At 40.2% G+C, this 548349-nt stretch overlaps 9 protein-coding genes and 1 long non-coding RNA gene across 23 annotated transcripts; 4 read left to right on the top strand and 6 right to left on the bottom strand.

The window, feature by feature from the left end:
• Positions 1-10800: 10800 nt before the first annotated feature.
• Positions 10801-84272, bottom strand: XPO4 (exportin 4). 3 transcript variants are annotated; one of them, XM_058846678.1, is made up of 23 exons: positions 84047-84272; positions 63463-63568; positions 59909-60050; positions 59520-59658; positions 47654-47770; positions 46721-46874; positions 37318-37430; positions 34756-34913; positions 34317-34491; positions 30081-30257; positions 28076-28218; positions 27815-27960; positions 26407-26584; positions 24769-24928; positions 22992-23161; positions 21856-22030; positions 20467-20760; positions 19387-19567; positions 17797-17915; positions 16764-16894; positions 15878-15995; positions 14591-14683; positions 10801-11473 (listed from the first exon to the last, which is right to left on the bottom strand). In XM_058846678.1, exons 1-23 carry the CDS (start codon positions 84125-84127, stop codon positions 11276-11278), a joined length of 3468 nt encoding a protein of 1155 aa, XP_058702661.1. In that variant the 5' UTR covers positions 84128-84272; the 3' UTR covers positions 10801-11275. The 3 variants fall into 3 exon arrangements, with proteins under 3 accessions (XP_058702661.1, XP_058702670.1, XP_058702676.1); XM_058846687.1 differs by having other exon boundaries at positions 26407-26503; positions 84047-84187; XM_058846693.1 differs by lacking the exons at positions 10801-11473; positions 16764-16894 and having other exon boundaries at positions 84047-84187.
• A 26128-nt stretch (positions 84273-110400) lies between these two features.
• Positions 110401-157338, bottom strand: LATS2 (large tumor suppressor kinase 2). The gene is made up of 8 exons (XM_058846706.1): positions 157184-157338; positions 152449-153021; positions 120810-120942; positions 117364-118901; positions 114048-114630; positions 113251-113433; positions 111950-112056; positions 110401-111200 (listed from the first exon to the last, which is right to left on the bottom strand). The coding sequence occupies exons 2-8, from the start codon at positions 152785-152787 to the stop codon at positions 110706-110708; spliced, it is 3378 nt and encodes a 1125-aa protein (XP_058702689.1). The 5' UTR covers positions 152788-153021; positions 157184-157338; the 3' UTR covers positions 110401-110705.
• Positions 157339-161402: 4064 nt separating this feature from the next.
• Positions 161403-183740, bottom strand: LOC131573620 (uncharacterized). Its single transcript, XR_009276224.1, has 3 exons — positions 183609-183740; positions 182620-182742; positions 161403-161810 (listed from the first exon to the last, which is right to left on the bottom strand). It is a non-coding gene; the product is annotated as an uncharacterized LOC131573620 (long non-coding RNA).
• SAP18 (Sin3A associated protein 18) lies at positions 183696-186818 on the top strand. Its single transcript, XM_058827659.1, has 4 exons — positions 183696-183841; positions 184056-184165; positions 185559-185681; positions 186342-186818. Exons 1-4 carry the CDS (start codon positions 183728-183730, stop codon positions 186496-186498), a joined length of 504 nt encoding a protein of 167 aa, XP_058683642.1. The 5' UTR covers positions 183696-183727; the 3' UTR covers positions 186499-186818.
• Positions 186819-192258: 5440 nt separating this feature from the next.
• Positions 192259-203376, bottom strand: SKA3 (spindle and kinetochore associated complex subunit 3). Of its 3 annotated transcripts, none has more exons than XM_058826371.1 (9): positions 203249-203376; positions 201710-201774; positions 200650-200815; positions 198340-198760; positions 196623-196726; positions 195723-195904; positions 195305-195520; positions 195054-195166; positions 192259-194240 (listed from the first exon to the last, which is right to left on the bottom strand). In XM_058826371.1, exons 1-9 carry the CDS (start codon positions 203352-203354, stop codon positions 194207-194209), a joined length of 1407 nt encoding a protein of 468 aa, XP_058682354.1. In that variant the 5' UTR covers positions 203355-203376; the 3' UTR covers positions 192259-194206. The 3 variants fall into 3 exon arrangements, with proteins under 3 accessions (XP_058682354.1, XP_058682518.1, XP_058682426.1); XM_058826535.1 differs by having other exon boundaries at positions 195305-195517; XM_058826443.1 differs by having other exon boundaries at positions 195723-195901.
• A 74-nt stretch (positions 203377-203450) lies between these two features.
• Positions 203451-205103, top strand: MRPL57 (mitochondrial ribosomal protein L57). 7 transcript variants are annotated; one of them, XM_058827112.1, is made up of 3 exons: positions 203487-203563; positions 204137-204164; positions 204629-205103. In XM_058827112.1, exon 3 carries the CDS (start codon positions 204634-204636, stop codon positions 204943-204945), a length of 312 nt encoding a protein of 103 aa, XP_058683095.1. In that variant the 5' UTR covers positions 203487-203563; positions 204137-204164; positions 204629-204633; the 3' UTR covers positions 204946-205103. The 7 variants fall into 7 exon arrangements, with proteins under 7 accessions (XP_058683013.1, XP_058683095.1, XP_058683186.1 ...); XM_058827531.1 differs by having other exon boundaries at positions 203517-203650; XM_058827030.1 differs by lacking the exon at positions 204137-204164 and having other exon boundaries at positions 203451-203563.
• Positions 205104-205243: 140 nt separating this feature from the next.
• On the bottom strand, positions 205244-255141 carry ZDHHC20 (zinc finger DHHC-type palmitoyltransferase 20). 4 transcript variants are annotated; one of them, XM_058826911.1, is made up of 14 exons: positions 254862-255141; positions 253798-253838; positions 237168-237194; positions 232247-232341; positions 228116-228236; positions 226687-226756; positions 225555-225587; positions 224632-224752; positions 218208-218340; positions 216497-216623; positions 215167-215256; positions 213937-214052; positions 213426-213503; positions 205244-211272 (listed from the first exon to the last, which is right to left on the bottom strand). In XM_058826911.1, exons 4-13 carry the CDS (start codon positions 232304-232306, stop codon positions 213466-213468), a joined length of 909 nt encoding a protein of 302 aa, XP_058682894.1. In that variant the 5' UTR covers positions 232307-232341; positions 237168-237194; positions 253798-253838; positions 254862-255141; the 3' UTR covers positions 205244-211272; positions 213426-213465. The 4 variants fall into 4 exon arrangements, with proteins under 4 accessions (XP_058682894.1, XP_058682642.1, XP_058682804.1 ...); XM_058826659.1 differs by lacking the exon at positions 253798-253838 and having other exon boundaries at positions 254862-255051; XM_058826821.1 differs by lacking the exon at positions 253798-253838 and having other exon boundaries at positions 254944-255003.
• A 7012-nt stretch (positions 255142-262153) lies between these two features.
• MICU2 (mitochondrial calcium uptake 2) lies at positions 262154-401231 on the bottom strand. The gene is made up of 12 exons (XM_058830482.1): positions 400971-401231; positions 324865-325012; positions 300504-300535; positions 300316-300391; positions 295579-295626; positions 291742-291824; positions 285589-285651; positions 276869-276966; positions 268847-269018; positions 268463-268571; positions 265594-265751; positions 262154-265306 (listed from the first exon to the last, which is right to left on the bottom strand). The coding sequence occupies exons 1-12, from the start codon at positions 401214-401216 to the stop codon at positions 265202-265204; spliced, it is 1338 nt and encodes a 445-aa protein (XP_058686465.1). The 5' UTR covers positions 401217-401231; the 3' UTR covers positions 262154-265201.
• Positions 401232-424742: 23511 nt separating this feature from the next.
• FGF9 (fibroblast growth factor 9) lies at positions 424743-451942 on the top strand. The gene is made up of 3 exons (XM_058830496.1): positions 424743-426141; positions 432609-432712; positions 451076-451942. Exons 1-3 carry the CDS (start codon positions 425865-425867, stop codon positions 451319-451321), a joined length of 627 nt encoding a protein of 208 aa, XP_058686479.1. The 5' UTR covers positions 424743-425864; the 3' UTR covers positions 451322-451942.
• Positions 451943-469712: 17770 nt separating this feature from the next.
• On the top strand, positions 469713-502150 carry LOC131577661 (U4/U6.U5 tri-snRNP-associated protein 1-like). Its single transcript, XM_058835729.1, is given in 4 exon segments — positions 469713-469817; positions 499758-501582; positions 501585-502014; positions 502016-502150. Coding segments are annotated over 4 exon segments (2433 nt in total). The 3' UTR covers positions 502089-502150.
• The last annotated feature ends 46199 nt before the right edge of the window (positions 502151-548349 follow it).

Raw genomic sequence — 548349 nt, 5'->3', positions numbered from 1 at the left:
GACCATCTAGTTTCAAGCCCACTGCCGTGGGAAGGAACACCTTCCGCTATCCCGGGCTGCTTCAAGACCCATCCGGCCTGGCTTTGAACACTTTCAGGGATAATCCCCGGCTCCTCTGGGGGACCTGTTCCAGTGCCTCACCACTGTCACAGTAAAGAATTTCTTTCAAGTATCTCATCTAAACCTACTTGCTTTCAGTTTGAAGCCATTTCCCCTTGTCATGTCACTATATACCCCTGTAAAAAATTTCTCTCCATCCTTTTTGTAGGCTCCCTTCAGGTACTGGAAAATTTAGGTGACCCTAAATCCTTCTCTTTTCCAGGCTGAACATGCCCAATTCTATTAACCTTCCCTCATGCAAGAGGTATTCCCTGCCTCTAATCATCCTGGTGTCCCTCCCTGGGACTTGCTCCGACGGAGCAACATCCTTGTGCTGGGGACCCCAGAGCTGGAAGCAGTGTTCTAGGTGGGATCTCACTAAAGCAGCAGGGAAAAAATTAATTCACTATATCTTTGCCTTTTGTTATAAAAACTTCCAATTTTCCTGTTTCTCATGCATAGGAAGAACATGCTGGTCGGGCACTTCTCATGATTTCACTGCCCCAAGACAAAAAGCTCACCCATTTTCCTCATTCCTTCTTTATAAAGTCTGAGGTCTGTAAAAATCATGTGCATAAGTCTTGTCTTTCTATCATGCAATGACTCCCATAAACCAACTCGCAGGAGGTTGCCCATCAGATTATTTAACCTGACAGCAGACTCTCCTCCTGTTCTCCAGAGCAACAAGTTGTATCAGCAGTGAGCTGAGTAAGAAACTGCTGTTTTACCTACAACCTGCTCAGTCTTCATCTGCCACATTACATCGTGGCTGAACAGAAAGTCAGGGGCTCAGCACTGGGCATTAACAAACAGAGCAGAACTATTGCTTTGGAAGACAGAAATATTAAATTAATGATAAAATATTTTTGCAGCACAGCTTACCTACACAGCAGATAATCAAATTTTCTTGCCACCACAGGGTATGGAGATAGGCCAATTTTTTCTTCATATGTTCATATTTTTAACCTACCTAATGTGGAAACAAGGTTTTTCATGACAGTAGAGGACTGTGGACATTCTCATTTGGTTTAAAAAATTTCTTTGCAGTGTGGATCTGGCATTCAATGCATTACCCACTTTGTCTTTGAAAGTTCTTGACAAAAACAAGTCTTCATCCCAGCACAGAAGACTATCACATATGGAGGGCATTCATATCTTTTTATGCTATCACCACTGCTGTAATTTAAAATAAACAAACCAACCCCTTTTTCCTGCATTGTGCAAAGTGACAATTGTCTTGATATTGATACCTGCATAGCATTACTGAGTGCAGCAAGAAATGTGGCTTAGGTACTACAGTAAAGTGACACTTCAGTAATGTTCCTATTTCATGCATGTTTGTAAGGCATTTCACATGAAAAACATTCTGCACAGGGCTGATAATGAAAGCAGAAATGAGACTAGGGCAATACACGCTCTCAGTCCAGATTTCCCAGAGCAGCAGACTGCCCTTTGGCAAGCAATTCCTCCTCACCAGAAAGGTTAGACAGATCACATAAGGGCACATGGCTGGGTGGGGGCTTGGGGGTGGGCAGGATGACATTATTTAGGTTATGATATCAGATCCTACTTGGCAACAAACACAGCTCAGGGCCTTGCCTGAATCCTGTTACAAGACAGTTCTAGAAGCAAAGCTCCAAAGGAGCTCAAGTGACCCTGTAGGAAGGAAAAAAAAACAGGTTATCTCTTATTGCAATTTCTTTGGGATGCAAGGACAAATGAATCACAAACACAGGAATTAAAAAGTGCACCCTGAAAGAAATTTCTTAATATTTGGGTATTATTGTTCCCTATTATTTTTTGCAGACAGGTATTTCCAGTTAAGCTATCTCCCTGTCCTTTCACTGACAGACCCATATCACACAGCAGTGACACCAGTGTCCTTGAGACAAACCTGATGACATAGATCACTGCCCCTTCACTAATCATTTGCTAGATCTGAAACAGTGTTTTAAAACACAGTTCTACCCTGGAAAGAAATAGCAACTTGTCACAACGCTTTTCTGTTTGGGAGTTTGAGTTTTTATTTTTACTGTATTGTATTTTTTCTCTACTAATGAAATTCTAGTTTCGTTCTTAGTGTAGCATAAGCCATAGCCATATGAAAAAGTATAATCAGCTTAAATTAATATGAAAATATATTATTAAATTCTAAATGTAGAATCTTCCCTGTTGCCATTAATTCTACAATGTTTCTAGTACCTTTTTTCTGGAAAAAACCCCAAAAACAAAAACCTCAACATGTTTAGGGCTGGCAAACCAACTGCACATTGATTTGGAAGGCAGCGAAGCACACAATGCTTTACAACCATACAAGGATTATTTCTAGTTAATGACAACATAATCCTACTCCTGATGATGGAAAATAGCAAAGTGGAAATACTCTACTTGGAAAATAACCTGCAACACCTCCTCTTTGTAAGCAAAGCTTGCTGCACTTTTACTTTCACTCCCAAGCTGTTCCCCCTACAGATGCAAAATCAAATGTGTATTGGAGCCCCGTGGGGTACCTGTGGGCCAGGTGCACCACAGCTTCCCAAGACCTTGTGGCACAACAGGAGGACAGACTGACAGTCAGCCTCCTAAAAGCTGTCAGTCTCTCCAGGAAATTCAAGTACAGAAGTAAGCTTTCATCTTTAAGTAGTTCATGGAGTCCCAACTCTTTCTCTGTGGAGATAGAAATGTTAGAAACATGAGAGTGAGACAGGATCCCTGTGACTTCTTTCTATTTTGCCAAGCTTTGTGCATCCCTTGGAAGTGATTCAGGATCCACAGAGGGCTACAGCTTTCAGACAGAAAAATGCTCTACATAAGTGACCACTAGTCACTTAATACCACCTAGCGGTACTGACATTTTAAACAGACTTTACAAGTATTTGAAAAAAAAAAAAACCAAAACAAAACCACCCAACCTTTCAACAGAAATTACCAGTATCTGTACCTCTGTACATTTTCACATCCCCATAGATTTTACCATGGCTTCTGACTTACACGGTTCTCTCAAAAAATATCCCCAGATACACGGTAACAGCCAATCTTCATGGCATTTTCTGGCCCCAAAGCCTTGTCATGGTTGTTTTTGCTTTTTCCCTCAAAAGATGTAATCACTCTGCCATCACAAGAAGCAGGAAGGAAAATATATAAAATATATTTAGCAAAACCAGTAAAATTAAAGTGGAACAGAAAATGCAGTCAAGTAGCAAACATGTACAGCAGCAGATTTTACAGTTTTTCCTACACATACCTCTGCACTTTTCACACACGCTCTTTAAGGAGAAGGAAGAAAATAGAAATCAGATAGTGTTACGAAAGAAAACATTTCTTTTCCTGAACAGTAAATGGGGTTTATTACTGCTTTCTGCTTTTGAAACTCCAATTCAGACTATATATATACCGCTAAGAAAAATAAGAGAAGGACACCCTTTTCTCTGTCCCTAAAGCAAAATTACACTGTCCTCCTTTTACAGACTATACTGGTATCTTAAATAGTTACACTCACAGGATCTAGACATTATCTGGCCATCTTAAGGGATGCAGGTAACAAACATTTTAACCAAGATACAAAACAGGTATCCAATTTTTCCAGCTTTCCTGAGGCTGAGTGAATTTTTTTAAATACATGTGCGCTTATCAAAATCCATGTTACAGTACATTTTAACAGTAGTTTGTTAAGAAATCATGAAAGTGCATAACAGCCTAAAAGCAGGCAGAAAGTACTTCAGAAGAACAGTCTTTCCTTAGTGGCAGAAGAATATAAGCCTTTCCCAAAGTAGTGTTGATCTTGTGTGAGGACATCAGTGATCTTCCTAGAGATTCCACAGTGTGGTGGTGGGCTTTTGGCTTTGGGGGTTTTTTTTGTGAGTTACAACAATCATTTCAATGAGAAAAAGACCATTAGTAGTATTGTGCAGTTCCAAAACTAAAGCAAATGTCCTGACAGCTTATTAAACCAAGTTACCAGTGAGGCTTTCCAATCAATACTTGTGTTGGAGTCTAGTGATGACTTTCATTCAGGGAACACCAAACACGGAGATAGGAAGAGTTTGAATATGCCACAAACCTAAACTGCAGCATCCAAAACAATAAGTTAAAGCAAATCAAACATATTTGTCTTTACAACCGTTAACAGTAGGCCACACAGAGAGAGGAAGAAAAAGGGAAGTACATCACACCCACAGCTTTGCTTTACCCTAACTTGCAAAGGCAACAGCGTGTCAGGAAAATGAAATCAAATACCATTAATAGATATTAAAGTGAAAACAGCTGTTCCACAATATTCAAAATATAGACAGCAGAAAAACTAGTATGTATCCATCACAGTGGGTAGCTTCCTTGTTCTCTTTGGATATATAGATTTGTGTGGAATGTTTTCCAAAATAAAGATGAATTTATTATTTAATTAACAAAACTTACATTAATAGTATCACATTTCATTTCAGAATTCCAAAACAGTACTTTCTCCCAACAAACTTGTTGATAAAATGGCAGGCTTTTACTAATCCCTTTCAAGATGTCATGGGTTAAAAGTTACAAAATAATACTTCTATCTTGTAGAAGTTTTCTTATTTTAGAAGTTTGATCTATTTTCCTTTTTCTGGATTAGATTGCAAAATTATCACGTTCTTCTCTTCCTCCATCCCTCTACCAGTTCATGTACAATCTGCTCCTTGGTTGGCTGTCCAGACAAATTCCACTTGGAGGGTTGCGCTTTCCTACTTTTCTGCTTGTAAGACATGCAAAATCACTGAAGGAAAAAATACACCACCAACTCCACCACTCACAACTGAAGCCAATATTAGTTTCAGACAGGCAAAATTGATGGGGTTTATGTATACTTAGACAAACAAGTGTGAATAAAGGCTTTGTACCCAAATCGATCAAGTTTATTCCAGAACTCATATTTAAGGTAAAGCAGAATAGTTCCATTTTCTACATGAAAGGCTCTTGGATATGCTGCTGTTAGTCTTACCAATTGCTTTCAGGAATTTCCTCAAAATTACCTTAAATGTTTCTGTCCTTCCCCAAAATATTCACTGAACTAAACCATGCTAATATAAATATATAACTGCATAATCTTACTTTTGAAACCAGTAAAATTCTAGTGATACATACAGCCAAGATATATAGCAAGCTGTCACCACCATAGTTGTTGCGTAGTTTTACTTTCAGGATTTGTGAAGCAGTTTTTTTCCCTTTCCTAAATGATGTAAGTGCATGGAAGTAAGAGGGGAACAATAGAAAATACCTGTCATTTATTTAAATGCATTATAGCACATTAGGAACGGCTGCCTGCAACTGAGCTTTTCTGATACCCATAAAGTAACATGCTGTTAGATGTTCCTTACATAGGAACAGATTACGAGTTTGGAGAACATTTCTGTGCCAGATACCATCATAAAAACTGTTTAGATTAAATACACACATAGAGACACACACAAATGAAAGACCCAGAAATCAGTATTCCTTTTGAGTAGACAAATGTCACCAATAATAGTGACCAAAAAAGTCAGTGTTAAAACTTCTCTTGGAAGATGGGGGAAAAAATTAATCTGATTATATATTCACAGTAATTTCTGGTAATTGCAGTCCAGTGTGAGATACTGCTGTTGCACCCCATGTCACACTTTTTTTTGTTGATAGACAAACTCATGCCTTAAGTGCTGATGTAAACCAAAGTTACTCCACCAACTTTTAACCTAATTACTGTGTATTCAGTGTAGCCAAAAAGCAAAAGGTGTAGCCTAATGTTTCATAATGTTGCTATTTATGTTTCCACTGTAAGGAAGTATAACAAATGCTTTTTCAGGGATTCAACACAGGTGAGATTTTAGAAAAACATTAAACAAGAATACACACAAATCACACATGGCCAAAACAAAATAAAAAAAAATCTTTAGTGGAAAACAATTTTATCCTCTTCCTGCTTATGGATCTTAAAAATACACAGTCATCATTTCAAAGTTGAAAATTCAGTCATGATAAGGCTCGATTACACAGCCATTTCCCAAGTCTTATTGCAATAAACTGTGAAATATTTCTATGCAACTTCATATCTTCAACTGTACAGATAAAACAATACTTGAAATCAACTAGCACTTCAATCCCTGTGTTTTTAATATATAAACTCAACACAGTATTGAATGACACATTTAAAATATTTACACACTTGACCAACAGCAGTACTAGCATTTATTGCCTTAAAAACTGCATGTTCACTGCATGGAGGTTTCTTATTTTGCACAAAGAAAACAAATATTATAGATATTTTTTTCCTAATTAAAAACTCCAGAATGGTTTAACGGGAGATTGAAAAGTGTGGTGAATTCTATTAGAGAGGTTTTTTATCAATTTCAAGTATCAAGCTGTAACAGACTGGAAAATTACATGGGTAGTAGTATCTTCCTCTTGAGGTTGGAAGGGCCTTCCAAATCTGCTTAAGAACAGCTTAAAAAGACAGGAAAAGCAGGGTAGGGAATGGGAAAAAATGGAAAAGCAGAATCAATTTTAATTCACTGAAAAGAAGGAAAAGCCAGAGATATCTTACTTCTGTTTCTAGAGCCCCAAGAAATCTCATATTGAAAAAAGTCTTATAAGATAGCTGAGAACTTGAGGCTCTAGAGCAAAACACACTTCATGATTTGATTAATGATCAGTGCTAAAAAACATTAATTTACTGAAAACAGAGCACAATCTACTCAAATGCAAATTTATGGGAGAGCAGGGCTGGCTCTTTAAATTTTAATTGTTATCAATAGGCTTTGGTTGTACTTAGTGACTGGAACAGACATGGGAGAAATGAGCGGTGTTTGTTCCTTGCAGAAAAATGTAAAAAACCCAAAAGTAAACCAAACAAAAACCCTACCACCACAAGCAGCACTTGTCATAAGCAGAGGCACCAAAGCCTTAATAACCAATGTCGGTCCTCTCCCTTTGTAGACCAGAACTGAGGCACACTGGTGGCAAATCTCACCTTATTTAAGAAGCCGCCATTTCAATCAGCTGTAATTGAAATAATGACAATTTACAGCAAGCATTACCGTACTGCAGTAGATCAGTCCTGGGAATACTGTACCACTGCTGCCTCTACTGGGCTTTACAATTATGAAAATCTTCTGTTTTCATTACAGTAAATCTTACACCTCACAAAACTAAAATTAAAGTATATAATATTTACATAACATCTCAGATCCTCAATGCATTTTATAGGCATAAGCTAATCCTCACAACATCCCTGTGAGGTAGGTAAGTGTTAATGCTATTTTAACAACAACACAGTTCTAGTGACTTGCCAATGGCCACAGAGGATCCTGTGGAAAAACATTACAAAATTAGAGGAGCCTGGCTCCTACTCCTGCGCTTATATTCATCAAGCAACTTCCATTAAAAAAACCACCCCTTCTTATGTAATTACTTAACCAAACCTGAAATTACTTGAAGTGTTTTACAAGTAGAATGCTGCAAATTTGTATTTTTAATTGTTATACAGATCACAAATTAGAATTTGCTTTCCCTTTTAAAGAACTGGATTTTAAATGGACAACTGACTGCTCTGAGTAAGCTTATTTTCTAGAACTACATGGCTTAGATACAAAGGGATTTGCCCAGGTAAACACTGGGGCTTTAGTGAGTTCTACTCACTGTGAAAGTGATGACTTCAATTCCAACCCCTGTCTTTTAACTAGTAGGATTTGGACATGCTGAGAAAACAAGTTTCTCATTCCTGAGAATAAACGTGAGCCCTTTACCATTAAATAGTGAAACACAAACCTCTGGGCAAAAAAGTAGCAGTTTCTGACGGTAATTCAGTGAAGCTAATTAAGGCATAAATGCACATGAAAGTGAAAGTTTCGTGCATCCAGTCTACTTCTTCCTGTCCCTATGTATCTGTGCTTTCAACAAGGTTTTGAATTTTATGATTGAACTCGATGGTCATGCTTGTCAGCATTGCAACCTATAGGTTGAACAAAATTTTTATGCCAGCATTAGAACTAACTATTACAATGGGGAAGGAGCTGGCAAAATGGAAAAGAAACTAGTCAGAGTGAAAACACTGGTCCAATAATCTGTTTCAGCAAGAAAAGTCTAGACAAGTATATTTGTTACAATTATATCATGTAGCTTTTATAACTCAGTTTGAATTGCCTTTTTTCTTCCTTCAAAACACAGGCGCATTTTTAGAACCATTATTCACTTTCCACCGTGAATGGAAAATCAGTGCAACGATGCTGTAAAACTTTCAGAACACTTTTATGGAATCAGCCCTCAGTGTTCACCACAAACAGTCTGAGTCTTTCCTGTGGACCTCAGTGTGCTTTCACATCCCAATTTACAGCAACTGGATGTGTAGAAGATCACAGAAGATTCTTTTTTTTCTATTTTTTTTGGTAGGGATACAGAAGTCAAATAACTCAGGTAGAAACGGTCACCAAGCTAGCAGGAGTATGAATGAACAGGACTTATTTCCAGAAGCTTTTGCAATCATTTCGTGGATGTCACTAAGGAGAGACATCTTACCATTGCTCTAAAAGAAACATAAAATGGCATGGAAAGATCCCTGTTGAATATATGAGAATGACAGTAAAATTAAAAAACAGGAGAGTGTAACATCAAGCAGGAAATGACAAAAAAAACCCCAAATCCTTACTAAGACAGTTTTTCTTTAACATATAATATTATTTTTAAATGAAGGGCAAAGGAAATTTTTAAACTTTAAAACTAGTCTTTGAAAGTGGGTGTTCATACTTTAGCTAGTCTTGATACTCAAAATGCTGTGTCTCTCTGCTTGTTACAACACAATGGGCCTGACAAGAAAAATAATGGGTATGCACATTACTTTACCCAGAATACAAACTCAATTTGCGCTCCCCTTCATCACAATATGCAAAAGGATTTCAAAACTTTAAAGTTAATAAATATTCTTAAATAGCGAGCCAGCTTTAGGATTAATAAAACAATAGTGACAGAGCTAGTTATAAAAGAAAGGATGACTGAGTGTATCAGTTACTCAGTCAGACCCAAAACATGGAATATTTGCTATGATCTCTTTGAAGACTTCAGTCTAGATAACTGACATTGAACACATCATAACAAACCAACAGTTCCTACTGCTGCTGATGCTCCCAGGCTTCACTGCCCTTCATCTGAAAAAACGAGGTTTCAGAACTTCTGCTCTATCCAACGTACAAACTCAGAAAAACTCCAGAAGCAGTTTCAAAAACAGCAAACCCCAATTTAAAAATAAAAACTCAGCCATCACAACAGTTTGAAACTGAATGATCTGCCAGGATCATTGTATTTTGTGCAAGTGCACAGTCAAGAAATCCTTTAAAGAAAAGCACTAGAGTTTCAAGAAAATATTGAGAGCAATACCCCTGTTATAAAATACTATGCAAGTTATCTTAGAAATAAAATACTATCTGGGAAGGTACATTGAGAAGTTTCATGGTCACTTTGTAATATATAAATCTGCCCTTGCCCAGTTTTCACATCAGTGAAGAAATCAGTTTCACATCAAAAGAGAAAAGTATAATAAAGAGATGGCATTTTTGGCCTTGTGGATCCACGCTTGAGACACTTACGGATTTAACTTAAAAGACAAAAAAGCAAAAAAAAAGCCTTAGATCACTTATAGCACAGCATTAGAGATTTGTGTCTATTGTGAGATTCTGGCTATTGTGACTAATTTTGAGATGAACAGCTGAAGAATGGCACAGAATTGCAAACATGAAGCTATACATAGCCATATAAAGGTGTATACCAGACTTTTTATATAAATTGTAAAAACACATGGGAAATAGTTAACAGCATAATCTAGCAGAGATCTTAAACAGAAGGGTCCACTTCTGCCTCCATGTATTTCCACAAAAAATCATTTTACTAGACATGCAGCAATTGTGTTTGCTTCAGTTTCCTCTGGCTCATGACAGAAGACAAAGCAGGCCTTGCTCTCATATTCATGTGCTGCTCTCCCTTGTTGGTTCTGTATACTCAGGGCACTATATTCAGCTATGATAAAAGCTAAAGTGCTGATATAAAAAACTAAGCAAGAACAGAGCAGCTGGGAGAGCTATGCAGATGTGGGACTGGATTCAGCAAAAACAAAAATCTCCTACAGCAGACTTCCCAATTACCCTTCCCCACTGGAGTCAAGCAGACATGCTTGAGTAAAAGGGTTTGATGCCCCTGTGCTAGCATAATTGTTTTAGCTAATGCCCCAACTTTGTAAAGTTTGCCAGTAATTCACACCTTTTGGGTTGTTATTGCTTAAGCAAACAGTTCAGTGTAGAAATACATTGCAGTTGCATGCAACCCAGGTGAGAATCAAAACAGATACTGAAAGTAAAACTACACATGAACCTTGCATTAGACACTCATTCCAAAACAACACGTCAACATGAAGGGCTGCAACAGGTACACAGCAGCTCAGTGCCAACATCCTAAACCAACTCTCAAGAGTCAAATCTTGCCTTAAATTTCTCACCTAAAGTATATGAGCTTTTTTTTTTCTTTTAAATTAAGGCAATGAAATGGCTACAGTTCCTAAAGTTCATTTTAGGGGAACAAAAATATACACCTTTTTTTTTCTCCGAACTTTAGGCAGCAGAACATAATGTAAAAACCTGCATTGCATTAAACCTGCAATGTCAGGTTGATGTAGAAAAACAGAACTAAACACAAGTTAAAATACCATTTGGTTTTTCTTCCCCATTGGAACACAAACTCAAACTTTAAGAGAGGAAAAATAAAGCTTAAAATCAGCTAAACTGTTTAGAGCTTTATATGTATCTGCATCACACTCCAACATGATTTTGGGTAGAAAAGAAATCCGTATGTTTACATGACCACTCATATTTTAAACCAGTGTAGGGGGAAAGGCACTGCATTTATTTCATTGTGCCCATATCTGTTTGCGCATAAATGGAAAAAAACTCAATTCAGATTTTCTGTTCATTCTTTTCCACACCTAAGTATGACAGATTGCAGCTAACACATAATAGCAGAAGCTGATTCAAAGTTGACCTCTCCTATTCCGTGGTGTCATGTTCAAACTTCCAGGCTCTCTAGAATCTGAGATGGCTGCAAAGAACCCAGAGACAGGTACAAGATTTAGTCAGCATTCAGCATTTCTCAGTGCATTTTGCAGAAAGGGTCTAAATTAGGCATAGAGTTTTGTAGTTTATTTTACACAGAGAAGTCCACCAACATTTGCCATAAATTCTTCTAAACTCTTTAAGAAGGCCATCTTCTGCTTACGGTCCAGTGTAGGAGGAGTGCTGCTTGCAGTAAGCTTGTTGAAGGCATCTGCTAACCGCTGGTAAATTACTGGATCTTGTTGAGTTGATAGCAATGTTTCAACTAACTCTGAATATTCAGCCTGTTAAACAAACAAGAAATTAAAAAAAAGAAGAGAGAGATATAATATATACAACTTTTCTCATCAGGACAAGATCCAGAATAAAGGCTGTGACAGAAAACCATCAGTACCTCTTCACCTGTCCTCACAGCCTTTCACTTACCTCTAAACCAGATAAAATCCTTCATCCAGGCTGGGTAAAGAAGCCTTCAAAGGAAGGTACAGTGCTTTGCAGTGCAGAGTAAGATGACAATTTTAAGACAAAGGGCCTTCTGGCTCTTACTTAGAATAGGCTTATTCCTGAAAACTGGACTGTTTTTTCTTGATGCCTGTCCCATGTTCCATACCCCTCATCTCCTCCCACTCAATATTCTAGGGTTCCTTCCCTGGGACAGAGAGCTTAGATTCCTTTCTAAGAGTTTTCTATTTACTCTCATACTTATTTAGACAGAAACAAAAGACAAAGAAACATGTCAAATATGACTAGAAGGACACTGCCAAGGGGCACACACCTGAAACAAGTCCCAGGGGACTGAGCTCTGGCAGCACAGGTGAAGGACACAGGCGTCAGAATGGCAGTTCCCTCCATTCTACCCATGAGGGGTTAGGTGCGGGTAGACAAAAAACTTGCCCCCTGTGGGTGGTATCACAAGGTCCTCTTCTCTTACATGCTCACAAGTCCCTCTTCGAGGGATAAGGGCTGCTAACAAGAGAGAGGAGTCATAGGACAAAGTGGCTTAGCATCATCTTTGGCAAAGGCTTGCCAACCCAGCAGGAAGGGCTTTAAAGGGCACGTTGAGGGATGGTGGTAGCAACTTGTACATAAGTAAAGAGACAGACCAAGAGTATTAAGAACACAAAGAAATGTGATGGGTTTAAAAGTGCTCCTCAGGAAGGATGAAACAGGCTGAAAGGAGGCCAACCTGAAGTGCCTGTGCAGGAATGTGTACAGCTTTGGAAACAGAAGGAGCTAAATATCCACATGCAGGTTCAGAGCTGCAACATTAGTGCAGACACTGATACGTGTGGGACAGGTGGCATGACTGGAGTGTTCCAAGGGACAGGTGGAAGCTTGTTAGAGATCTTCAGGACAGCAGATGACAGAAGACTGACACTTCTGTGAAAAGGCAGCTCAAATTAAAGATGGTTTTCTACAGACTGGGCAGCAATCTAGTTGAGTGCTTATGGATCATGATCAGAGAAGCAGTAAAGATGACATCATCTTTTGGGGTGAGATCTCATTACAAATCTCCAGAACAGGGCTTTTAGTAGTCTTAAAGCAACTTGAGGAAGTTTCCAGATCAGACAAGAGATTATCTCCCTGACATTTGCACACATACCAGATGGGCTACCCAGGGGTGTGACTTTGTGTCTGGTATTCACAGCTAGTAAGAGCTGGTCAGGGATGTGGTAATTAATGCCAGGCTTTCAGTTATCATTAAATAGTGGAGTTAAGGATTCCTAGGAAAGCGAGGAAAGAGGTCAGCCAAGTACAGAACCTGGACATCATGAGAGCAGATGTCACTTTCTTCAAGACTGGTGGGTGGGATCCTGTGGGAGTGAGCTCTGAAGACAAAAAGAGCTCAAGAGAGCTGACAAGTCTTTAAGGACAACCTCTTCCAAGCACAAAAATGGTCTGTCAAGATATAGAGGAAAACAATAAGGACACTGATTCAGCTAGGCAGGGACTTAATGACTGAACTCCAGCACAAGGGCAACACGTGCAGGAAACAGAAGCAGGAACAGCTAGAAAGGAGTAAAGCAGAAACATCGTCTGGACAAGAACAATGACAAAAAAATTAAGTTCAGCTAAAGCTGAATTCAGCAAAGGACAAAGACAACAAAAGCAGCTTCCACCAGTACTTTAAGAGTAAAAGAAGGAACAGGGAATAGATGTGTTCTACTGCTGAATGGAATAGATGATTTAATGATAGTAGACAAGAGATAAAGCCGAAATAATCAATGCTTTCTTTTGCCTTGGTCTTCACTGACAGGTTTTTCCAGACCTGTGTGACTAGAGACAAGGTTCAAGGAGGAGAAAAATTATGCATAATAAAGAGGATCAACCCAGGGATCTCTTGAGAAATCTTGATGCATGCAAGCTCCTAAGACCTGACAGAATCTATCCAAGAGTTCAGAAAGCTGGGTCATGTCATTCATTACTGGCTGTTGTCTATCATCTTTGAATGACTAAGAAAATCATGAAGCAAGTACTCCTAGAAGTTATTTCTGGGCATGTGAAAGTCAAATGACCCAAGGGGATGGTCTGAAGTTGTGTCAGGACAAGTTTACGTTAAGTATTAGGAAAAGGTTCTTCACCCAGAGGGTGGCTGGGCTCCCCAGGATGTCACAGCATCAAGCCTGATAGAGCTCAGGAAGTGTTTGGACACTGCTCTCAGGCACATGGTGTGATTCTTGGGGATGGTCCTGTGCAGGGCCAGGAGTTGGACTCTATGATCCTCACGGGTCCCTTCCAACTCAGCATATTCTGTGATTCTGATTTACCTAGGGATGGATTTAGCATGGATTTACCCAGGGAAAATAATGCTTTACCAACCTGTCTTCTTTGACAAAATGACTTACATCTATGGCTAAGACAACCAGTGCATCCCTAAGGGAAAGCAGGTCTTTAGTACCTGTGTACTGCACCCTTGCAATCAAGCTAAGATTTTACTGTCTAAATGGCTGAACTACTACATGTGTAAAAACACACCTGTACCATCAGCCTGTAAAGGACTGAGGCTAATGGCTCATGTTCCACTAGAAGAGGCACCGAGGCACTAAGAGGCACCGAGAGCTCTCATCTGGACCTTGTCCTGTTAAATATTTTAGTCAGTGACCTGGAGGAGGAGGGGAAATACACTCTTCTCAAGTCTGGGGACAAAACCAAATTGGGGAGTGCAGCCACTGGATACAAGGACAGGACTGACATTTAGAGACACTCAGGATGGAGCCATGAGCTGACTGGAGAGTCATGAAATTCAGCAAGTACAAATGCAAAGACCTGCAGCTGAAACAGGCAGATCTCCTGAGGATGCCCCCTTTCAACCCAAATGATTCCATGATTTATCAGGTGCACAAGAAATAACCACTCTCTTTTAATAAATGACTTCTTTTCAGGGCGTCTGAATGCCATACCTGATGCAAACACACTAATGTGTAGAATGCTTCACCTGCTGCAGTTGTCATTTCTGTATTGTGCTTCTGAAGTACCAGCATATCAAAAACCATCTGAAACCACAAAACAGAAGTATTTGTATAAGTCTAAACTTAATTTTCTACTTAATAAACATTTGCTGCTGAAGCTCATCTTCACTTCTGATAATAACAATGAACATGTATTACAAACATCCAAGGTTGCTGTTTGCTTTGTTGCCCTTTTTTTTTTTTTTTTTCTAATTTAGATACCAGAAATTTAGAAGCCAAGTTCTTTTTGAAGTTGATTCTTGGCTTAACAGTATAAATTCACATCTCAAAGCACTGGAACCTGTTGATTTATATTAACTGTTCTTCACAGAAACGCTCCATCACTTGTATTTTTCTCCAAAAGCTGCAGATGTGCCAGAGAAATAATGAAAAAAGCCTTTGCTCTTGCAGAATAAAATACAGAACTTTTCCTCAAGTTTTGGAGACTCCTATAGCCCACAGAAAGTCAAACAGGGAACAGATTAGTAAAGACCAATATTAAAATTTTAAGTGGAAATTCAGAAATAAGGAATGAAACTACGTTAAATTAGAAGATACATTAAGACAAAATTATGAAAGTTTCTCATTCTATCAGCTTGTCTGATGGAAGCATTTAATGAGCAATCCTCAGAAATCCCAACATCAGTTTGGGAAAAGACATCTTTAAAAAAAGATGTCTTAAGTAAAACTGAAGCCTATACAAAACCAGAAGACAAGCACACAAATTCTACAATTTCTTTGTTACCAGTTATTAGGAACCTGGTTGCTACCAGGTCACTCCAAAATTTATTAAAATGGATGGTCCTAGAAGTAAAGTATTGAATGTGATATTGAATTAAGAAAATGTGTAATTCATTAGATAGATTGAATAAAATACAGCATTTTCTTTCTAGTTCCCAGCTATGCTCTTTTTCATGCCTTTTCTTTTAGTACTCTACCCAGCCTCCAGTTCACAGAGTTCTGGAAGCCTTTTGTTCGCAGCTTCACCAGTAACTGCTAAAACTGTCAATCTCAAGTACAGAGCATGGATAGAAAAATTGCATTCTGAGAGGCTCAGGTCTTTTGTTTACTGACAATAATGGATCAGTTCCCTCTACACCTCCATCCTCTTTTGTACCCTAGTCTGATATCTTCAGTTCTTCATGCCCTCTTATCCTGATTAATCTGGATATGACCACTGGTTGGGCTCTGGATGCTACCTTCATGCAAAAAAACAAAGTAACAAGAAAGATGCCTTACCTTAAGAAAGTGCCTCGTTGCTAGAAAAAGGGTTGAATCTGTTTCTTGTGCTTTTGCGCACTGTTCTGCTAACGGTGTTACAGCCTCCAGACAGAGCTGGCAGACCTCTGAGCTCATTCTGATAATGGGTGTTAAAGAATTGAAATCAGATTTCAATTAAATTATGGTCAAACTACCCAGCTGTGACACTAGAAAATATCTGAAATTCTTGAATGTTTCAAAATCTCTTTTTATTACAAAGTTGTTAATTTAAAAAAAACAAACTAAAAAAATGATAGAAAAAGAGGGTGAAAAAAGGATTCCAACTTCATTACCTTCTTTTATTAGCTACATGCCCTAAGGTAACATAACCCTCTCTGACATAACATTTTCAGAAAGAGTCCCTTATGGTCAAGCTCATCTGTTTCTGACACGTGCCACAGATTAGTGAAAATGGTACTCCCATTATGAGAGGGAGAGCCCATTGGCACCCTGACAGGAAATGCTCTGGAGCCAGCCCAGTAGAACAGCAGCAATGTTTTGTATTACCAGCTGAGACACTAATTCAGGAATGGCTTTGGGATACCAGCTGAAGGCTTATGAAGTTACACACTCTGAAATGAAGTAATGGAGGAGGCAGGAATGGCTGCCAGAAAAAACTTACATGCTAAGCTACTTAAAGGCTGTGCCCAAGCACCACAAGTCAGAGGCAATTCAGCTAATGCTGGAATCTCAGTGGAAACTAGTGAAGCTCTCAATCCTCAGAGAGCAGTGTAAGAGTCAATTACTGATATATAATTATACATGCAGATATTGATAGGAAAGGAAAAAAAAAAAAAATCAACAGATCCTTATAAAAGCAACTTAGATTTTTTTAAAAACCATTCCCAAGCTCTGTAAAGGATACGATGACATCCCTAACTCCAGTGAGTACATTAGGCTCTTAAAGAGGTCCTCTGGAAGTTGTGGAATTTTCTCAGGGAATATTTCACATATGAAAGTGATTAATTTGTAATATTGATTACACAGGGATGGAAACTGTCAAAAGAAAAACATGTACCTTTTAGATTCAATCATGTAACTATTTTGGCATAATTTTCAACTATACAAAGAGAGATGACGGATGTTTTGCACTGAAGAAAAGAATTTTAGTAGGAAACTCAAGTCATTAGAATGTCTACAACTTTATATCAATACAAACACTGGTACAATAAAAGATTACTAAACAGTAGATGGTGGCAGTCTGATATCTGCTCTATACAAATTAAAGGAGTTTTATTTCAGAGACAGACAGATCTAGTCCTGTGGGGTAGAAGCCTCGTGAGCATTTGAAGCACAACTGAGGGGTTCCCAGGGTACATCCCTCGCTTTGGTTTGATCTAAAATGGACGGAGCTCTCGTGCTCAGCAAGCGCTACCGGATGAGAAGAAATGTGCAGAGGGGCCAGCTGAGACACCCCCTAGAAATGTTTCCCTAATTAAAAGTAAAACATGAACACAGGGCAACAATGAAATGCTGCTGTCCCATTGTTTCATTTTTTACTGTTCTACTGACGAGCTGCTGATGCCTACAATCAACAGCCATCTGTATTGTGCAAATAAATAGTTACTTTTAACTCTTATCACTGTTTATGCTTCTTGTCACATTTCTGACACTATCAGAATAAGCACTCTGGTGAGCCACATTTCAGGTCTGGCTGTTGATCTGCACAGAGACTTGCTTTTAGAAGAAATGTTTTGTTTAGGACCCTCAGACATACATTTTCTCAGCTTACAGTATTTATTTTCAAAGAATATTTAGAACTGTGGAACAGTTATTTACATTTATGAAGTCTAGAAAATTCAGCTTTTGGAGGTGGAATGCATACAGGAACGAATTCTGGGAATTCATTACTATAAAGCTTTCATATTCTACCAGCTCTGTGTAAAAAATATACTTACCTTCAGCAGATCTTGTGACATTAGAGGCAGAACTAGATTAACCCCATATAAGACAACATCTGCTGCTGATACAGATCTATTTGTAACTTGCCCGGGCTCATGTCCTCTAAATACTTCATCTGCAAAAAAACAAAAAAAATATTCTGTATAAAAGGAAGATTAAACATATTGAAGGAACAGTCCCATTTCTTTATAATACAGACATTTTTAAAAATAGGACTAGTCTCCTCTCTCCAAACAAAACCATGAGGCACTGTATTAAAATAGAAACTTAGTGAGTGGAGACTGTCAGATCACTCTATATTTATATTCATTAGGACTAAGCATTTCATAATCACTTGTACCAGATGGCATGCTAAACCAGAACGCTTCAGATACTGAGGGCTCCCTTCCATTACAGAACATTGCATTTGTTTCTAGTGATAGCTGCTTCATGCCTGCACACATAAACATAGTGAGTAAAATTTTACTGCATTTTTGTACTTTATATATATATATATATATATATATATTATATTTACACATGGTTTAATATCTGTTATGAACAGAAGTAGGAAAAAAAAAATGGGAGAGCTAACAGAGAAAGTTCTGCATTTTGGATGTTGCCAAGTTTTCTCCAGTTACAGGTTAAGGGCTTTAGGTTAAGGCCTACATTTCCCATCAACTGTCAGTGACCTTACTTTTTTAACTCCTGCATTGAGTCAGCAGCAGTATACAGAAAACTCGCAATAGATTTGATCTCTGGGCATTGCATCTAGGTTTTATTCACAATACTTTGTTTCATAGTGTTTTCCATGCAACTAACATCCAGATCTCAAAGCAAATACTTAAAAAAGCACTGGGTTGTCCATTCAATGGACAAAGTCTAAAACTGGTTCTATACTTGTGTTGTGCATGCATGATGAAAAAATAATGTGCTGCATTTCAGAGTACAAGATTCTCTCTTTAAAGACATACCTCCAAAAAGCAATGAATATCAAAACATGCTTGGTATCAAACAGAATCTACCTGGGTTGTTATCTGTGCAAAATCTATAGAACATGGTGAGATATGAACCATGGAAATGTGTTTTGGCTTATTCAAAAGCAATGCACCACAGCTAACTGAAGAAAGTAACAGGCTGGGATACAAGAAGGAACCCTTAACTACACCCACAAACCATAAAACATGTTCTGTGAAAGAGGAATACGGAAGACTCTCACATGATGGAATTTTAATGACTCAACATTTCACAAAAGTTGAATCCTGTACTAAGAAGACAACCCATCTGCTCTTTTGCAGTACTTTACTACTACAACTTCTCTATGTGTTTTTTGTTATAAAACTGCTGGTACAACATATTCAGACTTGCAACATTCAGATTTCAAGCTGTTTCATACATCCATAATTTATTTTATGACAGCAATAATTTCAGATGTTAGAATATTGTGAAAAGTCCTTCTTTGCTACTTTAAATAGCAATTTCCATATCCTGACCTACTAAAGCCTAAACTTCAGCTTTTACTTTACATGGACTGAACACAAGCCCCAAAATGGTTCTTTGAGCTTAGAAAACAACATGTGGTTCATCAATTACCAATTCCTGAATACCTGTATCACTGAAATCTATGAATTCTTTTGATAGAAGATTAGTGAGAAGCTCCATAATAAGAAGGAGGTCCTGGTACTGGTCTTCTTCTGCTGTAACATCTATCCGTTGTCGACCTAGATTATTCTTGGAATACACCTGGAGCAGAGTTAGGCAGGCCTCATACAAGTTCATGGCTTTGGCCTATAAAACAATTTTACATAATAAGAAAACTTCCATATGCTAAAAGTGAAACACTTTAAGATGGCATTACTTGGTAGATAATACTTTAAGATTTTAATTTCAGTGTATGATCACTTTTGTGCCAACTGTACACAAAATCATCAAGGAAACAGCCACTTTAGACAATAAGAACACTTATGGCCATATATTGATGTGATACTGACTGAAAGAGCAAAACATTAAGTTTTTTGATTCTTCAGTCTTAACAAGAATCCAGACAAGAGTGGTTTGGGACAGACTGACATACATCACTAATCTCACAAACTAGATTACCAACAAAATCCCCTGGGTTCTCACTTTACTTATAGAAGTTTGGAGCCACAGTACACTGTTTGTGCATACCCAGTTTGGAACTCTTCCAGATGTGAAAACTAAATTAGCCAACAGTGCAAAGATACAAATGCATTGCACAAACTCAAAACTTTAACTGTTAATTTCTTGTGTCTAATAGTGCCTTGACTAAGACTAAGGCAGTGTCTCTATGGTAGGCATTTGCCACATAGAACGCTGCTGCAATTCTCCTAGACTAGACTTCAGAGAAGTTTGATACTGTCATAAAAAAATACTCAACATAGTCGGTCCTCTTCTGCCATCCGTGCATAGTTAGACTAATGATGAACTGTGGTAAAAATTATTGGTAAAAAAAAAAAGTCTAAATGTCCTGCTTTTAATCTTCACAAGTATATGTTCTAAAACAAAGGAATTCCTTAACAGATGTGTCCACATAGTCTTTCTTTCCATAGAAACCACTACATTTTATTTTGTTTAAGGAATAGCACTGTATACACATTTACACACATGCACGTGCACACACACACACACACACTCTGCCCCCTCCTTCCCTTTCTGGTTGTATTTACCTCTCCAAGATAGCAAATTTGTTTATGTGCAACTTCAACAAAGACTTCTATTATGAGATTAACAGTCTCTGGTGTGTTTTTGTATACTTCCATTAATCCAATGCAATTATTAAGGAAGTCCATTAGGAAATTGAAGAGAATTGCTACGTTATCAATCTGGGTAGCCTCAGCAATGCCACAGAGTGCTTCTAATGTAGCAGTGATTTCCTGCTTCACTTCCTCCTCCTGACAGATCTGCTGAAAGTTTTCTTGGTTTATCACATTCAAGAATCGCTGCTGAAGTGGCTGAAGAACCTTGAAATTTTTCAGAAAAGTCACATTAAGATAATCATACTATTATATGAGATGTGAGGTTTAAATAATTTAGCAAACTCATGGCTTTTGGCATGGTAGTACAAGAATCAATCACTTCCAGTTTCCAATGGTTCAGTTATGTCATTATCTGTCACATTAATGCAAGTAGAAGTGGTAGTGAACAGTGCTTCTCATTGTCCATCATGGCCTGCAGGCAGGTGTCAAAATTAGCACCTCCATAAATATTTCAGGTCATTTTGTAGCATTTAAACAAATGACAATGACTTTCCCTGGCTCAAAGCATTTGATTCCCTTCAAATTCTCCATTGGGGAAAAAATTGTTACAGCTTATTAATGAAACCCTTAAGAATAATATGAAACCATTAAGAGTAATGCTCATAGTTATTTTGCCACATTATGATTCTCAATAGCAAAAATATTTGTCATCATCTGTATTTGGAAACTTCCACAAAAATAGTTAATTATTTTTTCCCCAGTTACTTCCACTGTATTACACTCTTACCTTAAATCACTATTTTCATAGCTCTACCAATAAAAGCATGTTTTTTCTCAGAAGGACAATGCTTTACCAAGTCACATGGGGCTTCCTGATGCCATTTCAGCTACTTTCTAGCATCGACGTTTCTGGTAATAAATACCTGAGCTTTAATGGAACCAGGGCCCAAAGAGCTGGTCAAGACTCTTCATTATGTTCCATATTGGCTTTTTACTTACTGTCATCAATTGATAACAGAATAATTCAAAACACCATAAAATTAAAATGAAAGGAAGAAATATCTCAGTGCAAGGGAAATTTTTAATCTTCTATAATAGTCTCTTTCATATATATTGTTCTACTGTCTGCCTCACAAGTCCTCCAATTAATTATTAGTAGTTTCTTTTTCGGTTGAGATATTCCAGATAAAACTTATATACAACAGATACAAACATTGACCATCAGAGAGAAGAATTTAAAAAATCATCAGTATTAAATATCAAAATATGTTATACAAATTGATTTTGTATCACTATAAAATTCCCTAAACTTGTACTGCTTGCTTATATGGAGTTAATGGAAGTATCAAAACAGCTTACCTCTGTCCAGTATTGTTGCTTTGTTTCTGTATCCATATGAGCAAAACCTCCTAGAACTAAAGCTTTCATTAGTGTTCTCTGCACAGAACTAGACAAATAGTGAAGAGGAGGGCTTCGCCTTGCAAACTGTTTAGCTAAATTCCACCAGTTTTCACACTGAATAACTAAGTTTGCCCTAAAAGAGGGGGAAAAAAAAATCATTAAAGACTTCACAAAATTGTAGGAACAGAGCACATCAGGTTTCTAGCAGTTGCCAGAAGTTTTTTTGTTGCTATATTTTTTTAAATTCCTTTATTCTGAGGCAAAATTGCCTTTTGATTTTCATTTTACTAATGCCTCAGCTCTCAGATTTTTAAAGCATATACTCTGAAAATAGATCAATTCGTACAGGAGAAAAACAGGGAAGTGCTTTAGTTTTACACACATACACACACAAGAGTTAATGGACATATTGCATGGATTAAAAGCTTAGTCTCATTACATCATAATAAAATAAGCAATTTATTCCAAAACTAGCTCCTGTGCGGTTTAATTTTTTTTTTTAGAGAAATTCCTTAAACATTTTAAATCCTCATACTTCAGAACAGTCTTTGAGTAGACTGTGAATGCATGATTGCATGTATAATTGCTTGTCAATTGACAGAAATAAAGCATTCAAGAACTTCCTGCTTCACAGTTTGCAATATCAAAGAAAACTTTTTGAAATTTGACTGAATCCAAAAAATCCTGTATTTTGAAAAAAAAAAAATTAGGTTTACAAAACATATTTCATACTGGTTTAGCCAGTATCTGAACTCCTAATCAATAAAATTTAACAGCAACACAAAAATCCTTGCAATAAGAGTGGAGACCAGGAGAGTTTTCCTTTCTCACTGTTTACAAGTGAGACACAAAAGTAGGGAAGGAGAGTGCACTTCTAAACAGCAATAAAAATTAGGTGATGTTTTGTCAAATACAGGTCTCACTCCTCAGCTTGTCAGACAAATTTGTGGTGTTTTTTTCAGTTATAGTATGCTACTAAAGTAATTTGACTTAGAGACATGAATATGAAGCGCCCTATATCTGGATTACTGTGGCCAAAAAACTTTAAAGGAAGCAAAAGAAACTTTTTGACTTCCAGAGGTATAGCAACTTACCGCTCTCTCCTTTCCACTAATGTTACTAGCAGTTGTACAGTATCATTTGCAAGGTCCTGCTCTGAACTCCACACTGCCAGGTTACTGATCACTTTTTCTAAAAGGTAACCCACAATCCACTGGGAACCCTCTGTATCAGCACCAAATGCTGTACTAAATGGCAGACTTATCTATAAGAAAAGCATTAAAATGAGTGAGTTTTACAGAAGCCAGAACCCAAAAGTGTATGGCAATCATTGTCAGCAAATTCTTTTCAGGCTGTCACTTCTTTCCTACTTAAATTACACAAATGTTACACAGACAAAGGCAAAGAATACGTGTAACAGAAAAAATCTTTGCCAAATTTATCTTGCAATTTTATGCACAACATCTAAAACAAAAGTTTCAACCTCATTATGAAAAAGGTTTGATTATGTCTAGCTTTTAAGGCCAATGAAATTCAAAAGCTTGAAAATAATTAAAAGAAAGATCCCAAATCACCTCCCAAAAGTGTTTCCATGAATTTAAGACATAATTCTTCAAAATTCAGTGGTAAAAATTATTAGAAATAAATCTAGTTTTTGACATATATAAAAACTTGCAAAAATTAATTTTCACCTCAATTTTTCTGCATCTGCTTTCTGCAGATGGTTCCTTCAATCTACACACTGTTTTAGGAAACATATCACACTCTGGTCCTGGCACATTAAAATATGCTTCCCTGAAATTATGTGCTCTCCTACCTTTAAAGAAAGTTTCTGAAGAGTGAAATCCAAAGACTTTATAGTAAGTGTGCAGGGGCTTCCTGTCAGCACACCACTAACACTTCTACCTTTAAGAACTCAAGACTGAGCACAAGGTTTAGATAGAGGTTTCAATCACTTTCACATGTCAATACAGACTAAATGTGTGCATTTCCTAGACACTCAGATTCAGTTTTGTTTCTTCACATTGTTTTTCACTTGGATCTCCTTCTAATATGATATCCAATTCTTGTCCAACTAGTTCCTTTATGAATTCTTAGTTGTGCTATATGTATGAGCTGAATAACACGACTCCAAGTATCTACAATCTGTGATACCTATTGTTAAGGAGAGGCCTCCTGAAGCGTTAGTATTCTTAGTTGCTTCAATAGTGGAAATAAAGGGGAGGAGGAGGAGACTTCTCAAAAATTAGAGCCAACAGGACCTCCTCAGGATGGGTGGCCTCTGCAAGCTAGCTGGATTACAGTTAGTTTGATAAGCAAAATCAGGATCAAGTTCTAATCACGATTAGTGCTGTCCAAGCACGGTAACAAGTTGCCCTTTACAAAAAACACACTGTTGAAATCATGAAATATACAATGAGAATGAGGAAAGAAGGTAGCATGACACTAGCTAATGTATACTACCTTGTGATGGTGTTAAATATCTAACTCAGAATCGGATCAAGAGCAATCACCGTATTAGAGATGAAATGTAAATTCTGATGGACAGTCACAACTTATAATATCACTGCAGTCAGTGAGTTTCACTCACTATGCAGCCCAGGAGTACTATGTTATTCTGATATGGCAATGGCTACCAAAAAAAATCACATTTACAGCAAAATGTGCAAGAGTCCCCTAAAAACTTATATTTCGAATTAGCAAATGGAAGAAAACATGAACTTTCAAACAAATTCCAAAATAAATCACAACCCATATAACATTAAAAATACTTTATCACTGCATTTTTAAATAGCTACACTGAGATCTACATTCACAGGATACTATTATTGCTAATACTCACAAATAAGTTCATAAAAGTTACATCCTTACCTGATCATACAACTTTTCATCTACTAGGAGGTAAGTCTTTGCCCAGCGCTTGAGGAACCATACAATATCTTTGCCCATTTGGGGGCTCAGGAGGTGTGTGAGATTTGCCCTTATTGCTCTAGATTCTACTTCTGACACTCTTAAAATAGCAGATAACAACCTGCCGATTTAAAATACAATGAGGATGTTGAGAGCGGTTTTTGAAGAAGCAATGAAACTACCAAAACCACTTTCATTTTTCACAAAATAGGACAGAGAGATCAGGATAATACAAAACAGTTCAACTCTAATCAAGTAAAAAGCACCTGAATTTACTGGTTTTGAAATGCAAGGCGAGAGAGAAAGAGAGAGAGAGAGAGAGAGAGAAAAGAGCAATTATCCTCCAAAAAGTAAGTATTTTGACATCAAAATTACAGCAACAAAGAATCCTCACAAGCATTGTGACAAATTAACTACTTGGAGTGCCTGAAAAGCTGTTTTGAAAAACTGCTTTTTCCTTCCTTGCACCACAATTTTAGTGACCAACTGGGTTCTAATTGTGCAGTGTTTGCAGTGTGACACATATCAGAAAACAAATACAGAAATAACCAGTTATTTTTCTTTTGTTCATTACTGCTGGGAAATGGCCTGAAATAGTAGATTATGAGGTGATTACATTAATATATTCAGTCCATAAATTGTATGGATAATACAATATAAATTAAAGTATTAAATATTAGCTTTTGTAGTACATCAATTGAATTTTGTAAGAGTGTGATTGTACACAAGAAATTTAGGAGCTCACAGTGGCCTATTTCTTGAAGACACTTCAGAGTTATTGCAAAAGGGCCTCAAATATATCCTTATTTTGATCTGGTTTTATTCCTACCACTGAGACACTGCATCAAGAAATCCTGTTCGGTGGCCACTTTTTGAAGTGGCCAATAGTAGAGGTGAGCAGTATACAACCTTCTAAACACTAGGCACATACATCATTGCTAATGAAGGTCCACTTTTTCTACCTTCTTCCCAGAAGAAAACATTTGAAGAATGCAACAACTAATCTTAGGTGAAGACTCTTCCATGTCAACTAAGAGTGGAATGCAATCTTCTGAAGTGTGAGGATTCAAATGGAAGAATCCTTTGTGAGCATCAGCCTTCTTGCAAAAAGCGAAGGGACATCTCTCCTGCTTCTTTTATAGGCTGTCAGTGATATGTGTACATAACTGACAACAATTCCTCACGCTCTGAGGATCAGTTTTGCTGCTACTGCCAAGCTTGGGCAGTAACACATATTTAAAGTAGAGAAGCTCACCGATGTTCTGGAAAGCATTTGTTTAATCTATATATGTGCTGAATGAATTTGAGAGTATATATTATCTAAAGATTTTGATCTACCAACATTTTTTACTTCAGTAGTTTTAAGGATTTTCTGTAAGAAAGAGATAAAAGATGGGTTTTCAGTAGAAATATAACAACCATTTCTGTATATTTCCAAGACTTTGGCTCATGAAGTATGTTAAGACTATCAGGTCAATCTTTCCCTTTTCAATGTTCAGTGTTTACATATTGTTTACTTTTCACATGGACAGAAGTCTACTCACATTCTAGGTTTTTTTTCCTCTGAAACACACTTAATAATACAAGATGCATCCTTACCTAATTACAGAATCAGTTCTGTTGTACCCTGGGATGGAAGAGGCCTTTTCTCCTGGAGATCCCAGAATCTGAAGTGTTGTATTGATGTCAACCTCAGCTGAATGTTTAATGGAATATTCCATTACTTCTGGAGGTATTAGCGGAGTCTCTCCCTGAGTATCATTAGCCAAGAGGTAGCCTTACATTAAAAAAGAAAGAGTGATCACAACTTTCTACCCTAGGTTAATTTACAGCTTTCTGATTAAAGAATCCATAGGCTTACCTGCAGACATCACACCAGACTCAAATGTTTGTACAGACCCTGACTAGCCCTGCTTAAATGCATACAAATTAATTAGAATCCTGAAAGCCATTCAGTAGGAAAAAAACCTAAAGTGACAATAATCCAAGACTGGAAAAATAAACTAGCAATTTAAAAACCAATAGAGATGAGTTTTCCTTCGTGTAAAAGTGCTGCAGTCAATTCATCTACTTGGGGGGAAGGACAAAACAACATTTTGTTGTCATTTTTTTCTTCTGCTACGTGATAAAAAAGCCTTGTTTTACAGCTTCCCCACTGAGTCCATATCATCTGGGAGATGTTTTGCTAACATCTCAACTCTGTCAGTCTTTCAGACCTCAAGTGCTGTAACACAGTTTCCTCACCTAGCAACTGCAGATCAGGTGAAGCATGGGTTTTCATACAATACTCTGGTATCTAGATAATATTAAATCCAGCTTTAGTTATAGTTTTCAGTATCTGATCTCATAACTATCTGTGAGCTACAAACTTCACCTCAGTGTTATAAAAATATTATAAACACATTCATGTCAACATCTGAGAGCAACTAAAACATCAGATCTTCAAAAAAGTCCCACAAATATTTCATACATTTCATATAGAAAATATTGCCATCTAAAAATCAAACCCAAAAAGGCTCTAAATTGAAAAGGCTCTAAATTCCCCAAAACATAGCAAAATAGCAGGTCATGGATTATCAGCACTGAGAAAGTGTAGAACTTACATGATTCTCTGTCACCATTTCCCTGATCTCATGTTGCTTCCCTTATTAAGTCATGTGCACCCAGCCAGCACCACAATACCATGAAGAGACTAACTCCTTGAGTAGGTTGACTGATAACACAACTCAAAAAAATCTATAACAAAATTACTTGCAGGAATTTCCAACAGACATTGATGAAACCTTTACACAAGGTAATCATTAGAGATAATATTCCTGTTACTAAAGGCAGATGATAGCAAGACAAGGACTCTGCCAGTCCTGTATGTAAGATGAAATCATGTTAAAGGACAAAATGTATAGTCAATTGAGAGTAGCTGATATACAGGGATTATTTTTTTTTTCCTGAGGTGTTCCAGCTGCAATAAGACTACCAGATTAAGTACTATTTAAAGCTGTTCACTAACCTGTGACTAAAATAAGCCAATGAATATCCTCATACAGGTCATCAAGCACTTTATTGTCAATTGAACCTGATGCTGGTGAGGCAAGTAGCTGCTGCTGATGTCTTTGCAACTGTCCATGGAGCCTTGTCACTCGGTCTTCTAGCAAACTGTGGACAAATAACAAAGCAGCTTCACTGTTTTTAAACTGTTCTGGCAAAGTCAAGCTTTTCCTATGTGACAGCTTTATTTATTTTCATTCATAACTATTCTTTTTGTACTTACCTTGTGAGAAGAGGTATGCAGTGTTCTGCAGCAATCCTCCCCAGCATGCCTACACTGGCCAACTGGTCACAGAACTGATCTCTGTCATCCTCCTGCAGCTCACTTATTTCTTCTTCTTCCCGAGAGGCCACACCATTGGCAGTCTTCGGTTATTTCAACAAAATTAGAAGCAACAAGTTAGGGTCATGCTTATTACATTCTTTATTACCACAATTTTCTTTTTTATTTTGGCTCTTTCTTGCAAGATAATTTGCATGAACAACAGACTTGTACTAAATTAGACACAGAAGAGTTAAACAGAGTCAACATGGGTTCATATTGTTTTAAAATCAGCATTTCACAATCTCAGTACCAAAATGCCACATTCAGTGCATTTGCTAATATTTTAATAGTTCTCAGTTGTCTGAGATCTTACATAAATCACATAAATAGGTAGTATTTTTCATGATGAAATAAATGTTAGCCCTTTCATTAAAGGTTTTAGCTAACCTACTGTTAGATGGGAAATAGTAGTTTAAAAAGTACTACTAAATTTAAAAAAAAAGTACATTAAAAGTAAGTGCTGTAAACTCAGAAAACAGCAGACTAATAATCTTGATGATCTCAGCTTTATTTCTTGCTGATGCAGGAGTTGCGCTGTTCAATTTTTCAAAGCTTATCTTGGTTGCACTATAAAACTATTTAAATGATAATCAGATCTTATTCCTTGAACAGATGAACCATGATATGCAGAAACCAAGTATAAATATTAAAAGTGTTTCTTTCTTATCTCTTAATCATAAAATTTATGCAAGTAATAAAGTAAAATACAAGAGGCGGAGAAAGCTATCAGTCTGCTTTGTTTCTGTAGAGGCCCTGGAAAACTGAATCCACACACAACTCCTTATGCAAAGCGCTCTTAACTCATCTTTTCTTTATGTAACCCAGCAAATCATTCTCTTTTGGCAACTTCAAAGTTGCAGCTGTTTACTGAAGGATGAGCCTCTGCTCTCAAAGCAGAGACTGAAAGTTCCTGTTACCACTTTGATATGGAACAAGAAGCATTCTAAAATGCCAGCTGTGGCTTTTAAAGGTTACCCATGGGATAAATGACTTGTCTCACAGAATGACATGAATCAACCTATGTACACAAGTTATGTCAAGATTGCCTGATATGAATTCAAAGCTCTCCTGTGAAATATTTCTCTCAGTTTTGGCACCGTTATTTTACCATCTGTTACATATTGAGATAGCAGAATTATGTTTTACATAGTGCTTTTCAGAATGAGGTATCTCGAGACCTTTGCAAAGCGTCAAATTAAAGAGAGATTTTATACAGTTATTGAATTAAATCTATGCAATCACTAATTCATCCAACATCTACATCCAACTTTCTGTATAAGAATCTATTTTAGTAAATCCAGATTCCTGCCAAACAGACTAATCATCTTTCTTTCTCAATAGCTCAAGAGATACTTGATGTACTTTTAAATTTTCTCTACACAGTCAACTGTTCAAAAACTCAACTGGGAATTTATTTTATCCAAAAGGACTACGTGATATTCCAGGTTTCTTCTGCTTTGAGCACAGTCAGTCTACATTTTTTCAGATATATAAATATCTGTTATAATCATGTCAGTTACATTTTGAAGAGAGTGCATGGGAGGCAACAATCATAAAAAGGCCCCAAATTTAATTGAGAATTTTAACTAGAATTATAATCCAGATGGAAGGTCAAAAGTTTAGTCACTGTATCTGGAAAGAATAAGATACACATTGATTTAATATACAGGTTTATTTTTATCGTTTTTTTTTAAAGTGGTTTCCAACTTTGGAATCCATTAGTTCCTGTCCAGAATGAGAGAAATAGACTGGGAAATCACAACTGAATAACAAGTTCAGCAATTTTTTTCATTTCTGAAGTCACAAATGGCAATTCTGTACTAGCTGCATAATATATACACACCAAAAGACATGGACTAGTTACTGTATGTTATCATCCAGAACTACTACAATGAAGGCTTACCAAATTCCTTGTGCCATCAGGAGCAGCTAGATGGCACTGAATGTAGGAATTAAAGACTTGAACAGCATGTTGGGTAAAGAAACCTTTATGGAAATGTTTGTCATCTTGGACCAAAGTAAGCCAAGATTCCAGCAACTTATCATATGCCTCCATATATACCATGTCATCTTTGTCAAGCTGTAAGAGATAGAAAAAAAAAAAATCATCTTTTTACTAAACTAAACCAGAGGAACATAGTTACATTTATCAATACTATACAGATGTTCTACCGTTGAAACCCACAGAAAAAGGATTCAAGGATAGCTAAAAAAATATCAGAATGAACTGAAGCAATGCATTGAAAAGGTCACTGCAGCTTTCATGCCTGCTAGGCTTTAAAAACCTGCCAATGTGTTTAGCTATTTCTCTTCATCTGATATTGCATACAGACTTATAGGTATTCTGCTATCTCTGAAATAGAGAGAAAAAAAACAATGATTCCAGAGGAAATCACTGCAAGACTGCAAGTGTTCAAGAAACCTTATTCCAGCCAGTAGCCGGTTTTGATGATGTATCACAACTTCTTATTCTAAGAACAAACCAAAATCCAGTTAATTAGAACAGAATAAGCCTGCAGCTATAATTACTTAGGGCATTTCAACTGATGCTTCTTGTTTTTAATTATTCATGTGCTTCTATATAGTACAAAACTTGCAAAAGGATATAACTTGTCTCAAAAATAAAGCTCTGAGTTGTAGGCAAAGAATCCAAACAGCAAAGTGGCCATTTTTAAAAAAAAGTATTTTTAATGTAACTATTGACTTTTTGTTTTGATGCAAAAATTGAACATTTGTAAATACATCCAACTTCAAAAAATTTCAGTGTGACTGTACAGATAAACAGCCTACTAAGATGTTCTCAAGTTTTAACCAACAGGATGGCTCACAGAATCTAGTCTGAGATAGCAGAGGTTAGTAAAATGGTTCAATGATGAAATAAAGAGATATTAAGGCCTTAATCATGCTCCAGACACAAGAATTCCTGACTTCCAGTGAAGTTACTAACACGGCTGGATGAACAGGCAAGGAAAAGAAAACACTGGCTGGATGACTGATTAAGAGGAAAAACTGATATCACATTGGAAGCATTCCAAGATAGCTTCACAGCATCCTTTTGTAACTGCAAGTTTGTCATATTTCCAGAAGTTAAAATATGGGACATACTGATGCAATTGTGAAAACAAAACCTGAAGATGACATGGAGAGAGGCAAAATTGTATTCAACAGTAATGTAAGTCATAAATTTAGGAAGAACACCAGAACATGTCTTTTTAAAATCTAACTAAAGGACATACGAATTTACAGACCATCATTCAGTCCTGAAGTATTTTGACACGTATGTAATATATCTACATCTATAACTTACATATATTACTTTTAATAATTTTTAATAATTGAGAGTATAAACTAATAAACAAATGTTTTTATGAACAACAAAATACACCCAAATATAGCAAATATATTCATTTATTCAAAAAGGTAATAAAAAAGTTCATGCCATGAAGAAAAATTATTTCAACACTTAGAGATATTCTCATAAGCAATCTAGGATTAATAAATGCCTCCATAAAATAAATGCCCAAACAGTAGAAAGATTTTATCCATATTGAACTAATCTGGCTCCAAAGAAACTTTACTAAGACATCTCAATCCTTATTTCAGATTAGCTACTGCTGGGCTACCAAAGATGTCATACAGGCAAAGTGCCATGATGTAGGATTGGGAGCTGAATCATTCTGATGCATCAAAACTCAGCTCTTCAGGAGATACAAGATAGACTCAGTAAATTTAAAGCAAAGATGCTTAGCTCCTCTTAATTTCCACTATGAGAAACAAAAAGAAAATTGGTCCTTCTTTCCTAGTTTGCTGATCCTTTGAAGAAAGAACACTTGGAAAATTTGTCCAGCAGCAACAAGCTGCGAAGATTTGGAAGCACAGAAGAGGGAACCAAATTCAGAATGATCTCTGCTATCACATGATATTTGAAAAAAATATCATGAACCAGAAACCATATATTAATATTTGGTTTGAGAAAAAGAAGCCTTTGATCTAATTTTTACTTGACTTTTCATCCTGTTCATACTCTTCATCAACTCAGGAGGACTATTTGATTCTACTTCTGCATAAGCATTAAGTGTTGAGCAAGGCAGAGCAAAGCTGTGGATGAGCATCCTCTCATACCCAGTGCCATTAAAGGAAGAGATTACTGGTCCACCTTGCCCCATAAACTAACCCTCAGCACTGCTGAAGCTTACTGCCCTCCCTCCACCAGTGTAGCTGGTTCAGGCAAATGTTTAAACTTCCTTCAGCTGATCTCCCAAGCCCAAATAGCAGGCTAATGTGAAACAGCATTCAAATCCAATGCTTGGATTGTGGGGTTTTCCCCATGGTTGAAAATCAGTATTAGATGCTTTGAAGTGGTTTGTGGATTTCGATTCAGGATGTCTATATTTTGACAGTTTTCATAGCAGGTCTTCAGCTAAGCTTGTGCCTGATAGGGTTTCTGCCATGTTCACATGGTATGGTCTGCTGGCATATGAAGTAGCAGAAATATGTGGAAAACAGTTTTACCAGCCAGCAAAACTTAAGGAGTACACCTGCATTCTGCTGCATTTCGTATTTCTGAAAAGCTTCAGGAATATTATCTGAGGATTCTAATGAACCCAACATACAGGGTATTTAATCTGTCAGAAGGCTCTTAACTACAGACAGCACACGAGCTTGGAGAAAGTATCACTGTATGCATTCTAAAAGAAACTTGGGGAACACGCTAGCCGTGGCCAGGACATTCCTAAGACAAAAGACTGTTTTCAGGGATGCAAAGTAGTACTTCTATAGGCACAACACAAGGTATCATTGCACCAGATAGTGGTACAAGCTAGTGTAAGCTCTTGCTGAGAGATTGTTTTAAATGGCATCATGTTGAGCACTGTTTTCATTAAGCGTGATTGCGTATTCCAGTTCTCAAGTAACAAGATGCTGAGGAAATAACATCCTCTTAGTTCCTTTGAAATTAAATGATAGCTGCCTATGGTTTTGAAGAATCTTATAAAGGCTACAGGAGCGTTTCTAAATGTATTGGTAAACCCAGGAACATGTATTCAATATTCTACTAGAAAAGCTCAAAAGCACACAAATTTTGACCAACGAAGTTTGGAAAGGAGCTTTATTTTAGATTCTAAATTTAAACACCAATTTTTTGATTAAGACATGAAAAAAATGAAAAGTTTAAGTGAACACTGGGCCAAATATAATACATTTTAACCTTGCAGAGAAGACATGATCCAATGTTCTGCAATGAATGTTAATTAATACACCTGTGCTCTCTGGTAAAGAAACACATTCATCAACTTTGTACCTAAATACTTCTATAATTTTTTCAAACTCACTTTGTCACTATACCAAACTGTCAAAACAAATAAAATCACCCTCTGTGATGATAGTGGGGCAATATCAGTTAACATCTTCATAGTCTCATTTTAAATCTATAGCCACTGCACATAAATAGCTGAAGTGCAAGATTTTTCACCTTAATTCTTATATTGCTTTCCTTAAACTATGTGTCCGTGGTAGTTTTTATTTTTAATGCAACTTTTAGGAGCAGAACACTAAGGCTATGCTAACTGCACTTTAATGTTACAACCAAAGTTTGAAAGAAAAATATCCTCTTGATTCCTGTGTTAGATTTCTACGCACAATTACCATTTGAACTGTGTCAGCAATGAAGGTATGATCTAAACAGCCTCGATGTATGATGTTAACAACAGATCTTAATGGCTACACTCACTTTAAACAGAAACTCCTGACTCAGAACTCTAGGCAGCAGTTAAGTTTCAGTCTGTTCATATGTTCATGTAGTCATTTTAAACTTTCAGGACTGCAGCTTGTTCGTTATCTACAACAGCAAGTCAGCAATACTTTAGGACTTTAATATTTTAAATTAATCCATTCACTTAAAAAATTAAGATGCACTTGAAATCAAAACAGCGCCTGAAAGATGCACACAGCATGTAATTATATTCATTACATTGCGTGAAATAAAAAGAAAATCCTTTCATGTGTGATTTCAGAAATATCTAGGACAAAATCACTGAATTCACAATAGTTATTAACAAAATAGCCAAATTCTCATGTCCCTTATGCTTATCACAAATTGAAATGAAAAAGGCTACCCACTTTTTTGAGAGCAGCTACTTACCACTTCTTCCAAGGCAGCGCTTCTTCCAAAAGAACAGGTGAGGTGTGCGAGGCAGTTAACAAATGAAGAGAAAAGTTCATTTGGAATGGCCGTTAAAATATTGCGAGGAAATACAGTTATCAGATTGCTGATAATACTGGAAATTCCCACTGCTTCAGAGTCTTCTATTTCAATTCTATAGATAGAAACAGTAGGTTTTTGCCATTAAGAAAATTGCTAAAAGGGAATTGCTTTTGTTGATACATTTTCAATCAATAAATCTATTTCATAATAAGCACCACCTATTTTAATCTGCCCTTTCTCAATTTAAGCAATCCAACAGTAAACACAAATTATATCCAGAAATAAGCAAGTCATACCATTTCTCCACACAGATATGCTACAGTCCAAACTAAAGATTAAAAGATGCCATCTAAATTTAGAGAGCAGCCATACATACCCATTGATAGTGTTCAGTAATCCCTCAATGAAGTGTGCCAGGTAATCAACTTGTGAACCTTCATCAGGAAAGACTGGCCCGTGCAAAGATGCCAGCTGTGCCAGGCACTGTAATGAATCTTGGGCCATATCTGTATCTTCTCTGATTTTTCGATGTACCTTTCAGGAAGCGAGGTAGTTAATAATACATGAAAACAGGGTGTTCTTACAACAGTCACATGGCTCTCAATCCAAAAGAGCACACACCAAAAAAAGCTTACTATAACTTCCACTCAGGCTGAAATACAAGGGTTTCTGCAACTCCCTAAACCATGTCAAACATCAAGATCGTGACTCAGCTCACACAATCTCAAGCCTTGAATTAACTCACTGAAACTAACATTTAGTTAAGGCTCACCTACATGTTGAAAATTGAACTGTCTATTGAATGTTATGTCTTAAAGAGAGAAACAGATGCCAGCCAGTCAGACATGCTTGCTCCTTCTAAAAACAGCAATAATGACAGTCATCTCTATTATGCTAACTATGCCTAGGCTATAGAGTCTTGCTAAAGTTAGTCAACAAGTTCAATCAAGATTATATAGATGCTTCTTTAGCAGAGGTAAACACTGAAGACATATACAAAAATGAATGCATCACTTCCTTGGCAACACCCTTATATTATACAAGGCCAACAGTAATCTTCCCGCATTTGTGCAAACTGTTATGTCATTATTTCTGCTGTTGAGACTTTCTAGATTTGAATCTTACTACTTCAGTAAGCATAAGCTCACATTCTTAATCAGACATGTACAGATTTAAAAAAAATTTTTATGCTCATCACTATTTTTTCCCAGATTTATTGAATTAATATACGAATATAGAGTAGCTTTTTCACCCAGAAGTGAAATTTAGCTAAATTATTCCAGCAATATTATACCAAAAAGTACAGTTAAAACACTAACCATTTTTCTGTGGTGTTATAGTTGCAAGTTCACCCAACTCATAACTAGTTGAATTAGATACACAGTTAATCCCTGAAAGATCAAACTAGCAGGAGAAACAAACCCTGCAACAGAAATACCCCTCCTAATATATGTCACACACATGAGGCTGAGATGAGAAATGAAGGCTCTTGCTCTAACACAGCAGTCCTGACAACTTTCACAAGGTTATTAAAATTTCTCAGATCGGATAAATGAATAAAAATTACTACTATTTACTTACATTACTTCAAATAGCCAACTACTACTGCAAGCCTCAACCACTGCAAATCAGGAATCTAAAACCAGAACTGACAGCATACTGCCCTGGCTAGCATTCATTCAGAAATAATAAGATACAGGCGAGCCTTGGTTGCTATTGAGTAAAATGCAAATGTATTAAAACAACCCTGTGTATTATTAAAATATTTTTCTTATCCCAAATAAGTAATTGTAAACCAATCAAGGAAACAGATATGCAACTCTGACAACTTCATGCAATTAAACGAAGAAGGGTTAACATGTAAGCCAAAAAGTTATTTGCATGTGGAGGTTCACAGCTGACAGTAGCAACTGTCTGGATAGCCTAGACAGCTGTTCAGATTGTGTGTAGCTGCTCAGAGCTCTGCCAGTGATTTTTTTCACCTTTTCAAAACTGCTGGATAAACTTGCAGTAAAAAAAAATAAAAATAATTTAAATTTATTGAAAATCCTGTCAAGCAAGGACATGTATCCAAACACATACTGTCAAGCAGCACTGGAGAGTTACATTTTCAGTGTCTTAAAACAACTTTGTCCAAATTTTGAGCACATTTCTCTGCTTTGCAAAAGTGGAAAAAAAGCCTGAGAACATTGAATTCTCAGATCCCAAGAGATGTAACCTAAGTCAAATTGCATAGCAAATGAATTTATAAGCCAATATACGTTGCTGCTGCAAAAAGTCCTAGATGAGCAACAATTACAAACTGCTCCCAGCAGTTGTAAAAACAAAACAAGTTCTATCCATTTTTAACATTTTGGGGCTTTTAAGTTACAGAAAGTGAGTACTACATTCCACTCTCCCAACACTACTTCCTCCTTATCTCTTCTAACTAATTATATTTTAAGTTTGTGGATTTCCTTTGTGCTGAGGAAAGAAATGCAGATTTCTGTATGCTGAAAGTGGCTAGAAAACTACAACTACATTACTTATTTTCAGCTGTTCTGTTGAGCAAATGCTTTAATATCAGCAAACACACACTACTTGTTTGATCTTTTGAGAGCCATTACACCTTATCTGAAAGATTCACTACTCTGCAGCTGCTCATTGTGCTTGCTTTTGTCTGATGAATACATGTCCAGAAGCATTAAACATAAAAGTTGAGATAACTATAAACCTTTTTCTATTGCCAGTGATCATCAATTTAAAGCAATTAAAAGGCAAAATACAAATTCAGTACCCTAGGAAAAAGACAATAATTCTCTCTGCTTTGATAAGCAAGCTGAAGTGAACAGAATCAGTCCTACCTGATGCAAAAGGAAGAGTCCGACAATAGTTTTAGAACAGGAAGGAGCTGCTTTCCCTGTGGTCTGGACTATGAAAGTTGAAGAAAGAAACTTACTGTAAAGAAAAGCTCCATAACTCTGCTGTCCAGGAGGGTCTCGCGCCAGGATTCTGTTGGCTTTAGCATCACATTTTGTGAGGATTCAAACATAGCTATATAATGTCTGCCCAGTTATCTGGTGTCAAGGTCAACAATAACATTCCTACTTGGCTTTAAAAAAATCCTAGATACAACAGGATCCATTCAGAAAGAATGTAATGGAAACAAACTTTAAGCCTCTTCACATACACAGCATAATTCATGCATGAGGCCAAGGAATAAAAGGTATTAAGTATTGAAAAAAAGAATGCTCCAGGAATGTTAGATAACAGTTTGATCATAATTATGAGACATACCATAGCGATATGATCACTTTGATAACCAGGGTGTCTAATGTGACACAGCGAGAAGGGAAAAAAGCAACCGCAATTAACAGGTGTTAAAATTTATACAAAATAGGAAATCATTTTCTAAAAAATTTTCCTGGCAGCTTTTAAAAAGGCCTTACCATAGCTAAATATAGCTCATTGAAATCTATATCCTATTTTTCTAAATAGCCAGATATGTGTCACAGAATGCAGATATATTAGCCCCGCATTAATCTACATTTTCTAATCACACCGAGAAGAACAAAAGCACAAGTCAGCACAAGGCATCTTCATATTCAATGTGTAAGAGACGCTCATTAAAAATGTGCACACGGTAAAGACACAATTTTGCTGGACTCATTTCAGCTCTCACCATGTATTTTGTTATAACTTAATTTACAAAATTCTGCAAATGTACTGCAAAAACAGAGACATGAGCAAAAACATTTAAACGAACAGGTTCATTTCTTTGTCAGTCTGATCACACAACCGTTTTTATCAAAAATCAAGATGTTTTTGAAGTGTCCCTTTGTGACATCACCCATTTCAAGTAGTAGTTGCTAAGTTAAAGCAGTTTTACTAATGTTTTATTTGTCTTTCTTAAACCCTACATTATCCTCTTTGATCCCTTTCTAACCCAACCGCCAGAGTAAGTAACAGCACGTTCAGCTGCACATAATTTACTTACTGGCAATGAACAACATTACCTTTTGTAGTGTAAGTAATCTAGTACTATAAAATGTGTATAAGAAACTATTTCTATGTCTAGAATGAAACAAATTTTACAGTGGTATCGGTCAAAACAGTAGACACCTTAACTTTTGATGGGTTTTGTTTAAGGGAACAATATTTAAAGCAAGTAGCTTAATATGAAAAATTGTGTCACAAAGCAAGATGTACAATTTGTTTATTTATAAATAAACTTGTCTTCTGAGTTCTGCCACAAAACAAAATTCCTGACAACACTGCAAAACCCCATTCCAAAATAAAAAAAAAAAAAAAGACTTTTTCCACAGTACAGCACCAAGGGGACCTTCACTGGTGGCATGTGCCCAGGACTGCTGTCAGCACGTTACACTGCCTAAGAACAATCAGGGGTTTTCACACTAGTGCAAAATAAAAGCAATTTCACAATTTTCAAGATTGTCAATGTATGTTGAACTATACCAGATCTGCATTATTTCAGATGGGGAAAAGCTAAAAGTCACAACATTTTGTACTTTACTTCCATCTGAAGTAAATTTAATTGAAGTAATTTAATTGATCAAATATGCTTTGGTTCTACTCACTATAAAAAAAAAAAGGGCATGAAATTATCACATACAAGCATCCTTTATCAGGAGTAATATCCTAAATTAAAACTAATTTTATCTGGCAAATTAAGCTATGCCTTTTTTCCTTTCAATTTAGAATGTTTTAGTCAAAATGGTATCTTAAAATTGCTTACTGACAAGAATGTCCTTTGCTGTGACTTTCCAATAGGCTATTGGCTTGGACATATTATTAGAAGACAACCCTAAACACATTAACAATCTGTGAAAAATTTACTCTTTGCTAGTTTGAGTCTACAGAGAGCAGCTACAAAATATTTTTTACATAGAATAGAAGAAGCACTAGTTTGCTGTCACTATTTCAACAAGACTCACTATCTTGCAGCCTTATCCTGTTATTTTTAGTCTTATTTTATAGTTATTATAGGTATAGTTATTTTAGTCTCCTGCTAACGGACTGATGGCACATCTGACAATAGGAGATTTGTGGGTAAAATATCTGTTCACTGAACATTACAAATTATGACTCCACCTATCATGGAGATCTTGCAACCATTTTCCAGCATGTACTACATGCATGCAAGCATTAGCAGAAACTGGCTGTGGAGATGCTTACTGCCATCACAAAATACTCCAGCTTACGTTGTGCTACAGTTTGGTCTTAGTAACAGCAGTCTAGTTACGCGAAACTTGAAAAAAATGGCACTAAATTACCTTGTACATGGGTGTACATAGGACAAATACAATCCTCATCATTCAAAATTAACTTACTTGTCAAGACTCACAAAGAATCAAAAAGTATAGAATGTGCAAAACACTTTTTTTTCTAAGCACTCAACCTTATGATTTAGACTTACAATACAGATAAATGTTAAGCATTGATTAGTCTTTGATGACATCCTGAAGAGTTTGGGGTTTTTTTTTCTTCCAGAATGAAAAACAATTGTAAACCACTTCTGGTAATAATACAAACATTTCTAACATTCCCAGGTCTACTGAGGAATGATTAACTTTTTATAAAATTCACTTTGAATGAAACAGAAATTCAGGCTAACAAACAGCTACCAGATTGCTACCAGATACCAATATGTCAATATTTCACCCATTTTGCAAGATTTGGGACACTGATTCCTTCAGAGACTTGGATCTTCTGCATGAACCAGATTATGCAGTGATGTGAACTGAACTCTGTTAAAAATCATAGAACATAATTAGATGCCTTAATGTATGATAAGGTCCATATTACTGCTTAGAGAGGAAGACGAGAAGACCATAATGTTAAAACATATTTTATCTCTGACTCAATTTATGCATGTAGACATTAGCTCTGTGCTTGGTTTTGGTTCATGAGGAGGAAAAATAAGAGTAGTTTTTCAAAGTTACAATTTTTTTATTTTAAAACTAATTTAGAAAAGAAAGTTTGAGGTTTTATGTGCTTCTTGGAGGAACATATGAAAACAACAAAAATTAAGAACCAACAAACGTGTAGTTTTCCTCTCACTCACAGCCTCTGTCCCAGGAAGGGACTGATAGGTGAAGATGAATATCAAAATGTTTCATATCCTAAGGTAGTCATGAGGGATTATGATATTTTACTTCAGTACTTCAACTGATTCCAGTATCTGAGAATGAATCCCACAGTCTTTTTTCCGAGAGGCAAGGCTTGTTCTTCCACAAAACAGTAAGTTTGGAACTCAAAAATCAAAGCTGAGCTTTATTCTACTAGAACCCCATTCATAAGTTTGTGGACAGAAGTGAAAAACATCTCAGAAATGGAGGGAAACTCAGAGTGTTAAGGTCTGAATATCTTTCTTAAAAGTTGTTTTAATCACTTTACTTTTGTTCTTTGAAATATTTCTGTACTTTGTGCCAGTCTCAGACTTGCATTTTAAAAATAAAAAGCTGCACTATAAAGGTACCTGCCCTCTAGTGTTACGTTAAATACTGATTTTATCTGGATTCTTAAGACCTCCTCTGGCTTTCTAGCTAGTGAGCCAAGCACAAGTGAGGAGTTTAAGGAGCAACCGCCTAAAACTGGTGCAGAGGCTTGCTGCCCCCTATGGAGAAATCCTTTACAGACCTTTCCATGCTTCACACTCTCAGCAAATAGATCCAGCAACCAGGACAAGAAGCATGTGCTTAAATATTATTAAACACAAGTATTCTTAACAGTCATGAGAATGAAACAATACATTGTGTTCGAGACACTGGACTCAGATTGCAGGAACAGGAGCAGGAAGTGCAGGAATACCCAAGCTAATTTTAAACCTGGCCAATTCCAGAGCCATGCCAGTTCCAAGGCTCATGACCACCCATGTGGATTCTGCAGCTCTCGGTACATTCTGCTGCTATAGTTATGCAGCTTATGATATGCAAGCTGATCACTTCCAGCCTAACTGGCTCTTAAAACACCTGTGCTGCCACACAGATGTGGCCCAGGAGTTACACCTTTCCACCACATCAGCTGCCATCCAGGGCGCTGTAAACCATCACTGTAAAACTGGAAACTTAAAAACCACTGGGGCAAGAAACTAGAATATCAGCTCCCCTTCACAAAAATGGTCATTCCTGGTCTCTTTTCCTCTTCTGATATCAATGCTGTTAAGATGTTACACTGCAAACTGGTTACAGATTTCATTCAGGAAAACTGAAATGATGCAAGATTAATTGTTAAAAAGTTAAACATCAATGCAAATATGTTTAGTGCAATTATTACAGCATTCAGGGGATCTTCCAATCTTCTTGGGTTTGCCCAAAATTGATAAAAAGGATTGTCAAGAAAACGCATAGCATCCTAGAAATAATTTCTAAACATCAGGGATTTCAAAGCCAGGTCAGCTTTCACCTAAAAGCAGTAGATGATAAAAGTCTGATAAAAGTAAAATGCAGCTCTCTTAAATACAGCTGTTTCAGTTATACTGAACTTTTCCCTACATCCCAAACAATGGACAGGATATTCTTCATTTTTCAGATTAGAACAGACTGCTGCAGTAAATTCAGGATAATTCCAGGCTGCTAACAAACACAAGGCCTATGGAAAGCAGCTGAAGAAATCTATGTTGTCACTCCTTTGTACAGATAGAATCATTTCTGTAGCTGTGCAACAAATCAAACCAAGGGCCAAAACCTGCTAAAAAAAAATCCCACCACATTTTTAGCCAGGTGGTTCCCTGCTCAGCATCATGCTCATGAGAGGTGATAAGGCAGGATACTTTTCCAGCAACAATGCCAACTTGAACCATTCCTCAAAACCAACCTTGAGTTTTCTGTGTGGCTTTCATGCACTTTCACAACAGATGCTACCAATCTGGGTTGGACTGAGCTCAAATCTAAAAGGTCTGCAGAACTATCTGGTTCACAGAACCTCCCAGACAGGTGTTTCATCCTGGCTTGAGGTTTAAAAGACATTTCAAAACAGAGATATGAAGAGCTCTCTACCTTTAACTGCATGGCCAAGGAACACAAAAACGTTCAGATCAAACAAAATCTTCAGTCTGTTCATACAACTGACTTGGGATCAACAATTCCAATGGAACAGCAATGATGTGTATTAGTAGAGTGCAAACCACTAGGTCTACATAACCCGCATTTTAAACTCCCTATTCTACAATCACTTGAAAATTTGCCAGCTTGCCTCAGAGCAAGTACAGGCACTAAACCCAAAACATGAACTAAAGCTCAAGTATCTCTTTATTCATGTACTGCAATCCATACATTGAAGAATAAGGGATAAGCACTTCTATGACAGCTCTTAATGACAGATGATAGACACCTTTCTGTAGATGGGAGACAGCTGCACACAATTCTTATGTTCTGTTAAAGAAGTTCTATATTTGAGGACATTCAGCCAAAGTCGATCAGAATATAGCTGCCAGGAACAGAAAAATCCCAAAGTTAACGAGAGAAGGATCTCTGGAAATAAAATGATAGAATTTATAATTACATCCTGACTTCAAAGGATGTGTATGTCCATGCCAAGGTGTATTAAAGCCCAACAACATTCAGCTTCTTAACTGGAGACTTTGGGTACTCACAATGTACTAAAAGTCAGACTTTTGAAGGAAATTTTGTAAAGGAGAGGGCTGTACTTTTTAGTACTGATCAACTTCCTTAATTAGTTGAAACATTCATGTAAGAAAAGCTGCAGTTAAAAGTAGCTCCATCCAAGTAAATAACATTTAACAATACTGTAACAGCACTGAAAAAAGAAACTGTGCAGAAGCCAACATGCCACAAGATACTGTCTCTGAAGCATCCACAAACACCGGGTAAACTAATATCTCAAGGTGGCAGATAAAAATAACAATAGATGATTGCTGGAAAATGAGACGGGAGAAACTGGACATGACTGAAAGGAGGCTTCCTAGGTCACTGTGCTGTGTCCCTGCAGCAGGCACCACATCCCATGATAAATTAAAAATACTGAGTTCCAATTTGAAATTAGGTAGGTTCCAGAGCTTCTTCCTTTGCTGCTCCAAGGAGGTGGATATTCCAGAATGCATCTTTCACAGTAGCAATAGACTGCGCAGTCTTACTAGAACTTTTCTTACAATTGGTGGCAACACTGTCCAAAAGTGCATTTAACAATGTAACACTTACAATGTTGTTTTATAACAGTACAGAACTCTCCAGAAGTGGTATGTTTTGACTCGATTCTAACAACCTGGGGATTTGAATAACATGCCACTTTGCAATAGCCACCATAGAGTTAATCTACATTTATGCTACTTCCCCTTTTTGGGGATACAAGAATCTTGCTAAATATTACATAAATATACTGCAGATTACTGTGGTGATGCAGGGAATACTGAGAATCAATACTATCTTGCCAGGGAAATACCAACTAAAGGAAAAAAGATTTATCTGAGAATACAATGGATCATTTTACTCCATGCTTTAAGTATTAAATTTATGCCTATTGCTTCAGCATATGTACTGTCAAGATTTGGAAAGAGGACACCAAAAGGACACTAACCAATCAGTCAACACAGCAATTCTTACATTCTTATGTAATGTGCTATCTATTCAGAAACTATAGCCAAGCTAGGTTTCACTGCCCAAGAGCTAACAATCAACAGTTAAAGAGGTCATCTTAAGGAAAAGAGATATATGCCACAATACAATTAACATGGCACTGTAAACCCCAAAAGTTCCTGAATCTTTGGCAGCTAAGACCAATTTTTCTCAAGTTCCAACTTCTGTGAAAACAGGTTGATACATAAATAAAGACGACCCAAGCTGGTGCTGTAATTCTTAGAACAAAATGAAATATCCAATGGTAGAAAAGAAAAATATATCAGGTGGATCAGAAATTACAAAAATATTTCAACTGGATCCTTTAAGAGCACTTAGGTCCACCTGATCTCCAGAAATGGCCAAGACTTGTTTAACAGCTGTAGTATGTAAAGTAGGCCAAATAGCAGGCAATATGATTAACTTTAAGCAGTAGTATGTCTTGCTTTGGTACTTCTAGTGACATTTATTTACTAACACCTAAACCACTTCATATTATCTAGATGTATAAAGGAAAGCTGGAATTCCAAGGCTCCACACGTTGCATGGATCTCTCTCTCTCTGGTTTCACCAGTACAAACCTTAGCTGAGGACAAAGAGCTCATGAAGAACTACAGCCTTCACTTTTTAACTACACTAAGCTCCCAGACACACCAACAGGTTAGAAGTGACTAAGAGCAGCACCGCAGAGAAGGAGTTAGGGGTGACGGTTGATGAAAAATTCAACATCAGCCAACAATGTGCACTTATAGCCCAGAAAGAACAACTGCATCATGGGCTGCATCAAAAAGGTTGAAGGAGGAGATTTCTCCCTCTACTCTGCTCCTGTAAGACACAACCTGGAGTACTGGCTACAGACCTGGTGTACAGGTCTGGTTGTCTGGTGTAAGAAGGACATGGAACTGTTGGAGTAAGTCCAGAGGAGGCCATGTAGTTGATAGGAGACTGGAGCACCTGCCCTACAAAGACGGGCTGAGAAAGTTGGGGCTGCTGAGCTTGCAGAAGAGAAGGTTGTGTGGAGACCTCATAGCAACCTTCCAGTGTCTGAAAGGGGCTACAGGGAAGCTGGAGAGGGATTCCTTCTCAGGAACTGCAGTGATAGGACACAGAGTAATGGGCACAAACTGAGAGGAAATTCAGGTTAGACAGTAGGAAGAAATTTCTTCCTGTGAGGACGGTGAGGCACTGGAACAGGTTACCCAGAGAAGCTGTGGATGCCCCAACCCTGGAAGTGTTCAAGACCAGGTTGGACGGGGCTCTGAGCAGCCTGGTCTAGTGGAAGGTGTCCCTGCCCACGGCAGAGGGGGTTGGAAATGGATGATCTTTAAGGTCCCTTCCAACCCCTTAACATTCTATGATGTTGTATTTAGAACTACACCAGAAGTTTGTGCAGAGCCAACCTAAAATTCAGAGGGAACCACCACTGCACAATACAAGAGCACTTCCTTTCTATTTGAAATTCCAAATCCACTTCCAAAGACTTTTATAAGGTGCAATAATGACTACAGTCTCCATTTTATCGGCACATGCGCTAAATTCCTCTCTGAACCGCTGCCAAATCACTTCAGGGATGAATAGAAGTGGGATATTTACTTTTAATCCATGGAACCTTTCTTAAAGCCAATATAACTGGCATTTTGCTTTACAGATGTGAACCAAGGAATATCCAGTTTCAAATAAATTTACTTTTGCTGCCTGCTGCATAATGAACAGACTAAAAGAAAACAAAAACACACAGGTATCACCTTCTGACTGCCACACCAGGAAAGCAAATAAAATCCTTCACAGTGGGTTTGAGAGAAATATCAAGATTCCTGCAGTATGTAAAACTTGGTAGCAATTTCAAAAGTTTTACGAAAAAAGCTTATAAACCAACTTAAAAACTTGGCTCTTGGAAAGCTTGCTAAGCTTCTTAAAGGCAATCTGGCTATTAAAACAGGTACTATAATGATTTACAACACATGCTGTCTAAAACCCCTAATAAATGCAGAGTGTGATTGAGTACTTCTACAATATTTGTCTAGCCCATTTTTTGGACTGAACATTTTTCTTCTCCTCTTCACTAAGAGACTTTCTCTTTCTGATTCCAATTTCCTCCTCTACTTTCCAGCTCCACCTTCCTCTGGACTAATGATCAGCAGATATCACAAAAAAATCAAAGTGGAAGCAGTGGCTTCCATTAAAGCCATTAATATAAAATGAAAGTGTAAAATGAAGTTGACATTTCTTTTCTTAGCTACCAAATAGTTTTTTTCAGTCTGGAGAAATTCCGTGTTCTAGCATATACCATGTTCTTTTATGGGGAGTTGGTTCACCTGCATGAACATGCATATTCCTACATGACGAGGCATTTGCCTGTCCCTACTTCTTCTGAGGGAGAAAAGTAGGAAAGATCAGATCTCTGCATAAAAATTGAACAGGGCTTAGACTCTTCACCATACGGATTTGCACTGAAGTAGCATATTGCACATTTCCTGCTCCCTGCACCAACCAGACCGACCATAAACCTGTAAAAGGTGGGTGCGCTGTATGCTTTCTCTTTTATGTAAAATACTTTTAAACTTTAATGAAGACCAACAGCAGCTTCTCTAAGAGCATCTCTTAGCAAGTATGGTGGAGACAAAAAGCACTAACAGAAGAAAACATAAATCAAGGACTAAACACAAAGCTTCTAAGTCTTATGCTTTACTCTCCTTGCAAAGACTTTATTCTTCACCCAAGAAGTGACTCAAGTCAAGGGAAGCAAAAGGCCTGACACGAAAAGGATATAATTTGGAGGAAGGAAGTTCCAGCTTAAGACCTGATTGGCTAGTGCAAGATAACGCTGAAACACTGAAGACATCTGAGCATTGAGGTTTTCACGTCTGCTGAATTCCTGAAGTACCTCTACTGTGAGCATGAAGATCTGCCGCAGATCGTCCTCCTACAGTCAGGACGAACACAATACATTCAGTATCTCAGACATTAATGAAACGTTGATCAATAAGAAATACTTTTCCAGAGAGAAAAATAAATTTCCAGTTTCACCCTATTTTCATCAAAATACAAGAAATACTTTGCCAGTGAGAACCCCACCTTTTGTCAAAACTAATTGATTACATTTGCAAAGACTATGAAAAAAATCCTCATATAAATACCAGTTGTTAAAAGATAAAAAACTAACATGTTTTTAATAAGTGGTGGAAAAAAAAGTTGGTCTTTGGCATGAAAAAAAGTTGGTAAGTTTTTCCACAATAGTCAGTTTAAAGCAATGCCTTCACATAAACATTTCTGACTGGCCAAACAATACATCTGAGAGACTACCAGACTACACCATCTGCAATAATATTTTTAAATACATACATAGCTCTCCTTGGCTTTAAACCAAAGCTATATTTAAGACTATCATTGTTCCACAGAGTATTCGTTTTGTTTGCAATTGGTAGCCAAGGAATTAAAGAGTCCAATGGCATAAAGATCTGTAGCTCTACATTCATAAAATGGGCACAAAGGGGTTGCACATTTTTGATACAAGTTTTTTAAAAATACATTAACAATTTTACTGAAGTACCCAGTATCTGCTTTATTTCCAGTATTTGCCCTATTAAATGCTTTTAGGCACACAGTGTACCTGACTGCAGCTGGCACAACAAGGTATTTTTGCTTCTCAATGGTTAAATTTTAGAAAGAGAGGTAGCATATATCAGTACAGAACTAGTTTACCTGAAATATACGTTTACAGTTACCATGGAACTCCATGCTTAGTCCAATGTTGCTGGTTTTACTTGAACTTGAGAACTCGCTCAACAACGCCGTTAGAATGGAACAGGCCAAAGTTTGCTATAAAAAAAATAAGGGGGAATAATATAACTAAAAGATGTCCAATAATGCAATAGCACCTACAGTGTCCTTAATTTTTTTATTAGCATTTTAGTACAACTACTACTTCAGTTCCTTCTAACACAAACTAGAACAAGTCACCCTTTCAGGAAAATACATCCTTGGATGAACCATTTCTGGAATCATCAGGGCTCCATCCTTAAAGAAGAAATTTGAGTATTCGAACAATATAAAAGCTGGCATCTGTGTGAAAATCATTACAAATAAAACCAACTTAGTGCAAACCATTTCCCAGCCTTGCCATTTACTTTGTCTCCCTGTGCATAGGCCTTTACAGGTATTAGCCTCAGGGAAGATTCACTGCCCACTTAGTTCTATTGATCTAATAGTTCAGCTCGCTCTGAAGTTTGTTTTGGCCCTTCTTGCATTTGCTACACTTACCATGTTGGTATTTGATCATGATTAACTTTATAACACCAAAAGCGATACAAGTTTGTCAAAAACAACACCTGCAATAACACTGTCTACTACATCTTTTTCCTCTCTCCCCATCCAAAAAAAATACTTGAATACCTCCCTCCAAAGCACATTGACAAGCCTCAGAAATAACCCTTAAATCTACTCTATCAAAATTATGTCTCTGAAGTGATATAAAAATCGGTGAGAAAAAGGCATGTTAATTTTAGAAAGATAGATTCATGAAGACGAAAGTTTTAATTATCTTTTTCATTCTTAAAATTTAAGGTAAATGAAATGCTCATCTAAAACACTACTCAAAAGCCAAGTTGCTGTATTAAACACTCCAGAGCCTTTGTTGCTGTTTCTTGAAATACAAAAATAAAATAAAAAAAGCTTTTTTTCCTGATGCCAAAGCCCAGAAACCATCATCACCAGTTTTAATATCTTTTAACTGATCCTTGCACACAAAGGGGACCAAGTATTGCACAGTGGAGGTGCAAGTAGTACTTCAGACTTGTGTGTACACTACTGTAACAAGCACAATAGAAAGTGTATGCTGCTGAAATGAAAAGACTTTTTGTTAAAGAGATGTTCTTTACAAAAAGCTCCAAAATTACTGGCTATCCTCCTAGACTGTTTGGAGCCAAGGTGCCAGGGATGGACAGAGGGATAGGAATTGTTAAAGGGTCATGCATGCCAGCAAGTGTCCAGGGGTTAAACAGAAATATGCACACTACCTCTGAACACCCGAAAGATTAAAGTGGAGATGATACTATTTATGCAAGCTCATACAACAGCTGAGACCAGTGCCATCCACCCACCAACTGCAACATCTTTGTTCAGAAATGCCTCTGAAGTCAGTACCTTGACCCCCCCAGACGACTAGTTATCTTAGTCAGTAAACACTAAATTAACATTCTTACTTGCTAAATAAGTTCCAGACAGAACAGTTCCAAACATAGTTGCTTTGTGATAATACACAGGTTTTCTCTTCCACTAAGCAATAAAGCTCCATAAGGACAGCAGATCAGCATATTCCTGATCAGTTGCTAAGTAAAAGATTTTCCATTTTAAAGAAATTACTTATTTCAAGTGGACTATTTCTCATTTACAGGCAGCTCTATCAAACAACACATATGGCTAAAGAAGCATTTAGCCAGTGAAAACCAGCATCACAATTTAAACTACTCCAGTAAAATTGTAACTTTGTCATTTCTATACTAGAAGTATTTCTAATTGGCTCAAACATTTCAGTATTTTATTTCCTAATTTCTCTGCAAGGTATTCACACAATAAATATTTTTTTTAGTTAGAGGACATACAGATTTGATCTAATATTTAAAAAAAACCAAAACAGCGTAGACTAGTATTGACTCTTAAATCAAACATTAAAAGTTGTGTATGAAAATAATTAACCTGGGCAAAAAAAAAAACCCCTAACAACTAAGAAAAACCCCTCAAGTCTGACTTTAGCACAATGTTTCAGATCAGAATACATGTTTTTAAAGAAACAATGCAAAGTTTTCTTACATGACTATCAAAATAGTTTAAAATACAAGTTTTTATTTGATGCTTAAATTTCTGACTCATGACATTAGGACATCACTACCTGCAATTACAAATCTGTACACTTTGATGCTCTGTAACATACCCTGATTACCAAGTGGTATCAGTGGCTCCATTAGTGCAACAACCAGGCTGAAACTAAACTGCTTCTGCTTTAGCATACTAAGATCTTGACACCAAGCCACCACCCAGACCACCACAGGACAAGCAGGGCAGCGATGCAGACTACCCATCATTTGCAGTTATTTGGCAGTTACTGGAAAATCAATCACCAAGTTCAAATGGGTAGGAACAATAGGAAGAAAAGTTTGTTCCCACTGTGATTACAAACTATATTAGCTGTAATAGCACATTCCTTTTTCTCCAGTTTGTTTGTATGTATGTAATAATTTATCCTTTCTCTTTACAGAGTAATGTGCTACTGCATGGTAAAAGTGTGTTACAGATTTTTTTGTGTGCTTTTCTCCTGACTTCAAGGAAAAATTTAAAAGGAAGGTTAAATTTTATGACTGATGATAGGGACATCTCTTCAAAAGTGTAAAGAGCAATGGGTACAGGTAAGCTGACTGAATCTGCTAAGAGTCCAATAAAGCAGCTTGAGCACTTGAGCATTGACCTATCCCCCTGATTTCAACGAGAGCCAGCTCAGATAGTTCTGGGACATCAGTACCTGCTTTAAGCATGACAGGAGAAAAATGATTACTAGATTTAGACACCTTATTCTATCCAGCAGGCTAGGTCACAGCCAATACCAGGGCACACTGCATCCCTCTACTCTACTCCCTCCTACTGAACTCCCAGCATCCCATCAACTTCCTTACCTTGGTATTTCAGTACCTGGGGTGCAAATCCTGCCCCATTCCCTCGCCATTCCAAGGGCCTCATGTGCAACATTTGCACATCCACATGCTTCTGGCACCTGCACTTACCCCTTGCATCCATAAGGAATTGCAAGCACTCCCGTATATCCAGATCACCAGGGCAGGAGAAGACCAAAGAGAAGATACTGGCCAGTAATTTAAAATTTACTGCAACAACAGGCTGAGGTGAGATGGCTTGAGACTGGTTTCCTAGAAGGCAGATGCCAGCCACCATGAGTCCAGCTTTCAGACAAGAGCAGAGGAACAATCAAGACCGTATCCTTGCAATGTCAAGTATTTGCACAGAGCTCTGCAAAACCACTACTGCTTCTCAGAACTGACATAAGGCCATAGGAATTTATACAGACTTACAGCAGTAAGATGGCCATTTTCATGAGTATAAACCAATTATCAGCTCAAAAGAGTTTTTGCCCAGCCATCTATTAAACTTTCCTGAATAGACAATAATATTTTAGAAACTCTGGAATAAAGCTCAAGTAAATTTTACTAAAAATAAAACTTGACTTTCATAAAGTAATTTTACTGAAGGTTAACTACTAATATTTTGAATTACATTTTTTTAATATACAGACATGTTTGGTGTGAAGATAGTAAGTACCTCAACATAAATATTATCAGAAGAAAGATTTAAAAAATATGAAAACCGACAATTTCAGAGAAACCAATAGTGGTGTGTTATGTGAAGTAAAATTTCTTCTTCTTACACGTAAGAAAATTGAATGCACTTAACACATATAAAATTCTGGGTGGAGGATTCTGGGGTTTTTGTGTTTTGCTTTTGGGGTTTCTTTGTTTGGTGATTGTTGTTTTTGGTGTGGTTTGAGTTGGTTGGTTTGTTCATTTGTTTTCTGCTGGGAATTTTTTGGTCCTTTTTTAATTATTTTTTTTTTAGGTTTTTGCCACACCACAGAAGAGATAAACAATGCAAGTTAGTAATAGCAGACTGTAATAAGTAGAAAATGCAATTGACTCTGGGCATCATATTAAAAGCCAGATCTGAATGTCCATTGTGCAGCAATGCCATTAACTTCATACCAGTAAGAGTACACCTCTGAACCTAGTTTGACTCACTCCCTAGCAATTTCACTAGTTCTGCCACAAGTACATACCCAAACAATAAGCCCATCTAACAAAATAAAATCCTTCTCTTGTTGAGAGAGAGGATTGCCTCTGAGAATAGCTTGGCACTCACCCCAGTTAGCTTTATTACCAGGAATAAACTTTATGAAAGATCGCTATACATAAAATAGACTCTCAGCTGCTCAAACAGAAGATCAATGGGACTTGTGATAAGAGATTAACTTGGCAATCAGACACCCAGTAGTAACATCCTTTTAGTGGTTTTCTTTTTAAATGGCTTTAATAAAACACAGACACTACAGAAAGACCGTGTGTCATTTTAACAATAAACAACACTTATATATCATTCATAAAGCTCAGATGTAAAAGGTAATTACAACTTATTCCTCCAAATGGAATGTCCCCTATAAAAGAAGCTAAAGCAGTAATGTTTGAAGGGATTTCACACTTGTGCCTGGGCTGCCCATGGAATAAATGAAGTGCTTCATTTGAGGGTAGTTAGGTTACAAAGCATCTGAAAGGAAGAAGAGTTCAAATACACCCTAGGAAAAAATGGACATGTGGTACACCAGCTCTGCAGCAATAAAGCCAAGAGACAAAGCAGAATGAACTCCAATACCAAAATTGTTTCCTCGTTTTGAATTCAGAGCAGAGATACAGTTAGTTTGTCAGAAGTTTGATTAAAGAATTCATTTTACTACAAAACCTAAACTATCATGCAGTGCCTTCTGCAAGTATCATTTATACCTACAGAAAAAGCAGTAAGCATATTTAAAAGAACGAAGGTCTTGCCTGAATAGAGCAAATCATAACATCTACCCTGTCACTTTACATCCCTGCCAGCCTGAATATGCATTTAGAGGATTTTTTGTCTCCATATGTATAATGTAAATTCTGCTACTGAAACCAAAGGCAAGCCATGTGAAGACTTAATAGTATCACTAAACTATCTAAACTTAACTTGCCCAAGAGCAGGAAGAATCAAAGAGCAAACGTATCAGAAGCAGAATTAGCTGCATTGCTCCTGACAGAATTCTGTAATGAGAAAGCATCAAAAGCAATTTTACTAAATAAGTTGTTTAAAGCAAGGCTTTCTTTATAAAGGCAATAACAGACTTCTTCTCTAATTTCCTTGAATAAGCACAGCTGTTTTCGCTAGCATTTTCAGAGTATCTAAATCACAAGAACGTAAGTTGCAACTTCAAATTGAAGGGTTAAGAGGACAGCCAGAGGGCCAAAAGAAATATCTTTATGTACACAGAATAACGGGGGCCACTCCACTCTTCAACATGGAAGTATTGCAAGGTGGGTGGGGGAACCAGAAGCTGAAGTAGTGGTTCCCAACCAAAGAAAACCAGAACATATTCTGAAGAAATGCAAGCAAGCACCAGGAAGAATCCACAGATTTTTATCTGTTCCTTCCCAAATGAGCCAACTGGTGAAAAAAAGGTTATGGAGCAGGGTAGGATGATAGGAATAGGACCCACAGCTGCTGTCAGCAGTAAGGGACTGGCTGGGTAGTGCACTCCTTTCCTCTCATTCCCTTTCTGCCACTGAGCAAAGACAGATGAGCAGCACCAGGTTAACATGTCAGAGCTTCAGCAGCACAAGAGGCAAGAGCTTGTTTCCCTTCCTTGGGGGTCCCAGCCAAACCAAGGGAAACGCCCAGGGGTGAGCTGAGAAAGAGAAAATCAATTCCCCTGTGAATCACTATGGGCCAGAGGATCTTGTGGCATGTGAAGCATGCAGGCTTTGGACAAAGAGAGAAGGGAAGTAGCAGTCTCTACTAATAATGGAAGAGGTCCAGGCAGAGTTTGCTGGAACACAGGGTTCTCCTTTGCTTTTCTTTGTTTCTCTAGAGACAGGCAAAGCTGTGAAGCAGAAATCCGGAGGAAAAAAAAAAGTAATCTCATAAAAGAAGTTGAAGGCCTGAAAACCATTTATAAAGGTAACATATCCTTCTCCAGGTTCTTGTCTGAACACCACCAGTTGGATCTTCACTCCTACCAAAGCTGCATGAACAAATACAGGATTTTCAATTAAACTCAAAATAATGAATAGTTATACTAGCCATGCAGCTCACCATCAGCAGCACTCAGCTTTGAATATACACCACCCCAACAAGTGCTCTTGGGTGGCTAGGCGTCCTCCCTCCCCCCACTTTTTCCAGAACTCATTCCTGGTCTTTCTTGCCTGCCTCTGCCTGCCATACTGCCAGCTATGTCAAATGAGCTGCATTACACAGCTGTGCTCCACAGCAGATCTTCCCAAAGAATAAAAGGAGAGGCTGTGAGGGAGAAGGGGCTGTTTCTAAGCAAACTTACACAAACATCCAGTGTATTACTGAACACATTTATTATGAAAGGGTAGTACCTTTGAAAGGAAGAATGACTAAACACCAAGCAGCTAATGTCTTAAAAGAGGCTTTTCCCTTCAAGCCTGTTTATTTGTTTGACACCACTGTAATGAAAAAAAAATACATGCTGCAACACATGGAAACACATGGAAAGATATAATTTCCTTTATCCCAGTGAGTCTGTGAGGTCACAGGTGAGGGACTCTACAGGCACAAGTCTCATGAGATGGCGAAATTGAGGAAAGAGAGGGTCTGCCATACATAGAACAGGGGATGCACACCTCACCACTTGGAACACATCTCCTCTCTTCCCAGCCCTGTCTTTGAAACTGTGGCTCTAGTGTAAATGTAACTGGGGGTTATCCATTTCTAGTGGGTATTAAGAAACTAAGCTGGAGACTTGCTGTACTGCATCTCTGGTAAAGCCAGCTCCCTTTCAAGAGAAAAATCTGAAAACTGCAAAAGCACCCTGGTTAATTCAACTACTAAAAAAACACTTACGTTTAAAGTTATCTTACACTTCTATTGCTGAGTTTTAAACTCACATGTGGAATAGTTCTTAGATTCCTAAAATTCCCAAACCAACATTTAACACACTAATTTAGGCCTTTAAAGAGAACTTGTCAGCCTAAATATCCTGGTTCACCCTCTTTTTTATACTCAACATGTCTCAAGGGCAATGAGGTTCATAGAACAAGGTAACAATTTTACTGGACCAGAAGACACAACTTGGGATGGATAATACATATGTTTTTGTCAAAATGTGAAAGTCACGAGGGCCTCTTCAACTCCTACCATACAACATGAAACAGTAACAGCTAGACAGGTTTCCAGAAGTAAAATTCCCTTTAAAGAATAGAAACAAGAACCGCAAATGCTAAATTAATATAACTAGTTATCCAGGCAGCCATTATAATGGATAGATTAACCTCAGTGAAGGTGAATGCCTAGTTTTGCTTATTAATATTTCCCACCGCTCACATGAAATCCATTCACAGCACATCCCTCTGAGGCTTTAGGTAATCTGAAGCAGCTGGATCTTCTCTCTAACCCAGCTAGGAATATTGGGAAACAGAACAACAGAATAAAAAATTTTGCAAGAGAAGGAACTGTTAGGATTCCAAAGCTTTCCCAGTGAGTCTTGACAAATCTTCCATATACAAAAAAAAAATATGTAGCCTTCAGATATGGAGTTTTATATTAATATACATTCTACTGTATGCACTGCAGATCTTAAAAAACGCAGCTTCTGTTGCTTCCCAGTCCCATGTCAAGTCTATAGCAGCTGGACCCCTCTGCATCTGCCTACACATATACTGGAAGAAATCAAGGTGTGATCCACATCTTGGTCTGGTTTTAAACAAAATCTGACTGTGTTCACATGCAGACCAGATCCTCCTCCTGGGAGTCAGTCACTTAGCTGCCAGGATTCCTGTCCTTCTGGCAGGGATGAAGGACAAATGAAATCCTTCAGCTATGCAAAACCAGAATATTTGAACACAAAGGCCAAGAAATTGAAGGCATTTATAGTTGAGAAAGACTTGGCCCATGTAATTCTCCAAAATCTTAAAATCAGTGATAGAAAACATGTATTTAGAATTTTAAGACTGGCTCATGATACTGTGTCTGATGCCAGAAGCTCTGTCCCCCAGAGGGATGAAGATTTTGAAAAGAGATCCTGAAATTCCTGTCAGAGGGAGATTACAGATCCTCCCTCACAAGCAGAGGGATGGCTTGCATTGATAATACAGGAGCCAGGAAAAACAAAACCAAGAACTCTAAAGCTAATCTTTGTCTTTCTAGAGGATTACTACCTAAACTCAGTTATAAATAATCTGCAGCCAGACTAAAAGTTTGCTTTTTCTTCTCAAACAAAGGTTTCTTCTGTGAGATTCATAAAGCACCAAATGGCAGACAAACAGCAGCAGAAGCCAACACTCCAGTTCTAAACCTGGCTCTAACCATGCATCCTTCCCATCCCTGGAGTATTAACTCTCCTTATCGTCCTGTTACTTCCTTAACATGTACACTGTGTTCCACTGTTAAAAGATTACACAACACTAAAGCCATTTTATTACTCTCATCACAATTCCTCTTATCTTCCTTTCAACCTCCCTCTTATTTTTTCATTCTCAACAGTTCATCCATCAGTCTTGCATACATGTCAGTTTGCCACTATATACCTTCAAGTTCTAGCCTCAAATTGCACACATCTCTGAAGATCTTAACTATAACTTGAGAAGTTGAGGTAGTAAGCACATCAAATCCTTGATGCAGAAGGACACACAACAGACACTACCATCTACGTTCACTGCCCTCTTTATTATCCCAATTATGAAGACTCGATCCTGACAAGATACTACTCAAAATTCCCAAAGATTTCAGGGAGCAGGACTCTCTGATAATCACAAAGTTAGTACTGACATCCCATAGAAAGTGGGTAGAGGGCTGAAGGGAATGGAAAAGATTAAGTACCTATGTTATTCTTGTAAGGTAAAGATGGATCAAGAAGATTCACAGCAAACAGGGAAGAAAAAGTAAGCAAGTAACAGAGAATACTTTGCTTTTTTAAAATGGACTTTCAATTATAAACTGCTGTAAAAAGCCATTACCTCAGAATACTCTGAGTTGGAAGAGACCCACAAGGATCGAGTCCAATTTTTAAGTGAATGGCCCATATGGGGATCCAACCCACAACCTTGGTGTTATTAGTACCATGCTCTAAGCAATTATCAGCAGCTAAAAGCTAAAAGCTGCTGATAGCTCTTGTTTGAGAGCTTTAAGTATTTTTAAATATGAAGTGACCTGCTGCTGACTTCAAGTGTAGTGAACCTCAGGCAGAACAACACAAATGGGTGGGCAGAAGGTCAGAACAGAAGGCTGAGAAGGATACAGAAAGGACAAAGAAACTGGAAAAATAATTAGGAGTCACAAAGGTATGATATCCCTCTGCAACTTGAGTGTACAAGGAGGCAAGAGTGTGTATCACACCAGGGGAAAGACGTCAGAAAAATGGAATTATTCCTGCCACAGGGGAGCACAGAGGACCAGAAAACATCTGCTGATCTCTTTCAATACTTACATCCTAGCATCTTCCCTGATTTGAATGCAAACCTGTATTTTACAAGTAACTAATAGAAATGAATCTCCAGAAACACCTGTGACAGTGCATGGCACTATCCATATATCTTGAAAGCACCATTCCCTTCAGGATGTGGGCTTCACACCATACCCTGAAGCACTCTTAGCTGAGACTCCCCACAGCAGCAAGGCAACTGCACCACAGGAGTCCCACACAGCCCCACAGGCATGGTGGAATGCTACAGGTTCACTGGTAAAGAAACAAAACCACCCAGCCATATTTGAAAAGATAACTAAAATAATAAATAATTAATTGTATGAATTATTTTGTACAGCTTTTCAAAGTTGTTACATAAGTTGTTACAAAGTTGTTACATTGTTTATACAAGAGGCATGCCCTGACTCCCTTCAGAAAGCAGTTTTGGCAGGTACCATGCCAAAACACCATTATACTACTGCTTATTATTGCACATGCCAGTCCTGGGTGCCAGTACCAGAGTCTCTCTTGCAGCTAAGTCTCAGAAGATTACAAGAACATTTTTGTGAATGAGAACTGCTTTACAATATAAACCACATGAGACCATGTGCTTATAACCAGTTTACCAAAGACTAACAACCATATACTGTGCCGTATAGAAAAGATGTTTCAGCAGCATCGCATGTCTTTTTTTTTTTCTAGTAAGTCTTGTTAGCACACCATAATAGAAAACATCATTATATATCCTAGACATGTTCAATACTATTATTAAAACTTAAGCACAAATATTTTGGAAAAACTATGGAGAAATTAATACTTGTGAAGAGGGGGAAATAAAAGGAAAATGAAATAAAGGGAAATGAAAAACTGAGCTCAACTTGGCAGTGAGTTGAACTTGGAGAAGAGTACCCCTTCCACCAGCCAGAGCTCCTCTGCAACGTACTCTTCTCCACAGCATGGTTGATATGCTTGGAGCAGGCAGTCTTAGCTTGCTGTGTGCAGTGTGTCTGTGGACAGTGCATGCAGAGAACACAACTGTACAAGCTGGACTGTGCATTACTTAGTCCACGTTTCTATTTATGCTGCTTTTGTATCTTTATGCAGAGATCCTACAAACTACATGTGCATACACAGTGTCATGCATAAAACTTGAAAACCTCAGCTGTAACAGTGTTTTAATAAACAAGACTGTTTCATGAAAAAAAGCATTAACTCAGTTCTTCCTAACAAGTACCCATTTCTATCCAAATTATGCAGAATCAAAAGGCTAAAACAGTTTCCTTAAGGTAAATAACCGTGAAATTAAGTTTTACAAGACTAAATGAAATTTCCATACCCTGGAGCAATATTACTTGTTACTCAGAGGTGACACGCTATTTTTAGGACCATGACATGAGCTGGATTACTTCTAGTACACTTTGATTGAATTTTCAGAATTAAACATTTGCCCCTCCCATCTATCTAGTACAACTGCTGCTCCAAAAGCTCAGCAGTCATGAGCCAGTTCACTCATGGTTGTTTTTTTTTTGAGAAAAGCTTCAGTTAAAGTTTCAGCATGGAATCCATATACTCTTTGATTTTCATTTGGTAGGAGAAAAAATCACCTCTCTTTAAGCTCTAGTTACATGCCTCTATTATGACCTATTCTAAACTTATCCCCTGGCATAGCAAACGGAATTTCACTAAATGCATAGATAGATATTGGACACCTTGTTTCCACTTCAAGCTCAGTATCGAAGGTAACACTTACCCCTAGTAGTATGACATTAAATCAAGAATAAGTTTTGTATTTCCATTCCATGTTTTACTTCCTCACACCCCTATCTCTCCACCTACTTGTCTCCCAAAGAACAGCAGAGGCCTATGCCTCCTGCTCACAGTCTATTTCAACAGCTGAGCCGCAGCAGAGTGCAGCACTTGCACAGATGGAAGGGGAACAGAGTATGCAAAGAACCTCCCAGCTAACGGAAAATCTGTTTTAGGTCTTACTGTTAGTTTAAAGAAAACCAGAGAAAAAAGGAAAACAAACAAATAATAATATTTAAAAAAAAAAAAACCAAAAAAAAACACAAAAAAACCCCCAAAATAAACCACCAACCCACAAGTATGGCACTCAAAGCAACTATTCATAAAAACGTTCCCCAAAAATATGGTCTCCTTGTATACCAAAGTACTACCCCTAGTCCCAAAACATTAAACAATCTTCAATTTGGTAAATGAGTGAATAGTTACCAACTTAATGACTAATTGGATACGCGAAGTATAAAATATTTCATAGCCACTCAGTATACAACATAAGCTGCTGATACAGACAGCTTAACTTTTGAAGAAAAAAACAAAAGTACTTACCACAGTGGGGTTACCACTGCTGATCAGCTGGCTGACTTCATGGAAAATGCTTTTGCAGTCAATTGATTTGTCTAATGATCCCCGTTTCACTATCACCGCTACTGCTAATAAAATCTGCTCCCGAACATACTTTTGAAGGCTGTAAACAAAATGGCACAAATATATTTGCATGTAATTCTGGACATCAATGCTCAATAAAATTTTGAATGCATTTATTTTTCAAATATTTGGTGTGAATTCATAAGGGAAAGCTGACAGAAATGAACTGCTAAGACTAGAAGACAAATTATTCTTAAAATTATCTTGCACTGCTACCCAGGGAAACAAAAATGACAACCCAGACTTTATGCAGGATGCTGCAGGTTCAGAGGTGTGTTTTCTATACTTACTTAGGCCTTTGTAAGACATAGGTTAGAAGGAATGTCCGCAGTGACTCAATACTAGCTTTTTCCAAGAGAATCCATTCTCTTACAACTGCTTCCATTATCGCTGTAGCAGCTTGAAAAAGGACATAGTCCACTTTACTAGTTTCTGTGAGAAAAAACAAAGGCAACAAAGACGTGTATTCAGCTTGGATGTGTTTCCAACCAAAAAAAAGGGGAATTTACTATCATTTATTATTAAATAGAATAGTGTTGCTATGAAAACAGAGAAGGCATCTACAACTCAAAAGAGGGAGAAATAATCAATAACCCAATTATTGAATTGTCCAGTACTATTCAATGACCTAGAAGAAAAGTTGTCTGTGCTAGGAGGCTGCTTCAAAGAACAGGAATAAGAATGCTAACACAATGGGGGAAAAAAATAAACAAGATGACAGATTTAGTTCTAATTAATTAATAAAAGTGATTAAATTACAGGTATGTCAAAGCTAGATATTTCTGTGCTTGCCTTTGAAACCAATAGTGCATAAAAATACATGTTATTTCATGGGTAATAAAAAGAAGCAAATCCAGTTACACTTAAAGGTAATATTTGTGTTTAATTATCCAAGCAAAAAATTTTACACCATGGTATATTTAAAGTGTTCTACATGATGTTCAAGTTTCCAGATTTATTTTTGAGTTAATGAAAAAATAATTTCTGACCACACTGTAGGAATCATTTGCCATTATTATCTGAATATGGGATTACTATGTATACAGATGCACTAAGGAAAGTATAAAAGTATATTATGGAGAAAAGGAACAGTTTGGGTGACTACAAAGTACAATTTAAAGAGAAATACCAGAATATTAATATAATTTCTATGATGCCAGAAAGTTACAGAAACATTTTTGTTGTTGTTCCTTTGCTTTTCAAAATTTTAACTTGGAAATAGCAGGTAATATCTCGGAAGCCAGTTTCAAAACATTCTGAGCTTTCAGAAAGGGTGCAGCCACAGGGTGGCAAAAACATAAAATATGAAATGATGAAATAAAATTCCCAAACAAGAAGCAGAGTTTGAACTATAGCAGTTGACCTGCCAGGACTAGAAAAACTGTGTTTAAAAAAACCTCAGCCATGAGATGAAGGGCTTTTAATTACTACAAAACAAACTTTCTTCCCCCAGTTACATACACACAAGTTTATAATATAAATTTCCTTTATATGCAAGTTCTATAGCAAAGATAGCAGCTAATACATTCAAATATTTTAAAGCAATTTAATTAGGATCCAAATCTAAATCCACACAGGTAAACATGCTTAAATCCAAATAAACCACATTTAAATCTACTTAGCTTCATTTGGAAAACTAAGTAACTGCTTAAGTAAAAGAGTAATGTGTATGTCTAACACAAATTATTCCTGCATGGGAATTTTAATTCTGGCACTTGTTACCTTGGGTCTTCAGCTTTTCTAACTGTACCAAGCTCAAACACACATATGAAAAAAAGAGAATGTAATTGAAAAAGGACGGAGTTTTCCCTTTGAGCCAAGTCCCGCAGACGCTGACAGCACAGACCTGCAGCCCCCAGCGTAAGCCTGTAATCAGCCAGAGCACCACTGGAACTTACTAAAGGAAGGACAGGTTTTGCCAGTGCACTGAACAGCTATAAGCTTACAGCAGAACACAGAGCCTTGTGGTTCTTGGGTTCAGCTCCAGGTTTCTAAAGAACAACATAGTAGTGGCTCTTCCCCTTTTCCATATGCTCACCTTCTCCATTATTTTCCCTGTGTTATTCACACACTCTTCTATCCACAAATGACATCATCCTTGTTCTCTCTCTCTAACTCCATTCCAGTTCCCATCTTGACCATCTTTTTCCCTGTTTCTTTTTAAAGCCATCTCCTTGGTCCTCTGGTTCTAACCCATCCTTCCTGTGCACATCTCTTCAGTACACTTCAACTCTTTTATTCTTCATGAACAGTTTGTTTCCTTTCCCTGGTTCCTGGTTTCATAACCTCTTCTTCCTCAACTCCCAAATCCTAACTATTTGTTCTTTCTCTCCAGATTGTACAGATACTTACTGAGGAAGCACAAAGTTTTGAAAAAGTCTCTAAGTTCCAGGTCTCAACATTATAACTGCCTACATTCCTATGAAAAACCTGCCCCATGTGGAAACACGCTGGCTTCTCAATGGTGGTAGCATATGAAAAGTTTAAGGATGTAATATGTATTAAAATCAGCATCCTGCCAACCATCCACATTTAAGATTTCATGGAATTTCATTATTTATTTCTGAGTGATAATGAATGTATCATTTAGATCCAAACTGGCTGCAAGCAAAGTTACTTAAGGATGTTTTCACTCACTTAACTTTCTCTAAAAATCAATGTGAAAACCAGAAGCATCAGTTTTGCTGACCCATCAAGCAAAAAGTGTGACTGCAGTCTTCCAAACCACATGCAGTACTCCTATACTAAACTGAGAAAAAACTCATTTGTAGAGAAAAATTTTGGTTGCAGAGTGGATGTAGGAAAGGAAGCACATCCTGGTCTATACATCACAGTATGACATAGGAGTAGGTCTGCAATACTGACATCATAATACTCATTCATTGTAAGTCTCTAATCCAGTAAATTTAGAAATAACTGCTAAAAAAATACTGCAGAATGAATTAAGTATGAAAACAATATTTTCAACACAATTCTAATATTTCTCTGTTCATATTGGCAAATTCTTTAAAAGAAAAGTTGCTTTTTGTGGTTTTGGCATGCTCTTTTGCACAAACTTTGAGGTTACCCCTGTCAGGTCTCGGAGTCAGTTTTCACTGAAATTCGCCCTCACCTGTCCCCAGCACTCACATCTGGTCAATACCTCAATGCTCTGAGCAGCAATCTTACATCTTTACTGCTCCTGTAATTTTCAGATTTTGCTGCCAAACTCTACTAAGTCTCTACAGCACCTGTAAAAACATTTATCTTTTTTAACTTGCTACACAACCACATTTAGAGCACTTCCACTAAAAACAAAGAAATTTCTGATGAAGGGTGGTATCTGCCTCTTTCCTTTCTCCACAGGTATAATCACAGAATTTACAAATCGATACTGTCTTGCTTCCACCAGGTGGACAGAAACTTCTCTAGCTTTTTCCTCTTTTCCTCCAGCTGGGCTGTCAACATCAACTAAGTTGTTCAACTGGAAATAAACTCTCATTTCAGCACCAAAGCAAAATCTGGTAGAAGTGCATAAAATTGCATTGTTGGCTGATTTAATGGGAAGCAAGCACAAAGCCAAGCAACCACACCACTGGCAGTTGCACAAGCTGCACAGATGAGACAGTATTACAGTAACCATGTTGAAGAGGAAATCTACTAAATCAGTTGAGTAATTTAGCTACATAAAGTGACACCGTACAGCTTTGAGACTGACAGAAATAAAACAAAAAAGGACAGTAATAAACTTCACCCTCCATCAAAAAGTACCCCTCATCTGAATCAAAACTGATGTTCATAGTCCCAGCTGCAAAAGAACAGCACAATTTCAGTTATATGCCTAACTTAATTTATTGAAACTTACCCAAAATATGTTTGCAAACAGCAAATGGTGATTTTGATTTTCTAAATGATAAGAATATGTGCTCAGCATGTTGGCGTTGTTCATTGTTGACCATGGAAGGTGGTGCCTGAAAGACAAAAAGAAAGTTATTCAAGCACTGATCAAAAATATACTAAGAGCAATGTCATGAACTTATAAATGCTTGCATTGTTAAACACCAAAACCAAGTATCTCTTGGCAAAACTGCTTGCTCTCAGGCATTACCTCTTCTTATACACCATTCTGTATTTACATTGCATACACATAGGTGTGAATACCAAGATATCAGGCAGAGAGTGAATAATTTAAGTACAGTTTCCTAATGATGTTTCTGAAGAAAGTTATAAGTCAGATCTAAATTCAAACCAATCTTTTTTCTACTCAGACCAAAAATACCACTACACATCACTAGGTGCTAAGCACAGTCCCAGGACTGGAAGCAAAGCACTATTTTTTCTTTAGTTCTACATTTGTTTTAAAATATTTAGTTGTTTAATAAATTATGGGGATTTAAAAACTACCAAAGGTATCTTCTAAAATAAAGTAATACCAGGAACATACTACCCTCTAGTGTTTAATATAGAAGTTGACATCCTGAGGACTCTGTGTGATTGAAGAGACAAGGAAGCCCATTTGGGAATTGCTATGGTGGGGTTCCTGAGCTTACACCCTATAAACATCCACTCCATTACCTCCTGGGCACCCTGGCTGCTCAGGTAACACCTGCTGCTCTCCTGTTGAGAGCCAGCTCCAGTGCAGTTTCTACCTGAAAATTAGCTAGAGGTAAAGCATGAAACCATGCAATAACCTAGACCCCTGTGAGGTGCCCACAAAGTACAGAGGAGCTGCCTGCACTGCAGCCTCACCTGACTGAGCAACCCCAACACCCCCCACTGCCCTACAAGGTAAACACAGCCATGTAAAAAGTATCAACGGCTCACAGCACCACACTGCTTGTGCCACTAATATTCTCTGACTTCTGCTATTTGGGATTTATCTGAACACACACACGGCACAAGATACTGGGCTTGATACCACAAACAGGGTAAGCAAAAGTGATGCTAACCTCTGAGAAAGGAACATGCATACATGTAGGAAGATCACATCCTAACTGCAGAGCAGGATCAAGGTGACAGCATAGGTTACTGAACTTCAGCTGAACTTCCAAACTCCACATTCCAGCCCTGTCCCTAGCAGTTTGAGAAGAACATGTGTGCCACCTATCTTTCAGTCATGATTTAGATTCACTGCTTTGAGAATAAAAGCATCAAGACCTTAGCATCAAGACCAACACTTTTAACGTAAGTGAAATATTTTCCAGTAAATAAACCGCAAGAAGTCTGATTTAGCAGATATTTCTGTGATGTAACCTCAAGTCTCCTGCATGCAGCAGGAGCTGCTCCTAATGGGAGCAGCTGTTTGTGTTTTCTGCAGTGTGAAGGACCATCCTCCTCTGCACAGACTCTAGCTACATTCACTGCAATAGAACCAGTTATACAGAATGCCAGAAAAAATATCTGAAGCAGGTTATCAAACATGCAGGAATGACCTATACAGCAACAACCTGATACACACTTCAGTCAGAGCTGTGGAAAATAAACCAAACCAACTGAAAAAAAGACAGCTCCAAATTTTTCCCCCCATTGTACAGACAAGAACTTGTGCAAATGCACATTGAACCAGATTGGGGAAGTAATTACCAAAAATCAGCCCAGATTTTTTCATCTGGACCCTGTCTGGTTTACCATAACCCAACACAAAAGCATAAACCAGCACGGTATGGGACATATTGGGTGGTGATAGGTTGCATTTTTTCAGCACCAGTTATCGTCTAAAGTGCATTCAATCTACAGCCTCTGTTGCTGGGCAATGACTGGGAATAGTTTTAAGTCTCAAGGAACACACAGCTCTGCCCAATGATATTTCAAAAGAACTAAGAATCAATCTTCTTGAGACAAGTGACCTATTTTAATAACTTTCTGCTACCAAAAGGAGAGAGGTCCTACTCCTTTCTTGGTCCCACCTGCATGGTCTTGCTACCTCTTTGTATGATACTTCCTATCAACTAGTCCACAAAAGAAAAAGAGGGTAGAGAGGAAATCTGGGAGCAAGAGGGATGAACATATGTTACTCTAATAAGCATCAAAAAGCCAGACAAGTGACATAGCCAGTGCAATGATGGGGAGAAAAGGAGTGGAGTGACATTTCCCTTTGAACACTACTGACCTTGCAGCTCACAGCTCTGCAGTCTCATGAAGGCTCACTAATTATAGCTGTGCTAGAATGAATCTTTTGGGTGTGACAAAGCATAACTTTTTGCAAGCCCAGAGTAATTTATATTCACATCCTTAGAGCAAGAAGACCAAATCAGGGCTACCTGATCCAAAACTAGTTTTGCATTAACACATTATATTTAAGTTGGACATACAGAGGTCCTATGTACTTTCATTGTTTTGTAATACTTAAGGGCACTTTCAGGGATATCCGCTACAAACTATGGCACCACTAAGAAAACAACCAGAGAAGTTTTATGGGATATACCTCCTTTATGCTTCTACTAACTAGAAAGTAGACCTCTTGCTTTATATTATTTTAGCTCTTCTATTTCTCTGAAGTCCAGTTACAGAAGACCTTTGACACCCTGGAAAGGCATATGGCACATCATATTCTTGTATTAATTTTTAAAATTAAAATAACTTAATAATACATTACAAACTTCAAGTCTCAAAACTGTCCAAAGCAGACAAGTGCAACAGTCAAGGTTTGAACTGTACTGTAAAGCCACCAGAGGGAGCTTAAAGCTCACAGTCTACTGCCTTCAGACAATATTTATCTGTACAATGAAAGTAAAGTCCAGCTAGCTTTTGCTTTAAAGACAAATTTCACATTTTAAGAACACTGGCTTAGTGAGCCCAAGAGCCCTGTACCCTGGTGCTCAGCACCTCCTCGGCACAATAGGGTTAGAAATAGACTCAAAGCATTCATCATGTTTGGAAGATCCCCTAGAGCGCACATGCCCATTCACTGTGTTCTTCCTTCAAACTCTTTGTTTCCTTCAAACTCTTCTCTACTATCCAACTTACAAGGAATTAAAACACAGTAAGGTAATGAGCAGGTTCTTTTGGCATCTTGAAACCATTTGCAGCAATATCACTTTCTTTTCTGTACTGTCTGACATTACCTCTAACCATCTGTCCTCTCTTTTGCCTTGCAAGTTACCTATAAAAATTTCTCCAGGACAGTGATTATCTTTCTGATTTTAGCATTACAAGCTACTGTCCCCTAAGAACAGAGTTCCTATATGACACAGTATTATAAATAAAATTACAACCTTTTAACTACCAAAGCTGTCTGGATACAGAAAAGGATCAAAAGCAGCAGTGCCCACAAATAGGATCCAGCAGGACTACTGTTTCAAATGGCAGCTATCCACTCAAAGGAAAGGGAAACTGAAAAAAGACAAGGCTAGAAACACTGTAGCAGACTAGCACTAACACTTGCAGGACCACAATACTTACCTGAAAACCTGGACAACTCCTATGAAAGTAATGTAACACACATGTGAAAAGAGTAGGAGTTTTGGGATTTTCTTTTATTTTCAATAGGAGTAGTTAGATGTATACAGAGGAACTGAACCTACACCTATGTATGCAGAAACACCTGCTTTATACAAGCATTTCCTAACTCAGTAACATTCCTTTTAAAAATATAATATAATTATGACTTACCTGCCAGGACAGAAAGTGCCAAGAAGTTAAAGTAATAGATACAAAGAAGAGATACAAATAGATACATAAGAAGTAAACAGGTTGCAAATACGTTTATTAACACTAAAGTTGAAGGCACTGTGTATTTGCCACTAACTGCCTGAAGAAGTAACACCACATCCACATTTGAAGTCTGCTTTTTTACTCATTCCTCTTATCTGAAAAGACTTTTTGCTTTAAAAAAATTAATGTATCAAATTCCATACTCACAAGTGATTCCATTCAGGCAGTTTCATGTCAATCATAACAGATATACAAAATACAACTTTTTTTTATTAATAATATTAGAAGTTACATTATTTTATTAGTATTTTTAGATCACAGAATAGGATTGCAGAATCACACAGTAGCTGGAAGGGACATTTAATGGCCATCTAGTCCAACTCCCCACCATGGGCAGAGGCACTTTCAGCTTCCACCCAACCAGAGTGCTCAGAGTCCCATCCAACTTGGCCATGAACATTTCCCTATTCAAGGGATGGGGTATTCACAACTTCTCTGGGCAACCCGTGCCAGTGCTTCACCACCCTCACTGTAAAAAATTTCTAACTTCTTAGAAGGCAAATAAAAAAGACTGAATTGGTTTCTGACTCTGAATCTCTACCTCTTCAATACCTTCAACACCTTGTTGAAGTTGATTGTTTAGTAGTTTCTTCTAATATCAATGTGGATTCCAGATAATGTTACTTATTGCTTACTTTAAAGACTCTGAGACACTGATAGTATCTTAAAAGTAACGACTTCTACCATTCAAGTGACAACATTATTATTAAAATCAATAATGGAGTCTCTTTTTAATTTAAATATTTAGTTAACCAGCTTGCATTGGTACTTCTGCATCATCATTTTGCTAAGAAAACTCCTGGCCATGGTGAAATATAAACATAACTAAGGATTGCGTGAGCAGCATTCATTCCTTGCAGGAAAAAAAACCAACAAACTTGCTAAGACAAATTTTGATCTTTCACTTTTGCTATGGTAAGACAGCACTGAATACAACCCAAGTCAGCATCTTCCTACAATTACACTGGGGGAAACCTGCAAATTAGCATGTCACAAAGAACAGTCATGCACTCCTCCAGACTTTGCTGCTTGGGAGAACACTGAGAGAGTACACCGGAGTGCTTTAAGTTGACACCCACAGTATTCCCACCTACAAAAAAGGTCCCCTATGAATAGCACAGCCTAAACACCAGCAGGATTACAGAAAGGCAAACATGCCTACTAAGAGAATTTTCTTGATTAAAAAAAAAAAAAAAAAAAAAAAAAAGGATCAAATTGCTTGTACCTGCTAGTACTAAAGCCAAGTAGGAGCCCTTCTTGCCAAAGGCAATGTTTATGTCTGCAAGTGAAGTACATTACAAACTTGACAAGGGCAGAAACAAAAATCTGATACTTTTACTGAAGTGCAACTTCATAAAATTCACCACAAATTCTCCAAACTGAGCTTCCCAAACATGTAGGGGAATTATGCCTTCCTTGCAGTCAAAAGGTACAATAAAACTGTTGCCAAACTCTGGTCACTCTTGGCTTATGAAAACTCAGTTCAAGACACTCTTGTTCTTCAGAATGGTGTCTAGACTCTGTGCTGTGGAGAGCCTGGAATCCCAGTGGGGAAGAGCTTAGGAGACAGATCTCTATCAAATACAGGGATAAGCAAAAGCCACCACAGATGGCAATGGCACTGCTGGGTCTGGACTTTGCTGACAGCCACCATCAGGCAAGACATGCTCAGAGAAGCAGGGAATAGAGGAAGCCCAGATGGCTTGCCAACATGTCCCAGCAGGAAGGGAAGCCAAGTAATAGTGAGGCATATGCAAAGGAGAAAGATCATGAGTGAACTTGAGAAGCATGTGCAGGGGAACACTATGTCATGGTGATAACATAGCTGAGGAGTAGAGGCAAAAATAGAAAGAGGAAAAAAAGGAAAAAATAACACAAGGGCAAAGAATAATTTTTAACTAGTGCACATACTGCATTTAGGACAGCTAAATATATTACTCCACCCATGTAAGCAAATGTTACAGCTGCAACATAACTAAATAATCAGAAATCATTCAAATTTAAAATATTGTGTTTCTCTACCAAGATGACCAAAACCCACTAAAAACAGATTTCTCTATCTTAAATAACACAAATACCTTGAAAGAGCTACTCCCCAAAATAGTTCTGCTGTATAAGCAATTTATACAAAAGAATCAGACTCTCAGAATAAGGTGATTTCCAAATTTAACTCTACCAAAGTCACATCAAGCAGCATGCCCCAAGTCTGAATTACCCTGACTTTTGTGGAGTCAAGCCATAACAAGTTTCCATTCCAGTTTTAGCAGTAACACTTTTCAAGCGTTTCAAATAAAGTTTTTTCCTACAATATATCACAGCACACTCAAAAACTGTCACTTGTCTTCTTTGAGTAGCTAATCAAAGAGATTAAATACAGGGGTCAGGCACAGAGAACTGGACAATTAGCCACACTTTCATTCTTAGACATTCATCTTACTTCTCTAGCAGACACTGATACCTAGTGATGCAAGGATGTCTTGTCCTCTCATGAAGCAGATGCCACAAGCTAACAATTCAGACTAGAAGAACATGCTTAGCTCTGCAACTGTTTTACAAGTAGATCAGACGTTCCAGCCTTGGGCACAAGGCCAGAAGAAATTTAGACAACTGGTATCAACAGTAGCCTTTGCTGTCCCAGTCAGATCCGTCATGTCATGACTGCCTAGCTTTCAGTAATAGTTACTACAGAAAACTTAGCACAAAAAACATCTCCAGCTACAGTCCAATGACTTCCTTTCCACTTACTTTTTTGAACAATCATTTAAATTACAGCAGTAACTCATCCTCCAGTTTAAAAGATAAAGATTATTTGTGAAGATTGCTAAGAAAGATGCAATAAATAACTTCCAACGAAACCTGCAATAGAGACAACATGATGGATATTTAAGACTTTCTGAACAAAAAGTTCCTTTGATTTAAAAAAAAAATCTTCTCCAAAAGTAATTATGACTTGAATTATTTAAACCCCAGAGTGCCCAGTATTTTTCAGTATATATTTAGAACAAATGTGTGACTGCTGGAGGAATTACCTCCTACACACCTACTCACTCACATCTTGCTTTCATACAGAAACTTAACAATAGGGAAAAAAGACTATTCTTTTCTTATCAACTTTTGCTTTGTATTTTGAAGCTGAAATATATTATTAAGTCTTTTGCAAGTAAAACAGGAGCCAAATTGTGGTTTGTAATAAGAACTGTTCTCAGTTTAGTAATGTTCTTGTATAAGATACTATATATATATATATATATATACATCGATTGACTAAAGAGCCAAAGTAAATCATTACCATCAACAACAAAACCTTTTCTGAGATAAGACTTCTCTCCAAGGCAAGCAACAAACACTACTGAGATTTTACTTCTCTGCTAACAATTTGATCCACAAATATAGACTATTACAGGCTCTCCGCTGAAATTACCTTTCATTTATTTATGTGCACAACACAGCTAAATCTGAGAAATATCCCATAATGGATATTTAGCCTACAATAGTCTGGCTGTGGACAGTGGGAAGATGAATGCTGACATGAGGTTACAGTTCAGACCCTTAAATTAAATGTTATTTATTTTCTAATCTCTACATTCACTGTTCTAACATTTCAAAGCACAAATGGGGTCTGGCCTGCAGTTCTGTTTGACAAAATAACTTTTCTAAAACATCTGACTGACCGATGGCATGGGAAAATCCACATGGTCCTTTGAAGTCATCAAAAGCCAACAAAGCAACAAGAAGTCAATCCATGCATGCCAGAGAAAGCTCAATCAAGACAGAAAGCGTGACTCACTATGTAAGAGAAGGACAAAGATAAGAAAAATCCCGTAACTACACAGAACAGTTACAGAAAACCTCATTGTTTGAAATCTAAACCTTTTCAAAGCACTTAATGTTAAAAAATAAAATCAACCCACTTTGACTTCAGTAAAAATGGCACATGACTCTCATAGTAGTACGGAACCCTAAAAATATGTTACTGAAGGATAGAAAAAGTCAAAGTGCCCTTACAACAACTGCACTCACACTATCCTCAAGTCCTGCTCTACCTGTTCCTTTAATTGTGTAAAGGCAAAATCTTCCTATTAAGAGATGGAAGATTTGGCAGAAAATAATCCCCCATGCATTCTAGCTACTCCTCAGGTGTCACAGGGCTGGTGGTGGATGGCCTTAAATTCTGAGTAATACCCAGTTTGGCAACACCATCCTCTGACCATCTCCTGGAGCTGGAGTGAGCTTGGCCTGCTTATCCTGAAGCAAGAAAGAGAAGAGTTGGTGGAAATTAACCAAATTTCTCCCTCAGCTCCCACCAACTCCAGCTGCTTCTCTCTTTCCCCACAAGGAGGCATGGAAGATACACGGGTAATACACAGGTGAAAAGGAGTCTCAGCACCACCACACCCCACAAACCTCATTGCTGGGTGGACTATCCCCATGACAGGTCCTGGCTCTCCAGCAAGAGATAAGATCCTAGCCTATCCACTGAAATCCTGATTGCAACTCGCTCATAAGATTCAAGTAGCTCACCTCTGTATTGCTCATTTCTGTGCCTATAAGGCAGTACAGACACCATCAAAAAAATGTGCCAGGATAGTGACAGTGAATTTCAATATAAAATTTGAAGTAAAGAAAGAACCATTGTGATGCCTCTTCTACTGGGCAGGAGATCATAATAATGCTGGTAATGGAAATACACATTTTCTAAAGTTTGTAACTTGAGATGTACATAATATATGATCCATTTATCAGGCTCACTATACATCAAATACAGTCAGCACCTGCTCTCCTTCTGCAAAAGAAACTTTCATATTGTGTGTGAAGAACTGTCTTATACTATCTATTTTTTTCCTATTGCTCAATTTCAAATTCTACTTGCTGGAAGAACAGCTATAGCCACCCACTGCTGTAAGGGTGGGATTACTTTTACTTGCATGTAGCCTTCTACAGCAAGCATGTGCAGTGGAGTGAGACATCACAGGGGTAACTCCCATGCACCTCAGACCCCAAAACACAAGTCAAAAGCCATCACTACATGAAATATTTAAACTGAAATAGTGATAAATTTTGATTTTTGGATGTTTTAGGTTTTGACTCCTATCAAAAAAGCATTTCCTCCCACCAAGCTAATGAAGAAAGGCAGGCACACAGGGCAGCCAGTTTCCCTGCCAAAATTCAGAGTTTAGCACTTCCTCCACCATCAATCTTGTTAAAATGTCAAAACCATTTTGTCCTACCATAGTTATTTAGGAAGAGTTGATTAAAAGTCAGATAAGAAAGTTTTTAATGTTTATCTAAATCTGATGTGGAAAACTCCTTTGGTTTACTGTACTCCCAAAACGGCATGGCCTAAAATGCCTATATTTATTAATGGCTTTTAACTGTTAGGGTATTAATGAAAACTTGCAGACACAAGTCAAACACACGCCAAGTACAATATTTGAATCATGTAAGAAAACAGATAAGGTAAGACAGATACAAGGTATAGACAAGAAGTCAAGGTTTAGCGAAAGAAGAGGAGCAGAAGAGAGGCCAGAGGAAGACATTCATAACCTGCATTAGGTGGAAGATCAGAAAGCCAAGAGAAATTGTGAAATTGAAATTAATTTTGTAAAGAGAATAACATATTCCACTAAAACCCAGGAAAAATTATGAACTTTCACTGAACACACCTTGTAAAAGGTCCTTTCCCCAGTTTGCCCATACTGGGAAACAGCAAAAAAGCCATCTAGAATTGTAAGACAGTACGATGTCTTCTACTTTTACCTTGTTCCACCACTTTGCTTTGCTCTTGCAAATACAGACTGAACCAGGAGAGAAGACACATGACACGTATTTTGAGAAAACCTCTTCTAAACTTAAGTTTTCTATGACAAAGTTGTGAGGTTTTTTTAATTCCATACAGAAATGTTTTGGGATTTCATTTTGAAAATGTAATTTTTAGTGAATGAGTACCTGAGTTCACTCTAAGAAACCTGCACAAATTAGTCTCAAATTCTGAAGACTCACAGGGCTCCACACATTCAAGCTCCACTGAAAAATGATCATGAAGAAATATGGTCGTAATAATATATTTTATTCTCAGTGCTATTAGAGGGAGTATTACTGTAAAATGAACAGGAGAGACTAGCTCCAGAAACAATATTGTCATTTCTCTTGATATTAGAATTTAATATTTATATATTCCCCACTAAACAATTCATTATACTGAAGCTACCCAACATCTGTTCTTAATCCCACTTAAAACAACCTCACAAAATAAAGGGCCTGCAGCTTACGCTCCCTAATTCTCTCAGGAAGAAGCACATTTGTTTTTGTGCTTGGGCTTTGGTGGCTGCTGTTGACAGGTGAGGAAAGCACCATTCATACTCTCGTCACCAGAGAGGAGTGTGCCTGTTTTGTAAACTTATTTGCACATTTCCTCAATAACAATGCAAGATGCAGCCATGAAAGAGAAGTCAAATAGCAGCAACATTATTAGCAAAATAAACAGTAGAAGCTGATGGCCCAGGAGATGAAAAAGCTAAACCGAATATGAACAATTAAGACCTTGATGAAAACCAAAACAAAACAAAATGATTATGCACAGAAAACACAAAACTCTCTCTGCATTTAAGATCAGTGAAGGTTAATGTAATGCTTTTCAGCCATGGCTTCAACAACACAGTTCAGTTTTAAGGCACCAAGTATGAAACCAGCAGCAAGCTGCACAGGGGGAATGTATTTCCTCCACCGCCTCCCAGGGCGGCAGTCCTGTGCAAAACAGACACAGGCTCCCACTTGGGATCTCCAGTTCCTGGATACACATATACAAAGAGATGCTGTGGAGACATCCTCATGAAATCTACCAGTGACGAATGTGTAAAATGTGGCTTTTAGATGAGGGGCGTAACACAAGAGGAAACCAACTGAGCTATAGGGTGAAACCCAGAGCAGGCAGGCAAGGTCTGCCAGCACCAACAGCAACTGTGTGAAGTCATAGCAAGATGAATGAGCAATTGACTTAAGGGACCACGTGAATGCCAGGAACACCAATACAAGACCAAGCTATGACAGATCAGTTTGGGGAAGTTCATAACAAAACCTTGAAGACCACCTCTTTGCAGAACCAAATGAAATAATCAAAAGGAGAAGAGCCTTTGCTGCTTGCCCAAGGCAGACAAGCGACACATGTAGATGCTGGGCCAGAGAGGATGACACTTAACCCCAGACCACCAGCTTGGACACCTTCCACCTGTCCTGAGACAGGTACACGACTTCTCTTGTGCTGCCACAAGACACAGGTGGCAGTTCTGCTGTAACTCATCAATGAGCTAGCATGGTTTGTGCTTATACAATTGTTTCTGCTGCTTATTAGCTCTGATACTGCTTGCACCCACCACTGATGCCACAATTAACAATAGTTGGAACACTGTTTTACAGTAATAAAGGAAGGTATAACTGAGTGTTGGTTGTCATCCAATTGCACCACTGATCTTTGTGCAAACCAATGCTTAAGTTCCAGAGCCACAGATGCTCCGTGGCACAGGTCAATGCAGCCTCTGGAGTACACACAGCTACCGGATTTTCACAATCCATGTTAATGATGCTGCAACACATTTTTTGAATCCTGCAAACTGCCCCTGCCCTCCTTCACACACTACTGGAGCAAAAACCTATGCAGCCAGGATATTTACTTGTGACATGAAAGAGTCAAATTCAAGGTCCTTCCGTAGCAGCCTGAAGAAGTGATAGAATATGGCTCCATCACTTCCTTGTGTCTTAAAATCTATCAAATTACCCAACTCTGAAAAACCTGAAATACAAAGTTGAGGAACATACCACTCACTCCAATGCAATACAACGTAGCTTTTCTGCAGATCTTCAAATGAACAGATTTCAAAACACATTTGTGAAGGATGTTGGTATTATCATTTTCCATCATTACAACAGGATCCTAGTATAAGTTGACAGTAATGAAGAGGGGCTGCCTCTCCAGAACTCCAAGGCTGTGGAGCTTGGAGATCTTCCATTCTTTCCAGCCATGGAAATTCCTCTCCAGTCCTAAACACACATTATTGTCCTGTGCTAGCTTTGGCAACTGGCAAGTCCTTCTGACAGCCAGTCCAGCTCACTGCCCTAGCAGATAATCAATCCAGCAAAAAATCAAGTAATGTTTTTTCTCTGCCACTCAGTGTTAGGCTAATTCAGGCTCCTGTGAAAATATAGTCTATGTCACACTTACAAGCCTGGGACTGCAGATATTCTTTACTTTAGCCAAGGTTTTTGAAATCCCAGAACCACCATTATAAACTGTAAAATTCCATGGCAAAACACCTTTCTGCACTTCATCGATTTCACAGCCATGGATTAATTATACAAAGCCTTCAAGAGACCCTGGCATAAGGCATATTTTCAACACTACCACAGCTGCGCCTCTAGCATTTTGCACAGCTGCACATAACACAGCTGGCCTAAATGACAACAAAGAGTGAAATTCATAATTTCAGCACAAATTATGATATACCTTTAGCCCTTCTTCATTTTCACTTTTGTAGTTCTGTCAATTTTGAATTTAGAAGGCACCACTAAACCAACTTACCTGACTTACAAAGTAACAAAAGCAAACACCATTATTCACTTGCTCCTATACTAACTTAAATAACTTTTACTGTATTTTCTACTAAAAAAAAAAACAGTTTTGATTTGAAAAGAAAGATAATTGTATATGCTACTTCCTAAGTGGTTTAAAAACATAATTTGACCAAATTTCTTCCAGGAGCATATATAAACTCTCTCATCTCAGTCAAGGCAGTAGAATTGTCTCTAATGCAACACAGTGAAAATTACTTTAATTAAAAGACACTTTTCTCCGTGAATTCTCTACCAAATTTAGTTCACTATGCAACCACTCAGGTGGGTGTACTATTATCCTATGTTTTGGCAGAGCCACAGACAGCACTGTACAGCAGCCACTCATTGTTATGTCTCTAAATAGGAAATTTTTGGGTTTTCCTTTTTGAGAGACAGGAAAGAGGAAGAAGAGGGACTATTTAAAGTATATCCTCCTGTCAGTTTTCCTTTATTCCCTAAAATCCCTATCTTAACAACTACTGCCTGTTCAATAAGATGTTTTTGACTTCAATGTCCAAAGGACCAATATCTCCTACAGCTCAGATTTGACACTTTCCCTTGTACGCCACCTCTCCCAGCACATATGTGGATTCATGCCACTCATACACCTCACTACACATCAAAATTGCAGAGTTCTTATGTACACCTAATTCAGACTTTTTAGAATCAAAACAGTGTCAGAAACTGATGAAAAGGAATATTTTACTTATCTGCTTGTGACAGGATCAGCTCAACTTAATAATCAAGAGGATTTCTTCCACCTCTCCATAGGGAAAGCTGTTAATTAACTAATGAACACAGATTAGCATAACAACGATAAGACTCTTAAGAAGCAGGTTAAAGGGAAAACAGCAGTAGGTAGTGCCTGAAGAAGAATAATCCAAATGGAGTTATGGACTAATGAAGCTCCCCAGCAGATGAATGTAGAAGCAAGTATACAGTATTTACATTGATTACTCAGAACAAAATATAGAAATATGTCAATGCAACGTTGACATGTCAAACGGGTGTGAAACATATTGATTCAAAAAAACAAATACTCCCTCTGTGAAACAGTCAGGAAGAATAAACCCTAAGCATGTATAATCCCATTTCACTGGACTTTAATTTCATCAGACATGATGTTTACTTTTCAAATATATCAGAATCTCTATCAGTTTTCACTTCTCTAATCTCAACTCTCCACTTCAGTACAGATAAGCTCCATGCACATTTGTTCTTGGCTCCCAGGTAAGAGTTTCACTAGCATGGAGCATGCTGCATGTACTTATCTCCCAGGCTGTAATCTGAACTGTGGGCCTGTAAAAGGCACCATACCAGCTCTTAAGCAAAAGAAGAAAAAACTATACAAATATACAATGGACTCTCAAGTTACTCAGTGCTGCTCCAAAAAACAATCTGGACAGCTTGGGTATGGTTCTCTGAAAACATGACCTTGCTGCTCTGAAGCAATAAAGAAAAGTACAGTGTTAAGTACTATTAGGAAAGGAATACAGAAGAATATCAAAAATTTACAACCATCTAAAATCCTCAAGTACTTACATCACAGAATTCTGGTCAGTTCATTCAAAAACAGTACCATAAATATAAAAAAATTACAGAGGGATGACTTGATGTATGGGGGAACATCCCATATGAGAAAATGACAAGACCCCTCAGTTTAGCTAAGGGATGATGCCCTCCTTCGGATGGGAGGATGCAATATGATAGAGAATTATAAAAATCACAAAGGATACTGTAGAATAAAAATCAGAATACTTTATAGTCATTTCTCATAATTTAAGAATGCATTAAATTCTCAAACAGCAGGCTTCACTCAAAGAACTATATTGGTTTTTTCCAAAAATACTTGTAGACCCCATTGCACTCAGACAAGCCTATTCTATATATATATATATCTATATCCATAAAGACTAAATAATACATATGAAAACTAGAATTAAAAAAAAAGGCATTCCAAAAACAACTGGACATATCTGTGGGAGAAAAACAATAGCACCTCAAGCTTTTGAAATTGCTAATTCAAATAAAGTGTCTACTAGTGAAAGGATCATCCTTAACTTTTCAGACCTCTCTACATCAGCAGCAAGAGGCCAACACCAGAAAAAAACCTATCAGAGCAGAAGATTTGTCTATTCTAGCCATAATATAGAACACATCCTGCTTGTCTTATGGGTGATAACTTGCAGGATTTTCACAAATCTTAGCATTGGAATGATTCATTTGTCTGATTTTTTCTAACAGGCAACCTGCCATAACAAAAGCAGAGCTAGTCCACCTCTCCCTTTCACCCTTACTATGAGCCATCCTTCACAGTCTGAAAAATTGCCCCACAATGAAGATATATTGCAACAAGAAACAACTTCCTTGTGGAATAAGGATTGCCACAGACTTTGTGAAGAACAGACTGGCTGGTTATGTCAAGATGTGAGACAGTGGAGAATTGATGAGGCTGATTCAGCAAAACCACAGTCTTGGCCACTTGCTCACCCTGCACCTGAGCTTGAGCAAGGCTTAACAACCGAATGGTGCCTGGGCTGAAGGAGGGGCCCCTCAGCCCGATGATGTCTCAGTGAAGTGCAGAAGGGCACCCACGTCTCTGTGCCAGCCCTCAGCCCCACTGCCCCTTCACCATGCACAACAAGCCTTGGTTTAGATCTGCTCCTCTGAGGAGACAACGATGGGAGTAAAGCCCTGGTGAAGGTGTGATGGCCACCACTGATGACTCAGCTGTGTGGAGGAGCACACTGAAGTACCACAGGTCTGTGATGTGTTTATTTCAGTCACAAGATAGGTAGATCAGTTTGATGAAGGTAACCAAAGACCCTCATTAGTCCCTTGTTTATATATTAAAAACCACACCCACCAATATGAAAATAAGAAAACAGATGTTCCTCTACCCCACATCTACGATGGTGGCAACAGAAAGCCAATGATTTTTAACTATGGTCGTTCATCCATTTGCCCAAGAAGTATAAAATTGATATTTGAAATTCTCCACTATGGAAGGACAAGATTACAACCCCACTCTGCAGACAAGTCAATGTGCTTGGTGCTTGCCCCTCTCCTCTCCTCAAGGCAGGCACAACTCTGTGGTAAGATTTGAGTCTCTGACTACATTGGAGCTTACCTGGGAACACTTGCACACAGAGCTATGCACTGATATTTTGTAGTCTAGTGCAGTTATTAGCAATCCAAGAAGAACTTATAATCTGCTGCTTCAATAAAACAGACCATTCATGACTCCACAACCATGAAATTTCTTATTCAACATGACCAGACTTTAGTGCCTATCTGGTTATAAATGAGAAATTAAGCCTATCTGCACCCAGCCCCTCTGATCTCTGAGGACTAGCTAGAAGGCAAGGGGTTTTATTTTCTGACCATACTTACCACAACAGGCCTGACCTCCAAGAAAGGCAAGTCAAAAAGAGTGAACCATACAAATTGTCATGGCTGATGGTATAAACAATCTGGTCTTATTAATGCACTCTCTTATTCTGTAAACTTATGTGAACATCTGAAAGTGAAATTTGTAGGACTACTGTCAGACTACCCAACTTTACCTGAAATCTCCATCAGAATAGCAGGATAAATCACAAACTAAGTGGTACCCTGAGAAGATGCTGATGTGAGAATCCATATCACCCCACTCACATACCCAACATCCACCTTTGAAACAGACCACAGTCAAAACAGAACATTCACAAACTTTTAAAGAATGGAATTCTCCTGCAAAAGCCTTCACTCAAATGTTCTTTGAACTTTCCAGGAGCCACACCACACAGAATAGCCTAACATACACCTCTGGACCTACTTCACTCAATCCCCTGTACAAAAAATAACTAATTTCAAAGTTAGATCAGGTTGTTAAGGGACTTGTTCAGTCAAGTATTTAATATCTCCAAAGATGGGAGATCCCATAGTCTCCCTACACAGTCTGCCTTCACCAAACACACTTACTGCGTTATCTTTTTATTTTTTTTTTCGTCTTCTCTCCAGCTGGAATGTTCCCTTCTGAAACTTGTAACCTCTTCTCTTTTCAGTGTGCAGCTCTAAGTGAAGTCTGGCATTTCTAATATCAGGAGAGTCTGAGTTAGCAAGTAAATTGTACAGTGAAGGTATATTATACACTTGAGCCAACCTGACAGCTCACCACTAGCAGGGGCAGAGCAGCTCTATACGTGTCCAAAAATCTAATTTCAGTGCCCCTGTGCTAGCCCTGCAACCTAAATGCTGCACAGATAGCCAATACATCTTGCTAACCTGACAGAAATCCATTCCCTTGTTTAATTCCTATGTCATCTCAGCAATATTAATATCTTCTGCACAGAGTCACAAGGGAGAAAGTGAAGCTGCAGGTAAGAACAGAGCACGTCTTTTTGGAGAGAGGTGGAGTAAACAAGCAATAACCTGTGAATTTACATTTAGATGTCAGAGAATACCATATGTTAGAAAAATTTAACCTGCCTTAATAAACTCTCAGCAATAACTAGACGGTGTTGGGCATGTTTCCTACTTCATCCTCTCACTTCTGGGATGAAATTTACATTTCTTTCCTTAATAATACAAGCAATGTCTTCAATAACCCATGAAAACAGCTATTAAAACAGTGCTTAACTAGAACTAATTATATTTGGCATTAATTACCACCTGAGCTAAACAGAACATAATAGAGAGGAGATACATGGTCAGGGGACACCTTGCCAGTAGGAAATAGAGAATAAGTAAATTAATTCAGTTCACACAGATGTTGGTGTATGGTTTTTACCAAGCCAATGTCATACAGGCCAAAGGTGGATATCAGCCTGTGGCACTGAGAAACTTCACAGCAAAGCACTAATGGAATCTTACTTCAGCTAAACACGACATGGCTTTACTAGAAAGGAATTACATACCAAATTTCTATACTGCAAATACTTTTACACCTATTAAAGAAAATTGTCACAGCACCAGCCTTCAAAGTCATATTTGGCAGCTAATGACAACATATGTTTCATCTTTTGTAACAATTCATCAATTTATACCAAATTCCAATCCTTTCGCAAATTAAGCCTTTTGAATGTGAACTACCATTGAAAGGCGTTACTGGCAACACAAGAAAAGCCTTTCCAGCTGTAGAAGAGCATGCTGAGAGAAAAGATTGAATGTTTCCAGTTTTCAAACACGGCATGCCATGGTTTGTAAAGTCCCTAAAGTTCAGCAGTTTAGGAGATCAGGACCTGCGCATGCTTTATCTGATATCTAAAAAAGGTAATTTTTCAAAGGAAAACTCAACTAGCTCAGAGCAATGAAAAAAAAATTATAAAAATACTTATCAAAGGTTTAGAGAGCTCACAGTAATCCATGCTTATCCTCAAGGAAAGTTAATTAAACACATTCAGATCTTTTTATTAGCACACCATTATTCTCCTCAAGGCTCAGTATTTCAATTTGAAATCAAGACAAATATCAAATAAACCACCACCACTCCCTGCTCTGTGTTTTGAAATGCTGAAACACCTTTGGTGCATCCCTAGCCATCTGTATTTTGCAAGGATTGTCACTGTCTCAACTGCAACAGACTGTCACAAGAAAACCTTGCTGAATCCCTCCATAGCTCCCTTCCCAGTTAAAACCTTCTGCCATCTATTGTCAGACCATTTACAGCTCTGCCCTTTCCCATTGTTTCAGGTGTGGCTCCACTGCAAGGTGCTGACCTTGACTCATGACTTCCAACACTAGCACCAGGTTATTCACCCTTCACCCCACAAGTCCTCAGATTTTTACATAAATACCTATCTAAGTGATCCCAGCAGTTTGCTTGATCAGTTCACTTCTCCCATCCGCCACACTTCCTGCCCTCATCCCCAAGCAGACCTTTAACCAAACAGTGCTGCCCTCTGGCTGAATGAAATTCAGATCATCACTGTCCAGGCGCAGTCCTGAAACACAATTAGGCCTCTCTTTTCACACAGCTGCTAGCAAGACAGACCAGGAGCAGAGCTCCTAACTCCTTCAGTCTCTGGGGTCTCACGTCCACCTTTGTGAAGCACCTGCTGAGCTGCACTCCTCTCCTGCATCTATCCAAAGACTCAATGATTGCTGAGATGGAACACAGGGCAATAATCCCAAACAGTTCTCACAGCTCTTCCACGGCCAACCCTGCTTAAAGCCTGATTCTGGGTCCTCACCCTCATAGATCATTTTAATGAATATCTCTGTTTCATGCAGCTTCCTTGGTTAAGAGCCATCTAACTAGTTCTTCTCAGTTTACTGCTATGAAACTTCCAAAATCAGCTGTGGAAAAGAAATAAAAGAAAAAGCTAAGTACCACAACAACTCAGGTTTCATACTGTCGGAGACTATAGGAAGGAAGGTAGAAATTCAGCAAGGATCCTAACATCCATGTGCATGCAAGATGTATTTTTACCAGCAAGTTCAGCAACTATTCTTCAGCAGAAGCACAAACATTACCATAAGAGGCCTGTGCCTTTTCACGGTATGAAGGTTTTACTTAATTCAACTCCACAGTTAGCTGCTTTTCCCTCTCTGTGCTAGCAGAGCTATGCTAGGGAAACAATGCCCACACAAGTTACATTTAGTCTTCAAGCACAGATGCAAGATTTCGGAGATGCTCCTGCACACGCTATCCGTTTGATACTGAAAACTACTTAACCACCAGCTTCGTTCCACACATGTTCTGTTACACAGTAATACTTGCTACCAGCTTTCCTTACGCAGTCAAACTCTCACAGTAATTACTGCATTTGTGTTATTTTTAAAACACAGAAACAAAGACCTTACCAGAACATCTAACAATCTACACAGACAAGTTTTGTAAAGCACACACAAATCAAAAGCAGCTCAAAGCTTGAAGCCCATCACTGGTGGCATACTTCGTGAAGTATTTTTCTAAAAGGACTAGCGCTTGCTGCCAAGCTATTTACCTTTATTTTCCTGCTTGGAAACACAGTCAGTGCTCTTCAGGCTTTGACTTGACAAGGAGTAACACACATATTTTGATGGGATACCCGCAAGTAAAGCTGATTACCTCTCACTTTACAGTCATGCTACTTCAGTGAGACATTAAAACACAATCATTCAGGCTCTGGCCATTGATTAATTATTGATACCAGAAAAACTTTGCTACTGTTTCTTTGATTCTTTTGGAACCCCATTAATAGCAACACCTTACAAAGTTTATTTCTGTCCGAATCACTTTTTGGCAAGATAAATTCCGTGAGGAAGGCTTTCAGCTTGACACGTACAGAAGATCTGAAACAAAGACCTTTAAACCATACCAGACAGCACAGAGCTCTTCATTCAAACAAGTCTTTTACGAAGATGCAAACCTAGGATGTTTTAACACCAATGGTCACTACCGGTATCCAGCTCCATCACACTCCCGATCTTTGTCATATGGGCTTTCCTTTCCACGCAATTATGAAAACAAGACAACACACAGTCAGCAGGGACAGTTAACTGATAATTAAGCCGATCAAGTGCGAAGTAACACTAATGACTTTGCTTCGAGGCGGCAGCACCGTGAGCCTCTGGCTCCCCGGTGCCCCTCCGCTTAAAGGAAAACTCTGGAACCGGATCTCGCCACTCCCGAGGCCGCTTCCCCGCCGCCCAGGGTGCCTCGCTGCCCCCGCTGGGCTGGGGACTGGCGCGACCTCCCTCCGTTCCCCCGCGGCCGCGGGAGGTGCCCGGGGCCCCGGCCCCGGGAGGGAGAGGGAGAGCTGCTCACTGGCAACTTCGGCGAGGGTCTGGGCGGCGGACGGCGGCGGTGCGGGGGCTCGGGGACGGGCACCCGGCAGCCGGGGCGGGCAGCGCGGGGCGCAGGCAACCGGCACAGCCTGCCCGGGGCGCCGGGGAGCGGGCGGCACATGGAGGAGCGGCGCGGCGTGGCCGGCCCGGCTGCGGGGCCACAGGGACGAGATGGCGCGGCGGCGGAGGGACAGAAAGAGAGGGAGGGAGCCCGGCCGAAAGGGGAGCGGGACGGGGCGGCGGAGTCGGCGCGCCCCGGCGGGCTGCGCCCCGAACCCCGCGCCCGAGGGGCGAGGGCAGCAGGAACGGAGGCGGGGAGGGGAGAGAGGTCCGGCGCGGACGCCCCTTCGGGGGCGAGGCGGCGCCGCCACCCGCCTCACCATGAGCACTTTGGCCGCGTTCTCCAGCTGGGCGATCACCTCGGGGGCGCCCCCCGCCGCCGCGGCCGCCGCCGCCATCATGGTCTCTCTTCAATGACGCGCCATGCGCTGCATTCTGGGGCGAGGCGGCCGCGCGGCCAATCCTGGCCCGGCCCGGCCCCGCCGCGGAAGCGAAGCGGCGGCGCCGCCGCAGCACCGCGAGCGCTGGGCGGGGACAGCGCCCGCCCCGCGCGCCTCCCTCCGCCCGGCCCGGCCCGGCCCGGCCCCTCAGGCCCCTCCCGGGCCCGCCCTCAGCGGAACCTCCCGAGCCGCGGAGCGGGGCCGCCGCCGGTCCGGGGCACCGCACTTGCCCGGCTCGCAGTTTCTTAGGGGGTGGAAGGGGCCTCTGGAGATCATCCGGTCCAGCTCCCCTACCAAGCCGGGGTCGCCTAGAGCAGGTTGCACAGGAACGTGTCCGCGTGGGTTTGGAATGTCTCCAGAGAGGGAGGCTCCGTAACCACCCTGCACAGCCTGCTCCAGTGCTCTGCCACCCTCCATGGAAAGTTCTTCCTCATGTTGAGGTGGAACCCGTTGTGTTCAAGTGCGGCCATTGCTCCTCGCCCTGTCGCTGGGCACCACTGAAAAGAGCCCAGCGCCATCCTCTTGGCACCCTCCCTGCAGACTTGTGTGCACTTCCTTGTGCTTCCCAATGAGCTCAGGTGCCAGCGGCCGCAGGCGCTGGTTGCTGGCAATCCCTTGTGCATTGCAGTGCTTGCAGATCTGTGGTGGGATGAGAAGCTGAGTTAATAAAATATAGCTTAGAAAGTGGTGGGGACGGGAGAGGGTGGTAAGCGTCTTTACAAATGATCTGGTTTACAGCAGATAAAAAAAAAAAACAAAAAAGCACCAAAACAAAACAAACAAACAAAAAAAATCCACACCAATATTTAAAACTGCTCTAAATTGCACTTTCCCCCACATAAATCCACCTGGAGCTCCTTTCATGTTACTGGTTGTGAGTCACAAGACAGTGTCAGCTCTGAAAGGTATGCTGAAGAAAACACTGCTGTTTCTTCAGCACTGCACCCAGAGGAGCTAAAGGAGCTAAAAGGACTCTCAGGTTATGCCTTCACTGGCATTGTATTTTGGTTAAAGAGTTGTTGGCCTTTTAAACGAATCTGGGGGTTTCCACTTCAGTTTGCACACTAGAGCAGACTTGGAGCTTTGATACCTTCAGATGAAGCCAAAATGGAAAATCTGCAATTGCTAAGGAGCATTCAGTGAGTAGGTCCAGTCCAGATCGCCTTCAGAGCACTCCCCTCACAGTGCAGAGCACTGAGCACCGTCAGCTGTTGTGTTCCCCTGAACCCACTGGACCACTCTGCTCTTAACATAGCCAGGTGTTTCCAGCCATAGTTCTCTCAGCCTTGGGGAGGCTTTAGCTGACCTCAAGCGCTGAATTTATGCGAGGTTTGGAATTTATCAGCTAACTGAGCCGGCTGATAGCAGTGCTGAATGCTTGTAGACTGCTGACATAATCTGAGTGTCAATGGACAATGTTTCCATGCAGATGATACAAGGTAATAGCCAAAGATGGAAGGAAGAATCGAGGAAATGAATGACAGCAAGAGACCTGTCTTTCCTATTTCAAAGAAAAATGCAAGTATTTTTCCCCTAAGAAATGACAGCTTTCAATGCTGAAGAGGGCATGGCAGTGCTTATTACTAGACAATTTTGAAAGTAGCAATAGAACCATGTAAATTATTGATTTTGGGATTTATCTAGGAGGTAGAACTAGAACATGCATTTCAGGGTAATGTTCAACATCAAAGTTGAAGAATGTGGGGAGATCAGCAGGGCTGCACTGAAAGGAGGGATCAATGTAAAGAAAATTGAAAAATCAGAGATGGAGCAGTTGGAAGGTAGTGAGAGTGTGACAACATGTATAAGTCCTGGGGTGTGTTTATTGGGCAAACAGTGCCATGTACAATGAGTCTCACTCTAAAGAACAGAAACCAGAGCTAAAGACTTAGAAGTTTGTGTACAAAGAGGTAAAATGTAAAAAAAAATGATTCTGTGAAAGGTATGAAAAAATATGTTTTAAAGAATTCTGTGTTCAGTAAAGAACTATTTCAATTAAGTATTTTTGTACCTGTAACAAAATGAGATTCTTCAACAACTTTTTCAGCATGCTCAAAGGTCCTTCATTCTCCTGTGGCCTAGTGTGTTTAGCAGCACACTTGAATAACGATGAAAGCAATAGAAATAGAATAGTATTTTTCTGGTTGGAAGGACTCAAGAGGTCTCTACACACAATTTCTGTTTCTTCAGCCTTCTGATCAAGTTGCTTAGGGCTCTGTTCAGTGGGGTCTCCAAGAATGGAGAGTGTACAACTCTCTGGGCAACCCTGTCAGCGCTTGATTGGTGTCAATTTTTCCCTTAAATCAGAATGCCCTCATATGTCTGTTACTTCTCATCCTGCTGCTGTGAACCTCAGTAGAGAGTGTTGCTGCATTTTCTTGATAATCTCAGTTGCTGGAAGAAAACTCTCGGGTTCCCTTTCAAGCCTTCTGACTGAATGCAATTTCCTCAGCCTTTCCTCACAGGACATGTGCTCCCACCCCCAACTTGAGTGCCCTCAGCTGTACTCACTGCAGTTTGTCAACTTCTTTCTCATAGTGCAAGCCCCAGAGCGCAATGTCGTTTTCCAGACGTGATGTAACAAGTGCTGAGTAAAGAGGACTAGTACTTCTTTTGAGCTGTTGGCTACCTGCCTGTAAAAACAACCTAATATATCTCTATAAAGGTAGCCTTGCTCACCGCTGTGGTGTTCTGCTCACTTATGTTTAGCTTGGCTCCTGTCAGGCCAAGTGAAGTGCATGGCTGGGCTTTAACTGCCCTGACACTCTCACCTGGCACGTGCAGTGCTGTAGGTTTGCCTGTGCCAAGCCCAGTCTCCTCTCATCATGGCTCATCCGTTGTCCTTCCTCAATGGTCCTGTGTAATATATAACCTTGTCTTCAACCCTTTTTCCTTTACTCTGACTCTGTCTTCTACTGTTTCTGGCTTCACTTTCTGTCTGGACTCTGAACATGACTCATTATCTTGCCTTGTCTTGGACTCTCAAGAAGACCTGTCACCACTCCAGCCCTACCCAAATCCTATGGAACTGCACCCTGATTGGTGAGAGCACTGCGCTGCCTGTCCTGTGGTCAGCCTCAGCTTATTCATCCTCATGGAGTGGCCCTGTTCATCCTGTTCATTCTGTCCTTGCCACAGTCCACCAGGATCTCCAGATTCCTACTTCAGTCAGACTTCAGTCTATACTGCTGTGGTGGTTATTCCATTTTAGGTAAGGTATGACACCCCAGGATCTATCTGCCTGTTCCCTGATTCGGCATAGTGGTTTGATCAGTCTGTACCTATCCCTTCTGCCCTGAAGTTGCCTATTTGGGCACACTTTAGCATGTTCATTAAATCCACTGCTCTTTCACAAATTATATGATTTGTGCGGACAAAATCATGCATTTTACAATACCTTCATCAGGTATATCTCGTCCTCATTTTGAGTGGGAGGACTGAGTGGAGTAATCTTCAGTAAAAATTACACATTCAAGTAGTCACATTTTCTCTCAGCTGTATTACAATCTTAATGTTCTCTTGGCTAGTCTCAGAAAAGCTGATTGTTCATTTATCTAGTCAGAGTGAATGCTGAAGCTATTTCTGCTGATGGCTAAAAAAGATGCATCACATTGTTCCTTCACGCTTTCCTCTTTTGTGGTGCTAATCCTCTTAAAATAGTTCAGTTTTGGACTCATTGCCAGAAAGAGTGTTGTTGGCAGTGCAGCCTGGGCTTCCTGCTCTAGTAGTCCTTCTCTACCTTGTTTTTTCCCACAGCTGAAACCAGCCAACTACTGCCAATTTGGGCTAAAGATGAAAATGTTAAGGAAAATTAAACATTTGGTTGTTTAAACCAGTCATGAATTTGGGTTTGTTTTGAATGTGTTAATCAGTCCTGTGCACACATACAATAAAACTAGCAAAGATCTGCTCTAGTTGGGAGCATCTGACAAAGTCTAGTGCAAGGAAATAGAAGTGACTGAGCAGTGAGTTAGATGAGGTAAGGAAATCACAGTCAGTAGGGAATTGGATTACTAGTACAAAAGCACAGTGACAACTGCAATCATGCAAGTGGCAAGCTTGGTGAGGAATTAATCTTTCATCACTGGTTAGGTAGAAGCTTTAGAAACCATCCTCTCCTATCAGGACATACATCTTGGTTTATTTTCTGTGCTTGATTTCCTAAGATGTTCATAGGGTTGATTTCCAACAGTGTTCAAGAGATCTCTTCCTACATAGCCTGCACTTTTTTTCTCAGTATACCTCATTTCTCTGGCAAACATCCAGTTTGCTCCCTTTCCAAGGCTCATTTTTCCTAACATCTACCTTGACTGCATGGATTTCTGCTGGATTTCCTGCAATAAATTCCTGTAAATAAATTGCAAATAAGTTCTGCAATAAATTCGCTTATCGATAAATTCGATTTATCGCTGCCTTTTCATCAGTGCCTAGCAGAAGTCTGTTCAGAGTACTGGTTCCAGTACTCACTCTTCCACTTGCCGTGGTCTGTGATGATCATCTCCAGTGACACACAAAACCTCCCACCAGACACTTCAAAACAATTCAGATTAAATCCTTCAGACAACCTAGACTAGGTTGGCTAGACTTCCATAAAAATGGCTTCAGTCAAGTTACCTGGGCACAGTAAGTCACTATTCCTCTCTGGAGGAAAAGCTTCTACCAAAATTACTGTAAACAAGTTTTATAGCACTGCCCAGTGCTGTTGGCCACTTGCTCTCAGTTTATTTCTTACAAAACAGCAGTAAGCAGTGCTACAAAGCTGGATTGCTCATTCAAGTATTTAATTTCAAGTTCTCAGTTTTGTTAAGAATGGAATTTAACTGGGAAGAGGCAAAATATTAGGTGTTTTTGTGAGCAACCTCCACATTGCAAGACTGGGTCTTACTGGAAGCAAGATTCAAACCAATTATTAACTGTATTACACAGGAAAAGATACAGGGGCTAAGAATGAGGTTATAGAGAATTTGTGTGTAGTGTATCTGTGTGTGTGCAGACCTTGGTGACACTGTCAGAGCAGGGAACAGTCACAGTGGCCAGGAGCAGCCACAGCACACACCAAGCATCAGCTGAGCTGCCGCAACAGCAGCCTGCAGAAGGGGAATTCAGGAGAATGTCAGACACACAAATGACTGAGTCAGACTCCATATTTGTTAAACTAATATTCTGCCCAAGAAGAGAGGCACACACCTCGTACTTTGGCTTTTCACAAGCTAGGCCTTGCATTGGAATAGATTGACACTGGATGGTAACATGTCAGTAGAGTTAAAAAATGTAGGCTGGGTGGGCAGTTCTACTAGATATAAACTTTTGGCATCTTGTGATACTCATTCCTGTATTTGAAGCTGTACCAATAAGAGCTTAAGCATTGTTTAAAGCAAGTGAGTGCATTAATTGTTTTACAGGAAACCTGCTGTATTTGGGTTTGTATCTGCTTATGTTCTGTTTCTTCCTGACTCCGCTTGTCTGGCAACCAGACGTGTCGGGGTTAGCACTGCAGTGTGCTGAGAAGGGGGGAGCTCAACAGAACAGTCACTAAGTTTAGCTATTTTGACCTTTAGAGTTATCTTTAGGATTTATGACGGGTTGATCAGAATATGTTGCTTATGATTCACACTTGGAAGTTTATCAGTGATAGCTTACACTAAGTATTTGGAAAATATGTATGCTTTCCTTCACACAGACTCTGCACTGCCTCTGCCATGGACTTCTGGAGTATTTGGGAACACTTTCCTAGTATAATAGATGGTAGGATGATAGCTTAAACAAGCCTGTTTCAACTTGTCTGTAACAAACACTTAAAAACCTTCATGCAGCAGATTTCTATGTTGAAGGACACAAATGCCAGCTCAGACTGCCGGCTTACTGTCTCTTTCATCTCAAAGCTGTTGTCAAGGCAAACTTACCAACCCAAAAGGGATCAATGCAGCACCAGTGTATTTTAGGCTACTGTCTCTAGACACTTGTTTCATGTAAGTGTCATTCACTTAAGATTGAGTCATTTTTGATTACCAAAGGCTAGACTACTGATGCTTTAGTCTCTCCTCTGAAAATACTATGTTTTCACCCTGCTCTAAAGATGCAGCCCTGAAAAGGGCTTCCTACTCCTATTAGTTTATCCCTGAGGTCATCTGCTTAGGAGGTGACTTTTCTTTCCTTTCAGTAACTTAAATGTCACAGCCAAATTGTCACTGATCCTGCATAAAAAGCAAGGACCTACGTGGAAATCCTCAGCAAGACCCTTAGGTAAGACTTATCACCTTAGTACTAGAGAATTCATCCCAGTTTGGATGTGTGACTCTCTCAGACAAACAGCGTGATCTGGAGAAGCTGATAGGTGAAATATCTGTGGCAGTTCACAGGAGGTGCCAATGAAGCCTTTATAGCCTAACACAAACACATACACACGTACACACCCACAGGCTTGTTTCACTTGTGTTTGGAAATGCTGCCATACTACTTTGTAGGTTTTCCCTTCAGGAGGTTTGACACAAACTTAAGCTCAAAAATTTTCCTCCTGGGTGCAGAAATGCCAGGAAGTACTCATAAGCTGGTTCATCATCTAGCCATTTCTGATTTTGAAGGCAGCAACCTAGCTGCCCAGCTGCCCAGTCCTCTGCACAGTCACCCTGAGTGTGTGCCATGTAATGAAATCAATTCCAATAGAGAAAGCAAGGTCCAGTAGTTAGCTGTACATAGGCTATCTGAAGGTGGCTAACTTGTGAAGTTGCAGCAGAAATATGCAACAGGACTCATTTAGTTTCTCTTTATTTTTCTACCGTATATAGAAGAAGCAAGTTGTAGAAGTACCTGCTGACAGATTCTCCAGTAGCTGAGAGTCCATGGGCAGAATGATCATTGCATAGAACCATTTTACTGCTTCACTTTGGGTCTGTAGTTTGCACCAGCTCGCTGAAAACTCATCCTAAGAATGAGGAGATTTTTCATCTTTGGCAGTTCCAGAATAAACTTGGATATTCAAAGAATTTCTTTGTTCTCTTGAGTTGTGTGGACAGAACATGGCAGTGTACCTTAGAAGGTGATTCCTGGGTGACAAGTTAGTATGAGCTGTGGCCATCATTCTTGCCTGCCAAGTTTGCTCTGGGGATAACTACTGGCAACCTGGTTCTGAACCACTGAAAGTCTTGCCTGTATTTTGCACATCTCTGCTGCCTCCTGCAACACATCACAGCACTGCACTGTTAGGAATTAACTCTTCTTGTTAGCCCCACATGGATTTGACTGTTTTATTGAAAAAAATTAGTATTAATTTTCATGGTGTGTTGAGACGTTAGAAAGATCCTTTAGCAGGTTCAGTTATACCAGACAGTCCAAACATTTTGTAGCCTTATCAGAGATTAGTATTAGATTAGTAGCCATATAATAATGACAGCCTAATGAAGTCAAACAGGGGAAAAAATGTTGTCTATCACCTATGAGGAGAAGCTTACTGCCTAAAATAGTCATGTAATTCTGATAATACAGATAGTGATGAATCAGAAGTATTAAGAGTTCTAAATTTAAGCCACTCACTTTGCAGAGTCATGTGCAGCCGTGCACAAGATGATCGTGTCTAAGGTGAGTTAATTTTCTTGTCCTCACATCTCTTGTTGAGCAGCTGCTCCAGAGTTTGACTTGGAGAGTTGTAAATCCTTCTGACTTCCAGCTTATTTACTTTCACTATATTTGCTGGTACATGGATAGATATTCTTTATCCCAATTAGATTTTCTTCCTTGCTTCCTCATGTTTATCTTATGTATGTTTAGAATATTATGATGCCCTTTTTCTTAATTTTGTGAGTTCATATAGAATTAGAAGAGATTTTTCCCATAAATAAGTTCCTTTCCATAAATAATGTTTCTTCTATTCTGACATGTATTGATCTTCTTTCAAAAAATGACCACCAGAATGATACTCCAGATGACATTTTACAAGGGAGTTGCTTTTCCTGTAGCTGTTGGAAATGTATAGACCAAAGTGGTAAAATTGTCTCCACTAGTTTCACATCTGTATCGTTTTAGTAGCTTAGACGTCCCCCAATCAGCTGATGCACACACACACCCCTAGGAATACACATATGGCAGGAATTTTAGAGGGCTAATCCCAGAAGTCATACAGTAAAAAACTTTATGACATTTTTATTATTCCATGTATCACCATTTAGTTTTCCCTTTTACAGTGCTATTAATAATGTTTTACTGAATGTGCCTGAATACTATTTGCAGGTTTCATTAGTGTGCTCTACTTTTCATTCTGAAGCCATTTATAAAAGTATTAAAATTGAATCTATTTATAGGCTCTCCAGCCCCTTGACATGTCCCTTTGCAATGCAGTCTGTATGGCAGAAATACCATCTTTGTTCTTCAGCAGCAGCCCCTCAGGGACTTCACCATGGATTTTCCTAGTACTAGAATCAGCTCTGCATAGGGCAATTAATTTAGACAGCTATAAAGAAATTGTTAATCCTTATCATAAATAAGGAACAGGAATTCTCCATCTTGCAGGTGGACCAGGAGATCTCAGGCAGCGGTATACAAATTTTAGTTTATACCCTCATGCCAAGTATGTGCCCACATTCTACTTATTTGGCCAGCCCTTCCTAGCAGGAGTTCTAGAGATGCCCAGCCAGTCCCTCTTTCAGCAGCTGGGATCCCTGACCCTGCTTTGTTTTCTCTGCTTTGAGGTTTGACATGGTATCAAATGGGTACCTTGGTGGCCAACCCTGTAACCCTAGCTGAAGAAAGTAGTCAGCAAACCCTTTAACTGCCACTCAGTTTCTAGTATGGGGAACTAGGGGATAATGATTTGAAGCTAGTTTTCCTGCTTTAGGTTTCCCTTTGGTCCCCAGACGTGGTGTTCTAAGAACTTGATGGACAAGTCTCTTCATTTTTCCCTTGTTTTGAAGGAGAGTTTAGCAAGATCACAGTTCTTCCCAAGATATCTTACCTTAGTTAAGAGTTTTTGCCTGGAAGTGGCTGGAGGTGACTGTTGCTGCTTGCTTGCCTATTATGTGCTGTGCACCCAGTTTTGACCTGTCCAGCTGGACCCTGACTGCACTGCTGAGACACTGGATCTAGTGCATGGCAGCTGTAAACTGCCACTGACAGGAACGCAAGGAAAGTTGTCAGTGGATTGATCTTCATGGCTCTAGGTGCTCCTCTAGACAATCCTCTCATTCCATTTTCCCTCCACTACAATCCATTTTAGTTCTCTCTTTAATAATTTCTATTATAATAAACCTGAGCATCTTTAGTTTAACTAATAATTTCTGTGCAACAATGGAACAACTGCTTTTGAACTCCAGAAAATTTAATCTGGAACAAAATAATGGTTTGACTCTGTAGTTTTTTGTTTCTGTAAAACAAATGAATAGTTATGTAGGCTTTCCCATTCTGGATCAGACTTTATATAGATCTAATGACCATCTTGTCTCATACAGAAAGCATATTAGTTAAACATCATCATAGCATTGCACAATTTTCTATGTATTTTTGTGTCCTTTTTTAAGTACCAATTCAACAAATTTGTCAGATACACATAAAAGCTTTAGTGACTATGCATTTCAGCATAGAGTTATTTTACAAAGCAAGAACAACCATGGCCAGCCCCTTAACCCTTTAGCACTGCAGCTGATTTAGGAGATGGAGTCACATAATGGCTGGGGTTGAAGATGAGTACTTTGAACAGTATGGATATGAAGATTTTATGAGCTAATGCACTGTCAGAATGTGCTTCAACTCCTTGAGGCTGTCACAGCTTTCTCTTCCCTGTCTTCTTTCCTAGTTAGCAGAGTATTAAAGGAATGTGTAGTAAAAAGGATTTCAACAATGATTTCATTTTCAGTTGTCCATGTGTAATGTTGTCAGTGAAATTACATTCACGTAATTATGCAGACAAATTCAGGTGAAGTTGCGTTTGTTTCTTCAGATAAAGGTTTTGATTTATTTAACCACACAGCAGTTTTATTTTGTAATTGCATTTGCATTGACCAGAAAAGCAAATACATAATAATCTGGTTAGACATAAAGAAACTGAAATATTACATTATGATATGAAGTATTATATCTCATATAAGCAGCCATGACTTGTCAAAGTCATGTAGTAAAGAGATGAAATTTCCTAGGAACATAGCTTCCCAAATTAGGTCTGTTAATATTGCTGTTGCTTGCAAATATTTTTCTGAATAAAGGGAAACATAATGTTGAATTGATGGAATAATCTTTTTTTTCTTGGTGAGCTCCTGGTCTCATAGGTGCAAAACCTTGAGACCTATTCCAAGTGCAATTCCCACGGAAGGCTGTGCACAGAGGAGGATCAGAGGTGAAAGCTGATGCTCTGAAATCAATGTGTGATCTGTTCCAAAAGAAAAACAGTAACGTGGAGACTGATGACCCATATACTGATGTATTTTCCCGTAGTGACTGAGCTACTTTGAGTAGGATTGCACTGACAGTTTTCAGCAAGAGTAACATTTCTGGCAGCTGCCACCCTGCCCATCCTGCCACTATCATTCCATTCCCTGCACTTCCTTGAGCTCCTCCGCTGTGCTGGAATGACTGTCCCTGTCACCCTGCACTGAAGTGGTTCAGAAAATCAATCCAGCTAAAATTAGCAGCAAGTGTTTCACTGGGTTGTTTTTTGGCCTAAGCTCTCTGCTCTCAGTGTACTGACCAGTGGCTCAGTTATGCCAGCTCAACCAAGGGGACATGGCAGGGGCAGTGGGCAGCAGCAAATCCAACAGGCAACATTTCAATCCTGCCATGGCTTCATCTCCTTTGCCTCCAGCACTGCTCTGGCACAAGCATTTGTGAGGCTGCACACTGACCCTTGCTGGGCAGCTTTCCCAAGCAAAAAAAAAATCAAACCAAACCAAACCAACCAACCAACCAACCAACCAAAAAACAACCCACCAGAAAAAACAAACTAAAGTCATCCCTACATGTTTAATTTTCAGCAAGATTAATTCCCTAATCTCGAAGGTCCCATGGATACAAAAACCCCTGTCACAGGAAGAGAATGACATGGGGCTGAAAAGTCAATGGGAAGAGCAAGCACATATTCAGATAGTGTAGTTCCTGAATGTCACATCACAGCTTTGGGAACCCAGCAGTGTTATTAGTAGCTTAGTCTGCCCCCCAAAACAATACCCATCGAGGAAAGAACAATAACAATCTTATAAGAGAGATACATTTTATATCTTTTGTATTTTAAAAATTTGCTTCCTAAATACCATAGGTTTGACAGAATTACTCTTACTCCTCAGGGGTGGAATTCAGTTTGGCTTGGGGATTTTGGGGCCATTGGTGGCACGCTTCATTATGAATTTACTGTATGAAAAAAATTCAAGTTTAAAGCCAGCTTAAACTGTAAAAAAAACAAACAAAACTTAGTGAATGAACAACCAATGTCAAATTTAAATATTGAGAGTAATTGTCTGCTACTATCAAAAACAGTAGGTAAGGGTCCTGCTTTCGTGAATGGAAGGTAGCAATCCTAATTTATAATCAGTGTCTACACATGATTTCTACATGCTGTGACAGTTTACCTTAAAACTTGAAATTTCAAAAGCAAATTGATAATGCATTGAAAATTTGCCATAAGGAAAATATTCCCAATTAGGACTTTAATGGAAGAAGACAAGGTCATTTGTTGCATCACTCATCTTCATGAGCAGAAGTTCTCCCCGTGCAAATCACCTGCTTCACATCATTCTCAGCTGGAGTGTCTGCCAACACATTTTTCAGTAATTCCACAGAATGTGTCACTTGAAAGTGAGCATCAGAGTAAACAGTCTTGCCTAAATTACTAGAGCAACTGAAATAAACATTTCTGTTAGCCTCAAGGAGAGTAGTATTGATGATTTACTGAGAGGATGGTTTTCCTCAGACTCTAATTGTCCAATGGGCCAGAGGGGTCGAGTTTTCAGGATGTCACAGTAAAATGCAGTGAAACAAGACAATTCTAAGCCTTGGAAGTGACATTTTGTGCACAGAAATACTGACCAAAAATTGCCCTTTACCTTGTCTTAGAGAAAATGCTTTCATCCAAATGAATTTTTGGTACAGATAAAGGAGGGAGAAATGTCACATATGTAACAAGGAGGTTTGATGCTGAGTTAAATTTGGTCAATTTATGTTGGGCACTCGAAGGACTTGTGCATTGAACAAAATGCTGAAGGAATTTTCTGTTGGGATGTTGAGACAGTAAGTGTGACAGGAGCCAGGTTAAAACTGTGTGGCTGCTGTTTTGAATCTCCCCCTTTTTAAAGCTGTTAGTACAGAATTTGTTTTATTAACTGCCATCGGTATAACTTACTGTCAGCAACTGCTTTTAGAAATAACCTCTCCAGAATAATCCAAGTAAAATACGCATTAGTGCTCATATGTTGGAAAATGGGAAGAAACACAACAGGCCATGGCAGGTCTGTGGGATCCAACAAAGGGACATTACAACAGTTCAAACAATGTAATGTTTGTAATGTCCCCTGTCCTGTTCCTTTGCTAGTTATGACATCAGGATGTGTCTGAAAAATAAAACAAACAAAGAAATAAGAAAAGCAAGAACATTGTTTTGGACTGGATGAACTCTGAAGCGGAAGGCCAAGGTGATTAAGGCAAATAAACTACAGGACTGTGTTTATTAGCCAGGAAATGGTCATTACTAAATTGTCAGGAAATGCGCTGGAGGCTGATGTACCAACTCCAACATAGCTGTATGTATCAGTCATATTTTCTCAGTGTTGTTGAAATCATGGAATAATCGTGGCATCTGCATTAACTTTTGTTTGGGAACAAGAAATTTCATTTTTTTTCAGCCACTCTTGCAACTGCATCCACCTTTATTTAGAAGGGGTGAACCCGGTTTCTCTGATGTAAATATTTTGGTGAAGATGGTGCTCATGAAAGAGGACTGGCCACTGCTGTCACAGATGGTGTTTGGAGCGAAGGCAGCTGCACTGTGTCATGATGTGAAATGGCAAGAGCAAGCAGGAGAGGCATGAGGAACACCCAAGAGACCCCTTCAGCATCTGTCACTGCTGGAGGCAGCTTCTTAAGAAAAGCCATGACACTGTTTGGAGGAAAGTGGAGTCCCAGAGGCACCCACCTTCTCTGTTTCATGAAGTACTTTTGGCAAAACACTCCTTTCTGTGCTGGGAGCAGCCATGTAGCTTCCCAGCTGATCAACGTCATCCTCGACTGGAGGAATCTCTTCTGGAAACCACAGCACCATTCAGCCTCCGTGACTTGTTTAAGTCAGGACTGTATCCAGACACTGCTAATAAACTTCTCCACGGACTACCTGAGGCTGCCTAAGAGAACACCAGCTGCCTATGTTTGGATCCCATCCCTCCTTTCCTCTTATCTTCTTTCCAAGTAAGACATTGTTGCATTTATTCCAGGGGTGCTGTATATTTGCAATGGAGGCAGCACAGCTGTTCTAGGACAACTAAAGGCAAAAGAAAAATTTTCTCCTCTGTCTGACTTGAGCAGTGGTCCTCTGCACACTCCTCTTCATCTGAGGCAGTTGGTGTTCTCCCCATCATCAGGCTGTTATTTTACATAACCACAGATGGAAAGGCTGTTGGATGGAGACAATGACCCCTAAACTGAGATCCAGACTGGAAAAGAGCAGGGTAGGTCTTACCCATCAAGCAATAGTAGTCCCCAGAGTAACAGTGATTCATGCAGTTTCTCTGGCATGAAGAGATGACCTTTCTGTGTGTGAATTGTTTTGGTTTTGTATTTTTAAATTTACTGGAACTACTCTTCAAATATTTTTCTGTCACTTGTTATTTGAAGCAGAGTTGACCTTATAGCCAACTCTGTGAATAGATGCTTTTCCTAAACTGAGTATTAAAAATTAGATAGATGTTAAACGTTGAGGTTAATTAAGCCTGCAGTGAGAGTAATATACAAGTAATACATAATGCAGTTCAAATTCAAGGCTTCGTTGGTATAAAGCAAGATATTAAAACAAAATAAGAACTCTTCTTATTGAGTTTCATATCTGGGAAATTTCAGAAGACCATTGGTTTTTTGCTGGCTGCAACCTGGTGTAACTTTGTTGTAAGCTCCTTGTGAGGTGACAACTATCTTGGCTTTGCTTCAAAGAACACTGAATGTATGCACATGTCTGCACTTTGGCCAAAATATGCAACAATGGAATATCTCCATTACATTTTCCAAAGTTACTGAGGTCTGGCAGCACCCTGTTCACTTCCTGGACTTGCTGTACAGCAGCGTGCTGTGCTCTGCTCTGGATGATGACCTGACTGTGGCAGCCTGTGCTTAGCACATTTGTTAGTCTTGTTTTAGCATACCTGTGGAGTTGTCATAACTATGGCAGTTATTTTAAAAAGCGTTAGTGGATACCTGCTTTAAAACTGCCAGGCAATTTAATTTAAAACGAGTTAGGTTCCTAAAATCTACCTCAACAAGAAAAAAGTCCATTTTTCTTTGCAGCCTGTCTCACCCTGTGACTGGAGCCAGACTGTCACTCATCCCTGTCAAGCCCTTGCCCACTATGTGCCTACTGGAAAATGTCATCTTCACTTTTGGGTCCCTAAAATACCACCAGTAATGCAGAAAGGTTGTGGCTCAAGTAATTTCTTTTAACATAAGGGCATCTCCCGATGGACTGTTTTAAAATGACAACACGAGTGCCTTACCACAAGATGCCCTTTACCAACCACAGCTTTGGCTTCTATCTCCTACAGCATCTGAGGATTATTACCATCACTGCATTTTACTCCACTAAACAGTTTTCCAATCTAGCAAGCCTGTGGGATGTGATTACTGTTGGGCTCCACAGTTACTAAACACTGAGTCCTCCTCTCTGCCCAGTTCATGACAGCATAGACACCATGAACATAAATTTTTGCACGGTTAACTTGGCTGTAGCCATGTGAAAGCAAATAACATCTAAAGGGATCACATTTGGAATGAGATTTCAACACGGAATCAGCAGGTCCCTCAAAGGTGGTGACCGAGGCATTCTGTGAGAAGACAGTCCAGCAGCAGGGATGAGCCCCACACAGGACACTCCTGCTGAGAGATTAAATTAAATTTCCAGAACATTTTCCCTGTCCTTGGCTGCTGGAGTGGGAACATTTAGATCAGCAGTTATTAAGGTTAGCACTTAATCTAGTGAGTTCATGGGGTGCTCTCAGCTCTCATTAGCATCAGCAGGTGCTGAGGACATCCAGATCTCAGCCTTAAAAATCACCAAGAGTAGATCAACAAAAGGGACATCAGTGCCTGAACTTGTGGTGTCATCTCAAAACACATGGCCAGATCCCATAAATAATTCTTAGGGTGAGCTGGATATCTTATTAGAAGCTTACAATAAATGCAACCCTTTGTTGAAAGAACCACCAGAGACAACCAGTTTTGCTCTAGAGAAAAACCCAACACCTATGTCACCTATTTGGCATCTCTGACCAGAGCTCTGCATCTGTTTGTGGGCAAGAGACACCCAAGTCTCAGCTTTCTCACCTGTGAAAAAATAGGAGGCTGCTTTTGCTTGAGCATAGCCAGTCCCTCATGGCTGGAGGTAGGAGAGGGGCTCAGGATCATGGACCTCAGATTTTCTGGAGCCAAAAGTTTCTCTTACCTTTCTTGTGATGGTCCATTTCATCAGAGCACTGGCTCTCATATAGTGGAAGCTCTCTTTATTTCACATGTTAAATATGTTTTATTTTGTATAAATAATATCAAGCTAGAGAGGGATCAACTATCTCCAGTTAACAAGGCACTCCTTTAAAAGATGAATATATGCACTTATCAAAAAATCTCTTGCAGAAAACTCACACAGCATATGAATTATACAGCAGCATCTACTTTCAGATAAGGAAAAAAGAAACTGAAAAATTGCATTCTGGAGCAGGAATTTCACCCTATACCCCACTCTAGTACCTCAGTGAGATACAATTAGCCACCCTTTTCCTTAGAGATACCAGAACATGTTTAACAAAATAGTCTGTCCTGGTCAGGTAAGCACTCCCTTGTCTCCAGTGAGAATTTTGTTTTGTGCCAACCTGGCATCAGTTTGATGAAGGATCCTCAGTAACCTGTAAGGAGTGGAGCAAGGTTTGGTATTTGAGCATCTTTGCACCATGAATTCAGACACTCCATGGGATTTGGTATGGGGGGACAGTTTGTGATAGCTGTGCCATCACAACCAGAGAGTTGCCAGAGCTGCCTAAATGAAGGAGAGGCAACTAAGAAATAAAATGCTTGTAAACACCTTTTAGGGATTGTGTTTCAGCTTCTTCCATGGATTTGGCATGTGATAAACTCATATTTCAAGCCTCTGCTCAAGAGTTTGTTAGGGAGAGGGAAGGGAAGGTAATCCTAGTGACAAGTCTTTGCATCCCCTCAGTGCTACAAGTGAAGCCAAAGGCGAGGGCAGGCTGGAGAGACCACAGAACATGTTTTCTGAATCTGCATCTCCCTTGTTTCACTTTTTGTTCACTGAAAGGAAAAGTGGCAGAGGGAGGAAAGCGTGCCAACCAGGCACAGACATTTTCCCCCAAAATCTCCACAATTCCATACTGGTCACCTCTTGCTTCTTCTCACTGATCGGCTGTAGCTGCCTGTGGAAGGACTTATAGGGAAATGTTTCACCAGGATTTAAAAATAAACTAGAAGCTGGTTTGCAAAGGCACAGGTGTTCTTTAGTGTCTTTTCCCTGAGCTTCAAACATCCTTTCCTGCCTCCACATTTCTACTGCTTTTGTCTCGGGACATTTACCAGTATCTTCTCTGACAGATTCTGGTTATCCCCCTTGTGACCATTTAACTGCTGTTACTCGCTTTAAAAATAAATGCAGACACTAGGGGAAAGAATCCTAATAGAAGCACAATATGTTCATGTTAATATAAGTACATATTAACTCTGGGCTTCCCAGCACAAGAGAAAACCATCTGAAAATCAGGCCATGGAGACTGGATAAATCTACACTATTCTCCCTGGTATTCCACAAGCAATTAAAACTCATTTAAAACTCAGCCTGCAATCTGAGTTTGTGATCCACAGTGTCCTGCAGCACAGAGTTGTTCAGTGCCCACAGGAAATGTAGAAGAACAGAGGGATAAAGAAACCACCACCACTGATTGCATAAATCCTTCATAGGCAAGCCACACTGTAAAGTACAAACAGTATGAGGAATTTGGGATATTATGCTGTGTACAGAACCATTCCACCACTGTGCTCCTGAAGCAGAGTTAATTCCAAGTCTGTTGCTGGTAGAGCATCCCGACAGAGATGAGCAGTAATTATCCTACCCAAAAGAGGGCAGCAGTTAAACTTCTATGGCACAGTTCATGTTATTTTCAGAAATGGTTTTTAGTAATGACAAATGTTGTTTCAAGTAGCTCAATGACTGGGAGTTGTGCCAGAGCCTGACAGTAGAAGCTGTTATTTTATTGATATTTCTCAAAAGGAAGTCAAGCCTGATTATGCATGTTGACACTCAGAAAATTCAAAGTAACATTTAAATTCATAATAAAGGGATGAGGACGCTTTCTGTAAGAGTGAGGATGTTAATCATTTAATTTAAGTCAGTCATTGAGCTGCAAAGTGAATTTCAATATATCAGAAAAGAGCAGATAGAACCAGAAATCTGCAATCTGTTTCAGATTCCAGCTGCTGTCACTGGGGTTGTCCAGTTGCTGTCTGTGCCACACCACGACTTGTCCTTACCACAGAGTGACTCCTAATCCCACGGATCAGCAGTGTTTTCTTCCTCTTGCTACTTACAGCAGTGGTTCATGGTTAAAGCTTTCCTCTGCTGCTATTCAGCTGCTAAAAAAGAGTTTTTCTTCCAGATAAACTGCTTTCCATCTTATTAATTGGTTCTTTTTTTTCTGCTGCTGAGGCTTCCACCTTCTGGCCAGGGGAGCCTCCAGAAGCTCTTTGCCATCCTTGGCCCAGAACCCCAGAGTCCCGAGGCTGGAGGGGTCCTGCAGGTCCAACCTCCTGTGCTGAACTCAGAGCAGGGAGCATAAGGTCATCTCAAGGTGTCTTACAGGAACAAAAGCAGGAATGTGCTGGAAGCAATTTAGTCTGCTTTGGGAAAACCATGTACTAAATCAGCTGATTATTGAGCCAGCTGTTATAAAACCCTCCAAGCTATCGCCACACTGAGCAATTAGAATTTTTGCAGCTTGTCACCAGGTTTCTCACCCTGTGAAGGAGATCTTCAAGTGGGCTGAATTTAATAGAAACCAAACACAAGAGTAAAGCACTGAAGAGAGAGGCACTGTCATCATGGTTGCTGAGCAGGCTGCCTCCAGTCACCTCCAACCTGCTTGAAGTTCTTCATTTTGTTGTGACTTTGGGTTGCAGGCTTCAAGGTCGTGATTGCATTAACTACTGAGGCCAAGTGCAAGGCTGCTAGGAATATGGAATTGGCTTTGGCTAGAGAGCTACAGAAGGCAGGGCTTGGTCCTGACTGCTATGTGGAATCTGAGTTCAGTCAAAGAAACCAGGAGGCCCCTCCATCAAACAGCACCAGTTTATAGGGACATGAAACGCAGAGGCACCCCAGAATACTTTTTCTTGTGGGCATCACATGCCACTCTTAGCCTGGTACCTATGAGGCACCCGATGTTCCATGCTCAGCTGTGACAGTAGAAACACAGGCTTGGCTAACACCCTGGGTGGCTCCATGTCCCCTAGATATGTCCTTCTGTAGTAGCAAGATGAGTAATCTCCTGGGCCAGCACAATCCACGCTGTTTAGCTACTCACTGGCCCTGTGTCAGGCTTTCCCAACTAGTGGGGACAGAAGAACATCCCTAGGGGACGGGACATAAGTCCACTAAGGCCACTAGTATGGGCACAAATGCTTGGGTACCACTTGGCTTTAGGAGTGGTGACTGCTCACTGCTCCACTTCTGCCACAGCAGGTGCAACAGCTCCTGCCCTTGCACCGCGCCCACTCCTGCCTGTCTGCTCTGGGCGGTGGGTTAAAGGCCTTAAACCTGCCAGCCCTGAAATGCTTTCACATCACTACATCTTGTCATCTACACTACTCTTTACCTTCCGCTGGGAAAGCTGCCAAGCACATTGGGACTATGGTTCATTTTGAAAACAGTGGTAACAAGATATTCCTGCATTGCTGCAAACATGCAGCCACTTGGGACACCAATTCCAGCCACCATTGTTCCCCTGACTTAACCAGAGTAGAAGAGAATATTTCCAAATCAGCAAACCACAGCATTTCAACAAACTAAAGCAAACTGTGTGCACAGCAGTGTCAGTGCCTCAGCTACAAGCCAGGGTAAATAACCTTTGCTTGTCCCGCTCTGGCACTTCACAAGGCGGCGCTTCCCAGCCGTGGGTTCGGCCACAGGACTGAGCTGTGGGGAGCAAGCCCAGCAGCTTGGCCAGCCCCTCACTCAGGCTGAGAGTGCTGCTCTGTGTGCTCCTGGTCTGTCCCCAGCGTGTGACACCCTCCACCAATGGCACCGCAGGCACTGGCTCGGACCATCACATCCTCAGAACTCCTCCTGCTGTGATTCCCATTCCGTTCATTGCTAGCCCTGGCTAGAATATGGATTAAACTTCAGAAGAGGGCAAGAAGATTGATAACATCAGAGCCACATGCGAGATGAGGATGTCAATTAAGTTCATTCTCATTTCAGATATTAGTTGGATTTGTTTGACCTCTTTTGTTATTTTTAGAGCTAGTTTAAGTTGGCACGTCCTGCTATGTGGGAAATTGAATGTTAAAACAATCCTTTAGGCCTAAATTGGAATGCACAGTTGGAAATTTCCATGAAATTGTATTTCCAAAATCTGTTCTGGAAACTTCAAAATGACACAGTCACAGCAGTTCATTTTAACGTTTGTAATTCTGAATATAGTGTGTTAAATATAAAATAGAAGTCCTCTGCCTTTTTATTACATTTTTTGGGTTTGATTTCTTTGGAAACAAAATATTTTTACCATGTTTTAGATATATGATTGTACATGCACTGGTAAGTTCTCTCAAAATATTTCCATTTTGTCAAACCAATATTTTCCTACGTGAAGTATTTTCTTTGGGAAAAGAAAACCCACTATGGATTTGAATTTGCCTCCTTCTGCCCAGGGACTTGGTCTTCAGCAACACAAATAGAGTTCCCTAAGGGAAACAGACTGTCCCCAGCCAATCCCTGGGAACGGAAAGACGACTTTCTTCTGGGAGATACTTTTATTTAGATAATTCTTCCAGAATTAAGCATTTGGGGGGCAGAGCACTGGCATGTATCAGTATTATAGTCCCTGTGCAAAGCAGGGACAAGGCAGACATTGAAAAGACGGATATAGAAAAGGCATTATTACTCCCCTTGGTGACATGCCATGGGTGTCCCACCAGATTTGTAGCAGATCATCATTCCTGTCAGTGCTCTGCCAATTATCTGGCACTTCTGCTTGTGAAAAAGTACTTGATCTGTGGCAGTCACCTCATTCACCTATGGCTGTGTCGTGCATATTTTCTGAAATGGGCTCCTTTTAGGTGAGAGCTGTGTTCTGGCTGTGCATGGCTCTGCTGAGTGCTGGGCAAAGGCTGGGGAACAGCCAGAGTGGTCTGTGCCCCAAACCCTCAACAGCTTCAGAATCCTCCGCACAGCCCTTTAGCTGTACTTTCTTTCCTTCAGGGTCCTTTGGCTGGGCACTGTCTGACCATGCATTCCTGCAGCTGTGGTACAACACTCAGTGGTGATATGAAGCTTCTTTGCAGGGCCACGATGCCAAGAACAATCACAGAACCCCCACAGCCAGACTCCCAAGGGCTTGGGGAGCCGCAGATCTGGTTGGCGATAGCCATCTTCTGTTCTGCTCAGCCTCAGGCCCTTGTGCTGGGGAGGATGTGTCATCTCTGGAGGCCTTTCTGGACAAAAGTCTGGCTGGCCAGCCGCAGTGCAGGCTGCAGCCCACGGTGAGGCTCGGACTGCAGATCTCCAGAAGTCTCTGCCAACTGTGGCATTTCTATGCTTCTATTGTCTGCTCATCCCTGGCCCCAGCCAAAGCAGATCCATCTGTCAAGCCAGCCTTGATACCCACTGCTCTTCCTGCCAGTCCCTGGTCAGCTTGGGTATCTGCAGTCTTCCTGATTTCCACCCAAGTGAGGTCCTCCTATAAAAAAGCCTTCCTTCCTTTTGTTGGAGTTCTGTCATAACATCAGGGTAAACCACACTCTACACAGGTGCTTTTGAAGCTGAATTTTGACTTTTCTTACCTGTTAGATTTCATGCCTAGAAAACCTCTTACCCATCCTTCAATGCTGAGGCAAACCCAAACATATAAGTAGCTGGAGAACATACCTGTGAAGTATTGGACAACTGAGCCTTTCACAAGAATGCCAATGCACACTTTTGTCCTTGTGCCAAGGTCCCAGTAGCAAAGCTAGACACATAAAAGGTAAATGTGTGTTCCCTCCTTTCCTTTTTGCTGGCTGTACTATTGAGCACGATCAGGTCTCTTTTTAGTGAACTTAACTGCTTTGAAATTGGCATCAGACCAGGAAAAGCCACAGGCAGTTGCTGAGCTGAGCTTGCTGCTGCTATTGAGGCCAAGAATGACCAATGCTATGGAAAGCAGCTGTCAAGAAGACACAGTAACTCAGCAGAGCATGAGGCCACCACGAGAGGCTGAGGAGAGGCTGCCCTCAGGAGCAGTGATTTCATTTTCAGACTTTGCACTACTAAAGATAACCCACTTTAGTGGGTTAACTTTGCCATGTTACTGAGTGCCCTGCAGATCATTCTCCTTTCTAGTTCAGTTTCCCCTCTGGCCACAGAAAGCTATCAGAGCTCCCTTTGGAAAAGAGCAGAATTATGTGGCCCACAGTTGCCTTGAAAAGAGAAAGGAAAAATCCTCACCCATAACTACCCAACAGCATAAAAGCAGGAATTAAAAAAGCACTATAACTTACGGCAAGCATATTTCTGACAGTTGATGTGGCCTTCATAGGAACAGCCAGGAGCTTAGGGGAAAGCTTTCCATCTGTGGCCACACTTTGTGGCACATGATGAGCTCCTTTGTGGTGCTTGGCTAGGAAAACCAGCAGCATTGGGGTGAGCTGTTGCTCCACTTTGCTCTACAGCAGCCCAGGGACGGAGGCGGTAGGAGAGTGGGGCAGCAATGCAGCCTCCCTTCCCTGTACAGCAGCACCCAAAGCTGCAGGCCTGGCTCACTGCAAGGACATGTGCAGCACGACTCCTGTCCAGCAGAACTCCCTGGGAAGGCTGCTGTGCTCCCAACAAGGGTGAGACCGACAGGAGGTGCCAAGAATGTTCACTCATTGCATGTGCACACCCATGGGGTAACCACTGCATGCTGCAGCAAGGTTGGACCACCTTTAAAGTCTTTTTCCTGGCTGCCACTCATGGATTAACAGGATCAGCTATCTCCCTTGGCCTACACGTACTTCCTACACATTCAATTTCCCCATTTCTTACAACAGCTAAGTACCTGGGGCTTTCTTGGTCATGGGCACGAGATGGGGTGTGCCTTAACTCTATTTTTTGAGCCCCACTGAAATCTGAGAAACACTTAAGATGATCCAAGGCCTGCTTCATGAAGCCCCGCTTTCTCCACACATTAGAAAATAATAGGTGCTGTCACAGGTATTTTTCATCTCACAGTGAAGTAAAGGCACTTTTGAAACCATCAGAGCTGAAAGTCAGTGCATCCATCAGTTTGTTCAAATTTCTGTTGTCCATGTCACCAGCCCCCAGTTTCTTCTGCAAGGCCTGGAGCTACTGCTGCATTTGCAGAAGGTGACCCCACCTTTATGGATCAGATCCTCAGTTTGTTTTGGTAAGATGGAACCCAGGACTCCATTTTTACAAAAAGCTGCCCACTGTTCATTCACTGCTCACAACAGAAACACGAAGTAGGCACAGTTTCCATGCTCTTTGCTGCAGCAGAGTTCTCTGCCAGGAAAAACATTTTTACATTTTTTTGGGGGGGGTGTGTGTGTGTGTGTATGTGTGTGTCTTTTAATGGTTGCTATTTCTACATTATCTATTCCTAAGATTATTTCCTGTGGGAAAGATTTATTATTTTTAAGTCAAATAATAAATTTAGTAACAGTTGCCATTTTGTGCCAATGTTTCTGCATTTTGGGATCACACCAAATTATATGTTCTAAATTCCTCATCTCATTGCAATTTCTCTAGGAAAGCTTTTAAAGCAGTTATTTCATACCTCAAAAATTACAGGGAAAAGAATTTTCTTGTGCCCATGAGACCAATTTTCCATCCAGTTCCAGGCTATCGCCTGCTTCCTGCATAGCCTCATTCTTCCATTTCCATTTAAAAGTCAAATGCTTCTCTCCCTCATTTAGCTTTCATGTTGCTCAAGCTAGGCACCTGGTTATAACTTCCACTGCCAGTTCTTTTGCATCCAACTAGGAATAATTTGTTTCTCAAGAATTGTTGCTGCTGCTCAGCAAATCTGGCCCTGCTGAAGAGTACAGATGAGATGGGGTGTGAAGGATGAGATGGGGTGTGAAAGGTTTGAAGAGGCTCCTTTCTGTTCCTGGTAGCTGGGCAATACAGTTTTCTGGTTTTTTATAAAGTTATCTGGGTTTGGGATTTTTTTTGTTTGCTTTGTTTGTTTTTAAGGAAGAGGTATTTAATACCAAACCTGAGTTTTTTATAACCTTTGAAAAGAAGATACTTGATTTTGCAAGAAGTTCAGCAGAAACAAGAATTAGAGCTAGCCTCAGGACGTGGCACAAGGTTTACCTGTCCAAATTTCATAAAATTTACTCCCAAGTTTCTGTTTATCTCTGAAATGTCTGCAAAGGATGAGAGGCTTTTACAGACAGTGCCTGATAAACTTGAAAGATCAGTTTTTCAAATCAGTTCTTCTTTAGATGAAAGGGGAGTTGGCTTCTGTTCCCTGCAGCACAGATTGTAAATCAGTAATGGTGAAAGGACCTGTTTACTTCTGGGCTGGTTTCTCTTGTTTTGCTTAGTTGCAGAGATTCTGTATGTGCAGGTGAATTATTTACATTTTAGAAATTAATCAGAGGCAACAGCCAAAGGGAGCAAGCCAGGGTTGTGGCTGCCCTGACAGCACCACCACTGCATAGAAAGTGACTGTGCTCAGCTTTATCTATTCCATTCCATATCTGTTCCATCCACTGACCTGGTCACTCCAAGTTTCACCTGGAATCCTGCTCCTTATTCTTAAGGGCTGTGAGGACAGAAGGAATTGTCTGAAGGTACCTGGAGATTCCACATCAAATGCTGCAGGAGAGATGAGATTTGGATCTTATGTTTGCAGCTCAACTTCATCAATAACATTACAAAAAGAAACCCACTGAAACCTCTGTCTTGAAGGAGGACTGAATAACGCATAACACATTGTAAATTTTGATTCAGATTTTTAATAAATTCTGCCAGTAGAAGCTTTCAAAGGCAATGATATATCAATAAATAACAGTTAAACTGAGTTCCTGAGAAAGAACCTACCACATGAAAGAATGTCAGATAGATGTAAATAACAAAAAAATGGCATTACTATATAAAAAAGCAGTAATACTGAATCTTACATGAACTGTCACAACACAAGCACTGCATACCTCAGAACATTCCTTTCATACAAATGTAAACAAATACACAATCATTTTTGTTTAGTTTAGGCTGATGAATTCATATGTTTTTGCTTAGATATCTAAACAATGGATAGGATAGGATATGCTAAAACATTAAGGAATAATATGTCGAATAATATACAGAAAAAATAATGAAGCTCCAGATTTAAAAATAAAAACAAAGCAAAAACACATTAAAGGAGTGTTTTCCTCAAATGTTATTAGGTCAATCACTTTAAATAGGACTGTTACACTAATCTGAATTACGGATTTTTGTGTGTGTTTACTTATTTAGTTATATATAATATATATGCAAATATGTATGGCTTAATTATCTTTAGTATTCTGATATCATCTTGAATAATTCTCACGTATACATACAATAAAAATTCATATTTTAACATAGTTAAGAACTGATATTTCAAAGTATGCCTATAATTTGACAGAAATAAAGGCCTATTGTGCTCCGCCACAGCAACATTTTAACCTCTAGACGATGGGACAGAATGACCTACCAAAAATGCCAACATTTTCCAATGTCAGTGCCTAAAACACTAGGATCCTAAAGGGATACACAGCCAGTTACATGTGGGGTCTGATGTCTGGAAAGCCACATACCTCCAGGTTCCATAGGTGTCTGTGGAGCTGCAGGCAAGGCCTCGACGCGTTACAGGAGCCCCGTGTTGGGAGATGCTCCAGTCTGGACGCTGTGCTGCCTCTGCCAGCCTGAGCCACGGCCTCTGTGCTGCTCCCTGCCTGAGCCACGGCCTCTGTGCTGCTCCCTGCCTGAGCCACGGCCTCTGTACTGCTCCCTGCCTGAGCCTGCCCCATCCAGGCTCTCCCCACAAATCTGCTCTGTCGTAATGTTCTGGCTGCTGATCCTCAGTGGGGAAACGTGTGTGCCCATGACATGTGCTTGCTAGAACTGTCTATTACATCAGACCACGGCATCACTACTCAGGTATAACCTTTGCAATCTGTTTTACAAAATTAATATTGGATACAATCATAAGAGGAAACCATCCACACAACACATTATCAACACACGGTTTAAAATGGTCTAATTTTAGACCCTTAGAAAAATGAATCCACAGGACCTGCCTGTGAATGGCAAGAAAAGGCCATTTCAAATAGAAAAACACTGCTCATGCAACATTCTTCACACACTAGACAACGAAATCACACCCAAGTTGCCACTTGCTCACGCTTTCTATTACACTCCAATAAGCAGAAGGAAATAAAGCAGCTTTAAGGTTATGTCACAATTTTGAAATGTGGAAAATACATATAATAAAAATCACGATGTGAATACAATGGCATCAGTAAATTTAGAAAATTAGAGAGCAGTTTTCTTTTTTTTTCATTTTTCTTCTTTTTTTTTTTTTTTCTTTCTTTCTTACATTATTGCACAGAGACCTTTCATCACGTTCTTCAGCTTTATGCATCTTCCTAAATGTGAAGTAAGTGCTATGGATAAAATAAAAATGTAGAAAAGAAGAACAGCAGCATGATTTGTCAAAGTTAATCCCTATAATTTAGTAGGAAAAAAAACCCTGCTATAAACAAAATATAAGTGCTCTTTATTCATTTAAAAAATAACGCTGACAGTTGCAGAAGTCTGTAAGTGTTAATCTGAGTAAGGGGGACACTGACCTCAAATAAAAATAGGCCTAGAAATGACAGACTGCTGGCCTTGCAGATTTTGGTGAAGACCAGGATTTCAAGTGTAATTATGAACAAAGTTATTTACAGTAGAACTGACCTGAACTTTCAAGAGTGCCATGTTTAGGACCTGGTTCTGCAAGTTTTTTTTACTCCCCAGGATGTCTCCAGCCTCAGCTGAAGATACACCTTCACAAGAGTTGCAGGATCAGATCCTAAAGGATCAGTTAAAGGCCCTATTGGATTTGAGATTAGTCTTATCTGGAGTACTCTATACAATAATTTACACATATACAGGCTGACAAGCTCCAGTCTGATCCACCACACCTTTGTCTTCTACATCAGACTTCTCAGACTGGCAAACTTCCATTCCAGAAGGTTTGGGATACCTGAACGGATACCCGTTGTCATCAAAGAATCTTCGGAAAGTAAACTCATAAAAAGCATGTTCTGTGTGCTTGCTGTTGGAAGAGGCTAGTGGATCCCAGGTCCTGGTGCTGTCACCACTAGCATCATTCCAAGGACTTTCTTCTTCAACTGGATCAAAATTTGAAGTGTCCATTGGATGGCTGATCTTTGGAACATAGGGAGCTGGCTGTCTACGGATATCAGTAGAGAAGTCCATAGAGTGAAAGAAAGAATGGGCTTTAATATCATCTGCTCCATTTCTTCCAAGCCTGTCCTCAGCAGCACAGCAGAGCTTTGTGATCAGATCAGTTGCCTCAGGGCTCAGCTTGACCTGTGAGGGAATGTGCAGTGTGCTTTCCCAATTTATCACCTGCAGGTAACAAAGGTATTAAGGAACTTCTGATCAGGAAACAGAACTCTTCCAATGGCCAACATGAACTGTACAGGAGTGCACACGCAACAAGTTGTCTCACAGTCTGCATAGTTCACAGCTTTAAGAACCCAATTGCTAGATTGCATTTCCTGTTAGTAATTACTCTAATGAACCAGAAAAACATTGTTGGCTAGACAAAAGGAACAATTGCATTTTTTAAAAAGGAAAATTCCTTCCTGAATGTTCCCATAGTCAGATTTGAGAACATACTCAGTTTACACGTGATTTTGTGGAATGACTTCAAAGAATTATTTCTCTTTGTCTCCAAAATGTAAACTAGGAAAAGTGGTCAAGAGACAGATCCCTTCTAATGAAGAATTATCATTGCTCAACTTTGAAACACTCATATTGCCAACTGCAATTGTTACTGGCATATCAGGTATTAATAGGCACCCTAAGGAATTTAAATGGATGAACTTGTGCTTGAGAAATCACAATTCTGTTGAGAAGACTCATAAAGCTAATATCTATCTCTGCAGTTGGAAAACTCAGCTCTAGTCTGATATTCAGTGACTTTATTCACTGGCAAAGAATATGTGCTTGCACAGAACTATTTAAAATCAGGCTTTTTTAACCATTAGTCCTTTTTCCAGTAAGAGAAAGGGGAATAGGCCTGTACGTGGAAGAGAAGGGAAGGGAAAGGTTAAAATTTTGCTATCACAGACTGGAACTTCGCATCAACTTACCTTCAGCTGGGTTTCTGTGGGTGTAGGAGCCAGGAAAGGAGGCTGTCCCACTAACATCTCAAAGAGGATCACACCAACACTCCACCAGTCACAGAGCTGAGTGTATCCTGAAAGGCAAGTCAAAAAGGTTGACCTCCACTAGCCAAGGAGAATGTGTATAGAGCTACTTGCAATTAATTATTAAAACACACAGCACAAGCTTCTGCCTTTTCTCAGACAAAAGGTTTGTGACTTCTGCTTGCTGACCTAAATTCTACTGCTGTTAGATCTAATCCTGTTGTCCTTGAACCATTATGAATAAATTCTCAACAAAAGTGAATCATAGAATTATCATTAGAAAGAACGAAGGAGGTTTTTTTTTGTGCCCAGTCCCACAGCTACACAGCACAAATTGCACCTCAAAGAATAACAAAAATGTTTAGCAACTGATGTCCACCCTAGGTTCAGTGGAGGTGACTCCACAACTTTGAAAAGGTGCTGAAAGACACAGCCTGGCTCTACAGACAGAAGAAAGCCACGGACAACTTTCTGAGCAAGTCTCAAGTGAAGGAACAGCTTCAATCACTTAATTGCTACGACAAGACCAATAAGGTATATGTTTAAGATCTTAAAAAAAAAAAGATTAAAGCACTGATTTCAATGGAATTTGTGTCATCAAATGACGTAGGATCCAATGTGAAATCTGGTAGAGAAGATTAGGCTTAGGATCCAGCTTGCAGACAACTCTAAACACCTAATCTCCTTACTACAGTGACCATGTCAGCTCTGCATGGATAGTCACCAAGCACTGTCCAAATTCCTCAAGCTAAGCTTTTGAATGCAGGGTTCCAGACTAAATTGTGGAAAACTTTCTGTTGGATTCTACAGGTTACAGCTGGGAATGCGGAGGCCGTATTTCCACAAGTTTACATCATCCACACTTAAGTGGCCTATCTGAATCAGTGATCCAGAACTATCAGCTGTCTACTCACTGGTCTGTGGAAAATTGATAGGGGTCAGAGTTGCTCTCCATGAGCACAGATAATTTGCTTTATACTTGAAAAATATCACCATTAAAATGATCCAGTACATTTATTAGCAGCCTCACTCGAAGGCCTCAGAATGTGGACATTACACAAACGAAGTGTGGCCACCCCCAGTGTCAGTGAAGTGATGCTAAACACTGGAGCATGAGGAGTTTTCCTTAATCTGAGCTAAGTGTTTGTCGCCTTCAGAATGACAATCTTCCAACGCAGCAAGCTTATTCAAGGGGAAAAAAAAAAAAAAGTAGTGAAACAGGAATAAAATATAGGTTTACCTACCTTTACGAAGCAGGACTTCAGGAGCAATGTAATTAGGGGTTCCAACTAAAGAGTGGGCCAGACATCTCTGGTGCTGCTTCTTAGCTCTTTGTTCCAATGTCTTCAGCCTATCTCCACATCGACAGTTGGACACATCATCCCAAAGATCACTTGGCTCCATGCTGTCTTGTCTGGTATGGCTCCCTTTCAAATGGCAGAGAAAGTTCACATTCATGGTCATAAAACTCAACACACAAAGAGAGAAGTATTTACCCAGATCCAGAGACATCTCCTACTCTCAGTGAAGAACAGCATTTAAACTTTAAACCCAAGGTATTTTTTAATGCCCTCCCATTCACAATTGGTTTTCCATACAAAAAGGCCAACAAAATGTCTCTGTCTCAGCACAAGGAAGTATAGTTCCATAGGGGAGACACAGAACTGTGGAGTATAGTTAACTACACCAATTGTTTATGACCTTTTTGCCAACAGACATCAGTACTCAATAGCACATGCAGGAGACATATGGACTACTCCAAATCTGTGATTAAATCATTTCACCACCACAAGAGACCCTCCAAACCAGTACCAACAGAAAAATTACTGCTGCTGCAGTGGATAGCCACATTACTGACAGGGTTTTGAACAGTATTGGAAACAAAAGGACTGGAAACAAGCTAATTGAGTGAGTCAGAGAGAGACAGACACATTATATTGCCACTGACTGTCCAGTTTCCTGATCTGGTGTTTCTGCCAAGAAGTGCTTGTTTCAAAACAAGTAACACAATACCATCCTAGAAAAAGGGTAAAGATATTACCTTTCTGATAGTATTTTGAATTGTGAGTCCACCTGAATCCAGTACACAGTCCAAAGTCAGTCAGTTTGATATGCCCATCGAGGTCTATCAGAATGTTGTCAGGCTTGATGTCTCGATGAATAAATCCCATTTTGTGCACACTCTCTATGGCCAAAGTGAGCTCTGCAATATAAAATCTAGCCAGACGCTCTGGGAAGACCTCCATCCGAATCAGCAGGCTCATCATATCCCCACCAGGGATGTAGTCCATCACAAAGTACAAATTGTCTTTATCTTGGAAGGAATAATAGAGTTTAACCACCCACTCATTGTCTGCCTCAGCAAGTATGTCCCTCTCTGCTTTGACGTGAGCCACCTGATTCCGGTTCAGCACATCTTTCTTTCGCAGAGTCTTCATGGCATATAGGGCATGGGTGTCCACTTTGCAGGCCAGGCATACTTCTCCAAATGCACCAATACCCAGAGTCTTGATTTTCACAAACATAGATTTGTCCATTTTGGCCCTTTTAAGTCTGTTGTAGTTGGACTCCTTCTGGTAGAGAATTTTCCTCATTTGTTCCTGTTCTGCTTCGCAGAGGCCTGCCTTTACAAAGGAAAGCAAACCACAAGAGCTAGTACTGTTATATTCATAGCAAGAGAAAAATAAATTAGCATTCCCAAAACACATTTCTCAGAGAAATTAACCAAGAACCAGAAAAGATGTATTCATGAGGGATATACTCTCTCGTCTGTCTGTTGAGGTATTTCTGAAAAAAGGGCAAACTCACTGTGCCCAAACTTGTTGCCTGAATTTGCAATATCTGAGATTGGTATGCCTGTCTCTTTTGGCTGAACTAGAAGGCATGGGGCAATATTGTCAGAGAGGGGCCTACAACATAACAAACCATGGTTTACACCTTTCAAATGTGCACATTGCCACCGGACTCCACTATATATATGTGCACTTAAGCCCAGCTTAATTTAAACTGAAACTTAAACCTACATGCAGCAGTTCACTTTGTTCACGAATGTTTCCCCAGGGCAACTCACACTAACAGTTCCTACCTTGGGTGCTGTTTGGTTTGTGTTGTAATTAAAAAGCTGGTTTTGACCTACATAGTCCCAAGTGCCTTGGAACCTTCTTTAGAAATTGTGTTTCTTCCTCTGCTGTATACAACCTCTACCCTCAAGGTTTTTAGATCTCCTGAGCATCTCTTCTATAAACTTCTCTTTTCCCCCTCCCAAGATATGTACATAAAATCCTCAGGTCTTGTCTCTCCTCAGCCACTGCAGCCCAGACCCTGGTCCTAGTCTCTCCTATATGTATTATTTTCCCTCTGCACCCAAGCTGTAGAACAGGTGGCTTGTCCACCTCCTATCTCCTGAGAGCCTCCCAGTAACTGCAAGTAACATTTCACGGGGCTGTGGGAAGAAACCTCCCACAGGTTTCTTCCCACAGGAAAAGAGAGAAGAGAGAAAATCCAACCAGATTTTCCCCACCTTTCTAGACAGAGCTTACAGTGTGCCAGCTCTGCCAACTTCAGTGTCTGGCGCTCTGCTGAGAACCACTGGTGGCCTCCACCAGCAGAAACCTCATGGCTTATCCCCAGGCTGCTCTGACAACTCACTTCCTGCAGCATACTCTTTTCTCTCTGCTGGAACACCCCAGTTCCAAAATGCTGAATTAACTGGCATCAACTACACTACTTTGGAGAGAAAGACCAGTGCGTGGTGAGAAGGGGCCATTGGGAGGGTGGAGGGGGCTGAAGCTGACTGATTAGCAGGTTAGAAACCCAAGCATACACCCACAGGGCTGCTGCTCAGGCTGATTTAATTTCACATCTGTAGTCTAGGTATCTAAAGATGAATGTAGGCAGCCAGATGATGCAATGAGATCCCCATGGTATAAAAATTAAATCTGTATGAATAAAGGATTGGGGAAGTCTACAGAAACTTGCACAACAGGTAGGATGAAGTTTCAGACTGAAGGAAACAGCCAAATCAAAACAAGAAATACTGTTTTTAAAATGAAAGATAACTACATCAATCCATAATAAAGGAAATACTTATTTTTAGGGTAAAATAATGAGTGTGCTCTGTTCTTGCTAATTCTAGAATAATGCAGTATTAAGATAGCCAAAACCTTCTGCATGTGTATTTTCAGTGAGTGATAAGGTTTCTAGGGGAAGGAGTTGTTTTTCTTGATACTTGAATTATCTCCAACGAGGGAAAGCTGAAGAGTCAGAAGAGAAGAACTAGCACAATTAGATGCAGACATACCTCTCTAGAGATCATTCCCTATCTCAGTCTCAGGAAAATATTCACTAAACTCAAGCAATACAATACAACCTGTACTTGCAGTGAGGACAAAACTATTAGCTGTCAATAAAATGCCAACGTTTCAAGAGATTTTCCAAGAATATTCTTTTAATTCTAACCTTGACAAACAAACTCCTGCATTTTCTGGTGGAATGTGAGCATAGAATCAATTGACTCTGGAAACTGACTGTGCTAGGGAAGATTGGATAGTTAATTATTACCCATTATGTGTTAATAACAGCTTTCCTTAGAGCTTATCCTTTAATACAAAAGCAGACTAGCCATATTCCAGTCATGCCTGGGAAGGGAAAAAAAACCCCTCTTCCTCTTCCACAAGTGAAAATTAAAACACTACTGGCAGACCAACCATCAGAGCTTGGCAGCTTTGTTTTAAGCAGCACTATCAGAGAGTCAGCTTAGATTCGAGAGCTACAGTTAGGCATGAAAGGAGTTCTATCACGCAAAATCCACCTCCCTGACACCTGCCTCTAGAACAAGTTCTGGCAATGGTCCCAAAATCAGTTCAAGCTGGTCCAGTATGGTTATTTGCATGACATTATTACTTACATGTGTTCAACAGACAACTTTCAGTCAACTATTACAGTCATCTGAAAATATGGCACAGTGACTGCCAAGCTGAACCATGGCTTTGGTGAATGAACAGCAACCATGGACCAGTGAGGAAGAACTAGAGCAAAGAATTTTGCAAGAGCTGGCAAAGTATTGCCAGAATTATCTCAGCCTCAAGCCTGCCTTCTAAGTTATTACCTATAATATGGAGGGGTTTTTGCTTCATTTTACTTTTCTGGTACGAAGAAATATAATTTCACATCTCAGGATTTTCAAACAGCCTCTCAGACCTGCATCCACACTTCTAAGTGGATATAGCCTGATATAGGGAGGTGTCTTATACCTACTACTTCAGTGGATTCTACCTTTACAATTTTTTTTTACAAATTAAATATAGCAATAATCAATTTGACCCTATTAGATTTTGTTATAACAAAACAAGAATTACTTTTGCCATTTCTTGCTCCAATTGTAACCGTCTGTTAATTTTCTGCTGGTAGGTCTTTATGACGTTCTCTACATGTTGCTCCATGTAGAACTTGAAGGCAAAAGGTGAGTAGCTCTTTATTCGGGATTCTCGCTTTTCCTCATCTTTGCCATTTTTTCGCACAGGCACCGGAGACGTCTGAATTTGCTTTTTATCTTTGCTTGGTTTTTCAGCTTTAGCGTTCTTGCTGCCTTTATCATTTCGCTCACTGCTCTCTTCAGCCTTGTTGCTTGTTGAACTGGGAACCACACGCAAAGTCTGCTCCACGCCCATGCACAAGCAGTTGATATCGAACTGCTCAGAGGTGCCAGGAAGTAACAAATGCTTGGGATAGGGTGGGGGTGGACACCGCAGTTCCTGGTTACCATAATCCACGTCTAGCTGGTAGGCATTAGCTGCTCCAGGCGGTGGCACGTGCTGCTCCATGATCTCCAAGCCATCCACAGCCGGTGCCTGTGCAGGCAACCACCCAGGATGGGAAGGTCCCACAGCAGTCTGAGGCTCAGGTCTCATCACTCGCATGCTCTTCACTGGCTGGAGGATGTGAGCAGATGTGACTGCCGTGATTGTGTTTGGAGACGTAATGGAAGGATCGGGTTTTCCTGGAGGAGCCTGTCTCATAGACACCGTCACTTGCGGCTGTTGCTGGTGGTTGTTGAAGGAGTTTGTTCTGCTCGGCACAGCGGCATCAGGTCTGAAGGATACATGTTGCCGTGGAGATGTTTCTATTCCTGGGTTTTGTAAAGAATCTCTGCGTGATGGTGTTGCTGCCTGCCACTGCTGAACTTGAGGATTATTCATGTCATAGATGTCCATGTTTAGGCTATTTCTAGACGGAGTTAATAAATTTTGTGGTGGACTGTCTGAAAAATCATTAGCAAAGGCTGGACCTCTGGATATTACATGCATTTGATGAGAAGAAGGACTTGTCTGTTTGTGATGAGAATGTGAGATATACAGGCTTGCTGGTGCCTGCTGAAATGCATGACCAGTATTGTTCTGCACAACTCCCCCTTTATTTGGGAGACTGGCATATCCCCCCTCCTGCTGCATCTTGTTTTGGAAGGATGGACTCCGCTGAACACCATATCCCATAGGTTCCCCCTGCACCATCATGTGCTGCCTGCTGTAGTGTTGGCTGTTGCAGCCATGGGACGCCTGCAGCTGCAAGGCCTGACTGCTGTGATTAGCCACTGGATAATTAATCACAGAAGACTCCATACTTGCAGGGTATGCTTTCTGCTGATGGCTCGCTGGTGTGCTGTGAGTGCCTACTCCAGAGGGTCGCTGTACAGGAGCAGTCATAGCTGAAGACTGAGAAGTAGAGATTAAATAGTCCATGTATGGCCTTGGAACCTCAGTAAGCATATTTGCACCTTCTGCTCCAAAGCCTGTCCCTTCATAGGCTGCATTACCGATCTGATGGTAGGACGGAAAAGATTCATTTGATCCTTCAAAGCTTGGCCTGCGGGTTACATTATTTGGCACAATACCCTTTCCTTTATAAAAAGAACACAGAAGAACATTAGCAAACAATTCAGGTGAACCAATCACTTTGTATTACTCATGCATCTATACATACATACACACACACACATGCACACTGCTCAGGGAGTATGTGTTACAAAAATACCTTTCAAAATCTAAATTAAGTATGCTGAACATTTAAAATTATAGATGCCAAGTATTCCTACTGATAATGAGCTACTGGCTCACAATAATGCTTGTGCCAGGAATCATCAGGGAGTCCTATCAAATCATGAAAATAGAAGCACAAATTCCCTAACTATGAACTCATCAGACTACTCAACAGCCTGTTTCTTAAAGCTGGACCAGGATTAGCAGTCATTGCTCTCAGACAGGAGGAAGCTACAGAGCAGAATGTTAAGTACAACAATGGGAGGAAAAAGGCTTCTGGAAGGACTTTCTATATAACTTAAAGCCAACATTGCCATAAACTACTAGGCCATCACATAGTCCATCTTCTGCACAGTGAGCCACCTGCTCACACTGGTTTTCCGTTTACATCTCTCTCTCTTCCATCATTCTCAAAAATCCTTCTTTCCTTCTCCTTCATTTAAACAAAGGCATCATACAGTTTGTCCTGTATTCCTTCCAATGTGTTAGACACAGAATATCCCCTCATATTACTCATCTTCCATCTGTTGGGAAGGAAAATCTTTCAGGGTGTCAACATATTAATCTTAGCTTGAAGAATGTGCAGAGACAAGATAGCAGCATTCCTACAGTGGAAGTGTTAATGGCACTTTTCATCAGTTCTTTGATCTAAGGACAAATTGCAGGTGTATAAAGCACTGGCTGTGCTAAAAAGACAACGGCAGACTCTGTGCTGTTGTTACGTTTTTGTTCCACTTCTGGCTCTTTAGATCTCACAAATCACAGGACCTTGGCCATTTATGCATAAACAATTTCCTTTTAAAATCCCAACTTCACAAAGCCTTTAAGAATAGTCATATTGAACTAACAGACTTGAAGAGTGGATTACAACCTTTTTGCAGTATAGCATGTCCCAGCTGGGCCAGATGCAGCACACCTGAGCACAGCTGCTGACTCCTGACCTTGACACACAAACCCTGCTGCGTACAGACACACAGGGATGTGCATGGTATTAAGACAGGTTACTGCATACTCTCTGCACACTGAGGGTGTGCACCACACTAAACAACACCATAAAGAATGCAATGTTTTGAAATGGAATGAGGTTGGACAAATGATCAGAGATCTTTAAAATGAACTCTATAATTGGCAGCACTTTCTCCTGTGATAACACAAGGCCAGCATTAGTGAGGCTGTTATTACAACACCACCTCTGACAGCTCATCTGCTGAGACACAGTGCGGTGCACTGATGAGGCTGTGGCAATCCAAAGCATCCTGAAAAGTGGCTACTCTGACCTGGAAGTGGGAGGCAGTCATAAGACCCATTTGTCATCTCTATCAGCAGGATTCATGTGGAGCCTTGGGGGCAACCTGACTTTGCTTTCCCTTATCAGAGGCCACAAAACAAAGTAGCAGCAATAACTGTCCTTTTTTGGGACACATAATTCAGCTGTGCAAATAATCTTGATGTCAAGAGATTGTCAAGAGACAAAGTCCACCCCCTAGATTTGTATACCAGTAAGTCTGTTCTGGTCCAATGGGGGAATATTTGGATTTGAACAACAGATTTCTGTTTAAGAAGGTGGACTTTGAATGTGTACACAGGCAGCTCTTTGGAAGCAGGTTCACTTCACTTTGCAAGGCCAGGTTCACTTCACCATCTCCAACAAAACTGCTGTGGAACACTGCTGTCCAACACTTCCCTCCATCAATGACCCTACATTAAAAACTACCTTATTGCAAGAAAGAAGAACACAATTTAAAAAAAAACCAAACCAACATGCTCACCTGGTGAAGTTTGCTTAATTACACGTACTATCTGTTCATTTCTAGGATCCAAGTAGCTCATCTTACTGATGTACTCCAGGGCTGCCTCAATACTTCTGCTCCCTGTCTGCTTCAGTGCTCGGACAGCCATCTCCTGTACAAAGCAAACAAGAATTGAAACACGTTCTGACAAACCCCAAGCAGTAGACTGCAAGCTGGAAAGCAGTAAGTGTTCTTACATTAGTAGGAACATTTTAAATACCAGACCACAGCTGCCTGAAGCCAAATGGACTTGGTATTTTGAAAGCATTTGTATGCCTTACCAACTCAAAAATTACAAGAAGAAAATAACAAAACGCACAACCTACCCAGATTCTGGCAATTAAAGAAGCCTCAAATTAAAATGAGTACTAAGAGAGCCCTTAAAACAGTCTTTGAATCAAGTATGGAAAAGGCAGCATAGTTTCACACTGGATGAAATGAAAATTTAGCTGTTAGTATCTGAGAGCATTTCAGTCACACCTGAACACAGTAAAAACTTTACCCTTTCACAAATACCATAGAGAAGCTAATTAGGCAGGGGTTGATTTCCGTTTACTAGAGTCAATAAGAAAGAAAAAATGCTGTTTTCAATACATCTGGGACATCATCCACTATTTGTTTGGAAAATGACTGGGCATCCCAAACTGAAAGCTACACTGTCAGTCTTTTGAGATGTATTTTATTGGGCACGTGTCCATCACTGAGAAGTTAGTATGGGTGCCAGACACACAGCCTGAAAACTAAAACTGGGGCAAATATGAATGCTCCAGCTAAACTTCAAACACAACCATGGTTAGCTACTCCTGCTCTACAGCTCCTTGCAGTTTGTTTATACTTTTAGTTATAGCTCAGGTATATTAAACACCTTTCAGTGACTCTAGCACCGTATGGTTGCAAAGCAAAATTCACAAATCCTCATGAGGCTGCGTGGTCTTTTCTAAAATGATGGAGAAACTGAAATCCAGAGCTTTAATGCTGAATTGAACTCACAGAACTTCACCCATCAAAAGTTGGATACCTAACTCAAAAGTAGGACCTTTCTGTAATCACCTCCAAAAGGCAATTCATAAAATAGATAAAAAAGGAGATAAACCTTAGTAACACACGATTAGAGAACTAACTTGAACTGAACTCCCAGCTCTTAGATGGCTGAAGCTGAATGAAAGGAATGCCACCACCAAGGATTTGCCTGCAAATGTCAGTATCCTGTTCTCTTGCCACTTTACTGCTATTTTTAGGGGGATTCTGTCACTGCAGCCTGCCCACTGAGCACTGAATCAGATGGAGGTTGTGTCTCTCTGGCCTGGCTGACTGGTTGCAGATGTGGCAGCTGGGTTGGCACTGGTGCATGGCTCTCCCACGGGTCAGTTCTGGGCACTGGCTGGCATTCGGGAACTCCAGTTGGAGCAAAGGGCAGCTTGGCTGCACCGAAGGGCAAGTACGAGTCAAATACCCGCTAATTGTTTATTTAGCAAGGGAGGCCCATCTCAGATGACACCAATTCACACTTAGCACAGAGACACATGCTGGCACTTAACATCTTATTTTGCTTAACTCAGACCCCTCCTACTGCCCCCAAAATGGCAGCAGTTTCTTCATTAGTCAGAGATTCTACTTGTGGAATAGCTATAGCAAGCTGAATATTTTCCATACAATTTATGACTCATAATTCATAGAAAGGCAGGAGTTGGTTTCATTTTTCCTATAGCTGAATTACTTTACTGGCATCAACACATTACTAAGGGCAATTTTAAATCAACAGAAAAATATTATGTATGAAGGAAAGAATTTCCTACAATGTTTTTTCCTCTTTCTTCTTCTTGTGGATACATTTCTAAAGTATTAGCAAAGTCACATCCTAGTGCTCACCATTCTCATCATCCAGGGACTCTGGGCTTTACAGCCCTGTTTCAAATTGCTGCTAACATATACTCTGTCCCATTTACAGCAGTTGGATCTAGCCTTAGGTCACAAGTCCTAGTTTCCTAAATTAAATGTTCTCTATAAGCACATTTGGGCTGGTTTGGATGTTGGGTAACAATTGTATTAATGATTAACAAAGCAGCCCACACGGTCCATTTCTCCCTCTCTGATCTGTGCTGGCTGTAAACAATTCAAAGGGGCCAAAATAGGAGAAATTTTTATCACCACCATAGTGATATTATCTCTGAAAGCATACTGTAACTTTCTCATCTTTTGCCATTGCCTGTGTCTGTAAAGCAGAGTAAAAATGGCACTGGCCTTCCTGAAGCTGCATCTTCTACCTTCAGCATAGTTTAGGGGATTCATATTTAAACTTCATGGGAATAATGTGAGGGAACAGGCACAACACGTTCCACTGTGCACAGCCGGATAACATAAGAGGCCAGCAAGAGCTTGGGATCAGCAGGTGTGTCAGTGGCAATCTCAGCCTTACAAGCCCCCAGTGCAACAGCAGCCCCGTGCTCCAGCTCCCCACTTCTCATCTTTCATTAGGTCAGCTCCCACCCTCTAAAGTGTTTCCTCATTGCACACCTGTTTGTTCAGCATTTACATTACTGCTGGAAAAAATGAAGTAAGTTTTTTTGTGGCTCAAAAGAACCCCTTTCTTTTGATTTTTGATTCTTCTCCTGTACAGCATCTTACACAATATCCTCAGTTTCTGATACTAATGCACAAAAAACCTCACATCATCTCCAAGCAAATGGAGAGCAACCGAAAAAATAAAAAAATCCAAAAATGCACATACAAAAGGAAAAATATTTTCCTCAGAGGCAAATTGCAATTAATCATAATTCTCCACCCAGGAGACAAATCCCTCTGGGGGCATGTGATACTCAAGGAGAGTGGAGGGCAACAAGAAGCTGCAGCAGTGTTGCAGCTAGCCTTTGTCCTCCTCTGCATCATTTTTCCCATTGCCACTGTCCATGCCCGCAGCTCTCTCTGGCAGTCCTCTGAAAAGAGCTCCATTGCTTCCAACACCTTTTCCTTAGGGACAGAAGACATCCTGATGTGTGGCTGAGGATCACAGAGAGTGTGCTCTGCCTGAGGTGGGCTGCTGGCTCCTGAGGCACGGTGGCCTTCTCCTTCCGATGTGTAACACAGAGATGAGCTCTGCCGAGCAAGGGAGCATGGCTGGCATGAGGCAGCCAAGGGCTGGCCTCCAGGAGCCTGCTGAAGGGGAAGCTGACTCTCTGCTGGCAGCTGGGGATGGGGCCTGGGCTGCATTTGCCAGAAAACAATATATGGAGTGTTTTGAAGTTGAGGAAGAAGGGCAGAAGATGGATTAAACAATTACACTTGTTGGAGAGCAGAGGCTTAAGTGAGATGGAAGGTATTTGTGAGAAGCAGCAGAATGGCTCAAAAAAGAGGGAAATCAATGCCAAAATCTTGCAAATCAATACATAGACAGTAGAAGGGCTGAGGAAACAAGGACAGACACTGGGTGAGGATAAAAGTGCCCAGCTACAGTGACATGGATGGAGCTGTCTTGATTTTACACCACTCGAAGGTAAGTACACTTTAGAAAGAGAAGGAAAAAAAAGGAATCAGAAACGAGCCAGGGGAAAAAAAGCCACTTGGAGCTGTAGCCAACGCCAAAACACTCAAGTAGGCACAGGATCAAGTCCAGCTCCCACTGAGGTCAACAAAGATTTCCATTAACTGCAAGGTACACTGCATCAGACCCTCTGCTTCAGATTGTTTCCTTTTCACGAGGCCAAGTGCTGTCAGCCACAGTATGGATTGAGAAACTTGGCTGCTGGCTGTGCTCTGCTGCCCCACAGCAGCTGCCAGGCCTACGGAGAAACACCAGCCACTGGCAGTGTGCACAGAAACCACAAGAGAACAGAGAACTCCCAACTCATTCTCTATGTTCCCTCCCTTTGGAAGATTCAAACATCTCTCTGTGCAGGGCTATTATGCACCTTTTTGCTTCTAGACATCACTCACTAAGTACTGATGAAAAAACCAACCAGAAAAAGTAGAAGTGCAGAGCTACAGGGGGGAATGTACATTTACAAAATGTGCATTTACCAACAAACGTGCACTTAACAACAGTGTAATGAATGTAACAGCTGCAATATTAAAATGAGGTTTCAGTGGTCAGCTATGGTTCTGGACAGATCTAATGGAAAACCAAAGTCAGCCCATGAACCACAAAACAGGCTGAGGAAACTGCAGGATCCCAGATTTGTGGACTCAAATAAAAAAAACTGTGAGAGTGGAGTTTCCCAGCTAATTCCTACAGTGGCCTACCAAATCCTGACTGCTGCGTGGTCCACGTGCTCTCTGCTACTTCCTCAGTCTTGCACTGGCAGATGGCAGCTTTCCAACAGATTTCAAGATTTTGCTAGAAGGAAGGCCACCTTTATGCTCAGATGCTCAATAGGAAAAATCCTTGTTTGACAGTAAACAGATATTTGGATGTGTGCATATAAAGACTTCATCTCTGTGCTCTGCAGGCAGTGTGAAAGGCTTTCCCCATTTTACCCTCCCGCCTGGCTGCACTCCACCAGCATTGGCAGAGGTTTGCGTTCTTGCTGTACTACAGGGTTGTCCAGCAACATTTTTCATTCAGAAAGCTCCTCGTTGCCAAGATGTATTTATCATCCAAGTGAAGATTGCACAAGAGGTTACAATAAGTAAGACTTTTTCCCAAGAACATTGTGTCTGAAGGAGACAATAGGTCCTCCAAAATTTGGCAAGGGTAATTAATTGCTAACAACAACAAAAATTAATTACTTGCTTTCTATTCACTAAAAAGGATGGGTGACAGATGCAGGAAACAGATACAGGTTCCCTGCAGAAGGGCAAAAAATAAAGCTCATGCCAAAAGAGATGATCCAGCATTGATTACAAGCCTTTCTGTGATAGCCCCCCATTGTAGGATTTTTCATTCATGATTTTAAACACGCAAAACCCAAGCAGTTCAGGAAACAATGTGTACAATGTACCCTATCAGAACTGCTGCAGCCCCACAGAACAGAGAAACCTATTTTTCAATATTCTCTCTGTAATTCTCTAGTTGGACACTTCATCCAATTTTGTACTTTACTTTTGTTTTGCCTGTTTTCAGGTTGCTAACATCAGGGGCTAAATTTTGCACATAAATTCCCATGTCTACCATAACCTTGATTAAAATATTCTAGCTACATAATTAAGGCATTATCCTGAGTATCATTAGTGCCTTTCAGTTTTAGTGCATCAAAAATCAGGAGGAAATTAGCAGAGGTAGAAACCTACCGAGCGCTGCAGCATCACTTATTCCATTCTGAAATCATGTGACCCATTCAGAACCTAATGGGCATCTACCCCATGATTAGTTAAGGGTTTTCTGCCCCCACTGTTCCTGTTACAAACTCCTCCAAAGCTATCCTGTTTAGGCAGTAATAAACCTCCCTCTCAGCCTAGTTTATGAAGGGTCAGTTTATTACCTCTGATTTCAGTTTTGTCTCTTCACAGCAGTTCTGCTGTTACCTACACAGTGAGCCTCCTTCATCCTAACAGATTCTTGCAGCTTGACCTCCAGAGCTGAACTTGTTTTCTTTTTTTCAAATGGGATTTTTGTTCCCTTTCTTGGTGTAGTAGCCCATCTCTGTATCATGAAAGATCAGACTGGGACATGATTTTGATAAGAGCTGCACACACCACTCTTGATGATGTGCCAGCCAACAGCGGTGGAAAAGTTATCCTTGTGGTAAAGTCACTTGGGGCTTTAATCCTGGCTTTCAGTTTTTGCTTCCAGCATTTCTACCTTTTGTGCTCCTGAATTATTTTCAGTTCTGCTACCATTCCATCTCTGAAGGTCATCCATTACTTTAGCTGGATGCCCTAGCTCTGCTTTGTACTGACTGTGCATTCCCAACTCACATTGTCAGAGTGCTTTCTTCCTTTTTTCCCCCCTTCATACCAGGCTTACCAGGGGTGAAAGTATGCAGAGGAGACACACTGTAATACATAAAACTGGGCATTCAGAAAATGAATACAGACACATGACAAAATATAAGACTCACTAAATTAAATCACATCAACATATGAAAAAAATACATGACTATAAATTAGGAATGGGGAATTGCAAATATGGAACAATTTTAACCAGATGGGTTTTTATACAAATTTTCAAGAGATATTTGCAGAACTAACAAAGGGAGTATGTGCAAAAGACAGAGGGAGGATTTTGTGAATGATACAGTGCTCTGGTAGATGCCCTATCAGAAGAAAGACAAATAAAAATAAATCTAATGTGACAGTCATTGCTATGCCACTGCTCATTCCGTTTGCCCTCCAACACTTTTAGTCTTTATTTAGCCAGTCACCTACAGAAGATTGATATATTTACTACTCTCTTTGTACAGCATTCAGTACAATTGGGTCCTGTTATTGCTTCGTTTATGACAGCATGATAACTTATAATTCAAGTAAGTTAATTAAATACAGACCAAAATATGCAACTTGGAGTGCTAGGCACAAAGATGCCGGAGGATTGAAGTGTCAATTCTACTGGGTCCCAGCACAGAAACACTTGTATCATGACCACCACAAACCAACTCTGAAATAAATTACCTTAATCCTCAAAGCCACAAAATATGGCACACTCCACAGAATCACTACAGTAGCAAGAGACTTCTAAGATCATTGAGTCCAACTTTTCACTGAACATCACCATTTCAACTAGATACAGGGATGGTGACCCCACCACCTCCCTGGGCAGTCCACTCCAATGCTTAATCACCCCTTCTGTGAATGAATTCTTCCTGATGTCTAACTGTATTCCTTCCATAGCTGTATTTGCTATTGCTATGGAAGGAATGAGACAAAATAAAACGAAAGTAACTAGATCATCTTGTTACTTTTTTTCACATACAAAACCCATCTTTTGGTGAAGAAAGTGTTTCTAATATCTTTTAGGATTTAAAACAACTCTGGATGGTTAAAAATCAAACAAATGAATGAGACAAGTCATACCAACATTTGAAATCTATCACTTTAGGTTTTATATTTTCCTAGCACTAGAGTGAATACAAAGTTCTTTCACATGTATCACAGAAAAGACTTCTCCTGTTTTTTTCCCAGCTGCTTCTGCTTAAGTTGATGACTAATCAAAGCTATGTAAGTTCTTCCAAGAAAAGAAAAGTGCTATATAGATTTAGCAGCAGGGTACTTATAAAGAGCAGCTACCATAACACCTTCATCAACTTATAAAGGGTAAGAGAGAAAAAAGAGCCGAGAACAGCAACTGGAAATATGACACAGCTTCTTGTCAGATAACACAAAAGGTACCAGTTACATCAAAATGTTTTTTAACACTATGCAACTTATACTACCAAGCAGCATAGAACTTATTTTTTTTCCTGGTATTTGTTTGTTGTTGTATAGTGTAGCCTGTGTAGTCCATTCCCCCACCACAGCTCATTGCAAGACACAGTGTGTTTGGCCATGGGTGTTTCACATGTATATTTTACACTATAGCTCTTCTATTCCAAGGTGTTCAAATATGGTTCTTCCCCTGAAAAGGAGAGATATGAACTTTAGGCTGTAAGCCAATCCACAGTCCCAAAGTTAAGACATTTGGAAATAAACCAAGCACGGCTGCTCAACATATTTCCAAACAAATGCCTGTAAAATGAAGTATTTATAACAAGGCATCTCCAGACAAAGGGTGCATATGTAAACACTTCAAGAAGTTCTGATGAACTATGCAAGAGATGCAATCTGTTTAAAGAGAAAACACACGTGCATTGCAATGTCTATTTTCAAATCCAATCAAAAAATTTCATCAAACTCCTGTTGATGTCCCAGAGAGTGTGTGTATGTACTGACACACATACAGGTATTACATAATGTGCACAGGTCTGTAGATTATTTTCTTTAAATTAATCTAATTTCAAGTGAGCTCCCTAAAAGCAATATGCAAAAATTAAGACTCTTATTTGTGTCATCAGTCAGATAAAAAGAGTAATTTAATTATATTTACATATACATTTATTGAATTGTTTCTAGAAGCACATCAGCCACACTGGAAAGGATTTGGAAAGGGAGAGGCCAAAGGGAAGCTTTTGGAAAGGGGAAGGCTGAAGAAAGCTGGAAGAGGTCCTGGTCCAGGCAACAAAGCTGCCCTCTGCACAAAGCTCAAGTGCCATGAAAGAAGAAACAGGCAAGGAAAGAGAGACCACAACATTAAGAACAATAATAAATTGAGTGAAAGCAATTAAGAACCACCATGAATACCACTTTTTTTTTTTTTTGTCCTTTCTTTCAAGCAGGCTGGGAAGGAAAAACAGACCTGAGCTGCTCTCTTCCAGCCAGGACATAGGCATGAGAGGAAGGGAAGCAGGGTGCAGAGAACTTCATCTTGCAGGCAACTTAATAGATAAACCTGAGGAACAGTGACAAATAACCTGTTCTCCCTGTCCACACCAGCCTTAGAAAAAGCACATCAGTGTCTGAAAAGCTGATGGCACAAGCCTTGTTTCCCCAGATATTTGGTGAAGGGAGTGATACTGTTAAACATCCAAGATCCATGGTGATTTGCTGCCTACCTCAAAGGCTCAAATGCCCCTTTCTGAAGGCACCTGCTTGCTCTCCCAGCCTTTCAAAGAGCACACACGCCTGGTTTAGCAATCATACTTGGCCAACAGTAATAGGCAATAGTAGTTCCCTGAGTACAGACAATTCCCCTTCTGGAAAACACACTGCTTCAGATCCCACATCAGCAGAGAGCTGTAAGGAACAAACACATAGCATTCCATTTTGAACACATGTAGTACTCGAGGACTACATATATTCCAAAATTCAAAGGGGTCAGATTTACATTAATGATAGGATAAAGGAGAGGGAAAGAAAGTGCATTTGTACATCTGCAGTGTTCAAATCATCTCCTAACTGCACAAAATCCTTTCTACTGTGTAATGGCACCCCAAAGCCTTCTGCACTATGCTAAGCCCTACATCAGACACAAGAGAAGAATCCTATTTTGAAAAGGTTTTCTAATTTAGAACAAGCAATTGTATATAAAGCCATAAGTATTCCTCATTACTCTTTTAAGTACACTCATTGGGGAGCTATTTAAACTATTTAGAGTTCAAGTCTAACCAAATGACCCATGTTGGGTCCATCAACAGACAGAAAGTTGGGCAAATCTCTCCTAATCCTTAGCACTGGAGCAGGAGCACTATTATGTGCTAATTTAGAAACCTTATAGTCAGGCAAATCATGTTATAAGCAGTATTTACAAGTTACTGCACTGGCAGGTTTACAGAGTCTGCCACACAGTTCTTCAGCCACATGCTTTGCATTAACCATTGTGGCTTAAGAGCTTCTCCTGATCCCACAAGGCAAGGCACATCACCACTCATCCACACCTTAGTATTGCAAAGGTAAGGTAACATCTTACAATAGCTTTTGAACCCTGAGAAAAAAGAAACAGAGGACAATCAGTAAACAAATTCAAGTATAAGCTCATGAGTTGCCTCAAATCAAGCACCACTATAATCTGTAACGTTCACTGAAACCCTCTTCCAGGTTTTTGTTCATGTTTTTTAATAACTAGGGGTGTGATCACACTCATCATCCCCTTTTCATACCAAGCCAAACACTGGGCAAACTTTGAGGCTTACAACTGTAACACAAAGAACAAAAGTCATCTATCTAGTGCTCCAAAGTAAATCATTTCTACATGGCACTGAAGTCCAAGCTAGTGGAGAGTATTTTACTAAGCCTCTGGATTTTAATTTGCGTTACTGAAGTGTTGAATGGCACACCTCCCATCTCCCTGTTTTCTGCTTTCTTTATCCTAACAGTAAAGCAGTTGAGTTGATGTAAAGACAAACAACCCCTTCAGCAGCAGCACTGAGCAGCACAGAGTTTGCCAAGAGCTAATAGACAATATTAGGTGTTTCAGCCTTTATAACTAGGAGGAAGGTATGCATGGGCCAAGAATCTTCAAAATCTTGGTTCAAAAACCCAGTTGCCGTTTGGTTTGAAACTTTCCTATGGATTGACATGATTTACATCCAGAAAGCAGCAATGAATCCAGAATCTAAATTTAAAGACAGAATTCAGCTTGAAAAGATAAAAAGAACACACACAGGAAGTGTTTTATTATCACTTCTTCATAAAGCACACTGAAGTAATTAGCGGAGCAGGAAAGGTGCTGTGCATGTTGCCAATGCAATCAGAAAGTTTTCTCACCCAAAAGAATGGGTAGACTTCAGCCAGACTAATTCCTCCACTTTGCCCTTGTCTGACTCAGCCTAGTGAAACACACAAATTCGGCCAACAATGCTGATATTAAGACCAATGTAAATATTAATCTGAGGATATTGATAACACTGCAGCACCCAGCTAAGAACCTATACAAGTTCCTGGGGAAAAAAAAAATCATAACAAGCTGCCTTCAGGAGTTTATTGATTCCACTGGAATCTCACAAACTCTCAACACACACAGAACATAGCAAAGAGCCTTGCTCAGAAGGCATCTTCAAAGTTGAGGCAGAATTGAGCTCAGCCTTGAGGAAAAGGTGCAGCACACAGAACAACACTGTTGTTTCCAGAAAGGTGCTCCAGGACAGCTTCACTGCCAGTTGTGTGCCAAAATCCTCGTGTATGAAATCCAGCCACGAATAAGAAATGAACCTCCTACTCTACGTTCTGGGAGTCCAGAAGAGGGTCCCTATACTCAAGGTGTGCAATCCTAAAAGATAAAAACCAAAACTATACCTATTCCTGCTACAATGAACCTTAAATCACTACATACATTAAGAAGATAAATTCCCACAAAAGCAGCACCTTGCTGTGCAAAGGCCATTTGTCATTTAACTCTGCTCTTGGAATTGGGTTCTTTCATGTTCTTTCTCTCAGGTGGGATATTTTGTGGTATTACTACTTACACCCATTAGCAGCCAGGGCATATTGCAAGATCAGTAGGCCATCCATGCCCTCCTTTAGACCTTCTTTTCACATCCTGAGCTGTGAGAATGATAGCACGACCCCTTCTTGCTAGCACACATATCTCCCTTTTTTCCTTTTTTTGGAGACAGCAGTTTCTTACTCTATCAAGGTGACTAAATCAAGCTGGATAGAATAGCAGTTCAATGAAGGTTTCATGATGAGCTTATTCCTCTTCATTAGCAGCAAGTGATGTGTTTGCTAATTTTTTTACTCATGCATTAGCAAAAAATGCATTTGGCTGGAATTACATTTACAATAATACTATTTGTGTATCAAAGCATTTCTTTTCAATGGCCACAGACACCAAGATGAGGGCTTCCCATTGCTCTTCCTTCTACTAAAAAGATATATATATATCTTGAGTTATGTAGAAAAACAGGATTTTCACAGATATTCACAGACTTTACAAATCATTTCTTAGACAAATTGGGTAAGAGGAACTTGCAAACTGGGTATTTAGATTCAGCAAGATGAGTTATGAAGTTTGCTGTCCAGGAATAAAGCCCCAAAGCATAGAAAAGAATTGTCTCAAAGACTGGAAGAGGTTTTTTGTGCTACCAGAGACAGCTGTTACCCACAAAATTATGTGTTGCTGCAAATTTGCAATGCATTAGTACTGTTTATTGCATTTCTCCATATTCAACTCTACAAACTGTAAAAATTTTGCACTTATTCCTGTTAATGGTGCCTCTGTCACTTTTACTGAATGCTACCTACTTAAGGCATTACAAGTTTTATTTTACTTCTTAAGATTTTAACATTTAAAGTGATATTCCTCTACCTGCTTTTTTTTGGTAACATTATATGGTGGTTTGTTCAGTTTTAAACCATTAGAACTTTGAAATGTTGTTTTAAAACCTCCAAGGCAAGGGAAGTTCAAGTGAAGACAGCAAAATTAAGCTGCCCATTCATTTTCAAGGTCAAGTACTAACAATTTTTCAAACAAGTTTCCAGTGTATTCCTGATATGGCCTTTAGAAATTTATGAGAGTTTGGCTCCCCTAATTTTTGTTTGGGAAGTACTTTAAAAGAACTTCTAAAACCTCCAGGATATCTGGTTGGAATGCATTTCCAGTGAACTGTTCTCTCCTTTGAGGATTTGTATCACAATGGGACCCCAACTGACATCAAGCAGTAATGCAGAGTCTAAAAGAAAGAATATATCTGAGAAATACAGCTCTACTGTGAGACAAATGAAGGCTACTTTCTCTCTCAGCCTCCTAGTGCAACACAGCATACCTCACATGACTGAAGAAACATCTGGGTTTTATCTTGAGATAAGATTCCTAATATTTTTCTGTAGATACTTACACATAGAATGCAAGTGCTGTGCAAGGCAACTTGCTGTATTTATTGTTCAGAGTAGGAAGAGGCAAAACTTTTACATAAAATACTATTTCAAAAATTTTTCTTGGCATTTTGAATTTTATGTGTTAGTTGTAATGCTGTATTTCTTTTTTTCCCCCCAAATACTCATTCAAAAATATAAAAAGGCATTTGTTCAGCTTTTAACATTTTAAAATCAATATGCTCAATCTTGTAATGCGATATACACTGCAGCACTAGGGATCTCATTAGACATTTGCCAGAAGTCTCCATGCAGCTCTAGACTTAGTTTCATTAACTCTATCAAATACATAACCACAGCTCCAAAAGTAAGAACTGCTAAACAGCACTGACTGGCATTTAATGATTTTCAAGGCTACAAGAATATCTCTTTGTACTAAATGCTTTATAACACTCAAAGTTAACACAGCTTTCTGCAGTTGCAAGATAAAACTCTCAAATCTACCAGTGCTAGAGGCAAAAAAAAAGAAAAAGAGAAAGAAAAAAAGGCCTCAGCTGGATAAAATATCTTAAGGTCTGGCTTTTTACATGTAAAGCAGCCGCAGCAAAATTATTCACATTCTTAGCACATAGCTGACCAGGACGAGATTCCACAGAGAGGTAAACAATTCCCCCAAGAGAGCAGCTGCATCTTCTTCAGATCAGGAGCTACTGGGGGGAGGGAGAAATGCCCATTGAGGTCCCCAAAACTGATGAGATGCACGAAGAAAAGACTACTTCTGCTCTGTGATAATGCTTCACTCCACTGCTCCTTTACTGTGCGCCATGAGAATAGAAGAAGTGTGGAAATAAGTAAACAAACAAATAAATAAATGAAAAAGAAATTTAAGCCAGTTAGTAACACATGCCTTAATTAGTGGCCTAGACGAACACTGTAAGCAGGAATCTAAGTCCAGCTCAACACAGAAGAGTAGGGGAGAAATATAAGATAGTGTTGAACAGAACCGAAAGGTACTGAAACAACTAAGTCATCCAGCTTTGTTTTTATTGTGCAATTATTTTCAAAAGTATACATGAAAATATAAAACTATTTCTTTCCAGGTTTTCACATTATCTCTGAAATTGTCCTTTTTTTATTTTTTTTTTTCCTTAACAGCATCTTTACTCAGTCCACCTCAATGTTATTTCTGATGGCTACTAGCCAAGTGGCACACTTTAATAGTCAGGACACAGAGTCCTGAAGAGGCATCTTTCTCACTCCACTCCATTTACATGCAAGAGCTGTAAGATGTATTTTGGGTTGTTGTAAGAAAATAAATCCTCTGCGAAGATTATCCTCAATGCCACCTCCTTAACATTAGTATCATCTCACAAACCTGCCACAAGCCATCAACAAAATCAGCACAGCAATGTAGAAAACATCACTACTTTTAGCATTCATGACTTACTATTCATGTAGCTGTTCCAGCTGCAAGTGTGTTGGCAGAAAACTATTTCTGTCTTGTCCCTGGCTGCCTGTCACTTCTCCCTGTGCTGGAAGTCTTGCCTGCTTCCCTCTTGCCTGACTACACTTGACACCAGAGCCAGCTGGGTTAGCACAGACCTGTGATTCAGCTGTTGAAGCATTTTGTCCCAAGACAGCTAGGGTTAACTCCAGCAGCAGCTCAGCTGGGACAGTAAGACCTCGGCAAGAGGAGGAGTGAGATAACACAGCATCGAGCAGATGGCCCTTTCTGGAGCACAGCTGGAAGGAGGAGAGCATGTGAGTGCAAGGCCACGCTTTCTCTCGGCATTTCCTCTGATGGTGGAAAGGCAGATGACACCACTCTCAATTTCTCTGTTGCTTTCTGTGCCTTCCCCCTGTTGTACCTCTCAATTGTGCTCATGCCCCTCCCATCATCCCCAAAAAGTTATTTTTAACCTGGATTACTCCTCTGATCAGTCACTGCTCAGCTCCACAAACACTGTGCTGGCACAGCTTGCAAGAATGAACTGGGGAGAAACAAGAGGGAAGACGGGTGGCTCTGGCAGGAGCAACAAAAGCTGCTCTCCTGGAGCTCCAGCCCAGGAGTCTCCTCTACTTCCTTCACACCAGCCTACTAGATTCCCAGGTGAAGGAAATATGCTTGTGATATCTCAGACCAAAAGGTTTTTCTTTCTACTTTTTTTTTTTTTGGTTTTTTTTGCCTCTGTGCTGCTTTAAGAAAGATTTTAATTGCTGTATTTTGTATGTTAGTATCATACTAAGTTTAACAAGCTAATCCCTCCTTTTCTTGTGCAGTTATCACCTAATATTTCAAGGCAAAACTAGGACATTTTTCAGAAATACATTCGATCATTTAAAAAGATATAGCTAAGGGGAAACAGTCTTACATGACAGGCTATAAATCAACATGCTGGACGAGTAATTTTAAACCACAGGAGAAGGAAAAAAAAATCTCACTGTATCAAGCCAATAAAAACCCTCTAACACTCTAGAATATATTGGACCTATTCCACAACAACTATATTTCTTATGAAAATACAGTATTTTGAACTCTAGAGAAGTCTGAACCTGATTAAACTGAAACAAAGAAGAGGGAGGAAAGCAGAGCACTGGACATGGTTCTACTCATCCTTCTCTCACAACTGAAGTCTGAGGAAGGAGTTTGAGAAGGTTCAAACAGATATACTCTCTGGAAAAAGTCACTTAGTGTTGACACACTTGCTTAGTAGTTTCCAGTAATGCTGGCAGGGGATCATTATTCTCACCTCTCTCCTTCAAGCCTTTACTCGAACTTCTAGAAGACTCTTATTTTCCAATGCTTCCAACCTATATAATTCGATAGGAGAACTGCCAATTGTTTTTCATGCTTCATTATTACTATTAAGTTCAATACCTGGCCCAGTATCATTAGGCAAATGTTCACTGATGACACAAAGCTGGGAGGATACCCCAGAGGTCAGTGCAGTCCTGCAGAAGGACCTCAGTGGTTGGAGAGATGGGCAGAGAAGAACTGGAATTCAACAAAGGTAAATGTGGAGTTCTGCACTGAGGAGGAATAACCCCAGGCACCAGCACAGGCTGGGGCTGATCTGCTGGAAAGCTGCTCTGCAGAGAAGGACCTGAGGGGCCTGGTGGACAGCAAGCTGTCCATGAGCCAGCAGTGTCCATGTGACCAAGGCCAGTGGGATCCTGAGATGCACTAGGAAGACCAGTGCCAGCAGGCTGAGGGAGGAGATCCTGATCTTCTACTCTGCCCTGGTGAGGCCAAATCTGGAGTGCTGTGTCCAGTTCTGGGCTCCTCAGTACATGGACAAAGACACAGAGCTCCTGGAGGGGGTCCAGCAGAGGGTTACTAAGGTAAGTAAGGTACTGAAGCATCTCTCCTGAGTAGAGAGTGAGAGAGCTGGGCTGTTTGGCCTTGAGAAGAGAAAACAGAGGGGACCTCAACAATGTGTACAAATGCATAAAGGGAGGGTGTCAAGAGGATGGATCCAGGCTCTTCTCAGTGGTGCCAAGCAGTAGGGCAACAGGCAACAGGCAGAAACTGATGCACAGAAACTCCAGCTGAACATAAGGAGAAACTACTGTGCAGTGACCAACCACTGGAATAGATTGCCTAGAGAAGTTGTGGAGCCTCCCTCACTGGAGATATTCAAAAACTGGACACAATCCTGTGCCACATGCTCTAGGATGCTTGAGCAGGGAAGTTGAACCAGATGACCCACTGTGGTCCCATCCAACCTGAATGGGTTCTGTGGTTCTGTAATTCTTATCATCATCATTATTATTATAGCCCATGTTCCGTTGCACAAATACTATTTAAAGACGGCAGTGTTTCTTCTAAGGTCTTTAATGGTGCAATATATTAAGAAACAAAAAGAATCAAGCAATCACTTTTCTTCCATGAGGAAACATTTTTAAAATTGAGGCCTACAGCAAAACCACACTGAGCAATACTCTCCTTGAGTATTTCAGAATCATAATGAAAACTACTCCATGCTTTAATGGGGTAACACTAGCAGTAACAAGCCCAACACTACATGGCATAGGAGGGAGGATTCTTAAGACAGAGTTCCAGAAACTAAGACTCAACAATGTGCAGTAGTGCACAGGTGAATGTCTTGATTTCTGCATGAAAAGATTTCAGTTTCTATGCACCTGTTTGACAAAGTTGCCAAAGGTAAGGACATATGCCTGGTTAGGCAATCATGTTTCAACCTCCTAAACTTGCCCTAAGAGAACTGGGTGGAGACAGTTCTCCTACCCATTGCGAACTTGCGAGCGTGTTGCCAAGTACTGTTAAATATGTCCCTGCATCATAGCACACCACAGGTTCATGGGAAGATCTGTGTTTGTAGTCTTCAAGCATGCCAAGTGCAAAACAAAGCCAAGCCTCCACAGCGATGATACATGGAGATGGTTCCCTGTATTTTGATGATCACATTACACTGAGAGGTCATCTTCAGCGGTTTCTACATTCAGAGAAATGGTCTTTCCTCACACTTACTTGGGCTTCCAGCTGTGTGCACACTGCCTTGGACAGTACTGTGAGATGCAGCATCACAGATGAAGTGACTCCTGAACTGCAATGTTCAAGCTGTGCTTCCAAGGCCAACATCTGCTTCCTGTAACAGGCATTGTAACTGTCTATTCCTCTTCTCCAAGGCATCCATCAGCATTTAAAATTGTTGGCATTACGGTTAATTACTTTTAATCAAGATGGTGTCTGCCACTATCTTCTGAAACTAACCATAGAGGCCAGTAACAGGCAGGCTTAGAAGTATGTGCATACATATATATATACACACATATTCAAAACTATGGGTGAAAACCTGAATTTGGGCAGGATTTGTGTTTCAGAACATGCAATAGCTGAGATTGCTGGAACTATCCGAAGTACTGCCTTGCAAAGTAAAACAGTAATACAGCCATAGTAGTTCCATGTAGCCCATTACTTGAGTGACTATAACAATTCTTGTATATCAATTTTAATAGTCAGTTTTCAACTTGCAGCTTTTCTCTGCAAAAGTTTAGAGCCAGGAAACTAGAGCAGAAGTACCCTAAACTGTAATAATCTGACAGCCTAAATTTTAAATAGGATCTATGTGCTAAAAGCCAAATGAGCTTTCAATGAATATTACAATGCTCCCATCGAAGCAATCTCTCTGCCAAGTGACCGCATTCTTTCCAACCTGAAGCGTATGGACTGGGACATCCCACCAGCTGACTACTCATTTACTAAACATTTAGCCATTTTTTCAGTACAACCTCAAGGTCTCCTCTTGTAGAATGTTAAATAAGAAGACGGTAAGAATGACAGGGATCTCTATGCAAACAATAAAACCACTGAAGGTCATTATCCTTTCATCTTTTCTGCATTGCAGCCTTCTTACATCTCTACCCTAGAAAAATCAATCCAGCTTGTAATATCTTCTGGGTAGAGACCTACTTTTTTACAATGATGTTGCACCAAACAGTTTTACTCCAATATCAGAGTGAAATGGTAGCTTTTTATTTGATTATCATTGCAATGCAAATGTGAAATCCAAAGCAACGAGTAAAACTCTTGTTAGCTATTTACACTGGTAATACCATCCATATCACATTGAAGTTTTATCAGTCTCTAACATGCAATCATAAACCAAAGATCTTGTTCTGCTAGGAAAGGTACAACCATTTTTTTTATAATGTCATTACAAATGCTTGGAAAAATCTGTGAACACTGGCATCATAATTTAGAGAAGAAAGAGAAAATACCAGGTATGCTACAAGTTACAGGAATATCTTGGCTGGTTATTATAACTGGTTATTCAGTCATCCATGTAATCTGAAATCCAAGCTACCAATATTAAAGAGATTTGAACAAACTTCCATTTAAGGCCAAAATCTGTGCCAAACCCTAAGTCTAAGTAAATGGACTTAACATGTGTGTGTACTGGTGAAACAGGAGGACTCTTTTATTGCTCAAAATAGGCAGCAAAATTCTGGCCTGATGAAATCACTAGGAATTTTACAGCTGATTCCAGTGAGAGCAGAAATTCAGCTCAAGGATCTTCATATTCATGGTGGGGCTGGGGATGCGATCCCTGTTTACATGCACAGTCAGTCTGAAATCCCAAACACACTGCTCTTCTTTCACACAACTTTCTCATCTCACTGCATTCTACACAGCAGTGCTCAGACAACCGACAGGTCCTGAGCAGATTGTGCAGGCAAAAAGTTCACTTTTTTATTTCTGACCCAAGCAACCAAGGCGGACTCCCTGTTGTTGCAGGCCGGGTCTGAGATAGGAGGACACTGTTACTCAGCAGCTGATGAAATTAAAAGGCCTTCCCATCCCCCTGTAGCACTTCCTGCAATGCTCCATACACTAAAAGTCATATAACACTACAAGCTGGATCACAGCTCAGTGCATTCCACTGCACTTTGTCATGCTTCCCTGACCGATACTATGCCAAAAAATTACTAGCTTTAACATTTCTCTGGTGAATAAAAGAGCTTTTGCAACTCTGAAACAGAGCTGAGTTTTTAATTCATGTTAAATCTGCTTTTCTGTTCTGAAGGAACATTTTTGATGCTGCCTGTAATTCCCTTTCAGTGCTTTTTTTACTTCTGTAGTGACTTTTGTGAAGCTAAAGGAAAAATTCAAGCTGACTAATTTTAAAAGCCTTAAAGAGACCTCTAAAACATGTCTGAAGGAAGTAAAAATATGACCTAGCAAAGTACAAAGATGAAAAAGATCCATATCAGATGCACATAAATCTAGAAATACATGGCAATAAGATTCACAAGAAGTCTACCACAGACAACAAAATCCAAAGTACAGTTGCCAACTGAGCAAAATTTTGGAACAAGACCACTCCTGCAAACGTCTTCATACTCTTGCAGTATAGAACTACGCCCTAAGAAAATTTCCTTTGTAATCCTTTATGCTAAAGTCATGCCTACAATTACCAAAAGAACCTGAGAAAATGGTAAAACAAACAAGCACTTAACAGAATAAAATGCTCATTATGGCAATGCTTGACTCCTCTCTGAAACAAAATACCAGCATGAAGTATGTGCACCCAAAAAAGGGATCCTGTGTCCCTCCAAGGCAGTTAGGTTTGCTCAGCAGATCGAGAACTGTTGCCGGCTCCAGCCCATTTTTGGAACAGCGGGTTTCACTATTCAACCCCATCTCCAGGCTAACCTGGAAACATGCCTGCCCTGATTTCTCCTTGCATATGGAAATAATAAAGCTATTTTTACATGAAAAGCAAGTCCTTTATTTTCTCAAAAACAAGAACAACCATTGCAACAAACACAGAAACCAGGCATTTGGAATAGAGGAGGGTGCTACCTGAAGGTAAGAAAAACAATTAAGCCTTGTGAACAGAGCATGTGGGCAGAATGAGGGTTTAAATATGACTTTAGACAGCAAGCAAACAAAAAACTGAAAAGAGGGTGGGAAGGAGTAATGCAAGGTAACCTGGAGCTCTTCAATTCAGTAAACTGAGAGGGTGGGGAAAGCACCTCTGCGGTGATGCCAGCTAGAGCCAGCAGCAGGCACACTCTGGGGGAACTGTGGCAGGAACCCCACGCTGCTCTCCTTGGTGTGCAGGGAGCAGTTCAGGCTCAGGCTGCTGCTTCTTCCACCCTGCAGAGTGGAAGAGAAGGGCTTTGCTAACACCCTATGATCTCTTCAAGCCAGATACTCCAGTTAAAACAACCAGTTTGCTATTAATGGTTAAGCTCAGCTCTACCACCTTTGAGACTCAGCTGCCCTTTCCCCACAGGTAAATGCCAAGTATCATCCTCTTTGCTCACACACCCAGTTCCTGCTTTTTAGCAGGAGCTTCATCCTTGTTACATTTCCCATTGGCCATCATCATTGTCAGATATCACTGTCCTGTCAGAGTTTAAACCTCAACAGCAATACTTCCTCTATCCATTAGCTGCCATGATCTATGAGTCAAAAAGAAAAAAGAAAGAAAAAAAAAAAAAAAAGAAAAAAGCCTCTTCTCAGACTGGGAAACCACAAAACTACTATGTGAATGTGGCAAAACAAACTAGCTATCTGTTTGGTGGCAGGAGTTTCCCCAAACTCATGGGCTCAATAGGTTGTATGCAAGGAGGGCTTCACTACTTCGACTCAGGGCTTTGTCTAATGCTAGAAAATGGTCCTGCTTCCCTAAGTTAATGGGAGGGAGGAAGAGAAGGAAGTTATATGCATGGCAGAAACTAAGAAAACTGGCTTGCCCCAGCTAGGTGTAGGTGCTGTGCTGATGCTACAGCTGTTGCTGTTTGGCCTGTGTAGGGCAGGTTGAAGACTGAATTCATAGGCCACTACAAAGTGGCGAGCCTGGGAGCGCAAACCCTCCTGCTCAAAGCAAGAAATGGTTCTTTGTAAAAAAACAAGAAATCCTGCTAAGCATGTAGCACTATTTGCCCAGAATAGTGCTACTGGAGGTGCTGAACACAGAGCAGGACACTCTGACCTTCCCAGGAATCTGGGAGAAGGCAGGTCTGCCTCCAAAACAGAGCCATGTCCCAGACTCTCCCTCCTAAGCAGAGGTGTTTCAAGCTTGGGGGGCAACAGATTCTCCCTGGCAGCAAATCTGAGCACCCATTTCTGCCTGAGTGAGGAGCAGGGCCTGCAACAGCAAGTTCTCAACCTCCACCAGTTTCTAACACTTACAAAACAAGTTCCTGGAAAAATCTGTTGCAAATGATTTTACAGCACCAAAGTAATACTGAAAAAATACTTTTTCTAGTTACTTTCATGTGGTTAAGAGTGCTGAGGGTTCACTTCTCAGGAAACAGAGAGATGAGGGGCGGGGGGAGGCACACCAACGCAAATGAAAATTCCTGTGGTTTGCTTTCGAATTTGCTGGCACTTCCCAGTGAGGTCCTCCTGTAGTATGGGGAGCTAGCTCGTCACGTGTCCTGGCTGACACTGATGACCTTTGCCCACTTGTAGATTCCTAGGCTCTAGGTCTTCAATTTGCACTGCTGCACTGATACTGCACCAATAGCTTCCCTCCACTATTTGCATGACCACAACACCACATGTTTCAGAGGTTCATCATGAAAACCCTCCAGAAAGCACTCAATGGACATAGTGCTTGCATTAAAAAATACAATGAAAATATTTTCTAAACAGGAGAGATGGCCAGCGTGCAAGAAATGATCCCAGGAAGGAGATGGAAGTGAGTTTCCAGCATAGCAACCGCTGAAGCAGCTGGAAGAAAGAGAAAAATTCCACCCTGCTCCAGCACACAGCCAGCAGGTTGCTACCATGTCTAGGCAGCACAGATCACATGGGCAGTCAGGGGATCATCCAAAATACAGAGATCATCTGAAATAGAATCAAACTGTTCTGGACAACCAGAAAAAACAGGCTCCAACAAGTTGTAATGCATATCATTAGGAGCACTCATTTGGTGCCAGAATAAAAATAGCCCAATATGGAGTGAATTTATCTTGATTCAAAGGTCTCCATCTTTTGACCACAACTTTTTATATTTTTAATTGGTACAACCAGATTTTTTTTTTTTTTTAAACAACGATACCCCACACAAATTAGTATTTCAAAGGTTCCAATTATGTTGATTGAATTGGATTTTATGCATCTTTATCAGGCTGACATCTGGCAGGATGGTGGAATGAATAGCAGCTGTGGCAATGCTGGAAGAAAAACATGAATTGGACAGGTGGCTGGTTTAAGCACAGCCTATAAAGCCCTGACACTGAATGGAAGAAAAGAGGCAGAAATGAAAACATACAAGGTGTGCTGGCAAAGTCACATTACAGTTGCATCTATGATTCTTTAACATGTCACATCAATTATTTTTATATTAAAGGCTCAAGTCTATAAAAGAGTTATTCCTTAGTAATTTGCAATTATAAAAAAATAAAAATCAACTCATTTAGGGTATTCAGAGGCACACAGAGAAAGGCCTGTAGGAGGTGTTGAATATTAGTCATTCAAACCAATGGAGCAGAAAAAGCAATGCAATAGGACAACAGGTAGAGAAAGGAAGGTATAGACTTGAATAGTCTGGAAGATAAGAACTGATACAGTAGGAGAACAAAACAAAACAAAACAGGGAGGGAATGAAGCTGCAGAAAAGCAACAGTGATCTCTGAGTCTCTGTGACATTTTATTTTGCTTTGAAATAACGCCCATCCAACAGATTCAAATGGTGGATAAAATCCAAACGTAGCCATATAAAGACTTTTACAGGAGTACTTTTACACTGCAAGTTCTCCTTCTAAAGTCAGTCTCTTCAAAGGGCAGAAACTTAACCATATTATCACCCAGTAGCAGCAGTCTTCTTCCTAGCATTTTACACATGTGGGGTGCAAGACCCTGCATCTTTGCATGCTCTGGATTAAATGAGGAATTTACAAATCATGTATTAGAATAATGAAGGATATGGAAAAGGACAATAATGAAGGGTACAGAAAATACTTGCAAAATGCTTGGTCATTCAAACAGCATGTATTTAAATCTCACCATTTTCCCAGTTCCCACTGTGTTTGTATTTCTCTATTTCTCTAAGTGTGTAAGTGACTATGTATCACAGTAAGTTTCACACATGGATACATACACTAATAACAATTAAAGACAAAGCAGCAGCACAGAACAGAGTTATTTTCACAGACTGTCCTTGCCATGGCCATTACCTGATTCATGAAGTTAGAGGTACACAGCGTACTTTGGTTTCAGCCTTCTGAAAATTAACTGACCTAGAAATAAATTTTTTAAAGTATTTTCATATCCTCTCTTGTTCTTTTCATTCTTTGCCTCCCTAGGGAAATATTTTTAATTACTTGGATTCACTCAAAATGAAGAGCACAAGTTTCTCATCAGGAAAAATCCACCTCTAACACTGCAGGGAAGCAGAACATAGCCTCAAACATTACAATATTGTTTCCTTAGAAAATTCTTCAATGCAGTACCAAATCCTGTGGATTAAGTTCTTCACAAACAGCTGGTACCATGCAGACACAGCAGTCATCCCAATTGCATTGCTTGTATGAAACCAAATTTCTATGTGTCAGTTTGTAGCCCAGAAGTTTCTTGTGAACTGCCAGTGACTGCCCAGGTGGCAGGACAAGATCATTAGGAACAAACCAGTTTTGCTGTGCTGCAGCCATAGCTGGGAGACCCTGCCAAGGTCAGAGCTGACAGAACCACCTCAACAGAAGCTGCTCAGTAACATAAAGTCAAAAATATTTCTATCAGCAACAGTATTTTGGGTGATGTGCAGCAGATGTGAGAGCAGGCAGACAGCAAGAGTTTGACTAGCTGACTTTCATCAGGCTTTTGTTAAAGCATCTCCTGGAGATGGGAAATTAGGATCCCTCTCAAGTCTGGACAATATGAGACTGCTACTACTAGGATAAGACCACAGACCACAATGCCACAGTAACTTCAGCCTCTAATATGGCAATCAGAGGCATTGTTAAATTTAATTTTGTTTTTTTTCCAAAAAGCTAGGGAATTATAAAAACTTAGAAATAAGGGCCAGCATTTCCCACGCTAAGCCTCAGCTCCAAGCAACATAAAAATGTCAGATCTAATCTACACTCACAATTAGGTTATGAACAGAAGCAAAAAGAGTGAAAGAAGTTAGATGTATTTCACATGCTATACATATAACCTATGTAAGTTTAAAGCCCAAGTTAACACAAACACAATTTGTAGCTTTAAGCAAACAGTGATCATATGTCTGTCCCTGCTTGATTTCACTAGTGCAAATTCCATTTGTTCCAGCAGTACTTTATTGTGGAACATCTACTCTAGAGTAGCTATAGCCACAGGCAGCTTGTAATCCACTCAGAATTCTTTCCAGGGTCAAAGAAAGGAAAACCTGGGTCTAACCAGCTGTTTCTTAAGAGTGATTCAAGGCAATGATGGGGAATTAATAGACATACCCACTACATGGGAAGAACAGCAGCTGGCACCACCAAGTAAAAAGATTTGAAAGGCTCTTTCACATCTGATCTACTTCAGACAGCACTGCATACAAGCATTTGCAAGCCACAGAGGCAGGCAGCCCCCAAGGAGCAAAGTACTGGAGCCTGATTTATGGGAGATTAGGGGGACACACAGACAACACACATGGGACATGGACATTCTAGAGGAGTTGCCACCACAAGCAGCTGTCAAGCAGAACTTGAATGATGGGCCCATGGGAGCACTAACAAACTGTGGTCTGCTCGAAATGGGGGTAGAGCAAGAAAAAACTGAGGAAAAACGAATGTAATTGTATGTTATTTTGTGTCTATTTGCCCATGCTTTAGGAAAAAGAAAATAAATTTAAAAAAAAATAAAAATCCCTCCACAGAAGTATGGCACATACCTGCATATCATGACTAGCAATGAATTTTTATTTTCATTGTACTGATATTCAATTAGCAACTTTAATATAATAATATATTGTATATATAATATAAAATAATAATAAGATTTTAATTAGTTTAACTTTAACTTTAGTAATTATTAAAAAACATTCCTAGGCTAAGTTCTAAATGCACACCTTGACCTACCCCTAAAGACCATAGCATGCCGTAGCATGACTGTCTTGTATCAAGTCCTTGCACAGAAATCTCTCTAAGTGTCATTCAATTTCTTCAAGAAAGAAAAGAACCCCCACAGACAAGCAAAAAACACCCCACATCCCTCTCCCAATGCAGAGATGCTATTTTTCAGTTTCAGCATAAAATATGAAATCACACTGGTTCCTCTCAGATACAAGCTGAAAGAACAGCAGAGATTTAGGCTGAGAACAACATAAAAAAAGCAAAAGGAACAGTTACACCCTACTACTATTGTGATATCAGCTTCCTGTTAGAATAATAATGGCAGTCTTCAGTTTTGGTCACAAGAGCTTTTTATTCAGACACTGAAGTAAATGCTTATGCAGATTTTTTAGTGACTGTGAAGAAGTAATTTCCTTTCTCACAAAAAAAAATAAAAATCCGTAGCTCAAAATTCTACTGGCAATTAAATTTTAATAAATACAATTTAAGTATCCAGTGCAAATGAATCCTATACCCTGTTATAGCAAGATAAAATTTCGTTTTTATATTAAATCCCAAGCTTCTAGAATGTTTATCCGATATGAGGAACAGGAAAGTTTAAGATAATTCAAGATTCACACTTATCTACAGCTGAAGTCTAGCATCTGATTCCCGTCCTATCATTTCAAACACAATCCTACTACCAAGATGTAATTTATTCTATAGTTTGATAAAGAAGAAAAAAGACTAACAAGAATTAAGGGCAGAGTTTAAAATACTTTTGTTCAGTGCAATGTTACTGCCCAGCTGCCAAATCTTGTCATGCAAAGGAGAACATGCAATCATTTATGACTGTTAATAGATATTTCCACCACCACAAAAACTCAAGGGAAAATACTTTTCTTCCTTCTGCAGGACAAGCATATTCCAAGCCATACTCACACAGAACAATACCAAGAGCACCTACTCAAATACATTGTGGGAGTTGTGTCATGACACAGAGAATCAAAGTATGCTCACTAAGCCAGTATCATCAAGAAGTGACAGAAACATAGGAAGACTGGAGACAAGAGAAAGGGCTTAGGAGAGAAAGGTGTCAAGCTATCAGCTGAAGAGCAATCTCCACCTCTTGCTTTCAGGCCCTGGAAAGCTCTGACTCAGTTTTTTTCTGAAGCAACTAAGAACTGAAATGACTTAAGTTGCTAACCTCGGGCATATTAGTGGGAAAACACATTACATGCTTTGATGGAAGAGCACTGCATTACACTGGAAATCTCTCAGAAAGACTGAAACCGAAAAGGGAGGTTAGAAAGAAAAATGTGTAGGAAAAGGTTACGAAACAAGCCCTCAATACATCTCGTAAAGAGAAGGCAGAGTGAACAACTTACCTTCAAATGATGGAAGCAAATGGAACACCCAAGAGACTGTTGGCCTGAATTATCAGATCTATTCCAGTTGCTAAAATAAAACCTTTCTCCTACATTCAGCAGTGAGTGCCCTCATTTGAACATCCCTTTTATCTTCCCTGTAACTCAAAATTCTTCTACAAGCAGCACAGCTTGTAATGACTTGCACCACATTAGCTCAGCTGCTCAGACCATGATGCTAACACCACCATGGGGACAGGTTAGATGCCTGTATGGGCTATTCACTTAAGGATTGGACTTGATGATCCTTGTGGATTCCTTCCAATTCAAAATATTCTGTGATCCTCACCTTTAACCTAAGTCCCACAGAACAACCCTAGGCAATCTTATAACAGCTCATTCTTCAGTCATTTTTCATTAACCAAATAATCTGGACTGAAAATATCCAGAAGATGACTAAAATGTTCATCCTGGAGGTTTTGGTAAGTGGCTGGCCAGGCAAAACTCCTAACACAGGTAAAGTTTACTCAAGCAAACACAAAATTTTGTTACAGGACAGGCAAATATTATGAAATGAATTATCTTATTTGCTATTACAAAATTTTCTATCCTTCACCTTGAATGTAAGCTGTCCTTTTAGACTTGTCCTCTTAACAAATACATCACAACAGATATTTTACTGCAGTAAAGCTTCAGCAAATCTGTCATCCAAACAAAACTCTACACTGTATCTGCTTCCTGTCATCACTCCAACAATATGGTGGAAAGTCCTACTTCTCAGTAACACTGCTCGAGAACACATAGATCATAGGTGGACAAGCATGACCTATACCGAACAGGAAGAACAGAATACTAGTTTTTACATGCTAAATGCAAAAATGGACTTTTTGCCCTAGCTCTATCTGGCAGGACAGAATTTTCCTCACTTAAAGAGCTGCAAATATTTGTTTGTATTGAGAGAAATGCTTTATTCCCCATTCTCAAAACCTGAAACCAATCAGCATTCCCAATGCAGGGTAGAATCTTTGCCGAATGGGTTCAATAAAAAGAAGGTAAACCATGATGAAGAGATTGAAATAATCCTGGAATGCAAGGAGGAATTAAAAAAAAAAAAAAAGCAATCAAAAACCCCACTCCACTTCTACAAACTGAATCTCATAAATTCAGCATAACACTGATGACAAGGTAGTCAACTTGATATTCTTACACACATTACACTGTTCCACAGACAGCATTCCATTTCCATAAATTTTACAACAATTAGTAACTAATGGACAGATCTTGACTTTCCAAATATCCTGATATTGGCATGGGGGTACATGTTTTACTCCAGATATTCATAAAAGCCTCTGGAGAAAATGAAGTATAAGAACTTTCCCACTTCACATATTCATAGTTGTACGGCAGATAGCATGTTACTAGCAGTATGTAGCTGGTAAAAAATCCTAAACCATTATTTTTTCTTAAGAATAGCTGCCCAAACAAACCATGTCTAGAAATCTTCACCCAGAAAAGGCATCCTTTGCTCAAAGGAAAGTTTGCTTGAGGAAAAGAAAAAAAAATTCACAGAAGTGACAAGTGTGTAACGTTCCACAGTTCATCTCGAACTGCTGCAGCCCACTCTGCGTTACAATGTCAGCGGCTGTTTATGCTCTAAGGAAGTACAGTAAGTACAGTACAGCCCATTCAGGTTGTTGGAATGCCACTGATCATACACTCAATTGCATCTATTCATTAGAAACACTCAGTCCACAACAGCAGCTGCATTTACCACCACACCCCAAACGCCACCCAGTTGCCCCAGGTGATTCCAGTGGTTTACCAGCCCACAGGACAGACGTTCCACACTCCTGTCCCCCTACACTGACTGAAGGTCACACTTCCAAGCCCAAGGACTTTTATTTACTGAAGAATGGCATATTAGGTGTGCTTTTGGCTTCAAGCTTTTACCACGAAAAAGGTCTGGTCTTTTGCAGGCATGTTCTGTGAGTTTCAAAACTATTTAGGCTGCACTAATTATTTTTGATTGAGACTCACTAAATAATTACTGTTGCAAAAATGACTTAAGCAAACAACAGACAAGTTGCTCCATTTGTTTCAGAAAAACAATGACTAATTATGTGTGTTATTTTGTTTTTTATCTCTTAAAAAAGAAAAAAATGTAACTGTGGCTTCTTTCAGTTCAACAGTGAAGTCCCCATTAAGTTTAGGGGATCAGATTTCACTATAAAACCATAAATTACATAATGGCTGAAAAATAAATATTTCTGGAAGAAAACAGGCAATTTAAAAGAATACTCGCCAGTATTTTTTTAACTAACCAGTTAAAAAAAAAAAAAAAGTCTGTTTTCACATGCAACACCTATGATGACTGCAACAGAAAGACATGAGAATTTGACATTTACTTCATGAATTACACTGCATTTCATACACTTGTCAAGTCTACCAATTGGTTTATAATGAACTTCCTGGCTGTGTAGGACTTTCATAGAGCAAGAATAAAGTAATAAAATGTTATGTTTCCTTTTCATTTAATAAAACAAATTTCATCTTAAGAGTCACTTTAGGCAGAACAGGGAGCTACAAACCCCAATAAGCAACATCTCTTGTAGGATGTGAAATAGTTGTTGTTAAAATCAAAGCTATAGATATGAGAGATGAGTGGAGCTAGTAATAGTATTAAATAGAAGTATCCTTTCCCTAGCCTCTAAAATTCTTTTCCTTTTCAATTGTCACTACTTCCTTTCACCTTTCAAAAAATCCCTATTGTGGCCTAATAAATGGACTGCAGAAGAATCCTGATCCTTGCATGGTGTCCACCACAACATTTCCCACAAGGTTAGCATTACTTCTCAGTGCTCCATCTAGAACACCAAAAAGCATCAGCCCAAATCCAGGTAGAAAATGGAGTTTTCATAAGATCAAACTGAGTGTTATAGCCTTCTACTCTTACTTCACAGCTTCCTAGAACGCTCATGATTAAAGCTTCTTATTACAAAGTGCCAGATGCTTTAGGATGCTTGCAGCTGCTGAACAGCTGATTTGTGTACCATGAAGCAGGATCAGGAGAGGTAAGATTTTGTATTCTGCAGGCTTGCTCTAGTGGAAGGCTCAAGTAGAACACTAGCTGTTCATGGACTGAAATCCTTAACCTAAAAAAGGGCTGCTCCTGGCTTTTGAAACAGGAAGGTTGGGTGTGGGCTTCAATGCCCATTTACCAACCTCACACGAGCACTGTGTACAGAGGTAAATAAAAACATCCCCAAAAAAACTGAAGCTGCCCTCACTTCTCTGTTAAATCAGAGATCTGTTAGGCGTCTACAGGTCTGCAGAAGATGTTCACGTGGTAGGCACAGGGTAGGTAGACTTGTGAATCAAAGGCTTTGATTCACAAGCAGGGACAGGGTAGCTTGGGATCACTGATTTACAATACATACATGATATGAGAAAGTTCAGCATCTCATTCAAAACAGTTCAGGCTCCAAGGGGAAAATAAGAATCTAGAGGTAGTAATCAGGTCTGTCCCCCTACACCATGCCATCTCCAAGGTCAGATACCATTCACATCATCTCAAGAAGCTCCACTCACTCACAACCCCTCAGGACAGTGAATCTTCATGTGGTCTGGATTCACACTAGGAAGCCCAGCATTTTTATTCACAGGGCTCCAGTCTTGAAACCTCTATTTGGACTCTAGCCAAATGTGATCCTGGTTATGCCTAGACCTGAGTGCCAAACACACCTAAAGAATAGGCCAAATAATGTCATTGCTGGGCAACAAGTCACAGCTAGGGAGAAACAACAAATGGGAGGATGGAAGGATCATGGCCAATGAGGAGGGGCAAAAAAAAGCCCAACCAAAAATGTGAGGAAAATTTAAGGAGCAAAAAATCTCCACATCAGAGTCAGAACTGGGTTCAATGCTCTAGAAGCAGCAATAACACTGTAGAACACTGAAGTCAAAATAGCTGCATATATAAAAAAAATTACACATATACTTCATTACACTACTTTGAATACCAAGACATTTTAACAGGTGTTCAGGTATTTCTGTTTTATACACTGGTTTAACATTACTGTGCTGTAGTGTGCTCAAAGCACTTTCCAAGATTTCAGTCCAACAAGCCAAGTTCTATGTGTGAACGATCTGTCCCTGTAACCTACCAAATGTGCATTTCCAATCCAGAATCCAGCTGTGCTCGTTTAACCTTGGCTCATATGCACAGGGAGCGTTCCCATCCTAAACAGCTAGGGAAATTTAGAGGCTAGAGCTCTAAAAAACACTGTTTGCATGGTGTACTAGAGATCAGAGAAAATCCTTGGCTCCTCCAGTTAAATAATTCAGTACAGCATCTTGGTTCACTGCTGGACTAGCAAGTGTTTAGTTGTTCTGCAGCACTTCTTATTTAGATATGTAATCTACTCTACCTCTGATTATCTTGTACAGCATAAACTCTTTGGCATAGAAACAGCACTAATTAATATTTATCTAGCTCCAGGGAAATGCATACTGTTATACTGTTTATAATAATGTTTGATGTTAGTTTTGTTATACAGAATCAGAATATGGTCTAGGAGAGTCAAGAGACTCACATTCTGCCATGAGTGATTGGGGGCTAAGTTTTGAAATGAAGGAGAGGCCACTGAAAACACTTTGGTTTTAAATCTCTCCAATTCGTATCAAGGACTATAAATGGAAATGTTTCAGCTTGTCAACAACTGCTATTCAATCACACAGAAAAAGAAGTGTTCCTACAACACTCAGAATCTGAACCCAAACCAGCATTTTTTCTCTAAAAAGCAAAATTTTGAACAACTTCTGAACAGAGATGAAAGTTGACACCAACACTGGAAGCACAAGCAAGATGAATGCAGCTCAATATAAAAACACTGTGTTCTGCACCATGTGAAAGGTCTTTGAATCAAGAATATATTCTAGCATCAATCCCAGGATGAGGAAAAAAAGCATCTCTACATCAAGTCCCTGATCTGAGCAGTGGTACTGCCTCCTAATAGAAGCAGAGAGAGCAAAGAAGAAAATGTGTGTACAGAATCACTGCAGTCAGCTCAACATCCATCCAAGCCCTCCTGCTTCTAGCCAGCAGCAAGATTCTTCAAATACTAGATATTGTGTCTATCATTTCTTACAGTTATTTCTGACAGTGAGTTGGGCTTAGATGTGCTAGACAAAATTCCACCCTGTTACTCACAGCTAAGACTTGTTACTAAGCATTGCAGGGAAAATGCAGACACAAAAAAAAGAAACAAGCTACCCTGTTCAGTCTCATATATCAACTGGAGAAATCACAGAAGAATCATAGAGGTCACCATGACTGTCTTTAACATAAATGAACCCCACACTAGGCACGTCTGTCCCCAGTAAGTCTGTCTGCTCTGCTGCTCATACAGCAATACGACTGCCAGAAGAATCAGTGCATTTCCATGATTTTGAAAGCCACCATCAAAATCCTTTCTTCAGCCCAGAATATAAACTTGTTTTGATGGCAGTGCCAATCCCCATTCCCAGCTCATACGTACCTGATCACAACCTGCGTTCACCAGTTCCTGGAGCATCTGCCTGTTGACTTCTACGGCTGCTGTGGTGCTTGACTCATTAGCAAAGGGCAGCAGAGAATATCTGATTTCTCGTAGAGCTTTCTGATATGGTCCAAACTTGGGTGTTTGTCTCATCTGCTGCTGCCTAGCAGCATCCTTCCCTATTAAAATCTTAGGGTCCAGAGAAGTTTCACTGCTTGCTCCAATCGGCAGTCCCTGACCTGAAGATTTGGATGGCTGCTTTAAACCTTCTCGAATCTCTTGCAACCTTTGTCTGCTGTTTCCAGAATATGTCGTAGCAGGAAAAGTCTTTGGCCTCATTGTTGATCCAGTTTTCTCTGAGCATAAATACAGCTTTATTCTTTGTTTCTTTTAAATTATTTCAAAAAAGTGTCACTTGATGGTATCAATTTCTTGTAAACATAATCCTTCAAAGGGAAGAATAAAAGGCAAAATTCTCAAGAGATTTCTGCCAATGTTTTACTTCAGATCACAATCTTCACATTTCCTACTGAAAATTAAAATCTGTGGAATCATTTTGCAGACTGACAGTGTCTGAAACAAAAGAAAATTAAAAGTCCATTCAATTAATTTGATATTGTAAATGCCTGTGAAGGGACAGCATGACAATTCATCAAGTGAAAATGAATCAGTTTAACCTCTTAAGCTGTCACAGTTGGATACCCTTTAATGATTTTCACTTTATCTGTTTTCAACAGGATTCTAGCAGGCTTTCTTGACAAAACCAATAAATAACTCATTTTTCTTTTAAGTTTAATTTTCAAAATAAATTAAAATAAAACTCCTACAAACTAAGGTTTAAAAAAATTAATTTAAGAATTTTACAGTACCTAATTGTGGCAGGTTTCCTGCCCAATTGCATAACCGAATTCTGGACAAGCCTATCCTATTTCATAATTAGGGAAGAGTATGCTCATGAAATGTTTTTCCCCTACTTAAGATTTTGTTTGTTTTACACTAGCTGAGCACAGTTTCAGAAGTTTATGAAGGAGATTTATAATGGAAATATTGATGACTCTAACCATAGTGACTTCTAGTATTTCAATAACAAAGTGAATAACAGAAAGACAAGAAATTTTGCCTTTCCATGTGAATAACTTAGCAAAGCCTGAAGGTAACAGTTCTCACCAGAACTGGAAGGAAGGGGGGGAGGGGAAAGAAGAGAGGAAAGGGTATATGATATTTCATTAGCTGTGCCTTATAGTGAAGAAAGGGAAAAGAGGGGTAAATGGAGCTACACAATAAGAGCAGAAGATGAAGAACCAGATCCTATAGCATCCCAACATAGAAAAACAAGACTTTGAGACAGCTCTATGTTCTCTGCTTTATGTCAGCTCTTCTAACATGCAACAGAGAACACCTATGCAGCACAGCTGAGCTACTGTACAACTTGTGATCTCCATGCAGCAAGAATCTCCTTACAACAAGAATCCTACCTTAACTAAATCTTTATGCATCACTGTCTTACAAACATGAAATAATGGTGCATTTGGAACATTTGGATTTGGATTTGGAACAGGATTAAAAAGACAGCCTAATCAGAAATGCAAGCTATTGATGCTGGTTATGCAAGTTGGCTTCTTCTGCTGCCATTTGCACTTGCAAAGCAACTTCTGAATGGTGCTCCAGCCACCTTGCTGGTAAGGGAAGAATTCCATTCAGCTCTTTCCAAATTGTAAATACAGAGGATGGTAACACACTGTAGATTTCTCACTGGCACTCAGAAGTCAATTGGATTTTTTTTTAAAGGTGCTTCACTTTTGATCATAGGACATTTATCACTGAAAAGGGCTTCTCCAGGAAGCATTGTCCTTTATTTTCCCATGCTCATACTTAAAATTCTTTACATGCTCATACTTAAAATTCAATTTGTTGTGATAGCAGTAGCATTTCCCAAAAACCAAGCATTTCCATGTATTTACCCCCACTTCTCACTGCCAAGCAAACAGCTTATTGCTGTGAAGCCAAACAGAATTAGGACACATTCACCTCTGAAGCCCACCACCACTCCTTGGACAGAGTCCAAGCTTTCCTCTACAACCAAGATCTGGAATGCAACAGTGCAGTCAGACCCCAGACTCTTTTATGATGGTTCATCAGTCTGAACTGCAGGAGCACAGATTAATCACTCAAGATCAACTCAAGTCAATGTTTTTTTGTTAGGATTTAAACTCTCCATTAGCTAAAACCACCTAACATGTGTTTGAGGTCTTGAGCTCCTCCATACGGTGCTCTCCATGAATGCCCTGCAACAGTAACTCACAGAGAAGTGGCAGTGACATTTGCCAATTGTTTTAAGGGAAGTGCTAAAGCTGTTCATCCAGATCTTGATGGTTCCACAAACCAGCTATTGGTCAGTAACAGATCAAGCTTTCATTGTCCCAAGTGAAGACAAAAGCAACTGCAGGATCTCAAGAACAGATTTTTTTCTACTTGGACAGAATATAGCAAAAGATAATACACTGACTTGGTAAAAAATAAAGCACAATAGTATTGCAGCCTTCTTTGGATTACATCATAACTAGCTAGTGCTTAGAAGATACAGAGTAATTAATTGGTCTATAATTGTCTCTCTTTTCCTGAAAGCAGCAGGCACCATATGGCTTGGTTTAGACCTCTGGGTTGTTCTTCCTTTTCAGTCCCTGTGCCAATCCTCAGGCCTGGGACACGCTGGGAAAGCTTGCAAGGCCCCCACCTTTTTGTAGCAAAAGACTGTTTTCCCACTTACACACATGCTTCACATAAAGAACTTCTGTGACCTTTAGCCTAAGCTCCAGTCTAATAATGCTGGGTCAAGCCAGCTGGCAACTTCCTCAGCTTACATTTACAATACTGCTTAAACTAGAAAGAAATGTTGCTCATTTAGATAATATGGATGAGAGTGGCAACAGCAGTAAGTATTGGAGCTAACTGAAAACCTGTTTCATATTTTGCAGGTTTGGGGTTTTTTTTTACTAAATATGTAAGATAAGAAAAAAAAAAGAACAGTAAATATAACAGATGATTTACAAGGAAAGACAAGCTGCTGGCTTTTTTATATCTTCCTGTGATTTGCATTTTTCAGAAAAAAAAAATGGTTGTATGCTTTAAAAGATATGTAGTGTGTGTCCTGTTTTGTCTAAGCATTTCTAACTGTACATCTGGATTTGGATAACTTCAAATCCTTCTAATCTGCACCTTGCCTGCAGCACGAATGTATCAATAGCCTTCCTTCCACCAGTAGACATTGAGTTGTTAGCCATTCTGACTAAACAGTTCTAAGGTCTTTTCCAAAATGTTACATGTTCAGTACTAATTAGAAGCTTGTCCATTATCCTGAAGACATGACACTTCAAGCAGGTGCAGCATTACTTTAATTACATCAAGTTAAACAATTTTTGAGTAACTGATTGTTTCATTTGTGAAATACCAACAGCTGCTCTGTCAGCAACCAAACAACCAATCAATAACACACTGAAATTATATGCTGATGTCTGTTGTCCCAGCAGCACTACCTATTCACTCTCCTGTTCCTTCATTCACCAACAGGCTGCGTGTGCTAGTGGCTCTGTGGAGCTGGGACACAGGCAAGAAACTAAAGCTCACCCGAGCTGGTGAGCTGCTTCCTTGTAAACTGTGCAGGCACTGGAGTGAGCTGAACTTGAAATCATAGGAAGGAGTAAAATTTTAAGAAACTGCTACAACTTCCTTCCCTCTCTCAATTTACAGGGATCGCTTTGGGGGCTTTTGTTGGAACAACAGTTCAAGGAAGGAGGAACTGCTCACTTGGTATTGGAGGTCTTACGATGGGGGGAAGCGTGTCAGGAATTTTATTATTATACAAACCGTGCTTCTCCTTTATAAGTGGGCACATTGTGGAAGTGAAGAAAAGTGGAAAGGGGATTTCCCTAAAACGATTCTGCCTCTCCTCCCGCTAACAGAACTGTCCAAAAGCGACTCTGTGCCACAAGCACTGGCCCAACGCAGGGCTGTGGGAAACAGCTCACCTTCCCCCTCCACAGCAGCCCGGCAGTGAGTGACCGCAAAGCCCGGACACTCCAAACGAGCCCTTTTTGCGTCATCTGCGCGAGTGCCTTTCCCGGGGAAAGGGCTATTTCAACACGCACACCGCTCACGAGGCAGCGGACAGGGTGCCGAGCTGCTGGGTTTTGGCAGTGACCTTCAGCTGACTGGGAACAGCGGGGCCCCCGCCGCGGCCAGGCGGGACCCCGCGGGCTCCGGATGCCCCGGCCGGCTCCCCGGGGCCCTCGCTCCCTGCGACACCCGCCCTGCCGGTCTGCCCCGGCGGGTCGCCTCCCACTCCGCGTACCGCCGGGAGCCCCTTCTCCCCCCACTCCTTTAGTGGGCAGAAAGCTCCCAAAATAAACTCCGGCCATTTATTAGCAGCTCCGGCCAGCTGGGGCAGAGGCCTCGGACAGGCGGACCCCCACCCCGCTCCGCCGGGGCTGGGCTGCGCTGTCACACGAGTGTCCGGAAAATGTCGGAGAGTGCGGGCAGGGCGCCCAGGCTGCCCCCACCAGGGGACTCACACACGGGACGCTCGCTGCCACTTCGAGGACCGACCCACCTCCGCTCACCCGCACCCCCCGCTTCCCCACAGGACTTTCCTTTCCGCGCAGAGCAGTTTTGGGGGATGGGGAGCGCTCCCACCCGGGGCTGAGGGGGAGCCCGCGCCCCCCGCACCCTCTCCGCTCACCTCCCCGGGGCGCCCGGCGCCGCCGCTCGCCCTCCGGGGGTCGGCACGGCGCGGCTCAGCGGCGGCGGCGGCCGCGGCGGCGCGGGCCGCTCTCCATCTTCCCCCTTGGCCGTCCCGGGCGCCGAGTGCGGGGCGCAGTCGGGACATTCGCTACATTGTTGGCATTCCATTCGCGCCACGTGACCCCGCGGCGCCCGCGTCATTCCACTCCCCTCCCGGCGCATTCCAGCGGGGGGAGGGGCTTCCAGGGCGGGAAGGGCCGGGAAGGGCTGGCGCACCCTCCGGGATCGAGGCGGCGGGGGCCGCCTGCCCTCTGCCCGCCGGCCCCCTCGGGGCGCCCGTCCGTAGGTTTACAGGCAGTAAGAGGTGACACTCCTTCCCCTCATGAAACCCACTGCACGTCACAGCAACTCCTGGCTGGGTTCTGGCGGGAGACGGGTGGCACTGTCTCCACTTGTTGAGGCGAAACGGGCTGGGGAAGAATCATGGAATGGCTTGGGTTGGAAGGGTCCTTCAAACCATCTAGTTTCAATCCCCCACCCATGGAGGGCACCTTCCACTAAATCAGAGCCCCATCCAGCCTGGCCTTGGACACTCCCAGGGATGAGGCATCCACAGCTTCTCTGGAAAAGATAGGGGGCTTGGAAGTGCTCTTCCACTCATCCCTTGCTCCACACTCATTTAAATTGAAGGGTCTGTGCTGACAACTGTTATTCCTACCAGTATCCATTCCATGCAGGACTAACCAGGCACATAAAGCGACAACACTATCAATGCCTACTTGGGGTTTCCTTTTGGTTTCTGATTTGCTTGAGGTTTTTTTGAGGAGTTTACTTGTTTTTCATGTTGTTTCATAATGCTGAGGAGACGATGGAGCTATGAGTTATCAGAGGACAGACAGGGAATTCACATCTGGAACAAAAATGCAGAACTAAGCTGCAAAGGATATTTGGATGCAAACTTCATATTTGATCTTGTTATGGATGGAGGTACCTGGAACCAGATTCATAGACACACTAAGACTGGAAAAGATCTCTGAGATCATCCAGTGCAACCATTAACCCAGCAGTGGTGTGCTTACCACTAAATCACATCCCCAAGTGCTTCATCCGTGTACCTTTTGAACACTCCCAGGACCAGTGACCTCACCACTTCCCTGGACAGCCTGTTCCAATGCCCACCACCCTTTCAGAGAAAATACTTTTCCTAAGATTCTATCTAAACCTCCCTGGGCACTACTTGAGGCTATTTCCTCTTTTCCTGCTGTTTGTTACCTGGGAGAAGAGACAGACCCCCACCTCACTAAACCTTCTTTCAGGTAGCTTTAGAGAGTGATAAAGTCCCCCTGTGAACCTGTATTTCATGAAAGCAGGAATAATACGATTTTAGATATTTCTCTGGTCTTTAATAAAGACAATTCACAATGAGAAATAATCCCCACACTCCCAAGTACAGTAATGTTTGAATCTGGGAGGCTGGTTCTGACCCCTCAGCATGACAGATATGCATGCTAGTTATAACCAGGGGGTATTAATACAGCATAAAAACCATAAGAAAGTAAACTTCCTTACCTATAGGCATTTATCTTTGGATCATTAACATGGAAGAAGCCTGCAGTCCTGAAATTCTTCAAAATTCTTAAAATCCTGTTGCACAGCTGAGAGGTGCTCATTGTAGGGTTGCTCTGTTTGGCAGGGAAAATGTCAGTCTTGCAAACTGTTAAGACACGTTTAATCACGCACCGAGCCCCAGTGTCTTCCACTGGACTGCAAGCACGTATAAAGAGAAGTCCATAATAACTGTCTTTCTAGGATGGGAGCTATAGTTACAGCCTTTTCCAAGCCAGGGAGACTATTTTTCTAAGTTATATACTCATGGGCAGTCCTGTCTCAGGATATTTCTCTGAACTTGTTTATCATCAATTTTTTTTTTCAAGGTCTTCCATGCAAAACTGTCAATAGTGCCTATACATGAATAATGCTTATAAAAATATGGTGCTTATAGAAGTGCTGGTTTGGGAGGAGAATAGAGTGCTGCATTCCATGAGAAAAATGCTGCATAGAAATTGTTTAGTGTCTCATCTGAAGGCAGTCAGTTACTGTATATAAATTGCTGTCAGAATTTCAATAGTGTCATTGAGTGGAATGCATTGTAGGGCAGGGTGGGGGGGAAAGAGGAAGCCCCTCACTCTGGAAAGCTAAAGATAAGGAAATCCATTAGGTTCAGACCAGATTCCAGTGCTGGCAGAATATTACAGGAAAATGTGGGTCGTTTTGCAATCTTCAAATACCTGCAAAACTGAAGTAAATTTTAAATGATATGACAGATGCAGCATGGCTTCATTTTCTGAATTACTGCTGTGCTTATCCGATGAAGCATAGCAACACGATTGCCCAAACCAGACATTGCTCAATGGCTTGAAACCTTTTCCCAGTAAAGTTCAGGCTGGTTTAAAGGAACAGCATGAAGATAAAAATTGCTTACTCTGTACTATAATACTCTTTTGTAAGATTTGCTTGTTAAGCAGTTTATTAAGTCTAGGTAAAACAGATTTTTAAATTTATTTTTATCCTTTGGAATTGTTTGTTTTCCTATTGTGTTCCGATCCATCTGGGAATGAGACTCAGCTACACTATTTTGCTTCCTGGTTCCAGCCAGCTGCACTTTCTGAATTTCATGCATTTGCACAGATTTCCTGGGATAGAATTCCCACCGGCAGAGAAGCAAGTACAAGAGAGATGGGTTGCATCCATCCTCTAGAAAGTGTCCATATTCAGCTGGTGCACCATAGATGTAGGTACTCTGTAGACAATTTCTGCTTTTACCCTTTTAGAAACCCTAATTAATGGAAATCCTGTTCCTCAGAAATACAATTCAGAAATTGAAATCAGCTAGGTTGATACGACAACTCGGTTAAAATATGATTTGGTCTTTGTAAAGTTTTGGAGATTACTGTCAAGTCTTTCTCCCCAGCTATCTTCTCCCCAGTAAGGCACCTCCAGAAGGAAAGATGCTCCATACAAAGAACAATACAATTTGGGCTGTTCGGCACAGCAAATCTTCTCTCAGACTATGAGATAATAGTCAGCCATGAGAAAGGGTCATTGTGTTTATTCATGGCTCTGCTTCAGTGAGTGATGCTGCTGGGTCTGTGGTGATTACAGCACTCACCTGCTGAATTGCCTGAGCAGCTGTCTTGCCTTGTGGGCAAGTGGGAAGAACTACAGATCCACTATTTCACATTCTTTCTCCTTCCACCCACTTGCAACAACGAGGGAGGTGGGAGCTCTGTGCAGCTCCATCCTGACATCTGATGCTGTGTGTTGCCTCATCCCCTCCTTGTACTCTTGTTTCACTGTTTGCTGGGCCACAGTGTCTCTTTCTAAACTTATTGTATTTGGAACCAGTTACCAAATCATGCTGCTAAAAATACTCCTAACAACCAAATAATTATGATGTGGGTGGATGAACTTTTTCTTTACGCAGTACTAATTGCCAATAAAAGCTTGAACCCATTCAGAAAACTTGAAAAAGTAAATCAGGAATATCATCAGCAATGCCTAGTTCTCTGCTGTTTTTTTTCAAAAGGAGGAACACACACATGTGAAATAATAGTGAACATGTTAACACATGTATGTATGAGCATACTTACACAAGGAATTTGCTGACAGTGACATCCTGTTTGGAAAATCAGTGGCATGTTTAGAACAACCCAGGTTGACATAACATGAATGACGTACAAGGAAAAAAGACCTTACAATGTCACTGAAATGTTTGTTTCAACACATTGATTTTCTTTGCAGAGTCGTACTGGAGAATCATTCTTCCCAAATCACCAACACAAGACCAGTTTGGAACAGCACTTCTGAGTTCTCCAGCTCAGTACAGACAATACAGCCTATATGTGAATATAATATACATGTTTAACCCTGATGCAAAATTGCATTTCTGGTGGTCAAAGTTAGGCTCAGTGCTTCAGTAATAGAGTAGGTGAAAAAAAAAAAAACAACTAACCAAATTCTAAATATGGTTTAGGTATACTTTTTTCCCCCCCTTAGGAATATGCCTATGGGATCTATCACAGTGCTCTTTTGGAGAGGCAAAGACACAGTGAATGTGAGAGCTGGGATTTCAGAAATTTATTTTATTTCAGCACAAAGTAGCAAAATAGGACAAATCCAACCAGGAAACTGCCTCAGCTTGCACACAGACTGGTTGACTGGGTAAGGCATTCTGGATGCTCAGTCTGCCTTTACGGCACTCACAGGTTCAAAAGGTTCAAAACTCTGAATTTCACAAGTCCCACGTTCCTATGTACTCTGCTCCCAGCCCCAGACTTTGTATCAATCATTGACTGCAGCTGGAGCCCAGCAGAGCCCAAGAGGACTGTAGGAATGTCGGGACTTTGTGTGGAATTTCGCCAGTGTGAGCCAGTTGTGCTCTCCATTTGGAGCTGAACTGCTGAGCCAGTTGCGCCCTCCATTTGGAAATGAATTGCTGAAGTGTTCAAGTCCGTACAATCAGCTTGATGGCACCACTTTGTTCAGATGCAATGCAGATGGCTTTTGAACAACACAGCTACCCAATCTGGAGATTTTAGAAGTTTTTAGGCAATGCCCTTCTGATCCTGGAGAAAAAGAGAAGGGTAACGCAGGACATGTGAAGCCCTGGTAATAGGTCTGGGCTGTTCCAGTATCCAGATCCAGCAACTATCAATCTAGCCTGCAATTATCTTTTCATTGAAGGCCTGGCACAGCAGCATCTCCCAGCATAACGATATCCCCATCACAGCTTTATCCTTCCTGCCACATGCTCTGAATGATTCACACTCCGGACAGAAGGAAAAGGTGTGGGAGGAACAAATGCGTATTCAAAGCCCTTGGCTTGCTGCAGAAAATGAGGGGCTTTGGAACTGGGGAGGACAGGGGTAGTTTCCCAAAATGTCTGTGTGGGGGGAAAAAAAAATTAAGGCGTTGTGAGGATCCCCTGTCCTGAAGGGACAAATGAGACATTTTATAATTCCCAGAGCAACTGGTATGAAGGTAAGGATTTGGGACTAGGAAACTCCTAAAGGAGCACAGCATGCAAAAGCAGCACCAGAGCACATGGGGAGGAATGAGCCACATGTGTAGCCTGTGGAGTTCCCCGTGCCCCATGCACACACAGTCACACACAGTCACACACAGTCACACACACACAACACCAGTGAAAGGGCATTTTGCAGCTGTAAGGGGCCATCCAAAGCTTCAGAAGGCTAATACACCACTGAAATATTTCATGTTGATCTGGATGAGGGGGTGGTACCCAGGTCTGTAGAGCCAAAGATAACATAGATCAACTTTTTTTCCACTCCCTGTCCCTTTTGGGACTGACAGCAAACTGTTTCACCACACCTGAACTTCCCTGCCTGTAAAGAAAGAGGGGTAATTCCCATGCTTTGGAAAGGCTAAGAAATCTCTGGATGAATAGCTCTTTCTAACCTATCATGTTAAATTGATGTCTCAAAGCCCAGCAACAAAATTCAGCAATAATATAAAACAAAGCTGTGTTCATTTCTCTGATAATTTACTGTACCTATTTAAAAGGCCTAATATTAAAGCCCTGTGCAGCTCTATCCATGAGTAACTCATACATAGGAAAAGATCTAAGTCATGTTTAAAGATCTGATCCCATTAAATAAGACCCTGGAATAAGAGACAAAAATTGCTCATGTGACAGACTGCCATTTATTCAAATGAAGCGTAAAATAGCAGTGAACAAAACTTTACTGAAAATGGGTATTTTCAGTCAGTTACTTGCTTGAAATTAATGCATTTAATTAACATCACTAACGTCACTAAAGCTAAATGTCACATTCCCCAAAAGCAGCACTAGGAAGACACCTTCTAGACATTTCACCAGAGAAATCTGATGGATAATCAGGATGGGTAAGGAAGGACAAATAAGTATGGCCAGAGAGAATAAATATGTTAACAAAGGAGTTCGGCAGTGAAGGCTGACAGTCCAGTGCCTTTGGAAGATAACACTAGATGGATTATAACCATCTCACCTTACAAACATAGAAATGGTTCTTCCAGCTAAAGGCTTGAATGGAGTCACAAGTTAGCATGTTTAATATACTGCCTTATCAAAAGCCTTACAAGGAAAAGTGGTACTTCAGAAAAGGACAAGGAAGTGTCAGATTAGATATCAGTTGAACACATTTTGGGTCCCCAGCATAATATGTGGTTTGGACTACCACATGTGGGTCTCAGAGGAAACCATTCCTCTTCTGAGATGTTGCTGGATCTGACAGAGTCTGTAAAAGGAGAGAAATATAACTGGAAGATTATCAAGAAAATAGTGACCATGGTAATGAGCCTTGGATTAGATCTTTGAATAAGACTTGGATCTTTCCCTGTAAGCCTTGTTACTATGACTGTCAGCTCTAAAGTGAAAAAAATTAACAGCAATGAATTTCAACAGATTAAATGCTGAGAGAAACTGGACATGGAACAGAATAAAGGAAGGAATGGAATAGAAAAAGCAGCAGTGGCATATGTTAAGAAGCACTATTAATGTGTACTCAAAGACAATTAAAATAATAGTACAGATGGGTAAGGAAGTACATGGCTAAGAAAAAGACACAGTGCAGAAGAAGGGAACTAGGCAGATTGCAGACTGACATCAGTAATGCACAAGGAAAAAGGAGTGAGTCGATATAAAACATGGAAGTTGAATTGTAAGAGATTGAACTACAAGCATTCAAATACTCCAGATACAGAGTAAGGCTTCAGTGGAAACAGGCAAACAGAGGTAAATGTCAGCTATAGAAGTATGAAAAACTTATTTCTACCTCTATTTTCAAAAGTCTGCTTTTGCATCAAAGAGTGAGAGAAGTAGGTGACAGAAGTAATCATAAATTAAAAAAGAAACAGAAATAAGACCATGCTGATGCAAGGCAATCACAGGTGTGGAACAGCTACTAAACAAGAACATTCCAGAGAGGTATAGGGAAAATGCCAGTTAATCTTGCTATATGTGATGGTACACCAGAAGGCTGCAATTGCTACCCAAACACCCCAAACCCACAGTAAGGGACCATCTCTTCAGAGCAGAGATTACATCTCTGCAGATAAGATGGACAGAGGAGTTGAAGAGACAAGCAAGGCTAGGCTGCATGAACATTCCCAAGGAACACAGCAATTCAGCAGCAAAGCCAGAACAAGAATCCTCATCTACCAAATAATGATCAAAAACTAGATCATACCATCATTAAAAACAGAGCAAAATTACAAAAGTATGCAAAACACAAAGAGTCAGAGGAGATGTCAAATTTTTCAGTTCCAGGCTATTTCCCAGACACAAAGATTTAAGGCAAAATTGTAAGCCCTAGGTCTTGCCCTAGTTACTCTGCAGAAATTCAGATCCTTGCTGCTTAGCCTCTCTTTGACACAGTAATTTTCCAGTGGTGCTGTAAGCCTATTGCTTCATCTCATTTTCCTAAGTAAACTGTTTTTTCATAGTGACTGTGCCAATGGAGCTGGCCTTACATCGGCATACCTGCCATATCTGCAAGACAGCATGGAGCTGCCCAGTGGTGCTGCTGGCTCACGGCATCTCCTGGGCTTGGCACAGCAGCTTTGCAGAACTCTCCTGTTTAAGGTCTGTCCTCAGAAGTGGCAGGCTCTTAGAGCTCCTGCTGAGCCCAGCACTGAGCCACCATGTTTCTTATGCTGTAAGAGAGGACCTGAGACTGAGCAATTGCGTGGTGCAGTTGTGAGGGGCAGGGCTTCAGTGGAAGCCTCCACTGTTTGGATCCCTGAAGGAAGGAAGTAGGATAACATACAACTTGGCAAGGCATCTCAAAGCAGCATAAGAAGCTCCCGTCAACAAACCTCACATATTTTCTTGGGGGAGAAAGAACGATACTGAGTAGAGGAAAAACTACAGTCACACCTCTGTGTACTCTGGGAGTCAAAATCCTGTGTGCTTTGCACTTGTTTACACAGCTTTATCAGCAAAGAAGGATACCAGAAAACCAAGAGAAGTATTTGCTATTATCTGTGAGGTGGGTGACTTGCATCAATAAAATAACTTGGCCTGACCCATTGGTATAATCACAAGCAGGATGGAAAGATGGGGATTAAGTTTCACATGGCCTTGGCAATAGAAACATAAAATTGCACGTTGGGACTTGTCATCTGTATGTGCCATACCATCCACATAAAAGAGAAAGTTTTGTTGAAATTTGGTTCAGGTTTATAGCCCCTAAAATGTCATTGAGGAAAATTCTGAAAGGACCCCTGTCTAGGTCTACTGGGTTTGCATAGCAAGGTTTTGGCTGTTGGGGACTACAGAAGCTGTGGCTTCTCTGAGAAGCTTCCAGTAGCTGCCGCCATGTCTGAGAGAGCCAATGCCAACTGGCTCCAAGATGGACCCGCACACTGCTGGCCAAGGCTGAGCCCATCAGAGATATCAGTAATGCCTCTGGGACAACAGGCTTAAAACGAGGTGGAAAAAAGCTGCACAGCAGCAGCCAGAAAGAGTAATGAAACATGAGAGCAACAACACCACAGGCACGAAGTATAGTGAAGGAGGGGCAGGAGGTGCTCCAGGCACACTGAGATTCCCCTGCAGCCTCTGGTGCAGACCCTGGTGAGGCAGCTGTGCCCCTGGAGGTCCAGAGAGGAGCAGAGATCCACCTGCAGCCATGGAAGAGCCCAGACCAGAACAGGGGGAATGCCTGAAGGAGGCTGCAACCCCATGGGAAGCCCATGCTGGAGCAGGCTCCTGGCAGGACTGGTGAGTCTGTGCAGAGAGGAGCCCATGCTGGAGTAGGTTTGCTGACAGGACTTGTGACACTGTGGGGGACCCATATTGGAGAAGTCAGTGAAGTCATGCAGCCTGTGGGAAGGATTGATGTTGAAGAAATTCATGGAGAATTGGGTCCTGTGGGAGGGACCCCACACTCAAGCACGGGACAAGTGTGACAAGCCTCCTCCCAAGGATGAAGAAGCATCAGAGACACATGTGATGAACTGACTGCAGTCTCCATTCCCTGTCCCCCTGCACCACTGTGGGGGAAGAGGTAGAGAATCCAGGAGTGAATTCAAGAAGGGAGGAGTGGGAGAAAGGTATTTTAAGAAATAGTTTTCATTTCTTATTATACTACTCTGATTTGATTGATAATACATATATTTTCGCCAAGTTGAGTCTGTTTTGCCCATGTCTGTAATTTGCTTTGTCTCTCTGTCCTTAACTCAACCCATGAGCTTTTTGTTGTATTTTCTTTTCCCTGCCCAGCTGAGAATGGGAGCAATAGAAGCAGCTTTGGTGGGCACCAGCATCCAGTCAGGGTCAATCCACCACAGTAGGAGACTGAAAAATCCTCAGCTCTCCATAATGCTTTACTAGAGTATCACCACAGAATAATATACATGAAAACAGCATAGAAACTGAGTTTCCCCTCCAAAAATGCTTCACCACGTGCTCCTGTTTGATGACTATCATTATCACCGCGTGTCTCCTAGTCTTCCACACAGTCTTTCAACCCACATCTGTTTTGAATTAACTTCCCACACCAGCCACTGCTTTTAGCTCACTTCAGGAATACAAAGTTCCACATCTAAAAAGCATCACAGCAGTCCTAAACATGCTTTCAATTTTCTAGCTACTTTCTTTCAGTCTCTGCTCAACATTACCTTTACATACTCCACTAGAGCTCATAAAAACTCCAGGATTGAAGAAGAAAGGCTCTGAATGTTAGGGGGTAGCTTTTATTCATCACACGTAAACTGTCAGCAAACTGTAGGTTGAATAATATGTGATATGCAAATAATTAAAATACAGATTTTTGGTTATAATTAATCTGTAACTTATATGAGTAAAGTTTTCTTTAAGTCTTGGAATGTGATAAACACATGAATAGGAATATTGTTACACTGTAAATCCAAGTGAATAGAAACACAGAATCACAACCAATTGTTTAATTGCTAAACTAATTGTTTATCATCTCATGACAACATGCAAAGAAACTCGAGTGGCCCTTGCTTTTCTATCTCCATGATTACAAATCATAGAATCATAGAATGGTTTGGGTTGGTTGCAAGGGACCTTAAAGATCATCTAGTTCCAACCCCCTGCCACTGAGACACAGGGACACCTTCCACTAGACCACATTGCTCCAAGCCTCATCCAACCCAGCCTTTTAACACTTCCAGAGATGGAGCATCCACAGCTTTTCTGAGCAACCTGTGGCAGGGAGTGCCTCACCACTCTCACAAGGAAGAATTTCTTCCTAATAGCTAATCTAAACTTGCCATCTGTCAGTTTAAAGCTACTCCTCATTGTCCTGTCACTACATGCCTTCAAAAAAGTCTCTGCAGCTCCCATGTGGTCCCGTTCAGGTACCGGAAGCCTGCTCTAAGGTCTCTCCAGAACCTTCTCTTCTCCAGTCTGAACAATCTCAACTTTCACAAGCTGTCTTCATAGGAGAAGTGCTACAGCACTCTGGTCATCTTCTTCATGGTCCTCCAATGGATCCACTCCATTGCTACGTTGGGGACCCCAGAGCTGCATGCAGCACTGCAGGTGGGGTCTCAGCAGAGCAGAGGGGCAGAATCCCCTCCCTTACTCTGCTGCCCATGCTGCTTTGGATGCAACCCAGGGTGCAGTTGGCTTTCTGGGCTATGAGAGCACATTGCTGAACACACCCAGATGCTTGTCAACCAGCACCCCTAAATCCTTCTGCTCAGTGCTGCTCTCAATCCATCCAGCCAGTATTTGTGCTTGGGATTGCCTTGACCCAGGTGTGGTCAACGCAATTTTTGAATTCATGCAGTTTTTTGAACTTCATGCAGTTCACATGTGCCCATCTCTCAAGCCTGTCAAGGTTTCTCTGGATAACATCCCTCCAGCATATCAATTGCGCTACACAACTTGGTGTCACTGGCAAACTTGCTGAGGGTGCACTCTAAGCCACATCACTGACACAGCTGTTAAACAGCGCCAGTCACCAATCCCTGAGGAAGGCCACTGTCATTTGTCTCCCCTTGGACATTAAGCTGTTGACCACAGCCTTTGAGTGTGACCATCCAGCTAATTCCGAATCCATTTAGTGGTGCACCCATCAAATCCATGTTTCTCCATTTTAGAAATGAGGTTGTCATATGGGACAATGTCAAATGTCTTGTACAAGTCCAGGTAGATTATGTCTATTGCTCTTCCTTTATCCACTACTGCTGTAACCTTGTTGTAGAAGGCCACCAAATTTGTCAGGCATGATTTGCCCTTAGTGAAACCATGTTAGCTGCTACCAGACACCTCATTTTCCATGTGCCTTAGCATAGTTCCCAGAAGGATCTGCTCTGTGGTCTTGCTGGGCGTAGAGATGAGACTGACCTGCCTGTAGTTCTCTGGGTCTTCCTTTTTTCCCTTTTAAAAGTCTTCTCTGTGCTTTGGCCATTTTTTGCTTCAAGTACTGCGATTAATGCAGTTTCTCACCATGCTACTTTGTACTCCCTTTATCCTAACAAGAGTAGTCTTCTGTCCATTTTCCACTTCTCAAAGATTCACATATAAGTCCAGATGCTTAAATGCTCTCTGCAATGCCAAGCCCTTGGTGCATATGGAGCAAGAGGGCAGGCTCTGGCTATGACACGAATTTCAATGCATGCCAGGTCTGCTTAGCCATTCTCTGTGTACACAGTGATACAGGTGTGCAAATTTGGAGATTAGTTTTTAAGCCTTTTGCAATGTTGTGAAATGCAAGGAAAGACTGTGTTTGTACACAAGAAGTGTTTTCTTGGCCACTTGGAATTTCAGTTACTGCTGCTCATCATGACCATCTGAAACATCTCACTGAATCCTCATCTTGACAAAGGAGGGGAGGTGTGTGCCCAGAGTGGGTGACACAAAATGCGTAGTTGGAGACTTTTGTCTGGTGGCCCCTGAAATATGGCACTGCTGATTGTTCCATGCTCCTCTCCTGATTGCACCTGATCATTTCTGCCTGTACCTTTCTACAGGGTAAATTATCTACTTAGTCCATGACTGTCCAGTTGTAGATTCCTGTGGCTTTTAAAATTTCTTCTGCTGAAGCTCTTGCTACTATTACGTATTAATTCTGCCACAGTTGGATATGAAAATATCAGTTCTCTCAAATCTGATTTCTGTACTTCCTCTATTTATTTCTGGGTCCAGGGAGGTACTTTTTATCTTCTTTCCTTTTATTTCACATCACTGGTCTCTCATGAAAGGCCTAATCTGAAGCTTTTTATTTTCTGTCTCAGTACTTCTTGAACTGGTCCTTGCTTTTCTGTCACCATGGCTACAGTTCTTCCCTGTGCTCTTGCCATTACCTGTTTTAGCTACTGTAATTCACTGACAGCTTCTCTTTCAGGTTTTCTGCGCTCCCTTTAGCCTAACCAAAACTTTGTTAATCTACCTTCTCCTCCCCTACACTTGAAGGATCCCATCTCATTTCTTATTCTTGCCATTGGCTTCCTGACCCCTCACTCTTCAGAGGTTTTCCTGTTCTTTGCCCCTGTTCCCTCTCTCGTTTCCTGAGTGCCTCCTGATACTATCCTGCCACAGCACCTCTTGTCTTCTCCCAGCCTCTCTTTCATAGACTGCATTTATTTTGGAAACCGAGTGAGTTGAAGTAATGCCGGTTTTACAGGGAGACCTCATGAACAGAACCCTTGACTCCTGAAGGTCACCTATGAGGTCCATGGCAGATTAGGAAAGAAATCACTCTGTTTCTGAGTAACATCCAGCCATTCAGCCCAGGAGTTCCCTTTTCCATTCAGACCTGCCCTGGTGACTCTTTATCTCTGCAGAATCCATTTTTCCCTGGAGACAATTGCCTTGTGTTTTTTCTTGCCCACGTTTGACTCTGAATTTTTGGGAACTTCTTTACTGTTTTTGTACTTGCAAAACACCCAGTTCACCTTTATAGTGCCACATAAATGTTTTCCCCATCCTAATTATAGTAGCCAGTGGCTCAGACGTGCTATACTGTTCTTGGGGAGGAAGCAGACAGACTTCTCTGCACTGCACAGAGCAAATTGACAGACTGTGTTTGCTCACTCATTGAATGAAACATTTCACTGACTTTAGCTTGAGCAATATAGAATAGCCTAAATGTGCCTCTGTTAAGATTTCAGATAAGATCTCCTGCCAGAACTGTGTTGCTGCCTTGGTAACAGTGATGGTCTGGGTAAAGTGTTGGCTCCGAAGCATGGGAACAGAAAGCATGACCCTATCTGTTCCCTCATCTTCTGGAATTTAAGGGACAAATATTCTTAGAAAACTCTTTGTGTTTTAAAGGATGAAAAAACTTCATTTTTTTTCTGGATTTTTTCTCGTAACAGGTTCAGAGACCCTCGGTCCTCTTTCCACTAAATTAACATAGCACTGACTGGAGGAATGGCTACTCCTGTCCTGAACTAGGAGAGCTCCCGTGGGACCTCAGTGTGTTAATCCCATGTAGCACCCAACTGTCTCTTTGGCTGTCTTTTTCCCAGAATTATCTAGCTGGGTTAAGTATGGATCAGCCTTGGTCCACATAATTTTATACCCAGTCTCACCAGAATAAGTGAATGTCAAGTACATTTATTCAGGTTGTACTTTAATAATTTACCATAAAGGTGAAAAGTCTCAAAATGATCCGTACTGACATCAGGTCTTTGGTCATTGCCTGTCTGTTCAGCTGCCCAGAGAAGCTGTGTAGCCTCTATAAATGGGGATTTGCAAATCCCTACTCCCCATAAGTGAGGATTTGCAAAATCTGATTGGACATGGTCCTGAGAAATCTGCTGTAGGTGACCCTGCCTGAGTAGAGGTTTGCACTAAATCACATCAAGGGGTCCCTTCCAACCCCAGGTATTCAGTGAGCTAAGTTCTTCCAGGTTTATATCACCTACAATCCATATGTTCCTTTCAGGCAGCAAAGAGAACAGGATGCAAAGCCCTTTGTCTGAAATCAGACAAAGGGTGGGGGGAGGAGGACCCCTGTTCATCCTGTAAAGAAAGTTTAGCTGGAGAATTGTTCTTTTCCTAACCTTATTCTCCTTATTCACATTTTTTTGTGAGTAACACTTGGGAACCCAGAGTACAACAGGCTGAATTTATTCATAGTCTGAGCATTATGAAAGCACCCTCTGAGGCAGTTTCCTCTCATGTTGCCACACCATTGAAGGCAGCCCTGACCTTCAGGGACCACCCTCTTCAGGAATGGAGGGTTATTCAGCCTGCATCCTGTTTAAGAACCACACGCCCCTCCTGAGTACCGGCTCACTGCTGGAGCAAGGGCCTTGCCATCTGTTTCAGTCTTCCCACCGTGGACCAGCACTCCTGAAGTGACCGGTTGTAAGAATGTGACCCACTCTTCCTGGTGCTGGGTCAAAACTGAGCTCCCTCTGGGTGTATGCAGCTAAAGCAAGACTGATCTCAAAAACCTGCAGGTAGAGGTGTCAGCAAGTTGGCTGGCATCAGCAGGAAAACACACCCTTGGGATATAGCCTTGCATGTCATTTAACCTCAGCTGAATACGTGTAGGAAACAGTGATCTGGCTCCCTCAATTTTTATTCAAGATAAGCCCTTTGAAGTCCTTGTATTCTGCAGGCAGGGCCAGCTTGGCATTTTTGCCAAGTCGGTGAAACATTTTGACATCAGCTGCTTTCCTCTTCTCCAAAACAACAACTGGCTCTTGTTCTGCTTATTTTAAACCTTAAAAAAAAAAAAAAAACAACAAAAACCCCCAAAAAAACCAAAAACAAAAACAAAAAACACTTCATCCCATTTCTGTCTTGCTCTGCATTACTATGAGGGAACACCGCTGCTGCCACAGTTTCTCTCATGCATGAGTACACAGACTTTTGCATACAAATCTCCCTTTTTTCAGTGTCCAGCCCCAAGTGTCTGCACTGGGTTTCACACTGATTCCAGCAAGAGGCTGGAGAAGGAGAGAGCAGGTTACAGAGCAGAGAACAGACTGTGCTTGCCATTCTTCATGCTGCAGAGAGTCAAACTAGTAGTTTCTTACAGGAAATAAGGCTATGAAGGATCTAGTTTAGGCTGACTTCACTATGGCAGATACTTGTCTAGTCTTAAAAACTCCAGTGCAAAGATTACTTACATTTCTCTTTGGGAGCTTGGTCCAGTGTTTCATGATGTGTTGGACACTCTGAATTGGGGTTACCCTCTCTCCAGATTTGCTAGATATTTTCTTTTTCTGCCCAGAAAATTTGCTTGAACAGATGTTTGAGGATTGTCTGTACTTCAGCTTGGATAGGAAGGCTACACATGTGGAAAACCTGGACATATCCCCAGGACCTGTGCTGACCTATTGTACAATCTGTGTACAGGAAACCAGACCAGGAAGCATCGATCTTACTCTATGAATGGGATGTGGTTGCTTAGTGAATACACAGTGTATTCTTTGTCCCAAAAGTGTGGGATTTGCTACATATAAGCAACGTATCTGATTACAGAATCAGAGAGCAATACTGGATTCACTACACTGGCACTGCAGAGCATGACAGAAGTGTGAAACATACTGAAACTGGGATCCTGAAGACACACAATAACAATTACTGTGTGATGCTGAGGTTATTAAGACACCGACACTTCAGCAGTATCTTGGGTCCTGCTTTGAGTTGCACTTATCCTTTATGGCTGGCGCAGCCCGCCTAGGCCTCTACATTCTCATTCTTCCCCCAATTCCTTTTTTGTCCCCTTATTAGGTTCAGCAAGTACCAAATATATTTTGGGAGCACACCCTGTCCTGCTGGCTGCAGGACATGACACAGTCACACTTACCTTAATCTTCGCTGTGTGCACTGCAGGTGAGGGGTGGCAGAGCACTGGGGTGAAGAGCAGGGGGAAATCAAAAGGTACTGGGCAGCAATACTTCCCTTCTTGACTTCCACCACTCCTCACTCTCGTGCTTTTATACTGACACAGCTGTTTGCATGACCACAGGATGACCTAGAAAAAGGGAAATTCCACACTAAATAATGTTTTGGGTTTTGCTTGGGCTGTTTTTATTTCAGCCAACAAGCAATTGTGCTGGTCTCATTGAAGCTGCCACTTGACTGTCCTTGAGCACAGGGGTGCAGCAGGGCCAAATGTCCCTTAGACCAGCGCTGTGTAGAAGATCACGAATGAGGTGGCACAGTAGCAGTGCCTGTCCAGCTTCTTCATTCCCTCTCGGCCATGTCCCCTTACTCTTGTCATCTCCTCCAGTGACACTTGGGTATATTGTGCAGTGCCACAGGTGGCTGCTTGTACACCAGCCCAGGCAACCAATCCAGCTGAAAAAGAATCCATTAGAATAAAACTAAAAGGGACCATTTTCAGTGCCACCCCTTCCTCTGTGGGGTCCATTGCACAGGTGGAGGGGAGCAATGAGGGCATTACTTGGTTCACCCTGTGTTCAGCCTTTGCTGCGTGAAACAACAGCCTGAACATAGGCACTTTACTCTCATTTAAACTAACAGTATTCTCATATTTTGTTTCTCAGCACAATCTTCTATTCTGAAGGGAAGGGTGGTAATTTTTTGTGAAAAATTCACATTGTTTTGTTAGCAAATAAACCCATGTTTGACACAACATCCGCCATGTCTGCCAGATCGGCAGGGGTTTTCTTTCTCTGCTCTGGCTCTTTTCCTCCTTGTTTTACTTTTCCATTCCAGTACTCTTAATTTAGACTGGACCCTCTTGTAACAGCAAGTCAGTGACTTGCTTTGGGCAAAACAATTTGTACACTAGATTTATTGTCTTCTTTCTTGGATGTCCATCTTGTAATGTCTTACACATCCAGGCCCATCCAAGTTTCTTTCTCTCTTTTTTCCTCTGTACTTTGAGCTTAGTGTTTTGAAGGAAGTTGATCAAACTGAGCATTCTTGTGAATTTAAGTTTGGTTGCCAAGAATGTAAGTGATTCATCCCCCTGTAAGGAAAAGTGCTGGCAATAAAACATTCCCCATTCCCCCCTTTTTACATGCAAAATACTGTTACTGCTCAAAACAGCAGAGCTTTTTACTTAGAACAAAGTGTTACCCTATTAATTGCACAACAAATAGAATTCTTAAAATACCTTTAAGCTCTATTCTTAGAAGGAAATATTGCCAGCAGAGGCCTTGCAAGTGATGAGATGTAAATTACAAGCACTAGTAAAGCACAATGAAATGGTACCTTGCCTCATATCCTTCACATTGTTATCTTACCCTCAGCAGGACCAAATTCCAGCAGTTTTTCCTTTACGCTTTGTGTCGTGGATATTTTAAGAACCCTTCAGGGAAATACAAAATCATTTCAGGGGAGAAATGTGTTATTTCCTTGCATGAGGATGGTGCAGGAGCTGAATCAGCTGTGCAGTGAGAGAACTTTAATGTCCCAGTTTTTTCCCTGTGGTGGTGCTGGTGTGGCTGGACAGGCACACGCCTTGGCTCAAACTCTCCAGGGACTTCCCATGGCCACACTCCCTGTGCAAGAACACCCTGCCTGCACTATGTCTGTCTCATTCCTCTTCTGCTACAGCACTACAGTGTTTTCACATGAAGGTTTTCACATGTTCATCAAATACTGAGCTTGACTACCCCCAGAAGTCAGAGGGCTTTGTTTATAATTTGTCAGCAAAAGAAAAGGTGGTTTGGGACATTGCTACAGTCAGGAAAGCAAGACTCATCTTTTCTGGAAGTCTTTTAAAAGCTATAACATTAGCAAAAGACTGCATTGCTGTTTGTCATAGTTTTGGCTTTGCTCCTGGTTGGGCCAGGAAATGGTGCGCACAAAGTATAATTCCCACATTTCAGCAATGCCCCTGTAGCCTTGTTCCATCAGTGACATGCAGGTAGGGCAAATAACAGTTGCACCTGATGTTTTTCAATTTTGCCAAGGACCAGCTGCTTTCAACTACCTTTTCCCATCTATTATCTCAGCCAGCTAGCCACTGATGAAGCCACTCACAGTCCTGGTTGCTGGGATCATGAGATTGCTGTCCTAGCAAGAAGCCAAGACTCATTCAGGCAGCCTGATAAACTGTAAATTCCCCTGCAGTCCAGCTGTCAGCATGTGTACGGAGCTAACAGGGCTGTGTAACTCACAGCCTACAAGAGAGCAGGAGGAGAATGAACTTTGGAGCTCCCAGGAACAGGTGCACAGCCCATTCTTGGTGGCCTTCTGCCACTAACACCACCAAAAATTAGCAGCTTAAGACAAGAAGCTCAAAGAAGGTGGGATGAAAAAGCATTCACCAAAATCCCTGAGTGCAAATGCAGTAGGAACTTGTCCATGGCTGACCAAAAATGTCATCTGCCATCTAAACATAAAATGAAAAATGTGTAATGCCTCCATTGGCATTGCATTAGCTGGCCACAGCAAACAACTATGTTAGCACAAATACAGAAATCTTCCCACTTCATTTGCAGCCCAAGATGGATGGATGCTCATGAATCTCTCATTTTGACTGGTCTTCACGGTTTCTTATGAGAAACCAATTAATAACTTTGACAGTGTCAAAATAAATCATGCTTTATCTTTTACAACTCTGAACACCTGCATTTAATTGGTGTATCAGCTGGTAATTATTATGCCTTTACATTCCTTAAGCCTAAATAAAATAGAGCTTATTTCATGTTGCTTCACATTGAAGAAATCTAATCTAAGGGGTATAGAAGTGCCATTTCTCATGCTTTTCTATGCCCTGAAGTTTTATAGAAATTATTCGGAAATATTCTTAGCTTTGTGACAGGGATAGCAAAACATAAAGCTAATTGTAAAGAAGTATTAACTCAAGATTTTTTTCCTATCCACTTCTTTTTAAATAGTTTCTTTCTTCCCCCTTTCTTCATTTGCAAGAATTTTCCCTTTAGCATGTGAGGCACTTATTTATTTTTTGGAGTGCTGCACTTTCTTACACTACTTGTGAACACAAACAAAGAGTGCTGCTCACAGGAATCTGAGATGACACAGTCTGTCATGCTGTCACATAACTTGCCATATCGCACAGCCCATCAGCTGAAAGTACCAGGTTATAGACAGGTACCATCTTCTGACTCCAACTGAACCACTTCAAGACGGATGCCTTTTATTACCACCCTCTCTGGTCCACTGATGTGCCAGCACAGCTGCTTGTGTGAACCTTTCCTCACCCAGTCCAGGCAAGAGCAGCAAGATTTTTGTAAACTCTTTAAGTATGAAACCTTTGCCAAGCTGTTTCATTGCAACAACTCTATGGAGAGCTCATCACAACCAGCTCTGCCAAGAGAACCAATAGGAACAGCAAGAAATGTAAAAGCAGTGATTTCTTCTGTCAGCACCCTGGGCACTGTGTGCACTTCTTCCCATGCCCTAACCGTTGCTCGTCTACAACCCCAGTGGGCCCTCATTGCTCTGCAGCAAGACTTCCTACATTTGCAATTTCCCCAGCACCTCCTGCCATGTGCAAAATGGAATATGATACAGCTGATAACCAGTCAGTGGTATGTAGAGAGGTTGTTCTTTCTTGGTCTAAGGAATAGGTGTGGACAAATTTTCTAGGAACTTTTGAAGTTACTGTGTGCAGGAGCCAAAGTGATTCTGCCTTGCATTGTGCCTACAGCACATTCTGTTTTCCTGGCACTATTCCTGCCACTACCATTAGGATTATTTCAGTGTTCCCACTAAGCACTGTATCTCTGAGGCAACCAATCTGTCAGAATTCATTCTGGACTCAGCCATCACATATTGTAAATTCCCAGTGATGGACAGTTCCCTTCTTTTAAAAAGATTGTTAGAGTTAATTGATATTGCTTAGCATTCAGTAAAGAATTTGGTTTTATGTGTTGTGGACAAAATGTGGATAATTTATTGCAGCCAGAAATTTTTGTCATCAGTGGCCATTCAGAGAAAAACCACAAAAGAAACCAAAAAGAGAAAGATAATTGTTTTCTGATCTTCTTGTTGAAGCACAGAAGATATTTCTGCAAGGCAGCTGAAATGTCTCAGGGTGCTGGGGCTTTGCTTTGTGTTTGACAAGGCTAGCCACATGGAACTACTTATTTTGGAGGAAAGTTTTTCTTGACACCTTATGATGATGCTTCTGGAAGGAGGACACATGTAATGGCTTGCACAACATCATCCTTTCTTATGAAGGATATGCACTATTCTCATAAACCTTCTGTGGGGCTCTGTGAGCCCCAGAAGGAAGCCAGAAAAAAACATGCCTCTTATTGGGGCTGCCCAGAGAGGATTCACTCGTCAACAGTACCCTCATCATTGCAGAATCAGTGTGAAATACCACAGACATGACAGGTTCTTTCTGTTAAGATCCGACATACCGGGGCAGAAAATGAAGAGGGAAGTATCTGTTTTTGGCATGCAGGGTCTTTATCCATTTACTATTATCAACAGGAACAGTGTGTGCCACAGACTGGAAACTTCTAGGAGTGTATGGCAAGATGAAGAGAAGCGTAACCAGGGAGCTGCATATAAAGAAAGTGTATGTTGGTACACTCAGCTGGAGTTTTCTTCCTCAGGAGAAAAAGTTTAAGTACTTTAATATGATTCTTCCATGGGAAGGGAAAAGAACAGGAAGGTGTCTATCTGACGGAGACACTCACCCCCTTCTCAGACTTGTGTCGTTTTCAAGGATAGGATCACATTAACCCAGGAAGCAAGCAGGGAATGGATTTGTCTGCACAGGAAGTGTGGAGGACAATATTAAGGACATCTCTTCCAGCTGCTGATGTTACGAGGAAACACGCTGACTTTGCTGTGCAGGGCACTTGGAAGACAGCGCTGTTGCCCCAGAGCAGCCAGCACTGGGCAGTGGGTCAGGCAGCCTCTGTGTCCCCAGGGAAAATTGGTTCACTCAGTGGGCAGCAGCAGCATCTGCAACTGGGGAAAGCACCAGCAATGAAAACCTTCGCACTGGCTTGGTTTCTCACCACTGCTTCCAGTAGTGGAGATGACCAGTGAAGGAAAACCAGGAAACACAGCTCCCAGGGAGCACAGGCAGGGACCCACACTGCTGACCCAACTGTCTGCAGTGAATTACAGGCTGACCAACTTCCAGCGTTGGTTGTCCTCGCTATAAAACACATCTCATACACGAATTTAAAAACTTACACTTATTGAAATGACAACCCGTTTGTTCCTCCCTCACAGTGTATGAACGTTTTTCTACTGAGGTAATTTCAGACAAACAGTAGGGGGGAAATCAGGAATCTATGGTAGAGTATTACCCAAGTTATAAAAGCAGTTTATTACTCTATTGTGTGTCTAAAATTTCTGGAATATTGTAGCAGATGTATTTTATAGAGAAATGACTACACATTTTAATGAAACCCAGGTTTAGGTTCTGGCAATATTTCTTCCTGAATTTTATATTTTGTAACCAAGTCTACAACTCCACCAGGAAAAATCAATAGAATATTTAGCACACCTTACCATCTCACCTTCACAGGTGTTTGTATAGAGAAGAAAATACCTGTTTGTGACAGGCCAGGAGTTACTTTTTCTTTACTTAAAACTGAAGTCTGTTTCCCTCTGCTGACAACTACAAGCTCACAGTTTGTTCTGATCCCCTTCAGGTGAAATTCAAGTGGTCATTAGAATTTTTTGCTTATGCTCTCTTGCATAAGCTGTACTCTTTAGCCAATTTAGATTGTGAGCAGTTTTGCACTGCATCAGCCTGAAGTGCTGTGGCTCTCCAGCTCCCTCCTCACACTGCTCAGGGGATGCAGGCAGGGTCACATCCTGCGTCCTTTATCGCTGCCCTGCAGGAAGCAGCACCCTAAGGAAAACAAGATTGATCCCCACTGTTCCCAGCTCCTTTGTTCAGGCCTGTGGCAGAGCTCAGGAGCAGTGTGGACATCCTTCTGAATCCCTCACATACCCAGGTGTCCAATATTAGTTTCAGCTGACTTCAGATAAATCGCAGGGTTTGTTGTTGGTGTTTCTATTTTTTTTTTTTTTTTTGTAATATTACTGTTCAGTCCAGTGTGTTTGCTTTATGAGAATATTTCTAACAGGAGTAAGCATATCTGACAAATTTAATTTCTTTCTCAAAAGTATGTGGATGCTGCAGGTTTATGACAAACTGCTGTTGGTATCTAAATTGAACAGAAGTAACAGATATGTGAGTGATAATGTTTATCTGCCTAATACATTATTCTTTGAATATTTTTTTCTGAAAATGGAACAAAAGCATCCTGATGATACTCTTGTAGGAAACACCTGATGTGGAATAGTTCCAGCAGAATGGCAGAATTATAACATTTGACAACATCACAAATGACTTTCAGTTTTTAATCAAGGTCTTACACTGGCAGTATGAGGCAGCTTGTTTAGAAGGCAAAGCAGTGGCTCTGCCTTGCGTACACTGCCTGTGTGCCTGGAGCGAGCACAAACCTGCACAGCCTGACTGGTGCTACTGTCACATTAGCAGTTAAACCATTTTGCAATATTGCAGAACAGTAAATCACCTTCAAAGCATTTTTATTAACTTTTAGTCCTTCTGATGACTTTGCAGAGAAAAAAAAAAAGAAAAGAAGAAAAGAAGAGAAAAACATATATGTAACTTACATGCAAGTAACAATTCTTCCCAGGTGGCTAAGTCTTGGTGCTCCTGAATCAGGATGCTGCCTCAGCGGTTTCTGTAGGCTTTACCCATCCAGTGCCAGAGTCCTTTCCTACAACCCAGCCCCACCAGCCTGTCCTGCACCGACTCATTCACCTACTGCCTCACAGGCAGGTTGAATAGGACCACAGAAGCCCAAGAGTTACGGTGCATTTTGTGAGCCCAAATAATCTAAATTCAAAACAGGGAACAGAAATTGAAGCTTATATAAAAACAGTGTAATTGTCTAGCAGCACTACAGGCTTCTTGAAATTCACACTAACTTTGGTGCAAAACACAGGAAATTAAAACACTGTAGTGAAATCTACTGCACACAGAGCATTCTGAACATAAAAACACACCCATGACATCACTATGACACAAAAGGTAGGAAATACCAGTGATTGTGTTTGCAAAGAATTGTGCTTGTGCTCTTCCTCCACCAGTTAAAGTTGGTTTGCAGTAGAAGCTCCATCTGATTTTGCTCTCTCAATTGATTGTAAATATGTTTGAAAGTTGATTGTGCTGTTGCCAGAATAGGGTAGTTGAACTTCCCACAATCAAGATAAAGATCAAGTCCTCTATCAAGCAGGCTTTATGGGATACACATACAATGAAGAAAAATTAAGGAGCTGTGTATAGTCCTGGTTAGAAAGAAGTCAGAAACTCAGCCAATAAGCCAGAAGTCCCGGGAGCCTTGGGAACCTGCCGCCGAGGCTAATTCAGGTTCCTTGAACTCACATTTGATACATTAATGAGTCTGAAATGTTTGGAACTCCTTATTCTGGTCATGCTACAATGTTTCTAGTTTCTGGGGGGGGGTTTGCCTCCACGGTTGATATCCCAGGCTCAGCTGTGCCGTTACTTTCTGCTTCTTCCCAATGACATTTGTTATTTGCTACAATCCTTCCGTTCTGCCTAGAAAGTTTTAAGCTACCCAGTACCAGCTGCTCTTTTTGTTTTTCCCTTTCAGTCGCTAGTTACTCACAGTAAGTGCTTTGTAGGTCAATGGGCTCCTTGACCCACAGTGTTCCTCTCTAAAGGGCTGTGGCAGTTTTGCCCGATCCCATATCCTAATGGCATCAACTCATCATCTCATTCATGCCTATCCTAGATGCCCCAACAAACAATTCACAGTTTGCTATTTAAATAACCACTTCCTTAAGAACATGTGTTAACAATACTTACAGGAGTAATTCATGCTTCCAAACCACTTGTCTCCTACTCTACAGGTATTCACAGCTGGAAAAGTTTGAATCATATTTTGGGCCTTCACAACAACAGAGGCTGGAGACTTGCTCCTATGCAGAGTCTTACCCAGCCTCACTACCTCAGCGGGGATCTTTCATTTTTCTTACAGTGTACCCTATATATATATATACATGTTTGCATGTAAAGACATTTTTTGCACAGCACACAGTGTCCCTGAGCAAGCAGAGGAGACCTCTTGCCCCCCAAAACCTAAGGAAATGTGAGGGGAGGGTGAAGCAATCAACCATCCCGCTACACTGAAGGGACACGCCCTGCTCCAGTCCTATTCTCTCCCTCCGCCTCCCAGTGCTCCTGGACATGCACTTCCCACCCCTCGCCTTGCACCAGGTGTAGCAATCGTGGAATCAGTTTAGAAAGTGTCAGGTGAAATGAACTGAGAGAAACAGCCCCCACTAGATAATTTTCTCTTAAACTGGGGAACTTAACTTATTTTTGGAAGTATCTAGTGAGAGTTATGCCTGGCAGAAGGGAGAGAAAAACCTGTCACAAGCAGCGGGAGCTAAATCCCCCTCCTTTGGCAAAAGCGAGCAGTTGGACCAACTCCAGCACACGAGACCTCAGCCTAAACCTGTGGGAACCCAGTTTATGGTGTTATGCCTTGTTTAATCAGAAAGCCCCATCCCGAGTAAGACCCACACCCTGCAGCCACATCACTGCATTTTCATTTCCAAATAATTTTCAACCTTTGCTTCCAAACACGTGAAGTAAGAGTCTAAGATTTTAGACTGAAAATAAATTGTATTGATACAGTTCATGCAAAATAAATAAATTAATGCTTTAATTTATGTAAAACTCAGGCACACTAGGGTCAATTTTCACATAAATAATGTACTCCCAAAGTTCTAGCAGAAGGAACTACCCAGATTCCTAACAGAATTGTGCTTTATTTGTTACAGCTGTTCCGTTACAATACTTGACATAAATTCCTTTGTTTCAGAAATAGTAGTTCACACACTGAGCCCAAAGTGTGTATCATCATGGCAGATATAATTAATTTTATTAGAGTGATAAACTGAATTGTTGCCTGGGAAATCAAAATCCACGAATGGTGGCAAGGCTGACTCATTGCCTATGGTAACAAAATGATGATTTGCTCTAACTTAATATAGATTAAAACTGTACAACACTATCCAGACTACTACAAAAGGAAGTTAATAAAAACTGAGGGTCAACTGTAGTAGGTTGCTGGTTCTTTTGTCCTGTATTTAGTAAGCCATAAATCAACATTTTAAACCAAATACTGTTTCTTATATTAGAGTGAAATGCAAGAGGTTTTGTTTGTTTGTTTGTTTGTTTTTTTTGTAGTATGGACTCATAACCCTTTTTCTTTTTTATGATATACAGAGAAACATAATATGCAAATGTGTTTTTATAATATTTATCTCCCTTCATATTTTAATAATATTTTTCTCCCCTAAATATTTTTTTCAATAAATAATACCTTTGAAACATGCATCTACAGTGTTCAGAAGAGTGAAATCAAATCACATCAGAGCTTAGAGCACAGGTACTTCAGCACTTACAACACCATAACAAGCAGTTGCTTTTTGCATGGTGGACAACATAAAATACTTACTTGTGGTGCTAGACTTACACTCGGGACAGCAGCCCAAAGGCACCCGGAGCCCCCTGACTCAGGGGCGCGCACCGCACAGCCCGCGACAGCTCCGGTGGCACTGCTGTTCTCTGCTGCAAGCACCTACAGAGAATGGTGTGAGGCGTGCAGGGACACCGCAATAATACAGCATCAAATACGGCTTAACGGGGTGTTTAAGGGATGGGAGGATGTGCGCTACGAGGACAGGTTGAGGGAGCTGGGACTGTTCACACACACGGCTCACTGTGTGGGAATACCTGGGGGGCAGGAGCAAAGGCTGACAGCCAGGCTTCTCAGCGACGTCCCGCCACAGAACCGGAGGTAAAGGGCACAAACTGACAAAAGAAATAAACTTTTTTGTTTGTTTCTTTTTTTTTTTTTTTTTTTTTTTAACTGCAGAGGCGACTGAGCCCTGGAGCAGGTTGCCCAGAGATGTCCATCCTTGGGCATAGTCAGAATCCGTGCAGCCCTCGCTGATCCTGCTTCGAGCAGGGTTTGGAGCGGGCAGCCTCCTACAGTCTCAGCAAATCTTTGAGTCCCTGATGTGTGGTTATCTTGCACCTGAGAGCACGCTTCTGCTCATTTTTACAGGGAACTGTAATTATTTTTACAGTTTTACTCTCAAAACGAGAAATAAATTCAGTGGAAGTAATCCAAAAGCAAATTCTGTGAAAACAACTGAGCCCCTCTTCCCCCACCGCTTTGAGTAACAAGCAACTCTCGACATTTTAAAAAAAGCTACCACAAAACCACGCATTTTGTACTCTTTTATAGATATTATGTATTCCCTCTTATTTTGTAAGACACAACCGCAGACTCAAATTTAACCTAATAAAAGATTCCACATGTGGGGGAAAAAAAAAAAAAAGAAAAAAAAGAAAATGGGAAGCCTATGCATTTGCTCTTTCCATGAATGTAATATTAAGGGAAACTAGATTCTGAGTAGATTTCCCGCTAGTTTATCTCACCCTGCGGCTCTTAGAGCGGTTCGCTGTGCAGGGGACCCGCGGCTCCCTGAGGGAAGGGCGGTGCCTCAGGCCTGGGGGCGGAGCCCCGCCGGGTTCGCCCCCGCCCCTGCTCTCGCGAGATGGGCGGTGCGCGGCGCGACATCCGGGAGCGGCGCGGCAAGATGGCGGTGGAGTCGCGGGTGACGCAGGAGGAGATCAAGAAGGAGCCGGAGAAGCCGATCGACCGCGAGAAGGTGTCCCGAGTGTGGGGTGCTGGTGCCGCGCCGCTTCGCTGGCCGCTCCAGGGCGGCCAGCGGGGGTGGGGGCGTGGTGAGGTCTAGTGACGACGTGAGGCCTCCGGCGGAGGGGGGGGGGGGGGCGGGGCGTGGCGAACGGCCTCTCACCGTAATCCCCACCCCTGCGTCTCCTCGCCCCCATCCTCATTCTCACCCCCGCCTCACCCCGCAGACGTGCCCGCTGCTGCTTCGCGTCTTCACCACCAACAATGGGCGGCACCACCGCATGGACGAGTTCTCCCGCGGCAACGTGCCCTCCAGCGAGCTGCAGATCTACACCTGGTGAGTGACACCTCCTCTGCGCCTGGCCATGGCGCGGGGCCAGCCGGGCCTCGCCTGGGCCCCAGGGGCCAGGAGGAGCTGTGCAGGCTCCGGGCAGTTCTCGCTGCTGCTGGTGTGGAGCGGTTGTGGCTGTGCCCTGGCAGCTGAGAGGAGTTAGCTCTGGAAGCGAGGCTTTGCGCGGCAGTGAGCGCTCAGCCACTGAGATTTAGTGCGGCTGAAGTGTCTATTTACTGCTGCATGTAATCGGTGGCTTGTGCTGTGGCGATGGTTATCACAGCACATCTACCTAACGCAGAGGTTCTCCTTTAATGCGTCTATTTTGTTCCAACAGCCCTGTTTATTCAGTAGATTTAATTGTCCCGGAAGGCTTGAAACGGTGTGTGAATGGTTTGTTGATTTAACTCGGACTCCTCTGAGAGTGGAGTAATGAGTTTTCTTTTTGCATGGCCAGGTAGCAGTGCTTTAACAGAGAGCTGCTTTTTATCACTCTCAGATTTATTTTGGAGAACTGCCTTAGTCTCCATTGCACACACGTTGGACTTTCTTTGTAGTATTTTGAATAATGCCTTTGAAAAGGAATTACGCTGCTTTTTAAACCCTGCATGATGTTTGCCAGAGTTGTAACTCATAGGTTGTGTAGTTGAATAAATCAATTTTTGTGGATACCAAAGCATGCAGTTCTAATTTACTTCTAAGTGGGATTTATGGACTCTGTCCAGGCTGCTGGTGGTGTCTGAGTTGTTTCCCATCTGCAGAAGTCAGAATGGGCATTGTCTGTCAACACACTGCTTGGTTGCCTGAAGCATGGAGTGAGTGCACAGTCTGTATAATTAGAGACACTTTGCTTGTGATGACTGAGTACTTTTGTTCTTGAAATTCTAGACATGAGCTTTAGCCCTGCTCTGGTCGAAGGCTGGGTAAAGGAGTGCTGCCTGGTAGGGCAGAAATGGAAAGCTATTTTATTTTTCTGCTTTTCTTACATTTCTTCTAATAGTTAATAAGCTTATTTTAATACACACGTCAGCTTAGGTGAGGAAACTCTTACACTGTACCTTGTGTGAATGTATTAAAAAAAAGGCTCCTGCTGCTTAAATGGCAGCTCTTCAGAGAGGCCTGGAAATGCAGATGTTGAAATGTATAGAGATGAAGAGATCGATCTGAATATTGCAGTGAATCAGACACATTTGCACTAGAGCATGTTGCCTCCAGTGTGCCCTAGGTGGTGAATTCTCCCAGGTGTTACAATCAGTAACTGTGGACATAGGTAGGCCAAGGCAAAGAAACATATGGTTAAGTTGTAGCAATGTATTGATTACATCTTAAACGTTTTGGGAGGCTTTCTTTACTGTTCCTTTGAGAGTGTGAAGCACTTTGGTTTGTTTGTTTAATCTAGGATGGATGCAACTCTGAAAGAGCTGACCAGCTTAGTGAAAGAAGTTTACCCAGAAGCACGGAAGAAGGGCACACATTTCAACTTTGCAATTGTTTTTACAGATCTCAAGAGGCCTGGCTATAGGTAAATGACATTTCTTCTGTGAGTTAATAGAATACTTGGGGCACCAGAACAGTAAATTGTTCTTTATTAATACTGATTTTAAGTTCAGAATCCACATACCAAACTTCTGAAGTTCTGTATGGTGACTGCTACAAACTTAAATTGTGCTGGTGACCATCCCTGTCAACGTGTTCCCAAAACTATGAACCTGTGTGCTAGAGGGCAGTGGTTGCTGTATTGGCAACTGAGACATGGCCCTCCAACCTGAGATGGTGCTTTGTTCCTGGTAGGTCTTGCACCTGAGTTACAACAATGATCTTGTTGCAGGTGTTTCTCCTCCAAAATGGTATGAGCTAATCTTTGTCAGTATCCAGTGGATGTACCCTGGTTTGGAATCTGGTGGGGTCTTGTGCTTTGTCTGTATGGCAGGGGGTAAGGGGTTCTCACTGATATTTAACATCAGAAGGCTCCTCTGTGCTGTGAGAAAGAGCAGTTGGTGTAACTTTTCTTGATGCACCCAGGTCTGCAGAGAAAAACCCCAGTGTTTTGAGTACACAGCCACATGTGTGCAGTGCAGGGGGTGGCATGGGAAGGGAGCTGTGAACCAGTGCAGTTCCTGTTTTGGACATCTGGAGAGATTGGCCACTGATAACTAATTTGCCTTTCCTCTGCTACTCACAGGGTGAAGGAGATTGGCAGCACCATGTCGGGCAGGAAGGGCACAGATGATTCCATGACATTGCAGTCTCAGAAATTCCAGATAGGAGACTACTTGGATATAGCAATTACCCCTCCGAATCGTGCACCACCCCCATCAAGCCGCATGAGACCTTACTGAAGTCTTACTTCTCTTTGTATGATTACGTATTCTGATTACTCCTACTTGCTGTTCTAAAGCAGGCTTATTTTTTTGCTTTTGTTGCCAAGTACCTGAAGACAAAGCTGAGCATTGTAGAAGAAAGTTAACCCTTAAACATTAACTTCTAGTTTGTTTAGAAGAAACCCCTTCAGCAGCACCATCATCCTATCCCTGATTGTTATAGTTTGAGTAGTAAGTTAGTGTGTCCAGTGTTCTGAAGACTTCCATGAAATATGTCCAGGAGGTTTACAGGTGTTCTGTAGTTCTGTCTTGTTTGGAATAAAAATTGATGTTATTAATCTTTTGAGTGTTTAGTGGTGTTTCAGTGCTTGAGGCTGCTCTGTGTTAGAAGTTACTAATGGTGCTGGGGGATGTGGAGGGTGTTTAGCACTCGGTTTCTAGAATCTGAAAATGGAGGAAGGGGTAGCTCAGGGATCTCAGATCATGGGGCACGTGGCAGACTGGTGTGTCTGGTGTTGCCTGGTACCTTAAGTAGTGGGATGAAGAAGGGGTAACCTATGTCCCAGCAAAGCGGTGCAGGGTGGGACTTAGCTCAGTGCTTGCCAGCTGGATTCCCTGTTACTGCAGGGAATGATGCCTCTGGTCTTCCAGCAGAGGGTCCAGCTGTCCTTGGCTGACTGGGAGCAGCCAGCTGGTGTGGGCAGGACCAGGGGCTTGGTTTCTGCACCTTGAGCCCCTGTGTGCTCAGAGCAAGGCATGGGCAGGAGCAGAAGCAGTAGCTGCTCATTAGAATCTCCACCTTCCTCACCTAAGGCCTGAGCAGAGGCTACGACTGAAGTAAATGTTCCTGTCTGCTGAGCACAAAATGTGCTTTGTGTCATGAGCTGGGATCTATATGTTTGCTTTTTTTCTTTTTTACTTCTCAGGAGTCCCTTGGTTCAGTCTGAGGGAGCTCTGCCCATGCCTTTACTCTCTTCTGTCCCCCTTCTCTGGGTTCTAAGTGAGGGAGTTGCAGTTTTGCTCTCCAGAAGGTTTCCTGACTTGTAACACTTCGCAGAGGTAATCCTTCTCCTGCCCATGCCCTGCCAGGGATACCAGACCCCCACCTCCCTTCCAGAGTCTCTCCAAGCATCCCCTTCTCCCTGTCCTTTCTCAGAGGGCCGTCTTTCTCTGCCTCCAACAAGTGACAAACATCCAGATCACTCCTGCAGGTCTCCAGCCTGTGTTCCCTGGCCTCTGGCTGCAGCAGCAAGCCCGGTGAGCTGGGCTCCCTGGCAGGGCCAGAAGCATTCTACATCCTGCCTGTGGGGTGCAGCACAGCCAAATAGACCCAGCTACAGAACCAAGTTAACTTCCCCTAATTTCTTTTTCACCTTCTGGTAAAAAAGTAGCAGCTACTGGAGACTGCCCTGCTCCCATACATGGGGCTTCTTCCTCTTTCTGTGCCTCTTCTGGTGTGTCTTTCCTGCCAGGTTGGCTTGTCATGAAGGACTCTCTGCTGTGCTTCCCCAAGCAAACTTGACTTTTAGTTCTAATTTTCCCCCCTCATTTTATGCACCTAAACGAATGTTTGGTTTTTTTTCAATCTCATAAACAGAGAAGAATACCTTCTTTTTATATAAAAAATGCTATTTTTTTTCCACAACCCCCACACCATTACCTTGTAACACCTCACTTAAATATTGCTGCCGCTGTTGATCATTAGTCAGGTTTTCAGTTAACAGGAGGAAAAAAAGATTCTTTTCCACATACTCAGGCCTTAATTAAGTTTTCACAGTCACCTTCTGATTTCATCACCCCTCCAGTATAGGTACATACGTATGTACAGCCACAAACAGAGACGACAGCATCAGAAAGCCAGCACTGTCCTGCAGTGGCAGCACAAGCCTGAGAGAAGTTCTGCAACACTTTGGGAGAGGTCATGGTGAGGGGGTTAATTGCCTCCTTAGTGTAAAGATGGAGGACAACTCCCACACTTTTTCAACAACCTGGGCAGCAGCACAGTCCTCCCTCTGTGTTTGCCATCTGACTGGAGCAGTTGTGAAGACTGAAATTTTACTTTACAGCTCTGCTTCAAAAGCAGTAACAGCTGTGATGCAGCAGGAACACATCAAGCATTATCAGCAAGTTCTCACTTTTGCACTGGAAAGCATGGAAAAATGAGGAGGTCTCTGAAATCCTGTTGTGTCAGAGCAGGTGAATGATGACTGCCAGGGTAGCATTCAAAGAGCAGCACTATAAGTAATGCAATAGCTAAGATTCGACCTGCCAAACCCAAAGCAATCCAATTATCTGCTGTTGTCTAAGCCCTCGTGTCTGGACTTTGTGTGACTCAGATGGGTTAAAAAAACCAGTCAGTTCCCCCTGTGCCTTGCAAAACACCCATGTGGTGTTGTACGCCTGGCCACAAACACCTGTCAGTGGTGAGGGAGGTGCCTGGCTGGCATACTGGGGCAAGGTCCTAACTTCCTAAGGGCTGGGGTCAGAGGGACTGGGGTGTTTGGGACCCTCCCTGGGGTATTTCCAATCTCACAGAACTGACAGGCTTAAATAGAGACAGCCTCACCAGAAAACTCAATTGACCTCCTCAACACTCAGCAAGAAAATCCAGTGCAAATGACAGCCTCAAGGGCTCCTCTGGGTGAGCTCCTCCAGCTGCTGGCTGAGCTGTCAATTCCCCAAGCCGTGCCTCAGGCAAACACGAGGTAGGTGTTTTCAGACTTAAAAAGACCTGGGGGTCTTTAACAGGGGCCTGCACTTGGCCCAGGCTTTAGAGGACATGAGGGGAAACCATAACAGTGGTTTCCATGAGGGCATTTGAGGAAGAGTACCAGGCACACAGCAGTCCCTGAATGCCCTCAAATGCTTGCTCAGCTGGGGCTGTGTAGAGTCCAGGTTGGGTAAAGCTGGTAAAGTCCTGCTGGTAAAGCATGCCCCATCCCCACTGCCTTTGCCTTAACAATATCTCTGGAGAGCAGGAGGCTTATGCTAGAAAGGGAGACAGGAAGTACTATATATAAGCACATGCTTATAGAAGTACTAAAGGTTTCAAATAGGTCCCACCAGCCACAGCAGCCTACACAGCCAGGAACAAACCACACCAACTCTGCACTTATGGATAGGGCCCTCTTGCGAGTGCCAGGTTAGTCCTAGCAGCTCTGTTCTTTCCAGCCCAATTCATGCACAACCACCCAAGCAGTTGTTCCAGGGAAGGGGAAGGGGAGTTTGTGAGGAGTGCTGGGTGCTGTGGTGAAGAGGAGGAATTTCGTCAGCTGCCACCGAAGTGATTATGGAGGAACAGCTTTAGGCAACCTTACCAAAGCAGCTAGATAGACAGGATAGGATTCACCCAGCCAGGGAAGGAGGACATTGTGGCTCCCACACCCATCCTTTCCCTTCTCATGCCTCAGCAACTGCCAATGCCTTTGCAGGAAGGCAGTGATTTGGGTCAGTGCAGTCCCTGAACAATTTAATCCTGGAAAACAATAATTAGCTCCCAGTGGTTGGGAAAGTGGAATGGATTTCCCTGCAGCCACAACTGCTGTGATGCAAGCAACAACCTACAGTGTGGGACCTGCAGCTGGGGGAGGAAAGGTGGGAACATGCAGAAGGCCCTAGATTGGTTTACAACAATTTTGTAAGCAATCATTGGAGAAAGTAACCCCAGGGCTTTAAGCCAGGAATACAATATGTCAAAAATTATGGAAGCAATTTGAACACCTTCCTGCTGGATATTCTACAATTATGCTTTGCTTGACCTCTTCCCAGGATACATACCTGTGTGACAGAGCATCTTATTCCATGGACTGTTTCCCATGCATTTGTGCTACTTTTTTAAAAAAACTCTTCAACTTGCATTAGGCAAGACAAATTCAAAGAAATTCCTGCATCTGGTCAGCTCCCTACTATGTCAACTGCCCCTTTGTAAAAAAGTAGGTATCGGTGTAAGGTCTTACATTTAAGTTGGTATTGGCAGCATCAGCCAATGTCTTCTTGGCAGAAAATTGTGCTCCTTTGGACAAATACACATGTGATTCCACAGTGTGGCCACTGGATATTGTCTTTGCTCCTTAGAAACAGTACAGTATCTGTATTATTGTCTCATGGGGAAACAACAAGGTACTCCCAAACCAGAAGGCAGATCCAACACCAGCTACAGCTGTTGATGGAGCATGTGCAACTGCTAAGAGTGCTAGAACATTTAAATAGGGACAAGAGGGAACAAAGCAAATATGACATTTTACAGGAAATTTAAAGCATCCGTGGTGCTTGAAAAAAACAAGGAAGCCTGGAGTCCAATTATTACTCTGGTGGTTAATAAAAACACGAAAAAAAGCACAATGGGAGACACTAGAAGCAATGCTTGTCAATTATCCCTTTGACAACCATCTTGGAAGTTTCATTCCACCAAGAGACCTATGATTGTGTTCAATCTGAGGCAAAGTATTTCCCAGATAAGGAAGTACTGACCACCTTATTAAGGGGCTTCCTGAGCAGAACAACTGAGATGTTCCTTTGGCAACAAATGGGATTAGGGGGGTTCTGTTAGCTGACACTTTTGATACACTTAAAAAAAAAAAGAAAAAAATATTAAGAACCACAGCAAATGAAGGAAAAGTAAAGGCTATGCTTTTATGGTTACTTCCCAGATGTTTTTAAATACTGAAAAGCAATTTTGTGCTGGGCTCAATCTTTTCTGAGAGCAGGCACTGCTAGGAGATGTGATCCCCTTCTCACGCTTCCCTTACATCTGACCCAGCACTCACACGGGCAAAAGCTGAGCTTGAGATTACTGTTGGGAAGGGCAAACTAGAAAACAAAAATAATTAGCCTTTCAGTGTCTTGGCAAATGAAGAAATCCATTGTAAAACTGTATAACCCCTAGATTCTGTGCAAGGGAATTGGTGAAACAGGCTCTAGTGGAAGCAGCCTCCAGTTAAACTAAATAAAGCACAACACAAAACTGTACTCTGACAATTTTGCTTGTTTTCAGGTGATGACTGTCTCTTACAGAACCACTGTGTTTGCTGCTTATGTGGCTACTGGTTATCCAAATGGCACTTCCTGACAGGCCAATGGTGTTGAAGAGATTCACCCCACAAAAATCCAACATGTAAAATTAAGGTTATTTTGCATCATTCCCACTTTGATGTTTGATGTGTTATTAAGTTTAGAGTGCAGCTGGATGAAACTTCCTCCAGCAGGAACACTGGCTTAAGAGGAGTTTTACCCTCCTCCAGCCCCATGGCTACATCCTTGGTTGTTCTAGTATATCAGACAGCCACACAGCCACACAGTCCCACCCCCCATGCTATAGGAGGTTGCACAGGATTGCCTCCAGCTGTGTTTTGAATATTTACAGAGAAGGAGACTCCACTGCCTCTCTCAGCAGTGTTCCAGTGCTTACACTTTCACTCTGCCATTTCTGCCCCCCCCTGCCATTATTCAAACTATTGTTTAGGACATCCTGAAACCTAAAAGAATTTCAAAGGTGAAGTACAGCAAACTAAAAGTAGTTTTTGTTTTGCTGCCATGATTATATCTACCTCAGAGCACTGCTTTGCCTATAGAAAAAGAATACAAATACAAACAACAATATTACATGTGTTAGAGTAATACTGCAAGCAAGAAAAACAAAACCAACACAACTTAATTTCTTGATTCCAAAAAGTCTCATCCCTATATCATGTCACAATAGCTTAAGTAGACCAGAAGATATTAAGGTTTCAGTTCTCATAATGAAGATATTAGTTAATAATATGTAGCAAAAAATATTAATAGGCAAGCAAAATTATGCAAGTGACTTGCAGGGAGAACCTCAGCGCTGCAAGGTACAGCTCCACAGCTCCCTAATGGAGGAAAGCACAGTGGAGTGCTGAGTTGTTCTCAAGCTTAGGGAAGACTTTTCTAAGCCCTTTTGAGAATTTCATTAGTTGAAGGCAGGGGGAATACAGCAAGGTCTGGGACAGTAGTGCTGCTTACTCCATTTCATTTTAAAAGAGTATCTGGCTTGCTTCAGGGCAGGAAAGAAAATGTAGCCTGTGAAATCCTTCCTGTTCAGTGCTGGTAAATCTGTCTGGTTGAAACCTTCTTGTTCTGCAGCAAGAATACTTTGTACCTTCCCAAGGCCATTAAATTCCAGAAGCAGCATTCACCCCACCAGGTTTTTAATCTATGAAAAAGCTGGAAGCAGGTGTGGCCTTCACTCTCTGAAGAGGATGGGTAGAGCAAATAAGTGTTCTTATAGCAGACACCAAGCATTTGGGACAGATTTATTTAGTATCCAATAGTGTTAATTAAGCTCACAGACTGACACACTAATACATACACACTTTTAAACCGAAACAATCAATTTCGATGACAATGTGCCTAGATCAGAACTAGTAAAAAATCACTTTCTCCAATTAATTTGTTGTATGCTTATAAATGGAAAATTACTAATAGCAGGAAAAAAGGCACCTTTACTTGTTAAGTTTTAACCAGGACAAGTCTAGGCAAATGAAGAAATACTTGTGGGAATCTCTAGATGTTTGCATAACCTGAAGAGTTAAAAAAAAATGTGGAGCTGAGTTCAGAAAAACATACACTTATTCTCATCTCCTGGGACAGTCTCCCCAGTGTTGCATGTTTGCCCTCATAGAAATGACGGAATTTCAGTCATCAGCTGGAAGGCAAACGCTAAGAACAGTCCTGAGTCACTTAGCGGAAAAGCTGACACTTGAAACAGCAAACTGGCTTCAAACAAGGATATGGAGCTGGGTTTTCTAGTGGAAAACAGAAAAAGTGCAGGTAGAAAAATAATCCTAGTTACTATGACTCCCAAAAGAGTGCCAAACAGCTCTGAGAGCTTCAGCTTGGTCAGCTACTAAAGGGTTAGAAGTGACACCAGCACTGAAGAGAATACACATGGCAGCATCAGGAGAGAAAACAATCACCTACAGGCCTGCCAGCAAATTCTTCCAAGCAGCTGAAGATACACATAACCAGTAATGATCACCCATTTTCAAATTGTTCACAGTAGAGCAAGAGTCACCTTCTAGGGCTACAAAGAAACCAGGTGCACAGCACCTGATACAACGTTGAAGTATAAAGAAAGAAGCTGCATGGGAAATGCCTGTCTGCCAGAGCAGTAACAGTAGGTCTGATGCAGGAATGTGTCAGATACATCTTAGCAATGCAGAAAGGACTACAAGCACAGAAGTACTTTAAACAGTAAAGCAGGAGTTACTCTTCCAAAACAAAAAAATTTACTTGTTTCTGTTGAAGATACCAGATGCTGTTGAAGTACCAGACTTCAGCCTCAGCCCTAAAATGACAGTCACCAGAACAGCCAGAGATATCCTCTTTTTAAAGCAATATACTGGACTTACCTTTTATTACAACCTGAGTGCACTCTCTACAGCCTACTGCAAATGCAATCCTACACAACAAACAACTGAAGTACCACTTTGTACACGGATCTTCATTCCTCTTTGAAGTGCCACATGTTTAAAACTCCTCAATACAATTTGCCAATAACATCAATAGAAAATTAAGCACAAGCTGTTAGTTCAAACACGTTTATCCACATAATGGATAAAGAATTTTTCTCCATTAAAAAATTTTCTCCATTTTCTCGTTATGGCTCTTTCTTCCCACCAGTATTTCCTTTTGCTTTTTGAACTTGTTATGGTTTGGTGATAAGATCCATGAATGTGAAAGTTTCAACATGGTCTTCAGTTTGATTTCAGATGTTTGTCTTGAAAACTCCATAATATCCTCTGAAAATATACCCAGACGTAATCATGAGCTTATTTAAATAATATTTTTAATTAGCAGAAGACAAATATTGAAAACTTGTCTTTTTTATTTTGACAACAAACAAAAAGAGTCAGCTAAAGTGAGATGACTCAAATGGATTCCAACTCCCTAGTAAGATACCAACTTTTATCAGTCTCACTCTGGGTTGTTGTTCCTTACATATTTCTTGTACCTCTTATTTAAATAAGAGACTCTACAGACTCTAAGTTTAACAGATAATCAACAAGCATAATATAGATTACATTGAATCAGGAATATGTACGCTTGGATAAAGTTGTCATAAAAGCTTTTTTATATTCAAGTTGATGGTGTTCTTTATAAAACTATAATTCAATTGTTCTAAGATTAGTCATACTTATTTAGCTTTTCATTTAAAGAATTCTGTCTTTACCAAAACAAGTGTGAAATCATTTCTCACTTAGATACTTGTCTCCAAATCCTTTTGTTTCACTGCCTAAATTACTCAGAAAACATTCACTGGTGCTTTGATTGCCGTAAAACAAAGTATACCTTGAGATAAACCTACAGTAAAATTCTGTCATCCTTTTTTTTTCTTTTCTTTTTTAAAATTTTGGAGGATCCAAACACACCGTCAGCTATAATATTTGTCCTTTATAAACAGGTAGCCAAAACCCAGTTATTTAGTCATAGAAACAAGGGCTGTTTTGATAGTATAAAAGCAAGCAGCTACATTAATTTCTAAGTGCATTAAAGCCTCTTTGTACTTCCTACAAATTAAATTACTTAACCAAATTTGTAAAATGTAATCAAACCTGTTCTCTTTGTTGCAGTAATCAGTGGAACCGCTTTCATAGCGTGTAGTTCCTGCCTTGGTCTCTGTTTCCTTGGCTTTAGAAGAGTCTACCTTATTATATTGGGAAAGCATCTATAAGAAACATTAAACAGGAATAAAAAGAATTACCTAAGAACTCAAAATAGATGGGTTTCAGATAGAACTAGGCCCTTTTAATTCTAGTATTTTGATATTAAAATTAGCTAGGGAAAAGAAAGCATATCAGCTAACCTTTAGAACATTATCTGGTATCCTTGTTATTTCTGGAGGTGGAGGAGTATTGAGTAAATGGTCATAGTGTTCCAGTTTGGGAGGGGAAGGGTCACCACAATGTTTAAGATATTCATCAGAGCTCGCAGCAAAAGGAATTTTTTCTTCTTTGTATGATGTATCTTTTGCATCATTCTTTGTCACTGACTCAATCTTCCCCCCTGACATTACCTGCTGCTGCAAAAGAAGTATTAAATGCCTTCAGTTAATTTACTTATGTTAGGTAAAGTATTTACTAAATATTCTTACAGAATTACTATTAGAAAGAACTTCTACAGTGACATAAGAAAAAATAGTATTGGAAAAGAATCCCAAACTGACATACTAAAATCTGCTTAAAACAAAGTGTATGAAAATGTACATAATTTCTATTTACTACCTTAGCTTCAGCTTTTAGCCATCTTGTTTGAAAATCTGGACACTGTGGTGTTGCTGTACGATTGGGAAGAGGCAGTTCCTTTGTCTCTGGTGACCTTGATAATACTGTGTTATTTGTTTTATCCTTCACATCCGGAGTACAGAACACAAATACCATAGGAGAAGCCATCCAGTCAGCTGCTGCTATCAAGGGTGAGCAAAATAAAATTAGAAGTATATAAGTACACACACACATTACTATTACCAGTTCCAGTTTCATTTTCTAAAACATGTATCATTTTAGTTGATATTTTGCTTGATTGAGCCAAATTATAGTATTCCTTAAAAGCAGCAAATGCAAAGTAGCCGTTCTAGTCCCACTACTGAATATAGCTGAAGAAGCCCAACTTAAATCAGCATTGCTTTACCTTCTCATTTACTCAATTGTCACTATGTTTGTCTCAAGATTTTTAAAATAATCTACTTCTCCTCTCAAAGAAGTTTTAGCACTACTCTTGAAAATCTTAAATAACTGTCTTGCTAGCCCCTTCCTTTCCTGTCTTCAAATAGATCCAATGAGTATTCTCAGGAAAAAAAAGGCTAAGTAAGGCAAAACAGTAATTTTATTTCAAATATGGATAACGTAGTTGCTGTTACAAAATGATCAATTCCTCTGCATAATTCCAAATGAGTACATGAATGTATGAGTACAAGAATGAGGAAAAATTTATAGGGAGTAAGAAACTTTCCCACAGAAGTCATCAACGTTTTTTTAGACATTACTACTCATATGATGACTTGCCCTGAAATAACCATATTTAACTAGAAACACAATTTAAATTAACCATGTGTTTACAATGCATTTACACATGCATTCTGTAAAAGTGCATATGTATATTATTTTCATAAATTTTTAACTTACCATTCTCAGCTCTCTTACTTGATTTTGATGCAGGAGTAACCATGATTTCCTTGACTGTCATTTCTGGCAAATTCCCTCCGGTATCATCTCCTCTTTTAAACAACCTGCAAACCAATTAGCTCTCAAGTATTATGAAGAAGTCACAATTGAAGGAATGTTGCCAACCTAATCACTTTTCTAGTATTCATTCATGAATATGCAAGTAAAAATTTAGTTTTCTCAAATCTGAATTTTTTATAGATTTTTTTCATCTGTGATTTTACTGCAATTTGTGTTATGCAAATGTTCAGTCCAGACACAAATGATCAACCACTGAGATTTCAATCTAAGGCATTAAGAAAAAAAACAAACCCGAACCAGGGTAGGACAGATGATCAATTCTGTTAGGGGTTTTATTTTGAACTGCCTGTTGCCGATGAAATTATATAGTACAAGAGGAAATATCTTTTGCTTTTAAACTAATGAGGGTTTTGTGAACACAAAAAGATTTTTAATTGAATTTTTAACTTTAAATAAGATTGTTTCTCTTAATCAAATATATAGAGCTTTAAAGTAATTTTAGCAATTACATAACTACTTAAAATGAGAAATCCCAAAATTATTTTAAAATGAAATTTAGTGATTTCAAAGTGACAAGCTATTTAATATCAATTCCATAACACTGGAAACAGAAATTTTAAAAAATATTTTTTCTTATCCAAGATATTCTAGTGAAACAGTGAAGAGACAATACCAGGCAGAGAGGAAGCTTACCTAACCTGCACACAAGTCTGTGTCTTTAAAGAAAATTATTTTAATGTTTAAAAAGTAATGTTAACTATCATAACCAGATTTAGATCTTCTCTACAAAATGTCTAAGCTGAAAAGAAACCCCAATAAGCAGTATATTTTACTTAGATGAACACATCTCAAACTTTAGTTTAAATAAAAAAGTAGTTTTCAAGTCAGTTTTGTCTTTGAAGTCTTACAGGTAGTCAAAACCATATGATTTTTAGTTTTTACAATGAGCAGAACCAGTAGAATTTTTAGAGTGGTTTTCATGCATATGTTCCTTGTTTTCCAAACAATTTCTCTAAACATCAAATATTTGGGTAGTCAGCTTTCAGAATGGAACAAAATGGAAATTGCTAATACTACCTATAAAAACATGACCTATTAACTATACACATGACCTCACTGCTGCAATTATTTTTCTTTATAATTAGAACAGTGAAAATCTAGAGAAGTCTTTTCAGCAGAAGACTGGAGCAAAAGGAATATACTGTAAGGTGGGGCTTATGTTAGAAACAGTACAATGCTTCTATAAATTTATTGAATGCTTTACAGACCGCTTTCTCTTTATATTAATAAAGCTTCTGCAACCTTTACACTGGCTGTGTAATATCTACAGCAGACAAGCCCCGGTTCAAACCTTTGGTTATGGAAAACAACAGATCACATTGTGTTTTTCTCTTTGTAAATAAATTGTGTGTGGAAGGTTCTTATGGTGCAGTCAAGGCAAGGAGCACATCCAGATGTATTTCATGTCAGCATCTGGCACTGCAATGGGTACATGAAAAGATGTGTAGGGAGTCCAATGACACAGGACCCAGCACCTGAGAGATAACAATCACCCACCTGAAGACAAAGAGATGGGCAAAAGGAGCAAGACATTAGATTAGCTAGAAGAAAATACAGAAAATTCAGTACAGAAACAATCTGAACTCCAGTAACTTACTTTTTGATTGTATGAGAAGTTTTATGAATAAGTGACATCGTGTAATCTTCATTCAGACACATGGTATGTTCACTCATGCTAAAGTGTTCCAGTTTTGGTGTTGCAGACTCATAGTCATCCATCTTTAGCTTACACTTGGGTGTTTTGGGCAAAGCCCGGGGCGTTCGCAGTTTTAGCGGAGTCTCATGCTTTGACTTTAGTTGACGCGCACTTGTGTGCTGTGCTCTCAGCGCGCTCCAAGGCCTGGAGAAAGCGTATTGTGAGAGACCAAAATCGGAGAGCTCGGGGTTATGCAGGGCGTCTTTGGGCAACGGTGGCTTCTCTGTAGAAGCAGAGCAGTGAGATACATCGTTTGCTTTTTCTTCATCAGATTTATTCTGGACAGACACTGCTGATTCACTGTTAACTTCATCCTCCTCTTCTTTATAAGAAAAGAAATGAAAAAAAAATTATGTCAGAAGTTTCTGTTTTAAGAATTTATAAAATAAATTGGGACACTTCCCCAGTATTCAAATTATTTCACTTGTTGTTGTAAAAAACAGATTCCTTCTTTCACTTTAAAGCACTGAACTTGAAGCTGCAACAGATATCAAAAGCTTATATGGCTAAGCTATATTTATAAGTCACACATTTATTGAATTTCATTCTTGGTAAATATTATTTCTAGGGAAAATAAAATTCAAAGATTTTTACCTAAGTGTATTTTTCTCCCTGCACAGACATGAAAAGGTTTTTGGGAAAAGAGCAAAGACTGCACACAGTACTAGAATACTCATTCTTCAGAAAAACAGTATTGAGGAAAGGTTATGAAGCAGCAACTAAAAACTTGTGAAAGGAGACAGCTTTTTGAAAAACAGGAGTCCACTGCAAAAATATGTAAACGTGTTATTTGTTCCTTTTTGGAGTTAGATAAACCAAAATGTTTGTGCCTTTCTGCATGATGTAGAAAGTAAAGGACAATGAATCTGGGTCAGAAGTGCTGTGAGGAGCAGCTGAGGGAGCTGGGGGTGTTTAGCCTGGAGAAAAGGAGCCTCAGGGGGGACCTCATCACTCTCTGGAACTGCCTGAAAGGAGGGTGCAGCCAGGTGGGGGTCGGCCTCTTCTCCCAGGGAACAAGCAACAGGACAAGAGAAAACAGTCTTAAGCTGCACCAGGGGAGATTCAGGTTGGACATTAGCAAGAATTTTTTAACAGAACAGGTAATTGGAATGACTTCCCAGGGAGGTGGTGGAGTCACTGTCTCTGGATGTGTTTAAGGAAAGACTGAACATGGCACTCAGTGCTGAGGTCTGGTTGACATGGTGGTGTTCGGTCACAGGTTGGACTTGATGACTCAGAAGTCTTTTCCAACTTAATTGATTCTGTGAGGTGGGTAGGGGGAGGGAGGCTATTTAAAGTAATATACCTTCTGGTCTGCAGTGGTATTATGTCTTTAGATACACTTTCAGCTCAAAAATACAACTTAAATAATTTAACCTTGTAGCTCTGTTAGGAGACTCCTTTAAAGGCAAAGGGAGTATAGGAAGAAAGGTACTGTAAAAATAAGAGCTTTCTGCCCTATCTGTATAAAACAGCTATAGGAACTAAACTTGGCATCAATATGGTTTTTGTTTTGTGTAATGACTGGGATAATGCTCAGAGAAGGTTAAGACCCTGTCAAAGGCTTTTTGAAGCCTGATTGGGCCCTTGATACCAAATGGAGTATGTGTAGCATTGACAGGTGTAGTACTTTAACTCATTTGGCACATCTGGATTTTTCAGACAGTTGTATGCAGATTTTCTGACTGGATTAAGGACCTCCTTCCCCTCCAAGGATCAAGATGCTATTGCTTGTCACATGCCACCTAATTCCCATACATTCTTCTCTTGTCCCATTTGTGCTGTGAAACACATATTTTAAGATATTCTCTAGGGTGATTTAATTTAATGAAACCATCACATGTGAATACAAATCAACTGAGGTGGATCTACAATAGTTCCTCATGCATGAGAAGCTGAAGCAGTGTAATTCTCTGGGTTATGAAAACATACTTGCTAACATATTTTCTGAATATAATTATTATTGAAAAAACCCAAAACCCAACACACAGTAACCTAAAGGCATGCCAGAAGATCTAATTCCAAGTGTTTGTGTTTTGGTTATCCTTACAGCACCAATCACAAAAAAATCTTTCACCCTCTGGATATTACTATAAAGCAAATGACATGGAGGTACTTGATCTCCTGATCAACAGAAATATACACATAGCTAAAGAGAAACATTTTATAAAAATACTTTCCTTCACATACTGTACTGACAAGAAATATTACCTGTAGAGTCTTTGACACGTGGTTTGTAGCCATATTTCTGGAACAGCTCTCTTATTTTTCCAAGATCTGCTGCATTTCTTTGCATCAAGGTTTCACTTGCCTTCATAAATTCTTGAATTGCTTCTTTTTCAGAGTAACTCTTGCCAAGACTGGTACTAACATCTTTCTTTGGGGACAGAGAGGGGAATTTAGAAATACTGGTTTTCAAATCACCCCATGGTAGTTGTCTACACCTGAAGCATTTTGGGAGTAAGTATTCAACTGCAATTCAGATGAAGATAAGCAGAGAATTTGGGTCTTTTCTATACCTGAAAACCATCAGGCATATATACCTATGGAATACCAGGAATATAAAGGGCATAAGTGCATGGAAACTTACAAAAGTAACTGTAATGACAGTTTACAATATGATAAATACTTACTGGTAACCTTGCCAAGAAAATGATATGCTTTTACTCCAGAAAAATATGAAATAACAGCAATTAACTTGGACTCTTACTCCATATGTACAAAGAATTAGTGCAGAGGAGAAGGTAAACCTCACTTTTAATATCACTAAATTATTTCTATATTGCTCATTTCTATAACCCATTTTTTCTGGTTCTGTATAAGAAATAGACAACATTTTTCACAAGCTGAACTAAATGGCTGAAGGTACTAAAACTTCTGTGACGACTGGTTTTGTTCTACAGGGTGGAACATGTAGAAAACATTCAAGCTTATCTTTTTTGTTGATGGCTGCTGTTCCTCAGTTGTTCTCCTCATACCTTGGCACAGCTACAACTCCCTTGTAACCTTTGTTCCTTGCTGACCTGAGTGACAATAGTGACTACAAACTAAGAAACATTGCTAACCTACTTTGAGTCACCCACAAGTTTTTGGGCATTATCCCAACATCCATGGTTATTATGAGGACTTAGAGGTAAGAGAATAAAAATAAGGGCTATAATTGCTGACTAACAAAGTTGAATTGTGTCATAATGATCAAAACAGAACCATCAGTCTATGGAACATGCACACACATGTAATTTTTCAACAAGGAAGCAAGTTAAGATGTTACCTTCTGAGTCTTGATTTGGCAATGGAGGTCAAGCAGGACTGTTAGTGGAGATTCATCTTCATAGTCTTCAAGACACATGTTCACATAAAATAGTTTAGAAAGCAAAAGAGGCGTCTTAGTGTTTCAGCATGAAAGTAACAATCTACATGGGAATGCAATTTCCTGTATTAGCAGATGAGAAGCTGGCCATGAGCTGTCAGTGTGCACTCCCAGCCCAGAAAGCCAAAGGTGTCCTGGGCTGCATCCAGAGCAGCGTGGGCAGCAGGGCCAGGGAGGGGATTCTGCCCCTCTGCTCTGCTCTGCTCAGACCCCACCTGCAGGGCTGCAGCAGCTCTGGGGTCCCAGCACAGGGAGCACATGGACCTGCTGGAGCCAGTCCAGAGGAGGGACACCAGGATGTTTAGAAGGATGGAGCTCCTCTCCTTCAAGGAAAGGCTGAGAGAATTGGGATAGTTCAGCCTGGAAGAGAGGCTGCTTAAGGACTTTGTTTACAAAAGCATGTAGTGACAGTACAAGATTTAGACTAGATATAAGGAGGAAGTTCTTTGCTGTGAGAATAATGAGACTCTGGAACAGGTTGCCCAGAGAAGCTGTGGCTGTCCCATCTCTGGAAGTGCCCAAGGTCAGGTTGGATGGGGCTCTGAGCTACTTGGTCTAGTGGAAGGTGTCCCTGCCCAGACAGGGGCGTTGGAACTAAGCGACCTTTAAAGTCCATTCCAACTCAAACCATTCTGTTTCTATAATTTTAGACATGTTGGATTGATACATCAGAGAAAGAGAGTCAGTACAGACAAAACCAAAGAGAACTAGTTCCTGTCAGGTACCCTACACAGCAAAAAACTACTCTTTTTACAGTGTGTTAAACTCCATAGAGAAACTGGCCAGGCTTCCATTTAATGTTGCAGCTAATACTGTATATGACAGATATTGATAAAACAAGTAGGTCCCTGGGCTGTCAAGAACTACGTACATTAAAATTCTATCCTTAAAGAGCTTTGGACGAAATCGGAAAAAAAGTAATATAGAGACCAGTGAAAAACAAATATCAGCAAAAAATTGAATTCTCCCCTTGTATTTGCACTTGGGCAGATGCCTTGCTCACTTACTCAACGCAGCAACCACCACTTGTTTCACTTGAAACCAAGACTAATGCAAATAGTGTAAAAGACAGCGCCTGCTATCTGTCCGGAGAGAGATCGTGCCCTGCAAATGTTTTCCCATATCGATCCGCGAAAAGAAGGAGAAGCAGGAATGTGATTTCCAGTTCATCCCAGTCATCCTGTTTTTCTCCGTGATAAAAACTCAGCCGCACACCCACAAAGGAGCTCAGAGAGATAATGAGGAGGAGCCCAAACAATTCCCAGCCGGTCAACTCCCAGGCTGACCTCCAGGCCCACCAAAGGCACTCCCAGGGGAGCACAGGGGAACGGTGGCAGGGGGGAACGCAAAGCGAGCAAGGAGCCCCAGGAGGAGCAAGGAGGAAAAATTGCGAAGCCACCAGGGCCTGGCGTGCCGCCCACGGCCGCGGGCTGCCCTTACCCGAGTCCTCCCGGCGCATGGCCCGCTCCAGCTGCTTCACCTCCTTCTCCACCGTGAGGGCCAGGTCCCGCAGCTTGCCAAAGAAGCCTCTGGTCACGTCGTCCATGGCTCCGAGCGGAGGCAGCGGGACCGAGGCGGCGCCGAGCGAAACCGAACCGGGCCGGGCCGCGCGCGCGGCTGAGGAGCTTCAAACTGCCGCCAGCGCGAGCCCCATTGGTGCCGCCGGGCCCCGCCCACCGCCGCCTCTCGCGAGAGCCGCGCCAGCCGCCATCTTGGCCCCTCCGCGCGGGCCGCAGGCGCCGCAGGAGCTCCTCGGTGAGTGAGGCCGGGAGGGGAGCTGGGGACTGGGGCGGTGGTGCCCCCGCGGATCCCCGCGGCTCCGCTTCTAAATCGGACCGGAGAGTAGGATGCTGGCGTGTAGCTGCACCGTGGGAACGGGGTGGGTTGGCTTGCCTTAGCGGCAGTGCTGGTTTGCGCTGTGGTACGAGTGCTTGGCTGACTTGGTTGGTCACGGCACCAAGGCTGACAGAGTTCGTGAAGGGTTTGGACAACTACCTCAGGCACATGGTGTGGCTCCTGGGGATGTCGTGTGCAGGGCCAGCTGGACTCGGTGATCCTTGTGGGTCCCTTCCAACTCCACGTTTTCTGTGACTCTCTAAAGCTGATGGAATCCCGTGTAATGCGGGATATAATAACCTGGGATATAATAACCTGGGTGTTAGCGGGTTGGGAGTAATGAACAGGAAAGCGAGGAGCATTTGCGTAAAGTCTGAACGTCATTCGGCCTTTCCTGCCCCTTAGACCCGGCGTGTTCTGTCAGAGTCTCGTGGTGCTTTCCGCTTACGCCACTTGGTCTAATTCAGGATATTGTTTTTCTCTACCAACCAGGTTTCCTTCGGTCAGGATACAGGACTAGGTAATTACATGCTAATAAGCTTACGGAGAGACTGTAGTTCCAAACAATGCTGAGGAAAGGTCAGATTTGGAGTGAGAAGACAGAGCTGGAAGTACTCTGTTTTGACAACACAGCTATTTGAAGAAGGCGTGAGTGAAGCGAACCCTTCATTCTTGAGTATCTGTAACTGGATTTTTCTTAAATAATTTATGGAGGATATGCTTTAATTGCAGTGTAAGGATAACTGAATAAATTCTTAAGCTACACAGATTTCAATTCCCCTTTTCTGATTCTTAAGTTTCTAGTGTACGTGGCCTTGTGCTGCCTGCTGTTTGTGGTGGTTTGTGAGTACCAGGTTCTGAGCGTGAAACTTCAAACCGGCCAGCTAAGAGGCAGTGGAGTGAGTGCAGAGCTTTTAATCTTGTCAAAATTTTATTTTTGTCCCTAAGGTAATGAGTATTTTATATTTCTGTTCATGTTTTAAGGCAAAATGTTTTTAACAACAGTATTGCTGCGGAAGAGAATTCCTGGAAAACAGTGGATTGGGAAGTACAGGCAACCAAGACAGGTTACCACTGCAATGAAGCAAGCAATGATCCGAAGGTTGGAAATTGAAGCAGAGAATGAATACTGGCTCAGCCAGCCTTACCTGACACCGGAACAGGAATACAAACACAATGCCGAAGAGAGACGTGCGAAGTGGGAAGCTTTCAAAAGCCTGAAACAAGCCAAGTTTCCTGAGCACAGATACATCAGCGATCATTTAAACCACTTAAATGTGTCAAAGAAGTGGACATGTTGAATAAATACAGCATATTTATATTTGGCACCTGTCACGCACTACCCTGGGATCTGCTCTCATACCTATTATGGTAATTCACTGTAATTAGGGTGGGTGACAAATAAGACTTTGCTGTGGTGTACAAAATGTTACATTAAAAGTAGTCCTCTGGAACAGCATATGTTTTCTTATTATTGCTTTGTTAGAGAAGTTCTTTGTGTGGCTGTCTACCATCTGTCAACCTTCTGTTCTTCAGGGCTTAAACAGCATGTTACCAGGTGCAGGGGTGGTGATTTATAGATAACCTAGTTTATAGCTTCAGTGATTGCCTTCTGAAAGCCTGGAGTGTTGAAAGGTCTCATCTGCTGGTACTGGCCACATGGCTTGGGCTGGTCACTCTCCCTTCCTTCCTCAAGCATTGTTCTGTGTACACCAGTACGAGAGACATGACATGACACTTGCAGTCAGGCATGCAAGGATCAAGGGGAACTAGAACTGCAGAGACAGGAGGATGAAGCTGGAATTCATGGAATGTTATAAAATTCTCCATTTTTAGAAAAACTTTCTGGAAAGAATTGTTGATTTTGACTGCCAGTGTCATTGTCAGTGTCAGCTTGGGTGTTACAGCTCTCGTACACAGATTGTTCCTCATCTAAAAGGAACATGGCTGATTCCTGCTTGAGCAGTTGACTTCTAAGTCAGGCTTAGTGACCTGAAGGAATAGGAGTTAGTCACAAGTCAGGCTTTTTATTTCCCCTCATGACCCAGTGACCTGGAAGATGTGTCAAGAGTGAGTGTAATCTTAGGTTTGTTACAGCTGGAGTGTAAAAACCAGAGCAATGGTGCAGTGCTTCCCAGGTAGGCAGTTTTTCTCCCTGATTTAATACACAGATGCTACAGCTGAGCACTTTTCAGATTCTTTCACATACTTTTATTAAGTTGATGTTGCATTCACTGATGAATTCAAGTGTCAAGTCCATATCACTTTGGAAAAGAGGCTTAAAATGGTACTTTTTTATTAAACATGAATTATACTTCAGAGAAGTATGAACAGGTCTGAACACTGATGTACAAAATCTTGAATGCACTTTCATTGGTTATAAATGGCTTAAGAGAACTTAATGGAAAAGTATACATAGGGGGAAATTGCAAATACAATTAAAACATGAAGAAACTTCCAGGCAAAGCAATGTGGTTTTGTATTTAATTCATTTATAAAAGCCCGTTTCAAAAAGTTACTTCAAGTATTAAACTATAAATGGAAACATTTTCTCTGTGCATAGGATGAATCCTATCTGTAACATACAAAAAAATACAATAAGTGCATCATTATTACAGGTATCTTTTACATGTCATCCCAAACTTAAATACAGCTTATTACAAGTTTAGGCAGCACAATTAAAAAAAACAACTTTGTGGAAGTAGAACAGCTGGGACATTGTGATTAGTGCAAATGTTGATGACCCTTGCTGGCAAATACAAAAGGAACTGCAGAGATAACCCAGGGATATTTCATTAATCTAAGTTAAAAACAGAACAGACTTAACAGCAGGAACGCTGCTTCTTTCTGGGATAGCTTCATGATTGTAAATCATCATTCACGAAGATTTAAGTTTCCCACAATAAAGCTGGTAACAGGATAAGGGACAGGAGAAATCAGAGAGGACCATGCTAAGTGTCTTCAGTTGTCAGCTAAGCAGTGTAAACGGAAGGGGATCAGCATGTCACCCCCACTGCTTTGGTGATAATTAAAGTAATACAAATACTTCATCTCTGACACGTCTGCTTGACTGCTGAGCATGAGCTCTCTGTTTCTTAGGACAGGGGGTAGGAAGAATGGGGAAATCTCCCAAAACCAAAGAAAGTGATCCTGTAAACATAATCAGACTTCACTACCTAATAGGAAACAAATTCAAGTAATGGCTTCAGAAAACAAATGGCCAAACACCAGTTTTAATCTGCATTAAAATAAACTACAACTCAGCTTCATGACAGTTATGTAATTAAGAAAAATGTGTATAAAAAGCTCTATATACAAAATAAATTGATAGAAATGAGTGTAACAAATGCATTCAGTACTAAATTGGTTCATGTGCACCTGCTCTCTTTGGTGCCATTTAGGGATAGAAGAGCTTCTGAAGTTGCACATATCGCTGTTTTTTAGGTACTATGAAAATACATGTTTGTGAGCTAAAAATAACTGCTGTTTGGAGCCTCTCTAAATGCACACCCAAATGTCCCAGTCAGACACAACTTTAGAGGGTGTCCTTGGAGAACATAAACTATGAAGCCCAGAGCTGTCATGATTTTGTTGTTATTTACCTTTTAATAAAAATCTGGTCAGTCAGCGCTCAAGATCCAGGCATATTTGGTCAATCTATGTCGGAATCAGCCCATCTTGGTAAGCCTGCCAGACACTAATGCTGCTGCAAACGCTGCAGTTTCCTTCCTCTTGGGGCTCTGCCTAGCTATAGCTGGACCATACTTCAGTTAGATCATGAAGTCTTTGTGTGCATACTCAGTGGTATTGAAATTCATCCCAACCCAAAAGATGATTTATAATTAATAAAGGAGAGCCACACAAGACCAGAGGAAAGAAACAGTACCTGAAAACTGTAAGAATTCAGCACTCTGGAAAACAGGACCAGTTTGTAAGAATAGCATACCAAAAGTAGCTTGGTACTTGCAAATTCCACACTCAAGAGGCAGCTTTAACAAAAAGGTTACCATGATTTCTACTCAAATCACTAAAAATAGAAGTGCCCAAACTTCCTCTAAAGTAACCCCCTGATTACTTAAAATGAAGGTTTTTAGTCACATCTGACTCATATCAATACAGTCTCAAAATAATACTGTAGGAAGTCAATTAATGACAGAAACCTATTCCTCTTTCTGCCCTCCTCCCATAATACACCTTTGTCAGGAACAGCAATGATGTGTGTGTTGGACACTCTGTGAGTAAGAAAAAAACCCCAGTATTGTGTAGTTTCAAGTAATTTCTATTGATGTATTTTCCTGCCTCATATTCACAGGGACAGGTTTATTTCAAGACATTTCAGAAAAACGGAGAACAAATCACACTGAAATCCTCCCCTACATCAGGCTTCTGTCCTCACACTGAGAATTTAAAGCCTTTTTTTTTTTTTTTTGAGTGTATGTAGATTTTTTTGAAAGAGAAAAGCAGTAAGAAATACAAATGCTGTTTCTAATTGCAGCCAATGTCAACTATCCTACAGTAACTACTATGTATGGCTTGTAGTAGTCATTACTTTAATGGATCTAAAAACTTAAGGGCTGCTATTTTTAATGACATCCTAGGTATTTTCAAGACTCCCTGATACAGAGTAGGTTAAAGCACAAAACCAAAAACAGCCCAACACCCTAAACAGTTGTTTTCTCAGGATCCATCCCCCTTCTGCTCTCATGACCAACCCTCTTCCTGCAGCCCCTGCCTCTGCTGGCAGGGACACGTAGGGCTGCTTGCAGACTGACAGCCAAAGAGCCATCCTGCTCCCTCATGGACTTCCGGGCACAGCACAGCCTAGGGAATGCTCAGGACAGACTCCAAAGGCAGAGGATGTCATCCTGGTGCCTTAGCCGTGATACCTCCTCCAAAGTCCAGGCCTGCCAGGAAAACCTAACTCCTCCATCCCACTCAATGGCCTTCGAGTTCAGCAGTACAATTCCCTTAGAGAACTTAATTCCTTTAAATCAGCCTGTGGTTTCTCCTAGCCTCAGTTCCCTAGGGGAAAAAAATAAAAGGGCTTGGGGTGGTAAATGTGAGAGAATCATCTTTCAATCATTTTACTATGTTTTGTACTTGTCAAAGTGACTTTCAGTAATGCCTACTTTTATACCAACAGTAACTCTGACCTCAGGATTATCCTAAAACCACTGCTCTCCTTTGTTCACCTCAAATATGAAAAACCTAGGACAAAACATTCCTGTGATCTGCATAAACATGTCAGAAATGTCAGTTTTTCATGAAAAGCCTCAAAAATGTCTATCAGATATACAAAGAAGTGATTTCAGAAAAGCAGCACTGGCTAGAAAATGCACATGGAGATAGTCCAGCCTGTTTACTTGCAATTTTTTCTGTAGATTCACTATCCTGACTAGAGAAATCAAACAAATTCTCCTGATGTTGGCCTCCAGGATACATACATTCATGGGGGGAGGGGTATATGAAGCACTTTGGGGAGTGGGTGGGGGGAGCAGAGACCATATTGCCGAGTCAGTGATACTTAGGACTCTGATAGACATTTTGTAGTTCTGCTAGATGATGTCTACGCATGGACATGTTTTTATTTCAGCTATAATACATAGATGAAGTAAAAGCCAGATGTTATCCCAGGCCCTTCATGACAGTTCCACCAGTGTTTGGGGCTGCAAATTTTGCTATTCAGAACAAGCCATTTGAACAAGCAGTCTTCCTTCTCTGTTATCTTCCCCAAGGAATTTTGCTGGTGCGATACTGCTGAGAGCTTATGTTAAGATGGGCACTTCTCACTTAACACTTGAGAAGAAAAAGCTAAACCTTTCAGATCAATGTGTAGCAAACGTTTTTTGTAAGTTTTGGAATTAGCAAATGCAAAATTTCTTGTACAAAGTTTGAAGAAACGTTCTGCAACTTTTATAAAACATGCAAGTTTGGACCATTACTTCTGTCTCAAGAACACTGAACAGTGAAATCATGATAATAGATTCTCAAAGAGTTCTTGTTCCAGAAGATTAATATTTAAGAAAAAATTATGATACCCAAAGACAAAAAATACTTATTTTAAACCTTACAGTATTTCCATCATAAACATATTTAACTCAAGTAGCAATCAGTCTGGGAGACAAACTAAACAGGTTCTTTTGGACTAGATCATCAATTTGACTACTACCTTCAGTCTGTATCAAAAGGGCTCATGTCTATTTGTAATCAGCATCAGCTGAACATCAGAAAAGTTACAGACAGAAAAATAGCATTTGTCACTTTTTCCAGGTGCAAAATTCCAATACCACCCAAAGATGACTTAGTAGTCTTCTCTGTAGAGGAATGAGGAAAAAAAAACCCACGTTGTTTGCTGTAGGTCTTGAGCTGAGGATGGGATGGGCTTGATTCTTCACACAGGAAACACATTTTGCCTTTTGTGAATAGGTACATTGCTGCACAAAGCCATCAGTCTTCACCAGTTTCAGCATCACTCAAACTGGACTTGAAAGTGGGAGACTAAAGAATGCAATTTTTCAGTGTGCTAACATAGATCTATCATCCAACACTAATCTTCTTGTAAGTACCTGATATTTGTATTTTAGAACCAATAAAACCTTGTGCCTTCATTAAAAAGATAAAACAAAAAGTATAAAACAGTATTTATAAACCATCAAGACTCCCACGGAAAAAGCAGTACTCTGCTGGTTCTGTTTTCTAGCAACACACAACTGCAATATGATTTTTCTCAGGGGTACTTTGCCATTTTGTTGCTGCCTTACAAAGAACACAGCAAACAGTAACAGAAAATACAGTAATTGTTAATTCCTTTTTGGACTGCCTTTTCCTTGTATGCTGACTGACAATTGTTGGAAAGTAATAATCCACGTTTTTTTCAACTAAAACACAAGTTTCTTCTTTGAGCTCTGTCCTTGGTATGGTTAAATAAATCAAGTTAAAATGATGAGGAAGCTCAACCCTATAGCAAAAAAGCAACACCCAAGTTAAAGGCTTTTATGTTGTTGGCATTGCCTTGCTCCAAAGCACAGTTCCTTTGAAGGAACCCTCAGTCCCACAAGACTTGGAGAGCTGTGATCATGGGGTTAATAGGAGGAGAGGAGAAGATATCATCTAGTCCCTTCCCCATCACCTGGCATCTGAACTATATATACTCCCACTTCAGACTTGCTGACCATGCTCTAGGCTGACTTTTTTTTCTATTTTTTCTTCCTTTTCCTTTTTTCTTTCCTTCTGTACTCTGAAGACCTGCTATGGAAGTGACTTCTGCAGTGCCTAAGGTATGAAGTTTGCCCATGAGGAGGTAGGAGTCTCTGCAATCTACCCCCACCACTGCAGCATAAAAGAAATGCATAGTTCCCACTCTGGACCTTGTGCATCCAAGCAGGGCACTTCTGGATCTGGCCCTTTGGTAGCAGTATATAATTCAGTGTTGCATAAATGCACATTAAGAATCTTAAGGCATCTGTCTTAACTTCCCTGCTCTGCAATAGTGCTTACAAGAATCCATTGTACTGTGCAGAAACTTGAATTTCTTGTCTCTTCCTAAAATGTTCATGTTCCATTTTTCCTGCTCAGCTTCTTCCAAACAAAATTAAGTAATATTCAAGCTCAAAATGTGTTGCAGAAACCTAGTGAAACAAAAAAAAAAAAGTAATTAATGGAATTATCCAGTCAGTTTTGAAAAAACACATCTTTGAAAAAACACATGCATTACACAAATGCACCTGGGACATATGATTTACAGACTTCTGATTAAGGTAAGTAGTTAAGGCAACTTCAACTCAGAAATAGCTTTCTGGGAGGCGTGGGTTTTTGTTTTACACTTCTTATGCTTTAGAAGCTTATCAGTGCTAAGAACATCAATCTATCACTGCTGATCTGTGTCTAAAGTATCCCGGATCCCTGACTGGCAATTCAAGTTTTGAATTAAATTGATAGATGTGAGGACACAAGTGGTATTTGCCTAGGTGAGCCTGGGGCATGTCTGTCTTCTGCAAATTAAGCTCCGTACACTAGAATAATCCATGACTTTGCTTCTGCTGTGTGTTACAGGCCCAAAATTTAAAAATACAATTATTGGCCTGTTACAGGGTACTATGGAAGTGCATAGAACAGATGCTGGATCTCACAGCTACTGTAGAATTGCTTAGAAATGCAGGTCTGGAATTAACAACCTTGGCCTAAACTGTGATCAAATCCAACTGAACTCAGAATGGTTCAAACAATGTGTTACAGAGTTAATTTAAGGTAATACATATCTAAATGCTTTTGCATTGGGTGCAATTATGCACTTTTATTTATAGAACTTCTAAAACTAGTGTAGTTTGGGCAAGTGTAACACAAAGTACAAATTCTTCCTTTATTAAATCTGGCCTCACTTTAGGAAGAGAGGGAGGATAGAAAAGAAATGAATCTCAAACTATTACCAATTAATTGTCTAGTTTAAGACAGTCATCTATGCTTTCTCTCTAGGTCAGTGGAAAGAAAGATTAAGATCTTTCTATAATACCCTATCAAAGGCTGCTGGGATGAGCTGCTCTCAGAAACTTCTATTCTGCTCCATGAAGAACAGAAAAGCCTTCGTAACCTATTTAGGTCAGATTAGGTTTTATATAGCTGGAGGCTGAAAGGAACCCCTTGCTTGGGATATTCTTTTGCACATTTATATAGCAGTAAGAAAAGTTGGAAAGGGAAACTTACCATTGGTGAGTTCTCATGGTTGAGTAGGTTTTTCAGAAGTCCTAACTAACTAGTCTAATCTTGGTTTTGTATGCGTTTACACTGAGCCGTCTGACCAACATCATCAGCCCAAGCATCACATCATCACCCACAAAGACCTTTTAGAAAGGTTTTTTTTTTCCTTGAAAACAAAACAACCCTCTCCCAAAACTATAATTTTAGGTCAGAAGGCTCCTTAAAAAAAATTAAAAGGGAAAAAAAAAGTAATCCTGAAATTATTGAGCTTACCAAATTCAAATGTAGTGTTTTATTTCTAATAAAAAAAAGAGTTATATCCCCCCCACCAAAAAACCCACAACAACAAAAAAAAAAAAAAATCAAAAGAGGCAGGGGGTAATGACTCAGCTCTAGCTTCTACAGCTGTTAGTTGTCCAAATAAGATTTGTTTCTCTTCCAGTCAGAAAGACTTAATAGGAGCTTATAAGCTCACCACAGTAGAAAGTCAATATAAAAGAAGTCTAATCTAGTAGTTGGAAATACACCAAGAGAAGTTTTATATATACACCAGCAGTCACTGTATTTCCTAAACGCAAAGTGCATACAGGGCATTTTAATGCAAAAAACATTCCAAAAGATCACAGTCAATTCCAAATGTGACAGAGCAGTCTGTATGCAGAGACCTGTATTCACTTACTGACCTTCCTTGTGCATATGCAATTTCCTAAAGTGCAGAACATGGCCCACCAATATATGATTAAGAAAAAGACATTTAAGGAGCTCTTCCTCAAGACAGCATTTCATCTCAGAATTGCATTTAGCATCAGATTCTTTTCTGGTAACAAATCCAGCACTACCCACTTCAATCTAAATTACAGGATAATTCTTACTCATCCCAGGCCTAGCCAGCCCATGTTTCCTGCACTACAGCATTACTCCCATTCTTGTCTTCTCAACAGCCACTCTGAATTTTGTTTAGACTTTGCTATTACTCATCCAATATCAGAGGACTCCTCTGCATTCCATGACTAGCTGATTTTTGACTTTGAGACATGAATTTTATTCATACATGTACAGAAACAGCAATCAGTTATGTTAGTCTTACCTGTTTCTCATTGAGATGGTTGGTTAGTAATTAGCTGAGATCAGCTTTCCAATGAAACTATAATATGCTTTTTTGCACCTAGAAGGTGAGAGAATCTCAATTATGTGTTTTTGCAGGTTCGCATAACAAATAGCAAAGATTTCAAACCAGAAAGCACATTGACTGTGTTGTGCCTACTTTACAAAAATATTTTCCTCCCCCTAACCAAACATAAAAGATTCCAAATCTCAGAACTGAAGTGCAAAAGTGAGAATTATCTATCCATCTGCCATCCACTACCTTCACACAATAACTAATTTTGGAGCAAAACATAGGATGCAAATTAACCTTAAGTTCTAAATATCCTGATTTGATTCCATGGAACACATTTTCTTCTATATCACTCCAGGCAATTCCTAAGGTCTTTATAGGCACCAAAAAAAAACCACCAAAAAAACCACCAAACAAACAAACAAAAAAAAAAAACACACAAAAAAACCCCTGAAAACTGAACCACAAACAAAACCACTACCTGATTTCACGTTTTCCTCTTCAGGGCCAGTTTCCACCCACTGACAATCACCAGATAGCAACCGATTTTGTGATTCACTGAGTGGTCGAGTAGGAAAGGACTGATTGGCTACAGAGCTGAAAAATAAGCAAAGTCAACAGGAATTCTGTAATACCAGTAGCTGCTTCAGACATTCCTAGAACAGTGAAGCTACTTAAAAGCAAAGCTAACAACAAAAAACCCTATGATGCCAACTGGAAATGGTTGCCTGCCCCCAAATCTAATTCCTCTACAGGCTTGTTCTAGTCATCAGTCTAAAATAAACCCCTACCTGACACAGGCCACTCACTTCTAATGGAAAAAACCCATGGACTGATACATAAAAAATGGCACCCTGGCAATAACACTGCTACACAGCTAAAAAGAAAATCTATGCAGTTCCATCTGGAAGAGCAAACAAATGCCATCTTATCCTACACAAATGCCAGAGCCTTCTTCTGAACAATCTTCTGAATGTAAAAGGATACTTTGCTGTTTGCACAAGGGTCCTGTTCTTGTGTAAATTCCACAGGTTATGTTGCACTGGAAATAACTTCTTCTCTGTATTGCCCTTCAGTCCTCTAATGTCTGGTAACTCAAGTAGCTCTTGGCAACAACCTTCAGTTGACAAATTCACCAAACTATGCAGAAGCCTTCTAAAGTGGCAAATGTAAACATCCCAGAAAATGCACACAGAGACTCTTGTCTCTTTGGAGATACACTGAAGATACAAAACATACAAATTTGGGAGGAATAAAAAGTAATGAGCTAAAATCCCCAGCATGAGAGATCTACTTCTCTTGTAAACTGTCTCAGCATTACTTGTTTAAGCATGCTCAAGGAGATGAAATACAAATAATACCTTGCCTTTCAGAAAAAAAACCCAAAACAAACAAATAATCAAAACTTTTTTTTTTTCCATGGATGACTATTCAGACTTCCCTAGGAATTTTCTGATTGTTGTTAAGAGCCAGTAAGCTCTCTTACTTTCTGTATTAATACTTCCTTAGAGCCTTGTCCTCTGTTACAACAAAACCAACACACAGTCAACTTTTTAGTCTTAATCCATTCTATCTTTCACTGAAGACTTACAAACTTACTCTGAAGATGACAAGAAGCATAGAGAATGAAAAAAACTAACTTTGAGACATTTTTTTTTCTCTAGATAAATACTAAACAGTACAAAATCAGTATTTTAAGTGCTATAGTTACCTTTTGGCAGGATCATTTTGGCTTGAGACTGCAAATTGCTCTGGATCCATAATTACCAAACGAGTAGGGAAATTACATCCATCACCCAAACTAAATGAGAAACAAAGACTCAAATCACTGCTGGTAGCTGACTTAAACGATCTGAACAAGGACCCATGAAAGAGGCAAAGTCTAGAGGCTCGAATCAATTAGCTGAGCACAGTACTGAACTCCAGACTTTAGCAAGGCAGTTCTACCACTAAATCAGATGATCAGTTAATTAAATCTTGGAGCTCAATTGATTCCCACCCTTATCACTGAGTATGGATTGCTATGCACAACACAAGTCTGTGGATTTCAGAAACACAGATGTATTTCAGTAGACTCTAGCCCTAATCGTCTCCCAAACCAGCATGCTCACATGGCTAGACTCCCTGGTATTTACAGCCTCAGAAGCTGTATCATAAATAACATTCTGGTGGCCATGATTTCCCCTTCACCCCTAATTTTGAAATTAGCTAAGCCTCCTTTTAAAGTTTATCAGGATAAAATGTGGTAGCAAAACAGATGGAGCCATCTACAGTGGAGTTTCTGTCTTTAATCACATGGTAGTTGAACAAACAGCTGAGTCAACTTAAGCTGCTGGTATTGCCTCTGCTGTTTGATACCAGATCTCAGCTTCACAAACAGGTTCTGCAACATTTTTACCTGATACACAGTCCCCCAAGAGCAGTGTTGAAACACAGTTCCTACTTCATTCTGCTGAAGTCTGATAGTGCTGGGAGTGGGCAGCATGTCAGTCTTGCTTCATCAGGCTTGTCTGCAACTCCCTAATGCTGGCTCAGCTGACATTTTAAATCCAGCATTTTTCATAATATCAGATTTTTAACCCCCTCTGTTGCTTATTTACATTCACTTTCTTAGATGGCTTTTGATTCCTAATTTGTCATCTACAGCAAAAGGAAAGATGTCAAGTTTTTCCAGGAGCAAGAGGGGGTGTTTTAAACTGATGTTGTTGTGATGCAGCTGTTTGATCTCCCCTGAGTTGCTGATTTCTGCTCTATAATCACTGAGACTACCACCAAAATGTGTACAATTTTTGCAAGACGCTTCTAAAAGCTTTCCAAATTTCTGCATTTAAAAGTCTCTTGTCAACAAGCTCACTGTCTCTGAATGAAAACCTTGTGTGGAGTATGATAGTTTTCTCTTGCACATTTTCCCTGCACCAAATTTTGTACCGGATACAAAAGCTGGCTTTTCAGCTGTGCTTTATTTTTTACTAGAAAAGGAAGCAAGGTGAAAGTTGTGAAATCAATTAATTCCCTAATTCATTACTGTTCAGACTGAATACCTGGTAAAGATAGGGAGCAACCAATACTTCTTTTCATCTCCAAAAACTTCCCTTAGATTTTTGCTGCATCCAAGAGAAAAGCCATTTTTATCAGGACCGTTTCGAAATGTGGGTGCACGGAATGTTTCTGTAAAATAAAAACATGCAATTCATTAAACCAGTAAGGAGTCAGGGAACATAAAGAAACAAACTTCTCTGCTGTGGAACCAGTTTTGGGCAAGGTGAGGTAATCTTGATGTATATTATGGGGGGCAGAGGGGAAGAAAAAATAATCTCAAGTAATCAGAGAAAAAAAACACAGGGTTAGTGAAAAATGAGAAAATCAGGTAAACAGAGCAGTCACCCTGTTAACTTTCTCTCTTTACATTTAATGAAGTCTGAGACAAAGCTAAGTACCATCAGTATGCCAAAGGTAGGCACATACATCCCTTATTTCTTGATGACTTGATCTCCCTTCAGCCCTCTTTGAGCAGAAGATTTTCCCTTTTAGGAGTAATTTATCATAAGCACTGCTGGACCTAAGCCCATACAGAAGAGGTTTTTTCACATCTGCCAAGTTAGGAAGCTGAATTAAGAGCATCCCGTGCTATCAGAGGAAGATGAAATCTATTACATTAGAAACAGACACACCATGAACTATAGCAAAACACCACCATTTTTCTACTCAGTCCAGTTACACCCTTGGCTAAGAACTGAGAAGAATCACTGCTCTCCCTCCATACCAGTATCTTGTCTTTTTACGATCATGATCCAGAAAACAGATAAAATATTGTGTTGCCAATTATGGCCTCTGACTTTTGGGTAAGGAATATGCTGAAGTTTTCTTCAAAGCTAAAAAGAAATTGTGAATATTCCATAACTTTAGATATGTCAAAATAAAAAGAATTCAAATAACTCTCCTGTCAGCCAATCAAAAAATTCTAGCAAAAAATTTCTAGATGAAATTATTTTACTTTTAATCAATCCACTTATTTTTGAGGTTAGAAATTTAAATTCCAATGAAAGATATAAGATTCTGACTTACTCAGTTGTAGAAATACTCATCAGTCCCTGTCCCCCCACACACTGCAAAAAACACTCTCACAAGTGTTTCCTAGCAAGAACTTAAAATATTTTAATTAAATGCACATAGCTTGGTTTCACTGATCAATGCCATTTAAAATGTTTAGGCATAAAATGATGGGAATCTCTTATTATCTAGGAAATGCGCATCAGTGTTTTCATTTTTATCGCACTTTTACAAGCTACTTCCTAACAATAAGGTCAGTTTTCTTTCACAGGATTTAAGAATACTCATTTGTAGCTAGTTCAAAATGTAGTACATGTTCATGTACAGCAGAGCCTCCGATTTGGTAGGGGCTACCTAGCTACTCAAAGTATTAGAACAACAGAGTGGCAAGTAGCAACAGGGTTACATACTTCACACTTAAAAACACAACAAATTTGAGGCATGGTGCCTCAGAGATCTCAAAAATACCAACAAGAGAAATGAACAGTCATGAATCTAAATGCTTGGCTCCAGCAGAGGACGCTCCACAGGCTTAATTTTCCCATCTGTTTCACCTTTAATTACTTCGACCAAATATGTGTTTTATTGCACAGTATTGAAAAAAATCAATTTATCTGTGATGACAGATCATGTAGGCTTCACATTCTCACTGAATTCTTGTTCTTCTGGGCAAGGCAAAGTTCCGTATCCCAATGAACTGACCTATAGTTGATCTGTTTTTTCCAACTAGCCAGCAGTGGTAGCTGAAGAGTGACAGGATGCTGATGAAGAACATGGCTGCCACAAAGAAAAGGAATAGGACGTGGAACTTTGCATGGGTATCTGGCAACTCATTCTGGGGAGAAAGAGAGAAAGAGATAAATATGTTAACACTTCCTAGCAACTAAGGCAGTATTGTTGCTGAACATTTCCTGCCACACCCAGACTGCTATAGGTCTTTCACCTCAGTTTTCACCAACAAAGAAAAGCAGCAGCCCAGCTTTCCTTTAATGTCATGTTAATGTGCAAAACAACAGCATTTAAATCTCATGGGTACCCATTCCCCATCATGTTTAGTACTGTGAGGGCACATGTTCATTCGTGGTTTTCAAATGCACAGTAGGGGGCAAGGTAAAACATTTTCTGTATCAGAAAATGTTAACTGTGCAGCCACGGCCGAAGAGACATGGGGAAAATATGTCCAAAGTCACTTCCTCTGAAGGGGAAAAAAAGTGCAATTCCTGCCACAAGCTAATAAACCTGAACCTAATTCTCAATTGGTATAATGAGTGTAAAAGGGAAATGGTTGTTATGAACAAGTCCTAAATAAATCATGGGATAGATCTTCAATTTTTGATGACCTCTAATATTTAAGCAACAACCAGCATGTACCTAACAAAACAAATTTGCCACATCTGACCAGGTAGAAGTGAATCATCAGAAATCTATGTAAAAACCAACAATTTCAGTATAACCACCATAGAGAAACCAACTCCCACCCATATCAGATTGTCGATTCCACCCCAAACTATTTTCAGACTTCCACTTTCAAAAGGCCAATGGGATTTGTAAGAATACTATTTCAGCTCTATATCTTCAAAATCACAGCACTTTCAACCAGTTGACCTTTAACAACATTATGAAACCAGAGAGGCTATTTTTACTCAGCTATTTACTTAGCATTACTGCCATTACTTTTTCCATTAGCACATTCAGTGCACCCATTTATCTATGGCTGGCTTTCTTTTTTAAGCTAAAACACATTTCAATTAAGATCAAGTGTACATAGGCATATCCTTTTCCCTGTATATGGCTTATATTTTTAGGCAACAGATTATTAGTCTCCTTCCTTCTGTGATGATGTAAATACCTGCCATGAATGACTGGACTAGAAAAATTGTAGTAGGAACAATATTTAAATAATGACAGCAATATTGGATTTTACCTTAGGACAATTCTCTGCAGCTTTCCTGCGGCAAAGCTTTGTGCAAAGAAAGACAATTTATTAAACACTGGTATTATGTTAAGACAGAGTTTTTGAAAACAGCACAGGCTTTGTTAAGAACAAAATGGTTGGTGTGCAAATGTGCTCTTGGATGTGCCAATTTCTGAAGCACATCAGCAGCTTTAGCCCCTGTTCTCCAAGAAAATGGAGAAGTATGCAAGAGCCCACTACTAACTTCCAAGGCATGAAACTTTCTACTGAAGCATAGAAGTACTGGAATTCAGATTGTGACTGGATCACTTTCAAGTGGTTGCTCAGCTTGGACAGCATGGTTATTCCAATTTCCTTGCTTACTAGTTGTTTCCAACACAAGTAAGGTTTATGTGAATATTCTGTATGATGAAACCATTCACAAAGGTCTGAAAAGCTCAGAATACTCCTGAGGTATAAAGTAATGGTTTATTAATTACACAGTCTTTCTGACTTCAGAACACAACCATTACCATTAGATGGTAGCTTCAGCCAAAACCATAAAAAATAAATTGCCATTCTTTGCACAATTTTCTTCATTTAAAAAAGACCAGATAACAAATCAGCGCAGTTTTTAGCCTTCCTAGTTTCCTTCAATACAAATCAGTTTGTAGGATGCATCTTTAGTATAACACCTGAAATTGAACCAGTGCTTGAGAAAACAAAGGAAGAAACAGGAAAGCTGAGTTCAAATTATCTTTTAATTCCAAACTTTATACCTAAAGAGTGGTATATTGACTAAGATGCTAGCACTTAATTAATCTGTTGGAGGCAACATGTATGGCTTTTAAATTACATTAATATGTGCAAAAAGCTTAGTGAGAGCCCAAGCATCTACATTAGAGTCAGGCAGATATACACAGTGTTTTCAAAAGTGCTGGCTGCCATCAGATTATTCTATAGTAAACCAATGACAAGCAGAGTCCAGCTATCTAAACTGCCATTTAAGTACAGCTTCCTTCTTGCTGGCCATTTTATTTACTGACAATTCATGCAACAGTTCCTATTCCACCTGCAATAGGGATATATTGTGGTTTGCGATCCACTGAAATCCAGCCTAGCAAAATACTGCAATTGCTGCTTATTCCTAAGCTTCACGTTGAAGCAATAATAACTCTTTCTACCTCAGAGCACACTGCTGTGTTCCCCACCTGCCCAACTGATTTTTATAACTCTAATTCCTATGACTATTTTGAAATCACATATTTAAACAAAATAATTCTCTACAAGGAATTCTCAGGAGTTTAGTCTGATGCTGAAAGAGCAGCAGCAGCTTAGTCTTTGTGTTTTCTGTGGGTCAGAAAATCTAAGTTTATCCCACTTGCATCTCCCTAAACCATCAGCTCTATAACCTGGCGGATTTTTTTAAATTATGCATGATTAATCTGTATGATCCCCAAGGAACATTTACCTCTTCTGACTACCCAGCTTCAGCCACTGGTTGTAACTTCCTGAATGACAGTTGCAGAACTGAAGCATATTTCAAAAAAGGCCAATTTTTTACTGGAGAGAAGCATGCAGTCTTTGAGTGTGTATAACAAGCTTATTCACAGTGGTGTTCTAGCAGCAGTCCACATGCCTCCTCATGTGAAAAGAGTGAAACTTCAGAAATTGGTTATTTAAAATCATTATGCTCAGCAGCAGCAGCAGCACGGAAGCAGAGACTTGCAGGTGAGAGAGCTGCAGAGTTTACAAAAGGAAGCAATTTGCACAACACAATCTGGACTACTTAGCACACAACAGGCTGAAGCCAGTCGCTATTCAAGAGTTCCCTGCAAACTCCTTCACAGAGTCATTTGGAATCAGGTCATAAAACCACTCAAACAAAAAAATGCTGTCTAAGCTTGATTTGTTCATCATTTTTCAGTAGATAGGGTCTAGCCTAATCTTTAAAAAAAACTCAGATCTGGTCTACATCCTCAGTATAGGCAAGAGGATTGAGTTCTAACTAATGATGTGGAACTACTCCTATTTTTTTACCCTCCTACTCTTAATACAACAAAAGTTTTGCAGAAGCACATGCCATCCACCCAGGACATGTATCACATCATTTATATAGCTATACTCAGGATTGAAAATTAATTTGGAGGACAGTGAAAGACACTGAAAATGACCGGAAAACCTAATAGTTCTAAGGAGGTGTCAGTGCAGCAAGAATAAGAGCAGACACAAATATAAGCTGGGAAGCACCACTATGTACTGTGAAAACAAGGCATCAAGCACTAGGTGTCCAGCCAGTGCTGGTGTTTGTGTCAAATTCATTTGGTTAAACAGGTATTTTTTTTTCTTTAACAACCTCTGAAATAGAAATAAAAACATCATGGGTATAGAAAAAGCAGTTATGGGTATAAGAAAAGGAATCAGTCACATTCCCTTGATCTACAAACCAGATTTTAACATCAGCAGCACGGTGCAAGCCTGTGGTAAACATTTCCAGCCAGTGTACTTGTTCCACTATTGTATGCACAGAATCAAGACCTTACCTCAGCACTTCTGCATAGAGCATGAAATATGCTGTGTAAAAGTCTTGCACGTGCAAGTGAGAAACACAAAGGCTTTCTTCAATAGAAGAGTTTGGTAGGTGTGCTTGTCTCACAATGTTTCCAAGTATTTGTGTAGGAGCATCGTGTCTCTATGCAAGTATTATCAACAGTGCAAAACAATAGATTGCTACATTTGTGTAGCTAGCACATACACCTCCACAACCTCATTACAAGTTCTTCCCCCAGGCTACATTCCCCAAGAAGCAGTCCATACTTCTTTCCAACACTGGCTATATCCAACTGTTTGTTGCACAGTCTCTGAAAAACATCTGTGAGGAAGCAAAAAATAAGCACTACCTCCTGAAGGTTTACAGCAACATTTCCTATAGTCAAGCCTTGGGGGGAAAAACCAACACTGATTTGCTCAGTTTTAGAGAATGGTGCTAGTAACACCAAGCTTGTGGGTTTTTAATCCCTGTATGGGCCATTTACAGAAGAGTTGGACTTAATGATCTTTGAGGGTCATTCATATTCATATAATATTCAGTGGTTCTGTGCATCTTGACAGTCTCAGCAGAAAATGTCCAAACAGCAATCTGCCTGATGCTGTAGCAGACAAAGCTGAGCATTAGCAATATACTGAAGCAGTCTACAGACAGCACGTGTCAGCACCATTCTGCTTTGCTTTGCATACAGATGTGGAGAGAACCTTCCAAGAGGCACTTGCCTAAAAGCTTATGTACATGAGACATACAAAAATTTGCAAGCCCACATGATTAGGGAGCTGCCACCTCTTTCTGGAAGTGCACTTTAGTATGTCAGTTATAAGATCAGAGGAGCCTCAGCTTAGTGGAGTGGGTGACTTACTATGAGTAAAGTGAGTCAGAGACCTATTCTACTGATAAGATCAGGCCATCGCTATATTCTGCCTTGGAAGTATCCGGAATTGAAAGCAAGTACAGAACTACGTTGTCTATTGTTACATTTCAGAAGTAGCCCATTCTTGCAGGAAGCATTTTTAACAACTGAATCAATAATAAAAAAATCCCTCTTGAGTTTATTTCCTCTGTTCAAGAGTCCACTTCAACATTGTGTCCGATGAGCTTTGGAAGAGTCCTGCTGCAGATGTTGGTATTAAACGTTCGTTCATCGTAGTCAGTTGTCCTGTGGCCATTTTTGTTGCACTAACGATTATAAAGCAAGCTAACAAAGCAAATTCTTTTTTTTATTTTTTATTTTTTCTCAAGCACTGACTGGCAAATATGTAAGCGTGCATCTACAATTTCCTTAGAAATTGTGCACAAAGCACTGGAAAGCAGCCAGGCAGATGTTTGGAAATGGCACATTCATGGATTGAAAATTTAACTATTTACAGCCAAGCAAGACTGAACAGCAGAATCAGACCATTTAATTTGAAATATTTTTTAAGATCCAGCTACGACTGATAAACACATTTATGGCTTTCATCTCACAATACTGACAGCTCAATTCCCACATGTTTCCTTGCTCTCCAGTGATATGCTGCTATACAGAACTGACAGGTTAAGAGAAACACAGTACTTTGGCAGATCAGACTCACAAGATTAGATGAACATGAACTTTTTTGCACTATTTATCTTACTTAATGCCAACTGTCTCAAAGTACAGCTATTTTGAATACATGATCAAGCTTCTCTTACCCTGACATGGCAGCAACCTTTTGCTCCAGTAAAGCAAATATCAATATCTACTGCTGCAGATAATTACTGCTTTTCCCAGTTACTCTGACAGCAGCCAGCATCTAAGAAATATGTGGTGTTATTTACCCAAAGATGTGATTGAGACACTTCCATGTGCGGTAATTTTTTGCATGCCCATTAATGGAAACGATTAAGGGAATTCTGCCACTAACACTTCAGCCTAGAGATAGGAAGGCGTGCTACAAGTTTCTGTAGATGAAAAGGAACAACTACAGAAGGCACTCTGTTCAGCCTGGAATGTGGCTCAAACAAAACTGATAGGAGCATACAAGGATTATTGCCTTCACATGTCATTAAACATATTAAGATGTATGTATATGCATTAACTGTTTGACAACTGGTAACAGTTGCAGGGAAGATGTATAGCATTCACACTGTACATATCTTAGCATTCTACTCATACCAAATCATAAAAGCCACTAACATGAAGTTCAGACATGCCTATGTAGGAACTCCAAAACAGAGCTCAGACAATTCCCAACAAATTAATTTGCCTTATCTGGCAGCAGGTTATCCATAGACAAGTCTGAGAAGATACAAAATTGTTATTTATATTTCCAATTGTCAATATTTTTATATACACATACATATATATACTCCTACACATATGTAATTGTTTGATGTGGCCAGTTCTTTCTTTACCTATGTATCTGTATCCCATGGTCTCATAAAAACCTGAGCTGTGCCACTCAATTTTGATGGAGCAGAGAAATCGCACAGTGTCCTCATCAAAACTCCTTCTCCCAGTTACTCATCCTGGGCAGTGTAATAACATTTAATTCATCAAAATTCATAAGGTTCTCCTGCTTCAGTCACTTTGATTGATGTCATTAATGACAGTGAACCACAGAACAGAGTAAATGGTGAGTGACAACATGCTGATGCAGCCTCCAATAACACATGCAGGATTAAACAAATGAACAGCAACCAAAAAAAGCCTTAGAACTTACTGTCCAAAACTTTATGAAGTACTGCAAGACTGTAGCAGCAACAAACAAACAGTACAGTAAGGAATACATTAAAAACAGGAGGAAGAATTTGTAGTTAGAAAATCCCACACAATTATTCACCCTAGAAGGAGGGGAAAGAGAAAAATGTTACTAAAGTATACAAAAAATAAAACAAACAACAAACCCACAATACATTCAGCTTTTGCAGAGAAAAATGTGTATGATGTCAGTGGTATGTTCAAAACACTCTGGCACTACTGTTTCAGAAGCATTTTAAGCCACTATTTTGAAGGAAATTTCTTAGGCTGAATGATCTGGGCCTCTAGCATAAATTTTGCCCCCCATGATTCTGTAGGACAGGACACGAGCTGGCAAAGCATTACAATACAGACATTCCATACAGGAAGCAATTCCCACCACAAAATAACTGCAGTCACCACAGAAAGTAACATGAACCTCGCCATCAATTTCAGTGGATGCTGCTTTGGTTACAAAACCACCCCTAAGTCAACTACTGGTAGCAATATTTCTCACAGTGACAGCAGATAATATTTTTACTGACTGTCAGTGAACACAAACTGCAGAAGAGTCTGAATGGGTCATACATATCATCTAGAATTGAGAAATGACTCTCCCATTGCAGTGGACATCTCCTCTCCTACTAACACCACCAGAGTAAACAAAAGAAAGAAATGCCTTTTCTCATAGGTCTCGTTAATGCCAAGGTTTCTCTACACAAGGAGAAACTGCACAGTTTGGATGACTGGGCTGACAACTCTATGCTCCAACACACATTAGGAACAAGATATATTCCCACATATTAAAGAACTTCTGTGACAATCAAGGTTTACTTCAGAAGTGCATTTTTGAAGCAGCAACTAATTCATCACTCTTATACTGACTTTTTTTAAAAAAAAACTTACCATGGACAATGGTGGTCCATTTTTAACACACATCTGAAAGAGAGAATTTCCAGCAAGTTAAAACAAAAGATATAGTTTCTTTCTAAGATACACAACTTTAGCTTCTACAGTTTTGTGTGTTGTTGATTGATTTTTTCCAAGTATTTTCCCTACTGTATCTTTTACAATCCCTCCTCAATCATACCAATTCTCTATATTACAGCAGCTGTTCTTTCACCCAAAAGGACCAATTGAGATTCAGAAGAGTTATGAGGAAAGTTTCCTAAATTATCATGGGGAGCATTACTGAGCAACACCATGTACCAGCTCATTAAGCCACACCAGTTTTACGTGCATGCAGAGAAAACAAATCCAGAGGATCTTTCAGGGTTGTGTGGAAAAGGTGTGTTAGCCTGGTATTCACTTCAACTAAGTCTACCTTAGGGCTGTTTTTGCTACCATTTTGTTTGCTGCTTGCCTTTTTTTTTTAAAGCTAATGGAGGGAAAGATCAGCACAAAGGGCAATTTGAATAGTTCACATGCCATTTTAATCCAGTTTTAATATAAAGACAGATACTAGACATTTCAGACACAGAGACATTAATTGTATTTGCTAACAAATTTGATTTTAGCCAAAAGATGTGTATTAGGTTTTTCAGTTAAGGAGATTTCCTCAAGTTCAGCCTACTGAACTGTCATGCATAGCCTGTCTTCAGCGCCTGTGCAGACTCCTCTGATGATTCACAATGAAAATAGGGAGTAACAGTGATGTTTTTGAAATGTTAAAGGCATGTGATAACTGTCAATTTTTGAGATAAGTATTTTTAGCAAAATGAATCTGTTTCAAAGCTAGAGAAACAAGATACAATGAAACAGTTCAATAATAAGCTTTTTCTGGTGCTGGTTTCTCAGACCTACCTTTCTTTACTTTTAATCTATGATTTTTTTTACTTTTTAGTTAATTTATTTTTAAATATAAGCTTTATTTTAAAAAGCTACAAGCAGGTTTCCTAAAAAGTTCTGCCACATTAGATAATAGGTCTGCACCATAATATTGCACCAATGGAAGGAACTGACCCGCTGAAGGCATGAACACACTAAAGTGACGACCGCAGGAAAGAGAAAATCTGTAATTCCAGATTCAGACACTTACACGTCACATGCAGAACAGTGGTGGCAGCGGTCAGGTTTGATCAGCTGGCATCGATCACAGTATCTGATTGCTGTATTTAAGTGCAAGGGTCAGGTCAGTAGAACTCACTTGATTTTATGAAAGCTTTCCCCCTTAACATGAACTGAATCTTAAAAGAGCTTCCTGCCCTCCCCTTCCACACCTATTCTCACAGACTGTCATGCACCTAATCTCATCAGTCATCATAGTTTTGATTTTTTAAAGAAATGTAACATATGAAAGTATTCAAAAGAATCTATTACTACTCTACTGAGTACATTTTCATTTTCTCTTTGACTCTCCAGTTTTCCTATCCTTCATCTTCTGGTACTGATCCCCATTTCACCCCTGCACAGGGTACTAAGGCATCTCATTGTGAAGCTACACTCTTTCAGCAAGTCAACCTTCTGCACTGGCTTTCTGTATCCACTTCACCAAACAGTGATCTAGCAGACTGTTCAGTAAATCAGTTCTTCTTCATCTCCTGGATATTTTTAAACAGTTCTTCCGGTTTTCCTCAATGGAAATAAGACACCAGCATAGGCAGTTTGAAAGCAAGAGGAAAGCTGACATCTATAGCTAAACAGAACTGATAAGAGCTGGCAACAACTCCCCAGATCACTCCAGAAACTTAAGACTAGGACTCTCTTAAATGGAGGCTCATATTCAAAAGAGTCAGGTGTCCTTAGACTTTGTTTGGAAAAGTCACAATAAACTTTGGCAATGGTTATTCTGACAAGTTTATGTTTTTGGAAACTCTACAGGGTTGCTAGTTTCAAGAAAGAGAAAAATATATATATTCCTTTAAAAGCTATAAATTTTTAAAGAAGACACATATGCATAAGACAGCACTTTCACAGATCATTCATCTATAAACTGGAATAAAATGCCTACATATATTAAAAGCAAATCCAGAAATAGTCCATAACTAGATTTGTACTGAATTGCAGACGGGAAATAAAATAACATTTATTTGCTTTTAAATTGCAAAAGTATGTTAAGATCTTAAGTACGTTCTTCCTCATGCAGAACCAAAACAGCTTAAAAAGAAAAGTTTAAATGGGGATAAAAGTGATTATAAAATTGAGCAACTCATTTGAATTTCCCTATTTCAAGCTATCTAAGCTATCCTTCTTTGCTGTGTTTATTTTTAATTGCCACAGCTGGAGGTAACTGCTGTCATTTCTCTTCTTGCTAGAAGACAATTTTTTTTTTTTAATTTCAAGTAGTGGTTTTATGTTGAGAACCACAGAAAAAGGACTGCTGTTTCTCTCAGGGGGATTAAACAACAGGAGAAACAAAAACCAAAACATCATGGCATTTGCAATATGTGCTTAATATATTGTTCGTTCAATGGCAACAAATAAATAAACAGCAACTTCAGAAGCATAGAATTATATTTATATCTCACCTCTCGATGCTGTTGTCGTATAGATAGGCAAGTCTTTAGCAGCTCTTCTCAAAATCTCCTGCTGAGATTCTGGTCTCTCTTCTTTTTCATATTGTTCTTTATCAGCTTTTGACAAGCAGAACTAGAAGGGATGGAGAAAATTAATAGGAAGGAAGAGATTAATTATTACTTTGTTTTCCAAAGAAAAGATCTGTTGGGTGCCCCCATCCACTGACCCAAAAGCACCACATAAAAAAAAAAAAAAAAGAATGCTACAGGAGTTACAGGACATCCTTAGAAAGCCCAAGTTTCTGGATTTATTCTGGGTGTATTTCATTTCTGGACGTATTTTCAAGAAAATCATCTTTATTGCCGTTCCATTATCTATAGTATTTTCTCTTCAACACAAGGGAACAGAGAGTCAGGGTGAGCTTTAAGGTGAGCAAACTTTCCTTTAATTCCTGATAAGAATAAATTAAGTCATCTGTGAACAGGAGAAGGTGCAACAGTCCTTTCTTGCTACAAGGCACTGACGTTCTCTTATCCCACTTCCTCTCTAACATAGAGAGGGGTATAAAACAAATGGGGGGAAAAAAAAGGCAGGTGGGGGGTGTGGAGGGCTTCACAGTTTCAGCACAGAAGCTGGAAGAGTTTAACTGGAATTTTAACTTAGGAGTAGTCAACTTTAGTCTCAAAACTCTTAGGTTGTATTGAAAGCAACTTCAGCAAAACCTCTTCAGTTTGAGAGTGCGCTACAATTCTGAGTAAAGCCTGATGAGCATTCCTGTTGAAACCTCACTGAAATGTAAACCTTTACCAGAAAAACTGGAGAGCTTTTACTCATTTTTCAAACACTTAGTTTGGTATCTGCTGAAACAGTATTTACCAGTAAGCCCTGCAAAACCCAGCATGCTGACAAGGCTCTGTGCAGCGGGGGCTGAAATGACAATTTTTTGGTATTTTTCTGTTCTGAAGCACTTCTAACATCTGAGCTTCCTGCATGGACTACAAGAGTCCTCTTTATGAGCACACATAGACAAAGCATTCATGGTAGAGAGTGGAAAATGCTAAGTGTGCAGCTGGAACAAAATCTGGCTCAGTGTGGTTTAGTATGATCGTATTTTCCTACCAAAAACATGTGCATGACTAGTTCACATGGATTTTCCTCATCCTGTACTTTTTCCTCTTTTGGATTACAGTCAGTTGGCAAGCAGCGATGAAGACTCCACTTACAGCAAGGAGGAAGCGGTAAGACATTGCTGCAATTTCTCTACGCTATTTCCTAACTCAGAATGCAAGCAAGATGCCTCACAGCACCTAGTTAAGCCTCCTGTCACATACAGTATTATCCCAGTTATTGAGCCTACCCACCCTTCAAGGGTGAAACATGAAACATGTTTAAATAATACCATTTTAAATAACCAGACATTAGAATTAATCTCTATGTGAATAGTGAAATTAAAGTTTAACATTTCAGCCAGCACCAAGAACTTGACCTCATTATTTAAATTTAATCACTCAGATATTTATTCAAGCATGAAAACTGGAGACACTCACATCAAAAGTTTAAGACAGATGTGAAGCATCATTCCAGCAAACAGTGGTGCAATACATCTTAATCCCTACTACCCTTGTGAGTCTAATAGGTAACCCAGGTGTCTGTGACCTGCAATCAAGCAGATGTTCCAAGAAACATGAGCACTCCTTCCAGAAGACATTTCAAGGAAAACCATTAGTGCACAGAAAAGGAACCAAATGACAAGATTTAAAAGATTTTACATTTGTTCACATAACATCATAGCATTACTCCAAAAATCCTGGATAGGATTTTGGTTTTCCGAAAAGCTACATTTCTGTTCTAATTTCAGAACTTAATAGGGCTCTGAGACCACAGTCTCTCAGGACAATAGCAGGATATGTTTAAAGACATCAAAAGTTGTCTGCTACCACACAGCAAACAGAATTCCCAATGAGGTTCCAGCAGTTCTTATTGAAAACAGAAAGAATCCCTTTGTTTCCTTCCTCTTTCTGGATCTTGTATAATGCTGATTGTTCTTTCTTAGGACAAATGTACAGGGATTACACTAAGACAACAGCAGCTGCAGAATCTTTTTTTTAGTTCAATAGTAAGATCACAGGATGCTATTTGTTTTGCAAGAATGGCCAATTTGAATAACTAAAAATATATACATTTACACTGTCACACAATGGAAATATTCTGAAGTCATGTTTGTTTTTAAGTATAACCTGCATAACTTACTCACTAGTACATGAACAGAAGGGATTTGCCCAGAAACAGAAAAAGTGGTGCTGGGTTTTTAATTTGATTGGTTTTTTGGTTTTTAAAAATTTTTTGAGTGTGTTTTTTTTGTTGTCCTGGTGGGAGAGGTTTTTTGTCCTTTTTTTTCATTTAAAGATAGCTGTAGAAGAAATTTTATTAAATCTGATCTATCTCCACAGTTACTATACAAAAAGTTCATTACATGCCATATGCCCAAGGCATCCCTTTCACTTGCTGAATACAGAAAGCCTGCTACATCATCACTGTAACTACAGGAAAAGTACTGCCAGAATAAGTTTGCTATTAATGAAGAATTCAAGCAGACAGTAAAAGTTACTAGCATTAGCATTAAGAGCAGCTCTAGTTCATACAGCTTTATAAAACCTAGAATAACACCATTTCAACCATATTTTAACTAGTTAAACTGCTTAACTTTAGAATTTTCCTCCAAAACCATCCCCCCAAAAAAAGCAAAACCAAATTACCCTGAAGACAAGTCCCTTTGAATTTTTAGGAGTCGCAATTCATAGAATCATAGAATCATTTAAGTTGGAAATCATCTAAGGTCATGAAGCCCAGCCATAAACCCAGCAGCGCCAAGTCTATCACTAAACCACATCCCCAAATGCCACATCTATACATATTTTAAAACCTCCAGGGATGGGGATACAACCACTTTTCTGGACAGCCTGTTCCAGTGCTTGTGACAACAAGCCTTTCAGTGAAGAAATTTTTCCCAATATCTAGACCTCCCCTGGTGCAACTTGAGTCTATCTCCTCTTGTCCTGTCACTTGTTACCTGGCAGAAGAGGCTGACCCCCACCTGGCTGCACCCTCCTTTCAGGCAGTTCCAGAGAGTGATGAGGTCCCCCCTGAGGCTCCTTTTCTCCAGGCTAAACACCCCCAGCTCCCTCAGCTGCTCCTCACAGCACTTGTGCCCCAGACCCTTCAACAGCTATATCTAGACTTTTCCTTAGCTAAAAAGCAGAACAGTGTTTAGTTCTTTACACTTTATATTCTATAGCTTTAACATACAGGTCTCTAAGCCATAATTAAGCACTACAGAGCAGTGTTTGCTTTTTCTTCAAAGCATGGGAATAACTTGTCTCAAGAATGTTGAAGTTTGACATTAGCACTGAATGTCAATCTTGCTGAAAACAATAAAAATTCAACCCCCACAGAGCAACCAACACCTCAAACAGTTTAGGCAGTTTAAAAGCTTTGTAAAAACAAGGAAGAGAAGTGCCATATTTTAAATTCAGTGCCCATATTTAATCTTACATACACACACATTAGAGAAAATAGAAAACAAGGTAATCCATCTCAGGCTTATTGGAATGAATATGGTTCTTTTTCAAAACAAAACTTCTTACAGTCATGACGCACTCTTTTGCTATTATACAAAACTTCCTTATGTAGTTACGTCTCAATGTTCCTAAACCTTAACCCTTGACTAATAAGTGGGTTCAGTCCTCCAGGTCATAAGTATACATTGCATTACCACCCTTTCTTACTCAAACAATGGTCAAAATTGCCTAAAAAGGACATAAATGTGTTGTCACAGCACTTAATTTATCAGTTTTTAAAGTTCCAAGTGTCAAGCAAGCTGCTTCATAGCATAGAACTGTACAAGACTGCCAAACTTGTGATGATTTAAACACACATTTCGTATAAGGAAATATCATTACACAAAGCATATGGTATTTTAAGAGCAACTTGATAATTTTCATTCATGATACAGTCATGCTGTTCTATTTTAGACAATGAGAAGGGAAAGGTGAATCATGCAGTACTGCAAACAAATTTCATCACTGAAAACAGTTCAGCTATTTATAAAAAAGGCATTGACATTTTCCTAACATTATATTTACCTCATTAGAGGGGGTTGCAGGAGGTGTGAAAATTGTCTTCCCATAGGACCATACAAACATGACGAATGACAGATGAAAAACTACAAGATAGACAACTGCAATAAAATACAAATAAGAATTTGGTGAATAGAGCTGAAAAGAACAAGAAATAAACCCCTTGATCTTTGAGGAGGGCTAAACAACTACACTTCACACTCTAGGCCTGTTCACTTAAAAAAAATTAAATAAACACCCACCCTCACTCCCCCATGCGATGGCTGCTCTTCCTCAAGGAAACAATGTTTTTATTATATGTTCACAAAACGAGCTTGAATGCTTCCAGAGATGGAGCATCCACAACTTTTCTAGGCAACCTTTGCAGCTGCCTTGCCACTCCCACAATAACGAATTCCTTTCTAATACCTAATTCATTCAAACTTCTTTCAGTTTGAAGTCATTCTCCCCTTGTCCTATCACTCCATGTCCCCATAACATGTCTTTCCCCAGGACTCCTGTAGTCCCCTTCAGGTACTGGAAGGTGCTATTAAGTCTCCCTGGAACCTTTTCTTCTCCAGGATAATAAGCCCCAGCTCCCTTAAGCTCCCTTCAGCTGGAGAGGTGCTCCATTCCTCTGATCATCTTTGTAGCTGCCTCTGGACTGGCTCCAGCAGGTCCATGTGCTCCCTGTGCTGGGACCCCAGAGCTGCTGCAGCCCTGCAGGTGGGGTCTGAGCAGAGCAGAGGGGCAGAATTCCCTCCCTGGCACTGCTGCCCACGCTGCTCTGGATGCAGCCCAGGACACCTTTGGCTTTCTGGGCTGAGAGCACACGCTGCTGAGCCACATGTGGCTTCTCATCAACCAACAGCCTCATGTCTTTCTCCCCAGGGCTGCTTCTCAATCCATTCTCTGCCCAGCTTGTACTTGTGCTTGGGATCATCCTGACTCATGTGCAGGACCCTACACTTGGCCTTGCTGAACTTTCCAAAGCAGATTTTGAAGGAAAAAACAGATCGACAAAACCTACCCCCCAAAAACCAAACAAACAAAATACACCACCAAAAAAAGCCTCCACAAAAGAAAACCACACCCACCCCTCCCCAAAGAAACAAACCAAACCCCCCCCCCCCAAACACAAAAACCCCAAGCCCCAGAACTGAAAACAGTCTCACAGTCTCACTTCTGGCATGTAAGTGACTAACCTTTTTGGATAAAGATGATGCTGTAATTCTGTTCTAGAATATCACAAAGTAACTGATTACTCACTGACCTACATAATTCAATTTAATTTCTACTTCTAACAGAAACACCACAGTACTGTGCCATTACAGAAGACACTGGTCATCAATGACAGCTAAAATCTTTAAACAGGGGTATGGAGAGCACTGCACTCCAGTCACGCCAGATGTGAGTTAAAGATTTTCTATCTGCTTTCAAATAATCTGAGAAATACAAGCTGGAAAAGTCCTATTACAGTCACAATGAAAATAAAATGTAGCTGGCTTTAGGAGGGAGCCCAATAAATTTTCTGAGTCTTCATGATATCACTGTCCTAAAGACCAGAAATCCAGACCTTATGACCCAGGAAGCTCCTTCCAATCTTGTTTCCTCTAATGGTTTCTTTTATCACTTGTCAAGAGGAAACAGATCAGTTGTGCCAGAACAGCAAGTCTTAGAGAAGTCATATTAAATATTTATATTATCTTCAGTTGCAGTTAAGTAGGAGATTTGACCTACTTTTCTGTACAGATGGAGTCCTTTAAGAAGCTGTACAATGTACTTCAGGGATGGCAAAAAAGGCTTAAAACTTTGGGAACCTCCAACAGCTCAGAAACTGCTTATGCACAGTCACAGAAGGCATGGCTTTAACTTATCATCTTTCAAGATTTTCACTGTTTATTGCAATGAAAACAAACAAACTGCATTTGAGCTTTCGTCAGAGAATTATTTTTTTACATTTGCCTCTAATTCCTCCAACCTTATGGGCAGACTTGGCAAATTTTCAGCTGTGGAGCTGACTGAAATTGCCAGAAACAAAACCCTTCTCTAAAGCCATCCTAAATCTGTCTCCTGATAGGAAAGAACTTTTATATTACTGTAGTAGGCACTGTATAATTAAAGCTGTCTGTTATTAAAAAAATACTCTAAATTCAAACACAATGTGGTTAAGCCATTAAAGAATGAGAAAATAGTTTGGAAGAGAGGAGAAAAGCACATAAAACTGGAGTGGAATCAGTGGCACAGATCAGAACTTTGGTGGAGAAGAGGGCGAGAGAAATTGAATAGAAGGAAAGAGGAAATGAGATACAGGAGACGGCAAGGCACAGCAAAACTAACTCACACAGTAAACAGCTATACTCTGTCCATAAAAATCACCCAGAATTCAGATTCTTTTGAAGAGTTATTTTTAGTGCACACACAATGTGTCAAACAGCAGAACCTCAAAGCTTTGTCACAGGCTGTAAATGATCCTAAAACACACAGATTAACAGGGAACACCGCTGGTTGTGTCAAGGGTACAGATCTGTGCCAGTGCTACCAGTATTTATTAGATAGAGGCAGCTATTAAAGTGCTCCTCATGTAAGAGCTCTTGCAATCTGTCACCACCATTAAAAGCCAAGGAGCCAGTCAGTAGTCAGTGATGGGCACCACCCAGGGAAAGACCCTGCAACTGGCAGTTCATACTAGCTTCACTCTGAATAAATTCTTGCTTCTTTTCCTACTCCCATGCTGCCATTCCTACTGTGATTACACATAACTGTCCTGTCAGTGCTCCCCAGGAAATGAGAGGGAGGGAAGATACTATTTTTAACAGCTTTCCTTAACAGTCCATCTACCCACTACTTTGGATATCAGTAGCTCCTCTACAGACTTCTCCCTAAAGCATCTTGCATCTGTTTCCAGTTCAAATGTAAACCGGATTCATTCCTAGTCAGCTCATTTTCTTGTAATTACAAGCTAGATGGAAAACACAACAAAAACCTCAAACCCCAGTATCTGCCAGTTTAGCCAGACTCAGTCACAAGGAAATCCTGGCTAAACTAAGGCAATCCAGGATTCTCTGTGCCATGCTGCAAGTCAGTTCTCTTTAAAGGCACTGATGCATACTATACCAAATTTATGGCCTCAGGAAGACTGTGTCTTAAGACATGCTCTCAGAATCCTCCAAAAATATGCTAAGCCCTCCTAAGATTTACCCTTAACATTCTTTTCTAAATCATTAATACTACTTCCAAGACAGTCAGATTACAGAGAGGCAATAATATGTAACAGTGGTATATAACACTGTTAACAGAGATTCAGAGTTGACTTTATTCCCCTTTCCTAATGGATATAAAAATAGACAAGAATATAAAATTACAAAGAAAAAAATGAGCCTTAATGGGGTGAAGAAATCACCACTAATTTAACCAAAAGTTGCCATTATATTCAAATAATTTTACTGCAGTACTTATTACACTGAAATATGGAGCAAAACACACTTGCTAAGATGCATGTTATTGATTTACATATCAATGTTTCTGGTACTTTGGTCTTTCAACTTTTCTGATGTTGATTCCTGGCTATTGTAAGCTAGTTTATATGAACTTTAGAAAACTTATGCCAGCCTTTTTTTCAAAAGAAAAAAAGACTTCACATGTCATTTTAAAATCAACTTTCATGGTTGATCAACTCATGTATACAGGATGCCTATGCCATGATTCAGAATGGGATGTGCAAGCAGTGTGCAGGTGACAGTTATTAAGAGCCTAACAGGTTCCAGTGATACTGTCACTCTAATTAATCTTGCATTTTCCTTCTCTGGTAGAATTAGAAGAACCTGTTTCAGTCAGACAGGCACTGCATTGGAAATAGAGATCTTTGTAACACAAACACTGCTCTGCCAGACTTCCTTAATGCATCTTGCCTTTCCAGAAGAAATTAGGAAGCAAAACTTATTCATCTACTTGCAGAATTTTGTGAAGTCAAGGTAAAGCCCGGCTGTAAAATGGGATGGAAAAAATCCGGTGTAACACAAACTCACATCTTGAATGGTTTATAGTTTATTTTGAAGATTTTCCTACTTGTTCAGCTCTCCATTGGAAATTGAAAAACAACAAATTCCATCAAGATTCCCTCTTTTTACAGTGTTCTGGTAGATGTTCAGCAGGAAGAAAACTGCTAGATTAGCTTCTAGTCCAGTGTTCTTTTGCAAAATATTTAAGAGGCAAGCGCTTTTACCAGTCCAAAACAGCCCTCTGTTGATAGTTAAAGTGCAAATCCATGCTTAATCCACTGCTCATGTTCCCTTTAAACTGGAATAAACTCCCAAACAAATATTCCAGCAACAATATGATAGAATTTTTTTTGTTAGTTTGTATTTCTATCACTGTGTACTACTACCCACTGCGGCATATACTTGCTAAAGCCAATATGAAGATTAAAACTTCTCAAAACAAGGCCTCAAACACTTGACCTGGAAATTTAAGATTATAATGTGTAGCCACTTTTGAAATGGTTGTGTTTTGCACAATTTTAACTACTCCTTAAGAATTGTGTTCTGAGGAACTTGGTAATCTGTTTGGAAAATACTAAGCAGTACAACAACAACTTATCCTCTTCCAGAAATCTTTCAGGTCATAGGCCTAAACAGAAATTGGAATTGTGCATGTGCTGCAGTTCCTTCTCTCTTCTTTTTCTGTTCTTAGTAGGTACCCATTTAAAAATAAATGCAAACTTTAATCATAGTTGCATTACTTGCATTAGTCACAGGTCTTGTCATCATCCCAAGTTTGTGTTATTAGAAACAAAACAGACTCAACTGTACAATATTTACCTTGTTTCTTAGCACTAATCTACTCACTACACAGAGCTCCACATAAAGGAGTACATTTCAATTCTATGTCCCTTAGATGTGCATGCAAAGCAGCTATTCATGTCTTCATAAAAAATTTTTAAAATTACCTTTTTCAGCAGTTGAAGAAATAGTAACTGGAAGAGAAAAAAAAAAAAAAGTTAGGTAAATTTGTACAGAATTAAATAATTAGCTAAAAGCGAGATATATGAGGTAGTTGATTTGTTCCAAAGCATACATCAGGTGTTAGCAGAGCCTCCCCACCCGACACCAGGGTAAAACAGGAGTCAATATTCCTCCTGCCAGCCCTTGATGCTTGGTGAGTTACTGGAAGAGCTGAAGTGATGCACTTCCTGGGGCTAATGAAGTGAGCACACTCCACAGACAATAATTAGACAGAATTAATGCATATTCCCCTTCAAATATGCACCTAACTAATTTTTCTGAGTCAACAGCTAGGCCAACAGGTGTACCACTGGAAAGCAGAAAATGAAATTAAAAGTTCTTATAAAAATCCCTGTGCAACTGTTACACGTAACCTACTTCCTTAATTTCTTCTCTCCCTTCTCTCTTCCTGTCACATAGTATTTTGTAATTTTTTTCTCCCTGACCTGAATTTCTCAGGCATAGTTAAAACCTCTCCCACCTCCTTATCTCCTATAGCCTCATCTCTTTTTACGCCAACAGCAAATTCCATTGTTCAGATCTACCTTGTATACTGCCTGACTAGTACATCTTCCTGCCCTCAGGCTTCTCCAAAACCTTCACTCTCAGTTTATCAGTTCAAGGATGATGCTGAACGGAGAGCTGCTGTACTTGTTAGTTGCTGTGTTCATATCCCTTCCCTCGCTGGATCTCTTCCTTGGACACTGACTTACTGAAACTCAGTGAGGAAAGGATCTTTCCTGATTCCATCTTACACAGTAAATTTAAGTTTCTGGTCTCCAGCATGAGCAAAATCCTACCAGAGCACACTGTGCCTCCTGCAGTTTATCTTGGTACACATTGCTTCCCCTCTCCCAGCTCTGACATTTCTACTGTCATTAACCCGTGCAAAAATTCAAAAGAGCTTTTTCCAGATGCACACTAGACTCTTAAATCTGGAGGGCTTGAGTGTGCATTGCAGACTTCCTCTGGAAGGGTTGCTTTGTTACAGAGGTGGCATTTGTCATTTTTCTGTAGATACCTACAAGGGAAAGGGTCTGCAACTGTATTACGCACCTGTGCCTCTTTTTATGGGCAACAAGAGGCATAATGAGATGACACCTCAATGTATAGATGACCCCTTTTTGTTCAGACATGTTTTTAGGGTTTTTTTCTTCTTTCTTGCCCCCCTGCCTTTCCATTAAATATCCACCTTCTGTCTATACACAGAAGCCTCTGCAAAGTTAATGGAAAAGGTTCTGGTTCCTTCCACCTAAAGGAGGAGGAAATTACCATTTGGAATATAACAATGTTGGCTTCAAACTCAAGGAGGTCAATCCTAAAGAACAGCTTCATTTCACATTAGTTATGCATACTTGCACAGCCTGCTCCCATGTTTCTCCTGAAATTCCACTGCATGCTTCAGAAGCCAAATTATTCTTAAAGCAAATCCTGTGAGTGTTTTTGCTTAAAATTTTAATAATGTGTTATTTCTCCAGCTAAAATGTTTTCAACAATGCAAGAAGATAAAAATTATTTAAAAAGTGAAAAGTAAAATAAGCTTACAGAGTATATTTGTTAAACTTAAAAAAATACTAAAAGTACTTCATATTTAGCTTTGACTGGCTTCTCATAATTTAAGTAAACACCTTTGCACACATTAATTCATAAATATCTATTTCCTTGGACAAGAAATACAAAAAGTTCTTAATCATCCTCTCTTGGGGGTGGGAGAACATAGTTATCTATAAAACTTCAGAAAATCTTTTTGGAAGTAATTCTGGTTGAAGTACTCCTTAATTTGTAACCTCATTTCTGCTGTCAGCACAAAACAAAGCTGTGAGCCAAATCTGGTGTTTGAAGACTTAGAATAATGAACAGGTTTTACAAGCAAGAAGAAGACAAGACGAAAAAAAAAAAAGGATAGTATTTTATCACATGTGGGACTTCATCAAGAAGAGCCCTAAATAACCTTCAAAAAATTAAGTTTCACAGCACCAGGAAGATAATTTCTCTTTCACACATAAGTCCCTTAGGTTAGAACGCAGTTATTGGACTGTGTAGAACAGTTTTCATTTGAGAAACACCTGCAGTTTGAGGTAAAAGCCAACATGGAAATGCTTGTGATTCTCATCCTGTCTTAACATCCTCAGACGAAATAAAAGCTGTCCTGTTCTCTTTTGTCTCAGAGGCTCATGCAAGTTAAATGTTACTGTTTCTATCCTTTTCACTGTTCTAATGTTCATTGTCAAGCAGATTAAATGAAGCCTACTAGTCCAAATTCACTCAGCAGATGGCACATGAACAGTTTTACAGGATCTTTATACTAAAAAGTGAAGCCTTTCTTCATATAAGTTAATAGTCAATCTTTATGTAAAAAAGACTTTTAAGTATTTGCTAGGCAGACCATCTAACAAGAAGCTTTGTACCATCAAGAAATCAGTTCTTGCTTTCGAACTCTACATCAGGGGAAAAAACCCTCACAGAACATGACATTGCCATTGTGGGCCCCATCCCTGGCCTGTAGTTACAAGTTTGCTCCCTATCACTTTTCTCCTCTACTGCTTCTGATGTTTAGATATGGCTGCCAGCTTCTGCTAAATTAGTACCGTTTTCACTTCAAACATTTTTGAAACATGGTTTCTTGTTTGGGAATGGGATGGGGGAAAAATCCCAAGGCAGCATTACGTTTTTGCTTATTGATTTATTTTTTTAAACAAAATAAACACTGCTTATGATTTATATGTTAACCTCAGGATGCAACAGCACTATACACTAGATAGATGCATCAGCAAATGTGAGTGCCTTAAGCACCGCAATCAACACAAACTGTCCATGATTCAGAAACATAACTGGTATGAAACAGCTGCTCTTCTGAGGATTTTTGAGGAATTTTAAAATATACTGCCGTATCAGTCTATTGCTCAGCTACAAAAGGAAAAAATGTTCTTTGGATTTGTTTCTTAGTATTAAGTTCCTAGTTTTGTGAGAAGACTTAAGAAGTTCTACAAAGATATTGTCAGGGAAGGATAAAACATGACCAGACAATGAAAGCTGCAGTTTACTTCACTGAAAAGAGCTCAGAAGCAGGCACTTGCATGCTCAGGCACATGGAGCTCTCAATATGGCCTCAGACTTTCAAAGGATTCAACTCTCAGTGCTACAGCATCAGGGAAGTTGAACAAAGTGAACAAGCCCTGTCTGTCAGACTGCAGTGCAGAGCTTTATCCTGGCTACCTCAGGGTTTCCAAAATCAGTCTAAGGAAGGAGTGCAGCCAACCTGCTTGTAAAGAGAGATAGACAGGCCTACACTGAACTTCAGGCTGCTACAGCTTGCCCAGGGATGTACAGGTGCAACATGCTGTCAGCTGGTCCATTGAGCTACTTACACACTGGACTTCCCAATGTTTTGGGGTCCCTGCAAGATGAAGCTCACAATTTGAAGTATGTGGGATCACTTTCTACAGAACACTACCTCCAAAATGCACCATACAGCCTTTATTAGGCTGGATTCAAATGTATTTTATAACTGTCCACTTAAGAGGACAAACAGAAATCACACATTTGACTTTCACAGAGGAAAAAAACTGTATTAGTTTTGATTTAGACACATAGCATCACCCCTGGCAACAAGAACACTTCTTCCTTTATGACCCCAGCTGTTGGTTACACTTTCCTAGAAACTCTTCCTCACATTGTTGTCTGTTATCTTTCATCTCACCTATGTCACAAGAGCGACAGAGGCAGAAGCCTACAGTTTTATCACAGGAAACAATCCTGCAGACACAGGGATATCATTAGCTGTATAACAAATGAAACTGGGGGAAAATGTCACTTGTTGGAAGCATTCTTCTTGGAGTGTGAACTTATAGAAATGTCAACTTCAGAAAGTTTTGGAGCATTCTTAAAGCTGCTTCAAGGAAACCTCTCAGAATATCTCATCTCTGAAAGAAAAATATGTTAGGGAGCTGGTTTGCTTTTAGTTTCAGGATTATTTTCAGGGTTGCTACGAAGTGCTCAAGCATCTTCCAACTCACTGCATAATAGGAAAAAACCCAAATCTCTCTATTCTGAGGCAAAGTGGTCCTATGATCTCGCAAGACCTTTCAAGAGGCATGCTAAAAGACATTTGCCTTCAAGACTGGAATAAACTCACCCCCCTCCCCCGCGCATAACATCTTCCTACTCCCCTAAAAGGCATGTTCCAACCATAGCTAGATATGTTTCTTGCAGAGGAAGAAATTCAACTCTAACTAATATAGAAGTATAGCAAAGGACAAGAGCTGATCTTGTTACTGAAGTGCTATGCTTACTTCCCCATCCTCGCCCACGATGGCTCCTAGCAGGAGTCATACTTCGGTTATTCCAGTCTTTCCATAAATTTCAATGTAACATTCACATTTTGGCTGACATTCCTTGAGGGTGGGAAGAAGGAGTGATAAAAGTGCAATTGCATCCCTTCACCAAATGCACAGGCTTAACTTCTCTTAGCTTTTAATGAAAAGGGTATAAATAAATAAACACACATACAGACATATATATACACACACATTCATATTTCCAGAAGTTACCAGTACTGAAATTCAACAGAAACCCCTGACAGGCACTGCCCTGTCTGCAAAGGCAAGCACCACTTACATCATCTCAATGTTTAATTTGTTCAGAAGATGGCATTTTATTGAAAGTGTAACTTAAGTTTAAGGTTACATAATTTCTATTTGCAAATGTAGACCTCAATCACTCCCAAGAAGCTGGTAGAAACACTATTTATTTACTGATACAAGCATGAAAATGAGTAAATTTCCCTGAGCAAATACTCCGCTTCTGTAACAGGGCAGCAACAGAATACAAAGACCTTAGCGCTATTCTCAAAAAGCCTTAATCCTGTGACCTTCCCACACCAAGATATTTCTTATTTCCCAACTGGCAGGCACTCACTAGGTGCTCTCCTCCCTTAACAGCTGGGAGTTGTTTTAGAAAAATGATTCAAGATGACTGAGTTGACAGCATCATGTAGCCAAAAGCCAACGCAGGAAGATGCTGCCAGGTCCTTGCTAAAAGACTATGGCGGTCCAGGAATCACACACTCAATTTCCACCAGGAATGTTCTTTGCAGAAATTTGAGCCATATGAGTTTAGAATTGTTTTATCTTCATATGGTGCTAGACTGATGCATTTCAGTGTCAGATATCCAGGGACAGGATGCAAGTTCTTCTGCTCCCAGTGCACTACCAGGGGATTCAGAAAGCAACATTTTATAGAATGGTGCCGCAGGAGATGTGGCTCAGCAGGCCTTTGTGCTGAGCCAGCACCAAGAGTCACATTGCCACACCATGTGCCTCAGCAGCAACACTGCCTGGGGCTGGTCTGCAGCATGGCTGCACCATCAGCCAGGTCTGACACGATGCTTGTCTCAGAGGTGTGGCCTGTGGTGGACAACTCTTGCTGCAGGGTGTATAAAGTTACCCCTTTTAACCATCTACCCACTCCCCTATGGCAGACAAACAGAGCAAAAGCGAGCACTCACCTTTGCAGACACTTTGGGTCATGTCGGAACTACCAATGAAGTTGGTAGCTACTACACTACAAGTTTTTTGTGACCCCAAACAGCAGGGCATTGCAGGGGTGAAGGGAGAATGGCAGCAAGTGGCCTCTCACTGTCCTGGGTCATGCACAGTCATGACAGGGGAAAAAAAATGCTCCCAGGGCCACCAATGCCTTAAAGCACACAAGCCAGAGCTGAAAACTCCTCACACAGCCTGTGCTCAGCAAGAGCACTCGAGAAAGTTGCCTTGTGACTTCAAGTGATCACAAGATGATGCCTTCAAAGGCACTGCAGGTACTGCATGTGGAGGAGGAAGAAAATGCAGACGGGGAAGAGATGCCAGTACAAAGGGGGATGCTCTGTTTTATGACCACATTTCCTATGCTCATGATTGCAATGCCCATTGCTACAGGATTCAAAGAAGCATTTATCACAAGGACAGGCAAAATGAATGAATATTTCAAACAACGCAGTTCAAGCTGCACTGCAGAATGTTTCTGTTATTTGTTACCAGCTATCATTATGATTTATGGTTTAAAAAATATGAACATGATTCTTTCACTAGAACAAGTAACTGCCAGAGGCTTGCTGCCCAGCAAATACTCTCTTATCACAATAATGAAGCAGCATTTTATTTAGCCAAGGTCTTTTCAGCCTCAATGCAGAGAGTATATGCATAAATACAAACAATCTACAGCAGAAATTAACATAAGCAATGCAAGAGACTTCTTGGGTACTGAGTTACATTTAGCAATGAATCCAGCTATGACAACCGGGAGGATTTCTGCCGTGTATTGTGGGAACAGTAAATTCTGTGCTACCACTTCCACAGTTCAAAAACATAGCCACAAAGGCAGCTGACTTCTGGAACCCACAAAATCCTAGAGATGGCTCCTTACATCTGCATCTACAAAATATTTTTGAAAGTTATACCAAAGGTCTCCTAATGGTCTCAGCAAGGGTGCCTGCACTTTTTAAAAGACTTAAAAACCAAGACTTACACTTGGTCAGCATGCAGAAGAAAGTGTTGCCAGGTTAACCTCAGTCCCACACTTGCATCCACATCAATTATAGTGTATTAAGAGATGTATCAGCCAAATAACTAAAGGATTTTTCTAAATATGAAGGTAGCACTCAGCTCTAGCAATGCACCTAGCTTGCTGTCCCTGAAAAGCTTTATTCCCCAGGAAGCACCACTCACTTTCAATTTACCATAATTTCTCAAAAACCCCCTAATGTAACTTGATTTTCTTCGGCTATTTAATCACTATTGACACTGCTCATTCTATGTGCATTTTGATGAATTTTAAACCCTAGAATTACTTCTACACACTTTCTTCAGCTGCTTATTCATATTACTGGACTTCATTAAATTCTTTACCAAAAATTCTGCTTTATCATAACAGTAACAGCTTTATTGCTCAGTAGCATGGAAGTGCTGTGCATAAGTTGCTTCCAATATTGCCTTTAAGCTATCAGAGAGAGCCAAAAGAAAGCCTGGTTTCTTCTTGAAAGACAAAGAGACCTCTTACTTGCATCAGTCAGTGAGCTGTGCTCTCTGGCACATCAGGGAATAGGAAAAAAAAAAAAAAAAGAATTGACAGAAAGGCATGGAAACTCATAAGCATCTGAGTGGAGCTAGCTAATGTCCACACCACTAATTAATTACATTTACACTTGAAGGAGCGGTATTTATCCTCAGGCTGGCCAGATCAAGCTCATAGTAACACTACACTCAAGTATCTGCACATGTGAAAATACTTTTTGTGTTAGGAATAACTCCAGTAGTTCTGTAGCTGACACTACTAGGAGACTTGTAAGAGATAGAAGTGACAATCAGGATAATCAGCTGGTGTTGACAAACACTGTGCTGTACAGAGCTGTCTTCCACATCCTGCACAAGATCAGGTGTTCTGCAGGTAATATCAGAAACTGTCAGTATATTTAAAGTAAAAACCAAAGCAAGCTAAAATCCCACCCAACCAACACATATTTTCATAACAGTATTTTTCAAGTAATTAACAAGTTACCAATTTTTTTGATAAAAAGAAGACTAATTTGCACTAATCACTAATTTGTGACTGCCAGTCAATACTTGCCTTGAATATAAAGATCACTTAAAACTGACTGACTTAGGGCTCACAACATTACTAGTAAATCCATTTACTTCCACACCAGACAGATGAAAATAAGCAAGTCTTTATTTATTTATTCCACAGAGCTGTGAGATATGATGGCAGGAGAACAAAAATTCCAGACAGAGCTGCTGTGACCTGCAGACCTGAACCCTCACCCAGCAGTGAGAATGGGCAGCAGCTGGGAGGGACCTGCTTTGCTAATCAGGCACCATGTTTGGCTTCAGACTCTTCCAAAATCAATTGTTTCCTTGCTTACTTACTGGCCCTGCTTGCAACAAGTGTTTCCCGAAATGTGAGGATAAAATCTCCTTGCGAAACTCTGTGGATAAGGATCTTGTAAATCTCCTTAGAAAGTATTAGGCACTCTGTTTTCTGAGAGGAGGATTTTGCTATCACCAAGTCCACTGAGTAACAGAAGAAATGAAACTGCCCAGCAAGCTGACCTCCTCTCATGCATTATGGCACTGGATTCCCTAAATGAATTTTTAAGCTTGCAATGTTGGCCAGGACTAGTATTTGCCACCTGAGGTTAAATATGGAGCTACCTATGATAAGAGCAAATTTTCAGCCAGCAGTGCACTGACAAAAGAGCAGCAGTAATGTAATCTACATTAATTCCTATCAACATATTAATACGCCAAGCTCCTGGACTCAGCCCTTTAAGGAAGTTTTGTATTGAAAAACATATAATTTAAAAACAAGTATATTAGTTGTGGGAGAGCAGTGATGGGGAATTCCTGTCTTCAATAAACTGGACTTGTAAATACTAATAAATATTTAGTATTTATTTTAATTATAAAAATATTTATGGAATAAACAAAGGTTTAAAGACCTCTCATGGTGATTTAGGGAATCTGTTCATATATGGCTTATCAAGTTGATTGATAACAAACGATGCCATCTTTTGATACTGGAGGCTTTGCTGCTTGTTCTTCCTGTGAAACAAAATGTTATACATTAAACCTTACTTAGACTGAAACATCCTGAGGGAAAGCTTGACTGTTGCTAAATCTACACCCTCTAGTTTCTTTGCAAAAAGGAAGAAATAACAGCAACTCCCCAGGAACATAAAAAAAGATCCCGGTGTTGCAGAGGGGAAAAAAACACTGCTAAAAAACGGACAGAGTTTTGAATAGAGGACAAGGACAGAAGACACCATTTTGTTGCACCAGGTCTCATTTAAGTACCAGATTCCTTAGGAATATGAAAAAGTGACAGCACAAAGACTGTATGACCCACTGCAAAGGGATTTTTGGATATTCAGAACATCTAGATTAATCTTTGATACTAGTCCAGAACTAACAGAGAGGCAAGCACACAAAAGAGCAGAACCTATCATCCAAGAGTTCTCATTCAGTAACTATTGCTTCCAGCAAATAAATAAATAAATAAATAAATAAATCCTCAGAGCTCACCTGCCTCCTGACAGTTCACCACATGTTCTTGGAAAGCATAAAATCAGGACTCTAAGAAATACTGTAAATCCTAATGTCTTCAAGGGGAGAACAGTCCTGCCTACTGCCCCTCAGAGATGCATTAATGCTCCCACGGCAAAACACTGCAGGGCTAGCACTCTGCCTAACAAGAAACAAGCAGGGCTTGATTCATGCATAGTTCCTACTAAGAGAATTAACTTGTCTCATCTCCCTAGGCTATCGCACACTGTAACACAGTTGCAACAACATCCTTGGTTGCAGGTGAAGTACTCGAGTGAGGCACTCTGGTGGGAACAAATGTTTGTGATGTCCAAGAAATGACTGCTGCCGGTTTAACACAAAAGTCAGTGACCACAGTGAGCTGTAGGAGTTAGATCGGGAGTGTCATTGCTTCTAAACTCCTCCAACTAGGTGTGATTTGGCCCAGACCCTTAAAGCTGTTGTCTGCTTAGTGGATACACAGTAGCCTCGTTTGGGATGGGACCAGGGTGTGCATCAGCTAAAGACTGGAGAGAAGTCTAAAGACTTCCAGAGAAGGCGTGCAGTAAGAGGAGAGCACTGTCATGTGGTAGGAGACTACCACAAATCCTGAGGCATGGAAGCACAGCTGCTGAGGCTCTGCATGTGCCTGAAAGCTTCCCCAGACCATTGTTTCTGCTCACAAACAGATTCCCGTTTCCACTCTTAACTTGGCAATAGGTTCTGCAAGTGTGGGAAGTAGTGAGAAATGCTGGATATTTACAGCTTTGAGGATGTTAACAGAAAATACCCACACAAAAGAGAAAAAAATTACAGAATCTAGTAGTCAATGGTCCTAAAGCTTTCCTTTGTCAAAACTTATAATTTGTCTAAATTATGAATTATTACAGAAGTTCAAGCCTACTCTCTGTCACTTGCTGCTTTAGCTTTATCTTAGCAGGTATCTACCATGGAACACGGCCATAACATCTCTGTTTGCAATTACAAAGCTGAAGTAAAACTTTCTAAAAATACAATTATTTAAACTCTCCCAGCGTGAAACTTAAGGAGCAGCAGATTAAATAGATTAAAAATATACACACACAAAACATACCCACAAAAATCCTATGCATACCTTGCATCCTTTTTCAGATACTGTAAAAAAACCCCACTTGAGTTCTAGTCACATGGTATTTTTCAAAACAGAACAGAAACCAAACTCTGCTCTAAGTTTTGGGCTCCTTTGCAATGGTCAGGGTAGATCTGCAGGTCACAAACCAATGGACGTGAAAACCTTCGACTGCAAAGCAATATGAATTCCTTTCTCTCTTTTTTTAATCCAAACTTGACAAAGCTAAAAGCAATGACTACTTGTCATGAAGAATGATACAATAACAGGTTCTCTCCATTCACACCCATGACAAGGCAGTAGATGAGGTGCTTGACCTAAGTTTTAAGTCTACCACACACAACTGCAAACCAGCTTATACAATAACTATCTGTTTAGGTCTCCTCAAATAAATGTCTGTTTCTTTCAAGGCTACTTAAATTTAATCTATGTTTCATTCTCTCTGCACTGGCAGCTTGCCTAATTCTAGATGAATTACTTCAAGCTCTAAAATATTTTGTCACGAAAAGGTTTAAAAAAAGGAAAAAATCCCAACCAAACAGCTCTGTACTTAGCACTTCACAAGAGATGCATAAAAATCTCCCAGCTCTGGAGACAAATGTGAAGCATGGAACCATTTTAATCATATGATCTACAGAGAGAGGGTTTCAAAACAGCATTCTTTTGTGTGTGGTATTTCACTTGTGCATCTCAGTGTGTATTTAAGACAATGCTGCACCATCTATAGTATGAGAGAGACTGCTGCAGAAACTGCAAAGGCAAAGCACACTGTTCTTGTGATCCACTTGTCTTTGATAATCTCACAAGACAATTTTAAGAGTCAAAAGAAAAGCTGAAAAAGGAACAGGTGAGCCATTTGGTCTTTCGGGAAAAAAGGAAAAGCAGAGGCTTGAAATGCTGCAAAGGGGGAACTTGACTTCTAGCACAGATAAGGGAAGACAGTCAAAGATTAGGTACTCTACTGAAGATTGTTGGGAGGAAGGAAAGCAGAAGAATGGGAAAAATCTGGCTTCTTTGTTTCTAAATGCAGGAGAGGAGGAGTTAAGCACATCCCACAGAAAACAGTTTAGTGACAGCAGAAGGAGGTAATATTGGGGAAGTAGCTAAAAGAACAAATCAATTTGTTGCAATCTCATTATTCCTTTTATATCTGATTCAAACCCTGGTGGAGATTCAGCTTACACAAAAAAAAGTGGTCTGTGCTTAACTTACCAAATGTTTCCCTTACATTTTATACATTCTAACGAGAAAAAAAAAAAAGGATACTTATCCTATTACATGAAGATTATACACCAGCTGGAAGAAGCTAATGACTGAGATCAAAACTCCATAAAAGTTGTTTCAGGAACCTACAGTTTGTAACACTTGTAAGGAAAGTACCTGTTAAACCAGCATAAACTCTTCCAGTTGCAGGAAACTGTTTAACAGTGACGTACTGAATGGGTAAAAAATTAACGGCACGAGCCCTCAGCACTTACAGGCACAATTTTAGGCAGACAATTAGAATCTATCTTACTCCCATTTTCAGGCACAGTCTTGAGTTCCAAGAGTAAAAGCAGGTCCAGCGCCACCCAAGTATTTCAACTATCACAGGTATACGAGAACTCAGCTCTGACACCCATCTTTAAACTCTGTAAATTTTTTGATTATGAAGAGCATATTACATTAACTCATAAAAATATGAGCCAGTAGAAAACAAATTTTTAATTATTGAAATTTCAACAGACAGAAGAACCTGAAGTTCACTGTACTGTCAATGACCTCAAAGTAATGTCTACTGAAAACATACGCTTGAAATTCTGGCTTTTATCCACAGTGCCTTTAGGAAAACAGAGACTCATAAGTGATGAAGGAACATAAACCCCCTGATTAAAAATGAAAGTGATATTTAGATCACTGTTCTAACTCTAGAGGCATACAGAAATCTCCTACTGCTGTTACCAGAGAAAAATTTGAGAGAAGTTATTTTCCATAATATTAAATATTCATGCTATCCAAGCCCTTTCAAAGCAAGTAGGAAAGCTTTATAGTCTGCATCTAAAAGGTAATCAGAAGCACTGCAGCAATGAATGATCATGGCTACAAGAAAGTAAAACCACAGGAAGAGTTCCTGCTTTAGCTCAGACACTTACTCAGCTCCTTGCTTTCCCTAAGCCACTTCTCTACCCTACTCCAAAACCATCCTGCCCGTGGACCAGACAAGTGCTGAGGCTCAGGGTAGGTCTCACACAAAGTATGTACTGCTAAGTTTCATCAAAGCTGTTGGACAGTAGAAGAGACAAGTCCAAGCTCCCTGTTAGCAGAGAGCTGCTCGTTTTCTGCCTAGTCCCCTGAGCAAGCTAGGCAACACCAAACTGGCCACTGCATCACACTTCTTTTTGACCAAATGGTAATTAGGGATGAAGGAAAGATGCCAACTATTGCAGAGCTGGCAGGAATGGTTTAGCAGATGCAGGGGCTGGGGTGGGCAGTGCAAATAGAAGGCTGGGAGGGAGAAGAGGGATGGAGTCCTTCTGATGACAGAAGAAAGAGCAGACACAAGGTACTCCTCAAGAAATCAGGTTGTTGTACTTGAAACCATTTTCACTAGAGGACTGCCAAGAGAGCAGATTGCATTTTCATATAAAAGGCACACGTCCACCTGTCCCTATAAACTAGTATGACCAATACAGTGCAAAGCACCACAGAAGATAACATTTCTCCTCAGCTGAGCACTTAGTTTTCCAGTAAGCTGTATCCAGTTGGAGCACCTCAAAAGGGATTCTAATTATCTATAATAACAAAAAAGGTTATTTTTTAAGATGACAATAATCATGCTTGTGCTGAGAGATTACAACAAAATTAAGAGTATGCAGAGTGGTTCAATTTCTGTATTTTTAAATTCATGAGAGGCATGTAAACATAGTTAACTAGCTAATGATCTAACCTGTTTAATTTGCTTTCCTTTTCTTGACAGGTAAGCCTCTTTTCTTATGGGAATGCCTTTTACATGTTTAACATGCAAATGCTGTACCTCAGTGCTGATACTTCAGCTTTTTCTGTAGCTTGAAATCAGAACTGCTGTTGGTATCACCTTGCCATTGCTTGAGAGATATTGCATTAGCATTTTCAGTAGAGATTTCTTTTGCTGGAAGAGGCAGATGGAATTACCTTCTCTCTGTTTATGCAACAGACTCTTCAGACGGGAGCATTACAACAAACCACCATGTGCTTCTCATAAGGGCCGTGCTTTGGGGAAATCAGAGCTAGCTCCCTACTGACAAGAGACATTGCAGTCTCCTGGAACAGCAAGGAGTATAATTTGTACTATTAACATGAAGTTATTCATTCTAAATTACAAACTGATTAGTTTGCCAGGATTTTAGAAACCCTAGACATTACACTGTATCAAAAAAAACCAAACCCAAACCTTCTGCAACTAGATGCTATGAAAAGAATACACAACTAGTTACTTCCATAGCTCTCAAAATCACAGTTTTCCATATTTTGCAGACCCTGAGGCATGAAAACACTCATTCATTCACAAGCCCACTAAATACATAAAACAAGTCATTATCCAGAAAACTCCTGGTTCAGCAGAAGAGTCAGGACTGTGATTTTCAGAAAATGTAGTCTTCAGTATAGAAGTAAAAAGCTAACCTGATCAGGATATTTTAGTTGTTTTCTTTTTAATAAGAGCAGTCACTACACTTTAGCTGGGAGCTGCAGACAACTCAAAGTTAACTTCCTCCTCTCCTTCTCAGTGCAAGACTGCACTACCAAAGTCTGCAAGTGTTTTAGCAAAAGGATCGCCTGTAAGAAACAAGCTGACTTCACCCACCAACTCTGACTACATGTGACAAAACAAGTGTCTTGTGACCACCCTCTAACCAGTCTGCATTACAGCCCACCACCTACAAAAATGTTTGGGATAGATAATAAGATCCAAGTCAGCCATAAATGAAAGTGAACCACGAGAGAAGCACTTCACTCTTTCCGAGCATCTGAGGGATATGGTAAGCAAACACAACAGTCCAATTCAGCAGCAGCATAATATAGCCATTGTTTACAAAAGCAATGTTTAAAGCAAAACATGTTTTGATAACACAAAGGAACACACGAAATGGTTTTAAATGAACAAAAAGCTATTTTACAACATCCTTTATGTATTGCTAGGTGTAGCAATTATGTATTGCCAGGGTTTGCTCTGCAGAGCAAACAGAGCTCTGGGCAAGTTATGCGTGAAAAGAAGAAATAACCTAGTTAGAAAGTGTTCATTCAGATTTTTCTACTTCGAAACACTTAAAAAAGCCCTCTGAAGGAGATCTGCCTTGAGTCTTTCACAGTTCCTTCAGTTACACACGTTCACTAAATTTTTACACTATGCTGACATTCCCTCAATTTACACACATTTGGCTGCTTTCACCTTTCCAATTAGCATAATAGCTAATTTACTTGATGGATCACAACTACACAGCAACAGTGGTCTAAACAAGCCAGTGCTGAACATCTTCACAGAGGCAGAATGATGCTGGCAGTTCCCACTGGAGGAAAACAATAGACAAGCTCATGAGTCTCCTTTCATCTTATCCACACCAGTCCTCCTCAGTGTTCACAGCCACATGTGTAAGTAATATAATTTAGGGTTATAGAAGAGGCATAACCCAGTAAATACATATTAGGAGTGAATTACAGAGAAGCCTGAGTCCATCAGACAGCAAAAGACATTGAGCAATATGCGAGCACCCCATCAGAGGAGGGTGGGGCAAGCAGCACTGAGAAGTAAAACTGAAAGGAAAAAGGGTGAGGTTGACGAAAGAAGCAGCCCCAACTTTACCATCTTCTACTTTATGATACTACACTAAGCCTGGCTTCCCACTTGATCTACTAATGTATGTCCAACCTCTCATAAATGACCAAGGACTACAAGGAAAAAAACCCCAACAATCCAGAAAGAAGTAATAACTGGGGAAATACAGGCTTTGCCTCTTCCTGTTTCCTTGTTAGTATCACATCTGAACAATTCTCGATTTTTTAAGAATAAACTTTGAAAAAACACTGTTTTTTCAAAGTCTGTGGGGCTTCCATTTCTCTTTTACCCTATTTACTCTTTTTTTTTTTCTATTGTGTCTTCTCTTTTCTAAAGCTTCCCTTCCTCCATTTCTCTCTCCTTTCCGAGGACACATCAGCCTCTTATCAAAGCCATAAGCCCTGCTTCTGCACCTGCCCCATGTGAACATCGGCAAAGGCCAGCATTGCCTCATTCATTAGCTGTGTGCTGGAGGCACATCCTTGCTCTTCTTCGCAGTACACAGTGCTGTCGTTCCCAAAACAAACAGAACATAGGGAGCACCAGCAGAAAGAAAACATACCTGCCAAGACAAACAGAAAATCCTGTATTTTGCTGTAAATCCTCTCAATCCTGGTTTGAGCTCAACCGCAGAGTAAAAGCATGCAAAGGAAAAAACCCACAACGCCAGAAAGACCCAAACACAAAATCCCTTTCCTCTCCCTTGGTGAGATGACATTTCTCAAGAGTGTAAACAAAATTCAACAAATTAAAAATAAACAAAACCCAAAAACCTCCAAACTCACAACAGAAAAAACTCACAAAACAAATAAAATCCTTGGTCATCAAGCATGATTTAGACAAGTAACAACTGAAAAATTCAATGACAGCAACAGAAGTCAGTAAATATTTTGCTTATTAAATGATGCTTTTTCTTAAGAGCCTGTATGTGCAGATATTAATACAGCTGATTCATGAGCAAAAAGTGCCAGTCTTCTAGAAACCAGATTTACGGATGCAAAAGCTCTCGCATCAACAGGAGCCAATCCTCTCAATAATTTTCACACTAACAAAACGTTAATGAACTCAGAAGAGCTCTTTGCAGCTTCTCTATCTCCACGATAGAGAAATCATTCACCAGCACCTAGTCCTGACCCACTCTGTGATCAAGACACAAAGCTCGGACTCAGAGCTTGAGGCTCCGTTCCCGATTCAAGCAGAGACCACCTGTGCGACCCTAGGCAAGTCTCTTAATCCCTGAGGTTTTGTTCTTTGTTTAAGAATAGCCCTAATCTGCCTTTTGTCATACTAATTAGACTGTAGTGGGTACAGAAAACTCGTAAAATGTGAGTCTATAACCTCACACAGCCCTTTTCAGGACTACTGTTACAGCTAGCCATGCCCCAGACCTCCAATAAACTGACTCAAATTTGTTTTCAAAAGTTTACATTCTTAAGTATGATTTCCCAGAAAATCTATTTATTCACATAGACAACTGAACAAAAGTAATTTGGAAAGTTTGGATACACTGACATATTTGCAAGTATCTCATGTCAACATTTCACATAGTACCTCAACAAGCATTATTTTACAGCTATTTAAAGTTCAAATAACATTTTTACCAGTGGTCCACGTTCCGGTCCAGAACTCCAAATACAAAAGGCTGTGAAATAACATCAGCATACAGAGAAGTTATCCAGAATACTAAGTCATCGCAGAAAAAATGAACTGATTGTTGATAATGGAAGGCTGTCTATACCAATTTATCCAGATATAAAGTAAATGCAAAATTTTTTTTCTAGCTAGGGATATCAAAGCATGTAGTTTACACAAATAACTAGTAGTACCAGGACCCACAGATGCTAGACAGACCTACACGTAGCTTAAAATAGTTCCTAGTACTTTTGAGGTTCTTCATTTCAGCTTCCTTACTTAAACACGTCAAATGCTCAGTTAAAGCCGTTCCTCGGTTCTCCTATGCTGCCTCCAAGTTTCAGCAAGTCTGATGAATACTGCACATCACGGTTCCCCTCCATTTACCCTGCACAGAGAAAGCCAACATCCTCCTGAACTTTCCTTCTGAAGACAGCAAAGGGTAAATATCACCCTGACCGACATCAGCTGCAAGTCAGATTTATATAAAGACGAATCCTCGTCCAGAAAGCCTGGATACGGCCTGACAAAACCCCGTAAGCCCTAAATCCTTTCCCCAGCCCGCTTAAGTTGGATGTTTCCAGCCTCATAATGCTTCAACGGCACCGGGCTTCTGAATGAAAAGGAGGGAGGGGAAGCTCCTATACACCCTTAAAGAGTTATTTGATACATCAGAAGGATGAACAACAGTAAAATAGAGGGGAAACTCCTCACGAGGAGACACGAGGGGCTGAGCCCTCGGGAAGTCCCTGTCCCCAGACGAAGCACCTGGGCCTCCTTCCCCTCCCCCGGACCCGTTCCCTGCATCTCCACAGGCGGCCCCGGGCCGGGACCCCGCCGCCATGAGGCACCTGAGGGCGGGAGGACAACAGGTAAACCCGGCCGGCGGGAGCGAGGCAGCGCCCGAGGCAGGCTCTCCTTCCGCCGCCTGAGCGAAAGCCTGAGGCGGGCGCAGGGAGAAGCGAGCCCGGCGGAGGGTCCTGCTCGCCCGGCCGGCAGCTCCCGGCGCCCGCGACCCTCCCGGTCCACTCACACACACACAGCTCCACCACGTAGGCGTAGTAGGACCAGGCCACGACCAGGGCGATGAAGGCCACGGGCACCCAGGCCAGCACCTTCTGGCAGCACTTGAGGACGTGGGACGGCGCCATCTTCCCTGCCGGGCACCGCGGCAGCGCCGGCGCTGCGACGGGCGGGCGGCGGCTGCAGCTCCGGCCGCCGCTGCGGAGCCGGCCCCGGGCGGGCCTGGGCGGGCCGCAGTGGGCGGGAGAGGGGCGGCCCCAGCGCCCGCCACCGCCTCCTTCTCGGGGAGCCGGAACGCCTCAGCGGATCGCAGGATGGTTAGGGATGGAAGGGGCCTCTGGAGATCATCCGGTCCAACTCCCCCTTGCCAAAGCACGATCGCCTAGAGAAGGTGACAGGAACGCGTCCAGGTGGGTTTGGAATCTCTGCAGAGAGGGAGACTCTATGGCCTGCCTGGGTAGCCTGTTCCAGTGCTCTGCCCACCCTCCAAGGAAAGTTCTTCCTCATGTTGAGGTGAAACTTTTTGTGTTTTAGTTTATGGCCATTGCTCCTCGTCCTGTCATTGGGGCACCATAGAAAAGAGCCACGCACCATCCCCTTGGCACCTGCCTTGGAGATACTGATATGTATTGACAAGATTTCCACTCAGTCTTCTCTTCTCTAGACTAAACAGGCCCAGTTCCTAGAGCGTCTCCTGATAAGAGACATGCTCCAGGTCCTTCATCATCCTTGTGGTCCTCCACGGGACCCTCTCCAGTAGCAACTTCTCTCTCTGGTACTGAGGAGCCCAGAATGGGACACAGCACTGCAGATGTGGCCTCAGTGGGGCTGAGTCGTGGGGGAGGATCCCCTTCCTCGACCTGCCGGCCACATTCTTCCCCATGCATCCATCCTTCGCCATGCACCTCGGGGGCCTGCCGCCCTCCGCCTCGCTCTGTTCGAACCGCCGGTGCCATCTCGGGGTGAGATGCTCCTCCAGCCATAAAACCTGGCCTTAAACCTCCAGGTTTTTCTCTTTTCCGCCGTCCTGGCTGGGCGGGTCGGTGCCGGGCAGGAAGGCTGTGGGACAGCTCCGGGCACTCGTACCCGGGCGCTGCCGGGCTGCTGCCTGCCTGTGTTCGCACTTGAGTACTTACACCGCTCAAGCAGCATCCTGGGTGCCGCAAAGGGAACTTAGAAATGACTCACTGCTGTTTGCTTTATCGGCTGCTTCCTGAGCGCCTGACAGCGGCGGCCGCCGCTGCCTTGGGGGGCTCGGCCTCCGGAGCGCCTGAAATCTTTATCCTTACTCTGGCACTGGGATGCCGGGGTCGGAATGGCCCTCGCCATGGCAAATATCCCCATCTCCCTGCCGAGCCAGAGGCTGCTCGCCCAGGAGCGCGGCCCGCAGGCGGCTCCCGCAGCGCTCCGGCACCACCTGGCGGCGGCGGGAGGGGCTGCCCGAGCCGAGGGGAACGGGACAGACAGCATCCATAGGGAACAGAGTCCATGGGGAACAGACAGCGTCCACAGGGAACAGACAGCATTCACAGGGAACAGAGAGTGTCCGTAGGGAACAGACAGCATCCACAGGGAACAGAGAGAGTCCACAGGGAACAGACAGCATCCACAGGGAACAGAGAGAGTCCACAGGGAACAGACAGCGTCCGTAGGGAACAGATAGCATCCCATCTATAGGATACAGACAGCATCCATAGGGTGAGGGGTGAGGCTGGAACAGCTCCAAAGAGTGCCCTGAAAGAAGGCTTGGGCACAACAGGACTGGGTGGGGCAGGTGCCCCACAATCCCTGTGAGCCCCTGAAGCTGGTGCGGTGGGCAGGGGCAGTGAGATTGCCTTGGCAGGACAGGGGCAGTTGCCTGGTCACAGAATCACAGAATCATCGAGACTGGAAGAGACCTTCAACATAACAAGTGTCAGCCCAGCACCAGCATAATCACCCCTAAACCATGTCCCCAGGTGCCACATCCAGAACAAGTGTTCCCCTTGAACACTTCCAGAGACAGCAACCCCACCACCTCCCTGGGCAACTTATTCCAATGCCTGACTACCCTTTGAGTGAAAAAACATGTTATTCTAATATCTAATCTGTACCTTCCCTGGTGCAAATTAAGGTCATTTCCTCTCACCCTCACCTGCTAGTGACATAACAAATTCTAAGGAGATTATCAGGAATTCAGAAGCCTGTGAGCCTTTTACGGCCCCATTCCAGGAAGAGTTCAAGGCCAGACTGGATGGGGACGTGAGCAACCTGATCTAGTGGAAGGTGTCCCTGCCCATGGCAGAGGGGTTGAAATTTAACAATCATTAAGGTCTCTTCCAACCCAAACCTCTCTGTGATCCTCTGAACTGCTAACTGGGAGGGGACACTCTGGCCAAATGCCCAAGACACAGCCTTTGTATGTGTGGGAATGTGTGTGTGGGTGTTCATCTGCGTATCAGAGCAGAGGAATGAAGCAGTGACGTGTGGTCCTGATGTACAGGGAGCAGGGACATGTGCCCAGGGATCATGGAAAGATGATCAGTCTGGGATCAACTCTGGGTACGTGCATGCTTGTGCACGCTGTTTATGGGAACAGGATCAGGGCAGCAGGGAAAGGGATTGCAAGATGGTATGCAGAAATGCAAGGGCTGCAAAAGAAAGGGACTGCAGGAGAGGGAGAGAGCTGGTGTAAGAACTTGGTGTGGCCCAATCCTAGTGGAGAGCTGTAAGGCAAGGGAGGAGTGACTGGTCAAATGGACAGCATCTTGGTTATGGGGTTATCACTCTGACAAGAAGTACTGACAAGGATGGAGCAGTCTGGATTTAATGTGAACTAGGACAGTCTTGGTCTGATGTATTAGCACATCAGGGATATAATTAAAGTGTAGTTAAAGTATTCCAGTTCCAGTCACCTTCATTAATCATGGCACCTGGGGACATGCTTGAGTGGTGAAGGTGGCAGTGCTGGGTTAGCAATTGGATTTGATGAACTTAGAGGTCTCTTCCAACCTTAATGATTTCATGATTCTTTTTATAAGGGTATCAAAACATGCCACAACTGCTGGCATGTGCTTTACCTTAAGATCTTATAGGACTGTTAACACTTGGCCTCAGCCAATGGGAAAGGATTCAAATTCTTGGTGTTGAAATAACACTTGTTAATAATGCTTTTAGAAGTACCTGATTCTACCTTAGTTTGATACTTCTGTGTTCTTTTAATCATTTAATTGGTGTGTTTCTTAGTAGTGCATTCAGTGGAGAGACATTGTACTTCCAAACCTTCAGGAATCTAAGGACAAGGGACCTGCACTTGGGAAGCAAAGTTCCAAACAACTTTTACCGAGCATGTGCTGTGTGTAGCTGGCTGTTCCTGTGCATTGACCATCCTCTTGGCTGTGCTTCCACCAACTCTTCTGACAAAATCCCATGACCCTTCACAATAAGCACAATTCCTAACATGAAGACCGAGGAGCACACCCATGAATAAATAGGCTTAGCCAGCAAACAATTCACTCTGCAAGGGAAGATGTGAGGGGATCCAACATGATCCTCCCTATCCCAGTCTTCCCTGTTGATGCTGACTCCAGTTTTACCCACAAAGGTATCACAGGAGCCATGTTTGTGTTGACATTCCCCATTTTCAGCAGGTCCACAGTGAGCTGCAGGAGCTGCCACCACATGTGGTTTGGATAGAGTCTGACGCTGGCAAAGCTGGAAGCTGTGACACGGCTGGCATTTCAGTTCTGCATCAGACAGATGGAAAACCAGTGGCTGCAGCATAAACCTTGGACAGAACAAATTATTTTTAACCAGCTACTATTCAGCAACATTTCCATGTAGTGTTTCCATGTCAGGAAGTGCAGTGAGACTGAATTAAACAAGGACAACACCAAGGTTGTGAGGTGGCAGAGAGGGACTATTTATGCCCAGACAGTGCTCCCCACAGAGGAGTTTTGCTGCACAAGAAGCCCCTTGGCACAGCTGGCAGAACTATCATCTTCCACTTCTGAAAGCCACCTGGGATGTCTCTACAAGGACCTCTTGAGAAGAAATCAGCTCCTTGAATAGAAGCCAAGCAGGATGTAAGGAAGCTGCTAAGTATCGCTGAACACCTGTTTGGCTTCAAATGGCTTCAGTGCAGCTTGTGCAAACTTTGCTGCCTGTTTGTTTGCTTGTGCAAACTTTTCCTCCCTTGTGGAGAGGGACTTGACACTTGGAGCAGACTCTGGGAAGCTGAAGAGCAATTCAGAACGCCATGTTGTGGAAACAGCTGCTCACCACATTCTCACTGGATCCCGTGATTGTCAAATATTGAAAAAAAGGCTTCCATTTCACATCACACCTCCACTTCTGGCTGCCCACCTGCTTTAGCCACATTAAAGAATGTGTAAGAGAAGTTAAACATTTCCCTTTGCAGCCTCAGCAGCAGTTTGGGTCTGTTGCATTTTTCCAGATGTTCGTTGGTCCCAGAGCAAGGCACTGCAAACACTCCTCCTACTCAGAATTACTCTCTGTACTATTTCGTTCTTGTAATCTACAACAATTTAATCTCCATTTTGCTTCAGTATTTTTTCCCTCTAAAAGTAGCTCATCTTAAATTCTAGGAGCATACAATCCCCAGGCAGAAGCAACCCAACCTCTTAGATGGAGACTGACCCAAAACCATTATTTCTCTCATTTATTGTGTGTAATATGTGACAAATTTATTTTTTGGAGGCTTTGCATTTCTGATGTACACATAAAACCAACTGAGATTAGGTAAAGTATTTTCTCTTCACATTCCAGTACAGATCATGTAATCTTGTACACACCAACTAGCAGTGATTAGTAGCCCTTGTTTGCATTGGATCAAATTTATAAATTGTGAGGATGCACTTTTGGTCAAACAGCATTTCAAAAACCTTATTTTCAGCCATATTGATTTGCTCTTTCCTTATCTAGCATCCTTTTAGCAGTGATATTAATGTTTCCTGAATTTTTTATTTATTCTACTAGCTTTCCATTTCTTCTAGTAATATTGTTTCTTTTAACTTTAGGACTTATCATTTCATTAGTCTCCTTTTCTAAAGGTTAGTGGCAAAGCATCATATTTTGGTATCCTTTCTTTTCAATAGTGAATGTAATCTTCTACCCTGTAACTCATCTGCCATTGCTCTAGGAATTACCTTCTGTGCATTATTTAAGTGACGTATACAGTGTTTTCAGTAATGTTTGCTCACTCAGTATCAATTTCAAAGTAGATTAAAACAGAGTACGAGGCCACATGATTTAAAACACAAAATCTGTATCCTGAAAAAGATGAAAAAAATAAAATACTTTATTGAAAAGTCTTAAAACAGTTGGTTTTCTTTGAGGTCATTTCGAGCTACCAATTGCTCCATGGGCTAACACTAAAACTGACAAATTTCCCCTAAAGCAGTGGACCTGAGGCACAGTGTTATTGTAGAACACCTCTGTAGAACATCCTTTCTCCAGGAAAAGTGCTCGTGGCATTCACAAAGTACAGGTTTAGTTCAGCGAGGCACATCTCCTGTGCTCCTTCTGCAGTCCATGGAGAAAGGCCAGGGCCTCCAAGGCTGTTTCAGAGCAGCGAGCTTTCATCTGAAATCCCATGAGAAAAACTCCCCCACATTCCTCTGAATTACCTATGGAATATTCCTCCTCCCAGCTTTTCAAATCTATGTGTCTGAAATCTGGCCAGCATAAACCCAGTCATAAACAGTGTTCTGCAAGGTGTTATGTCCATTCTCCCACAGCCTGATGCCATCCACCACTCTGTCAGCCTGGGAAGGCAGGCCAGCCTTCTGCCAGAGGCAGAAGAGAATCACAGAGTCATTTAAAAAAAGACTTCCAAGATCATCAAGTCCATCCATTAACCCAGCATTGCCACATCTACCACCACTAAACCATGTCCCCAAGTGCCACATCTACACATCTTTTCAACACTTCCAGGGATGGTGACACAACTGCCTCTCTGCGCAGCCTGTTCCAGGGCTTGCTAACCCTTTATCTGAAGTATTCTTCCCTACTATCCAACCTAAACTCACAATGGGCACACAGGTGAGGAAAACCATGGCATTTTACTTCCCAGGGCAGGTGGGAGCAGCGCTGAGCAGGCTCCCTGCACTGCCGGTGTGCAGGAGCAGCGGCCGGGCTGCTGAGGACAGCAAGCAGAGCTCTATGCTAGGGCACTCCAGTTAATGAAGTGGAAACATTATTAACTAAGCCAATACCAGCCTAATGGGAAATCTGTCTCCACATATGCTGTATGATTTTTTTCATTATTGAATCAACTAGGAATTGTTTAATAAACAAAGCCAACAGGAAACATTCAAATAAATGAGTGAGGAGACATGCACTTGTTTGCTGATTAATTTTGTGCATGCTCAAGTCTCTCAGGTTTTCTGTTCTGCAAAGGGCTTTCAGCTTCTTATTGGGTGACTTCTTCAGCTTCTGCAGGAGGAACTTCTATGGCCAGCTGGGCACTAGAAGAGTGTGCCTACATCTGCCACGTTCATCTTCATGCTTCCCTTGTGACCAACTGCATTAAAGGAGCTGTTTGTTGAAGCCACTTGGATCTCACTAATAATGACCACATCATATAAGCACATATTTTGTGTTTAGAACGACTGAACTTTTTTTCTTCTGCATTGGAGTAGTTTCCTGACCCAGCTGTGACTATTTTATAGGAAAAATTAAAACTGAAGGTATGAGGCATGCTTGCCATCTCCTCTGAGGACTCTGGCATGAGAAAAAACCTGTATTTTTAAATTTTGATATACACTTATCGATCCATTTCTATGTTTTAGTCAAAATATGGTCACTATACTTGAATTTTATCCTTCCTCTAAGAAACATGGTTGTTCCCATTCTTGCCCTTTATTGGGAAGTGATCCTTTTTTTTTGTTCTATGCACTGAACACGTGAAGTGCCATGAAACCACAGTCAATGGCCTGGCTGTTTGTCTGCTATGTACTCCTCATGGTTGCCTGTTTTGTTAAAATCTGCCAACTTGGTTCGAATACAGAGGGATTTTGCTTTTAGAAAGAGGCTTTTACAAACTGAGACACCAGAATTAATTTCTAGAAACAACCAGTGAGTTTCTGTTATTTCTAGTATATCACACTACATTTTTGCCTTTGCTTCCTTTGGTAATGAAGAATGAATGGTTCTTAGATATTATCTTAAACAAACAAAGAAATGTAAAAAGTGTTATTATGGGGATACAACCACCAAAATTCTGTAAAGAAGTTATACACTGTGACTGCACTTGCTTTGTGTATCCTTTTGCTATGTTGTATCAATTTTTGAGACTTCTGCAACGTGAAACATGTTCATCTTTATTCCATGTAAAATTCAGATGCAATGCGATAGATTTAAAAAAAAAATCAATTCTATTTAGCTTTTATATATACTTCTGTTCAGAGGAAGAGTTCCTAATGTTAAAACAAGTCACAAGTGATATGTTTAGATTGCTAGCTGGCATAAACCTTAACTAAATTTTATTGAGAAATGCTCGCAGACAGGCTGCAAATACCATACAGTGACTAAAAGGAACTAACTAAAACATCAAACACTTCAATTATAATGAATTTTTTTATAAATCAGGATTTATAAATTTATAAATATATAAACATCTCTTTCAATCTAAGATATTAAAAATGAGAAATTATTTTTAGACTCTTTTATAAAGCATTTTAGTTGACAAATAACAATAAACTTACAAATTAAATACCAAGTCTGATTCTTCAAGCCTGATGGCCAAGTCATGTCTGGCCTTTAAAGGAGTTCCTTCCCAGGTGCACTTTCAGGATAACTTCTGAAAATGATGCATATCTCTATTTTAATTTCCAATCAAAATTTTTTTTTCACTATAGATACAAAATTAGTATAAAACTCAAGCATATCTCTTTGCTTTTCCTCTGAATTTGACACCAAAGCTTTTGCTGAAAAATAAAACTTGAGATCCCTGAAAGCAGACAGTGTTGATTGCACAAACCCAGATAGAAATGAGCACTGAGGAATTAAAACTTCTAAATACACTAAAGCTAAATGAGTTGATTTTTCCAAAGGAAAACCAAACAGCTTGTAAGAAGGAAGTAATTAGTAAACAAAAGAAACCACAAAAGCCATACAAAACATCATAAACCCTATTAACTTCACACAGAATAAAATGATAGGGAATAATTTCCACTCCAAAGTAAAAACAATTTGCCAAAATATTAACAGCAACAAATAAAAGGCAGCCTTGCAGTAAAGCCACAAAGCACACTTTGGGTGAACACACACACACGGTTTAGTGCCATGGATGCTCTTTTTCAATAGTGTAATTTTTTTGATAATTTGGTGAAGTGCAGCTGGCCATGGTACTGTGGTGCCAGTCCCACCTTTGCTCCCACCACCAGAAGCAACAAACAATTTCCAAACACACGAAGCAAGCCAGCCACCTGCTATCCTGCTGCCCACATAGAACTGCGTGAGCTCAGTTTGAGGGGAGGAAGCTGAGGTGTTTACTGGATTTGGATTCTTTCCACATGGTTAATTTCATATGGATTTTTTCCTGGGGGAAGAGGGATCCTTAATGGTCACTGGTGCCTGATCTTCCAGACAGTCTCGAGACATCCCCACAGGCATGGTCTTGTTCTGGGTACATGTCCTTGAAAGGACTACAAGCATTTTGTCTTCAACACTTTAGATTAAAACTCCAAGCTGAGGCCATGAGGGAAGAGTTGCTTTGCAGGCCTCTCACTGTGTTCCCTAGCAGAGATCACTACGCCAAGGCTTGGGCACTAGGACTTGTCCTCAGCACAAAGGTGACAGCTACTGACACATCAAACACATTCTCAGTAATCTCAGTATTCCTTAGGTGGGACCTTTAGGGTTTCCCAATGCATTCTCTTCTGTCCCTGCACTGAGTGAGAGCTGCCCTGATATCTTACCTATCATGGAAATTTCCCCTCTTCTCACAAAACCCAAAGAAATGACAAGCCAGCACCACATATTGAGCTTATTTACAACTTTGAGGCAAACATAGCTGATGTCATGCAAAAAAACGGATGGATATTACCTCAATGAGTGTTGAGATCTCTTGGTTATTTTTCTTGAGACATTCCCCTAGTCCACCTTTTGAATCTATTATCTCTGGTATCACAAACCTGTCCTGGAAGGTTAAGCTTTCACCCCAGCCAAGACAAGTCAGGCAACTGAGAGGGGGAAGGAAGAAGAACCTTGACAGCTTTAGAGATAAGTCTATCTCCTATATATTGTGGCCAGCCAGGAAGAGTGATCTGGACCCGGCTACTGGCTCCTGGGATTGTAAGAAAGACAAAACATGTAACATGCACATCTGTGTACACAGATATGCACCTTGTGTTATTGCTAAAAAATGATTACCTGTAATTTCCAAGTGTAAGTTTTTATTTGTTCCTCCTTTTAGTATTTAAGATCTTAGGTCTAACTTTGCATTTGGACTAACAAACATTTGTATTTGTTTTTTATTGGACATATTAAATCAACAATTGCTCATTATAACCTTGAATTCCTGAGATACTTCAGGTTTCCCTGTCACAACCTTTAGTAAGATAAAACAACTGCTTGTTACGCATTCATCCTCTGCCATACAATTAAAGCACAATAGTCATGAGTCAAATTGTAGCTACCACTGTGTTTAACAGACTGAGCATTTTTTCTTCTCATTTATACTATGTGGAAGAGGTCTGAGACACTCAATGCACACTCATTGATCAATGTACAACTTTTAAACCTTGCATCAAGCCTATCAGTCTTGTATTTCCAGTTTCATATTAACACCATGAAGGCAGACAAACCAGACACCCCCACAGGAACTGGTGGACTCAAGCACCAGAAACCAGCACCTCAGCAGATCCCCGTAACAAGGTGTGAATTTTCCCTTTGGTTTAGGATAACTTGGTTTAAAATGTGTTGTGAAAGTGATTTTGCCTTGTGGACCTCTGCTCTTGCTGGAGAAGGAGAGCTGCTGTGTTACTGGCTGAGATGATGTCCACTCCTTCAACAGGAGATGATACTGCTGTGATGTTCCTGCCTGGGGCTGTTATTCAGTCTTGTGCATCCTGTATCCCACAGTGCAGGGCCAGACTCCACAGGGCAGCAAACAACACTATTCCCCAGAACAAGAGTGCTTCTGTATGGAGGTCAAAAGCAATACCAGTTCTGTAAACCAAACTGATTGCATTGGAACGATTATAAAACTACTGCATTAGAGTCTGGGTTAATTAAACTTTAACTATAGCTAAAAAAACGGAGTATTTTTGATTTAGTTATTATGTAAACAGGACAGACAAACTCCCCTAAAGAAAAACCACTTAAGCAAAAGAAAAATGGACTGCTTTAAAAAGGACTTTTCCCAGTTTGTTTCCACAGTTCTTTGACTTCTTTGATGCTTTCTTTTTTCACACACTTCCAGAAACCTTGAATGCCTTGCTGCTGTGGTACCTGTCAATAAAGTTAAAGTGTGTTTAGCATTCACATGAAAAAGACTGCTGTTCACAGACTGTGTAAATACAATATATAATGTTGTGCTGCTCCTTACATAGTTCACATGTGTAATAACAAGCTCTTAGTGGCAGCTCTCCTCACAGATTCATATGCAGTAAGGATTATGCAGTTTAAAATACATATTTTTTTCTATTCATTGACTCCACCTGTGTTTCTACAAGCAGTTACAAGAGAGCTGTAGCAATCATCTGTAGTATTTACAAACAATTATGACAGCTTGTTACCCTCAAACCTCGATGAATTCGGTTCCTCAGGACTCCAAGAAACTCGCTGTGGCTGAGGCAGTCATCTCCATCTAGATCAAAGATCTTGAAGATGGTATCCAAAACATTATCTGATAGATCCTGTCCTGTTGCCACCTTCACTGCTCTCTTGAACTCAGCTAATAAAGATAATAGTAATAATATTACATCACAGGTGACTGAACTTGCAAAGAAAATGGAAAACCTATAAATAGCAGGATCCTGTACAATTTACAATGGCTCATGGGTATCCTACTTGGAAAATTTGGGATGTATAAACTAGTAAACTAATAGGAGGCTTCAGTTCCTCCATTCTTGAGCTTCTCTTTAACACTATCTTTATTAATTTTATTATAAGCTTAGCAATGCACTACTTCTCAAGTACAAGTGATAATTTTTGCTAGAAATAGATGAACACTTACATACTTTTGGCTGTTACCTGTTCACAGGAATGGTAATGTTCATAGGAATGGTTTGCCTTACTATCCTTTCATAAAAAACCTTATCATCTTATCTCAAGCCAGTTTCATGACAATTCATTCTACAAGAAAACTCTTCTCCTCAGAGAACAGTAGGTTATAATATGCTCCACCTCAACTAACAATCTCCCTAGCAACTCTTCAGAAACACAGAACATCAAATGGTCAATGCACTGCTTACATCACATGGCTTTAGATACCTGTAGTTCTGGTTTTGAGAGAAGTTGGCTACCCACTCTAAAATGATGTTGAAGAGTTACTGAGGATTTGTGGCAGAAAAAGCTGCCATACCTCTGTGGAGATGTACTTTCATCTTCAGCTCTCTTTTATTCTCTATTTACACCACCATGTGCAGTATAGAAACATCCACTATCCCCACTTTTGGTCCTGTGGTGCACAGAATTTGGACGAGGAAGTGTGTGAGACTGCCGCAAAACAGCAGCTCATAAGAGTGAAAGGATTATTGTTTATTATAGCAAGCACAATTGCAACATATGAATTGGATACATTTTTGAAGGCATCATGGAAGTGTGAATTTCAAATAGGAACTGGAGGTTATTGAAGTAGAGCAGTATTGTAGATTATTGCAGTAAGTTGCCCAATTAATAATAAATGCAATATTAATGTGGTTCTGCTTTCATAAACAAGTGTTGTTTAAAAACAGTGTTATCAATATTAGTTCTGAAGTTTACTAGAGGGAAGAGCATTCCTGACATAGCTCTCATCTTTGTCTCTTTCAACAATTCCTGTATAAATGTAGTTGATTACTTCACAGTTGGTTTAAATAGAATTAAGTTAAAAATCCTTCTGTAAAAGGATATACCACAACTTGAAAAAGACATAAAACATGGGATGTTTATAGTAGTCTTAATTTTGCCTTTGAAAAGATGTTAACTATTTCATCTCTTGAAGCTGAATTTACATCCAGACATGGCACTGTAGTTTCTTTGAACACAACATGAATAAATGAAGATCTTCTACGAGAGTGGGGCATAACAATCTTCAAACAGAGAAGGGCCACCTTATCAGAGAGAAAAGATAAGTTGCAAACTTAGAAGAAAAAGAAGTATAGAATAAAATGAAGGACTAAAAGACTGTCTTATTTTTAAATAAATGGTCATATGTATGTGAATACACACACATGCAAACATCAAGATGAAGAACTCAGCCAGATTCAGGAGAGAATTAGACATATAGGCACGTAACATCTGTGAGTTACCTCAGCAGCTGACTGCTTTCGATTACAGTGGGGTTCAGAGCATAAACAGAGTAGTAATGAAAGTCACAAGCTGTAAATCCCCACGTTTTCTTTGGTTCAAATCCCATCCAAACATTTATCTTTCAAGATTATGTGTTTCTCTTTCTGTCTTCTCACATCTCTCATCTTTCTTCACATGAGCTCATCAAATATTAATTTCAATGAATGTTATTACCTCCTCACATTTCCTTAGGAACTTTTTATGTTGCTAATTTGAAATAATTTAAGATATTTGTCCTTCAAGAGTAACAACTAAGTAAGTAATAACCTCAGGATTAAAACAAAAAAACATTTGTATGACCATAAAACTTGTGATGTATTGCTCCCCTTTCTTCTATATGGGAAGGAAGCAACTCCCCTCCTCAAAATCTTTATTTTAAACCCCACTTTATGACATAGTTTCTTTTTGATAGACATAATTGCATAACACATCCTCCTCAGCACAGGGAGGACATGGAGTGAGTCCAGAGGAGGGCTACAAAAATGATGTGATAATTTTTGTGATGGAGCACCTCTTCAGTGAAGAAAGGCCAAGACAGTTGGGGTTGTTCAGCCTTGAGAAAAGATACCTCAGGGCAGACTTTATTGTGGACTTTCACTATATCAAGGGGGTTTATAAGAAAGAGAGTTTTTATTACCAAGGCCTGTAGTGACAGGACAAGCAAAAAGCTTTCAAACTGAAAAACAGTGTATTTAGACTGGACATAAGGAAGAAACTGTACAAAGTTGTGGCTGTCCCATCACTGAAAGTGTTCAAGATCTGGCTGGGTGGGGATTTGAGCAACCTGATCCAGTAACAGAATTCCCTGCCCATGGCAGAGGGTTTGGAAAATGACCTTTAAAGGTGTCTTCCAACCCAAACCATTTTATGATTATGCTTTAGTCTGCTGTGATTAATCCACATATGACAGCACATCAGAACTTTTAAATGAAAACATTTTGGAAACTTTATATTATTATTTTTTCATGAAATAGAACTAAGTCCAAATACAGAGCAGTATATTTTTAGACTTCACTGTGGTACTTTGGGATAACTCATTTACATTAATTTAATAATTAAAATTAATTTTATTTTCCTTTAAAAAAAAACATACGAAAGGTGTACAGGACTTACCCCGTTTAACAGGACGATTGGCAACAGTAAACATCTGCATGGCGATAGAAAAGTCTTCCAGATTATTTGTAAACTTGCAAAAAGTCTTGAATTCTTCCAAACTGATGTTCTAGAGTGTCACAGAATTCAGATGATATATAATGAATATACATTCAAATCCCAATTATTCTATGTCATTAAATCTGGTGGGATTTAGCGTTTAGATGTGACTGCCTACTCATTGTTGGTATTTGTATTTCTCAGTTGGCCAATTATCATTGCTCTTACTTGTATAAAATTCAAGGGCTGCAGTAATTAATTCGGCAGCTCATAGATAACCACATTCCAATGAAAACCTGTGCATGCAAAGAAGGAAGCGAAACAAAGCATACTTTGGGTACCAACCTCTCCTGCTTCGATTCTGTCTTTCACATTCTGCCAGTAAATTTCATTGTTTTCCTCATCAGTGAAGTACAGCAACCACGCCGCAAAGTCTTCTTTACTCATGACGTTCAAACCCTTTGAAAACTTTATGAATTCCATTTCCTGGACTTCGGTTTGCAGATTTTCCATGAATCTAAGTGTAAACAGATTATTACCCACCACTTGACACTTCCATCCCCATATCACCACTACTACCTTAGCTACTAAGTGCAGCAGACACCGGCTCTTAGCCACAGACACTTTGGGCATTGTTGTTTAAAATACCCCACTGGTTTCGTTTTCCCGGTGCTCGCGGATGTTTCCAGGGCTGCATTTCCATAAGGACACCGGCAGGACGCGCTCTCGGCCTGCGCAGGCGGCTGCTGCCAGCACAACTTGGGGACGCATTGGACATCTCCGTTTTACTTACAGATAAAGGAGGTAAAAGAATCGGTAAGGCAGCAGCAAAATGAATGAATGAAAAAGGACACGGTAACTGAAAACCTGACACATGATTTATGAAGTTTCATATTAATAAGAGAGGAATGACAAGATTGCAAAGTGCCTAAAAAGATGAGGCCATAATAATCACAAAGGTGAAAGAGGAAACTTGAAATCGCTGCTGTAGCAGAAGATGACTGAATAGTATTAAAGACTATTACTACATACAGAGGTTTGGTGAATCAGCTCTGTGCTCACTAGAGGACAGATTAGAGAGGATTACAACTGACTTGTATGGAGTTCAGAAGAGCACAGAAAATGTTGCAGGGGTTTGGGAAGGTAAGAAGAGAGCTGCCTGAAGAGAGTCAACATCAAGGTTTTTAGGAGACTCCCTTTCTTTTGGGAAAGAAAGAAAAGTATTACAAAAAGGAAGTAATAACCTGCAGATACAGAGCTGTAATTGGGAGTTGTAACTTCAAGTTTCCCCATTTTTGTCTAGATGGCCAGTATTAATTTTGAAAAAGTTAACACAGACAATACGGTGTGATACATTTGATATTTTCCACTTCAGAAATTGGGCAGTCCAAAAACAAGTGTTGACTTTTAAATAAAGGCTAAAAACAGTGGTGCTTGCCAGAATTCCCTCCATATTTTTGAAGAACCCTGCTTTATTGAGTTGCAGAAATTACTGACAGGAGGGAATGAAATACCCCTGTATTAGGACAAAGCAATTAATTGGAGAAGAGGACAGCTAAGGGTCTGTGTAGCCAACATCAGGAGAGGCTCATCTGCTCATAAGTGTTTGCCTGGCCTCACTGGGTTTGAATTCTTTCCCTTGAAATTACAGTATTTGAGTCCACACAGCTATCTTTAGTTCTTTAATGAGATCACTTGGACAATTAGTAGCTTGAAGCTCTGTGAAGTCTATAAGGGGTTAGCTGAAGATTGCTGTTGCAGCATAAGCTCTCTTGTATTTTTCGCTCTAACAGGTAGAGCTGCACATGCAAATAAAGGGCCAACAAATGTTTCACAGCACAGGACATGCAAGTAAATGGAAAGCCTGATCATGGAGGTGAAATTAAGTTTCAGGCTGAATAAGGGTAATAGTGAGGAGGGGTTCAAAATGCTGTCACATTTTTTATGGGCCTTTTTCTGGTCTAGTATAGCCAAACACTAAGGTGTTCCTCCACAGTCCACCTAAAGACCTGACACACTTTCAAGTCCCCTGGCTCTCCCTCTCAGCTCAGGTAGTGCAATCAGTGTGACTGGGCAGCTCCTTGTCTTGCAGAGTGGCGAGAGCTGCCCTGCACAGCTTGGAAACCGCTCTTGTGTTTTCAGGCCCAGCTGCTGTCTTTGTAACTCACAAGGAGACTGCTGCCTCTGGCCAGCACCACAGCCAGCGTGTGCCAGGGAGACCGGCTCCATGAGCTGGCACAAGCAGCCCTCCTGCACCCACAGCCCCCAGGAATCCCCCCAGGTCTTGGGAAGGGAGCTTGAGGTGCAGAGGGAGAGAACAGCATGGACCTGGCATGCAGACCAGGCATGGAGTCAGCCCAGCACAGACTGAATGGGCCACTCAGCTGCATTTTGAGAGTGGCCAACACAGGCAAGGAGGAGATGGTATCTGGCATGTGTGGTTTGTAGTTGGTTGGAAGGCACAGCCAAGACCGTACAGAACAATTTCTTTGACTGTAGTTTCTAACTCATGTAATGTCTGGCCTGGAGGAAGAGAAGTTGCTGAAAATGGGATCTCTTACAGAAATAAGCCTAAAACTTGGGTGCAGGGAAACAGACAATGTGTTTTATTTTCTTGGATTTTTATCTATGAAAGGTGGACATATTTTGCAACAGACTTTAGGTCTTGAGACTTGAGCTATTTACCTTGGGGAGCAAGCTCTCAGTCATTTATTTTACTGGTTGCTAGCCACAGGCAACAACATAGATTCTTCCACCTTTTCTGAATATTGCATTTCCTTAAGCAGACAAGCCTTGGTGACCTGCCCTCTAGCCACACCCAATAAAGGCAGGAAAGCTGAAAGATCAATCATTCTTCCATGATGAGGAAGGAGCCCACCAAGCTGCACATATCAGTCTGTTGAAAGGGGCAACAAAGCCAGAGCAGACAGTGAAGGGTTTGGCTGTGGCATTTTTAGTGTGTTCTTGCTTCTGCCCCCTCTACTAATTGAAGTTCATTTCCAACTTGCAGGCTTGCTCCTGGCAAGCCAGAGTGGGAAGATTTCCTGCCATATCAAATCCTACTTGGAGCAGTAGCTGAAATGTGCAATTTAAAATTTATGTGATAGTTTCCCATATTACAAAAATTAAAATACTATGAATCATCGCATCGGCATTCTAGGTCACTCTTATTCCCAGATGTGAGAGTTAAAAATCCTAATGAGGTTTTTTTTTAAGTGAAAGTTATTAAAAGTTATTAAAAATAACTTTCTAGTTAGGAAGTAAAACTTGATACATAAATGTCAAGACACCACTAGGGATACTTGCTTCTGTATCTTCTGGATCACAGTGCAATGAGTTTCAGCTGTGAAGTCCTCAAAATGTATCCAGGTATTAGGGAAAACAAGCACAGGAATGAAATTCCTGCTCTCCCAAAGTCAGTGGGATCTTTGTAGGGAGTCAGAGTTCACATACAGGATTCTGATTGTAGATATGCTCTACAATTAAGAAATGATTACACTGGGAATACTCTTTTGCTAGAGTAGGTTGTAAATAAAAGAAAGCTCTGCGTTTCCAAGTAACAAAAAGAAGAGGTATACCATAAATTTTTAAGATGGGGAAAAGGCTAGGAACAGAGAGCACTTTCTTTAAGACAGCCCACTTTATCCACACTCTCTAAAACATCCACATTGAAGGCCAATGGCCAAATTAGTTATCGTGTTACAACAGCATCCAGAAACCTTATCAGGATTTATCCCTCATTTTGTAATGGGCTCTACTACAGAAAGAGGGAGTCTCCCAAGGCTTTTGGCAACTCAGCTTTAATAGTGTTAATCCACCACAAATAGAAGGGAAAATGTAATAAAGGAGGGGAGACCTCAGGAATGCAGCTATTCCCCCTCCAAGTGGAGAAGCGTATTGTAAAAGAATAAAGAATTGTATTCTTTATGGCACACAAAGAAGTAGATTGAAACACTAAAGGAAATGTTAGGCAAAGTGTTTTTCCCACCTCTTGACCTGAACTGTCTGTGCAGAGCTCTAACACTCTTAATACAGAACTGACCAGTTCCTGTTGCTCTGATTTATAGGAAGGGAATCTAACAACAAAGATAGTGGTGGGTATACCACCCCAGCATTTGTACTATGCTTTGGCTTTTGGACACCAAAGTCCTTCTGAAGAATTGGTAACCCCCTCTGCACCAGAAGACTGTGGCAAACCAGCTGCAGTTTGCCTTTTTGCAAGCTGACTTTTAAACCAGAATATAGAAAATCTAATAAAGGCTTGACCATTGACCTTTAGAGAACATTTAGATCTATGCTTGTAAACTCAGGTTTGCAAGCGTTGAGACACTTAATCAATCTCATCATTTTCAGAACTGCAAGCAAAACCCTCTTTGATTTACTGTCCTTAGCATTTCCAAACCAAACAACTCACTTTCATTTTTAAGTGTTTTGTAGAGACTAACTAAGCTACTCTTTTGCTAAGCTCACAGGAAAGGAAGAAAAATCTTGTCCTCAAGCTCTTTACTAAGCATTTGGGAAATATTCAGATTGAGTTATGACAGGAATATCATTAAGCCAGATTTTGTTGCTGTTCTCCCTCACTGCTTGATCTTGGCTGTACCTGATGTAATCATGTATTATGGCTCTCTCTCTATATGTACACACATAGATAAAAGTATAGGAACAGAGATAAGTAAGGAGGCAATCATACTCTATTTCTGCAAAGCAATTCCAAATCCCCAGATGAAAATCACTGAAAATGTACAAGCTGTCATCACAGCAGAAGCATGGCATGCTGGCTGATGATGATACCTGAAAGATCCTCCATCCATGCACTGGCACACACACACCACAGCCCCCCAAAAATGTCAGCACTAGCAGTGGGGTCCAGCCTGGGTCATTCTGGCTTCTTAAATTAAAGGTTCCAAAGAAAATGTATCAAAGAATTCAAAATACTGAAGGAAAGAAACAGGATAGGTAGGGAAAAAGGCATGATCTGTGTATGGTTATACAATTTGTCACCTTCAGCCTAATAAAGAAATTAAAAAAGAACCATAATTAAAGAATATTTCTGGTACAAAATTCTATTAACAGATGAAAACAGATGTTTGGAAGCAAGAAATCAGGTAAGAAAATGACATAAACTGGACTGAAATGTTTATTTTCCTCATACAATTGAAAGATGCCCATTGTTTAACCACACTGGGAAATATTTTTTTTGTAAGACATGCCAGAAAAAAATACAACAGAGAGTATTTTGAATATCCATTCCATACTCTGCACTTTCTTTTTCCTTCAAGGAGACTGTGAGAGATTTAAGCTTGCTCGGGGACAGATTACAGAAAAAAATCGCAGCAGTCGTAAACTGTTTAGGGAGTGAAATACTGTCTCCTCTTTTATTTGGGATTAGACATACTTAAACAAGATCAGCAAGGGACTTTTTTTAGGGAAAAAAAAACAACCCAGTGTCTGTCAGTACAAATATTTCCTTAATATTAATAGAAAACTAAATAGTTTTCTACTCAGAATAAAAGATAGTATGCTTGATATAGCTGGAAATTAAAGCACAAGTTAAATTTCTTTTTAGAAGGAAAAGACCGAAAATTATTTCTGTATTAAAAACCAGGAGAAATCCATACAGAACAATAAACAAGCCTTGAATTCTGGGGACATTCTCTAAGACAGGACCTGGTATTAGAAGATGACGTTATTGTTGAGGTGTAAACTGGGTGGTGTCATCTGAAACAGAAACTTGGTCAGATCTTCTGAGAAGAAAGATGGCTTCCTGTACTAAATCTACCCTTTTTGTTACATGATTTTAGGCTTACTACATATTCTTCTATATTTTCTTAAAATGTTACAGGAGAATACTATTCCAGATGTATTTGAATAAGAGACCACACCTTTACTTGTGATACACCTAAACATACTCCAGAAATTTATATTTTCTAATATTTGCCAGGGCAACAATTACTTTTCAAATTGTAAATTCTTACTAATAATTACTATAATGTCCTATGTTAAAGACGATACAACTAACAAGAACTCATTTCATTCTGGAGCTGAACTCATGTTCCCTGAATCGTACCTTAAGAAGCCTGAAGATCTCTGAAAGTACCTTTACATTTGATGAAAACACTGCCTGAAGACTGCCTGTGTGTGTATCAACACCTGTGATTTTCCAAGAAGAGGCACCAGCTGGGGACAGATGCCTGACCATTTTCCCTCCCTATTCTCAATGTGCTTCCTGTACTCAGGGCAGCAGGAAAAGAGGCACAAGAACTGGTTTATAGCAGCCTCACATTGCCCCAAGAGATGCCGACAGTTTCCATTTTCTTTGTGCCATTTAAATGCAAAGAAGGGAGAACAGGGCAAATTAATTGCCCTGGTATATGAACTGTGGCTGTGTGACATTTTTAAAATGTTTGGACTGTGGGCTAAAAGGCTTGGACAATGCTGGTATACATGTAGATACAGATGGTTGCACACTTACAAAAGGATTTTTTAATGCCAGACAAACTGAAAATAGGGAGCACGAGGAAAATATAAGTCAGTAATGAGATGAAAACAGTGGTCCCAGCTTTCAGAACTCCCATGTAAGTACAGTGAAATTTCAGAATGAAAGCATTCTTGTTTTTTTTTGGGAATTATTTTTATTTTAATTTTTTGTTGTTTTTGTTTTTATTTTCTTTTCTTTGGTTGTTTGGGTTGTTTCTTTTTTAGTTTTAAGGACTCCGCAGCACAGCAATATCTGTGTACTTAACTAATGTGACAAGTTTTAGTGTGTCCTAATCAAACATAATCACCTCTACTTTCTACTAGATACTACACTGATCAATGGAAAAGCTTTCTAGGCAAGAACTTGGAAAATGATAAAAGCATTTGCCATCATTATTTTCTGCTTTTGACAATGATCTATGTCTGTACAGCTCATCAGTCATCTCTTGTAAAAACACTGTGACACTTTGATCAAACAGCCAACAATAGCTTCCCGCAGAAGGTAAAGTGTTATGAGAGGCCATCAGATAGAAATCACATTTTCTCTGAACAATAGGAACACAGAAATGATGTGCTTGATTTACTTGCAAATAAAATCATGTGAAAGGTGATATCCTCGCAGAGGTTAAAAAGACAGCGATCCTTTTATTCACCTTTCTGCATGTTAAACAAACTCCACTGTCACGTTGCAGCTGAGATGGAGTGTCTACGCAGTGATAAAGAGGCACATTCCAGCCCCACGAAACATAACTGCCACTGTTGAAAAATTACCTGCATTAAACCTTACACTTATCCCACAAATTTTAAGAGCAAGATGTGGGAGTTTGATTTTGATTACAGGCCTCTATCTGTGTGGCAGGCAAAGGTCTTTAACCTATGCGTTCCGAATGTACAAGGTACATAGTTTCATCAATGTCATGCCTCATTGGGTCAATGTAGGATTTTATCTAAAACCTGAGGCTTTTCAGTTTACACTGTATATGCAAACACAACCTTTTACTGGTGCTCTCTGCCTTTTGTTTCATTGAGAGGATCTATGGTATTTATAGAAAAGGGAGCTGGAGACATCTTAAACTTATTTTACTCACTTAGATTCCTATTGAGCTGAGGTCTTCAAAAGCGAAAGGTTGTTTATTTGAAGACTGGTATGTACCAGAGCCACTGGAGCCAAACACTTTTTAGTCTACTGATTGCAAAAACATTAATTTTTAAGAGGGCTGTCACACATTCTCCACTTCTGAATACAAACTGAAGCAAAACACATTATCCTACTTTATTTTTGCAGTCTGAAAATGACTGATTATTTTTGTAGAAAAGGTAATACTGATGTAGGTAATCTTCTCTTGATGCCATGCTACAATATGTGTGTCAAGATTCAAACTGGTATCTGCATAGTCTCATTGCAAAAGTAGTTCAAAGGGTAGAGGAAAAGGCACTGGGAAAATTTCAACAGGGGCTGGAATTTGAAGCAAGTGGAGAAGTTGCCTGTAGCTTACCATGACAGCTGTAATGGGAAAGGAGGTATCTCATCTCAGGCAATATTTTTTAATTTATTAGAAGTCACTTTTTTTGTGATTTAGTCACAAAAATTACTCATGATTCACATTGTTTTAAGGTATGCTACCACATAGCTTCCAAGAATAGAAATCTTAACCTTCCCAGCCCACTGCTGCTAGGAGTTATCATGGTGCTCAGCTCCTGCGGACAGCAGACTCTAGGAGCTAAACAGGGAATTCAGTCATGCAACGTCATGAATAATCTACACTTCACTGCTTGATTTTCTTAATCAGCTCAGTGTGATGTCAGATAGATGCCAGAGTTGGGGTAAAGCACAGGGGGTAGGAACAAGACTGGCTCCTGTTAGGCTTGCCTAGCTGTAAAGAATACCTGAAAAACTCAGAAAAGCGAAGTTTTTCCTTTCCTTGTTTTCCAAAGAAATGTACCAGCAACACGGTATTAACACCACAGCTGTCCAGTTCTGTTTCCTATAAAACAAAAAACCTATATGATTGTTATGCATTGCATGATCATTAATATTCACCATGAATCTAAAAATATTTATTTGAAGTAGAATTACCCAAGAGATACTTGAAATTTAATTACGATTCCCAAAGCTATCACACAGGATCTCAGAGCTGAACAACTCTTTCATATAAACTGCTAACAGTGTATTATAAGTTCTGCTTCTAAATACTCTCTATGAAAGATAAGAACGATTTCCAACCACCATCAGTGCATCTTGTTATAATATTTTATTCTATTTATTATTAAAGGGGAGAAGGTTGTGAGTTAAATCTTTAAGAACCTTTATTCTTAGGTGAATAGAAGGCTTAAATAGAGTTAATATCTGTTAGGAAGTTTTTAGTTAGGTATTGCTAACATGCTACAGCCATTTAAAAACATTCATGACAGTCTAATAAATGAAGCTAGGAAAAAACCAATACTGACAATGCTCTATTATAATATGGTCTTACAATGCTTCTTGGAAATTTTCAGGGTTAATGACTTTTGTATAAATATTTTTAATATCTGAAGAAATTTCTGCAGAGAAGGGATACATACTATTTCAACTCAATCTTTAACAAGCCTAAACCCACACAAAATGCTGGATTTCTGTTCTATTCTTCTTTCAGCACCAGCATACTGGCATTTCTTGGAACACAACAAAACACTAAGCAACATGAAGAGAGAATTTTTTTTAAAGTCTGTAGGGATTTCAGCAAACTATTCTTATGACATCTAAATAGCCTCTGTGTCTTTTATCTGGTTGAAGAGGTAAGATGAAAGACAAGAGTCTATTCATAAGATTTAATACTAATGGTTATTTAGCTTTCAGCATCATCAATAACAAGCCCCATTAGTCCCCCATGTTTCATGCTTACTGCATACATGACACAGTTATTTTATAGTTAAAGCAGTAACATTCCTCATTTCTACTACAAGCTACAGTTCACCAAATGGCAGTGACATGAGTTATGTATGAGTGAACCTAGAAAAAAAACACTTTTCAAGCCATATGCAAACGTACTGAACTTACTTACTGAACTTTTATCATTTAATTGCAGGCAAAGAATATTTAAATACCCACAAGATCCATCCTTCTGAAATTTAAACACTTCAGATTATTGTGAAGACTGATGCATAAACATTGGTATATGCTTTTTTGAAAGCCAAAAGTCAAACATTCATGTATGCTTATTTGAAATTCAAACCCAAACTATTTATATCAAAATGCAAAGTTTTCTAAAAAGAAACAGAGAAGAATCCACATATCCCTCACTGCAGCTAGATTGTAATCTGCTTTTTGTGGGTTTTGCTTACATGTTTAAAGGACTTGAAAAATGCAAGGAATAAATTTGCTAATGCAATTTTAAAAACTGAATTCATGATTACACAATTTAATGCTTCTAATTTAATTACTCTAATTTAATTACTGATTATTAATTACTTAATAATCAGTGAAAACAAACTGGAAAATGAGTTTTAAAATCACCTTTTAAAAAATAAGTCTATTACAGCAGAAGCTTTTTTCTTTTATAAATGTTTCTCTAGTTACAAGCTAGAAGAAGGCATACAAACAATACCTGCCTCATCTTATCTAAGCTGACAAAGCCCATCCCAGGATTTATAACAAATATGCACCTACTTGCTGGCTACCTTTTTTATCAGTTGAAATTCCACAGTGAAACTGGCAGATGTCCAAACACTACGTTAGTGAGAGTTAAATATATTTTAAAACTACAAAACAGTACATTTCTTTAAAGCACAAAATGGAATAGGAGACCACAGAGACTACACCTTAAGGGTAAAATTTCAAAAAAATTGCTTTTCCTAGAGTTAATGCTATTAGATTAAAGTGCATGTTAGTACATAATTCCTTTTTGTCCACAGAATCATTAGGAGCTTTTGCTGCTGATCTGTATAAATTAGTACCGACATGACAAATACTTGTTAGAAGATAATTAGAATTCTATTAATATTTCCAACACCTTGCCCTTGTGAGCTTGGGTAAAAGAATAGCTTACACTTGGAACGTCTCTCTTGGCAATCAGAATGAAATGGTAACCCAATCCCAGGCTGTAAAGCAGACCAGACTGGTAGATTTGAGCCACTATCTAAACTGAGTGAAAGTCTGTAATCTGTAGTATCTGGCTGCTTCAGGCCCTGGGACGGTGCACCATAGAACCCTTTTGATCTGTGCATTTTACAGAAAGCTGAGGCACAGACTGGAAAAAGGATCCCAGTGGTCTGAGTTTCATCTTGATACAAGCACAGGATTAGGCAAAGACATGTATCACAACTGGGGAACTCTGACATGTTCCAAGGTCCATTGGTTCAGACAAAGAATCCCAAAGACCACACAATCTGATGCCACACAAGTCTATGAACTAATGAACATGTGTGTACATATTACAAACATAGCTAATTTTCCCAGAGTAATGTTAACGCCTCCTGCACTTTTCAAAAGTATCATGAACTGCTGAATTATGCAATTATTCCTTTTAAAGCAAGATCAGATAAAACAAGTTATTTCCTTATTACATTACACAGGCTGTTAACATAAGAGGCCTGATGCTGCAAACACTGAGTCATGGGCAAAGACCTACCTAATCCTGTAGCTCCCCACAGAGTTTTTGACATTTAGGACCTGATACTGCAGCAAGTACCGACAAGTGCCACTAAGAAACTTATCGCACAGTGAGATGGGATTTTCAGAATAATGTACCTAACTGATTTTCAAAACTCATCTGAAATGTTAATAGACTTACTGTCTCTAGATTCTTACCACCTTTCCTTGCAGAATTTGCCTGAGGCATGACTGGAAAGCATTCATCATGATTAAAATCTGCAATTCGTTTCTTGTTCTCTTGCTTACTTCCTGAGAGAAGGTATTTGCTGTGCAATGTCTTACTTAACTAGAAATTGTAAAACTAGTAAGTATTTTGGATTGAGTATTTTTTTCAGTTAAGACAGAAGGAGAGTGAGTAGATGGAAGAACAGGCAGAGAAGTGAGGTTGGGTAAGGAGGATGGCACCTTAGTTTCTGTCTGCTAGTGATATCCCAAATCTTTCCAAAGCTAAGACTAAATCTTTGCACATTTTTTTGAGTCCACTTCTCTGAAATCCTCTCTGGTTTTAAGCTGCTAGCTCAGTCAATTAAACATGCCAGGCCTCTATCCCAGCCTAGCTTCACACACTGCTAAAGAGAATTCAAGCTTTCTGTCATTTTGAGAGTCTCCCAGATGCTGGGATATATCCTACAACTCAGTTCTGGTAAGAAGGTTTAGAAGATGTGCCCATTATGAAATTAATCCTAACAGCTACAGTCAGTCAAAAGAACTGTAAGCAGGCCAGCTAGTGGGACCAGGAGATCCAGATCTCCAAAAGCAGTCCTTTTTGGCAAAGCCCTGACAGTCTCAAGTGGGCCCCAGAATGAAACTATGTATTTTATGATGAAACAACTTTCATCCTAATGTAAATCCATACTGAAGTTTTTTCATGTCTTCCAATGCACATTTTTACTAGGCAGGATTCAAGAATACCTCAGGTCTGATGCAGAAGGGCTGAAATGCACACAGCTGATTCTACAGAGGATATAATCAATAAACAGCATCCATTAACACCCATAATTCCTATTACTGGGAGGATCAGTTGTTTTCTTAATGACAACTAGTGCCATGGAATCACTCTGCTGTACACTTAGGGCCTTTAGTTATGAAGAACATGTAACTTCACGGACATCCTCAGGTTTCAGTGCATCAGCCACAGCTCTGCATCAATTCATAAGGAGGTACAGAATAAAAATGTTTTCCAGCCAACGTGGCTAAAACTAACCTGGGAGTAGATGCTGTAGGAGGTACTTTAAGCCCCAAATAGAAACAGCCTGAAGCTTCTCTTGTTGTGAGCAGGTGGACTGTGCCAAGCAGTGGGGGAATGGCACTGCTGCACCGCAAAGCCCGAGGCTGCCTGACCCATGTCCTGCTGGCAGCCTGGAAAAGCAGCTCCTACACATAGCTCGGGACAGCTCCTCACACGAACTCAGGCCCTGCCTCTCTCCTGTGGCATACTTTAAAAATATAACCTTGCACTAAAAGAAGAGATTCCATTACAAGGACCCCCCTTGGGAGGTGTGATGTGCTATGAAGCTCACTCTTTTGGTCAAGGCAGCCTTGGCCTCGAAGGCCGAGCACATCCATCCTCAGCATGTGTAAACCCTTTTGCTCTTGGCACTGGAAATAGCTCCAGTAGCCTGTCACCAACTCCCCAGCCAGCCCCTGTTCAAATATGTTTCTTTCTCTCTCTTGAGGTTACAATGTCATCAGATCATAGGGAAAAAGAAACCAATTTCCTTGTCCATGAGGTAAAAAATGACCCAGCACTTTTTTAATAGCCTCGTATTTTGGTGTCAGGGAGTTTGGTTCTTTAGGGGGTTTACCTGTCTGGAGAGCTTTCTTCAAAGCACAACATCATACTGCTCCTTGTTTTAAAGTATCTAAAAGCTTTTCAACAGAATTCAGTGTTAAATTGCTGACAAAAAACATACATATTTATGTTGGAGAAGATAGGTCAGGAAAAAAAATGTGCATTCCATTTGAACTGAGAGGTTACAAGATTAATAACAGACTCTTTGGGGAGGGATATTAATTTTAGTCTTGGACTAGATTCTTGTAAAATTTGATGTGTTGCACCCCTGTTACAGAGTATTGCTGCACTAGAGCACAGGTCCCAACCATCACCTTCCTTTGGTTTTAGGCAGTCTTCAGTTATACTGAGCTATGCAGACTTGGAAGCACTGGGTAGAAAACTTTAAACCAGTTCAGGATTCTAGGGAGCAGATGGGCAAGTTATGATGACCTGCATAGCTCCTGTGGTTGAAGACATGCATCACAATTCTGCAGTGTCTTAAGGTCCAAGTGTAAAACCTTGTCTTTACCAGGTAAGCAGAGAGAAACGTGTGAATGACTAATGTCATTTACTTAATTTAGAACCACAGGAAAAAAAAAAAAGAAAAAAAGAAAAAAAAAGATAAGTAGAAAGGATAAAACAACTTACACTCAAATAATAGGAAATTGTTCATGTGTGAGTCTAAAAGTACACTGCATATAGGTAGACTCAATTTCTGTTCACAAGTTTTCTGTTTAAAAGAGATGAGTAGCTGTGTCGCCAACTACTAGTTAAATGTTAAAAAAAATCCCCAATCATACTCTTCACACTTTGTATGAAAATGTACTCACTAGGGAATCCAGAAGCATATCTTTGATCATTTGGAAATGAGACAACACACATATTTCACAACACTGATTTCATTTCAAGAACAAATATAGAACACTGTATTTTTATTCCTTTTCTAACAGTAGCTAAAAGTAGTTTATAAGTTTATCCATTACATAAAGCATATTAAATGAGAGGTATTGAAAGTACTTGATAACTCATTAATCTAAACTGAAGCGCCTGAGAGCAAAGTCCCTGACCTAGACAACTGGACTGTCCAGTAGGTATTTGCCACCATTAGCACTGCTTTCAGGACCAGGAACCTAAAGCACCTTACACTGATGAAGTATCCTTTTAAGGAACTCAGGGCAGTAACAGAAAAGCAACAGGTGCTGCTCACTGGGCAACACCTTTTCAAACTAAACCAGATTTCTAGTTCATGCACTTTCCTACTATTATCTAGATCAGTTCTGGGCAGGGAGTTTGGCTCTCCTCCTCCATGAACCATGGTCACTTGTTCAGCTGGATGTTCCATATGAAGAACAGTTCTGCCAGGAAGCCAGATGGAGCATTTCCTTTGCCCTATGGGGAGAGTGTTTGATCTGAGGCAGTCACTGCCTCTGTTGACTTCTGCACCATTTTCTCCAGTCTGATTGGAAGGAACCAGGTTCCAGTGTTTTAAGTCTGCCTGCAGCTCTCCTCACCATGGGCACCTCTGCTACAAGACTGCCAGACTGCCTGCTCTGCAAAATTCAGCATGGAACTTCCCAAAAGATGAAGCCAGTTAAGGCTAGGCAGTTTTTTTTTTTTTTTCTTCCACCATCGATTATAATATTGGGAAAAAAACCCCTCAATTGAAATATATGTATCTGGATAACCAATTCCACTGTAATCCCATTCAAGGGCCACTACTAAGTGGTTAAAATTTGAATTTTAGGCATGTAAGTGTCTATAAAAAGACAGAGATACAAGCACCCTGAGAGAAAAGCAAACTGATTTTCCTTTTCCTTATACAGTAACTCAATGAGTATTAAGAGGTATCACCATAAAATAAATAAACGACTAGAATCTTTATCTATACACTGTACAGGGAAGACACCTGGATATAACTGCTGGTTAAACAAAGCTGCAGACTACCATTTAAACTGTATTTTCCTAGGTTGGTGACATTTGCCATCTGGTATCAGGGACCGGGTTTACTCTGAAAAAATAGCAAAGTCACAAATTGAGTTGTGGAAATAAAGAACCATTCCAGAAACCAAAATTCTGTTGCAGTATCTCGCCTTTCAAAAACCATAATCAACTTAAACCCCATATTTTTATGCTTTGTCTGTTTTGCTTAAAGGCAATACTATGACTGCCATAATTATAAAAAGTAAAGGGTAGAAACATATCCAACTACTGTACTACAACATATCCGACTACACTGTATAGTTAGACTCACTGTTTACAAAGATAATCGATTTCTTTGGTGAGAAACCAAGACAGGAAGTAAAATAAAAATTAAGAGAAATGTGATAATTTGGATTTTGCCAAGAAGAAATATAGAGACAAGAATAATTTCAAGTTAGCTGTATTCCCCAAAGCTATTTAATTCTTTTTTCATACTAGAATTCCATTTATAATCTTCTAAGAAACTGTATTAAATAACATTTTCTGGTTACAATAACATCCGATTTTTCTCAATGGAGAACTCTGAAGACAAATTTTGAAGCAAGACAAAAACAAAACAGAGACATTCCAGCTCAGGTATTTAATTAGCTCACAATAAGCTTATGTGTTTATAACTAATCTGTCCAACTGTATCAAAGTTTCTCTGGAAATTTTATACTATAGCTGTGCATTCATGCAGAATAAAGATCCTTTTTCTTTCACTGTCATGGCATTTAAGTCTCAATTGAAATAGGTTTTGAGGAGCAGACAACCCTATTAATCCCAGCTATTTTAATCTGGTGACTGATGAAAAGATTCAAGAAAGGAGATGGTTGTTTGTCAATCAAACAATTTTTAACCGAACTTTGAATATACACCGAGGGAGGAAAACCTTTGTGAATCAGAAGACAGTTTATGTCTAATAAATTTTAAGGGTGTCAGCAATAGCCACTTCCACTTTTTCCTCAGGCATATGAAAAAGTAAAGAACATGAGCAACTCTTTGTAGAAACTGCTGATGCATGATTTACAAAGCAGAGCCCTGTATAAATTCCTTATTGAATGCTTCCAACACGAGCAGCCACTGCCTCATGCCCAGTGTAAACTGAAAGTTTACAGCTGAAAGCAAGTTGCTGATGTAAGCAGCATCTTTTAGTAACAGATGGAGACAACCCAGCCATACTCTCCTCTTCTTTAGAATTACAAAATAATTTATACAGGAGAAGATCTCTAAGATTATTGAGTCCAACCATTAACCCAGTACTGCCAAGTCCATCACTAAACCATGTCTCTATGCACCAAATCAACATGTGTTTTGAACACTTTCAGGGATGGTGATTCCACCATTTCCCTGGGCAGCCTGTTCCAGTGCTTGAGCACTTTCAGTGAAAATTTTTTTCCTAATGTCCAATCTAAACCTCCCCTGGTGCAACCTGAGGCCATTTTTGCTTGTTCCATCAGTTGTTAAACATGGTTCATCAGCTTCTTCTGAGATGTTTTCAGTATGGTCAGGATTCCTCCTCTCTGTTTTCAGTCAGGCTACAGAATATCTTGTCTCTGTGCAGACTACACTCAGGAAGAGACTCTACCTGAGAAGAAGGGAGGTTGCAGGTGGCTGGATTCAGGGGAAAACAGGAGAGAGCAGAAATTTACCTGTCCCTCTCGTTGATGAGATATATTTACCATTTGCTAGTGGTTCGCAAAACAGTGACACTTCTTTCCCAGCTGGACGATCACACACTAGCATTGTTTCCTCTGGTCTGCATCTATGTTGTCTCTTTCAGGAAGTGGACTTAACTAAAGTAATCCTTGCCTTTGTCACCTCAGTGACAATAACCACATTTCAAACCAACTCAGAATAAGCTGATATCACTACAACAGCAGCATTTAGGTAAACTTAAGCTGTCGATTTCCATTTGGAAAGATTTCTATTCTCCTATGGCAATACGGAGCTCTTTTTGAGATATTCCTTAATAGAAGAGAGTTACTTTGAAAGAGAGGCTCATGGAAACCAATCAACCAAGTGAGTACACAGTCTTGAAACACACTGATTGCATCCATTTCATCAGAAGGCTGAGAAATGACTAACATTTCTCTTTTCCAGTTAGAAAGCAGTTGACAAATACCCTTTCATTTAATTAAGGCACTATGGCTTATATATTTATCTAAAAACTCTGAAAAAACAACAAAGTTCATTGGAAACATGACAATGTTTTTGTAAGGAAAATATATCTCTATTTCATACCCGAAGTATGGTTTCATCTCCAGCTGCTTTCAAGTCATCTTCCTTCCCAATGATTCTCTGTAGCTGTATTTGTTGAAACATGAGCAAAGAACAGGAAAATTACAAATATGATCTTTTAAGAGTCTTCTTTTTCTGAACCTTGGTTTAATTGCACCTTTTCTTAATTATACATTTCTGCAAGGTTCTCTAGTCATGAAAAAGTATTTGCATACTTGAGGATATTTTGCTATTCAGACACATTTTCCTAGGAATGTCTTATCTACTGTGGTTAATATAACCAAACATGAATTTATCTCTTGCAGCCCAGTGCTTCCTCTATTTTTAGAGGAGATTTTCTTGCACCAGAAGCTTAGTTTTCACTTCAGAAGATTTTGAAAGTCTGGGGCATAACATCAAGGATCATTCCAGAAAAAAAAAATTATCCTGATTTTCATGCTGTCCTTCTAGATAGTTTCACACAGTTCTGTTATAAACATGATCTTCCGGACATGAAAAACATACCTTACTCATGTTCAAATGAGTATACTATACAACTAACAATAAAGAATAATTTAATGAAATAAGTAACAATTTTTTTCAGAACTTGCATTAGGCAGAATGTGGTTTGAGTTTTCCCCTCCACCCCCAGAAAAAATTCATCTTGAATGTATTAGCTAAGAAGATTTTTAGAATTAGTGAAAAGAATTACATTTAAAACATAACTTCCACTGTCCCAAATAAAGCTTTAAGGTAATATAAACAGTGCATTAATTTGCAGTACCTCAAGTATATCAGAGCTACAAGGTTTCTTTGACTGTATTTCAGCTTCAGAGATGAACACTGCCACAAGAACAAGTGATTTAATATAGCATGAAGTACACCTACCTTTCAGACACTTGCATGGATCCTCAAATGGACAGCAGAAATGAAAGAACAAGGGACTTAATACATTTCAGGTAGAGATATGGAATTACACCAATCACTCTGGATTTGGAGGCTTTGAAAGATGCTTTTAAAGCTCAAACATTTAAAAACTGCTGGTTTGCTTCTCAAACATTTCTGGGTGATTCCTCAACCTGCTTATTGCAACTGGGAGTTGTAAAGTTCATTACCAAATTTCCACAGTCATTAATTATTCTGGGAAGTTTTTAATTCTAACCTTTGTTTTTAAATTTTTGTTCCTCAGAGAAGCAGTATTGTCTTGTAAATAGTAAGAAAAACATGCTATCCATTTGTGTTGCCAAAAGTCATCCCTCAGTCTTCAAATTTGGAGTAATTCACCTGCTCTAGGTTTGTTTGGGTTTTTTTATCCTAATTTTTTTAGTTTCTCAGGATGCTTACTTTCTATTATGAATTTTAAATTGCATGTCTTGATAGTATTTCCCAAAAGAAATGCCATAAAACAAGGCAATTAAACACCACTTGTTCCTCCAAATTATCTTAATTTTTGATCATTTACAAAACAAATGACTAGTATAGTAAAAACATTATGAATTTCTTCACAGCAAAATAGCATTATAGAGCTCTGGGTAAAACCACAACTGCTTATCCATACTCTCACTGAGAAATCACATTTTTTCTTACCTGAAAAATTAATCATTTGATCACACATAAGGAATAAAATGGTAAATACTTTCCAAACAGGAGAAAAAAAGTTTTTTTTTCTCTTTTGGATTTTATTTCTAAAGGACTCTTAAAAAAATCTGTAGAGTAGATTACAGTAGCAGAGGCTACGGAAGAGCACAGACACAGTACAATTATTTTCACTATTCTGAAAGATTTCACTTATTGTTTCCTTACACTGTGTGTAAATTCTTAAGAGTGCTTGAAACTATTTCCAGAAGTTGGTTGATTTTTTTCCAGCACAGTGCAGCAACTACTCACAGAGGGAGAAGAATTCTGCCCTCAAGAAATGGACTCCTCCATGTAACATTTATTTGTATTTAAAATTTATATCTGCTTACCACTCACTATAATAATGGCTAATTCAAAGATAATGAGACCTATTATGCACAAGTGAAGCCTCTATAAAATACAGAAGTAATCTGTTCTGAATAAGTTTTTCTGGCAAAAAGATTATGTCAGTCTTAAAAAAAAAAAAGAAAAAAAAGAAAAAAAAGGATGTTTTTGCATCTTCCAGTTGCTTGAGAGAGATCAGTGCTTGTGGATGCTCTAAGACTACAGAAGTATTCTGTGCCACAACTGCTGAGTGTTGGGTGCTGGCTCATACAGCCCTAGATGAAGCTCTACAATTATTTTGTTGTATCTGCTCTCCAGCAGAAGTGTATAAGACAGTCTACTTAGAAAGTCTAAGCCATATAGCTCTTGCATGTGCCATCAGAGCTACTCTGCCTTTATTCCCAATAGTTTTGAACTGTCATTAATTTTTACTTAGACATCTTTAATCAGGACAGATTTAGAGAGTTAGGGAAATTCCTTACTTGCTTGGGAATTTTGGGAACTTTGGTAGCCTTATTCTTGGTGGGAGGTCTCAGATTAATGTGCATGGGTTATTATGTGCCTGGAAATCCCCCTCACCAAGTCTCAAGTGAATGTCTTGGAAGTGCAGAGTTCGTGCAAGTATCTTACGGTCCTCACAGAGGTGCAGATAACGTGGCTCTGAGAAATGATTCTGCACTCTGGCAGGGGCTGAGTAAACAGTGGCAACTAGCATCTGTGAACATGCCATTTCTTCCTTGTCTTCTTCACCCTGGAGTTGCAGGGCAAAGCAACAAAATCCTCTTGGCCCTAACACTGGAATGTCTCTTGTACTATGACTGTTTACCACTGAAATGTGGATGAAGCAGAATTACACTGGCTTTAACACAAAGAAATGGGGAAGAGAGAGAACAAGAGTATCCCTGTGAAGGGAGAGACTTTTACTGGAAATGAGGAAAATGTGCATTGAAATGGAAAGGCTACGGAGGACAAGATAGACTCCCTTATTGAAAACATGGGATTGCATTCAAGATCTGCTTTCCCAAACATCCATTTTTGTTAGCAGAGAACACTGGGAAATTCTGCATGTCACACTCCTGAAGTGCAGAACACTGGGAAATTCTGCATGTCACACTCCTGAAGTGCCTGATCCATACAGGTTTGAGCACCCTATATCCCATCACATAATGCAGGCACTGAGGACTGGGGTTGGAGTTTTTGCTTGTCTCCCTTTCTGGAATGACCTGCTTGACACATCTTGTGCCTGTTCATCCAGGAACCCGTGAGAATTGAGATACACAGAATTCAAAGAATGTTGGACATTTTGCAAACCAAAGGGCAAGTTCTTACCTCAAAGACTACAGTGTAGATCAGCAGTTGGACTCTAGAGTCAGACAACACAGACATACGTAGATGTCTAATCAGTAGATAACGATGGGAAGTGGGGAGTACAAGTGACAAAGCAAGAGAATGAACTAGCAATACAATTTTTTTCCCATTGTGCCCTGCCTACAGACACTGCCTCCTGATTACTGCTTCTTCGCTATTCTTTTCCACTACATTTTCCTTACACACATTTCCTGATGTTATTGTCAAATATAGTGTGGAAATCACTACAGAATAGTTCAGATGTATTTTCCTAGGTTGCCAGTTGGGGCAAGACAAATGATAGATTAGCCACACAATTCATTTATTAGCTATCTAGAAACTTTCTATGATGCATATAAACTAGAGTATACAAATTAACACATACACAGTTTATTTCCACATTCTTACATTCCAAGAATTTTATTTTTAAACCAAATCTATAAAGCTTTGCTTGAAAATAGTCTCCTTTGTAAACATTAAGAAAATAGTCATGAGAGAAATCTCATCCTCTGACTAACTTGCATCCTTTGGAACTTCTGTGAATGAAATGATTCTTGTGAATTGACAGTAATTTATATGTTGGGGTTTTTTACCACTCAATATTATTTTATCAATACAGTCCAAGAAGGAAATGCAAAGTAACAATCTATGTAACTAGAATAATTTTCATTTAACTTGATTGTCTCTACAGAAATCAAATAATTTTTTATATGTTTTCACCTCTACATTTGATGACCTCCTGTTGTTTGTACTGTCTGATTCAATTAGAATTACGTGAAATGGGTAATGGTACTAAATATATAACATGTTGCACATTTCCCCAAGAGAGCAGTGCTGTATTTCTGTAGGAATCTCCTTATTTGCTTAACTGGCAGTACCTTTTTAAAAAAAGCACTGCTAATGCTGCATTTTGGTACAGAAGGTACTACCAGCTGAACATGTTCACTCATGTTCATGGAGTTACTTTCACTTGTAACATTGTTTTGCAGATGAATAATACAGCCATAATAGACTTATTTTCGTAATCAGGGCACTGCTAGTCTGATAACAATTCACTATGATTGCACCTGTTTTAGTAGGTTAAAAATATAGGCTTTACTAGAACTTGATTTCTTTTTAATCAGCAGAATAATTAACAGTTTAACAGAATAAATTCTTCAAAATTAAAAGATCTTGTGTAGCAACAAATGGGTGTAGGGCTGTGCCGCTTTTGGCTGGGGTAGAGTTAATTTCCTTCACACTGGCTGGTGTGGGGCTGTGTTTTGGATTTGTGCTGAACAGCGCTGATAACACAGAGATGTTTTTGTTATTGCTGAGCAGGGCTTACACAGAGCCAAGGCCTTTCTGCTTTTGTACTGCCACGCTGGGGAGGGGACTGGGGGTGCATCAGAGGTTGGGAGGGGACACAGCCAGGAGAGGTGACCCCAGCTGACCAAAGGGACATTCCAGACCATCTGGCATCATGTTCTGTGTACAAAGAGCGGGGAAGAAGGAGGAAGCGGAGGACATTTGCAGTGATGGCTTTTGTCTTCCCAAGTTGCCATCACACGTGGTGGGTCCCTGCTCACTTGGGAATGGCTGAACACCTGCCTGCCCATGGGAAGCAGTGAATGAATTCCTTGTTTTGCTTTGCTTGTGTGTGTAGCTTTTGCTTCACCTATTAACCTGTCTATATCTCAATCCATCAGTTTTCCATCTCTTACCCTTCTGCTTCTCTCCCTGATCCAGCTGGTGAGGGAAAGAAGAAGCAACTGCCTGGGGCTTGGTTACTGGCTGGGGTTACACTACAACCAAGGGTACCTGCAAGTTCAGTTAGAGGCTTCTGGGAACATTCCTGAAAAATGATCTAATTTCAAATATTATTTTCAAATAGTATTACTAAGTCTAGAAGTATTTTTGCAACATTTTAAAACGGATTTAAAGCATAATTTATCAATTGTAAGCTTGCTAAGAATTCACTGAAAAAAAAAGTGACCAGTGCAAAACATGTGAACAGCTATTCTATCATTAATTCAGAGTTTAAGGCTATGAAATTCACTTAAATAAATTTTTGCTAATTTCTCTATCAACAGGTACATTTAATTTTAAAAGATTTAGATTTTAAGGTTTTCTAGAGACGTGAGTTCATGATCAGCTTTAATGTCACCCTACTGGCAGAAAATAATTTGACTTGTAGTAGCCATGTCAGCTTCTTATATAATTGTCTCTCCACTTACATCCAGTATGAACTGAGGATCTGAAATAAGTTGAGTGATTCTATTAAAAATTATGATTGTTAATTCTAATTTTGACAAGAAGTACTTAGTTAGTCTCCTGTTAAATATTTAAAAGTTGAATAAGCTATATAATTTAGCCTATTCTTCTTAAAAACATCAGAGCAAGATTTCCCTAGTTTTTGAAGTATCTACCTTTCTCCCCCCATTTAGATGTAATATAGGAAAAAAAGTGCTGTTGCTGTTCAAAGTGTGAATTCATAAAAACCTTTCTGCAACAGCAAGCCAAATAAATAAAGACCAAAAGAGGATGGTGAATTAAAGAAATTATTCAACATACTTAGAAAACAAAAGACTCTTCCAGATGATTATTTAAATTAGCTCATGGGATTAAGGGATATACACTAATTCCTACCTTCCCAGTAGCAGATATTTACTTACAATTCTAAGGTAACATTTATAAAAGTGGATTCAGTTATGATGATATCACAATACTTCAATATGTGCTCCTTATATATAAAATATTTTAGTAAGCAGGTGATCATAGACTGGACTGAAAAATAGCTTGATGATTTTAATGAATCTTCAGTGAGCAAATATAACCCATGGATCTATTTAAATGCTTTAAAATTAAAACATATGTAAATACACCTACCTTAAAGAATTCTTTCTTTTCAACTTGTTCATTGCCATCTGCATCCAACATTTTAAAGGCAATCTGAAGTCCAGTCCGGGGTTCTGCAACAAATTGCAAAAGAACTTAACTGAAAATATCACACACTAGGACTCAGATACCAAATATAAAATGAGTATTGACTCTGGTTTAGTTCTCCATTGTTTTGTACACACATGGTATTTCCAGTGAACCATACATACCTCTTCCATTATAAGTGAACTGTTTAAACACCTTTTTACTATTATTTCAAGGGATAATTAATGCAATGGCAAAGTAAGAAATGCCATGTACAAGCCATGAATGTCCATCTGAACCCCACAAAAATACTGTATCCCTTACTGGCCAGGTCTTAAGGTATTCTCAAAGGATGTATCTATAATCCCATGTCACTTCTGCAGTCTAGCTCTGCCTTGTTTATAAGAGCTCATTTTCTGGAGAGAAGAGTAGAAAACTCTTTCTGGCTGTTTTTGACAAAAGCATGTTTTGTGTGATTCCTATCAAGCTGATTTTTTTCAGGAATTCTACACAATTTTACCCTGTATTTCCTTCAATGAGTGAATTTTCAACACAAAAATGTAATGAGACACTATAAAAGCATGGTATGTTTTGAGCTCCTTCCCACAATTTCTTGATCTTACTTTGCTTACAGGAGGTGGCCTTGATCATTAGCAAGCCACACGGGAGCAGCTTGCTGCTGAAATGTAGCTACAGTGCACTGTGGTAGCAAGTCCTTATCCCAGTAATCTCTGCAGCAGGTGAATTATTGCCACCACCCAGTCATGTCAGGCATTAATACGAAACCCACGGCCTTATTGTCTCCGGAAAATATTGATGCTTCCAAGAAGAATGCTGGACTCATGAGGGCAGTGAAGCACTATCTCTAAAAAACTCTAATGACTTCAGAGTTTTGCTTCTGGAAATACATTCTTCTAGTTACATTCTGTAAAGTTTTAAGCCTTGCTTTTTTTTTTAGCAAATCTTTCTGCAAAGGGAACAAGTTAAAGAAATATCCCACTCCTTTTAAGTCATAACATGATGGTTAAAGAAAGTACTGTTTTAGAAATAACTACATCTTCAGCAGTCAACTAATATTCTATGTGAAGCAATCTTGTGATGCAGGGGTATTTTATAAATACCATTGCAATCTGCACAGCAGAGCTGTCCCCAGCAACCGGGTTGATTTAATACTCAGAACTGGCTTCCTTTCCATGGAAATGCCACATGCTAAATTTGTGTTACTAGTATAAAAGCAAGAAAAGGCTATCCAATAACATATTTAGGAACAAAAGTAATTGATGTATTTAATAGCAATTCATACCATCTGTGTTCCAATTTTCAGATAAGAGAGCTGTTAGTGAAAATATAGACCTAAAGCTGCTTATACTGTTCAGAGATGACATACTTATCTGATATGATGTAACCCCAAAGGTATGTGTTCGTAAAATAAGCATAGTTCAAAGACTACCACAGATATATTTGTATTTAATTAGAATCAGGCAAAATTCCAAACTCTGAACAGAAGAGCTTCATCCTGGCTGTGAGTGCCAGTTAGACCTAGGTGCTTCCTCTCCTAATATTCCTGTGTTGACCAAGCTGCCAATTCGTGTGACTGGGTAATTGAAACACAGCTCTAAGTAAAGGTGACAACTTCAGTTCCTGGGCTTTTTCACTAGGCAGGGCTGCATTAACCTATTGATAGAAATGAAATTCAATACAGCACTGGAAAAAGAGAAGACAGTGATGACACAAGACATAAAGAAAAGAGAAAAGAACGTGGGGAAAAAATAAAACCTTTGTCTGTCACAAAGTTACATTTTCAAGTTCAGCATTTTTACAGACTGATTTTGTATGACAGGCAGCATTGTCTGGTCAGCAGTGTCCTGGAACCAGGAGTCTGATTACTCTTTTTCCCTTTCCCTATTGCTCAGCCAGTGATTCGGAAGTAATTTAAATACTGATGCCTGCTTTACGAAATCTCACATTAATTCTCACTAGTGAGAGAGACAGGTTGTGTAACTCGGGGCTGACTGACAGGGGATACTTGTTAGGTAAAGATAGAGGCACTAACACTTGTTGACATTTGCTTTCAAACTGATCAGTATGATAACCCTCTGTGTAACCAAAGCAGCAACATTACCACTGCATTTTTATCCTGCATCAAAAGGTGCCTTTGTTTTTGCATTTCAATACATTCCTATAAAAATTCTGTGAAAAATAATGTTATTTGATTGTCTGGAGAAGTGGAACAACTTGCTCTGATACTGCCTAAATTTTCTAATTGTTCCAGCCAATAATTCAGCATGAAATCACTTTCAGCTGCCATAAATTTCTAAAGAAATAGAATCTTTGGCACCTATTTCTGCAACTTTAATGTAGTCTTCTGAAGTTATAATTTGGCTGTCATGGTTGTCCTTTTTTAACATAAATTCATCTTTTTTGAGTTGCAACAAATATTTTAAAATCAGTATTTGTATGTTAAAGCTAAATGCATATCTACACATACAATTTAATACTGTGTAAGCTGAAGTTGCCAAAGAGATTACCCACCCCTCACGCTGTGCAACAGGAACCAATGCAGTTCTGCTGAGAAATGAAGTAAGCTGCAGAAGGGCCACTTGAATTGTGCAAGAGGTGTGTAATGATGGAAGGCTGGACATACTCTTTCCACTCTCTGGAAACCAACATTACTTGTTCATACTACACCATGAGAGGGTGAATTTCCAGAGTGAGGAAAATTTGTCAATTTATTTCAGGCCCAGCCATGGACCTTGCAGCCAAGGAAGTGATAGAGGGTCACCCGAGAGTCATGCCTCTACAGTCTGTCAGGGAAGAGGTGACTGCCTCCTTCTCTCCTTTCCCCATGCACTGACACAATAAATCTATTATGCCTGGCTTTGTTCCTTGCTGAAAATATTAGACCTGTCTAAGTCAGTCAAACAAGACTGCATGTAGACTATTCTGTGGACTATTCCATGGACATGCATATGGATTACTTCACTACTGCTCTAGGGGTCTTGCCGTGTAATGCTCATTGATGCATCTCAAATCTTGGTATTTTTAAGCATCACCTACACATCAGAACAAAACAGGGGGGTGGCAAGCATGGCTCACAGTAAGTACCAGACAATTCCAGATCACTTCCATGCATAAAACCTAAAAATGCCTGTTGCTTGTAGATAAAGCACATACCAAACAAAAGCTGTTTTAAAAAAAAGTGCCCGAGAGAAAAAAGAAGGAAGCAAAGGAGGGGGGAAGAAATACATGAACAATACCTGAAGGAAATAAAGTTAAAAGGAATATAACATAAAGAAAAAGGACCTAAAAGTCAGGCAAAAAGTCACCGAAAAATTCTGCTGTTTGTGTATTGCATCCATTGCAAATCTGAACACAATAAAAACAGGCAACAATCTTTGAGACACTACAACAATTTTCCCACCCCTGCATAAGCCATATTGCTAATGTTTCGTTGTCCAAAATAACTAAAACTACTATCCAGAAGAAAAATTATTTACCTTTCCATCCAGTTCTTCTTCCCCTTATTATGTGGTTCTGTAAATCCTCTCAAGGGATTTCAAAAGACTTTTCTGATCCCATTGTGCAGGGAGTACCATGATTTTTTTAAAGTATTGCTATGGGCCAACAATGACACTGATGTCCATTTATATTAATGTATTGTCATCCTATATACAGTAGTTTTTTTTGTATTTTACTATAATACAGAAATTTAGAAGCTAAAAAATATCAGAAGAAAAGTTCCTGGTAAACTGTTAGTAGCTGAGTATTTGTGCCTATGTATTTTAAATCTGTAATACTTACTCGTAAGAATTGTCAGCAAAAACAGATACTCTGCATAAGATATCAACCCTGAAAAAAAAAGTTAAAAAATTACTTGTGGAAAACCCAAAAACTTATAGCAAAATTTGAAAGATTAAATCTTACAAACAAAAAAATGTTGTTTGATATTGTATGAAATTCGTGTATTAAAGTAAGCCAAGTTACTATTTAATAAATTTTTCAGTTCTGTTTTTAGTACTCTGAAGGTAAAATTCCCTAACCCGAGACTCATCAATGATCCTGTCTAACCAAGAAAGTAAGGTTTATTTGGTATTAACAAAAGGCCTACACTAAATCTTTGGATTCTCACTGAAAACATTCAATGTTTATATAAAAGGCAAATAAATTAAATGTGCTTTGTCACATTTAGTACCTGGGAGGAGAACTACTCTAACATTACCCTGAAGGATCAAAGTCCTCCATCCTTTGGCAGGCTCGCAAAAGGCGGAGAATAGCTTCCCTCTAATTCTCAAGGGAACATGGCAACACGCAAAGCTGCCAAGCTGCTAGATTGTGCTGATAGTACTGCTGGGCCCTGTGCCAAGAGGAGGCTTCTTATTTTTTTTTTTTTTAAATAGGAACATGTCCTTTCTACAAGGTGAAAGTATTTTACCCCCTTTTGAAGGAAAATTCCAGTGTTTTCTTTTGAAATACCGCCTTAAGTGAAAAGCCTGAACAAACACAAAGATGTGATAGCGTCAAAATAGAGTGTGCAAGCTAAAGATAGAGAGTGCAGAATGAGGGTGGCTAAACAACAGAATCTGAACCATCTGCCCTGCAATAATGTTTGGGGAAAAAAATGTAAAGGGCTTTTTTATAAATCACTTTTCAAAATAACTGAGCTACTTTTAACTTGTGAGCTAAACATTGTATAATGCTGAAGCTGCTTAAAATAATGAAGTTCAAACATGCCTATCTGTGCAAAGATAAACTATTTTTGTAATTTATATTTAGTTAATTGATAGATAAGGAACCCACTTAAGCTTCACTGATAAACAATTAACTTCTGATAAACTACTATGCAGAAGCAACAGCATTTGTATTTGACCTCGGATAGTGACTTAACACTTCTAAGTAGCAGAGCTCAGAAATATTAAACTCCTAAATGCAAGAATCTGAAAATCTGAGAACAAGTCTTAGCTAAAGGAAGGTCTAATGCTGATCCTGTTGCCTACATATTCTGGTTCCATATCTCAGCTTTCCCCTCCATCAAAATAGGATTATTTACCCTATTATCCCAGATGAATCATGTAAATCAGCACAGTACTACAATCATACAATACACTGTGGAAATAAAAAATACTCTCCTCTCAAAAACTTTGGCTTACAAGTTTTAGCATTTCTGTCATTGCAAGAATGCAAATTATTATTTTCATTGCTGTAAAGCTTGGAATTGTATTCTTAGATGAAACATCTAGGTTTTCTACAAGTTTGAAATCAAACAAGCAGAGAAAGAACTCCTGTCCCATTTTTTAAGCTTATATGCCTAAGACAAGATTAAAAAAGAAAAAAGGATAGAAACAAATAGGCCGTAAAAAGAATTCAAACAGTGTGATAAGTAGTGATCAAGATTCCTAACTTTGTTTTGTGTGTGACACAGCAAAAGAATGTTTAAAAGAAGAATAGACAGGAAGACAAGGAGGCAACTTCCAGGTCTGTATAGAAAACACCTCCCAGTCAAGGACTGCAGTGATGTCAGCACAAAGATCCCTGACTGGAAATGTAACCACCAAGCAATGAAGGATGGCATTGCTGGGCAATGAGAAGTGGGAGTCAGCCCCTCAGCTGTCTTAAGATGTTCTGCATGGGGATAGTCTAAGGAAGACCTGGAAGTTGAAGACAAATGGCTTATGCTAGGTAAAAACAGAACAAAAACAGAAACAAAATGGAACAAGGAGAGCCCAGTGTGGGGATACAAAATAGGAGATGACAACCCAAAGAAGTTGTGAAAGGAAAACCTGTTTATCAAAGCTTTTGAAAGGATATTAACATGGCAGATTATGGTCGTAAAAGTCTGAGAAAAAAAAAAGTTGTAATAATTGAGATACAAAATACTGAGCCCTGGAGAGTTTTAGTTTTATAGCTAGACAGGGATCATTATACCTTACAAAATTTTGCAGAAAGAATCTGAAAAATTTTTACGGAGATGGTAAGATGCGAAGGAAAGATCGATTTAAAGACAACACCCTGCTGATTGGCTCAAGGGAGAAGCACCTGAATTAAAGAGGGCTGGAAAGAGAAGCCTTGCAAAAAATGGCAGGAGTAAGATGCAGACTCCATTTTCATCACTTTACTGTAATCTAACTGAAAAGTCACTATAGTGGTATTGGTAAAAAGGTAAATATAATAAAAATATGTAGAAACATTTTGGATTGTTCTTTAAAACCTGACACAATGCTTTAAAGAAAATTCACAGCCTGCATGATATTCTCTGGAAGACTGATTGTACTAAAATAATTTATCATATGATTTTTTTAATTTGTGGACTAATTTCCATTTAAAAACTCATTTTAATTTTACTGCCCTTTTACTATATGCAGTTAGTGGCCAACAGACCTCATGCATAAAGTAAATGAAATATTTTTCTTAATAATTTTCTTTTTTATTCTACAATAATTATTACAAAGGTACTCAAATTAAAAGATGTAATGCAGGAAACTTAAAAAACTCAAAATAAAACAACCTACTGAAAATTAAATTAATACACAAGCAAAATTTAAAAGATAAAACACACTGTTGAATGACTCAGCATACCTACAGTCAAGGATGTGAAGTTTGCATTGGCAAAATACTGTCATTTTCTAAAGCTAAAGGAACCTGCCCTAATCCTCCCTAGAAATATCTGTCCTCAAACTTACTCGCAAATGCTGGCACTACAATATTCTTATTGCTGAATAAATTGCAAGTGTACCTACAAAATATGACACAAATTTTAAAACTGTCCACTAGAAGGCAGAATCCCCTAACATTACACTTTACAAACCAGACTGATGGCAGTTTCCCTTCTCCTTGATATTTAAATAACTATTAGAAGGTAGTTAAAATAACCTCAGCTAAACAGTTGGACAGGGGTAGATTCATTATTCTGGTACTTGTAAAAGCATAAATATTTTCATTTTTAAACTGTGATAATAATGCATCTCAAAGTAAAAGCATTGAAGTCACTAAACAGGCATCATGACCAAATATTGTAAAAAATGTGAGTGTTTTAGATAAAAAATCTGAGTTTATGGATGACTGCACTGAATGTTTCTGCATCATCTCAAACTCCTACCTGACCTTTGAAGGACAGAGATTCGAACACACAGTGCTAAGCAAGGGCAGATCTTTGCCAGAAGGCAGAAGACGCCAAATCTGAGCGTATCACTGAGCCCACTTTCTGCCAAGCACTCAGCTGGGAAGAGGTGCAGTAAGAGGAGCCTGCACAGATTTGCTGTTTTCGGTTTCTCTTTGTGGATTTCTGGTTTTCCCAGGCAGCATTCTCTGGGGATTTGCAATCACTAGAAAAAGAAAGGCTCTAAAAAGCCTGGAGAGAAAATACCCAAAAATTCAAGACTGAAAATACTGTAAGCCAAATCTGGGGAAAACATGTGATGATTGGAAAAGACGGGGAATGACTAGTACAAAATCCAGCCTTTCCTAGGATAGGAAAGAATAGGTAATTTGTTCAGAAATGTTTCAGGGCTTTTGGGGTATGCTGGGGCTTTCAGCAGTGGACCGATAAGCAAGGCACCCAGCTGGAGACCCTTGCAGGTCTGCACAAGGATGCAAGAAATGAATTGCAGGCAGTAGAGGCTGTAAGGCTGAAGGGTAGATGAAATTCTGCAGGCTGAGATCGAGGGCTGCTCTCTTGCTCTCTCAAGCTTCCAGTCGTGTCTGAGGATTTGCTGTGCATGGAGGGAGCATGGCTCATGTCTGCCAAGGAACTGCAGCAGTGCAACAGCAGCTTTATTTTTCAGAAACATCCACGGGATAAGGGATTCAGGCTGAACTGTATGATACAGAAAGTTTGTGAATAGGCGCTGTAGGTCTTTCTCATTAGTTTGGGAATTTTGGTCTTTGTTACTGTGAAATGGTTAATTGCTCATCTATTTGGTTTTCTCAATCCTTTTGTTTGTTTTCTCTCTTTAATTAATTTAAGTTAACGAGATGTTTATTTGGTGTTCTTTAATCCCCGGTTGTTATACTAACAATATCCCTGCTCTTAGTTTTCTCTTTATGTAGTCCAATATAAAGTGGAAATGCTGGGTGAAAAGAAAACAAAGCACATCAAGACTGTGAAGTCACAGAGCTCCTGAAGAGGGAGAAATAAGTTCAACTCTCTTGGAATCAGGGAAACCACCTAATGTAACTAGGTACAAATTTTATTTTCATTTTTATTCTTAGTTTCCATGCATTTACGTTATATAGAGGAACAGTCAGGTTATTAACAGAAAGTCTTAAAAGTCCATTTTGTGTTCAGATCATCCCTTTCGCCCTTTTCTCTTCCAAGTAGGCTCTTCAGTTTCTTTCATGTCTCCTCCTGCACCTCGGAAGGCTTTCAATTCCCAGCCTCTTTACTCTCTCTTGCATAACTGAGAGATTTGTCAAGGAGGCAGCTACTTGCTAGATGGGGATGAGGTAAAATCCATGAAAACGTCTTTAAAAATACATTTAACTCACACCAGATAATGAGATGAAAAACAGGATGTATTTTTCAGTATCAGAAGTGCTCATTACCTTTATCACCAAGCTGCCTAAAAAAGGTCGGTCCTGGTTTAGCTTTGGCAACATACACCAGTGCAGCATCTACCTCCTTTAAAGACACAAACAAGAAAATATAATGCCAGTTTTGAAAGAGACTTAATCACTTCAGTAACAGAAAGAATGCAAGTTCTTTTGAAGAAAGAAAGGAACATTTTGCTTACCTTTTTTGTCAGTTTCTTGGCTGAGGCTTTGCCTATAATAAAAAAAAAAATCGTCATCATTCAATAACAAACTGACTTTGAACTTTGATCAGGTTCTGTGGCATTTCTGCAGATTTTTATGGGAAAATGCTAAATAATATGAAACAGAGTATTTCGCAACAGACAGTTTGTTTCTAATTCCCATAATGATCATGAAAGGACAAAATTTAAAAATAATATGAGCAGTCTGTTCAAATGTTCTCTCAGCCTAGATTAAACCACAGCCCACTTTTGTATCAGTGACCAACTTACTGGTATGACTTTGCATACTGTGAGCTACAAATGTTGCACAGATTCCAAAGCAAGACTATACACCTGCAGTATTTACAACGGGATTTCCATGCACACATGATAGTCCTTGAAGAGTTGAGTATCTGAAAGCTAAGAAATATCAAAAAAAAAAAAAAAAAGGAAAAAAAAGACAAAAAAAAAAAGAATGAAAATGTTGATGTTTCTATTAAGCAGAAGTAAATAGAACAATTCTGCTTTCTGAAAGAGCATCAGACAAAAATAATGCAAAATCCAAAGTGTTTCTTAGCAGGTTCAAATGTATACAATCAAATAGGGGAGCCACTGGCAGCACAGGTTATGCTCCTGTGCAAATCACATGTTTGAGGAGCTGCAATGTATCAAGAGTGGAACATTCCAGCTGGCTAGGCAGGGATTACAGAAACCCTATGGTCATGGACCTGCAGGAGCTGCGCATGTCCCTTCTCAGTCTATCTCCTCATACAGTTCTCCAAACCCTGTTGCCCTTCACTCTTACCACTCTCAGCCCATCACACTCTTCCCTCATCACCATTTCCTCTGCATTCCAGCCAGACACTCCCTCCTATTTATTCACACTGAGTAAGCACAAACTGAGCCACTTGGATGTGCTCTGTGGACTGCTGCCCCTCTGTGCAGCAGCCTGCTGTGCTCCACTCTCAGTCTCCAAGGCTACTTTGCAGCTTCACAGGCATTTTGCATCCAAACGGTCACCAGTGCAGCACCACTATCTGGAAATGGACACGATGGAGGCAGCCTGGTGGGCAGCTGTCAACAAACATCTACTAAGCATTTTCACAGGCCCATAATTCGGCCAGACAGAGGTGCTTTGTCAGTAAAATACTGAATTTCCACAGTGCTGGCAAATGGCACACCCAGCTGCAAGGGGTCTCCACTGGCAACTTTTGGCTTGGAACATCTCAACCAGCAATAGCTCATTTTTCAGCACAGGAAACCAGGACCCTGGCCTCTGCTCCCTGGAATAGCAGTAACAGTTTTGCTGATAAATTCTCCTCCCCACATCCCCTCCCCCAGATCAGCCTAAGGCAGACACCTGGCACATAACATTTCAACACAAATGTTTAAGTTTGACAAAAGTTATAAGCAACTAAAATTAGGGTTTTAATACTGGAGTGTTGAGTGACCCCAGCAACAGGTGTTGCCAGTACCACCTGTTACTGTGGATGAATACATTTTTGTGCAATGCCTATACACACATTTACACCCATGTACACACACACACACATATAAAGCTTCATAGGTAGATACCTTTTAAGTAAAACAACACATGAAACCATCTACTTTGCCTCATTTGAGACAAAAGAAGTCAGACTAATAACAGACCGGGAGAAGAAGCAACAACAGCTACATCCACTAAGGCTGAGTCCTCAGCAGTGTGATACAACACCACAGTTACATCTAACACCAGTCCCTCCTGCAGAGCATTTTCATGAATGGCTGTTTAGCAAATTAAGTGATTTAGATCTCAGCTGTGAAATGTCACTGCTTCTGTACAGCACGTTTCAATGTGAAACTGAAGTTCAGCTATTTTTTTTGGCCCTGGCAGACCCACCTAGACACCAGCCTTACAGAAGGGAATGAGTCAGGCTATAGGTCTGCAAAAAACGGTATCTGAAAGAAAAAAGGAAAAACAGTGAAATGTTTTTCACTGACATGCTCCTTGCACTTGCTGTCTGCACTGAAGCCAGCCATACACCCTTATTTGGTTGGCAGCAATTCCAGTAATTTAATTCTCCTGGTGATCCCAAGAACATCACATCTGGATTGTCACCTGCTACCACAGCAGTGTACTGGGGAGTAACTTTTTGCCAGCATCCAGGAGGATGATGAAGGGAGACAAGCTGAACTCTGCGAGCTGGAACAGCAAAGGAATGGATAAGTGATGCAATGTAAGGCAAAAGCACTGGGAGTTACAGCTGAGACAACAGTTGGCCAAATTTGTGAGGCTGTACACTTGATTGAATCTGCGTTTCTCTTCTTTGAGTTGCATTCAGCACAACAATGCTGAAACTCTTCAGCTACATGGTTTTGGGGAACAACATATCCTCACTGAGAATTACTGTATCATGATAAAAATTAAGAAAGGGAAGTCTGTTGTAGCCATATGGACTCTTTTCACCAGCCAGCAGTCACAACTGCAACTGCCTAGAGCCCACAGAAATGGCCGTGGCAGCCATCAACATCTGCCCTCTTGCATCCAGCCACAGTCACCCTCTGGAGGATATTTAAGATGCTGATGTGTTGACTGACCTCGTTCAGAGGTGAAAAGATAGTAACAACAATGATACAGAGATGCTCATGCTACCCCTGCATGGGTGAAAGGACTGGTAGAAGAAAAGAAGTCTTTGCTGAATGGCAGAAGAGGGAGAGAAGAGTAATAATCATCCCAGGGCGTGGTGAGAGGCAGCACCAGGTGGGTCAGCATCAGTCCTCGCAGTGACTGGACAAGAGGCAGCTGCTACAGTAAGACAGGAAAAAGGCAGGAGGGAAAGGGACAGATTGAGAGAGAAATGAAGATATTTCTACTTTTCAAAACAGTAAACACAGCAAAGTAATAAATATGGAGTCTTTTAATGGTGCTCTTCTCACATGGGCAGATGTCAGCAAGCATGTGTACTGGAGTGTAGGAATTTTTTGGAAAAGAACACCCTGATGCTAGGGACAGTAGCGTTATCTTTCATACTGGGATTTGTGTAAGATATTAGAATACAAACTTATAATAATATAGTAATTTAAACTGTAGAATGAGTTTCCTCCAATAATTTTTTTAATGTTTTCTAAGAATTACATCCAGTTATATTTTATTGGTACTGTCACCATAAAAAATCATGTGTGAAGACTCAAATCTCTGTTTTCACTAGGAAACATACTTCTTGAATGCTAATTTAGTTCTTGGTGCTTATATTCGCAATTTATTTACTTCCTAACAGTGAGATCGCTTTAAACACCAACAAGTAAAGCTCCATAAACATCAAATGTGCAGCCCTCTGAGGAATCAGATCTTTTAATTTGTCTAAAATAATTAGGAAAAGGTTAACTCCTCTCTGCAGAAGATGCACTGCAAAGGATTGAAGTTTTCTTAGCCAGTTTGCACACTGAAGAAAAAAAGTGCCTCTTTCTTTCTATGAACTAAACTTGGTGCTATCATTCTCACATATGACTACAAATATATCAGGATCTAAGTCTCTCTCTGAGGACTACAGGCAACAGATATAATTATTAGGGACTATTTAATCTAATAAGTAGAAGATGCATATGATTCAATTTTCTTTAGTTTTATTCTTTTATCTTAATAGATTTTTACTAATTGGAAAATTAATGACACAGTACAAAACTTGTTTGTAGTTATTAGAGTCTTATTTTGATATAAAAAAAAGAAACTTGGAATTTTTATTGTTTTGAACTTGAATAAATGAGAACAACTTTTTTTTTTTTTCCCTACAGACCTGCCACAACTATGATGGAATGCTGGCTTAAAGGACAGTATTTTCAAGTATCTCTACATATTTTACAGATGCAATCATCTAATTTTCCCCACCTACAGCACATCCATGAAACAATGAGGTACAGAGGCTCTTCTCATAGACAAGCAGGCATTTTAGCTTTTTAGGTTGTATGAATACTGAGTCTACTTATAAACACACAAGTTCTGTGTCGTTAGCCAGGAAAGTTAGTTGACAACTGTAATTAAGAAAACAGTGCCAAGAGCAGCTCCATCAGTCTTAATTTGCCCTCGGCAAACCTGGGTATTTTGTCACTTACGTTTCTTACACTAGAAGTGTTTCCATCATCTATCATTTTTTTACACTGAGATGTAGAAGGAACCTGACATCAGTGTTAGGATTACGTTAGGATTACTGTTAGGAAAGGGACTAATTAATTATTGAGTTGAACTAAACAAGGCTGAACTTGCACACACAGTAACACCCTTTTACACCTGTACAGCTAAGGAACGGCTTAAATCTCACAAAAGATGTTTAGATTCAAAGAATGAGCAAAATCACAGAAGATCAACAACTCTAACTACAATAACCAAACCACAAAGCAAAAGTAGTTACTATTATTTGCAAGAAAACATAGTTTTCTGGTAGGTCTGCCAGGGCCAAAAAAACCAATGTCTGCAAGATTGCTTTATTTTTGTAATATGGAAATTTAAATTAAATTTTGAATCAATCTTTTTCACAGCCTGAAATTCAAATGTGAACAGTATAAAATAGGTATCTTTTCCTAGAAGAACAAATCCCTCTCCTTTTTATCAGTAAAGTCACTAAGATGGTTTGACACAAATCTCTTTTTAGCTCCACTTCAAACAGACAAAATTACAAACAAAAATAAAACAAAAATTGACCTCCCAGCTTTTTAATTTTGGATGGCACTCATTGCTATCTTTGCTGAATATTGGCAGGTTCAAGGTCATACAGAGGTACTATAAAACCATTTGGTTTTCTATGAAAAATTAGGATGAGAATAGCATTAAGTATATTCACAATTGAAACAAACTCTCATTCTGCAAAATGATGAGTGAAACAAATCTTTTAAATTGGATGGGATTTCAGCACAGTCCTAATTTGAGGATCAGAGCATTTTAAAAACCACACCCACTGTATGCAGCTCATGCTGTGGCCTTTACAGCAGAGCCCACCCTGCAGCCTTGCCCGCCATGGGAACAAGAATTTGTGCTTCTTCCTTATAACTGGCTGCCAGCTTTCATGCAAGCTGAACTCTGAGAATCCTGCACCAGCGAGCTGGGTTAGATAAGAATTGTGTATGTTGATTTCCTTGGGGAGATGCTGTTAAAATTTCTGTTTAAATTAGCCTGAAATAGAAGATCTTTGAAATTCAATAGCTTGTATTTAATTCTCAGCTCTCTTAGATAATTTTAATGATACTGGACAAGTATGTTATATTAACAAAGTGTGCCTTTTTAACCTACCTTATTTTCATTCTCATTCTTTACAGCTCTTCTATGCATTTATAAAGTACTTACTGCTAATGAAACCAATAAAGGACAAAAATTCAAGTAATTAGTTCTTTAAGGCCTCCTTTTGAAATACTGGTGATATTAGAGATAAATTAAGGATAGAAAAAATGCAAGGCTTTTTGAAAGCATGGCAAACCAAGTGGTCAGATTTCTATGCTAGTTCCTGGCAAACCAATATCTGAATAATAAATGAGCATGCAATTTAAATGAATTAAGAATCTACTTCAGCTAGAAAGATTTTACTGAGCTACTGCATTGCTCCATTGAAAGATAATTGATAGAAGTCATTTCAATCACATGAATTAGTAAATTGAACCACCTGAATTGAATTCAAGTATGCCCAGTGGAAAAGGCAATTTGCAATAGTAGAAGCCTCTGCTATGCTGTACAAAACAAGCTTTGCATCTGTCCTTCTTTATTTAAAGCAATCGCTCCTCTGAGGAAACAAGAAATACAGAGCCCTGGGATGGGGCCAGCACTGGCAAATCTCCATTTCAGAAGAGCAGTTGCATCAGAGCAAGTCAATACCAGGAGGTTTCTCAGTGAGTCAGGCAGCCCGGGGTAAAAAGGGTGGGATGCTGATGCAGGGAGGAAACATCAAAGGATGACACAGTGTTTTAGGAAACTGAAACAGGCAAAAGACTTAAGATAAGTCAGTTCTCAAAACCTCTTAAAGAGACCATGACACCAAGTCACCAGGAGTTCCAAAATAACCAAAGGCACCAGGGTAAAAGCAGGTGTTGTGGGGACCACTACAGTGCTTGCAAACTGCTCAGTCCTCACTGGACTGTAGCAGGAGTCTGTGGGAATGGCAAGGAGAGCCGGGGAACACCTTTGTAGATATTATCCAGGGAAAGTGACATTCTCCCAGATGCACTCTCTTTTTAATAAACAACATATCCAATGTGCAGGTAAGGAAAAGCTGAGAATATGTTCAAACTTCCAAGCTTACCACAAGACTTGTACTGCAAGGACACAGAGGATACAGAAAGTCACTTCTCCCAAACTGGAGCAGTCTCACAGGTCTGTAAGGGCAGCCCTGCAAAGGGAGCACGTGAAGCGAGCTAAGACTTCACATGAAACACACAAGCAGCAAGAAGCCAAGCAGAGAGCACAATTGCAGCTGAGCATTTCCCCAGCAGGTGAGGCTGCCAGTCCTCTGGGCAGGCAGAGCTCAGCACTGGAGGGTGCATCTGGGAAAAAACCGTATCATGTGAAACGCAAGTCCTCAAACTCCCAAATAAGCATCTCATGCTTGGTTCCTCTGACTTCATTTAGATGTCTAAAAATTAGGTGCCTAAATCTAAGTTAGTGATCACTGTGGTTCTCTGCTGTAAATATGATGATGTGAGGACATACACAGAAAAAAGTTTATAATTAACTTTGAAATCTGCTGCTCCTATTTCAGATCTGAAGAAGAGTTCATATGCCCAAAAGCTTGTCTAATTTTTCCAACTTAGAGCAACTGGTCTAATAAAAGATATTATTTCTTTCTGCAAACTTCATCCTGACTAAGGAGGATGGCTAGACTCCCTTTACAGTCAAGGGAGAGAAGCAGACAGAGAAAGAACAATTTATTCCAGGTTGAGACCAGTGTCCAATCCAAGTCTTGCACTTAACTGTTTCCTTCTTTTAAAGAAATGCTACAATTACTTCCTCTGACCTGACATTCAGCTTTTATATATGTAAATTGAATGTAGGTGAGTCTTTGTTCATGCAACCAGATAACTCACACTGTGACTGCTTTCTGCATTTGTTACATCTGTAACCTGTTTTTTCCAACCTTCTATCCAGCGGCCTGATGTTAGCAGTGCTAAGGGCATATATTCTGTTTTAATAAGAATTTAATCAGATGCAAGGACAAAGTTTACTACAGTTCAAGAGACAAAATGGCTGCATAATTGCAGCAATAAAGTCTTATAATGGACAACTAAGACTACCTGGAAGGAGCTGTATCCATAATACATGTTTCTGAGACCAGAAGGGTGGGGAACAATTCCTGTAACTTACAGAGTACGCTATGCAGTTCAGACTTTTGGGATTGATGGTATTTTGTGACTCTGCACAAAACTATGGACCTTCCCACATAGAGTAGGCAAGCAGAGCCAAAACCCCCAAAAATTCCTATTACAATGTTTGAGACTGTAGTCAGTCAGCAAAGAGAACAGTATAAGCTAGACTACGCTTTCAAGAAGACTCAATGAACTTTGATCCAGCTCAGAAATAAGGAAGGTATAATTTGTGTAGCATCACCCTCTTTAAGTCATCATCTCCTATTGTTAACAAAACCTGGTTTTAAAATCCTACAGTGTCAGAGCACATGCCAGGTTATGATACCAACATCAGACAAAGGTGATCGATAATGATGGCCTCCTAGCACCAGAGGTTTAATTCTGTTCCTCTGCTAGGCAGTGTTAGAAGTCACAATCCCTGGCCTAAGGGTTCTACAATTTACTTTATGGCTAGAGAAGATTATTACAGAAGAACAAATAAAGAGGGGTAGGACAACAACAACAAAAATAAAATGACAGTTGAAAATCTGACTGTATACACAGCTTGAGAAAATTGCTTCTTAATTATAAGCAGAGATTAATTTGGATTCAGAATGAAAATGTGTGCAAATCATCCCACAATCAAAATGAAGAAAAGGTCAACATCTTAACAAAGTCAGAAACTTATCTCACTATGTAAAACTTGATTTAATCTTATGTGCTCAGTATAAAGCTGCAATTATGACAGTACCAAACACTCCTTTTTTGTCATTCAGCTACTTCCTTTACAATATGTATTCTGGAGAACTTCCCAGTCATGATGAACTGTTACTTTTCACATGCATCTTACAAAATGCAAACATCCCCCCTAAACCAGTTAAAGACTAAGCACTAGAATATTAAAGATTGCTTATTAAAAATTGGGTTCTGCTGCTGGCAAACTTAACTGAGGTCCCAGGTGGATAATTCATCCATTGTGTGGAAATTTATCATTAGGATAAAGCTACCTTATCTACTTTCTGGAATAAGAAAAAAGAGGACATGTCAGAAAGTACCATCTTTTCTACCTTTTTGCTCTGATGCAATTTATCACCTAAGCAGGAACTGCAAATCATTTCAAACTGTGTCAGATTATATGAAGTAACTGTGTGGTTTATTATTCTGATATGTACTGAATACTCCAACATGAAAGAATCATAGATAACAATGCCAGAAATAACCATGTGGGTCAACCACTTTGTCCTATTGCCCCCAACAGACTTTGGCTCATGCATTATCTCATCAGTTTAGAGGCACATGTTCATACATGTTCACACATTTGAAAGATCACATAAATACTAAAATTAGTTTGGAAAATGGCCTCAAGTTGCACAAGGGGAGGTTTAGAATGGAAAACAATTTTGACTGAAAGGGTTGTCAAGCATTGGAACAGGCTGTCCAGGGAAGTTGTGGAGGCACCATCCCTGGAGGTATTTAAAAGACATGTGAATGTGTTGCTTAGCGACATGGTTTAGTGGTGGACTCCACAGGGTTAGGTGAATAGCTGGATTTGATAATTTAATTTTTTTTTTAACCTTTATGATTCCATGATTTGGCTTCAAAAGACAATAGAATCACTAAGGTTGGAAAAGACCTCTAAGATCATTGAGCCCAGTTGTTAATGCAGCACTGCCAGGTCCACCAGTATACTGTGTCCCCAAGTGCCACATCCACAAGTCTTTTGATAATTTCAGGGAGAGTGATTTCACTGCTTTTCTGAGTAGCCTGTTCCAATGTCTGACCACCCATGTGCTGAAATATTTTCCCTAGTACCCAGCCTAAATCTTCCTTGGTGCAATTTCTGATCATCCTGTCACTTGTTTCCTGGGAGAAGAGGCTGACCCCCACCTGGCTGCACCCTCCTTTCAGGCAGTTCCAGAGAGTGATGAGGTCCCCCCTGAGGCTCCTTTTCTCCAGGCTAAACACCCCCAGCTCCCTCAGCTGCTCCTCACAGCACTTGTGCCCCAGACCCTTCCCCAGCTCCGCTGCCCTTCTCTGGACACGCTCCAGCCCCTCAATGTCTTTCTTGCACTGAGGGGCCCAGAACTGAGCACAGCATTTGAGGTGTGGCCTCAGCAGTGCCGAGTCCAGGGGGACGGTCACTGCCCTGCTCCTGCTGGCCACACCACTGCTGATCCAGGCCAGGATGCCATCGGCCTTCTTGGCCACCTGGGCACTGCTGGATCATGTTCAGCTGCTGTCACCAACACCCCCAGGTCCTTTTCCACCAAGCAGCTTTCCAGTCACTGCCCCCAGCCTGTGGCACTGCCCGGGGTTGTTGTGACCCCGGGGCAGGACCTGCACTTGGCCTTGTTGAACCTCATACAATTGGTCTTGACCCATCAATCCAGCCTGTCCAGATCCCTCTGCAGAGCCCTCCTGCCCTCCAGCAAATCAACATTCCTACCCAACTTGGTGTGTTCGCAAACTGACTGAGAGTGCATCCAGATCATCAGTAAAGATGTTAAATGGGGCTGGCCCAAATACAGAGCCCTGGGGAGCACCAATTTGTGACCAGTCCCCAGCTGGATGTAACTCCATGCCCTACCACACTCTGGGATTTGCCATTCAGACAGTTTTTTACCTGGTGAGAAGTGTACCCACCCAAGCCATGAGCAGGCAGCTTCTCCAGAAAAATATTGAGGGAAACAGCGTCAAAGGCTTTTCCAAAGTCTAGGTAGACAACATCCGTAGCCTTTTCCTCATCCACTGGGCAGGTTAAAAATTGGGGAAATTAATTAAAATCCTTTGTTTATGAAATAGTTTGTTTCTTAAACTTATTCATCCAAGCACAAACTTCAGGATACTGTTGATATTGTTTATTCCTAGTGAATAAGAAAGAAAAATATCTAATGATTTGAAGTAATTTAAAATTTTAAAATTAAAACTGGAAATATTAAGTGAAAAAATTGTATTTATTAATGGTATCAGCATGAAAAATGCAGTGGTTACTGTAATTCTCTTCCGATATAGGACATTTATTGTGCTTGTGTCCAAGCTGACATATCAGTGCATCTAGGCAATTTAAATTACTGCAGTGGGTAAGCAACCAGGAGCATTAGCATTTCACATAAATTGCACGGGTTCTCAAGAGTACTGTAAATATAAATAGCTACTTAGATCCAGTTTATGTAGTAGCTCACTTTTTTTTACTGGTTTTCCTGTTTCACTTTATCACATATCAAAATTATTTACACCATCATTAATGCTTTCTCTTTTTTTTATGTTTTGTATTTTTAAAAAAGATTTACTTCCATTACAGCAACATGCAGTAAAAGGTCTTAGAAATATTGCCAAAAATTTTCAAAGACGTGACAGCTGATTGGAAAAGCGTAGTAGAATTTTACTAGATATATCAGTTTGGAAAACTTCCATTCATCATATTATAGCACTCCCTAGTCAGACTTTTAGAAGGAAAAAAAAATAGAGAGAAAGAGGTGGCTGATGCAAATTTGCTATTGCTATTTCAAAATATTGCAAAATCTGGAAATCTCAACAGCAGGATGTCTGATTTCTATTGCTGCATTATTCTAATGATGGTGGTAAGCATGTTTCATTCTCCTAGTGCCTTGTCCTTCCATCAGATGTCTTCAAATTGAGGCCTTCAGGGCTGCCCTACATCCCTCACAGAGCAAACATATCGTTTTGAACATCTTATTTTCTTATTTCCTTTCCAGTGGTAACATTCTAGGAAATATATCACAAACAGCACCTTTTTGGTGATTGTAAAAGATGGTCTCAGGAGTTTCTGAGAAGCTTGTGGGAAAACCCATGAAGTGGGGTTCCCCCATGGTTAACGGAAATTACCTCACTCACAGAATAGATGAAGTTGGAAGGGAGCTCTGGAGGTTACTGCAGTAACTAGAATGTCCTTATCTTCTCATCTTGTCTTGATGACAACAGGAAAAAGCTCAAAGCAAGGTCAATCAGGATCTGTTGCCCAAGACCATGTTCAGCTGGGTTTAGTATATGCTTGCAAACATTTGTTTTCTAGAAGGGTTATGAATACAATCTCTTTAATTTAATACAGTCACCTGACCAATCCTTACATAAAGAAAACATCCATTTATGTGCTTTTGTAACACACACTAACACCAAATACATGCAAAAGGTGGTACGTTTCATATGCGGTTTTTGGCTTTTGCCCCCTTGCTTATCCTAAGGGCAACAACATTCTCATGCAGATGAAGGCTGTAGCCTGGCTTCAATTCTCAATGACAATCTACCATATAGCATTTTTGCCTTATTTGTTGAGGCATGAGAGTACTAAGCACTGAATTTAACAGTGAATTGGAGAATTTTACTGAAAGGAAACAATTCTATATTGGTGATTTCATTAATGTGAAATGTGTGTTTAAGCTCAAGGCCTGGGACGTTTTGTCTTACTGTCCAGAGCACAATAAACAACAAAAATTCAAACCCTTATTATGCTTCTCTTCCAGAACAAAAACCCCATTCATGAACATTCAATTTACAGTGACTAGCTGTCAGAGGGCGCTGCTTTTGAGTTTAGAGAACAATTACTTTGTAAATTATAACCAATATAGACTCTGTTTAGGAATAAAAGGATTAAGTGGACACCCACTAGATGGTGTTCAATTACTGCATGGGGTGACTGGGCTAGTTACACCTCCTACTCACCTCTGCAACACTTTTCTTGAAGAAACAACACATTTGTATTAGAGGACAAAAAGGGGGTGAAATAATTCTCTTAACTAAAAATTTGAAAAGGCTTTAGTAACTTATTTACCATCTGTGTTGAATGTCATTAAGTGGAACTTCTAAAAGATATGACAAATATGAGCAAAAGAAAGTACACAAGGTTGTTTTGGGTCCACTTGCTACTAGTCTACACTTTTACTCCAAAAACCTTGTATTTTTGCAATTGATGATATTATTTGTCTGTTCGCCACCTTCCCAAATTCTGCTGTCATCATCCATTGAAAGATAAGGGTTCATAAGCCCTCACCAAAGAAACACATCCATTTTGCAATTAGTTTTATTAAAAGGATGAACTGAATTATTGGATTCCTATTCTAGCAGAATCTAATGCATCAATTTCTTTTTCAGGAGAAGCTTAATAATTGCAACTAATCCCCATTAATGTTAGTGAATCAGCTTAAGGAAGGAGAGGAAAAAAAAAAGAGAAAATAATAAAACTGCTATTTTAAGGGAAGAGACTTTTGGCATAGGTGCAGTATTGTAGCACTTCAGATGTTTTAGATTCCTGGGGATAACAAGGATGATAGTGGTAAAGGGAGCTGCTGTTTAGAATAGAATTAAGATAATACTGGCATTGCAGAATTTCTAGAAGGAAACTTTTTTCTTTATAAGGCTCTGAAGTGCAACCTTACATGAAAATTTTAGGAAGGCCATTTTAATGTAGATCACCCCAGTGGTGACATTACTTTTTCCAATTGCCATTGTGGAAAGATAAGGACATTCTAATAACCTTGTCTAGGAATTTTCATATAGAAGATACTGTCTACTGCTTTAAGCATTTACTGATCCTGCACAGACCTACTTCACTATTTCCATAGCTCTCCAGGTTCAAGAATTATCCCAATCTCTACTTTTACTTTCCTTCTTTCTTCTCTTGTTTAATTGGAGTTCCTTTCAGTGACTGACTTGCTTTCCTTCAGTTGATGGTCCACATCTTTCCACTTCTAAGATTAGCTTATTCTGTTATTAGCTCACAGAGAAGCTCTAAGCAAACCAGTAACAGCCCCTGCTGAGTCTGACTTGTTCATATATCATTAACATCTGCCACACAGCAATTAACAGATGTTTGGAAAGCTTTCCTACAGCAGGGGCTCCAATGATAACAGGATGCTCCTGTTTTTTAAGCTATGAAAGGTTTAACCTATTTTTGCCACGCAAAAACCTCATTGAAGAGATTTTGCTAGGTTTTATTAGTTTCTCAGAACAGCAGAGTGAAGACAGTTACATAAAACTAATTTGAAACATCACCTTTATTTAGCAGACTAGGTGGTAATGGGAAGAGGAGCAGGATCATGAAAAGTCTGAGAACTCTCCTAAGACTGGAAAGAACTGAAGTTAAGAGAAATCATAGAAGAGCTTGAAAACATGTGTTAATCATACCTTATTGCACTGGTCAAAACAGCTTGGTCAATTTGAAAATTAATGTTGCTAATAATACGTTCAAAAATTATTGACATAATGTTCATCAGCCTTCTGTAGCAATACAAACAAAAAGTCTTGGCCACCAACTAGAGCACCTCCTCTACATTAAAGAATGAACTTTGCAGACTGAATAAGAGAAGAAAAGATACGCCACCACTTGACCCTTTGACTTCAAACTCCTCACATGATAAGGAAAAAAGAAAACTGTCAGAAAGAAAAAAATAATTAAAAAACCCAAAAATAAGATCATGAGTTTCTTTCAAAAAATCAGTTGTTCTTTTCTAGAATTTTCTTATTTCCTCAGAAAAAAACTTTTCTCCCCCAGAATTAAAATAACATGATGAAGTAAACCTCTGAAACACACTTGGCTTTACCCTGGCTTTTATTTTAGTCAGATTTTCTATAGAATTCTGACCTTATTAAACACTGGAGGAAACATTGTAATAGGTCAAGACAGAAATAGAACAGAAACATTTATTCAGTAAATACAATTAAGAAGGCAAAACCAAATGCAGAAGTACATTTTACATCAAAATTCCCACTAATGCCTCATTTAACTTACAGCAGCCTTCAGTATACTGGGCTTCTGTGTCCACCACTTCCAATTATCCTTGTGTTGTCTCCTTCTTGCCATTCTCAGCTTCCCTGACAAAACTAATTTCTCCTCCAAGGGCAACTGTGGACTGTGAAAATGAATACTTTTTTCTTTCCCTGAGCAAAAATGTACCTTACCTGGGAGCATCAAGCCCTTGACTGTACATGACCTCCTAAGAGGATGTTCTTTGCCAGATCTCTCTGTTTTAATCACAATACAAATAATTTCCTCACCTAAGGATGCAGAAAATAATTTGCTCTACCCCAGTATCTTCAGCTTGGCAGACACATGGAGGTACAAATGAGGACCAAAGCACCTTTGGTGCTGGAAACTGTGAGTGGAGCACAGGCTATATGCATTTCATTTTTAGGGTGGATATCAGCAGAGGTTTTAAGCCACAGAGATATTGTGTCACTGTTTTCCAATATAATCAGTGGTTAAAAATTATTTAAATTGAGTATGGAAAAATGTATGAGGTCTGTATTTTAAGTTTGTTTTATTTTATACTGCTGAAATTGGAGCTGACTTACAGAACATATATGATATATTTTGAAACACTTAGCTATGAAATGTTAAAGACAAGCACTAAGCCATTAAGTATTCCCCTAATAGAGGAGACAAATCCATAAAAGTACATTATGAGATATTACGTTAACTTAGGTGAGCAGTGGCAATAAATATGAGTGTTCTTCAATGGTTTGACTAAGCAGATACCCTTTCTCCTCTTTAAAGAAATACTGGAAATAAAGAATAACAACTGTCCTCCTGAAATAAGCATTTATTTTAGCTGCAGAGGAAAGAGATTGAAACAACAAACAAATCAAATTTTAAATGGTTTTTTTTATAATTCTCACAGTTGGTATAGATGAAAAGCAAACAATGGACAGCTTTCTTCTAGTGAAAGTGTAGAGTAATTTATGTTGCCCAGTGTACTTTTAAAATGACCATACTGGTTTAAAAGACCTCACATTTTCAGTGGTATAGACTACCTTCACCATCATACAGCCTGCAAAAAATATTTCTCCTTAGCCAATTCAAAGAAAGCCAGAGAAGCAGATGAAATTTTTGAGCATTAGATTTTATAGTTTCTCCCAAGAAACTGACAGTGCAACAGAAGGAAGCTCTCACATTCTGTCTCCAACAAATCCACAGAAAAGAAATTAATGCTATTGTCAGGGTGTGGATGACAAACAAACACATGCACAGGAGAAACAAAAATAAAAAAAAAAAAACCCAAATATTTGGAGAGGAACAGAAAAGGAGAAAAGTCCTCTGTTTTCTGGAACTGGCAGTTTCTCTAGTGGGATACGTGACCTACTACGTGCTTGCCAATACTGATGCAGCAGCAAGATTTTACTGTCTCAGTAGTTCCAGAAGTATTAGAGGTATTGGCACAAAGGACACGCACTCAAGACTTGAAAAGAAGGCTGGCGCCTGGGAAAACGAGCTGCATCGTTCCGAAGATTTCAAACATCAGTCCCGAAAGACAACTGGAATAAACTGAATAACATCAAAAGGTGGCTGTCTTGGCCATGTCTTCTATTTAAATTCCATGCAAGGAGCCCATTTAAAAACTTTTATTAAGCCAAGTATGATTGCAGCTCTTGGTGAACAAAGTCCCTGGACAATGGCATTTTATGTATACTGATTAGCTGAAAAAAGCAGCTAGAAAAACCAAGAATGGCCAGGTAGGATGGATTTGGACCTACTAGCAATGCTGAACTACTTTTTGTCTGGTAACAACCAAGGCAGGATTTGTTACAAAATGTAGTACTTTTTTGTTAGCTGTGTCTGTAAAATCCTTTCATGTCCAGGCTTTTCCAAGTCTGAGAGGAAAGATACCTAAAAAAGATGCAGCCAGCAGAATGACCAGGTGCTTGCCAGCAATATGGATGGTGGTGTGAAGACCTGAGCTCTTTGAGGGACTGGATGACTGATTTGATTACTAAGAATTGTCTCTTGTCTGCATTCTCCTCTGCACTAACGAAGCTGGTAACCCAAGGGAGGGCACTGCCATATAAGCAGGTGGCTCTAACAAGAGGAACCTGTGTGTTTTACACATGGAAAAAAGTCTTTGAACTCAGTATTTGCTTTTGTTTCACAGCAGATGAGGAAGGCTACTGAGCACAATTGGTGCTATAACCCACTGCAGGTGCAAGGCTGGGCAGTGAAAAACAGAGCATAACCTGGCCAGTTTCTCCCTTAGGGAATCGGTGCCAGTGTTTTCCAAAGAGGGAGCAATGGAACTTCTCAAAGGTGCCCCTGGAGACGCCAGCTGTTTGGCAAGTAAGGACAGCTCCTCTCACCTACCAAAGCAGGCTGCACACCTTGCCTGCTGCTACTGCCTAGAAGAAAGGTGATTGATACTCTGTGGTTCTAACTTAGGCATTTTTAACAAACTCATAATGTAAGATTTCTTATGAGAACAAGCACGGGGAAAATAGTAGTCTGTATCACAGTTAGTCAAAAAAGGATAAATCGTATGACTAATACAATAAAAATTCACCATTGGCCTAAGGAAAAGCACGGAACCATCAGTACCAGAAGAGTTACAAACAACTGAAAATATGAGGCTAGAATGCATGCTAGATTTTGGCAGGAGCCTGACCTGCACTCCTAGCACCTGCTATCATTTGCCAGTGGTCTGCAGATCCTCATCAGTTCTTAAATAACTGAATGCAAGCCAAGGAATTTTAAAACCAGACTGTACTTCTTAGGTATAAACCAATACCTGTCTGTGTTGAGGACATATGTTGTAAGAAATTAAAATACACTTAAGAGTGAAAAAATTCATTGAATCTGATTTTCACGCTACATCTGTTAAGACTTAATTGTCAGTTAAGCAGGATGTTTCAGAACTGATTAAGTTCCACTGCATTATTTAAAAAAAAATACTGAACTACTCTGTCAAAAAGTATTCAGAACCTGTGGGAGAACAAATCCCAGAGATATCTTCTGTGGTATGTTGACAGTATGTTATAAAAGTAGTTGAAACAGTGTTCTAAAAAATTAAAAAAGTCTTCAAAGATAGGAAAAATATTCAGAGACCAAGAATGAGCTCTTGAAATGTGCCCATATGTATAAAAAAAGTGACTTCTCTGTTAGGTATTTAAATATCATATTAGCATGTCACAAAACTGGAATACTTGACTAAAGCAGAAACTGTTGCAAGACTTCTGAAATTCTAAGGCAGACAATGTTTATACAACAAGCAGACTCCTGTTATTAATAACCAGATCTTTCCATTACTTGCACTACAAGTATTCTGTACGCGCACAATATATTTTCATTCGTTTCAGGGAATCTGTTTTCCATTCAGATGCCATTAAATAGCCAATAACTTTCACACTTTAAATAACCAAATCCTTCAAGATGTGCATTGAGACCACTTGCCCCTTGCTCACAACTCTGCTGAAGCCTGATTGCTCTAATTATCGGTACTATTTTTGTGCTGAGTTCTTAAAAATTGCTTTCATTCATTGAGAAGCTGTAATTTATCTTCTCACTGAACAGTTTTTCAGAAAGCTAGATAGCTAGTAATGTATTTTCAAGTCATCTTGCCCGAGTTTTTACCTAATCAGTAAGCACTGCAGTCAATTGAGGTAAGAACTCTGAATCTGCATCACTCCTCAGCCAGTCATCAATGCCACAAAGGGAAAAATAGGAATCAATCACAACAGAGACATGAGCTCAGTATAACCTTATTGTTGTCATATGCAGGTTATGTCAGAGACATACCTGCAAGCAAACAAATGTAATTAATACAATGTCAGTATAAATTTAAGGATCAAAAATATATTTTCCAATTTGATTGTACAAGGAATGTATCTCAGGTATTTTCAACACAGTTGAACGCATGGAAATAGAAGTGGAGGGAAAAAAATACATATATACCCTGTGCAATGACATGCTAAAACACACTCCATGGTTCCCATTCCTCCTGCTCTCCCATCTGACTGTGCAGGCTTCCTTGCTGCTGCAGCTGCAGGGCTACAGTGCTGGAAGCCAGCACTCACTTAACACCTCTTTTCTCAGCACTGGTCCCCTTGAGCTGTTTTTCAGACTCTCAACCAAACACACTTTTCTGAAAAATGGGAGCAAACAAATAAGTTGCTGCAGAGGCCAGTGATTAATACACTAAAAAACAAGCCTGGCTGTCGCCCTGAAAACTCAGCTTCTGAGCTTGCTACCATAGTTTTCTAAAGACTTTCCCAGGACAGTAACTAAACATAGATATGTGTACATTCTTTCTGTTTGACGTCTTGTGATGGACATCTCTCATGGCCAGTGCAGTGAGAAAGTGTTATCCTGACCATCCAATCCCTGGCTGTGGTCAGGAGCCTATAAATCCTGGGGGGAAAAATAAACTTTCTCTTCTCTTCACCACACCTCGACCTGTGTCCGTGTGATCTATTCATCTTCAGCGGCAACACCTGGCCAGCAGAGCAGATTTGAATGCTGCAGAAGGGAACGCTGCATTTCTCTGCAAGAATGCCATCTTTGATCCTGTTGTGTACTAACTTGTGATGCAACCATTATGAAAGTGCCTTAGTGTTTGAGTTCTCAACAAAACATATGTCCAGACATAAATACACATTATCAAGATCATAGGAATTTCTGCCTTTTTTCTAAACAAATCACTATTTACCATCAAATTAGTTTTTAGATAAACACACTGCCTATGTACATTAGCTATCAGAGTTAATATCTAATTGATGAAGACAAAAGGAAAAACAAAAATCTCCCTTATTTAGCTTATTTAATTACCAACAATTGGCTGAGGCACAACATTAGATCCAAAACAATATAGTTTATGCACAACACCAATTTTAATGTTCTACTTGGACACTTAGGGGAAAGTGAAAGTAAGATACTTTGAAGACTTTGACAGGGTTGTGGTAGGATTTCCTAATGCTTTTTGGTTGATGGAGGATAGCTGAGGATGAAAAATCCACAGTATAGAAGACATTTTCATCAATCAATGTTTGTCTTTGCTTTTGTGTTCAGTTAGTCGGGAATATTATTTTCCTTTACTCACAACCCCACTTTAAGAAATGAGTAAACAATGATGACCAAGAAGCTTTGGCTAGAAATGGCTGGTTTTGTTTCATTTTCTAAAATTCAGAAGAGATTAATCTAATGACTTTAAACCATCATGTTATTTCTTTGGATTTATCTTAATTTTAGTTTCCATTTATCACTGGGCAAAGGGTTGTCTTTGTCGTGCATACTCAGCTTGCAGAGTTCTCGACTGTGTTCGGGGGATTTGAGCAACAATGACAAAATATTTAGTACAAAATATTTGTACTAAAAAACCACTAAATGCAGAGATAGAGGGAAGAAAAATTTCCTTGTTAACACATTAGAAATTTGAAAGGATTGAATTCAGTTCCCAGCTGTATCAATGGCTCCCCATACAACACTTCAATCCCTGCTTCCCATATGAAGCTTCTCTATCTAGACAAGTTTCAATCTTATTCTTTGACTCTGAATCCTAGATTTTAGATCTGACACTGATGCATGACTCACATGAGTATGATTAGTTATTGTGTATGAAATTCAGGTCAAAAAGAAGACACAAAAGCATAGGCATCTGAACTCCCGCCAAAAGCAAAAAACTCAAGACCCAAAAATAAAAGGACTGACTCAGCTCATTCCAAAGTGTTCATCTACTTACTGGTCCCTCTTGGCTCTCCTAACACCACTGACTGCACCAGCACTGACCTCAACTAAGGACAATGGAGAACTCAATTTTCAGCCACCACAGCCTTGCACTGTGTCCTTTCCTCAGATTCACTCAGAACCATGGCCATGCTGATACTGTGACAGGAAGCCACACATCAAGTCAAATATCAAGCCTGCAAACACATCACAATTTTGCACCAACTGTGTTCCCACACAAAGCTTAACAACTTCTCCAAGGAAACTTACAAGACACTAATCCTCACTGACAGGACTCTGCCATGGCAATACTGCCTCTGGTACCCTCGTACTGTAGAACACAGGAAAATCTCTTTTACAGCAGCTGAATGAATGAAGATGCTACAATACATTAAATCTGGACTGAGTAGACACAGAAGGATTAAGATCTTTATTTAGCAAGTGTCAACTGTTATCAGACAAGGTAACATGAAGGTTTGTCTTCTACCTGGAAGATGATTAGAATAATCTTCTCCAGAAAAAAAATAAACATAAGCACAGTTCAGATTCAATGCACTGGAAAATCTTCATTTCCTAAAGGACTCTTGCTGTGATTTTCAAAAATTAATACAGATTTTCTTATATGTTCTGCAGCAGCACATCAGAGATGGTATTTCCATGGAGCTCTAACACAGTATTAGTTGTCTAATCTGGAATATGAGCCTAATAGTAAGTATTATAATAAGTAAGCACAACTTTTTAAGACACAAATTTTTACATGAAGGGTCTGTCAAAAATGCTCCTGCATTGCAATGAAAACTCAGTGTAAAGCAGCAGAATTTTATCCTTCCTGTACCTCGGATCTTAAAAGTGCTAGAATTTCTGATGCAACACAACAAGTTTATATTATTTGTTTTAGATATTAGTAGACATTTTGAAGTATTTTTACATCACAATAAGAACAGTTACAGAGAACACTTTTTCACTAAACCATCGTTGTCAGGTATGATGATTTACATGAACATCCCACAGCTTACCCAGAAGAACTTGGCTGGTTTTGCATATCCCTGCAGTAACATAGTTTTAACACAAGATTACATGGCATACAGCCACGAATCCAGAATCCCCAATGGTGTTGTGTTTAGTATGCACTGCACTAACTGGTAGAAAAAAAAAGCTGTTGTGTTAGTTTTGTGCTGGCACAAATGCTGTGCCATACTACCACATCTCATTTACTGTTTGCCACTGTTTATAAAGAGGTGGCTGCTTCCTTTCATAAAATGACTAAAAGCAATATAACTAGGCACATATTTACAGAGTAACTTGATGTGAAGCACTGCCTCTAAAAGCAAGTAAATTTTTTTTGGACGGTGTCTTTATTCCTTTAGAGAGGTCTATGCTTTGTCAATATGCAGAACAAAAAGTCTGTCAGGAAACTCTGCATTTGTTATCAGCTCATTCTCCTTACATGGCAGTACTGTAAATATTTTTCTTCGTTACCACCCTGACAGTAAATAACTTGGAAGGTGTGATTTAATTAGCAGGAATGCCTATATTTCACAATTTTTGCCTACTTTAAAGAAAATGAGTAATAGAGAAACCCATGCACCAGGAAACAAATGGCCAGAGGTAGTGAACTAAGGTCTACCAGGCAGGGCTCAAGATCACTTAGGCTGGATGACAGCTGATATATTTGCAGTACAGTTCATCTGTTTTCTTATCTGGTAAAGTGTTCCATAATAAATCATAATTTATTACATCTTTTGCAACCTTGTCAATGGGCACACCTAAGATTTTTGCTTCAGTAATAAATTCCACCCAACTATGTACAGGAATTCACTTGACAAAGTGCACATAGCTAAAATATTTCGTATTTTTTTTAATGCTAGCACCAACAACTCATCTGGTTTACACAACACCACATTTACTTTCTGCTAAATTTGACGATGTTTAAAAACTAACAGGAGGTTTCAAATAATTCTCCAGTGACAACCACCCATGAGCAAAAAACCCTAAAGCTGGCTGGCCAAGGTCTCCTATTCTCAATTCGTAACTGTTTCTCATCCCTCTTTTTGGTTCCCTTTTTCCCTTGTGGGAGTGTTTATCTCTGAATAGGGACAGATCAACCTCAGCAATATTTCTTGAGGTACACAAGTAAACTGCTCATGAAGCTAGTTGTATTTCTGCATATTGTCTGTAAAAAGTACAGCAGAAACAAAAGTTTAGAACACCCCTAGGTCTTCCATATTACTATAAAGAGCATCCAATTGGAAAACTCCAAGAAAATATTTATGAACGGTTACTGCCAGGGTGCTTCAGATTTTGCTGAGAAGTCAGGGTTTTTTTACTTATTAGCAATTAATCAAAAATAGGTAGAGAATAACCAAATCATTACTGCTTGAAGTTTAGCATCGTAGGACTCACCATTTGTATGCAGGATAACATGTTAAAATTGCATCTAAGTATGCAGTAAGTGAACGGCTTTCTAGGATAAGTCATACCTTTTTCCTTTCTAAAGGCACTGTTCAGGGTGAAAAATAATTATTTTTTTATGTAAGTGGAAGGCTTCCAAAATAATTGCTGCTCTGGTATTAAGTTCACTGTCTTGATCTACTCTGAATAAAACAGGATAGACACTTGAGATAGGTCTGTTTATTTTCCTCATATGAAACATGATGAATAAAACCACTACCTTTAAAATACTTCAAGTGCCATATTTCTCTACTATCAAATTCTGTGTCTGTTTGCAGTCACATAAAAATGTAAAATCCCAATCAAGAGAAATTAATTGCTTGCCATTGTGTTTATGCTACTGGCCAAAGAATCCATACCAATGACGGTTAAAAAAAATATTTGGGAACATTTGGTTCAAGTGTCAGCATTTTTCTACCAAGCATCTATGAGGCTACTGCTGCAAGCCTGACCTCAATTTGAAATGCTAAATATTCATTAGAGTAAAGCTGCTTTTTTTTCTTGTCATTATTTATTCGTTTCTGTTTAATGCTGTTTCCTACTCATATTAACAAAGGAACTGAAATTAACTTGGCTGCATTGCAAATAAATTTCACCACATACCACTTCATTAAAAATCTGCATGTGTACTATTATACTTGGAGTAACCAATTAATATGTATGAAAGGCTAGGACTGAAAAACACTTATCTCTTTAACCTTGTCTTCAGAGACAACTGTCTGAAAACCACACCTTCAAAACTAAATGTTTCTGTATTCACTGTCTTTCAGGCTGGAAAACTCAAAATTTTAGGTTTTTAGGTTTTTAACTTAATGACTTAAGTTTTGAGGGGGAACAAAGTCTAACACCCATATAGTAAAAACCAGTATTTTAAAAATCTCCATGACTCTGAAGGTCATAAAGTACTTCTAAGGATTTATATTCAGCTTTGAGTAATATTAGAAGCCGTTTGTCAGTGGTGAATTCATGTATCCTTATCACATATAGATTTTTGTCACATACTGGAAAACTCCTTTTATTTCAGATACTTGTGTCTTATTCTTTGACCACTTGCAGCTCTTTTAAACTGCTTTCTGCCCTAGGTTTTCGACAGACTTGAATCAAAGTGCATTCTGGTCTCCTTCCTCCTCCCTGTCTCTCAAACCCTTCCACAGGACCTTGAATTCCCTTCTGGATTGTCGGAAGGATTCCAGACAGTTCAATACTCCCAAGTCACTACAGCATTTGCTGGTAGGTGGGCAGAGTATCACAGGCTTTGAACAGCTTTTGCTAGACAACATGCTCTCCTGGTCAGCATGTGAAGATTGCAGCAGATAACTACTAAAGGTGGGATTTCTCCCTCTTTCCCTCAGCAGATGAACTAACAGAGTATTTGTCCTCTAAGTGCCAATCCTCTCTGGAAACTGGAAAGCTTAACCTTTCAAAAGCAAAAAAAAAAAATCTTGGAAAAATGTAAAACCCATTTTTTTTGAGGATAAAAGCATGTATCATCAAAAAAAATACTGTATCATGGAAATAATAGAAGATACAAAGACAAAAAAAGCTTAAGGAATGAGGCAGAATTAATGAAGCCAGGAAACCTGCAGAAAAGGGCAATGATCTGTCCACTTTTTATTTGTGCGCTGTTCCTATCTTCTCCTCAGAAAGCACACTTTTATAAGTAGTTCTTGAAAAGACATGTGATTTTGATTTGTTCTTAATTAGGTTATGTAAAAATCAAAGGAGATTTAAAACCAAAAATGAAGAACTGAACTCTGGCCTCTATTATTCTCATCTCACTCCCATCACTGCCTCCTCTAAGAAAAAGGGTCACCGAGTTACTCACCGGTGAAGTGGACAGAAGAGAACAGTACCAGGAGTGGTATGAACACTACTATAATACACTCATTCTATTTTCTGTGGCATGTAAGCAATTGAGGAACTACATACTGATCAGACGTGAATTAGGCAGTGATGTCATCAGCAAGTCACTAGTTTCTAAATCATCAGCCTCACTTCATTTGGGTAAAGGGTATTGGTGTCTAAGAATCCATATGGGCAACATTTAAAAATTGGCTTCTGCTGATTTATGAAACATATAGGATATCATCCCAGCAATTTGCAACTGACATCTCTAAGGGGACCAGCAAGTTTCTTCTCCTTCACAAATACAACGACATGAAAACAACTTACGTTCAACTTGATCAAACATCACTGAGAACAAGAAATCTCGTGGTGTCATGTAATATTCTCCTTCATATTCCAGTGATGCAAAATGCATGAAGCGGTGCTTTCGAAGAGACAGTCTTTCATCCATGTCTGCATGAATGACATCTTCCTTCTGAAAAAGAAAAAAAGTCCACCACATTTGTAGACCAAAGATGTAATTAGAAAAAATCCTATACTCAATCTTGATCAACCTCAGTATTTTGTGGGTAACCACAACAAAAAGCTAGCAGCAATTAAAGCTTTTATGGCACAGTCTTAAAGAATGACATGCTTATATGATAGTCAAAGTATTTTTTGGCTTCATTGACAGCATGCTTTAACAACACAGGTGAGCCAAATTAATGGCTGGATGTCACCAAAGGCTGCTCCAGCTTCCCACTCCCCTGCTCTTGGCTAAGTGGTCCTGCACCTCCTTTTTTGCCAGCTCTGCCACTTGTTGGGCTCTTGCTGAGCCAAATTGTTAGTGCATAAGTTAGTGAGCATAGTTAGCTCACTAACTCAACAAAAAACCTAAGCCCACCAAACAGGAAACAGTATCTCACCAGGTTAGTGGCAGGCTCAGCAAAGGCTGAACTGTGCTGCATATCCATGCAAATGACCCATTCCTGAAGTTAATTATCAAACTGTGGAGCAACTGCTAAGATGGGAGAATAATGATGTTCTAGTTTAAGTATGGGCCTGTCTTTCAGATAAGTCAGAAAAATGGGAAAAGCAATGAAAACACTAACAAAAGAGTCAGAGATCATACCACCAAATGCAAAGATTCAACTAGTCTAGGAAACAAAAAATCTCCAACTTGACCCTCTTCTCATAAATATTGAAAGATACAGGATCAAAACCATACAAGTTGTCAATACTCTGATGAGTGGCACCAGTACCTACTGGCAGCAAAAGGGAACACAGGCCTGGTGAGACAGAGATATTTACAATTTAGGATTTAGAAATGGTAAATGACAACAGGAAAATGAGAAACTCTAAAATTCAGAATGCACACTGTGTGTATTTGAACATTAATCACAGAACAATTACCATCATATAGTATATTGTACATTATTATATTTCTAAATAGAAGGCTTCAACTTGCCATTTAATCCCATGCCTTGAGCCTCTGTGTTAGCATGAAGGACTTGTTAAAATATTTCACAGAATGATAGGCTACAGGCACCCGTTGTAGTCAATTTTAGTTCTCCCTCGTAGCATGTTTGTTTGCGTCAAACCTCAGGTTTCAAAGAAGTGTGAGAGGGAACCAACAAGAAGAAAAAACCCAAAATACTCATTATTTAGATTTAGAACAGCGATACTCTAGATAGGCAAGGAAAATATGGCCTGTGTCCAAGTTTCTGAAGCTAAGACTTGCTTTGGTTTAGACAGAATTGCTTTAAGCTTCTTGCTGTATAGAGCTCTATCATGGCCTACAACTCGAGTGCACTGCTGCTGTTCAGACCTGTGTGTTCTGGAGAATACAGCTTAAAAATAAACCAACTGCAGCAACAAATGTAGCTTTATACTCTTAAAAACTTTAGGGGACAAGTCACTCTAAAATTGCTTAGTTAAGAAGACTCAACAAATGCTGCAAATCTCAAATGAGTATTTCATGGTTGCTGGGTATTAACACGCTGCATTTTTATTAAAATCACATCCTTCTCACAGTAACATAAGCAATTTTTCCCCAAAGGCAAATTGAAAAAAAAAGCGGGAAATGGATTCACAGTTATCCTTTAACCAAAATTATGTAATGAAAATAAATCTTTCTGCATAAATACAAAATAAAAAAAAAGTTTAGACAAGAAGTAAAAAGCAAATTCTACAACATGTTTGAACCAACTGGATTTTCAATTTTCTTAAGTCTTGTAGTATTTATCTGAATTCTGTCTAAAGCTAACTTTGTTACTGATAACAGAACACTGAATTTCAGCAATCCACAATTTTAACTGAAACACAAAGGTACCGGTTTTGGTCACCACCATGTAAGAAAGATATTAAGCTGTTTAGAGAGTGTCCATAGGAGGGTAACAAAGAGGGAGAAGGGCCTTGAGGAAAAGATGTATATGGAGTGGCTTAGGTCACTTGGCTTAGATCTGTTCAGCCTAGAGGAGATGAGGGGAGACCTCATTGCAGTTTGCAGCTTCCTTGTGTAAAGGGAAGAGGAGGGGCAGGCACTGATCTCTCCTCTGTGGTGACAGGACCCAAGGGAGTGGCCTGAAGTTGTGTCAGGGGAGGTTTAGGTTGGGTATTAGGGTAAGGTTCTTCACCCAGAGGGTGTTTGGGCATTGGAACAGGGAAGTGGTCACTGCACCAGCCTGACAGAGGTCAAGGAGCATTTGGACAACACTCTCAGGCTATGGTGTGGTTCTTGGGGTGTTCTGTGCAGGGCCAGGAGTTGGACTTGATGATCCTGATGGGTCCCTTCAAACTCAGCATATTCTCTGATTCTATGTTCACATTTTCACATATTAACTCTGAAGGGTGCTTTGTATTTGGAAAGGAACCTATTCCCATCAGAATTACAATAATATGTGTTTATGGACTCATCAAACCCCTTTCTTTTTGTGAAACTGGCATCCCTGATTTGCAAAACAGCCTTGGCTAACTTCTTATGAACATCAGCTTCAAAACTAGCTTCAAAACAAATGAGGATGAAACAGGAAGAAATAAATCAGCTGTGCCATCTCCTACTTTTTTTCCTAAGTTTTTGCAAAATTCCTGACCTCCTGTCACTATTGAAGAAATTCGTCACCTGAAAAGAACACCCTTCAGGACATGAGCATGAGCTCAGCTAGAGCAGCTGCCACCTCATTTAAAAGCTGTATCACTCACTCTCATTCACTCTTATTTTCTTCACCAATATATATCTCTCTAAGTCTTCAATAAGCAGGGATGCCAGACCCACCAAAGACAGCTGGTAAGGGATGGAAATACATGGGAAGAAGTAGAAAGCTCTTGTTTTTTGAAAAAAAAAATAAATTATAAGCGTAACTCCCATTTGTTCTTAGAAGAGATAAATGTTTGAATAACTATTCTAATCATTATTCCAAATGCCTAACCAAAGATTAAATAAAAATTATGTTTTGAAGAAAAGGCTGATTCAATCACTTACAATTAAGACTGATCTTCTTTTGAAGTACCAATTTAAAGAGTGCAGAGGGGAGCAAGCTCTCTCCACAATTCAGTATCCTTCCCACTTCAATTAAATCCTGACTAATTTCCAAGAAGTTTTTCCTGAGTCATCCAATAAGTCCTTCAGATAGAAAAGATTTGACATTCCTGACATTTTAAAAAATACTGTGAAAGCTCATTTTGCTCATAAAAATGCATGTATTAAGCAAAAAGCAGAATTTTCCTCTTTAATTCTATTCCACAAAGTGAGTTTCAAGTGAAGACAGCTATACTATAAGAAATAATTGTGTATTTAAGGCTGAATCTCAGAAATTAAGGTATCTGTAATCTAACACCTCAGCAGTTTCCAACACTGCAAACCCAAGGCAAGCTGGATAGAAAAATTCAAATTTCAGCGGCACAGTGGGTGAGAAGAATCTATTACTATCACCACAAGACTCTTGTAAGCATAGTTTAAAATAACTCTGGGATTGACTTCGGCTTATTTCTGCCTCTAACAGTGCCATTTGATAGGAGAAATCAAACTACAAAGAGCTACATGACATTAATGGTGAGGATTGTGCCGAAGTTCCACTCTTAGCTTGTTCTTCTGTGTGTTGGTCCAGCTGGGGCTTCAAATACTGGGCGTTCCCACGTGCTCCAGAGCACCCCCACAAGCAAGAGAATTGAGAATGAAATTTCAGCTTTAACTTGGAATTCAGTTGTTTTTGTGGTTTTATGTCAAGCCTCCAGTGTCAGTTTCAGAATGTGCATGGTAAAGCTATGATAGCTGATGGTAAATTAGAATTGAATGACATGAAAAGGGCTCCAGGAGGATGCTGTGCAGCTGGCATGGCAATGGACCAGGAGCTGACCAGCCACTGGTATCTACAAGCATTACCAAAGACTATGGTTTCCTTCCTGGCTTCCTGCACTGAGAAATGCCTAAGGGCAACAACATTACTTCATACCATTAATTTTCATGTTGATATAATTAATCTGTTTATCAGTCAGTCTCCTAAATGTAAAATGCTATTATAGAATTCATGGTGTTCAATCTTTGGCTTTTTTTTTTTTTTTTTGGCATGAAAAATAGCAAGCTTAAGTCAAAGAAACCCCTTATGTTTACTGTAGCTTTTTTTTTTTTTAATTAAATAAAAATGAAGGGTTACATAAATAAAACATTAATAACCCTTACCTGTGCTTTTAGTAACACTGCTGATCACTGTAATGCAATTTTTGGAAACACTTATTCTGTATCCATTAAAAATCAAAGTAATTCTTATGTACAAACTCAAGTATACACTGCTGATTATTAGAGAGAAATTATTTAAAAATATTGTACACAGTGATCTCTCTCTTCAATTTAAAATTGTGTCTTCTCCTTTCATTCATTTTACTTTTTGTCCCTTTGCGCAGAATTTGGTGTTTCAATGTGCCTGTGCCTTTCAAGTTTTCTAATCTTTTCTATTTATAAAATAGAATACACTTTCCATTTAATTTTTCCAACAGTTTTTCTTCCTTTACTCCTTTCCATACAATCTACTTATTTTGTCTCTTTGTATCCTTTCATTGCCTTTTTTTCTTCTATTATCTAAATACCTTCCTTCCTTTTTCCTTGGGAAAAAATAAAATCAAGATATTTTAAACCTTTTTTTTTTTTTCCCCTCATCTGAAAAGAGGATCAATATTTTTTCTTCCCCTTCTTCTATGCTGGTAGAATTAACTTGTAATACTCATTTTACCTGCTACAAGAATAACTAAACCAATGTGTCGGATGTCATTAAATTCCAGTTGGTGCCAGCCGGATCTCTGGGAGCTTCAGGTTTGGATCCATTAATTCACACTAGATCTACAGAGGGATTTAGCAACTCTGTATCAGATTTCTCCACGGCTGATGAAAACGTTGCAGTTAACTAGTGTCATTATTGTATCACAATTTCAACCCAATCCATTTGAAAATAATCAAAATAACAGAAAATGTAACTCAGCCTCCAACTCTGCTGCACATGTTAAGGTACCCAGCACACACGCTGAATGCACAGAGGAATAATGCTCAGAGCTGAATGTTTCAAATCAATAATTGAGAGAAGAAAAAGAGTTTTGACAAGAAATCCATTTGACAGAAATATGTGACTTACAGAAAGCTCAAGATCATAATATTTAAGAAAGCTTGCATAAGTATGTGCAAAAGTAGTTTGTTCCTTTACAATAAAGAATGTGAGCCATGTCTTGATCAAACGCAGCTACCAAAACCAACAACATGTTAAAGAAATAAGATCAGAACCAAAATGTTCTGGTGATGTGAATTGATCTGTATTACTTTTTTCAACATTATGTTTTCTAAGCTTGCAAATCAATCTGCTAGACTGGACACAAAGTAAGGTGGGGGGGTTGGGGGGGGTGGGTGGGAGGTGGTGAAAAAAAAAAGCACAGAACTCATACAGACAACGTATTTCTCTGGAAATCAATTCTAAGTATTTGAGTGACTGAAACTAAACAAACAACTACACTACTAAAAGCTCAAACAGTCCTAAAATCCTTAAATACAAAAAGGATGAGAGATTAAAAATACCTTCTCGGGAACTACTTCTGAGACAGAGAACAGACTGTTAAAATAAGGACAGGAGAAGAACGAGAATGCAAAACTCTCGTGTCTGGCTGCTCTTAATGGCTGAATATAAACACTTGAAAATTAGATGAAGCCCTTTCTATGCACTAACAGGTGCCACTCGCCTCCTTTCTTTCAAATAGCTGCTCAGTCACTTCTGCTGTGCTGGTACTAATTAGTGACGGTTATGTTTGAAGCAGCAGCTGAGGAGTTTATTTGCATCTAAACCCCTGCCATTTTCGGTTTTAATTTTTCTCTCCCTCCCTTTACATTTCACTGAGTTCAGACTAAATTGTGCACACAGAGCAGATCTACTGTTACCAGCACCCTTACACTCTAATTCTCCCTAAATGGAGAATTAACTCAAACATGAGGATAATACAGAAAACAGTCTCAGTTTATAAGGGTTTTTAGTTTCAGCATTTAATTCTAGAATTTCTGCCTTACCAGAGCTCATTTTTAAATGTAAGCATAAAACAAAGTAGAAAACTAATACATTTCCCCTAACAGAATATAAGAAAGGCAGATAAGGTACCCAAGCTCTAACAAGCCAGGGAACCAGTTAATTAATTTAACAAACCATACATTTTCACCTCTACTTGCGAGTTATCACACCAGCCTACTTACACATTCCCCTACTGAGGCTGACACACCACTCAAACACTGGTGCAGAAGTACTAAATACATACAGAGTGGCAGGGGGACCACACTGATGCCTCAAAGACAACACACCCAGGAAACATGTCCATACAATTTTCTGGGAGAGCTCATTACATTGTATTTGACAGTCAGTACACTTGGGTGAAAAATGTGTTACATCTTCTTCTCACTGATCTTTCTCAGTCAATCACTCCACATTAAAGTGCAGTTAAAATGTGAAGACACAAACACATTTATCTTAAAAACTAAGAGGAGCTAGATATTTTTGAAAGATACTATGTGTGAATGTGCAAACAGTACACGGTGCTTAACTATGTGCTTTTAAAATTATAGAATCATAGAATGGATTGAGTGAGAAGGGATCTTATAATCATCTAGTTCCAATCCCCTGCCCATGGGGCAGGGACATCTCCCACTAGACCAGGTTGTTCTAAATCTCATTCAGCCCAGACATGAACAATTCCAGGGAAGGAACAGTTACAACTTCTCTGGACAACCTGTGCCGCTGCCTCACCACCCTCATAGTAAAGAATTTCCTCCTAACATCTAATCTAAATCTGCCCTCTTTTCATCTTAGAACCATCACCCCTTGTCACATGCCCTTGTAAAAAGTCGCTCTCCAGCTGCTTCATAGGAGAAGTGCTGGTGTCACTCCAGCAAGTCCATGTCCTTCTTACACTGGAGGCCCTAGAGCTGGATGCATCTCTCCACATCTCACGAGAGAACGGAGGGGCAGAAATCCTTGACCTGCTGATCAAGCTTGTTTTGAAATACCATAATATCTTCATTTTATCTCCTCCTTCTCAATTCAAATGATGTATGGACTGTCTCTCTGCACACCTTCTCAGGGGAAGCTGGGAAAGCCTCTAAGCCATCTGATTTTGCTTACCCTGAGCTTGCAGATCTTCAGGATTTTCAAGCTGATAGAACTTTACCCCTTTAAGTGTACTTTTGCTGCAGAAGGAAACCATATGCCCTTTCAAATAACTGCTCACTTTGATTGGGTATCTCAGATAGAGGCTCTACTTCATCTGTTCTGAACTACATCAGGAGATAATCCATTTATTACATGAGATTCAGTTTTAACTGCACACCCTTGAAAACGGGACTATATATGCCTGAGTTTGAGAAGTGCCACTTCAAACTCTGGGAAGTTTTGCAGTCCAACTCATGCCAGCTGCATGGTGCCATATATTTACCTGATGATTTATATCTTTAAAAGGTTTTTACTGTCATAGTGCTTGGTCCTGCAACAACTGTATAGACAGAAAAAAATGTTAACTGCTTTAATAGTAGGTGGTTGAATGCCAGACAACTTTTGTTTTGAACAAGACAAATTCTGGACTCAGTGCTCATATAGAAGAATTTAAAGCAGTAAATATTTAATGCTGGACATAGTGAGCTAAGCAGAAGAACCTAAAGGAAAGCATATTTAAAACTTAGACCAAGAGAAGATGACAAAAAGAGGAGGCAACTTTCCAATTGGTAAACTAAGCAGTACAGACTCACTCGGAGGATAAGGGAGCTAGATTTGATGGAGCAGACAGTCGAGTTACATAGTAAAAAGCAAAGTGGTTACACTTTCAAGTTTTGAGGGTGTGTGTGGGTTTTCTTTTGTTTGTTTTTGTTTTTTAAAATTAAACAAATGTGTTAGGACATAATGGTGGTGCATATTTAAATATCTCTTTAAATATGTTCACAGATGAATAAAAGGGACTAGAAACAAGATGGCTACTTTAATCTGTGCAATGGCTGAGCAAGAAGTGGTAAACACAATGGAATTAAGATAGTGGGAAGTTCAGGGATAATTGGAGAAAAAAAACCAAACAGAAACATACCAGAATTTGTCTCACAAGCTTTCTACAACTTCAAAGTGCTTCTGTCAATGGTTACACACACTTTCTTGAGTTCTGTATACCCTAGGTTAGCAACAATGTGCCAAATGAGTAGTCCCTCAAAGTCATTACGCCAGCATGATATTTTACACACAATGTAAGTGCTTCAAGGGAAACACTGTGAAAGAAACTGCCTCTCTGTCATCAGATAACACTGTCACTTTTGAAATGTATTTCAGAATATCAATCTTGTTTAAGCACTATTCTTAACATGTTTGCACATCCAAAATGTTTTAAACAGTGGCTGATGGCACGGTGCTTCCTACAAGAGTAGATGTAGAAAAGCCTTAGATTGCTGTACCACTCCCTGAAACACGCTGTGTGCCAAATAGAATTACGCAAATTCCGTTAATTTTTAACTTAGGTACTTCATACTTGCTCTGCCAGGGAATTTTCATCATGACACTGAGACAGCATTACAAGAAATACACCGAGCACTGCAGTTGCCAACCAGGCTAGCACAGCACTGATCAAAACCAGCCATGCAGCAGCAGAACCTATGGATTTAAAACCACTTCTCTGCCAAAGACAAGCTCCCCCCAAGTGGAAATACCCTGTGATTTCACCTTCCTGGACTAAGAACTATGTTTTGGTATAGAAGAGTAAACAGAACTCAAACCAAACAGAAGATGTACATAAGGTCTAAAAATGTTTATATGACACAATCGAAGAATGAAAAAAAAACCCAAGTAGAATCTTAAATATCTGACTATCATATATACTAGCTGTCATCAGTTTCTGTAAATGAGTACTTCTATTTAGTCAATCTGCAAAGACTCTAAAAGAAACTTGTAGCTGTTACGAATTTATCCAAATTTCAGTGTTTCCCTTTTGGAAGGCTCCGACATAAAGAAAACTCGGTTTAAAAACGTGATGATTCATAGAAGAAAGTTCTGCTGGCTCAACTGAGACAGGAGCCCTTAATTTATTCTTCATACAAAGCACGATCTACAGGGTTGAGCTTTAACGCTCTTGTTTTAACCCACATATGTATTTATGTGTTATAAGTCACTGTACATTATAGCAGTGAACAGTTCAGTTGCACACACCCTTAGGATGGCTTTCTACAGCAAAGCCACATAAAACCCAGTAAATACTGGTAAAGGAGTTTTACAGTTTATGGTTTGTTGTTTTTTTTTTTAAATAAAAAACAAGCAAAACCCACCCAGACCCCAAATAAAATCAAAACACAACAAAAGAAGAGGCCATTGTAACTACACAAGCATTTGTTATAAATATTCTGAAATTTAGAAAAAAAAAATTAAAAAATAATTGTCTAAAATAAAGAAGACGCCCAAGAATCCTAGATGTGGTAGATTTCTGGAAAGGCAGGAACACTGTGTTCCGAAAATGTCAGCATTCCCTTCTATGATAATCTGAACATCACAGAGCTAATCACATTACTCTTTCCCCAGAAACCTGATAATTTCCTGGAAGTGTGTGAGGGGGAAGTTAAGTTTTCTAAGCCTTTCTCCAGCACTTTTATAACAAATCTTTCGAGATAAAGACACACACAAATTGAAGGAAAAAAAATTAAAAAGGACAGATCTATACACTCCAGGTTCTTTTGCATAAACAAACGAATTGAAAACAAAAGGAATCTGAAAGTCACAATATACTTTTTACTCTACAAGAATTCTATGAGGTTTTAACCCCCATTATTAGCTATGTTATTTATACCAAGATATTTTCTCAGTTCTCAGAGAGTCTGGTACTTTAAAAGGTGCTGTAAGTGAAGGGGAGTTAACTGATTAGGTTGCCATAGAAAAGACTACCACCACCAACCCTCCTAAAGCATTCAACAGCAGCTGGGGAGTGTGAAATTCTTCACTTTATTTCAGTGAACTAACACTAATAGATAAAACTTCCAGAGTAGCAAATTAATCAGAATAAAAACTTGAAAAGAAAAGAAAATAGAACATCTTTAAAGCTTTTCTCTCTATCTCTACCCCCCCCCCCCTTTATTTATTAAACATTTAGTCACACAAATGAAAAATGGCTAGCAAGTTAGGCTCTTTAAAAGAGTGGTCAGAGCTATGCTCAGAGGATTAAGCAGGTCCCAGGAGGTACCAAAACAAATATCCATATGTCCTGTAAGATTAATCCAACAATAACAACAAAGTCATTGCAACTACAAGAAATGTTTATACTGTAATTAAGTTGTAAAATTATATTTATTTCTCCATAAAGCTGCTGACTTCCCTTCTAAACAGATGATTTGTTTTCTGTAGGAGTCACTGATCTTGTGATAATGTCATGTGTAAAACCTGAATGTCTTAAAACACATTATATTTTCCAATAGCCAGGCATATTTTTCATAGACTTGCTTATTTTTTTAAACTTTCTACCTATGCAGAATTTTTCTTCTACAGCATTTCCATTTGACACAGAGATTAGGTATGGAAGGACTGGATGAAGAGAGACAAGCTAAAACAGTTCCGTTGTGCCACTTGGAAAATAGAAACCACAGTGAAAGTTTTATCTAAATTCTGATATTTCCATTTACTAATGGAAATACTTCCATCAACATTAGTTTGTAAAGAATTCACAAGGAATTCAAATTATTAGAAAAAATAATTCAGAAATTTAGAATTTCCCCCATTCAAAAGAACCTATTTACGTTGAACTTAGCATCATATTTAATCAAAGAATTTGTGTAATAGCTGAAGTTTTCAATAGGCTGCAAAATGCATCACACATGAAACTGGTAAGGATAATCTTCAAAGTTCCAGCACATTGCTGTGTAGATCAGAATGTTTAAAGTCAGTTTTTGACAGCCCCTAATAGAAAACCCACAGAAAAGTGAACAGATGAGATATAGTTAAGGGCACCAGCAGACGGTAACAGAAGTTTGAATTAGTTAAATTAATTAAATTTACACACACACACTGTATTTGCAAAGAGGTCTTACTACCTTTAAACTGAACAGCGGGAAGATAATTGTTCAGAATATTAGATTTACATCAGAGAAATTCAAAAAGTCACTTTTCCATTTAAAATTTTCAAGAGTTATCCTAAAAGTTGAATTCAGTATCAAACTCCATGAATAGAGTAACACTGTCAAATACTTATTTTAATTGGAGCTATTAGAGTGTAAAACCACAGTACTCCTGATAACAGCAGAGTTGTATTGACCTTTCATTTTTTACCAGTGTTTATAAATTCCATGCTCTAATTTTGTACTGTTCTTCTATAATCAAAGTTCAAGTATGTCTTCTCAATCCTCCCTTCAAAGCCCATCACTGGTGCACCTTCAGTGAGACTGCAAGGCCACAACCAGAATCAAACATTTCTTCTCTGCAATATCTGAATCTAGGAAAACCCCGTACCTAGTAGGTCATCCACTTCTCAGTGCTACATTCCTCTGTACAAGAGATAAAGCTGTTTTCAGCCATCCTGGCTGCACCTTAAACAGCTTTTGCAGAGGTTGTAGTACCATTTAAGCAGGTCATCAAGCATGTGCTGATTTTCTTTTTCAAGACCTCAGTAGTTATCAGTGTTGCTTCATTTATCAAATCTGCCATATTCTTGGAAGCAAACTGTGCTATTAGCACAAACCTTACATTTCTCTGGGAGGTCCAAAACTCTATCTGATGCAATTCACTCTTCTCCTCTTAAAAGTATTTTAAGATTATCTTTATCTCAGACTTTTCTAGTGAAACAGTTTGACTGTGACATTTAATTCAAGAAGGATGAAATTATGCAAAACCCAAACTGAGTCAAATTAATGCTATCTTTGTCCAAACTTTCTCTCAACAAAAAATGACTTCTCAGACATCCTAAGACCTCAGGTATTTGTAAATTCTTTCAAGACAGACTGTCTATTTGTAAATGTTTACAATACTAAACAAAATTAATGCCTGTTAGTTTTCTCCTGCTCTGATGGAGAAGGTTCACTAGCCACCAGAATAATTTAAGGTTTCAAAGCACAAATGGATGACTTGATTTCTAGCTGGTACTAATTATCAACCACAAACCCCAGTTTCATTCAGGGGGTAGCACTGAAGGCAGTGAAGAGATGGATAGAAACCAGTTATGGGATGGTTCTCACTGTGCTTAGGAAAGAACTTTGCTCATTTTGAAAGACAATGAAAGGAAAATGTATACTTCTGAGGTCTCCATTGCATCTAGGGCATGGGCTCTGTCAAGCTCAAACTCTCCTTGCCATCATGCCCACTCAGGTCTGCAACCTTTGGGGGTACCCCTGCAGTGAAAAATGGGACTCTAAGGCACACCTTACTGCAAAGAGACATATTCATTTAAGGCAATTACACTGATACCCTGCTTCTAACTGCAGAAAAAGTGTCTTAGCATGTCTTTGCCCAAGGCTCAATAACCTTGACAGTCAATTTTGTGACCTGTTAGCAGATGTACAGATTTCAAAAGCACTTCTATTCAGAAAAACAAATTCATGCACACATACACTGCAGGACTTAAGCTCATGTTCAGAACTGAACTCATGCATGTGTCTAGTCCTATCTTGAAAGTATTTATAAAACATTTAAGGTTGAATAATGTCACAGATGATCTCAGAAGAAAGGAGGAATGGCTGTGCTGAGTCAGATTGAAGGTTCACCTCATCCAACCTGCTTTCTTTTTTCCTTATGGTCTGTGGCTGCAGAGCAGCAGTGACTGCTCTAACTTTAGACCATCTCAGTGAGTTGGACATAATATTTAAAATCTAATTGCAGTATATATGCATCAATTCAAGCATTCGTCAGAAGCAAATGCTTAGGAAGGAATAATAATATTTTCTCAGCATTAATTTATTTTGAGCTCGGGGACATCCTGAGCTGGAAGTGGTTCCTATGTATTTAACAGCCCTTGGCTATGTAAGTGCCCTTGGCATTTACCCAACATCTCCTTGAGTCCATGCAAACTTCTAGTGCTTTAATGACTTTTGGCATGGAGTTTCACACATCTATTGCCTATTCTGAAGAACTGCACAATGCATAATAGACCCTGGGAATATTAAGGTCATGTCAAATTGCATGCTAGTTTTGTGACTGAGGCAAACTTAAATGTAATTGATTATTTCTCTCTCTAGTATAGTTGTTTAACACACTGCAGTCTTACAGTAGAGGTGAAAAAAATATCCTAAGTACAGTTTCCATATCAGTTCATACACTGCATTAAATAATACGATGATATCACTGCAATCTTTTTCATTAATGACTTATCCAGGGATATAAAACTACTTCTAGGAGAAAATGCTACTTCTTTATTTCACTAACCAGCCCTTTAAAAATTCTTTTACAGGCCACCTCTTAAGTCCTTTCTTATCCATTTTAATAAACATTACTTAATAGCTCTGCACACTGCCAAAATCCATTATCTTAAGCTGTAAATTGATAGCTGGAAAAAAATGCTTTAACTTTAGGCTGAATATAAGCATTGTGCCTGCTATATATTTTGTCTTCTGCAAAACTGCAGCTGCACATTTCAAATTAAACTATACATAGTTTTTACTCAAAGCTGATCTAGTTTCTCACACTTCATCGATCTCATCAATCCAGCTAGAACAGTTTTATTATTGCCAAATTGTCTTTAAGGTAACTTCTGAAGCTCTTCAGACCTAGGTCTAGTCATTATGCATGTCACTCTTTAGCTCTCAGAAACAATCTGAAATGATATTATCAAAAGCAGGTCAAAAGCAATATGGTTGAAAAATCAGATTTTATTTAATTAGTAAAGATTAACATTTAAAAATACATCTTTGGGATATATTTTTACCCAGAATTCAAGCAGTAATTGGGAGCGGTGTTAGTAACAGAATACATTTCTGGTATCTAAACTGCAGAGATTGCACTGACTGCAGAGTGACTTAAAGATCAAGTTCTTTAGTAAGGTGACTTTGATGGTGGAAAAAGGGAAGTAAAACTGAATGTAAAAGGTATATGTAGAACGCATGATCTATGAGGACAAGCTGAAGAGAGATGCAGATATCAAGGTTGCTATTTAATTTTGAAGTCTTTCAAGTTCTGCTTCTGAATGCTGTCAGGAGCCACCTAAATCTGCCTTGCCATAGGCAAACCAGTGTCTGTCCTATGTCACTCCACCCCAGCTGAATGAAGAGGCACTGTCACACCCCAGTGGTCAGAGCAGCATCCAGTCAGATTTTTGCTGACACACAGACCCTCCCAAGATCTCTTTTGACAGGCACACCCACAGTGTTTCTGATTGTTCTGGTGGTCTGGAAGTCACTCAGAGCTGACAAAATAGGGTCAGCTGCCCTTCACACAAAAATGATACTATCAAACGCTCAGCAACTGGCTTTATTGAGAGGCTACTTTCCAACTTGAACTGAATTGCCATTCAGAGTTAACAGCAGCAGTACTGCCATTCACACTGGTTTCATTTTGCTGTCTACAAAGCTCCCAGGCTTCATAACTCTCCTTCAGAGCTCCTCCACTCCCTTGGTAATGTATATGTAATGCATATGGAATTTGGGTGCCTGTCTTAGAGGCAGTCTGTTGCAGTCTCCTGAATATCTACTATCTACCTAAAAAAGTAAAATCACAACTAGGCTCTGTTGCATACCTTACCAGAAGTTCTGAGAGAGAAATGGCCCCAGCACATCAAATACAAAGTCTACAGTAGAACTGTCCTCATTGTCGCAACTATGTGACAAGAGAAGAAGCAGCTGGGACCAAGGAACTCCAACATTTTCAGATCAGGTTATCAAAATGGAAAAGGTTTCCTGAAGAAGTTAGCAATTTACACCAAGTTTGATAAATTGCTTTTTCAAACTTCAGTCCAGTGACCCTCTGCATTTGGTTTAGATCCAAAGACGCAGACAGCTAATTTTTTCCACAGAACTGAAGTCCACAGTTATCTCTCATTTATTCACATACTGTCTTAATGCTCCTCCAGCAGCTAGTGAGATATTAAGAGCCAAGCATCCCACCCAGCCAAGTGCTGAATGCTGAAAAAAGGGAGTTTTTTTACTTAAAATAGTTTAACTGCTTTAACATATTTTTCATCTTAACTATAATTTTGCCACTTAGACAAACTCTAAATGCCATATTCTTTAATATTCTTTGTCTTTCTCTCTCCAGTTTTTTTTTTTTTTTTTAATGGAAGAACCAGGACTGACAAAAGTCTCTAAAACATTCCCAAATGAGGCTGTGGCAAAGTGTGTATGGGCATCATTATCCTGACATGGCACTGCAGAAGCACTAGACAGGCAGCCTTATATTCTATTTGCAGGTCTCTGCAATACAGAAAAGTGCTGGCAGAATGAACACGTATATTCCTAATACACAACATGAAGAATCTGGGTGCTCCCCAATGTACTTAAAACTAGTCTTAGCAAACAAAAAAAAGCGTAATTCATAAATGAAAACTATGTGCCCTCCTCACTACAAGCTGTAGTAAGTCTGAAAACTATGATCATTCAAGTCACAAACCTTTAAGAGGGGTGGGAAGGGAAACAGCTTAATCTGCTTGCCCCCAAATTAAAATACCTCAATCACAAATTTATCTCATATGTCATTCCCTTTAATTCTTTTTGTGAAGTCTATAGAATTTATGTATATTTTGCATTCCAAAAGACTTTCTGAAATAATAATTTATTCCAGATCCTTACCAATTTTTATATGAAGTTCTATTTCCTCATTTTTAAGATTACTCCCAATTTTCAATCTTGGAAAAAGAGAAGGAGATATCTATCTATCTATCTATCTATCTATCTATCTATCTATCTATCTATCTATCTATCTATCTATCTATCTACCTACCTACCTACCTACCTACCTACCTACCCACCCATATATACATGTGTTTTCCAAGATCATCTTCCCTAATCTTTACATGTAAAATATTTATCTCTGTTAGTGCTTTTTCACTCTTTCCCAAACATTGTATTTCTTGTGTGGCACGTTGACCAATACTCTATACAGTATTCCAGATGGAGCCTAACACTCCTGTAACTGTATCGCCACTTATTTTGTATTTTATCCCTCTGATACAACCTAGTAACTTACTTTCTTGCAGCTGTGCATAAGCCCCATGGTTTCAATGATTTTTCCACAATAACCTTCAAATCCTTTTCCTAGTCAGAGTGCTGAATGATTGTTCCATTGCAGCACACACTGTGTTTCCTTTGGTTTCTTGCTCCCAGACTAATTATTTTACATTTTTCCACAGTGAACCACGTTTGCCAGCTGCTGGCCCAGTCACCTAAACAGTTCTAAATCCTTTTATATCTGATTGTATAGTTCCTAATTCACTGCTCTGAATTTTACTACAAAAAGGGTGGTGGGGAGGACAAATCTCTGCACACAAATATACATTAGTTATATGGGGGCCATATGCATGTGATCAGTATAATTAATCATATGGTTTTGCAATCTATCAGGCAGCTTTGCCCACCTCACTTGCATTTTTCCAATAATCCATCTCTGCTGGGACTACTTCGATCACTCCACACTTCTGAGCAGCTTCACACAGCTGCCGTAAGAAAAAAAGCCAACAAACCTGCCACAGATCCCACTTTTACTTTCCCAAATGCAATCCTGCCACTTCAAATCACACTTACCTGAAGTTCAATATTCAACCTTGGGATAGCCAGCAATATTCTGTCTAGGATCTGGGACAGGTGATGGCTTCTTTCTGTTAACCCTTCAAGAAGGAGGTGGGAACCAGGTTCACCAAACATTCACAAACTCTACTATCTAAGCATGCAGCCAGCAGATGTTTCTTTTTGGAAGAAAACGACCAGAATTTCAAATAATACCACTGTGTTTCGCAAGACAATTTTTAGTAATATTTCAAATATTTTAATTTTCCTTCCTAATTACAGATGCAATATTAAAGGAGTCTCTGCTTATCTCATGCCACCAGCAAATCAAGGACATTAACCACTCATTATGCATATGAGGGAAGGGGAGATAAATCATGTAAGTTGCTACCACTCATACAGTGGTATTTAACTGTACGTGGTCTTTACATACAGTTGCTCCTTCTTTAAAGGAAGTCCTAAATTGCTAAATTTTTAAACTCTGAAAGCTTGATGCAGAGTTTTTCACTGTATTAATGCAACAAATATTTCCATTTCCAAACCTGGGGAGTTACGACTCATAGTTTAAATCATACCCTACCACCTTCTACCTCAATGGGCAAGTTACCGAACTCATCTAGTAGCTGAAAGCCCCCAGCATAACTATATAATCATGTTTTTCTTTCCTTGTAAAAGAACAGAGTTGAAGCATTTGCTCCTCTTCAGGCTATCAAGTCAGAAAACACTTTAGCACTGGCTAACTGTGCTATGGCACTGGCTTCTCTCCATGCTATCAGCTCAGAGAACACTTTAACAGAACTTGCAGGTTTCTGTGATTTCTTCCATCCAATCCTTATTCTCTGCCTTTAATTCCTCTTTCATAAAACAATTATCACTGCTGAGACTATCGAAGATATGTTTTAAAGGACCATAAATTGTATGTTTATGATGCCATTCCTGTGGCATTACAAGAAAATTACTTTAAAAATAATAAATGCTAGTCAAACCTAAAACCTGACATGAACTTGCACTGATTTGCTGACAAAAATGGTGTGGGACACTTTGAGGACTGCATGCAGTGGAGCATCAGCATTTGGCAACATGCTAGTTCTACCTACACTACAGAAATACTGCAGAATAATCACCAACTCCCAAATTAAATGTACTCTGCTTTTTATTTATAACAATTTAAAATGGCAGGCTGTGCTTAAACAGACCAAAATAAAATGACTTCAAGGTTTTAGTTTAATTATTTCTTCTAGCTTCTGCCAGAAATCCATTAAGTCTACAGAATCTTACTCTAATTCTTGTCAATTGTCTGATATCTGATGAAGCAGTTTTCTGCTGCATTTTTATTAATTTCAGGTAGATTTTGGTTAGGTTTTTGTTTTGTTTTGTTTTTAACACAGGAACTTCAATGTTTTATTGGAAACCAATAAGTATAAGTTATCTTCAAACAGAAGTTCAACCAGTGAACAGAGCTGTTCATTGACTCACTGATTTCCCCTTTACACTATCTGTTTACAAACTGCAAAGACCATTTCCTCTGGCAGGGGCACTGAAGTGCGACATTGGCGCCACTTTTTAAAGTACTTAGGGTATTAAATAAAGTGCAAGAATTTCCCAAACGGAGTTGAAAGCCATACTGAGGCAAAAGTCACACTAGTGAAAGATAAATAAATATTCATTTCTCAGAAGATGAAGTGTAAGGAAAGGAGATAGAGTCATTAACTTCTGGCCACTGCAGCAAACGGGTTTATCTGAAATTAACTTAAATTTCTGTTTGAATGTCAAACCACGGTTAAGCAAGGTCACCTCAGATGACAGACAGGTCATTACCTCAAAGCCCACGGAGCATTCTTCAATGCTCACTGTCTATGTGCTTGTGACAAATTCCCAGCTCCAGAATAAAAACCAAGAACTCAGTTACTCCTGACCCCTCCTAGCTGCAGTAGAGAATGACTGGTGTCTCACACCTCATAGTATTTGGACATCTGAAATTTGAGACCTGAAATCCTCTGACAAATCTATGTCCACCATAACTCCTTCCTAACCAAAGTGTTGTAAGAAATGAGGCACAGCACAGAAGTTGGCAATAATAACAATAATAACAATAACAACAACAACAACAACAATAATCATCATCATCATCATCATCATCATCATCATCATCATAATGCATATACTATGGCTCACATTAATAATGCCAACTGCCTTGGAAAGGCAGAAAATTATGTTGATGAAAATGAAAATACCAAGCATTATCATTCTTGCCATAACTCAGGCAAAAGAATAGACAACAGCCAACACCCAAACCACAGCAACCACAGCAGTTTTAGCTCTGCAGACAGAGAAGAAAATGGGAATGCCTATTCCAACTTGCTCCTGCATTAAAAAGTAGTTTTATTATTCTGTACGGAAGTGTGTGAATACATCCCAGAAGCAAGCACTATTCAGCTTTTGATAAATTTGGTAAAAACCCAAAGGAATTGTATCAAGAACTAATATTGTCCTCTACCTTTCTAATCCCAAAGTTATGAGAAACACCAGAAAATCCTGCATTAACTTCTACTTTCCTTATCCAGAGAGAAAGATTATTGATTTTTCTGAATTTTTCTTTTACTTATTTTTAAGGACATATACATGCTCTATTTTCTAAAAGACTAAATATATAAAACTTGTATGTTGACCGCTATGGTTATTTTGGTTAAAATTAAATGGTAGGTAATTTTTTCTTTTGTAATTCAGATGCTTGATCATAAATATAACCTGTGTCTCTGACTAGAAGGCTGCCTTCATTTTCATTATTTGACACAATTTGTCTGGAACTCAGCCAAAGTACAACTCTATAATGGCAATCAGCTGTGACTCCAAGCAATGTGCAGGATGACTGAATGTTCCATTTTTGACCAATCACACCACTGCAAGAACACACCACAGCAGAACATGCAGATGAAGACTGTCCTTCCAACCATGGAGATGTCAGTGGACTAACACAACTGCCGCCTGCTATTGCACACAAAAGCACTGTACTCTGCTGAGCACCCCCAGGGACCTGGGGAAGAGAGACACACTGACAGATGTGTGGTGCCACTGCCCTCCGTCCCATGGGAGATACCTCTGTCTTAGCTGCAGGAGAACCCATGCACACTGCAAGACATGAGGCTGTACCAGCCCAAAGTCATCTTGTAACTAGGATCAAAGGAGCTGTACAGACTGCAAACTTCATGTATGACTGACTTAAGGGATTTTTTTGGCTATTGGGAAGAGCACTCCAATGGTATCTGCAAACGCAGTGACAGTATTTTGCTCTTACACCTATGTCAATATCAAAAAAGATGCACTAACGGGTAGGTTATTTGGTAAGGGAATCAAGTGCTTTAAACTGCTGAACAGCAAGATGATGCTGAAAGCAAGAAAACTGGCTTTGAAACACCTCATTTGCCAGAACACTAAGGTAGCTCCTACCAAGCCCCTAAAAGTAAACCCAACTTCATCAGAGCACTGAAGCATATTCACTGGAGAGCACATATTAGGATGTAAAATAATCATTGTCGTGAATGGCATATTTTAGTTTTTAGCTAGTCTTAGACAATGACAATGCATTTTCACATTTCAGAATTGACAGAAAGCATGCCTTTCTCCAAGGTCCCAAGAGACAAAGCTAAGACAGACATGCTCATTATCTTTAAATTCCTTTCTGTGGCCAGAAATGGCTGAAAAACTGAACAGGAACTTCTGCATCTAGCATAATGCATTGCAAGCACATCCCTGTCTTAAAAACCTCCACACACTACAAAAAACTTCACACAGAATCAAATGAGAACAGTTATAGTAGATTATGGAGGCGGTGGGGGAAGTGGGAGAGAGGAGATGTCTCCATATATCTCCATTCCACCTTCTGAAGCATTTTTAGCAAACAGAGAAAAAGAAGGAAAATTAAACAGTGGATAGCAACAGAAAAATTAGAAACATTAACTAATAGGATTGGAAAGGACCTCTAAGACCTTTGCTTATCTTTTTCATGAGCTACTAGGTGCATCTGAAGAAAACACGGACAACGGGGTGAGTTTACATGTGTTCAAAGCACAATTATCTTGTCTGATCAAGCCTAGGGCTCCTGGGGACTTCATAAGGAAAAATCATCTGAGTCATTATTGGACTTGCACTCTCCCTAGTTCCTTTGATCAGCAAGCACATACTTATCACCCACACTTACATGCTCAGCATTCAGCACTTCATTTAAATGACTAAAAGAGACCAACCATTCTTGGAGGTAAATGTTTTCAGAAAATCTAGAAAAATGAAAGATAAGCACAGCACTGCTTATGTTTATATATGGATACTTTCTTTACTGCCATAGAAGACACAAATGAATTGCACAGTTTCTGCATTACCTATGGAAAAAATGCTATCCCTTCTGCTGAAAAGACAGAGATGGTGTTATACCACATCTTTTGCAATAAATTACTAAGAAAAAGGCAACAAAAATTTCACTATTTGAACACATTAACAAGCCACGACATGGTAGCTTTCAAACTTCATTTAAAAGAACCTTATCTGGAGGAGTAAACAATACTTTACAAACTCTAACAGTATTGGAACTTGAAAATGAATCTCAGATAATCTTCACAAGAGGTGATGTAAGAAGCAACTAGGATAAAGCAAACATGCTGTAGAGGAAAGAAAGATCAGCTACCAGAAGTGGTATTGGGACATTTTCAGAAAAAGATGTGCTACAAGCCTCTCTGCATCAACACACAACTTACAGCAATACTAGGGAGTAAGATGTTTTAACACAAAATGATAAGCTGTGTATTTTCAAATTGTTGGCATCAAGGTAGAACATTTAAATGCTGAGTTAACTCAATTAACATAATACTGAAGGGCCCAACCTGACACATGTAGGCCATTTGGACTATTTGAAGCGTGTAGCGAAAGATTTTTTCATACTGGCAGATACAACCCACTAACAAGTCAGGTAAGTACAGGTGTGTGGGCTTGTAGTTCTGAATTTCAAGGGTAGGATGCTGATGGGATGAGTAACAAGCCCCTCCTGCAGCTGTCCACAGAGCAGTGAAAAGACAGTAAGAAAAGATGACTCCTAAATCCACTAGTACCTGCGTTTTCATTTACATGAATTTTGGGAACCTTTCATGTAGTGAAGTATATACCTTATAGGATGCTGCATATTTTCATGCAGCAAAAAGGAAAACAAATATTTCTCATACATTGCAAGGAAGAATTTCACTCTGATGGGAAAAGTGACAGCAGACTTTTTTGTCTGTGATAGATACATCCACAGGAATGAGTGCTGAGAATGTGAAAACCAATTTTGCTGAGCTTTAACACTAGTAGTTTGAGAACAGACATAAAATACATCGGACACTGGAGAGATTCTACTACAATCCCAATTATATATTACATTTATCTAAGAACAGAAACTTTATTAAATCGTTGTGCGACCAAAGCAAAACCCCGTCAATTTTATGCTATCAAAGAGTTAAGTTTTCAAATACAAAACTGACAATGCAGTAACAATGCAGAAAGTCTGAAATAAGCAGGCACAATCTGGAAGTAAATTTGAAGCTAATCCCTCCTCTGAGCATCTGGTAGCTAGAAGAGCTGAGATCCTGCCTCAAAAGGTGGTCCACTCTGGAATGCTAAGAAGATCAAAGTCCCTTTTGTCCCAATTACACCTGATGGCTATCAGGATGCTATACTGTGTGCAAGCAAAACTTCAAAGCAGTTTTAAGGGCTTTTACTATTTTTTTCCCCCTAATAAATTTAACAAAACTCATTGTGTTAGCTAGTTTTGATTACCTCTGGACTTCTCTGAGAATAAAAATGAAACAGCTTCATGTTACACATTATCTGGACAACCCTTTACAATGCCCAGACTTCGCACTATGCTGTTTTTTTTCTCTATCCATCTCCCAGCTTAGGAAATGAAGGAAACAATCTTGTTATCTGACTACTCGAAGTAGAGTCTCTCTGTGATGTTTTCTAAAGCTTTACCACGACTTTCTTATTAGAGAAAACCTTATCTGTGTAGTATGTTGAAATATCAGAATCCAGCACAAGTTGCCATTTTTTTGAACAGAGGACATGCAGCCAAAGTGCCTCATTTTTCCTTTTTAGTTGCAAACATTCAATCGAAGAGAAAGTCAACAGTTACTTGCTGGATTGGCCAAGTGAACAAGCTTAAGTGTAAAGAGCTGAACTTCTACTTACTAGTTGACTGTAATTTTTTAACATGAAAACAAGAATGTATTTCATTTCATCATGATAATCTTATTGGTATGTTCAAAATTACGTTCAAACTGGAACAGGTGCTTTATTTATGAGTAGAAAACAGCTAGAGAGAGAAGAAAATTTGGGAGGGAGGGGATGAAATCCTGGCAAAATAACAGGATGAGAAGAAAAAAGTGCATGCTAAACACAACAGCATAGCTTAATCAGCACTAGAAAAGAATATTGCATGGATTTTACAAATATAACTAGATGGACTGATAATGTATCATCAGACTGAAATGATATCCAGTATAACAATTTACTTATCTTTCATTTATCATAAAATCATTTGGGAAAATCTTTTTTGAATATAGAAATGTTGTTTCTGTTGCTAAAAAGATTCAAGATTTGTGGCTTCCTTGTGAAGCATTTCTCCATTCAACTTCAAGGAAAAGCTCAAGTTGAACCCAGGCAAGGTCGGTTGACTGCTGTTTATCTTGAATGATCTGAAATTTCCAGTAGTTCCAAGTAGCAAATAATTTACATTAACTACGGAAAAGGTGCTGTACCCTTTTTATTGATCTGCTACAAAACCAGGAATGTACTGTCTTTGGATACTAAAAACAGTACTAAACTAAGTTCCCTTTACTCAAGAGAAAAGAAAATAATGTTCTAAACATCTACTATATTGAATATAGAATATATTTTTATGTCATATATGTTAAATATAATGAAAAATGAAAACCCATTTTTCCAGATTAAATGAGTTTCCATTAGTAGCAGTTACATTATAAAAAAGCCAGCATGTTTTACCAGCTTCTAAGGGCCCAGTCATCAACTGTGAATTGCTATCCAAATGACTGTATAGTTTGGCTAATTAAAATTTGAGTGATTTAAGAAAACCCTTATCGAACCAGCATAATATTCTGCCTGAAGAATATAGGAAGCTAAACATGTGTGAAGAACAATACCTATTTTTCAAACACACTACAAAAGGAAAATTGACAGGCAGATAAAGACCTAGCTTGGAAAATTTAAAAAAAATAAAAATTAAAAGTCTGACCTACATGCCTGATAGACACCACTGTGCTCCAAGCAATCAATATCCTTTCTGTCAATATCCTCTCTCCCTGGCATATAATTTTCTACTTGAGAATTGTTAGCACTCTTTACACACTACCATTACTTAAAAGAATAATGTCAACATTACACTCTAGCAGGATAAAAACCCAACTAAACTACAAAACCTGGCAATTAATTAACTGCATATGTGATAGATTCTTTGGTAAAGCAGAGAAAAATATTTTGCTGGTCATCAACAGTAAAGTGGATTTCCACCCTGATGAATCATTTCACACCTTCAATATTGAAAGCTGGCTTTCTGAATGTCTGATAGGAAGTATTTAATTTAAATATTAAAGTGTAAACTTGGCACTGCATTAACTTGAAAAAGAGATTATGTCAGCATTAATGATATGGTACACTTCAAGAAATTGAAAACCTCTAAAAATTGGGACAAAACACACCTCACCACAGCAGAAGCTATTTTGTAATTTGACATTTCAGAACAGCAGCCTGCAAAATGTGGATGGAAACTTTCTACAAACATAGCATGTCATTTAAAATGAACCAAAATGGGACACCAGCTGAAGTCCACATCCATAAGTAGATTTTGTGATTTAGCTCATCTTAGCAGGAGTTGTCTAAAGATAAGAAGCCAATTGTGCAAGCCCACACAACTTGTTCTCAAAAGACAAATTTCAAGCAAAAGCCATACATCTGTCTTTATAACTCACTCAAATTGTGAATGGGATATTACAGTTTTCTTATTTTCAGTACCCTAAAGCAACACAGTTACTTGAATTACACAGAAAGTTAAAAACATAAAGATCCCTCTGCTAAGACTAATTTTTAATACATCAAAGCACATTTTCAACCATAGACACTTTATTTCTGCACAGAGGGAACGAAGCTGCAGGTGACAAATGACCAACCTTCCTGTCCTCAAAGCACTGTTCTTCAGTACAGACATTAACAAGAGAACTAACTGAAACCACAACATTTGTTTTTGGGACTACGAAGGTGTGCAAGACTTCTTTCTCTGGCTAAGACAAGGAGAATCAATTTTAATCTACAACATAAAATATCTAAAATGTATGCTATAAAAGCCTTTTACTTATACTAACATTTATGTCTGTATCATGTTTTATTTTAAAATAAAATTGTGTCAGTGAAGTCCTTTGATCCTTCTGTTATTAAGAGTTAAAACTTTTGGGCTGGTGCCTTGCATACATTTCAAGCATGTTATGACTAACGTGCTATTTAACTACACAGGGATTATATGGGAATTATTAGAGGAAGTTTGATCTTTAAAGAAAAAGCATATACTCAATCACCTTTGTAGATTTCAAGGATCATGTGGATTTCTTTTCTATATACAATTTTCAATCTGTTGATCATGACAGATTCACAGTAATGATCTCACAAAACTAACTTTTATTAAAGTCAGTTAAGACTGAGGTACAGTGAAAGACTGCTGACTTTTGTCTAAAACTAAACTAAAAATCATGATGCATGACTAAAGGGAGTATCAACATACAAATTTGTAAAATGAAATATTTTACATTTCAGCTGACAGTTACATTTACAATAGAAAATAGTCCTTTTCTTTTTGTTCATGGTGGAATAGCAGATGCAACACACTATTTAAAGTACTATTTATTGTGATTTTACAGAATGTGGATGGTCTTTGTTACCAGGTTGCAAAAATTAGTGGAAGGAATATGAACGCTATCTATTTATTTCCCCTTTAAGACAATGTTTGGCTGTCATCTGTAACCAAAAAAAGGAAACAATCATTAAAAAAAAGGACAACTGCATTTAAATTTACCAGTAACAAAGCTCTTCAGAAACAACTTCTTGTATACTACAGTCTAATTTATGAGGGATTGGTTTATCATAATTTTTTTTTTTTTGCAATTGGTCACTTACTCCATCCATTGCATTAACATAGTGTAAGAATGATGGGATTATGTAAAAGGAACCCTTGGCCCCAGCTAGAGATTAAGTAGTCAAGTCACACTCTTTCTATCCTGCCACCTTGAAAAGTATTTCAAAGCCACTGTAAATCCATGCTAGGGTTTTAAATACAGAGAGCTTTCAAAAGCCACCTGCAAAAGAAACCATGCTAGAAATAAGCCAGCTAGCCATTTAAAAAATTTCTGTGACTAATAACCTTTAGACACTCACAAAAAGCTTCAGAAAAACTCAACTCTATCAGCTATTTACAAAATTATTTTAACAAAAAATCAGTACTTAATCTAACACCATAAGCACAAATCCAATTTGATAGATAAAAAAGTAAAGTATCAGTTAACAATGTTCACCTGTTCTGAGCTTATCAGTATTTATATGTTTATTAGAAATAATTTCATGGCTGAAACTAGAGTAGTAGAATCAGTGCCTGTATTTTTTTTTCTATGCTGATTAATTGGAAAGCAAACCAAGAAGTATAAAAAGCCTTGCAATTTAACCCAGTCTTCCCTGAATAGAAAGGAAATGAAAGGTAGTTATCAGGAAAGGAATTATGGCGAATAGATTTCAAATAAGAATAGAGGATGTGCCAATGGAAAATACATTGCAGCTTATTAATAGCTTTTTCTTTGTTATTTCAGATTTTAATAAAATGAACTGCTACACAGCTTACCTCCAGCAAGGTTGAGAAAATAAGAGCTATTTTATGGTTTCCACTGCACTAATACATGAATGCAACTCATGGATGGGAGTCACCTAAGACTTGCCACCAAGCAGTTCTCCTCTTCTATGATCAAATCTGTCAAAGCAAGTTTTGACACATCCTAAGACACAGGAATCAGGAGTCCAAAGATTAACCACCGAGTTTCTTCAAAACACAGACCAGAACAAGCACAGAACACTCCATAACTTGGCGGATCAGCTCAAGAATGACTTTCTAGTAGCAAAATTACACTGTAACCAGACACACAAAATTATTTTCTCCATCATCTGAAGCAAACCTAACAACTTCCTCATGGATTTCTACGACAAAGAGAGCAACCTCCTCCCTTCACCAAACCACCCCTTGATACAGTACTGCTCTAAGGTCAGCTCCCTAGGCACTGCAACAGACATGCAAAATACGTCACCTTGCTAGCACAAGCAAAGAGCCCACAGGCCAACATACTTAACTACATAAAACCAGCAATTCGAGCAATTCTGCTCTCAGTAGAGCCACTCATCACACCATAATCAGCCTAATGATAAGCTTTGCCCAAGAAAAAGAATCCCAGCAGGAAAAGATCTTCTCTTCTAAGAGGACACAGATATTGCACAGTCACTTCCTGCAGTACAAAAATGAAAAAGTGGACAAAACACATCTATGCCATCACCTAAGGTACCTGTAAGTACCTACTATCATAGTCAAAATAATATTTAGTAATAAAAATGGTAAAATCCTCCCCTCATAGTTATGTACTTGTTGACAGAAAAACTGATTGTCAATTGTATTAACCATGTAAGACAAAAACAATGCTGTAATGAAAAATCAATATCCCTGGCACAGAATATGCTCCTCTGTTCATGGGAGGAAAGTAAACCTAAGGATAAGGAAATCAATCTACAATCAGGGTGAAAAAACAACAAGATTGGGAATTGTGCTAAATGTTTTGTGTATTGTCATCTTCTCAACTCTTCAGTGATTTTTTTTTAAGAAAGGAACCCAACCACCTACTACAGTTAATTTAAGCTTTGTCTTCAATTTCTAGTATCTTGATTAGTCACATTTTTACTGATTACATTTTATACTGTAGTATAAATGCTGTATTGAACATTATGGTTTCAAAATCAAGGACTTAGAAAATTGCCCTAAATATAACTACTAATTCAATCACAACTTGGCCTTCCTTCTTACATGTAAGATGCAGCGACATGATTCTAAGGTGCCCATACCTTCCATACCTCCCCTAAACAGTTTCAGAAAAATCCAGCTAATGCTGACTCCTGGCACAAAGAATTTCAGAGTGAGCAATTACATTTTTACACTTGTGGAAAACTGGAAACAGGCTCGTAAAGAGAAAGACTGAGTAACTTTATCTACCAGCAAAGCCACTGGAGCTACCTGGAAGCTGTAAGCATCAGTGACTTCAGAAGCCCTTTAATTTTACTGATGCCCTATAGAAGTGTCAAGACAGAACCATTGCAGCAGCACTGAAAAGTAGGCATACATGTGTAAATAAGTATGTACCTATGTGCACACAGACACATAAATGCCACAAGTTATTTGTCCTCTGTGTGAGCTAAATATTTATCTGCAAAAAAAGTCAGGCACTTTGCCACATTATCAGAATGCCAGGGATTAACCATAGACGCACTAAATCACATCCCACTTTTCTGTTGGGAGTGATATAAAGCAAAATCATTAAATCACCCGTAAACAGTTATTAGTAGACAATAATACAGCACTTTGACAAACTAATGTACTTCAGCAAAACACTGTTTAGGGAGGCAAACATTTCTTTATAGTGTAGAGGTCCAAACATTATGGTGAGTATTTCAGGATGTGTTAAGAGTTGTTCACAAGCACCCAACCTCTGTCTGCCAATACACAACCTAAGTGGTTGTAACAATCTCCTTCACAAATCCCTGAAGAGCACTATATATTTGTAATGATCTGAAAGTCCATGTAACACTGCCTGTCTTCGCCACCTTACTCAATTACTTGATAGTACAAGTATTGCTAACAGTGGCTTTATGAAGTAACTTTGAGGGTTTATGACAAAACAAAGCTCAGAGAAGATCATGCCTTCCAGAAATACTGGCTTGTCCTTGCTGCTCCCCTTGCTGCTTCTTGCACTGCTGCTGTGCACACACACAGATGTACGGCTGTTTCAGAAACATCAATGATAAAGAGGCAGTTTCTAACTGAGACTGTAAAATACAGTGTGTCTGTTTGGTCCAGCAAATCCATTTATTTGTAAAATGAAGTATGCTGCAAATAAGCATGACTTCTACTCCTGCCTCTGAGGAGTGTCTCTTCCAGGAGACCAAAAGTCACCTGCAGTCACTCTAGTTTTGACAAGTGAAGGCTACACAAAAAAAGGGTGTCCAAAACACCTCTTTTGCAGCGCAATGGCTCACCACTGCCACAGGGTGTCACAAGTTTAATAAAGTTTAACAGAATCCAAAATGTTGCATGGGAGGATGCAGGGAGAGTCCAATTACAGCTTAACAGAGGCTATTACCTTGGTTAACAGCATCAGCAGCTGGGAAATTTGTTATAAATTTTAATGATCAACAGCAGCTAGAAGCAGGGCTGGGGGTAGTGAAATGACTACACAATAGCTATCCACTTGAATCAGTTACTTCTAAATATAATATTCTAAATGTCTTGCTCCTAACTCAACTTTTGTGCTTATTTAGTCTGAAAATTGTTACCATTAAAAGTAGTAAGAAATCTTTCTTCAGAATAAGCACAATTTCTTACTTTCAGAGGTAAAAAATAAATTAATAACTCATGTATTCATCAAATTAGTAATACTTTTGACAGCTACGTTACTTCTGCAAAGGGATCATCATTGGTTTTGATACTTTGGTCCCTTCTTGGAACAGATATATTTCATTTAGTAATACAGAAAGCAACAAAATATTGGGGATGGTGGGAGAAGGAGGAGGAGATGAAATGTACTCAAATGGGTGAATTTTAACTTGGAAGAAAACACCCCACACACCCAGTTTGGGATTTTCATATATATGTGTGTACACAAACACAGAGACACACACACACACTCTACTCTGTGTGTACTGCCTTTTATGTATGTACATATACACAAACATACAGAGAGCAGGAACATTCAATACAGGGTATGATTTCATGACTTTTATGTTTAAAGGAATAGTATGATTATATATCAAATTATTATACTTTTTCAAGTTTCTTGTGCTCCCAAATCCATGCCAACCCTTCATTCCATTTTTCCAAGAAATTCAGTGGGACTGTTTGCTTACATCAAGCTTCACCAACTGTTCTAATGCTTGTGCACAATCACAGCTCCCTACATTTTATAAAAATATTTAAATGTCAAAGAGGCTGAAAATTGATTTTAAATTCTTCTATTTTCACTCATTTACTTATTTTGTATTTAGCTTTGTAAACATTGATATTTGATGATGACATTTCAGTTGAGAAGTCGTGAGGGCAGCAGTTTATAGGAATACCACACACTTCGCCAGGATTCCCTTTCTGCTTTTTAATACTGCAAAGGCAGCGTATTGCTACAGAATGTGAAGAGAACATAAGAACTTAAAGCCAAACACCTTTGACCCTGCTTCTCCAACCTAAAATACTGTTTTTTACTAGACTCAGAATACAGATACTCAGTAGGCAGATCAGAACATTTAACACATGCAAAACCTTTTAAGACTTTCCATTTGACAAAAAACTTAAGTCTGGGCTCAGCCCTATGGGCACACTTATGCTTGCTTAGTTTAACCAGAATTTAAGAAGACTGGGATTAAGCATAATTTGAAGATCTCTTTTTCAGAAAAGCCTTTTACTATGCTTTCTTAGCTGAGCTGTTTTACCACATTAAGTATTTGAAAATTAAGTAATATAAATAAAATAAAATAAATAATATTTGAAAATTAAGTATAAAAATGATGCGCTGTGTATACACACCGATTGGTCTCTCTCAATGGCATAGCACAGAGAAATTCCCAGGCCATTTTTGCATTTTCTCCATATTCTTCATTCCAAAGTTAGGTCAGGGAGCATGGTTTCCTGATTTGGCTTTCTGTTTTTTTTATTTGATGTTCAAAATGGCCATAGAACATTACATTTTGTCCCACCTGCCTTATCCCATTATTTGCACTAGCTAGTCTCTGCTAAATTTCTCTTTCGTAAACCAGGTGAAGCTAGTATAATTCAGAGAACTCAGATGAAGTCAGCGGATTTATCCTGATTATAGATCGGAACACCTATTTAATTTTTATTCATGTATAAAAAATTACAGGCCTGGCTGATTTTAAAGTAGTGCTCTGAGATTAGTAAGCACCAGCCTTAGCTACAAGATACATATTTGGACAAGCAGTAATGCTTTCATTTATAAATACATATACACATACACACACATAGGTACACACTATTAAGGGAAGACAGAAAAATAATTCTAATATTCTTAAAAATTGTACACATTGTAAACTGACTGAGGATTTTTAAATAAATACTGTAAGCCAATATTTGATTAAAGGGTTTCTACTTACATATTCTACAATTACATTAATGAATTACCATTCTGAATTATAAACCTGTTTCTCGTTAACATCAAAAATATATAAGTAAGAATTTCAAGATTTTTGCATAGCTTCAAGCCATAGGTTTTGTCAGCCTATGAGAGCTTTCTGCTGATGAGGCAAGCTATTTTACTCTGCAAAGTAACAACTAAATCCTCTTCCTTTGGTGCAGTTTTGAACAAGACAGTGATGTTATACTGTGTCACTTGTGTCACTAAGTTTTTCCTATAAAATACATGATAGTTTACTTCTTTTTTTTAATTGTTGTTGTTTAAAATAGATTTAGGACAAGTATTGCACATTCCCGGAACAAGAAAAACTATCATGCAGCAAAACACTTCTACCCTTCACTATCCTAGGACTAAGAAAAGTAACATAATGAAAAACTCCCTGAATGCCCAGAAATGTACCAAAGCTTTGTGTAACACAGACTTCGTATCTCCAAGGTCAGAAATGCCGGATCACTGTCTTTTTGTTTTAGTTCTCCAGGAAAATTGAAAAATCATGACAGGAAAATGCTGTAACAAAAGCTGTTTGCAGTATGGTCAGAAGATAATAGATTCCCTCTTCCCTAACAATAAATAATCTCTTCCTTGAAATCATAACCTTAATCCAAATACTGGACTGAGAGCTTCCACAAAAAAGGAAGAACAAATATACAATAATGAATTTCTAATCTCCTCAGGAAGCACAACACAACTAAAGAAAGCCAAAAATAGAAAGTCAGTCCATCAAGGTATCACCAGAGGTGGTGGTTCTTCATATTTACAGTGATCTTTCGCCAGATTCTGTAAGGACCTGAAGTTAATGGAACATTAGCAATGGCCTATTAGAAATGAAGGGCCTGGTGTCTTGCATGGCCAATGTAAAACCATCATTTGGGAAAATTTACTTCCATCAGATTTACACTTCCTAGAGAGAGCTTATCTTCTATGTTTCTAATTTTTTCTCAACTATAAGGCTGTAATTTTTCATGCCCATTGAAAAGCTTCTGTAATTTGAACCACTTACAGGCAGACATCAGAAGGTATATATTGGACTTTTATTCCTTCCTTCGCTGAGAACTACCACTTTTCCATGATGAGGAGAATGCAACTACATTATTATAATTTTCTAATTAGCATTATGATATCTAAAGCTTTTAATAATCAAGCTGACACAGGAATGCTCACAGAAAGGAAATAAACAGCACATGAGAAACAGTAATATGACCATAAGTTCTGCTTCAAATCAGAAGACAAGCTTTGGCATTCACTTAAAAGGAAAGCATAATAAATCAAAAAGCCCTCTTACTCCATTAGTTCATCTAAACAAAATATGTGAAATTAAGAATGTGTATTAACTGTTCTTTTGAATTCAACATTTATTTCAAACTGGAACAACATCCATGAAACTGCACAAACAATGCAATAATTGTTTACATGATACTTGTAATAGAGAAAGCCAAGGTATTAACAGTCTTTTATGACAATAAAGATTTCATGAAGTTCCTTTCAAGAACTATTTTCTTAAAATAAAATAAAAGCATAAATAAGAAAACCCTCACAAATAAACTGCTGAAGAGATTTCAGCTTCCCACCCCAAAACATTCTTGCTGTCGAGTCAGACAACATTTTACAGGGAAGATACAGAGCTTCCCTTTGAGGAAAAAAGGAAAGAATGCCAATAATTAGCCACCCAGGAGGCATTTGTTTCACAATATTTTTGTTACTCCATGGCTTCCATTGTGATAGGATTTGTGAAGATTTAGAAGCAGCCTTGGAATATAGCTTCTAATTCAACAATGCTGGCTTGCCATAAGTAACCCTCATTTGTTTGTCAGAAATCATCAAGGTCATTATGTTTTGCTTGACGTTTTCAATGGGCACAGAAAAACTAGGATTTCATCTGCAGTACAGTCTGAGAGTTTGAGCTAAAACCAGCAATTATATAATGCTGTTCTCACTTCCATTTAAAGGGACAAATTTATTATTGTTTTAAAAAGCAGAATAGAATAATTACACTTCATTTAAAACTTGCAGATAAAAGTAACTAAGTAAAATCAGAATTCTGAAAGCTGATTTAAAAAAAAACCCTAAATATTTAAGCCCAGATGTAAAAATGTCATAAGAATTCACCATGATTCTAGCCAAAGACAGTATAAAATGTAAATAACAGAATTACAGAATAGTTGAAATTACAGAGATGAATAGAGGTGCTTTCTTTCTGAAACAATGAAAAACATTTTCTCATAACCAAAACAAATAGAAGATGTTCTGAAAATATTATTATCAGTACATTTTTACAGTATCTAGAATCACAGCTTGGAAACAAAACACTGATATCAAAGCACGAGAAAGCCAAGTTAGAGCCTACTGGAGAAATCACAGAGCAATTTTCATACAAAAGTTTATACTTCTAGAACAGGACAGGATCTTAATTTAGACAAAGAAAACCTAACCCTTAGTGATCTCAACAGGAAAGGCAGAGACAGAGCAGGTAAGACAACCACACCAATCTTATATATAAAGTATTATAGATATTAAATATTATATTTTTATAATTAAACAATTAGTTAGGTGTTTCCTCATGGCATGCATATTACTGGAACAATGCATAACAGCCATGGGAAGCTTCCCATTTTTTTTCTCAGCAGGTTCCAGCGTGAAAGTGCCAACATACACACACATACACATAGATTGTACATATATTTAAGCGTCTTGATTTTGCTGGATTATCTATATAGTACTCTAACGCTTCAGTAGATGAATGTTCCGAAATAAATCACATTGTGGTTTTGCGCAATTTCATTTCAAATCTTTAATTTTATTTAAAAAAATTAAAACTACAACACATTTTAGAAGAATCCTTCACATAACCCAAAATTCTCCATTTCATCTTCTAGATAGTTTCAACTTGCCTGCTTATCTGCTCCAGAATGAGTTTTTTACTTTTTAAAAAATCAGCGCACTCAAGAGAAACCAAACTATATATCAGCTGTAAAATTTCATATCTAGAACTTTAAGAGAATCAAATCAACTTTTATTGCACTTTCTCTACTACTTCATCTGTAATGCCAATACACACGTATAATTACCGAAAATACAGTAAAAAGCACAAAATTTGAATTTAATTAGTATACATTTAATTTTACTCATCAAATCCACAACTACCCGAAGCAATAGAAATGGATTACCAGTGAGTCATAATTGGTAAGTAAGCCACACTTCAGCTCCTGCTAGTCTCTTGAGTACACACCTTCTGTTCTTGGGCCTAAAACAATTAAGGCTTCCCTGGCAACTTCATTCCTTCCAGTGGTCCAGGGGCTGCAGCAGCCTTCATCTAACCAATATGATGTCCTAAGCTGGTCTGATTTAGAGTAATCATTATCTTTTGGAGGGAACTGACTTAGAAGTGCAGCCACTGGCCTAACCATACTCTCCAAGTACCAGTTACAACAAAAGTCATTATTTGAAGCAAAAGTGCCTTAGAGAACACGAACAGTCTGTCATTTCCAGATTAAAACATCCCCATCTCAAATAAAGATGTTATTACACTTTAAACAAACATGGGGCTTTGACATCCATCAAATTAATACTGAAAAACTACACTAACAAAAAGAGGCAAAGAACTCCAGAACTAGTACAGGCTCCAAGAGAGAGAAAGTATGTAAAAAGAAAATTTCACCTATCTATAAATCTAACATAATTGCAGCTAAATATTTGAAAAAAGGACAATTTATTGCACTCTTCTAGTTCTGGTCAACATACACTTCTTCCAATCATTATAAAAAAATCTTTGTAAATACACACCTAGATTAATGTTACAATTATTAAAAATGAAAATTAAGTCTCTAAGCAAAGCTACATTTCTGCACACAGGAATTCCAATTCTTCCTTCACCTCAAGGCATCTTCCCAGTTACTAACAAGTAGCAGCACCTCAAAAGAGTCAGGGGACAATGGAAATAATCAGTTTTAATAGAGAACATTACTATCATACTGTGTATAAACCAATTTAGGAAGAAACCATATAAAAATTTCATGGCTGTCAAACTCTTCAGATTTACAAGTTAGCATTTCTTCCAAACACTGGAAATCTTATTAAAGTATACTTCTCAATTTCTACTCCACACTCTCTATTCAGAATTAACTATGCTTTAGTTTGAAATTGCTCCACTCAAAAACAAGAAAAAAGTTCTGGTTTACATACTGGAATTAAAAAGGAATTCCACAAGTTCATTCACCTCAGACTAAAAACTCAGAAAAATGAATTTTCAGATTTTTATTCCCATATTGTGATTTTAGGGAATTGACAGGCAAATGAAATTCTCTACAGCATGATAACTTGGAAGTCTCAAATCATTATTAACCATTCCCCCAAAGCACTCCTTGCTGAGTCTGAGCTGAAGAACTGCAGAGGTATGGTGCCTGGATATGAAGCCAGTGTCTGTGCACTTCTGTCCTGCAAATCACACCATCTTGGTAGAAAGGTGGCAGCTGGCACAACTGGAAGGGTCATGGCTTTGCTCACCCCAGAGGAGATCCAGGAACTGTGTGCCTCATACTCCCACCTCTGCTGGGTGGTGTGGGAGATGGTTCAGGTGAAAACTGAACCTGGCTTAGAAGTCAGAGAGAGTGAGAACCTCCATTCTGACAGATCTTGAGATCTAAGAGTTGAGAGTTATAAAAGAAGTTTATAATTAACTGAGGGGAAAGGGTAAGCAAAGGAGGAAAGCAAATAAACATCAGATACACAGAGGGAAATACTGAGCTTAAGTAAGGGTATAATTTAATGGCTACAGACTGTGGGCTTAAGAAAACATCAGCTGTCATCTGGTTAGGAGTGAAAACTGTCAGTGGGACTGAAACAGTGACAATTTTCAACAAGCAACAGCACTTTGAGAATAGCAGTGATTTTGAGCAGATATCTGGGCCCAAGAAACAGATTTAAATCAGTCCTTCCAGGAGAGCTTAACTCACGCTAGCCGAAGAAAAGACAATGCACGGAGCCTTTTGGAGCTTAACTTACAGACTTAAGAGAGAAGTACAGGTTACAGCTTTTCATTCCACTGCAGTTAGAAAATGCCACTTGAAAGCTACACATAAAATCCAAAGGTGGATCTCAATGGTGTGGAAAGGAGATAAAGAAAAAGTCTGTAAGTAACTGATCAGCATGGACCACACTTTGAGAACCCTCACAGAGATCAGCATTTCCTCACTTCTGAGACTAAGAGAAACACTCATTCATGTGTCACATTTACAAGTCACGTTTACTTGAAAAGAAAAACCAAATAATGACCAGCACATATTTAAGAGACAGCATGGTTTTACACATAAGGTAGAAAAATGTGCAGCTTTGGCACTTGTTGAACATACACAGTATGCAAGGTTTTCTAAATTTTTCCCAAAATCTGAAGGCTGCAGAAATCCTGTGGTGCTGGGAAAAATCAGTTAAAAACCTATCTACAAGCATCTACTTTTATAACTACTAACTCACAGGACTGTTACTCAATTTCTATCAGAAGTTCTGCTCTCATCATAGCCCATAGGGGTTTGAAATTCTACTGAATTTCACTTCTTGACAGAAAAGATGAAGTTACTTCAGTAGCATCTTATTCCTATACTGTGACTTTTCACTTAAATCTTCTGAAGATATTTTAAAGTATTGGCAGCATGGGCAGAATTTGAAACACTCTTTGAGGATTTGCACTTATAAAATTTTATTGAAATAATTTCCCATGTAGGCGTTCAGAAATTTTAGCCAACCTTTTTAGCTTACCAAAATGTGACCTTTGAAATGAAACACTTACATAACTGGTTTTATAACAATGAGATTATTCCTTTAATAGCAGAAGAAAGTACAGACTTAACAAACCCTTTCCCCAGTACAGCCATAGCAGCTCTAGGGCAAGGCATGACATCAGTGGGAAGAGAGGCATATAACAGGTCAGGAGTGACACTGGAGTGGGAGAAGGGAATCCCTCAGCCTTGAATTAGCACAGACCCCCAGAAAGTGAATTTGCAGCCCCACCAGCCCAAACAGAAGGAAATGTCTGAGTCATCAGACAGCCCTCCCACGAAGGAGTTTGTCCTTCAGGGCAGAATTAGTGAAAAAGATTTCATGAACTGGAAAGACAATTAGGAAGAAAGTGGTAGATTTCTGCACCTCTTCAGAATTCAGAAAGATATCCACAAGAGGCAGAGGGCCACCTCATGCCACCAGTGAACACTGCCATTGAACCACGCTGCATTATTTACAGAAATCATCAGAAAATTTCTGAATGCCGAACACAACTTCCAAATTAACTTTTAATTTTCAAATTAAAAAAGAGATTAAAAATTAAAGAAAATATATATTTAGGTCAAGGCAAAAAGGAATAATTCTACTTTTTTTCATTTTGTTTCATAAATTTTTATGTGTAAGAGAACTACAAGCTTCACCAGCTGGATTTGCAGTGCAGAAGCAGCCAATTCTTGCACTGCATTTCATGGACTCATAACAGTAGCCATGTAATGCATCTCAGTGAAAGCTCTGCTAGGGCATTTCACATCCCATCAAATGAGAGCTGTGCACTTCACATCAGAGATCAAAACCACACATCACTATAAACCTTGCAGTAATTTAATAAAGACCCAGAGAATGCAGCATGTCTAAAAAGAAAGTAATTATTTCTAAACGGGAAAGTTTAAAACCTGATACCTGTACAGAAATGTAGCCTTTAGTAAAATCTGTTGTTTTCTCCCTGAATCAAGACTTTTTCCATTTCTTGGCAACATAGAAAGTCGAAGGAAAGAGTTGTTACAAATTTTCACAGCACATAGCAGCAAGAGATGATTGTAAAAGAGGTTTCAGCACTGAAAATTTGATGTCTTGTGTAGAGATACCATAAAACAAAGACAGGAATCAATTAAATTAAATTATTTAATTATCAGCAATTTGTTCTACAACAGTTTAAAATATGGATGAGACAACCAGCTGCTAAACAGAACAACTCATTAAATAATTTAATTGGATTAATTATTTTCTAGTTTTAATGTAATTTACTTGTATGACACATAAGTCTGTCATTTTACCCAAGGTAGAAATTAATTTTGTCATTTGGTTCCAATTTTTCTAAAATTGTTACATTGTTTCTAGCTTGAAGTGTTTTATAAACACTCAGCTTATGATTCTTTTTAAGCACTAGGAAAGGCAAACTGGCTATAGTGCTCCCAGAAGGGGATCAGTATGTAGAGTGCAATCAAATACTTATTGAAAAAAAATCCTAGGGAGGTTTTAAGTGGGATGTGCCCACACTGCAATTCTATTATACAGGGACAAGAAAACATAAGACAACCTCTCATTCATCCAGGACAAATAGTGCGCCAAAAGCACAAATTACACCTAATTACAGGGTATAACTCTGTCATCTTTCTTTTTATAACCTAGCCATTTACACACTTTGATTTTTACTTCCATTTGGGTTTATTAACATCAAAGCTTTGTCATCACTTATCTGTTTCTACAGACTTTTTTACCTGAGGCAATAAATAAAAACTTCTTTGCATTTCAGCTTTTCGGATGCAAGGAAGGTTTAGTCTACATTGTTCTTATGATGTTTCATGCTTATTAAACTTTTGTATGTTGTTATAAAGTTTATTGCCCTTGGCATACCAATCTTAAATGTACTATAATTAAACTGACTCTTGTTGCACATAAATGCATTAGCACTATCCTATGATAAATTTTATTCCTACTGCTAAGGCTTTTTTCAAGTAATTACACCGTCTTGCATAAAAGTGTAATGGACAATTTAGTCTAATGCATTGTTTAGCTTTTTGTCAAACACAAAATGGCAATGAATTTTTAATTAAGCTATATGGGACTTCTTCTCTATAGCGATTACAGCAAAAAAAGCCACACAGATGACCATCCATGAAGAAATGGAGAAAGTTCATCTAGAATGATAAAATAGTCTGGACAGTCATGTTGAAGAGACACCTCTCAAATTCAAATCAGAGAAATACGAGAGACAGATGAAAGCTATGATTATACAATCACATATATTCTTTAAAACTCATCTGAAGATAACAACTGCTAAAATTCAAATTCCTGCTGATGCATTAATGGGATATTTCAAAACAAACATCTCTTAAATCAAATATATTGTATTTGAATCAAGAGAAGAGTTTATCACTTTCACTGTCCAATATGAATATATAATGATCTCTATAGTCTAGAGCAATCTTTTAATGTTATTTTCAACTCTTCCCCCCCTCTCCCCACTACAATGAAGAAAAGGTTTCCTCACTTTTCTTCTCAAAGATGAATTCAAGTACGGTGTTGTGTGAATGTTAACTGCTGATGGTATCTCACTTCAACTTGTAGACTTCTGTTCCGTGCAGTCATTCAATCAGAAACTTCTAGAAAAATACAAGTTAAATAAACCATGTTTTTAAAAAAAAAAATTCCACCTTACTCTCAAAAGTGGGGAAATCTATAGATACACATCTTTAACCAGTTCTTCAAAGCCTAGCAATGACAAAAATTCAATCAAGCCTTCTCATGCAATCTACTTAATTATTTCATTAATTGCAATCCAGAAAGGTTTCTCTAATATCTCCTTTGAGTTCTTCTTGATAGTCTCAACTGCTGTTACTTATCAAAGGCCACTATCAACACAAGGAACTATTTCTTTATTTCTTCTGCTGATGCCTTAAGTTTAGCTTTCATATTTTTCCCTAGGTGTGTAGTTTTGAACTTCATATAAAGTGTTAGTGAACTCTCTTCACAGAGTAGGTAGGCAAAACAATTCCTTTTCTAGCTTGATACCAAGGACAATTGTTACAAGTTTCAGCCCCAAAAGCATTAACAACAGTGGACTGAAGAGAGAAAACAAGGAGGATGGGACTTCATAACCTGAAGCTCTAATTGGACCATTAACCCCAATATGCAGATGGCCCAAAACCTATAAAAATGTGAGACCTCATGAGCAGTCACCCATTTTGTGACCATTTTAGCTCCATCTTAGGTGCAGCCTGGCCAGGCTCTTGTAATGCCCAAGGTGTACCCTTTAAGGCCTTTCAATAAATACCTTCTTTGTTCTTAACTCTGTCTAGCCTCTGTCCTAGGTCAGCCTTCCCTAGGCATCACTGCAACAGCCTTTTACATATTAAAAAACCACACTCTTTTCTCCATTGTCATTCCTTCCACAGGCTAAATAAATGAAGCATCCTCTAAGAGATTCCTCCTATCTTCTGACAGGAAGAATCACCTATCACCTGTAAGGCCTCTGTTCAGCCTCAAAGTGGTTCAAGTTTTCCTTGCAATATCTCTCCCCAAGAAGACTATTCCAGCAGAGACTTCAATAAAAGTTTAACTTTGCTAATTTCATTGGCTGCACTTCTATCCATACATGCCAGTGCCAGGATTATCTCTTCATACACTGTAGTTCTATCAAATGAAAAATCCTATCAAATCCTTTTCTGAAGGACTGCTATGATTTATTCATAGGTAAGCGTCCTGTCTTCTCATCTTCACTGGATTTCATCTACTCATGTGCAGATTATTTTTTCAGTTTTGCAAGATCTTTTTGAAATATGGTCTTGTTCTCCAGTCCTTCTGGAGTTCTGTGTCATCTGAAGAGAGATTCCAGCTAACATTAAATACATCAGGTAAAAAAACAGAAAGGGAGCCAGACCCCAGGCAGGTTTGTAGAAAAATCCCGCTCAATAAACCTTTCCAGTTTGAGAGCAATCCATTGACAATGATCAACAGCAATACTAATCCAATTAATTTTGCACTTACTGTACACTAATATCTCCTAAATCACATTTTTCTCCATTATTTATAAAAATATTACAAAACACAGACTTATGAAGAGCTTTAAAGTAAAAATATATGACAGCTACGGCTTTGTTTCTATTGACGGGTTCAACTGTTTTATCATACAGAAAAATTAAACTAATTTAAGATTATTTATTCTTGGTAAGCCTATGCTAGCAATTGTTCATCTCTTCATTATCTTGCACATAAATAAAAACAGTTTAACATTTTTTTTTAGGCCATCAGTAGCAGGATAGCTGAACCCTCCCTCCTTGAGTCCTCTCCTGCCTTTGACAACTAGTATATTTATCCTTCCCAGTCCTCCAGTATTTAATCCACCCTGCACCATATTTCAGAGATAAGGCTGCTATAAGATATCTTAGGAGCTGATCTGTTAATACAAATAGCAAATGTTGGCAGCACTGTCCCCAGACGAGTTAAAGGATATCGTTTTACCCTCCCTTCTCATATTTCCTATGTAGGCACCAATCAGAAAAAAAAATCTTGAGAAAGGCAACTTGAAAGTCAGAACTTTTCCAAGAAGCAGTCTATTTGCCTCCATACCCTCAAGAAAACCACTTTAAAAATATTGCATTAATTTGAAGTAACCTAAACTTGGTAATCTCCTTGTCTTTTGTCATGCATCTATATTATTAGTGATTGTTTTTCATTTAAGTATCTTCTGGAAATCGTAAATTGGTGAGGTAAATCCAATGGGATTACAGCCACCTGCACCACCTTTCCCACTTCAGTTCCAGCACCAGTAGCCTACAGTTACATAGCAGGGACATTTGGATACACACAATTCTGGTAGGATATATATCAATATCTGAACTTTGCTTCCACTCTGAAGGTGTTAACACATATAGAAACCTTCTGCCTTTTCTATTCTGTCTTATCATACTTTCCTAATCTAAATTTGAGTCAAAACCTTTACTTCCATTTTAATAAACGGTTTAATTTCTGCATTATAAATATCTAACACCAACCTTTTCATTACCTTCGGATAGAAGGGTCTTTAATACTTTCCATAAAGCTTAATTTGCTTGACTTCTAGCATGTCTCACTCTACCCTTTTACCCTTTATGTACTAAAGCTCCTGTAGTAGTCTCGTTTTTTGAGGTGCTTATTTTCCCTTATGTTTGGAGTTACAGAATAGTTTGAGCTGGACAAGATCCTTTAAAGGTCACCTCCTAGTCCAACTCCCCTGCCATGACATCTTTAACTACACCAAATTGCTCAGAGCCCCACCCAACCTGACCTTGATTGAATGTTTCCAGAGATGGGCCATCTACAGACCTCTCCAGGCAGCTTGTTGCAGTGTTTCACCACTCTCATTGTAAATAACTTCTTATGTATAAAATAATTCCAACCCTGTCCAGTTTAATACCATAAGCCCTTGTCCTGTTGCTACAGGCCCTGCTAAAAATGCTTGTTCCCATTACTCTTATAAGCCTCTAAAAGGCTCTCTCAGCCTTCCTGGGAAGCTCCTCCTTTTAGTTTGGTGTTGAAACTCTGATTATTTTCTGTGCTTAATAACTGAGCTCCTGTGTTCTTAAACCACTGCATTACTTAATTTTTCAAAGTTTGTACTTGAATTCGAAACTAAATCAAACCAAAACTCCCATACATTTTAAAATTTTATAGTTGTCTTACATTCAAATTTATTTTTACATATATATACCATTAGTCAAGCTTCTACAACATCCTCACTGAAGAAGATTTAGCCTACAAATAGCATATTCCTTCGAAGGCACATAGCTACACTGTGAAAAACAATGGCTGCTGCCATTGGAACACACAGGCTTTGCCACTATTATTAGCACTTGTTTGCCAGTTAAAAACTGGGGAAATGATTCTATAGTCAATTTTGGATGAAGCTGGATGGGGAATGCTCACACAGCTTGGCTGCAGGGAGAGCAGCAGCTCTTCACGATGGTGGAAAAAATAATAGAGGTGGTCACATTTTTAGCAAACAGTACAGAAGAGAAACTGCCCATGAAGTAAATTTCACCTACTTAGTGCTTTCTGCCATTTGTGTCCTACTCTCATCTCTTCCTTTACAGCTATATTCTCATTTGATTAACTTTTCCCTCCACAGTGAAAATACCAGGAAAAGAAACTTCTATGTCATTATTTCAAACTTTGAACGTCTTCCTTGCTCTTAGTTTATTTAGTTTATATTGGACCTTCTGTCTCAGAATCCAGAAGCGATTTGTCTCAGTCATTTAGCTGGGATACATCACAGTCATCTTTTTTCAACTGCCTTCCAGTAACTGAAGAGCCCCAAATGTCCATCACTGTCACCAATGACTTCCTGATCATGTTGCATCTTGACCATACTTCTCTAAGATATAGGACAGAAAGTCACCAGGACATCGACACCTGGCTCCAATCATTGTCCACAACTTGCACTAACTTGCCTCACCACTTTAGCAGAAATTTGGCAACGTCATCTGTTGCCACAAAAGGCAACTCAGAGACTTACACCCCATACACACAGCACAATGCTTTTCTTTCAGCTTGCATCCACATATATGATTCCCATTCTGCAAAAATCCTATCCCATTATGATTTTAAGTTTTAGAACTGTTAAGTTCTTTATGTTGCACATTGAAAATTTTTTGGCCAGGAGCTTTTATTTTGATTCAGCGCTTATTAAAGGCATTTTGCTAAATATTATAAATTTAATACTTCTATCATTGGGAATTAAACAAGAAAAATCCTAGAGTATTGGTATCATGTTGCCTTCCTACATGAGCTCATGACACCACAAATACTTAAGCTTAATTTTGGAGCTCACTAAGAAAAAACAAACAAGGCAGCAGATAAGGTTCAAAGATGAGCTACAACAATGATGCAACCTTGTAAAACACATCTAGAGCTGAATCTATTTCTTCGATCTAAAAAGAACAGAGAACAATTTATTTTAATGCTGTTCTTCCCTAGAAAAATATTAAAGTTTCTTTGTTTTGACATGTATAATCTACAGTCCTAACAAGATTAAACAACAAGAAGATGCAAGTTTCAGACTGGGGAGAGAGCATAAACAACAGTCAAGTGGCGAACTGAGGATATCTGTAAGGATAGCAATGAAGATGGCTTTCTTAAGCTATATAACAAGCCAGCAAAAAAAATAAGCGTTTAAGATGGAAATATATACCTTGCTCATTCAAGCCTTGTAAAAATAACTTAAGACAGGTAGCACTGGAAGAGACTACTGGCTGAGTGTAGTGGTTTTAAAGCACTAGCTAAAATTCCTATAAATCTAAAGGCTAATGCACACTATCTGCCCTGGGCTGGGAGCCTGAAACATCAGGCTTCATGCACAGGAGCTCCCTGCCACACATGCCCACACACAGCTGGAACCACACCACAGCGGCCTTAAGCTATGAACGACCTTACCTGGAAGCATGCCTCTCTCCCTCCCACATACAGTGCACAAAAGCTATTTTTTTGTGACACAAATCATAGTTATCTTATTTTTGAGGACTTAATTACAGTACTCTGTGTCTTTGTGTGTACATGCACAAACACACAGCTAAATGTTAACAGCTGTACTCAGCGTCCTTTTAACTGGAAAATAATGCCACTGGTATAAACAACTTAGGAAATACCTAGTATTAAATATTTTTTGTGCATGTTTTTTCTCAATATTATTGAAAATTAAAAAACCCAATCTTTAAAAATATCTACCCACTTTGTAATTACCCTTGAAACTGAGCAGCAAAATTTTATTAGAAATAAAAACTGTAGAATAAAGTTTAGAAACTTTAGAAGTCATATTGATAGTATGCCTTTGTAACATTTGGCAAAACACCATTAGACTTTTAAGTGGATTCTATGTGTATTGCTTTGGCATACATAGACAGGCAAATTGAATTGTTTTTTTCCAGGAAACCAGCAATTTCTTACTCTCAGACAACCTCTGTTTCAGAATATTTCAAACTTCGAGCAGCAACATATCTACAAGCACCATCAAACGCACAAACACACAGAAACCACTAACCTGGGGATCTCCTTATAGAATTTATCTGTACTGTCTTCTCCACTCCACCATAGGACCAGGCAACTGTGAGAGACTGGCAAGTGAATGGCTCAGACAACCAACCATTTCTGAAAGCGGCAGGTGCTTTGCTGACAATGCCCAAGGTACCAGCCTGGGCGCAGAAGGGGTGCACATCCACCACTGGAGGCTATATTGTTACATTTCTATAGATAGTAACAGCAATCAAAACAACTACATTTTAAAATTTGCCAAGTACCTTACTCTATCTTAATGTTCTAAGCTTGCACATGGAAGTTTCTTATTGAATCTCCTAAGAATTTTGTTGTTACTACCTCAGACTGCCCAGAGTAAATCAACCAGCCTTTCCCTAAAGCTGCCGAGCAGACTGGGCCACAAGAGCAACGTAGATTTCAACTGGTACAAATCTGCTATAACTTTACATCCTAAACCAGATTTACATGTAATTTTCTCCAAAGATACATACACTAAAAAGAGAAAATGTACAAGACATTACTTTTCTTGAGTCATTTGTTCACAACTGATGAGGGTCTGGGAAACAACCACAGTTAGAATGACAGACTACATGTAGTTAAGAAGCATAAAATGCTAAATGAAGGCACTAAGATATACTACCTTCTTTGCTTTCTAAGAATGGGAGTGCACTTCCCATTAAACTTATCCACTCTAACTTGATTAAACCATTGTCATTGTTGAGAGAGAACTGCTGAAGCACAGAATTAACAACAATTTCAGTTCCAAAAGCTATAAAGCAAGGCAGTAAATCAGACAGTATTAGAAAGGGAAGACAACTAGAAAAAACGGAAGTAATTCAGAACCAAAATATGCCAAAATATGGGAATAGATCTTCAGAAATGTTAGGACAGTTTCTGAGGGAAATTAAAGGAGGAAATTAATTAATTAATTAGGTATCTAAAGCAATGCAAGTAATAGGAATAAGTGAATGGTAAGATTCTATACAGATAAAAAAGTAGTAGAGAAATGTGTGAACATGAATACACATTTTTTTCCATAAAATTTGAAACAGAAGTTTAATATGATAAATAGAAACCACAATGACAACAAAACATTGTGAGGCAAAAGAAGGATATCAGAAAAAGAGAATTAGGTGGGTGACAGTCACAGTTAAAAAATGAGACCAGAGATGTAAATGTCTGACATTTCCCAGGTCATAACACTTACCAACAATGTTAAGGTTCAGCCAGGTTGTTCAACTCAGATTGTTTTAACAAAAAATGTGCTCCACAGCAGACAGCAGTAAGGACAAAGGAGTTTGAGACACCATTTTTTTAATGCTCCTAGAAGGCAGAGCTAATTGCACATTGAGCAAAAAAAAAAGGTATTTAACAGCTGAAATTCAATGTATATAAGCTGAATGTAAATTAATGAAGGAGGATGGAGGGACATAATGCATACATAAAGCAGATAGAAATATTAGCAAAGGAAAGGAAATGCTAAGTGATGTGAAAGAAAAAAGAGAAGATGCACTTATGGTCACAAATAATACAAACTGCTAAACAATATACCCAAGGACAGGTAGAAAATGCAATTCTTTTGCTTAAGAATAAAGAGTGATACATTATGAAAGTTGTATGCTACCAATTAATCAGGATCCAGAATGGCATACAATTCTCAAACTGACTAGAACTACTGCAGCACAGCCAAGCAGACCTCAAAAGCTGACAAAAAGATCTTCTGGTTAAAACTAAACAATCATTCCAAGATATAACTGGCTTTGAAAAGTTTCAGGTTTTATTCACCAACAAACTGTAGCATAGCAGCAGCCACCTACCTTTGATATTCAACGAAATGGTGCAAGCAACAGCCTGCCTTTAAATACCACAGACAAAAGAAAAAGAAAAAAAAAAAATCCAGTCAAATTAAAGGGAAGAAGAAATTGCACAGGATCATGCACAGCCCTAGAGAGGTAAGTTTGAGCATATTTCCTTCCCTTCACAAGTTATGCCTTGGAAAGTGACTGATTATCAGCAAATGCCAGACCAAAGAAAACCATTCAAAGGGGAAATGAGCAGTGTAAAAAACATCCCTCTAAACACAGAAGAGATGCTTTACAAAATGAGAGAAATTATGCATGGGCTAAAACTAAAAGTATTCTGCAAAAATACTAACATTACGTATTGAAGTACGGGCAGTTAAGTTTATACATGAGTCTATAAGCAATGATAAATAAGTTCTTTAAGCAGAAAAACTGTTTAAAGGCAGGGATATTTTTTCTTTAGTATCATGGTTTTCAAGCATAGTGGTGACCCCAGCCCCTATGATTTGGGGCTTTTAAATGTAGATGGTTACAAAATGGGAACAAGGGGAAATTCTAGTGGCAGAATATCACTGTCCACACTAAAGAACATTAATTTCTTAAGAGAAAATTGCTCACAGAAACTTACAGAGAAAGACCACTTACTCAACAACGTAAATCTATTACTGACATAAGAACTGGCAGCCATTACCAGTGAAAGAACCATTATATCCAATGGAGAAAGCACAAATCCTAAGACACTCTTAAGAACATATTACCTAAAGTGCAGCACAGTTTGACAGACTAAATCATTACACTCACTGCAGTGTGCTCACTGCTGTTCCTTTTCCTAAGAATCCCTCAGGGGCAGTAAGGCAGCAAATCCTGGGCCACATATGCTTTCCAAATAGGATTAGAATTTATAATATATCCTTGTTCACCTGACAACAAAGGAATGATATTTTTTTGCTTCCCTTACAGATGCAGATGTATTATCAAGGCTTTAGCTTAGCTGAGAAAGCTTACTGTTAAGGTTTGGTTCAGCTGACTTTAACAAAGGACTATCTATGCAAAATGTGCTGCTCTGCAGCTAACTGCAATCCTTCCTGGCTTTGAAATCTTTACCAAATTTAACAATTATTTGAGCATTTCTGTTGAAATTGCAACAGAAATTAAGCACAATACTTCCGGTCACATAACCTACCAGATTGCTGTTTAGCTAAAGCCAAACTTAAACCTACTGCTTGCTTTTAAAAAGGTAACATGTTGGCTATTGCACTTTTGATATTTATGGCTGGATCCAGAACTGGCAGCTGCTGCCTGCAGCTTACAAATGGACAAAGGAACTTTTAAACCATATAGAGAAACAGAAAAAAAGTTTCAGCACAGCATGCAGTACTCCCTAACTCCAATGCAGCTGTTCACTTGATAAATGCAATTCAACACAAATCAGATTTTTCTCAAGTTTATCTTCTGCTGAAAGTTTTCAGCAGGACCAAACAGTCATGCTGTGGTGATAAACAAGCTACTGCTTCTGGGCCACCGACATGCGCGTTAAAGCACCACTTCTGCATCCTTTGATTAGTCTACAATTTTGGGATCACAATGCAGACCAGCCTCAGGAAACCCATCACTTTCTCTACGCTGTTTAAAGAATATGTTACCCTCATCTTGCAAAGGCAACTTGCATTATTTCTTGTTCTAAGAGAACTACTGAAGACAGGGTGAAGAAATGACTGACTAAGCACATTTTTATGTTCATCCAACCTGGATGGAACAAGTATATTCACAAACAGAAAGGAATGCTGCACAAATACCACCTGCTGCTGCATATTTCTAGAATCAGATGTGCCAGATTTCTAGAAGATTTCTGTATAGACAATTCCATTATTTATTACAAATAGGATTCATTACAAAAGATAATGTTCTTGTTAAAAAGAAGCTTTTAATTTAACTTTATACCTGTTAATGATAGACTTGAGATACTTTGCTCTATTCAACTGCAAATAATAGAATTTGAATAAAACATTACAGTCCATTTCTAGTTTCCGTTCTGACTTCTACCTGAAAGATAAAAAAAGAGACATCCGTCTTGGACGGACACCAAATGCTCAAAACCAAAAGGAGATGGTTCATGACTTAACCAGCTGTAAGATGCTGTCATTTTATGCTGCAGACACTAAAAATTTTTGCATTTAAGTGAAAACTGGAAATGTCCATCAAAAAGAGAAAAAAACTGCCAAAACATGAAAGCCAGTAAATCCTGAGTAAAACACAGTTCCTCCTTAGGCTGTCCAAACTTAAATAGCCAGCATACTACAAAAAGTGCCATATACACTTGTCCAGTTCCTCAGTTCTTCCTTGGCTGAACCTGGATGGCTGTTCTCATGTTTTTCTGAGAAAATAATCACTTCTCAACTGTGAAATCAGAAATATGAGGCAGTTAGCAGAGCACAAACTACAAACCCTTGACCAATATGAGTAATTTTCTTTAAATTATTGATAAATAAAATATCTTACAGAGAATTTCAGGTGATATACTTTTCTTAAGACAAGCAATAACAACAGTGAAACCCATCCTTTTTATTCCAAGTTCAGTAAATGAGGGCTACAGTCTTCTACAACTATCATCAGAGGTTAAGAGAGTTTCCTCAGGAGGCTCAATCCTACAGTACTGAATTCCAACTGAAAAAATATGTTTGAGGATAACAGAGGAAATAATACTACCTGTACAAGCTGAGACAGTTGAGAAAACAGCAAGTTTCACTAACAGTCTGAATAAAAGTTCTTTATTAAAGATTAAATATTATGTGATTTTCCACAACAAATAAAGGCAGGGCTTCTGTGTATTTGACGTCTCCAGCCTACTTACTGACAACTAATGATATTTTCCATCTCTCCATTTATGCTTACAATTTTGCAAGTCTAGAAGTGCCTGAGAGGAACTGTTTTCACCTATACATATTTTCTGTTAAGATTGTTTTCATATCTGTATTCATAACGCTCTTTATAAATCTGTTTTCTGAATAGCTGGAACATTAACACTGAAATAATGACTACCTGTGGATTCCATAATCCTAAAGGTTATTACTTTGCAGCAAGACAGATAAGTTGCAAAAAAACCAAACCCAAAAACCACAGAGACAGATACAGTTCAACAACACTATTAGACTGTACATCATGAACAACACTCTTACACAAGTTCTGTGGAATGCAAATACGATCTAATTGGAACAGCAACAGCCCAAAACATTTCTAACTTTTTCCAGTACCCATTCCTTTTATTTAGGAAACAGTGTTAAAAGAATGTTAGAATTACCATGTAAATCAAGTCAAAGTTAGAGAGGCCAAAAATTCAACATTAATTCAACAGCCATAAAATCCTACTGTGCACCACTAAACTTCTTTTTAAATCCATCTAGATCCTCTTTATTTCAATTCATACCCATTGTGTCTTGTAATCTCCACCATTCACTATTGTGAAGCATATGGCTCTGTCTTCTTGATGACCTCCTCCTGAGCACTGGAAGACTGCTACTAGGTCCTCTTGAAACTGCTTCTTCTCCATGTTTAACAAGTGCAGACACCTCAACCTTTCTTCAGTGAACAAGTGTTTCAGCCCCAAACCACCCTAGAGGCTTTCTACTGAACTCAGTCCAGTTTGTCAATACCTTTCTTGTACTTGGGAGTCTAAGACTGGAAGTATCTTGGACTACATATGTCTAAAAACGCGAAATTAAGAGGGACAATCCTTTTCCTTCTCTCAGTATACTACTGATACAACCCAGGATACTTTGCTCTATTTGCAGCCAGGGCACACTGCTAACTAATGCTCAGGATGCTGTACAGCAAAACCCTTAGATTCTTCTCCATAAAACTCTCCTCAAGATAGTATTGCTGCAAGGAATTATTTCTTTGTAGGTGTAGAACTTTGCATTTTTAGAATTTTATGAGGTTCCTGTTGTCGCATTTCTCCAGTCTATCTAGGTCTCTCCTAGCAGCAGATCTGTTCCTATAAACTGGTTCTGTCTAATTTAGTGTTGCCTGCAAATGTGCCAAGTGAATCCTGTCACCTTGTCTGGTTGATTGGTAAAGATATCAAAAAGACTGGTCCCAGGACAGACTCCTACACTCCACTTCCACTGGCCTCACTGACCATTACTCTCTGATCCTTTGAGGCTGATCCTTTCTTTCACTCATCTGGTCCACCCATCCAGACTGTGGTACCTTAATATGGAGGCAAGAATATTGTGAGAGACAGCACTGAAGGCCTCACAAACATGTGAAGAAAATACCTCCCAGTGCTCTTCCCTTATGCACCAAAAAGCCAAGAGGTCTGTACCCACAGCATTCTCCAAGCAGAGAATTAAAAGCAGTACCGTAAACCACATGAACAAGAGTATGTAACTCACTAATGAAAACTGCAGGAATTTTGAAAGCAGAAAAGCAACTACTCAGAAACCAAAATCTCTCACTGTTAGATAGGTAAACACAACACAACCGTGAGAACTATACCATTTTAGACAGCAAAATTATTCCTTCTGTAAGCTGTCGTAAAAATTAGAAACCTCTTTTGATGCAGGAACACACAATTCACAACGCCAGTTACATCCTGAATCAAAGAGCCACTAATCATAACTGTAATACACGCATATTAAACCTGGTTGGAATCAATTTTTTTATAAAGTTAAATTTCACCAAAGTAAGCTACATAAAAATGAAGAGGCTATTTAAAAGAAGAGCCTCAAAGTGTAAAATTTTACACGAGAGGGATCATTCATAAAAATCACCAAAATGGTTAAACACACATCACTTAGTAAAAACAAACAAGCAAAACTGTAGAAAAACCAGCTTAATTAAAAACAACATTGCAGAATGTCATTTTAGGTAGAAAAGTGTCTTTTTAAAAATGGATGCTGCCCCTTAACAATGAAAATGGATGGGGGAGGATTTCCCATAAACTTTAGTCAGTTAACTAGAAATTGTAAAAAGAAAAAGCAAAGTAAGTTTTAAAGCAAATTTTCTCATGACTTTCTCAATTCACAATTAAAACTGATTGTTCCAATAACAAGCATGAAGATAAGAAAGAATCACTAATGCAAATATGTAATCAAAACATAAAAGGAGAGCTCAAACAAAAGCACCAATAAAGCTAAGTTGATTTTTTTCTCCCTGATGGTGACTATAGAAGAGCAGATGGAATTTGCCACAAGTCTTTCTCCAGAAGGCTAGAAGAGATAGCCTTTTATGCAATCAGCATAAGTTAATCTCGATAAAACCACTAACAAGTCATCAAGATCAGACAGTGTTCACCCATAATTTCCAGACGAAGTAAAATATTAAACAGTTGATCTAACAACTGTGGTGTGAAATTTATCCCCTAAAAGTGCTCCATAAGACAGCAATGATACTCATATAGTGTATCATTTAAATAAAAAAAATAGCTTTCTGGGAGCAGACAGGGAAGTTTGGTAAAGATAAGCCAGACCTGCACCAAAGAAAACAATTTAAACTGTAGCAAAACCAGCAAGACTAAGCACATGGATAAATACACGGGAAAACCCAGCAGTTTTTGTAGTGGTGAGTCATTACTGCTAGTAGCAGCTGAAGAACGGAAAAGCAGCTGCATAAGCGTGATTTCAGTATCAGGACATATCTGAATTTTCAAGAAGTTTGGACAAGCTACTTAACAAAAGGCAAGAAACCTCCCAAACAAACTATGCTAACACAAGACAAAAGGGAAGATCCTAACAAAATTAAATATTTAGTTAAAACAATTACAAGTCAAAGTGAAAATAAAGCATTTTTCATATGAGGGATTTTGCCAGTGGAGCTCCTAGGGCCAATGTGATTCAGTTCATCTAAGGTCTAGAAAGCCAGCTTAAAAAAAAAAGTCAAAAGGCTCATTAATTACACAAAATTATTTGGCATGACCAAAACCAAATCTGATTAAAAGGTATAAATGACTGAAGGATAAAATTCCATGTAAATTAAAAAGAAAGCACACAGAAAAATAAATTACACATCATCATAGAATAGAATCGTAGAATCACTAGTTGGAAAAGACCTCCAAGATCATCAAGTCCAACTTCTGACCAAATACTACCATTCCCACTAAACCAAGCATACGATGAAATGCCCCTTGTTTTTTGAACACTACTACAGGGACACTACTTCCCTGGACAGCCTCTACACTGCTTAACCAAACTTTGAGTGAATAAATCTTTCCTAATATAAAACCCGACTTCTCTTGGTGCAACTCGAGGCCATTTCCTTTCATTCTATCTATCATTCAGTATATGAAAGAAGACCTCCACAAATGACGAAACCAAAAAATGTTTCTTTTCAAGTTACTAACAAATGAGTTTAACACACAACAGGCTTCAAACACAAGGGACAGTTAAGTGGGACCATTTTTTCGTACAGATCACCTGAAAAAAAGTCATTTGAGTACTGATCTTTAATAAAGACATACAAGAAAAAATTACAATTTTAATGAAAACAGCATCATCAGGCAGCCAAGTAACTACAAGAAATGAAGTGTATTTGCACACTTCTGCTCAAAGTGTAAATCTTTCACGTTTTCTATTGCTTATATATTAATATATCTGAAAAACAGTTCTTGCAGCTGGTATGTTGATATCTTTATTACTACACAGCAAGGTACCAGTCTCTGGCAAAGGCAGGCTACTAGTAAATAGCTGTCAGCAAGTCTATGCGTGACTGAAGTCAAATTACAAATAGTAAAGGAACAGGTTTTTGAACTTAATGCCAGCAAAATATCATGTATCTAATCCATGAAAGAATTACAGACCCTAAGTCTGCTATTATTTTACTATCCATACCACTTACTTTTCGGTCTGCTCCACAGCTTTGTTTAAACTTACTAAACAGTGGTACTTCCCATTGGTAGCTTACCGATAACAGTTTCTACATTTATACAACAGGAAATACTTATATTTTTAAATTATCTATGTGTAGTATTGTATCTGCAGAATTTATCAATACTTAATGCTACTAGCAAAATTAAATACACCTTTAGTAACAAGCAATTTGGTTAAGTCCCCCGAAATCTTCACACCTAACTTTTACAGTTACTTATCAAATACAGGTATTTTTTGTCAATAAGAAAATATTTGAATGACTAGAACGGCTTCCTATGAGAAAAACTAAGGAAAAGCCACTACATTAAAAAAAAAAACACAGTAGAAGAAACACAACTGACACACCACACAAACACGAACTCATCCTCCACTTGAATTGCAGAACACAAGTACAATCCCCCTTTAATTTTCTATGCTCATCATAAGGAAGATCTTGCTGACCACCAAGCACACACAACACAATAGCATCAATGCTTCTGCTTATTTTCTGCAATGGCACGCTACACCAATTTTGGCCAGCTTTGCAACAGGCCAGTTAAAAGCACTGTAATTTTACTCATAGTTAAAATAAAAGCACCTATATATTAATCTTTATTTAAATTACGTAAGCTACTAACAGCTTAAGAAAACAATCTACACCGTTATTGAAAGGTACTGAAAGAGGCATGAGCTACAATGAAAACTAATCTTTTCATAAATGAATTACTACAAAGAAAATAGTTTCTTGTCTTCTAACACAGTAATAGCACAGATATTCGTTACAAAGCACCTCACAGATTCCAGTTAAATTCACTGAGTGTTGCTAGGAGAGTGAAGCAGAACAAGTGACTGTAAAAACAACATAGGTTTGGGGATTTTTAAATACACACAAACCTGATAAGAACCACTGTGCTTTGATGCATAATTTTAGAGTGATGTCAGGAAAGTCTGCAATTATTACTGAATTCATGTGAAAAACCAGGAAACAGAATTTGACAGTCTGATCTAAAAAGTGAATCAATTACTAAGATGAAAACCCAGATCAAGAAGAACCAAGATTGCTGTGCTAATCCTTCCTGGGCATCACATTACTCACAAATTCCACATTCTGTATATTTAAATATGGATTTAAAGTAAAGAATGATCACAGGCAGAAAATCTGACATAGAAGATTAATGGTAAATAATGAAGACTATGTGAATGGTCTGTGAATGGCCCGGCATAACACAGGATTAACATGTCAGAGAACAGTATCTTCTCTCACAACTGCTACATGCCATCACATCACATAACAATGCTAATAAAATGTTAGTCATCATCAAGCCTTATTGTTTTTAAGATGCAGGTATCAAGTACGGACACATACGGACACAGTAATTCAAGAAATGCAAGAAGTTTTAGTTTATTCCTGAAGTGAAAACATGCATGACATAGTAAAAACTCACCCATTTTTTTTAGAAGAAAAACAATATTTAAAAGATTAAAAAAAAATCCTTGTGATTTAATATATTTATTCATAGAAACGAAAAATATTCTACAAATGAAACAATTTCAAATGATCAGTATATCTTTGGGGCTGGGAAAGTGGTGTCCTGAACAGACACTCGAGACCCTGCCATATCCAACAATAATCACGCCTCATAACCAAACACCTCATTCAGACAGATAGCACAAAACTCACTTCTCTGGTGAAACACCAGTGTGAGACAGCTCCTACTACACAATGTTGGCCATTACTGGATCATAGTTTTGCTTCCTCTTTGATTAGAAGAAAGTATAGAAAGAAAGGCAATTAGCTGGGCTGAGCAATAACTGGAGCAATTTACTGATAAAATACAGATTCTTATGGTTTCTACCCAGGCTTTAGATAAAATAGTCATTTTGATTATAATCTGTATGTATGATAGCATCTGAAAGCATTATTTAAATAAAGCATTGCCTAGCCATTTCACTGTAGTGCTGCTGTCTGACATCTCTTAATTTTATAGGTCACATGTTGGTTTAGCAACCATATATTAAATCCATTTTTCTTCAAGTGATCTTTAATCAAGTTTTTCTAAACTATTATTTTTTCCAATACAAAATATTTAACACCAAAGATCAAATTCTTTGGGATGCCACTCCCATATCAGCTAGCAGTGCCCATTTCTAATAATGATTTGGAAGACCTGAAAGGAGCTTCCTAAAAATAATTATGAATTTGACGGAATACCAATCAACAAGTTTCGGCACAACGTGCATTCTTATAATATGTGTTGTGCTTCTAGTTTCTCTCAGATATCAATGCTATCCACTTAGTTCAATGTGAACATCAATGAAGTGTGTCAACCAAGATGCAATCATGAAATATGTTTTGTCTCAGTTAAAGAGCTTTTTTCCACCCTTGAGAAACTGTTTTTAGCACAAAACTGAACTCAAAAGCCCATCCAAAAGCCCATCTCTCTCTTCTTCCTCCTCTCCACCAATATATGCTATAAAGTATTTACTTCTAATAAAACCAAGCAAATCTAATAAAAATAAAATGAAATTTCAGAGATTTTTAAAAAAACAATACCAAATGAGATTTTTTGAGTGTGTCTCCCTAGTTAATCCAGGATTGATTTTGATGAAGAGTTGAGTTTAATGGAGCCTACAAAAAATTACAGCAATTTTTTTCCATATCCTGTTCATGAAATAAAATTAATTTAGCATTTTAATTAGAGAAAATCTTTAAAGAAACCTTTAACATTTGGCATCAGGCAAGGCAATTTATAGCCCTTGAAATTTTATTAATTAATTATTCTAAACCTGTTAATTACCCCCATATCTAATGTTACGTCTAAATATTAATTCCTTGAAAGGAAATGGCTTCAAGCTAGTCATTAAAGCTTCTACTGAGGGAAGTCCAAGCTGTCTTTAACTCAGTAGCTTAAAAGCCCTAATGAATTACAGAAGGCAACTAAACAGGATGTAATTACTTTCAGTGTCAACAGAAAGTAACTCTTAAAAAATAACATTCATTTCCAAATGATATTTTGTGTATATTTAATTATTTATATTTAACATTTTGCACCTATTTACTAAGATATATGTGCTCATTATTCATTACAACATAAAAGAAATTTGCAGTTCAGGGATCTGTATATTTTACTACGTAAATCACAAAATACTACATTCTGGTTGGTACAGCAGTATCTGCATAAATTAGGTGCAAGAATTTTTAAGAAGTTGATTGCTTTACTTAGTTGTGCATGGACACCTTGAAGCATATATTTTGGCTCTTTAAGCTACACTACTTGCTGCTGAAAGAAAACTACTCCATTGTCTCTAACTCATTTTTCATACATATTTTTTAGCTTCAAAATAGGATATGGCTCTCCATTGTTCCTCAAACAGATGTTTGTTTAATTCAAAATGCACCAAGAGAGACTGGAAGTTCAAAGTGTGAATAAGGTGGCTGAGAATGCTCTTTAGAAGCAAGAGGAAGATGACATAAAAGCAAACCGGAAGAAAGAATTAGAAAATTCTTACCTGGGAAGACAAAATCACAGAATAAGCTGAGTTGGAAGGGACCCACAAGACTCATCATGTCCTGCTCCTGGCCCGGCACAGCACCATCCCCAGGAGTTCCAGCATGTGCCTGAGAGGGTTGTCCAATAGTGGGTCAGAAGTACCAGTGGGCCAGTTTCCCATGCTACTCTACACAAGTGCATCAACTTAAGATGTGGATATTTATTTTCTTATCTTTATTTTGATAGGATTATGAATGAACAGGTAGCAGAGTTGAAAAAGAGATGATGTTTCTCTGTGTTACAATTTTTTTTTTTTTTTTTTTTTGTTTTAATGTAAACAGTACTGCCTTTGGTTCAGCCTCATATTAATTTCTCTTTAGACACCTAACACACTAAATGTTTGGGAAAGCTCAGTAAAATTAACTAAAAAAGGACAGCTACACAGCTTAGACACAGTAGTTCAACTACAATTTAAAAAAATGCCTCTTTTAAGCATCAGAGAAATTTGGCAAAAACTAAGCACAACTCTCCTGTTGGCACAAAAGACTATCTATTCTAAGGCCAATTTGATACCATTTCACACTACTATTGCTCAATTATATCTAGCTGTTCTTAAAGACTCTTTGTCTTCTCAAGTGCTTATGGCTCCCCATATTTAACATAGATGACCTTAATATCAGTTCTCCTGTATGTGTGAAACATGAACAACGGCTCCAACCAAGAAACACAGTGCTCTTCAAATATTCTATCTAAAAGAAGTCTTTCCAGTGTGAGGATGAGCAGCTATAAAGATCACCAAGGGTATAAGCTGGCAGCAGCTGTGAATGACTATTTAGGTCCCACGCATAAATAGCTTTGTTCCAGAACCACAGAGAATGTTAAATGACAGCATCAAATTAAACAAGAGTTTTTTGGACCTTGACTTCTTTTTAAGAAAGGCTGTGGGAGTGCAGTTGGACAGACATCAGTGTACTATGTTCCCAGTGCTAGAGAAGAAGGAAAGTGCCATCCCTTCCTTTATACTTCCCACTGTCCAGTATTTCTAGTTCTTTGCATCCACAGCTATAAACAATATTATGTAGCACTCAAAGTAGGAAGATTTTCTAAGAAGGCAGGAGAGGTGAAAGGCAGATCAGTTTAATTTAAAAAGCTTAACTTATTAGAGTACATCTTTGAATAAGGATTAATTGCTATCAACACATCAGAGAAACAAGTTATTTTTAAAATAGATTTTGGTCACTAAGCTTTTAAAAAGTGAATATAAATACTCACGCTGGAAATACAGGTCATTTTATATTTTTAAGGCATGGTACCTCAACAAAGTGTAGGTCACAGTTGCCTTGGGCATAACGATATCCTTAGACAATCTCAACCTAGCTTGACGTAAAGTATTTATCAGAAAGGTCTTGTTACAAAAGAACTTTTCAATAACAATGAAAAGCTGTTTCATAGCTGTTAGCATGAAAAGTCAAAATTAAAAGCTATAACATTATAAATATTTATATTTTGTTAGATGCTTTCATAACATAACTTTTTAATAAAGGGTTTGTACATAATCAAACATTCAAAGCTATAGTGAGTGCTTTCAGACTCTCTGATCATTCCATAAAACAAATGGCCAAATAATCCCCATAGTCAAAGACAGCCTTGGAAGAATTAACTTCACAAAATGGTGTATGCTTGTCATCGGGAGATCTGAGCATAGGAAGGAGAAGGAGGGCAATCCTGCAAACATTTCTGTGTCTCGAAGGTTTATACTTTAGGAGACATAACACAAAGTTTTATGGCAAATTAATCTTGCTTTTAACTGGCCAAGGAAACAGGAAAAGGTGGAAAACTAGGTTGTGGAGAAAATGGGAATGATAAGTCTCAAGGACTGGAGGATGTAAACTCTCATGGTGGAAACCTTTGGGGTGTGAGTTTTACTGTGGTGCTTCATTACTTGTTGAAATATACAGGTGCCTTGCACTGATGGATAATGCCTTTTTCCTTTTGTTCTCCCAATTTGTGCTTGGAAAAATGCATTATACAGTTTTTCCTCTAGTGTCACTATAAAGTGGCCAACAGCTTTTAGTATCAGAGTAAGCTGTTAATGTGACAGAAAGGTTAAAAGGCAATCCCACCACCACTTAATTTTGCAACTAACCCCAAAAGCACTTATAAGACATTGATTAAAAAGCCATCTTCTTAAGATGACTTGCTTATAACACAGAAACTGAGAACAGAGATAAGATTCAATACCCCATTCCAAGCAAAAGCAAGATGAAAGATGGTGCCTGCATAGAAGATTCAAATGGAGCTCTCCATCCATGTCCAATTGTTCAAAAGACAAACACTGCCCTGAACTGAAGAAGTGACTACCAAAAAGTTGCACTGGGAATGAAATTACCTCCACTGAGTACCTGGCCCATGGCAGAGAGGACCATGAGGAAGATGAATTATGCAGAGCACTCTCAGGGATTGCTCTTAATGCCCTGGAACGTGGCTCAGCAAAATGCCCATGTCCGCCACCACTGGCTGGATTCCAAGCAGATCCATTCCCTTCCCTTTATACAACAGCTTACCACATACCTCTCTAACACCAGAGATATGCTTTTCCTCCTCCTCTTTATTTTTAACTTTAGTATCTGAGATGCATACTTTAAGCTATACCATTAAGGAGGATTTTAACCCAGTTTAGCACTTGGTAAATTATTGTGCTATCTTCCCAATGCTCTTTATAAACAGCAAATTAAACTAACAGTACAGTTCCCACAGATGCTTACATGAGCTACACTGAATTACCCATACTTGGAACACCACGTCGTCTGCATAAGAATCCTCTAAATGTCCCTAAAAACAATTCTTTTTGACTCAAAAATAATTACTTTGAATGTCTCAGTAAAAAAAGTCCTTCTCAAGAAGTTCTTAATAAACAGAGGATAGAGACAAGATAATGATAACATATCCTTTCAAAACTGATTTGCTTTTTCTTCAGTTATGGGTATTTGCTGTAAACAGTTGTACCCAAATTTGGTTGAGAAATAGTGTACCTCTGAAATTCTGTGTGTCTCTTTTACTCTGGCCCCCGAAGAATCATATTTCTATCCCAGACTAACAGTACCACAAGAACCTAAATGTTTTTACTTGCAAAAAAACCAGACAACTCTCCAGAAAGTGTCTTTTTTTAAAAAAATAAATCAGCTCACACAATAAGTTGGTTGATAACATGCTTATCTGATCTGAAAGATGCAGACTGAATTTTGTTTTTTGCTGTATCCAGATCATGGATTTGAGACAAAATAGGTCATATCCCAATTTTCAGACTCTCATTCTGAAAAATTACTTCTCCTCTTGATTCCTATTGTATGCAGTAGAAATCTTCCCACGTATTGTCAAAGCAACCGTATTATACTTTGCAGACTACAACCACCTGTTTTGTTTTTAATGGGAAAAAACCTCATTGAAAAAAACTTCTGTCCATTCTGCAGCAGACTTACTACTACAAGAGTCTGAGGTTTTCTGTACAGAAATGCAGATGCCCAGGACTTACTAGCACAGTTATCATTATGCTGAGGTGCAGCCTTGTTGCTTTTAACAAGGCCACTAAAACTCCACACCAAGTCTGGCATTATGAACACAGCTGTTCATTCCTATGCTAATAAGGAGGAGAAGTAGAAAAAAAACCAAATTGCAACACTACGCTCCCACACTACCATAAAAAAACCCAAGGGGCAGCTTTTATTCCCAGAGCAAAATCTCAATTCATAGATTCATAGCTCAGGTATCATAAGCTTATATATGTTTTGCTGAAGTACATGAGAACCCTGTTATTAAAAACTATCTCAACATACGAGACACTACAAAAACAACTGACATACAGACAATCTAAGTTTATATTTCTAAACTATTTCTACATAACAAAAATTCCCTCTCACTTTTTTTTTTTCAAACCTAAGATCTTCTCAAGCTGCTTCTGCATGGGAAATGATCCTCTCACCCCTCCTCTCTGAAGACCACCAGCCCTCAACAAAGCAAGAAAATAAGTCATATAGAGCAAATCCATACTATTAGGAAAGGTGTCAGATATTAAATGGATAGCCAACTAGGAATTTCACAAGATTGCAGCAGTTGTCAATTTTTACAGCCTTTTTTCCATTATTACAGGCTTGTTTTTCACAATTAAGTAGCGCACCTTGGCACTTCGGTGAAGTTTCTCCCCTTGTGATGTAACAAAGGACACCAAACAACTCATCAAGGCTCTTCCTACACTTGACTCTGAAGTCTAAACTCTAAAGTAAAGTGGATCAATTCTTCCATTTAATTTCATAATGAATACCAGCAAAGCATTTGGTATCAATGAAGTATTAAAGGTCATCATTAAAAACAGCCCTGTGGAGAAGGACTTGAGGTATGGTTGATGAAAAACTCAACATGAGCTGTCAATGTGCATTTGCATCCCAGGAAGCCAACTTCATCCTGCACCCAAAGCAGCATGGCCAGAAGGATGAGGGAGAGGAGTCTGCCCCTCTGCCCTGCTCTGGTGAGACCAGCACAGTAATGGTGCCCCCAACATAAGAAAGACATAGAACTGTTGGAGTAAGTCCAGAGGAGGCCATGTAGTTGATAGGAGACTGGAGCCCTATAAAGATGGGCTGAGAAAGTTGGGGCTGCTGAGCTTGCAGAAGAGAAGGTTGTGTGGAGACCTCGTAGCAACCTTCCAGTGTCTGAAAGGGGCTGCAGGGAAGCTGGAGAGGGATTCCTTCTCAGGAACTGCAGTGGTAGGACACAGAGTAATGGGCACAGAAAGACAGGAAATTTAGGCTGGATACTAGGAAGAAACTCTCTGCTGTGAGGGTGGTGAGATACTGGAACTGGTTGCTCAGAGAATATGTGGAAGCCTCAACCCTGGAAGTGTTCAGGGCCAGGCTGGATAAGGCTTTGAGCAAATGGTGTAGCAGGAGGTGTTCCTGCCCATGGCAGAGGGGCTGGGACTAATGACCTTTAAGGTCCCATTCAACCCTTAATATCCTACAATTCTATGAAAATCACGCAGATGTTCACAATGATGAGAAAGTATCTAATTTTTATTTAAAAGCTTCTAGTCCTTATGATTCAGAAGTTTCAAGCCTGGAGGTTCAAAACCAGTAGCAAGAATCCACAAGACCTTAAGTAAAAACATTACATTTTCATCCAGCAAAATTTTAAGGTTTGATTTATGATTTCTGAACACTGATGACAACTGAATCTACCATGAAGTTCCACTCTCTTGTCAAAGCACTGTTCTACCATTGCTATGTAGTACTTAAATTGCTTGTAGATATATATATAATTCATAGCATTATAATGTCTTTTAATGTCAGACATTTCATGGATACCTATTTTATGAATAACAGAAAATTAATGATGTTATTTTATACATTTATTGCATACAATAATACTTTTTGAGACAACTGCAACAACACAGGGTGCTTTCCTCAGTGCCTTATGCATACATAAGGCATGCAAAACTATGGTAGAGAAGCCCCTGGAGTAGAAAAGATCCACTTCCCATTTCCTGCTTCCTCTGCTATTAAAGTATGATTTTCAATAGGAATATTGCAGGACCAATATTAAAAAGGAACAAAAGAAATTTTTGCTGCAAAAGCACAACTGCTTTTATGAACTGCCTATAGGAGAAGTTTCACACATTCAGCAAAATATCCCAATATAAAAAATTATTCAACTGATGCACAGGCATGCTATCAATAGTGTTGCTAGCATGTCACCTTCAAACTCTTATGAAAACCATTAATGGTGTCTGCTCTTTGGAAATTATGGTCTGAAGGATCAATACATTAGCCACAATTAAAAGCACATAATTTATTGTCTCATGGCTATGTCAACATAACCTGATCACCATCAGTAACTCATCATCTGTTTATTCAAAGTTTACCAGCAGAAAAGACATGTTCTACAGCTTGGTGTGGTGATCAAAAGCTTGTGCAATGTTCCCAGTTACAGAAGCTGCTCAAATAAAGGATGTTGGGTGTCCATCAACTTTTTTTTGCGAAACACACTCACAGGGACACCCAATGGGCCAGAAACATCCCATGAGCTTGCAGTGATGGCAAACTTACAGTCCCCAGGTCTGACACAGCAGGATAACAGCCCGGTCGTTACCTCCAGAATGGCAAGGAACACTGTATGCATGAAGTTTGATACACTTTGAAGAACTGCAAGCAACTTTTAAATCCACTTACAGTGGCCTAGTCAGATCAGCTGGGTATTTCTGATGGCCAGAATTGGATGCATGTAACATAAATTCACCAAAGTGGTATGCAGTCACACACACACGCTCTACTGAACCATATGTAAGGGTCTCATTCCATCCTATTAATACCACATCCAGAATTTAATCCCCATGCAGCCTGGCCCAGAGCCACTGTGTCTGCTTTCCATTACTCATCACCTTCCAACTCTGCATTCAAAGCTGAGCCCAGAGCAGTCCATTGGCTTCAGCAATGGAAGCAGTCTCACTTCCTGCTGGCAGAGCAGCCCCTCACATGGAGTTTGCTGCTTCTCGAAGTTCTGGAGGGAGAGTGACCTAACCCACAGGCTACAGGGGATGAAGAAGGAATAAAGATATCCCATTACTCCCACAAGTACAGTCTCACACATCCTACCCACAAAGGACTCAGCCATGTGATGATTCCCAGGATAATCACTCCTTGTTTGCTGTGAGTACCAGTACTCTACAATATTGGAAGTGGTACCTCCTACCACTGCCAGAGAGAATGAGTGTACACTGCAAGGAAAAATCCATCTGTACTGGAATACCATATAGTCCTTTAAAAGGTTTATACCAAGGAATCTGACTATGATTCCATGATTTCACACAATGCATCTTGATTGTATTGCTGTAATTTCAAGGAGCAGTACTGTCGAGTGTCTCAGACTCCAGATTATAAAGTGAGGCACCCACAAAAAACATTCAGTAAACAAATGGTGTATTATCAATGCAAGTGCATTATTTTTCATAAGGCTGTTAATAAAAAGCATCCACTATTTATTGCTACACAAAGTCTGCTCAATTAACACATCCAACACTTCTGGTGCACCTAAATATTTAGATTTTTATTTTTTTCATTTTTGAGGCTAAAGAGAAACAAGAACACAAATCTTAAAATTGAAGAATAACAATGCAACATCATTTGGCAATATAACATCGCCAGTTTTCCAAATTTCACAGCAGTTGGGAAAAAATTTAACAGCAGTTACCTAATGTATTTTTCCAGAAGATTGAGTAGGAACATTACATACAGTTGGTATATTCAGAAAAAACACTGTGTTCTAGGAAAAGTAATTTTATACCCTTTACACTATTTAGAATTCATGATGGTTCTTCAGCTAAATTAAAATATAAAGTTTTAATGAATTTTTTTTAATCCAGAAACAGAAGACTTACTTTAGTTTTTACCATTTTTGTTTTCTATGTTGAGTCCTTTCCATAGGTCACAGCCTAAATGCTACTACTTAGGACTTTTTAGATCTTTAGTACTCTTTTTCAAGAAATTTTCTGGAAAGAGCTCAGAAAGACAAGTAAAAATTTCTTCACAGTAGTGCTTAACTACAGCTCTATGTGAAAAAATTAACAATTGGGTTTTGCCCCAGAAAGAGAAACACTGCAACATTAAAGAGTAACAGTAACATGTACATACAATAACAACAAAGCTATAAAAACAAATCCCAGCTCTGATATAATACAGAAGTTGATTTAATTGGAATGACAAATTACAATACACATTTTAACTGTATATGACAAAACAGAGCATGTTTCACTATTATAAATTAATCCCAGCATATTTTAAGATTTTGTTGAGATGTTTCCATATGGGAATGTCTGGCTACATCCAATTCAAATAAAAAGAGTTCACAGAACTTAAAAAAATTTCTCACTTAAGTAAAGAAAAAATAGTAGCATGCACTGCAGATAGTCTGCCGGAGGGTTAGAAGAAAATAATGGCAGACAAAACAAGTCAAAGTGCAGAAAAAGCATCTACACATTGCAGAGCTGTGATGAAAAACATCCCATTTCGCTTTGCTTCTGTGCACAGCTTTCACTTTACCTGTTACTCTTTCTGTATTCTAACTTACAAGTTTTTTCCTCTTTACCCTTCTGACTCTCCCTGAAGGAGAGAGGGAATGAGAGGCTCTGACATGCACAGTTGCCAACCAGGGTTAAACCATGACAACAAAAAGTAGAAAAGCTTCTCTTAAGTGGAGATGGATTTCATGAAGAACATCTAAGAATCAACAGCACCAAGCCTGAATGAGTTCAAGAAGTGTTTGGACAATACTTTTAAGCACATGGTATGACTCTTGGGGATGGTCCTGTGCAGGGCCAGGAGTTGGATTTGATGATCCTTCAGGGTCCCTTTGAACTGAGCTTATTCTGTGATTCTGTAATGTGAACAACTAAGTCAAGCATCAGTTTTCCTCATTTGTTCTATATTGAACAGTACAGATTTAATATTAATGCTTTACATTAGATAAAATCAACTAAATTGATCTGGGAAATGATGGCTTTAAATTGATGCATGTTGTGTGTTTTCATCTTTTGGAGATTACAATGTTTACTCCTGCTGTTCCGCATCTTCACAGCAGTGGCACTATCACTGGATGCCTATGACCATCCAGTGCATTTTTCAGTAAAAAAGGTGCCAGATGTTTTATCCATCAGCTTTACTGCATTTCCAAGTAAGAACTATAACCCAAGGGAAAGTCATTAGAGTGTAATGAGCACATTTCATTGTGACAGTCCCAGGCTATTGAGAACACTGTCTCGATGCATTTAAACAATATAAGGTCATAAAGCAAAGAACACTTTCTTAGTCTCCATGCCAAGTACAATTTTGATTTTGCATTCCCATTAAAAACACCAAATTACTAGACAAGTCCACAGTTGCTTCAAAAACAAGCCTAGAGAGGACAGGTACAGAAGCTGTACTACATCTCCAAACCAATTACTCTGACAGCTACGCTATTAAGGTTTGTTATCTTCCAATTTTCATAGTTTTATAAAAGGAGAAGCAGACTGTCAGATAATGTGGTCAATGTGTAACCATTAAGACTTTTCTCTACTGAAAAATAAAGTTCATTCTGGCAAATCTGTGAGATCATAAAATATAATTACAAAGTCCATTTCACCACAGTGAGCAATACAACATGACAGAACTTTGTGCTTTTCTCCTTGGCAAGATTTCCCATCACTAAGCCCATGCAATCAAGTTGAAAGCTAAGCCTGATCTGGCAGCACAGAGACCTCTGCTTCTTACAGGGCCACCAGAAGAAGCAGAAATTCAGGCAGATTTAGCCCTTTAAATTCTGAACATCTGGCCATTTAGACTAGAAATTTTCAAAATAAATCCCATAATTCCTCTATTAGCACATTCTTATATTTATTTTTTATTATTGTATCCACACAGTCTGTATTTTAAGTATATTTTATACATACACATACATATCCATACTAATGTATATAAAGTATAAATTTAAATTACAAATATATGTACATAGCTTTATATGCAGCTCGGTGTATGTTGTTTTAATATCACAGCATTATTTGTTAATAGATTACTGTAATATGGCAGTATTGCAAATAAAATGCATTATCAAAGAAAATGCCTACTTTAAAAAAAATAAATATTAAGAAAGAAGTATTTGGAAACACCAATTTTCTTCATTTCATGTAATTTTTCCATCTGTGCTAGAGTTTGTGCAGTTTTTGGAGGCAGATGAAGGAGTTTCTCTGATTATTTGGCAAAGGAGCAGGGAAGGTATCAGTACTGATAATATTTATTAGCTACATCTGCTATAAGTGCTTTTTATAGGCTGTGTGAGTGAGAGACAGTCATTCTTGAAATTTCTCCTACCCTGAAGGGGACACAAACCTTGAGGAACTACTTGAAATGACATCTGGTGTTTAAAGCTGGCAAGACTCTCTTCTTCTGTCTTTCAGCTGCACGTGTAGTAAAAAGCTTGGTGAGTAGCAGCAAGGAGCTATAGCCTACTACACATGTTCTGAATGGGCATTTCACTTAGTTCCACCTGTCATTTATCTTGGATGATTATTTAAACTAGATTCTGAGTTATTTGTTCTTTCCTGCTAGATTATGTTTCCCAAATGCTGAGCCACTTGCCCAGAATAACCATATTCAGTCACAATGTTACACAGAAGCCTACAAGTAAGTGTAGCACCGAGCTGTCATGCTAACCCAGCATATAAATTTGGAAAACAGGACAAAACAGCAGCAATGGGAGAACAGTTGTTACTGCTTGTACAGAACAGACCACTTCTTACAAAAATAAGAGAAAGGGTAATTATCAATAAGCTCAAAGTTTCTAAGAGAAAAAAGGCAAACAGCTTACAAAACCAAACAAAAAAGAAACTTTGTAGTATCTATGTTGAAACCACTTACTGTATTTACTGGAGAAAAACCAGTAAATAAATGCTAATTTCTTCACAAGGTTCTTTGTTAAAAATCAGAATTTTTTTTTCTGCAATTCTTTCTAATCAATCTGGTTTTTTGTTTTCAGGCAAGCTATTTTCTTATCTGTTTATGTTTGTCCATAAACAGCCAAAGACTCCCAAGCACTAACCTTTCATTACATTAGCTAAAAGCACAAAACCATGCAGCTTAACTCACCCCATCTGTCCACATGTATCGAAGTGTCCAGAAGGAATGCTAGTTAGATTTTATTTAATCACTAAAGTCATATAGCAAGAGTGAATTCAAGGAAAAAGTGACAGATGAGATGAAAGATAGTTAAATTTTAACCTTGACCTCTAAGATGACATTTGACATCATGTTGTTTTAGTATCAATGAAGACACCTGCACAAAGAATCCCCATGCACAATGAGAAGGGAATAAACATAAATATTTTCAAAGCCAGAAACCTAAGGATATAAATATTTCATATTCAAAAGGCTGAAGAAGATACCATATATTTAAAGTTGTAAAACAAATGCACATACATAAGTAATATTTAAGGGTATAATTAATTATAAAATCACGGTCCTAGAGATTCCACATTCTCTATACCACATTCTATTTTAGGCACATAACATGACAATGTCTGTATGTCACCAATGCTGAGAATGATGTTTGTGATATATTTAATATCCCAGTTATTGATTTAGACTGCTTGATGGATACCTGATACATACAGTATTTCCATAACACAGTGAAATACAGAATTAAACATGAGGTAGCTAAGGTTACCCTCACTGGCTGCACAAAGGAACAGTTTCAGAAATCCTGAAGCATATTTAAGGAAAAGGAAAAAGAGTGGGGTAGGTTGAGCTAGCAATCTAATTGCAGGGAAGATGTATATTTATCAGTGCTTAAAAAAATGGAGGAATGCTGTTTAAAAATGTTTTGAGCATACACTATTTTCAGAATATTTTGAGACTAACACCCAAAACTCATTCATTGAAGATTAATTTGCAGGCAACAATGTTACAAGTCATTTAAACTCAGAACTAAACTAATTGCAGTACTTCAGTCTACTTCTAGATGTAGAGGAAAAAAATTAATAGGAATATATTCAAATGATATACCTGAGTTAGAAGGCACATGCATGAATTATGTTAAACTGTCTCTTTCATAGCCATATATTACAGGTATCTGAGCCATTTAATAAAAAAATGACTACTGATTTCCTGCATAGAGTAGGCAGTATTGAATGCATTTACCTACTGAGTTGACTGCCTTGTCATGATCGATGACAACCTTTTCTTTGGCAACATTTATTAAGCCAGTAAATACAGCAGTCAAGATACAGTGGAAAATAAACCATGAAGCCGGCAGAGGGATGGATGCTACCATGTGCCAACAAGAGCATCCCCTGTAGCTTGCCACAGCTGAATAAAGGAGCCTCTCCAGTGCTGGGCACTGCTGGAAAAGAACACTGGGGTTCAAAGCACCTTGAATCCAAGTGGAGTGGGAGGGGGGGGCTCCTCCAAAGGCTGCAAGACTTGCACGTCCTTTATCACGAAGATTTAAAGGCACCATCTTGTACATAGTTCAAGGACACAACCTGAAGATGCGGTCAGAATACTCTAAGACCTTTCCAACCATGCTACAAGCAGAACAAAACTCTAAGGCTGTGCAGGGAACCACTGCCTGGCTGCGTACTGCCACTCAGAATAGCCTAAGATAGCAAGGAGAACAATAACCAGCAGCAAGGTAAGATGCAAAAAGATGGACAACATTTTGAGAAAGCTGTCCCTTCCTTTAAGGGAGTCGTAAAGCAGGAGGTTAAAAAACCTAAATAAATAAACAAACAATCCTTGCTTAAAGATGTTCCAACCCACAAAAGCAATGGTAATTTTCATTATTTTTACATGGTATTGTTTTACTACATATATTTTAAGAATTAATAATGTAACCATGTGGTCAGCTTCACACAAATTGAATTCCACTGTGAGGCTTCTCTGAGGCCTGAGAGCCATCACTGAGTAGCTTGTTTGATGTGGATTACAAACATTTGCAATAAGTTTCAAAAGCATATTAAAATTATGTTGCAGACTTATTTTATACATGCTTCATTTTGCTTAGTGAGCATGCCAGTAATAATCTATGTGCATCTGCATTCTCAATTAATTTCTAATAGAATAAAGACTTGAAGATAAACACTTCAAAATATTACTTAGGAGAAGATAACCTATCCTGGGTTTTTTCCTCCAACAAAAGGCAACCTTTTTCTTTTGATGACAGAGTAAACACAATAATCTTATTGTATGTTTCTTAGATTAGACTGCACATATCCTTTCCGGTTTTATTTTAGAACCACATTCCTCCCTCCAGGCAAGTCTATACATCATTATAAATCCTTATGCAATTTTATTCCAGGTTCTATATTTATCAAGACACCTCATCTTAACAGCAGTGCTCTTTCCTCAGCACGAACCAGGCAAAGATGTCCTCACAAAAATTCCCATTCTAACACGATTCATCAGTGTCTCACAATTTAAAGCACTAATGTTTAATTTTGTAGGAATCATTATTAATGTACAAGAAATACACTCTTTTTGTCTATTTGGTGACTGAATTCAAACGCCCCATATATATTTTTATCTGGCCAAAAATCTTTCACATGCACTTATTATGCACAGCTTCCTAAATAACACTAGCTATTACCAAAAAAAACAACCAATCAATCGTAAATGTAGTGAGTGAGAAAGTGTGGCCTACAAGCAGTGTAAGCATAACTTAGAGTTACAAAGCGATCCCAGTTATTAAGAATGTGTTAAAGTCCAATTAAAATCCCAGAGCTATGCACTTCTTCCTTCCACTGCTCTGAAGAAATTAATTCAGATGGTTTTAAAAAATGCTGTTTTGACCTGCATGCAACTGATTACAATTGTTTTGGAAGCACATGTTGTTTACATGTTTTTGCCAGAAGTTAACAGTCAAGCAAATATACACTAGACAGGTAACATGCTTGTAGCAGACATTATTTTGAAAAATTTCTATTGATTTGGGTTGGAAACTTTACCTGAGAAAAAAACCATGCACAAAATATTGGAACTTGCCTGAACCAACTACATTTTAGCACTCAATCTCATTGGAGAGAGCACATGTCTCAAAGTGTCACCAAAAACACAGGTAGGATTACAAAACTTTTTAAATAGTTTTTTTTTTAAATCAGCTTCCAAGTCTGGGAGTCCAGAGGCTTTTACTAAAACCTGGATAAACTTAAGTTATATTTAATATATGCACTCTCCCTAGATTATCCTATGAGCTGTGGTACTGAGTTCTCCATAGCCCTAGGATTTGTTAATATACTATTTTGCCTTTCCACAGGGGCAGAACCAAGGGAGTGCACCCTGAACAAACAAATGTTTGGAGAATCTTTTACTGTATTCTTGTTTCTTTGAACAGTGTAAGGCAATAGTTCCAAAAAATGTTTTTGTGGTGGGTACATGTATATACCTGGAAAACAAATCTAAACTCTAGTTTTAAACACTAAAAAGTTTTTTACTCCCAGTTTGTCAGAATAACAGTTTTCATATTGTGACACACAAAGTCGCCACTCCCATGTGTGTGACATGGGGGTCACCACTCCCATGAAGTGAGACATACAAAGCCACCATCCCCATCTTTGTTTCTCTTAAGTATCATGACACTTGAAAAAATGATAAAACATTCAATGCAGTTTTAAGTGAAATAAAAAATTAATGCAGTCCAAAATAGAATTGTTTCAATAAATGTATTTTAAATAAAATTAGAATTTCAGACACTTAAAAATATTTCACAAATTATCACGAACTGTTTTTATTGCTATAAACACTACCTTAACAGTTTCAGTATGATCAAATACAACATAAATATTTAAGATATACAGGACACAAATTGCATCACCTCTGATTTAGAATAATTGAAGAAGATTGCTGATGCAAGACAGCAGTAGAAGAAAAGGTAAGATAAAGAGAACCAGACTACAATCATGTAACAGAAAGTATTAACAAGAATAGACCCCAAAAAATGCTGTTACTAAGTTATGTGTTCCTCTTTACCTCAATTAAGCAGTATCAAGTATTTAGGTACCATCCAATGCTACCACAACCCTAAAAAGAGAATGCTGAAACACAGTAATGTTTATCAGCAGACAAGACTTCACACACATAAAACTTCATATATGTGCTAGTAACAACTTCAGTCTCACTTAGAAAACAGTGACTTAGACTCGGCACAAATTGTGACACACCAAAGGGATCACAACTTTTCAAGGGCATATCAAATTATATTCTTCCTGAAGCTAGTGACCTAAACATGGCCATAAAAAACTCAGCAGGGGCAGGATATACTGCCTCTGGCAGCCTGCTGCTTCTCAGAATTTTGTTATCATCTGCAGTTTGCATGCGTCCAAGATAGAACCTGTGGTCTGTTGGAAAGTTCTTAATTTAGTTTCAGTGTGCCATGTTAGTATTGCAAACTGCATGCTCCGAGAGAATAAAGGCACAAGGAACAATACTCCAAGTCTGATCGAGGTTACAAACCATACACCATTGCACCATTTGAATTCCACTACTAAAGAAAAGAAAAGCAGTCTGTATAATAACAATGCAGTGTGCAGAGCAGTGTAGACATTTTGGACCTGGCTGTGTTGGTTAGGAAAACAGAAGAAACACTTTTAGTAAATTCAACATAAATTCCCATTCTGAGTTATATTGGTAGAATAAAAGCCCTTACCCCCGTCCTTCTTTTTTTCTCCTCTTGATACAAGATTATTAGCTCATTTTATTAAAAAAAATGGATCTAGTCTTTTTTCCAACAAAAGCTATTATCTGGTTTGGGTATTGTCAGTGCAGCTTCACTGGTAATTAACAAGTGTAGATAGAACCAAAACCTGGTATCTATAAAGAAAAAGTTTCAACAATATTGTGTTTATTTTGCTATAATAATCTTTGTAGAGTTTTACAATCAACACTAAGGACTTACTTCAACATATATAAGCTATATGTTTCTAAACAGCAGGTCAGCAAATGAAGATAGAGAATGAAAACAACTTTATAGATCATGAAAGATTAAATCAGAGGTATTATTACATTAAATATAAAACATTTTATTACTGAGATGTTAACCAATGAATGTACATTGTAAGAACAGGTAAGTGGCAGTGAAAATGATGAGAAAATGGAGCCAAAATTTAGAAAAGAAAGACTGAACTGAAAACTCATTGTCAGAATAAACAATTATATTAAAACACAGTAGCCAAACATACACCACTACAAAATAAAACAGAAACTATTCATACAACTCATAAAAAGAAAACAGATTATCTGACCCTTCAGGATCTTTGATTCCGCAAAAACTCACACACAGTAATGAGTAATTTAATCTGTAATTTAATTTAATTTAATCTGAGCAGAACTCAGAAGTGCCCCTAACCAATATGAGCAGGATTAAACCCACTCCAGTGGGAAGAAAAGACAGGAATTAAAAATAGATTTAAGAAATTAGGTACCAAATGTTTAAGTCTTTGATTTTAGACTTCTTAAAAGCTTTGTAAGAAAGAAATAAAAAAGAGTAAGTACTAAATTTAAAGAACTTTACCTTCAGCATGCTGTTTACCAGCTTCACTAGAAAATCTATGTCTGAAATTGCCTAGAACAAGGAAAAACTGAAAAAAGTCTGACTACTTTGACAGAGACTAGTTTTGGTGAGAAAAATGGAAAATCTGAATAAAGCTATCAACTTCAACTACTTAACCTAAACAATCAGGAAGTACTGACAGCAAAGTCTTTGTGCAACGAAGTTACTAATGGTAACTCAGGACAAGAATGAAATTTACTCAGTGACTCAAATTATGCTTACACCAGAGTCACACACAGACATTGATCTTAATGACAGAATTTTTACACATAATGTGATGCTGCTGAAAAGCATACAATCTTATTATATTGGTTCTTTACAGCATGAAGATACACTGTCACTTTGTCAAATATCTTAAATAATTACGACGTATTTTGCAGGAATTCAACAGTCAAGACTGTATTACTAAGGAAAATTGGGAAGCACTGTAGCATAATCTCCCTGTATTCTAAAGAGCAACCAATAGCCTTGTTGATGATACAGAAGTATAAATATTTCCACTACATATTCCTTTATAAAAAGGTAATGAAAATTACGCCGTTTAATTTCAAATACTTGTCTTAACCTGTAATATTTCACATACCACGCTGCCAACATTCCCACTACATAGCCTACTATAACAGGAACAAAGAGTTCAATATTGTTTGTCAGCACAAGCTCAAGCAAGGCTGGTTAAGATTAGTTACAATGAAAAGGAATAATAACAGGAAGTAAGTTTATCCACTATGAGAATGTATAAAGAATTTTCATTTGTCAGGATTCCACAATCTCTGAACTGAGAAGGAGATGGCTTCAAAACATGTAATAAAGGTGATTACTTGTTTTAACACCTCGCTTTGCTTTGGAATATTTTCTATCAATCAGAAGTCACAAGTAACATCTAAACTGCTTAAAAGATTTGCAGCGTGCCTCTTTGGCTCTATCACTGTTGCTCTTAGCTTTCACAGTCCACTTGCAGCATGTGCTCTGCATGGTCATTTCTTAGGTAGTTTTAAGATGCTCAGTACATAACCTGCAGCAATATGGGGTACATCACATATGGAGGATTAGCTTCTCCAACAGTCATTTTACTGCAAAACTGAAAAGTTCAAATTGAATAAATATTTGAAGAGTCCAGCAACTTACCATCTCCAAAATCAAATAAGTTAAATAAGTCCTAGATTTCTGGACTGTCTCCTACAAATTATTAAAAGTGTATTTGTAGGACAGCCCATGCATTATATGGAAGCTACTCCACGAGAACACAGCAGCACCAGAGTGAGACCCCCTTCACTCAACCCCCTTTAAAAATTATTACTTCCCACATTTAACAGCTTTTATATATACCTACATACACATCTACTTATGCAAGAGTTTCGTGCATAAATGAATTTGGTCTCAGTGACAACACTTTAAAAATATAATCCAATGCTGTTTAAAAACCTCACATAATTAAACATAAGAAAAACAAGGAGATATGTTTCCAGTAGGATATCTGCTGCATAATGAATGCTTTCCTTGCTAGGAGATGAATACAGAAAATTGAAGTTTAACACATGTTGTCCAAGGAACCAGGACTACTAGATACTCTATTTAGAAAAATACTTATCTAATAAAAAATTGAGTTTTCTAAAAAGTTTTATATCATTGATATTTTCTACAGTGAAGACTACAATACAAAGAAAAAAGTATTAAAAAAGTAATTCTTTGTTCTTGACTCAGGACAAAAGGTTGTCCTCGAGAATAAAGGTTGTCCTCAAGAATAAAGACTGCTATTTATCTGCTTGTAGCTCAGCCTGTTTAATCACTGTTAAGAGATAAGACATCAGAGCATACAAAGTGTTGAACACTTCCAAAAATTCTTAGCTATAAGTAGATGAATGGCGCTGCAAGCATAGACTGACCTCTTCCCCCATCACACCTAAACCCTCTGGCCTACAAAGCGTTTAGGTCTTCCAGATTTGAAATAACAAACCAACTCTAACTGACAGTAACTTCTTATCTGAAGAAAGAACAGGAAAAAAGCTCACTGCCTTCATGAAAAGGATGAAGCTGGGAAACCGTGTACAAAGATTATTTTATAAACAATACCGATCTGTCTTTGAGCACCCTTCTAAGTGTGCCCTGATGCTCCAAGGCAAACCACATCTTAGTATCCAGGGCACCCATTTTGGACATAGTAAGAGGAAATCATTCTGTGTGATGCATTTCAGACAAAATATGAACTACGAAAGTGCTACTTCCGTGAAATATATACAATATTTTTAAGAGACAAAAACGTGCATGACTTTAACAGCACCTGACGTGCACACCGGGCACCGTGGAAGTTTGCCCCGAAAGTTACCAGCAGGACCCGGAGCTCACCACAGGCCGTGTGTCTGTGCAAAGCACACAGGTCCATCGCTCTGCACCACCAGGCTGTCAAGGGGAGAGGGCAAACACTCCGCGCTAAGGTAAACCCTGCCTTCTCCCGCTGCGGAAAACGGCGGAATGAATCCCTGTCGGTGAGGCGAGGCTGCTCAGCCTAAGTGACACGCTGCTGATGCCAAGAGGGCCGGGGACGCGCATTACCTGCCAGGCACCGGGGCCAGGAGGGCTCCCACAGCCACGTCCCGCCTCACGACGGGGTCTGAACACCGCGAACCCCGACCCGTCCGGGGGCCGCCGACAGCCGCCCCCGCGCCCCGGCTCCCCGCGCTGCCGCCCAGCCCTGCCCGCCGCCGGGAGCGGGGATGCTGCTGCCTTACCTGAGCCAGGACCGCGGGGAACACGCGCGGCCGCCCGCTGTAACACGCCGCCAGGCAGCCTCCCCCGACCAGAGCAGCGGCGGCGGCGGCGGCGGCGGCTCCCCATGCGGGCGGGCGGCGCTGGCTGCGCGGGGGCCTCATCCCGGCGAGCCGCCCCCGCAGCGGGGCTCGGGCGACCGCCGCCACCGCCGCTCTCCACGCCGCCGACATCTTCCCGGAAAGCGGAGCGGCGGCGGCGTGGCGCATGCGCAGTGCCGGGCCCGAGGCCGCGGGGCGGGGGCAGCTCCGGCCCGGTCCCGCCAGGATCGCCCTGGCCCCGCTCCGCTGTCGGGAGCGACGGCATCCGCACAGCCGGAGGGACGGAGCTGGCAGAGAGGTAACCCGAAAAGAGGGTGTAGCCCGGCGGGGGTTGGCCTCTTCTCCCAGGCAACAAGCGACAGGACGAAAGGACAGTCTCAAGCTGCGCCAGGGGAGGCTTAGGCTGGGCATTAGGAGGAATTCCTTCAACAGCAAGGGTAGTTGGACATTGCGATGGGCTGCGCAGGGAGCTGGTGGAGTCAGCGTCCCTGGACGTCTTTAAGGAAAGGCTAGACATGGCACTCAGTGCCGTGGTCTGGTTGACATGGCTGTGTGATGTGCCACAGGTTGGATTCGATGATCTCGAAGTCTTTTCCAAGCCAATTGATGCCCTATTTCTGTAACGCTGGCAGAGTGCGCCCGCTGCCTCCGTCAGGGGCCAGGGAGCCCCCCCAGCTGAGGGCAGGCGGCAGGGCCTCCTTCCAGGCTTCCGCTGGGAGACAGGCGGGTTCCTGGTGGGGTGGGAAGGCGGGCAGGGCAGGGCAGGGCAGGGCAGGGCAGGGTTGTGTCAGGGGACAGGGCACGGAAGGCCTGGCCTGTGCGGTAGGGAGTGAGAAGTGACGACGCTTGCAGCGGTCCTGCGGCCCCAGGGGTGCCCCCGCCACCCCCGGGTGTCTGTCACAGAGCGCAGCTTCACCTCGTTCCCTGATGGGACTCTGCACCCAGAGCAGGCTCCCGCTACTGAGTACATGAGGAACAGTGGGACACGAGCCGGGTTCGAGGTCCTGCGGGATACTGAGCAAGGCAGGTTAGGTGAGCAAGGCAGGTTAAGTGAGCTTCCACAAGCGAGACTGGCCCGGCGCTGATGATCTCCTAGAAGTTGATGGCCCATATGGATGTGTTGCTCAGTGTGTGATCCTGATCAGAAACAACAAAAGCATGAGCAAGTTTAGAATATCCTTTTCAAGGGCAGAGTAGAGTTTCTCATGAAATACAGATGACAGAAGATGTGTTTACAGAAATTGTCGTGGCAGAGGTGTTAATTGTGAAGCATTACAGAATGACTTGGTTGGTGCTAACACTTGTGCCAAAAGACTACTTCTCACTGTGAATGCTTCAGAGTGCTTTTTTTCCCCCCTCACTGCCATAGTTTTAACAAAGCTATGTAGGTCTTGGTTGGTTACACTTAAACATTAGTTAGTTGATCACATTCGAAAATTGGGCCATCTGGGAATTAGTGATAAGGTCATGTGAAGTAAAACAGAACATAAGTTAAACGTCATTTTTATGTTGGCAGTACCAGTGTCCCTGTTATGAGAGTAGTTCACCTGGCAATTCCATGCAAATGTGGAGAAAGACTGCTGAGAGAGCAGCTGCATGCAATTTTCTATTACTTTGGTCTTTGGTTGAGAGCCTTCAGAAAGTACTCAGTCCTTTTTAGCAAACTGTGTCTTCCATCTCTTTCTGATATGACAGCCATTACTGTGTTGTCAGCATTACAAATGTTCTGGTACAGGCTCTGAAACATGGAACAGTTTCAAAACAGGGCTTTTTTGCCCTCCATTCACTGACAAAAGGTGATCATCCATCAGTGCCACGAAAGTAATTTTAGTTCACTCTCCTTCCGTGACCTGAATTCAAAGTCATTAATTCAGTTTCATAGAACATAATTTCAGTCATTTAACTAATGGCATCTCAGAATTTATGCAGTTTTCTTTTAGTTGTTCAGTGGGTGTCATTCTGTGAAGCATTTGAGACATCTTCAGTAATCTCAGAACCCAAGTCCTTAGCAGGATACAAACCCTTCAAAAACAGTTTTTCTGGGGAGCACAAATGACTGCTCATTGCAAAATCACCCAGTGATTTACCCCGCTACTTGAAGGGTAAATGGTTTCCATCTCTACGTGCTAATGTTCATTGCAAATGCTTTTTCCTATTCCCAGAGACCTAGAAACTACCTCATATGGGAAAAGCCTTTTTAATCCCAGTATAAAAAATAGGAGCAAAATCTGTCAATTGTTATACTCAAACACAATGCAAAATCCCACTTTTTCTGTAAAACGTGCAGGAAATTCCTATTGCCTATTTCTGTTTCCCTCTAGACAGACAAAATATTTTCCATCCCAATCTTGTAGTTTGACACATAGTATTTGTACCAGCACCTTAAAAGTACTTTACTTTCTGTGTAAGCCAATAGCAAGCATTTCATGAGTGCTGGGAACATCTTAGAAATGTCTGGTAAAGGATGGCTGAGAGATTTGATTTCTGAATGCCAGATCCCTTGATGTCGAACACGCGACCACAGCTTAGCAAGGAGGTTTAATTCATTGTTCTGACAGGCATTCTCAGTTTTTCTTTAAGTAAAAACAAATAAGTAGGTCATTTGTCTTTCCTCAGATGACATTCCTGCCTGGAACAGATACAACTGCAGTGTGAATGGAGAGCTATCCTCATATGGCTGCAAGCACGCAATGCTGATGGGCAAGTTAAGTGTCCTTAGCCACCCCTTCTCTCTCTGCAGTAAATTCACCTCTTGGGCACGAGGGTCCCGGAGTATGAAGCTGCTGCTGCACTAGTGCTGCTCCTAGCTGTGCTGCTGTCACTGTGCTGCTACAGTTGTGAGTGCTAGAACACTCGCCTTAAACAGCTAGAATACTCTTGGTGAGTCAGGAATAGTCCTGTTGCACCCCATGCAGTATCACTGCAGGGGAGTTTATGACAGAAAGGAAAGATCTCTGTGGTCTGTAGAAATGACGCTGACAGTCTGATAAATGTAATACAAGTTTCACCAGACAAATTGAGTTATGTGGTGACAAATGTCATTAGCTACTATATACTGCAGCACTAAAATGTCACCTCCCTTTGCCATCCCGCTCAGTTTGCTCTTCCTTGCTCTCGTAGAAATCAGAAATCATTACATTTAGCAAGATGTCTACCTGCTTTTTTAAAAAATGTTTTTAAACATAAATGTTTCCATCTCTAGACTTTGTACTAGAGGTGTTTGCATTGCTGAAAATTTGAAAAAGCAAATGAAAATACTAATAAAATGTTTTCTGAAATGTTTAAAATGTATTTTTTCTTCAAGATTCAAGTCTCACTGAATAGTTATGTAACAATGCTTAAATGCAGTCTTTTCTTAGTCTTTCGTTAGGCATAATGAATATAATGTAAAGTCACGTCAAAAGATAGTAACATACTACTGTGAAACAAAAGCCTTGTGAGTCTTGTCATTCATAGGAAATCATGTTTGGCAGAAACATATTTCTTTTAAGTTTCATTACAAAGTAAAAAAAAAAAATTAAAATGCCGGGTAAACAGACATCTCATCATGTCTGAAGGTCCACTTCCACGTCTCAGTGTCTTTTAGGAGTGTTAGGCCAGGTTCCAAGAGGAATTCACTTTCTACTAGAACTCCAATCCCCGCAAGAGCATTAGGCTTACTGCCAGCATTCATTTAGTCTCAGAACAGCTTAAATTAACTCCTGTTACATTCTGTCTAAACCCTTTCTTACAGAGTAAGAGTTGAGAGCTGGGTTCAGTCAGTTAGTCTGAAGGCCACCCATGATGCTTGTCTGTCTTCCCGGACTTCAAATGCTGCATAAACTGGATTGGGGAAGGCAGTGATTATCCGTTTGTAAGTTGAGGGGGGAGGCTGGCAAACCATCTTTTGTATACGTGTCCCCATTTCACGAGAAATAGCGTGGGGGTTGGTCTGACTTACTTAACGTAAGTACATATGACAGTAAGCTCCAACCAAATGTGAGATTACAGTAGGCTGTGCAGTGTTCTAACAGTATTTTGATACTTTCCTGGCAGAGGTGAACAGAGAAGCTAATCAAAAGACAGCAAATATCACTGCTTGGTTTTGTAAGTCAAGAATTGAATTTTAAAATGATATTTTGCCCAATGTCAGACAGAAGATAGAAATGGGAGGTCTCACAAAGCCAGACCTCCTTTAACCCCTTCAAACTTATATGATCTCTTAAGAATATCACTTCTGTTTTACTTTAGCAAACATGTTTGCCTGTGATTACAAGGCAAACACTCTGAAGCAGGTAAGGATGTAAGCACAGGGAAGACAAGTTTTCCAAGAAGCGATAGCACAAAATGTTCTTAGCACACTTAGAAAAGTATAGGGTAATTGGACAGAACTGGGCAGTTATTAAAGTTGGCCAACTGATACCTTGGTCTCTATGCAGAGGCTCAAAAGTCCTGTACCAAGGTCTTCATGGTGAAGGCTAGAAGTTGACTTCAGGGATTTCCAAAGCTGCTTTGTATGACTGTTATTCCTAGAATGGTTAGAACCTTTCAAGGTCATCCAGTCCACCTCCCTCCAATGAGCAGGAGCATCTTCAGCTAGGTCAGGTTGCTCAGAGCTCTGTTCAACCTTGACCATTTTCATAATTTGTATCCATCCCTCCTCCACAAGAAAAACAAGCAAACAAAAACAACAAATAGAGGAGAGATTAGTTTCAAGGAATCTGAATTACCTTCCTCGGATGAAGAATCTTTTAAGCTGTTAGTTTACAAAAAGTCCAGTTGTTTTGTATGTTTTGGAGATGATGGAAATGGAACTAATTACTGTCAACATTCATCCACTAGTAAAACTGAAAATAAATGTGAGCATTTTGTGCCTAGATAATACTATTGAGCTCATAAATAAGAGTTCACAGCAATTTTTGCAGTTAGGAGCTACACTATAAATATAGCTTATCTTCAAATATTTTCAACTTGATAAAGTTACTAGAAAGCTTATCATGATAGAGTCCATTTAAAAGGAAAAGAGTTAAAATTTATCTAAGATATGTGTCCCCAAATACCGCTCATAGCATTCATTTATATTGGCCTTTCTAACACACTGTTTTCCCACACTCTTTGTATGTAGTTAGCTGAAAAACATTGCTGGCATATGTAATGAGTTCCCTCAAACTTCAGAATTACTTTTTTGAAGTTAAGTTGAAAATCAGAGAAAAAAGTTTAAAGCAAAATTCTTACTTAAAAAAAAAAAATTTGAGAATGGAAGATAACAGTAATGGAATTGGAAAGATTTTAAAATGTGGTTTGTAAGTTGGCAGTGACCTTTTTGTGATAAATATTTGATTTATTAAAGAAATAGTACACTGTAATGTGAATACAAAAGGCAGATCAAAACTGATACTCTTTTGTGAAGGAATAGCCATTTCTTAAATTTGAAAAGTATATTTGCTATTACTTTCCAGGTAAGGCTATAGTTCTCAATTCTGTGACAAGTTTCATATATTATGCCTATTTTTAAGCATTTTGAAAAATTCTGTGGTCTGAAGCAAGACTGCTTTGACTACATAAAATTAGCTGTACACATAAATCTTTGAAGACTGGGGACTTTCTTGCTATTAGATGAGAGATGTAGTTCAACTGCTGTTTTATCTTTTAATGGTAAGATCCCATGACACTTTTGCAACAATAGTAGAGGTCCCCTGAAAACGCTTTAAGTAATGGAATTACATTATGTGCTTTAGTGGTTATATTTTCCTCGTGTTTCCAGCTGAATAAGTTATCTTTCATTTTTCTTCCTTTGCGAACATTCTTCTGCAGTGCTGCTAGCAGTGATTAAAAAGAGACCTATATCCAAGTGAAATCCTATTATTTTGACCTTTAACCTGTATTTTTATATACATACAAATATATGCACATTTATGTATGTATTTTGCCTATAATATATTGATCATTGAATATCCTGAAATCTTATTATTGGTGCTTCCTATACAGAATTGTGTTACTGAGACCTTTCTGTATTTCAGGGAGTGTTTCTTCTCTTTTCTTTCATTCTCTGAAATCAGTGTGAGCATTGCAATCAATTTTAATTATACCAGTATTTTGCCCTGAATTTTATAGGAAGAGTTGGCAGCAATAACTATAGTTAAGATTGCCTAAGACTTTGTGCTGTATAGATTCTGTACTTAAAAAGAGAGCGAGGTAGAAATTGTGCGTAAGGGTACAATAAAACATGTCAAGATTAGCAAAGTTAATTTTATCTGTGTTACTTGAAAAACCAGAAGGATTTATTAGGGACTCTGACTATATTTTTAAGTGCAATGTGACTGAGACTGATATAATTTAAAATAATTATTATTATGTAGTTCAAGAAATACTATAAAGATGGCAAGGCATTACTTCACAGTATTACCAAAGACACAATTATAAAATTATCAGTATTGTAACCTGTAAAATATTTTTAAAATATATGTTTTCTGGAAATGTTGAAGTAGAAGAAGCATCATATATTTATTTCTTGTTTCTTTTCCCAGACTGCAGTCTAAAGCAACTATTAATAACATGTTTCACTGCTACTGTGATTTGTTAATGAAAGTTACTTTAATTATCACATCCTTAATACTACTGAAGATGGTGAAGTATATATAATTATTTCTGTGAAAAAGAAAGGAATAATAAAACTCTAAATTACTGTTTTCTCTAATGTATTCCATTATTTCAAACAATGTTTTCTTCTTTTGCTTGGAATACAATTTATAAGTGTATTGTGTATTCTGGAATATCTGAATTGCATGTGTCCAAGAAGGTATAAGCTATACCAAGAGCAAAATTGGGATACACAGACTGTCTTACAAGATTTAGGGAATCTCCTGCTCACATGGCATTTATATTTTTTATGGGCCTCATGTTCCTGCAGCTTAGGTGTAGACTCCTGTGGCTGGTCCATAATGGAGAGATTTAGTTGAAGTAGTCCAGAGGATCCACAGCACATCAGCCATAACGTAATTTCTGAGAAACAGAGGAGTCTGGTGGAACTAAAGCATGCACAAAGAGGTTTCTGTAAAAGGGCAGAGGTGTGTAAGACATGGGTAAGGTTCATCCCACTAAAAAGAAATGTCTACATATATGTGTCTGTATCTGAATTTATCTCCTTATGCTCTTGTTAATAGGGTAAGTATTCATATCTGGTGTGATTTGTCTCATCCCAAGATAAGTGTTGAAGTGGCTCAGTTGAATCTCAAGCAAAGAAATACCTATTATTGGTCTTTCTGACTGTAAGGGGAACAGAGATGATTTTTGTGCAGCTGTAAATGTCTGCACTTTACTGTGTCTAGTTGCTGCAGAGATTGTTGGAAAGGAACTCTTGCAAATCTGGATATCAAACTTGCTGGGCACATATGCTGTCAGAGTTGGCAACAAAGGAGATAATCACACAGGGTTTGATTATGGATGCCACCCTGATGACAGATGAAAGCAGGGATGTGTTACTTCAAGGTGTAACTACGGGAAGAATGTTGCATGGGAGAAGTCGTGATATCCTCACTCCCTCCCTGTGTACTAACTTGTTACTATGCTTATGAACATATGTATTTGGGAGCACTGGAATTTATGTCTTTTTTGTGTCTTGACTTACATGAAAAATAATATATCCTCTGTCAGTTCAGACATTACTGCTGTCATCTGCTGCAGAGAGAGCTTGAAGAGAGCTCAAATGTAGATTATCCAATGTTCCAGAGGATACTTGCCTACTTGCCTGTGGTAGTGGAAGGCATTTAGGAGTGCTCGCATACCATGCTAGGTTGCCCCTGAGTTTAGGTGGGTGGGATTCTTTGAGAAGGGAGGGGGGTGACTGATGACAGCAAATTATTGGTTGTTCTCCACAGCAGCACGAGAAACTGCCGTTTTCACTCAGAGGACCTTAGGTCAGTCATGAGCATCCCACTCCATAAGCCATGAGAACCTCCAGGAAGCTGACATCAGTGAAGCACTGAGGACCAGAAGAGCCTGTGGGTAACCTGCTGTAAACCAGGGACTATCCATGGTGTGACCTTACCCCAACTCTACCCACGATAGTGGTCTGTCAGTGCTGATAACGTCTCAGCACCCAAAGAGCCCACTGCTCTGTTCAGACCTGGATGGACAAAGTGCAAGGCAAGTTTGAGGCATTATTATAATGAATAAATTGTAGGCTAGCAGTTTTTGTTACAGATTAAGTAGGATCTAAATGATGTAACATCCATAGAATCCCTTTTGTCTTCTCCTTTTAGTGTACTTTCCTCCTCAATCTCTTTTTATATAATCTCTGGTTTATTATGTGTAATACTGGTGTATTCAGCAGCTAAGTTTGCTTGATGATCACCAGAAACTCGGCTGCCACTGGTAGTTGGGATGGTACCAGAATCCCTGCAGGGAGAGCAACAGGGGATTCTGCTGCTCTGAAAGGTCAGGGTACCTTATGAAGAGCAGCATCTGTGGAGAGTCGCTAGAGGCTGATTACATTCTTTTTTAGTACCATGGAACACATTAGGCTGGAATGACTTGTCTAAGATCTTAGAATAAGGCAGTGACAGAGCTGGAAATAATCTGAAAAAACCTGGAGGCAGGTGCTATTTGCAACATGTTTTCTGCAAATACTTCTTTATTTGGACAGTTTTTGATTGATTATTGCAAATTTAAAAAAATAAAACAAAAATTTCTGCATTACCAAACTTTTGGCGTCCACATTTGATTTTAAATCCAAGGAGATCTGTCAGTCTGATGCTACGACTCATCATTTTCTTATGTAGTTTTTAAATTTTCCTAGCTGTAGCTCCTAATTTGTTGTAATTTACATTCTGAAGAGATAGGACAGACTATAGTCCAATAAAAGCAAGTAATAAGAAAATGTAAAAATGTCTAAAAAATGAACTAGAAAAAATGTCTAAAGCATGGTAGGAGCTACTACCATTAACTTTATGCCTTATTTAGTGCACCTTATTATAATTCTTTTGTATATAATGATATAAGTTTAAAATCCCTTGTATTCCCTAAGACTGAGACAATCTCTTAAGATTTTGAGATGCTTGAAGTAATTAGTAAAACTCTTCCAGATTTCAGTCCAGAACTTATCTTTTGTACTTCTACATATGCTTGAAGGCCTAAAACTTAATCTGCCTTATTCATCATCTTCACCCCTACCCTTAGAAACAGCTTAGCAAGAACAAATAGTGAATGTTCTACAGAAATGGGTTTAAAGTCATCTGTCCTGTCTTCTCCTGTGCATCCTGGAGTTACAGTACTGATAATGTATAAAACACAACTCTATTGTAATAGAGGTAATAGATAATACTGTGTGTTAGGCTTGTGGATACAAAGTGAGGTTTATATTGTCCTCTAGCAAATCAGAGAATGGTAAGATGTTTACTCAAAAGAGGTGCCTTGTCTTGTTTTTCCATACCTGATCTTACAACAGCAGTTATGAAACTAAAAATTACTGCTGTGGTTTTACACAAAAACAGAAATTCTGCAAGAGCAAATTTAATGGAATTTTGACCACTTTGTAGTCTTTGGAATCTACATTTTCCCCACCACTCAAATGATTTAAAATTATAAGTAGTTTTGCAAAGCTGTTAACTTTATTTTCTTAGCTCACCCAAAGTTTTTGCAAGACTTATTATCTATGATGAATCACATCTTTTATTCATATAGTTATAAAAGCATTAAAGCTGTCAGGTATAATTTGCTGCTTTTTCTCCTTTTAGATTCAGCATGGTTTATGAAAATAAGCTAATTTAATAACTAGGGAATCTAAGTTATAATCAAATTTATTATATTTACCAGACTTGAATTTCAGATGGGATGACATTAAAAATGTGCTTGAAGAGAAAAGAGTAGAATTGCCAGTGGGCATTGAATTAGCAACCTGAAAAATACCTAAGAATGTTGTGATCAAGTGTTATGGTGATGAGAGGAGGAAGAGGAATTTTGTTTGTCTTTGTCTGTAGTTCTTACATGTCACAAACTTAAGTGAAGGTTAGAACCTCAGGCCAAAGCTTCAATTCAGGGGAAAGAGTGTTCTCTTTTTAGATTTTTCAGTGACTTACAGTGTGCCTTTATAAGGTAGCACTGCAACTCTGCCTACAAATCTCTAAGTTTCTGTTAGAAAGGACATGTTGCTGTTTATGTGCATGTGTGAGCACTTGCCACTGTACACAGCATACCAGAAATAATCCCATGAGTTCTGCATCCACCAAATTTCTGCTGAATTCTGGATGAAATTTGTGCTTGGAAGGCTTCTGGATCAAGGTTTCATGTCAGGAAGTGCTGAATAAAAGGTCTATTCAAAACCAATCCAACAGAAACACAAAAAATGAACTCTTTTCCTTTTCTTGTAGCTCATGTCAGTCTCCTCTGAGTCTCAGTCCCCCAATCCTCTTTAACCAAGTTTGTGGCACAGATGTTGTCTTATTTATCAATGTATGTTAAGACAGCCTGTTATTTTGTGTTTACATAAATTGCATTTGTATTGTGGAGATTTTTAATTCCCAGAGGTACTGCCTTTTGTAAAAACTCAAGCAGTTTTTGTTTTTCCCAGGGACTTCTACTGACTTTCAGATATTTAAAAGCTGAAGTTAGTTACTTTTCTTTTTGGTTCATCATCTATTAAAGACTGCTGGCTGTACTAAAATTGGCAAAAGAGTTAAACAAGGATAAAGAAGAAGTGTTCCAGAGAACCAATGTATCATAGAGTATTCCTCTCCTGAAGGTACATTGCCATTTAGAAATCACAGAGAATAACAGTCACACAAATGCAAAGAAAAACAATTTTAAAAAAAGGCCTGAAATTTTGCTTAATATTGACAAGCTCAATTAAAGGAAGAGCTTGAAGTTTGAGAACTTCTAGTGACCACTTTGTGCAAAGGGGATTGTCTCTGTGTGGATGTGGTGCGTCATTGACCGGACGCAGTAAGTCAGCTGTTCATCTGGCTCTGCTGTAGCTCTAACCCTCCACAGCTGAGAATGCTCATGTCACAAGTGGGAGGAGAAGGCTGTTAGCCCCTGGCATTTCAGAAGATGTCTGCACAATGAAGATGTCTCTACAATGCAGAGCTCTTGGTGCTGAAGGTAGTTTTGTCAAAGAGGTTATGGCATAGGGGCCATAGCTGGTATGAAGGGACAGGGTCTCGCTCTAGAATTCCACATTCTTTTAGTCTCTGTTTTACAGATATAGGTCTTTGAGGAGTCTCATAGTATGAGGATGACAAATTTAGGAAAAAAAGTTGAAGAGAATCTTATTGTTACAGAAGAAGAACTAAATTAACTTTTAGTAGAAAGGTAGGAACATGATGAAATGTCAAATTTGCACACTGCAAAATCTCTGGGTATTATTCTTAAGAGCAAAATGCTAGAATTTTGTGCTAAATGCTCAGTGATTCAGAGCTTGAGGACACAGTACATGAGTAAGTATTTCTTGCTTTAGTCATCAAACAGCCACGTTAAAGTATGACTAAGAAGAAAGGCAAGGCAGCAGTGAAATGTGGAGCTGATGAGATAGCTCTGTACTGAGAGCAGAACTGGAGATGAGATCAAAAGATGATTGAATTGAGTTGATTGCACCTTGTTTAAAAAGTAAAGAAGCAGGGAAGGGTAAGAACCTTTCAATAATTATAAGCAATCAGAGGGAGAAAACAAACCCCAGAAGACAAGATGTAAAAACAGCTCACATGACGCTGTAATCTCATAGTTTATGCTGTCAGCAAAAAGAGATTGGATGAGTTTCTGCAGACTCAACAGTAATTGCCATGCAGCAGCAGTCAGTACTATTGAAATGCTGGAACTGATGGCAACCAGCTAGGCTGTCGTGACTGGGAACAGACGTCCTCCGAAGAGCATGAGACAGCATTCTGCAGCATGAGAAGTCCTTGCCTGTCAGTCTAAACTAGTGGATTGTTGGGTGGACTGGGACCTGTATCTCTCATGAGATAGGAATTTTGCCTTTTTCTTCTTTAGTGTCTGTAAATACCAGTTTGGTTCTCAGTGAGGATGGAAGAGTTTTCTTTTTTGTAAATGCAGCCTAATGGATATTTTCAGCAATTACATGTATTCTAAATATCAGCATTAGGAGGAGCAAAGGTGCTTGCATTTGTGAATATATTCAAGAAGGAGTACAATGTCAGGAGCTTTTCCTCTCCAGCTCAGTGTGAATTAATGCTTTGTAATGTTCTGGCCATAACTGACCTTGAGTTGAGCTGTTTATATTTCCCCTTGAACAGCTCATGCAGTTCTATACCATCAAGCAGTTGAAACTGGAACCACTTGTGTGAATCTTGCCTCAGGAGGTTTGAGGTTGCTGCTAAATGTTTTTGGCCAGTGGACAGAATTAGGATTTGCATTTGCAGCCTCACAAGGGTGGCTGAAGTCTTGAGGGTCAAAGCAGCCACAGTTAGCCGTAAGTCTCTGAACACACAATAGCTTCGAGCTGTATGCCTGTGCTGCCCACCTAAAAAGTGTAGGGAAGGAGTCAGACTGCTCTGTGTTTAATGAGAAAAGGAGTAACGGCTGTGATCTCTGCTCTTAAATGCTGTTTAAAGATATAAAAACTATTTAATTTTACCTTCTACTTGGGAATAGCTTATCTAAGGACTACTCTTGAAAGGAATTTCTGGGAAGGCCAGTTACAGGCAGGATTTAGTATTACCTTTGAAATGTTCTTTGTTTCATGGTGTATATTGCATGCACCAGTTTTTCTTCTCAGTTTGCTTGAGAATCATGTGAATAAAAAGGTACCATGAATTAGTACTGTGCTTATTAGCCTTCTTGGAAGCTTATGTCTGTTCTCCATAACCTGGCAGGATTTACCCCTGTGATTACCCAAATACTCTAAAGCAAAGATCAGAGCTGTATATCCATGAAATAGGAAATCTTTAGTGATGTCTGTGTATCCTATGAAATAGGAAACCTGTAGTGATTAGTCTGGTTGACATAATTTTCAGAAGGGCTGAGGAGGTATGAAGTTGTGTAAAGGGAGTATTTTAAATTTTCATATGAAAAACTTACCACAAATTAATGGAAGCGTGATCTTACTACAAAAAGATGAGGCCAGGAATTTTAAACAGTGGGAGCTTAACCTCAGGCATGGAAGTCCTTATCCTTACTTAGGACATAAGTAATTAAATAATTAAAAGACATTGAGGAGTCACAACAACCCCATGCAACACTATAGACTAGGGGCACAGTGGCTGGAAAGCTGCCTATTAGAAAAGAACCTGGGGGTGTTGGTGACAGCAGCTGAACGTGATCCAGCAGTGCCCAGGTGGCCAAGAAGGCCGATGGCATCCTGGCCTGGATCAGCAGTGGTGTGGCCAGCAGGAGCAGGGCAGTGACCGTCCCCCTGGACTCGGCACTGCTGAGGCCACACCTCAAATGCTGTGCTCAGTTCTGGGCCCCTCAGTGCAAGAAAGACATTGAGGGGCTGGAGCGTGTCCAGAGAAGGGCAGCGGAGCTGGGGAAGGGTCTGGGGCACAAGTGCTGTGAGGAGCAGCTGCTTTTTTTCACCTGGAGAAAAGGAGGCTCAGGGTGAATCATCCTTCTCTACAGCTGCCTGAAAGGAGGGTGCAGACAGGTGGGGGTTGGTCTCTTCTGCCAGGTAACAAGTGACAGGATGGAATAGATCAGCCTCAATTTGTTCTGGAGTAGGTTTAGACTGAATATTAGGAAAAATTTCTTCTTGGAATGGGTTGTTAATCATTGGAACAAACTGCCCTGGGAAGTTGTGGAGTCACCATCCCTGGAGGTATTTAAGAGTCATGTAGATGTGGCGCTTAGGGACATGGTTTAGTGGCAGTAGACATGGCAGTGCTGGGTTAATGGTTGGATTCAATGATCTTAGGGTTCTTTTCCAATCTAAACAATTCTATGATTCTATGAAGAGATCTTAACCTAATTTTTTCCAAGTATTTCCTGCAGTTCAGTGCAGAGCACTCATGTAAGACATCTTCAGAGGTTTTGAATGTAATTGGCCAAAAAGAGACACCAATGAACAATTCTGAGAATCTTAGCCTTTCAGTCTTAATTTAGGCTCTATTATTTTTTTTTTTTTAGTATTTGCTCTTATAAATGCATAATTTAAAGTTATTTCAGTAACAGAAGTTTTTTGATTCTCTGTTCTTGAAGAGAGACTCCACTTGTAAAGCATCCTTATTAGAGGCTGACTTTTTTCAAAGTATGTTACCAGTATAGTTATTTTTTGAGCTTGACATTTGTGTGTTACGAAAGTGTTTGAGATCACTTTAAAAATTGCTTTAAAAATTGCATAAAAATCTTACAGATTTATTTTTACCTTTCAGAAATGTTAAAAAATAAGCTTCATTCTCACTGTTCATAGACAACTCTAATGCCTCAACTTCTGAGTAGAATTGAAGTTTCAAAGTGAATTTGAAGTGTTTCATAGACTCTGCACTATATAGATTTTGCTTAAACCCAAGGAAAACATAATAATAAGAACCCCCAAGATTTGCTTGTCTGAATACTGTGCAAAGATTCATTAAATGACTCGACAAAAAATTATAAAAGCAGCATATGACCTAAATAATAAATAAAATATGGGGACTACTGGACCAAAATCTGCAGGCAGGAAAAATCTGGTGACAATCAAATCTGCAGAGAGGACTATTCAAGAACATTTTCTAAGCCCTCAGTCCTCACAATTTTACAGTTGAGAGTCACGTGTTTTGACCACCTGGACTGCAGTCTTTCCAGAAACTCAGTGCATGACTCTGTAAATGTTTAAGCAGTTCTTGGATCTTTGACTCATCCCCCTGTGCTTGGTGTACTTGGGTTTTGCTTTCATCTGTCCTACTATGGTGACTTCCACAGGTTCCTAATTATGTAAGCTGTGACTGAGAATGGCCTACTAATTCTGAGTGTTTGCAGTGATGAACTGTAAAAGGATTTTTTACCTGAGGGAATAGAAGACTCAAATTTGCCTGTCTTGCATTTGTATCAATTGTCAAAGCTCCAGCAATGGAGTGGTGCTGTGGTAGTTTGCCTCAGGTGGGAATTTGCTCCATTTATTTTTGAAGAGTGGGGTTTGCAGTGTCATCACCATCTCTCCACTGGAAGACATAACCAGAGAATGTCTGTTCTAGAGAAAGGAGCAAGCTTACAAGCTTGGTATATCAGATCTCTACTCAGCAGCCCCCAGCAGGGCAGCAGAACCAGGTTCCCACATACAGAGCTGGGATGCTCAGATGATTACAGGAATATAAGGTATGAATTCCAGAAAGTTCAAGCAAATTCCTTCTGCTTGTTCATATCAAGATTTATACAAATAGCATAACATGAGGTTTGGCAAGATAATTTTCCTTCAGTTTTGCCATGTGTTTCTTCACAAGCCTGTGCCCCATTAAAAAAAGCAGGATACTTAGTACTAGGTGTCTGCCTGATGTCTCAACATTTGCATGCTTAGTTCTGTTGGCTGCAGTGCTACTGCAGTAAAGGCAAGGTAGTTACAGCCAATTTGTCCGTATCTGCAGAAGTGAGTTCTCAGTGCTTAGTTGTGCTATAAAGTCAGTCCCTGAGAATCCCTGACAGTAATTGTCATTCTCCTCCTCAAACCTAGAGCAATATTTAAAGTAGAGGAAGCACAGGAACTTCCCGAACAGTTTATTTCCCCGTTGCTTGTCAGTGATTTCACTGCAATGCCTAGAAAAAGCAAAGTAGTTCAGGCGGCTTCTATTTCTGGCGTGAAATCCTGGTTGTGGATTCCCAGTGCTGATGTGTTTTTCAGACCCTCTGATGAATTCCTAAGCTCTCTTGTAATAACAGCTTCTGGGAGGGACTGAAATTCCTATGGTGGATTTCAGGTTTGCAAACTTTGATGAAATCTAAACAACAGGGTGGGAAAGCTGTTTTTTGTCAAGAGCAGCTATGAAGGCAGAGAAGCAAGTTCTTGTTAGTAGAGAGCTTTTCATCTCCTTGACAATTTTTTTCTGAGAAATGAAGGGTAGGATGTGGAAACTCATATGAATTTTGAGAAGTGAGGGCAAATGAATGGAGACTTTACTGTTCTGCTCCTCTGCAAGGAGGAGATATTCCAGCTAGGGATAAAGATACAGCCTGGTACTCAGAAGTGTGTTGGTGACCCTCATAAAAGCAATGCCTTGAGATCCAGAGAAAGGCAGGGAGAGTCACATTGACAGCTGTGTAGTAGCTCAGAACCACAGTTGTTAGTTTCTTTTTCCTTCTCTGGAAAGCCTGAATTCACTTATTTTAAACCTAGAAGAGACAGCTATTATTATTACCATTAACTCCCTGTGTAACAGCACACATGTTTTGTAGCTGTTCGTGGCAAAGATCTGGAGCAGAAAAACTCCTTATCTGAAATACCTGCAAATAGGACACTATATAAAATATTTTTGGTAGCTCACAACAGCATATGAAAAGATTACGCTGATGGCAGTTTGTACAGTATGGTCCCTTCTCTTCCCCCTTCACCATTTGCCCAGTTCCTTTATAAACTTATTCAGGCTGGGCAAACAGAAATGGGTTAAACAGGAGATGGCAGTCCTCTGTGGGAAACGGCTTAGTAACCTTGCAGTCCCTCAGCTTTCCACAGCTACTGACTTCTCCAGAGCTTCTCTTCTTTTTCTCCCTCTTGGAGTCTCCAGGCTTGCTGTCAAAGCAGTAAGTTCAGGAGAAATAAGCAAGATTCTATTCAGAGATACTTTTGTCTTGGCCAGCCAAAAGGAAAGCATTAGTATATATCCAGGATAGTTATTTAAAGCAAATTAGTTACATTATTTTATATATTATTATAAAGCAAAAGGTTATATTATTTTCTGTTCCTTCACATTACTGAATCCGAGTGCAGTTACATACTGTTGAGTTATTGGTGAAATAGCAACAGAATGATTAAGAAAATCATCAGGCAAAACCACGCAAAATATGTTAGTTATCAACAAAGTAATTGGATAGCATTTAAGCAAGTGAAACAGACAGGCATGCAAAGGATTACAATAACTGTGGCAGAGAGTGGAGGTTTCCAAGTGACTGCATTCCTAGTGACCCAGCTACACTCACTACCAGCAAACAGAGGACTTTCTCATCACTACCCTGCCTTAAGAAATCGCAAGACGGGACAGTCACCCCTGAGGTATCAGTGATTCCCCAAAAATGTGAGATTATAAATGAGAGTGAGAGTAAGAAAGCTTTAGAGAGGAAGAAAACAAATTCTGAATTCTGTTAGATGGCTAACAAGCTACATTTCATGAAAAGGATAACTTTTAAGCCTATTGTGGTTCAGTGGTTACAACAGTCAGAGTAAAAATGCAATATATAATACTGAAAATAATTTTTAAATTCGGGAGGGAGAAAAAGTATAAAATTTATTTGCAGAATGGGAAAAATGATAAAGTCAAGCTGAAGTCTGCAGGAAGAAAGTCACTCACTATCAGTTTTAAAAAGGCATATGAATTTTCTAAAATATTTGTAAAGCAAGAATTCCTAGTGATAATGTAAGAACTTCTGTTAGATGGAGATAGTACACTTAAAATAATGTAGGAAAGGACTAAGTTTTATTGATTTGGAACCGGGAAGGAAGAAGATGATGGACATGGCAATACTGAAATATTTTCTAAACCATTAGCAGAAAAGGAAAATTGTTAGTAAGCACAGGCTAGACAACTCAAAAAACCGAAATTATGATGTGTCAGCACACCCCACATGAACACAGATGTCCTTCTTTTCCCAAACACAGCCTCCAGCACCACTTCCATCCCACTCAGCTGTGGGCTGATGCAGAGCTAACTCCAGGTCTCTGCGTAGCCCGTGCCCGGCGCTCCCTTGTCCTCAGCGACTGCTCTGTTCTTCAGCAGCAGCGGGCGCACGATTCTTGCCCAGCAGCTGGGGTGCATAGCTCCATGCTCCCCTTTGGCTCCCCATCTGTAGCTGTGGTCGCAGCTACGGGGTCATGATCAGCCACCAAACTGGCTGAAGGAATTGCAAAGACGAATGGTGTCTCTGACTGCCCCATTATGGTCTTGCTCGTCAGCTCTTCGTGCTGCTGCTTGGCACCGTGGCGCTGGGTCGCTGTGGCCGCAGCTGGCTGAGCGGTGTTGGCGGCATCCTGGGCAGTCGCTGTGCTCGGAGCGCTGCTCCTGCCCCGCCGCCCCGCCAGGCTGCCCGGCGCCCGCAGCACGGTCCCGGCCCCAGGACACGGTCCCGGCCCCAGGGCACGGTCCCGGCCCCAGGGCACGGTCCCGGCCCCAGAGCACGGTCCCGGCCCCAGGGCACGGTCCCGGCCCGTCGGCCCGCGCTGCCGGCGCCGTGCGGCGGGGCTGTCCCGGGGCGGGGGCCGGGCTCCGGCAGAGCGAGCCGCGGGCTCCGGCCTGGCACGGCTGCGCTGGCCGGGGGCACGGCGGGGCCGCCCCGCTGGCTTCGCCCGCTAGAGGGCAAGAGAGCCCCGCACAAGCGCGGCTACCCCTGCCCCGCAGCCCCCGGCCCGCCGCGCCCGGCCCCTGCAGCCCCGGCGGGGTCAGGGGCGCGGCCCCGTGTGGAGCAGTCCCGGGTGGCCGCTGCGGGCCCGGGCCCAGGGCCATTTCGCATGAAATAGCCTGGGTGGCCGTGAAGGGAGAGGTAATCCCTTCCATCGGGAAAGCTCTCAAGGCCTTTGGCCGTTCCAGAAAGCGGGCATAGAGCCATCATGGAGCTGGCACGGACCTAATCCGTCGGGGGACGGTACACGGGGCTGCCTCTGTGCCTGCCGCAGCGCACATGGGGCGGTAAGCGGGGCGCTCACCCAGCTCCTGCCGAGCTGGGCAGGTGCCGAGAGGCACTTTCTCCCTGCCCCGGCAAGGTGGTGAGGACCTGGCTGCTGGCTGCAGCTCCAGTCTAGCACTGGTAAGTAGCATCCAGCTGATGGTCAAGCTATGTGCCTTGGTTGGTGTACGAAGGCCGCCTCATCTTTCAGGCAGTGAATTATCTACAGAGGAAGAATATCAGGCAAAAGAAGAGCCTCTGGGATGCCCTGTAGCCTGCTGGCAAACCCTACCGAGACTGCAGCTAGAACTGAGCACCGACAGTACTGGATCGTGGAGAAGGCAGAAACCTCTGATGAGGCACTGCATCTACTCGGGCAGGGAAGGTGCACGAAGCAACACAGTGGCCGTGGCAAAGAGGTTCTCACAATGAGCAGTTCTGTGAGCCTTGCCGCACAAATTGCGTGCCATGTGGAGGCCTCTGCGGTCACCTGCACACATGGCAGCCCTGATTTCTTCCCCCTTTCTCCTTTCCATCAGTGGCACTTTGGCTCTTGATCTGGAGGGACTTGCAATGTAGTGGATGATCAATTCATTATTGAAATCAGCAGATACAAGCTATGTACAAATAAACACATCACGCAGAAATTTCAAACATTTGGCAGCTTTCATACTTACATCACCCTATCTACGTTCAAGTATCACCAACAAGGGCATGCATTCAAAGACTGTATTGACACCTGTGTCAATGTGCTTGACTTTATCTGCCTGGTAATAGTAGTATTACTTTTCTGCTCAAATTAGGATATCTTAAAACGTGGAACCTAATAACTCCCTCCCTAGGATGATCACAAAGATCATATTCTGCCAGTATTTGTTTGTGCAAAGTCACTAATTCCTGTACACTACAAATTACCATAAAACCATGCAGAATCCACATTAGATACACTATGGGATACACTGTTGCTGTGTATCCCATAGTGACGCTGACACTGGTGTTCTCTTGGAATTTTTCATCTAAACTGCATGTTTTACACTTCTCTAGTGTGAAAATTTGATGAACTGGGAACACGCCCGGAATTCTGGAATTCTTATAGGAATCTTTTTGGTCATAAATACTGCTATTTTTTTTACAGACTCTAAAGTGAGAAGGCAAATACATTCCTCTACTTTAAATTTTCTAAATTTGTAGACATTTCTTTCATTAATCCAGTTAACCTGAATCACATGGCTTTTTGTTTTGTTTTGACAAATGTTTCCTTTATTTCCAGTCAATCTAATGTTTGATAATCATGACTTTCATTCATTTTTCATTGCTGAGATCACTTGAGTTTTCTTTGGAGTGTTAATTTGTGTAGTCGTATTAATAGTTTAGTGCCCTCACCAGCCATTCTGGGGAAATGCTCAATCACATATAAAAGGCAGCAGGTGGGATCCATGCAGTACTATCTAGACCTCTGTCATGTAGAGGTCTACATCTAATATAGGCTCCCTCCATACACAAGGAAGAATTAAGCATCTTTAGCGCATGAGTCATGTCATCCTAAAGTAGATGCCTAGAATAGGTCAGATGATTTGTGCCCTAAAATTGCTCCTATTTCTCTATGTTAAAGAACAAGTCATTTATATCTTGATGTCTCAATTCTAGTAGCCTCAGGTGAGATGAGATTAATGGATAGTCTTACATCCAGGTTTATGTCATGCTTTGAAATACCCTAAAAATTCTTATTTGTCAAGAAAGCTGAAAATAGAATTACTTTTTATATTATTCTCCATTTATTAAAAAAAAAAAAAAAGCAGCTTTAAAAATTTTCTGCCTCAAGACATTTTTGTAAAAATGGAAAATACCATGTGTTTCATGGGAAAGTCATAACACCTCTCTTTTTAATAACTAAGTCTTTTAGTTCTCTGTCTGCAAGGCTGGGAAATAAATGAGTTAGATACATTAAAAGTCCAGAATAAGAACCTGCTCTTGGTGAAGTGATACGGTATTGAGGGGGGGTGGGGGAGGGTGTTAAAAAAAACCCCAAAAACCCAAGAAAAAACTGGTTTGGCAGGCTGAATTATTTTTTTAAACGAAACTCAAAAATTATATATGAAAATGTCTTTTCAAATTAAACTAGTTGACAGAGCGCAGGTGAAACAGTTATCTTTTAAAAGTGTCATAGTATCTAAAACCTGACAGAGGTGTCACATTAGTGCAGCACATGTGAAGAGAATGTGTGCCAGGAACTCCTCAAGAAATGCAGAATCCTTCTGACCAGTTCTGCTCTCAGGAGTTAAAATCCTGCATAAAGCTGATGAGTAAGCTCTTGATGACTCACTGTGGCAGATGCAGTCTTTAATTCCAGGAGGGATAAGGGAAGTGGGTGTGAATTTCGAGTAGAGGGAAGCTAGGGATGTTCCTGCCTCAGTGTCTTGGGGATAAAAGTGTAGGTTTTTAATACTGCCCTGGCTATCAGCAGAGCCAAACTTCTGCAAGGGCTAAGTTTGACATTACACATCACATATAGATTTTATGTGAAGCAAGGTTGGAACACCACCTACTCACAGATGGGTATAATTTTGGGGATGTCCTGCATAATTCATGTGTGGCTTTGATACTTATGAGTAATTCAGACATCAAAGCCTCAACTTAGATAACACTTTTATAACACTAAACTTCCTATAGCAAATAACCTGTGGGGTTTCATTTAAGTCCCTTTAAAAAAGAAAGAGGCAACTATACCAATACTTTCTTCTTTACCTTCAGATATTTTTCATGAGGTAAGTTTGCTGTGAAGCACAAGATAAAATATACTGAAGCCTGAAGTAAAGAAAAAAAAATCCACATAATACTCTTCACTGGGACTAGAAATGTAAATTTAAATCACTAGAAAGGAGCTGTGAGCCCCTTTCCTGAGAGCACACCAGATACCAAGCCCTTACAGTCACTCAGCAATATTCTCCTCTACTTTGCCAGTGGCACAAACCTTCACTTTTCCACAGTCCAATTTTTAAACAAGCAATTTTATGTTCTCTTCCAAGTTAGCCATTATGCATGAAAAATTTCCTCATTAATAACCGTAAAGCTCCTTTATTGTTCTCCTTCAAATCTCCTTAAAACTTCCTTCTGACACCAAACACTTGTCATAGCTGGGCCTGTTGCTTTTTATTCTCAATGCTGTTTTTCCCCTTATCCTTCCCCCATGGGTTTGTACTATACACCTGTTGTCTTTCATCATGGGTTAAGATCATAAGCTCTTTGGGCATAGACCATCTCTCTTATTACATGTGTCTACAGTATCCGACACAATGGAACTGTGAGCCCTGAATGGGGCCTCTGGGTACTGCCATGATCCACTTGATAAAGAATGATGATTTTTGACATGGTGAGTTCTGCAGTTTTTCCCAAGTCATTCTGCAGTTGTTCACACTGATATAACCAGTGTGTGAGAGCAGTGTCCTTAAATCCTAAAAGAAAGGGTAAATGCTTCGGAACTATTTGCCAGAGAGCAAGGACTTTGCTGCTTTGGTGTTGGTTTTTTTTTTTCTATTCCTGCATATTGAAATGCATGGGCTGACATGCAGCAACTGTTTCTTGTTGTGGGTTTGTATAGAACTAGAGTGATGTGACCCTGCTCTGAAGCTTCTGCATCCTGTCCTTCAAATTGCACTAAAGCCTGTCGGAGTCAAATAAAAGGGGGGTGGCTCATGCACCACTGGTGTGAGTCAGTTCCCTAAAGGTCCGTGTGGATTCAGGACACAGCTTTTCCCTGCTGCAGTTTCTCTGCTAGACATGGAAACTAGTATCTCTCCCTCCTCTCGTTTTTAGTCACATTGGCAAGCAGGGGGATGCAGGAAAGCTGCATCAGTCAGAGCTGGACTGCTGGCTTTTGTGGTGGGGAAGGCAAAGAGAGTCACCCCCTCCACGGCATGCCCATTGAGCAGAGGACATGCAGAGTCGATTATTTTTAATTAACCCCCTTGCAAAATTCTCCTTCTCTAGAGTTCTCTTTCCAGGCTCCATCAATGACCTTCCCGGACCCTGCTACCTCAGCAGTGCACATCATCATTCACACCATGCAATCTCTTCCTCCAGCCCCCAAGATATTATGTTTCTCCTTCTTTTCTCCCTGCCTCTCTCTCTCCCCCCACCATTCCCAAAAGACCCTGTCTTTAGGTTTTGTGCTCAATTTAAGGGGCTGCCGGGGTGTCCTCTCCGTCCTGTAAGGCTCCGCATCGTGCCCAGTCCTTGAGCTCTGCTCAAGAGCACTTTTGCAAATGCAGGAGACCCTCTGTCTCTTTGCTGATTCACACAGCTCTTTGAGGAGGGCAAAACCACAGTAACACCAATTCTGGACATCATCAGAAGAAAGAGAAGCCCTCTCTGTGCTCTCAGAGTCGTTCCCGACAGTTTTAAATAACTCCATTTTGGGGGGTGTGTGGGAGGGGTTGGGGGCAAAGAGAACGCGTACTTCGCACCGCACCCCTATCTCCCCCCATGCCACCTCCTGCTCGCTTCTCCCTTCCCTCCATCGCGCTCTTACAAGCTGGGGCCGAGCGAGGAGCCACGGTAGCCCCGCGGGGTGTCCCGGGCGGCGGCAGGGCCCCGGCACTACCGGCACCGGCAGCGGCATCCCCGAAACTGCCCCGCGGCAGCTCAGGGGCAGAGCGGGAGGGCTGCGGGCTGCCGGGGCGGGGGGCCGGAGTGGAGAAGGCAAAAACTACGGCGTGGGCAAAAACGACCCCCACCACCCGCCCCAGCTCCCGAACTTCCCGCGCCCCTCCGCTTTGCCCGCCGGAGCTGAGTTTGAACCCGGCTTGGGACAGCGGCAGCCCGGTTACCTGCGGCAGAGCGGGCCGGGGCCGGGCTGCGGAGCGGGGCGGGGCGGGCTCGCCTCCGCCTCCCCTGCGGCGGGGCCGGGCCCCGGGCCGAGCTCGGGCTGGGCGGGCAGGGCGCTGCCCGCCCCGCTCCCCCCGCCAATGTCAGGGGGGACTCGGGCTATGCGGGCATCTCCCGAGGAGCCCGCTTCCCGCAGCGGGCGGGCGCGATATATTTAGCATCGCGTCGCTTTATTCCTCCCCCAAAGTTTCGCCCACTTATTTATTTATTTGCCGGCGAGCGCCGCGCTGCCGCAGAGCAGCAAGAGCCGCTCCGCGCCGTGCCGAGCGCTGGAAGCGGCTCGGTATTGCAGCAGGAAGGGCTGAGCGCTAGGACCTCGGAGAATCCTTCCAGCAGCAATCAGGACTACCTTAAACCCAGCCCAATGCCTCTTCCTGCGCCACTCTGCGTGCTGGATGGAGATCCACAGTCAAGAGCTGCAGCTCAGTGCTGGAGTACAACATTTCACAGGGAGCCCTGCAGAAGCAACACCTGTTTCGAGCCAGCCAAGAAAGACACAAGCACTTGTATGTTGCTGCTTTGCTTGTGGATCGTCAATAATCCTAAACCAGTGGACATCTGCTGAGCCTCCTGAGAATTCTGGATAATAGATTTGGACGTCAAAAGTTTTTTTTTCCTTTTTCTTTTTTGCTTTTTTTTTTTTTTTTTTTTTTTGGATTTATCTCAGCCAACAACGTGAGATTTCCCCCCTCCCCCTTTGCAGGATTCATGCTGATGTATGCAGTCTGTTATAGAGTAAAAACAGCGCATGCCTTTCTGGAGTCAGAATCCATAAATCCTGACGTAGCCTGTGCATCTTAAAAAAAAAAAAAAATCCCTATAACGCCTAGGTATTTAAGTTGCTATGGTCATTCTTATCTTAAACCAAATGGAGAAACTACGGATTTTTTTCTTTATTACAGTTGGATGGGCTGAAGACCGTATTGCTTGCTAAGAGCTGGGGATATATGCATTTATATAGATATACACATCTATATGTTTATAAATATGTCAGTGTGTGAGTATAAAGTGGTGGTTTCTTAGACTAACTGGTTTGACCTTGAACCTGTACCAGTCAAAACAGAATATTACTTTTATTTATGCATTTAATGGATTGAAGAAAGAACATTTTCTCTGTAACTGCGCTAGGGAGGGGAGAGGAGTGGAATATACCTAATCTTATATCTCCTGGGTTTGGCACCATCATTATTGTTTATTCTCATTCTCTAAAAGCAGAATCTTCTGATGGCTCCGTTAGGTGAAGTTGGGAACTATTTCGGTGTGCAGGATGCAGTACCCTTTGGGAATGTGCCCGTTTTGCCGGTGGATAGTCCGGTTTTGTTAAGTGACCACCTGGGTCAGTCTGAGGCAGGTGGGCTACCCAGGGGGCCTGCGGTCACGGACTTGGACCATTTAAAGGGGATCCTCAGGCGGAGGCAGCTATACTGCAGGACTGGATTTCATTTAGAAATCTTCCCCAATGGTACTATCCAGGGAACCAGGCAAGACCACAGCAGATTTGGTAGGTATTATCCTTAACCCTTTAGTGGTCATGTGATGAAATAATGGGGCAGAACTGCGGGCGGGGGGACGGTGGGGGGTGCGAAGCGGGCGGGAAGGGGGGTTTGTGCTGATGGATAATCCGCCGAGGGGAAAAATGAATGTGTCCGGGGGTGCAGATGTACACGAGCGGCACCAGCGCGGCGGAGCAGGAGCCCTCGCCGAAGTCGCCGGGTGTTCGGTAGCGATGTTTGTGCAGCCCCAAGTTCTGCTTAAGAGCAGACGCGTACTGGGAGGTGGTGGTGGTGGCGGTGGAATTTTTGCTCGGGACGTTTCTGCTGAATGATTTGATTTCGCGAGTTTAAAGGGTTTTTAATCATTAACCACCACAATTTAAAATTCACCGAGTTTCCTGGAGGGAGTAGCTCTCGTCCTATACGCAAATTGACGAGGGCTTTTCTTTCGTTTTCTCTGCCGATTACCTGCCCTAGTAACTGCTCGAATTGCACACCCTGCCTGGTTCGCTGCTCGGCGGGGTTTTACCGGCAGCGCACGCCGACCGCAGCCGGGCTCTCCGCCCGCCCGCACCCGCAGCCGTGCGACAGTGCCGGTGACAGGCGCCCCGGGAAAGAGGGAGCGCAGGTGGGGTCCGGAACCAGCCGGGAATCCTGCGCCAAAACCTGCCTTTCTCGAACTGCGTGGAGAGTCAGGCTGGCAGCGAATTTGAAAAGAACATTCCCTGGCTTTCCTTTCTAGGGGACACTATTTGTGACTCAGCAGCAAGGGGTGGAGGGCTGCTGGCCCCGGCCGCGCCGGAGAGCCTGTGCATGCACACACGCACACATGCACATGCACACGCGAGTCCAGTGGGCCTGAAGCGTCTCGGCTGCCAGGGAGTCTGTTAAAGGCCCGGCAGATTGAATGTATGAAAGTGACTAAAACAGCCTGGCTGAGCTGATTCTTTGGGTTTTTTTTAAGGAGGGGTGCGGAAAATATGCCAGGTTAGCTCGCCACGCTCCCAGCTGTTGGAAGGAGTTAACTTCTGAGTGAACCAACCTGACAGCACTTAAATTCGGTCGTAAAAAAAAAGTCCTGTGTTGATTTTTTTTCTCTCTTTATATTTTAATGCCAGATGTTGAACGATATCTAAGCTGTATTTTATTGCTCTGTGAAGCTATTTAGATAATGCCGGTGTTGTAGGAGATGATCTCCAAAGGGCTCATAAGGGAAGCGGGGAGGGAGGGACGGGGGAGGAGAGGACTGAAGCTCTCGCATGGTCGCAGGTTCATCCTCCATCCCCCTCCATCCGCTGCTCCCTGACACTCTCACACTGCTTGCAGGCTCTTCCTCCCTCCCTCCCTCCCACGCCGCCCGCCCGGGGTCTCCGGGGCTGGGTGCGGGGTGGGGGCAGCGTCGCGCCTCTCCCGGGGGCGCAACATCCACGCTTGCTGGCGAGGAAAAAGTGCGGAAAGTGTTTAAGGCAGACGCGTAGTGAGGGGAATGGGGCGGGGGTGTGTGTGTGTGTTGCAGCTAGGCGTTTTCCTTGGCACGGATAGACGCCGCGCGTAGCTGCTGAGCCACCGCCGCAGGTTCCCCTTGGCCGCTGCGGTGCGGGCGCAGAGCGGCGGGCGCGGCGCGGGGCCGGCGGGGGAGGCGCGGAGCGGGGCCGCAGCAGGTGTAGGGCGCTGCGCGCACCGGCAGCCGGGGCGGCGGGGGGCCGGCGGCCCGCGGGGCCCCGCCGCCCCCGGAGGAGGGCCGCCAGCTGTTCCCTTCGCGAGGCGGCGGTGACCACATTATTCGTGGCGTCTATTTTTAAAAATGGCTTTCCAGCCGCAGTTGTAGGAAGCTGACAATTCCGAGGGGCAGTTCTTCCACCCCTTGCAGCGCCTTGGCTTTAAATAGATTGATTTTTTTTTTTGTCCTTGTCGGTTTGATCTCCCCCCCCCCCAGGACGCGCCTCGGTGATAACTCTTTTCCCCATGCAGGGCGCCGGTGATGCCCCTACTGTCTCCGGGGTTGGGAAGATCGGGCACGGCAAACCCGTGGGACGCCTTGGGACTCCCGGCTTCTTTGCGGGAGGGAAGGGGATCTCGGTACTTTGTATCGGTGCCGTGACATTGCTGTTGCGTTTGCCGGAAGGACACAGAATAGCTGATCCTGTTTGAGTTTTGGTGATTATATCTGATGATCCTGGGGAGGTCTGCATCCCAGCTCGGGAGCTGTCCTGTGGAGAGCAGGCTCACATGGTCTCCTGCGAGCGTGTGCGGGAAACCTGCGTGCGCGTGTGTGGATGCGGGGGTACGCGTCAGAAGGAAGTTTTTCTCCAGGAGTAAGGAAGACAAAGAGAAAACCCCAGGGGCTGCGCGTAAACTCCTCTCTGGGCTCTGCCCTGTGGGAATCCCCCTCCCCGCACACACCTCTGGAGAGACATCAGATAAGAGTAATTCTTTTGTGATGCTATGTTGGATGCGTGCCTATTGCGTACAATAAACCGAGCCATATTGTGTGTCTATACTCGCCCGGTTCTGGGAGCCCTGGCATTTCGCAATTCCTGCAGCAAGATGTCCATCTCTAAAAGAAAAGCTCCCGGGAGAACCCGGCTGGGTCCCCCCCGTAATGTGATCTCAGGTGATCAAAGCCTTTTCTCTCCCGGGTCACAAAAGAAATTTTTTTGATGCAGTCTCCTTTAGTGTAGGGCATTGGCTAGACAGTAGAGTCATTGTAAATTCAGGAACTCTGTAACAGCGGAGAGGCGTGCCTCTGTGCGTCAGCACAAGTACTGCATGCACAGCATTAAAAAAATAGGAGCATGCAGGAAAAGGAAAAAAAAAAAAAGCTTGTCAGCAGGTGACCTCCGCTCCCCGGGACCTGCTGCTACAAGGAACCGCTGCGTTCATCATCTGCGGGAGCCGCGCAGCCGCCCGCCCTCCCGCCTCCCCGGCCCGCCCTGCCTGCTCCGGCGCTGGGCTGGCGGGGCGGGCTCAGCGCCGGGAGGGCGCGGGGGCGGCTCCGGCCGGGGGTCCCTGCGGCTGCCCGCCCCTCTGCTGCTGGATGCGGGTGGGCGGGCCTGCCCCCCGCCCCGTGCTGTCTCTGGGGAGAGCCAGCAGACCGGGGCGGGGCGGGGGGAAGGTGATGCATGCGGGGAAGGCTCTGGCCCCCGGGACTGGGAATCGCGGGCCAGGTTTTAGGGGGAGGGAAAGGCGCCGAGCAGGCCCGACAGTCTCCTCCGCTACTGAGTGCCGCCGAGGGGAGGGGATGAGGGGAGGCGGGCAAGGGCGCTGTGAAAGCCTGAAACCGAAGCAGGGCCCTGCTGCCTGGGGGTGCCGTGTCTGTCTGCGCTCCCATCTTTTAATTGGCATCATGTGGGGGAGCGGGCGGGGTGGTGACAGCTGCGACAGGCAGGACGCATCCCGGCGGAGCGCTCAGCCCCGCGCAGCCCCGCACCGCAGCCTCGCCGGCGGGCGGGAGGCCGAGAGCGGGGCGCCGGGGCACGGCGGTGCCGGGATTCCCTCGCCCCATCGCTGGGCTGACCTCCCGGCGGCTTCTTAGCCACGAAGGGCTTCGCTTCCCTCGCCCCACTGCTCTCCGGGGCAGCCCGGGCAGAGGATCCCCCACCGCTCTTCCTGCGCTCCCCTTCCCCTGGAAGCCATACAGAGAGGTGGCAGGCAGGGATACTTGTTCGCCGTCTTCGTTGTCACAGATGGTCTGTTACAGTGCTAAGGGAAAGCTAAACTGCTCCAATCCATTGATACAAAAAAAGCCAACGTATAGCCTGAGACAAAAGCGGGCAAAGGGTAAACCAGCAACAACATGAAACTGTGCAGTTGCAGAGGTGCTCATCGCCTAAAAGCCAAGGAAAATGCTTCTGTAGGTCTGCTCTTCACCAGAGCTAAGATAGATCAAAATTAAACTTTCACTTTCGTGAACAACACGTCACTCACCTTTGAGTGTGTTGGGAGAGCAGGACCAGCATTTATTAGGACCGGCTGGTGTCCTGCACCATTCAGCATGAACTGAGTTGGATCATGTAGAAGAAGGTATGTGAAGGGCTGATTAGGACGTGTAAGGAATAAATAGCTTCCCTGAAACTTTCTTCCTATCGTCGTGAAGGAATGGGTCTTTGCACTGAAGTGATTTCATTAAAGAAAATCCTCAGTGAGAAGAAATCCAGCACCCCATGTACTAAGTTACTTCCTCTCTGCTTCTCTTCCCTTCCATATTTTTAGCTATAAATAGGGCCCTAGCTTTCAAAGTTTGGAGCTGTCCTGATTTTCATTTCATACAGCCTCATTTTGAAGAGGATTATCTATTTTAATATCTAGTTCAGGTCCTAAGTAATATCTATATATTATAGAAATTATACAGTGAAAATATGCACAGAACTATGGGACAAATGCAATCCTTGCAGTGACAAGACTTTGGGAAGACTGTATGCTTGGCCCCAGATAATCTCTTGAAGGATTTAATATGGCACATAAAACTTGCTGTGAGTAGGCTTTTGAGTGTTTCAAATGAAGAGGTCTCTATCTGATCTTAAATATGTGAATGCTTTTTGCCAAGTACCTTAAATTAATTTTCTGCACTTAGGATAGGACATGACAGTGCCGTTTTTGTTCTTTTCATGCACTAAGCAGCATGCATCCAAATATTTGAAATGATGGCAGCAATTAAAGACTACATTTGGATTGATATGAAAAATGCCAGACTCACTAACTTAGCTATAGTAGTGTCTAATACACACTTAACAAAAGATTTAACTTCAGTTAAAATTGCTTGGTAACATGTATCAAGTAATATGATATTTTGGTAAAAGCTTTAGAGAGAAAGCCTTACTAAGAAATCTGAAAGTATTGCATGTCCAGATATAATGGGAATTTTTAAATTGTTTCAATGGATCAATTGTATCTGAGATACTACATATACCAGATAAACGGCATGCTGCCACTTTATATTACTTAAATAATTACATAATTGCAAATATTTCCTCCCAGTACTTATTTGTGCATATGTAGAGAATAATTTAAAATGCCCAGGTCTTAAAAATGGGTTATCAAAACAATAATACTGTGGTGTTTGTAGTGCTGAATAATATATAATGTAATGATCAATACTCCCTTACAGCGAATATTTTTAATCTTTACATTAGCTTGGTTATAAATTTTCCCTACTGGCTTCAACTTGTGTTATGTTAGATCTATGTGATTCATGCCTGCTATTGATTAGTGCACAACTATTTTGTGTGAGATGCCAAATTAATTGTTATAAAAAGCCACGAAAGTGCTTTTTTATTGGCCCTGCGAGGCTCAACACACACTATACTGTTATTTCATTATTTCATGTGCATATAATTTCCAATAAGCTTTAAAAAAAAGTTATGCAGTGTGCTTAGATATGAAAATTCACATAATATACTGAGAAAGCTACTTTGTGCAGGACACACTTTATTTTGTGACTCAGAAAGTAGCGTAACACAGCAGCGTGCTTCTGAATGTTTCTGGATAACTTCCTGTGAGACCATTACAGTCTTAGATGAGCACTCCCAAATAGGAAGAAATTTCCATTTTATAACACAAGATTCCTAGGCTTATGCCAGGTTTGGCCAGCAGCATCCTCATTGAAGAGGGAAGCAATTTGCAGGGAAGGCTGTCAGAAAATTCCCAAACCCTCAGAACCAGATAAGCCAATACTTGATACAGATACTTGTTGTACTGTACACATGGATGCTGAACTTCAGAGATTTGCAGAAGCAGTGCTTCTCTGCAAAGTGTTCTTATTTCTAAGAGAAAAATGTCTGTGTAAACTTGCTGTGATGTACATGGGGAAAACTTAATCATGTACACACTATTACACTTAGGTGTAGGATGTTTTAATGTCTGAGTTTTAGATGAATAAATAATAACACATCAGAGAGAATGGTTACTATCTAAACAGAAATGCATGGCACTGGACTATTCTAAGGATTTTCATTTCTCAAGCCTTTGGAAGATCATACTGTGAGTAAATCTTTCACTGTATTCATTGATGTCTGAAAGGAGATCTCTTGGTTCCATGTGTAACATTGCCTTATTTCACAATTCTGATTAAAATGCATTTTTTCAGAATTTATTTTTCAAGACAAGTTTCCTCATTCTTGATAATTTTGGCAATCTAAAACCTTTTTTTTTTTTTTTTCTCTGAATGTATTATCTGTTGTGCAAAATCAGTATAACTGAGCTTAAGAAATGTGTTTAGGAATGATAAGAAAAATTGAGAGCAATCTTTTAATTTGATACATGAATGCTGTCTGAAATGCATCATTCTAACAAAGATCCAAAGTATTTGAAGTATTGTACATTAATTTTGTCATCATCTTCTTCAAAGAGCTCACAAAATGGGAGAAAAGCCTTGAAAATAGTTGCTTCACACTGAGGGATAAGTCATATCTGGAAAAAACCCAACCTTTCAATGGAAACAATATGTACATTGTTTGTTTTTTCCTTCATTTCATAGGTATACTGGAATTTATCAGTATAGCAGTGGGCTTGGTCAGCATCCGAGGAGTCGACAGTGGACTTTATCTTGGAATGAATGAGAAAGGGGAACTGTATGGCTCGGTGAGTTCCTGCTGGCCTTGGGCAGTTATGATCCTTACATTCTGTGGGGGAAACACTTGCTAGCTCTGACAAGCTCCCAATGCACTGTGTGTGTGTGCTGTATGAGCTCTGAATATCTTGCAATCTAATTCAAGACAGGACCCTGTGGGTGACATAATGAATGTGGGAGAGGGAAAAGGTGACAAAATCAGGAATGAGTAATAATGCAGATGAATGGCAATTTAGAAACAAACAATAGAGACTGATGGCCAGAGCTGGTCACTGAAGACTAAAGGATGTACTATAAGATTTGTAAATGTCTCCTCTCAGTAGAAACCTAAATCAAGACGAATTGGATTCCTTTTGTGTGTAGGCAGAGAGCTTTCTAAGAATTGACAAAATAAGGTAGAGGGGGAGGGAAAGGGTGGCATATGTGGATGAGAGAATGAGAAACAGGAGTGTGACAGAAGTTATAAAAAGTATAGGAATCAGGGCAAGAGGCTTGGTGGTCTTGTCCTGAAAGTTTCACTGGTTCTCCCTGAGGGATGGCAGCAGGAGTGAGTAACGGGTGTGAAGGAGGAGTAAAACTTGGTATTTCAGATGTGGGAGTTTGCCAGCCTACCTGCAGCTGATGGGTGACTGTTCTTGGCAACATGGGCTGTCTTCCAGCTGAGCAGAGAGAGAGACTGTGTGTGCATGTGTCTGTATGATGTGGCTCTTACCTGGAGGATTTGAGGCATCTGATGTACAATGGGCTTCATATCCTGCATAGATCGTGGGCAGGCTCATCTGAAATTTAGCAGATAACTCCCCAGATGGTAGAAAGCAACCTTTTCTAGCAGTAAAGTGTCAACCTCCAAAGCTTACAATGACTAGAGAAGCCGTTGTATTTGAGGAAGAGGATAGCAGGATTGAAGGGTAAGAGAATATCTGAAGCAAAGTGAAGCTGTGTATTCACAGGGGTTCATTAGAAGCAGGGCAGAAGGTTACAATGGTCCATTGATAGCGTAAATGTTGCAGAGAAACGCTGAAAAAAAAGTTAAAGTGATAGAGAAGGGCTTTGACTGTAGTTGAAGATATCTGTGTCACAGGGAGTAGCAGTAACAGGGAAAAGGGTGGGGCTGGCAATGAGAGTAGAAGAAAATGTGAGACAATGGTGGTGAGTGGGCAGGTGAAAACAGTAGGGGTAAGTGGGAAGTCCACCTTCCATGTATATTATCTGTGTAGGAGTGTGAGCAAGTGAAACCAGGAAAGTCCAGCAGAAGTGTTTCCATAAGGGTGTCCAGGTTCACTGATCTCTTTCTAGTAAAATTTTGTGTGAGAGAGATGAAGAGGATTATCTTCTGAGCAAAAAGCAAGCTAGGTGAGGAAGGTGGAAGATACAATAAAGACAGTGTATGTGGGAGGCAGAAAAAGAGGTGGTAAAGTGATGGGCAAGGCTGGGATGAAGGATGAGTGGACATGGGGGAAGGGGAGATGCAGAGATGGTGGGAGCCAGTGAGCGGGAAAGGCCAAAGAAAAGGGATTTAGCATTAATGTCCATAGGGAGGAGATAAAGTTTGGAAGGATGGAGAGGGAGTGAGAAAAGAAATGGATACAATGACAGATGTAAACCACTTGCCTGTGAGGAGTAAGATGTCATGAGTCACAGTCCTTGTGTAGCCTGATGAATGTGATAAAGAACTAGCAAAGTACATGAGTACATCAGGTTCAGTTAGGCAGCAAAGAGGCAGAACAACAACAGTAATGTGAATCAATAATGTTGATAATCATCAGCAAGAGTAATTGTCTAAACATATAAACACAGTGAATCAGTTACTCTGCATTTCAGATATTCTGAGACAGAAAATGCGGTTATTGACAGAGCTTAAATGCATAGAATTGGGAAAGCAAATGTTACATCACTTTCCTGTGCAATTTATATTTTGTATTTGCAATATGTTTGACTGTCAGAATGAATTACTCAAGACATTCTTCACAGAAGAAATATGCACAAGAAATTCTTTGTAAATTAGTAAGCTCACTGCATTTATAAAATAGTTGTTCCATGAACGGCAGTTCTAAAGGAGCCTGCTTTCCTAAGGAGTTGTGTCTCACAGTAAAAGACATGGGTCTCTTTGACATCCTGTCCCAGCAGAAGCACAAATTCCTTAGCCTTTTGTGTTTCTTGTATGGAGAAAGAGACAGTGTTAGCTGTCCATGCTCACCAGACTGTCAGTTTGCAGGGATTACATAGCTCACCACTCCCAAGTGAGACGTGCAAATGATTTCTCTTCTTTAGCCTGCCTCTGATTAGTTGCAAACCTGATAGGAACTTAATTTTCTTAGAGACCTTTGCCTCCTGATTGAAGCTGGTTGACAAGCTAAGGAAGGAGAGACAAGCAGGCAAATGGATGTACAGTAAAATTGGATAACCCCTTTTTCCTAAGAAATGACACTAAAAATATGAAGCCATTCATAATGGAGAACTGGCAATCTCTGAGGCTAGAATGCAAAGTTCAGGTTAAAATCTGATGGATGATATGGCTTATTGTCAGCCTCCAGAGATGGGACATACTAAAGAGTGATGGTAATTGAATTACATTACTTCCAATGAAATATAACCTCTAATGGCTACTCAGTGTGATGATGCTTTAAAGCCTTGTCAACACTAGCAATCCTAGTGACTATATTTCAGCAACTGTCAGCTCTCTTAGAAACACTGAGATAAGCAGGCTTCAGAGGAGATTTTTTGTGTAGAATTGGCTGGACATTTTTAAGTGACAGTGTTTTGCTTTTGGTTTTGGTCAAAAAGTGAAGTTAATTGAAAATGAAGTTCTCTGATGGGAATAAATGTTGCATCTTGAACCAGAAACAAGGCACAATCCAGCAGAAAATGATCTCTCTGGCGAAGTAGAAGACCAGGTTAAATGAGATTAGTTTTGAGACTGATATGTGGTAGACTGTGAAAAACTTAAATCTTTGGCTGAACAGTTCTGTAGCACCAGTAAACTGTCCTTGTGTTGCTGTGCTGTGAGGTCTATCCCTCTGTCTTGGTTTCTTCCCTAAGGGCTGTGGATAGCATCAGCTTTGTCATGGAGCAGGCACACTTATGACACAGTGGCTGTATTTCCTAGGATGGGAAGCCCACACACAACTGAGTAGCAAAGCCTAAGAAATACTTGCTCTTGCTCTACATCAGCATTGTGGATCTAAGCAGGTGCTTAGATTCACAGCTTGTGAGGCATCCAGTACTTGACACTGTTGAAGTAGATGCCCTGTGTCTGACACTATCATATTTATATTCTAAATACTACATGAAAAATACATTAGGCATGAACCAAATCAGTGACCTAAGAGACTTCTATCCGTCTATATTTGTGTTTGAAACATTTGACATAGGAAGATTTTTCCCAGCATAATTGTGATGCCACTGGAGATGGGACATATGGCAAAGCAGAGCAGCCAGGGTGGGTGACTGCTGCCAGTTTTCATGAAAGACAACAGTAAAAGCAGTTTCAGCATATCTTGATCCAGATACATTCCTCTTGGCCTTCTCAAAGTACTGCTTTCCTCCTAGATTAGCTGCCTGACAAACTCTTCCCACCTCCCCACTCTCACAGGGGGCAGTTCCTGCTGTATTTTCTGGTCAGAAGAGCACAGTGCCTCTTACGCTGCTTTCAGGCAGATGTGTAACATAATGTGGTTGTTCTCAAATTCCTCATCATGCCCCAGATTTAGCCAGGTAAAGCTCAAAATACACGCACGTGGTTCTGCAGAGAAACCAGTGGTAGCTACCAAACAATGACATGGAGACTGGTTAGTGACAGCAGCTTTCCCTCCTGTCTCACCTGTCCCTGCTTTCCCTTTACCTTGCCTTTCCCTGGCAGCCTGCAGCCATGACTCACCACGTTTCACAGCAGCTACTGTGCTTGCCACTGGAAAGGAGGAAAAATGCAAACTACAAATAGGATCCCAAGGGTATTAAGACATGAAGACCCTTTCCTTCCCAAGTGCCAAACAGCTCTTGCCAACATGCCTGGCAAGAGCATCAGCAAATGCGTCTTAGCTGTGCTCATCAGGGCCATCCATAGAGGTCTTTCTGATGAGTACCACAACCTTTATGCTTTTGTAGGCTGTCCCCATTGTCATGCTGCCCTTGGGAATATTTACAGCTGCCACACACGTGGCAGGCCTTGATGTGTCCCCACACCATGGGGTGCCCATCATTCCCACTGCAGGCTGTCCTCTGAGGGAGTTCTGTGCTACCTCAAGCACAGACCGAGCAGGAACATTGGATACCCTTGCCTCAGCTGCCCTGGTTGTCCCAGGTTTTTCTGCAGTAGAGAGCTGTGCTGCATCTGACTGCTGGCCTCCCCACCTCACTGATCTCCCACAGACATGCACCTTCTTCGTTCTTCTTCTCAGACTGAGTAAAAAGAAAAATTTTTTTAGCCGTTGGTGTGGTGAGGCACAGGAACAGGTTGCCAAGAGACACTGTAGATGCCCCATTGCTAAAAACATTCAAAGTCAGGTTGGACTGGGCTCTGAGCAACCTATTGTAGTTGAAGATGCACATTGCAGGGGGCTTGGAGTAAATGAGATTTAGAGGTCCTTTTCAACACAAACCATTATGTAAAATGCTGGTGCCTCCACATATCCTTGGCAAGTGGCAAAAAACAGCTCAGGTTGGGTGCTCAGGAGGAATACTGATAGTTGGAAAGTCTGGAGCAGCTACCAGGAAAGCTGTGCAGGTGAGGAGAGGAAGGCAGGAGTGGAACTGGTGGAGCTGTTGAGGCAGGGGGAAAGAGTGCTTGGAAGGAGAGCTCAGGGGAACATACAGAGAGAAGCTTCATTTACTCACAGAGCAGCTGGGACAGAGCTGAAGAACCCAGACCAGGAGCCAGGGAGGGAGCTCCACACCTCTGGGTTGCAGACTTACAGGGTATGTGCTGCAAGGTGAGTTGTAGGAAAGCTTTTAGCAGGGTCATAAATTGCTGTCCTTCAAAAAGTGAACTGAAAGATTCATCTGGGAGACTAAACTCACCTTTTGCTCCTAAAACACTGGGGAGGGGGTGGAGGAGGAGGAGGAGAGAGAGAGAGAGTGAGTGAGAGAGAGAGTAGTGTCCTTGAAGGAACATATTTTCCCAGTAAGTGTGCAGGGAGTGACGATATGCCTCCTTATTGTCCCAGCAGGGCTGCACCTGCAGCGTTTTATGCTTTTGTTTGGGTCCCCACAGTCCTGTAAGGGGTATGAAGCTACAAAGACTAGTGAACAGAAATTTTTCTGACAAAAAAGGGACAATTTGTCGTAGTTTACTGAAAATTGCTTGATGTAGGCAAGGATTTCTTTGGCTGCATTCTAAAAATATCTTTTATATTCCTGTGCAAATAAAGGAAGGGAATTGTCCAGCCCTTCAAATGGTAGGTCAAGGTGCACGGAAACAACACGAAGAAAAAAGCAGGTTGAAAGTGCATGTTGGTAACAGCATTTGGGCCAAGTATATAATTATTGCAGGTATCTAAGAACTGGATAAATAAATAAATTACCCTCCAGTACCACAACACTTTCCTTTTAAACACCTCCCATCTAAAACCATTCCATATGTTTCAGATTGCTTTTCTTTTTTCTTTTTTTTTTAAAATAACAATCTGGATTATCTGTTCTCAGTGTCCAGGTACCATGGTTGAGGTGAGCCTAGAAACAGGCTCAATTTCAGTGCACAACAGGAACAGTTTCGGTGCACAAGTTTTGGAAGGAGAATTAAAAGCAATTTCCTTGAGTGAAGGCAGAGACTTCTAGGCTGAGAGTGGTCAAATCCCAGGAGGGATAATGGCTGCAGTGCCTGGTTTAACGCCCTTCTGCTGGTGTTATTATTATTGTTTACAATAATAAAGTGCCTTCTGGTAAATGGTATAAATGAAGAGACAGAGGGTGATTCCTGTGGCAGCTGACTTGCAAGGAGTGGTCAGGCATTTTGCTCAGGAAAGCCTGTCACTCTTGTGATCAAAACCCTGATGGTGTCTTTTACTGATCGCGACTCGTGTCTCCCTGGGTAAATCTGCTTTAAACAGGAGACTACAAGAAGCAGGCCTGTGGTTAATTTGACGGGCAAACTCTGAAGTGACCCAGTTCAAAAAGGTGATTGTGGCTTTGAATGTGTCGGAAACTTGAAACTTTGTCAGAGATTCAGAAGTCCTGTGGAAATTGTATCCCAGCAAGGGTGAAAATGCGTGTAAGCATTTGAAGATTGTGAGTGCTTGGCAGAGGGTCTGCAGAGAATGGGAGAAGGGCAGGTTGCAGAAAAGATTGCTTCTTAGAGATGTAGAAGCATGGGAATAAAATAGAAATTGTGCAATAAAGCTGATTTGAGCCCTGAAATGTGTACTAAAGCTTTTATAAGGTGAAAAGTTTTTAGCTACATACCTGGAAATGGAACAGAAGTCTTTACCAACACGGCGTATTCAGGCAGGAGTGTAAATGCAATACAGTCTGAATGTGGATGCTAACTGGGCTAGCCCTGTTTCTGATAAACTCTTTTGGGTGGTAACATGGGTCTAGAGAGCTCCCTGTAATGGGATGAACAAAGGGAGTAGGGGCAGCCAGTACTGCTGTTGAAAGAAGTGGCTATTTTCCTTCCAACCATCCATCCCCTCCCTTTTGCTGGCACAAGTGTTTCTTTGCTGCCTGGGGAATTGAAGCAGGAAACTGGAAAACAAATCTGGCCAAGCAAAAGGGCTTCAGCCGCAGTGGCTCCCTCCCAAGTCACTGGAAGGTGCAGCACAGAGGTGGGAGCAAGCCCTGGGTGAGGGAGTGTTTGCTTCCCTCTGAGGCAATGCAGGTGTTTTCCAGCCTTGAGTGTGTGTGTACCTCAGGCTGTGTGATTTGTTTTTGGCTGGAGGGCTATCAGTCTGGCTTGGGATGTGCTTGGGAAGCTAGGAACATCCTTCTAAATGAAAGAGTAGAGGAGGACCTGAAAGTACATGTATGATGAGTTTACTGAAGCAGGATAAATAGTTTCAGGCAAGTATAGTATTTTATTTTTGGTAGGAATATCTTTTTCTATCAATGGAAAATTGTGCTAATCTTCAGGGCTGTGTTAGGTATGACCCACAGAAGAGAGTGTTTGTCACAGTGGGTAGAAAAAGTGTTAGTAGAAGGCTTGTATGATAGATGGTGAAAACTCTGAAGAGAAGACAGCAGTGGGGAGTGCTGAAAGGTATTAGACTGGAGTGAAGCTATTAGTGGAATTTTTATGGATTGGTCCCTGGACTGATTTTATTCCCTGGTTTTATTAGGGACATTAAACATCTCATCATAAAAAGGTGTGTTATTGAATTTTTTTGCAAAGCTGGGAAGTATTTCCAGCACAGGAGGCAACGTTACAGAAAAGCCTAAGGGTGACCTAAAGGGCCTAAAATGTTTACATGTGAGGCTCAGGGAGAGCTCTATCAGTGCCACTCCATACAACACTAGGAAGATTCAGTCTAAATGCAAAATACAGTTGGTCACTGTATTAAAGAAGATTAATTGGAACCAAAAGAGGAGCAGAAAGGGCATACTGGTATGATCAGAAAAGACTATCAAATGATAAACTCTGAAGATCTTGACTTAGCCTGCTGAATGTAAACTGAGAGGGTATGCTTTTGCTCTCTGTAAATACTTTGAGGTGTAGCACCACGGAGGAAAATAAAGTCCTCGAAATAGAGTACAAGAATGAGTTGGTTTGAATGGGTCACAGGAAAGCTTAGGCTGCCTAATGAGGAAGATTCAGGCTGTGAGGAAATGGAATTTTGAGCTGTCCAGAGGGATTTTTGCAGGGAGTTGTAGATAAGACATAAATGCTTTCTCTGCACCGTTTTACAGTAGTAAACAGCTTTGTGACTGTTCCTTTGTGGAGGGTATAGATCTAAGAAAAGTCCATATACTTGAGTTACCTCATCTACTTCACCCTTGCAGATAACCCCTCTTAGGATTTGGATGGGCAGTTTTGCTGAAAGCTGGGTACTGTTAAATGGTGTTCCCCACAAGTACCAGCATGGGGAATGAGACAGAAACTGCAACCAGCTCAGCAAGGTATGAAGGACTCTGTTGGAAAAAAGGTCCTTTGAGATGTGGGTACTGGTGTAGGAAAAATTGATAGGTCAGTACACTTGACACGGATAATATGGGAGAAAGCTTTGTGAGAAACTGCAACTATTGTGGTTGTTTTCAAGCTATGGCTTCAGTCTTTTTTAAATCAGAATTTCATAGACTATAGCACTGTCACCAAAAAGGAACACTTACTAGTACTGTTCTGTGAGATAGATACCACACTTTTCCTCAAGTCTATGGTCTTTCTCAGAGGACTTAATTTCAAATGCTAACTAGGTCTGAAGATAATTTTTATGGGAGAAAACCCTCAAAGATTTTGCCTTGGTCTACAATTCTATGTTGATCTTGGATTCTCACTACGTGCGTGGGACAGGAAAGTATGAGTAACTTCTATATAAATTGTATGTTTGTATATATATATATATATATGTATATATATACACACATACATACACACGCACACATATATATATGTTTATGTGTGTGTGTATATAAAGCTAAGCTTTGTTAAGGTAAGATCCTACTCAAACCTTAGTTTAATGATTTGTTTCCCCTAACTAAAGGTGTCTGAAATTTTGTGTTCTCATGAAAACCGGAGACTAGAGGTGCTGCTCGAGGAGGCAGCCAATGTGACTCTGCAGGAAGCCTCTTCCAGAAAGGGCAGCTCTAGAAGAACTTCTTCCAGAAAGCTTTTGCTTTCTTCCATGCTCCAACACTGGTACTCATCTGACCTGTCAGTGGATCAGTTTAGGGATATAAAGCCACAGAAAAATGTTTAGCTTCCTGAACTGGCTTGCTGCCTGTTTGGGCAAGCACTAGAGCTCAGTGGGAGAATCAGGTGCAGTGTGGGATAGTTGAAGGGTTGAGCACTGTGCTTTCAAAAGCAGAGAGCTGTTTAAGTGGCCTAATTGCATTGCAAACCCAAATCATACCCAGCAAGCAAGACTGGGACATCTTCAGATTCTTTTCTTTGCAGTTGTGTAGCTCCCCATTGTCGCAGCCCCGAGCGTTTCTGGAGGTGGCTGTAATGATACAGAGGTGTGAAGAGGTTCAGTGTCTTTGGTTGATTTGAGAGTACTGTGTTGAAGTGACATGCTAAAACATCAGCAGCAGTGACACACTGAGATATGCTTGGGGATTATTCACTTCACCAGATAAAGATCTGATGTGCTCCGTTTCTGATTCAGGTGCCAGTGGGATGCGAGTGTGGCACTCTCTCCCACTTTGCCATTCATCATTTTCAAAGACCGAGCCCTGTGGGGACTTCATTAGGGATTTTGACTTGGTTGAGATTTGCTTTGCAGTTTGAATGTGCTTAGGCTAATTTGGTGATGTGCAGTAATGTCGTTCATTTGTGTCACATTCAAAAAGCTTAAAAAATAAAGCTTGTTATAGTGGAAATCCATATTTTCCCCTTCTACAAAGCCCTTTTGTTTCTTTTTCATTCCTTTTATACTGGCAGATATCTGCAGCTACCTTTGATTTGAAGATAAGATTTTATATTTGTGTTCCACAGGCTGCTGCTGAGGTAAAACTTGTGTTCTAGTGTGGATGCTGCATACTTTTGAGCTCTGGCCCAGGCTGTGCAACTTTAATCTGCTAAACTTTGCTCTTCAAATTTAACACAATTATAGAGGCAATTGTGACTCAGGAGAAATTTTGACTCGATTCTATTATGGTTGAAATACCATTTCCTTCAATGGAATCAGGATTGGACCTGCTCCTGTAAAACCACCAATTAGTTTTATGGTTGTGTCAGCAGATCCAAATCAAGATAAGAGCTGGATTGTATTCATCATTTTAAAAACCTAAATCTAGACAGGGTTCCTGCCTATGAGAGTCTGCAATCTAGAGGCAATCTTTTAACGTGTAATCTTACTTTTTCATAACAAGGTGGATTTTGTCCCACTGATGCCTTTGTTAGGGCATCATATAGTGTATAATCTGAACTCAGAACAGGAAAGTTATTGGAGGAGACTTCAGCAAAATCTTTTGATTCATTTTAGAATATACAAATGTTGTAAAGTTTAAACCAAATAGAAATATTATTTTTTAAAAAAAATTATTTTTACTTTAAAAATCTGTTTTCTTTGGAAGATCCATATTTGCAGGTACCCGAGAGACCAAATACTTGGTCGTTGAGATCTTTAGTCGCTAGTTATGTTGAAGTTGTTCCTATATATCTTTTGGGTTTTTTTAGACAGAGTGACAACTTCTTTCATCAAAGCTGAAATTAACTGCATGACTGAAGTTTTACCCACTGAAAGACAGGCCCACTGGTGTGCATGTGAGGAATAGGGGTCTCATGAAAGAGCAGAACCACCTGATTTCCTCCAGTGTTCCCAAAAGCTAGGTCAGCTGTATCACTGACAGCATAAGTCAAGGCATAGCAACACCAAAGATGTGTGGATTTTCTGAGAAATATTAAGGAAATACTCTTTATTCTACCCAGAAAGCAAGATACTAAAATTGTGTAACTAAATCTATGACTTTGTGGTGGGATTGCCCCTGGGAAAAGGAATGGGGGAAGTATCCAAAAATTCATCCTTGGAGAGACTGTTTATGAGGAGTGTTTGCCAAGGGAGGGGGCACTGCGGTCTGAAATCTTTTCTTCAGAAGCAACTATTTGAATTGCTGGCCTTCCTTCCTGTCCAAAAAAGGTGGGAAATTAAAAGGCCTCATTTTTAAACAATTTAAACTGAATAAGCAATTGAGGCCTGCTAGGTAAAGATCATAGTGTTCCAATCCTTTGCTGTAGTGCCCACCAAAGCATGTAGCTTTTAAAATTTCTCTGTGAAGCGTGTTGGCTTTCAAGGCCCCAGTGGATATGTGGCATTTCAGAGAGGATCTTTCCAAAATGTGATATCTTGTGGTGCTTTTTGTCCGATGAACCCTGTCCAGAATGACTGTAATCAGTAATGTCCTTGTCCTCTGAGCTAGTACCTAGCTAGTGGCTTTGCATAAAATTAATAGCAATATACAGAGACAGGCTTTTGTTCATCATCCCTTGACCAAATCATCTTGCTGAAAGAATAAAACATTAATTAATTTTATAATGTACATTTATATCACTACATATGTATAATAATTATTTTGTTCCCATGGCAAAGTGTTCCATGAAGGGTCTTGAGCATTCTGCTCTTTTTATGGTGGCACTTGGTAGCTGAGAGGTGAGAGTTGATTCTTTAATGGTGGATAAATCCATTTTGTGGTGTACTCACTGAATGTAGAGGGTCGTGCAGATTACGTACTTTTTATCCTTCACTTTACAATGTTTTCCAGCATGTGAGTTTAGCTCACTTAAGCAGCACATTCTGCTGAATGAGTTCTATCTTTCCTTTAAGCCTGTGTTCTGTGCTTGGAGAACCACAAAACAAGTAAAAAAATACTGACAAAACACTTAGTTCCATTTTAGTTGGATTTAAGGAAAGCATGTTTTGTTTAAAAATTTCTGTCCGGTTAAAACCTTAACTGGTATTCAGGCTAGAGTGTGTGCAGCTGTAGGGTGGCAGCCCTGCTTTGACATACAGGTTGTCTTTTGATAGAACAGAATTTGTGGAGTGGGGAGCTGGGGGAGGTCAAGTTACAGCTTTCAGTAAATCTGAGCATGCCTGAAATGGTTCTTTTAATGTCTTAAAATATTTGTTGCCTTTTTATCATTGCAAGCCTGATCCGTGTTCCATTTAAGCTGACGGGAACCCTTCTCCCATCTTCTTTAAAAATTGGCTCTGGCTCCTGTATCAGATTGCATACCACCTTGCTTTCTGATTCTTGGAAGGGTTCAGCCAAGCGTTATGAATTAGATGCTGAGATAACATTGACGACTGCAGTTCTTTATTGTGCCAAGGGAATCCAAAATAAAATACAGGTCAGAAGTGTGACTAGTGAACGATACAGTGTGGGCCCGGTCCCGCTGGCATGGAAGGGAGGGGAACAGACCAACTTGTTTGTTTGTTTTCTAAGAGTCAGTTTTGTCCTGGTCCTGTTCCGTTGTGGTGCAGAGAAGGAAGCTTGTCAGCTTCCAGAGAAAAGACACAGAGAAAGCTTATGTAGCCTGAGATCTATCCCTGGAGTTTTGTCAAGACTTCCAACAGCATCATGAGCAGATATTGGGTGTTTGGGTGAAAATGAGTTTTCATCTCATGCGCTTGGCTGAGCAGATATAAACCGAGCCTTTATGAACTTGAAGTGTGGCTATTGATGGGCAGCCTGTCCTCAGGCACAGTGGGGTTGCTCATCCCATAATGATTTCATGTCCAGGGAGGGCATACTTAAAGCTTGACAGATGCTGCAAACTTGAAATCTCAAAGGAGAGGATATCAGTAAAACCAAGAACTGAGGAGTTGGCAGTGGCAAAAATGGATGGAGGCCTAATTGGCATCTCATTCTCCTGCAGCTCACATCAGAAGAGCCCTGTAAAGAGCCCTGGGGTGGCATAGTGCTCTGTGCCAGCCTGGTCTCTCTAGAGAAGGTTCTTGATAGTGTGGAGAGCAATGGAGTGGGAGAAGAGTTGCAACAGAGCAAATGGGCTGAGCATTGAAATCCCTCCTGCACTGACAGTGTCCTGGGATTTTATTGTTGGTCCTGGAGTCTGCTTGCTTAGTTCAGAAAGCACTGCTTTTCTGTTGTCTGCATCAGGGTGTGCAAGTACCACAGTGTCTGCATCTGTGTAGGTGTTGTGGCTTTTGGCAATCATGATCCCAAGAAGTTCAAGTTCTGCTGGGTCTTGGGATCTTTACAAGCTTTTTATATGGAAGACGCTAATCTTTAAGCACCATCATAACTGCTGCATGGCAGCAGCACAGAGCAGTCACACATGATTTTTATTTTGCAGGTGGAAATTGATGTATAATAAAAACAATACAAATTAACTAAGAGGTTTAGGGTCAAGAAAGTAAGATGGATACTGGATGTACTCTGTGAGAGTACAAGGTGATCTCAGGTAGGGCAAATGCAGTTGTCTAACTGTGGTTTTGCCAGGGACACCTTGCCTGATTTCCCTCATCTTATTTAACGTGCCACGGAATATGAAATATGTATGTGGCAGCATTGGTGTCTGACTGTTTGCTTGTCTCTCCTCTGGCCCTGAATGGTTTTCTGCTCTCCATCTAAAAGGCTTTTGGACAACTACTGACACAAAAACAAAAAACCAAGCACTAGTCTTCTTGGCAGACTTTTATTCCCCCCATTTTTTCATGTTTTGTCAAATTATTAAAAAAAGCATTCTGAAAAGAGGCTGCTTGGAAAAACTCATCAAAGAAAGCTCTGTGACACTCACCAAGTCAGACACACAGTGTGCAGGGCTTGACTCACACTGTGGTCTAATTTGGAAAAGAAAGTAGTGCTGCTTGGACACTGGTATTTGGCTTCTCGTTATGGCTGGAGGTGGTTCAGCCAGCCAGTAACTATCAGGCTTAGCATGAGAGTACAGAAAATACCACAGCAAATGCTAAACTAGACCTTTATTTATGTCAGCTCTGGATGAGTGTTAATTATTAGCTGAACATAGTATGTTCTAGAGGCTGTTTGCATTACAGCATGGGAAGGGCCAATGGCATGTAAAATGTGTGTGTTGGTAGGCAGAACAGCAAAGCAATCTGCTTTGGAGGAGAATCGGGCATTTCTTTGCTTCCCTTCACTACATATGCAGCTTTTAGTAATGCCACGTAGCCATAATGAGGGATTTGCATGAAATTACTCAGGAGATTATATATATGAACATGACTTTTGTTAAGATGGGTTGGATTAACAAGGTGTTAGCGTGCAGCAGGTATATAGGAAGTGTTGGCTACATCAGATATATTTCTTGTTAATAGGTGTTTGGACTTCTGGTTTAGGTGTTTTCTTGTCTCTACTGAATCAATATAGCAGTTTGCAAAAGGGAAAACTATACATGGCATAGAACAGAATAGTTTGCTTGGCATGAAAAAACTTGCTGTGATTTTAGGAATGATGGTCTGAATAGAGTTTCTTTTGTCAGGTTACAAAAGAAATTGGAGTTTTAGCTCCATAGGGAGGGAAGAGAAAGGAAGAAAGAAAGGAAGAAAGGAAGAAAGAAAGAAAGAAAATTCATGTATTGTATATATAGTGTATAGGACCCTGTACTGCTCTTTCAACTACCAAGCAGCACAAATGTCTTACATTCTTTAGAGTCATGAAACCATTTTCTGAGCAGTGTACATGTGTTTTCCATGTTTCTATTTATTTACAATTAACTACTTCACATGGGTAGCCATTTTAAAACAAGCTAGCAGAACTTTTATTGTGATGCCTGTAACAATACACTTTATAAATTTAGAATCTGACTTTTAATCAATCTGCCTGGGAATAGGATAACATAATTATTTTCTTCCTTTGTTAGGTGGTGGAGAATGTAGAAAGGGGAAGGGGTCCTGGCTTGCTAACACTCACCAGCCATCAGCAGTTTTCTGAATTAAATCTTTCTCAGGGTTTGTCTTTCAGATATGTGCATTTTTGTACAATTCAATTATTTGAACATTCTGAGTTAAATAACAGGTTAAAAAACCAAACAGGTGAAGCGTGGAAATGTTGCAAAATGAAAATCAATCACTTTGTAGTTGAAAATGAACCGTCTTCACTGTGAAAACATGTGGAATGTGGTGCAACATCTGATTTATATAATTTTGAGGTCACCTCCTTATTTGGCCCTGAATTAAATGATTTGAGCAAAGCAGGCAGCCTCCCCTTTCACAGGAATGCAGGTTACTTTCCATAGCTGTTCCAGTTGGGTATGTTTGGTATTTGTGTCAGCTTTCGACAAAGATGTCCAGCAACTTTAAGTATGGTGCGAGGAAATATTTGCACTGGAAAAGTGATAGAGTTGCTGGAATAAAAGTATGCAAAAATTGCTGTATTGTAGGGCTAAATCATGCTCTTCGAATGTGCACAGAAGTACTTTCTAAAAGTCATAGCCAGAAGGAGAAATGTGATCAGGAAACACCATAGCCTTTCCATACTGGGAGAGTTGGTTTTCAGCAAGACTTTCCTAAGATGGTGAGAGAAAAGGGTGGTGCTAGCACGATGGACCAGCCTCACCTCCGTCTTATGCTCATTTCTGGCTGGAATAATAACATGCATACTTACAGTGTGAGCATAAGGATTAACAGCATGGAGGGCTGTGGTGGTACATGGTTTAGGGGTAGGCTCGGCAGTGTTGGTTAATGGTTGGACTCAATGATCTTAAAAGTCCTTTCCAACCCAAAGGATTCTGTGATTCTACATAAATTACTATCCTGATGGATGTTGATTTCTGTCTCTCTTGGTACTAGATGAGATGTTATTGTAAGAGTCATCCAGGGCATGGGGAGTAGGATATTATGGGATTTTAGTGTCCCACATTACTTACAGGATCTGATCCAAAGTCACCAGCACTGATTTCCTCCCATGGTGTCTGACCACAATCAGAATTTCTAGGTCTCCTAGAAGGAAAAGGCTTGACTATATAAAGAAATTATTTAATTTCTGTTAAAGGGTGTTTGTTAATGTCCCTACCTGATACTGCATCCTGTTTGCTCTGTCATGTTCATGTTGAAGTATTTGCCTCACGTTTGTACATGAATTTCTGAGAATTTTAAAGAAGGACAAAAGAGATGTAGCTGTGCTGTAAGTGAATAGAAAGTTAAAATAGGATAAGCTTGTAAAATGAAGATTGAACTTGTGAGCTTGAAATCCATTTAACTTATCCATAGTGCAGTACAGTGCAAACCCCCTGATTCAGGGTCTGCTAGTTACGTGTACCACAGCACTGTCATGATCCATCAAACCTGCCAGATAAAGGGAGGCTATTTTAAAGTTTCTCCTTCAGGGCATGGGGAAGTACTGTTCCTGCAAAGATAGAAATTTATGATGATGCTAAAAAAAAATGCAGATGAAGTGAATAATTAATGAATTCACGACAGGACTGAAATATCTTCCTAAAATGCTGCTATTTTTAGCAGGGAGTTCTTCTGCAGTGCTTGTCATGTGATCCTATTGCCTTCTGAGAGCAGGAAAACAATTTGAATTAGTTTCTCTTTCCCTGTGGACTTATATAAGCCCAGTATATAATACCACTTAGCATCTGATTCTGCTTTAAAACAAACACAGATGATTTTAAACCTCATGCAAAATGAAACACTAATGAAATCTGTACTTAAAGATAATCTTCTCTGCAGCTGAATACCCTGTACAATACTTTGCACTTTTGAGGCTGCACAAGGGGAATACTGCAATGGGTGTAACTGGCAGCTGCTGCTGGTCCGGTGATGTTCAATGCGGCTGCGGTTTCAAGCTGGCAAAGGACATAGAGACAATTATCAGTAGGAAGTTGCAGGGAATGGCCCGCAGATAAGGGTTTAATGTGAACAGATTTGTGCTTCTTTTGCCTATAACCAGTATAGACTACTGCTGTGTTTGAACTACTTTGAACTAAAAATGTCATAGTCAGAAATTACTCTAAAAAAAAGTTGTCACGTCCACAAAGGGATACAGTCACTGCCGTAGTGAATTTTCAGGAGTTGAACATGTGAAACTGGGTCCTGTCTGGGATTTCTCCTTCCTGAGTGGTAATGAGGTACCCAGTGCCCATTAAAGGGGAAGTCAGGAGCAGCTTACTTGCTGCCTTTCTTGCCTACTGGAGTTGCCACAAATTTAATTTAGAAGATCTCTCCAAATCCCAAACCTTTAGGTGTTTGGGAGGGCCTGAGGAGGACTCTGTCTTTGCAGCTCAACACCCAGTTTGTACAGGTGCAGAGGGGTGTTGGCTTCCTTTCCCCATTTACATGGGGTTTGTTTCGCCCACATGGGATGGTGCCTGGATGGCTTCTGTAAGGTGTGTAGGGCTCCTTGGAGTTGGCTTGTCCCCAGCCCCAGTGGGCTGCCCTGGGAGCAGAGTGCTTGCCACACAAAGCAGCAATGAAATATCTGGGCCGAAGCACATTGGTTTGGGAAAGGGTTGTGAGCTGATTCAAGCAGCAGAGGTGGCCCCAAAGGCACCTGCAACTTCAGGGAAGCTACAGTCTTTGGTGATGGTAGACCTTGGGAATCTCCTGGGTTAAGTCATGGAAGATGGTTTCTTAGGGGTGCTCATGCTGTGGCTCAAGTTTATGGCTTAGGTGCCATACATACTTTGATGCATCTGGGCCTTGGCCTCTGTTTTCTCTTCTCTGTGCTCCTATCTAAAAAAATTGCTTTAAGATTTAATGTCTGTAAAACACATGCATTGTATGGAGCTTTGTAATGATTAGAAACTGATCCTCAGTTGAAGGCTGGGTGTGGTTGATGTGAGTGCTATTGAAATGAGAATTTGTTATGAATAAATACATTGAATTATCACTATTTTTTTTCTTGTGCCTGGTGAAAAGACTATTTTCAGGCCTATTTTCCCCAGCTATCCATCAGTTCTTCCATGCTACAGCTCACCACCTTTTTTTCCTAGTGTTCTTGTTCAGTGATTTGTGGGAGTCCTTCCTGAAATGAATCTGGCTATCAGATGACTGTGTTTTAGGCACTCTATTAAGCAATTTTTTAAAAGCAATTTTAAGCAATCATAAAGATGTAGAAGGCAACACACAGACTGAAGAAGGGGGTCAGCTGGAAGGAGTGGGATTCTGTAGTAGCAGGGGCATCTGATGAATGGTTGATACCCTCAGTGGATCCTGTCCTCAGTAGGATGGGACACAAGGACAATCCTGATAATGCAAAGCTGGAGGGCTTTTCCTTGCCTGCTTCATCTCAGCACACAGGGTTCATGTTCCTGTTTGAAGCTCTATTGGGTTATGGCTTCATGATACAAATAATAAATCAAATGAAGGGTAACAAATTGCATGTTTTTAAATTAATGAAATGCATCAAGTTCTCCATGCATTCAAATGACATAGAGATTTTAAGACTGTGAATTTTTTTACAGCCCTGCAGACTGGTTCTAGTTTCCTTTATTTATATCTGTTTGTTTGAGTGCCTGCAGCCACCATTGAAACTCTTTGTTATAGAGGTCCAGTAAGGTCTTGTGAGCTGCTTGGGAGCTATCAGAAATAAAAAGTATCTGTTTTCATCTTTGTTGTTGCTGTATTGATTTGGGCAATGAGGCTTTGAGATTAATTTTTGCTCCACATAGGGTTTTCCACCCTTATGACTGCCTCCTGAAACACCCAGAAATGCAGCTTTACATAGCTAAAACTGGGAGTATTGAAATAGTTTATTCTGCAATGTAGCGAGGAGATACCAGATTCAAGCCATTAAAATATTAATTCTTTAACAGGAAGCTTATTTTAGTGGCTGTCTCCTTACTTCTCTTTCTTTTCTTTCCACAGGAAAAATTAACCCAGGAGTGTGTATTCAGAGAGCAATTTGAAGAAAACTGGTATAACACATATTCATCAAATCTATATAAACATGTGGACACTGGAAGACGATACTACGTTGCGTTAAATAAAGATGGGACTCCAAGAGAAGGGACTAGGACTAAACGGCATCAAAAATTTACACATTTTTTACCTAGACCAGTGGACCCTGAGAAAGTACCAGAACTATATAAGGATATTTTAAGCCAAAGTTGACAAAGACAATTCCTTCACTTGAGCCCTTAAAAAGTAACCACTATAAAGGTTTCATGCGGTGGGTTCTTATTGATTAGCTGTGTCATCACATCAGCTCCACTGTTGCCAAACTTTGTCGCATGCATAATGTATGATGGAGGCTTGGATGGAACATGCTGATTTTGTTCTGCACTTAAAGGTTTGTCCTCCTGGAGGAGAGCCTATGCCCACTCGCTTGATTTAGTACGAGAGGGAGCGCGAGAGAGTGAGTGAGAGAGAGAGAGAAAGGGAGAGGATGAATGGGAGTGAGAGCGCGAGAGAGAGGAGCCGAGGGGAGGAGGAGGGGGAGGAGGAGGAGGAGGAGGAAGGCCTGATGCATGCTGGGGAATAGACACGCTTTTAAATTTTTGATCAGTTGTACTTCGTCATATATCAGCATAGCTGCCATACTTCGATTCATCAGGATTTTTGGCTGGTGGCCTGCTCAAGTGTACGCTGCATTTACAAAGGCATGGAGGGTGCAGTCTTACTTAAACAAGAGACTTTTCAGTTAATCGCTCTCTGGGTCTCACCCCACTGAGTTTAAAGCAAAGACCTCTTAGAAAAAAAAAAATAATAAAAAGTTAAATTTATTTATAGAAATTCCAAAGGCAACATTTTATTTATTTTATATATTTATTTATTATATAGAGTTTATTTTTAATGAAATATGTACAGGCCAGATAGGCATTTTGGAAGCTTTAGGCTCTGTAAGCATTGAAATGGCAAAGGCCACTATGAACCTGTGGTAAATTCATGCAAGTAAATATAAAGGTGCATGGATAAAAAAAAAAAAAAAGCCAACAATAAAAAGGTAATAATAATAAATTCTAGTGACCCTCATGTACTAAAGGCGACAATCTCTTTTGTGCCCATATTATTGTACAAGTATGCACACCACTCATGACACTGAGTCCTCACTCTTCTGACTGCTTGTTTCATAGCTTACCCCAGAGGATTAAAGAGAAAACTGGGTCTTCAACTTTTTTTTATGTGTCTGTAATATTTCCTCTCTGATAAAGTGACTTCTTACATCATTGTAAATTTCACAGCTGTGGAAAATATAGGGGTTGGAATATATTCTACTTGTTAAAACCTATTGCAGATTATACCAAAGCTAAATGATAAATATGCTATTTTTTTTTTTCCTAAAGAGAATGCCAGAAACAACATAAGTAATACCAACAACAATTATACTAATTTTAAGATTCCACAAAGAACACATAAATATTTCAGAGGGCAACAACCAGGTTAACAGGATCACTCTTGTAAACATGTTTATTTGTGCACTCGACTATCTACTATGAAATTATACAAGTTCCATAGGGGTCATTGTAATACCTTTTATGGAAAATTGCTTTCAGTGTGAACTGTCATAATACATGATATTAGCACCCTTCCTAAAGTAAAACTTGCAAAATGAAACTAATAAATCTCTATCAATAATGACAATGAGGGGGACAGTATTAGACTTATTTTTATTGTTTTTCCTAAAGTATGTTCAAGTATTCATAAACCCAAAGCGAGGAAACAGTACGTAATATCTAAGGGTACATAGGATTTTATGATAAACACACAAACACACTGATTAGCAGTTACCATTTGGAAAGTGACCCTCAGGAAGAGGCTTTTTTCCCCCTAGTACTCTGAAGAAAAGGGAAAAAAAAAAAGAGACAAAAACCATGTTAAGATCCATATGACAAATGCATTCTGTAGTTGTTTTATCCCTTAGGATTTGAACCCAGTACCATTAAGCTGAGTGTAGCCCTCACCATTGGATATGTTGGGAGCAGGGCTGGTCCTGACACCCTGGCTGTCTGCGTATGCACGGGAGCTCCATTGGAGGAGTGATGTAAAAGGTTGTAGCCTACTTGTAATTAAGAAATTTTTGCTCTAAAGCACTCTTGTTAGCCTGATTTATATAATTCAAAACTTATTTCTGTTCTGGAATGGCCTCTGGCTTGGTGTCCTGAACAAACCTTCCCTTTCCATGCTGAAGCAGGTAGGAGGAGCCATGTCTCAACTGGCGATATCGGTAACCTTAAACATAACGTGGCGTTCTGTTGTAATTGTTTAGGAATGATAAAGATATGTCAATTACATTCATTGGTTTTTAAGGTACTTGTCTAGGGGCTGTTACTGCATGGGAATTTACAGCCTTCTGCTGCAGCCCATGCCTTTCTCTCCCACCCTTTGGGGCTGCGGATAGTTCAGCTGCCGTGGGTCAGCCGGGTGCTGGATCATTCGTGTGGGTGACGCAAAGACCGTAGGAGGAGGAAAAGTGTTTCTGGGCAGGACTAGGGCTCAGTGCTCTGTGTTAAATGGATCAACCCGACCATGAGGAAGGGAGGTTGCAACTCCCTGCTGTTTCAGTAAATCTGGCATACACCAGGAAATTATTTGCAAAGGTTAAAGTGACTCTTGAGTCAAGGCCGCAATACTAGGCCACAGTTAAAGTCTTAATGTTAAATTGACTTGGATTTTTAGTCATAGGCTAATCATTACTACTAGTTAACATGTTTTATTTAATTTTTTTTTTTGTATTTTTCTAAAGAAAGGATTAAACTCGAGAAAAATGTTATGAGTTTATGGCAGTCCTTCTAAATAAACTGTAACCGATTTACTCAAATAACCCACAATGGTGTGTAAATACTGACTTTATGTAAATATAGAAACATGTAATTTAACTTAGGCATTATTGCAAGACTGGAAGGCCCAAGAGCTGGCAGTTTGCCGCTCCCTGCAGGTTCACTGGGTCAAATTTGGCCTGTTTCGGGTAGTGAACAACAGATTCTGTTCAATCCCTTGTGTAAAATGAGCTATTTCTGTTTGTTTTCTGGTGGGAAATGGGCAAAACCATTGTCACCTGGGTGCTGCTCAGCTCTTTTGCCGAGGTGTGAAGGGGTACGGATGCCCTCCTGCTCCTTTTGTGATCCTGCTAAAACAGGGCTGCAGAGAGCTGACACGGCAAAGCAGGGAGACTTGCTGTGCCTCTCCTCCTGTGCTGTGCACACAGAAGTCTTCACTTTCTAGTGCTGTCCATCTGGCACCTTTCTCGAGCACTAAAATTGACTTGGAGAAAAGTCTGAGGGGAAAAGGAAAGAACAACTGGTGTTATTTACTTCATATTCTGTAATGGTGTGTAAATACATACAGAATTCTGTAATTTGTATAAATATATTGCTATAGAATTTTGAAAATTGGTATTATTTGCTTGATGTCCCTTGTGCACATGTGTAAAAATGGGATGGCAAAGAGGTGTCTTTGCTTCTTCCTAGAGAGAGTATGAGAATATTCCAGGGAGACAAGAATCATCAATATTTTCTATGCCTTTTTGCTAATTTGGAAAAAAGCAGGGAGATATCTTTTTGGCAAGAATTGTATTAGCATTTCACCTGAAGCAGATCTGTCTGGAAAAGCAGTATGGCCCAAAAGATGATGGAGATCCAGACAAGTGTAACATGGGGTGGTGTGGAGCTACATTTGGTAACGTGTAAGGCAGCACTCCCAAACATAAGTGGGGTGAATGAAACCTGGCAGATCTGGGCAATGCAGAGTGGAAACAGAGTAATCCTAGGAAAATTGCCTGAGGTTTCTACCAATCAGTGCGGGACTCAAACTGCCTGCCAACCGTTTGGAAAAAAAAAGAGTGTCTTTCAAAAATGATAGGCTGGAGATGAGACTCTGGCGTAAAAAAGTCAGGCATTTCTGTTATGCCCCTGAAAATAAGATGGGAGTTTAATAAATATGCAAAGAGGAGGGAGTTGAAAAGATGCTTCTGAGGCAGTTTCTTTGTAAACAGAATATTGCAGGAGGTAAGAGAAGATGCTTCTGCAACATGTCTTTCACAGTCCCTAGCTCATGCTTTGCTCTGCCTCTTGTACCAAGTAAAGAAGTGACTGTAAGGTTCAGCTCTGTTGCTCCTGATTATAGGAATAGAAATGGATGGGCTGTGAGCCATGCTGAATACCTTTTTTTGTATGTACTACTGTCCCACCTAGTGAATTCTCACAAGGTCCCCATGAGGTATGCTGGCAAACCTCAAGATGTGACCAGACTCCTTACAACTGCAATTCGTTTTGCAGAAATTGAGAGGTTCCAGATTCTTTGAAATTTTGATGAAAATCTTGGAAACTCAGCCTTCTGCTCATGAAGCTGCTGTGTGCAGGCAGCCATATTTATAGGCAAACTGGGGAAAGAAGTAATCAACCACATAATCCTTAATATTTTATTCCACACAGCCCACTGTTTACTGATCTGAGGATAAAACCAGAAAACGTAATTTTTCCAAAATTTTATCTCTGTTCTTAAACTGTTAGAGCTCTCCATGAGTTGTTCACAAATCAGTTCTGTCCTGATTTTTTGTTATCTTTCACCTTTCCATAACACTATAAGGTGGTTTTCCCATCTGGCCCCCAAGTAAATACCAGTAGTAAAAACTTATCTCCTCTTGTCAAGAAGCTGGAACAGCCTGCCCTAGAGTTTGTTGCTGAACACTTTGGCATTGAAGTATGCAGGTCATGGATAATTGGCATCTTAAATCCAGGTCTCAAAAAATTTATCCATCAAGGCTAAGAAAGAAAGTGATTAGTAACAAAAATTGCTATGGTGAAAGTGTCTTGCCAGGTCAGATGCCAGAAGTTTGAAAGTAGAAAATATTCATTGGTGTTCTGGAAATTTCAAGTGAGAATAATAACCAAGTTCCACCTGCAAAGTAATTTATAAGACCCAGTCTTTTTACTTGTTTCCCTTCATGGTTTTCTATCTTTAATAGCTTGTGTGTGTGTTTTATTCTACCCAATGATATTGAAAATGATTCTTTTATTTTTTCATTCATGATTTCTGAAGTCCAGCTGCCTTTGTATAATTTTTCAGAGTTACTCTGGTCTGAACCCTGGGGCAGGAAAATTGCCATGTGATTCTGGGTTAGGACAGAGCATCAAAGATGCTGTTCTTGTGCTCAGAGTGGCTGTTACAGTCCATAGGACCACATTTTCGTACCATATCTGTTACATGGAGGGCAACAACATTAATTGTACTTTAATACTTTGTATGTTGTAGTTATCATGAAAGAAATATTTCCAAATGATCCTCAATTCATGCCACATCAAACCCACGTCTGTTACTTGAACACCCTCTCACAAAGATCCTGGCACAGAGAGCTGTGGATAAACTAAATTTTAGCTGTATATTGTTTAGTGATGCAGAAGGGATTTCACTTCATAGCAAAACAAACAAACAAACAACAAGCAACAAAAAACCCCAAAAACCCAACCCCTTTTTCTTTAGGTTGAGGGAAATTATTTGTGCACCACTCACAAGTAGCAACTACATAGTCAAAAGAATTCTGGAATTAGACTGAACTGTCAAAATGTTTCTCACGTTTCTGTTTTCTTGAGAAATCACAGGCCATCAAATTATGGTGATATGCAAAATATGCCCTGTAGATATTTTCTCCATGTCCAGAGAGTCTGGATTTTTGTATATCTTACTGTTGGAGGCAGTCAGTCTAGGTGAAAAGAGCATTTCTGAAATGCTGGAACTCATTCATTTTATTGACAACCTGCCTCCTGTCCCTGCAAAGAGTAGTTTTAGTTAAAGTTATTATTGTTATTTCTACCCTTGTTGAGGGAGCAGACATAAACATTGAAACAGTGTCTTGAAATACTCCCTCACAGCTGTTCTCTCGAATGCATATTTCTTTCTTTTTTATTTCTTATATATTATCATTTCTACTGCTCTTTGGAAATCTTTATTGCTTCAGATTTCCACATACTGAAGTAATTGCAGTCAAATTATGTATCTCTGACTTTGCTTAAGCCAATTTTATTTTCTAAATCTCTAATGTTGTGGCAGGTGAGGCAGTAACTTCTCAGGTAGGACTCTCATTTTTCTTCTTCTCTTATCCCTGCCACAATGCATCTTTTTTATTCTTGGACTGTAGTTAATTTCAAAAACCTTCACAGAGAACCTGCATGGTGAGTCCATTTTATCTTCATTCCAGGGAAGCAGAAGACTTGCTGGTAAACAGTTCTCTATGCATTTTCATCTTTGATACATTATTTGGTTTGATTCCAGATGAAATCAGTGCTTACATCTTCCTGTTCAGGATGGTTTGGGTCTTTACCTCAGTGTCCCTAGTATGATCATTAAAAGGGTGTTCAATATATAATGTCAGTTTATTTGGATATGGTGTATCCATTCCATTTCTCCTTTCACTAAGTGTTCTGGGCAAGCCTTTGTTTATTATCCATTAAGATCATTTAACATCTAAAGTACACTGTAGACATCACATTATTAACTTGAAATCTCTTGATCAGCCACTTTCTATTACTCTGTATTGGCAACTCATTGAATCATAAGGACTTGACATGTGTGTTAAAGACACACAGTTTGTTTGTCAATCCCTTTTGTTGTAAGACCTGAACTGTTCTCTGAAGAATGAAAATTAGGTACACTTCCTCAGTTCCATGAAGGATATTTTCCTCACTGGCTCCAGTCCATCCTACTGTCCTTCAGAGGAAAGCAGTTCTTTTGGCTTCTGCAATGCACACGGGAGTCACTCCCAAATGGCCTGCTGCATTATGTGCTGTCTTGTATTCGCTCTCCCTTCTTATAAAACTCCCACTCTTTCCATATTTTTTCAGCTGCTTCTTCCTATAACCTTAATATTCCTAAGATAATTTTGTGGTATTTGGGTATTGAGGTCGATACTATCAATGAAACATGTATTTTGTAATTGTGATTGAGTCCAGTGTATTCTCATTTCCAGTCAAGTCAATCTTTACCCTTTAAAAATTTGGAAGAAACAGTGAAGGAAAACTGAATGTTATCCCTCATTTCAAGTGGATTTGAAGGAGGCTAATGTAAACTTGCTCATGATAAGATCCCTCTCCACAGATTTCCATACTCTTAACTTTCTTTCTGGGATTCTCTAATGTCCCATTACTTTCCAATTGATATTACCTGTCATTTTAGCAAAAGCTTTTGTCAATGTCCATGAAGTTGCTGTGCAGTGAACTCTGTGAATGCTCTGCTAAGGGGATGGTGTTACACACTGCCACAGTCACTGACATTTCCTGTTGTTTGAGATCAGCCTGCTCTCTTCCAAGTGGAATGTCCCCTGCTTTTTCCAGCCTCTGTAACAATGTGCCTGCTGGGCTGCTGCTTGGTGTAGAAAGGAAGCTGTTGTCTTTTGGTTTATTGTACTGCACAAGCAGTTCCCTCAGCAAGAGACTATCTTCCTTGTTCCAAGACCACATGAAAGAGTTCATACTTGACTTCAGTAGAATTTGCACCTCTTATCTTTCCCACCTCAGCCCATATTCCATGCACCTAATTAATGTTTCTATTTTTATGGCCTTATTATCTATCTGAAAAATGCACTGTTGGTGTATGCCAGAAGGCCATTCTGAGCAGACTGGTGTTTTCCTTCTGGACTGTCTATGAGTACATACACACAGGTACTCTGCTAGAAGCATCTCATAGCCTTCCTTCTCTCTAACAAAAACAGGCCTGCTTGGTTAGATTAAGGTAGGATCCCAGGAGTATCCCCACTCTTCTGTAGCAGCACTATGGAAAACAAGCAAAGTTCTGACCTCGGTTGTCAATAACTGTCTTTGCTATATAAATTTGATGGCTGTAACATCTTAACATCTTAACCCAAAACTAGTGAACAACAGGCTTGACAGTACAAGTGAACCTCTTTGTCTCCACTTCCTCTCTTGTATTGCTTAAATAAACAATTAAAAATCACTCAACATACTCTTGAGTTGAAATTTTGAAGTCAAAGCTGTGTTACTTGTAGTCATATTTTCAGTTGTGATCATAGGTAAGTGTTCCACAGTTCATGAAGTTGTGTGCAGCTGAACATCCATTTCTTTCTTAGTGGAAAATGTGATTTGTTCACGGAAACATAGTCTTGGAGACCATTTTCAGCTGTTACGTGGGTATGCGAGGCCTCTAATGCACAGTAGAACTACTTATCTCCCCACCTGCTGCAGAGCCCCCTTAAACTTCCCCTCAGCTGCTGCTGCCCAGTTCCAGAGTTATAACTTCCACCGAGGTAAAGTGCTCACTCAGACAGGCTGAGGAACTTGTTGGTGCTGCAGGGAAAGTCTCTCTGAAACAGGGAAGCCATGTCTGCGGAGAAGAGGGAGAGGCAGCAGAGAGATGTGTTGAAAACAGGATTCATCTAAGCAGGGGAACAAGGAAGTTCCTGGGTTTGCTAGGGGGAAATTAGCACAGTCTGAAATACAAATGTTTCTCTTTCTTCTCCCTGCTTTGCCGGTGTGCTGCCCCTTTTCCCCCAAGCACACTCTCCCTACTTTCCAGCTGACTGATGCTTCCTAGCAACCTTAGAAGATAATGTAAAGGTTGCACACCTCAAGGATTAGTTCCATAATTTAAGTGGTGCTAAAAGGATTCAGACCAGAAGAGGGTTTGGGGCTGGGAAACTCTTCCTCCATGTACTTGGGACTGAAACAACCTCACTGTTGATGTGAATGGGTGCTGCAGAGCCGGGTCTGCTAAGGTGTGTGCTGGGCTGTGGTGCTAACAAAGGTGTTTGCTGAGCAAGGGCCATGTCTGGAACCAGGAGATGTCTGTGTTCCTTCTTTGCAAAACTCCCACTTGACCACAGGCAGCTGCTTAAGATACAGGCAGTTGGTTCCTAACTGGTCTTCGCATAAGCGAGTTTAGGGCTAAGCCTGGGCTTGGAGGAAATCAAAATCTGCATGATCAGTACAACTGGCACAGGCTTAATAGTGAGAGGAGGTAGGATAGCCTTGGGGTGTTCCTCTTTGGCACAGCTCTCCTCATCACAGACACGAATCAATAATTTTTGTAGAGGTTCCTCTTGCTAAGGTCATGTTTATTCACTGCTTTGTCTCCAATAGCCAGTTAGGATGTATTATTGAAGTTACAGCCTGCTGTAGGAATAAATAGGATGGAAACAACATTGTGAACACCACAGAGAGTGAAAATAACAAGAAAATAAGATATGTTTACTTCTAGATTGGCCTGAACCAAAAGTCAAGCATCTCAAGCAGGATGACTTGGTAACCTTGGGCTTCCTCCACCACTGCTGCTGCTGGGACCTGCTGTTGGTCTCTGTGGGCAGCAGCAGGCAGAGTGCACAGTGCCTGATGGGGGAATCTCCCTGCCCTTGACTCACCCCTCCTGGGGTGTTGGGGGCCAGGGCTGCTGCAGGAGGGATGTAATGGCCCGCTGATTCAGAGGAGCAAGGAAGGACCAGCTGTCCCAACCTCTGTGCACACAAAGAGCAGCACTGGTGGGCAGGACCAAAGCCATTCCAAGGCTGGCATAAATCCCTGACCTCTCCCTCAGCAAAAGCTCCACAAATTTTGGAATTCACATCTGGTTTAAAAAGGAGGTTTTCTCCTAGAGAAAACCTTTATCTTGATTATTTGATCAAGGCAAATGGGAAAATTTATATCTTAATGTTATTTTTTCAGGCAAGTTATCAGGCTAGTCCACAGATCAACCTTTTCCTTTTTCCTTGAATTTTAAACTTCCAAGCAAAAACCAAAGGCAATTGCCCATTTCTTCCCTCCTTGAGGAGGTCATTGGTTCCGGGAACATGTGGATGGGGGTGCGTTACAGAGCAATTTAAGAAATTAAGCTACACAAACCCTATCATTGCAAGGGGACTAGAAGAGTAGTAGATGAGGCCATACTTGAATTTATGTTGTAATTTTTGGACAGAAAAACCCCAGCTCTCTTCCTTCTGAAGTCTCTAAGTCATTGGAAAAATGACTTTGTTCTTTAGGCAGCAGTAGGATCTTCATCTGCCCTTACAGGTCATTTGTTGTGAATATCTTGGTAATTCTCTAGGCTAGATCTTCTTTATTTCATGCTTTTCTCTTGAACTATGCATGGTGCAAAACTGGGCACAGCATTTCCCATTGTTTACACACTGCAGACTTGCCCCATCTCCTTTATAAAATATAAAAGGGGCTCCAATGGGCAAAGCTTCTTTTCATACCATGAGATGCAATTATTGGACGCTCATCCTCTTCCTTGTCCCTGCTTTAAAGAATTGGAGCATCATGTCCAATTATTTAAGCATGTCAAGAGGAAGGGAAGCTCTGCTAGAAGTACTTGGTTTACAGGACTAAATCTCTGCATTCGCTGCAGAGCGTGTTGCAGCAGAGTGTGTTCTTGGCTCCTTCAGAAGAAGGTGACCTTCAGAAGCAAAATCCTCTCTGAAAGCAAAACCCCATTTGGTATGTTAATTATTCTGCAGCTAGCAGGCTTGTTTTTAATTTATGTTCATGACAACACGTATTTGAGAAGAAGCAGTTGAAAAAGTGTCCATACCTTCTGTGGAAACTGGATCAGGGGAATTTTAGGGGACTTTTTCCTATTTTGTTTCACATGCCTTGGCTTTACTGGAGTTTTTGAGCTGCCAGTGTTCAGACTGACCTGTCTGAACTGCATGAAAAGGGGGCTAAAAAGTAAAGTACAGAGAAATAGGCCAAAATATAATTTCCCTTCATGTGACTTTTACTGCTTTAGCGCTACAAAAACTTGCTCACTTCACTTTGCAGGCAGTGGGGAGGCAGCAGCTGTTAGCCTGGCCTGTGGCACTGAGGTGGGCAGTGCTGCAGCCCAACAAGGTGGGCAAGGCTGCTGCTCCCACAGCCAGAGGCAGAGCCAATAGCTTCAGCAGTAGCAATACAGCTGGGGACACTGGAAAGGGTCCTGTGGGCTTGGAGATAGACTTCAGTTCAGCTTCTGCTTAGGGCACCCTTTGATGCCTTTCTTTTTGCCACCAAAAAGTACCTTCCTAGGCTGATGATTCAGTCCCAACAGTCAAACACTATGACAGCTTCCAGGCATAACACTCGGTCTTGTCTAATGTGCCAGCCTTGATTTCCTTGGCTGCTGCAGTGAATAAGCAAAAGCAGAGCTCCCGACCCCAGGAAAGATGAGTAGCATGAGTCAGGACTCAGCTAAGCAAATTCCCTGTGGCTAGGGTAGTTGCCATTCTGTAAACCCATCTTCCTCTTCTGCTGGGACAGAAAATAAGGAAAATTAAGGAAACTGTACAGTTCTGCTGCTGTAGACACAGTGTTCTTTCAGCATTTGTCATCCTTCCTGAAGAGATTTTTCTTTTCTCTGTTTCCTGGTGTCCTAATTAAGACAGATAGAGAAAGATACACAGTGGGCAGCACTGCTCCTGACCAGGTACAGCTTAACAAGCAACCCGAGCAAGCTCAGACTCTGTTGAGTTTTGTTGATTAGGTACAGCTGGGACTGCCATAATTGTCTGTCTCAACAGCAGCGACCACCCGACCAGGCTTTGGCAAATAAAATACCACAAATACATTCTGAAAAATGTGAACATAATACCCATGAAGGACTATTAATGTGTACAGAAACTATGCAGGCTGCAAATACACCTTCGTCCTGACCTTCAACATTCCTCTTAGTTTAGTCCTAATGGAGATGGCCAATTATGGTTTTATGATATAGATTACAGGTAAGCGTCTGTTGCTGTTTGTGCCAATCAGAGTCTTGCTGTTGGCTTCAGCAAGGTCTGAGTTTCTCTTCTTTTGTATCTCGAGAGAGAAGCTATACAAGTTACTCGACGAGCTAGTTTAATTATAAACATACAAAAAGGTCATTGTTATTTCAAGTGATGTGTATTTTTTTGAACCTGACACACTATACCCAAAACCACCAACTGCAGATCTAAGTGAAACCCCAATGAAATACTTCTCAAGACATCGTGTAACAACTAGGATTATTTCTCACTGTATTTTTAAAATAACTTAAACCTTCTGAAGTGAAAGAATGCCATCTCAGAGTCCATCATCATAGGAGTCCTCACTGGCTGTCAGTAGAAGAACAATAGTAATCAAAATCTTCTGTGAGAAAACTTTTGCTCAGCTAGATAGTTCAAGAGGAAAGTCCTGTCTGAAAAATATATTTTGGATATGTAAAATCTGGACAATATTTAAGTTAGGAATTTTCAGTAAGACAAGACTGAGCTCATGGAGAGTCATGCATGCAAGTTTCATTTTTCATACCTTTTTCTTCCATGAAGGAATCACAAGATGAGGAAACCCAAAAGGGGATTTGGAAGTTTCTGCAAGGCGCAAGGAGGTCTAAAGGACTGAGCTGAATTGATTTGTTGCTCTTGTTATAGCAGACCAGAAAGAGCAAATTTGTGAGTGCTGTCTGATGTGACATTACTTTGAAACTGAAGGAAACAGGAGGTGTCATTTCCTCCTCACAGGCTGAACAGTTTTGTTAAGGTGGAAATCTTCTGACTGTGGCTGCAGTGTATCTGATGTGTCCTACTTTGATGTGATTTCAGTTGCAAGAAAGGGAATGCAGGGAGCTGATACTTGCATATCTGTAGTGTGAGTTACACAAAGGGCTCAGTGCTACAGTTCATTCCTGCCAGCTCCGTATGGAGTTTGGTTTCTCATATTTTCCATTTGACAGTATCTTCTTATTGTTTGTATAGATACTAAAGGTATCTTTGTAGATACTAAAGGTATTTCCTTCGTGGGATCTTTAGGTTTTACCCCTGTTCACCTATAGCCTCTAGCTAGATGGACAGAAAGATGGACATCTGGGGACATCCCCATATGAGTGATCCTGCATCCAAAGTGATGCCAAGAACACTGAGATATCCCCCAAGGGGAAGAGCAGCACTTTTGCTTTCCTGAATCTTTTCACCCCTAACTTATTTGACCTTTCCAGTGCAAATGAGTCTCTGTCCCCAAACCACCAGTAAGGCTTATGCTTTCAGGAGAAGTGGCTGCAGGTCACTGTTTCTAAGAACACCACACTTGCAAATTCCTAGAACACTTTTGCTCTGTGTAAGTAAGCTGGGAACATTGTTTTGCTAGACAGAGTATGCGAATGACCACCCGGTGCCCATTTACTCAAGTCCTCTGGAATGTGAATAGATTTGCAGCACGGGGCTGAGCACTTCTGTTTGTTAACTTAGTGGAAACCACTTGGCATAGGAACATGTTCGAATCATGATGCAGGCTTTTGAAGTCCATACTGGCAGGAGATCCAGCTGAAAGGGACTGTGAAACCAAACTTGTTTTTCTCAGCTTAGCTCACTAGAAAAGATTCTAGAAAATCAGTGCTGCAGGTTTTCCATTTCTGCCTCTAACAAAACTGATCCTGAAATTACCTGTCTGGATGTACCAAAGTATTTCTAGCCCAGATAGGTCATGAAATGCTGAGCCACAAAATTCAGGAGATACCGAACTAATAAAAGTAACTTCTCAACATATTTGCCATGTTACATTGTGTTAAATTTCAACAATTCCCTGGAATTTAGAGATGAATATTCAGAAAACTGCTATGTTTCTTCTCCCTCCAAACCCATGTGGTTCCATTGAGACCCTGCTGCTGGCAGAATCTGCCTGTGCAAATGGTCATTAAAGTGCAGGCATGGTCAGAGGTTTCATATTCAGCTTCCTTCATGCTCATGGTAACCTGTGCTTTGGGTTCAGCTGGCATAGGGGCACAAAACAGGACAATTAGGAACCTTTGTAATTACAGTTTTGTGAACTGTCAATTTTTATAAGGGTAAAATTCAGCACCAAGTAAAATCTACTTCCATGTATTACTTTCCTTTGTTAAGAGCATACACTTTAAAGTAGGACTATTCTCAGCTCACTTAATACTCTCAGCTCCAGTTCTCGGTTTAACCCAATTTTAGCTGCCACAGCAGATACTGGAGCTGATGATTGATCATGATGATTCCAGTGCTCAGAGTTTCAGAGTGTAGCTTTGAAAATTTATAAAGACCTGAAGGAGGAGAGAGTATGATGATGCTGGAACAGCATGAGGGTAAAATCTGTCAATTTATGAACTGCTGGCTAAAGAGAATCCATTTCACCCCCTTAAGGAAAAGGATTTGGTTTTGTATTAACATACTCAAAACTGAAACTCTTCAGAGTTTCCCAAAATCTGAGTTTTTCCTTTAAATTTCATATAATAGTGCATGTAATTCTGTAAACTTCTAGGTAATCCATAGAATTTGATATGTGAGCTTAAGTATTATGAATCACAGTCTTTGGGAAAGCTGTTTTTTTAAAATAAAATGTAGCTACAAAGAACTTCTACAGATGGATTTTTTTTAAAACTAGATCTAAAGCAACTTCATACACAAGTGAATTGATTTTATTATAATTTAAAGAGGAAAGGGAAATCCAGTGCAGCAACGGTGAGCTGGTGGGGCTGGCCAGCTGAGAAACTAAAGGGTACAGAACTAGGAGTAAGAAAAAAATATGCTCCTTCTTTTTTCTCACTGTCTAACTCTTTGCCTGCATGAGACATGGAATAAAATAAGAAACCTGTTAATCTGCAGGGTGTTCTGTACCAAACATTGGTTAAGACTGAAAAAGGCTATCTGCAGGGTTGAATGAACTGAGTGGGGTGATAAGGGTAAGAAAATATGAACATTTTCTATTTCACTTTTCTCCAGACATGGGTTTCAGGAAAAAAATTTGGGAGACCCTTTGTGGCCAAGCATATCAGAAGCTATTGCACTGGCTCACAGACATTTTTAAAGATGTGTTTCTAAGCAGCTGCGTAAAGGAACAGAGCAACAAATTGTCTTGAGAGGGCAAGGAGCAGGAGTCCCTTGCCCACGGGTGTCAGCTGTGAGTTTGGACAACCCCTGTGGATAAAAGTGGCTCAGCTGAGCAACCTTTGTGCTTCTGTGGCTCTTCTTTGGATATGTTTTACCCTTTCTCCCCAGCACCCTTTTATAAATAATTACAGAGAGGAAGCGAAGTTGAGTGCGTGCTTCTGCAGGCTCAGCTCAGTATGGTGTTATACATCATTCCCTCCTTGCTTATGTGCTGAACTGTCAGTGTAAGCAGTAGGTTGTTTTTATATTTAGAAAGTAAGGTATTAGCTGAGTGGCAGTTTGTCTGACATGTGGTTTGCTATCTTTCTTTGTCCAGCTTTGTGCAATTTAATTTTAGGAGGCAGCATTTTCCACCTTCAAAAGAACATTTTTGGCAATGTTTTTTTCAATTCCCATTTGTTAGAGGCTATTATCGAAGAAAAGATTCCTGCTCATTGTGCACAGCTTGCCTAGTACAAGCTTCTGTCATTGCCTTTAAAATGTCAGAGTGACTCCAGGGGAGCTGACACAGCATCCAGTGTGTTGGGTTGTACCCAGCCATGGCAACGCTGTCCCCATTGCCATCAACTCTGAGGTACTGAGAACTTCACTACAGATCCACCTAGGACAGAGAGGGGAGCAGTAAAATACAGAGAATATTTTTTTTAATTGATAACCTTGGAGATACCTCATTTCTTCTGATGGGTAGAATTCAAGCTTAATGTGAGATTGAAGTAGTTTTTGCTTTAGAGATTGTCAAAACATTGGGAACTTTAAAGAAGTTTGACATCGCAGTTGTGCTGGTGGGAAGGGGCTTTCCAGGAAGCCTGTGTGGGCAAACCTGTGTGGTGGTAGCTCCTGTATGGCACAAGGAATGGAAACTGGAGGGGAGTGAGTGGGGAAGGGGTCAGGGTCTGTGGGTGAGTGGAGAAGCCTTTGAGGGAGTGGGGCAAGATGCACTTTGGGGGGCCTTGAAGGATTGGATAATCACTGGGCCAGTGAACAAAGAAACCATCTCCTGAGGTTTGAATGCTGCTGGGTTCAGGACAGGAGGACCTTTTGTAAGGTCTCTAAATAAACAGCACTGCAGCAAAAAATAAAATAAAATAAATTCTTGTTTGCGTAATTTTCTTCCCAATGGGGACAACATGTAAGACACTGAAATTTCGTTACTTGCTCAAGTTGCAAAAAGTCTGAGTATTAAGGAACAGTGGAGGGAAAGGGGATATTCATAGACAGCTAATTATTTAGAAATGTGGTGTGAAGCAGAAATAATTGGTGAAACTACAGAAGAGGACGGGGGAATTTTTTCCAGTAACTGTTAAGCATAAAGTAACATTTAAATTATTCCTGTCTTTGGTACACAGAGGAGGATTGGGACCAAGCTGGGCACAAAAATTGTATCAAATTTTCAAACCAGGGATACAATTATTGGAAGACATTTGTAAGTTTGAAACAAGACATGGTGTCCAGCCTTCAATCACAGCATGCTCATTTCCAAAATTAAATATGAGGCCTGCCACAGTGAGACCTGAGCTGTTGCCGTCATCACCGAGAACAATGGGGCTTCTGGAAATAACTTTCTCACATTAGTGCAGGTGCAGGTCCTGAGGATGGACACCTCAAAACAGCTCCACCCGCTGTGCTGGGCACTGTGGAGAAGGCAGCAGTGGGATCTGCACTCTACCAGACCGGGATGGGTTTCCTCATGCAGCAGCCAAGCGCAGCAGAGCTGCAGTGCAGCACGGAGAAGCCTGCACCACCCAGGGGGAGGCAAACACAGGGAATAATGCAACTGGGAATAAACTGCCTGGCTGGCACTCAGGATGACTGGCACCCATCTCATTTTTGCCCTGTGTAGGGCACTTTTGCCCACAGTGTGGGGAGTTAAAATACTGTCCTCCTAATGTGCTGAATGTACTGAGTGTGCCATGGGGGATGAGATGCTGCAAGCCGGGCTGGGCTGCTAGAGCTTCCCAGAAAGGTGGTAGCTGACAGCAGGCAGCACTGCCAAATGTTTTTTCTCAGCCTTTAATAAAACTGTGAGATTCCTTTTACAGCTGTGCAGTCCTGGAGAAGCTGGAGGCTTGCATGGATTTACACGATGGCAGAGTTTGTCGCTGGGTGTATAGGAGGGGGAAGCTGTTAGCATTCTTGTACAAAGAATATGACCAGAGACAGCTGGCAACCTATTTCTGGTACTCACCATTTCAGTTTCTCAGATGACATCTGAGAGCACCTACCAGCATTTAATTCTCATTAGTACATTCTCAACAATTTTTGTAGTTTGCACAATGTGTGAATTCTGAGCCTCTTTTCCTTCTCTACACATTAGGGAAAAAATTGTCATGGGAGACACGCATCCAAGTGTTTTCTCCAGCCTTGTGATTCCCACTGCTGTGTGCTTTGGTTTGTATGCAGCCATCACTGCTTTTAATAGACAGTGTAAGATTACTCCACCCTCCCCTTCCTTTGTTTCTCTGCTCTAAACATAAAGAAGTGAGGAATGAGCCAAAAATGTCACAATATATAAAGAATTTGTGTCAGCAGTCAATAAACTAAAAACCCTTGAATACTGTGATTTAAAGTAGACACATTTTACATTAAGGGATGTCTGGAGTTTAACAATTTATGGTCCAGGGTCAAAAATAGGAGCGAGGTGGTCCTTGTCTGCTTCAGGCTATGTCAGGCTTTAAACTGAGGTACAATTCAGTCTGCTTCAGGCAGGTACCTCCAGGACATGCTTGAGGTGAGGCAGAGACACTTTCTGGAGGACAGACTTGCTTTGGAGAAAAGGATGGAATCAGCAGTCTCTGCCAGATTTCTGAGGATAAGGAGGGGAGGAGAGACTGGGTTAATGGGTGGTAATCCTGGTGGTTTCTACCTGCAGCGAGATGGAGGAAGGCAGCTCGTCCTGGCGATGAAAGGTCATGCAATCGTGCTGGGGAGGAAGAGATGGAAAGTCCCTCAGATAGAGGGGGTGGATAATATTCAGGTGGGTGCTGAACAACTGTGAGCTGGATGGAGGCAGGTATCTCAAAAGGGACTGAGTATACAACTGGTGCATGAAGGCTACCTGGCTTTCAGAATGAAGACTTTTGTTCTCATGCTTTTGCTGTTCTTTGTGAGGACTGTGTTTTCCCTGCTTCTGCTTATTTCACTTTATGCTTTTGCTTTAGGCTTTTCTTAAAGTCAGCTTCATATAGGAAAAGAGAGAGGAGGAATTGATTTTGATTCAAATGTGAGCTTGTGAGAAAAAGAGAGCTTGTACAAATCTGTTAAACCCCTAGATCTAGATAGACATTTCAATTTTTTCAGCAGTTTCTTATACTGAGACTGCCTTGAGGCTGAAGTCCTCACATCCTGGGAACAAATAGGGCAGTATCAAACTTTCATTTTACCTTGAAGAGGAACCCCTGGTAGCATGACCCTTCATAAGATAATGTGTTTCTATCACGCAGTACAGTGAGTTTCTTCTTAGAGTTTGGTGAATATTTTTGGTCTCTGACTAAAAGAAGAAAGGAAATGAGCTTTTTCTTATGGCAGAGAAACAGTAGGGGAATGGTTGGTACAAAAATGGATTAGAAAACATAAAAAGCCACACATGGGAAGAAGAAAAGCAAGCTGCCCTTGTGTCTATCAAGTTTTCCTCCTACTTCCCTCCTCCAAGGTCAATCATCACTGCAACAGAGATACAGCCTATGCTGTAGGAGTGAAAGATGTTTTTGGACTTTTTTGAGCATGAATGTGCCCTTTGCTGCAGCTTCAGGTATCCTGGATCTGCCCTGCTTTGCCACCAGCAAATCTGCCAACACCAAACGGGTCTGGTGGCTGAGGACTTTGGAGGTGAGTGAAGGGATCCCTCCTCACTGGACACCTGCTGCCTGGAGTGGGTGCTTGTGTCTCCTCTGGCATCCATTATGGAGATCTCAGGCTGCTGACAGCATCCCATCTCACCAGCTTTCCTCACCTGCTCCTGGACTCTTCTGTGTTTGGGGGAAATTCCCAGGCTCAAAAACAGCACTGCAAAACTATTTCCACTGAGACTAAAATGGTGCTAGCTTCCTCTTGCCCTATTTTTCAGCTAATAGAGAGGCAATGAAGCACACCTCTAACAGGTAGAAGGAGCAGTAGTCATCCAGCTGCCAATGGTTTTTGGGGTGCAGCGCCCCCAGCAGCACAGCACCCCATGCCTGGGAGTTCCTGGAGGAGCTCTGCAGGGAGGCTGCTGCTGTTTGGTTCTTTCTGGCATGACTGTGGGATGGGTGATGTGGGGTGTGTTGGGATGGCCAGGCAGGATGTGGGCAGCAGCAAGGGGACCAAGGCAGGAAACTGGAAGCTGCAGATGGATGGTTGGAGCAGCAGGGCTGTGGCACCACACAGTGCTGGCAGGAGCCAAACTAGAGAGCAGGCACAGAGAGCACCAGCGCTCATTCTCAGAGACTTGTTCTGTCCTCGGGGATGGGTTACACACTGTAGTGGGTTTTTGTCAGAGCTTTCTACATGCAAGTTAACAACTTCTGTTTCTGGTCACTACAAGACTGGTGAGTGGCTTGGGAAACAGCTACGATGAAGTCAGGGCAAAGCCCTCGGAGAAATTCCAGGAGGAGCCTTGGGATGTATTGCTGTGTGACACCCGATCCAGCCCTCTCGGGGGGGTTTGTGCACAGCTGGACTCTCTCCAGAGGTTCACCCTCCACCCCACTGAGCCTCAGCCCTTTGGCAGTGCCTGTGCTGGGAACCACTGTGAGTTGCTCAGAGGGGAAAAGAAGGCTCAAATTCCTCTTGCTGGAGAAGGAAACCTAAGGAAAGGCCATACATGGATGTCAGTGTTGTTTGCATGACGAGGCTCTGCGATGCGTCTCTGGTTTGCTTACACCCATGCTGTGTTTAAGCTGCAGACTGCAGATGACCTCTGTATGATGTGTGTCTTATGCTGGTTTGGAGTCTAAACACATACAGTTATTTTCACACAATCTCCACTGAGACACAAACTGAGTTCAGGTTTTGAGCCGAGAGGATGGGCAATTCCAGCTTCTGAATGAGGAGAGAAGAGCCGTGTGCTCTCCCAGACCTTAGTGCCGAGCTTGTGGAGGAGGGTACAGAGGATGTGCTGCTTAGAGGTTTTGAAGTTATTCTGGGGGAAAATAAAAGCCAGGAAGGGTACAGTAGGAGTAATCCCAAAGCAGGAGGGAGGTGAACTGACTGACCCCAACAGGTGCTTTCTGTCCATCCTTCATGGAGGCAGGGTGGTTGTGTGCTTGGAGCAACAGCAATTAAGACTCTCAGGACAAGTTAGGAAGACAACCACTGGGTTTAATAACCACTGTGTGTGGGACAGTGTACCCCCACCAAAACTCCCCACGGGGCCGTGGCAGGGGTGCCAGCCCTTGACAGATGTCTGCTTTGGTGACAGGGACTGCTTGTTCCAATGATGCCTCAGACCTCCTCTACACTCCTGAAACAGCCCAGAGTCTTTAAACCTGTCTCCTTAGGTGTGCCCCTAAACTGGAACAATACTTCATTGCCCGCAGCCTAGCAGGGTTATTTTCCTGTCAATAAATTTTCCATCTTTCACACAGCAAGTAGAAATCCTGTTTTCAAACAACTCTCAGGCTTCAGTAAAACTAAAATTTGAAAGAAGAAAGCACATAATTAGCCTGAAATTTTCTAAAGATACTAAAAAATATTGCAGAACCAAACCAATCCTACTCCTGTTTGAACTCTGTAAACTGCTCCCCTGCCATTCTACCTTCCATCCTGTGTCCTGCAACCTGCTCCATATCTAATCTCACTATATTGCACAAGGTGTTTTCTAACATCCAAAGTATCTTTTACTGTTCTGAATGCTCTTATCAACATCTTGGTACAAGCAGTAAGTCTGACTAGGCAAACAAACAGTTTTTCACATTAAGTTTCACTTAATAACTGATGGAAAATTCACCATCTCCAATTAATAAAATGCTGAGCTGAAACCATCTCAGGCATTTTGAGCACACCTTCTGAATATTTACATCTGGAAAGTACACAGTGTTTACAAGAACTCGTGTTTATTTATCCAAGAACACTTCCACAGAAAAGCTTCTTTATGACTAGCTGTACATTTTCCTTTGCCAGTTTATTGACCTTTTGCAATGCATGGCTATTTGTTTGGTAAAAACTATAGCATTGATCTTAACCTGCCATGTGTAATACATCTTGGTAACTTGCAATTGAAAAAAGATAATATTTTGGGTTCCAGAAAGCCCCCCATGTCACTGGGAAGGGCGTTTGAATCCAGTGCATCTCAGTAGTAAGCAAATATCACTATCTGATGACACTTGCTAAGTGGCTGTAGGAAAATGAGTCCATGCTGGGAGCTCCCTTGTTAGCACATCCCCAGCGATCCTGCCAACACTTCCAAGCTCTTCTAATAGTTTTTATCCTTGGGCCAATGAGGCCGTGCAGCTGGGTGCTCTGCAGCTCAGGTGGCCCTGCTAGGTGCTGCCAGTGCAGAGCTGGTTGGGACACAGGCATGCAAGTGCTGCCTCTTCCCTGGTTAACAGCTTTCAATCCCCTCTCTGCCTAGTCTGGCATTTCCTCAGAATTAAGCATATTTGTCCAAGACCACTTCCGCAGAAAAGCTCCTTTATGCTTTGCTGTACATCTTCCCTGCCAGCATCCTGACCTTTAGCAGTCACCCGCAGGTTTGCCTCAGGAAAGTTCATTTCAGCAGAGTCCTCACTGCACTGCACAAGGCCAGCGGGCACTGACGTGGGGATGCTGCTGCCTGCCAAGGACCACTCTGTGCAGAGCTGGGCTTCCACGAAATAGATCAGGCTGTGCCAGGGGCTGCTGGTTTTACAGCTCTCCAAGTACCTGGCTAAGCAAAGCTGAACTGCTCAGAAGTGAGGGAAGGCAGGAATGACAGAGGAAGGCACATGGGCAGACTGTAGATGTTGACTGAACCCCTCTCCTCAAATTTCAGGGGCAAAGAGTCTTTAATTTAGTCCTTTTTATAAATTGAGGTTACCTCCAAGTTTGAGTTCATGAAAGGAGATTTCATGCAGCATTTCTTTCCTTACAGAGGAAGCTGTTTACATGTGCAGGAAGAGATTTGAGACAAAGACCTGAATTTCTGTTTCATTATTTTACAGTTTCATATTAGAGTAGCACAGGAGCAGAAACTGAATCTGGTTTTCTGTGATTTAAAGAGCCCTAATCCCAAGCTGCAGAGTCATAACCATTGCTCTTCAGTCCAAGCAATACCTGGACCTTGCAAGTTAGAGTGGCTGGAGGAGACAGGGCTAGAAAGTGGATTTCAGATGTCTGCGTATGAAGACTGCTGCACCCCTCATGTGTGGTAGCTACAAGTCCAAGACGAGACCTCAGGATGGGAAATCTGTGCATGAAGGCCCTGAACACTGGGTTTACAGAGGCAATTAATCATTGGAAGGGCTTCATTTGAAGGCTTGAAATCAAGGCTAGAAACCTTAAAACACTACTTGTGGTCTCCTTAGGAAGACATTGCTTTTAACTGAGGAACAATCAGCTTGAATTTTGTGCTGAGCTTTGTGCAGGGACTCCAGTTAGATGTCCAGTGCACTATGGCTGGGGTTGCTCTTGCATGGTCTGGGAGTGCCATGCACTGATCTGAGATAATACCTGAGCCTGACTTCTCTCCCTCTGGCAGACTCTTGGCCTAGATGAAAGGAAAGGGTGCAGAAAGAGCAGAAACAGCAATGGGCTCTGGAAAAGCAGTGAGGAGTTAGAGGCATCTTGGGAACATGGCTAGGCTTTATGCTGAGTCCCCTCCCTTGGTTTGTGCAGTCAGCACTTAAACCTGAATTGCCAGGGACAGGGCCTTCTGACCAGAGAGCCTCTGCCTCTGCAGAGGGGGAACAGCCTCTGGGGATCTACATGAGGGCAGAGAGCAGATGTCAATAAGCTACTGCAGGAGCCATAGGATATACATATATATATATATATATATATCATAAAGCCACCAGTGGAGAAAGGTGAGAGAACTACAGTTCTCTGTAGCCTGTTTTCCCACAAAATTTTCATTTTCAAAAGCTCTGATTTCAGTAACTGCATTTCTTCCTTGGTGTGTACCAGAGCGAAACCAGTGAGTTATCAGGTAAGTGCGACTAACATGTGTACTCTGTGTCTGCTCCTAACTACTCAAAATCTAATTTTGGTGAGCCCTGGATTTAAGCTCTCTGGGGATGTGCAGAGCCAGGGAGCAGGTATTTGTCCAACAAGGATGATCACAACAGTCCAGTCTGACTTTCAAAGCATATAAAACCTCCAAAGTGCAAAGCAGCCTAAAAAGTTCACTGGGAGTTGATGGCATTCAGTGCCTCCCAGGTCTGGGCTGCTAAAGAGTGATTTTAATAGCACATTAAGTATGAGATGCTGGAACGTGATCAAGACCTAACACAAGGAAGTTGTTTTTAATTAAGAAGTTCCACATGCTATGTATGAAAAGTAACAGCCATTAAAATTTATTAGAATTAAGTTGCACACAAAACCCCTTCAATGTTGTGTTTGACTGCATTAACTTCAAATGAACATTTCTACACTGAGGTGGCACAAAAGAAAATTTGCTTAAGTTTGATTTTTATACTATGAAAAAGGGTTTAACAGCTTAGAATACATGCTTTACTTCACACCATACAACTGGTGAAAATTGGATTAATTATATTCCTTTCAGCAACACTACTGGCATAAAGCATTAAAATTTAGACTTACAGAGTTTGTTTTGCTTAATTCATTCCAAAAAATAATTTTTACTGCAGAATGCTAAACTAACATGTAAGCAAACATTTTTATTTATATGGTGAGATTCAGTTGGTAAAACCCATAACTAGAATGGCACTATGTTTGGATTTTGAAATTCTAGAGAGTTTAATCAAAAACAATCCTATTAAACCAGAAATTTGAAGAGGTATTTTGGTTTGATTTTGCTGAAGTTTTTGAGCTAACATGAATTATAGCATTGCTGCAATGAGAACTAGAGAGGTGAAGTCCTGCTTAACTGCATCCTCACAGATGTCTCCCAATTCTCCCTAGCTTTGGCATGTCATTTTACTAGGCAAGAAGGTACCTTTTAATGTTCTTACAATGTCTTACAGTGCTCTGCTTCTACCTCTGAAAGACTGGAATTGGCTAGAGAATCAGATGATGGAATGTGCATATTTTGAAGTCCTGTTCACAAATTAGATCACAATCTGTGGTTTCATATATTTTTCAGCATATATTTTTTAACCTTTGCACAAAAGCTCATTTGGAACTTGTATTTCAAAATAAAATATTCCAGAATGTAGCTGTATGGAGGGAGAAAGGAATAGACAGGTCTGGAGGGGACCTCTAAGGTCATTGAATCCAGTCTTTGCTACTGCAAGTAACCACATCACAGGGTCCCCTTCAAAAGCAATTCATAGGTCTTCAGAAAGCCTTTGGTACTGAGTGCAGCCTAACTGTATAGCACATATATTCCTGATTAAAAGGAGAGTTTTATTAAAGTTATTGAATGTATAAAACTTATTGAAGTTAATATTTTCTGAATAGTGGAAACTGTTGTTCCACCTGCTAAAATGCGATTAATCAGAGTTTGCTCTGTTGCCCAGCACAGCCAAAGACAGGAACTGCTTTGCAGGCTCGTGTTGTGTACAGATGACCAACCACCATCCCTGGAGTGTTGCTGTGCTGCCCCCACGCCTGGGGTAGGAGGTTTTGGTTCAGCCTCCTGTCTGCTGCTGCTGTATTGCCTGTCCCCCACAGTCCCAAGCCACCACAAGCACCATAAACATCATCAAACAAGTAAATATTGTCATTTTTTAGGCTGGGATTCTGAAGCTTTTGATTTAGAGTTTTTGAGCTTTTCTCCATAGTCAGCAGGGCCCCATCTGCTCTTATGAAAATGATGGCTCAAACTCCACTGTGTAAACTCTACTCTGTGTGTCAGGAGGAAAAGCTTATCCCAAGAAGGCCAGAGAAGCCTGGAAACCTACAGGCTTCCTGGCACACCAGGCAGCTCCCTGTGGGCAGAGTGGTTCTTGCATATGATTTTTTCTCACAGTGCTCTGTATCTCCATGTCAGAATGGACTTTAAGATAAATTCTGCTCGTCTGTCGCTGTTGCTGTATTGGTGGCCCTTGTGCAAGACACTGCATGATGATCACAGGAGGATGCTTTGACTGATGCCTTGTTTTCTAAAAGGCAAGCTGCCTTTCTGCAGATCCAGCTCCCTACCTTTAATGTATGGTCTGATAATCACTTGTTTGAATGCTGAACTCTTCATGCTTCCCTAACTCCTGCTCCTTCCTGGGCACTCTTCCAGAGCCCCACAGCCAGGCTGCTGCGGATGCTGCCTGGTCCCTTGCTGTTCGCACAAGCAGAGGTCCCCGTATTAGTTAAAGGGTTCACTGAGATCTGAGGTTCCCACCTCCAGCAAAACAAGGTCTTCAGAATTATTATGAGCTTCAGCAATTTCATTTTCTACTCTAAAAATCACGCTCTAAAGCCTCTTGTGCCCGTGTCTTTCACATCCATGCAGGGCTATCAGGGCTACCCAGCACATCCCACGCAGGCACCCCTTGGCTCTCCCCATGCTCCCTTCCACTGCTGCTGGTCAGGCTTGCCTCTTTGCCATGCCAGCTGTCTGGATTAATTGCACTCTCTCTCTTTCCACCTCACCAATTCCCCATCTGTTTTTCTGCTATAGCTTAAATCCCTTTTGATCTGATCCCGAAATACTGACTTCTACAGGAGCCTCTGCACACAGGCTGTTCCTGGGAGCAGGTCCCTCCCTCTCTCCTGCTCCATGGCTCCAGATGATGTTAGCCTGAGGGCCTTATTGCTGCAATATTGAAATTCTCCTTGTCAAGATCTGGGTCCTGAAAAATTGTGGGAACCATGGTCTTCACCTCTAAGAGTGCACACATAACTGTAATTTTTGGGAGTCTAATAATTTAGTTGAATTCAAGACTACACTTAGGGTTTGTCTGGAGAACATCCAGAACATGTAGCACATTTCAGGGTTGAAACATTCTATGCTAAACTGTTCTATTGGCATGCTACAATGCACAGTATAGCCAAGCACATAGGGAGCATTGATCCTGTCATTTAATTTAAAAGACATTTTATTCGCCCTAGCAGTTATTTAACGCCATTATCTATTTATTCAATTTAGTTAACTTAATGCACCACGACTTAGACAACATATTTGGACTGGAGACAGGGACCGTCATGTTAATTGAAACTGCAACACGGTTCAGTTATTATGTATTCATGAGAACTTAATTGTGTGATCAGAAACCGTTATTTACTGCTGGTGACTCTTTTGTATCCCAAACACTGGCATTGATTGTAAACCAAAAGGCAAAAAATTATACGTAAGAACAATCTTCACAGCCTCATCTGTCTTCTGGATCTTGAAAAGCAGGAACACAGAATGCCCTGTTCACCAAACATTTCTCAAGACTGAGGCAGCCTTTTTTACCCACGGGTGAAGTGGTTAAGCAGTGTATTTACGAACAGTTTGATTGTGCACTTTCCAAATGTGTACTTCAAAGTGTCTGTGTTTTCTTGGTGCTCTGACAGATAAAACAGGTACACACAAGATCCCTCTGCTCTCACAAACCTGAATGCAAGGGACCAGAGTACATACACTGCAATTACAGGATAAGCAGAGAGACGTTAATGTAAACTGTTACTGAGGAATGTGCGTTTGGGCAGTTGAGTCTCCCTTCTTATGTGCGGGAGCTAAGCAGAGAAAAGGATCAAGGCAAGCTTGCAGGTGAGCACAGAAATCAGCAAAGTAGAAAAGTGGTATCTGGGAATTATCTGAAACACCTAATCCATGTAAGAAATTACTGTACCAATCTTTTTTTTAATAGGTTGATAAATGGAATGGGGTAGATTGCACCAGCAGAGAAATCAGTATCTCTGGTGAAGATTTGAAAATTTATAGAAAAGAGAACAAATGGTAATCATCACTTGATGTAAACCAAAGGAGAAAGCTGAGCTTCAGGGACTACCATTAAGCCTGCTTTTAAGGTTTGATCTTGCAAAGTAGTGAATATCCTCAGCTCCTACTTCAGTCAAGAGAAATTGAATGTCTTTTGCAAAAGTAGAATCAGCAGGCTTAGGTGATTCATTGTATTCGAAATATTGAAGGTGATTTTGTGACATCAGAGGAAAGTTCTAGAAAGATCTAGAAGGAAGACCAAAATCCTGTTAGAGAAAAATAGCAAATTGTGACATTAGAGCAATGAGACCCTCAAAGGGGCTAGAAGGGGAACAGCAAGTTATCAGACGCTTGGTTAAATAAGAGTTCACAGGAATATCAGTATGAGGGCAGGAAAGGGGCAGATTGCGGAAGCAGTCCCCAGTGCTTTGCATTATTCCCTGTGCTCCCTGATTGTTTCTAGTTTCATGTTTGACTACTACCCCAGACTTAACCTGTCATAAACAGAAGGAAAGCAAGGACTGGAAGTGATGTGCTCATGGAGGGACTCAGAGGAAAAGGGATACAAGGGCTTGCTGGGCTGCCTGGAAGCCTTCCAGGCTTGGCCCTTCTCTGTACCAGCTTTACCTGTTCTCTGCCTTTTGTCATGGTCATGAGGCAAGGCACAACTGCCTTCCACTGAGGTACCTGATCCACTGTGTATCCTTGGCCCAAGTTCCCATACCTCAGTCCTTGACTGACATCCCATCCTTAGGCATAACACCTCAGGCTTGTATGTGCTCTTTTGCCAGTCCTGAGGGCCCAGACAACTTCTGTCCTGCTCAGTGTGCAGGTTTTACCATGGGTGGAGTGTATACAAGCTCTGCTCAGCTGCTCTTGCCATGATGTCTGGCACAGGCCTGATCTTGGCTTTAAGTAACTTCCCTTCATTCTTCTTTGGTGTCAAAAAGCTCCAGTCATTATACTTTTTCCCTGTAAGGCACTGCTAGAAAGACCGAAGGGTGACAAGAGACCTTTCATCTTTCAGCTGTGTTGTACTGGCTGGATTCGACTGCCTCAGACACAGGTGTTTCCTTTCTGTGTCCCCTCCCTCTTCAGTCCCCTCAGCCCAGCCAGCCTGTGCTCTTGCAGCTTTTTGGAGGAAAGGACAAAGAAGGTGGAAGGTTTACAAAATAAACTCCAGGTTCAGCCCAGGAAAACAAATGAGGCTGAGATTTCTGCTGCTGTCCGTGGTCACTGAAGATTCATGCTGGGACTTCTTGGAGCTTTTGATGGATGGGGGACAAAACATCTTTCCTCTCTCATGTCCGCACAGCTCCCACCCATCTGAGGCTGTGCAAGTCTCCTGAGTGTCCTGCAGATGTGAGGTGAGTCCCAAGTGAGCTGGACTCAGAAGTGCCAGGTTTGGGATCTGGGAAGCACACAGGCTACTTGGCTGGCACCAAGCTACTCATTGTTTATGAGTTCTGTGTCTCCCTCCAAGATTCATTGATTTGGGCAGAACTCTGGGCTGATCAAATTATTCTGGAAGGGTCTGTATCACCTGCTGACAGGCCCTGCTTGTGCTTATCTGCCTATTCTACCTCCCAGCAGGAACTGAGCTTGAGTCTTGACTATACATTTAGAAAATAAGAAGCTGAGGACTAGTAAGTGTTTCTGCATCCAGTTTGCAGCTCATGGTTCTTGTTCAAGGGCTGTGTGCTGTACAACCTCAGATCTTTGCAAGAGCCCTTTAGCTATCCTGCCTGTACTGTGAAAAGTATTACACTATTTTACAGTTGCTGCAGCATGAAATGGCATGGAGAAACTATCCACAGAGGTAGAGGCAAGGATACGTATGTGTGCATGTAAGATAGGCAGATATATCTTGGAAAAAAGGAAAATGAAGAATGCAAAGCAAAGCCATACCTGGAATTCATTGGGCTATCTGCAAAAGTACTTAAGGGGGCCTCCTTTGGGTTAATTCTTTCATAGGTCACCAGAGAAAATTACAGTCTGGTTATTTTTTTTCACATTAATTTTTCTTCAGCAATCATAATCTTTAAATTAAGGCATGTATTAATTATTTTTGCATCTCCATTCATGTATGTGGACACTTTACAAAGCAAATAAAGTGAGGTCATGTTCTCAGTAGAATGTGTTATTTAGCACAGGCAGAGGCAAAACAGCAAAAAATTCAGGTGAGGAAGCAGTAATGGAGAAGAAACCGAGAAAGAAAGTACTTGCAGAGGAGGCTGTTTTTCAAGAAGAACAATGGCATCCAGTGGCTGGGGTGGGCTGTCCTGCTGGGAAATGGAGCTTGAAAAGAATGAGTGAGACAGGAGTGTTTGGAAGTCGGTGTTGGTGGTAGGGTGTGATTCAGAAGCAGCAAAGTCCTCAGAAATGGCAACAGAGGTCATACTGGGACTTGGTTGGGTTGTCCAGGATCTCTGGTGTGACTGAGACAAGAAGCGTGTTGAAGAAAAAAATGTCTGAGTGGGGAGAAAATGAAAAAATTCAGTCCAGTTGGTTATCAGCGTTCAAATCTCTTTCTGTCTTTTCTATTTATCAAATGAAGGCCATGATGATCTGACCACAGGATAGCTTAAAACTCATTTCAGGTAGCTGAAGCAGCAGTGAATGAAAACTCATTTCAGGACAGCCTCACAGACGCAGGAGGATGGGCTGTCCTCCATGTGTCACTGTTCACAGCTTGTGCTGTGGAAGAAGTCAAGGTTCAATCTTTACTCCTGTATTGTTGCTGCATTTCCCATGAGCTGTACATTGAAGGACATGGCCTTTGCTCCTGGACTTTGCTTCTACCTCTCCGCTCCTTCCTGAGCTGATGTTTCCCACTGGAGCAGAATTCATTAGGAGGAGATGGGCATAGCACGTGCATGTGTCTTGTTTCTGCTCATCTCATCTGCATCTGAGTGTAGTTCATGATGCACACCAAGAGATACAGGCAGTTCAAAATGCAGGTAATTTGTAGAACCAAGAAACCCCCCCTCCAAACTTCCTTCTTAGTTTGGGAAAGCTGGAGAGCTTTTGCATTGTCTCAGAGTTAGCACAAGCAGTTCCCCTGTCCCCTCTGTGGAAATGCAGCCTACAGCTCCTTCCTTCTTGGCCTCTTATGACCTGCAGACATTCAAAATTGCCCAAGTAGAGCTGTCAGAAAATTTGCTGCCACTATGAGTGCATCTGGAGGATAGTGGGGCCCTGGGGACACCCACCTCAGGAGGGTCTGCCTGCCCCCAGCTAGCACACTTTCTCATGGGAATGGTTGTGGCTTTTGGGTGTCTAGTCAAAGAGACCCTTACACTGCAGTATGAAAACTACCAGAGAGTTGATATCTTTGCTGAGAAATTATCTTCTTGTCCTGTGAAGCTCTGAGATTTAAAAAAAGTTACAGTTTGACATATCCTTAAGATATATTGCTGCTTTTCTTGGGAAAAGCACAAAAAAAGAGTTTTCTTGTATCTCATAAGTGTCACTGGACTCACTCACAAGGAGGAAAACTCATGCTCAGAGTTCTGATCTAGGCTGAGCCAAACCCTTTTATTTCCTGCTAACTGGATGCTTTGAATACCAACATGTTGCAAGGGCTCTTTCGCTTTCTCTGTCCCTAGATTTCATCTAGTCCTTCACAGCCTGTTCCTGAGTAAACTTTAATCAGAACAGGTAAGTTTCTGTGAAAAATGGTGATCTTCCTGAATCACTGTTTTCCAGTAAAAAATTGCTCTGTTGAAAAATTCTCAACCCAATCTGTGGGTAAGTACTTGAGAAGACCTACTTTACACACCTGCACTGGCCTCTGGTCCATCCCTTGTAAGAGAGTACTGCCAGCCCTCTTTGTGCAGATTTCTCACGTTTACAAACATATACTTATTTACAACTTGCTAGCTTTGCCTACCAGCCCTTGGCCTGCCTGTGCAGTTCCCATGGTACAAGTATCCTGTAAAACATTTAGCTGTTGCGTCATGCTCGCACTGAGCTCGAAGTCTGTCGGTGCAGACCTGCACACCCTGGCACGCCCTTCCTTATTACAGGGTCTGTTAAATGTGACACATGAGGTTCAGGGTCTCCTACACAGTTCCATTTATTAAATAATATCTATATTAAAGCATCTTGCTGAGGTTTCTTAGAAAAAGTTCACAACACTTTTTAAATGGTTTATGACTCAAAGTAAGCCCTAAAGACTTTTCCTGCTCATTCTTTTCTGTCTCTTCTCCCTTCTCTCTAAATACAAAATGAAACTGAAACAAATGGCACCAACAAAAATAATGTGAAAAATCTTTGCTGATTTCCTGGAATAACACCACACAACCTCTACATTTCACTGGAATGGCCTTGGGGAAACCTAGGGTGCATTCTGGCCTAATTGGCTTTTCTTCTGTAGATGTTTTCTGAAAAATGACATTATTTTACACAGGTGAAATCAGCCTCTCCTCCTGCATTTCTCAGGGCCACTTCTCTGCTTGCGTGACACTGGTGTTCCTCTGTTATGCATGAGAAGGCTGCTGCACAAGTGATGGATGACTCAGCCAAGAAAATAAGAGATGTCCTGACCTCAGTTAACTGCTGTAAATATTTTTCATGATTAAAAAAAAATAAAATTGATTTTTATACATCTCAATGTGAATATAAAGTCAGTCCTCCCATGAACAGGTTTGAATTTAACAGTTTACTAGGTAAGTTGGCTATGCGCTTTAGTTTTTAATTATTTATTTACCCTACAGTTCTTTAACCAAAGATACTTTCCATAGCAGCTTTCTATGTCACATTACTGGTAAAATACAGCTACTTAAAGGAACACATACCTACACACAAATCATGGGGTGTGTGGGCTTGACATTGTTTTAAAGGTCATTGCTATTTGCTACCAAACATATTTTCCTGCTTATTTAATAATGGCGTTTTTGGACAACGACATGTAAAACGTTTCCATGTCATAGTCAACAAACAGATTTTCTAATTAAAAAGGTGAGGAAGGTTTATATTTGGGGCAGAAGGGAAATAATGGATACAAGACACAGCTGCTGATATTTGGATACTACTTTGTGAGTGTAATATAATACTAACTACTCAGACATAAATCCCGTGGACTCAGCAGTCCACAAGGCAACTGCTTGCTTCGTGTCCGTATTTTGATTTTTCTTGGAAGTGTGTGCACACTGGGAACATGGTCACTTAACAGCTGGATTATGGCACTGGTGTTTTTTGAATTCTTGCAATTTATCGCCTGTTTAACGGCAATTCACATGCTTTCCTGGTGAGCACTGTCCCATCATTTCTTGACCACTTCTATTTGTCCCTGTCTGGTTTATGTGTGTGAGAATGGGCCTGAATCCAGTAAAATATTTAAGCATGTGCTTAACTCTGAGTACCTGATAAAGGAGAGGACTTGGGAAGTACTGACACAAACACTCCTCTAAGTGCCCGTCAGTTATGTCTGAGAGCTCTTCCACCTAACTGGCTGCAAAGAAGAGAGGGAAAATTGATGCTGGGATAGACAAAGCCTCTCACAAGAAGAAAGAAAGAACAAAAGAAGCTCAAGCAGGAGGTAACACATCCCTGGGTCAGCACTTAGCCATACACTGGAAGTGCTGAGCCACTGACCCTGCCAAAATACCCACTATAAATGCTGCTGTCCATGTTTCTCACAGCTGGAGGCAAGACCATCTAAGTGGTCCCTGCCCATTTAAGGAGAAAGTGTCTCCTACGCATGGGAGATGCCTCCCAACACCGTGTCAGCAGTGAATCTCATTTCTGTGCTCTTCCTTTCTGTGCTGAAGGCATCCTTGGCACTGCTGCACAGAGATGTTTCCCAGAAACAGGCCTTGAAAATATTCACTCCTTGTTTTCCTTGACCTGCTGCTTCCTTGACCTGCATAACCCACTGCCCCTCCACGAGCCTGTTCTCTGCACATCTTGTCCATGTAGCATATCCTGCATGGCACTACAGCAGGTGCCTCACAAGAAACCAGGCAGAAGAAATACCACACATTTTCTTTGTGCAGTTTATCATTAAATAATCATTAAATTTGTGATTTGGTTCGTAATTTGTTAGCACTAGTTTTTAAATGCCTGTTGTATTAATTTGTTTCTCCCAGTGTTATTGATGGAGTCCATTCAGTAAAACTGTGAAATGATTTTTCTCTCATTGTAACTGTGTCAGTACTCCCACTTTAAATAAATCATGGTTAGATCCTGGAGGAACCTATTAAAAGAAAACAAACATCTATGCCAGGCCTCATCCACTTTTCCTGGTTCATGAGAAGCTGACTCCATTCAGTCATTGGGAAATTGAAGCTGATTGGTCACCTTTTCCACTGGAAATATGTAATTGTGCTGTGTTAAGGACATCCAATAAACACCATCTGTGAAGTTCTTCCCTGTTTGCAGATGTTCAGTGATTTTCTCTCCGTTTTGTGCAGTTTCAATTAGTATTTGAACTGTCTAGAGAAAAATGCTTTAAAAGCAAGGCAAGAGAATACTTTCCACATGAACAGTTTCAATGGTTTTTTTTTTGTCTTTTAACACAGCAAAACTGGACAATTCATATAAGACATGCAAAGAACTGTATATTAAAACAGCTATTTTACTTTTGAAGAAATGTTTGACAATGATTACAAAGATTTTCCTTCCAAACAATTTAATTTAAACCATATTTAATTACATTTACTATATTCCAGTGATTTAATAAAGTATGTATTTAATTTCAGTATCCATCAAAATGTAAAACTTTTAATATAGAAGAACTTTAATCCCACCAAAGGAAAGCACTGGAGCAAACACTTTGCCAGGAATACAGATACCCTCAAAAAAGCACCTTTGAAACACCATTAGAAATTTTGTCCTTAACCTCTCTGAGTTACAATAAAGTGAGCAGAATTCTGTTTGTTTTCATAATTGAACTACCAAGGGCCTAAATATAGTGAATTTTAGAGAAGATTTTTTAACTATCACTGATTATCTTTTAATTTGGGAATTGTTTCCAAGAAGATGAATACTCTGAAAACCTTTCTTTTCTCCTCAGTATTTTGAGGTGTTCTGTGAACTGATGCTTCCTTCTACATTTTTAGTGATTTAATTTCCCAGTTGCTGCAATGAGCAGGAATAATGCTGGCCCCGTATACTCAGGATTTATCTTCCCAGTGTACTGCAATGCTATGTGTGCTAAAGTTTCCCAAGTAGCTCTGTAGAGCTGTGTAAACATATTTGTCATCAGTAAAATAATTGAAAGGTGCTATATAAAACTAACCTCAAGTACATAAGGTACATGTGTGTATTACCAGGGATCACATCACGTTATTGCAACCAAATTTCCGCACTTGTCTTTGTTGTGGCTGTTTTTTTTTTGCTTTTCCCTCACAACAATCAGCATACCTTCACTCAGAGATTTTTGTATTACATAGATTACCATCTTTTGAGGCGAGAAACTTGCAGGCATTTAAAGCAGCATGCAAAAGCATTTGAGGTTATATACATCATAAATAATGAAATTAGAATGCACAGAATTCATAAAACTCAAGCTATCTAAGGTTTTGTCAGGGCAATGTTTAATTAAAAAAAAAGTTTTAATAAAAATTGCACATGTGGGGCTGGAGATGTTAGGTTATGAATAAGGAGATTTGAGGTTCTCAGAAGAATAACCAATAAAAACGTAGTGTGTCAGCAGTGTTTCCTTTTCCAAACTTGGACGAATCACGTTACTATAGACACAAATGATTTTCTCATGCTCTAATTCTGATAAAAGTCATTATTACAGCAGGCTGGGTGAGTTTTCTCCTTTCTCAGGGATAAGACTGTGTGAACACAAAGAAGTATTTATTCCATAGAATCCTTTGGTGCAGCTCTCAGGCCAGTCCTACTGAGGGTGAGGCACTGTCTGATGAACAGCTCTGCAGTCCTTTCATTGGAAAAGCAGAGGTTGTGTCATGTTGATAAAAAACAATCCAAACCCCCAAACCTCTCCAGCCAACCAGAAAAAAAAAAACCAAACCAGAAAAACCCACAAATCCAGCCACAACCCCCAAAGTGACAGTTTTGAATTTGTTCCAAAACTCATGTTCATCTCAAATTTTCTGTGCTGTTTTGGGACAAAGTCACAAAATGTGCCTTCATCTGTTTCACAGCCAGCACTTTGGGGAGCTATCCCGCACTTGCTGGCGCAGACTTGGCCCTCTGAAGCCCAAGTAACCAGGGGAACTCAGCTATATGGGAGGTGAAATTCAGAGCTGAGACAGGTTTGGGAGGCACATGTGCAGCATGTGCATCTTCCCTGCTTTTCCAGCAAGCTGGCTAGCTGCTGACACTCCTTGAGCTGGGAGGCTGCTCGCAGGCACTAATGCCAGTGCTGCTGGTGGTGCAGGGCCAGGGATAGGGCCCCTTGTGCCACTGGGCTGAGGTCACTCAAAGGGATGGTCACCCGGCTGCAGTCTGGTCTCTGGAGGGGGATTAGGATGCACATCTGCAGAAGCACCTGAGCTCCACCCATCAGCTGGACACCTGAATCCTGTTTTTACCAACAAATGCATAGCTTTAGAGAAAGGTGGGTGGAGAGGGCAAGAAAAGCATGTTCACGGGGTTGTGTAAGCTCACTCTGCACACAGCGTGATAGTTGCAATATCAATTATGCTCCCCAGCTTCCAAGAAACAGCTGACCACAAGGATGAAACTTGTGTGGGAGGAAGAGGGAGCGTGCTTGGCAGCTGGCCTCAGACGCAGGAGTCACTGCCACAGGAGGACAGGTTAGTAACAAACTGGACTTACTTGGAGAACAGTGTGAGATTTCTCAGTTTCAGCCTCAGTTCCTTCCATAATAACTCTCAGAGGGAAAAAATGAGGGGACAGTGGGGAGATGTTGCTCCCTGCTCAACTTTCACCTTTATAGTGTACTCAGTTGCAATGAAGATGGGGATAAAACTGCTTTCTCCTATAGATCTGGGAAGCTTGTAATTGTGATTTGTATTTTCTCTGGTATTAAACAAACATGAGTATGTAGTCCTAGATACTTGTACTCTCAAAGGATATTGAGATGAGAGCTACAGCAACTCTGGGAAAAGGGAAGATTGTTCCATTATTTCCCTCTTTTCTGGACACATTTTAGGATTATCTGAAAATAATATTGATATTTAAAAACAATGTAGTCTTATGGTTTCACAAAGAGAAAACATTAAATTTGTGGTACCTTGGAAAAAGCAGTGTGTTAAACAGAGTTTTATGGCTGTTTGAAGATGTTTATGAGTTTAAAGACTGATTTTTCTTTTCCTTGAGGCTTTACACGCTGCTGATATAGAAAGAACAGTCATCAGTCATTTTTAGCTGCTGCTTTCATAAGTAGGGACCAATAAAACATTTTAGGTTGGACACATACATGTTATGTTTAGAACAACCACCCACTATCTACCATATGCTGTCACACTCTTCACCGAATGAAAAAGACTGAGTTTTCCCACTTGTTTTTAAGGTGTTTTCTCTTTAATACCTTCCTCCGTGCACTTAATTTATTTTAAAACTTACAAATGACAGACACTATTTCTTTTTTAAAGTGGACTGAAATGCAGGAAGTCTGTGTTTCATGGTTATGGCATTGTAATATTTCCAGCTTTATATTTCCTACTTCATGAAGAAACTTTGCTGAAATGGACCGAGCTCTACAACTAAATTGAAAATCTAGTACAAACTACCTCATTACAGCATGTGAATGAGCTGCAGAGTCCCCAAGTGCCTGGGGCCCAATCCAGAAACCACTTTGGAGGCATGTAAAGAGTCCTGGAGAAAAAAAAGAGACGCTATTGTGCAAGGTTGCAAATGTTTGCAGAACACACTGTAGGTATTTTTCAAGATTGGCCCAAAATGCTCATGACTTCACAAAACTGATAGTTACTGAAATAATACAAGATTCTTTGATGTCATGATCTTATCTACAGGTTATTTTGTAATAGCCAATACTTTCCATAAAGCTAAAACCATATTGAGGTCTATGAAAGTAAATGGCCTAAAATTAGGGCTGTGCATAGTTTAATGTCTGATGTGGTAGAGAGGGCTGAAATTCCTGTAAATAATGCTCCTAATTCTCCCTCATGAGTGAGGATGCTGCTAGGTCTATCCAGCAGGGCTTTAAATACCACCATGGAACCCGCAGGGTTCCTGATCCCTGGCCTGGGGGTAGTGTGAAAGCAAGAAGGTAAACTAAAGTTAAAACTGACCCACAGTCCTGGCAAGCATGGCAGGGTAGGATTTCTGTGTGGCACAGGGTGGAGGATGCCAGACCACACATGTCCTGGCGCTAACATGGTCACTGGGAGTTTGATAAACCTTCCTTCCTGAGCCTAAGGGGACAGCTAGCCATGCACATTTTCACTGAATTGCATCAATGTGCAGAATACTTTTGAGATGAGATGGACTTTTCCCTCTCCCAGATACCTTCCGGATTTCTAACCTGCCTCATTCAGACCTAGCTGGTAAGCCTGAGGTACCCTGAGGTGGTGGGGAGAGTGCCTCGTAACTGGGACACTTTTCCAATTTTATTCTCTGTCACTGTCTTTTTCTACTCATCTGATGCTCTTGCACTTTTGCCTTTGAGTATTTTCAGACCCCGTGCATATCCATGAGCAGAACAATACAGATTTAACCTGTGTCCTCAGACAGGGTTTAAGCCACAGACTAGCTTATGGCTGCTCTCCCCTACGGGCACAAGGTGGAGGAGATGATGTGGCTTCAGCTGACGGAGAAAGCAGTCATACCCTGCATATGCAAGTCACTGTTTTTTGAAACAGTACTAGCCTCATGGAAAATGTTATTTATTGCTAAGCTTTCACAAAGGTTACTGTAATTATAGAACCATTAGGCAGCAGGATCAATGGGGCAGGGTCTGTATCGACCCTGAGAAGCAACTAACACACTCTGAGATAATCTAAGCAATGCCACCCAGCTTCATTACACTGTCCAGTGAGTCTGCCTCATGCTCCCATGCTCACTGAATCACCTAGATATATAAAGAGAGTAATCTGAAGAGCAATAGCTGGGCAGTAAATCAGACAGTAGGGGAGAGAGGGCATTGCCTAGTTGTAAAATGGGATTTCTGTGAGGTGGTGGTTTTGGAAGAGCCTTTTAATTGATAGGCTGTATTACTGGATCAGTTCAGCTCAGAGAGAGGTTCTTACTGGTGCAGCGTTTTCTTTGCAAATGAGTGGTTGGTGTGATGCTTGTGATCTGCCATTCTTCAGGCTCTGGAAATACAAGCCCTAAAATAATGCCTAAGGACCCCTTTTACCAGTACTGCATATTTACTCCTCTAATAGTAGTATACCCATAATCATGAAAGACCTTTCCCACATCTGTTCTCCAACTGCTCACCACCCTTGCCTTTCCTAGATGCCTCCTAAAATGCCTCTCTTCTCATGCTGCCTACCAGAGTGGGGTATGAAACTGCTTGCCATGGAGGCATCATGCTGGTCATACAGCTTATCACTGTGATAGTATTTTGGTAATCTCTGTTTTTTCTTCCTTCATCAACTGAATTGTTTATCAATGCCACTAAATGCCTCATGTAAAACAGGGTTAAACACAGTGAGACAAGGACCAAATAATTTCTGATTCTTTTGTAAAGCTTAGTTCTTACACCTCTTAAAAACTATAAAATTACCCACCATTCTTTTGCAGAGGAAGATTATTGCAGCTTTCAGAACACTGGAAAAGGGTGGAAAGTGAAGGATGAAATGCCTTCAGTGTTATCCAACATGGCCTTTCTGGATGTAGGAGTAAATACAGCTTCCTTTCCTTAGCTCAGAGCTGCTGGAACCCCTGGCTCCTTTACCAACAGCTACTTGGAAACCAGCAGAGCCTCAGGATCCAGTGTTTCAAAAGTACCTAATCATGTATTTCCATCTTGCAATCTACCCATTAATATTTAAGGAAGCCCCTGGCAACACGTCTTAAAGAGCAGCTGTGTCAAACTGTCATGGTGTCAGTTCCTTTGCTGAATTCACTCTCTATTCAAGCGGAGCACATCAGTGCTGTAAGTGAATTCTAAATCAGCATTAAGCAGTGGCTCGTTCCTAGTGTAGCCACTGTTCCTTAGGGGCTCCTTATGTACTGCAAGGTACATATTCCAGTTTTGCTACCCTCACAGCCCATTTCTGGGAGAAGTGGCATCCAGGAGGTGGTCAGCATAGACTCTCACCTGTGAATGCTTCAAAAATCACCATTCATTTTGTGGTATCTGAAAGTGAACACTATCCCTGTGAAATTTTCTGTTGTGATCACTGTCCTTAAGCATTGGAATATTCCTGTGTGAAAGCTAAAGAGCCCTACAAAGGGCCTTAGAGCCAACCTTGAGTGTGGAACACCTGGCAAGTAACTACACAAGGTGTGTGCATGCACGTGGAGGATGGGAATCATATCCTTATCGTGTATGTGAGGAAATGGGGAAAAATCTAGGTTGATAAATGAAAATAGGAGAGACCATGAGGACAAAGATTTATGGAGAATAGATGTTTTAGCTCCAGGCATAATGCAGGTTTGTTCTAAAGCAACAAATCCACAGAGTAATTAGAAATTGTAAAGCACAGTATAAATGCTAAGGGATATTTGTCCTGATGATTTATACTTATACAACATTCCCTTCAAATTAAATTTACAGCCATTTAGCTGTACCTATATTTTTGATCTGTTAGTTTTGTAAGAGTCCCATTAGCACTCAGTCCCATTAAGGAGAAATGAACCAGATAAGGAAACTCCTGGATGGGAGTGTGGACGGGCAATTCTGCAGCCTTATGCTTTATTCTCATAGGATTTACAGGCAAGTGGGAATATTGAGGGGGAAAAAAAAATCTGACATTGTTGCAAGAATAGTTTGGAGCTCATCAGACAATCTATGCATATTTTCACAACTATTTGGAGGGGGGATGGGGCGGGGAGAGAAAAGTACATAATTTAGACCTGCAAAGAGGCATGTTTAACTTGCACTCTACTCTGACCACTTACATGGAACTTTACTCCCCTCCACTCTCTAAACACAGATAATTGCCATGGCAACCACTGTATTTCAAGACTCTTACACATATACTCTCACCTTTCTTAAAGAAACACAGAGCACAACAATGTGGGAGCAACACAGTAAATCACTGGGCTGCTTTTTATTTGTTGTTAGCCAACTGTCAGGATTTAGGGAAGAGCTGAAGACTTTCAACCCGTATCAGTTTCAGGCCAAAACCAGAAGATGTTTAGACAGACACTTTGACATCTTTACTAAAATATTGGATGTTGTTTGGTAACTCTGGGCGAAGGAATGACTGATGATCTCTCTGGGTGCAGGGTGAGAAGATTCCTGAGCTAGGGAAGGAGATTAAGGGCCTAATACTGAAAACCAATGAGCCACCTTTAGGATTAGACACTAATTTATCAGAGCAAGCACCTGTGACACTTGAGGAACTCCTTGTTAACACAGTGAGCTTTCAGCATTGCCAGACCTGGGGGGTAAATGCGCTGGGCGATTTTCATCAGCTCCATTGCTACTTGCTGTTTTCAAGTTTTTATTCCAGCAGCCCTACAGAAACACATACCTAGCCTCCTAGGTTCTGTGCAAACACAGGGCAGGAAAACCCCTGTGCCTCCAGAGCTAAGGGTACAACCTGCTGAGAGAGGCACCTCAGCCTGTCACGCCTGGGTGCGCAAAGGGCAGGGAGCGGGAGAGGTGCCGGGGCGGGAGGCAGGTGCAGAGCCAGCAAGTCAGCACCAGCCCTGTCCTTGCCCTGTGCTGCCTCTCCCCAAGGGTTTCCTTGTTTACTTCAAGTGTCTGACATGGGTCCAGGAAAGTGGCACCTGAGGGAAGGTGCCAGGCCTTTGCCCAGAGGGCAGCATCCAATGTGCAGGTATAAACATCGTTGGTTGTTTTCACCCAGTTATTGTTGATTAGCAAATCAGGAAGTAAGAAGGAGGGATCAGTGTTTTGTTTGGGAGCAGAACATGCTTTATGCTTTGTTGTTTTGTTTTTCGGTTTGGTTTTTTTTTTTTTTTTTTTGTGTGTGTTAATGATCTTAATCTCAGTGTTTGCATTCTGGACTTCTACCTCAGTTGGTTCTCACGTACTTTATGAAACATTACTCGATGGCATTATGAAGATGTGAACTTTCAAGGAAGGAAGGTCTGAAATATTTGAAAGAAGCAATATCTAAAACAAGCTTTCCTGGCTAAAGTGCAGTGAAGCCCTGAATTCTGAAGTATCCCTAGAACTCAAAATAGCACCCCTTCTCCCTCCCTTTCAAAAAAATTCTCTGTCAGGGAGTAGAGATATTAATTTGCTTAGATGACATGTTGATTGTGGCTTTTTTTTGGGAGATTCTTTCCCTCCAACTCTGAAGTACAGCTCATCCCCCTTTGGCCTTTGGTATTTGTAATAAATTTCAAGAGTTTGCTCTGAACTGGAAGTCTTCACAGCAATTTCAGTCTGCTAAACCATTTATATTTAGTTTCCACAGAAAGATATTTGCACAAAATAATAAAACTTTTCCCTTTTGTGGAGATTGTAATCATATGGGAGTCCTGCTGACACATAAGTGTTCCTTTTTTTTTGCGGTTCTGGAGAACTCTGCTTAATTTAAGCACATCCATAAACACCCAAGAGCTGGTCATGTGAAACTGGAGTAGGAATTAAGGGTCCTTCTTTCAAATGTTACTTGGAACCTGCTCATTCACAGGTGATAGTATGAAACAGGGTTACCTTGAACAAGCAAAAACCTTGTAACCCATTCTCTGGATGCTAAACTTTTCCATTTCAGCTGCCTCACAGCCTTTCACAAAAGAGGGAAGATGAGAGATATTTCATTAAAAACCGAAGTACAGAAAGATTTGCCTTCTTTATTTACTTTTTTATTTATATATAACAAATTTAGACTTTGATTTTTTTGTTAGAGAACTCAGCTGAAGTCTTTCATGATTGTCACTATCAAAATGATACCACAGGTGTACGTTGTAGCATTCAGCTGTGGAAGAAACTACACTCTTCATAATGTAGTGGGATTTATCCCTTAAGGGGACACATCATCAAGATATGAATTTTGCTTCTTTCAAAGAAAAGGAAAGCAATATTTGTACTATCTGGTGTGTGTTTATCCTGCTGTGATCCAGCTGGGTGGCATTACCAAGGAACAATGCTAACACAGGGAGGCTACAGCCTTCTCTTCCTCTGCTGCTGCTGAGGAGGAGAAACGGGTTGAGCTGGAGGTGCTGGTGCCTGCTGTGCTTGGGATGGAGCTTTCTTAGGCATTTTCAGCTAAGCAGACCTCTCCAGGGGCTGACTGCTTTTGTGCATCTTTTCAAATCAAGCCTGAATTTTGCTTCCAAGAGTAAAAGATGGTGCTGGAATTTGCAAACCAGAATACCCATCTAGAGGTTGCTGCTCCCCAGCAAATGGTACCAGATGCTGTGGCTTCCCTGCAGTGCCATTCTGCCCTTCCCCTTCCAGAGGGACAACCCCGGGGCTCTCCCTCCTCTATCTCACCACCACTCCCCTGCAGATTTACAGGAACTTAATTTGTTTTTGAAACTCTTCCAGGTTTGGCTGAGGTTTGTCAGTGCCTTCAGGGGTTATCAGGGGAGACTGACACTGCAATCACATATGCTTGATTTTCTAAAAAAAAAATCCAGAATAAATTCCTTGCAATTTGTTACTGTTGAAGTCAAACAATAAATATATCCACTTTCCACCAGCTGTAACTGACTGGCAGACTTTTTATGGGTCAGCCATTCCCGGGAGGCATGATGGCACACGGGCACCCTTGGGCAGAGTATTGAAGCTACCACTGCAAATATATTGTCTATTTTCTGGGAATTTTCCATCCTACTGGGGTCTTCAAAAGGGCTCTTCTATACACCTAGAAAGAAGGCTTTGTCCTTGGTTTTATGTCTCAGCTTGAATTAGCAAGAAAAAAGTATAGGAGGATTCTGTCCCACTCCTTTGGCCAAAGGATTGTTCTGTGATTAGAGCTTGGGAAGGATGTGATCATAAACAAATCTTCTAATTCCCCCTTTAAATCCTCTTGAAAATCATGAGATGTTGAAAAGATACATGAATCTGATTAATCTTGATGTCACATATTAGATGGCATGTTTAAGAAAGAGGCAAAATGTTAGTGGCTGTGCAGATATATAGCATGGAAGTGTAAATGTCTTATTCCTATCTATGAAACGGTAATGGTACATGTGCTCTACAGGCCAGGATAAAACTAAGGGGCTGAACTTATGATTTAATGCTAGACTAGGTCACAAGGTTGCAAAATAAGGCAGAAACAGAGTATTTGAGAAACATATGTGCAGAAACATAGAGTATCTGAGAAACACACATGCTGATGCACAATTCATAATAATGGCAGAACCTTATACCAAGCAGGACAGTTTTATTTGAAGTTCTGTCATTTACTCTGCAGGGTATTTTCAAAGATTTATGTTTATTGTCATGGACAATATGTCTGTTTAGAGTGTGTTAAGCAGTATTTTTCACAACAATTTAGTACTGATACTTAAATTCAGACAGAAACCTAGCCAAGTTGTGTCTAGAGGAGAGACAAAGACAGATAATGGCAAAACAAAGATGACTTTAGCAAACTGACAAACACTGTGGTTTGCCAGCCGCTGACAAACACGAACAGACCAGTCTAGGACAATTTTGTATACACAGTGTTTTACTTCAGGAAGGTGTATGCTATAAATACACTGCAAGTACCATGAAGTCATGAAGTTGTCTATAATATTGAATGACTATCTCTAAAGAGCTGGTAAAGGATAGATGTGATTAAACAATTAGTGGATATCTAGCAAGGTTTAAATGTAGCTCCACAGAACTGAATAAAGCCATTCAATGTACTTTCTTTCTTTGCTAGTCTCCTTTGGCACTGGTCTTCATCTTAAAGGCTGCTAGAACTTTTCCACTACATCTGTAAATACACATGGCTACCACAATACATCTTTTTATTTTCAGACTTTATCAAGTCAATTTGTATATTTTGCTCCTGGCAAAAACGGCCAGACTGTGTTCATTAGCCTCTGTTCCTGACCTGGATTCACCTCACCCATTTTTCACACATCTGAAATGTTCCCACCCTTTTACTCAGAGATGAGGAAGATATGAAAGAAACTTCCAGAAGCCAGAGCTTTAGATTTGTATGGGACATTACTATAGGCTGAGACTAATGGCTTTCTGGAATTCTCTTCAGCATATGTAAAAGAGTCTTGGATGACCTGTTCATACTAAATACTTAATTTTTAGATGTCTAATCTAGGGTGGAGAAAACTTTCCTTATGATGATATATAATAACCCACTTGTAATCTCCCAGGATTTTAGCAATAGCACCGATACTTTCCTAACTGTATCAGAAGTGGCCCTTGATAGGTTTTAGGCTGGCACTACCTTTGTCACAGTTGCATTATGTTGGCAACAGATCCTGTGGATAGTTAGCACATTCAGGGTGTGCACCTCATATATTGAATGGATGTGCTCCTAGTTTATTGCATAAATCTTTCTTATAAATCCTTAGGTACAGAGCATGCCATTTGATACCATTAAATATTATCCCACTTCAATTGCTTCACTCCTTAAGGTCATCTAGTTCTTCCTGTTTGCTTGGATTCTCCTCCCTAATATGAATGCTTTCCAAATCTCTCTTATCAGAAAATTTCTATAGCAAGCCAACATTTTTGTGGCAAGGTACTTCCCCACTTACTGGTTGTCTTTAGTTGGTTCTTGGTGCACCTTACAGTTCTTGTATTAATCCCCACTTATTCCAGATTAATTTTACAAAGAAAGATTGTATCTCCCACATAATATTTTTTAAAATTTAATCACTCAGAAAAAGAGTTCTTTTGAGTCTGGTATGCTGCTTTAGGTAACCTTTTATCCCATCTTCTATTTATATCCATGTCTTTAATTATTTCTATCATACATTGTGTTTTCAAGTTGTACATGCTTTTGAATTCAAACCATCAGGTTCCAAAGGTCGAGATTTCTTTTTTCTTCATCTTAAGAACTAGGTTTTCCACTTTCTTCAACTTTTTGTTAGGATGGGTTTACCAGGATCCCATGCTGTGTGTTCATTCTAATGTTCTAATTTCCTCAGCAAAATGAAAATAGTATCAGAAGACATATCTCGGGTTCTCTAATGTGTCTGCTACTAAGGGAATAACAGGGGGTGCTTTCAGTGCTCAAAACCTTGTCCTTTGTAGAGGTCAGAAGTTTGAGGACCACATGATTGTCCATGTTTCATCAGGAAGCAGATCTGCACTGAAACGAAGACACTATAATCACGTAGATCTGGGAAATATATAGGTTATTTAGAGCTTTAGCACTTCTCCAGTCAATGCATAGCCAACTACTTAATTCTCTTTGCTCTAGAAACAAATTTTTTGGCCATTCACTTGTGTTGTCTTTGCAAGGTCAAACTCAATTTGCATGTTGGCAATCTCCTGTTACTGTGAGAAGTTTTGTATTTCTGTACCTCCTCTTCTTCTTGCTCCCAGTATCCTTCTAATGTATATTTCTTGCTGGGATATGATTTCTGGAGAGCCCTCCCCTCTGCTGCTTCATTTATAAATAATCCAAATGTCTGTGATGACCACACGCACATCGGCTTTGGTGTAGTTAGCTTTGAGGAACTCAGCTCCCCAAAATCCTTGAGATGACTCACAGTCTCCACCAGCAGACAAAGTGCCCCCTCATGGGGGTAGATCCCCTGACTGGCAGCTAGCATTTCTGCCATTTGTCACCTCAGTCACTGGCATCCCATCCATCCTCCAGTTCCACCCAAATGTGAAGGCAGGTGGGTTGTATGCTCAAGACCTTACTAGTCCTTTAGGACCAACACAAACATTCCTTCTGCTTCCTTATTAACAGTGTACCTCAACAGCCACATCTGCCCATATAACCTTTTGCTCTGGTTGGGCAGATCATCCCTCCCCAGCCATTGCCTGCTCAGAGACACCTCGTCCAATTGTGTCTCGGGCTCCTTTTCTGTATGTTACTTCTCTCTGTCTGTGGCTTGGGACCTATCTCAAGTCAGTATGCCAGCCCAATGCCTGTGCTGCTATCTATCCACACACCAGCTTTCCCTGAGGGCATCCTTTAGACACAACCTGAAAGTAGCTGGCACATTTGTTAAAAGCTTTATAGGCTGATGAGTTGTGGAGTTTGCCATTCTTCCCTCCCACTCTGTCACACTTGAGTTGTTGACCTGCTTCCAAGCTCCCTTCATATGAAAACCAGAATTACCTCATGATTGCTGCTCTCCAAGCTAATTTCTATGAAAAGCTTTTCTACTGGCCTAAAACATGATCAGCTGTGGCTGGTGGAATGACTCTGGTGAAGAAATCCTTCCACTGCTCACTTAAGAGGATTCCTCCAGGTGATGGGAATGTTTGTTCTCTGGTCTGCACCTGAAAGCCCACATCACACTGACTTCAGCTTCACAACACACTTCTGCCATTCTTTCTCTTTGCAATAGCAGAGCTGCCTTATGTCACACCCTGGTCCCTGTGTGTCCAACCATTAATCCAGCACTGCCAAGTCCACCCCTAAACCCTGCCCCTAAGTGCCATATCCACGTGCCTTTAAACACCTGCAGGGACAATGACTCCACAACTTCCTTGGGCAGCCTGTTCCAGTGCTTGACAATGCATTCAGTGAAGAAATTTTTCTTCCTACCCAATCTAAACCTCTCTCTGACCTGGCAGTCAGAAAACAGGACTAGCTTTCAGGTGACATGAGTTCTGGTCCCAACAACCCATGAGTTTGTTGGTCTGTTGCAGTCAGCAACCTCAGGACCTCGTCCAGGGAAGCAGCAGGATTCTGGGGACCAGCATGAAACACCAACGAGACGGGCTCCCTGTTCATGAAACCATTTATTCAGCATGGGAACAAAGTCAGGTCCAGAACAGAAAGCCCCGAACAGAGGCACAGCAAGGGTTTTTGAGGGACAGAACCGAGGGTTGACACCTTTGAGGATGGAGTTCAGGGTCAGGGACCATTAGAAACACACCAAGGGAGAACCCCCCCAGGGACTCAAACCCAATCAGAACACCTGGGCCGCCCTTCACAAGGGGTTTGGGGTGGGACAATGTAACTCTTTGTCTCCCTGAGGCCGCTGCCACATCTGCTCCTTTTTTATTTTTTTTATTTTTTATTTTTTTCAAATTTTAATTAGGAGCTTAAAATGTTTCCAAACATACACCTTAAAATCTCACCTCCTCCACAGAGCACCCACTTTGCTTTGTGGGACACCAATAACTCAATAACAAAACACATCAAGCAAACAGAAAAAACAAAATTGAAAACAAACACTTAAATCTCGGACCACGCCGGGCAAATTAAACGGCGATGGTACTTAATGCAAACATAATGGTTTTTTAGTTCAGTCTCTTCCACTTTAGGATTCTCTCTTTGGAAGGGTGCAGCTCTTAGATCTCTTCTGACGAGGGGCAGAATTCTTCGATCTCGAACTTCGGCTCCGGCTCCCATGTGGGCGTCGCCTCTTTAGATGATCTCCGTGAAACACTGGCTTTCGGTGCTCGGCTACAGTTTCGATTTCCCCAGAGGAGGTGTTGCTCACGATGGCAAAGCCAGAGCCCCCAGGCGTGGAGCACTGAACAAAGGGGGGGGACCGAAGCAGGAGTTACTGGGAGGTTCGGGAAGGGAAGGTTTGGGGCCGGAAAAGAAGGAGCAAGGCGGGAAACAGGGGATCCCAAGCCACATGGCCGGCGCCATCTTGGGAAGGGGGGGGGGGGGTCCGGGACGGACTTTCCCGGACAGGGAACGGGAATATGGAAAGACAGGGGGTGAAGGAGGACACGGAACAGCGGGCAGACGGCAGCAGACCCGCATCACTGTGGATGTTCTCCGTCCCTTGCCTGCCTTCAGGAAAACGGGATGGGATGGCAGAAAGACACCGGGGTGACGGGGAAACGGCAGCAACCCCGAGCCACCTTGGCTTTTTTCACCCTTTGTCCTGCCCTTAGGAACAGAGGAAAGGGGAAGGTACAGGGAGGTATACACCAAAAAAGGAACTTCACAGAAGACAAAAACAGTCCACTGGAAGAGCCATACCGTCCATAATTGTCCATAATGTTAATATAATCGTCCATAATGTTGATATCGTCCATAATCGTCTATAATGTTAATAGAATCGTCCATAGTGTTGATATCGTCCATAATACGTCTCGTTGGGTGATGTTAGGTGCTTGTCTCAGCGTCTGGTCTCGGCTCTCCCACCTCTGTAAGACCTTTTCTTCCCCCATGCCCGAGGCACTCTCAACCCAGTCTCCCTGCCAGGTAATCTCGAGTCCTCCTTTCCAAGGCAGGGGTCTCGCCGGCTCTCAAGCCATCAGCCGGGGACTTACGAGGTGTCCATGGAGCTGGGTCCTGCTGTTCTCCTGGTGCTTCACTGGATGCCCGCATTCTCTCACCATTTGTTGCAGTCAGCAACCTCAGGATCTCGTCCAGAGAAGCAGCAGGATTCTGGGGACCAGCATGAAACACCAACCGAGATGGGCTCCCGGTTCATGAAACCATTTATTCAGCATGGGAACAAAGTCAGGTCCAGAACAGAGAGCCCCGAACAGAGGCACAGCAAGGGTTTTTGAGGGACAGAACCGAGGGTTGACACCTTTGAGGATGGAGTTCAGGGTCAGGGACCATTAGAAACACACCAAGGGAGAACCCCCCCAGGGACTCAAACCCAATCAGAACACCTGGGCCGCCCTTCACAAGGGGTTTGGGGTGGGACAATGTAACTCTTTGTCTCCCTGAGGCCGCTGCCACATCTGCTCCATTTTTTTTTTTATTTTTTTTTTCTCCCGGAAGTGGCGGCGCGGCCATGGGCGCCTCGAAGAAGCACCGGGAGCGCGGCGGGGCCGAGGCGGCCGAGGAGGCTCCGGGAGCGGCCGGGACGGGCGGAGGCGGCAGCGCGGGGCGGCCCCGCGAGCACCGGCACCGCGGCGGGGGAAGCGCAGCCGCTCCCGGGGGGAGCGCGGGGGCTCCGAGGGAGGCTCCGGTTCCTCCCGGCGCGGAGGCCCTGAGGAGCCCGGGAGGAGCGGCCATGGCCGGGGGGGCTCCGAGAACGCGCGGAGAGCCAAGAGGGAGAGGAAGGAGGAGCGGGAGGAGCCCGCCGCTCCTAAATCCACAGCAGCCGAATCCTCCTTGAGCGTGGAAGAAACCAATAAACTCCGGGCCAAACTGGGGCTCAAACCACTGGAAACCAGCGCGGTGAAGAAAGAGGCTGGCACCAAGGAGGACCCGGTGGCGGCCGAGGTGATCAATCCCCTGGCGCTGCGGCAGCGCGAGGAAATCCGCGAGAAACTGGCGGCGGCCAAGGAGAAACGGCTGCTGAACCAAAAACTGGGGAAAGTGAAGACTCTGGGGGAGGAGAAGCCCTGGCTGGAAGACGCGGCCGCGTGGATCGAGCGCAGCCGGGCGCTCCAGAGGGAGAAAGAACTGGCGGAAAAAAGGGCCAAGCTGCTGGAGGAGATGGATCAGGAGTTCGGTGTCAGTCCCTTGGTGGAGAAGGAGTTCCAGCGGCGGCGGCGGGAGCGTTACAGTGCCCGGGACCTGCAGGGGCTGACGGTGGAGCACGACCCGGCCTCGATCCCCGAGGGACAAACGCTGGTGCTGACCCTCAAGGACAGGGGTGTCCTGGAGTCGGGTGAGGACGTTCTGGAGCAGGTTGCGCTGGCGGCGGCTGCGCGGGCGCGGGAGGATCAGGAGCTGCGGCGGCGCCGCCCCGGCTACGACCCCTACAGCGAGCAGGAGCCGGGCTCCGCCCCTCAGGCGGCGGCGCTGCTGCCGCAGTACGAGGAGCCGGCGCCGCGCCCCTCGTTCCGCCTGGGCCCGGGGGGGACGCAGGACGCGGGGGGGGACCCCCGGCCCGGGCCCCTCCCCCCACCCGGCCCCGCCCCCCAGAGCCTGGAGCTGCCCCTCCCCCGCCTGGCCCCGGAGTACCTGAGCCCCGAGGAGATGGCGGTGACGTTCTGCAAAACGCGGCGCCGCGTTCGGAAACTGCGGAAAAAGGAGAAACCCCTCAAGGCCGACGATCTCCTGGCGCTGGCCCCGGGAGACACCCAGGGGGATTTCGGCTCCAGGTCGCGGGGCCGAGGCCGGCGGGTGCAGGAGGATGAGGAGGGGGCCGGTGGGGACCCCGAAAACGGCGCCAGCCCCCCCGAGGGGACCCCCCAGGCCCCGCTGCCCTCGGACGACACCCGCACGGAAAACATGGAAATCAGCAGTGACGAGGAGGCAGCGGCCCCCGGGACCCCCCCGGCCCTGGAGGAAGATGAGGCAGAGCAGGAGCTGCAGCAGCAGCTGGAGCGGGGCCGGCGCCTGCGGCAGCTGCGGGAGCTGCGCGAGGGAGGGGGAGAGAAGGTGCTGGAGCTGCTCCAGGAGGGCTCTGGGGGGGTCCCGGGGGGGCCGGACCCCCGGGCCGGGGGCAGCAGCATCGTCTTCAACGCCACCTCGGAATTCTGCCGGACGCTGGGAGAGATCCCGACCTACGGCCTGGCCGGGAACCGTGAGGAGCAGGAGGAGCTCATGGCCCTGGAGCGCGCCGGCCGCCCGGCGTCACCCCCGGAGCCCCCGGATTCGGAGGGGGAGGAGAACGTGGGGTGGAGCAGCGTCAACCTGGCCGAGGAGCGGCAGCGGCCTCGTGCACCACGATGCTGGACGAGGAGCCCATCGTGAACCGGGGGCTGGCGGCGGCGCTGCTGCTGTGCCAGAACAAAGGGCTGTTGGAGACCACGGTGCAGAAAGTGGCGTGAGTGAAAGTCCCGAACAAATCCCTGCCCTCGGCCGTGTACTGCATCGAGGACAAGATGGCCATCGATGACAAGTACAGCCGCCGTGAGGAGTTCCGGGGTTTCACGCAGGATTTCAAGGAGAAGGAGGGATACAGGCCCGACGTCAAGATCGAGTACGTGGACGAGACCGGCCGCAAGCTCATCCCCAAGGAGGCGATCCAGCAGCTCTCCCACCGCTTCCATGGGAAGGGCTCGGGGAAGATGAAGACGGAGCGGAGGATGAAGAAACTGGATGAGGAAACGCTGCTGAAGAAGATGAGCTCCAGTGACGTGCGCCCAGAAAACGCCGTACATCGTCCTGAGCGGCTCCGGCAAGAGCATGAACGCGAACACCATCACCAAATGAGGGGCCTGGGGACACCTGGGGACACCTGGGGACACCCCTGGGGACATTCCTGGATATCTGGGGACACCTTGGGGACACGCCTGGACATTGGGGACACCCCTGGGGACACCCCTGGACATTGGGGACACCCTGGGGAGACCCCTGGACACCCCCGGGGACATTCCTGGATACCTGGGGACACCCCTAGACATTGGGGACACCCTGGGGACTCCCTGGGGACACCCCTGGACATTGGGGACACCCTGGGGACCCCCTGGGGATACCCCTGGACATTGGGGACCCCCTGGGGACACCCCTGGACATTGGGGACACCCTGGGGACACCCTTGGGGACGCCCCTGTCCCACCTCCCCGCCCCTGGGGACAATAAAATTCTCTGGAGTCGCAAAAAAAAAAAAAAAAAAAAAAAAATTGGTCTACCCCAACAATTTTGTGTCTTATTTTGACCATCTGTAAGCAAGTGTAAGGCTACCAAATTCTTTGTTAAGCATATTGAGACTGAAATGCTGTGCATTCAGAAGTCTTTGTGATTTTCCTTTGGAACTAAGCTCTGAATCCTCAGGTCTGGTGTAATAGTGCATGAGGTGTTACTGTGTTAGAGAGATGAGGGTCCTGCTTCATGGGGGAGGATGGCTACCCCACCCAAAAGGAATGGTTTGGTTTCTTACATCCACCTTGCTCTTCAGCATCCACTCTTGACTTTCACCTTGTGCTATCTCTGCCTCCTGTCAGAATCCATATCGATTCACTAAACCAACACTCCGAGCTGGACTGTGGGAAACGGCCCTGACAGTGGGGAGAGGAGGTGGGGGGATAAACCACCTCCTTTCAGACATTTTGCTATTCTGGCTTCACCTTAGATGCATCATAATGAAAACTGAACCTGTTTAATCAGATTCAGCCCCAGTAAAGCTTTATTTTGTTTTCAATGTTTCTATCTCATTTCTAGAGTTTTTTAGGCATCAGTGACACAGTGTTGTTCAAAACATAGTAACATCAAACGGTACTGATATATACATTATATTCCAAAGTCCATAATGTAATTTCTCTGAACAGTTACACGAAGAGTTCCTCAAAGTAGTAGTTCCTGTTCATTAGAAAATGATCTGGAAAAGTTTCTTTTTATTGTTTCAGATTTTCTGATATACGGGTGTTTGTTTGTGTTTAGTATTGAAAATCCAGGTGGTTTTCAGTAGATATTGGTCTAGTCAGAATGATTATGACATCAGTGTAAAATCAAGGAATTGTGTAAAGGCATAAAATTAGTCTGTAATTTATAATTGTGTTGCATTTCAATTAACATGCATTAAATCAAATATTTAGGAAATGGTTGGAAGAAATGCTCCTTTGTGAAAAATCAGTATCTGTGTTTTATCTGTGGCATCCTAGCTATTCCTCTGGGCTGTCAAGGCCTCCCACCAAAAAAAAGCAACAAGTGAGATAAATGTCAGATGGTAAATAGTTTTTATTAAATATTGGGTATTTAACATGCAAGAAAAATATTTCAGTATAGTTAAATAAAATAGAATTCTCCCAGGGTTTCTTCACACAAGATCCAGTCGTGATGCTGTGAACTGACTTCACCGAAGGATGGAAAAAATGGAGGATCTTGGCTGTGAAAGGCATTCCTTATTTACACAGTTATATCCAACAGCAGCAAAATGAACACCGAAGGATATAGGACATAGGATATAGGTAAACTACTTTCTGCACTAAAGACACTCTTTTTTTTTTTTTTTTTTTTACTACTGTACTTTTTCAATATAAAAGACTTACTCCAAGGTGTAATTTCTTTAAAGTAATGAACATGTATTGAAATTTGTCCTTCATCTTCTAACCAATATTCCATTATGGTTACCAGATCTAAATATAGCTCTTGCCTACAGTCAGGGAACATAGTAATTTTACAGGTTTTTATATATTTTCATTCTACTTTTCCAGTTTGTTTCACCCTTTTCAGGCTTCTGACACCCACATTGTCAGACATGAAGCTTTGCACGCATTTTTTCTGTAAAAATAATAAGTGAGGTAAAATCCAGAAAAGTTACTGTTCACATTTAGTAAAATGCACAGATGTAAAATCTTTTTCTGACATCTATAAGTTCACCATTTTGGTGTCTGGAAGCTTAATTAGTATGTGTACATTTATATATTTTATATACAGAATTATTTTTATCCAGTACATGGTATACAATTAGGATTTTCATAAACCTGTAAAATTTATGAGGCAAGAGTTTTACAGCTATGTAGCCTCAACATTACTGAGTGTTTGGAAATCTTAGCAGTAAAGTGAATCTTCTGAAAACTTAGCTGATAAGACTTCAAAAAGTTGGAAAGATTTTCAATCTGGTAAAAAAAAATTCCAGAAATTTAGTGTATCAAGGGTACAAGGTAACTTGTTTAAAGTGAGATCTGTCTGCCTCTGTTATCATTACTGTTTCCTGAGAGACAGTTTATGGAAGGTGGTTTTATGATACATTCCTGAAACACCTCCAGATTTCAAATATGCAATATAAACCACCTTATGAAAACTGCATAACTTGCCCTTGATTTATAAATAGTACCACACCTACTTTGGTTGTACAAAAATTTTAAGTCCTAATATATTCAGTTAGTAATAAAAACAAAGCTTAACACAGAAAGATTTGCTAAAGAACCAGATAATGAAGGGACAGGAAACCACCTTCTAGATTAAAGTATGTTGCCTATTCCTAAGGTAATGGATGGAAGAATTTAGCACATTAGCAAGAATGGTTGGAGAAAACCCAAGAAAAATTTCTCTTACCAAAGCACGTTGTGAATGGTTCCTTCAAAAGCTTGTGCTTAAAAGTTGAAGGTATTTGCAGTGTTCAACAGTATCAATGGTTTATTAGCAACAAATGAAATAGATTTAATAAAGGATGGTCCTCTTTGATTCAGGTAACCACAAATATTTTTGCATATGCAACCTGAAGTGTGGAACCCTGGGACTATCTTCCACAGCACAGGAGATTTTTCAGTCAGTGGTCTGCAAATACGTTTTGTATGAAAATCACAAAAAATATCACACAAGGCTTCCCAGGACAATCCACTAACCATGTAGTATCTGGCAATCCCCCCAAAATGTCAGTCTAATTTGGATCATAGAGAAAAAAAGACTGATTTTTCCAAGATTCTGTTTCTTGGGTGTATTCTTTTCTGGTTCTGCTCACTTAAACTCATTACCTTCATATTTGAACTCTTGGTATTTTTCATTCCATGCATGACATGTTGGTCTTTCTGTGGATCCACTGAAATGTTAGTATAAAAATGCCTTGAACATCTTTTTGTGAGTTCCAAGATGTTCAGCAAGTTAGAGCCAGCTATGCCAAGACAACCTCAAGAGGTGCAGGTTTGACATGTGGTACATTATTTTTCTTGCCTCTTTAAGAATCCAAGTCTGTAATGCAAATTACAGATTAATTGTAATGTACAATTACAAAGGTGCAGTGTTTCATTGCCTTATTTTCCACCTATACTTTCATAGAAATATCACTTGAATCAGATCAGTGAAGAAAGACCAGGGGTTTTGAAGGCAGGAGTCAAAAGGACAATTTTTGATCTCATGCAGATTGTCTGACTTGTTTTCAGTGCATAAATACTGTTGAACATCGGACCCTACCACACACTCTGCCAGTCAGCACACCTTCATTCCTGACACCAGCCTTCTCCTCCTTTGAAACAATGGACTTGTTTCCCTGATCTTGTTCAACTCTGCTGAATGTATGGAATTAAGCTTGCCATAAAAGCGTAAATGAAAATAGGAATAAGTGAAATTAGATTCAGGTTCACAGTGCCTTCACAGGTCTCTAGGTATCCTCCTGGGGATGCCTGCATTGCTCTCCAAGTGTTCCAAATTTAGGCTAAAATCTTAAGTTGCTCTGTAAATATTTGCATGTATTTTACTCTTTTCTTCATCACTGCAGTGCTACTGAGTACAGGTTGAAAAGGACCCAAGGATGTCCCTGGCTGAAATGTGATAAAATCAAAGCTAGTCCACCCTGCCTTGGCAGATTAAGTACTCCTGAAGGGGATAGATCTCACCTGAGGGCAGCTGTCTAAAACCTGGATGTCTGAGCTGATGGAAAAAGATAGGCAATGCCCAGTTCTTCATATCTAATTTAGGCTGTGGTTCCCTGAGAGCTAATGAATGTTATTACAGCTTATTGTTGCTGAAAATGTAAGGTCCCTCCTTCCTCCACCCTCCTCTAGCACTCCTGGTCATTTTCTAGCTGTTTACTTTGTGCTGGCTCATCAGACCCTTCTGTGGAGAAAGTCAATTAAAACAAGGGAAGGGAGAGGAGTTTGAACAGAGATGAACAGTGAAATGCCTTTTTTTTTTAGTGGAAATGAGATGCCACACCAGGTCAATTCCCTGTGAAATTGTTGCCTGAAGCTTCTGCTGGGCTCAGAAACAGGATCACCTCTGGAAGCAGAGAGAATTTTGAGGACAAAAAGAGTCTCAGGACTAATTTTTGAGTGTTCAGCTTTGATCAGAAAAATGATTAGAGGGATTTCTTGGCATTTTCTATTGCTGCAACTCACATCTTTCTAATTCAGAAACTTCCCATTTTGCGAATCAACAAAGTCTCTCTGATACTCAGAGCTATAAACTCAACATTGGGCGTGAAAGCTAAACTAGTCCTGTTGTTTTGACCCTCCTCAGCTCCAGGACACATGTTGCTCAGGCAAAACTCTCCTTTCAGATACTTTGGTTATGTCACCCCATTGTCTCAATTTTGTAGTTGTATCTTCCTACTCTGTGGAGCTTGTGCTTGGCTTTGTAATGCTGTTAATGATGTATAACTGTCTTACCAGTATGACCACTTTAGTGATAAAAGGAATAAAGCATGGAAAAAAATCTCCCATTATAACTAGTGGAAGGAGAGAAGTCTCTAAATTTGTGTATGGGAAGGATAAACAGAACGAAAAAGGTGATTTTACAGTAATTTCTCGGAGAAGAATTGTACTTTAATGCATTTTCCTGCATAGTACAAAATTTAAAATAAAGGATTCACAGGATATCAGAGCAAGTTTCTAAAATGCCTAAGGAGCACAGAAAACTACAAGGTAGCCTTGTCTACAAAAAATTTTTTTTTGCATTTTGCATCAGTGGTGAGAGATCAAGGATGCAACTTTTTCTGTCTCATGAGTTATGCATGTAAGATAACACCAAGAAGTTTTCCATTTTAGATTTGGTCAGCCTCAGATAATTAAAGAAAAGCATTTCTAATTTCTTTGCTATTCCTTTTGTTACACTTATAAATCTGGAAGAACACTACCACTTTTAGCACTGGAGCAGCTAACAAATTGTTTACACATTACCTATTCTGTTACTAGGAAAAAACTTGATTCAGGAAAAGAAGACAGAAAATAAAGGTGGGTATAACAGGTTTTGCATAGAACATTCTCATCAGACTCTTGTGAAGTGATAGTAATGAAGCAGGGGATGAAATCTGGTGGTGTTCCCTGCATGTATTAGATGTGCAAGCAGGAAAGCCACAGCTTAAAATGGAAGAACAAATTCTGAACTACATGGTTCTTTTAAGAAGCTTGTTTGACAGCTGATATCATCAAGGGTTTATCAGAAGTGTTCACATGAGCTGTACAGCATGCAAGCAGTTTCTTCTGTGTAAGCACTGAAGTCTTGTGGTAGGGAAGCGAGCTGGTGCCTCATGGCTGCACTCCTCAAGTTTTACTGCAGTACAGTAGCACTCCTTTCTATTGGCTTTCTTTTTTTCTACTTTTCTAAGTAGGTTTTTCTGAGCCAGCAGTTGCCCAGGTGGCCAAGAAGGCCGATGGCATCCTGGCCTGGATCAGCAGTGGTGTGGCCAGCAGGAGCAGGGCAGTGACCGTCCCCCTGGACTCGGCACTGCTGAGGCCACACCTCAAATGCTGTGCTCAGTTCTGGGCCCCTCAGTGCAAGAAAGACATTGAGGGGCTGGAGCGTGTCCAGAGAAGGGCAGCGGAGCTGGGGAAGGGTCTGGGGCACAAGTGCTGTGAGGAGCAGCTGAGGGAGCTGGGGGTGTTTAGCCTGGAGAAGAGAAAGTTCAAAGGAAATCTCATTGCAGTCTACAAATACATGAAAGGAGGCTTCAGTGGGGTGGGAATTGGTCTCTTCTGAGATGTCTCAAGTGAAAGGACAAGAGGAAATGACCTTATGCGGCCCCAGGGAAGGTTTGGATTAGATAATAGAAAAAATATTGTTGCTGAAAGATCACTGAAAGACTGGTAAGGCTTTGGAATAAATTGCTCAGGGAGGTGGAGGATTTACCATCTCAAAAGTGCTCAAGATCTGTCTGGATGTGGCACTTGCAGATATGTTTCAGAGATGATTATAGGGGTGCTGGGTTAACCACTGGAGTAGATCATCATGAAGATCTCTTCCAACCTTGATGATTTTGTGATTCTTTGATACTGTTTTGCCTATTTTCATCTCCAGATGACCTTCAAATCTTTGAAGAATGGGATGAAATTCTTCTGCAGATGTTAATTGGTTTTGATATAATGGCATGGTAATCATAGATAAGTTCTATTAAGGAGTTGGTCTGGGTCTGAGCTCTGACTGAAGCTCATCTCCTGCCCATGCTGAGTGGGTGTATTTTGGTGCTCAAATGTGAATTTTAAGCCAGATCAGGGGCCTGCTGCTCCTTTCAGGGATGAAAGGCAGGTCTGCTGTGTATAGTCCTGTGCTCCTCACAAAGTACAGGACTTCATAATGGGCTGTCCTTGCTACACATGAGTTAAGAGAAATGCACTGTCATGTAGGTTTGGATTTGAGAAAGGGAAAATAAACCTTCTAAATAAGTATTTACCATCTGAACCAGAAGCCATCACAAGACTGGTGTCACCATAGGCAGGCTGACTGAAATTGAGAGGTGATTGCATCAACTTGCATTTATGCATAGGGGATTTAAAAGTCCAGTCCTTTTTAGTATGATTTAGGGATTTAGGAATGCCTGCGTCTTGGCAGCTGGTACAGGTAAGACCAAAATTCAGAGAGGGTGCTCCATGGTACTGCAGTCTTTGATGAAAAAAAAGGTGTGATCTTCCTGGTAGAGGCCAATACTCTCTGATGAGCTTCTTTTAGATATTCCAAACATGGAGGGAATTAAGCTTGATGTGAAATTAGTTGTTTTTGTATTACACAGGACTTCTGTTTTAGTGGAATAATACAAACTCTTCTGAAAACACAATACTTGTGTAAGTCACCCTTAACAAATGATAGCAATTGCAAAGCAAAGTTCAGTCACAATACAAATGTGATTCCCATCACTGGATTCTACTATAGGCTCACTGTACTCGCTGAGTTGGGGAAAGATGAATAGAAGGAAAAAAGTTCCTCATTGACATGGTGAACAGTCTTTGGAAGAGAGTTTAAGGAGTGTCTGGACAGTACTTTAAATCATTTGGTTTAGTTTTTGGTGGTTCTGTGAGGAGCATGGAATTGGGGACAATGATTTTTATAGATCCCTTCCAACTTGAGATATTCTATGATTATGTGACTCTATGACTCACTGTCATGACTCTGGACATCCTCAGTTTCTAGGAAGGGATGAGTGTGTTGAAGTCACTTCAAACCCATTGTTGTCTTCAGAATTCTTTTGTTAGTTTTTTCATTTTCATAGTCTGTATTGGACTGACTCCCCTCATAATGGTCTGGATAACTCTAAGAGACATTTACAGCACTGATTGATCCACTCAGCTGCTGATAGCTCTTTATTGAATACAAAGATCCCCTCTGGACCCCTTTGTGTTGAGCAGTTGGACAACTGCTTTGTGTTCTTTGAGCTTCATGGGCACATTGCCCTTGCCTATCTCTTCTGAGCTTTATTCTACTGTAGGGGTTTATTGGTCATTCACATCCATTAACTCTCAAACATACCCTCAGTTAAAAAAAAAAAGAAAAAAAAAGAAAAAAAAAGAATCAAATCCCCTCAAATACTGTATACTGAATCCATTTTTGAGCACATCCTCCTGAATTCCTCAGGCTGCCCTCCTGGCCTGAGAATACCTGTCACCAAAGGGCAGGTGCAGATGTGGTTCTGCTTTCTGCTCTCTTCTCCATGCCATGACAGCTGCTTTCTTGTTTCCTGCTGGATATGGTCCCCGACTCTCATTCACTCCCAAAAGCAGGCTATTTTTGGGGACAACTAGGTGGCACAGGCTGGATCCATATCAGAGACCTTGCTAACAATTTAGCAGACAGGAAAACTGAGCCTTTTTCAGTTACTGGTGACAGTGCCCTTACGGGCTCACAAAAGTGTTTAGATGCACCGAGAATCAGTGAAAAATATGTTACTGAATATCTCCAGACATATCTGAGCTTGGGGAACTTCTTATTTCCAGCTACAACCTGATCCCATGCTGAGAGGAACCCTACATGGAGCTTCTTTCAATTATCCTTGAATATTGTTTTTTTCTCAGGAAAGAACATGAGCAAGTGCCTCAGAGACAAAGATCTCTGTGCTCCAGCCAGTTCAGGTAACCAGGAGATGGACTGGCACAGGGCACAGCCATCATGTCAGCTAAATGGGATTGCTGCCTACATAGATTTGGCCTTTAGAAGTGTTTGAATGAACACAAGAAAATGGGAACAAAATTATACGAACTGTTTATTATCTGCTATATTTTTATTACTTTTAAAAAGTAAAAAATGTGTTCCACCATTCACAGGTCATCTCATTTTGCATGAAGATCTATCAAAACAAAAGCTACACTAAACAATAGATGTCTGAGAATGGCATCACGTGGAAAAAGTTTATTTCATTACAGACAAAATAATTTTTTCCTTTACTCCCCATTGTATGTTATTAATTCTATACAAATGCTAAATAAAAAGTGAAGGATTTTTGTTTGACAGAATTCTGGATTACCTCTTTCCAGATTAAGTAAAAGGATGACAGTTGGGCTAGCTGAAGCTACTTTTCCATGGAGTGTTTTCTATCATGATTCTCCTGTTAGAAATGAAAGTGCAACATCACAGCAACATTTCCTTTTCACATTGCTGTCATATAAAGATAATATTCAAGAAAAAAAATGTTAATGGAGTAATTTTAAGACTGTCTTTGTGTAATGTAGAAATATGGTGCTTGTCTCTTCACACTCACATGTAATGTGTATAGGCAAAAGAACAGTTCATATATTTAGGTTTACGAATAGAAAAAATTAGAGATATTACACATGAGGACATGCCCAGTATTATTTTATAGTCTGGAAGGGGGTCCCTGTGCCCATATATATTTAAGTGTGCACCTGCCTTCAATAAGCTGACATCAGGATTTGCAACCAAACTGTATGCCAAATTTGCCTTGTAAAGCAAGTGCAAAAAGAGCAGACTTTTGGTCAGCAAAAAAAAGTAAGTATTATTAAATGAAAAGCAATTTTAGTTGAGATTTGGAGAAGAAAGTGTTTGAGTGAGGCCAATGGAACAACGGAATCAAAACCCCAATAACCAGAATTGTAAAGGACTTTTTAAACTTCTCTGTTTGGAAAAATCACAGCAAATATTTTAAGACAACTCAGCTTGTCATAGGCTTTTGTGGAGATCCTTCCAGTTTTTCAGGTATGTCTTCTCTGCTTGAGAGACTGACCATGTTTGCTTGGACCATGTTTGTTTGACTGCGCCCACCTAGCCCCTGCTTTTAAGGGCTACATTTTGGGCAACTTTGTCTCACTTCTTTGCAGGGACCAGGGACACAGGGAGTCTGAGGTCTAAGAATGGACAACAAGATTGCCATTGCAACAGGAGCCACTCATCTTACTCACTGCATATCTATTAATGTCATAGTCCACATTACGGCAACTGAGGGGATAATTTGGCCTCACATGAAGGTGCAGAAGGTATCTTCAAATAAATAAAGTAATAACACTGAATCCTGTCTGAAGAAAAACACTGGTGGCTTTGCAGCAGACTTTGATGCACCATAGGCCGTTTTATTTCTCCCTACGTAGATTTGCACGTAGCAAACCAGCAAATGCCATAATCCTCCCACAAAGAGCAATGCAGGGATGGTGTCCCTGATACAAGTTATCTATGGGAGGTGGAAGGAAAATTCCCCAAGTAGTTGCAAGCTGTAGGGGGTTACATTGATGCCTCAGGATTTCAGCTTTTATAATTTTCAAATCCTGTACTGCTTTAGGGTATAACTCTAAATTCCAAATAGAGAGTTAGTTACTGTCTTCACATTTTGGTCAGACAAAACAATACCTGTAGGTCTGAAACTCAAGGACACCCTACTGCCTCAGGCTAGATGCTGCTTTTAATTAAAAATCAAGAGAATATTCATGGTGACTGTGATCTATGGAATTTATGAAGCCACCTCTGCCTGCTGCTCCCTCCCCCTTGCTGTAGGTGGGAGGAAGGCTGAGAGCGGGATAATCAGAGTGTGAGCTCACAAGAGCTGTGCTCCAGACTGCCTGACCCTCCACTTGCACAAGCTCTGGTGGAAAGTAGAGGGGTCCTTCAGTACTCTTCAGTTCTTCAGCAGAGGTGGACAGTACCTGTCGCAGGGACTTTGAGGTTCGCTGAAGAATGTGGTTTGCTGGAGTAAGTAGTGTGTATTTGGATTACCTCAGAAGTCTTCATCCTTTTGTGATTTTCCTTACGGACATCTGATCCAATTTTTGTCTCCTTTTTTTGCTCTACAGAAGAGTTAAACACTACTTTTGGAAGCTTCTGTCTTCCAACACATCTGACCTCTATGTAGAGAAAAGGATCTGTGCCTTTCAGAACTCAGGACCCTCCAAATGAGTTCCTGTTACAAGACTATCTGGAGTATATTTTGGTACAGATTCTGCTCTTTTGGAAACGTGTGAAATGATTATAAAAATGAAGGAAATTGGTTCTGAATTTTTCATTAAAGAAAATAGCCTATTAACACTTGGGTGGTTTAAACCTGTGTGGTAGTTCAGTTTGTGGTGCATTTTTGGATAGTTTAAACCTGGTTTTATGTTTAAAGATCCTAGTTTTACCTGGAGCAGTTTTGGAATGACAAGTAGCTTGGAGTTCTGTGGCAGTGGAGGGTGAGCTCTCACAGGAGGTGGAGCACTGGGGATTTGCGGGTGAAGGGTCAGGCTGGCTCTTTTCAACCAGCCAGGGACCAGCAAGGACTATCAGTGCAAGTGGTGGGCTGGAGGGTGATGTGGCTCAAAATCTGGAAAGCTGCCCTCCAGGTCCATGTAGTAAATTGTGGCTTACAGTCTGTGTGCAGAACCATGATGTACCTTAATCCTGACTCCAGCTCTCACTGCAGCCTTGGGTAAGTAAACTGCATGGGACAAGGGAGGAAATGATTCAAGAGCACTGCCTTTGCTCCGCTGGGGTCAGTGTTCAAGAGGCTTGCTGAGCCTTATGGCCTCTGCCATAGAAAGAGTTAAATTTATGAACTGGGGTAACTCCTGTAAGAAATGTAATGTGGATGATGAGTGCTTGCTTACAGTAAGTTTCCCATCTCTGTTGAACCCCTCACGTGAGTTTTCCTTTGGTTTTAGCGCAGTCAAACTTACACCAGTGTGCTTTTATGCTTACATGCCAGAGGAACTGAAGAAATATGTACTTTCTTGGGCAGGTGCAGTGTAAGCTCTGTCAAGAACTACTGCACATTATGCAGAGGGAATTACACCAACACCTTCCAGTGGAAAAGTAAAATTGCAGTTAAACACTGCTATCAGTAGCTCTACTATCCTAATGCAGCAGGAGAGTAGCAGGGCAGTGGTATGATAAGCAAGAGGCACAGAATATTTATTTTCTGTGTCAGGCAGAAAAGTTGCAAAAGAATAAAAAATATGCAGGCTTTGAAAAGGACCTGATTTTTTTTCCTCTGTATTATTTTACTTGCTTGCAAATGTTTTTTTTCCATGGTAAAGCATGTTTCAGAGAATAGTGGCCAGACTCCAGGTTCTAAAACTGATGATATCAGCTCTTCAAAGCTGCCACATCAGAAACATAAAGGTATACATAAAAGGTTCATTTCAGCGAGAGCTTATTCATTATTTTCAAAGCAAAGGAACTTTTTCCCCCTCCTACAAAAAATTCTCTTTCATTAAAATGTTTATACTGTGATGTGTGTATGAGGGGCTGTCCTTTGAACACATTTCTTGTGGCCTACAGCATAGAAGAATTAAACTGGCATTTAACCAGTAGATTAAATGTGGGCAGGACCCCTCTGTAATGTGGTAGATAAGCAGGTGGATGCCAGATAAGAATTAATATCTGTCTGCCATAAGAATAACAAGCAGAGTAATATCTCCCTACAAGAGTTCACTGAAGACTTAAGAAAGACAACAAATGACATAAGCCTTATCCCCTCCTTTATCTCTGCCTTCCCCAAATGAATGTTGTACTTCATCTAGAAGGAACACAGAATTTCGTATCTGAAAATCTGAAATAACCTTGCAAATCAGTTATTTAGAAGAGATTAAACATTGCCTCTGTCTCCCCCAATGTATATTTTGAACAAATGGAAAATAAGAATGCATGTAATTACTACATGTGAGTAATTGTAAACAGCAAATTTTAATAACACTATCACCAGCAATAATGGATTAATTGTAGCGCCTGGGGATTTTTCTCAGGAGCCTGATAGCAAGTGTGTGTACAAAGAGAAGAAAAGGCAGCTTCACTCCAGAGAACTCATTGCATGTTGGGCAGGAATGGAGCTGGTGGACAAACACAAGCAAGAAGGTGAGAGGGAAAGAGGACAGCAGCGAGTGCTGACCATGGAGCCACCAACCACTCTCACGGCACATCAGACAATCAGTCTGCCTTCCTTTGGGAAGCCTGAGGAGCAGACAGTTGCTCCCAAGCCCTGCAGGGGATGCTTTGGATTCCATACTTTGTTTTTCAGACTTTTTTTGCAAAGAGTTGAAGAAGTCAGAAAAGAAGTTACTCTTCCATGAACAAGGGAGTGCATAACACTTTCTACGTCATATAGAGAGGTACTAGGGGAAAAACGCCAAGAAATGGGCCAATTAATAGTCACATGAGATCAAATACTCACAGATAAAGCAGAAGATACAAGTTCTGTGCAAATAGCTACTGTCAAACCCTGATACAAAGTCTCAGGCAGTGAGGTTGCAGTACATGTCAGCAAATCAGTTAGTCCATTCCCTTGTTCAAAGCCAGCACTAATCCACTTAATTTTTCCCTGCTGATACTTCTTCTACAAGTTGAGTAATTCCAGTGATAGGATAATACAACCTTTCAAAGTAATCTATTGTAGCTATTAATGATCTGTAACATAAGAGTTTTTCCAGAATTTCCTGTGTGGAAATTTATGATGCATCATGTTCTCCCTCAGAAAAAGTGGCACAGATTCTTCTGTTTCTGCAGACAGAACTCCAAACACAGTCTAACCAAAAGCTCATATTTTGCTTGAAAAATGATTCCCCAAACTGTACATAAACTCTTACTCCTTGGCCTTTCCAATGCCAAGAAGTGTGGGAGAATCACTTCAGATGCCTTAGAATGACCCCTTCAGCCAGTATGAGGTTTGGGATTTGGTAGAAATTCAGTGTGGTGACTTGTGCACTGCTTTTAATTTCCCATAACCATGCTTTCCCTTCATTCTCTATTTGTACTTATGTAATTGGTTATTTCTACCTACCTCTAAAGCTTATTTAATCTAATGCTGATCTTTTGCAATCAGTATTGAGTTTCTGAAAAATCATTCTGGACTACAGTCTCATCCCTAATTGAGTTTCTGACTTTCCACAACTGCTGTTACCACCAGCTAATTCAGACACAAAAGATACATATTAATATATCAATGTATCTCTTTGTTATCTGTGTATATGTATATAACAATGTATGGTTACTTCATCACACAAGTAGTTCAAGAAGATACATGATAATAGTGGACACCTTTCTTTTTGAGAGTGAACCACCAAAAGTGGCTCTGGGTGTGGTTCTGCATCTGGTTGTGAACTATAGCACGTACAAAAGTTCTGAGCTTACTCATGAGAATGTCATAATAATCAGTGTCAAAAACTTTACTCAGGTCAAACTATATGTGAACTAATGTTAATGTTAAGCTATATGATATTTACTATTATGGTCTTTCCCTGTGGTCCTTCCCTCATTCACAGAACAGGTTTGCCAGTTCTTGCAGGAAGCTAGATCAGTTTATCAGTTTTGCAGAATTGGAAGTTTCAAAATACACTTGCTGCTACCATGTTATCTTTTTTTTTTTCTTTTTTAAATTATTTTTTTCTTTCTTGGGTATATTTTAAGGAAATTATTTGTTCCATTACTGTAAGGGGACTTAAAAGTTGAACTGGCTTATTATTGCCCACATTCCTTTTTACATCTGTTTGAAAAATCTTATCTCATTTGAAAAAAGCATCTCATTTGTCCTTTTCCAGTCTCCAACTATGTCACCAGTCCCTTACATCTTTCCAAAGATAACTGATACTCTTTCAGAATTTGTATGAACCAATTTTCCAGACATGTCTTGGTAACTTTCACAGGGCCCATTGATTTACAAGTTACCTGAATACTTTTCATTCCTTATTTTAATATTTTTTAGTTGTGCTGGTTGCCATTTTATGACAACATAAATCAACCAGGCATGAAATACTTGGCCCTCCTTGTCATCATCTGTTGAATGTTTTCCTCCTCTGATGAACCATCTCTTCTAAGCTCTTCCTCTCACAATAAGGTACCTATAATGTATTATCCTATTGTTTTTAAAATTTTCCCTCTTTCATATTCAGATATATCAAACACATATTTCTGCAAACCACAAATCTACGCATATTTTTAAAAGATGTGGTATGTCCATGGATTCTCATCTGTAATTACTGTTGCTTCATGTATACCTGTTTCAGGTGGTTCCAAGGGCAAATTGTCTTTCTGACATATCTGAGGTGATTGCTGAAGCTTTGGGTTATGGTGCAACTTGGGGTATGCTGGGCCTTCGGGAACCGTAAGTTCTTTTGCTGTATTTAGACAATTGTTGCCTCATCCTTCTATGTAACGTCTGTCTTCGCTAAAACCACATCCTCTGGCTGTTGCTCATATTACAGCTAAACATGGATTCGGTGTCGCTTGCACTTTCCTGCTTAGGAATAATTTTTAACATCTTTCCTCAGAATTTTTTTCTTTTTGCTGCTGGATGATCACTGAGCCCAAATTTTCTCTTCATGAATTTGCTTTCCCCTACTCTTTTCTGGGTTATCTGTCAGACTGATAAAGTACAGTGTGTGCTCTCTCCCTTGCTGTCTGTGCACTGCTTTCTGATGAGGTGTTCTAGCACAGCTGCAGTGACCTGCAGTGACAGCTCCTCTCTTTGGGAGAGACCCAAAATTTTGAACCTCCTGTCACTTTTGGCCTTGGTCATTACAAAGTCTCATCTGGGTGTCCTGGATTATTTCTTGATAGCCTAGTTTAGTTACATTATTAGCAATTAAAAGCTGCATGTTTGCATGTTTGGAGGCTGCTACTTCAGCACACTACTACTGCTTCAGAAGTAATTATATAAACCTCTGGGAAATTCAAATTCTGTATGTCAGAGAGTCAGCAGGTGAGTTTGAAATCACATTAGGGTCATCTGATATGAGAATCCCTGGCTCTGGAGTGAGATTTATGAACTAAATCAAATATTGTAGGAAGCTTTCCAACATGTAATACAGTAAGAGAGACTTGGATAACATTTCTTAGCATTTATGTCCTCTGAGCATAAAGCTATAAAACTTAGTGGCCTCTCCTTAAATAAAAGTATTTTCATGTTTTACACTGCAAGTATTTGGTGTGGCATCAGTTTTCTTCTTAATGCATGGAAGACTTTGTGCTAATAGTTGTGCAGTGCAAGCTGTCAACTCTGCTATGTGGCATCCTGGGCAACAAACTGAGGCAGCAAAATTTTACACAAAGAGGTGCAAGAGAAACAAGGAGGTGGGAAGTGAAGAGTGGGAGAGGAAGAATTTGTCCTAGAAAATTTACTTTTTTTTTTCTTTTTAAAGACTTATGTACAATATCCATGTCCACCAGCAGCATGGAAATAGTGAGCAAGCAAGGCAAAGGAGTTCTACTGGGGCTGAGGAAACACTGCATTTATAGCGAAAAGAAGGCATAAAATTTTCCAATTTGCCTTTAAAGCAAGAATTTGTCTATAAACTATGAAAGGAACAGCTCACCAGATGTTTTGTAACAATTGGTTATGTATTAAAAAGCAAGCTACTGGTTTAGTCTTAGAAATAAGAAATCAAATGACTTCTGATTGTTTCTGATATGCAACAGCATCAACATATGCTTTCAATGAATAGGAAATAATGGGCTCTGCAGTTTTACAGAAATTGTTACTTTGTTGCAACTTTCAAAGACATTTGTTGCACTGTTCATGAAATATTTGTATTTCTCCTTATGTCAAAGGCCCAGTATTCAGCCTTTGTCCTGCTTTCCCCATTCAACAGGATTTACACGGGCTAAGTGAAAGGGGAATTTGTCCTCTTGTGGCTTTCCTGCTATTTTTTTCACTTGACCCAAAAGCTAAAAAGTAGCATTGAATTAAGCAAATCCTGTGAAAAGTTCTGTATAAAGAAAGCACTGCAGACCACCTACAGTGTGACACTTAGTGAGATGAAAGGATATTAACTTAGGAGCGCCTTGTGCTTTCAACAGAAATCTTGTTCCTTGTATTACAAACAAAGATAACTAACATAATTTAATTACACCCTAATAGTGGTTGAAATGTATATGTCTTTTGGCATAATGCAATTTTTGTTTAGAAAATAAAGTAAATGCACATACCCTACAATTTTGCAGGAATTCCCTCCTGTGGGAAAAATGTTACCAAGGGGCTGTTGTCTTATGCATATTTGCACATACTATTTATGTTAACAAGCCTGGGATTTTTTTTTCTCTTTTGAATTGAAATGAGGTTCATGGGGTAATTTTATTCCTTTCTCCTTTATTTTAAGACTCTCACTATCACAATGTCACAGCTACTCAGTTCTAATAATATGTTTGTGGCTTCTAGCATTCAAATGACAATGAATTGCCAGAAAAACAGCCACTTAAATTATTTTTGCTTTTAAATTAAATAAAAAATGTACATTAAAGCTTCAAAAAAAAAAAATCAGGAAATATTACAGCTAAAGGCAAAAGTGAGGTTAACGGTACCCCTTTAATCTTTGCAGTCTCAAACATTTACTTTTACCACAGCATTAGCTCTACATGGATATATTTACATGAAACTGGAATGTATGAAAACCAGTTAAAGAATGTGACACAAATGCAATGAAATATCTCCTGGCAGCTCCTAACTAATGTTTTTATGCTAAACCTACTGGGCTGCACTGGTGTGACTGAAACCTCTGTGTTGAATATTCCACTGTGCTTCCTATTTTTATATAATGAACAATAGCTGGTGTTTTATTGGTTTTTTTTTTCCCCTCCTTTATTTTTTCCCTGTAGAGAGACTTAGTAAAAAGCACTTTTGACTAGGTAAATATTTACATTTTTGTACCTAGGGGATTTTACCAGTTGAAATAAATTATAAATCAACAAAAAAAAAAATTGTAGAAATATTAATTTTTACACAAAGATTTGAAAAAAAAAATAAATTGACCTGCTTTCTTTAAGAGTTTAAGAGTATTTTAAAGATGGATTTATAGTTGATGATCCTAATGCCAGCACCAGTCACCAATCTCACAGTAACATTGCACAGTTTTGTTTAATCACTTGTTACAAGCTTTGGACTTTGGAATTGATTTTCTCAGCCAAAGATCCCATTGTGGAAAAATCCTGTAGACTTAAGTAAGTGGTAATCACCTCTACATACTTGTAAAAATAATTCTTGAATGTTGTCATCTTTGCATAGTATTAAATGCTTAAAAACTATCATACCAGGGATGTTTCCCTATTACTATAGTTTCTGGATTTCAGGTGTTTTAAAGTCTTAAAAGTTATACAAATATGTTTAGGGCTAGGAAGGAACGTTGTCTTTGGCATTTTGCTCCATAGCTACTTAAAGGAAGATTAATTGTACCTGCCTGTGATGTGTTTGCTACTGCATCTCTCCAGGCTGTGGCTGCTGGGTTAGGCACACGGCAGAACAGGACATTTACTCAAACCAGGACTAAATGGGGTTCCTATGCTTCCAGCAGAAACTCATTGAATTTCTCTACTATCCCATCACATGAAAATAATATACTGTGAGGTTTCTCTGAGTTAGAGTTCACAATTTCCTCTCAGATATCTTGTATATCCAGGTTTACATACTCTACCACAAGACACTTTGGAATTAAACAAAGGGCAATATCTCTTGGTATCTTAGCCTTCAGGAGCTACATGCATTGTATTAGAAAGGGGAAGAGGGAGCAACTCAGAACCCTGTAAAAAAACTGGTCTAGGAGCAGCAATCTTTTTTTGCATAAATTTGGTTTCTCTGAGTGGTTCATAAAATATGCAGTATTTTGTTTATAGCCTTTGAAAACTAGCCTACACTTAGTGTTCACTGCAGGGCAGACAACCACTCAGATTTTACGCTTTTGGTACCTTATCTCACATAAACACCCTTTTCTTATGGTTGTTACGAAAAAATTGAATACAAAAGGCACAGGGCTACAGATGGTGGGAATTCAGAGTCCGTGAAGTGGTTGGGAACGGAGCTCACATTATCTCTTGTAAATTTTAGGATCTTCAAACAAAACTTATTTCTACTTCAAAATAATTTATGAGCTGATTCTATTTTCCAATTAGTTACTAATGGCTTGTGTTAACAGACTATTTAGAAATTATTTGCTACCTGGCACAAATGTTTCTAGCACTGGGCAGCTGAGTATTGATTATCCATATCAACTGATTCTCTTCTGCAGCCAAACAAGGCAACTTCCTGCTGCTGTGCTGGGAGCTGCCAATGAACTGAAGTAGGAATAGGTGTATTCCCTGCCCTGGACAGACGGCGCATCTCATCTCATGTCAGTGTGTCCTTCTTCACTGCAGGAGTCCAAACAGGTAGGAGCTTATACCTCTATGGGAATTGAGCTATACTCTCATAAGAACATTTTTTTTTCCTTGAGGAATGCAGAAGATTAATTAAGGTTCTACACATAATTTTACTATGTGTTTCAGTGTTTTGTTTTTTTTTTTTTTTACATCAACATGTTAATGTTCACCTTGTGATCTGCAGGCTGCAGATATTCTTCTGAGGAAACTTTGTCTGAACTGCCTTTGCACATCCAGACTCTCCCACTTGAGGGCTTTGCTATTGCTCCTTAACTTTATGACTTTTTGCCTTCGGGAACCTTGCACTCTATTCTTTTAAGATCCCTTTTCCATATTATTACATATATTTTTGAATGTTTACCTTTTAACAGGCATGCAGTCTCTCTCAGCTGGAGATCATCTGCAAACTCAAACACATTATACTGAGTTGCCCATATCTCTCATGGTAATATCAAAGGAGTACCAGACCTTGTTTCAGGATGTCCCTCAATTTTGGTAAAACAGTATTGAAAACTGCTTTCAGAGGGAAGACCTTCCAATAAAATTTGGAAAATTTTCTGATAAGTTCCTCTGGAATTCTTCCAGTTGGTTTGTGATCCTCTCCTGAAGCAAAAAACCTCTCCAGTGGCACCTGTGAGTAGCACAACAGCTTCTTCCCTACCATGAGCTCTGCCACTCTTTCACAACTTATGGAATACTGGGACTTAACACAGGTAGCCACACTTTACCAAAGCTTGGTGTTGACTCTAGCTAATGCATTGGTGGCCTCCAGCATGAGCTAGGTAATCTTTAATTACTCAAAAAGCCCCTAGACAGGGAAATCGGGAGGGCTGATGTTGAAATCCTTCCAAATTACTAGTTTAAGTTTGTATCTGGCACCATGCGGTTGCTGTGGGCAGCCCACTACACAAACCTGCATGAATACAGGCCATTTGTATTGGTGGCTATAACTAATTTTAGCTTGAAAAAACAAACAGCCTATCTGTGGTTTTATTCAAAAATTGTAGTGGAATTCAATTATGAATGCCTGCTCAGAGCCGTTTAAATCAGAAGTTGCTGTTTTTCAGAGATACAAAAATGGAGTTGAACACTAGGGTCTGTAAGAGGCAAAACTCCCAGTTTACACTTAGTTGAAAGAATAACAAAGCAAAAAATCCCAGGGAGAATAGCGAGGAGATGAAGTTAAAATGAGTCTTTAACAGTCTTCTAACTGGTGCAATCACCTTGTGCAGCTGCAATAGCTTCTTATAGTGATAATCGTACTTGGATAATTTCTTTGTTTGTACTGTGGTGGAACACTGTATTGCGGTGTAAGTGGAGACTTCTACAATTATCTGTATCTCTGTGTGCTGATAACTGCACTTTGGGGCTGAAAATTATCTGCCTGATTCTATCCCTAAAATTTTTATTTTTTTTTTTTTTTTTTTAGTTTCTGTATGATTTATATGTGAATTCTGTTTACAAGGAAGAAAAAACCCAAACCCTTTTCTGCTGTGAAAGAATTGGTCTTGTTTTCAGAATTGTCAAATAGTCAGAAATACCAGTCAAGTCAACAGGAGCTGCAGGTGTTGAACACTTCAAATCAAGCTATTCCTTTCTTGTCTTCATGTGTGTAACCAAAATGACAACATTACAAGCTGAAACTTTCCTTGTAACTAGTCTCTGAGGAGGATCAGTCTGAAGACTGGTTTTCTGACTGAATGAGTTGATTGTGGTATTGAACAATTTGATTTCACTCCCACGTATTTGCTGGCACTGTGTAGGTTGCGAGGCAAGCCCGGGCCCCTGAGCTGGGGGTGTGAGTGTGTGTACCCTCCTCTTCCGAGCACTCAGGGCTGCAGTTTTCCTGAGGAAAGCATTTTGGCCAATGCCCCCTCAAACCTGCAGGCTTGGAGTAGCTGCTCTCACTCTGTGATTGAACTGCCCATTTCACACCCCCACACCTATTTCCCTACTGTAACACTGAGCCAGGAGAAGGGATCTGCCTGTCTGGTGCTAACAACTGATGACACTGACGCAGCAGCACTTGTGTAGGGACATCAGCCAAATCTGAAGAACCTACTTCACTGTGCTACTCTGTGTTGTCTACACTGTTACGGTCACCCCGAGCACAGGCAGCTGCCCAGCAATTTGGCACATGACTAAACTCCCAGATGTTCCTTGTGTGTGCCTATATGATGGCACAGCCTTTAGACAGGCCCTTTGAAATGTCCTCTTTGTTGCTCGCAGTACTATGGTGCCCGCAAGATCTTGCTTTGGCACTGCAGGTAGGAAGGGCTGACCACTGCATAGATGGATCTGCTGCTGAACAAAACAATCAGACAGCAGAAGAGAACAAAGCAGAGCTTAACTCAAGTGCAGTGGTTCCTGCAGTGTGTGTGTGAGCTGTAGGGCACCCCGATGCTAATGGAAGACCACAGACTGCCTTGTGCTCACCCCTTCTCTGTGAACCTCCTGATGGGTTATCTTGATGTCATGTCTGGAAACTGGAGCACAGGGAAATTATATGATTTATCTGATGTCACAGAATATGCCTGTGGCAAAGTCAGGATCTGAATCTATCTCTCCTATCTCAGGCTGATTGTATCTTCAAATCCTTCCTTGGCTTTCAGTGTTATTTTGTGTTTCCATGTGTCATCCCACATCATGGGACAAATGCTGTACAGATACAGTCACCCAACTCTTGTTTATGGCTGGCTGGCCATTCTAGCCGTTTCGTCTAGGAGGGGTTAAAGGAGTCTAGTGATCATCTTTTTATTACCCCAGTTTATTTGCTTCTGCACTTGTTCTCACAGGGAAGAAATGAAATGTTTGGAGGTGCAGGGCTATGCAGCTAAATCATAGCACCAGACACCTCAGGGCCATCTCTTAAGAAGACGTATTTTATCTGCCTTAAGGAGATGTACTTTCAATAGAGGCAACAAGCCTAGTCCAGTTGCATTTTTTAAAGTGCCTGCTGTTAACAAGAAACCTCACCAAAATTAGGGAGAATTTTTCATAAAAGCTGAGAGACAGACTGTCTTCTTTATAGTGTGATTCATGCTCTGAGTCAGCCTGTGCATCTCCAAATGGCCATGGCTGACCTCCCTCATCATGCACACAATACCTGACCTCGGAAGAGGTGAAGCCAAGTGGAGAAAAGAACAACCAGAAGCTATTTATACCAAATGAGGAAACACGTGCGACGCCATATGAGGCAGCTTATATGTAAAGCCTTTCAAGTCTTCCACTCCAGGGTACTTAGATTGATGACTATGAACATGGTAAACATGAAGTGCTATTTTGTGTTCCCAGCCTGAAAAATGACAGCCCTTCTGTGATTATAAAATGTTATTGCCACTGAAAGGACTTCTTGTTTTGCAAGTTAGTTCTTCAAAACAAACGCATTAGAGAAATCTTTGGTTTGCTGCGTGGTAGGTGAGTCAATGTTATCACCAAATCTGAATAAACAACTGTTTATTTTTATATATTAAAAATGCAGCATAATAAAAAGAGTATTTTGAAGACATGTTTTAGTTTATTCTCATTTTGCAATACAATCAATTTTACTTAATATGTCTTTAAAATTTCTTTTTCTCTGTGTGGTTTAACATAAAAATCAGAAAAAAAAATTAAGAATATTTCCAGAGTCTGGTTATCCCCCAAATATTTGAACAATGGCTTTTGGCTTCTTTATCATTTTGGGTGGCTTCACCAGTTCTTGTTTAGGTAACACTGTGAATGCACATTTGTGGGTTCCAGTTTGACTTACAGGAGTGCAAATAATTAGCAGCTATCTCAACAACAAGATTTACGAAGTTATAGCTGAGCAGAGTACAGCTGGAGAGAAACCCAGTGTAAAAGACTTCTGGATTTTTCCAGCAGGCTTCTAAACTAGGGGTGGCAGCTATGTAGATGTTTTTATTGCCACCATTCTGCATTCCTCACGTGACTCTCAGGTGCCTTTTTCACCTTCTCAAGGCTGACAAAGAGTAATATCATCAACATTTAATCTTACTAATGTGTTAGGTGACTGCCACATCACCTTCTTCCACACAAAGATAAAAATAGTACTTCCTTTCCCTTGGGCAAAAAATGTGTTTTTTCTTGCCACATTTTGCAATTCTAATGTCTTTTACTGCTTTCTTTTGTTTCAGGAGCTGTGAATATGCATTGCCTACTTTCCATCTTCTATTGCAGCGACTGAAGTGTCAAAGCATACTACATGAAGTGGATGAAATTTAACCCTCTTCAAAAAGTGCAAAGGAAGCAGGTTTGAACAGGATCCTAAAATCCTTGAGGAGTGAGCGGAAGTGTTTTAGACAGTGGGAGAGTACATATAAAGGAAATAAAAATGTTGAGCAAAAAATATTACAGATATATCCTGAATTTAGGATTGTTTTTATAAATATTTACCATCAATTATAACACTAATCAGCATATCTTAGCCCCTCTGCTGGTACAAATTGTCTGTCTGCTGCTGTAATGAAGCAGTGTTTAGCAGTGTTGATTTTTAGTGGCATCTACTTTCATATTGGGTCTTGTGTGAAGGCAGGAATAAGTACATACTCATGAGAAAGAAAAGAGAGACTCAATTTAAAACAGAATGGTGTTTTGTACTGCCTGCTCTGTACTGGAGGTAGACAAAACACTCTAAAGAAAAAACAGCTATTGGATTCTATTCTGCCATATTCAAGACATGCTTAGTCTTGCATCTGGAAAAGGCAGACAATTACAGGGACATTAAAAGTGTGGGACTGAAGAATGATGAGGACACCTTGAAAAGGACGAATGTTAATATCTGTCTGGACACTAAATGACAAGAACAAAGCTGAGCAGAATGTGTCTAAACCCATTTGAACATGGCATAGTCCTCCACCCTAGGAGCTAACTATGGCTGTTGCTGAGCCTGCTGGTTGTGACAGCCTTTAGGAACCCACTCCAGAACATAATGAAAAAATAATACAGAGATTTTCTTGGAGATTTCCACAAGTCCCTGTTTTACTTCTGGGTTTATTTTTTTTTCATGTGCATGGGTTCATATTTTTCCTTAATTTCATCTGAAATACTGTACATGACACCTTGATATATTTCCCATATAAACCACTTCTAAAGGCAGAAATTTTAAAGTAAGCAATACACAGGGGATATTTGATAGACCAGTTTCATACCACAGAAATGGCTGACTTTAAATCATATTAAGAAATTAGATATTTTTTTTACTTTTACATAGCTAGTGAGTACAACCTGATCATCCTGGGGAAATGCAGCCAGTCCAGCCAAGCCCATCTGCATAGAGCAGCATCATAGCACACACATTTTTGCCTTTACATACTGATTGTTCAACTTGCTGCTTACGGGGCATGAGCACTGCTCATCTGAAGTGTCAATAAAATACACTTCAGGTGGTAAAATTTCAGGGTCAGATCTAACATAAAAAGCACAAAGCAAATGCCACTTCATCCGTACATCAGCCATGCTGTGATCCATACTGGTAATCCCACAGAATGCTCTATTTCAGACAGAGCCTTACGCTTAAATGGGTGCTCGAGGTTTTATGACAGGAATGCAAACACCCTGCTAAGTCTTAAAGCCAGTGTATTTCTCAGGTGGTAGGATTGCAATTTAAAACTCTTATTTCTTCATTCATGACAACCTTGCTGCTCTGCACATGATGGATGGTTCTGAGATATGTTCCAATGGGATGCATAGGAAGAATGAACTCCTGTGGCTCTTCGAAAAGCACAGAGTCAAAAGAGTTGTAGTACAATATTAGTTATCTAATATATACAGTGTGAAGAGTTCATTTCAGGAAGCTTTAAAAAGCACATTATACAGAAGATCCATTGTTGAGAAGTTGCTAAGAGGTTTCATGGTGCAGGCAGAAGATATAGTTACAAAATGTAAATAAAAGATACTTAATAAAATGGCAAAGGAACTCTGTGAATGAAATTCCTCCTGTGTAGCAGCCCATTCAAGGTTTACGACCACTCAAGTTCCTCCTAAACCCCCAGCAGAAAATTTCAGTCTTTGAGATTTCATCTAGATTTTGCTGACATGCAAAGACGTGTCCTGGATGGAATCTGAAGACCAGAGGAATGAAAAAAGACACTTCAAGTGCACAGAACAGCTTTTAAAAATGCCTTTTTCATCCACTCTCCTTGGCTAGCTTGATTGAATGGTTTAAAGTGGCTTATTTTGTTAACATGCCTAGTTGCTACTGCCTGGCTATGCACTGCTATTTTTTTGCTGAGAAATTAAGCTTTCTGAACCAGAGAAACCAATGAAGAAAACCTCAAATCTTTGCCCTGCTGGGGCCCTTTTCAAGAGTTCACCTATTTGCTTATGTCACTTTTGTTTGTTTTGCAATAAATTCAGTGCTGGGGTAGTCCCTTTAACAACTTACTTTTATGTTTTGCCACTATCTGAAGTAGTCCTCAGCCAAGGTCTCTTGGGGGAAGGCAAAGCATAGAACATTTTTTAATTCCATTAAAAATTTCATAGGTAAAATGATTTTAAAAAGAGTGCCTTGCTTTACTGCACAAAAAGAATATGTTTTTCAACCTTAGTGAGGAATATTATTAATACTTTGCCATGTACTCTGTTGCTCAGAAAAATAAATAATTGTAAAAGCCTAATTATCCAAGCCCTTAGTCTTAACAGGCTAACTTGTCCTTAGTTTCTAGGAGACAAAATGAAAAGAAGTGAAAACTGAATGAGGAACTTGAGATTTTATTTACCAGCTTGTCTTTCTCTTTCACTGCTTCAAAATGGAATGAAATAAAATTGTAAACAAAGAATTGAATTCTCACTCAGGGATAGAGACTGTTCTCCATGGCCAGGTATTTCATCGCCAGGGCTGGACAGCAAAGGTCCTGGGCTCACTCTGGCCCCCGGCTGGCAGCAGCCAGAGGTATTGCCACCACAGAGGGGGCCTGACTTCCCTTTGCTCCCTCCTATCCTGGAAACTGCTATGCAAGACTCTCCCTGGAGGGTGGTGAAACCCCTGAGCAGCTTCCTCCAAACCTGCTCATAAACTCAGCCCACACACAGCATAACCAAGTCACTTCCATGGGGTTCTCCACAGTGGCCAGATTTATTTGATCATGTGGATGTCATATAAGCTATTAATAGCCAGGATGAAGAAAATACAGAAGGAATAGAGCTTGGGGTATTGCTCTGAATATGAAATTTGGTAAATATTATGATTCCAGCAGTACTTGGTTTCAGCACTCAGACAGTCTTTGCCAAATTACATGTGCTCCTTCTTGTCCTAGCCCTATGGCATTTGTTTCTCTTCCCTTTCTCATGAGTGAATAAAAACAGAGAGAACAACCTTCCAGGAGGAAAAAACCTCAAGAAAATAAGTACAACTTGAGATTTTCTTGTAAGGAAGCAAGGCCATTCCAGGAATATAAAGTGTCTCTTACCCTTTCTCTAGTGAGATGCCAAAGGCTGTGTCTACACAGCTCAGTGGCTGAGTTCCCTCTCTTAAGAAGAGTCCTGGCATGCCTGGTAGGATGCCTGTGCAGATGGCCATGGCCAGGCACCCAGGCTGAGCTGAAAGCTTGTAAATGAGAGCTGAAAGGTGGCAAAGATAAAAAACAGATTCACAAACTGCTTCTCAGCCACAACTTACTCTGAGATTAATGGGAGTTCATTTCGGGGCAAAGACAAACAAGCTGGCTGAAAAAACAGGAATGTGAGCTTCTCCTGTCCAGGGATGGATGGGTTTCATCTTGACAGACCTTAGCCATCTAAAAGTCAGAGGTCTCTCTTGAAATAGTTGTCCTCAATCTCTGCACAAAGAACAATGAATAGGCACTTCCAGAAGGTGGGTAATCCCATTCCATCCTCTTCCATCCAAGATTTGTTACCCCAGAGCAGAGCTTGTCTCCCTCTGTTGTCCCTGGGGAGGGTCTAGAGACTAGGTCCCTAGTTCACTCTGTCCTCAGTCTTTTTTCACTTGTGCTTCATTTGGGCAAGTTTAGGGGTGACTGGAAGGTCTGTTATGGCACCACTGTGGTCTAAGGACTATGGTGAGCTGTCCTGTCAGACACGTGCTATGGCCTGAACGCTTTGTATATGTTAATCCTGCAGTGAGCTGGTGTTTGGCAGGGACTGAAAAGACAGTATTCAGTCTACAGCTTTTAAATTGCACCAGAGTTTAGAGTTCATCTGCAAACTTACTGGAATACTCATGCACAGAACGAAATAATCTGACTTCATGCTCACCAGATGTACCTCAATGGCAGGGCTGATTTTACAAAAGGAGTTGCAAGGTTTAATTTAAAGATCAGTTTGTTTGGATTGGAATATTGTTTATGAATCAGATGAATTTCAAGTCAGTGAGTGCTCTGTTTTAGTAGAGATTTTATAGATATGACTTGCATGAAAACAGGCTCAGCTGACCTCTTTCAAAAATTTGTTGGCTGTATGCTCCTTTTGCTAAAGGTCAGGAGTAAAATCAACACCTCAGATAATATTAGTGAAGGCATTAAAGTTACTCTGATGTACATTTTGCATAAAAATAGCCTAAAAAATGGATTTACAAATTACCTCAAGATCACTTCAAGCATGGTTCAATAGGCAGATGCTTCTCCTGCTACACTGCTCTATAATGCCATGACATCTTAATAAGGTAGGTACAATCTGCTCTGGCCAGTATACAATGGTCAGGATACTCCAGAAGAAATGGAGCAGCTGGAGGCTGTCTGAAGACCACACAAGTCGGGGAGGTGGGATCCATTTACTCTAGCATTAGGTGTCAGAAACCTGCAAGTCTGGTTTAAGCTAGTGATCTGGCCTGCTCCATAAGCAATGCAAAGGTGGAAGTCCCTCTGGAGTTGAGCCAGCTTAGTCCCCTAGGCTGGGGACGGATGAACCTTGTCACATGTGCCTGGGCCACTTATTTGGATGAGGTACCTAACCTTTAGATGGTGGACAGAAATCTTCCCACCAAGATAAAAGAGAATTGATTCTGGGCCAGACACTCAGAGGTTTTACCTGCAAGGAAAAAAATATGAGTGTAATCACTGATACAAGGGGTTACCAGGATGGTAACAGGGCGCCAAGACAACTCTCAGCTGGGGAAAGCATGGTTTTCTCCTTTGAGCAGAGTGTAACTCCTGTACATTAGCTGAAGGGTTAAAAGTTTAAATCTTGGCAGAGACAAGGATAGTGGGTTTTTCATGAGGTTTAGGAACATGGAAAAGGCAGATTACCCTTTTGTCACCTTTTGCCTACTCCCTTTGCCAACTGCTGACATGAAGTGGAATTTTTCTGAAGATGAGGATTAATGTAATGGCTGCTTTTATTCCTCAGTATTTTTTTTTTCGATGAAATTTGATCACTCTTCTCCACATTCCTATTCCTCACCTGCTCTGGGATGCAAACACAAATACTTGAAAACAAAAGCATTCCAGGCCAAAAATCTCAGACTATATTTCACTTGAACTCTCACCAATATTTCTCCTTTTAAATGCAGTTAATTCCTTTACAGTCTGATCACTGTGAAAACCAACTACCTCTGAATTTCTTCAATACAAGATTTCTAAATGCTTTCATTGCTATTTTTATTTATAGATATCCACTGCTCAAGACAATATGAACAATATGTAAGATGTCTCTTGCTCTGGACCTACAAGGATAGCAAAATTAAAATGTAACAGTACTGCAGCATTTTTGGAGGATTAATGTCGTAATGTTATTGGGGACATAGACAGAAATCCTAATCAAGGATGGATAGGCTGACCTATGGCCTGGATCCCAGTTCTGGCCAGAGTAAGGGGGAGTCAGTGTCTTCTGACACATGCACCCAGGTGTCCTTTGGCAGGGTGGCTTGTACAGCTTGGGAAACATTGAGAAATATTCCTAAAAGGCTGTATATTCCTAAAAGATTGCATATTACAGAAGTCTTTCAAAGTTCCTGCACAGGCTCTCATCTAACCTTTTATTTTAGTTTCTGTTTGCAGAAGTTCTTTGGTTGTTTTTTGCTTAAAGATTATTTCGGAAGGTATTAGTTGCCTCAAAAATGTCATTAAGGCCCAGAGCTATACTGTAAACACCAAATAAAGATGAAGGAATGAGTTTTCCTTAATATTTTGGTCGGAGGGCCTTCACTCGAGTGGCTAGAATCAGTGGCTTTAACATTTAAGAATGATTATATTTTGAAAGTGTGTTGCTGAGAAAGATCTGAAATGAAGAATCCACATTTTCAGAAGTTAGAGAGTTTTATAGTTTAGAGGACTGTAATGTCCTGCTTGTAGTTGTTTCTTTTTCCATTAATTTTAGTCAGAACTTCAAAGAAAACAAAAAAAATCTGTGTCAAAAGCAGATACAACTCACTTCATTAAATGCTGAAAAGCCTCTTAATATCTAAATTAAAACACATGTCTAATTCATTCCCCTTAACTGCATAAATACCCACACACTTTTTAATCTCATGAAACATATATTTTCCTAACTGTTACAATAAAAAAAATACAAGAATATATGCAAGAAAAATACTTAGAAACATTGTTAATATGATAATTCAGTGTTATCTGATTTAGCAAGTCAATTAACCGGATCAAGGCCAGAAGATCTTATGTTTCTTTTGCTTGACTCCTGCTGAGTTGAATATGACTTTTGCCATGCAGAGATCAAGTAACCACACTGTTAATTGTACCAGAGGTACAGAAAGGGCATTAGAGGGAAACATAATCTGACAGCAAAATCAGAGGAGCCGTAGGATGGAAACAACTGCCAGCCTTTATACAGGATAATAGCCTGCTATGCAAATGAGAGTGGCAGCTAGGAAGAAGTTTCAGTTCTGTCCAAACATTTTATTTTTATAGTGCTGTAATAATGAGCCAGCGCAAGGATGACTGTGGTTGAAAACTGAGTTAGAATGAGGCACTAAGTCAGGCCAAGAATGCACCAAAGTACATCCCTGGAGCCTGTTCACAGCAGCAGCTGCTTGGTGTGTGCTGGAGAATTCCCAGCTTTATCTGCGATTGCAGTTAGGGATCGAAGGATCCTTTTTACCTCACATTTGTATCACTCTGCTTTTAGTGCCTGGCAGCAACATCAGAAACACCTGAACCTTCCATTACATGAGATGTGAAAAGCAAAGTGCATATGGGGTCCAGTGGCAGAAGGAATAAAGCCAGCGCTTACATTTAGTGATGCACTCAGTTTTCTTCCTGCTTTATTGTAGAAAGTCTGCTCTTCTGCAATAAAAATGGAGAGAAATTGGGGAAAGGCAGGGAGGAGAAAAATTTAAAACAATAAGTTCAGTGGGATTGAGGAAACTGCACATGTAGTATTGGAAGGGGTTCTGGAGCTGCAATGTTCCCCTGGGTGCTGATCTCTAGTGTGGAATTGCTTTCATTGCCACATTTACAGCAGGAGAGGAATATCTGAAATGAGGTGGTGGAGGCTGAAGAAGAAGAACTCGTGGTCTTTTGAGACTGGGGAAGACATGCAGCTTCATGGGAGCAGAGATATAGAAAGTATAGTTAGTGGCAAAAACCACACTTGTTACTAAAAGGATCTCCTGTAGCACTCAAACCCATGACTACTCAACTGGGAGATTTTACCCAGTATAAATAGATTTTTCCCCTTTTTCTTGCAGCATCTTAGGTGAGTTGGTGTAACCTGTGAAAAAGTTTCCTTTAAAATCTCAGGGTGCTGGGCTCTGGCCAGCCTGCTCTCACACAAGGGAGCCGCTTCACTGGTGTCAGGCTGGTGGGTGTGCTGTGGAGCAGAATCTGACCTTTTGACCTTCACGTATTACAGAAATAATTTGGGAAATGTGGAAGTTTTTCTTAGCCTTCAGCTCTGCGGTGGTTTGTAATCAAAGCCAATACATAGCAGTAACAAAAGGAAGCTGTCACATTGATAACTCTGCACTGAATGCAAGTGTAAATGCTCTCTGTCCACAAACAGCTACTTTTTGGTGCCATTCATCTTCTGAATGCGTGCTTGGATTTTACTTTGGCTCTTTTGTAGATGTTTGTTTTTGCAATTTGGACAGGTGAAACCAGCAAGTATGCAATTTGTGTAAACTAAGTGGTCTGTTAAGTGAAAAAAGCTTTAAAGTATACTGGCTGCAGCTCTGATTTCTACTCCAGCAACTCCAGCACAAGGACAGGACATGTGGATGAGGTCCTTATTTTGAAAGCAAGTTCCTTTAGAACAACAGAGTGATTTTTGAAAGGTGTGCAAATATATGAATTATGAGATTTCTAAAAAAGTCCCACGATAAAAAAACAACCCAATGACCCAAAACCTCAGAGCTTAAAAAAAACCAGAAGTAACCTGTGAGTGAACTTAAAGGCTGTTATATTATTTTTTAAAAAAGTAAGCTGGCAATCTGTATTTCAAAATGAAGACTGTTCCATGGAAGAGATCTGTGGCTGGACTATTTTGCTATGTCTTAGTATTAAAAAACAACCCATCTGAAAATTTTCCCACTAGATATCCTGATGAAAACCAGAGTAGTGGCATAGATCCAAAGGAATTAATGGAGATATATCAATTTGTACCTACTGCAGGTTTAACTCTTGATTTGTATTCAAGAGCTTCAGCTCTTAGGAATACAACTAAACACTGATTTTCTCTGTGGTATGACTTAGCAATGGATGCTGTAAAACACCTCTAAGTTGGGAAAAAGAACAAAGAGCATGTAGGGGAGAACCAAACACAAGAAGAAAGGTCTAAGTGGCCTTGGCATTTATCATTGGGCAATCTCATGTAACTGGGAGCTGAACTTTGTTTGCTCAGGTATCTCTACAGCTCCCTCTGATGTGGGAAAGGAGCTGTGTGGCGCCATCAGTGACAGCTATGATACCTGTTCTGGGTAGGGCACCAGCTCAGGAGATGTTTTGTCCTGTGGCTAGCCTGTGTTGGTTCTGATGTCTTCTGGACCAAAGGCAGTGAGCTCAGCTCTAATGCAATGCAATATGCAGTGGAGTGGCACGCATATTTTTGCCTGAGAAAAACAAACAAATATTTTAAATGTATGGGCCAAATAAGCTAATATCATCCCACACAGGATTTCTAAGAAATTCTAGCAATTTTAGAGATAAAAATAACATTAATTGGAGCACTACCAGCTAAATTAAACCCTAGTAAACCTAGGGTTTACTTTAAATCCTAGGAGGGGAAAGACTTACGTAGTCTTGGTGATGATATGGGAAAATGGAAATGGGTAAAATAACAACTGCACAAAAAGAGTAAATTCATCCTGCTACTTCCCATCTAGTGGGCCATTAGAGTGGCCTGAAAAGAGGTAAGACTTTTATTTTGTAATAACTTTTATTTTACCAGCAGTTGAGGCAAATTTTGAAGAGATGAAACACCAAATCTGATTTAGTTATGTTTACAGTATGAACAAGATCTTTATTCAGAGTTTCATACTCTCCTGTGTTTTTAGGGTTACTCTGAGACCTCTGTGGGAATAACTGTAGACTGGGAGCTGGATGTGCTGAAGGGAAATGAAGTCCCACTTCACAACAAGGTTTTCAAAGACCAAAGCAGCACTTTATCTCATGCATCTATGACCATGTCATGACCATGGACTGGTCTAATAGGAAAAAGGCTTCAAATGTTAGTAACTGAAATATGCTAAAAATGCAGAAATGGCCTAATTTCTATATTGTGCATAAAATATCAGGAATAGTTTCAAGAAGCTGACCCTGGATCTGGTATTAATCCAGCAGGAACTAATTTTGGTCTCAAGCGTGAAAAGGAAGAACTTATCAAATAGCTGTTCAAGTTAGCTCAATACAGCCACACTTCCATTTACTAGAAGTTCAATGGTATGATTATCTTTGTGCATTCTTTATGTTGGCTGTTGATTTCTTTTGCTTCCTATTTTGCTGAGCTCTGTAAAGGTCATCCAGAACCATTCACATGAATCTAAAATATGGCACGATATTTAGTTACTGTCGGTTATTTCTTTGCCAAAATAGAAAATGGCTGTAGAATTAAAATAGATCCTTACCCTATTCCCCATGGTCTATTCAAACTCAAGAAGCTGGAACCATTACTAGAGCTAAATTAAGGAGCATATGACTGATAAAATTTAACACATACAAGAGAAGCTGAGAGGTATTCAGAGCCTGTAGTTTTTCATCACAAAACAAACCAATAAATCATACCAAATGATTCATATAAACATGTAATAAGAGTATCTATTTACTTGTCCAGACCTTGAGAAAACTAATTTGTTAGTTTGAGCAGTGCAGTTGTTGCTGAGGGCTTTGCTCTGCCTTCAGATTTTGATGTATGAACCAGATTCACTGGAAATGAGTTGGATGTTGTAAACTTGTCTTTTGGATTTTGATTTCCTTTGGTCCCCCAGAATGCTTGCAAGGATATTGTGATCATTAAATATGGCTATTTCTTTAGACATTTATGATAAACTCTGTTCACCTGGTACTCCTGGCTGCTGGAAAGGAGCTCTTTGCCCTCCAGCCATCAGTTCTCATGTAGTGACTTCCTGCTTTGCCACAGCCAAAGTCTGGTATAAAACACGCTTCTGAGCACAGGTGTTGCCTGTAACATGTAAATGTAGTAAACATGTTTTCTCTCTCCCATATGACATCAGTCCTGATGTATCACTGGAGCTTTTACAGGAGTAATGAACTTCTGCTCCATCATAACAACAGACAAGAGAGAAAAACAAGGGTAGAGGGCTGCTTTATTTAGGTGCATATTTTAGCCAGAACTTTGCGTGCAGTGAAAGAACTGAAGGGAAAAAAATCTCTTTGCTTCATCTGTTAGTGGCAGAGAGAACCACAGCTATAGAGAGAACATCATATAAATTCACCACTCCAAACGTGCTTAGGGATACTTTGGGAGTCACTGTAAACTGATACAATGCAGAAATCTAACTGATTTTAGAAATGAAATAGTATTTGTTTAGAAAAGGACACCTGCACTGTAGAAAAGAATGCTGAATACTTTCTTAGAGACTGTCTTCTCTTTCCTTAGGAACCTCTGCTGATAAAAATTGCCTTTCATAGGTAGCAAGTGTTAAACAAGATGTAACTTCTCTGTGTTTTTGGCCTCTGCATTGGTTACTTTGGTTACTGCATTGGACTTGATGAGCCTGACTGAATTCCCACAAAGCACTTGCTTCTGCCTGACCATACCATGTTTCACCCAGGCAGGGCCACACCTGCTGCTGAAGTGGCTGTAGGATGCTACCCATGAAAATGAATCCCACACCCTATATGGTAGAGAGGAAGGAAAGGTTTAAGTGTCGTGTCAGGGTTCATACTGATGGGTGAGGCACAGGACGCCAGATTACTAGCAAAAGTGAGCTGAGCATTTGATTTTATCATTCATATGGGCACACTGCTGCTGTGATCTTCAAAGCTGTGCTCTCCTTTACAGTGGAGATGCTTTTTCATTACAGATAGAGAAAGCATATATTAGTTTCAGAAACTGAAAGTGTAGGTTTAAGTCAGGGGTGTTTGCTAGCTAGGGATTGTCTCTCAAATCCCTTTGGTAATCATGGTACCGATGATACTTCATGAAAGATGAATTATATATGTCTTTAACGTACTAATTTTTTCATGTCTATTAACATAAAAAGACTTGTATTGCTTGAGGGTATGAAGAGCAACTTACCCCCACTGAAGAAATTACTGGGATCCTCTGGATTGTCCTGTGCTGTAAGAATACATGAAAGACTGTGTGACAGGAGGAAGTACAGCTGGCTCTGTTGGACTACTCCTACTTATTTTTTTTTTAACTTGCCTATTTTTGTTGGATTTTATTCTTGACAATATCCCTGAAGTATTTATGACCAAAATTCTTTGCACATGATTACTAACTCTTGAAAAGAGTCTCTTTCTCAAGAGATCATTAGATGACTGGCATGGTTGACCACAAAAGCAAGGCAGAAATTTCATTCAGAAATCAAAGAAAAATGACATGAAAGAGAAAGCTGAAAGGAAAGGGAAAAGGGAGTTTGAATATGCCTTACATGGGCCTATTGAGTCCACATTTTATTTGTACTGGGTAACATAAGGAACAGTACTGAACATTGCAGTGAAGCTCCAGGGAGCTTTTTAATTCTTTCCTTGCATCCCAGAATTGATTGTTTTCTGAAAACAGGTACCTTAGGACTCGCTGAGTAGCTTCTAGCTTTTTACCATGTCTTCGTTTTCGCACTAGTGACTCTCTTATTCCCAGACCCAGAAAAGCCATATGACTCTTGTTCCCTAGTGCATGAACTGACAACTAAACTGCCCCAAATTTTAACCTGCATGAATAGCAGGAGCTGATTCTGTCTCCTGCCATGTGCTGCTGTGTTCTTACTTACCTATGTACGAGCTCATTTTGCTGGAGGGACATGATTTTATGAAATCTTAAAATTTACAGGCTGAAGGAACAAGAGGCTCTGTCCTGGAGTCCCTTTCCATAGTCTGTGGTTTCACTGCTCAACCTCCCAACTTCTCTAAACACACTCATTTATTCCATAAATGTGACCAGGAAAGACCTATTGATTGGCCTCACTGCTTTTCTTTTTAAAATGAAATATTGACTTTTCACAGTAAAATGATACTTTCTTCCTCCCTTTCATACTTAAACCAGAAAGGCGTGGATGCCTTGCATTAAGCTTTTGGAGGTTAGGGTTAGAGAAAGGTAGTCAGTCTGGAAACCTTGTTGTATGATGTTATTTTGATGAAAGGACAATGAGAATTTGGCCACTGTGTGGGATGAGAAGAGACTCCATAACTGCACTCTTGAATGGCTGATGCAGAAGGATGGACTTGGTGGTAGGCATGGACTTGTTCACTTTTATTACCTGCACTCTGACACTTGCACAGGATTAAAGAGAAAATCTGTTAAGCAATGACTCTATCACGACTTGAGACAACCATGTAGTAGTAGTTTCCCTGAAAGGCATCTGTCAGAGACTCTCTGGATGTCAATAGGAATGGTCAAACCATCTCTTTTACATACTGGTGGGGTGTTGAAGAACACTGGGCACTGCTTGCAAGAGATGCAGATTCAGGTTCTAATCTCACTTGAATCCAAATAACTCTGCTGAATTTGTATAGTTTATATTTGATTTACACCACTTGAAGACCTAAGAAGAGGTGTCTGAGGCTGCTTATTTCTGTAATATAAATTCAACAAATTCAAGCTCATCTGGAATAGTCAATGTCTATTGTCAGCTTTCAATTTGCATTGTCAGAAATTTTTGCCTTTTTACTGGAACAGTAACCCCCAAAACCTTTGTGTTTGCTGGAAACTGTAACATTAAACCCTGGATCAAATACCCAAGACTTATGTTAGTTCTGTACAAGTCTTTATAGTGGTCTCTGGTGAGTTTGACTAAAGTTAGTGAGTGCCAAACTCCATCTAGAGACTCTCTGGGCACTGTATACGACTTCTGCCTGGCAGATGGATTCTATGGAATTGAAGCAGAAGGAGAGTTTAAAAAAGGCAGCTGGGCATTAACTGGAAGGCAGTATGACATGGACTCATCTGGTCAACAGCAGAGAAGTTTCTAGCCTAAACTTATTGTTTACTTATTTTTTTGTCTTTTTCAGATTAAAGATGGTAGAAAATGAGTAAGCCCCCTTAATGATAGGATATGTGCAGAACAAATAATGTCTCCCAAACAATCTTAGTGTGCTTCTATTTATGGTGAACTGAAGATCTAGAAAACCATGGCATAAATCTGTTTTTCTGAGGGCTCTCACTGTACTCTACACTACAACCTGATTTGTACAATAAAAACTAAACATATAGTGGTACCCTCTTGGCAGAGCAGACTTGCTGTGTCTGCATGTCCTATCTTTTCTGTTGCAGATCTAATGATCATTTTACTCTCTGATACAAGTTAAGATCACTACTGCTGTGGTTTTAAAGTTATTAACAAGTAGCAAAACACATAAAGAAATTATCTTGTGTTCAGTTCATGCATATAACTAAGTTATATGCAAAGAAAATTTTACAAGTAATGCATAAAATATGCTGAGAGTAATTTATAATTTACTTAAAAACTGGATTTTGTTATTTACTGAAAAACTGGATTTTGTTATTTTATGAAGTGGTGATTTGAACTCATGGGCTAAATTTTGTCATCAGTTCTCACAGAATTAAATTTTCTCCAGTTTAGACTGGTGTAACTGAGCAGAATTCGCTCAGTATGTTTAAAATAGAGACAGAAATTACTCATAACCAAGGCACTTCTTCATTACTATTCACACTTGTTCCCTTAGTGCCGTTGTTGCTGTTGTTTTTTTTCTATGGCAGCAAATAAACAAATTAACATAAATATTATTTGGTAGGTTGTTCTATTTAAAGGTGTTGAGACCATGGAGAGAAAAAACATTAATGATGGAAGCTATATGAAGATCCACCTCCTGCAGACTTTGTGTCTCTGTGATATAAGCAACCACTCTAAATTGTTCTCAAGGTTTCCAGACCAATTTTGTTCAACCTTTAGTAAAAGATCACTTCTAGCAGGCAACCAGTTTTATTAATCGCTTGGGTGGTCATATAAGCCAGTGTGCTCTGTACACATATGTCTTGTAATAACTCTACAGTGACTATAAAACTGCTGCACATTTTATTATATGGTGACATATAGGCAGGAGAGGAGACATTATAACTGTAGGTGAAGCATATTTCTTGTAGCCTGGAGTAGTGATTGAAACTGATATTCAGGATTTAGAAAGAAAACCCCATCACTAGAGACAAAATTACAGTGTGGTGCTGCTTTTCCTTTCCACCAGTGTTTCTGCAGGGAGATCCGCAGTGCAGCCTGCAATTCCAGTCCACAAGGGCTAAAAATAGGTGCCCAGCACTTGCTGGTTTGCAGCACTTCACATCACACGAGCATGACAGTCCTGGGGGACTGTGGTGAGGCCCCCTATGATCAGCAAGCTGCACTAAGAGGCTGGCTCTCTTGCAGGAAAAAAATATCTTGTTTGTGACTTTCCAGAGTGAGAATGATTCTCCAAGCACCCCTTGGCCTTTCTGCTGCCCCCAGCGAGGATGGGGGCCTGGGGGGCATCCATGGTGGGCACAGGGGTATCGGGGTGTTGTGTTTGTCTGCACCTCCCTCCAGCCATGCCTGCCCTGGTGCTGGTACTGCTGCCTAGGGAGCAAATTGTTGGGTGCACTCAGTGCAGCTGGCCCTCACTTGATGTCAACCCGCGTGAACTGGCTATAGATGGGTGAAGTAAAAACAGCCCCTGCTTTCCTGTTTACGCACTCAGGCTTCCTCTGAGAAGTTCTTGAATAAAAACAGCTGGGCTTGACAAAATAGCCTTTCTATTTATTGCGTTGGGAGCAAGCATAGTGATGGTGGAAAGGGGCTGGGTTGACCTAAATCGCCTGCTGGCGGCTGTGGGTGGTGTGACACCGGGTGGCTTCGCAGGAGGGGGCTGCTTGTGGCCTGGTTGGTGTGCTAGGCCCTGGGCCCAGGGGCAGCCCATGCTTACCACACTCCACTGCACTTACAATCCCTTTTGTGAGAGACCAGAAAGAGAAGAAGTTCATTTTAGTGGTTTTGTCTTGTTCCAGACTCTTTCCTTCTACCCTGATGAATTCTTTCCTCCAGTCCTTCCCAGTTAGGCTGTTAAAGCTGGATTTTGGGTGTTTTCCAAGAGCAGTAAAGGACATGTATTTTCAAATATGACTGGAGGAGCATTTCTATAGATAAGAAGACGTTAGATCCTGTGTCTTAACAGTCTTTGGGGTATTGGCTGTGACAACTGCTGTTCCTTAGTTCACTGTGAGAAACAGGACCTAAATTATTCTTAGAGACATGGACACAGGATAAGTGCCGTTGAAAGGGACCTTGGAGTTCATCCAGGCAAAACTTCTGCTCAAGTCAGGGCTAGCAAGGATATAAGGAAGTGGAATAAATCTGTGTCAAGGGAAGTTCAGTTTGAATATTAGGAAAAGGTCCTTCAAACAGAGGGTGGTCAGACACTTTAACAGGCTCCCTGGGGAAGCAGTCACAGTACCAAGGCTATCAGAGTACAAAGAGTGTCTGGATAGTGCTCTTAATCAGAAGGTTTACCTTTTAGGTAGTTCTGAGAGGAAGAGGGAATTGGACTGGATAATCCTTATGGGTCCCTTGCCACTTGAGTTTTATATGATTCAACTTACAGGTGGATCTGATTGCTAGAGTCCAGATATATTTTAAATACCTCAAAGGATGGAGATGCCACCAGCATCTCTGAGCTCCTGTCTTAGTTTTGCACCACCCTCACCAGATCTGGTCTTATTTTCCCTTGATGCAGCCTTTTACTGCTCCTTCTCATCCCTTCCCATGTTCCTCTGAGAAGACTGTGAGTCTTCTCTACAACCTCACACTGTGTAGTTCAAGACAGCAATTAGACCCCTCCTTCGTCTTCTCCAGGTTGAAAGACTCACCTCATCAAATATCAGTGCTCCAGTCCCCACACCTCTGCTGGAGACATTCCCAACTGGACAAAATCTCTCTCACAAATGGGGTCAGTTAAATTACTCAGTTAAATGGGCTCAGTACTCCAGAGGGAGACACAAAAGTGCCAAACAGAGTGGGCCTCTTCCTTTAGTCTTCTTGCTACCACCTTGCTATTGCAGCCAATGCATGGTTAGTCTTTGAAAGATGTACTGATTGCCCATATTTAACTTGCTGTCCAAGACCAGCCAGCACTTCCTCGAAGAGCTGCTGTCCTCAGTCCGTTCTCCTGCATCAGGTCAGTGTCAGCTCTAGCACATTACCTCAGAGGAACATTGCTCTCCTGTGCCATTCCTTCAAAGGGTTGACTGTCTCCCTCTAAGCCTGCCAGCCTAGCAAGTCTTTCACCCACCTTGGAATCTGCCCAGGGTCCATGTCTTCCCAGTTTTTCTCTGGGGATGGTGCCACGAGGGACTGTGTCAACAGCCCTGCTGATGCTGAGGCAAATGACATGCACTACTTTGTTTCTCCACAAAACCAGTCCTCCTATTGTAGAGGGCAACTGGGTCAGCCAGGAAGTTTGTCATTGGTAAATTTATGCTGGCTTCTCCCAGCCACCTTCCCCTCCTTCCTAAAAATGACTCCTGTAAGGATTTCTCCACAATCTTTACCAGAACCAAGGTATTTCTGACTATTCAGTATTACTTCATCTCCTTGATTTTTTGAAGATATTTTTGACAGACTGTAATTTTCTTCATATATGGGAATTCTTGATTTCTAGTAGTCTGGACTAAGATGTACATATGAGGTCTAGAACTTAGGGAATCCATCAACTATTCCTTAGAGTAATCCACATTGCCTAAAAGCTAGTGTTTCAAATTTTTGGGTGTTTGTCAAGATACTACTGTAAACAAAAGACAGATAACTTTCCATTTCTTTATTTACCAGAGACAGAATAGCGTCATAGAAATGGAAAAATTTGAAAATAATAATATAGGTCAAAATTAGTAAGTATCTTTGAAAATGAGAATACGAATTGTAATTCTGTACATCCCAAATGAGGTGTCTAACTATTAAAGCAATTAAATGTCTTTTCAAGTGTAAGAGTTTGTACAGTGCAGCTTGTTTAAAATTAAAGAGTTTGATGGCATTTTGATGGACTTTAAACTAAAAATGTGTGTCTAATTTTATAAATCAGTCTCTTACCTGTGAGACAGCTAAAACCCCCAAACTACCATTTGAACAGGGGCAATGCTATTGAAAGAACCTAGTAATAGGTCAATGTTAGTGTGTATAAGCTAAGCAGCAAAGGGCAAAAACATAATCACTCATTCACTGGAAGTCAGGTGATCTGTTCAAGGAAACAAGATTTTTGGTATATCTGGATTGAGAAAAAATGCAAAAGAAGTTCACTCACCTCTTCTGTCTTGGGTTAAACTGTGAAAAATTTTCTGCAGTGCTGGCAGTTTTGACAATTTAATTTCAAACGTGTAAAAGGTGGTGCTGGGCATGGTGTTCCTACATGATCAGATGATCATCCAATGGGCCAAAACTAATTGCACAGTTGAATCAAATCAATTAAGAAGTGAGAAACATTTCTATATTTTAAAAAGTATATTCTTTAATTTCATGTCATTGCTGGATTTCATAGTTCATTTGCTGTTGTTCCAGGCATAAGCCCTTTGGCTTACACACACGTCTGCCCCACATTCCTGCAAGAGGTCTGCATTTACTACGGTGAGAGAGTCTATCAAAGAAAAAGAGAGAGATGTGAAGAGAAGATTCTTGGAAATTTGATGACTGGAAAAATGATAGTTCTTGCCAAGGATTTTTCTGAAGACTGGAAAAAACAACAGGACTGGGACCAGCTATCTGTGGGGTAAGGGAACTTTTAGCGTTGACGTGTTCCATTCCTCAGAAAGACACAAATTCCAACCCATTAATCTCTGGTGGGGTCAGCAAGGTCTCCTGCTGCTCATAGTGCATCGGCAGTCAAAAATATTCTCAAAACATTTCAGTAGGATTTGAGAGCTCTATCCAAAACATTTTTAAAAATGTCATCTGACAAATAATATTTTTAGCGCAGCCTGATACTTATTAAAAGCTTAAGAAGCTCAACAAGGTATCATGAGTTAAGAGTTTGCAAAAAGCAAAAATCTTTCTAGTTGTGAGAAACAAAGCCACTGACATTGCTACTAAATCTAACAAGGTATTTATTAGCAAAAATTATAATAACTTTATATATATAGACAGTGTGTGACAACAGACACTAATTTAAGGAAAAAAATTCCTTTGAGCTATGGTTGGAAGAGGTTTCTCAACATCTTGGCCTCCTTGTTTCATGTATAAAATTCTACCTCTCTCCTGGTAAAGAATAGCCCTTGTCTGACTGTCAAAATAAAAAAAAAAAGAGAGAGAGGCCTTGCTGAGATGATTGAACCCTGCAATGGCAAAGATGGATGATTCCTCTTCTGTGCCTGAGAGGAGGAGCTGTAAGGAAAACTGCTGGTCTCATGTTCAAATGATACAAATTAGGCTATCTGAAATCATCAATAACGTGGACTACTGTTTCCACTTAGACTGTTGAACTTTCAGAAAATTTTTAAGTTTCTGACAGTAGTTTTATGGTTTGGATATTTTCAGTGAGGTTTTCATGCATTCACGACATTCCTAGTATTTTGGGAGTGGCAATAGTTTCTGATGAAAGTGTGTCAGTCGGCACAACTGGGCCCTCTCAGCCTCAAGGAGCACAGTGCCATCACCAAGATGCCCTCTGTTATTTATAAGACAGTGCAGGTGAAAATTTTGCCCATAGGTTCTGTTTAGCAAATGTTTATTCACACTGAAACATATTTTACTGGCAGAGATCTCCAAATTCAGACTAATCCAAATTTTCTCTTTTTTTTAGCAAGTTTTGAGTAATTGTTTTCTGAGAACTACAATTATTCCTTTAAAAAAGTCATATAAGTAGGGCTCCGACAGAACACATGATCTCCTAAGACAGGAGGACAGAAGGTGCCTGCTAATCTTTTCCTGTAATTTTCTTGATCCTACAGTGCCTTGTACTGCTGAGGAAATGAGACAGTGAGCCAAAACCATCTCTCCAGGGAGTTGCCAAAAAGATGCTTTGTCCCTGAACTGTGAAGATGATTTTTTATTTCTTGCTTCTGTTAAAGAAATGATGCACAGGCTTGCTGGAACTTCTCTATTTGGTGCAATGATCACAACATGAACAAATCAGACATGCACAATAAGGGGAAGACAACGGTGTGTGATTACAGCTTGCACCATTGCAGGAGTGGCTTTAGCCTGTCAGTGCTTGTCTTGCAGGGTTTGGGTGGACTCTGAAGTTCAGAAGGCAGTGATGAACATCTGAAGACTAAGTTGTTTGACACAGAGTCACAGATTCACATATTCACAGAATGGTTGATGTTGGGTGGGATCTCTGGAGACCACCTAGTCTGACTCCTCTGCTCAGAACAGGGTCACAGGGGGCTGTCCAGGACTGTGTCCCCTTGGGTTTTGAATATTTCCAAGGATGGAGTCTCTATAGCCTTTCTGTGAAGCAAGTCCGAACACTGGATACTACTGAGAAGAGCCTGGCTTCATCTTCTTTACCTCCCACTGATAAGCTGCACCAAGTTTTTTCTTTCCTAGGCTAAACAGTCCCAACTCTACCATCCTCTCCTTGTATGACAGATGCTCCTGTGCCTTAATCATCTCTGTAGTCCTTCCCTGGAGTCACTCCAGTATCTAAGAAACGCTTTTGTGCTGGGAGCCCAGGCTTGGATCCAACATTCCTGCTGAGTCTCACCCATGCTGAGAGAAGGGAAAGGGTGACCTCCCTCAGACTGCTGACAACATTTTCCTAATGCAAAGCAAGATGCTGCTGGCATCAAGGACACATTGCTGGCTCATGTTCAACTTGATGCCACCAGGGTGCCCAGATCTTTTTCTACAAAGCTGCATTCCAGATGGCCGGAGCCCACTTGTATTAGGGCAGGACTCAGGATTTCTCTTTGTTGAACTTTATGATTCTCCTGTTGGTGCGTTTCTCCACCCTCCAAGATCCCTCTAAATGGCAGCATGTCATGCTTATCTGGTGTATCATCCACTCTTCTCAGTTTAGTATTGTCTGAAAAGCTACAGAACGTGCAGTGTCCTGTGATCCAGGTCATAAATGAAGACACTAAACCCTATGAGCCTCAGTACCAACCCCTGAGGTGTTCCACTGGTGACTAGCCTCCATCTGAACTTCATGCCCGTGATCACAAATGTTTGAGCATGGCAGTTCAACCAGTCTTATGCCCATCTCGCTATCCACTCATTTAGCCAGTATTTCACTTTGTCAGTGAAGACTTTATATGAGACAGGGTTGAAACACGTGGTAAAATCAAGATTAAGAAACTTCACTGCTTCCCCCTGATCCACCAAGCCAGTCATTTCATCATACAAGGCTTTCAGGTTGGTCAAGCATGTTTTCCCCTTTGTAAATCCATGCTGATTGCTTCTAATCACCATTTTGTCCTTCGTGTTTGTAAATGGCTTCCAGAAGGATTTGATCCCTCACCTTCCCAGGGACTGAGGTGAGGCTGGCTGGGCTATGGTATCACAGATCTCCTTGCTCTTCTTGAAGATAGGAGTGACATGAGCTCTCTTCAGCTGTCAGGATCTTTTGCTGCTTGTCATGACCTTCCAAAGACAATTGAGATTGACCTTCTAGTGACGTTGGCCAGGTGTCTCTGCACTTATGTATTTGTCCTATCAAGTCTCATGTTCTTGTTTATATTTTCTAATCTGATCCTTCTGTACTATGGGTAAGTTTTCTGTGCTCCAGATTTTCCTTCTGGTCTCATGGCCTGGAATTGCTGAAGGCTGTTCTAATTGGTAAAGATCAAAGTGGATAAATCATTGAGAACTTCCAGGTCCTTTGTCTCCAGGTCTTCTGCCCCCTTCAGCAGCAGGGCCACAATTTTCTTAGTTTCCCTTTAGCTACTCATACACCTGTGGAAGCCCTTTTAGTCACCGTTTATGTCTCTCCTGAAGTTTAACTTCTCATTTTCTTTGGCTCCCATAACCCTGTTCCTGCACATGCAGACAGTGTGTCTGTAATCTCGAGTCACCTGCCACTGCTTCCATCTCATGTACGCTTATGCACAGTGACAATTCATGTCTTCACCCCTCCTTTCTCCTTCCCTGCTGCTTGGCAGGCAGACAGCTAGGCCACTGCCAGAATTGCTCAAAGATGTAAATGGTTTGGCTGTCGTATAAGGCACTTATCTTTAGGTGACTACCCCACACTGCAGCAGCAGCAATTGCAGCCAGCAATTGAGTTTTGAGGTCTTGACTAAAATGCCTGCAGTTCTCATCAGTGACTAAGCACTGAATTTTGTTTTCACTAGCTCAAAGTCAGAATCTCAATTACTGAGTAAAGTGCTGTGCTCTTTTCCCAAGCTGATGGCTTGATATCCAGATTTAAGCCCCAAACACATTTTCAGAACTTGGCAGGTGTAATGAAGCAGTGGACACAGCTTTAACTGTGGCAAAGATATCGAACAAAACTGGCATGTGGAGGACAGGAAGCACATGAATATTTCAAAGGCAATTCTAATGCTGTTGCTGGTCACTCTCTTTTGATACATCTTTGTTAAACCTTGAATAGCCTGTGATTTTGTTGGCAGTGAATTCTTGTCTTAATAAAGCAAGAGGAACATATGCTATATTGGCACTGCTCATGTGTTGGGGAGTCTCAGCTTTTCCCTCCATCAGTTTCTTTCAGAAGTTAATTGTCAGAACAGCAGTTATGACATTATCCATCTATTGCTGTTCTTCTTGACTCTGTTTTTCTTACCAACAAGGACATTTTTGTGAGTATTTCCATAATGCTGTGCAGCACCTAGCCCATTTGACTCCAAAGAAGCAAACATAACAATAGACTGGTTGATGCCTTCTATCATATTACTCTGAAAAATTGCCATTTAAATGCAGGGTAAGAGGTCTCCACAAAATGGGCCAACCAGATATGGGCAAGTCAGTGTAGAGAAAAGAAACAGAATCATGGAATCACAGAACAATTTGGGTTGGAAGGGACCTTTGAAACTCGACTAGTCCAACTCCCCTGCAGTGAGCAGGGACACCTTCAACTACATCAGCTATGATAAACAGGACAGTCAAGGCACAGACTTAATTTTCATGTCAGTAACTCATGGCTTGCCTGACTACTGTGACAACCTCGGCGGCTGTAGGTAGGGACAGAAGAGGTGACTATCAGGTGTTCCTCGTATTTTGGACCATCTGGTTGCTGGAGTGCCTTCTGGGCCAGCAAGATCTGCAGCTCCTGCTGCCACTTCAGTTGCTGCCATCTAGTGTCACCTTGTGGGAGGACGAACAGCCAAGGTTGTGCCTGTTCTCACTGCGACGAGATTAGGGAAGATGCTCTCCTTTTGCCTTCAGAATCAAGTTGACTAGCAAGTGTGATTTCAGCCATGGGAGAGGCTAGCTTCACACAGCTTTTATCTCTGTTTTACCTGCTAGCTGGAAGCTAGAGAAGTTATCCAGGAGCCTTGAGCTATAGACACTCTTTTCTGCTAAAGGGATTTGAATCGACATCATCTGTTTACCATGAAAGTGCCCTCCATAGTACCATAAGCACTTTCTGCTTCTAACCTATTTCTTGCCCTGCCATATGTGATCACCCTCTTGCCATTTCTAGAAATGCCACCACAGTGGCTAGGATTTGCTTTCTTGGTTCTGTGTTGTGCTAGAAATTTGGACCATGACTAAAGTGAGTCTTTTTACAAGTTTCCTGAGGCAGGCAGGATTTCTGGTGTCCTCTCTCTCCTGCAGTACTCCAAATCTGGGACAGAATCTACTTCTTGGACTACTGATAGGGCAATTGATTTACTC

This window comes from Poecile atricapillus, chromosome 1 (assembly GCF_030490865.1).
Source record: "Poecile atricapillus isolate bPoeAtr1 chromosome 1, bPoeAtr1.hap1, whole genome shotgun sequence".
NCBI lineage: Eukaryota > Metazoa > Chordata > Aves > Passeriformes > Paridae > Poecile > Poecile atricapillus.
This window is presented reverse-complemented; position numbering and strand designations above follow the sequence as displayed.

Bases quoted from the DNA above. Each gene is read 5' to 3' on its own strand.
- XPO4 (XM_058846678.1), bottom strand. From the start codon at position 84,127: ATGATGGCGGCGGCGGCCGCGGCGGCGGGGGGCGCCCCCGAGGTGATC. The intron at 22,031-22,991 runs GTAAGTTGCTAT...CCCCTCTTTTAG, and splicing joins TTAGTGGAAAGGAGAGAGCG to GGCAAACTTAGTTATTCAGT. The intron at 19,568-20,466 runs GTAAATACAACC...ATTGTTTTATAG, and splicing joins AAATTTGCTATCTTGGAGAG to GCCAAAGCCATGAACTTGTA.
- LATS2 (XM_058846706.1), bottom strand. From the start codon at position 152,787: ATGAGGCCAAAGACTTTTCCTGCTACGACATATTCTGGAAACAGCAGA. The intron at 112,057-113,250 runs GTAGGTAAACCT...CTTGCCTTTCAG, and splicing joins TGAAGTCCTGCTTCGTAAAG to GATACACTCAGCTCTGTGAC. The intron at 111,201-111,949 runs GTAAGTTGATGC...TGTTACCTGCAG, and splicing joins CCACAGAAACCCAGCTGAAG to GTGATAAATTGGGAAAGCAC.
- SAP18 (XM_058827659.1), top strand. From the start codon at position 183,728: ATGGGCGGTGCGCGGCGCGACATCCGGGAGCGGCGCGGCAAGATGGCG. The intron at 183,842-184,055 runs GTGTCCCGAGTG...CTCACCCCGCAG, and splicing joins AGCCGATCGACCGCGAGAAG to ACGTGCCCGCTGCTGCTTCG. The intron at 185,682-186,341 runs GTAAATGACATT...TGCTACTCACAG, and splicing joins CTCAAGAGGCCTGGCTATAG to GGTGAAGGAGATTGGCAGCA.
- SKA3 (XM_058826371.1), bottom strand. From the start codon at position 203,354: ATGGACGACGTGACCAGAGGCTTCTTTGGCAAGCTGCGGGACCTGGCC. The intron at 200,816-201,709 runs GTAACATCTTAA...CTGTCCCCAAAG, and splicing joins GCCAAATCAAGACTCAGAAG to AAAGATGTTAGTACCAGTCT. The intron at 195,167-195,304 runs GTTAGCTGATAT...TGTTTCTTATAG, and splicing joins TACCAGATAATGTTCTAAAG to ATGCTTTCCCAATATAATAA.
- MRPL57 (XM_058827030.1), top strand. From the start codon at position 204,634: ATGTTTTTAACAACAGTATTGCTGCGGAAGAGAATTCCTGGAAAACAG.
- ZDHHC20 (XM_058826659.1), bottom strand. From the start codon at position 254,979: ATGGCGCCGTCCCACGTCCTCAAGTGCTGCCAGAAGGTGCTGGCCTGG. The intron at 228,237-232,246 runs GTAAATATAATG...CATCCCTTCTAG, and splicing joins CTGCAACCCCCTCTAATGAG to TTCTGCTTGTCAAAAGCTGA. The intron at 218,341-224,631 runs GTAAGTTCTAAG...CTTTCTCCCCAG, and splicing joins ACTTCATAAAGTTTTGGACA to AATGAGTTGCCAGATACCCA.
- MICU2 (XM_058830482.1), bottom strand. From the start codon at position 401,216: ATGCGCCACGCCGCCGCCGCTCCGCTTTCCGGGAAGATGTCGGCGGCG. The intron at 269,019-276,868 runs GTATTCTTTACA...GTTTACACTTAG, and splicing joins CGCTTTTCTGAGTTTTTCAG to ATTCATGGAAAATCTGCAAA. The intron at 265,307-265,593 runs GTAACAAGCTGT...CTTTATTGACAG, and splicing joins GAATTCATCGAGGTTTGAGG to GTACCACAGCAGCAAGGCAT.
- FGF9 (XM_058830496.1), top strand. From the start codon at position 425,865: ATGGCTCCGTTAGGTGAAGTTGGGAACTATTTCGGTGTGCAGGATGCA. The intron at 426,142-432,608 runs GTAGGTATTATC...TTCATTTCATAG, and splicing joins GCAAGACCACAGCAGATTTG to GTATACTGGAATTTATCAGT. The intron at 432,713-451,075 runs GTGAGTTCCTGC...TTCTTTCCACAG, and splicing joins AAGGGGAACTGTATGGCTCG to GAAAAATTAACCCAGGAGTG.